Source organism: Canis lupus, chromosome 10 (assembly GCF_011100685.1).
Source record: "Canis lupus familiaris isolate Mischka breed German Shepherd chromosome 10, alternate assembly UU_Cfam_GSD_1.0, whole genome shotgun sequence".
Taxonomy (NCBI): domain Eukaryota; kingdom Metazoa; phylum Chordata; class Mammalia; order Carnivora; family Canidae; genus Canis; species Canis lupus.
Window position 1 is genome coordinate 17,950,549 of NC_049231.1, and position 556,987 is coordinate 18,507,535.

General features: G+C 56.9%; 13 protein-coding genes and 3 long non-coding RNA genes across 58 annotated transcripts in view; 9 read left to right on the top strand and 7 right to left on the bottom strand.

The window, feature by feature from the left end:
• Positions 1-6,013, bottom strand: part of TRABD (TraB domain containing) — a 7,576-nt gene extending 1,563 nt beyond the window's left edge. The window contains exons 1-8 of the mRNA XM_038550147.1: positions 5,920-6,013; positions 1,916-1,983; positions 1,600-1,678; positions 1,170-1,336; positions 887-1,027; positions 518-628; positions 287-426; positions 1-47 (exon numbers count right to left, since the gene is read on the bottom strand). The exon at positions 1-47 is cut by the window's left edge and continues 126 nt beyond it. Coding sequence (XP_038406075.1) covers positions 1-47; positions 287-426; positions 518-628; positions 887-1,027; positions 1,170-1,336; positions 1,600-1,678; positions 1,916-1,948 — 718 coding nt within the window. The 5' untranslated portion in view covers positions 1,949-1,983; positions 5,920-6,013. The remainder of the gene's footprint in view (positions 48-286; positions 427-517; positions 629-886; positions 1,028-1,169; positions 1,337-1,599; positions 1,679-1,915; positions 1,984-5,919) is intronic.
• A 2,383-nt stretch (positions 6,014-8,396) lies between these two features.
• PANX2 (pannexin 2) lies at positions 8,397-15,700 on the bottom strand. 4 transcript variants are annotated; one of them, XM_038550149.1, is made up of 3 exons: positions 15,468-15,700; positions 9,803-11,248; positions 8,397-9,605 (listed from the first exon to the last, which is right to left on the bottom strand). In XM_038550149.1, the coding sequence occupies exons 1-3, from the start codon at positions 15,691-15,693 to the stop codon at positions 9,262-9,264; spliced, it is 2,016 nt and encodes a 671-aa protein (XP_038406077.1). In that variant the 5' UTR covers positions 15,694-15,700; the 3' UTR covers positions 8,397-9,261. The 4 variants fall into 4 exon arrangements, with proteins under 4 accessions (XP_038406077.1, XP_038406079.1, XP_038406078.1 ...); XM_038550151.1 differs by having other exon boundaries at positions 9,803-13,002; positions 15,468-15,604; XM_038550150.1 differs by having other exon boundaries at positions 9,803-13,374; positions 15,468-15,590.
• Positions 15,701-22,685: 6,985 nt separating this feature from the next.
• On the bottom strand, positions 22,686-95,281 carry MOV10L1 (Mov10 like RISC complex RNA helicase 1). Of its 8 annotated transcripts, none has more exons than XM_038550157.1 (27): positions 94,996-95,281; positions 93,142-93,326; positions 82,431-82,593; positions 76,444-76,556; positions 75,643-75,830; positions 71,970-72,113; positions 71,086-71,309; positions 70,545-70,674; positions 69,291-69,485; positions 66,817-66,931; positions 60,346-60,523; positions 59,968-60,038; positions 57,311-57,402; positions 49,808-49,866; positions 49,275-49,372; positions 39,723-39,831; positions 39,088-39,266; positions 38,130-38,276; positions 36,970-37,091; positions 35,767-35,866; positions 34,780-34,944; positions 30,879-31,052; positions 25,179-25,328; positions 24,353-24,460; positions 23,345-23,482; positions 23,164-23,258; positions 22,686-23,004 (listed from the first exon to the last, which is right to left on the bottom strand). In XM_038550157.1, the coding sequence occupies exons 2-27, from the start codon at positions 93,265-93,267 to the stop codon at positions 22,995-22,997; spliced, it is 3,393 nt and encodes a 1,130-aa protein (XP_038406085.1). In that variant the 5' UTR covers positions 93,268-93,326; positions 94,996-95,281; the 3' UTR covers positions 22,686-22,994. The 8 variants fall into 8 exon arrangements, with proteins under 8 accessions (XP_038406085.1, XP_038406082.1, XP_038406081.1 ...); XM_038550154.1 differs by lacking the exon at positions 94,996-95,281 and adding an exon at positions 94,354-94,487 and having other exon boundaries at positions 23,164-23,255; XM_038550153.1 differs by lacking the exon at positions 94,996-95,281 and adding an exon at positions 94,354-94,487.
• Positions 94,875-119,855, top strand: MLC1 (modulator of VRAC current 1). 7 transcript variants are annotated; one of them, XM_038550165.1, is made up of 13 exons: positions 94,875-95,270; positions 97,713-97,858; positions 98,080-98,349; positions 99,767-99,856; positions 100,973-101,026; positions 101,804-101,905; positions 107,884-107,982; positions 108,456-108,527; positions 109,383-109,499; positions 112,119-112,175; positions 112,785-112,907; positions 116,797-116,949; positions 118,067-119,855. In XM_038550165.1, the coding sequence occupies exons 3-13, from the start codon at positions 98,170-98,172 to the stop codon at positions 118,139-118,141; spliced, it is 1,122 nt and encodes a 373-aa protein (XP_038406093.1). In that variant the 5' UTR covers positions 94,875-95,270; positions 97,713-97,858; positions 98,080-98,169; the 3' UTR covers positions 118,142-119,855. The 7 variants fall into 7 exon arrangements, 6 of the variants coding, with proteins under 6 accessions (XP_038406093.1, XP_038406091.1, XP_038406092.1 ...); XM_038550163.1 differs by having other exon boundaries at positions 97,768-97,858; XM_038550164.1 differs by lacking the exon at positions 94,875-95,270 and adding an exon at positions 96,860-97,035 and having other exon boundaries at positions 97,768-97,858.
• Positions 119,856-120,791: 936 nt separating this feature from the next.
• TTLL8 (tubulin tyrosine ligase like 8) lies at positions 120,792-169,114 on the top strand. Of its 7 annotated transcripts, XM_038550167.1 has the most exons (14): positions 120,792-120,813; positions 121,168-121,254; positions 129,039-129,130; positions 132,560-132,698; positions 133,434-133,507; positions 135,359-135,487; positions 136,550-136,664; positions 138,025-138,147; positions 143,069-143,255; positions 145,453-145,601; positions 147,599-147,842; positions 149,867-150,302; positions 150,712-151,207; positions 168,939-169,114. In XM_038550167.1, exons 2-14 carry the CDS (start codon positions 121,203-121,205, stop codon positions 169,097-169,099), a joined length of 2,397 nt encoding a protein of 798 aa, XP_038406095.1. In that variant the 5' UTR covers positions 120,792-120,813; positions 121,168-121,202; the 3' UTR covers positions 169,100-169,114. The 7 variants fall into 7 exon arrangements, with proteins under 7 accessions (XP_038406095.1, XP_038406096.1, XP_038406098.1 ...); XM_038550168.1 differs by lacking the exon at positions 120,792-120,813 and having other exon boundaries at positions 121,107-121,254; positions 138,043-138,147; XM_038550170.1 differs by lacking the exons at positions 120,792-120,813; positions 168,939-169,114 and adding an exon at positions 168,346-168,691 and having other exon boundaries at positions 121,108-121,254.
• A 152-nt stretch (positions 169,115-169,266) lies between these two features.
• IL17REL (interleukin 17 receptor E like) lies at positions 169,267-197,888 on the top strand. 6 transcript variants are annotated; one of them, XM_038550175.1, is made up of 16 exons: positions 169,267-171,519; positions 175,372-175,399; positions 192,704-192,853; positions 193,035-193,144; positions 193,360-193,474; positions 193,679-193,723; positions 193,956-194,095; positions 194,426-194,497; positions 194,576-194,630; positions 194,983-195,254; positions 195,507-195,564; positions 195,713-195,876; positions 196,037-196,117; positions 196,302-196,359; positions 197,387-197,436; positions 197,532-197,888. In XM_038550175.1, the coding sequence occupies exons 1-15, from the start codon at positions 171,259-171,261 to the stop codon at positions 197,410-197,412; spliced, it is 1,635 nt and encodes a 544-aa protein (XP_038406103.1). In that variant the 5' UTR covers positions 169,267-171,258; the 3' UTR covers positions 197,413-197,436; positions 197,532-197,888. The 6 variants fall into 6 exon arrangements, with proteins under 6 accessions (XP_038406103.1, XP_038406104.1, XP_038406102.1 ...); XM_038550176.1 differs by having other exon boundaries at positions 194,983-195,146; positions 195,210-195,254; positions 197,387-197,888; XM_038550174.1 differs by having other exon boundaries at positions 197,387-197,888.
• Positions 197,889-205,559: 7,671 nt separating this feature from the next.
• Positions 205,560-208,178, top strand: LOC119873755. The gene is made up of 3 exons (XR_005365151.1): positions 205,560-206,077; positions 206,349-206,555; positions 206,653-208,178. It is a non-coding gene; the product is annotated as an uncharacterized LOC119873755 (long non-coding RNA).
• An 8,466-nt stretch (positions 208,179-216,644) lies between these two features.
• PIM3 (Pim-3 proto-oncogene, serine/threonine kinase) lies at positions 216,645-219,485 on the bottom strand. Its single transcript, XM_038550180.1, has 6 exons — positions 219,337-219,485; positions 219,085-219,194; positions 218,940-218,990; positions 218,498-218,867; positions 217,765-217,941; positions 216,645-217,673 (listed from the first exon to the last, which is right to left on the bottom strand). The coding sequence occupies exons 1-6, from the start codon at positions 219,419-219,421 to the stop codon at positions 217,486-217,488; spliced, it is 981 nt and encodes a 326-aa protein (XP_038406108.1). The 5' UTR covers positions 219,422-219,485; the 3' UTR covers positions 216,645-217,485.
• Positions 219,486-222,900: 3,415 nt separating this feature from the next.
• On the top strand, positions 222,901-242,723 carry LOC119873600 (collagen alpha-1(I) chain-like). 4 transcript variants are annotated; one of them, XR_005365467.1, is made up of 3 exons: positions 237,473-239,040; positions 239,586-239,702; positions 242,545-242,723. XR_005365467.1 is itself a non-coding variant. In XM_038550185.1 (2 exons), exon 2 carries the CDS (start codon positions 241,025-241,027, stop codon positions 242,153-242,155), a length of 1,131 nt encoding a protein of 376 aa, XP_038406113.1. In that variant the 5' UTR covers positions 222,901-225,011; positions 239,586-241,024; the 3' UTR covers positions 242,156-242,723. The 4 variants fall into 4 exon arrangements, 2 of the variants coding, with proteins under 2 accessions (XP_038406113.1, XP_038406112.1); XM_038550185.1 differs by lacking the exon at positions 237,473-239,040 and adding an exon at positions 222,901-225,011 and having other exon boundaries at positions 239,586-242,723; XR_005365466.1 differs by having other exon boundaries at positions 237,473-239,702.
• CRELD2 (cysteine rich with EGF like domains 2) lies at positions 242,646-250,468 on the bottom strand. The gene is made up of 10 exons (XM_038550183.1): positions 250,109-250,468; positions 249,375-249,457; positions 248,874-248,984; positions 248,446-248,537; positions 247,607-247,783; positions 246,337-246,432; positions 245,613-245,696; positions 244,789-244,884; positions 244,237-244,383; positions 242,646-242,923 (listed from the first exon to the last, which is right to left on the bottom strand). The coding sequence occupies exons 1-10, from the start codon at positions 250,451-250,453 to the stop codon at positions 242,874-242,876; spliced, it is 1,281 nt and encodes a 426-aa protein (XP_038406111.1). The 5' UTR covers positions 250,454-250,468; the 3' UTR covers positions 242,646-242,873.
• Positions 250,469-250,597: 129 nt separating this feature from the next.
• ALG12 (ALG12 alpha-1,6-mannosyltransferase) lies at positions 250,598-257,666 on the top strand. The gene is made up of 10 exons (XM_038550182.1): positions 250,598-250,737; positions 252,631-252,852; positions 252,925-253,057; positions 254,046-254,219; positions 254,624-254,818; positions 255,203-255,306; positions 255,586-255,809; positions 256,743-256,912; positions 257,002-257,077; positions 257,193-257,666. The coding sequence occupies exons 2-10, from the start codon at positions 252,685-252,687 to the stop codon at positions 257,422-257,424; spliced, it is 1,476 nt and encodes a 491-aa protein (XP_038406110.1). The 5' UTR covers positions 250,598-250,737; positions 252,631-252,684; the 3' UTR covers positions 257,425-257,666.
• Positions 257,667-268,180: 10,514 nt separating this feature from the next.
• LOC119873717 lies at positions 268,181-270,437 on the bottom strand. Its single transcript, XM_038550189.1, has 3 exons — positions 270,059-270,437; positions 268,770-268,981; positions 268,181-268,665 (listed from the first exon to the last, which is right to left on the bottom strand). Exons 1-3 carry the CDS (start codon positions 270,420-270,422, stop codon positions 268,480-268,482), a joined length of 762 nt encoding a protein of 253 aa, XP_038406117.1. The 5' UTR covers positions 270,423-270,437; the 3' UTR covers positions 268,181-268,479.
• A 20-nt stretch (positions 270,438-270,457) lies between these two features.
• ZBED4 (zinc finger BED-type containing 4) lies at positions 270,458-300,177 on the bottom strand. 3 transcript variants are annotated; one of them, XM_038550186.1, is made up of 3 exons: positions 300,046-300,150; positions 284,585-284,848; positions 270,458-275,562 (listed from the first exon to the last, which is right to left on the bottom strand). In XM_038550186.1, exon 3 carries the CDS (start codon positions 275,216-275,218, stop codon positions 271,721-271,723), a length of 3,498 nt encoding a protein of 1,165 aa, XP_038406114.1. In that variant the 5' UTR covers positions 275,219-275,562; positions 284,585-284,848; positions 300,046-300,150; the 3' UTR covers positions 270,458-271,720. The 3 variants fall into 3 exon arrangements, with proteins under 3 accessions (XP_038406114.1, XP_038406115.1, XP_038406116.1); XM_038550187.1 differs by lacking the exon at positions 284,585-284,848 and having other exon boundaries at positions 300,046-300,177; XM_038550188.1 differs by lacking the exons at positions 284,585-284,848; positions 300,046-300,150 and adding an exon at positions 277,467-277,484.
• A 468-nt stretch (positions 300,178-300,645) lies between these two features.
• Positions 300,646-304,493, top strand: LOC102156935. Of its 5 annotated transcripts, none has more exons than XR_005365155.1 (4): positions 300,646-300,773; positions 301,362-301,582; positions 302,239-302,418; positions 302,813-304,493. It is a non-coding gene; the product is annotated as an uncharacterized LOC102156935 (long non-coding RNA). The 5 variants fall into 5 exon arrangements; XR_005365153.1 differs by lacking the exon at positions 300,646-300,773 and adding an exon at positions 300,815-300,990; XR_005365156.1 differs by lacking the exon at positions 300,646-300,773 and having other exon boundaries at positions 300,997-301,582; positions 302,813-303,734; positions 303,842-304,493.
• A 13,373-nt stretch (positions 304,494-317,866) lies between these two features.
• Positions 317,867-354,168, top strand: BRD1 (bromodomain containing 1). 7 transcript variants are annotated; one of them, XR_005365468.1, is made up of 14 exons: positions 317,871-317,982; positions 322,408-323,788; positions 331,991-332,147; positions 336,745-336,876; positions 337,206-337,334; positions 337,794-338,106; positions 339,822-340,082; positions 344,396-344,706; positions 344,789-344,893; positions 350,393-350,528; positions 350,864-350,991; positions 351,331-351,440; positions 351,694-351,848; positions 352,736-352,960. XR_005365468.1 is itself a non-coding variant. In XM_038550190.1 (13 exons), exons 1-13 carry the CDS (start codon positions 317,946-317,948, stop codon positions 352,917-352,919), a joined length of 3,621 nt encoding a protein of 1,206 aa, XP_038406118.1. In that variant the 5' UTR covers positions 317,875-317,945; the 3' UTR covers positions 352,920-354,168. The 7 variants fall into 7 exon arrangements, 6 of the variants coding, with proteins under 6 accessions (XP_038406123.1, XP_038406118.1, XP_038406121.1 ...); XM_038550190.1 differs by having other exon boundaries at positions 317,875-317,982; positions 344,396-344,893; positions 352,736-354,168; XM_038550193.1 differs by lacking the exon at positions 344,396-344,706 and having other exon boundaries at positions 317,875-317,982; positions 352,736-354,168.
• An 87,490-nt stretch (positions 354,169-441,658) lies between these two features.
• LOC111097829 lies at positions 441,659-444,173 on the top strand. The gene is made up of 4 exons (XR_005365469.1): positions 441,659-441,977; positions 443,050-443,208; positions 443,423-443,634; positions 443,733-444,173. It is a non-coding gene; the product is annotated as an uncharacterized LOC111097829 (long non-coding RNA).
• Positions 444,174-556,987: the final 112,814 nt, after the last annotated feature.

Sequence of the window (556,987 nt, forward strand, 5' to 3'; positions counted from 1 at the left end):
TCTGCTCCAGCAGGTCCTTCTGCTTGCACCGCTCCACGTCATCCTTGCTGGGGGCAGAGGGCACGCTGCCAGCCTCGTGGGCACAGGGCAGCCAGCAGGAGGCTTGTGCTGTTGACCCAGGGCAGGGACCTCCGCACCCTTTGTGTCCAGGCCCCCGGCGGAAGGAAGGGGCGGGAAGGCCTTGTTTGAGGAGGCTTAGCCCCAGAACAAGGGGGGATGAACCCCGCGGCGGGCCCTGGGCCACCCTTCCTGGGTGGGGCTGCGTATAGGAGGTGAGGGGCCCTACCTGATGGGGTCTGACAGGAAGCAGAGGCCCCAGGCCAGCTTGACCTTCTGCCAGAAGGACAGCGCCGCGATGGCCCTCTTGAAGGTGACGGGGATGGGCCGGTCACCCAGGTGGAACTTGCAGAAAGGCACCTTGCTGGCCTGGGGCGAGGGCTGGGCGTTGGTCGGGGCAGCTGGGCCCCGGGCAGCCCCCAGGCACCGGCCCCCCACTTCCCAGTGGCCCCAGGCCCACCTCCTTGAAGGCCTCCCTGAACTCGCCGCCGGGAGCCATGCCCAGCTGCTCGGTAATGTGCGCCGACACTTTGAGCAGGAGCATCTGCATGAGTCCGGACATGACCCCGTTCTGCGGGGAGGGAGCCCGCGTCAGCAGCCGCATCCCCAGCGGGTGCCCCTCAGGCCCAGGCCCCAATCCCCTGCCACGACCCCCGGCGGCACATGTAGGTGTGAGCGAGGGGTACGGGAGGGGTCCTGGGGTGGCCCGACAGCACTGAGCTGAGCCCCTGCCCATGCGGGGCCCCGGGGTGCCCACTCCAGCTCTCCCCTTGGGCCGAGGCCCAGCCCGGGTGCCCCAGGGTGGGCAGCACACCACCTGGCGCCGCACCTGCCTCACGGCCTGCTGCAGCTTCTCCAGGCTGAGCTCCTTGGCCTCCTGCAGCAGCGTGCTCTCGTCCATCTTCAGCATGGACACGCGGTACTGGCACAGCTCCACCACCACCACATCGGGCTGCACCTCCCGGATGGTCTGCAAGGGCCGCGCCGCTCAGCCCGCTGCCCCACCCCGCCCCCGGTGCCCCTGCTGCTCCGAGGCAACACAACAGCTCTGCCCGCGGCTGGACGGGGAAGGCATGAGGCCCCAGTAAGCCCTCCCGGGGGCCGGTCCCCACCTTCACCACGTCCCTCTTGCTGTCATCGCTGAAGTGTGCCGTGCCCACCACGTACACCCTGCTCCCGTCCTCCGCCACCAGCTCGGTCACGGTGCGTGGCAGGCTGGGCCGCTCCCGCCGCCTCCTCAGCTTCATCTCCAGGAGGAGGGTCAGCGCGTCCGCGTCGGCTGCAAGGACAGCGGGGGTGGGTGCGGCGCACTCGGGCCACTCGGGCTCCTGGCTCTTGGGTGAGTGACACCCGGGGCCCAGGTGCACACGAGCTCCCCACGCACCGTCCATGTGCCCCGCCCCCGCCTTGGCACCCCTGCACCGGCCGCCAGGGGGTGCACCCCGCCGCCCAGGGCTCCAAGCCCAGGGGACCCGCTGCTGCTCTAGAGCCCCTCCACCCCCCCCCAGCCGCCCGGCCCTGCGTGATCTCAGGAGCGCGCACACAGGTTCTGGGCTTCTCCAGCGAGCACCCTGGGCACCACCTCTGACACCCCCACTGTCACAATAGGTTCCACGTCGGCCTGCAGAGAGAAGGGAACGTCTGAGTCGGGGTGCCCACCTCCCTGGCACCAGCCTGGGCTCGGGGCAGCCCTGCGTCCCCACCGTGAGCTCCGCACGGCCCCCAGTACTGAAGCCTGTGATCGTGGCCTGTACACAGCCCACCCCCAGGCGGCCACGCTGAGGGGCCCCCACTCTGCTGAGAGGCTGGCTGGACCCTGAGCCCGAGACCCTGACCCTGGCATCGCTGGGTCCCTGACCTCCTGGGGTGGCTGCTCCTCCTCCCCCTCCATGGCTGGGCGGCGGCTCCTGCACCGACGAGCGAAGCCTGAGGAGACAGAGGCAGGCAGTCACCCGGAGCCTCAGCTGTGCATGGGGCTCCCTCTGCTTCGGGGACCCGTGGGCGGGCCACAGGCTCGGTCCTTCCAGGCAGATGACACCTGCCGGTCACCAGCCATGGGGTTCCGGGTCCAGCAGACGGGGGACCCTGCCCTCAGGGATCTGGAAACCCTGCGCCGTGGGCTAAGAGCAGGGCTGGGGACACCTGGCTTTGCCCTAGCAGGTGAGCTGGGGGGTGTCCTCTGTGTCCCCTGGGCTGGACGAGCGCCCATGCAGACACAGACCATCCAGACCCACAGGACCCAGGATGGGGAGGGGCTGCCACCTGTGTCAGGATGGGATTCCCGGCTTCCCCAGGACGCCGTGGGAGAACCCAGCCCAGCCTGATGGAGCCTCTGGGGCGGTGCCTGGGTGCAGGGTGGCAGCACCTGAGGACGGGGACACCCAGCGCCATGGGGACCAGCCCCCGGAGCAGACCCACGCCGACTGCTTTCAAGCTGTGGCATGAACCACCTTTGATTCTAGAGAATCTGCACCTGTCGGGGACAGGCCAATGCAGTGCCTGGGGCTCGGGCTGTGCTTCTGGAGCAGGGCTGGGGGGGGGGCCCTGGGGGAGCGAGGCCTGGGGGTCCTGGGGGAGCGAGGCCGGGGGGGGGAATCTGGGGGAGCGAGGCGGGGGGGGGAACCTGGGGGAGCGAGGCCTGGGGGGACCTGGGGGAGTGAGGCCTGGGGTGGTAACCTGGGGAAGTGAGGCCTCGGGGAGCCTGGGGGGACCTGGGGAAATGAGACCTGGGGGGGAGGGGACCTGGGGGAGCGAGGCCAGGGCGGGGGGAACCTGGGGGAACGAGGCCTGGGGAGGCCTGGAGGAACAAGGCCTGGGTGGTAACCTGGGGGAGCGAGGCCTTGGGGGGCCTGGGGGGGTCTGTGCAATGCTGCTGGGCTGCACTTGTTTCTCTGTTGCTGACACTTTCCAACATTTTACAATAAAAAGGAAGGGCCCGTGACAAGTAAGCAAGGCCATGTGTCAGGCTCCCGGCCCCTTGGACGCCGGGCCCCCCCACCGTTGCACTGGGCCGCCCGGGCTGTGTCCCGCCGTGGCCGTGGCGGTGGCGCGGGGGCTTCCTGCCCCAGCTCCTGCTTCTTCCTCAGCAGCGGGAGGGATGGCCACCCAGCCCGGTGTCCAGGCTCACAGATGGGCGGGGCTCCCTCCCGCTCTGACCAAATGCCATCGGGGTCCAGGGATGTGCCTGGAGCTGTGGGGGCGGGGGAGGGGCTGGCACCGGGTTTCTGAAAGACACAGCCCTAGTCACAGGGTCAGAAAGAGGAACTGGGTTAGGGCCCAAGGAAGCAGCTGGGCCCCGGGGGTGCGGGAGACAGTGCTTCTGGGGAGGGGCAGGAGGGCCTGGGCTCTCCTCCCCCAGAACCTCCTGCCTGACACCCCCCCCAGCCTGTTCTTCCCACTTTACAGAAAAAAGCACCCATCAATGCCAGGCGCCACCCAAATACCCGCAGGACGGGCCCTGAAGCCGCGGGGGGGTCGCAGGGGGGCCGCGCAGCAAGGAGCCCCGCCCCGCCCCTCCAGGCTCCTGAGCGCCCAGGAGGAACGGGAGGTGACGCGCCTTGGTCCAGCTTTACTCGAAAAGCAAACAGTTCTTACTTGGAAGCAGCTTGAGGCTGCCAAGGTACCAGAAAAACTTCTTAAGAAAACATCCTGTGCTGGGGCAGAGAGGCTCCTGTCACCACGTGGCCGCTGCCCTCCCTCCCGAGGGTGTGGTGGCCACCAGTCCTCCCCGCCCCTCCCCGCCCTCCGAAGCCCTGGGGAGACCTGTGCGTGCAGGGACAGGCGGGCCCCACTGTGCACAGGCCACAGGCACCTGCCCGTGGGCCCTCCTGGAGGCTGGGGGCGCAGGGGTGCCACACAGGCCATCAGGTGTGATGCCGTCGCCCACTGCCGTGCCAGGCCCTGGGGCCCCCTCGAGCTCTCTGTGCCCCTCCCTGCGGAGGTGGGTGCCCCGCCTCGCCAGGAGGATCAGAGGTGGGGTGCCCCGGCCATAGCCTTGCAGGACTCATTGCTTGTAAGCCCCGCCCCCTACCCCTGGGCCTGAGCCTCTCCCAGCCACCATGAGGGAAGCAAGGCCCCCCACCTCGGAGTCCAGCCCCCATCTCCCTGCCCCCCCAGTGGCTGCCACCCGGCGTCCACACCCGGGTTCCTCGCCTCACTCTCTGGATCTACAGGTCCCAGCAGCTCTTAGACCGCTGCATGCTGCAGCGACACACAGGCCCCTGCCGACACCCTCGAGGGAACATAAATGTGCTGCCTCCCACGTCACAGTCCAGTGCGGGCCTGCTACTGGCCACGCCACGGTTGGTGGCCTACGGAGCCCCTTGCCACATCCAGCCGCCACTCCCTCCCTCCAACCAGCTGTCACTGCCAAGCAGGACTGTCCACGAGGATGACCTGGGGCCAGATGCCAGCAACCATGTGGCAGGTCGCGGTCAGGGCTTGGCCAGGTCTCAGACCCGCCACCTGGGGCTGCAGGGCCCCCGAGGGCCTCCCACCTGTCAGGACTCTTGGCTCCTGCCTCCAGGACGGAGCTGCTGGGACCTGCTGCCCAGCTGTCTGGCTGCGGGATGGGTGCCACGCTCAGACTTCAGCTCGTGACCTCGAGGACTCTGGGGGAGGCAGGAGTGAACCCCGTGGGGCACAAGCACAACCAACAGTCTGGTTTTAGGAGACAGTGGAAGATGAGTCTTCCAAGGCTGTGTCCCCATCCATAGAGACACACCAGGACCTGGCTCTGTGAGTCACAATCCTGCACACAGGTGACAGCAGCAGAGTCACCCACCAGCTTCCAGAAGACACGTCCTAAGCGGAGGGAATTCTCCACGGCCCCGAGGGCCCCGAGAGGACCGCCTTGTCCCGTCCTCCAGTAGAGGTACCTGCTCAACAGCAGGAAAAGCCCCTTTGGCATCTGGGACCCGCCGGGGGTGCAACCCTGGGACAGCTTGACCCGCGTGATGAAATGATTAGCGTCTGAGCATGTTGTGCTGGCGTCCATTTCCGGACGCACCGAGGCCACGGGCAGCTGAGCGTGAGCGGCAGCCCCGTCCCTGCCCGCGTACCCGGGCTCGGGACCGAGGCCCCATCCGCGGGGCCGGCGCTTGGCGGTGGAGCCCTTGGGGGCTGACCAGGACCCCGGGAAGTCACGGCGGGGGCCCCACGACGGTCCTAAGGCCTCGGCAGGGCAGACCCCGGGGCACCGTCGGGGCGAGACGGCCAGCTGCAAGCAGAGACACCGCCCTCCCGGCGACCCCCCGTCGGCCGGGCCGGGGCCCTGGGCTGCAGCCCAGGGGGTGGGTGTGCGCGGAGCCCCCGCCCCGCCCCGCCCCCATCCCAGGCTGGCCCGGGTCGGCGGGAGCCCCGCCCCGCCCGCACCTCCGCCACCCGGTGGGCTCGCGTCCCCTCGCCGCCCCGCCCCGCCGTCCTCCCGTCCAGGCCCCGCCCCGGGACCCCCGCCCCGGAGCCCGCCGTGCCCAGAGCCGCGCTCCCGACGCCGCGCCGCGGCCGCCCCGCCCCCGACTTCCCGACTCGCTCACCGCGCTGCTCTGCGGCACGAAGTTACAGCCCCGGCCGCTGCCCCGCGCGCACGAAGCGCAGGCCTCGGCCCCGCCGGCCCCGCCGACCCGGCCCCGGCCCCGGCCTCCAGGGCAGCGCCGCCGCACTCGGGGGCCCGGGTCCCGCCGGGGGAGCCCCCCCGCCGCCCCCCCGGCCCCGCGCGCCCCCCGCGGCCCCGCGCTGACCCTTGCAGCCCCGGGGCCCACGCTGGGGGGGGCGGGGCCCGGCCCGGGGCGAGGCGGCCCCCGACCCCGAGCGCGACCCGGCCCGACCCCCGCCCATCAGCAGGGCCCGCGGCGCGCAGCGTACCGAGGCTGGGCGGTGCTCCTCAGCCGGCCTCCATGCGGCTACTCGCCCCACCGGACGGGGCGGACCGGGGCCAGGACCGGGGGCGGGGCGGCCGGACGGGCCGGGGCCGGGGCCGGGGGCGGGCGGCGCGCGGCATGCCGGGAAGCGCAGTTCCCCGCGCCGCCCGTCCGCTCCGTCGGCGCGCCGGGTCCGCGCCCCTGGACTACACTTCCCAGGGGTCTGCGCGCGAGCGCCCGCGGACTACACTTCCCAGGGGTCCGCGCGCGAGCGCCCGCGGACCACACTTCCCAGGGGGCTGTGCGCGAGCGCCCGCGAACTACACTTCCCAGGGGCCCGCGCGCGAGAAGCCCCGGCCCGCCCCGGCCCGCCCCCGGCGCCTCACGGTCCAAGAGAAAGGAGTGGACTGTGGAGCCCTGAGTTCGAGTCCCCAGGGCTGTGCGGGAGCAGGCGGCCTTGCGAAGACTCTTAGGGTCTCTGGCCGCAGCGCCCAGCCCCCGGATGTTCTCACGACGTCCACGGAGAAGCTTCGCGCCCATCGCCCGGGAGGGGCAACGCGCAGGGGGGTGGAGGGGGGGCGCCCGCGTGGCTTGGCCTGGGGGGTGCGGGGGGCGCGGCCGCCCCTCGGCGCGGTGGGTGCAGGCCCAGCAGTCCCGCCGCCCGCCTCCCTCCGCGGCCTCCGGTCCCCGAGGCCTGTGCCCCCCCCCCGCCCCCCGCCCCAGGGCGCCGACCACGCGGCCCCCTCCGCGGTCCCGACGGGCGCCGTCCGGGTCTGGAGGGGTCGGGGGACGTGTCCACGCTGGGACGGCCCCGCGGAAAGAGCCGGATCCCGCCGTGGCTGCGTGGGACGGGGGTTCTCCGGGGGCCCAGCCGCCAGGGCCGGGTACCGGGAGCGGGGCACCTGCCTGCGCCCACGGGGGCGCGCACCCGGGGCACCTGCGGGGCGGGCGGCGCTGCGCGGGGTGACGGCTCGGCCTCTTCTGTCCCCGCGAGCCGGGCCCCCGTCTCGCCGCGGACACGGACACGCAGGTGGCTCCGCGGCCGGGGGGGGCGGTCGGCGACACACCCCCTGCGGCGTCCGGGCTCTGCGACCGTCCGCAACTCGAGAGGAGCCACGGGGCGGCGTGCGCGGAGGGGAGGGCGGCCGTGGGCCGGGACGGCGGGGCGCGGGGAGAGCCGGCGCCCGGGGGGCGGGGGGTCCCGGCCTGCAGAGCTGGCGGCGCTGCTCAGGCCTGCGGGCTCTCCCGCCGCAGCAGGCGCTGGGCCTTGCTTACCTGGAAGGAGGCCCCCCCAGGGCTACGGCCCGGAGACCGCAGCGCCCCCGCCCGCACCCTCCGTGGGGCTCCCGCCCTCGGGGTCCTCACCCACTCCCACCACCCAGGGCAGGTGCCCGGCGACCGGGGAGCCCCGGAGCCCGCAGACGGTGTTCCCATGAGCCAGCCCTGAGCCCGTCCACCTGCCTTGTCTGTTCTTCCTGCAGAAACCACGGGACAGGGGATCCCTGGGTGGCGCAGCGGTTTGGCGCCTGCCTTTGGCCCAGGGCGCGATCCTGGAGACCCGGGATCGAATCCCACGTCGGGCTCCCGGTGCGTGGAGCCTGCTTCTCCCTCTGCCTGTGTCTCTGCGCCTCTCTCTCTCTCTGTGACTATCATAAATTTAAAAAAAAAAAAAGAAACCACGGGACAGGCTCCTGCCCCGACCCCCTCCCGCGCTGCCTCTGGGGCGACCCCCAGGGCCTCTGGCCTGGGCACAGCCTGCCCCCTATCGGGAGCTGAGTGACGAGCTCTCCCGACCGTGTGGTCTCCTGCACAGGCCTTGCCAGACCCTAGTGACAATAAAACCTATGTTTAAAACCTAGGGCCCCTTGTCTGTCACTGTCTGGTCATGGGGCTCCGGGGGAGGTCGGCCTGCAGGGGGGTGCAGGGGGGTGCAGGGGGATGCAGCACTGGGCCAGGCAGGGCTCAGCAGCCCATGGGGGCCCTCTCTGCTCTCATGCCCCCCTCCCCTGGCTCTAGCACCCACAGTTTCTGGCCTGGCTGCGCGGCCACCTGGCTCTGGGGAGCCTGTGTTCAGACCCTGGGAGCCACCGGGGGGACTGAGGGCGTGTGGCCCCATGGCGTGGCCGTGAGACCAGCCTTGTCCCACCCAGGTCCTGGGTCCCTGCAGCGGGAGCAGCCTCACACCATGCGTGTACCAGACGGGCCCCTGTCCCCGAGCCCCTGATGGGGCTTCCTGGGGGCTCGTGCCTTCGTCTCTGCTGAGCCTGTGAGCCCAGGGCTCCCCTGCATGACCCCCAGGCCCACAGCGCAAGCACATCAGAGGTCATGGGATGTCAACCCCAAGTTACACCTATGCACCCCTGCCTTCCTGTGGGTGCAGTAGGGCCCCCAAGGTGACCTGGAGGGCAGGGGGCACCTCCCCCAGATGTAAGAGGCCCTGCTAGAGCCCCGGCCTCCTGCAGGACGCACCACGCGGACTCACACAGTATCAGAATAATATTTATTGATATGCTCGGTGCTACCTTGTTAATACTGTCACGTTGTCACCGTGGCTGAGGTAATAGGGACAGACCCTCCGAGCGCCAGCCCTGGGTGCCCACAGGAAGCTGGGCCCTCAGGTGGGGGCTGGTGGCCTGGGTGGGGGGACGTGGTTATTGCGTTGGACTCCTTCCCTTGCACGCTGGTGTCCGCACCGTCTCAGCCCCGTGCCCAATCACACGCCGTGCGTTCCCGCTGCGCCCACATCGCGCTGCTCGCTGCTCACGCCCACTCACGCACACATCCGCTGGCACACTGGTGCCCTCCTCCTGTCGCTCACGCCCATGCACACACCATCCTGTCTCCTGGTAATACGTACACTCAGTAGTTACAGTAATCGTAGTAAAATAAAGTACAGGTATGTCGGGACTCAAGGAGAAAGTGCACGTTGATCGGATGGAGGGTGGACCCCTGCGCCCCCGCTGACCTGAGCGTGGCCCTCTGGGCCCGGCAGGCCCGGTGCTGGGACCGCCCCAGCTCCCTCCGGGCTTGGAGCAGAGCTGTCCTGCCACGGCCCGGCCGTCAGGGCCAGCATCCCGGGCCCAACACGAAATCGCCTAAAAAAATAAACTCTTCAGCTTGCAGCCACTGCCTGACGCAGGGTTGGCTCCAGGCCTTCCAGGGGGCTCTGCTGGGGTCAAGGCCGGCCCGGGCCCAGCCAGCACCCCCACGATGCTGTCCCGGGGGCCGGGAGGGCACGGTGCTCAGCCCTGTGGCATGCGGACGGGAGGCCGGGAGGCGCGGGCAGTGCCGGGTGAAGCAGAGGCCACGTCCACGTGGGGCTGGGGCGGCGGCGGCTGCCCCTTCCTCAGAACTCCACGGTGCTCACGACCGTCCTCGGCTCGTCGAAGGTGGCGATGAGGATCTGCTGGGGCGGCGGGATGGCGATAAGGCTGCCCACGTCCGGGGGTGCTCGGGGGCCCCCGTCCTCCTCCTCCCGGGCTTCATACAGCGTGCTGATGTGCAGCAAGGGGTGCGTGGCGTTGCGGCTCAGGATTGCAAGGGGGTCGGCCTTGCCCAGACTGGCCGGTGACAGAGGGGCTGTGGCGGGGGCTGCTGGGGGCGAGCAGACGTGAAAGGGGCCCCCGGGGGGAAGCGCGGCCCGGGCCGGCTCTGCTGGGTACAGGATCTCCTTCTCAGGGTGCGGGGCGTCTGCAAACACGGGGAGCACAGGCGTCACCTCCCCGCCCCTCTGCCTCCTTCGCCCTGTGCGCTCCAGCCGCGGGGCCTCCCTGCCCCGAGCAGCCATGGTCGCAGCCCCTGGGGGGGGGGGCAGCCCGCCCTCCTCCCCTCGCACCGCACAGATGCCCGGTGTGCCCCCCTCCCCGGCAGGCGTCCCCAGGGCCTACCTTTGGTGGGAGCTGCGGCCAAGCCCAGTGCGCACTCCTCTGCCTGGGAAAGGAAACCGCCTTCCTGGCTCCGGGAGGTGGGCAGGGTGGTGGCGGGCCCGGCCTCGGGCTTGGCCTTCTTGGTGCCGAGGATGTAGGGGTGCACGTCCAGGGAGAAGTGGCGCGCGTGCTTCTTGTCCGGCACGGGCCCCGGGTCACCCCCGCCGCCCTTGTAGTGGTGGGCGGCGCGGGCGCCGGCGTCCAGCAGCGGCGCGATCAGCGTGTCCGTGGCCGTCTTGCGGCGCACGGGCTTGGGCTTCTCGGCCTTGCTGTTCTCCACGCGCATGATGGCCAGCGGCTCCTTGAAGGGCTGGGGCAGCGGGTTGCTGGTGGGGATCCACTTCATCTTCTTGCGCGGCCGCTTGACCACGGGTGGCTCGGCGGTACCCTCGGGCTCGGCGGGGTTGGCGCTGGGGTCCACCGTCTGCACGCCGGCATCGCGCACGGTGGGCGTGGCGTCGTGGTTGGACTGGGCCAGCGCGGCCAGCAGCTGCCGCACCACGTTGTCGTACATGAGGTCGCTCTCGTTGGTGATGAAGTCCAGCCGGTTGAGCGACTTGATGTGATCGCGGTTCTCGTTGCAGAACATGGCCAGGATGTTGATGTCGCAGAACTGGGAGCGGCGCCACTGACGGCGCGTCTTGATGCCCACCTTGTGCAGCTTGTCGAAGATGAAGTTGCTCTTGCGGAAGATGAAGAGGTGGATGAGGTTGACGAGGATGATGAGGTTCATGGCGCAAAGCAGCACGATGTCCACGCCCGCCACGATGCGCTGCAGCTGCACAGACGGGAGCTTGCAGCTCACGCGCACGGCCGTGCCCCCCGCGGCCGGCCCATCTGGGGATGCGCCCAGCGCGCACGTGAACTCATTCTGCTTCTGGGTGGCATAGTAGGTGCACAGGTAGGAGATGGGCGCCACACTGAGCAACAGGATGAGCAGGTGCCGTGCCAGGTACAGCTTGGCCAGGAAGTTACTGCGGCCGCGGCGCTCCAGGTACTTCTCGAACAGGTTCTGCTCGGGGCTCTTCTCCTTCTCGGCGTTCTCGATGATCTCGCGCCTCTCGCGTTCCGTGATGCCGGGCCCCTTGGACTGGATCTGCTTTTCGATCTTGGGGGCGCGGCCCTCCGCCGCACGGTGGTAGCAGTTGTCGATCTCCTGCAGCAGGAAGTTGAGCTCCGAGGTGAGGCGGGTGGAGGCCAAGAACTCCCAGCCCAGCGCGGGCACGTACATGATGGCCGCGAAGGCCAGCAGCGAGTAGGGCAGCAGCTTGTGCTCAAACAGCGACGGCCACAGGCTAGCGTCCACGCCGGGCAGCGCGTCCCGCAGCTCCGTCCAGCAGTAGCCGCGAGCATACAGCGCCTGGTCGCGAGTGAAGTTGTGCGGCGTGTAGCAGTAAATGGGCTCCTCTGAGGGCAGAGAGGAGACTCGGGCTGGGGTGCTGGGTGGGGGCGGGGGCACGCCAGACATGCCAGGGACTGCGGTCCCCAAACAAATGCCCGGGTCCAGGAGGTCTCAGCCTGGAGACCCCCGCAGCTGGGGTGGCACGGAGTGGGGACAGCCCCGGGGTGAGAGGCACCTCAGCTCCCGCCGTCGGAGGTGGGGGAGGCCCTGTCCGAGGGCAGCAGGGCGGGCCAGGCCATTCGCCAGGGTCCCTCCACACGCAGTGCACCTACCCCAGCCCGAGGGCTGGGCTGCGGGGCCCCGGCTCCTGGAGGGAGCGCGGCCAGCCCAACGGGGCCAGGGGCAGCTCCAGGAGGACGGCTGTGCCCGGCCTGCCACCGAGGGTGTGGTGGCTCCCCAGGCCCGCTGTCCTGGGGCCCCGGGCGGGCCCGGCCTCTGATGGGACGCGGGGGCCAGGACCGTGGCGTCCGCAGCCACCACAGCGGGGGCCTCCCAGGTGGCAGCTCGAAGGCTGTCACTGGACTTTACTTTCCCTCCCAGGTGACGATGGGCACAAACCAACAGCAAAGAACATGTCTGGAGCTCCGCTGGGATCCACCCGCTGGGGGTTCACGTATGGACACTTCCCCACAGGGCAACACCCGGCAGGCTGGGGGCTGACCTGGGGGCGTCCCTGGACCCCGTGTCCGTGGCCCCGAGGGGTCAGCGGCCAGCCCGCGGTCTGCTCCCCTGGTTGCTGGCGTCCTGCCCCCAGGCCTGCCCCTGCCCGCACAGCCGTCCACTTGGGGCTGCCCGCACCTGGGCTACTTTACGCAGGCTCTGGGGGGACGGTCCTGGATTATGCGGGTGGGCCCGGGGTGGTCACAGGGGGCAGAGTCAGGCATGTGAGCATGAAAGCAGAGGCTGGAGAGAGAGGCCACTGCGCCAGCTTTGAAGCTGGAGGACCGGCACCAAGCCAAGGAAAGTGGGGTCTCCGGAGCCTGGGAGAGCAGACAAGAGCCTCCTGGAGCCTCCAGGAGAACTGAGGTCCCGCGTGCCCTGCAGCCTGCGCCCTGTGAAGCACTTCTGACTCCGAGCTGGGCGACTCTGGGATCACAACGTGTTATCTTAAGCGGCTAAGTTTGTGGTCACTTGTTAGAGCAGCAGCGGGAAGCTAAGGCAGGTGGTGGCTGGCTGCCTCCTCGGCTGAGACCCTTTCCTGCTCCGTGTCTCCCCCAGGGGTGTGAGTGAGGGTGCTCCCACCGTGCCGGGGCAGGGGGACCCCCACACAGGAGGGAGGCGCGGGGAGACATCCCCTCCCTAGAGAGCAGTGACCCGCGCAGGTTCCCCTGGCCCCCAGGACCCGGCACCGGCCCTGCAGCTCATGCTCCACGTCCTCGAGGTGCAGGGCACTTGCCTTCTTCCCTTTTTGAGAAGGGCACACACTCTGGGGACCCCTGCACACCTCCAGTCCAGAGACATCCAGGTTATGTGCAGCCCCAATTATTTGCCACTTATGGAAAGAGCAGCTGTGAGTTGCCCTGTGCGGGGGTGTGTAACACCTGAGGAACCCGCTTCCCGCTGAGGCCGCCCCTATGTCTGCTGCTGAGTGGTCGGCGCACCAGGGGTCTACTCACAGCAAGCCCGGCCAGGAGCCATGGGGTCTTCCCGTGGCCCGCTGCCCTCCACACTGCGGATGCACATGGCCCTGGCCTTCCGGGAGGTTCTAGGCTAGGAGGCCAGTGCCACGTGTTGCCGGCACCTGTTTACCATCGTGTCCCTGTCAAGCAAAGCAGGGTGCGGAGAGTCGGGTGTCCTGTGCTCCAGGGAGTCCCTGTGCAGCGAGGCTCCGGGCACTGGGTGTGCCCCCCACACGGGGTCGGTGGGGCCAGCTCCTCATGGGTGGGGCATGCATCCTCTCGGCGGTGACAGCACACACGCTGGCCCTCCGCCCCGGGCTGAGACCCTCACAGATGGGTGCCGATACACTGTGGGGGGGCAGGGCCCCCCGGTGGGCTCTTGTCCAGGGGATTGGGTGGAGGGGCCTCAGTGTCCTTGGAGGGCCGGAGCTGCTGACCTCACCTCCTTCGTGCACCCCTGCGCCATCCGAGCTGTCCCCGTGTGTCAGCAGGGCCTCTCCTGGAAGGTCACCCTGTGGACGTGTGGTGCCCACCTGCAAGGCGCCGCTTCCCTGCACCCCTACTGTCCCGGGCCTGGGGAGGGGACCCGGGATGCTTCCCAGTTCTGTGTGAAGCACCAGGAGACCTGTCACTTGAACCTTACTCCAGGTGAGCACGAGAAGCAGCCAGAGCTCCCCCGAACCGTGAGGGGCAAAGCCAGGGCAGCTGCAGGGACTCCTGTCAGCAAGCCTGATAAGCTGTTGCCAGCCCCCCTGCGTTCTGTGACCTGGGACAGGAGTCCCTCGGGCACACCAGGGGCTGAAGGCCAACCATGTTCCATGAGCCGTGTTCCAGGGCCCCCGATGCCGGGCAGCAGTGGCCAGCACCTGCCACTGCTCAGAAGGCCTGCCTTGTCCACGCTGGGGGCCAAGCGGGCACAGCATGTCCGTGTGCAAATGCAGGTCAGTGTGGGGGGGGGGCAGCGTCAGGACCAGGAACGGAGAGTGAGCTGGGGACACCCTGGCAGCCCAGGCCTGGCTGGACAAGGAGCGGCGCCGAGCACCACGGTGGGTGAGCTGGTCTCACGAGAGAACATGAGCATGGAGGCCCTGTCCCTGACGGAGGTCCCCTGGGGTGACTATCTTGAGCCTGCCCCGCTGTGTGTACCTGTAGTGGGTAGCATTGTGTCTCCCCCAAAAGATGTTCAGGTCCCAACCTCTGGTCCCTGAGATTGTGACCTTGTTTGGAAACATGTTCACGATAACGTCACGCTGAGGGCACCTGGGTGGCTCAGTGGGTTAAGAGCCTGGGCTCCACACTCAGCAGGGGTGCTGCTTGGGGGCTCTCCCCCTCCCTCTCTCCCCCCCTGCACGCGCCCACGTGCTCTCTCCCAAATAAATACCTCTTAAAAAAAAAGATAAGGTCACACTGAAGTAGCCCCAACCCAATGACTGGCGTCCTTGTAGGAGCCCAGGGAGAGGCGCCCTGTGTGACGGGCTGGAGAGGCAGGAGGGAGCCCACCTGGACCTGCGGGACTGAGGCCCAGCCCACACCTTCACTTTGGACTTTTGGTCTCCAGACTATGACAGTTGTTCAGTCGTTTTGAGTCACCAAGCTTGTGCTTGTTACAGTTTGGGGGTTCTAGTCCTGGAGCCCCGACACATCTGGGTGCCCCGAGTGACACTGGTAGTCACACCTGCACGTGAGTGTGAGCCACCCCTGTCCCTGGGAACGCGTCCTATCTCTGAGCACTGGTGTCCACAGAGACAAACTGCAGAGGCCCCTGGTCTCAGAGTGGCATCAGGTGGCCTGGACGCGTCCACCCTCAGGTCTGGAGTTCCCAGGTCACGGAGACCCCTAAAATTGAGCATGGATCAATGCAGAATGCAAGAATGTCTGCCAATGTCACTCAGGGGACAGTCACAGGTCCCTTCTCCCTCTCAGGGGGTGACAGGAGCCCCCACCCCTTTGGCTCCCGGGGCACCTCTGGCCCTCAAGCCCGGCGAGCACTGCGGGGCCCTCCCTGGACCCCTCACCGGCAGATGGGGCTGGGGGAGCCATTTCCTTCCCCCAGCTGCCCGCCTCTACCTGCCTGACCCGGCTCCTGCAGCCCCCTGCCCCCAGCGCCTCCCAGGGTCACTTGTTAGGACGTCTTCCTGGTGCCCGTCGGTCACCTGAAGGCCCCGGTACCCCGCGGCACCCCCGAGCACCCGCGGCGCTGGCTTCCCTCACTGCCCGGTCGGGACCCCCTTCCACCTGCCCGGCCCCGCGGACCCCCAGCTTGGCCTCCCGGTCTCTGCTGCAGACCTTCGGGGCTCCCGGTGCCCAGGGCGAGGCCCCCCGCGCCGCCCCGCTCCGTACCCCTTGGCTGCCGCTCCGACGGCCGTCTCCGGCCCCCACCTGGCCACTCCTCCTCCGCAGAGCCGGCCCACCGCCCCTCCCGGGCTCCCGCGCCAGCCCCGAGCCCCGCTTCTGCCCGGGAGCACCGGGCCGGGCGGTGAGCACACAGCGCAGCGCGGGGCCCGGAGCCGCCCCGGGAACAGGCGACGCGGGCAGCGGCGGGGGGGCGGGGGGCGGGGGGCGGGGGGCGGGGGTCGGGGCCCCGCGGACGCGCCCGCAGCCTCACCTGCGAAGTTCTTGGTGAAGACCAGGGTGACCAGCAGGATGGGGACGAGCACGGTGCCGATGGTGACCACGCGGTCGAAGGGCAGCTCGAGCTTGAGCTGCAGCAGCAGCGCAGCCAGCGCGCCCGCCTTGTCGTCCTGCGCGCCGGGCAGGATGAGCTCGCGCAGCTTCTCCCCGGCCAGCAGCGCCGTCGCCATGTCCGCGGACTGCTCCAGGAGGTGGTGCATGGGGGGCGGGGGGCGGCCCGGGGCGGGCGGGGCGAGGGCGCGGGGGGCCGGGCGGGGCGCGGGGCGCGGGGCTGGGGACGCTCCGCCGCCGCCCGGCGGGCTGGGGTCCGACCGCCCGCGCCGCCGCCCCCGCCTCTGCAGCCGGGCCGGGCCTGGGGCGTCCCTCGGGCGGGGCGGGGCGGGGCGGGGCGGGGGGGCGCCTGTCCCTGGCTGGGGCCGAGGCCCCGCGCCGGCCGGGGAGGGGGCTGTTTACCTGCGGCGACTCGCGGCGAGGCTCCGCCCCCCCCGCCCCCCCCCCCAGCCACGCAGATGCGGCGCCGGCGATGACTTTGCAAAAAAATCTTTAAATTAAATAAAATGAATGAACAATGACTGGCCCCGCCTCCTCCTCCTCGGGGTGGGGACGGGGCGGGGGGAGGCCGCGGGGGTCCCCGCGCGCCGCCCGCCGCCTCCACCCGGCCCTGCGCGGAGCCCGCCGCGGCGCTGGGCGCCCCTCCCCGCTCGGGGGCACGGCCCGCGGCCCCCGCTTCCCCCGCTCCGCCTGCTCCGCCCGCCGCCGCCTTAGCTCCTTCACTCCTCCCTTGGGCCCCGGGGACTCACGCCCGGCTCCCCGCCGCCCCCGCCCCCCCTTCCCGCCTCCGCCTCCTCCCCCCGAGCAGTCGCGCGGACACCGTCCGGGGTTGGTCTCGGCGTGGGGCGCGGCCGCCACCTTCAAGCCCCGCTGCCTGCACGATTCTCTGTGGTTCATCATTTTTAAAAATTCTTTCTTGGCTGGTCCCCTTCCCACTGTTATGGGATGTAAATCATGGGATATCTCTTTGTGAAATATTTAGTGTGGCTATAGTTTGAACTTCGGTGATTCCTGCCCTGGCACCAGTATCTCCAGGTCCTGGGTGGTGGGGGTGACCCAGTGGGCCCTGGGGCTCAGGGGGGTGCTGGCGCTCCACACCTTGCGTTTCTTCACCTTTCTTAGGGTCTCTATGCTTTTAAAGATTCACCTGTGCTGCTGAGTGATGCTCACCCTTGGCTCCTAGCGGGTAATTATTTGTCTACTACCTACTGAGGCCTTCAATCTCCAACCCCTCAGATAACCCAGACACCCCCTGCACAACCCAGCTGCCCCCAGAAAAACTAGACATGCGCCCACATTACCCAGACACCCACATAAAATTGAACTCCCTCCAAAACCCAGACATCCTCCAGAGAATCCAGTCACTCCAGCTGTCCCACATGGCCCCCTCATAATGGCATGGATATCCCCTAAGGCCCTTTGGGAACCCCGAGGGGTGCTCCTGGGGGCACCTTCCGTGTTGCTTTCCAGAAAGGCTGGACCGTAGTCCCACCATGAAAAAGAGGTTCTGTCCCCATAATATTCCCAGCTCCTGGCATGATCTGGTGTCTGCGATCTGCCATCCTAAAGTCTTCAATGCGGTTTCAGTTTGCCTTTCTGATCACCAATGGGTTTACTGTCTGTTCAAGCCTCCCGCACACCAAGAGCTCCCGTCTGTACTTTCATTAATAGGAGGTCTTGGACTTACGTCAGCCTCTGTGAAGGCCTCCTTTAAGTCCTTTTGTCCGTTGGGTTTATCCATGGGGTCTGGATAGAAATCCTTAATTTTGATGTAGTCAAGCCATCTTTTAATTGTTTTATGGTTTGTGGTGTTTTTTTCCAATGTCATGAAGGCAGCCGGGTGTCTCTCCAGGAGCAGGACACCTTATCCTTCACGCTTATCCTTATCCTCCACAGAAGAATGCTTCTGTGGCTTGCAAGCAGAAGCACTGAAATGTGCTTTGTTTCCGTGTGGGGGGAGTGGGTGAAGGAAGCCACCTGTGATGAGATTTCAGGAGATGACTGTACCCGATCACAACCCAAGCAAATTCCATATGTAATATTACTCATTTAGTAGATACATTTCTAGCTGGAAGACCATGCATGAAGGTAGAAACGTAGCTTAGTTTCTCTCCATAAACGAGTGTCTTTTCCCAACACTGTTGACTGCGCACCATACCCTTTCTTGGACCACCAAGTGTCATCACCACACCCACAATGGGTTTGTCCTTGTAATGGCTTAGTGGTATACCAAATACGTGGATCGGCAGCGACCCTCCTTACTCTTTTTCAATAATGACTTAGGTATTCATGACTTCACTTTCCTAGGAACATTTTAGAAAGACTTGGTCAAGTTTCCAAAAAGGAAATGTAGCTGGAATATTGAGATTGCCCTAATAATGTATACTAACCTGGGACACCTGAAATCTGCACAATTGTAGGTTACCTTTCCTTATCCATAAACATAGTACATTTCTTCATTTATTTACATCTTTATATCTTGTAATAAATTTACAATTTCTCTGTAAATGTTGCATTGGTTTGTCTTAGACAGGTCCTAGTTTTTGTTCTCTGTACATGGCATCCCATTTTGTGATGTACTTCAGCTGCTTAGTCTGGTGCAGAGGGCACACCGCTGATCTCCATGTGATCAGAGTTGGCCTGTGGGCATTAGCAGGTTGTGGACTTGCCTCTGGAGTACAGTGGTGCTCAGGACACTGGTGGCACCTGCTCTGTGAGGAAGGCTGGGCTGCTGTCTTCCCATCCAACAGAGGGGCACCCGGGGAGAGCTGAGGCTGGATTGCACCCCCATCATCCCCACTGCAGCTGTGGCCTTGAATGCTGTCCTTCCTTCTCTCTGGGAAGAGAGGGGCCTGGATGTGGCTAGGGTGGGGCCCAGAGCAGAATAGTGAGCGGTGGTTTTGATGGCACCCCAGACAGGGCTCAAACCCTGCAGGGACCTGGAGCCCAGGGCCCTGTCCTTTGTTTCCCGCCCCCCAGGAGCAGGGGTCACCAAAGACCTCACAGCTGGCTGGCGTGGGCAGGCTGTACTGGAGGGTTACTCTCCCCACATCCTGTCTTCAGGGAGGACCACACTGGAGAGCAGCTTGTCCTTTCTTGTGCTGAGATGTTAGCAGATGGCTTCTGACACATGGAGAGGTTTGCAGAGGCTGACAGTGCTGCAGCAAAACTTTTTTTTTTTTTTTTTTTAAATGCATGACTCTGAGGGTCAAGACCTGAGCTGAGATCAAAAGCTGGACACTTAACTGAGCCACTGAGGCTCTTCCCTTTTTCTAAAGTAATGTCTACATCCAACATGGAGTTCAAACCCAAACCCCAAGATTAAGAGTCGCATGCTCCTCCAGCTGAGCCAGCCAGGCGCCCCTGTAGCAAAACTCTGAATGCACTGTCGGTGCAAACCAGAAATGAATGGAATGAGGGACCCTCATTCGAGCGGTGTTGTGCTGTCCCATGAAGATGGCAGCTTGTTAGCCAATGCCCTTCCAGTTCTACCTCACTTCCATGTTTACTTAGAAAGATCCACAACATACGCGTGTCACTGATTAAATCCTTACAGTAACTACAAGAACAATTCAGGTGAACTTGCTATCAAGTTCAGTCTTACGTTTTCACAAATCAAAGCGAAAGGCTGCTTCAGGGCACCTGGCTGGCTCAGCTGGAGGAGCATGCAGCTATTGATCTTGCGGTTGTGCGTTTGAGCCCCAGGTTGGGTGCAGAGATAACTAGAAAACCAAACAAACCCCTTAAAACAGCTGCCTCAACGTATACAAGTTTGTCTGGAGAAGCAGCAGAGTGTAAGCAAGAGGCTCATTCAGTTGCAGGAATCAACCACCCTGCTGTTCATTATCTGTCATTGGGTTGGCTGGGAACTGTGCCCATCTGTCCCCTCACTCTGGGAACTAGCAGCCACCATCCGGGTGGTACAGTTCACACCTCTAGGTCACTTCCGCTCACTCTTCAGGGGTCAGAGCTCATGCCTGGTGGCACAGCGGTGGGGTGGGGTGGGAAGGCTGGTGCAGGCCCCATCGTGTGCCCCAGAGATCAGGCTGTTTGCAACGCCCTCGACTTTCAACCCCACACACTTGGCATCACGTATGCTGCTGTGGGCGAAGCTCTGGGGGAAGGAGCAAGGGACAATGTGCAGCCATGAAGGGGCAGCTGGCTGGGTCCTTTCTAAGTGACCAGAAGGTGTGTCAAGCTGCAAATGCCTTTTGATTCCAGTGGACACACTGAAAAGGCTGCTTTGTCGAGCTTCAAAATGGCAATAATTACGACCTGCCGGAATGAGCAATTTTGAATGAGGAGACCAACGGTAGGTAAGCTGAACCAAGTGGCAGCACACAGCTCTCAAGTCTCCAAGCACAGAAGTTAAACCCAGTGGGGGCCACACCTGCCAGCAGGAACCTCTGAGCTTGGCCCACCAGGAGTCCATGCTGCCTGGGCAGCCCCCACGCCTTCTTGTCCTGGGCTTGCCAGAGTCTTCTGCTCTGTCACTGAGCACTCTCAGTGAGTGCTCCGGGCCCAGCAGGGCCGCACTGGGTACCCCTGCCTGTGGTGCCCCGTCCTCTACAGAATGACCCACCTGCTCTCCCCTCACCCCTGACACACCTCCAGACCAGTACTGAGTACTCCCTCAGCCTGGGACACCCAGCCCTGCTTTCCTGTCTGCTCTCACCCTGGACCCCTGCACCTGCTGCCTCCTGCAAGCCAGGCCACCCCATCACTCAGGGCTGTGCCAGCTGGGCTGGGTGCAGTGCTGTGCAGGTGTGCACATCGTTCTGGGGTGGCAGCTGGGCCCTGTAACACAGTGTGGGCAGGAGCAAGGGGACAGTGCTGGGCTGGTCTCAGGGTGGGGACGGGAGGCCATTCGCAGCGCTGGGGGGGGGGAAGGAGGGTGGGATCTAGCACATGTGATCTGCCAACCCTGGCTCCCTCCAGGCCTTTCTGGGGCCCTCCTGGTCACTGCTCGGGGGCAGAGAAGACCTGCCCTCCAACACTCCCTCTAGAGACGGGGACACACAGCACGGTGAGGTGGGGGCTGCTCAGGGAGCCTGGCCCTGGGGCAGCCAGTGCACGAGGCCAAGAGCAGGTGTTTCCTGAGGTAGCAAATCAGAATTTTCTCACGTTCGGACAGTTTTGGTCTTGGGTGACCCATCACAGCCAGGAGTGAGCTGTGTGGTCAGGAGAGCCCTCTCCTCAAGCATGGAGGCAAGGAAGGGTTGTGGGCCGGCCCACCAGGACATCAGTGTCCCCACCCGCCAACAGGGAAGATGGGATCTCGTGTTTGCTGGGGGTGGGTTGAGGGACAAAGCCCTGATTGGTGCCTTGGGAAGCAGGAGTGGTGGCAGCCTGTCACAGGGTGCGCTAGGGGCCTGGGGTGGCCCTGGGGCCCCTGGCATGAGCACTCTCTACCTTGTCCCTCCCCACCTGCCCTCATCCTGTATAGGACCAAGTTCTCATCTACCCATCTGCAGCCCCTAGGGGTTGCACTCAGCTGTCTCTGGCAAGGCTGTTGTAGGTTTGTGGCAGGACACAGCTCGGTATCCACCTGGCCTCCCGTTCCTTTCCTTCCCATGATAGCAGCGGGCATGGCTCCCTCCTCCTGCCATCTGCCCCTCCTCCCTTCCTCCACTGGCTGTGGCAGAGGTGGGGAGGGCCAGGCTGCACAAACTGGGGGCTGAGGGCCACCTCCGTAGAGAGGCCCTGGCTTGGCCTGATGCTGCTGTCGCCATCTGAAGTTCCCAATGGTTTTACTCTTGACAGCATTTGGTACCTAAGGTCTGCTGCCCCACGAGGCCGGCAAGCACAGAGTCCCCACAGACCACAAAGGGTCCCCAGCCATTCATTGCGTTAGGCTCTGGCTGCTGCAGCGCCAGTCCCCATGGGCCCTGGGAGTGAACAGAAGTCTTCTGGGCCCTGCAGACAAATGAAGTGCCCCAGTGGCACCCCCTCTGTGTGTGCGCACACGTTTGGGGACCTGCCCAGAGCCAGAGGAGGTTTAGGCCTGATGCCACAATGATGCCAGCTCGCACACGGTGAAGAGGGGTGAGTTTGGAAATAATGCCCCCAGCCTGCTAGTGCGGAGGGGAACACCCACCAGAACCCCATATTCTGGCAAGAAGGCCCGGCCTAGAACCTGTGCTGCTGGCCTCTGGTTCCAATGATCCTAGGATGCGCTGGCCTGGGCAGGACAGCTGAGCAGGGTCCACACCACCCCTGGCTACTGGCTCCCGGTCCTGATGACTCGGGTTTCCTCCTGAGGGCAGCTGGCTCGAGGTCTGGGGGGGCAGGAGGGCTCTGCCTAGGCCTCCATGCTCGGCATGCAGCCCGCCATCCGAGCTGCCTTCCTGGAGGAAGCCGTCCTGTGTTCTACCCACAAGAGGACTCAGAGGGCAGCCCCAGTGGCACAGCGGTTTGGCGCTGCCTGCAGCCCGGGGTGTGACCCTGGAGACCTAGGATCGAGTCCCACATCAGGCTCCTTGCATGGAGCCTGCTTCTCCCTCTGCCTGTGTCTCTGCTTCTCTCTGTGTGTGCGTGTGTCTCTCATGAATAAATATATAAAATCTTAAAAAAAAAAAAAAAAGAGGACTCAGAGCCTCAGTAAGGAGCAGCACAGGGCCCTGTGTCTAGGGAGCACTATCCTCCTGTAGGGAATCCCCTTGCGGGGGCGCTGCAGGGCAAGAGCCTTAGTGCCCCAGGGTGAAGGGGCTTGCCCCGCCTCCCGAAATGGCTGCTGCGGCTCCTCCCCGCCCCACCCCCACCGGGAAGACATGGTGCCTTCACTGGGTGCCTGGGTATGAACGTACCCAAGCCTGATGCTGTTCACAGAGAATAGCCTCCATTGTGTAAACGCAGCCAGCCCTTCCCAGAAACGGGTTCCTGAGGATTTGTGCTGACAAGCCTGCCTCTTGGCCAGAGGGCACAGGCCCCACTTAGCTGCACCAGGGCTCCAGGTGAGCAGGATGCTGACCCCCACTTCTTTATAGCCGCTCAACCTTTACAGTGATCCTGGGCTTTCCAGGGCTGGCTCAAGGACCTGGAGAACATGTGGGAGCCCGCAGGGATCAGAGGTCAGAGGCCATAAAGAAGCACAGTCGCTTCCCAGTATCCAGCGCATTTTGAGGTGGGAAGGCACGCTGGGTGTTCCATGTGAGCATTTATTTTGGCAATGCGATGCAGTAACTCCCCAGTGGAGGAATGGGGTGGTGTGGAAAAGAGACGGACAGCAGGCTGTCTGGCCCCATGGCCCCCACGTTCACGGCCAATGACAGGACACAGGGAGGCTACAGGGGCCCCACCACAGGGACCCTGCCACAGAGGCAAGGACAGGAGCTCCCTGGGCTACGGTGCCAGGCCTCCTGGCCGTGCCTTACCAATGGGGCCGGTGGACCTGGTCCTGTGGGTCCCTTGAATCCTGGCTCTGTGGGGTGGAGAGGGACCAGCCGCACATCTACTCACAGCTGCAGGTGGGGAAAGGGGGAGGGTGGCAAATGAGCTGGGCTTCCCAGAGTGGCTCAGACCATCGCTGCCTCTTTCAGTGACCCCACAGGAAGGAGGTGAGTGCAGGGGGCCCGCAGGGAGGGGCAGGGCTAGTGCAGGAGGAAACAAGCAGAGCTCACTTTTGCAGGGACTGCAGTTCCGGAGGTAGATTGCACCCTGTGTAGACACCGTTGGTAATGCTGTATTCCAGTAAAGCACCAAAACAGGGATCCTGCTGAAACACCAAGGAGCCAGGCCTCAAACCCCATGCCGTCTGAGTGGCACCCTGTTATAAGGCCCTTTCCTCTTTGGGTGACTCACTTTGACCAGAACGTGAGGATTTCCCAGCACAATCAGCAAGGCTTTGGGTCTGGTGATTGCAACATTAAATCTTTTTGAGTTGGATAAGAAACCCAAAAAATATCTATCATCTTCAAATCTATCTTCATTTGACCGTACCTAAAAAAACACACAGATGAGAAAAACGGTCTCATACGTTTTTCTGACATGGAAAGAAACTTGGTATTTTAAAAGCATTTAAAAAAATATTAAACAACAGTATAACTCCATTTTTGGTTAAAGAAGGAAAAACCCGGCGGTGTAAGGGGAGCCTCACATGAGACCCACTAATGTATCTCTAGGGTAGAGTTGTAGGCAATTCCAATTTCCTTTATCCTACCTGAATTTTCTAATTTACCTGCAGTTTACATGTACTGTTCAGTAAAGAGGATTTAAAAATGGAACGTGGGGTTTTCAGGATTTACCTGGCATTCCTCGGGTAAGAGCCGAGCTGCCGTGGCCGGCGTGTTATGGCAGGCCCTCATTTCCTGCCTGGCCCTCCCATTCACTTCACTTTCAACATCCGTCCCTCTATCTCTAGCGTATTTCCCACTTCTTCCTAGGATTCTTTTATTTTTGTGTTGGTAGATCTTTGAACGAGCTATCTATCTATGCCTTTTTTATTTTATGATAGTCAGAGAGAGAGAGAGAGAGAGAGAGAGAGGCAGAGACATAGGCAGAGAGAGAAGCAGGCTCCATGCACCGGGAGCCTGACGTGGGATTCGATCCCGGGTCTCCAGGATTGCGCCCTGGGCCAAAGGCAGGCCCTAAACCGCTGCGCCACCCAGGGATCCCCCTATCTATGCCTTTTAAAGAAGCTCCTCCATAGTTAACAGCTTAAGATGATGCTAGAGCATCTCTATCCTGCAACTGGTTTTCTGCACTACTGATCCGCCTCTGCCACTTTCTACTGGAATGTACTAGGAACCTGGTGACCATCAGGTGGCATCAGACACACTGCCACCCCCACTGAAAAATGGGAATACTTACAGTGGAGATGATGATGGCCAAATATTCTTGCCCTTGAAACTCCTCTACTGATCCAACCTTTATGTCCATCAGATCAATGTTTCGCAAAAGAATTTTTATTTTTTCCACCTTTGAAGCAGATAAAGATTAAACTTTATACATTTGACCATTTCTTTATATATATGTAAGCATAAGCCAAATAAATATTAACCAATACAAAATACTGCTTTTCAATTCCAAATCCTATTTCATCTGACCTAATTTGATTAGAACACAAATTCTGATTCCAGATACAGTACACTGGGGGAAGGGGACACCTATGTCAGAAGCAAAGTTTCCCTCACCCCATGAGGGCACAGCAGGGAGGGCTGAGGCATGTGCCTGCTGCTGCGTGGACATGGCCATCTCCATGGGGACAGCACAGGGCCCCACACCTCAGGGGCCTGGAAGCTTCTGTACAACTGGTGCAGTGGGAGCAGCCGAGTCATGGAAACGGGACCCTGCACTGTGTGTCTAGAAATAAGGCTCTCCAATGGGTGTTGGTAAAAGAAACATCAATTGAAATTTTGCAGAAAAGTCTACAGAATATGAGTTAGCTCAGCGGTTGTGGGGAAAACTTCTGTTCCCTAGGAGGGCATTGAGGGGGCCCCTTGCCCACTGCCAGGTGAATAGACTCCAGCCCCCTCCCTGGCATCTGAGCACGAGTCTGTGTGTGGGGCAGGCCCGTGGGAGCCCCCTGCTGGGGTGCGCAGAGGCAGTGGCTATGGAAGGACTCGTTCCACTTGTCTCCACTCTCCTTCCAGACTCTGAACAAGGAAGCTCAGAGGAGCGGTCAGCAGGGCCACACCTGCTTCCGGTAGGGTGTGATCACACCAATGTCAGCGGTGGACACCTGGCTGGAGACGCCCCTGGCCAGGAGACAGCAGTAGCGCATGACCTGGACAGCTTCCGCCGCATTGAACCATGACGGGCTCCTCCCTTCACGAGCTTCGCTGCCCTGAGTTAATCAGGAGACAAGAGGATAGGACATCCATCACAAAACTTCATTTCCTCAACAGATGCTTATGCAGGGAACAATGAACAATGAAAGGAGCAGAAGCAGGTGCTGGGAATACAGCATGAATGAGAGTGAAACACCCTGCTGTCTGGCACACCACACGCTCCAGCAGTCTGACCAGCTTCAGGAATGGTGGGACCCACCACAACCACAAGAGCCCACAGGAGAAGGGCTGCGTGGAGCCGTGCTATGATCTGTGGAACAGGAGTGGACGGTCAGCGAGGCCTGTGCCAACAGATGCATGTGCAGGAGGGTATGCTAGAAACAGGAACAGGTGTTGCTGCAGCCAAAACCCAGGGGTCCAGGGTGAGCGCAGACTGCATGGCCTGCAGAGGCAGGTGGCCAGCTGGGGTCAGCTCAGCAGGGGGCGAGTGCAGCCCTGCCACGGGCCAGGTGGGTGACCACGCACTCAGAGTCCCAATCCCTCCCCACATGTAGGTACGGGCCCTCTCAGCCAACCAACAAAGATGACATGCAGCTGACCAGCATCACTAACAATCAGGGAAACAGATCCAAACTCCAAGATCCCACCTCACACATGGCTACTATCAAAAAACAAAACGTATTGGTGAGGATGTGGAGAAACTGGATGCCTGTATGCTGCTGATGGGAACGTAAATTGGTCCTGTCACTGTGGGAAGCAGCATGGAGGCTCCTCAGAAAATTAATCACAGACGATATGATTCATCAATCCCACTTCTGGGTCTAGACCCAAAAGAACCGAAAGCGGGGACTCTGACTAGCACCTGCATAGCGTCTGCCGCAGTGTTACCCCAGCAGACCAGTGGCGGAAGCAACGGACCGATGAACTGCAGCTGAACAACAGGATGGACCATCCTTGGCTTTCAAAAGGAAGGAGGTGCGGACACCCAGGTGAGCCCTGAAGACGCTGTGCTCAGTGACCTACGCCAGACACAGAAGGATGAATCCTGTACAGTTCCACTGCTATGAAGCACATGCAGTGGTCAGACTCCTGGGGACACAGGGCAGCTGGTGGTGCAGGGGGCCAGGGACGGGGCTGGGGGCGGGGTATGTGTGATGGGGACATAGCTTCAGTGTGCGGGGTGGGAACGTTCTAATAACTGGCTGTAAAACAATGTGAATATATTTAACACTACTGGATCGTATACTTAAAAATGGCTAATGAAATAAACGTATGTCATATGTATTTTACCACACACACAGAAAAAAACACCAGATAGAGCAATTAGAATGCATTAATTCTGAGGATGTTTTCTGCTGCTAAGCCATATGTAATTTATCTGTTATTATTTTAAATTTTTTTATAGTTTATTTATTCACTTTTTAAAGTAATTTCTATACCCAATGTGGGGCTTGACTCACAATTCTGAAATCAACAGTCACATGCTCTATCAACTGAGCCAGCCAGGTACCCCATAATTTATCTTTTAGATTTACAATAGAGAAGAAACCTAAAAAAAAATTCAGTTTGATGAACCTTAGGAAACTTCTAAACTGAAGAGATAAAACATTAAACAGATAGTAACCAATCACATACAAAAAATAAGGAAAAAGAAGAAATAATTGATTAAAAACGTAAAGGGCAGCCCCGGTAGCCCAGCGGTTTTAGCGCCACCTTCAGCCCAGGGCGTGATCCTGGAGACGGGGGATTGAGTCCCACATCTAGCTCCCTGCATGGAGCCTGCTTCTCCCTCTGCCTGTGTCTCTGCCTCTCTGTCTCTCATGAATAAATAAAATCTTAAAAAAAATAATAAACATAAAGATGAAGGAATAAAGGTCAATAACCAATCATAAGTTGGACTGATTATCTCATTAAAAGCAGAGACCCTCAAATTGGATTAAACATTAAAACTAGCTGCTGCTAAGACAGATACCTAAAATAAGATGATAAAGAAAGAATGAAAAGAAAGAACAGAGATACCAGATTAAAAAGAAACAAGAAGGGGCCCTGGAGAAGTCCGCTGGTTAAGACTCTGACTCTTGATTTTGGCTCAGGTCAGGATCTTGGAATCCTGGGATGGAGCCCTGCGGTGGGCTCTGCACTCACTGGGTAGTCTGCTTGGGATTCTCGCCCTCTGCCCCTCCCCAGCACACACTCTCTCTCTAAAATAAACAAATCTTAAAAAAAACAAAAACAAAAACAAACAGCAAGGAGTGGTAACATTAATATTACCAGGTGGAATTTAAGGCTAAAAACATAAAAAAGTATAGAAGAACATTATATGATAAGGAAGATAATCATAAACCTGTATGCAGGAAACACCACAGAAGTTCAACACTTAAGGCAGAAAGTACTGGAAATTCAAAAAGAATCTGATAAAACAGCACCACTATAACAGGAGACATCATCACTCTTCCCCTTTAGTGGGAATACCTAGCGAACAAAATCTAGGTCAGAACACAGGAGAACTAAGTAACAGACTCCATAAGTTTATTTAAAAAATGTTGGGATCCCTGGGTGGCTCAGCAGTTGAGCGCCTGCCTTCAGCCCAGGGCGTGATCCTGGAGACCCCGGATCAAGTCCCACATCGGGCTCCCTGCATGGAGCCTGCTTCTCCCGCTGCCTGTGTCTCTGCCTCTCTCTCTGTTGTCTCTCATGAATAAATAAATAAAATCTTAAAAAAAAATGTATACAGGGGGAGGCGGGGCTCTTGGGAGTGGCTTAATCCGTTAAGTGTCTGCCTTCAGCTCAGGTCAGATCATGATCCTGGGGTCCTGGGATCAAGCCCTGTGTCGAGCTCTCTGCTCACTGGGGAGTCTGCTTCTCTCTCTTCCCCTCCCCCTTGCTTGTGTTCTCTCTCTTAAATAAATAAATATAATCTTTAAAAAAATGTATAGAATGTACATTTTGTGTGTGGTGTGTGGGCGGGGAGTGGTATGTCCTTAGAACATCTACCAAACCTGATACCTATTTGACCACAAATTTTTAAAAGCAAATAGTTTTTGATCAGAACCTAATAAAATTAGAAATAAAAAAAAGGTGGCCAAAGTATTCTTAGCCAGTTGGAAATTAAGAAAAATACTTCTCTATAATCCTTAGATCAACAAAGAAAATAAAGAGAAAGTTATAAATGTCCAGAAAGTCATGAAAGGAGGATCCCTCAGCAGACGTATGTGGAAAGAGAAAGCTACAGGATGGCATCCCCAGGGCCTTCCTAATTAAGAGGATGAGGAACATGGGAACGAACTGTCCATCTTAGGGGAGTTTTAACAAAGAAAATAAATAAGAAGGTAAGGAGGGGATGCTTAAAGACAAAGCTGAAATTAATGAATAAAACAAAGAGGAGAAAACACAAGCAAGTGCAAAGCTGCTTTTTTGATTGACCAGGGGTTGCCACATCTCTCCTGCAGAAGGCCAGTCGCGTATCTCAGGCCTTGACAGGACTATGTTGTCTTATTCAACTCTATTGTAGCAGAAAGAAGTCCGAGATCAGCGACTTGTCTGCCGGGCACAGGCTTCCAAATCTCTTCTTTATGAGGACAAGATCACAGTGACCTTGGTGGTCCCACCTTGGGCCACCCTCGGGCTCAGCCCTGCCCTACAATGTTCACGCAGCATGTTCTACTACACTTCCTCTGTTGAGATGGCGTGGGGATGGAGCAGTGAGTCAGAGTTCCTCCTAGAGCCTCCCCAGGAGCAGGTGTCAGTCAAGGTCACACTCCCATGAGGTGGCCCTTGCCAGGCAGGGTGTCTGACATTGCACCCCAGGATGTGGAGGGGCCTGCAGGAGCCGAGGGTGAGTGTGCAGAGGGAGAGGAGCAAGGGCCAAGCCTCACTAGAGATCCTGAGGCCATTGAATTGGTGATAAAACCCTTTCTGGGGGATCCCTGGGTGGCGCAGTGGTTTAACGCCTGCCTTTGGCCCAGGGCGCGATCCTGGAGACCCGGGATCGAATCCCACGTCGGGCTCCTGGTGCATGGAGCCTGCTTCTCCCTCTGCCTGTGTCTCTGCCTCTCTCTCTCTCTCTCTCTCTCACTGTGTGCCTATCATAAATAAATTTAAAAAAATAAAAAAAAAAAAACCCTTTCTGCTGCCATGAAGGGAGTAGACCAAAATCTCTGCAACTCAGCCCCATTTTATACTCAAGGCACAGAGTAGAGTCTAGGACACAATTTGAGGCCCTTAAAAAATCCTTACTAAATAAATAAATATTTCTGGACTTTGTTCCACTGACCAATTTCTTTTCTATGAGTCAAAAGTATGCTTTTATTTGTTATCGTTTGTAGCATGTTATCTAGGCGACTTTGTATCTCATTCTTCTACAAATACTGTTTGCACACTTACAACACATTTGCACACTCATAATCGCTTTCTCATGAAAAAACCCATTGTGACTTCTATGTAGACTGTGATAAAAATATGAATGAATACGGGCAGAACAATACTGGTCTCTCTCTTCATGGGCACCACATGCCCGTCTCACTTCACGCATGTGGGATCCTAAGCTCTCTGGCTCTACAGCAACTCTGCTTACTTCTCCTTAGGCTGACTTCTAGATAATGGTAGAGAGACCTCTGATCCCCTCTGCATTTTCTCACTGGTTTTTCTGATGTACAGGGGAGCCGCACAGAGCAGGGGCGGTGTCCCTGGGAGCCAGAGCAGCATACAAGGCTGGGAGAAGGCACAGGCCACTGAGGGCTCGTGCTGAGTGCTCCAAGGGAGGTCTTAGACTCACTGCAGAACCTCCTTTCCTTGAATTCTCTTTTGTCCAAAGGGCAGGCACTTCACAGTCACACGTGAATGTGAGACTGCCTCTCCGTCCACTCCCAAGAGAGCAGACACATACAGAGACACGAGGCAGTGTGCCCTTACCTGGACCCAGGAACCTTGAAGGCAGGCTGCATGGAGGAGGGGGCACCCATCTCCCCAGGGGCACCCCAGCACTAGCTCCTCCTGAGCTAGGGTCTGGGTGCAGCCCCAATTTTGGATGAGAACTTGGGGGTGGTTAATGCAAACGATGACTTCTGGTTCTAACAACCAAGTTCGAATACACATGTCATTTTCTGGACTACTGAGCATCTAACTCTTTCTGCCTGGTGAGGCCATGGTGAGGAGGAGGCCCTCCCCACCCCATTACCAGTCCACTCACTTGACCAGACTGGCAAGGTGCGTGGTCACTCTGGGTGGGTAGGGGAGCTCCCTGAGCTCTACTTGTCACCCCGCCTTCCATGCAGCTACAGGCCATCTTCAGTGCCCTCCACTTCAAATCCTACTAGGGTGACACTCTCTACACCTATGTGGGCCAGCACCTCCTCAGATCTGTTCTGTGTACAGTCACCTGAGTGGTGGCCAAGCCGGCCTTGCAGGGGCAAAAGCCCTCCTTACTCTTACTCTTCAGCACCAGCACGGCATCAGCACCGCCCCCCTTGGTAAATGCTTCATTAACAACAGATCTGAACACACACACACAATGAAGGTGCTTAAAGCCCGGAACAGCACTGCGCACTGCGCGGTCACTCAGCTGCTAGAGGTGAGCTGCTCCCCTTCCCCACAAACGCACAACTCACCCGCACACCGTGGAATATGAGTGGGAAGCCTTTCTTTGGTAACTTCTCCCAGCCCAGCAGGGAGGTCACCACCTTGGGGTCTGCGCACACTTCAAGCTCTTTGTGGTAGAACAGCCTGGACGGCAGCGCCAGCAGAGCTGGGTGGGACCTGTAGTTCTTCACGAGCTTCGTGACCTGCAAGGAGACAGCTGGCAGCAGGTCCCCAGCTAAACAGGCCCGTGCATGGAGCATTTCTGCCAAAGACAAAAATGCTGAGACACCCCCTCGGGTCACAGCTCCAGGGCCGGTCCTCCCTCTCCTGGCCTGTTACCTGCCACCTCATTAGGATATGCTCTTGCACCTCTAATGACTTTTTGAACAAAGGATTTGTTTTCTTAGCCGAAATATAATTAGCATACAGGGTCATACGAGTTTCTGGTGCAATAAAACAAATCAACAATTCTGTACATGAGCCAGCGCTCATCACAAGAAGTGTACTCTTCATCCCCGTCACCTATTTCACCTGCCACCACCTACCTCCCCTCTGGTGACCATCAGTTTGCTTTCTGTATTTAAGAGTCTGTCTCCTTGTTTCTTATATTCCACACGAGTGAAATCATATGGTATTCATCTTCCTAAATTAACTTATTTCACTAAGCATAATGCCTTCCAGATCCATCCATGTTGTTGTAAATGTGAAGAATATCATTCCTTCTGATGGCTGAGTAATATTCCATCGTGTATAGATGTTTACGTGTATATATATATATATCTTCTGTGTCTATTCATCTGTCGGACACGGGTCAAGGTGGCCCTTTCTTGAGAGGACTCAGGACTAAAGTGTTCCCTTTAAGACCTTCTAAGAAAATGTAAATTTCACTAAGAGGGTCAAGAGGTGAGCCTGACTTAAAAGGATCCCGTAGGAAAAGAAAACAGAGCCAGGGAGTGTGCAGTTCTTAAAGGCAGGCCCTGATTTGCAGGTGCCCTATGACCTGGAGCTGATGGCAGGGCTTGCTCATCCGTGAACCTATCCCAGTCCACAGAGGAGTTAAGACCACCACTGGGGGGATGGCCATGGAGGGCCTTGGGCTCACAGAGATCTCCTGCCTTCTTCTGATCATGGGACTCTGGCTGGGGGACTGAGACAGCCAGTAAGGGGGTGAGCTGGCGGTGGCTGCATGGACGGCAGGCCTTTGTGTGCCTCCCCGGGATCTCCCCTCAGCTTCTGTGGGGCCACTTCCACTCCAGGCCCTGCTCTCCCCTGGAGTCCTGAAGGCATCCTCAAAAGCAACCGCCTCACCTTCCTCATCCATGTCCCCAGGCCCTGAAAGGGGTTTCTGGCTGTGCCATGCCCTGGTCAGGGACAAAGGGTAGCAGTGGAGGAAGGTGGGTCTGTAGTCATGGACTGGGCAAGGGCAGGCCAGTGCGTCTGGAGGTGACAGCTGCCTGCGTACTGGGACTTACAAGCCCAGCTCTCGGGCAGGCTGAGCCAAGGACAGAGACAGCTCCGTGTCCAGACTGCCTGGACTTCCCCAGCTGTTCCCACTGGTCCCCAGTAGCAATCAGTCCAGGCACAGAAGGCCCCACGCGGGGGGCGGGGGGGGGAGGCTGTCAGTTTACAAACCCTCCTGATCACCCGCTCTGAACCCAGCCTTGGCTGACCCAGGGCCACCTGTATGGGCCACAAGAGTCGGCAGGGGTGGAGTGTGACAGGCTGAAACTGGGGTCCTGGGGCCTAGGGAGTCCATTAAGTCCCCCAGGGAGCCGCAGGAGCCCTTCCCCTGACAGATTCCTTCTGATTTGCAGGTTGGAAAATGCTGAGGCTCCAGAGTCTGAATGGCTTTCTGGGTTCCATTCCCTGCCCCTTTGTCTTGTTTGGCTCAAGACTTCTTGACCCGCCTCCCCTTTTCCGTGGCTTCCTCATCTCTGGGTGCCACCATGGCCTCCAGACAGTCAACACCTGCTCTCCCCATGCTGGGCACTCAGGCCATCCTGCCCTTCTTGCCGGCCCAGCACAGATGGAGGGAGGCTCCTGGGCAACTCAGGTGGTGGGGCAGCTGATGGGGGAGGCCGACACACACTTGGCGGCCTGCTGGCATCCACGTGGCTTTGATGATGGCCAGCGGTCCCCACGCTATGCATGCTGCAGCTGGGGCCCCGACAGTGAGGCTGAAGCATGCTCAGTGCACCTGCAAGGCCTGCCAATGGTTGCACAGAGCGCCCAGGCCTGGCTCCCCGCCAGCTACCAAGGTGCCCTAACCCTCACCGGGCTCCTCACTGATGCCGGGTATGAAAAGCGTTGCCTCCATCCCAGGGATTTGTGTTCACCACTGGCCTGGCACTGTCCCCGGCAGAAGAACTCTTCATCTGGAAGATGCATTCAGACCGCAGAGTTTCTGAGAACCACAGGTTTGCTTAGAAGTAAGTGCCCATGAGCTGCCGCCTCCCAACTCCAGGGCAGGCTCAGAAGGTTCGTGTTTGAGAAAGTGAACATTAGCCAAAGAGAAGAGGAAGCTGCTTGGATGGTGTCCTGGGTCTAGAAGCTGAGCAGTCCTTCCTTGGGGACAGAGCGCTGCATGCTTCACTCTGCGTTCATCCTGCAGCCTTGACATGAACCACGAAGCCTTGTCTCAGCTCGGCTGCAGGTGGCCCCTGGTTCTTGGACCGTGAGGCCATGGTGGCTAAGGGCACATCCCACCGACCCACTGGCAGCTCAAAGCCTGGCTGGGACCAGGACAGGGAGCATAAATGGCAAACACTGTGCCTTCTGCCGGCCCCGGGGTGTCCTTCCCTTGTTTGTGTTGTGAGGACTCATGGACCCAAAGATTGTTCCGCCAACTGATGGTTACAGTTGTAACGTGTCCAGTCTCCAAGAGGCTAATCAAAACTCCACACTCAGTTTGGCATCTCAACCTCTGGCTCCCCCAAGCCAGGCCCTGTGTTAGCCTGTAGGGTACCCAGGGAGAGAGGCCCTCTGCGCCAAGAAACTCGGTGTAGCTTCAGGCCCTCAGAGCAGGAAGCAGCTACCAGCTGAGGCTCCTGCCTGAAGGAGTCCAGCACTGAGCACTGCCATCCCTACCTGGGCCAGGGGCCTCCCTTCCCCCTTTGCCTGTCCACCCTGGGGACGTGGATGTGGGGCGGCACACAGGTGTCTCCACAGGCATGGGCTCCCTGCTGCCATCTGGGTCAGTACAAGTGCACTGCTGGTGTGGGCTTGCCTGGGAACCATCTCACATGGCCCCCAGCGCCGCCCCCCAACCCCTCACATGCTCTCTTGCCCTCTACTCTCCAGGTGGGGAAAGGGCCTGGGGGCTGAGAGCCTAGCACAGGTCCTAAGCCATTTCCAGGAAAATCTGCCCAGGATCACTGCACCTCGTTTCTGTTTACTGTTCGAGTTTAGAAGGAACTCTTGTTTTCTACTGTAGGAATTCAGAGAATATGCTCCTTGGCTCATCTTAATGAGTGACATCAGAGACCCAAGGTTCCTGAGCTCGTGTGCTGGGAGAGGGGGACGTAAAATGCAGTTTGGTCAGTTTGGCTGGGAAGGGAATGTGCAGCTTAACCAGCAAACCAGCACCACAGAGGACACAGGGCCTCTTCTTTCCGATTAGAGTAGAAGGCTCTTGCCCGTTTCCCACGTTAAGCCAGATTTAGCTCTTACCGTGCGTGGCCACACAGAACCTCAGCCATCAGCCAAAGGCTGGACCACCTGGAAGTGCCTACCCCTCTGGGGCCAAGCAGCATATCTGAGCGGCTGGGACAGAGGAGCCAGCCAAAGGTCCCGCTGAGATGGGAGGCGGAGTGTGAGCTATTTGCACCCCTACCCCGGGGGGCAGCTCCGTGCACACAGGGAGCCGGGCCAGCAGCCAAAGGGGCTGCAGCGGAACCAACAAGGGACCATGTACCCCACCAGTCTGCTTACCAACAAGGGGTTGTAGGCGCCGCAAGCACCAAAAGCGTCTTCATCTCTCAGATATGCCGGCCGGGACATCAGTCTTTCCAACATGGACACGTTCAGCCCGTAGGCCATGGCAAGTCTGGATTTAATGACCGGCCCGAGCTGCATGGGGTCTCCGGCGAGGACAATCTGTGACACACAAACAGGCACCCACAGCCAGGGGGCGCTCAGGAAACAGGTGTGGTGCACCATGCACACAAAAGGCTGGCCCCTGCCTTCCGATGGCCTGGCGGGGCTTCCGGAGCACAGGCTGGGAGGCACCTGGGCTGCAGAAGCCAGGGGAGGCGGCACAGCTGCACGAGCCAGGTGACAGAGGCTTACACGCCAGGGGTGGGGATGCGCACAAACTGGCCGGGCAGCTCTGCCCCGGTCTTCTGGAAGCACATGCTGGGCCCTTTCTCCTTGATGCTGCCCTCTCCCCCACCTCCTGCGGGCCGCTGCAGCAGCTGAACCAGGTCTGCTCCCAGCTCTGTCTCTGTGCAGCCCTGTGTTGACCATGGCGATGGGAGGAGGCAGGCGTGGGGGACGCAGGCAATCTGGGGAGGTCCCTCCCTGAGTATATACATGTGCCGAGAGGAGGCCTATGGGGAGCATAAGAGGACCCCAGGTCCCTGTCAGGGTGAAAGTGAGAGGAGCTTGGGGCAGGGGAGGGAGCAGAGTGGTCAGCTCCTGGTAGCGAGCCACAGCCATGCCTGGTGTCCTTGCCTGGGGGCACAGCTCTTGGTGTCTGTTTCAGACTGTGAATCAAAGGCAGAGCCGCCCTTTCTTCCCTGTCCACAAGGAATGAAGTATGTGACTAAGCACAAAGCCCCAGCTTCACGAGCCTCAGGGTCCTTCGCACCTCACTTGAGCCTGTCACCCTGCAGTTGTCCTGTGCAGACTGAGGTCGGGTGTGCAGAGCACCCACCAGTGTAGAAGTGGGATGAGAACCACAGAGCAAACGGGCCTTACCTGGCTGTTGGCATCGGAAACCAGCCCCAGCGGAATAAGGCATTCTGGTTCGCTCGCCTGTCCTGCTTCGTCCACAAATACGTGTGTAAAATGTCCGACTCTGGAGCCAAAGATGTTCTCAATGGTCATTTCTGTCAAAGTGCGTTAGCAAGCGACCGCCAACACACACCGCATGGGCACCACAGGCTGGCCCAGAAGGTGGGTGTCACCTGGTCTGGATTAACAGGCCACGGGAGACTTGAATCAAGTCCCACCAGCACCTGGGACTCTATGCGATGCATGTGCTTGTTCATGGGATGAGGGGTGGGAAAGAGCAAACTAGAGAGACCGCGGGCAAGGCCGCAGCACTGTTCACATCAGAGCAGGGGCTCCTCACACCTGTTTGAGGCTCAGGAGCCGGGATGCCTAACACAGCTCCACTGCCCACAAACCATGTGACCCTGGGTAGGTCACACTGTCTCTCTGTGCCTCTTCTCTGACATGACGTGAGAACAGGTCAGCTGGTCTAGCTGAGCGGTGCCCCCACAGGGTGGCTGCTGGCCTCCCCAATGCGCCCTCACAAGCATGTTCTGAGTTACGATGATACCCCGACCCAGACCAACGGGGGCCCCAGGCAGCCTCTGCCCCACTGGACGCCTGGAGAAAAGATCTGCAGCAGGGACACCATGGCGAAAGCCACAGAGCTGCTGTTGACAGGACAAACTTCGGGTAGAGCCCAACAGCGACGCCACCAGAGTCCACTGGCTACAGTGAAGCAGCTCTGGCCCTACCTCTCTCCATCCACAGGGAGTCGGCTTACAAGCCCACAATGACACATAGGTCCCTCCCTATGAAAGATGAGCAAGTTGCATGCTCCTGTTTTTCTACCTACTCTCCTAATTCCTGCTGAAGAAACTCAACGTTGATGTATCTTTCTTAGATTATAAGCACTTACGGTTTCAATCTTTTTATAAATCAGTTATTTAAAGTGATGCTGATCAGTCCCCACTATTACCTGATTATACCTCCTCAGCTTGTACAGCCCAGCAGCTTCCCACCTGCTGCTGCTGGCTCCTTCCTCATCCCTGCCACCTCGGGGAGCCCCGGGTCCCTCTCACCTTTGGGGTCTCCCTGCCCCCCAGCCCATGTTCTCGTACCCTGCCCACACACTAGCCCCGTGCAAGCTCCACAAGGACAGGGACCTGAACCATGCCCAGGACCTACCTCACTCCTATTTGGTAAAAGAGCCCCGCGCTGCTGCACGTGGTAATGATTATCCTGAAGCGTGAGGCCTTCCAGATATCTTCTCCATCTTTGCAGTATGGTTTGATGGCATCAGTGACTGTCTGCAGGAAGGAGGTGGGGCCAGCTTACTTTTTAAAGTATGAAGTATTTCTTTAAATTGGACACAGTCACAAAGCTGAACAAATCCTTAAAGATAATATCCTGTTCCCACTTCTTAATTATGACTAAGTAATGACTTGAGATTCTTTTATTTTTTTTTAAAGATTTACTTATTCATGAGAGATACAGAGAGAGGCAGAGACACAGACAGAGGGAAAAGCAGGATCCCCACAGGGAGCCCAATGTGGGACTCGATCCTGGATCCTAGAATTTATGACCTGAGCTGAAGGCAGGTACCCAACTGCTGAGCCACCCAGGTGTCCCTTCTTCTTTTTAAAATATTTTATTTATTTATTCATGAGAAATACACAGAGAGGCAGAGACCTAGGCAGAGGGAGAGGCAGGGAGCCCGGTGCGGGACTTGATCCCAGGACCTTGGGGTCACAACCTGAGCTGAAGGCAGATGCTCGACCACTGAGCCACCCAGTCGTCCCAACTTGAGATTCTTCAACCGAAATATTTTATACCTTCCTGTCACCTCAGCCCACATTCTACAGACTCTACAGCCATGAACATAACACAAAATCCTGCAGATCTTTTCCCAAAACAACTGCATACATTTCCTAGATTGTTTCTTTTGTTAAGCCAACCAAGAACTTCTAATTTTCCTAAAGGGGTATTTATAGAGAAATCAATAAAACAAGACCCAAAAGAAACAATACATTTGAGTATCAAATAGAAGCGGAGCAGCAGCGTTTACTAAAGCTGAGACCGCCAGGGGTGCCAGGTGGCTCAGTCAGTTAACTGTCCGACTCTTGCTTTCTTCAACTCAGGTGGTGATCTTGTGGTCGTGAGATCAAACCCCGTCAGGCTCCATGCTGGGCATGGAGTCTGCTTGAGGTTCTCCCTCCCCCTCTGCCCTGTTCCCCCTCTAAAGAAAAAGCTGAGAATGCCCATCTCACAGAGAAGGAAGAGAATGTACTTCAAGTTAGGCATGTGTGGGCAGGACTTCCCTCTGCCAGCTGGCTGGGACAACTCACCTCCTCAAACCTGCAGGTGGCGTTCACACGGACCATGGTGCCAGGCCGCAGCACCTGGCTTTCATGCAGCCGCAGACACACGAGGTCGGCCGCGCTGTTGGAGGGTGCACACACCAATATCCGGCTGTCCAGCAAAGCATAGTATACCTTCAACCAGGGCACATGAGAAACAGAGGTGATAAATGTCAACCTGTCCAGGGCAGACACATGTGGTGAGTCTGACACCAACATGCTTTGCTCACTATGCGGGGGTGGCCATGTGGGCTCCCATCGGTTCCTTACATGCCTGAGACATGGCCACTGACACATGTGCACGTGCCAACAAGACAGGAGAGTCGGTGAGAGAGTTCTCTGTTCTCCAAGATCTTAACCTGTCCTCCCAAGACAGAGATGGTGTCGGCACTCTGATTCCTGAGTGTGGCTCGTGGTATGGTACCCGCTGGGTGCTCAGCACACGTTTGCTAATTTGAATCCTGAATCTTACTCACACACACATTCTGTACCAACTCCATGTTAAATGTGGAGGCACCAGAAACTTCTACAGAATGGTGGCTTAACTACTGTAAAGGGAACTTCTTTTCTACAACAAAGTTCATGACTGAATGGTAGAACATTTTTTAAAATTCTTTTTAAGGTTTTATTTTTAATTAATCTCTATACCCAACGTGGGGCTTGAACCTACAACCCTGAGATCAAGAGTTGTGTGCTCCACCGACTGCATCAGCCAGGCACTCCAGAATTGTCAACCATCCTAAGAATAGAGGGTCCTTTCTAAAATTATGAAATAAGCTTTGAAAATCCTACCTAGTCCCAAAAACGTAGTACAAACTTGGCTAACGTGAAATAACTGAGATGAAGCTCACTCCTACTTTGATTCTGCACGAGCTGCTACTTCCTGAGAACATAAAAGTGGCATGTGGCCTAGGCCACCAGTAGCTGTGCCGCCACCTATGCTTACCTGTAAGACAGCCTCTATTATCGTCACTGTCTTCCCGGTTCCAGGAGGTCCAAAAAGAATATACGGGAGAGGGCGGCAGTCTCCACTCAGGATTCTTCTAACTGCTAACTTCTGGTTTTCATTGAGCACAGGATTGAAAAATCCCTTCTCTCTCGCCTTAGGGGTTTGAACGTCATTTACTGTATTCAAAGTGGGAACCCGTGTTAGGCAGAGGTCAAACAACTTGGCACAGCAGGAGCACAGGGCAGCAGAGCCTCCGAGAGGCGACATGGCCTATCGGGAGCCTGCTGCCGAGGTGTGCTGTCCAATAATCTGAACTTCACTGGGCAGAGTCCAGAAAGTTAACTTTCTGAGAACCTAATTGCCAGCCATACAGTTCATTCTTCCACTTTCCGTGCGCACATCACCTAACCAAGACGTCAGGAACGTGGTCTGGAAAAGGCCAGCTGCAGTAGCCTAGCCTCGCATTTAGAGTACCTAACCTCACATTCCACCCCCCCCCCCCCCCCGCCCGCCCCATGCCCTCTGGGGCTGCAGTCAGCCCTCAGGCCACACACACTTCCGGGCCTGTCTCACTTGGGCAGAGGGAGCTGCTCTGGGGGCCTATCTTCCAGGCAGCCCCTCACCATACGCACCCAGATTCCTGGACTTTTCAGCAAGGGCCACCAACCCCGGGGTGTCCTGGGCCCCAGCCTGCCTCTCCTTTGCTGCATGCTTAATCTGGTCCTTCATGGCTTTCCTATTCTAGAAAGAATCATGCAGAAAAATGGCCTTAAAAAAAAAAAAAAGCTCTGTATTTACACAGGTGTAAAGACGGAACATAAACAGCTGTCAACGTTCTATGTGTTTTAACAGTTCTTCACATGGATCAGAGATTGTATGTTTCAAAACACAGTAATAAAAAAAATACAGAATATATGACAAAAAAGTTGCAAAAAGGTTTCTTTTTTGAATTCCCTTACAAATAAAAGCAAGAACAAACTAAACTCTGTATGGTGACGCCAGACAAAGGGTGATATTTATTTGACGAAGGGGTCTTCTCTATCTGCATCCTTCCCCGCCATGCTCATCTGCGAGGGAAAACTCAATAATACTGGAGTTAAATCCTGGCCCCTGGTTCCCCTGGGGCCCCTCAGGCGAAACCCTTTCCTCTGCAGCCTGAGTAAGGCCGGCAGGGATGGCTCAGGGCAGAGCTTGTTCCGAGGGGACTGAACATGGCTCCCAAGTGCCCAGGTGCTGCTAAGGCCTGGCAGGGCTTCTCTGTCCACTGTGTTCCACATTCTGTGTAAGAACTGATTCAGTGTGTTTAAACAAACTGAATCTGTCCTGGACCAAGGGGATTGGCTTTCAAATCTCCCGTTACAAACGACACTGTAATAAGCACCTCTGCACATTTACCTTTGTGCAGTCACATGATTATTTTCTTTCTTTTTAAGATCTAGTGGGCTTTACTCAATTCGTGAGTCAGGCAGCATCGCACCTAACGTGATTATTCTCACAGGGCAAATTCTAGAAGTAAAATTGTTACTAAAAGTTTCACATTAAAAATGATATGCAGGGGATCCCTGGGTGGCGCAGCGGTTTGGCGCCTGCCTTTGGCCCAGGGCGCGATCCTGGGGACCCGGGATCGAGTCCTACATCGGGCTCCTGGTGCATGGAGCCTGCTTCTCCCTCTGCCTGTGTCTCTGCCTCTTTCTCTCTCTGTGACTATCATAAATAAATAAAAATTAAAAAAAATTTTAAAAACGATATGCATATTGCCAAATTTTAGTCTAGAAGGTGACAGCAATGTACCTTCCCATTACTTTGAATTTTCAGAGTGTCACTGACACACAGTAAAATGTGCACATTTAACATGCCCAACTGGACAAGTTGTGACACACATACATGGGACAGCATCAACTAGAGAGCTAAACACATCTACAGAGTCCACAAGATGCCCTCTGTCAACAGCGGTTACTTTTTCTAGAATGTTCTGTACAGGGAAGCCTAGATAATGTACTTCTTGTCTGACATCTTTCTACAGGGTAGTTAAGTGTTATGAGATCCACCTACGTCATCCCAGGCATCAACAGTTCACACCTGTCACTGCCAGGGACTATTGCACAAGAATATACTGCAGTTCCTTTATCGGTTCACATGTGGATGGATACTGGGCCATGACTCAGGGTGTTGGAGTGAACATCTGTGCAGGGGCCCTCGTATGGACATGTGTTTTCAGGTCTCTGGGGCCACCACTAGGAGTGAAGCAGCTGGACTGTACTGCCAGTGTGGATCTAGCTTCTTAAAGAACTCATTTAAAAAAAAAAAGATTTTATTTATTCATGGGAGACAGAGAGGCAGAGACATAGACAGGGAGAAGCAGGCTCCATGCAGGGAGCCTGACGTGGGACTCAATCCCAGGTCTCCAGGATCACGACCTGGGCTGAAGGCGGCACTAAACCACTGAGCCACCAGGGCTGCCCTTAAGGAACTCATTTCAAAAGCAGCTGTGCCATTCTGTGTCCCCAGTAGCTCGTATGACGCTCCTGTTGTCACACATGTTCGCCATGGTAAGTCTGTAATTCTGTGGCCCTGTTAATTTAATTTGGGTTACTCTGTGTGTAGTGGCAGCTCACTATGGTTTTGTTTCCCTAATGACTAATGCTGAACACATTTTCATGGATTAACTCACTGCACAGTTCCTGATGATGGTCTGTCTTATGATGCTATGAAAGCGGTACACACTTTGCAGAAACTATTCAGAATTTTGAATTTGGATCTTTTCCCTGGGGCAGCGATATGTACTACGATCCTCTGGTGATGCTGGGCAGCGGCCACAGTTCCCAGTCAGCCCGCGATCCATCACGAGGTCGACAGCCGATGCCGACAGCCACTCTTGTTTCTCACTTTGAATACAGCATGCAGTAATTACGTGAGGTATTCAGCACTCGATTATAAATAGGCTTTTCATAAGCTGATTTTGCCCCACTGTTTTGCACATTGTTGAGGTTAGCTGGGCTAAGCTGTGATGTCTCATAGGTGTATTAAATCCATTTTCAACTAAGTATTTTCACCTTATGCTAGATTTCACAAGATGTGACCCCACCCTAAGCCAAGGGAGATCTCCATAATCTTTGGTAAAGTGTTCATGTCTTTCATTCAGTTTTAAGACTCTCCTGCTCTAGTGATGAGCTAGATTTTCATGGTCCTAACCATGTCTTTTGAACAGTAAAACATTTGAGTCCAAACTCGTCAATTTTTTATGAATCACATTCTTGGCATCCTATCTAAAAACTCTTTGCCTAACCTGAAGATATTAATATTTTCTCTTGGGATGCCTGGGTGGCTCAGCTGGTTAAGTGTCCAGCTTTTGGTTTCAGCTCAGGTCATAATCTCAGGGTCGTGAGATTGAGCCCCGCATGGGCTCTGCACTGGGTGTGGAGCTTGCTCAAGGTTCTCTCTACTCCTGCCCCCTGCCTGCCCTCTCTCTCAAAAATAAAAAGATTTAAAAAAAAATTTTTTTTTAAATTTATTTATGATAGTCAGAGAGAGAGAGAGAGAGAGAGGCAGAGACATAGGCAGAGGGAGAAGCAGGCTCCATGTACCGGGAGCCCGATGTGGGATTCGATCCCGGGTCTCCAGGATCGCGCCCTAGGCCAAAGGCAGGCGCCAAACCGCTGTGCCACCCAGGGATCCCCTAAAAAGATTTTTTTTTTTTTAAAGATTTTATTTATTTATTCATGATAGTCACAAAGAGAGAGGCAGAGACACAGGCAGAGGGAGAAGCAGGCTCCATGCTGGGAGCCCGATGTGGGATTCGATCCCGGGTCTCCAGGATCGCGCCCCAGGCCAAAGGCAGGCGCCAAACCACTGCGCCACCCAGGGATCCCCCTAAAAAGATTTTTTTTATGTTGTTTTCTAGAAATTTTAGTTTCAGGTTTTTTTTTTTTTTTTTTTTTAAATGATAGTCACAGAGAGAGAGAGGCAGAGACATAAGCAGCTCCATGCACTGGAAGCCCGACGTGGGATTCGATCCCGGGTCTCCAGGATCGTGCCCTGGGCCAAAGGCAGGCGCTAAACCACTGCGCCACCCAGGGATCCCCAGTTTCAGGCTTTATATTTAGGGTTATGATCCATTTTGAAGGGATCCAGGTGCACACCCTTGCATACAGACACCCCATTGTCCTAATGCCTCTCGCTAAGACCATCCTTTCCCCACCCTGATTAACTGATTAACCTTTGTAGAAAGTCAGCTGTCCAAATTCCTATGGGCCTACTCTAGGCTTCTGTTCTGTTCCACTGACTCATGTTTATCTCTATGACAGTACCACACACAGGACCACACCGTCTTATTATAACTTTGTGAAATGTTTCAAGATCAAGGAGTGTGAGTTCTTGAGTTTGTTCTTTTTCAAAGTTGTTTTGAGAATTATAGGCTTTTTGCATTTTCATATAAATTTAGGAATTGGCTTGTCAATTTCTGGAAAAAAAAAAAAAAAAAAAAAGTCTGCTAAGATTTTGACCTGACCAGCACTGGGTTTGTAGGTTGATTTGGGTCCTCTGACATGGAACAGTTTCTCTTATCAGAGCCATGAGGTCTCTAGTGTATTTTTGTACACCTTTTGTCAGATTTGTCCCTAACGTTCAGAACTTTTTATTTATTAATGAAACACAGAGGCAGAGACACATGCAGAGGGAGAAGCAAGCTCCCCACGGGGAGTCTGATGTGGGACTCGATCCCAGGACCCTGGGTTCATGACCTGAGCCAAAAGCAGATGGCTCAACCACTGAGCCACCCACATGCCCCTGTTCAGAACATTTGGTTGCTATCTACATTTGGTGGCACTGTAAATTAAATTCTGGGTGTTTATGCTAGTATACAATTTATTTCTGTATACTCACCTTATATCCTGTAAATTTGCTAATCTTAGTTTCAATGGCTTCTTTTTTGAGTTGGATTTTATACACAAATGGATGCCTTTTATTTTTCTTGCAGAGTTGCTGGTCCACAGCCTCCTGCAGCATTGAACATAAGTAGCAGGACTGGATGTGCCCTGATCTTCATGAGAAAAGTGCATTTTGTCACTCACTGTGTAGGTTTTTTGTAGGTGAAGGACGTTCTCTTCCATTTCTAGTTTGCTAAGCTTTTCGGTGAAGAATGGATGTTGGATTTTGTTAGGTGCTTAGTTTCTATTTAACATGTTCTTATTTTTCTAGTTTTCTTTTTTTTTATTTTTTTCTAGTTTTCTAAGGAAGAAGCTGAGGTCACTGAATTGAAACCTTTATTCTTCTTTTCTTTAGGCATTCAGGGCTATGAAAAGGGTGTTTCTAGCAGCAGCTTACTGTTCCTGGTATGCTGCAGTGTCACTTTCACTTTGCAAGAAACATTCTAATTTTTCTATTGATTTCTTCTGTGATCTGTAGGTTACATATAAGAGTGTTTTCCACTTCTCAATATTTGGGGATTTCCTAGAGATCTTCCTGCAATTGATTTCTAACTTGATTCCATGTGGCTAGAGAACGTATTTTGTATGACTTTAATCCTTTTAAATTTGAGACCTGTTTTCTGGCCCCAAATAAGGTTACAGTGGTGAAAATTGTGTCCACTTCTACACAAAGTGCATGTATCCAGCTCTTCTTGAGTGGTGTGTTCTACAGACACCCCTGACTGCTCAGGTCATCTGCACCTGTGCCCATCATCCTTCCTGCAATTAACTGGGGGAGGAGTGCTGACATTGCTGACAGGCAAAGGGAATTTGTCTGGTCTCATTGCTGATAGGCACAGGGAATTTGGTCTCTCTGCAGTTTTATCAGTTTGTTTCACGTGTTCTGAGGCTGTTATTAGGTGATTGTGTGTGTCTAGGATGGTTATACATTCCTAATGATTATTTTCTGTTACTATGACATCACCTTTATCCTGATTACCAGTACTCTGAAACCTCTGACACTGATACAGCCACTCCATCTTTCTTTTTTTTTTCCATCTTTATTTTGATATCTTTTTCTATCTTTCACTTTCAACTTGTCTTTATATTTAAAACATATTTCCTATAGGCAGCATATAGTTAGGTCTTTCCTTTTTATGCAGTCTGACAATCTCTACCTCCTCTTAACTGCTTTGTTGAGCCCACATACATGTGATGTGGTTACTGATAGATTTAATTTCCTCATCTTGCTACTTGTTTTGTGTCTCAAGTGTTCTAGGTGCACAATTACAGCCAGAGATGTCAACAACCCACCCCATGTAAATCACTATACAAGTGGGTAATAAATAAGTCAGGTTATGTTATGGTTGTCTATGTGTCCTTTTCTGCTTACTTTTGAACTAATTATTTTTGTGATTTCTTTTTATCTCCTTTTTGGTCTCTTTATATTGTTATTTTAGTAGCTGCTGTAGGGCTTAGAGTATATATTAATTGATCACAGTTTCCTTCAAGTGAATTATACCAGTATAAGAAATAATATTCTTCTCCCATTCCCTGTACTATTATATTTTATATGTTACAAACTATAATACATTGTTACCATTTTAGCTTGAAAGTCAATTATCTTTTAAAAAATTATTATGAAGTTTTATCACAGTAATAACATTTCACTTCAGATATCTTAGCATTCTACTCTTTTGATTCCAGGAGTCTATTTTAGAGATCTCATATGAAAGGAATCACGCAGTATGAGTCCTTCTGTGACTAGTTTATTTCTCTGAGTATAATGTCCTCCAGGTCCACCCATGTCACATTTTACAGGATTTCCTTCTTTTTAAAAAGTCAATTAATTATCTTTTAAGAATTTTTTAAAAAGATCTATTTATTTATTTATGATAGAAAGAGAGAGAGAGGCAGAGACACAGACAGAGGGAGAAGCAGGCTCCATGCTGGGAGCCCGACATGGGACTCGATCCCGGGACTCCAAGATTGCGCCCCGGGCCAAAGGCAGGTGCCAAACCGCTGAGCCACCCACGGATCCCCTAAGAATTTTTTTTAAGAAAAAAGTGATTTAAATATATGTAGCTACTTATAATTTCTGGTCTTTTTCACTCCACTGTGTAGACCCTCATGTCCACCTGGCATCATTTCTGTGTGCTGCAAGGGTCCTCGGTCCAGCAGTGCAGGTCAGTGGGTAACAGACTCCCCCATCTCTCAGCCTGAGCAAGTCTGAGTACGTTTCTATTTCCTCTTAATTTCTAGTGTTTACTGGGCACAGAGTTCTGGGCTGATGGTTTCTCCTGCCAGCGCCTTGCTGTCTTCTGGTGCACACTGCTGTCAGAGTCTGCTGCTGTCCTCCTTCTTTTTTAAAATTAAAAAAATATATATTTGAGAGCGAGAGAGAAGCAGACTTGTTTTCTGTGTCTCCACTGAACAGAGTGCCCTATATGGGGCTCCATCCCAGGATCCTGGGATCATGACTGGAGCAGAAAGGAGACACGTCACCGGCTGAGCCACTGAGGCACCCTGCCATCCTTGTTTCTGCTCCTTGGCATGTAATGAGTCACTCTTTGCTTCTAAGGTTTGCTTTTTGTAAGCAACTTTCAGGAATTTGACTGTCAAGTACCTCAGTGCAGTCTCCTTCACATTTCTTGTATTTCAGGTCTGTTAGTAAGTCTCCTGAATATTTAGGGTTTATGTTTTTTATCAATTTAGGAAGGCTTCCACAATTTTTTCTTAGTATTTCTTACACTTCTCTCTGGGACTCCAATTGCATGGATGTGAGGCTGCTGCTAGAAGGTGTCCTACAGATCACTGATGCTTTTCTACTTTTAATACACTTTATATTTTAGAGCTATTTTAAAAACTTATTTTGCTTCATTCTGTAAAGTTTCTGTAACTGTTCAAGTTCACTAATTTTTTTTGACTGTATTGTCTAGTCTTTTAATTCTTTTTTTTTTTCTTAATGTTTGTTTATTCATGGGAGACACAGAGAGGCAGAGATAACAGGCAGAGGGAGAAGCAGGCTCCCTGTGGGGAGCCCGATGTGGGACTTGATCCTGGGACCTGGGATCACACCCTAAGCTGAAAGCAGACACTCAGCTGCTGAGTCACTCAGACCTTCCTATTTATATTTTTCATGGTAGACACTGAATTTTTTTTTAAAGATTTTATTTATTTATGAGAGAGAGAGAGAGAGAGAGAGAGAGACAGGCAGAGGGAGGAGCAGGCCCCATGCAGGGAGCCTGACATGGGGTGGGACTTGACCCCAGGATCACACCTTGGGGTGAAGGCAGGAGCTAAACCGCTGAGCCATCAGGGCTGCCCAATTTTTTTGTTTCTTTAAAAGAAATTTGTCTTTTGTTTGTACCTCTACTGAACATGCTTGTGCTCATGAGCATATGGAGTGTAGTTATAAAAACTATTTTAATGTCCTTTTCCGTTAATTGCCATTACTGTCTCTCTCTCTCTCTCTCACACACACACACACACACACACACATATATATATTATTTCAACTGATTGAAATTTCTTATAGGCTGTGTTTTCAGTTTGTTTCTGGATTAGATACTAGACATTGTGAATTTTACACCTTGAAAGGCATGTACTTTTGTATTTCTGCAATTATTCTAGAACCTTGTTGTGGCTGTGGCTGCACTACTTAGCCACTCTCTCAGCCTTTCAGATGGACAGGGTGGCAGGCAGCGCAGGGCCAAACTCTCCCCATTCCTCAGGTGACACCCTCTGAGGACTCTACTTGTTACCCTGTCAATTCTGTGGCTGTGGGAACAAACCATGCCCAGCACTGCGGGGACTCAGGATTCCTTCTATTCTCCAGGGCTTCTTCCCCAGACTTGAGTTGTTTCACCGCTGGCAATGCATTCAGGAGTCCTGGCCTGAAAATTCAAAGGGGCCTGTGCTGACTCCAAGAGCTCTCTCTTTCCAATGGTCTCCTCCAGTCCTCTGTCCCATGAACAACATCTGTCTTGTACTTTGTACTGCCAGGAGTCTCATCCTCAATTCTGCAGAACATTGGCTTCCCCCTTCTGCTCCCTGGCCTGGGAACTTTGAAGATGGTGAGCTGGGGCAATCACAGGAGTCACCTCATGTGCTTTCTCTCTCTCAGGCATCACTGTTCTATGATAGCTGATGTGCAAATGTCTGAAAGTGTTGTGTCGTGTTTTGTCTGATCTTTAATTATTTAAGGCAGGAAGGTAAATTCAGTCTCTCTGTAATTCCATCTTGGTTGATATGTGGAATGCCCCTGAGTTTATTTGCTACCTAGCTAATCCATAATAAGAAGGTAATGTTCTGCATTTAAAAGTATTAAGATTCAGCTAATCAGGAATGTGATCCACACAAACAGCCACACTTCCTCCACCTCACATCTCCCATCAGGATCACAAGACCCTCCCCCTGAGAATCAAGCCATGAAGTGGACCAGTGAGGTGATGGAGAGAATCTGCAGGTAACAGTGTCTGTTCCAATGAAGATCTCTTTCGACCTTCAGATTAGGTAAGAAATCAAGATTATTTTAATGGAAACTATTTGCTGTTTCCTTCACAGAATTGTTTGTGACTGTGTAGGCATTCCAAAGCTATCATTTTTGCATTGTTTTGGAGAGGAGCTATAAAATGGTAAGAGTTTCTAAATATTAGATAGAACTAAAAATTTATATTTATTATACATTTAAAACATGCTGAAAAAAAGGAAATTCCAACAGCACAGAACTACAGATTAAAACCTCCACCACAGACATGGAGAATTCTGCTCATTACTGGAAATACAATGATAAATAAAACCACTTCTGTTTTACTCATAAAAATATATGGAACAGCCTAGGACAACAGCTGGCATGTAACAGGCACTATGTTACTCTGTATAGAACTGGATTGTATAAATAACAAATAAATATCTTTGTAATGCTCATAATGATTACAATTGTTAACAACTTGGTAGATGTATACTTTTCCAGACATTTTCTATGCAGCATATAACCATATAAATGTGGATATACACAAAACACATATAATTTTAAAATAAAATGATAAGCTCAAACAAATGGATCCTTGTCTTGGTTTTCCCCACTAACGATATGATAGCCATCTTAGTCCTATGTAAAGTTATATGTAAACTTTACACTACACATCTGTAGTATGGTATCTTAGTTTTATTTGAGCTGTTATCTCGGGTTACTTGTGAACTACACTCCTCTAACACACTAGGCAATTGAGAGCTAATATATTATCTACTTAAATATTTAAATAATCAAAGCAATACCTTGATGGTGGAGTGTCCATTGTTTTTGGTGTCTTGTGCAAGGTTCCAATTCCCCGTCACTTGGGGAGACTGTAAAATGATTTCTTCTGGAAATAACACTTTTAAAACAAGGGAAGAAGGTAGGTATTACTGAAAAGCTTAAAAAAGATGAATAGAGGCAGCCTAAGTAATTCACATTTATGCCTTCCTTTCTCTTCTGGCTTCTGTACATGGTTTCTCAGTTACTGCAGAATACCAGTACTGTGTATCGTTCGCAAAGAAGCCATCTGCCTATCTGGAGCTACATAAGTGAATTATATTAAGAGGGGAAAAGCACAGTGCAATGACTTCATTTTAAATAATTTAAGCATGCTATTTTTATGTAGTTGGAATAGTAAGAAAACACTGAAACTTGCCAATGGGAAGAAAACTTTGGACTGCATAGTTTTACTTGTAATATAGGACTGAAGAGTCTGTTTTTGCACAAAATTGTACATGAAACTTATAAAAACATTCTGGGAAGAAGTAACACTATCATTCCACAAAAATAATACCTTTAACACCTAAGTGGATGACGTGTTCAAGTGCAAAGTGACACCGTCTGCTTGTAGTCCTGCCAGAGAGAGAACAACATGGAATAATTCACCTCCAGTTTAGAAATATTAAGTTTAGCACTGGTCACTTGGTGACCTAATTACATAACTTGAGCCAACCTGCTAATGTAACCTTTATAAAATACGTACAAAGGAGCCATATTAAGAGTCAGCGATCCCCACATTCTCACAGGCCTCGCCGCGGAGTCTGGAGCACAGAGGGGTCACTTTACAGTGTGTGTCTATTCACAACATTAGGAATTTTACAGAAAAACTTTAAACAGAAACAACTCATGTATCAGGACGGCAGAGACTCTTTCCTTTCTGGGACTATTTCTCTTTTAAACATATAAAGAGTGCAAGTAGAAAAAAAAGGGGGGGGAGGAATATAGCCTTATAGCCTTAGAGGCATTAGGGAAATATTAATACTATTATGTCAACAGCAAAGCAATTTAGATTGTAAGATTTAAACTTTTGAAATTCACAACCATTAAAAGATACCGAGGCCTATTAATAATTTTAAGAGTTTAAGCAAAAATTGATTCAAACCAAGCAGCACCCCAGCCAGCAGATGCAAAGAGGCCATGAGGAGCTGTATGGAATAAAGGACTTTACAGCCAGAAGGGAGTGGGTACAAGGAAATTACCCTGGGGCAAAACAGGGGGCTGGTTATCGCAAGCTCCTTTTCATAAGGGGTGGGGAGGGGTCCGCCAGGCTGAGCCCCTCACCAGTCCTGACCAGGCAGTTCCTGAATGACTGGCTCAAGATTCCGTTTCGGGGGGAGTCAAAACTGTATTTCCCTCCTGGTGTGGTGACTTGGGGCTCAGCATAAGAAACTCTGCTGTAGGGAAGCCCCGGTGGTGCAGCGGTTTAGCGCCGCCTGCAGCCCAGGGCATGATCCTGGAGACCGGGGATCAAGTTCTACGTCAGGCTCTCTGTATGGTGCCTGCTTCTCCCTCTGCCTGTGTCTCTGCCTCTCTCTCTTTGTCTCTATGAATAAATAAAATAAAATCTTTAAAAAAAAAAAGAAACTGTTGTACACCTGCTGTTTTGTTTCTTCACACAATGAAAATAAAAAACATAAAACCTCATCTTCAATGAAGATGACCAAAGCTCCAAATAAGTGAAGATGGATATCTATTCAATAAAGAGTATCTGGCCTCAAATAAGCACAAGTACAAGAGCTGCTCCTTACCAACTCCAAATTTGGGCCACATACAGGTTTCTGGAAAATTCAGACTTGGGAGCCCAAAGACCAAATGATTGTTTCTCACCTGAATTACGAGGTGCAGAGCAGATGCTGCGAGGTCACCATGAGGACCCATTTGCACAGCCTGGAATTATGGGTGAGGGGGTGTATGAAGCTGGAAAAACTGAGTGCTGCACCCAACCCTCAGACACCTTCCCTAGGCTCCCAGGCACGAAGGGTACTGGCACCCCCACTGTTCCTTCAGCATCATCTTCAGCAATTAGCTGCCTGGGTTATAATCAACTCCATCCAAGAGGAGTCACAACCAGAACAGCACTTAAAGCAGACACTCAGAGAAGAAGAGACCGGGGAAGGACTAAATGCCTCATCCCTTTCCAGTGGGTGGCTTTCCAATCTCAGTGCTATCTCACCTCTTCCAGAGGGGAAGGAGAAAAGGTTTCAAAATATTTTAAAAGGTACAGGGGCACCTGGGTGGCTCAGATGGTTAAGCCTCTGACTCTTGATTTCTGCTCAGATCATTATCTCAGGTTGTGAGATCCAGCTCTGTGTCAGGCTCCACAGTGGGGGTTGAGCTTGAGAGTCTCTCTCCTTCTCCCTCTGGCCCGCCCCTTGTGTGTGTACGCCCTCTCTTTAAAATGAATAAATCTAGGGATCCCTGGGTGGCGCAGCGGTTTGGTGCCTGCCTTTGGCCCGGGGCCGATCCTGGAGACCCGGGATCGAATCCCACGTCGGGCTCCCGGTGCATGGAGCCTGCTTCTCCCTCTGCCTGTGTCTCTGCCTCTCTCTCTCTCTCTCTGTGTGACTATCATAAATAAAGAAAAAAAAATTAAAAAAAAAATAAAATGAATAAATCTTAAAAAAATATTTTAAAAGGCACAAGAAAGACTGAACATGTAACAAAGACTGTGCCAAGCTAACAAGATCACTGTCACTGCACACAAAGGTGATACTTAAATGCTTACTGGTTTTTATTAAATCAAATTTGCAGTCAGAAAGCTTTCCATCAAGAAAGCTCCTGACCTGGAAGACTTTACTGGCAAATTCTACTGCTCAAGGATCCTGTCCTCATGCTTGCTTGCTTGCTTGCTTGCTTGCTTGCTTGCTTATTTATTTATTTATTTATTTATTTATTTATTTATTTATTTATTTATTTATTTATTTATTTTAGTCACAGAGAGTTATTTATTATAGTCACAGAGAGAGAGAGAGAGGCAGAGACACAGGCAGAGGGAGAAGCAGGCTCCATGCACTGGGAGCCCGACGTGGGATTCGATCCCGGGTCTCCAGGATCGCGCCCTGGGCCAAAGGCAGGCGCCAAACCGCTGCGCCACCCAGGGATCCCTGTCCTCATGCTTTAATGAAAACTGAAGGCGTCTCAAGAATTCTTTCTTGGTCTTCGGCTCTGAACCCCACCACTTTAAATCACATTGATTTTATATTAGAAAACCAATCAGTTTAACTATCTTAATAGACTAAAGAAGGAAAACCACACAATCACCTTGATACAGAAGCAGCATCTGACCAATCCCACACCCACTCATGACAGTGCTGGCTGGCAGCACACCTGGAGTCCATCTCCTCAACCTGAAGGGGGCCAAGTACAAAGGACCTACCTCCAGCTCACACGGTGCTTAATGGTTCCAGACTGAATGAACGCTAACCCTCAGGTGGGGAATAAGGCCATCTAGGAAATGCTATTCTAGACAATGCAGTCAGGCAAGGAAAAACAAAATGCATCCAGATAAGAAAGCAGTAAAGCTCTTTACTTGAACATAAAGATCATATGTGTAGAAAACCCTATGTAGCCTATAAAGAGCTACTAGAACTGCAAAATGCATTTAACAAACTCTCAGGATACTAGAATATACAAAAATAAATGGCATTCATAAACATTAACTGGAAGCAAGTAGAAATTTAAGGTTACTGTTTACAACAGCAATACATTTTAAGACTCCTACCAACCTGACAGAAGAGAGGAAAAACAGTAGTGAACTGTACAGATGCTCCTGAAAGCAATGAAAACCAGACCTAATGAGATGGAGAGAGGTACCATTTCCAAGGCTTGAGAGACTCAGTATTAAGGTATCACTTCTTCCTGAGATGGACCTAAAAATTCAATGTAATCCCAATCAAAACCATAACAAGTTTTTTGTAGAAACAGATAAATTGAATTCTAATATCCATACAGGTCTACCAAAGACTGAGGAAAGCCACACCAACGTGGTAGACAATGGACAAAGTGGAAGCCTTACGCTACCTGATTTAAAGACTCATCAACGAAGACTATGAATGGGAAATAAGCACATAAGAAGGCAGTCAGCGGGATCCCTGGGTGGCGCAGCGGTTTAGCGCCTGCCTTTGGCCCAGGGCGCGATCCTCGAGACCCAGGATCGAATCCCACGTCGGGCCCCCGGTGCATGGAGCCTGCTTCTCCCTCTGCCTGTGTCTCTGCCTCTCTCTCTCTCTGTGTGACTATCATAAATAAATAAAAAAAAAAAAAAAAAAAAAAAAAAGAAGGCAGTCAGCATGATGACTCATTCGGGAAATGCAGACCCAACCATAGTGAGACATCAGCTCACAACTATTAGAACAATCACAATGAAACACACTGACCAGACAAGGGTTGTGAGCCTGGGGAGCAATAGGACCCCCACACGAGCTGGTGGGAATGCAAATGGCACAGCTGCTTTGGGTCAGAGCTTTCTTTCAGTTTCTTTTTTTTTTTTTATTTTTATTTATTTATGATAGTCACACACAGAGAGAGAGAGAGAGAGAGGCAGAGACACAGGCAGAGGGAGAAGCAGGCTCCATGCACCTGGAGCCCGATGTGGGATTCGATCCCAGGTCTCCAGGATCGCGCCCTGGGCCAAAGGCAGGCGCCAAACCGCTGCGCCACCCAGGGATCCCTTTCTTTCAGTTTCTTACAATTATGCACACCCTCACCACACTGTTCCATGTTCACCCAAGAGAAATGCACACACGAACATGCAAAGATTTGTACGCAGACATTCATAGCAATTCCTTTTTGTAATGGCTAAAAGATGAAGAAAACCCAGTGTCTACCCACAGGTGACTGGATAGATGAACTGTGGTAGATTCTTTTTCTTTTTCTTTTTTTTAAAGATTCTATTTATTTATTCTTGAGAGAGAGAGAGAGAGAGAGAGAGAGGCAGAAACACAGGCAAAGGGAGAAGCAGGCTCCACGCAGGGAGCCCAACGTGGGACTCGATCCGAGGACTCCAGGATCACACCCTGGGCTGAAGGCAGGCACTAAACCACTGAGCCACCCAGGAGTCCCCTGTGGTAGATTCTTACAACGAAATACTACTGTCATAAAAAGGAAAAAAATGGGAATCACTGTTAGACAACTGATGTTAATGTAACATCGTGTGTCAACTATAATTCCATAAAAATATCAATGAAATCATTTTAACAGTGAGGTTGAATCTTAGAATAATTATGCTAAGTGAAAAAGAGATGTCAGGTAAAAAACAGTAAGTCTTGTATATTTCCATTTATGTAAGATTTTACAAAGTGCAAACTAACCCTACTGCAACAGAAAGTGCTGCTTTGGGCCTGGGGGGGGGGGGGGGGGGGTGGGAGCGGAAGGAAGCGTTTGCTGTGGCAGATACTCTCTTTCTCTTGACCGTGGAGGTGGTTTCACAGGATACAGATGTGTATGAAGTCCTCAAACTACATACTTTAATAAGGCATAATTACAGTGACTATATTCTATCTCACTAGACCTGTTTTATTTTTTAAAGGGAAAATCCCTACAGAAAGTCCAGCCTCTCTGCCCTCTCTACAGAGCCCTGTCCAGCTCTGCTCCACCTGCTGCACTGCAGGCCTGCCCCATTTCCAAATGTTCAAAACAAGTGAGGAATAAATATTTTATTTTTTTATTTTTATTTTATTTATTTTTTTTAAGATTTATTTATTTATTCATGATAGATATAGTGAGAGAGAGAGGCAGAGACACAGGAGGAGGGAGAAGCAGGCTCCATGCCGGGAGCCCAACGTGGAACCCGATCCTGGGACTCCAGGATCACGCCCTGGGCCAAAGGCAGGTGCTTAACTGCCGAGCCACCCAGGGATCCCCAGGAATAGATATTTTTAAAAAATGAGAAATCTTGGGGCACCTGGTGGCTCAGTGGTTGAGCGTCTGCCTTTGGCTCAGGGTGTGACCCTGGGGTCCCGGGATCAAGTCCCACATCAGGCTCCCGGTGCATGGAGCCTGCTTCTCCTTCTGCCTATGTCTCTGCCTCTCTCTCTCTCTCTGACTATCATAAATAAATAAAAATTAAAAAAAAAAAAAAAGACTTAAAAAAAAAAAAAGTCTTTTTTTTTTTAAAGGGAAATCTCTTGATTTTGTATAACTTAATACAAACAACCTAAACAGTTATGTGGGGCAAGCAAAGCCTCGGTGCGTCAAATGTGGCAGCTTGCCACTCCCACACTCTGGCCTCTCATCTCTTCCACTCTACACCAGGCTGCCCACATGCTTGCTGAAGACCTGGGCCTGGTGTCTGAGATCACCAAACCAACGTCTTCTCTCCACCTCAACATCCTGTCTCGCCAACAGCCCGTCACTGCTGGTACCCTCAGGCTTCTCCTGGGCACGTTCTTTCTGGCTCAACCCCATGGCTTGTCAAGCCTACTGCCCAAGTCCTGCATCCTCTGGCAGGTCGGCTCCCACACCACGCTTGTCCCATCCTTCTTCTCTCCTTCCCTCCTCCAAACCTCTCCTCCTCTGGGACTGGGCTTGCTGCACATGCCAGAAGAACACATGATCAGAAATGGCCAAGTACACATCAGCTCTCGCCTCTTCCAACCAACTATCTTGAGGGAGAATGTTACCCTCCACCAATGGCTCCTGCTCCACCTGGCCAGACTCATCTCCTCCCGCATGCACTGCCTTGCCCCAGCCACCCCTGCCACTGCAGGAGGCTCCACGGAGCTAGTTTCTCTCATTCCAAACAGCAAGAACAGCCTTTCCTGGACTTCACGTTGCTCTTCATCCCACCTGCTCAGCCTCCATGGCCAAACAACCTGCTCTCCCAATTGATCCACAACCCATTCACACCCAACACACTTTGATTTGGCGGCAGCCTCAACAACCAAACATTTTCCTAAACAAGACTAATTTTAAAAATCCCTGATCAATTTTAAAATTAGCACCTTCTGATACCTAAAAGATACACTACAGAAAGTGAAACAAGCAACAGATATAGAGAAATTACAGAAGTTAACTGTAGCATTATGTAGCATAATCAAGAACAGTCCACAAAGAACACAGAAAAGACTCCTACAGGTAACAAAAACCAAATTATTCAGGAGAAGACATGAACCAGCATTTCATGGATGAGGAAATTTTATGGCCAACAAACATGGAAACTCCCAACCTCATAAGCAGTTAGAGAAACGCATGTCCAGATCATAAGGAGACGGATTACCAAGATCTACGAACTTGGCAAGAATTTAAGAGAGTTTAACAAAACCAGGTTCTGGGATGGTGTAGATCAGGTTGTTACAGATGCTGATGGTGGGGTCTCTGATGCCATCATGGATAAAGCGGAAACAAACACACCCAAGCCAAGGTCCCACTCTTTTAAGGTACGGCCAAGAAAACACCGGCACGTGTGCACACAGAGGGAGCAGGTCCTCACAGCAGTGCCTTCAGGGCAGAGACAGGATAAGCGTCCATCCACAGAACAGGGAAAGTGAGTAGGGGACTTACCCTGTGATGGAAGCAGCAGTGAAGACACTGAATAGTGATACACAACATGGAGAATGATAGGAACAGGTCAGTGAAAACCTCCTGGACATCAGACACTGACTGCTCCAAACAAAACCAAAAAACAGATTTTTCTGTGTATGTGTGTGTATCCACGTACAAAGACACACAAACTTTTTTTTTTTTAAACAGGGGAGAGATAAATACAAAATCCTAGTTAATGGTGGAGGGTGTAGTAGATGAACGGGAGGGAAAGACAGGTTGTCCGGGCCATCGGCCCATGCTCATGTGATAAACAAGTCATCTGTGTACTTAAGCTCCATTAAAGAATGAACAGCAAATGTCTGTGACTTCATCTCAAAACATGTCTGGTAGTGAAGCTGGAATCCTGACCCATGAACAGGGACACTGCCGTCCTGCATCTCCTACACTGGTGCTGAGGTGTGCAGGGATGGAAGGGAAGCCTGCTACCCGCCAGGAATGAAGATACATTTGTATGACAAGTCACTTAAAGCATTACCTGTTATATGTGAATTCCACATCCATAGGTTCAAAGTTATATGCTTGCTCAAATTCTGGGTTAAGTTTAAGGGTTACATCTTCTTCGTGAATCTAAAAAGGAAACAGAATTTAATTCCCATACTTCACATTTGATTGTTGGGACAATCTTCATCTTCATCTAGCAACATGTCATGAAACACTTTACAGACTGGAGCTAAAATATGGCATTTTTAAATCCTTGTGAAACTGATCAGAGGATTAAATCCCGCTGTTGTTACATCCTCCACACCAGGACCTAGCCCCTGGAGGCGCCTGCATTAGCACACTTCCTGAGCTCCTCCCAGGCCACGCTCCAGAGCCAGGCTCTGTGCAAACAAAGTGTACAGCATAAGCCACAGCCTCCACAAAGAGGTCCTTCCAAGGACTCCCTTTGCAGAATAGGGAATTAGGCATTCTGGGGCCCTTCAGCCATGGCTAGGGCCTGTGTAAAGTGATTCCTGGACAGGTGGGACAAAAAGGGAATTTCTAAGGAAGCACAGGAGGAAAAAAGCAGGAAGGACAGCTGTGAGGTGAAAAGGAGCACAGGCTGAGTAAGGGTGCCAGGCAGTGTGGGCTTCTCAAGGGCTAGGCAACCAGAGCTGGCTGGTGGGAGAGTGGGCACTTGGGCCACCCTGTTGGCAAGACCCCCTCTTGCAGCAGAAGCTGTCAGTCCCCTTAAAAGATGAGAAAGCCCAGCACAGGTCCGCAGGTTTCCCAGGGATCAAGATGAACGAGAATGATCCTGTTAAGAGATCACCAAGCACACAAGGAAGCAAATCTCCAAGAGTGAGGGTCAGCACAGCCATCAAGGGAGTTGGACCCCTAGGACATCACATGCTAACATCATTTCCAGAAACTTGAAAACCTGCATGATTTTTTTTTTAAAAAACCCAGAAAGAAAAGGATAAACAAGCCAATATAAAAAATAAGAGGGCAGCTTTAATGAATCAAACAGAGCACGTGGAGATGAAAGCCATGCTAAGACAAACTGAGCGGGAAGGGAGGAAGTGATGATGTCTATTCCCAAGCACATGCTCCTGGCGATAAGAAGGCCCCTCTGCAGATGTGGCTATGCTGGCTGAGGTCAGTGCCGGGCCCAGCCTAGGGAGTCTCCTGTCCCATGGCCCCCGGACCACCAGGAGTGTGCAATCTGCCGGCAGCAGGAGCCCCATTCTGGAATGTCCCCAACACCTGGTGCCAGGTGAGAACACTGGGCTGCCTGTCACAGAAACACCAATTTGACATCAATGGAGTAACTGCTGATCCTGGATGTGTGTCTTCTGCCCAGCACGCCATCTGCAGGGCTCTCCTGAGGGCCTTCTGTACCATCATGGTCTCCCATTCCACGGCACTGGCCAAAATTAAACTACAGAGAATCAAGTAAAGCAATGGGCTGAGACCTATAGGATTTACTAACTGGACCATGAATTCCACCACTCAGAAGCGGCTGCCTTTATGGAATATCCCCCTAAAGGATCAGTAAGCGTGCTCAACACCCTCAAGGCATAGCTTCAGTCTGTATTTGTCAGCCTATGGTGCTCACTTCCGCAGCACATAGACTAAAATTGGATTTGTCGGGATATGATTCTGGCCACCCCCCAAGCAGTGTTCAGGAACCAAGGAGACCTCAACCTGTGATCCTGGTCCTGCTGCTTCTGAAGCTTTATTTCCCACAGCATCTTCCTGGAGGGGCACAAGTGGATCCATTCTTTGGAAGCTAAAAAGTCACTTGGCCATTATGGGATTCTCATACTCTTATTTAACAGCTAAAGTGCAATAAAGCTGGGAAAGCTGACAGCCCCTTGAGCTTGGGCTAAGTGGCTACCACTCTGCAGCAAGGGAGGGAGGGCAGCCTGCTGTGCTGCCCACTGGGGAGAGTCAGTGGAACAGCTGGCAGGGCACCAGGGGTCAGTTCCCTCTCCAATCATCCTAGCACTGGTTTCACAATCAGTGCATTGGCAAGGGCTGGTGCCCTGTGTTTTGGTGCAGAATGCAACAAACGTGGCCACAGGGCCAGAATCGCCCCCTCTTTGAATCCTTACCAGACTCTTCTAGTTCCTACAACCTAACCCCAGACAGGGCTTCAGCATTTCCTTGTTTACTTTTAGGCATCAGGCTGGAGTGGGCTTCATCCTTCTCTTCACACAGACTTGGCATGTGTAGCAGTGCTATGCGCAGGATGGGAGCAGCAGAGACCAGCCAGAGAATCGCAGAACCATGTGGTAACGCCGGAAGGGAGTCCGAGAAGTCAGCAAAACTTCTCCACGAAAGCATTTAGAACTGTAAACTTTTAAGTCTATTTTTCCTTTTGAGGGTCTCTATTCGGGAGTACGTTCGGCCCAAATCTGACTAATTCAAACATCACCACTTACATGTGCTAAAAGTAAAAGGTAAGTATGACTTACATGATTGAAAATTATCGTTTTTTTTTAAAGACATTAAGCTCTCTTTATTTATTTATTATTTTTTTGTTATTAAGCTCTCTTTATGCATCACTTTAAATATTCACTTAATCCTAAATTTTCTGAAATACTGTCAAAGGCTGAAGGAGCACCCCTGCCACAGTGGCGGGAGGAAGTTGACCTCTGACGGGCTGGAAGAGTTGGCCCAGCAATAAAGATCAGGAGCGCCGCTCACCTCAATCACATAGCCGATGTACTCGATGACATGTCCATTGTACTCTTGAGTTTTTAAAATCAGCTTATCACCTAGTTAAGAAATATAGTGCCACATGTAAAACTACAAAATCCCCAAATTTTGCTACTGTTCTCTAAAATTAAACACTTTGAAAAAGTAAAACAAACATCACTGGGATGAGCTGCTTAAAACCAGCATCAGAATGACCAAAGAGAGGTGCTGGATGCATGGAAAGTGCTGACCAAGTTTTACAGAAGATTCCAACCCAAAGCAAAGCCAACGAGATGTAACTGGAGTGTTGCCAGTTGTGACATCCTTTCCCTGACAGGGGATCCACGTCTGGTCCACCGAGTAAAATGGGACCTGTAACAAACCCACCTGCGTACAGAGAAGGCCTACTTTCAGCCAATCCTGGGACCTCCAGGACCAGTAGGTCACCATTTCTTTTCAAGGTGACCCCACTCATGTTGTATTCTTTCAGTTCTATTTCTGCATGAATCTCCTCAAGCCAGAGCAAAGTCGAAAATTTTTCTTTGTAGTTCGACATGTTCAAAAGCTGAAAAAAAACCCAGCAAGTTAGTGAGAGCAGAGTCATACATCCAATACACCCATGGTCCAGGAAAGCAGCAGCTCTGGAGGTGCTAAGTCAAAGCTGCTGAAACTCAGCAAATGGGAGATAATGGCTTTAAAACACTGACCCCCAGGCTGTGCAGGACAGTGCTCCTGAGGTTGGGAGACTACCTCTGGGAACCGCACAACTGCCCTGGCTACTGCCTAGACAGAGTTTCAAGGCCCTGATGCAGAGAGCCCAGGGGAGCTGTGTGGTCTCTGCTTTGAGGAGACGGAGCTGGGGTCCAAGGAGGCCAAGGGGGCAGAGTGCCAGGAAGAGCGAGCAGCACAGAGAAAGGTTTGAGGAGCTGCAGAGGGTCCCCTCCGAGCTGTCAGCTGAATGCTGGTCAGTGCGTGAGTGCAAGAGCCAATGTCAGGTTGGGACATCTATCTGATGAGATAAGAGCAGGGTTCCCCAACCCAGGCATGACCAATACCTGGACTGCACTCTCTGGGGTGGGGGCCATCCTGTGCACTGTAGGGTACTTAGTGGCACTCCTGGCCCCTACCCACTTGCTGATACTAGCACACCCAGTCATGACAACCAAAAACGTCTCCCAGGAGGGGAACTGTCCCCTGTTGAGAACCACTGTATGAGAAGGAATAATTCCCAGAGCTCACACGGGGCCGAGAACAGTGTGAGTCCCAGCAGCCCAAGTGGAAAGGCTTGTAATACATGAGACATTGGAGGGAGTATTCGGAAGGGTATTAGCCCTAAATCAAATGCTATTCTGGTCCCACCTAACAAAGCCTTAAAGCCAGGCTTCAAAGTATCCCAACTGTTTCAAAGTAACTTAACTGCACCCCAGAATAAACCTCAGAATATTCTCAGGAACAGAAAAATAAGCCAAGAGCCAGCAAGGTAAAATCCAGAATGTTTGGCATCCACACAAAGATTAACAGGCTTAGAAAGAACAGAAACCACAAATCATAATGGGGAGAAAAACCTCTCAGCAGAACCAGAACTGACCCATGTGACAGAACCTGCAGACTAGGACACTGAAATGGCTGTTATTCAAAGAGCTAAGACTGAGCATGTGCAGCAGGGACACAGAAGATTTACAAAAGACCCATGCTGAACTGCTGAAGATGGTAACTACCATGAGCAACATTAAAATACACCGGATGGGCCTACACATTGCAAAGGAGAGAACTAGTGAACCTGAGCACTGGCAACAGGCATCTTCCAAATGCAATGTAGGGAAGACTGAGGAAATGTGAGCAGAGTGTCAGCGAGTTGTGGGCGGCTCCAAGTGACCAATACACAAGCAAAGGGAATCTGCAAAAAGGGCCGGGCAGAAAGAGAGTCTGAAGACAGAATGGTCAAAAATTACCCAAATTTGAAGAAAACTAAAAGCCCACATATCCAGGAAGCTCAAAGAACCCCAAGCTAAGAAATGAGAAGAAAACTATATTAAGGCAGATTATAAATTGAAATTTTTTAGAAAAAGAAAAACTTAAAAGCTGCTAAAAAAGTACACATTATATGCAAAACAAACAGTAAGAAAGAAAGCAGATATTTCACTAAAAACACAGTGAGCTGGAGACAGCAGAGCAGCATCTTTAAAGTTCCAGCCCAGAATTCAAGACCCAGCGAAAATCTTTCAAAAATGGAGGTAAAATACTTTTCCAGATATATAAGACTGTAAGAACTGGTCACTCTGGGGCCCCTGGGTGGCTAGAGGTTGAGCGTCTGCCTTCAGCTCAGGGTGTGATTCTGGGGTCCTGGGATCGAGTCCCACATTGGGCTCCCCACAGGGAGCCTACTTCTCCCTCTGCCTGTGCCTCTGCCTGTCTCTCATGAATAAATAAAATCTTAAAAAACAAACAAACAAACAAACAAACAAAAAATAACCATCACTCACAGACAAGCACCACAGATGTTTACCTTGCTCTGTAAGACCCCAGGTGTCTGGGTCCACATGAAGGAGTGAGAGCACCAAGGATGGGAACTATGTGGTAAGCCTCAAAAAATGCTTACACCTTTTCCTTTTTAAAATATTTTATTTATTATTCATGAGAGACACAGAGAAAGGGGATGGGCAGAGACACAGGCAAAGGGAGAAGCAGGCTCCATGCAGGGAACCCAATGTGGAACTCGATTCCAGGACCCTGGGATCATGTCCTGAGTCAAAGACAGATGCTCCACTGCTGAGCCACCCGGGTGCCCCAAAACACCATTAAAAAAATTTTTTTTTTATTTATCAGAGACAGAGACAGCGAGCGAGTGAGCAGGGGCAGAGAAAGAGGGAGAAGCAAACTCCCCACTGAGCAGGGAGCCCGACATGGGGCTCCATCCCAGGACCCTGGGGTCATGACTTGAGCCAAAACCAAGAGTCAGAGTCCAGAGTGAGATGCTTCATCAATTGAGCCACCCAGGTGCCCCAAGAAATGCCATGTTAAACACTCATCAAAAGCAAGCTGCAGAGGGGTGGGTGTTGGGGCTCCTCGCTCAGCAGGGAGTCTGCTTAAGATCCTCTCCCTTCCTCGGCCTCCCACCACCCCACACCCCCCGCCAAAAAAACAAGCTGTAGAAGCAGCATCGGTATCACACAGAGTAGATGCCAGAACCGAGACTACTAGGGACAAAGCAAGACCTTTCATGTTAGTAAAGGGGCTCATCAATCAATCTGACATAGTAGCCATCAATGTCTATGCCGCTAATTATAGGACTTCTGTATAGGGAGTAAAGGGCAACAGAAAAAAAAAAAGGATCAGAACAGATATTAACAACAAAAACAAAAACAAAAAAACCCCCAGAAAAATAGACAAAAATAAAAAAAAAATCAAAAGCTGGTTCTTTGAGAAGATTCGTAAACATTTATAAACATCTAGCCAAATTGATGAGGACAAAAGAAAACACATATTAATATTATAAACAACTTCATGTAAATAAATTAGACAACTTACACAGCAAAACTACTTTAGAAATAAAAGCCACCAAAGCTCACTCAAGAAACTCCACTTCTTTATCACTTTTGAAGGAATCAAATTCCTTTTTTTTTTTTAAGATTTATTTATTCATAAAGATACACAGAGAGAGGCCGAGACACAGGCAGAGGGAGAAGCAGACTCCTCGCAGGGAGCCTGATGTGGGACTCGATCCCAGGACCTCGGGGTCACACCCTGAGCCAAAGGCAGACACTCAACCACTGAGCCACCTGCGCGGCCCAAAATCGAATTCCTAATCAAAAATCTTCCCACAAAGAAAACTGACCCAGAATGCCTTCCTGGTAAATTCTGTCAAAAACTTAAGGAGTAGGGATCCCTGGGTGGCACAGCGGTTTGGCGCCTGCCTTTGGCCCAGGGCGCGATCCTGGAGACCCGGGATCGAATCCCACATCGGGCTCCCTGCATGGAGCCTGCTTCTCCCTCTGCCTGTGTCTCTGCCTCTCTCTCTCTCTCTGTGTGACTATCATAAATAAATAAAATCTTTAAAAAAAAAAAAAACAAAAAAAAAACTTAAGGAGTAAATGATACCATTTCTACAAAAACACTTTACTAATTTTTTTTTTTTTTTAACACTTTACTAATTAAAATGAGGGAACACCCCAACCATTCCGGGAGGCCCATAATATGCTCCCATCAACACCAAAGAGGTCACAGAAAAACCACAGCACCACGTCTGCCGTGTAGACACAGACACCCCAACAAAACCTAAGCACACCAAATGCAACTCCGTGTGCACACATGCACGAGTACGGACCATGGCTGGGTGGAGCTGACCACAGGAGCAGGAGGCTGAGTTAACTTCTCACCACATTAACACATCACCCTCAAGAGAGCCAGAAAAAGCAGCTGAAACTCACCTCAAGTGGACACCCGGGTGCCCTGAGCACACTTCACAGTGTAGTGCGACGCCCATAAGAACACCAAGCCAGACAGTGCGCCTGCCCTGTCCCCTGGCCTCTGCGGCCTGGCACGTTCTGGACACCTCACCTAAACACAATCACGAAGCGTGTGACCCGAGGGGAATGCACTGGGACACGCTCGCTGAGTGGTGATGACAGGGCCCCTCCAAGCAGCTCCCAGCGTGGGGGTTTCCTGCTGTTGCTGTGACGGACGAGTGGGCTGCACACGTGTGGTCTCACCTCACCCAGGGGAAGCCCAGCTCTGGCTGGGGCTGCTTCCTCTGGGAGGCTCCCAGGGAGAACCCCGTCTTCTTGCCTTTCCCACTCCTAGAGGCGCTGAATCCCCCTCCCTCACCAGGTGGCCAGTCTGGGCTACCTCTCTCCCTGACAAGGCCCACTGGGCCACCCAGAAAATCCAGGGTCATACCCCCGACCTGCCGAATCTCAAACTGAAATAACAACCTGAGTCAAAGACCCAAACCACCAAACGAGAAATACTTTGATTCTATTCACACAGATTTCTGAAAAGGAAACCACCCTCTGGAGACAGCAGACGGTGCTAGGCTTAGGGACAGGGCTAGGGGAGGAGAGGGGTCACTCAGGGACGCCAGGGGCAGATGTGCTCACCATCCTGACCGTGGTGAGGCAGTGGGCAGGGGTTGGAGCGCTCTTCCATGAATGCACCTTCCACGGACGCAGGCTGCTGGATGTCACCCATGCCTCAGGAATGCTGATGAAGGGACGTACCTGCGTGCCTCAGGGAGCACCTCAAAGGCAGGTGCAGGACTAAACACATCACACAGGTGGAGAACCTGGGAGCCTGCAGCCACACGGTACTTTCACCACCGTCCCCGTTCTTAGTACTGCCCAGCAGGATTGCGCTACGTTCTTGTGCCCGCACAAGGAAGGTCCCTTCCCAGTGCCCAGGCTCCCGTGGCTGCATCTGTACCAGCAACAGACACTTGGTCTCCAGGCAACTCCCTATTTCGAAGGCTGGTTTGCTGCCTCGGAACCTAGCTCAGGCCTGGAACTCGCTCAAATACCGCAACGCCTTCCTGACATGACAAGCCTCCCTGCGTCCACCCTCTGCACCCTGATCCTCCCATGTGGCCAGGCCAGCGCCCAGGCAACGCAGAGCCGCCCCTCCTGCCTCTGTGTCTCAGCGTGCCACTTGCTGTCTGCGGTATCTCCCTCCCTCTTCCAGAGCGCCAGTGAGTCCTTGGGAAGGGGCACCTCCTGCCCACGCCCACCTGCGGTGCAGCATCGCGGGAGCTTCTCCTGCCCACCCTGCTAGGGGTCCAGAGCCCGGCTGACAAGAAGACCACCCCTCCCTTGGTCCCCAGCCTCCTCCCAAACCTTGTTTCTTCTGTGTACGCCCCTTCTCCATCTGCTCCCTCCTGCTTCATGCCCTCAGCCCATGACAGACTCAAGACTGGCTCATCCTCGACAGAACACCGGGAACCAAGTCTTCCTCCAGCTGCCATCCGGTCTCTGGTCTCATCACCCGGATGCTGCACAGGCCCACATCCTCACCACTGCTGAGCTGCTCCTCAGCCAGTAGACCCCCAGGCCCCATGGGAAGTGCCCTCCTGCACAACGGGCAGCACTCTCCCCTCTAACAGCAGACGTGATGCTTTCCTCGCTCCTGGACTTGGCTGTCCACTACACACAGGCACGTGCTCTGTTGACCCCCGGCTCCTCCTCGTGCCACCTCTCCCCTGGGGGCCCCGCCCCTTGTCTGGCTTTGCCACCACCTGTTAACAGTGCACAGGCTGGACAAGGCTTCCTCCCATGAGCTCAACAATAAGCCTGAACACAGGGATCCCTGGGTGGCGCAGCGGTTTGGCGCCTGCCTTTGGCCCAGGGCGTGATCCTGGAGACCCGGGATCAAATCCCGCGTCGGGCTCCCAGTGCATGGAGCCTGCTTCTCCCTCTGCCTGTGTCTCTGCCTCTCTCTCTCTCTCTCTCTCTGTGACTATCATGAATAAATAAAAATTAAAAAAAAAAAAAGCCTGAACACAAAGCAGGAGCACTGCCACACAGGGTGGGTGATGTGAAGGCGGTCGTGTGTGAGGCCTCCTCCCAACCACCGGACCCTATAGCTTGAGGGCTTTCCCACACACGTCCTGCCTTCCCAGGTGTTCAGAGTTTTATTCTGGATGGGAAGCCATTTGGAGGCAGGCCGCTGGCCTAGCAGAGACAGGCTGGGCGGGTGGCAGAGGGCAATCACACACGTGGGGTCAACAGCAAGGAGTCCCTCTCTCTCAATGACCTGCTATTTCCAGATGTCCATGATAGAAATGAACCAGTCTGAGCAGGGTTCATCCTCAGTTTATCAGAAAAAGCTCAAGTGTGGCAAAGAGTATTTCGTATCAAATACGTTTCCTACCTCTGCAAGTAACGGCTGAAAAGTCAGAATGTCGATTTTCTGTTCTACACATTTCTTAAGTCTATCTGGTATTGGATACTGTGGGAGGAAACTTGGAAGTTGTCGTCTTGAATTCCTTTAAAAAAAAACAAAACAAAAGCACAAGTCAAAGATAATTCTTAATGACCCTGCATGTCATAGGAGCCGTTCTCACTCAAACATCCTTTCCCACTTCAGAAAAGCTAAAGGTCCTTCCATAACCTGGTATAAATGTGAACTGCTGCCATCAGTCTGGAGTTTGCAAACTTACTTCAGCTGCTTTGGGATCCTTCCACCACATCAGCTCTCGAGGGCCCTCTCGTGTCCTCCAGCAGAGAACAGCAGGGCTGCCTGGCCCAAGACTCCCTCAGAACCAGGGAGCGAAAACCACTGTTCCTGAGCCCCCACTCCGGTAACTCCCACTGCAGCCCTGCGCCTCGGAGAAGCAGCTCCGCTCCTGCAGGCTGTGGAACAGCGCAGGCTGCTCTGTCTGGGTCCTGCCGCCCTGTTTTTCAGCCCGGGGAAATTCGGTTTTACCCTCTGGCTTCAGTCTTTCCCCAGGAAGGGCTGTGGAGAGGAGTCACTGAAGTCGGCCACTGCCAGGATGAAGAACACGCTACTGCTATGGGTCGGTCTGACAGAGCACAAGAAGTGACCGGACAGGAAACAGCCAGGGGAGGCCCAGCAGATCTCTGATCTTAGGCTGTCCCCCTGCATGCAGTGAAGAAAAGCACTCCTGCTCCATCCTAACTCCTGCTTCCAGCTCTCACCTGGCGGGGGGCATGCAGCCCCAGCCCCTTCCTCCAGGCACCTCACTTGGATATCCCAGTGGCTCAGCTCTGGACAGGAAGGCTGCTCAGAGGTACTGTGGCAGAAACACCCCCGAAGCCCCAGAGCCACTACTACTACTAGCAGCACCTCGCACCTGAGACACGGGTTTGCAGTGAGGGTTTCCACCAAAGGACATGTGTGAAGTACATGTGGAGAGGCATTCCGTGAGTGACAGCAAAGTGTTAATTACCAGTATGAACACGACAAACGGGATGGGACCATCACTACATACATATTTAGGTAAAAGGCCTCAATAGTCTTACCACATGGTCTGTCTGTAGCCCAGGGTAGCTGGAGACTCTGCGGAAAAGGTCCAGCACAGAGAGAGCCTCCAGAGACTGGTTAGCAAACACACAGCGCTGTTCTGGGCAGGGAGCAGGGGCAGGTGGCAGCAGTTCCAGGTCCCTAACGTGACAACAGGAGACCCTACCTCCTGCTTTAGAGACTCTTCCACACAGTGACCCGTGACAGCTGAGCAGGGGGCTGTTGGTCTAGTTCCCTCTCTAGTTCAGTCAAATGCCAACTAGCAAGCTGCTTGCTATACCACCACCTGACAACCTGGGCTCCGTAAAGCTCCTATAGTTAAAATGCAATCATTTAGGACATTCCGCTGCCTGCAGGCCCCAGTAACGCTCGTTGCCCCGGCCTAGGCTCCATCCCCAAGGGCATATCCTTTCCATGATGGATGGTTCTCACAACTTACTGGTAACTACTGATCACTCTGTAGAAAAAACTGGACGTTTTACATATGTTACCTCATCTAATGCTTGTAACCATGTGAGGGACACTATCATTTTACAAACAAGACCAGGATTCCATGAGGCTACGAAACTGGCCCAAGGTCACACAGCGCCTGGTAGTAGTGCTGGATTCAAACAATGGCCTGACTCCAAAGCCAACCACTTCATACTTTGCTAACAGAATTTTTCTTTAGCCTGCAAATTAGTAGAAATCCGTAATGCCTTAAGTTATTACTGGGCAGAAATGTGATTTGAAATTCAAGATTTTCCAATATTAGAAGAGAAGTATCTATCTTCCAGTGGATTCTGGGCAGTACTCACATTAAACCTGTCAGTTCCTACAACTGTGAGTGAGCTTTCACATCACAAAATCAGGAAATATCCTTATAGCTCAGATTCTTCCCTATAGCTCAGATTTTTCCAGCACCGAACTGCAAAAATTCTGATTTCAGAGATTTTTCAGTTTAGCAGCTACAGAGCATGTGGACCTGTAGCACTTGCTTGAGGCTACCACCCCAGTCCCCGACCAGTCACATTTTGTGGACCTCTTGCTGACTGGTTCCTCTGGGTGCCCGTGTGGGATGCAGGATGTCTGGGTAGATGGGCTGGGCTGCTGGGAAACACGAGATGAGGCAGGAGCAGCTGGGGCACACTGGTGGCCCAGGGGGCCGTGGCTACTGCTCTGTCCTCACACAGTGGGGCCCTCCTCAGGGACAGAAAGAGTTTCATGAAAACTCCTCCCTGCAAGTTCGATGACGGAGGTGCCTGACGCAGCTGCCCCCCAGCTTTATCCCAGGCTGCCTGCCTCTCTTCAACAACCACGTGGCCTACTCATCTCTCACACCACGAGCACACATTTGGATTCATGTTTTCTGCTTAAAGTACCTCTTCTGTGTGGTCACAACAACTGTAGTTTTTGTGGATGTTACTGTGGGGGAACTTTTAGACTTTTTCCAAGAAAATGGTTCTCGGACGGCTATTAGCAACTCCTCCCCACTTATGACATTGACTTCAAGGAACCGCCCAATTATGAAACTGGAGAAGCAGATCAGGAGAAGCTCCTTGCAGCGGCCAGAATTCCTGGAAAAAACAAAAAGCAGTTTGATTTTAGTCATAAATAAGACAAGCAGATCCGATGGAATTCCCCTCTGTACACGTATGGAAAGTCAGTTACAAAACCACAGTCACCCTTAGTTTTCAATAATTTTCTTCAGAGGAGAAAATTTCAGCTTTCTAAAATAAGAATGTTTTCCCATGATAAAAATAAATCAGCCACTTAAACTATTCTGTGATTCTCCAACTTAAGAACAATAGGAAAGACACCGTCAGTTCTTAAGTTTAAATGAGAATTGTGTAATGTTACCAAAAATATCCTGCTTTTACTTTGCTTTCTGCCCAGTTTCCTGCTGCTGCTCTACGCAGGCTCTCTTGGATGCGCTACACTGTGTTCTGTACCGTCACGTTTAAAGTGCTGGCACCACATGCTCTGACTGAAGGAAAGGTCACTGTGCTGTGAGGACCGAGGGCCTGAAGCAAGGTGGTGGTTTAATCAGACACATTTAAAAATAAATGGAATTAGCAACTGTAGAGGGCTGCTGAGAAAGGAAGAGTCCTGCAGCCCAGATGCCCCAGAGGCAGGCCCAGCAGGCAGGGCTGGGGAGCTTAGGATTCAAGGCAGGAGGCAGGGGAGGAGGAGGACTGTGAGGGCTCCTGGCCAGCTCCACACAGTCTGCCCAGGAAGGGAGGCCCCAGCCTCCTGCCCCCTGGAGCCTGTACCCGGGCCTGCTGCCCAGATGGAGACGGAAGGGCAGGAAGGCCTCAGCTGAGGGAGCAGGAGGGAAGGCGAGGAGCAGTTGCTGAGGGGCTGATGGCAGACTGAGCTGAGCCCAGCAGGCTTGAGGCTCAGAAGCCGGGGTGATCGGGTGGGGCAGCTTGTCAGGCTTGGGGAGGCAATGCCTTGGATGGTAAACTCACTCAAGCCATTTTCTCCATCAGTGCTTTTCCTTGTGCTTTGTCTCATCTGAATAGTTATGAATACTTTTATAACCTCCAGCCTAGAAGTATCGCCCATGAAACCTTAAAATCCAAACATATGAATGTCTCCAAAAGAAACTCACTCCAAGCCCTCCAGGCACGTACTTTGCATCACACACAACCACAATCGGGGCTCTTCCACCTGGAGGGATGAGCCCTCCGGGCTCCAGCTCTGTCACCTGCTTCCAGGGCTTCCTCTCTTCTCCGTCCCCACCTTCTTCACAGGCACGGTCATCTGGGAGGAGGAATTCAAATCCAGTATCAGATCAGAAGCTGAGCGGTCTCCAACAGCGGTGGCAAGCCAGTGACAGTGCATGTGCACACAAAGTACAGGACAGTAGGTGACAAAAACATCAGTGGACAGTGGGCGGCCCTTCCCGAGTTCAGAACCGCTCACAGGAAGAAGCACATCTGAAGCACTTTTGGGTATCTGTCAAGCTGTTTTTATCCCTCTCCTCATTCCCAAAACATCAGACAAAAGCCCAGAACCAAAACAGCTGGGAGCACACACTGCTGTACCAGCTGGAGCACGCCAGCCACTCGGCCCCCAGGCCCAAGCCCCGGGGACAGCAGCAGCCTCCCTGTCACGCAGACCCTGCAGGGCTCTCGCCGGTGGACCCAAGACAGTAACAGGAGGAATGTCTACCTGGACAGACTTCCTTCTCTGATGCCTGACAGGCTGGGTTTTCTTGGTAGCTCTCTAGTGAGTTAGCAGTTTCATATGAAAAATTCTTGTTCTCCTTCTCAGGAACAGGAGACCCTACTGGCCACATCTGAGTTTTATCCAGCATTTGGAATCTGAATTGTTTAGCTTTATCCCAGCCAGCCAGTTTACAGCTGACTAACTTTTGAGGAGTATCTCCTTTATTCCTGGAAAAAGAAAATCAGCCATGAATACAGACAAGATCCCTGAAGCTGAAATAATTGGCTACTGTAAAATACAGAATTCAATCTTTTGAATGAAAAACAATTACAAACACCTTTAAGAATATAAGTAAAGAGGCTATTTCAGGGTGAAAAACTAAAAGATCTTCATAAAGGAAAAAATTAAAGTTGGTTCTACAAAAATCTTTTTCTTTTTTTTGTTTTTTCAACTTCTTAAATTGTAATTTAAAACCCATTGACAAGGACACCTGGGTGGCTCAGTGGTTGAGTGTCTATCTTCAGCTCAGGCCGTGACCCTAGGGTCCTGGGATCGAGTCCCACATGAGGCTTCCTGCATGGAGCCTGCTTCTCCCTCTGCCTGTGTCTCTGCCTCTCTCTCTGTGTGTCTCTCACGAATAAATAAAATCTTAGGGATCCCTGGGTGGCGCAGCGGTTTGGCGCCTGCCTTTGGCCCAGGGCGCGATCCTGGAGACCTGGGATCGAATCCCACATCGGGCTCCCGGTGCATGGAGCCTGCTTCTCCCTCTGCCTGTGTCTCTGCCTCTCTCTCTCTCTCTCTCTGTGACTATCATAAATAAGTAAATTTAAAAAAATCTTAAAAAAATAAAACCTACTGACATAATTTTATATAAGCAACAAACTTACTCTATCCAGATCACCATATTTTTACTTCCTCCTTCCTTTAACGTTCCAAAATTTGTCATCCTCGTGACTTCAATATCACCTTTGTTTTTCAGTAAAAGGGCTCCATAGGACTCATCGGTAGTCTCTTCAAAGGCAGCAGGGTCCCTGGGGAGAGCACCCACAGAGACAGCACCATCACTGTGGCAGGCACCCCACAGCGCCACCACCCGCACGCATCGACCTACCCAGGGTCCACCGTTAGAGGACAAACCTGCTGTCCGTCCCCCAGGGACAGGCCACAGACCCACACAGAGCTCCCACAGCACTGAGAATCTCTGAGAAGGACAGCAAAATATCTTGAGGAAGAAAATGACAAATTCTACAAGATCTAGAAAAAAGGAAGCGATGTCACCACGGTGACATCTTGAAGGAGTCCCTGACTGTGGGAACGGAGTATTCAGTCCTCTCCTCTGCAGGCTGCCAGCAGGGGTGAGGGAAGGCACCACTGCTTCTTTACTCTCCCTCCACAGACCCTGTGGCTCCCCTCAGTCCGCGGACACCGCTGGGAAGCCAAACCATGTCCTCCTCCCTGCGCGCCCACAGTGCTCCTCTAGACTGGAAACCTGGAGGCACTCCCCTCCCAGACTGCAGCTCCCTTCAAAAGATGGGGCCCTGTCCACAAACTCAGTGACATCCTGTAGCATGCCGGGACCCTCCTCAGCCAGCTCCTGCCCCTCACACCCTTCCTGACCACGCGCCTTCCACTCTGTGTCACCCCTGATCCTTCCTCTCTCCTCTCATCCAGTCCACGTGGGCTGACAACAGTTGCCGACCCCTCTTCCCGTAGCTCCCACAGCTCTTACAGTCTCGCCTCTGCCCTCACCCCTACCCCAGACCAGAGAGGCCATGGAGGTTTCTGGCTCAAGCCACCCAGGGAATGGGGATGGGGAAGACTTGGGGCAGGAGGAGCTGCATCTGGAGGAGAGTGGACGTCCCGCCTCACACTCATGAACTGGTGCTCTTCCGGACATTCAACTAGGCAGCGGGTCTGCGGGGAGCGTATGCACGGGACTAATGCTGCAGAGTCCCAACCAGCTCCTGGAGACACTCACACAGAGCCCCGCTGCCCCCAGGCCTCCACCAGCAGCCTCCCCTCGGGGTCAGGAAGCCATAGCGAGTGACAGCCCTTAAACTCTTCAGGGCAGATACATGGCTCTTCTTTGTCCAAGGCAGCACTTCTGGGGCTGCTACAGTGCTTGGCACACCGGGCTTCTGCTGAAGGGTAGGACGTTCATTCCATTATAAATTCAGGAAATGGGAGCTGACTGCTTCACTGCCTGGGAGTTCCGGGGACCCACACATTGCCCTCATCCACTACTCACCCTCTAAGGCCCCACTCTGACTAGGAGATTACAAATTCACAGGATTTGGGGCTGGCTCACCCCCAGTACCTCCCTGGCCTGCAGAGATGACTACTAGAGGCATTCAGAGAAGCCTCAGGCAATGTGCAGGGATCAGAGTATCTCCTCCCCAAGGAGAACGAGCACTCCCCCAGACTTACAGCTGCGCAGGGGCCACCTGAGGCTCCCCAGCACCTGACCACCCCGCCCCTGGTAGGAGGCCGCACAGAGCGTCTCCGGCACTGCCATGCTTTAGCTTCTGCCCGGGACACGTGTACGAGTGATGGGCGCCCTGGCCTTGCCTCCAGCGTGCAGAGACCGGCCTCCCGCTGGTTATTTCCTTAACGTGTACGGAGGGGAGCTCGGCTGCAGAACAGAAACAATAAAATGACAGCACTGTCTTACATGCGGGGGGGGGGGGGGGGGGGGGGGGGGCGGTCATGCCCCACCCATTCCATTCAACAGATACTAGTCCACACCTACCCTGAGCTACCACTCCTCTCGAAAACATAAATACAAAAACCATAGAGCATGTTAAAAAGTGCTTAAGGGACTCCTGGGTGGCTCAGTGCTTGAGCATCTGTCTTTGGCCCAGGGCATGATCCTGGGATCCCGGGATTGAGTCCTGCAGCGGGCTCCCTGCAGGGAGCCTGCTTCTCCCTCTGCCTGTATCTCTGCTTGTCTCTCTCATGAATAAACAAAATCTTTGAAAAAAAGAAAGTGCTTAAAAAACCCACATCAGACTGAACAATAAGGATCTAAAACTGGATACAAATGCTAAGTCATTCCAAGGAATACATTTGGACCCTGAGATGGCAACTATTTTCCCTGTGACAGTCGGCGAGGGGCAGGACTGGCCACCATCCTCCTGGGCCCATGGCAGTCAGGAGCCCAGGTAACTGCAGTGTCATTTTCAAGCATTTCTGGGCTTAAATGAAGAGTCAGGGAAGCACATGTTTTCATGGCACAGGTGTTTCCTTACACTGTACATGTAGCTCCAGGGGACCGTGATGTCTAATGTGGGGAGCAGGCCTCCCAGCTTCTGCCCCAGGGCTTTTGGCTGCTTACTACCAGGAAGATGACAGAACTAGTGGGGAGTCCAAGAGCGTGATGCAGACACAGGGAGGAGCCGCTCTACTCCTGTGGTACACACACTGGGCAGTGAGTTCCTGCCACATCTCATATGCTCACACTACTCAGTCCATCAGATGGAGCGAAAATCCAACCTCCTGTGCCTGCCAGGCTGTTGTGGGTGGTGAGAGGAGGTAAGGGCTGTGTATCTGGTTTCATTGCCCCACAGATGGGCCAGAGTCATTCCGGGCAAAGCAGGGTCCTGTGGGGCAGGGGCACTGGGCGCTAAGTGGCCAAGGATGACAGCATCTATTGGATGGTGGGATAGGGGCAAGTCTCCCCATCCCACACAGCTCCACAGCCTTGAGCCAAGTGGTCTGTCCTACTGAGTCTGTCTGTAAATCAGTGGCACTCCCCACTGTGCTGCTCCTGGAAGACCCACATTTGTGCCGAGGACAGCGGCGCAGGTGCTCAGTGTGTTGCAGGAAACAGGACACAAACACCTTCTTGCACAGAACTTGCATTCTGATGATAAACAGAATAACTAAGGAAAACATCCAGTAAATTCACTGGAGGTTAAGTGCTAAGGAGGAAAACCAGGCAAAGGAAGGGCACAAGGGGCAGGGCAGGGCTGCCATTTGCACTGAAAGCTCAAGAAGGCCCCATGCTGCTTTATAAACATGTGTGGACAAGCTGGAAGGTTGCTGGGGCTCAGAGTGAAGAGCCCAGATATGACACTCAGTAATTCTAAGGGGCTCCTGGTGGCTCCATTGGTTAAGTGTCCAACTACTGATTGCTGCTTGGGTCATAGTCTCAGGGTCATGGGGTCAAGTCCTGTGTTGGGCTCCTCACTTTGTGTGGAGTCTGCTGAAGATTCTCTCATTCCCTTTGCCCCTCCTCCACTAAAATAAATAAATCTTAAAAAAAATTAAGAACCTACTGTGTCCAACAACTTCTATAAAGTAGCCACATGTGAAAGAATAAAAGCTATAAAAACCCACCAAATGTGAAAATTTCCAATATAAGATTAAGAATTAAGAAGGAACCATTAAAATTTCAATCAACTACAGAGACAACCAAAAACCTTCCAGAAGATACTTTCCCTTTAACTGCCCCAGCTAAGGATTTTGACAGGCTATTATTTGAGCTTGTTAAAGCAACTCTTAAAATACACTTAAATTGGGCCTCTCTCTTCCCAGAGAAGGTGGCTGTTTCCTCATTACCGTTTTTTCACCGGGGTGATGCACAGGGCTCTCCAGATGTAGCATGACTGGCTGCTCTCCACCACCACAGCATTGACTATGTCATGTCTTCGAGGCACGTATCCTTCAGCAAGTTTCACAGAGTCCAAGGTGAAAAAGATGCTGTCATCTATCACCCCATTTCTCCCGCAGAGGCTAGAAATGCAGACCTGCAAGCACAGTAATTGACAACTGTGTCCACATGTGCTACTCCGGAGGCCCGCCTCTCCTAATCAGCCCAACTCGGGTTGGTCCGGAACCAGAAACACACACCTCACACAGGCTCCACTGCAGACAAAGTCCAACCTCTGGGGGATTGGGCACCCTGAAGATTTTGTGACCATTGGAAGGAAAGGACCCCAGAGCCAAGGCTGAAGTAGGGGAGTGAGAGTGTCAGGTGGCCAGTGCTCACTTCCTGAGTCTCCATCCCAGCACGCATTTCCACCTCCACCCTGTGCAAACTCAATGCCCCCTCGTTCCAGTCTCCAACACAAAGCATGCCTGCCTTTATGGGCAAGCTCTCATCTTACACCCATTCCACTCGTTCCCAGCAAGTAAAATGTCTTCTCATTCTGTGTCAACTACAGAACCTAGAGTTCCATTGTATGAGCATGCCAGGCGATCTCCATTTATCTCCTTAAGGAAACCAGCATTCTCAGCAAGGAAACAAGGTCTTTTGGCCAAGACTGAGCCTTATTTAGCTTGACTTCCCAATGCACCCCCAGGAGAAGCCTCAGCTGTGAAAACACAGGAAAACCAGGACAAGCGAGGGCCAGCACCTACCCTGTCCACGTGCTTGTACCTCAGCGGCTTCACTGAGATGGCCTCGCTGCTCCATGTGCCTGGCCGGATCCAGTATTCTGCCTCCACCCAGTCTCCCTTGCAGGGCTTGAAACCTCCAAGCAAGGAAACCATGGTGCTTACTTGGTAATGTTGGTTATACCAAAGTGTACAATTCATTCTGAAGTTATGATAGCTGACGTCATTTCTGTCCTACCTAAGAAACCAGTTTTCCAATCTCAGCTCTCTTCTAGGTTGCCTCAGTTGAACGAGCAGAGGATGTTAAAGACCAACCTTTCAATGACCTCATCCTCTCCCACCTACAAGGGCAGGGAACCTAGGAAGGATGGTGGCCATCATGGTCACACACTGGGTTTCTACAGTTTTGGGATCCCATCTGGTTTCAAATACTCTCCATGTTTCTCATAACTATTATTAACAATTGCAACACAATAAGCTGAACAGCCAATCTCTGACACCAGCCTCTAGGGAGTGTGGCACATTCGTGGTGGGCAGTCTCTCTAAATCATGGCTGCCAACTCCTTCCTGTCAACTGTTTCCAGAAACAGTGTGAGTGCCTCTCCCTACAGGTACACAACGGGGGACTTGCGGACACAAGGCAGCGTACTCAAGACTTCAGAGTTGGGAGGTCTATCCCAGCTCAGACCCCCTGCCAGACCCTGGGTGTGCCACATAGCTGTGCTGTGGCCCGCAGGATGCAAGGTGCTGCTGGGCTGCCACTGGCGGGATGGGTGGGAATGTTGGGCCACTGGAGGTTCCATGACATAAGTGGCTTAACAGTCCTGAGGTAAAACACAGAGAGTAGTCTGCACAGGTGTGCTATGATGCAAGGTGTAAAGCTACAACTTGTTAACAACCTTTGTGTTAGTTTGCAGCCATTAGTCCAAAACACAAAAGTACAGGGATGCCTGGGTGGCTCAGCTGATGATCTCAGGGTCCTGGGATCCAGCCCCGTGTGGGGTTCTGTGCTGGGCATGAAACCTGCTTGGAATTCTCTCTCTCCCTCTATCCCTCCCCACCTCACACACGTGTTCTCTAAAAAATAAAAAAAATACATAAATAGGGATCCCTGGGTGGTGCAGCGTTTAGCACCTGCCTTTGGCCCAGGGCGCGATCCTGGAGACCCGGGATCGAATCCCAGGTCGGACTCCCAGTGCAAGGAGCCATGCTTCTCCCTCTGCCTGTGTCTCTGCCTCTCTCTCTCTCTCTCTCTCTGTGACTATCATAAATAAAAATTAAAAAAATACATAAATAAAAACCCAAAGTGCACAATTTAAAACTGAGTTTGTTGCTCAAGAAAGCTGGTGATAAATATCTATGAGTGCAAACACCTGCTGATCAGCACAAGGGCCACAGTGGTACCACTGATGGTATGAAACCAGAAGAGACAAACCTGTTGGAGCATCAACTTCCAGGTCAAGTGGTATTTTAAGACAACGCTCAGAAGCACAATTTTACAGGTTGCAGGACACGTTTGTATGTTGTTTTATAAACCATGACTTCAGTTATCAAATAACTGTTTAACATAATTCTGTTAATTTTTTATTCCATATCTCTTCAGATACATGTGGCAAATGAAATAAAGTATTAGTTGTATAAAGTTACTTCAAAGAGAAAACAGTGAAGCAAATTCAAATAACAGTTTTATTTTTTTTGCCCATCAAAATCATGGGATCAGGGGCTCAGTGGGTTGAGCGTCTGCCTTGGGCTCAGGTCATGATCCCAGGGTCCTGAAATCAAGCCCCATGGGGCTCCCTGCTCAATGGGGAGACTGCTTCTCCCTCTGCCCCCCCTCCCCAGCTTGGGCTTTCTCTCAGGCACATGCTCTCTCAAATAAATAAATAAAATCTTAAAAAATAATTAAATCACAGTTATTGAAAATACAGCTTGTAAATAGAAGACAGTGACACTGATTTCCACCAAAGCAACAGAGGAAATGAAGCCATGAGGCCCCAGGAGCCTGCATGATGCACAAAGCATAAAGCTGAAGCCCTACTATTGGACTCCACACTAACCCAATTTGCATCAAGTCTTCCAACAAAGCCCTTTACTTTTAATTAGGTAAATGGATATTTTGTAATGGAATGATTGAAATTGATATGACCTATAAATTTATAGCATCCTAGTTTATTTATTTATTTTTTAAAGATTTTATTTATTTATTCATGATAGACACATACAGAGAGAGAGGCAAAGACACAGGCAGAGGGAGAAGCAGGTTCCATGGAGGGAGTCTGACGTGGGACTCGATCCTGGGACTCCAGGATCACACCCTGGACTGAAGGCAGGTGGTGCTTAAACTGCTGAGCCACCCAGGCTGCCCGGCATCTGAGTTTAATGTAACATTCAAAAAAAAATCAGAGACACAACTATTTGACAAGTTTTAGTTTATAACATTTGATCACCTTTGTCTCAGAGGCAAAGACAGTACCTATAAAAACATTTGGCCTGACATATCTCAATAGAAAAAAACCTGGACTTAAGAATTTAGCAGAATTTGTTCTGAGCTTACTAACAGTCCCTCAATTAAAAATGTTACAGCCTACAGGGAGAGCCAAAGGTTTCAGTTTCAAGTTTATCAACCATGAAATGCAGCTTTGAAGATTCTAAGCCACTATATAAAAAAACAAAATTAAGATACTAAAATAGGTGTTTTAAGCGTTATTAAACATTAGTAAACAGTAACTTATTTACTATTGTTTTTCAAATATTAGGATTCTATTTATTGGTTTAAAAGCACACACAAGAGAGCTTGCACACAGATGGGATGTGGGGGCAGAGGGCAAGGGAGGGAGAGACTCTCAACCAGACTTCTTTGCTGAGCTGAGCAAGGTGCCTGATATAAGGCTTGATCTCACAACTCTGAGATCATAATCTGAGCCAAAATCAAGAGTCAGATGCTTAACCGAGCCACCCATGCACCCCAATGTTTTTTAGAATACCAGTGACATGGTGTTAGAAATTCTGAAAAAATTCAAAGTATGTGTCAAGAATATAATAATGGAATAATAAATATTAAGTTGTTTTATTAAGCCCAAGTCCTATTTCTTTTTTTAAAATATTTTATTTATTTATTCACGAGAGAGACACACACACACACACATAGGCAGAGACACAGGCAGAGGGAGAAGCAGGCTCCACACAGGGAGCCGGATGGGGGACTCGATTCTGGGAGTCCAGGATCAGGCCCTGGGCTGAAGGTGGCGCTAAACCGCTGAGCCACCCCGGCTGCCCATAAGTCCTATTTCTTTAAAAAAAAAAGGTTTTTTTTTGCAAAGTTTCTGAAAAATGCTACTTTAAAGATCCATCAATATAGTAAAATCAATCTGCTAACTGACGTGTAACTATTTCAAGAATATTTAATTTTAATTAATTTTAACACCTCCTCCCACTTCTCCATGTGCACCAGCCCTGACACTAACTTATGTGGTCACCCTGGCCATGGCTCTGCCATGGAGAGGAGTGCAGCCACTGTCAGGACATGAGGTGGGGTGTGATCCTAACCTCCGTCCCCTCTCTTCTGACAACTGGCGGGTGCTGTCCCACAGGCTAATCCCAACCAGCAGCTAGAGAGCAAGGCTGGGGGTGCAATATTGGGCAGGTTTGGGGGAGAGTAGGGCAGATGTAGAAAGACATCGGACTGTCCAGTTCCAAAAAGCTGAAGAACTTGATGAAGGGAGAGGGTGTTGGAGGGCTGTGCTTCAACCCAGGAAGGAGGGGGCCAGCTGCCGGGTAGAGGTTTTCAGAGAGAAAGCATGAGGACCTCCGGGATACTGGCACACTAGTCAATGAGGAGCACCCTGACACAGGGCACAGCACCCTGTGCTACGTGTGGCACCAGCTTCTTGGGCCTAGGGAAGGTCTCAGAAAGGATCCAGGGCACCTGCTCTGTACCTCACAAGTGGGTCCATGAACCAATTTAATTTGAAAATAAAAAAAGCCTGAGTTGTGACCCAGGCTGGAACTCAGGCCGCGATGGTGACATGGATATGCAGATGCTAGAGGGCCACCCACTGCTTACCCTGGAAATGAAGAGGGAAGAAGCAGGTCCGTTACATACGCGGATTTTAGACCCCAACCCTTAGGCCACTGATTCATACCCAGGGCCATTTATCACCCAAGCCACATCTGCAGATGTTCTAGCTGTAATAATCGGCATTTAGTGGGCAGAGGTCAAAGATGCTGCTGAATACATCCCACAACTTTCAGGGCAGTCACCACAACTGAATGACCAGCCTCAAATGTCACAGGGCAGAGCATAAGCGAGCCTGCTTTAGGCTAAACGCCCATTTTAGCAGCCTTGGCCAAACGGGTTTAGGACTCACTGGATATTCATGTGTAAAACGGCTTGGGCCCTGCTACTGACAATAAGACTTCCTATGAGTAGGAAGTAGGGCACCTGGCTGGCTCAGTGGGTACAGCATGTGACTCCTGATCTTGAAGTTGTAAGTTTGAACCCCACGTTGGGGGTAGAGTTTACTTTAAAAAAAAAGAGAATTCCCATGAGTGTTATTTGGGGGCCTAGATCTGAAGTGTCATCCACAAAACTGGGCTGATGGCCACCACTGCCTCTACAGTTGGAGACTGAGGGGACTCAGTGATCCTGAGGACTTTCCTCCCACCTGCACACTGTTCACATTTCTCCCCAGTGACACCCCTCCTTCAAACAGTCACATCTTGCTCACCTCCCATGCTGAAAGTACACTGTACACAACTGAACCAGACACCCAGATTACCTCACAAGGGTTAGGACACAGCCCATGCTTCACCTGGACCCTCCTCAGAGTCCTTAGCTCTGCACTCAGGGAGGCTGTGCCTTACTGCGTCCTAGAGGAATCCCAAGCTGGTTCACCTCACACTCTAACACACCACTTGTGTGGTTACTACAGAGCAGAAAACTGTCCTGTCTACTCTGCCTCCTATCACAGCACATTCTACAAAACAGTGCCAGGCCTGGAGTAACGCCTTCTAATATTTGCTTAATGAATGCCAGGAAAGAAACCGCCCATTCTGACTCTTCCTAAAGTAAATAAACATCTAGTCCAATTCCTCCTCTTCTCACCTTCATTCAGATCAGAGATTCACAATGGCATCCTGCCACCTATTTTTGTAAGTATAGTCTGACAGGAACACAGCCCCATCTTTCTGCTCCGGTGGTGCCTATGGCTGCTGCTTTCATGCTACCTACCAGCCCAGAGGTTAAGGAGCTGTGAGACAGCACATGGTCCACAAGCTTTACTACCTGGCCTTTTTGGACTCTTATCTATTTCCACATTGTGTTTTCTCTTTCAAGAACGTTGTTGAGGGATCCCTGGGTGGCGCAGCGGTTTGGCGCCTGCCTTTGGCCCAGGGCGCGATCCTGGAGACCCGGGATCGAATCCCACATTGGCTCCCGGTGCATGGAGCCTGCTTCTCCCTCTGCCTGTGTCTCTGTCTCTCTCTCTCTCTCTCTCTCTCTGTGACTATCATAAATAAATTAAAAAAAAATTAAAAAAAAAAAGAACGTTGTTGAGTTTAACTCCACAATTGCATTAACAAATTATTTAGGCATAAAAACAAAATTTTGTAACAGCTAAAAACAAATGCAATTAAAAACATATATGTTTGTGTGAAGGCACAAAGTTACCCCCAAGTCCTATTTTAAAACATCTGAAGTTCTGTAAACAACAGTCCCCTTGTATGTCTATTAACAATGCTGACTTAGATTAGTAACAGTACTTAAGTGAAAGTAACAATTACCCAAAAATTAATGACTCCATTCAACAAATGACACAAAACAAACTACAGCAGTCTACACCACCTAATCTGCTTGGAGCCAACACCTGGTAAAGGCATTCTAGTCTGAAATCCTCTTAACAAACAAAGCAAATTTGACCCTTTCAATGTGTGTAACCATCTCAAATCTAATTCATAAAATTAAAAAAAAATTAAACACAACCTAATCCTAAATATAAAGTCATCTAGTGTACCTTCACAGACACTCTGCAGAGAGAAGTATGTGGTCTGACTGATGTAGCCAGCACCTTCCAATAGTGATGTCACGCAGCCAATCAGAACCCGGGGGCTGGAGTCAGACAGCCCTCCACCATGGGTTTTACTGTCATCTTCCCATTTATCTGAGACAGCTTCCACCTGCAAGACAGACCACTGTTCAAACCATAATAAAAGGACAAGAGAAGCAAACTACAGACCAGTATCTCCTATGAATATATGTATTAAAAATTCTCAAAACATAAGCAAACCGAGTAATGGCAGTGCATTAAAAGGGTTATACACCACAGTCAAGGCTGGTTTATCCAGAATGCAACACAGGTCCAACATATGAAAATCAATCAATATAACACACCACACATTGGTAGAACAAAGGAAAAAAAACACACAAAAATCTCAGCTGATGTAGAGAAGGCATTTGAGAAGACTCCCCCTTCACGAGAGAATACTCCAACCAGGAATTGAAGGAGAGACTTCTTCAATGTGATAAAACCCACAAATGAAAAACCCACAGCTAACATCACACTCAATGATGGAAAAATTGAAGGCTTTTCCCTTAGGATAAGGAACTAGGGCAGGATTTTGCTACTTCTCTTTAACAAAAGCACTGAGATCCTAGCTAGAGCAACTGGGCAAGAAAAAGAAATAAAAGTCATCCAACCTGGGAAGGAAAAGTAAAAATTTTTGTTTGTAATAGCATGATCTTATATGTAGAAACGCCTAATATTCCATTAAAAAAAATGTTACAGTTGGGGATCCCTGGGTGGCTCAGCGGTTTCACGCCTGCCTTTGGCCCGGGGCGTGGTCCTGGAGTCCCGGGATCGGGTCCCGTGTCGGGCTCCCAGCATGGAGCCTGCTTCTCCTCTGCCTGTGTCTCTGCCTCTCTCTCTCTCTCTATCATTAGTAAATAAAAAATAAATCTTAAAAAAAAATGTTACAGCTAATAAACAAATCCAGCAAACTTGGAGCATACAAAATCAATATACAGAAATCAGTTCCATCTATATGCACCTGCAATAAATTAAAAAATGTAAATTCAGAAAACAGTTTCACTTACAATACCATCAAAAAAGAAAAAAACAGGAATAAAGTTAATCAAAGAGATAAAAGACATACACTAAAAACTACAAAATGTAGATGAAAAAAGTTAAAAAAGACACAAATAAATGGAAATACAAAGCATTCATGGACCAGAAGATCTAATGTTAGTGTATTGATATTACTCGATGTGATTTACAGATTCAATGTAATCCCTATCATAATCAATAGGGATTTAATCAATCCCTATCAAAATCTCAATGACATTTTCAATAGAAATAGAAAAAACCTCATCCTAAAATTCACCCAAAGACACTTGAAAGGACCCTGAACCACAAGTATCATCTTGAAAAGGAAGAACAGGGGATCCCTGGGTGGCGCAGCGGTTCCTGCCTTTGGCCCAGGGCGTGATCCTAGAGACCCGGGATCAAATCCCATGTCGGGCTCCCGGTGCATGGAGCCTGCTTCTCCCTCTGCCTGTGTCTCTGCCTCTCTCTCTCTCTCTCTCTCTCTCTGTGACTATCATAAATAAATAAAAATTTAAAAAAATATTAAAAAAAAAGAAAAGGAAGAACAAAGAGCATTTCAAAACGTGCTGTAAAGCTACAGTAATTAAGAGTGTGGTACTGGGATCCCTGGGTGGCGCAGTGGTTTGGCGCCTGCCTTTGGCCCAGGGCGCGATCCTGGAGACCCGGGATCGAATCCCACATCGGGCTCCTGGTGCATGGAGCCTGCTTCTCCCTCTGCCTGTGTCTCTGCCTCTCTCTCTCTCTCTCTGTGACTATCATTAAAAAAAAAAAAAAAAAAAAGAGTGTGGTAGTGCCATAAAGACAAACAAGGCTGATGGAATAGAATATGGTCAAGTGATTTTTTTTTAAGATTTTATTTGACAGAGCAAGGGGGAAGCAGGAGAGGGAAAAGAAGGCTCCTCACTGAGCAGGGAGCCTGACATGGGGCTCAATTCCAGTACCCTGTGATGGCAGACACTTAATATACTGAGCCACCCAGGCACCCCTGGTCAAGTGATTTTTCAACAAGAGGCTAAGACCACTCAAAAGTGAAAAGGTAAAACTGGCTATCAACACGCAAATGAATGAAGGAAACCCTTACTCAACACCATACTAAAAAAATTAATGCAAAATGGATCAAAGGCTTAAACTTAAGAGCTGAAACTATAAAACTTGTAGAAGTAAGCAGATGTGAAAATCTTCATGATTTGGATTAATCAATGATTTTTTTTTAATCAATGATTTTTATATTGATATCAAAAGCACAGGCAATTAAAAAAAATAAATTGTACTTCAAAATTTAGAACCTTTTGGGAAGCCTGGGTGGCTCAGTGGTTAAGTTTCTGTCTTTGGCTTAGGGCGTGATCCTGGAGTCCCAGGATTGAGCCCCACATCGGGTTCCCTGCATGGAGCCTGCTTCTCCCTCTCCCTGTTGTCTCTGCCTCTCTCTGTGTCTCTCTCATGAATAAATACGATTAAAAAAAAATACATGGTTTACAAACATTCCTCTCATTCTGTGGGTTATCTTTTCAGTTTTTCTTGATAGTATCCTTTGATCCACAGAGGTTCTAAATTTTAAAAATATTTTATTTATTCATGAGAGACACAAAGAGAGGGGCAGAGACACAAGCAGAGGGAAAAGCAGGCTCCATGCAGGGAGCCCAATGGCTTCGGTCCTGGGACTCCAGAATCACACCCTGGGACGAAGGCAGGTGCTCAACCACTGAGCCACCCAGGCATCCTGTAAACCATGGATCTGATGAAGACATTAATATCCATTATATATAAAGAATTTCTGAAGAAGAAAATAAGATAATTAAAATATGGGCAAAGAACTCAAATGGACATTTCTCCAAAGAAGATCTATAAATGACCAATGAAAACATGAAAAGATGTTCAATATCACTGATTATTAGGGAAAGGGAAATCAAAGCCACAGTAACAGAGCACCTCATAGCCACTAGGATGGCTAACGTCAAACAAATGGAAAGTAACTAATGTTGGTGAAGATGTAGAAAAACTGGAACCCTGTGTATTGCTGGAGGGAACATAAAACGGTGCAGCTACTAAGGAAAAGTTTGCTGGTTCCTCAAAGAGCTAAATATAGGGCAGCCCGGGTGGCTCAGCGGTTTAGCGCCGCCTGCAGCCCAGGGCATGATCCTGGAGACCCGGGATCGAGTCCCACATCGGGCTCTCTGCATGGTGCCTGCTTCTCCCTCCGCCTGTGTCTCTGCCTCTCTCTCTCTCTGAATAAATAAAAAAGAAAATTAAAAAAGGAGCTAAATATAGAATGACTATATGACCTCTGTAATCTCACTCCAAGGTATGTACCCAAAAGAAAATATAGACTCAAAGACACCTGTTCAAAGCAGCATTATTCACAATAACCAAAAGATAGAAACATTCCAAGTGTCCATTAGCAGAAAAGTATACAAACTGTAGTCTATACACACAATGCAGTATTATTCAGCCAGTGGATAAACCTTGAAAATATTGTTAAATCCAACAATACAAACACAAAAGGACAAATGTCACATGATCCCACGCATATGAGATACCTAGAACAGCCAAATTCATAGCGACAAAGTAGAATAGTGAACTATTATTTCAGGGATGATGATGAAGTTGTGAAAATAGTGGTAATGGGTGCACAATCATGTTATAATATGCTTAATGTCACTGGATTGTACGCCTAAAAATGGTTAAAATGGTAAATTTCATGTTATATGTATTTTACCACAGTTAAGTCCCATAAAAAGTAAGCAAAAAAATTACCTATCTTTCATGAAATCAGTAAATACTACCTCTAATGTTGGTAAATCAAGCAAGCGTGTAAGCATATTATTCAAGTAATTCAGGATCTACTGAAGAGCTAAGAATAGAAACCAAGAAAAGCACTGGGCTTGAGGAAATAAAGCAAAGCTGGAGTGTATGCAGGGTTTTTTTGGTAGCACTATGGGCCAGAGCAACCTACTAGAACTTTCTGTAATGACAGAAAGGTTTTATGTTTGTGCTGTCCAATCTGGTAGCCAGCACTGCATTTAGCACTTGAAATGTGGTCAGTGAAGTGGAGGAATTTTACATTTTATTTACTTTTAATAAATTTAAACTTAAATAGCCACACATTGCTATCATATTGAATGATGAAATTTATAAAATCTGATATTTAAACGTTATTTTTAAGACTTGAAAAATTAACATTAAGATACCATTTACTAACTACAACAGTAATTAATACAGTATATTTCAACCACATTAAAAATTTTTTAAATATTTTATTTATTTGTTCGTGAGAGACAGAGAGGGAAAGAGGCAGACACACAGGCAGAGGGAGAAGCAGCCTTCCCCTGAGGAGCCTGATGAGGGACTTGATCCCAGGATCTGGGGGGGTCACACCCTGAGCCTAAGACAGATGCTCAACTGCTGAGCCACCCAGGCATCCCAAGATTGTATTTATTTGGGAGAGAGAGAGAGAGTGAGCAGGAGGGAGAGGGAGAAGGAATCTCAAGCAGACTTTGTGGTGAGCATGGAGCTCAACACGGGGCTTGACTCCATGACTCTAAAATCATGACCTGGGCTGAAACCAAGAGTTGGACACTTAACTGACTGAGCCACCAGGTGCCCCAAACCTTTTTTTTTTTTTTTTTTTTTTTTGAGAGAGCACACATGTGTGTGTGCAGGGTGGGGCTGGAACAAGACAGGGAAAAGGAGAATCTCAAGTAGGCTTCACACCCGATAAGAAGCCTTATGTGGGGCTGATCCTACAACCCTGAGATCATGACCTGAGCCAAAATCAAGAGTTAGACGCTTAAGCGACTGTGCCACCCAGGTGCTCCTCATCTCAGCCATTTTTAAAAAGGAGTTGGGCTCAGTTAAGTTTGCCAGCTTCCAAATTACATAACAGAACCCAGTAGCTTTCCTACATAGGAAAAAAATTAAAAATATAGAGGCACCTGGGTGGCACAGTCGGTTGAGCATCCAACTCTTGGTTTCAGCTCAGGGCTGATCTCTGGGTCGTAGGATTGAGCCCTGCATCAGGCTCTACACTGGGCATGGAGTCTGCTTGAGATTCTTTCTCTCCCTCTGCCCCTCCTGCCTGTGCTCTCATTCTCTCTAAAATAAATAAATAAATAAGTAAATAAATAAATAAATCTCAAAAAATATAAATTCAAAGCAAAATTATATGGATAAATAGAATATAAACATTAAAATTCTTGGAAATAAACAAGAAATTAGCAGAACCTAAATAAAGCTATTGGGATATAAAAAGAACATAAAAGCAGGCTTAAGTAATTGCATGAATCATAGCTGAAGAAGTCTGTATATGATCTACATTTCACTTAGCTAAACTGGATCCACAAACTCAGTGCTGTCCAAAGTGATTCTGAGCCGAGGAGGAGAAACAACAGAATGACTCTAATGTTCATCCAGAATAATCAGAGAGGGAGAATTCCATCCACATCGAGGAGGAAAACCTGCCTATCATCCATGGATGAGTCAGGGCCACAGGGACCCACACATACACATCAGGACCAAGGGGGCCCTATCCACATGGGGTTCTGGTGTATGATAAAAGGGACAATCCTAATGAGAAGGAAAACAAGTGGGATGACTGGTTAGCTACTGAGAAAGAAATGTCTGGTTCCCTTTTTCAGTCTGTATAGCAAATAAATTCCAGGCAAATTAAATATTTAAATGCCAATAAATTTTCAGAAGAAAGCTTGACTGCATACATGTAAATGGAATAAGCCTATGGATTCTTAGAGGCCAAGAAGCCATGTGAAAAACATAGACACATTTAACTATTTAAAATGAAACTTTATTTTTTAAAAGATTTTATTTGAGTGAGAGAGGATGCACATGCGCCTGTGTGCGCACACAAATGCAAGCAGAAGCAAGCAGGTGGGGCGGAAAGCAAAGGGAGAAGCAGACTCCCAGGAGCCTGGAATTGGGACCCAAGCCAAGAGCAGACACTTAATCAACTGAGCCCCCCAGGTGCCTCAAACAAAACTTTATAAAACCAAGTCAAAACACACCTTGGGGAAAACATCTACAGCACTTTCATATAGTGATCTTCCTTAAAAATCTCTAATTTCCCAACAAGATAAGGATGTTCACTCTTCCCACTGTTATTTGACATAGTACTGGAAGTCCTAGCCATAGCAATCCGACAACATACAGAAATAAAAAGCATCCAAATTGCTAAGGAAGAAGTAAAACTCACCATATGCATATAACAAGATACTCTATATGGAAAACCGTCAAGGCCCCACCAAAAAACTACTAGAACTGATAAATGAATGTAGTACAATCACAGAATATCTACAGAAATATGTTGCATTCCTATGCACTAATAATGAAGCTGCAAAAAGTGAAATTAAGAAAATCCCACTTACAATTGCACCTTGTAAAACAGTAAAATACCAAGGAATAAATTTCATGAAAGAGGTGAAAGACCTGCACTCTGAAAACCACAGAACACTGATGAAATAAACTCAAGATGATGCAAAGATGTTCATCAGTTGGAAGAACATATTGCTAATACATCTATACTACCCAAAGCAATCTACACATTTAATGCAATCCCTATCAAAATACCAACAGCATTTTTTACAGAGCTAGAACAATCCTAAAATTTGTATGGAACCACAAAAAACCTTGAATAGCCAAAGCAATCCTGAAGGGACGCCTGGGTGGCTCAGCAATTGAGTGTCTGCCTTTGGCTCAAGGCGTGATCCCAGTTCCAGGGATCGGGTCCCACATCAGGCTCCCTGCCGGGGGGTGGGGTGGGGGCAGAGGCTACTTCTCTCTCTGCCTGTGTCTCTGACTCCTCTCTCATGAATAAATAATTTTTTTAAATAAACAAATCTTTAAAAAAAAAAACAAAGCAATCCTGAAAATGAAAAATCAAACTGTAGGCATCACAATTCCAGACTTCAAGTTATATTACAAAGTGGTAGTAATTAGAACAGTATGGTCCTGGCACATAATTAGACACACAGAGCAAGGGAATAAGATAAAAAACCTAGAAATAGACCCACAATTATATGGTCAGTTAGTCTTTGACAAAAAAATAAAAAAAAAAGAATATCCAATGGGAAACAGTCTCCTTGTCAACAAGTGGTCTTGGGAATACTGGATTGCCACATGTAAAAGAATGAAACTATACCTCTTTCTCACACCATACACAGAAGTAAATTCACGGTGGATCAAAGACTCAAATGTGAGGCCTGAAACCGTAGAATCTTTGAACAGGACACAGGCAGTAAGTTCTTTGACACTGGCCATAGCCACATTTTTCTAGATAGGTCTCAAGGCAAGGGAAACGGAAGCAAAAATAAACTACTGAAACAACATTAAAATAAAAAGCTTCTGCACAGTGAAGGAAAACAACCAATAAAACTAAAAGGTAACCTACAAAATGGGAGAAGATATTTGAAAATAACATCTAGTAAAGAGTTAGTATCCAAAATATATAAAAAAACTCCTACAACACCCAAAAAACAATCCAACTTAAAAATGGACAGAAGATGGAATGCCTAGGTGGCTCAGCGGTTGGGTGTGCCTGCCTTTGGCTCAGGGCGCGATCCCTGTGTCCCAGGATCGACTCCCACATCGGGCCCCTGTATAGAGCCTGCTTCTCCCTCTGCCTCTGGTTCTGCCCTTCTCTCTCTGTCTCTCTCATGAATAAATAAATTAAAAAAAAAAAAAAGGGACAGAAGGGCAACCCTGGTGGCTTAGTGGTTTAGTGCCGCTTGCAGCCTGGGGTGTGATCCTGGAGACCCTGGATTGAGTCCCACGTCGGGCTCCCTGCATGGAGCCTGCTTCTCCCTCTGCCTGTGTCTCTGCCCCTCTCTCTCTCTCTCTGTGTGTGTGTATCTCTATGAAAAAATAAATAAAATCTTAAAAAAAAAGGGACAGAAGACATGAACATTATCCCAAAGACCTACCAATGGCCAGGTGACACATGAAAAGATACTCAACATCACTCATCATAAGGGAAATACAGATCAAAACCACAATGAGATACCATCTCACACCTGTCAGAATGGCTAAAATTAACAAGTCAGGAAACAACAGATGTTGGTGAGGATGCAGAGAAAGGGGAACCCTCATACACTGTTGGTGGGAATGCAAGCTGGTGCGGCCACTCTGGAAGACAGTGTGGAGGGTCCTCAAAAAGTTAGAAATAGAACTACCCCTGAGATCCAGTAATCACACTACTGGGTATTTACCCAAAGAACACAAAAACACTAATTCAAAGGATACGTGTATTTCCTATCTTTATAGCAACAACGTCCACAACAGCCAAACTATGTAAGGACCTCACATGTCCTCTGACAAATGAACAGATAATGAAGACATGGTCCAAGAGGACCCCTGGGTGACTCAGTGGTTGAGCGCCTGCCTTCGACCCAGGGCATGATCCTGGAGTCCTGGGATCCCGTCCACATGCATCTGTGGACCACACTGGGCTCCCCCACATGGAGCCTGCTTCTCCCTCTGCCTGTGTTCTGCCTCTCTCTGTGTCTCTGATGAATAAATAAATAAAATCTTAAAAAAAAGATAGGGTCTGTATATACAATGGAATATCACTCAGCCGTCAGAAAAAAAAGGAAATCTTGCCATTTGCAACAACATAGATGGAACCAGAGAATATTATGCTAAGTGAAATAAGTCTGAGAAAGACAAATACCACATGATTTCCCCTGTACATGGATTTTAAGAAATGAATGAGGAAAAAAAAAGAGAAACAGACAAACCAAGAAACAGATTTGTAACTATCAGCAGAAGAGAGATGGGTGAAATAGGTGATGGTGATTAAAATTAAAAAAAAAAAACTTTAAATGAAAACGACATTCAACAAATTTTGAACCCCAGTAGTGTCTCTCCTAAAAGACCAGCAAGTCAAGAATGAGAAGAGGGAGATAAAGCCTGGACAGACTGACATAGCGAGATCATGCCTGAAAAAGAAGCCATCCAGGGGAGAATTCTGCCCAGAGAAAAACTTATTATATTTCTCAATGCTAATGGAAGATTGTGATGATTGTAGAACTCTGTGACCATGATATACTCAACTGTACACTTTAAGTGGGTAAACTGTATATACTACATGAATTATATCTCAATAAATCTCTTTTTAAAGATTTTACTTATGGGGAGGAATGTGCACAGGGAGAGAGGGAGGGAGAGAATCTTAAGCAGACTCCTTGCTGAGTACAGCGCCCAACATGGGCCTCGATCCCAGGACCCTGGGATCATGACCTGAGCTGAAGGTAGACGCTTAAGCAACTGAGTCACACTAAGGTGCCCCATCTCAATATAACTCTTAACAAAAAGGAAAAAAAAAGCTCTAATTTCCCTAATAGAGAACCTTTAAATAAAAAAGACTTTTTAAACCAAAAACAGTATAAAGAACATAAAAATAACTCAAAAAATTAACCTATTTTAAGTGAAAATTAAAATTATGAAGTCCCTTAGGTTGGCAAAGATTTCAGAGATTGGTATCTCCACATCTTTGCCAACTTTGGGTAACAGTCTCTCATCCTGCTCCTGGGAGTAACTTAATTTGAACGTTATTAGAGGATAATCTGATAACCACTGAAATGTTAAATGTGCGTATGCTTTGACCAACAATTCCACTTCTAAAAACTATAGCACAAAAACACTATTTTTAAATGAAAAATTGTTGAATAGAATCCACCAATTCTCTTTGCTAAGTGGATTGCAAAGGTCCACTCGTTCCACCATCTGGGAGCCTGTGGAGACCTGCTGGGAACAGGACTCCTGGAAGGACAAGTATGTCTGCAAGGCTGTGCTCCAAGGCCATTCTTGCTGGCTCTAACTGGGGTCTCTGGAACCAGGGGGAGCACACAACTCTTCTTAAAACTTAAGGTGTCTTTGCTCCAGATAAAACTGAATTCTATCTAACCTTCTGTGTAGAAAGCAGAGAACACCACAGTGACTCCTGGTGGCAAACTGAATAAAACCAGAGTCATCTGGGGAAAAGTAACTCCTGCTCCTGGAAACAGTGACATGGTTTGTGCCAAAATCTGAAGGAAACTTCCTGCTAAAGCCACTGGCCACGGAATCTGTGTGACACTGTGCCCCTCAAGGATTTAAGCTTACTGAAAAATAAAGGTACACCCTTTGCTTTCTTCTTTAAAAAAATGTAATGATCAGTTTTAAAGTTTTTACTTTTAAGATTTTATTTATTTATTCATTCAGAGACAGAGAGAGAGAGAGAGAGAGAGGGAGAGCAGGCAAAGGGAGAAGCAGGCTCCACGCAGGGAGCCCAACATGGGACTGGATCCTGGGTCTCCAGGATCACATCCTGGGCTGAAGGCGGCGATAAACCGCTGAGCCACCCGGGCTGCCCTTTTAAGCTTTTTTGAAATACTAAAATAAACAAACATTAAGCATTCCTTGTCATGACATAAAGTTACAAACAAGCTTTATATTCTGAATTATACATTTTTACATTTGAACACACAATAACTGCCATCATGAAAACAAAAGCACTGCAAGCAGGTCGGTCTCAGTCTCCGCCCTGCCCGTGTTGTCCCTGAGAGCTTAGCTCCCAGAAGGATGGTGACCTGAGGCTGCACATCGGAGACCCTGGAAACAAACAATTAGGCCTTACCCTGATTGCCTTCAGCCCGCTGGACACCTTATCTTCTTGCACAACCGCGATGACCTCCTGCCCCACGTTGAGAAGCACCTTGCTAGTCACAACTTCGTTGGAAAAGTAGATCAAATCATCAATCATGCCATAATCGCTGCAGTACCTCGTTACCACACCCTGGATGGTCTTCAACTTGGTGTCCCCTGAGACGCATAAAAAAAGAGGTTACCTAAAGCGTAAAGGTTAAGGCAGCGGACACTGCCGAGAAAGGGAAGCGTCCCTGGATGGAGCCCCCAGCCCACTGGAGCCCTCGGAGCAGGTCCCTCTAAGGCACAGGCGGTGGGCGCGGTGGGCGGGCGCGGAGTCCACGGCCAGAAGCCTGGCTCTGACGCCCCGCTCGTCTACGGCCGCGTGGGGGTCTCTGTGCGCGTTCTCGACAGCGATACAGGGCCAGCCGCAGCCTCCACCCAACAGAGCTGCCTGGGCACAGGCCGGGCGTGGCCGCACAAGCGAGCCTCTGGGGTACCCCCCGCGTGCGCAGGCGCTGCCGTCACGGTCCTCCCGCACCAGGAACCCAGCCGCGGCGTCAGCGGGTTGTCACCTCGCCCAGCAAGGGGCCCGGGCACATTCTGGGCGCGGCGCGGAAGCCTGTCCACGCGGTGAGCGCTCCCCCGCCCCGGGAGCGCCTCTCCGGCAGGACGAGGCCGAGGTGCCCAGGGCGCGGGCACGGCCGTCGCGTGCAGTTCAAGCAGCTGCGGGAAGCGCGCGTTCCACGGACGAGCCCGACGCCGGGCTCCAGGTCCTGAGTCCGCATACAGACGGCGCTTAGCACGCTGCCCGCCCCAGGTCTGCCCCCGGTCCGCGGCTTCCAGCCTCTGGCGGCAACCTCACGTCTTCATAAATTAGAGGCAGCAACCGGAGGGCCACCGCTCCGATTCTCACCCCGGAGGACCCGCGGGCGGGCCAGGGCCGCGTCCACACGGCACGTGGAGACCTGGACGCCCGAGGTTGGAGGGGGGAGGGGCGGGGCAGCCCCGCGCTCCGGGTCACCGTGAGGGCTCTCGGGTGTTCCCAGAGCGGCGCCACGCCCAGCGCAGACCCGCCTCAGGACCCGCCGCGAGCGCCCCTCCCCCCAGTGGCGTCAGTCCCGGCGGGGGACACGGCGACCCAGGGAGGCGCTCAGGGCCGGCATTCGGAGCCGCGCCGCCCCCCGCCCTGCCCCGCAGGCACCTTCCGCGAGCTCGGGCGCCTGCGGCCCGGCCTCCTCCTCAGTGCCGTCTGCCCTCCTCCAGAAGAACGCCAGCAGCTTGGCCGCGAGGCGCAGCATGGCTCCGCGACTACTCCCGCCGCCCGCCACCCGCCGTCGGCACACGGCCACGCGCCTCCCGCCGCCCTCGACCAATGGTGTCGGTGCGAGCGCGCCTGAGCCCACGCTTTGCACCCTCGGCCAATGGGCTCCAAGTCCACGCGCCTGCGCCCGCCCTTCGCACCCTCGGCCAATGAGCTCGAAGTCCCCGCGCCTGCGCCCGCCCTTCACGTCCTCGGCCAATGAGCTTGAAGTCCCCGCGCCTGCGCCCGCCCTTCACACCCTCGGCCAATGGGCTCCCTGCACGCGCGCGACCGTTAGCAGCGGGTGGCTGGTGGTTGGCGACTGTTAGCACGCGGCCCAGAGAGACGAGGTGTGGGCGGGCTAGACGCCCGGCTGGGCACGTGGTGTCGCGCTGTGGGCGGGGCGCCGGGAGGAGCGCGTTGAGGGGCTCCGCTTGGGCTGCCCCGGGAGCTCGTGACCCGCCCCGCCCCGCCGCCCGGCTCCGGCTGCGCGGTTACAGCCCTCGCAGTCGTTGGTTTTCTCCAGGGCCGCGCGTCTCTTACCTGTCGTTGCTGCTGATCCAGGCTTTGTACCTTCTTAGGGTGGAAAGGAGACGCGCGTTCGCGGAGCCCCAGTCGAGCTGGGCCTGCAGATGGCGGCGTGGATTCCGCGCACTTGTCCTTCGCGGAGACTCCCGGGCGGCCTCGGGGCCTCCTCCTCCCACCGCGCGGATAAACTTCTCCGGAACCGGGGGTTTCTCGCGATTTTGTGCTAATTCCTCCTTAGCGTTTGTCTGGCTCAAAGCAGCAGCCTGCGCGAGACACCCCTGGGGGGGGAGGTACGAGTGAGGGCCCGTCCCGTCAACGGGTGGGGGGGGGGGGAGGGTCCGTCCCGTCAGCGGGTGTGGGGGGGGGGGGTCCGTCCCGTCAGCGGGTGTGGGGGGGGAGGGTCCGTCCCGTCAGCGGGTGTGGGGGGGAGGGTCCGTCCCGTCAGCGGGTGTGGGGGGGCAGGGTCCGTCCCGTCAGCGGGTGTGGGGGGGGGAGGGTCCGTCCCGTCAGCGGGGGTGGGGGGGGAGGGGCCGTCCCGTCAGCGGGTGTGGGGGGGGAGGGTCCGTCCCGTCAGCGGGTGTGGGGGGGCAGGGTCCGTCCCGTCAGCGGGTGTGGGGGGGGAGGGTCCGTCCCGTCAGCGGGTGTGGGGGGGGGAGGGTCCGTCCCGTCAGCGGGTGTGTGTGGGGGGAAGGGTCCGTCCCGTCAGCGGGTGTGTGGGGGAAGGGTCCGTCCCGTCAGCGGGTGTGGGGGGGAGGGTCCGTCCCGTCAGCGGTGTGGGGGGGAGGGTCCGTCCCGTCAGCGGGTGTGGGGGGGAGGGTCCATCCCGTCAGCGGGTGTGGGGGGGGGAAGGGTCCGTCCCGTTAGCGGCCGTGGCAGGGCCGCACGTCCGAAGCCAGCGGACTCCGCCTCAGCGTGGTCACCTGCGGCCGCGGCGAAGCTCCGTGGCGCCCCGCGTGGGGGCGGAGGCCGAGGAAGGGGCTGCGGGGCAGGCGCTGGCGGCGGCCCAGGCTCCCGCGGAGGCCGGGGAGGAGTGCACTGCGCGGCCCCCTGTGTGGCAGGCCTGCCTCCTGGACTGGAGCCCGCCGCCACCGCCGCTCCCCCGGCGGCGCAGCAGGGCGTCAAGGTCCGTCAGGGGCAGGCGGCGGCCTCGAGGCGTGGCTGCCCCGACGGGTCCTGCGGGCTCCTGGGCGCCTGACGTTCTCGTCGCCGTGGCGCCTCAGAACCCGAGCGCCTGTGGCTCGGCGCCGACCCGCCGCATCTGCTCTCACCGTCGTGCGGCTTGCTCTGTGCGCAGCACCGGATGCGCCCGGGCCTGGAGCCTCCCAGCAGGTCCGCCTCAGAGCCGCAGCCGGGGCTGCGTCCACGCCACAGGGCCTCAGGCCGGTGCCCACCTCGTCCTTGCTCTGCCGCCAGCTGTGCGCCTCGGGCCCTTTGCGGCTGCCGCCCCCTGGCAGCGCTGCTGGAGGCTCCTTCCTCGTCCTCGGTCTTTGCTCAGGCGCCTCCCGCTCAGCGAGGCCCGTCCCGGCGCCGAGGGGCCTCGGGTCATGGAGGAGGGCTTTGTGTTGCGGGCCGTGCCCGCTGTTACCGCCGCGGGAGGACTGCTGGACCGTGTGCGGGTGAGAGCGCTCCTGGCGGGCCGAGCGGCCTTTTCGGGAGCCTCCGTGTGTGAACGTGCGATGGCAGCGGCACTCTGGTGACTGGGAGCACTTCCAAGCGTCGATGGCCTGGGGCCCTGAGGTTCGGGAGGCGCTGCTGCTCTCCGCAGAGACTCAGTTGGGGGCGCGGCGCCGGAGAGGCCTGCTGACCGCGTTCTTCAAACAACCCCGAAGGGTCTGTCTGGCCACGTGGGCTCCTGCTCGCTCGGGCATCTGGGAGACCATCGAGGGGCGTCCTGGACTCGGCCAGGCCAACCTCGGGCGGGACGGAGCCCCCATGGAGCCCCACATCGGCCGTGCTCAGCTCAGGGTCTGCTGGAGGCTCTGTGTCCCCTTACAGCCCCTCCCGGCTCTCCCGGAAAACCAGAAGAGACAACCAGCAAAGGTTGGGAGATTTCAGGTAGGTTCCAGCCCGCTCTGGACTTCCCAGCAGGCGAGGAGCCTTCTCTTCCCCGGTGGAAGAATTCTGTGACAGAGCTGCCGTTAGGTGGACCCGTGCTTCGCTTGAGCTTTGCGTGGATCTGCAGCTTGAGGAGGGGGCTGTCCAGAGCGCCTCCGATCAGCGCTTCACAGCTCCCGGGTCCACAGAGAGCCCGTCTCTGTCACTGTCAGGGCACCAGTGTCCCTGGGCCAAGTCTATTCAGTCCTTTTTCTTTGCTCAGTGAGCAGAAATAAAAGGCCCAGCGGGACCGTGGGGGCTGCCCAGGGGAGCCGGCGGCCACCATGCCAAGCAGGTCAGGGGCCCCGCCGGCCGCGCTGAGTGTGCAAATGCATGTGCGCCCCTGGGACGGAGGTCTTCCTCCGAGGTCACCAGACAGGGGATGGGCTGCCCGATAAGACGGATCACAAGGGCTTTGAATAAAAAGTTACTTGTTTGGAACCCTGGCACGGCCCACCGCCCCGATTCTGCGGGGACCCGCGGCTGGCAGGTGCCCCCGTGTCGCCCGCCTCCTCCCCCACCATCCCCAAGGGGCTGAGCGGAGCGGGGCTGGGCGGGCAGGGCAGTGCTCCGTGCCAGCGGTTAGACAACCATGGACGGGCCAGCCCACTGTCTCCAGCTCATTGACATTCGGGCAGCGGCACCCCTTCCCTGGCTTCGGTGCTGCTGCGACTTTTGTTCCCTTGTGAATAGCAATTGCTGGAAGCCCGAGGCCGGATGGCTCGGTAGCAGCCGCTTCTCGCCTGGAGACAGGAGACCAGGGCTCAGAAGCAAGCTGCTTAAGGTGATTTGACCGGCGCGGGGCTCCTGCAGTGCAGGGTGGGGTGTGTGGGGGGCCTGCGTCACCCGGGCGTTACAGCCGCTTGGGGCTCTCTGGGAAGGTGATCGCAGCCCCTCGGGGGGGGGGGGGTTAAGTGCTGCTTTTTCCCTTTAGTTTTATGGCATCTCGGTACGGCTGATGTTCCCTTTCCTGAAAACAAATCCCTTTAACTACTCTTGCTCCAGAGTGGCCCGGATAACAGCGGCAGAGGTGACCCCGGCTGCGAGTGCCGCTGTCCTGGGGCTGCCAATGCGACGGTCTGTGCCCTGGGCACCATGTCGCGGGACGAGCAGGGCAGGGAGGAGCTCGGTTACGATCGCATGCCCACCCTGGAGCGCGGAAGGCCTGACGCAGGGAGCTACGCCCTGGACACCAAGCCCAATGACCTCCAGCTGGCGACGAGGCTGCCCCCATGCTTCAGTCACAAGACGTGGGTCCTCTCCGTGTTGATGGGGGTGAGTAGCTCCCCAACAGGACTGGGGAGGCCTCCCCCGCCACGAGCTGTCCCCTGGCCTGGGTGCCGTCCCCGGGGCCTGGGAGAGTGCGCTTCCCGGACTACTTCTCTTCTGGAGCCCCTCAGGCCTGATGTGCTTACTTTGTGTTCTCTGGGTTCAGTTCACGAATGTCCAGCCCCAGCTACTGCTGGTCTCTGGGCTGTGGCTCCTCTATGTCCCACCAGGGTCGGGACAGCCCATGACCAGGCCTCTCCTCTGTGGGGTCATGCGTTGCACTAGGGTAACTTCCACCACCCTCTCCCCGGGGGGGTCTGGAGTTGCCCTGCAAAGACAGGAGGAGGGGCCGTGCTCTGAGTAGACCTCTGGTCAGGGTCCCCGAGGAGGGAAGCCAGGTCCCTGGCACAGGAGAACCCCGTAGTCGGAGGGACAGGGCCAGCAGGAGGCAGGCCTGGGGTCGGGACATTTCCTATCAGACATGCTTGCTGGGCACCGCCCCACTAAAGGGGTCATTTCGGCCCCAGACCAGGCTCACCCAGGCTGGGCCGCTGGATGCACCTCCCTTCAGGCTGGACCCCAGGGCTCTGTGTGGCCTGGGCAGGGAGCTAGGATCCAGGCAGTGCCCTCCCTCCACACTGGGCTTTCCCAGGCCACCCCCCAGCACTCCCGGGGGTCCTGCCCACCCTTCCCTGTCCTACTGAGATGGTTCGCCCGTCCTCCCCGGGTGTGGAGGAAGCCTCTCCTCCCTGCTCCCAGGGCCCTGGACTCTGTGCTGCCTCCCGCTGCCTGTGGCCAGGACACACAATCCTGCTCATTTCCTCGTGAGGGCTGTGTCGTGGTTTTTCTGTTGCCTGGGCCCCAGGCCCTTTGCTCCCATCACAGTGGGGCACACACACCCGGCCTAGACCCTGGGACTGAGCCTTTGACACTGAACCCCGCCCCAGAGCCTCACCCTCAGTGGTACGTTTCAGTCTCCCAGGCCTGACGTGAGGCCTGGCTGCCCCCCAAGCCAGGAAGCCCTTGGACCTGCAGCCCCTTCCTCGAGCAGTCATTTCCCAGCTGTCCACTTGGATTAGCTTTGGGGAGAGCACCAGATGGATGTTTGCCAGCCTCCACGACGCCCGGGGGTCGGGATGCTAAGGCACCTGAAATCGCACATGGTGGGGTGTGTTCAGGAGTGAAGCACCTTTTCTTGCTTTAAATTTCAGCAGAGGTCTCTTTCTGTCTTCCCAGAATGTCGAGGCCCCTAGTCTGACACTGTGGGGGGGGAGTGCGGGCTGAGGCTGTTTTTCAGAGGAGTCTGGTCTGGCGGGATCCGGGCGTCCAAGGTGGCATTGTATAGACTATTAAGTTGTAATCAGAGGACTTGAACCTCAAGTGCACACGCCTGTGTTGTCACTCGAATCGTGCTGTTTTGCAGAGCTGTCTACTTGTGACGTCGGGGTTTTCGCTCTACCTGGGAAATGTGTTTCCCTCTGAAATGGATTACTTACGTTGTGCTGCGGGATCGGTAAGCATCGCTCCTCTGTCGAGTCTTTCAGTACCGAGGTTTGAGGTGCGTTTGAGTTTCTTTGCTCTGAAATCTGCATGTTGCTTTCCGTTGCTCCTCGTTCAGTATCTCCCATTCTGACTTCAGTTTCAAGTAAGATTTTTACTTTTTTTTTTTTTTTTTTTTGAGATTTTTACTTTTGAAGTGATTGCTGCAAGTGTCAGTCTCACTCCGCAGATTCCTTGATGGGAAACGGCCCTTGGGTTTCTAGCGGCTGTGAGCTGGCAGGGAGCCCGGCCTCTGCTCTCCTAGAACAAAGCCCCTTGAAAGAATGTGACCCATCCCCTACTGTTCTCTCTGGAGCCTTCTAGGTGGCCCTTCTTGGGGGTTACAGTGACTTCTGACCCAGATGCTCCAGGGCAGCGCTGACCTCGACTGGATATCTCAGCAAAACCTCAGAAGTGACAGGCTGAGGAGACAAGCATGTTCTCCCCCCAGATCCCCCTGTGCCCTCATAGGCCCAGCCCTGGGGCCCTCGTCCACCCACTGCTCTGCGTCCTGCAGGCTCTGTCCCTGTAGCTCATGGGGTCTGTGGGGTCCTGTTGTCCTCAGGGGTGACATCTGGCATGGCCCACAATGCCCAGGCTCGTGCCCTTCCTTCCACCTTCCCACTGGCCTGACATCCCCACGCTTGCCCTCCTCATGCTTCACTTCTGTGGGGGTCAACTCTGGGGGTGTGGGTCTGACGAGAATCTCCTAGGGGCCCTAGGTCTCCTGAACATTTCTTCTCCCTTCACATAGACACGCTTTTCCCTTTTGGGGTAATACGTGAGCTAAGGTGAACTCTGCTGTTCTGCAGTCAGTAGAGGGGACAGTCTGGCTTCTAAGTGTGTTCAGTGAGAATAGCTTCCATTATCTGTCTGCTTTTTCTCTTCAGAAAAATTAAACTTTTCCCAGAATAAATCATTTTGAAAGGCACGAGACCTTCTACCATTGGCAACACCCCTGTGCCTGCAGACTGGTGGCACTTGTTTGGCTGGCATGTCTTGGGTCATTCTGGAAGCTTAAGCACTGCAGCCCAAGTAGGGACACCCAGGGGATCCACTGCTGGCTCACAGAGCTCTGGTTTCTTTTCAGTGCCTTCCCTCAGCAATCGTGAGCTTTGCCGTTTCACGGAGAAACATCAGTGCGGTGAGTCCAGCTTTCCGTGCGGTCTCGGCAGGTGTGGGGGCAGTGCATGGCTCCCAGCTGTGCAAGAGCCCCGGATGGCATAACGTACCAGGCCGCGGGCTGGGGAAACTGGCCGAGGCCGCCTCTGGGGCTGACGGGCACCCACCCGTGTGTGTGTGTGTGTGTGTGTGTGTGTGTGATTGCATGCACACATGTATGTGGAAGGGTGCATCTCCACTGCCTGCAAACCCTGAGCTCCCCCAGCAGGGCTTCCTTACCCTCACTCCACCCCCGAGGGGCTGCAGGGCACCCTCCCTGGCTATTTTTTTCTTTTTTTTTTTTTTTTTTAAGACATTTATTTTAGGGAGAGAGAGAGAACAAGCATGGGGTGGGAGGGATAGAGGGAGAAGGAGAATCTCAAGTAGGCTCCCCGCTGAGTGTGGAACTGGATCTCATGACCCTGCAATCATGACCTGAGCTGAAGTTGAGTCAGACGCTCAACCACTGAGCCACCCAGGTGCCCCTTTCTTGGGAGTTTTTTTTTTTTTTTTAAAGATTTTATTTATTCATGAGAGAGGCAGAGACACAGGCAGAGGGAGAAGCAGGCTCCATGCAGGGAGCCCGACGCGGAACTGATCCCAGGTCTCCAGGATCACACTCCGGGCCACAGGCGGCACTAAACCGGGGCTGCCCCCCTTCTTGGGAGTTTTAATTAACAACCTGGAATTTGGTTCAGTGATGCTTTTTTTTTTTTTTTAAGTTATGCAAGAAAGAGTGAACCCTTGTCTTGTTTTCCAGATCCCCAACTTTCAGATCCTGTTTGTGTCCACATTCGCAATCACCACTACATGTTTAATCTGGTTTGGATGCAAACTGGTCGTGAACCCCTCGGCAATAGACGTGAGTCCCTGAGTAGGGCTGTGGGTCCCACCCATTTTCCTGTTTTTTTCCTGGACATGTCTTCCTGCTGATATGGGTGCCAGAGCCCTGGTCCCACCAGGTCTGGTCCAGAGAGGTGCTGTCATTGGGTTGGAAATGTGCAGTAGGCACGCGGTGCATGTGTGTCAAAGTTCTTGAGTCCATGAAGTTTTGAGAATTTTATTTATGCTTTTGAGAATGGTCTTTTTTATTTTCAAAGATTTTATTTGAGAGAGAGCGAGCACAAGTAAGAGAGAGAGAGGAGAGAGAGGGAGAAGCAGATTGCCTACTGAGCAGGGAGCCCAATGCAGGACTCAATCCCAGAACCCTGGGATCATGATGATGCTTAACTGGCCGAGCCACCCAGGTGCCCCATTGAGAATGGTCTTTATTTGTTGCGTTGATTCCAGTGGATGGGTTTGTTGGTAATATCTCTAATGTCTCTTTTACTATGTATTTCATCAAATTTCTGATGCTGTTGACTGGAAGGTGCACTGTTACTGTGTGAACCACTAAGAAAAATGGGAAAACCTTCCCATTTAAACTACGATGGCAGGGACGCCTGGGTGGCTCAGCAGTTGAGCATTTGCCTTTGGCTCAGGGTGTGATCTGGGGATCCGAGATCGAGTCCCACATCGGGCTCCCTACATGCGGCCCACTTCTTCCTCTGCTTGGGTCTCTGCCTCTCCATATCTCTGTCTCTCTTTCTCTCTTTTTCTGTGTCTCTCATGAATGAATGAATGAATAAACAAACAAGCAAACTACGATGGCAGAAAAGTCTCGTATGAAAGAGGGCTTATCAGAGATACCTCAAAACAACAAACAAAAAAACCCTTCTGTTTTATGGGAAATGTTGAACTACTTTTTTTTCAAGATCAGGAAGAGGATGAGGTGACTCTGAGGAAGTGTCAGCCAGGCCCCTGAGGCAGAGGCATGAACATTGTCCTGTGGATCTGGAAGGGACACTCATGTTGCCATAATCTGCAGGCAAAGGGATTCCTGCTTACTTGACCTCAGAATTCACATGTAGCAGGGTTGCTGGGTACGACAATTGTGCTAGCAACAGAACATTCTGGAAAAGTAACTTAAATACAGAAATCATTTTATAGCGATAAACGTGGAGTTCCTGGGAATAAGTTGGAAGGTTTGTGAGGCTGATTTGTAGAAAATCAAAGTCTTCCTGAGAACCAGGATGTCTTCATTAAAGTGGTGCCACAGGCAGGTATGGGGCCAGGAAGACAGGGGTCCCTCACCCCCAACCAGGCCAGCCTGGAGCAGCCCCACATGGGGAGACCATGGCTCTGGGCTTGGAAGAGGGTAGTGCTGTGACCCAGCTGTTGGAGCCCACACCATAAGGGGGACCCCTTCCAGCTCCTGCTGCAGATCCATAAGAGAAGGTCCAGGGCAGGAGGCTGGTTTAGGCACTCACTGAGGAGTGAGGCGCAGTGTCACCCGGCAGCGGGAGGCACTCTCAGCCTCGCTGTAATCAGAGGAGGCAAATGGAAGCCACAAGGAGATGGCATTTCCAGCATCACATGGGCAGAAGCCCCAGGTGCCTGCCTTCCACCTGAAGCGACTCTCACACCCTTTGGAGACAGTCTGGTGTCTGAAGCAACATATACCCTGGGACTCCGTACAGCATCCCCCACACTGTGCAGACCCCGGGAAGCAGTGGTGCACTCGGCCACAAAGTGTGGCTCCAGCAGCCCTGAGTATGGTGCCCAAGACCCCAAAGCAAAACAGATACTCAAATGTCTATTGCCTAGGACAGTGCCCCCAACGACACAGAATGATGAAAGGTTGAGAACCGCACACCAGCCAGCCTTCTCAAGCATGGCCAGGGCTGCAGTGCTGCCCTTCCTGGAGCTGGAACTCCAAATTCCACCCCACCTGGGCCACCACACGGGAATCCACAGGTAGCCAGGCCCTCGGGTGGCTCCTGGCATCTGAAGGTCGAGCAACAGCCCACTGGAAGTGCTTTTGTGGCACCAAGGGCACATGGTTCTAAGGCCTGAACCACCAGTGTCTGGGGATGTGTGTGTGTGCGCGTGCACACACACATACACACACGGGAAATAGCCATGAGTGAGACATGACCTTTCAGGGCTGTGACTCCCACACCCGGCTCCTTGCTTGTGTGGGGCCCCAAATGCTCAGCCCCCGCCTGCGGGCAACCACATCTTGATGTCCCCACGTGGTATATGCAGGAGAGCTCCTCTGTTCCCTGTCCTTCCCCCATCTAGCTCCCCATGAGTCTGCCCAGCGTCAGCAGTAGGGCCTGTCTCCCCAGCATTCTTCAGGGGTGGATCCAGATGGCTCACGTCCAAAGCCCCGCAGCCACAAGCGGGGCCCACATGGACACATTTCTGCAGGCGTCTCCTATGCCAAGGAGCATGCTCTGCCTGCACTGCCTGCACTAGAGCAGGGCCCGGCTCTCACCCTACCGGCCTGCTCAGGCCCCTCAGATCCTACAACCTTCCCTGCATTTGGCATCACCAGTGTTCCCCTGTGTCCCAGTCAGACGGCCCCAGTGGCAGCAACTCATTATGTCCCTTCCCCTTGTCTCATCCCTGATGCTTCTAAGCACGTGGTGCTCCTCTGCCACCTCCTGAGCTTCCCGCCTTGACAGCTGCCTGTTTTTGCCCTTGGCCTATCTGAAAATCGAGGTTGTCTTTCTCCTCATGTCCAGGACTTGATTTTACACAGTACGTGTGTCCCCCCTGCTGCTCCCCACCCTGTCTGGGGGCCACACCACATGGCCTTGGGCCAGAGTCACACCTGCCTCCTCCCTCAAAGCTGACCTCTGACTTTATACTTTGGAAGGGATTTACGGAGTTCCTTAGCAACTGCACCTGGGGTTGCATTATGGTTAAGTTCATAGAATAATTTTGTCCCAAGTAACATCTTTGTTACATTAATCATCCCATGGAAGAGCCTCCTGGTCTCTCCACTTATTCAGATCATCTTCTGTGTCCTTAGGGCATCAGTTTTGTGTCTTCTTGGTCAAGTAATCGCTACGTCATTTACAGATTTTGTTAGTGTTATAAACAGCGTCTTATTTTTTAAATTATATTTTCAGATGGGTTTTTGGAGTGCAGAGAGAAGGTATTGATTTGAAATTTTTCTTTATTTTGAAATATGTTAAGACTCAAAATAACTTGCACAAAGAGTAGGAGAGTTCCTGTGTGCACCTCACCCGGCTTCCCCGAGAGACAGCGTCCCACATGATCAACCAGGAGATTGACCCTTGCTGCTGAATATTCACTTAGGTGAATTTGCAAACTGTACCAGTTTTTAAATAAAAAGGGTATTTATTTCATCAGTTGATTTTGCGTTTGGAAACTTTGCTGAACTCTCTTATCCTTCCTAGTTGTTGTGGATTGTATTGGTTCCACCAGTGTTGTTGTGGATATTCTGATGCAGTGACTGGCAGGTATGGTGGTTAGGATTTCTGCATCACCTTGAAATGGGCCTGTTTCCCTCTTTCAGTTTTAGAGTCAAGGTTACGCTGGCCCATAAAGTAAACTAGGCAGCAATGACCTCTTTCGTGTTTAGGGAATTGATAAAATGAACTGCTTCTTAAAGGTTGTGTAGAACTTGCCTGTAAAGTCATCGTCACCTGAAGCTGTGGCTGAGGATGTTGTTATTAGCATCAGCGTGTTCTGTGTCTTCTTGTGTCAAGGTCTGACTTTTTTTATTTTTTATCAAAAATTTCCCCATATGGTGCAGTTTTTCAAAATTATCAGCATGTAGTAGCTTGTAATGCTGCTCACTATTTTATGTGTGCCATCTGTGATTTCTCCTTTTCATTCCAGAATTTTATTTGTGTCTTTACTGTATAGACCTCATTCATCCAAAGAATCAGCTCTTTAAACATTTTTTTTTTTAATTTTTATTTATTTATGATAGTCACACAGAGAGAGAGAGGGAGGCAGAGACACAGGCAGAGGGAGAAGCAGGCTCCATGCACCGGGAGCCTGATGTGGGATTCGATCCCGGGTCTCCAGGATCGCGCCCTGGGCCAAAGGCAGGCGCCAAACCGCTGCGCCACCCAGGGATCCCAAGAATCAGCTCTTGTTTTGTGAACCTCCTTTGGTTTGTTTCTGGTTGCCATTTTCTCTACTGGTCAGTCTGTCCTTCCCTCACTTCCTATGTCTCTGGGTCTCCGGGCTGCTTCTCTGTCTGTTGGTGGGTCAGTCGGGATGCTACCTCTGTTGAGAGCTGGCAGCCTGGCTCACTCGCGGGGTGTGTCCCGTCCCGTCTTAGCTGCATTCCAGATTCTCATGTAACGTTTTCATCTTTGTTTGGTTCTCAGTGTTGGCGAGGTTCCCCTTTCGCCTCTCCAGACCCACTTCCCACGCCCTGCCTCCCCCTCCCTGCCTGTGCAGAGCAGGCTGCATGGGTGGGCCAGAAGGCTCAGAGAGATACAGATGGGGCACTAAGGAGTGGTTGGTGTGCCCCGTCTCCTGCCTCTGAGGCCTTGGGGGGGGCGGGATGGGGCTGCGTCCTCTCACACAGTCACTCCTGCCTCCCCTGGTCCTCAGTGGTTACTCCTGCCCCCCTGCTAGGTTTCCCTTCTTCCCGGCTCAGACCTGTGAGCTCTCCTCTGGTTAAACTTCCTCCAGTCGCTCCTCGTGGCTGTCCCTGGGTTTTTGCTAGGACCCTCCTGAAACAGATATATGAGATTATTTTTTGAAGTCTTCCATTTGTCGTGTTTTGATATTATCATTACTGTCAGAATGCACAACTTGTAGTGTAGATTTGTTGGAATTTACCAAGGCTTATTTTGTGGCTCAATAGATGGTCAGTTTTTGTTAGTGTTTCACCAAATACTATATTTAAAAAAAAGTTCTCTGTTTTATTTTGCATGTAGGGTTCTGTAGATCAAACATCAATTTCATTTGATTTTAAATGTAGGTTTTATTACCACTAAGGTCTGGCAAGGCCTGCGATCAGGAGACAGTACCATTGGGAAAGCTTGTCACTCACAGCTCGCAAGATAAGGGGGCAGGCCGTGCCCAGGCCGGGGGCACTGGGGGTCGCCCCAGGGGCCAGGGCAGGAGCCTGTCCTGTGGTTTCTGCAGGAGGAACAGACAAGGCAGGTGGACGGGCTCAGGGCTGGCTCATGGGAACACCGTCTGCGGGCTCCAGGGCTCCCTAGTCGCCGGGCACCTGCCCTGGGTGGTGGGAGCAGGTGAGGGAGGCCCCGAGGGCTGGAGCCCCACGGAGGGTGCTGGGCGGGGGCTCTGGGTTGGCTGCTGTGCATAACCTATAGTTAAATTGACTTTAAAGTTTTTTTAAAAATTTATTTATTCATGAAAGACACACAGAGAGAGGCAAAGACACAGGCAGAGGGAGAAGCAGGCTCCTTGCAGGGAGTCCGATGTGGGACTCGATCCTGGGACTCTGGGATCACACCCTGTGCTGAAGGCAGACACTCAACTGCTGAGCCACCCAGGGATCCCTTAAATTGACTTTTTAAAGGATTTTGTTCTATGATGATTAACACAGGCACAGATTCCTGTAATTGCCAACACGATCAAGATATGGAACAGTTCTATTACCCGGGTCTCTTCAGTTGTTGGCAATTATGCATAGAGCTGTGTAAAGCGTGCAGGTTTTGATGTGAACGTAAGCTTTTGTATCTTTAAACACCCAGGAGGGGTGAACCACTAAGGAGGGTTTAGCTCAGGGGTCAGCAGACTGCAGCTCAATGGCCAAATCCAGCCTTTGAGCTAAGGATGGTTTTAAAAGAGAGGAAAGAAAAGACCTACGTGAGTCAGAGGTGATATGTGGCCCTGTGCCTAGCATCAGGCCTTGGACAGGAGAAGCTGCCCAGAGCTTTGAACGGGCTTCTAAACCTATCCATGGGCTTCTAAACCTATCCATAGGATCATCTACATTTACAGAATAAAGGTGAAGAGAGCCAGTTTCATAGACATGGGTCTTCTCTTTGGCAGATAAATTTTAATCTGATTCTGCTCCTTCTGTTGGAGCTTTTCATGGCGGCCACAGTGATCATCTCAGCACGATCAAGTGAGGCGCACTGTAAGCAGAAGGTAGGTCCAGCCCTGTGCTGTATGGGGCACACAGCAGGTGACCCAGAGCGCTCGCTCCCCTGAGGGTGGTGGGCTGCCCCAGGGCACCCTATTGGGCCCCACTCTCCAGGGATTCATGAGGCTCGTGGCCTCGGAGGCAAAGTGGAAGGTGCAACACGACCTCCCCATAGACTGATTCTGGCCCAGCACCACTGCCCCGCGCTTCCCAGGGCGAGACCGAATCTGCTGAAAGGGTCACCTCGTACATATACTGGGATCGCAGGGATTAGTCCTATTTTCCTGACCAGGGAGAGCATTGGACCCGGAGCATGGCTGAGCGGTGGCTGAGACACAGCCAGCTGGTGCTGAGAGCCTGGGCTGTGGCTTTCCTGGGCGCACCCCTGCCCCCAGCCCCTGCAGCAGCTCTCCTGAGGTGCATCCCCCTACCATAGCACATGCAGAGTCACCAGGCCAAATGTGTTGTTTCTTTTCAGGGTCCCATGTTGGAGAGCGCCAACATTTTGTATGAAGTGGCATTTCCTGCCCGGGTCCTAAAATCCTATTCAGTAAGATAAATGTGCCTTTCTCCTTGTTACTTGATTTACTAGGGGAGGTCCGTGGTGATATCCTGTCCCCAGGGTTCAGGAGTTCCTAGTTCACCGCTTCACTCTGGAGGGTCCTGGTTGGCAGGGGGGTGATGGGGCCGCCCTCCATCCTTACCTGCGTGCTTTCCCCCTCATTCTAATAAACCTCCCGCTCTGAGCATGGCACTCAGGATCTCTGCTGGTTGGTTCTGTACTTTCTGCCATGGTTTCTGGAGCTTGTGTCCCTAGGTCCATATGGGCTTCCTCCTCTCATTCCTCAGCAACTTTGCTGATGGCTGCCCCTGTGATGCCTGTGTCGCCGGGTCCCGGTGCCAGGCTCCCTTGTGGTCGGCCTCAGACGCTCAGCTCTGCTTGTCCTTGGGTTGGGGATGCTTCTTTCAGCAGCCTGGGACTGTTGTCCTCTCTGTGGCCTGGTGGATGGAGTCCCTCACGTGCGGGCCCGCATCACCGCGCTGCATGTTTCTACCCAGTTTTACCATTTTTGTCTCTTCCAGCTTCTTTGCCTTCTCCTGTCTCTCCTGTTTTGTTTTTTGTTTTTGTTTTTGTTTTTGTTTTGGTTTCTCTCCTGTTTTTAATTAGTGGGGAGGAGCATCTTCCTTCCTGCTCCTTGCCTTTCTCCTTTTCTCACTAATTTTGAGCTGGAAACTATGCATTTCTCCATGTTCTTTTAGAGGTGGTTCCCAACATTTCAACATAGGTCGTGTGGCTCTTTGGCCCTGAGCTCTTAGAACAGTCCCTTCATGCCCCCTGCCCCCCTGCCCCCTGCCACCTGTCAGACACTCCCTGGGTGATGCTACCTGTGTGTCTGCCCCCCAGGTCATCGAGGTGATTGCTGGTGTCTCTGCTGTCCTGGGTGGGGTTATCGCTCTGAACGTGGATGACGCTGTCTCGGGGCCACACCTCTCAGTGACGTTCTTTTGGATCTTAGTGGCCGTGAGTACACCTTGGTGGCCCTTGTCTGTTTGGCTGTGCAGGCCGGCAGGCTGCTGGCCGAGCCCTGGTCCCCTCTCACCAGGACAGTCACTGTGGGCCTTGGAGCTCAGCTTTGGCGGATTTCGGGTGGGAGAGCAGCTGGAAGAGGAGAGGGTGGAAGGTGGGTGCCGGTGGGCCAAGCAGGACGCTTCGCCTTGGCCGCCCTGCCTGGGTCCTCCCTGGGCCCACAATCGGAGGGATTTGAGAATCCAGGCTCAAATGGGTCAGCAAGTTAACTGTTTTTATACGAACCAATAGCATGGTTTCTTGTCTTGGTGGTTTTCTTGGCGAACACTTACTGGTTTTATTTTGTGCAAGGGTACGATGTATGATATGTTTATCTTGCTTTGTAATGTGATTTGTTTTGTAAAATGTAGCATATTTATGTTATCATCTTATGTTAAATATTACTGTGGTAAAATACCTAACACAACACTGGTGTTCGGTAAGTGCTTGATATACATGGTCGCTATGTTCTGTATGGTTCTTTTGTTGTTTTATGAGCAGTTCTAACATTGGTCATGTAAGTTAATGTTGTTTAGTGTTGAACTGAAATGCCACCTATGGGGCTTCTAGCCCAGTGCCTCCCATTCTCAGTCTTATGCAGCCGTGGCCAGTGTGGACCCCTCACAGCCACATGGGACAGTTAAGATCAACCCTGGCACATCCAAAGTCCCATAGTCCTGGACACCGCAGACACCTGTGCCCCGTGCTTCTGGGAGCTGTCACCCCATGGTGGCTGCTTTGCAGCATCACTGTGTCACATGGTGACACCTGCAGGAGGGGCTGGTTTGTCCCACCTTCTGTCCAGGGTCATCCTGTATGAATGAATAGGATGCAGTGAGCATCCCTGGCCTCATCCAGGAGCTCTTCCTGAAGCTGCCTTGGAGGCCTGGCCTCTGCCCTGACCACTGGCACACTCAGCTGAGGTGCTGCGCTCCTGCTGCGTCCCAGGGCTCAGAGCAATGGCGCAGATGCCTGTGCCCAACCTTACTGATCCCTGGGAATAATGATGGAGATGCTCCCCAATGACTTGGGGGGAGAGGGAGGATGTGGGATGGAGCCACACACCTGGCTGCCGGCTGCCAGTGCACAGGTCGGGCTTGCAAAGCAGAGAACTGGCCTCCTGCCTGCCCCAGCACACAAGTGCACCTGTGAAAATGGAGGAGGCACGTCTACATATTTAACCTCTCAGGTGACCCAGAAGCACCTGGAATTATGTCCTTGAGTTATTGCAACAGAGACCAAATACCTGAGGCTGATGGTGAAGAGACTCGCCTGAGCAGCCCTGTTAACATGCTCGGTGACCCCCCAAGCAGTCATCCCCAGACCAGCCTCCCTGGGCCTTCTCTCTGCAGATGCTCCCAGTCCCCAGCTGTGGAAGAACTGGCCAGGGGTGAGGGGAGTTTCCCTGGTGGGGAGGGCTGAGTCTGGGGACAGTGGGAGAGGCCACAGTCATGGAGCAGGTGGAGAGGGTCAGGGCTCAGGGCCTGGCTGTCCCTGCAGCCTCCCTGGGCCGGGTACGTGTGTGTATGAACAGGAGTCTCTTGGCCTGAGTCACTTCCCCACTGGCTGCTCCATGTCCACGTGCCCTCCTCATAGACACCTTCGCCCTCCACACTCCTTAGAGGGAGGAGACTCCCTGGCCCCAGGCCCACAGCCTGGCCACACCAGCATCTTCAGAGTGCCAGTGTCCCCACCTTCCTTGGCCTGCTCTCCCGTCATCCTCCCTTGGCTGTCCAGGCTCTCAGCCCTGAGCCTGCTCACCCTCAACCCAGAACCCTGAACCAGTGCAGATACGCCCCCAGTATCCGGGGGTCTCAGCTGTTCCCACCCAGGGTGTGGTCATTTCCTTTTCCTCTGTGGGTGTGTGGCTGGGCCATGAGCTCCCTGGGCTCCTTGCGGAGGATGGGCTTTCCTGCTGTGCTTTTCTCTGCCAGGAATGGCGTGAAACTAAATCCATCTCCTTCACATAAGTGGAAAAGGACATCTACCTGTTATGAAAGGGCAGAGGTGCCCATCCAGTGAGGAGCCTGAAGAGCCCAGCTAACCCCATGGTCAAACCCCGTGGTCAAAGTCAGTGTGGCGGGTGGTCCTGGGGAGGCCTGTGTCTCCTGAGGCTCCCTAAGTCTGACGCCGAGGAAGAGCACAGTGGCCCCGGCTGAGGCCAGTTTGTGGCCAGCTGGTGCATCTGATGACGGGGGGATGAGGCTCTCTGGTCAGGGAGACTCCTCTAAGTGCAAGCAGGGTCACCCAACTGTGTCCTGTGCCTGGAATGAAGAACATGTGTGATGTTTGGTGGGGCGCTCGCTGAGAGTGGTACAGGAGCGTGCCCTCTGTCTCCGCGGTGCATGCACACCTGTTCGGGACAGCGTCCTGTGTCTCAGAGAGCCGACGAGGCTGGAGGTCACAGCAGCGATTCCGGGGCACACAGGCACTCCGGCTGTGGCTCCTTGAGCCTTGGAGAGGCCATCCCGTGTCGCCCCACTGGCTCCAAGGATGCACAGGGGAAAGCAGGAGAGGGCGTGACTGCAACCTCAACCATCACCCCTCAAGTTGACGTGTTTTCTTTCCTTTCAGTGTTTTCCAAGTGCCATTGCCAGTCACGTCACAGCCGAGTGTCCCAGCAAGTGTCTGGTAAGTGAAGCCCTTCCCAGGAGCCTGAGGCCTGCTCTGCGGTGCCAGGGCCCAGCTTGCCCCACCTGGGCTGCCGCGTGGTGGGGCAGTTCTGGGAACCAGGCTGCGGGCCAGAGCAGGGGTTGGCCTGGGGAGGCCCCTGTGTGGCTCTGAGGGCAGGACTGTCTGTGGAAACAGGTAGAAAGCCAGGAGAAAGTCTGTGACTCAGCAAAGAGCCTCAGCCTGCGTCCTGTCGGGTTGTCTGTTGTTGACAGGGATAGTTGCTAAATTTGGGCCAGAACAGCCTGCATTTGTACTTGGCAGCACCTGTGTGCAGCGCTGGCCCAGACCACCCAGGCATCGTTCTCTGATGGGGCAGAGGTTAAAGGAACTGGTTTCAGGGCAGCGGGAGGAGGCCACCCGTGCGTGTGTGTTACTTATACAAGAGTGGACACTTGTATCTGAGTTGGGGGACTCGTGACAAGAGCCATGCTCGGAGCTTCTGGTAGCCCAAGCGCAGAGAGCCTAGCGGGAGCCGCGTGCCGAACCCAGAGACTGCCCGCCTGTGCAGGCAGCGGCTCCCGGGCCCCACGGGCCGGCTGGAACCGAGTTCTCGTCTGCTTCCCTCAGGTGGAGGTGCTGATCGCCATCTGCAGCCTCACGTCCCCGCTGCTGTTCACGGCCTCTGGGTACCTGTCATTCAGCATCATGAGAATCATGGAGATCTTCAAAGATTACCCACCGGCCATCAAGGTACGTGTTCTTTTCTCTCAGAACTCTGTACAGATGTGGCCTTGCTGCCCTGTGGGCCACGTGGGAGCGGGCTCTCCCAGGATGGGTGGTCCAGCCCAGCGTCTGACCCGCGTGGGGCCCAAGCTGCATCTCCTTCACTTCTGTGTGGACAGCCAGGTGTCTGTCCTCCTCTCTGGTGGGCGTGTGTCCCCAGCTCCGCACAGGCTGCCTCTTTTCCTAACTTTGGGCATGGTGCCTGGTCTCGAGTGGCCCCCTGCCCGCCTGGACACCCTCTCAGCCCCTCTTGCTTCCATCCTCACTGTAGAATCCGTTATTCATCCAGTCATGTCACAACCTTGCTGGAATTTTTGTTGGAATCACATCAGGTTATAGATAAATCTGAGGGGAGTTGAGGGGTTTTCCACAGATGAACATGCCCATAACGAGGACTCTAGAGTCTCTCGATAACCCCCCATGACTGTCTCCACGGGCTCAGACACACATCACTAGGCTGTCGCTTAGATACCTTGTGGTGTTACCAGCAGGTATTGTATTTACTCCCAAATGTTTATCATGAGAAATTTCAGATATGCAGAAGAATGGAAAGGATTCCCCAGCAGCTTACATGTTGTTTATACACGTGTGTTTACACTGACGGCTGGGAGCACAGACGCATGTGCGTCATTTCTCGGAAGCATCTGAAAGGGAGCAGCAGGAGTCTGACGACAGGACCCTCCACCTTAAAAACCTCGGCATTTCCAAAAGGACAGCCTCCTCCACAGACAGCCCACATGGTACCTGACAGGCCTGAAATCATCACGCAGTGTCACCCTCAGGCCATGTGCATGGATCGTCCCCAAACTGCACCCCATGGGCTGGAGCTTTTGGAGCAGGGCCCGGCCGAGGGCCACAACTTGCCCTTGAGTCTCTCAATTCAGGACAGTCCCCACCTCTTCCCCCAAGACACTGACTTTTTGGAGTCCAGGCCACATGTCTGGGAGAAGGTCCCACTTGTGCATCTCTTTCCTGTGATGCCTGTAGGGGTGAGGTCAGGAGGAAGTGCTGTCCCCTCCCACCTGGTTTGGCAGCAGCTGCCAGAGTGCTCCCAGGTGAGTGGCTCTCGCAGGAAGGAAGTGACCACAACCGTGGTATGAGCCAGGCACCGGTGGATGCCGCGTCCTGGCACCTTGCACGGGGTTAGCCCTGGTGCCTGACCCTTGTCTGAGCTGTTGTTTTACACGGAGGAGTAGAGAAAGATGACCTGCCTGGCTCTCTTGTCCCACATCCCCGACGAGCTGGCACGCAGTGTGACAGGTGCTCCTCTTTGGAATGCCGCTGAGGACTCCTGAGCTGGCCCAGCTGTGGCCAGAGGAGGCACCTGCCAGCCCTGTGCTCCCTGAAGTTACCTGGAAGCCTCTGCTTGCAGACCTGCCCCTGCCCCTGAGCTGCCCGGGCCCCTTCAGAGAGAACCGTACACAGAAGTCAAGCTCTGGGGGCTCTGTGTGCTCATTCTTGCTGGAACATCATTGCTTCTAAGCCTCTTCAAGAGACAGAGCTGAGAACTATAGATTTTACTTATTTTTTTAAAGATTTTATTTATTTATTTATTTTTATTTATTTTGTTTTTAATTTTTATTTATTTATGATAGTCACAGAGAGAGAGAGAGAGAGACAGAGACACAGGCAGAGGGAGAAGCAGGCTCCATGCACCGGGAGCCCGATGTGGGACTCGATCCCGGGTCTCCAGGATCACGCCCTGGGCCAAAGGCAGGCGCCAAACCGCTGCGCCACCCAGGGATCCCAAAGATTTTATTTATTTATTCATGAAAGAGACAGAGAGGCAGGCTCCCTGTGGGGACCCCAATGTGGGACTCGATCCCAGGACCCCAGAATCATTCCCTGAGCCGAAGGCAGGCGCCAAACCACTTGGCCACCCAGAGAGCCCCGAGAAATATAGATTTTTAAAGGCCTTGTATTTATATTGTATTTCCAATTCAGAATTTATGTACTTGGGCTTTTTTGTTATATTTGCATCACTTTTCTCTTCAAAAATCTTGTTTTCTGAGAACATTGAATATAGTCACTATTTTATCTTATAATACATGTAAGAATGTTCCCAAGTCCACCAGCAGCACATCTGCTGAGTGAGGTCACAGCTTCCTCTTTTTTTAAAAATTTTTATTTATTTATGATAGTCACACACACACAGAGAGAGAGAGAGAGGCAGAGACACGGCAGAGGGAGAAGCAGGCTCCATGCACCGGGAGCCCAACGTGGGATTCGATCCCGGGTCTCCAGGATCGTGCCCTGGGCCAAAGGCAGGCGCCAAACCGCTGCGCCACCCAGGGATCCCACAGCTTCCTCTTAACCCATGTAGGAGGTGACGTCACTTATTCAAGGAAATAACCCCCTTTCTGCCCATGGTCATGCTGTTGGTCTAATGTGCGCTCAAATTTAGTATTTTCTGTTTGTATTCCTCAGTACCCAGGATGGGGGCTCTTATGTGTTCTTTAATTATGGGTCGCGTGATGATGTCACGCATCCCCGGCCTGTTCCTGGGGCAGAGGTAGCTGCTCTCTTACCTGCTGTTACCAAGGGCTCCTTGGTGCACACGCGTGGTCTTGAGTCTGTGCGGTGCGTCATTAGGACAGTTAGCTTGGAGAGGGTCTCTGGGTCAGCGGGGACACGTGTGTAGTTTTGTTAGATGGTGACGAGTCCCCCTCACAGGAGGTCCCAAGTCCCCTGGGAGCTCCTGCTTCTCCACAGCCCGCACACAGGGTTGTCAGGCGGGCGAGCCAGAGTGCATGGTGTGGCAGCCGTGCGTACGTGCGTCTCTCTGGACACAAGTGCTGTGGGGCCTTGGGCTGTGCCTGGCGGTGCTGGCGTGTCTTTCTGGGTGAGCTCCTGCCCACTTTCTGGGGGGCTTTGAGCCCCGCCAGTGTTTGGGGGACCAGCGCCCTGTAACGGCAGAGCCAGGAGGAGGCCTCTGTGCGGTGGCTGGCCTGCCTTCTGCTGGCTGTGATTCTGTCATGAGGAAGTTTGTTTTATGTAGTTTGTCAGTGTCTTTCTTGCTTCTGGATTTTAAGTTGCGATGAGAAAGGCTCTTGCTCGTGTCTGGCGGGAGTTTATTCTGGAGTGCGGGGGAGCCAGCCTTTCCTCTCGAGGGCTTCAGACGCCATCCGCTGGGACGCCTATCTTTCCGCCCTCATTGGAGAGGCGGCCCTGATCACACGCTGAGCGTCTGTCTGTGTGGGGACCCGTTTCTGCACCTGACGTTCTCACACGTGTGTTGTCCGGTGCTGCCCTGTTCCTATTGTGAAAGTTTTATTACCGGCTTCACCAGCTGGTGGGCTAGTCTCCTCGTTGCTGATCACTCTGGGTTACCTCACTTTTGTGTATTTGTTTTTTTGTGTTGGACATTTTAGAATCAACTTTGCCTGGCTCCAGAAACTACTCTTTTCTTTTTTTTTTAAATTGGGCGTGGGTTTAAATTTATCCTCGAACTTGAGGACAGGGTTTGTGTCTCCTTGCTGCCTTCCTACAATGACACTGTACAGGGCTGGGGGTTTTATGTTAACATTCGGGGTGTGGGAGACTTGGCTGTGGGCCCCTGGGGCTGCTCACAGGGCTCAGCAGCCTGCGGGCTACCTGTAGATCATCTGTTAAAGCGAGGACAGCAGAACTTCCAGCAGAATCGATTTCCTCCACTCCCATTCATGAGACAGAAATCCCAGTGCAGAAGGGCAGGTACCTGCGGTCGCTCCACACCAGCTCCGGGGAAGCTCCCGGGAGCCCCAGGGCCAGGGCCAGGGCCTGCCTGCATTGCCTCCCTTGGTTGGGGGGAGTGGCCTCAAGGAACCCCGGGGCGCGGCCATGCTGCTCAGCGCTGCACCACCTCATGTCTCGCCAGCAATCCTATGACGTGCTCCTGCTGCTTCTCATGCTGGAGCTGCTGCTGCAGGCCGGCCTCAACACGGGCACCGTCATCCAGTGTGTGAGCTTCAAGCTGGGAGCATCCTGGGATGCCGCACAGACCAGCCAGCAGGAGCGCCCCCCAGGGGAGGTGAGTGGCCTCGGACTCGCTGGCTGCCCTGTCCTGGTGGGGTGGCCCTACACACAGCGTCGCCCGGGAAGCTGCCATGGCCGAACGCCTTCAGCTTTACTCACGGACGTGGACAGGAAGTTGGTCAGCCTCCACACTGGTCACAGAAGTTCCCTCCCCAGCCCCTCATGGGGGCACCGACCCAGCTCCCTACGTGTGGCATCAGTGACCTCTGGCCCACAGGCTCTGGAAGTGACGTCATGCCAGCCCCCGTGCCGGGCTCACGGCAACCCGGACAGTACTCTGCCCAGGTCCTGCCCCGTGTTCCCCATGAGCTGCCCGCCCACAGGTATTTACACTGTGGACTGAGGAGGCTGCTGGAGGGTCCTCCAGGGCTGCCCTGCGTGGACCAGGCCCTCCTCCCACCTGGTGCTACCAGCCCCAGGACCTTTGTGCGGGTGCGCCTGTGCTCCTGCTCTTGGACCCTGCTCAGCAACCCTGGTCCTCTCCAACTGTCCTGGGCTTTCCTTCACGGAGATCCGAGGATGGTGCCCTTTCCTTGTTTTTAACCAGTGAGGGCTGGTCTCCGTGGGGATGGCTCTACCCCCAGGCCTGGGCGGGGACCCCAGGGAGCTGAGTGGTGAAGGAGAGCACCCACCAGGTGCCAGAGGCCTGGGCAACTCTAATTTTAGCAACTGTCTGGTGACCTGTGCTCAAGCACTCTCCTTCCCTGGGTGCCAGGCCCCTCGTCTGTGGGGCCGCTGGGCCCCTGCCCCCGGGAGGAGCTTGGAGGGCCTGGCCCCGCCCCGTTTATTCCTGCACCATGGAGTATATCCTTGCCCTGTCTCTGAGTATTTACTGGACACCTACTATATGCAGGTGCTCCTGCCATGGCGGCCTCCCACCCCGATCCAGAGCCCACCCTGCCCTGGCCGTGTTCCCGCGGGGGATGCGGGCCGAGGTGCCGGTCAGTGGGGGCGTGGAAGAGCAGGGACATCTGCTTCCCCTCCTGGGAGTCCAGCACTGTTTCTGGTCCTGTCACAGGCTGAGAAAAGCCCGCGAGTTAGCAGAGATGTCCTGCCCGCCTGCTGTTGCTCCGGGGCCCAGGAGGAATAACACTCTGCCTGTTTGGCCACAGGTGTCCAGGAGCCCACTGAAGGAGTTCGACAAGGAGAAGGCGTGGAGGGCCGTGGTGGTACAGATGGCCCAGTGAGCACGGGCGGGGAGACCGAGGCAGGAGCAGGGCCCCACCTGGCTAGTTGTCATCTGGCTACCACTGACTTGCCTTCCACCTCCGTCCAGGCCAGGCTGCAAGGTGGAATCTTCATTGCTTAGAGTAGTTTAGTTCTCAGTGTTGACTATTTTGTGTTTATCAGTGTGTTGGGTCCTGGCCGCCCAGGCGCCCCCGGGGCGGTGGCACGGGGCCTTCAGGTGAGGAGGGCAAGCAGGAGCCAGGCCCTCCAGGGCCGAGGGGCATCTGTGTGCTCGGAGGTGTGGCAAGCCACCTGGCTGCTCCCCTGCACCTGGCCAGCCTCCCTGGCCCGTTGTGGAGGAGGCAGCTCGCCGGCCGTGCACAGCCCCACAGGGGTCTCACCAGCTCCCGTGTTTGTCGTCTGAGCGCAGCCGGCCATGCATGGTTTCTGACAAGAGAGCAGAGCTGCACATTCCTGTCATGTCTCATGAGCCAGGGGCGCCCCCACGCTCACAGCTGTCTCTCTGCGAGGCCCAAGTGCCCAAGTTTCCACCTCGTTGCAGAGGGACCTGCCCTCTCCATGGCCCTGGCGTCCGTGTCGCCCCTGGTACGCAGGGACCCGGGTCAGCATTGGCTGCACTGGCACCAGGGGGTTCCCAGCTCCTGACCCCTTTGCCAGCACCCATGCTGGGAGTGACCCTCACCACTGTGACAGCTCAATGTTCTTTGGGGTGGGGCCCCATCCAAGGCTTTGAAACCTTGGGCCACATTTCCTGGTCTCGTCGGCCTTGGTGATGTGGGTGGGGTTGGTCCCGTTCCTCCTGTTGTGGGTTCTGCTTTGACTCCCATTACCATGCCCGAAATCGCAGACAGATGCCCCCGGGACCCTCAGGGGGCATCAGCGTCTCCGTGCACTCTCTGACCTGACTCAGCTGAGCTCGGGCCTGGGCCAGGGGTCTCCCTCATCTGTCACTGCCCCCCCGCCCCGGACACACAGCAGAGGCAGTCTGTGAGAATAACATCCCTTTCACTGAAAAGCACCGCCCAAAATTAGATTGTGTGCCTCTCCTTGTCCCCTGAGTACACCTGGAACTTCTGGGAGGACAGTTACCTTTCCCAGTGGACCTGGTCACTGATGACTCCTCCGCACCCTTCCTTCCGAAGTGGAAAGTTCACTGTCCCCATGTGTCCTTCACAAGCCTACACATGCCCGCGCTGGTCTCTTTCCTTCCCCTGGAAAGAGTGAAGCAGCCTTGTGCTTGGCTGGGAGGTGCTAATGCTTGCTCTTTACTGAGCTCATGGGTGAGGACATGGGGCTGCTGGGTGTAGACTCCAGGATGTGCCCTTCCTCATTTCCCAGCACAAGTGACTGGCTGCCCGTCTTCACCACCAGCTGGGTCATTTTCAAACAGGAGGAATGCAGGTGAGACATGGAGAGGTACTTGGAAGCACTGATGGCTTCTCCTGCACACGTGCACCGCCGCCCCCAGCACACCCCCCCCCCCCGCCCCACCTGAAGCAGCACAGGCCATGCTGATGTGTTCCTGGGTGTCCAGAAAGTCTGAGTCTTAGAGCCAGAATTAGACGTATGGGGGCTCGATACAGGCTTGTAGTTTATTTCAGAGAGAGCTTGAGAAATCCAGGCAAATGGGGGTTTAAAAATTTATTACTGTCCATTTACATTTTTGTCTGATACAGTTTAGCTTCTCCTGAACAATAAATGCTAACATGTAAACGCAGCCTATTTTATTTCGGGGCTCTTGGGTTCTGAAAACAATGAGAGGGAGGGTGTAGGAGGGCAGGTGGAGGGGAGGACTGGGAGTGCCTCCCCAAGCCTGGGTGGGGGCCCCTGGGGACTGCCTGCCGCAGAGAGGTCCGCTAATGCGAAGTGGGGGCAGCTCCACACTTTGGGGTTGACTCGGGAGTTAGGTGCAGGATAAAGGTAACATGTAGGTTTCTGAAATATAGCAGCGGGAGAAGGTCTTTCCTAGTCCCCCCTCCCTCCAGGAGGCGGGGAGGAAGAGTTGGACGCTGGGGACTTCGGTGGGTGGGGTCACGGGGTGGAGCTGGAACTCACAGGCAGCGGCACTGGCCCCATGAATGACCTGGGGACACCAAGGCCCCCCGGGGTCCCTCACCGGACCCGAAGTCCTCCGACGGCCCTGGTTGCCCAGTGTGCAGTCCCCTGCTCCGCGCTGGGGACCCGGGAGTGGCGGTCGGAGGGAGGCCTGGGGCGGGGCGGGGCTGGTTGTGACTCCCGGGTCTTTATGACTTGGGGGCCTCTGACTGCCAGGGGGGCCTGTGTGACCCCAACAGCCCTGCGCCTGGTGTCCGCTTGACCCCGGGCGGGATGTGGCGCGGCCTCCCCTTCCCGCAGACACCATGGCCCGGCCCCCCTCGCGCCCGGCCCCCGGCCTCGCACCTCAGCCCCGGGCCCAGCGCCCTCGCCCCCGGCCCGCGGGGCCGCCCCCGCCGCAGCCGCTCCGGCCGCCGCCCGCCCGCGCGCCCGCGCAGCCCCACGCCCCGCGCCCGCCGCCGCGCCGCGCCCTCCCGGCCCCGCGCGCCCCCCACCCCGCGCGCCCGGCTTGCACAATGCGCCGCGCAGCCCCGGCCCGTTGCCCCGGGCAACCGCGGGACGCCGGGCAGCGCGGCGGGGGGCGGGGGCACGGCGCGCGCCACGGGGTCGGTCCCGGGTGAGCACTCGGCCCCTCCGCTCGGGACCCGGACCCGCGCCGCTGCGGGTGCCGCACGGGACCCCGCGCCCCGGCCCGCGCGAGTCCTCGCGGCCCCGGCGCGCCCTCCCCGGCCCAGGACTCTGGACCCCCCGCCCCGCCCCGCCCCGGGCCTCTAGGCGCCCCCCGCGGAACCCGGGACACTCTTCCTTGGAACGCGGGCTCGCACCCCGCCCCGCCCGCCCCCTTCCTCCCGCGCTGCCCTCGGGAGCCCCGACGGCCCCTGCAGCCCTGCGCCGCCGCAGCCCTGCGCGCCCCTCACCCTGGCTGCCCCGCCGCGGCCAGGAGCCCTCGCCCATGCCCCTCTCCCTGCAGGAGCCGCCGCGAGCGAGGGCGAGCCGGAGGCCGCGATGGAGCCGCTCTCGTCCGCCGCAGGGGAAGGAGACCCGAGAGAGGAAAGCAGTCAGTGTCCCCGCCCGTCTTCCAACTTCGGGCGCCCGCGGGCGGAGGCGGCGGGGTGGGGTTAGTGGCTCCGCGGCCCTGCCCGGAGCTTGTGCTCGGGGCCCTTACCCCCCCAGCCCTGCCCCGGAGCCCCCTCACCTCCGGCCCCCTGCCCTGCACCTGTGTCCTCCAGGCTGGGCAGCTTGGGAACGTGGTGCAGGGTCCTCTGCTCGGGTACGGCGCTGCCCCAGAAGTGACGGCGAGCCCCGCCCTTGGCCCGAGTGCCCCCCGGCTTGCCTTTGCGCGGCGAGAGGCTGCCGGTGGTGAACACCTGGGCGGGGCCTCGCTGGGCCCAGGGTAGGCTCCGTTACTTTCCGCGGACCCCTGGGCTGCTCCGGGTCCAGGCTAACGCGGGCACCGCCCTGTTCGTTTAGGGCGATGGGTGAGTGTGCAGGGCGCCTCCGCGAGCTGCCCATGTACCCGCCTTTCCTGTGCTGCTCCCCTTGGGGCTCTGCCGGGAGCGCCTGTCCCCGACTTCCGGCCATTATTAAGTCGGGTTGTGGGTTTTCTCCTATGCAGTTGCAGGGTTGCTTTGTCTCTTCTGGACGGACTCTACTTCTTTGTCAGATAGATGTGTTATTAATACCTTCTGGTCGGTGGCTGCTGTTTTCAGCCACTTAAGGATTCCTTTAGAAAAATCAACCTCTTAGTGGTAAACAAGTTGAATTGTCAATCTTTTCTTCTATAGTTAGTGCTTTTAGAGTCTTATTAGGACACCGGTACCCACCCCATCGTCCAGGAAACAGTATCCTGTGCTTTCCTTTAGAAACTTCATAATGTTACATTTCACAGTTACCTCTGCAGTTTCACAGGGATTGACTATTTTGTATGGAGTGAGGTGCTGGGGGCTGGGCACATGCTCACTCTAACCCCGCGGGGATTCTAGTTGACCCAGCCTGAGCCCAAGAGCACCCTTGTGGAAAATCAGGCCTAGGCCTATTTTTTTTTCTTCATTATGTTTTATTGATTTCTCTGCCTGTCCGGAGTCCATACTGTTTTAATTACAGTAGCTTTATACTAAGTCTTTTTAAAAATATTTAATTTATTTATTCATGAGAGAGAGAGGCAGAGACACAAGCAGGCTCCATGCAGGGAGCCGGACGTAGGACTCCATCCTGGGTCTCCAGGATCACACCCTGGGCTGAAGGTGGCCCTAAACCACTGAGCCCCCCAGGCTGCCCAATACTAAGTCTTAACAGCTTATAGTGTAAGTCTTCTGACTCTGTCCTTCAAGATTTGTTCAGGTGTTCTTAGACTTTAGCATTACCTTATAAATTGTAGAATCAAATTATTAATTTAACCCCTCCTAACCCACCCCACCCCCAATCCTGCTGGGATTTTAATTTTGGTTACACTGAATCTATAGATTGATTTGGGTGAAACTCAGCATTTTGTTAATACTGAGTCTTTCAACCCAGGAACCTTTAGTTCTTTGATTCTTGTCAACAGTATGCAGTTTTCAGGGTACAGGTATGGAAGATCTCTTTTGTTAGATTTACTCATAGATTATTTGATGTTTTTTAGAGATGAAATTATTGAGTTTCACTCTCTAATTATTCCCAACGTACAGAAATACAGTTAATTTTATTGTACTGACTTGGCATTTGGTGACTTTGCTAACTAATTCTAATAGCTAGTAGATTCATTTAGATATCTTTTAGATACACAATCATCTGCAAATCTTTTCAGTCTTTATACTTTTTATTCCTTTTCTTGCATTATTGCATTGGCTAGTACTTTCAGTATAATGTTGAATAGAATTGATATAGTGGATATCCTTTTTTGTTCCGAAACTGAGAGGAAAAGTACCCAGTATTTCAGCATGAAGTATGATGTTGCTATGGGCTTTAAAGGAAGTTCCCTTTTGTTCCTGGTTTACTGAGAATTTTTTTTTTTTTTTTTTTACTGAGAATTTTTTAATGAATAGTTATTACATGTGATAAAATGAATAGTTATTACATTTTATCACATGCTTTCTTCTGCATTATTGAGGTGATAATATATACTTTTTTTCTTTTAGTCTATTGTGGTGGATTATGTTGATGGATTTTCAAATATTAAACCAACTTTGTATTCCTGGAATAAACTTCACATGGTCATGTTATATTGTTTTATATTTTTATGTATTGTTTTATAAATGTTTAGGATTTGTATGCCTATTTCTATGAATGAGATTGGCTGTACCATTCTTTTCTTATAAGGTCCTTATTAGGTTTTGGTATTAAATTTATGAACACCTAAAAAGAATTAAAAGGGTTTTCTATTTCCCTATTCAATGAAAGGGCTTATAGAAGGTATTTTTCACCATTAAATGTTTGGAAAGATTGATCTGTGATGCCATCAAGAACTGGAGTTTTTAGGAAACTTTTTAATTATGAAATTAATTTACAAAAATTACAAAATAAGCCAAAACTTTCTATTTTATGTCAGTTTTGATAAAGCTGTATTTTTCAAGGAAAATGTTAATTTCCTATGAGCTGTCAAATTGTTGGCATGTGGATGTTCATAATATCTTATTATCATTTTAATATCTGTACAATCAGTAAAGATGTCCCCTTTTTCCTTCTTGATATTGGTGATTTGTGCTTTCTCATTTTTCTTGATCAATTTAAATTTAAAATTTTAATTTAAATTTTTCTTGATCAATTTTAAAAATTTAAAAAAATTTCAATGGTCCAACCTTTGGTTTGTTAATTTTCTCTATGGCACATCTTTATTATTTTCTGTCTTTCATTTCTTTTTGTTTAATTTTTCTCTTATAAGACTCTTGGGATGGTAGCTTAGATTTCAAATATATGAAATTAAATTTATAAATTTCCCTCTAAATCACTATTTTAGCTGCATCGTAATGCTTTGCTATGTAATATTTTTATTATCATTCAACTCAAACTTTTTTGAGTTTCTCCTTTGGTCCATGTTTTATTTTAAAGTGTGCTGTTTAATTTTTGAACATTTAAGAAAATTCCCAGCTACCTTTTGGTTATTAACGTCTAATAACAGTTGTCAGAGAACTTAATCTATATCATTGCAATCCTTTGAAATTTATTGAGATGCTCTCTGGTCTAGGATGTAATCTGTGTTGAAAGACGAGAAAGTGAGGAACATGGTGTCTACGTACATCATTTAAGTGCAGCCGGATAATGACAATGTTCAAATCTGCTATATTCTGCCGATTCTTTGTTTACTCTTTTTTTTTTTTTTACTTTAAATTCTTTTAAATTTATTTATTTGAGAAAGAGAGAGAGCACACAAGTGGGGTGGGGGGGAGGGGCAGAGTGAGAGGGAGAAGCCGATTCCCCTTGGAGCAGGGAGCCAGATGCAGGACTTGATCCAGGGACCCTGAGATCATGACCTGAGCTGAAGGCAGATGCTTAACCTACTGAGCCACCCAGGTGCCCCTTTTGTTTAATCTTTCATTTACTGAGAGAAGTAGGTTAAATAATCTCAATATGATTGTAGATTTTCTATGTCTTTTTTTTCTTAGCTTTGTCAACTTATTTTTTTTAAGATTTTATTTATTCATAAAGATGCAGAGAGAGAGAGAGAGAGAGAGAGAGGGGCAGAGACACAGGCAGAGGGAGAAGCAGGCTCCATGCAGAGAGCCTGACGTGGGACTCAATCCCGGGTCTCCAGGATCACGCCCTGGGCTGCAGGCGGCACTAAACCGCGCGCCACCGGGGCTGCCCAGCTTTGTCAACTTATATTTTATATACAATTAAGTTCATACACATTTAGAATTTTTATATCTTCCTGACCAATTGATTCTTTTATTTATTTTATTTTTTTCTTAAGATTTTATTTATTTATTCATGAGAGACACAGAGAGAGAGGCAGAGGGAGAAGCAGGCTCCATGCAGGGAGCCTGATGCGGGACTCGATCCCAGGACTCCAATATCACCCCCTGGGCCAAAGGCAGGCGCTAAACCACTGAGCCACCCAGGGATCCCCAATTGATTCTTTTAATACTATGGGCTATCTGTCTTTTGTCTTTAATAATGAGTTTTCTGCAAATATTTTATTTGCTCATGAAAGACACACACAGAGAGAGAGGCAGAGACACAGGCAGAGGTAGAAGCAGGCTCCCTGTAGGGAGCCCGACGTGCGACTCAATCCCAGGACCCTGGGGTCATGCCCTGAGCTGAAGGCAGATACTTGACCACTGAACCACCCAGTTGTCCCTTTAACAATGATTTTAAGTAAATATTAGTATGTATCTAAATATTTACTAAGTATCTCTAAAAATGACATTTTATATATAACTAAACTCTTTTTTCACATTTGATAAGATGGGCAGTCATTCCTTAATAAAACCCAATAACCAGAATACGTTCGTATTTCCCAGAGTTGGTTTGTTCAGATTGGATTCTGGGCGAGGACCACACACGGCATTAGGTTGTCCTGTCTCTTTGCTGTCTTTTATCCTCTTGTGTGAGACCTACACTTACTGATGAGGACAGCCTCTGTTGTGCAGCAGGTCCTACCTGGGGACTTGTCTATCTGTTGCCTGGTGAACAGATAGACACAATGTATGAACATTGTGACATGGAGATGAGTTCTGGAGGCTTGATGAGATTCGGGCTGAGTGTTTTGCGAAGACTCCTTTGAAGGTGGTGCTGCACTCCTAACCTGCCCGTGGAATCTGGGCGGCCCGTTATCAGTGCACCTGAGGAGGGGTGCATGGCACCCGGTGGCTGCCCAAGGCCCCTGAGCAGGGGTGGGGGTTCCCTGGAGAATCCCTCTGAGATGGGACTGGGTGCAGGAGGTTGACAGGCCCACAATGTCGTGAGGAATACAGGCCTGGCAGGGGTGGGGGGTGTTGTGGCGACCCTGGCCCCTACTCGGGCAGCACCACCACGGCACCCGCTCCTCTCCCCTCACCCTCCCTAGGGGTCCAACCCTTGTTTGAGTGGCCAGTTCTCCACACTGAACAGACAGGGAGCTATGCTCTGTGAGGAGTGCTTCCTGCCCAGGCAAGACTCCTCAGCCTCCCTGGTCTCCCCGGCCTCCCCTGCCTCCCCAGCCTCCCCAGCCTCCCCTGCTTCCCCAGCCTCCTCAGTTCCGCCCCCAGTCATAGGTTTCCAGGGAAGTGTTGGCATGCCGGGCGTGACTGACGGCTTCAGGTGAGGATTGTTTGTGCCTCAGCCTCACTCCGGAGTCTCCTGGATGTCTGGGCCGTGTCTGGCCAGCAGCCGTCATATTCCGTGATGCTCCAGGGCCAGTGCTCAGCCCTCCCGCCTCTGTGTCCACGTCGTTTTGCTGCTCCCCTACCGCAGCCTGTAGCTGCCTCCAGATGCCCTGAGATCACCCGGTTCCTGGGTCCCGGGCTGGAATCCCTGCTCTCAGGGACCACAGGACCCTCCACTGGGCACGGGGGTGTGGTGCTTGGAAACCAGAGGCCGGGTGCCTCAGGGGGTTGTTGCCAGGCTGTTTATGGGCGTCTCTGTTCATCCAGACTTTTCAGCCTGAGTGGATATTTGGGTTAATTAAGATATTTCTGCATCTGTTAAGATGGGATTTGTGACTTGAGTCCTTTAAATGGTGAATCTAGTTTGCTTTTCTAGTCCAGCCGGGGATAACCGAGCCCTCTGCCTGCATCGCTGCTGTGGGTGGCATCTCCTGTGCAGGATTCTGTCCTCTGTGCGGGGGTCACGCCGGCCCGTGATCTTGCGGTTCCGTCTGTGGCTGGCCTCGGAAAACGAGCGAGGCGTGGCCTTGAGTTTTCTACACTCGGAATGAATCAACCAAGACTGAACGTTGAGTGTTTACCCGTGAAACCGTCGGGCCTGGAGTTTTACTGATGGGAAGGTTTTGTCCCTTTTCTTTACTAGCTGGTCTCACCAATTGTTCATTAATTTTAAGCCTTTGGCTTGATTAATTCTCTGCTGGATTTTTTTTGAAAAGATTTTATTTATCCTTGAGAGACACAGAGACACAGGCAGAGGGAGAAGCAGGTTGCCCGTGGGGAGCCCGATGTGGAACTCGATCCCGGGACCCTGGGGTCACGCCCTGGGCCAAAGGCAGCGCTAAACCACTGAGCCACCCGGGCTGCCCTCTGCTGGATTTTTAAAAATACTTCATCAGTGTCTCCTTTCTTTTTAGTTTCTTGTTTCTCTTTGGGTTTAAATTTACTGTTCTTAACATCTTGAGACGGATGCTTAACTCACTGTTTTTAGCTTTTGCTATTTTTGAATATATGCATCTACAGCTAAAAATCTCTTTATAAATATAACTTAAGCACCACCCAAAGATTTGCTGTTTGGTGTTTTAATGATCGTTTAGTTAAGAAACACGCAGCACTTTCCAGGTCGACTCCCAAGGCGCGTGGGTTGTTCGGCGCGGGTGTGGAAGGCGCCAGTGGCGGTAGCTCCCTAAAGCGCTGGCTCCTGCATCCACCCTGGCCCTTCTCTCTGGTCCCTGTGTACAGGGCACGTGCGGGGGCCGCGGAGTGAGGGGCTGCAAGCGTGGGCACGAGGCGGCGCAGTGAGGTCGGGGCGGGTCCTGGCAGCGGCCGCTGACCTGCGAGCCCTGGCGGGGCTGCTTTGGGGCCGCACCGCTGCACCAGGACCGGCCGCCCGCTTCCCGGCAGCCTCTTGGCGGCCGCTCCTCCCGCCCTCCGCTGGCCTCTGGCCCCGCCACTTAATTCTGCTCCAAAGCCCCACACAGAGGGACCGACAGAACCGCTCACCGCGCACCCTTTTCTGTCGGCTTCACTTGACGTAATGTCGTGAATGGTTTTTCCCAGCCTGTGCTTTACCTTTTCTTTTTACCAGTTTTAACTCCTACGGCCGATGCTTTCCGCGCACCGCCCGGGAAGGTTTGCCTGATCCAGGGCTCTGCTTTCGCACGGAGGTGTGGGATCCAGTTCAGATGAACTGCAGCGCGCCGAAGGGTGGGGTTAGATTTGTTTCCTGCGTGTGGACGTGCAGTTGTCAGAACCCCGTCCCCACCTAATGGCTCTGGTGCTTTTGTCTGATTGACCGTGCGGGCGTGGGTCTCTGGTGTCTGCTGCCAGCCCTGCCCACCTGTCGTGCTTGGGGGTCCTGGAGGTGCCTGGAGCTCAGGTGGTCAGGGGGAAGGTGTGCGTTCCAGGGCCCTGGGTGAGGTGGAATTTGAAGCCACCAGACAAGGTGACACGGCCCAGGGAGTGGTGTGGACGGGAAGCACGGAGTTGAGGTCCAGGCCGGGGTACTTCCAAGGTCAGGGCATGGCGGGGGCACAGTTCGCAGGGAAGGGGTCCCGGGGGTGCAGGGCTGGCCGGCCGAGTGTCCTGTGCTCGCAGGAGCCAGGGCCCATGGTATCAGCTCATGTGTGACTTGAGCATGAGCCATGTCCACGGTGCAGCCCAGGAAATGGGGATGTGGAGGGTGGTTGAGGCAGGAGCGTGGAGGGGTGTGTGCCACCGAGAGGATGGTTTTCACTTTAATTTTTAAGGCAGTTGCGCTACAACCTGGTGTGTGCTGATGGGAGTCTGGTGCCAGTGGGGGAATAGGCAGGAGGGCCCTGTCAGAGGGAAGGCTGGCCACACAGGCTGGGGTGGTCATCGTGGGTGTGGACACTGAGCAGGGGCAGCGGCCTGCGGAGGGTGGAGGGCGCAGAGGGCGCCTAGGGTAGCAGGAGGGGCCGTGGGGACAGAGGGTGCAGGGAGGAGGTGACAGTGGGGGAGGAGGTGACGGGCGGGGGCAGGCTTCCTGTCCAAGAACCTGGGGCCTCCTACCTGTGCCTTGATGCCTGTTTCTCTTCCGCAGAATTAAAACGAGGAATTTTGCAAGACGTGACTTCTTCCCCCAAATTAGACAGATACAAAATAGCAAGACAATTAACAGAAAAGGCCATCAAGGTAAATGCCTTTGGGGCTGGGGGGCAATCTTTAAAAGTTTTTATTTATTTCAGTAATCTCGTCACCCAACCCGAACTCACGACCCCAAGATCAAGAGTCATGTGCTATTCAGGCTGAAACGTCCAGGTAGGGGTGGGATCACAGGTTTTAAGTGTGGAAACTTGTTTTGGAATTTGGGGAGCGAGGAGTTGCCTGTGATGCGCCGAGCTCCCCAGCCTCCACTGGCCTGGCCCCCAGCGCTGACCCCAGTGGGGCCGCGGGGCAGGTCTGTGGGAGCTGGGGGCCCAGGGATCCGGAGCCCACGGTGCGGGGGATGGGCTGGGGGTTGCAAGTGCCGCCTGGTCCTGGCTGCTGGGGCACCGTGCTCTCTAGGATTTCGTGCCAACGCAGCCCCACCAGCTTGTTCATTCTCGGGTTTTCTATTGAAACCTCGGACCTGGTGAACGGGAGGCTGCAAACATCCCTGCAGACGTTGTGTTAGCTGATTGCACAAGCTTCTAGCTCATAGTACTTTTGTTGGGATGTAGTTCTAAGTGTTTTATGATTCACATTATTACTTTTCACTGATTGTGGGTCACTTAAGTGTAGTTAATGCTTATACTTTTGGTTTTTTTTTTTCTATTTTTTTCTTGTATACAAGATTTTCTCGTTTTGTTACTTTTTTTACTTTTTATTTAAATTCAATTTAATTAATATATAATGTATTATGGTTTCAGAGGTAGAATCAGTGACACGTCAGTTCCCCATAACTCCCCGTGCTCATTGCGCCACGGGCCCTCCTTCATGCCCGTCCCCCAGGGATCCTGTCTGCTCCAGGGACCCTTAATTTATTTCCTGTGATTCAGTCTCTCACGGTTTGCCTCCCTCTCTGATTTCGTCTTGTTTTATTTTTGCCTCCCTTCCCCTGTTTTGTTTCTTAAATTCCACATACGAGTGAGATCACAGGGCAATCGTCTTTCTCTGGCTGTCTTGTGTCACTCAGCGTCACACCCTCCAGGTCCATCCACGTCGTCACAAATGGGGAGATTTCTTTGTCTGATGGTTGAGGAATATTCCGTTGTATATGTAGGCCACACCTCGTGGATCTGTGTTCTGTCCGCGGACACCGTGGCTCCTTCCACAGTCTGGCTCTTGTGGACGTGGCCACTGTGAACACTGAAGTCTAGTTGCCCCTTTGGATCACTGTGTTTGTATCCTTTAGATAAGTACCATTTTTTTCTATTTTGTCACTGATTTCTAGCTTGATTGCATGTGCTTAAGAATGTAATCTGCATAATGTCGTCCCATTAAAATGTGTTCAGACTTGCATTATGGCCAGCAATCTGGGCGTTCGTGTGAAAGTCGACATGGGTTACTCTATTCCTAGTCATCAGGGCAGAGCTGGTTGTTTGCGTTTGTTCAACTCGTTGAGGCTGCTTGAAATCTCTGGGCTGTGTGCTCGGTCACGTACCGAGAGAAGCGTGTTAACACCCTGCTACCAGTGTGGACTCCTTCACTTTGTGGTTGCCAAGGTTTGCTCTGTATGATGGACGGCCCTCTTACCAGGTGCCTCCAGGAGTATCCTCCCGGAGAATGGAATTTTTTAATATATTATGGCATGATTTTCTTTATGTCAGTGATTTATTTTGTCCCAAAGGCTATTTTCTTCCTTTTATGTCCCACCTACCTGTAGGCTTGCGCTTTAGGTTTTCTCAGGTAAACAACATAGATTGAGATTTTTAAAAATCCAGCGTGGCGCTCTACACCCTTCTCCTGGAGCGGTTGGTGTGTTCATCTGTAACGGCTCCCCCGGTGCCCCGGACGCCCCTGGGTGTCCCCGTGTCCTCGCTCCTTCCTCCTGTCCGCTCTGCTCGGTCTCCCCCTCATTTCATGCCTCCTCGTGGACTGATTAACATCTTCTCCCCTCTCGAATGCGTTACGACTCTTGCACTCTGTTTGAAGACAACCTTTTGTAGTTCCCTAAGGAGTTTGGCTCTGTGGGTTTCAATAGCCAGCTTTTCTAAAGTTGTTCCCTTTGACTGTAAGCAGACTGGGAGGTCTTGCGGGTCACTGGTGCTGACACTCCTGCTGGTGGTCCCGTTCCCAGCCTGCCTCTGCGTCGGAGCCGCCCGTCCATGGCCAAGTTCACCGCATCCCTGTGTCCCGGCGCACAGCCCCGTGGGGGACAAGGGCAGACTCTGGATGGATTTTCTGCACAGAAGGAGGCTCACGGAGGCCCCCTGACCTGCTGGATCTTTTATGTGGGTGCTGGAGCTGGAACTCACAGTTCCTGGCCGCAGGCACAAGCTTTCCTGAGTGTGTTCCTGGGCGTGGGGTGCAGGTCCTCCTGGACCGATGCTGTGTAACATCACCATGAGCTTAGCTACATAAACCCATTGATTATCTCATAGCATCTGTGGGGTCCTCCACTAAGGGTCTCTCGAGGCTGAAATGAGGCATCAGCTGGGCTGGGGTCTCATCCAGAGGCTCAGCGGAGAAAGGCTCCCTCGGCTGGCCGGTAGGATCCTGCCCCTCGTGGCCGTAGAAGTAGCTTCCTCAAAGCCAGCGAAGGGGAGAAGGTCTCTACTGCTTTGAATCTGCAACGCCAGGGAAGCCGCGGACCCTCATTTTAAGAGATGCATCTGATTAGGTCAGGCCCACCCCACATGGTCTGTCTTTCGGTGAACTCAGAGTCATCTAATTAGGGACGCCACGAGCTGAGCCGTTCCCCTCCTGCCCTCCCTGCTCCCACACACACTCGTGCGGCACTAGAGCTGACTGCTGACCATGCACCTGTGTCCTGGCTGTCACCCTCTGTGACCCTGGCCAGTGAAGGTGTCCAGGCTGTACCTCAGCAGTGGGGGCCCCAGGGGTTCCAGCATGAGCATGACGCTCCCATCCCCCACCCCTCAGCTGGGAAGGCCTCGGCACCCCCTGCCACCTCCCTGCCAGGTCCCCAGGCCCCTGTCATGTCCACCTGTCACTTCCCTGGGGCTGGCCTTGTGCTATGGGCACTCCATGCGTCTGGCCCTTCCCGGGTGGTTGCATGGCTCTTCCCTCTTGTTTGTCCTCGGACCTCAGCGCCCATCCCCTCACCCCCAAACACAAGACACTGTCCCTTCGTAGAGGAAGGAAACGTCCGAGCGCACACCTCCGGCCCTGCCGCCTCAGTCCCACCTTGCTGATGAGGACTCGCCCTGAGCTGGGGACACGCTCATGGTCCCAGTTGTGCGGGGCCTCCTGGCTTTCGTGTGAGTGAGGCGCACAAGTGCACGCAGCCCAGAGGAGGGCCCCGTTGCCTGCCTGTGTTTGTGCGTTCTCAGGTGTTTCCGTGTGCGTCCTCCCACCCCAGGCACTCTCCGTCACTGCTTTGAAGGCCCCCACACACACAGAAAATTAACCGCCTTGTCTCTCAGTTCTTTAATTTAAAATATGCTCTTGCAATTTGAGGAAAAGAAGATTTTCTCCATCTATGGGCACTACCCAGTGATACGGGCCACCCTTAGAAGAAAGGGCTGGGTGGAGAAGAAGTTTCACTTTCTGCCCAGGGTCATCCCGAATGTGGACGATGACGGAGCAGGGGTGACTGGTACAGTATCGAAGGTGTCTCGTCTCTCGGTGTAAGGCATGCGTGTGGGTCTGTCAGCGGACCAGAGTGAGCCACACCTGCCCGGGGAGGGCTGCTCCGGCCCGCAGGGCCTGGGATTTGGGCCTCCCCTGCGTGTGGGGGTCCCCTGGGGGGGCGGAGGCCGTTGCCTTCCCCAGGCATTCTCACACCAGACCTGTGCTTCCACGTCCCCAGCTGGTGGCTTCTCAGTGTCCCCCGTCCACGACCACAACAGGTCTCCTCCCCTGTGTCTGGGCAGTGGCCACCATCCTTTGCTGTCCCCGCCCTGTCTGTCCCCATTGGTCACTCCTGGGCTTACTCTGCCCCAGGCCTCGCCTCCCGCTCTGCAGGGATCATCTGCACGTCCTTGGCCCTGGGGTCTGCACAAGGCCAGCTCCCGCACGGTGGACGGGACCCGCATCAACCCTGTCACCATCTCACTCCTTGTGCCCCCTGCAGCACACCCACCCCAAAGCTGCCTGCCCCGCCCCACACCTGGGATTCCCTGACCCCAGCACCACACCTGGCGGAGGGACCATGCGGCAGACACCGGGACGGGTCGAAGTAGCCCGAGCCTGATGTCGCCCTGTTGCATCTCAGGACCTGCCAAGGGCCCCTAGAGATGAGGCTGCTGAGGCACCAGCAGGTGCGCTGTGGCTGTGTGGCATGGGGGGCCCTACTCAGGCACTGCAGGCTCTCGGGGTATTGTGTTTGCAGAACATAAACAGGCTGAAGGCAAAGAAAATGAAGAAGTGGCTTTGGAGAAGACAGATGACATCCACGACGTGATGGTAGGTCCCCACACCTGAGCTCCTGTGGGCTAGGTGGGCCTCAATCTCCCTGCGCCTCCTCACACTGTCACCTTCCCTGGGCCATGTCCTGGGCACAGGTGGCAAAGCCAGTCACTCCAGGGTGCTGGATGCATGTGTGAGCTTGTGTGTGTCCATGTGCACCCGTGTACGTGTGTGTCCATGTACACCAGTGTACGTGTGTGTCCATGTGTGCCTGCACGTGTGAGCTCATGTGCATCTGTGTGAGTACATGTGCTTGCATGTGTCTGTGTGCGCCTGTGTGTGAGCTCATGTGCGTGTACCCTTGTGCATGCATGCATTCATGTGTCTGTGTGTACCCTATGTGTGCGTTCATGTGTGTGCTCATGTGTACACCCATGTGCATTTGCACTCATGTGTGCATGTGCATATGTGTGCCTGTGTGCATGCACTTGTCTGTGTCCATGTGCACCTCCATACATGTGTGTGCGCTTGTGTCCTGCCGTTTATACTTTGATGGTTCATGCCACACTTGAACACATGAGACTTATGCCAGAGAGTGACAACAAAAGCTGCCGACGTCACTGAAGAGTAGGCTGTGAGTCCAGCATTTGGGATAAGTCTTAGGAAGTGATGCCTCTGGCTCTGAAAGAGTGGGGAGCAGGGAGGAGACTAGTTCCCCTGGTCACAGCACACCCACCCCGTGCCCACACCCACAGGGGCACCCACAGGCCAGGCAGCTCAGGACATCACTCAGCCACACACACGGTGGCCCCTCAAGGGACACCCGTTGCCAGACTTCCAGAAGAGAGTCACAGAGTACACACCTCAGGTATCATTTAAAATCTGATTTCTACGTGTGGAGGGTTCTCAAAAAGTTAAAATTAAAGCTGCCCTACAAACCCAGCAGTTGCACTACTGGGTATTTACCCCAAAGGACACAGACGTAATGATCTGAACGGGCACCTGCGCCCCGAGGCCCACAAGAGCCAAACTGCAGAGAGGGCCCAGGTGTCCATCCACAGATGAATGCCTAACGGAGGCGTGGTCTATAGACACAACGGGGTATCCCTCAGCCATCAGGCAGGATGAGATCTCGCCATTTGCAGCAACGTGGATGGAACTGGAGGGTTTTATGCTGAGTGAAATAAGTCGGAGCAAACCTGTTATCCTGTGATCTCACTCATATGTGGAATTTAAGAAACAAAACAGAGGATCACAGGGAAAGAGAAAAGAGAGAAGGAGGCAAACCATGAGAGGGGCTGGGGGGTGACGGGCATGAAGGGGGGCTTGGGGCGTGATGAGCATCGGGTGTCGTCGGTAAGTGATGAATCACTAAATTCTACCTCTGAAGCCAACTTTACCACATATGCTGATTAACGAGCATTTAGAGAAAAACTTGAGGGCAGCCGGGGTGGCTCAGTGGTTGAGCATTTGCCTTCAGCCCAGGCTGTGACCCCAGGGTCCCAGGACTGAGTCCCGCATCAGGGTCCCCGCAGGGAGCCTGCTTCTCCCTCTGCCTGTGTCTCTCTCTTTCTCTGTCTCATGAATAAATAAATAAAATCTTAAACTTGAAAAAAAAAACAAAAAACAAAACAACCCTGATTCCCTTTGCTCTCACATCCCCACAACCTTGGATGCAGGGTATTCTCTTTTTTTTTTTTTTAACTTTTATTTATTTATGATAGTCACAGAGAGAGAGAGGCAGAGACATAGGCAGAGGGAGAAGCAGGCTCCATGCACCGGGAGCCTGATGTGGGATTCGATCCCGGGTCTCCACGATCGCGCCCTGGGCCAAAGGCAGGCGCCAAACCGCTGCGCCACCCAGGGATCCCAGGATGCAGGGTATTGACAAGGGTTTTTTCTTGCCAGTCCAGATTGGTAAAAAACGAAGTGCCCTACTTGCTGTGGACTATCAAAAGGGACGTCATTGACTATCACAGCCTGAACTGTGACCAGATGCTGAATCACTACGGGAAGACGGCTTCCTTCACCACCAAGGTGAGGGGGGCCCGGGCGCGGGTCGGCGGGAGCAGGTGCAGCACAGCACTTTCCTCCTGAATCTCCAGTGGCTGAGCTGGACCCCTCGGGGCTCCTCCCCAGGACCGCGGCTGCTGGGCCCATGATCCGTGTCCAGAGTCCCTCGGTACCTGCTCCCCTCGCGCCCGAGCCCCGTGTGCCCTTTGCCCTGTGTCCCTCCTCTGGACACTCAGGCCGGACCTTGGGCGGGGCAGGTGGGCACTGCCACCACAGCCCTGCATAGGCTCTGCGCCCTGGAGAGGCCCTGGCCGCCTCCTCCGCACAAGGGCCTCTGGCTGCGGGGCCCTGGGCACCTCCTGTCCTCCTGTCCTTTTGGTCCCGTGGCCCCATCCCGTTACCCTGAGGGCTGAGGTTCAGGGGTGGGGGTCAGCCCGGAGGGGACAGGCCTGCACGTACCCACGCGGGAGAGGTTGGGTAGAGGGGCTTCCAGGGACGGTGCGGAGGGTCAGGGAGGGGGCTCATGCTGCCCCCAGGGCTCCCCGTGGGGGTCTGGCCCCCGGGCATCCTCATCCGGCCTCAGCGGCTGGCCCGCTTCCGGGCGGGGGTGATACCTGCAGGTGGCCCCGTTGGGCTGGGGTCCCTATGAACACCCCCACGTAGTGTGGCCACCAGTGCGCCCAGCAGCCAGCAGGCATGTGGCACTTCTTCCCAGTGGGGCAGTGAGCTGGGCCCTGAGGTGCAGGGCTTCCTGCCAGGCCCGGTGGGGAGTGCACCCCTAGGCTTGCTCTGTCCTTCCTGGCAGGGGCCCAGCACCCGTCAGCGACCTGGGAGACAGATGGGCCCAGCACCCTCAGGCCCTAAGGTGGCCCTGGCTGGCACGTGGCTCACCCTGTTGTGAGAACCAGCGGGCCAGGGGCAGGAGGGGCTGGGGGGCTGGGGGACTGGGGAGGTTCCGCTCCAGCAGGTGCCCCTCCCAAGGGCCCTTTGGAGCTGGCGCGGCCAGCTGGGCCTGCGGGCGTTCGGGCTGGTTGGAGGGGACCAGCGTGTGGCCTGTGGGGCCCTGACAAGCCGCTGTCTCTGGAGATCGGGCTGTGCGTGAACATGCGGAGCCTGCCCTGGTACGTCCAAGCCAACCCCGACTCCTTCTTCCCCCGCTGTTACGGTCTCTGCACGGAGAGCGAGAAGCAGGAGTTCCTGGGTAAGTCGGGGGCGAGCGCCACGGTGTGGGTGTCGGGCCAGGAGCCCTGCTGAGGGGAGTGCGGGGCCCGGGCAGTGGGCGGCGGGGGGGAGGACTGAGGGCAGGGCCTGGTCCCCGCCCAAGGCCCAGGGGTGAGCTCGGCTCCGGTGGGGAGGGCTTGTCCACAGTGGTCCATGGGCAGCATCTCCCGAGCAGCAGCGGGCGGCGGCTATGCGCAGCTTGGTCCGGTTGGGCTACTGGGGAGGCCGGTGCGGGACGGTCCTGGGACCCCGTGTGCATAGGCCGCAGGCCCCAGGGACGCTGGGAGGAGTCCGGGTGGCACCTGCCCAGAGAGCAAGGGAAAGCGAAGGGCAGGGCAGTGGGCAGCGCTCATCTGGGGGTGACCCGTGTTCCCTGAGCTCCTGACTGGGGGCCGTGGGGACGCAGCACCTGCAGGTGCCGTGCAGTTCGTCCTGACCCCTGCCCCCCGCCCCGGGGCTCCCAGGGACAAACAGGCGCAGGCAGGACCGGGCAGGGTCTTGGGGGCTGGGCGGCAAGCCGGCTGTCAGGGGGGTCACGGGGCAGAGGCCCGGGAGGCAAGGAGAGCAGAGGGGACCAGGCTGGAGACGGCGCTTGTTGTGGGGAGGCCCAGGCGCGGGGCTCGGGCCCTGGAGGAGCTGCGAGGGGAGCGGGGTCCAGGTGTTTCCCAGTGGCAGCAGCTGCTGGACGGCAGGCGGGGCCTCCTTTGCTGGATGAGCAAGGAGAGTTTTGGTTTTGGTTTGGTGAGCAGGTGCTGGAATTTCTTGCCGACCCCCCGAGGGCAGGGGTTGGAGTGGGATTGGGTAAGACAGGCCTCAGGGCGTGGGCTCATCCAGGGGGATGCTGGCTGCCCCTCTGGCCCAAGAGGGCCCTGGGAGCCAGGCCAGCCCCCCACCTGGGCGGGTGGGACCCCTCCCGCCATCTACAGGGAGCACTGTGGCAGCCCACAAGTCCAGGGAGGGGCAGAGGGGCTCCTGGGGGGGAGGGTCCTGGTGTGTGTCCGCGGGGCGCTTGTGCCCTCTGGTGCAGGGCTGAGGACTCAGGGAGTAGGGACGGCACAGTGACCTCCATGGATTCGCCCCGGGTGGGGGTGGGGAGAGCAGCAGAGAGGCGGGAGAGGGCCCTGCATGGTGGGGTGGGAGCCCCCGTCTGCAGAGGAGAGGAGGGAGGGCCAGGCTGGGGGTGTGGCTGAGGCTGAGCGAACCGCCCCCTCCAAGGCGGTGAGGGCGGGAAGCGAGGCCCCTGCAGGCTGGGGGGCACCCAGGCTGAGGACAGCTGGTGCTGGCCGAGGTCCCTGGTCCCCCGCGTCGGCAGAGGGGGCGAGGCCTTGGTGTCCTTTCAGACGACTTCCGGCGTACAGCGGCCTCCAGCATCCTCAAGTGGGTGGTCAGCCAGCAGCACTGCAGCGGAAGCCAACCCCACGGCAGGGGGGAGACCGGCGGCCCGGGCCCCAGCCACAGGAAAGGTGTGTGGGGGCCGGGGAGGCCCGAGCGGGAGGTGGGTGCCAGGAGGGGCAGGGGGGCCATGTGTCCAGGCCGGGTGACAGGGAACGGCTCTCCTTGTGGAGCAGGGCCACCGTGGCGGGAGGCACAGAAACCCAGATAAGTTTTTTTGTTGTTCACTGTCTTAGAGCAGCCTGGGCCGCTGTCAGGTTAGGCAGCAGGTGAGGGAGTTCCCATCCACCTCCTCGCCCCAGCCCCCTCTACCGTCCCCACCCCCACCGATGCTCACCTGTTACGACCCACGGACCCGCAGGGACACGTCCCCGTCACGCACACCACCGTCTGTGCCAGGGCTTGCTCCTGTGGTCTGGACGGAGGTGTGATGGGTGGAGCCAGGGTGATGGCCTCACTTGGAGCAGCCTCCGGCCGGGGCCTCATCACACCCCCCTGTTCCTCCCTCTCGCCCCAGGCCCTGGCCCGCTGGTCCCTTCCCTGGCTCCGTGGTCCTGCCCTTTCCAGAAAGGCGTCTGGCTGGGATCGGCCGTCCGTAGCTTTTGCCCTCGGCTTCTCTCGCTCGGGGACGTGCGGGCAGGGTCCCCCCACCTTCCCGTGGCTGGGTAGCTCATTTTAGCGCTAATATTCCATCGTCTGGCTTATCTATTCCTTCACCGACTGAAGGACATTCTGGTTGCTTCCAAGTTTGGGCAATTATGAGTCAAACTGCTCTAAACCTCAGTTTACAGGTTTTTGTATCGATGTAAGTTTTCTTTTTTTAAGATTTTATTTATTTATTCATGAGAGACACAGAGAGAGAGAGAGGCAAAGACGCAGGCAGAAGGAGAAGCAGGCTCCGTGCAGGGAGCCTGACGTGGGACTTGATCCCGGGTCTCCAGGATCAGGCCCTGGGCCGAAGGCGGCGCCAAACCGCTGAGCCACCCGGGCTGCCCCAGTGTAAGTTTTCAACTTGTTTGAGTCAATACCCAAGAGCATGATTGCTGGATACCGTGGTAAGAGCATGTGTGGCTTGCAGGAGAAGGCCAGGGTGCCTTCCCACCATTGGTGAGTGCACCCCCGCCGCCACACGTCCTCCCAGCGCTCAGTGGAGTTGCTGCTCTGGATTTCGGCTATTCTGATAGCTGTGCCGTGGAAACTTGTGTTTTGCATTTGCAGTTCGCTGGTGACGTATGATGTTGAGCATCTCTTAATATACTTCTTTGCCATCTGTAAATATATTCTTTGGTGAGAAATCTGTTCAGTTTCTCTGCTGTTTTAAAATTTATTTATTGTTGAGACTTTAAGAGGGTTTTCTTTCTTTTTTTTTTTTTTTTGTATATTTTAGGTAACAGATATGTCTTTTGCAAATATTTTCTCCAACTCTGCAGCTTGTTTCTCATCATCTTGACAGCGTCCTTTGTGGGGCAGAAGCTTTTAACTTTAATGAAGTCCAGCTTACCAAGCAGTTCTTTCATGGGACTCTGCCTTTGGGGTTGTATCCAAAAAGTTATTACCACACCCAGGTTCATCTTGGTCTCCTGTGCTATCTTCTAGGAGTTTTATAGTTTTGTGTTTCACACTTAGGTGTACAATCCATTTTGAGTTAATTTCTATGAAGAACATAAGATGTGTGTCTAGATTTTTTCTTTTTCTATATATATTTTTTTGCACCCGTTCCAGCACCATTAGTTGAAAAGACCACTTTTTCCCTTTATATTATCTTTGCTTCTTTGTCAAGGATCAGTTGATCATATTTTTTCCGTCTATTTCTGGGTTCTTTATTCTGTTCCAGTGATCGAGTTGTCTATTATTTCATGAATACCACACAGTCTTGATTACTATAGATTTGTTGGTAAGACTTCAAGTTGAATTGTGTCAATTTTATTTGTTGTTCTTCTTCAATATTGGCATGGCTGTTCTGGATCTTTTGACTCTCCATATAAACTTTATTTATTTGTTTTTTTTTAAGATTTTATTTATTTATTCATGAGAAACACAAAGAGAGAGAGAGAGAGAGAGAGGCAGAGACACAGGCATCGGGAGAAGCAGGCTCCACGCAGGGAGCCCGACATGGGACTTGATCCCCGGTCTCCAGGATCAGGCCCTGGGCTGAAGGTGGCGCTAAACCGCTGAGCCACCTGGGCTGCCCTCCATATAAACTTTAGAATCAGTTAATCAATTTCCATAAAATGTCTTGCTGGGATTTTGATTGGAATTACATTGAATATATAGATTGAATAGGGAAGAACTGACATCTTGACAATGAAACTTTCCTATTCACGAACATGGAATTTTTCACTATTAATTTAGTTCTCCTTTGATCTCATTTGTCAGATTTTTGTAGTTTTCATCATATAGATTTTGTCAGATTTATTTATTTTCATATTTATTTAATTTTGGGGGTGCTAATGTAAATGGTATTGTGTTTTTAATTTCAAATTCCAATAATTCACTTGTGGTGTGTAGGAAAGTGATCCACTACAATCACTTATTAGTTCCAGGAGGCTTTTTTTTGTTAATTCTTCCAGGTTTTCTACATAGATAATCATGTCATCTGTGAATAAGACAGTTTTATTTCTTCCTTTCCAATCTGTATACTTTTTATTTTCTTGTCTTATTGCATTGGCTAGGATTTTCAGTACAATCTTGAAAAAACAGTGATGAGAGGGAGGAGGTCCTGCCTTGCTCTTGATTTTAGAGTATAAGTTTCTAGTTTCTTATCATTAAGTGGAATGTTAGCTGTAGGGGTTGTTTTTTTGTTTTTTGTTTTTTTGTATATATTCTCCTTTTTTAAAAAATATTTTATTTTTTTTTTATTTTAGAAAGAAAGTACAAGTAGGGGCAGGAGCAGAGGGAGAGAGAAAGGGAAATAATCTCCAGCAGAACCCATGCTGTGCATGGAGCCTGACACGAGGCTTGATTCCACAACCCTGAGATCATGACCTGAGCTGAAACCGAGAGTTGGACGCTCAACTAACTGAGCCACCTGGGTGCCCTGTATATAGTCTTTATCAAGTTGAAGAAGTTCCTGTCTATTCCTGGCTTGCTGAGAGCTTTTATCAAGAATGAGAGTTGAATTTTGTCAAATGCTTTTTCTGCATCTATTGATATGATCATGTCATTTTTCTTCTTTAGCCTATTGATGTGTAATAGATTACATCAATTGATTTTTAAATGTTGAGCCAGTTTTGCATACCTGACATAAATCCTATTTGATTATGGCATATTATTTTTTTTATACATTCTTGGATTTGACTTGCTAATATTTTGGTGAAGATTTTTGCTGCTGTGTTCATGAATGATTTTGGTCTAGAGTTTTCTTTTCTCGTGTCTTTCTGTGGTTTTGGTATTAGGGAAGTGCTGGCCTCATAGAATGAGGTAGAAAGTATTCCCTCTGTTTCTATCTACTGAGATTGTAGAGAATTGGTATGATTTCTTCCTTAAATGTTTGGCAGAACTCACTAGTGAACCCATTTGAATCTGGTGCTTTCTGTTTTAGAAGGTTATTAATTATTGATTCAATTTCTTTAATAGATATAGGCCTATTCAGATTGCCCGTTTCTTTTTTTTAATTAAGATTTTATTTATTTATTCATGAGAGAGAGAGAGGCAGAGACACAGGCAGAGGGAGAAGGCTCTATATGAGGAGCCTGACGTGGGACTTGATCCTGGGTCTCCAGGATTAGACTCTGGGCTGAAGGCGGCGCTAAACCGCTGAGCCACCCGGGCTGCTCTGTCCATTTCTTTATGTACGAGTTTTGGCAGGTTGTATCTTTTAATAAATTGGTCTGTTTTACGTCGATTATCAAATCTGTGGATGGTTACAGAGGGTGGAGTTGGTCTCTCCCCGCCCTCCCCAGCAGGTCGGGCTCTGGGCAACTGTGGCTCCTGAGGGCGGGTCTTGTGAAGAACAGAATGGTCTGGCAACCTGCAGGATGGTTACTTTCCTTTTTTGTCAGAAGCAGGACCGGATTTTTCTCCCATATTCACTGTGAGAACCAGGTCAGGTTCCTGGAGGAAAGATTGACAAGAGCTCGGGGCCCTCCCGAAACTGACCCTCCTGGGGCAACGCCGCTTTGTCCACGCAGAGCCTCCAGCAGCTCAGCAGTTGCTACTCAGGTGTTTCTCTGCTGGGGTTGGTGTCTTGGGGTTTCTGCTGAGGGACTTTGAGCTCTGAACCCGCCTGACTTTCTCTGCCGTTTGGGGGTGGTGGTTTTTCTTGTGACCTCGGGTCTCTGATGGAGTAAAGAAGAGTTGCTGAGTTTTCAGTCTCACTTTGTACTTGTTAGAATGTGTTGCAACTTCCAGGCTCCTTCCGAGCCTGAACAGAAAACACAAGTGCAGTTTTACCCTTCAAAATGGCTATTTTTACGTTCTATGAATTTCACCTCAATACAGTTTAAAAATGCATGTTGTAATCTCTACAGCAACCACGTGAGCTGCGGCTTTTCCCTGGGGTCCGCATTGCTGGGGTCCCGGGCGGGCGATGCCTCGGCCCCCAGCCCCACACGCGCCTGCAGAGCCCCCTCACAGCTGGTTTAGCTCTCTTCAGGCTCCTACCCCAGAGCCACGGGGACAGCTGGGGCTGTCCGCTCCTCCTTCCGGCTCCCTGCATGGTCCAGCTTGGGTCCGGGGCCTGGAGCACACGATGCTGCAGGAGGGGTGGGTGCAGGTGGCCTCCCGGTGCCCGCCGGCTTGTGGGTGTCAGGCAGGACTGCCGCCCGGTACTCACCCAGTACCCAGCGCGCGCTCAGGACAGTACAGATGTTGTGGCAAGTTCAGAGGTGGGGTTGCATCGCAGCCCACAGGCTGGGAGTCTGGTTGGAGGGTGTGTGTGGCCGGGGGAGGTGTGCGTGCGCGGAGTCCAGGTGGGCTGCCCGCAGAAGGCGTGGAGGGCTGGGATCCGTGTCCCAGGTGGGCCCCACTGCACGTCCTGTGCTTGGGTTTCAGTTCCTGAGAATGCCGAGTCCAAGCTCATGGGCCTCTCGGGACAGCTCGTGGACACCGCGTGCAAGGTGTGCCAGGCCTACCTGGGGCGGCTGGAGCACGAGGACATCGACGTCTCCGAGGACGCCAGCGAGGACCTCACGGAGGATGAGTGGAAGGACCTCACAGAGCAGTACTACTCTCTCATTCAGTAAGACGCGCCCTGGGCGGAGCTCGGACCCCGGGGCTCACCTGAATGGGGGACATGGAGGGGAAGCATCAGGTGCTGTCTAGGGAGGTCCCGCCTCGCCGATCTTGGTGTTGGGGTGCTTGCCTGGGTGTTGGGGTACCCACACTCACTGCTGCCTATCCCAAGCCCCTGTTGGCTCATAAAAGGATGGCACCCCCTGGGGGCACCTTTGGGTGGCATCGCCTTGAGCAGCACCTTCCACCCCGTTCTAGTGTTTTACCTCTTTGAACCCCAGAGGTGAGCTCTGTGTAGTCAAGGGCCAGCAGGAGGCTTGCGTGGCCCAGCCCTCCTGACTCTCCGGTGCCCCTGCTGCCTGGGAGTCCACGGCGGAGCCTGGCTTACCTCTGTTCTGAGCGCCGGGTCCTTCCCAGGCTGGAGACCCAGCACCCCTTTTACAGCGGCCAACGGGGCAGCTGGGGTAGGAGCGACCCGGGCACCCCTGCAGCAGGAGCAGCCGATGGCCAAGGGAACAACATTTTGGAGAGTCTGCTCGCAGCCCCACACACCATCCCAGGGACGTTTTTGTTCTTTGATTCCTTCTCTCCTTTTGGATCAGTCACTATCTTGTCTTCTTGTCATTGAGCTATGAACACAGTGCAGAGGGTGCCGTGCACTAACTGGATTTGTCCGAGTGGGTGAAATTCTGTGCTTGGCTGCGAAGGCCGCCTCCCAGGTCAGCGCCCGTCGGGCCCCCACAGAGCTCACGCCGGTGTGCCTCTTTTCACCTCAGCTGGTTTTGTGGTGGATGTTCAGGGGCATGGAATCACGCCGGCCGCACTCTCTCGGTTGTGACTCTTGCTTGACAAAGTCTGTGGGATTCATCCACACTGCTGCAGGAACCGAAGCCCATTCCTTCCTGCTGCTGGGCAGGGGCTCATAGATCGTAGACCACGGTTTTCACTCCTCCTGTGGATGAGCAACTGGATGACCTCTGGTTGTTAAGAAACTTCCAGAGATTCCTACAGATTCAGATGCCAGCAGTGCTGAGTGGGCCACACTGCCTGCAGGTGGAGGACAGCCTTGGCTCTGTCCTTCCTTTAGTTTTGCCTTCCTGTTCCATTATGGTCTTCATTTACATTTCTCTGAAGACTGATGATGTGGAACATTGTTTCAGATGCTTATCAGTCATTTGAATATTTTCTTTTGTGAGGTGCTTGTTCACATCTTTCGTGTATTTAAAAATCAGGTTGTTTGTCTCTTTAATTTTTATTTTATTTTATTTTTTAAGATTTTATTTATTTATTAACGAGAGACAGAGAGAGAGAGAGAAAGAGAGAGAGAGGCAGAGACCCAGGCAGAGGGAGAAGCAGGCTCCATGCGGGAAGCCCGACATGGGACTCGATCCCAGGTCTCCAGTCAGGCCCTGGGCTGAAGGCGGCGCTAAACCACTGAGCCACCCGGGAAAGCCCATCTTTAATTTTTATTAATTTAAAATATTTTTAAATTTATTTTTTACTTTTTTGTTCTTATTAATTTTTAAAAAGATTTTATTTATTTATTCATGAGAGACACAGATTGAGAGGAAGAGACACAGGCAGAGGGAGAAGCAGGCTCCATGCAGGGGGCCCGATGTGGGACTAGATCCCGGGTCTCCAGGATCACGCCCTGGGCTGAAGGCGGCACTAAACTGCTGAGCCACCTGGGCTGCCCTGGGAGTCCTGTTTTAAGAAACCTTTACGTATCCAGGGTCTTGAAAATATTGTCCTACGAATTCTTCTAGATGCAGATCTTCATGTGCATGGTCACTTAGGACCAAGGTGCAAATCAACAAGGAAGGGTTAGTCCTTGCACTAGATGGCGTGTAAGCAACAAACATCCTTATGAACAAAGAAGTTGTATCTTGAATCCTGTCTCCTACATACACAAAGATTACTTTGAGATGTTTCACGAGATACGTGAAAGTTATGCGAAAAAGGAAAACACTAGCATCTGCATTCGTGACCACAAGGGAGGCACAGATTCATTAGTTTAATAAGAGCACTAATCATAATAGATCAAGTGGATAAATTGTACTTTATTGAAATGAAAAACTCTGTTTATGAAGAAACAGTCCCTGGAGAATGGGAAGGCGTGCCAAAGTGGGGGGACATACTTAGTACGCGCGTGCCCGACAGAGGTCCCACGGCATCTCACAGGCTCTCTGGACCTTGCCTTGTAGCGGTGACGCGTTCATCTCCAACTCGAGAAATCACTTGTCACAGTGCCAGGCTCTGCTGAATAAAATCACGTCCATGAACCCCCAGACGGAGATCGACGGGCTTCGGAACATCTGGATCATAAAGCCGGCAGCCAAGTCCCGCGGCCGAGGTCAGTCGGAGGCCACCTACCGGTCCCCAGAGCGCCGTGCTCAGCCTGGGCACAGGGGTGCAGCTCCTGACGCGGGTCTTCACCAGGTCTGGATGTTCCCAAGTCAAACCGGGCTGTGCTTTTTATATTACCTCGCCCGATCTTGGCGACAGGCTTATCTGGCTACTAAGGCCGATGCAGGACTTCCTTCCCGCTCCTTACTCACCTGCAAGCACCCGCGCTCTTGGAGGCACATCCTTATCGCCTGTACCTTTTGTCTGACGGGTTCAGGTTTTGTGCCTCGTCTTGTGCAGTAGCTACGACTGTGTCCTCTTTATTCCTAATGGGCAATAACTGTGTGTTCTTTTTAAAACACAAGATCTCAGGGGTTTTAAATCTTACTTGTGTTTCTGAAGAACCAACCTTAGGTTGCATTTTTCCAACTTCCTGTGAGAGATTTTTCCCTCCCCTTTGACTCTAACTTCAGTGCTCAGCCTATTTATCTCCAGTCTTTTGTGGGCAACAATAAAGGCCTTAAGGCTGTGAAATCTCCTCCCAAGACGGCCCTGGCTGCAGCATCCTTCTTGTTTGTGTTGTGTGATGTGTTTCCTGAGCATCTAAATAGACTTTACTTTTTGTTTGGATATTTTATTTTCCCCTTTAGTTATTTGAAGAGTTTTATTGTTGTTTTAAATTCATAAAGCAGCTAGTTTTTATATGATTAGAAAAATCTTTTTTGTTTTGTGACGTTGCTGCATTCGTCTAAGCATTGTCTGTCTGGAGACATTCTCTTTCCTGGGCTTCCACCTGCTGTCCTTGAGTGCCTGCCCCCCTGGGTCCGGCTGGTGCTTCTCCACGGGCTCCATCCTGAGTCTGTGCCTCTGGACAGTAGCATCGGCCCCTGGCGGCTCCCCCGTCCACCAGGCCCGACCTTCCTCCCACTGTAGACACCTGCATCCTCAAGGATGCCCTACAGACACCTCAGACCCGCCTGTTCAAATCCAAAGGCAGTGCTTTCTGGCTGGGCACTGGCTGCGCCCCTTCCTGCTCCGAGCCCAGGATAACTTCAGAGCTTTGCTGCTTTGCCCTAGTCTTTCATTTCAGGATGGCAAGGGCTCGCTTACAGTCGAAGAGACAAGACTTGTGTTTTCGTGGGGAAAGCTCACCTCATGTGTTGCTATGCCTTGTGTCTCTGGGCCTCTGCACATGGTGCTCCCCTCCAGCGCTGTTTCAGTCAGGATAGGCCAGATTGTGCTGGTAACAAGCAGTCCCCAAACCTCAGTGGCTGTCAGTGAGACCAGTTCATCTCTAGCCATCCTCGGCCATTATGGGTTGGCACGAGCAGATAGTGGGGGCGGGAGGTCTGCTCACCAAAGTCCCCCACCATCTTGTGACATCATTCCCTCCAGGCTTCAGGGTTGTCACAGCAGAGAAAGAGGGGGCTGGAGGGTCTGGTGGTGACCCAACAGACGAGAGGGATGCATGTCACTTCTCAGGTGTCACTGGTCACCACTAGTCATATGGCCTAACTTTGGGGGGATTGAGGATGAGAAATTGCAAATTGCAGCCCCCCCCCGCAACGTGGAGGAGTAGCAGAATGGGTGTACTAATGTGCCGTCCTACCATTGGTCCCTCACCAGACCCCAGGCCCCTGGACACCTGCCCCTTGTAGCGGGCGGGCACCCCACCCCTGCCTGCTGGTTCCTTGAGGCCTGTTCACTCCACACCCCGGGCTGGTGCTCAGCCACTGCTCACTGGATGCCTTTTAAAAGTGCCTCTGTCCCCATCCCTGTCCCTCTCTATTCTTGTGTCCTCTCTTAAATCCTGGGGGCTGGCCCCCTGGTGGGAGTGCTGAGGGTGTGGCACCTGGTTGTGGCCTCCACCCTGAGGGCAGAGCCTTCCCTGCTGGGCAGCCCCACTGCACTGCTTCATGGTCCTGGATCAAAGCCACATTGGGCCTCAGGGCTGGACCTAAACCAGGCCTGAGTGCCATGGGGCTGAGTGGTGACCTCTTGCAGATATAGTGTGCATGAACCGAGTGGAGGAGATCCTGGAGCTGGTGGCTGCAGACCATCTCCCTGCCAAGGACAACAAGTGGGTGGTGCAGAAGTACATCGAGACCCCACTGCTCATCTATGACACCAAGTTCGACATCAGGCAGTGGTTCCTGGTCACCGACTGGAACCCCCTGACCATCTGGTTCTACAAGGAGAGCTACCTGCGGTTTTCAACACAGCGCTTCTCCCTGGAAAATCTGGACAGGTCAGTTGGAGCGTCAGCTTGGTGCCACGGGGTGCAGGGGTGCATAGCGTGCCCTGCCAGTACCTGCGGGAAGTGGCTGGGCTGCCAGGCCGTGTTTGCCGCTATCACCCATCACCACCTTGAGGCACAAATGAAACAGGCCTGGGTAGGTCAAAACGACCTCCATCCCCAAGGGGCAGGCCCAGGCCAGCTGTTCTTCAAAGCCAGTGCTCTGTACCCCCATAATGTGTGTCTTTTCCAGAAAATCCTAAAGGCACCATTTGCCATGTGCCCACAAGGTGCCCGGCCCCACCCGGGGATGACACGTCTCAATGACAGGCCTAGAACCTCCTTCCGGGGTGGAGGTGGCCTCCTCTGCTGGAAAGGCTGAATGCCAGCTGTGCTCACGCTGCCCCACAGCTGGCCCAGCCTGGGTGTGCATGCTCTCCCTGCTTCACCATCCTGCTCTCTGGGTCCAGCCGCATACGGGCAGGGCACCTGGGAGGTCCCTGGGGGACAGGTGCCTATGCCAGCCCCTCAGACCCCCTCAGGAGTCCCTCTTTGTGAGCCCAAGATGTCTGGTCTTGGCTCCACTTCTTGGGGTCTGCAGAGCAGGGAGGCTGCTGGACTGGCTGGGGAGGTAGGGGTGTAGGCCTCCAGCCTGTGGGACATGAGAATGGCCTGAGGGGTCCTCTGAGGACCCCAAGAAGTGGGGAGCATGTGAGTCAGAAAAGGCCAGGATGGTGTGGACCGCACCCCAGATCCCAAGGCCCCTGGGGGGAGGGCGCAGGGGCAGGTAGCACATGGACGGGGCACAGGCTCAGACGTCCAGGAACAGGAACGGGGTGCCAGGGGTAGGGGGACCCACACCTCCCCAGGGTCTCCAGGTGGACGGGATGTGCGTGTGGCAGGGATGGCAAGGCCCTCTGCAGAGTGTTGGGAACAGGCCACCGTCAAGGCAGAGAATTTTCTTTGCCTCTGTCCAAACCAGGGGCTCCCTGTTCTGCCTTGTACCCACTGGGCATGCGGGGGTGGGTGCCTAGGCATCTTGACCAGGGCTTTAGAGGGGAGTCGTGGCTCCGGGAGAAGGGGTCCTGGAGAGAGGAGTCCTGGAGGAGGGGTTCCGGGGGGAGGGGCTCCGGGAGGAGGAGTCCAGGAGGAGGGGCTCTAGGGGGAGGGGTCCCGGAGGTGGGGCCCCAGAGGAGGGGTCCTGGGACTCCCCCGTGCACGAGGAGCCCCTCTCGCCCTCCCACCCAGGCCCCGGGGCCCAGCCAAGCCATGTGCCTGGTGGATCTCTTGCCCTCTCAGCCCCAGGATATCTGTCTGGGACCGTAACCCTCCCCCAGGCAGACAGAGATTCCCCGAAATCGGTCCCTCCTGGCCTACCTGTGCGGGGACTGCAGGGTTGGCACTGGGGGGGGGGTCCACTTCCCCGCGCCCACGGCTCCCGGGTCCCAAGGCCCTTCTGTCTGCTGCCTCTTTTCCGTTTGTCCTCTGGAAGGACGACCTGTCCAGGAACCCAGGGAGGGGCCCCCTTCCCTCGTGGTTCATCTCGTCCAAGTTACCTGTTTCTAAACCTGTTTGGAACAAGGCAAGAGAGTCAATTAATGGAACCTTCACGGAGACTCACCTTGTGTCCCTAGACCAGCTCTTCAAGGGCCACAGCTCTACTGCCAGATGCAGATGGGGAAACTGAGGCTCTGGGAGGCATTACTCCTGGAGGTCCTGGAGCTACCAGAGCCCCTCTTTAGGCTGCCCTGTGCCAGGGCACAGGGCCGTGAGAGCAGAGTCTCCGTGGGCGGGGCCAGGGGTGGCTGAGGGTCCCCATGGGCAGGGCGGGGTAGGTTGGGGCATGGAGTTCGGAGACTGGGGTCCGGGGGCGCAGTCTGGAAGTAGGGTTGTGGGTCCCAGCATGGAGACGGGGTCCCGGGTTGCAGGGACGGCAGAGGTCCAGGGTCTGGGATCCGGTGGTGGCATGGGGGTGCAGGGTGGGTCCGGGTCTGGTCCTGTCCGGGTACTGACTGCGCGGCCTCACCCTGGCGCAGTGCCATCCACCTGTGCAACAACTCCATCCAGAAGCACCTGAAGAATGACAAGGACCGAAGCCCCTTGCTGCCCTACCACAACATGTGGACCAGCACCAGGTTCCGGGAGTACCTGCAGAAGAGGGGCCGCGGGACTGTGTGGGCCAGCGTCATCTATCCGTCCATGAAGCGGGCCATCACCAACACCATGAGGGTGGCCCAGGACCATGTGGAGCCGCGCAAGAACAGCTTCGAGCTGTACGGGGCTGACTTCATCCTGGGGCGCGACTTTCAGCCCTGGCTCATCGAGATCAACTCGAGCCCCACCATGCACGCATCCACGCCGGTCACGGCCCAGCTGTGCGCCCAGGTGCAGGAGGACACCATCAAGGTGGTGGTGGACCGCAAGGTGGACCGCAACTGCGACATCGGCAACTTTGAGCTGCTGTGGAGACAGGTGAGGGGCGAGGGCCAGGCGGGTGGAGGTCGGCCGGCCGGCGGCACCTGCTCCTGCCTGCCCCTGACTGTAGCCACTTCCAGCAAACTGAGCAGGCAGTGAGGCCCACGCCCCGGGTTCACCCCGCGCCCCAGGCCTGGCCCCAGCCGGCCCTCACCACTCTGCCGCGCTCCCTCTCCTCCCCACCATCCCCAGCTCCGTGCCCACCAGGCTGCGTGGTCCCTTTGCCAGGGACTCCAGCTCCACGGGGGGACCCTGTGCCCGGGGGGCCCTGGAGGAGGGGGCCTGGTGGGCAGCCCTGCTTCTCTTGAGGCCTCACGCCCAGCTGGCTGGCGGACACAGGAAGGGGGAGCAGAGGTCCCGGGCCAGGGCCTGCCAGCCACCCCTGACCCCACCCTCCCCTGCGTAGCCTGCTGTGGAGCTGCCGCCCTTCCACGGCTCCGACCTCTGCGTGGAAGGCGTCAGCGTGAAGAGAACCAAGAAGTACATGCCTCCCATTTCCAACGTGACCTTTTCATCTTCCCTCTTGAACATTCAGCCACTAAAAGTGAGGTGCCCCTCGGCCATGCCAAGGCCAGCTCTGGGACCTCCACAAATGGCTCTGCAGCAAGACTTGAAAGTGAAGGATGCGAAGGTCCTCGCATACACCTTGCCTGTGCCCCTAAAGAGGGCAGCCGAGAGGAACTGTAAGGTCCAGTCCGCCAACGCCGAGTCTGGTGGGAGGATAGAGCTCCCCACTTGTCGTTTTCAACACATAGACAGTAAGACCCCAAAAACTGGTCTTACCAAAGCCGAGTCCCACAAGCACTCAGAGGCAAACTCACTAAGTGTGCACCCACTGCTGTCCGTGCTCCCACGCGTGAAGACAGTGGAGGGCGCTCTGTTTCAGCCACCCAAACCACCAGGTAACAGCGCGGCCACTTGCACCTGTCCCAGTCCTGGGGCTGCTTGGGGCTGCCCGCTGCGCGTCCCACAGGGCAAGGCAGGGGCCTGTGGCCCAGGCAGCAGGTGCATCCTGATGCGGGCACCGGCCTGAGCTCAGAGCGGGCTCGGGCCCCCCTGGTCCCATCCTGGGACTGGCCAGGTGGTTGGGGTAGCGGGCTCCTGCAGCAGCCGTGCCAGGGACCCCTCACAGGACCGGTGGGTGACACCTGATGTGCTGTAGTGCCCGTGGGGGATTGAGTTCACCGTGTGAACAGTGCCAGGGGCCGTGGACAGGCGCCCACGATCACTGGGATCTTGTTTTGGGTTTCCTGAAGTTCCTGATGGTGCTGAGCCTGTGCAGCCTGGGAGCCTGTCCCAGACCGGGCTCAGAGCTCAGGCAGACAGGTGGGGGGCAGCCCCGGGTCTCTGGGGGCACCTGGCACCCTGCAGTAGCCCGGAGAGTATGTGTGATGAAAAGGCTCGAGTGGCCACTCCCACACCCCCGCCTGGTTCTGCTCCAGGGACATTTGCCTTCTCAAACACACCTAGTATCTGTACCGACTGTTCCCTCCCCCGGCCTGGGTCTCCGTGTCTCTCTCCCTCCCCCTCCTTCCCTCTCTCCCCCCTCCCTCCCTGGCACCGAAGCCTCTTTGCCCCTCGTCTGTCTGCTGGCTGCTTGCCCCCCAGAGTGCAGGTCCCTAAGGGCCGCGCACTTTCTGCTGTTTTCACCGCTCACCAAGACACCTGGGATGGTGTGTGGCACACAGCCAGTGCCCAGTAGGTGTTTACCAGATGAAGATGCTTCCAGAGCTGGCGGTGCCCTCGGAGGACATCCCCGGGCCCACCCACTGCCCTCGCCGCATGTCCAGTCTGACACTGCGGCTGGGCAGCCCTGCCACTCGGCAACTTGCTTCTGTATGGATGATTTCCAGATTTTTCCCTGTTACGAAAACAGTGTGCTCCCCATAACACACTGTGCGGCTTCCTATGGGTCTGCTTCTGGGAGTGTAGTGTCGATGGAGTGCACACAGCTTCAGCCTCACTGTGGGGCGTGGGGAACTGTGTCCTTCCGACATCCTGGAGCCCGGAGTTGGAATCAAGGTGCTGGCAGGGCCGTGCTCTCAAAGGCTGTTGGGAAGAATCCTTCCTTGTTTTTTGCAGCTTCTGGTGGCCGCTGGCAATCCTCGCTGTGCTTGGCTCGTAGATGTGCCCCTCCGGGCTCACATGGTGTTCTTTCCCTGTGTCTGTGTCCAAAATCCACTCTTAGAAGGACAGCATTGTTGTACTAGGGCCCACCGTCCTCCCTCCAGAGTGACCTCTGCAGTGACTATTTCTAAATAATGTCACATTCACAGATTCCAGGTGGACATGACCTTGTGGGGTGGGCTCCAACCTGGTGCTCTGAGCCTCATAAGCATGGCCAAAGGGGCCGCACTCTGCGTTCACACCCATGGCTGTTGCTCCCATTGCTACCAGCACTGGGCGCCGAGGGACATCTGATGTTTGCCTCTGGACGGAGTGCCACACTGCTCATTTCCATTTTTCTGCTTACCAATAAAATGGCCTATTTTCAGACATGCATTGGCCATTTACGTTTCCTCTCCTCTTTTTTTTTTAAGATTTTATTTATTCATGAGAGACACAAAGAGAGAGGCAGAGACACAGGCAGAGGGAGAGGCAGACTCCCTGCAGAGACCCTGATGTGGGACTCGATTCCAGGACCGGGATCATAGCCTGAGCCAGAGGCAGATGCTCAACCACTGAGCCACCTAGGCATCCCTATGTTTCCTCTCCTAAAAAGAACCCACTCAACCCTTTGCCCCATTGTCCTTAGACTCCTGGGTCTGTTTCTTTTGGATTTGTAGGGGTGACGTCTATTCTGGATTCTCCTTTTTCAGTTGACTGTGTTACAAATACTGTCCCCCACGCTGTGATTTGTCTTTTTGCTCCTTTATGGTATCTTTTGATGTAAAGTCACCTTAATTTTAATAAACTTAAACTGGTCAACCTTTTCCTCGATGGTGGGAGATTTCTGTGGCTTATAGCCTTACCCTGAGGTCATGAAAATAACTTCCAGGGGCTTCTTCTATAAGTGCTGCCATTGCTCATACATTTCACTCTTTAATGCTCCTGGAATTGATGAGACCTGGGGTCCTACACAGTTTCATAGGGGACCCAACTGTGGGAAGCCCCTCATCCATAGGTCACCACTGTCACATACGGTATCTTTGGACTTTCTGGTCAGTTCCATCGGTGTGTTCATCTGCCCTGGACCGAAGCCCCAGTGTCTTCATCACTGTAGCTTTGCAGGACATCTTTATGCTAGTCAGCCTTGTTTTTCTTCCTTGGAGATGACTTGACTCTTGAGCCCTCACACTTCCATGCAAGCTGTAGAACCAGATTGTCAAGACCCACCAAAAAAAATTAAAATTAAAAAATGTTGACTGAGGTTAAATTTATGTATCAGTTTGAGGAGAACTGACTTCTTTACATTTTTGCCTTATGATCTATGAACATGGTATATCTCTCCATGTACTTGTCCTTTAATGTTTTTCAGTAAACTCCTAGACTTTTCTTTGTAATGGCTTATGCTTTTTTTTTTTTTAAAGATTTTATTTATTTATCCATGAAAGACAGAGGCAGAAACACAGGCAGAGGGAGAAGCAGGCTCCATGTGGGGAGCCTGATGCGGGACTCAATCCCGGGGCTCCAGGATCACACCCTGGGCCGAAGGCAGGCGCTAAACTGCTGAGCCACCCAGGGATCTCTGCTTTTTTTTTTTTTAAGTTCGATTTAGTTTTATATGTGTTTTGTTTTTTTTATTCTATGATAAGTAGTATCAACATTTTTATGTTTTCTTTATTTTTCTTTTCAACGAATTGTGGCTGGTTGATAGAAATGGAATTGATTTTTGTGAATCAGTCTCTTTTCAATCCAGCCGTCTTGGCTAATGTTTCTATCAATTCTATTAATATATTTAAAGATTATTTTGAATTATTCACATGCACAATTATATCATCTGAAGAGTTTTCCATTTCTTGCTATTATAGATTTTGTATCTTTTTCTTATTTTATTGCACTGCCTAGAACCTTATTTAATTGATCCATTTTTCTCATTTCACTGGATGGCAGGTACATATACTCTGGTTAGTCATAATCCTTGGTTCATGGCAAAGTTTCATTGTTTGTCCTTACATGGCTCACTTTTATTTAGATAGTTTTAAAGACAGAATTAGGGGCACCTGGGTGGCTCAGTTGGTAAAACATCTGCCTTTAGCTCAGGTCATGATCTCAGGGTCCTGGGATTGATCCCCACGTCAGGCTCCCTGCTCAGTGGGGCGCCTGCTTCTCCCTCTTCCTCTGCTCCCCCTGCCCATGCTCTCTTTCTCTCTCTCAAATGAATAAATAAAATGTTAAAAAAAAAAAAAAACTAAAACTGTAATGAGAACCATAGAGTGATTTCACATCGACCCATCTCTGGCATCCCTACTCCCTGCATCTCCCCCTGAAGTGACCATTATCCTTAAAATCACATTTGTCAAATCCTTGTTTTCCTTTTTAGTTTTGTGGCATCCATATGCATTCTTTAAAAGATTTTTAGGGGATCCCTGGGTGGCTCAGCAGTTTAGCGCCTGCCTTCAGCCCGGGATGTGATCCTGGAGACCCGGGATCGAGTCCTGCATCGGGCTCCCTGCGTAGAGCCTGCTTCTCCCTCTGCCTGTGTCTCTGCCTCTCTCTCTGTCTATCATGAATAAATAAATAAAATCTTTTTTTTAATTTTTTTATTATTTATTTATGATAGTCATACAGAGAGAGAGAGAGAGAGGCAGAGACACAGGCAGAGGGAGAAGCAGGCTCCATGCACCGGGAGCCTGACGTGGGACTCGATCCCGGGTCTCCAGGATCGCGCCCTGGGCCAAAGGCAGGCGCCAAACCGCTGCGCCACCCAGGGATCCCAAATAAAATCTTTTTTAAAAAAAGATTTTTAATTTCAAGCTGTTTTTACTTTTTAAGAAGGGCACGATGCTTACATTTTCACCAAGTATCAAATTTGCTAAAATTCATCTACTCTGCTGTATGTCACTGCAGCTCATTTCTTTTTTTTTAAAGTTCTTTCTTTCTTTCTTTCTTTCTTTCTTTCTTTCTTTCTTTCTTTCCTTCTTTCTGAGAGAGAGGGACAGAGCAAGCACAAGAAGAGGAAGGCCAGAAGAAGAGGGAGAACCAGACTCCCCACCAAGCAGGGAGCCCCGACCCCGGGGGCTTGATCCCAGGACCTTGGGATCATGGCCTGAGCCAAAGGCAGATGCTTAACTGACTGAGCCACCCAGACGTCCCACAGCTCATTTCTTTGTGAGACTATTTTATAAACATTCTTTCACTGCCCTGTGATTGTGTATTTAGATTGTTTCCAGGGTTTGCTGTTGTGAATAGTGTCTCTGTGAACATTCTTGTCCATATCTCTTGTTTTACACGAGTGAGTGTTTCTTGTGAGATGCTTCAGAATGGAATTGCTACCTTGTGGGATATCTGGATGCTCGATTTTAGATGTCCACGAACTGTTTTCCAAGTGCTTTGAGGCCCCTATCTCTCAATCTTGTGAATCTGTGGAATTACCAACATTTTGAGTCATCAGATTTTCTGATTTTCATCAATCAAATGGACTTAAGAAAAGTCTTGCTGTAATCTTGATTTGCATTTCACTGGTTAACTGCGTTAAATATCTCAGTATGTGTTTATTAATTATGTGAATTCCTCTTCTGGGAAATATCTGTTCATATCTTTTGCCTGTTTTTCTGTGAGATTGTGTATGTTCATAGTTATCTATTGTGAACAGCTTCTCCCAGTTTATAACTGTATTTTTGGTTTTTAAAAAGTACCTTTCGGGACGCCTGGGTGGCTCGGGTATTGAGCATCTGCCTTTGGCTCTGGGCGTGATCCCCAGATCCCGGGATCGAGTCCTGCATCGGGCTCCCTGCATGGAGCCTGCTTCTCCTTCTGCCTGTGTCTCTGCCCCTCTGTATGTCTCTCATGAATAAATGGATAGAATCTTTAAAAAAAAAAAGTATCTTTTGATGAGAACTGAATTTCAGGATATGTGCTGCCAAAGTGAACACTGAAAACTGAATTTCATTGTGGTCAAAGTTATCGGTATTTTTTCTAGTCAGTGCTATTTTTGTTCTAAGAAATTTTTCCTTACCTTGAGGTTTAAAATATTATTTACCTACATTTATTACTAGGAGTTTCAAATTTTGTCTTTGATGTAGAAGTCATAACCCATCTGGAATTGATTTTTTAATATTTAATATGGTATGGTAAGAATCAAATTTTATCTTTGTCCATAGAGATAACTTTTTACATTTATTAGTAGAAAAATCTCTTTCTTTCCCACTTTGTGAACTGACACCTCACTCTACCTGAGTCAGTCTATCTCTGGAGTCTCTATTTTATTCCACAGGTGAATTTGCACCCCTGCACCAGTGCCACACTATCTTCACATCGGGGGGACAAGTCACCTCTCTTTGCCAATTTTCCTTCTTGGATTCACTCCCTTCTACATAAATGTCATAATTGCTTTTATCAAGTTCTACAGCAAATCCTATTGAGATTTTAGTTGGGTTTGCATTGACTCCCTAGATTAATTTGGGGGAAATTAGCAGATTAATGAAACAATATCTTCCTACCCATGAACATGATATACTTCTCCATTTACTTTATATGTTCCTTAAATTTTATATTTTCCTAATAGAGATTATATATATCTTTTATTATATTTATTCTTAGTTTCTTGATATACTATAGGACTGCACATGATGCCATCTCTCTATATCATTGCTTGCTGCTGGTTTATAAAATGCAACTGATGTTTATATTTTAATTTTCTATACTGCCACATTTCTAAACTCTCATTATTTCTAAAAATTTCTATGTACATTCTTCTGAATTTTCTCTGTAAGTAATTCTATATCATGTGCGGATAGCTTTGTATCTTCTATTCCAATTTTGTCTGTAATTTCTTTGTCTTGTCGTATTGTAGTGGCTAGAACCTCCTATACAGTATTGAATTCTTGATTTTAAAAGGAATGTTTTTAGGGGATCCCTGGGTGGCGCAGCGGTTTAGCGCCTACCTTTGGCCCAGGGCGCGATCCTGGAGACCCGGGATCGAATCCCACATCAGGCTCCCGGTGTGTGGAGCCTGCTTCTCCCTCTGCCTGTGTCTCTGCCTCTCTCTCTCTCTCTCTCATGAATAAATAAAATCTTTAAAAAAAATAAAAGGAATGTTTTTAACATTTCCTCATTTATAATGACATTTTTCTAGGTCTTTATGAACTTATAGATATGATATAAATATATATAGACACTCTAGCATGTTAAAGAAGTTTCTTTCTAATTATTACCAAGAATTTGTATTGTGAGTAGGTAGTGAATTTTCTCAAAAAACTTTTTTTGTGGGGATCCCTGGGTGGCGCAGAGGTTTAGCGCCTGCCTTTGACCCAGGGCGCGATCCTAGAGACCCGGGATCGAATCCCACATCGGGCTCCCGGTGCATGGAGCCTGCTTCTCCCTCTGCCTGTGTCTCTGCCTCTCTCTCTCTCTCTCTGTGACTATCATAAATAAATTTTTAAAAAGTTAAAAAAAAACTTTTTTTGCATCTATGAGGTTATCATAAGCTTTTTCTCCTTTGTACTATTAAAATGGCGAATAACGTCAATTGTTTTTTTTTAACTTGGCTTGATGTTAAGCTCGATATATGGCTAGATTTTGTTTCTTACATGTAGTTGAAATTCATTCTCAACCATAATTTATTTATTCATACTATTATTTATAGACATTTACATTGTTTCTAGTTCAGACTATTACAAATAGTGCTGCCATGAATGTTCTTGAGTTTGGTGAAATACATACCCTGGGGGCGCCTGGGTGGCTCAGTCGGTTAAGCATCTGGCTCTTGATTTTGGCTCAGGTTGTGATTTCAGGGTAGTGCAATCGAGCCCCACTCTGGGCTCCCCACTCTGTGGGGAGTCTGCTTGTCTCCCATCTCCCCCTGCTTCTCCCCTCAGCTTGTGCTCCCTCTCTAAAGTAAATCTTCTAAAAAAAAACAAACCATACTTACACTGTTCTGTGCTGAGTCACGCACTCAGCTTTGGCAGGCATCACGCCTAAGGATTTTCCACAGTGAACATGCCAGGTTACATCCCACCACAACGTAAGGGTGTCCCGGTTGCTCTATACTCTTGCCAGCGCTAGCTATTCTCTTTATGTTTATTTTGGCCATTCTGGTGGAAGAGTAGTGGCTTCACATTGTAGCTTCAATTTGCATTTCCCTGATGACGAATGAAGCTCAGCTTTCTCATTTATGTTCCCTTTGAACATACTCTTGTAAAGTTCCAATTTCTGCGTTTGGACAAATTTTTTTGTTGGCCTAATCGTATTGGCTTATATGAGTTCTCTAGATATTGTAGATGCAAGCCCCTTGGTAGGCAGATCTATTAAAAATATCTTTTCTTGGGGCACCTGGCTGGCTCAGTCTGTAGAGCGCATGACTCTTGACTTCAGAGTTTCAGTTCAAGCCCCATGTCAGGGATAGAGATTACTTAAAGAAAATAAAATCTTGAGACACCTGGGTGGCTCAGTGGATAAGTGTCTGCCTTCAGCTCAGGGCATGATCCCAGGGTCCTGGAATCAAGTCCCACATCAGGCTCCCCGCATGGAGCCTGCTTTTCCCTCTGTGTGTCTGCTTCTCTCTGGGTCGCTCATGAATTATTATTAAATCTTAAAAAAAAAAAGAAAATAAAATCTTAAAAAATATATATCTTCTCTCATCCTATGATTTGCCTTTCCTTCTCTTCATAACGTCTTCAATGCACCTAAGTTATTAATTTCAGTATCTTCCAGTATCAATGTTTCTTTTATGATTAGCACCTTTTGTTTTCTGTTTGATAAATTTTTGCCTACCCCAAAGTCACAAAAAGTCACTTCTCTTTTCTTCTGAAAGTTGTGTTGTTGATACCTTTCACATTTAGATCTGTATTCCATCTAGAATAGTTTTAGGGGGATCCCTGGGTGGCGCAGCGGTTTGGCGCCTGCCTTTGGCCCAGGGCGTGATCCTGGAGACCCGGGATCGAATCCCACGTCGGACTCCCGGTGCATGCAGCCTGCTTCTCCCTCTGCCTGTGTCTCAGCTTCTCTCTCTCTCTCTGTGTGACTATCATAAAATAAAAAAAATTTTTTTAAATTAAAAAAAAAGAATAGTTTTAGTATGTGGTGTGATGTGTAGGGTTTAATACTCATTATTTTTTCGGTATGGGTATTTAGCCAATGCTACGGTACGGTATGTTAGAAACACTGTTCCTACCTGTACCGTACCGTATACACAGGTGGCTGCAGTCTCTTCCTGTGTTTGGACTCTACTCTGTTCCAATTGTCTGCCTATCTTTTTTAGTCAGGTTTTGGCAGGAAGAAAGCTACATAACAAAGGCACCTTCCCCTACCCCCCTCCCGCGCCACCACCACCCAGTGGTGTGGTTGGCACACCCAACAAAATGTGCAGGGTGCTCAAGAGACCCGTGGAGGACAGGCTCTCCCCATAATCCACTAGTCAGTCCTGCTCAGCCTCTGGTGAGTTTTGACATGAGTGTCCACTCTACTGGCCATTCGGATTAATGTGACTGGCAGAGATTGACACCAAATCTCTTCAGTTTGATACATGTCTTAGGCTACCTTCTAAAGGCTTCAAGTAGCAGGAAGGGGCCAACCTGCGGCCCTGACCTCAGCCCAGACTCGGCGTGCTCTAAGTCCCAGACAGCCAGTCTGGTGCTCATGAAGACCCACACGACTGAGTTTAGACTGACCTCTCATCTTTGATGTCATTGCCAATATAGGCACAGTGACGGGCTGACAAGCCACCCCCACCCCCCACCCCGCACCCCTGCTGGAGAAGGTTTGTGAGGTCCACCCAACCTGCAACCCCCTCCCCCATACAAATTTGCTTCGTTGCTGACATGCTGCACCCCGGTGGCCTTGCGTGGCACAAGCCAGCTGGTTTCACAGCCCACGGACGGATGGGTCAGACCCTGTCGCAGCTGCTGTTTGACTGCCCCTCTGGGCCGCATGCCAGGTCCGCAGGACAGAGAGCACCAAACTTCCCCTGTCCTGGACCTCCAGGCTCTAAGAGCTCCCCACAGATGTGCCTTCTGGTCCTCCATCCATAGCCACAAACTCAGTTCTCCTCTCCTTCCACTATCCTTTCCTTCCATCTGGAACATTCCACTGGAGATGGACCATAGCCCTGTGTTGGTGCTCAAGGACCATGCCATCTCCATGGAGAATCCAGGTGGCAGAGCTGGGACCAAGTTTGAATCTTGTGGGCCCCCGTTAGGCTGGCTTCAGCAGAGGGGGCACGGCTGGGGTGCGAGGCTGCTAGGGAAAGAAAGCAGCTCCACACCTGGCCACATTCCCCTGGAGCAGGTGAGGGGGTAACAGGCTGTCCCAGTCCTGGGTCGTGCCACACGGGTGGCAGGAAGCCCGGGGTACCACCTAACACCCCAACTACGGGCCCGTTGCTGGTTACCAAGGTGACAAGAGGCGCACCGCCGCGGACTGGCCCAGGGGTCAGCAAACCGCAGCCTGCAGCCTGTTTCTCTGTGGCCTGTGAGCTGAGAACAGTCCTTACCTTTATATTTATTTTATTTTATTTTATTTTTAAAAATTTTTTGAAGATTTTATTTATTTATTCATGAGAGGCACACACACAGAGAGAGAGGCAGAGACACAGGCAGAGGGAGAAGCAGGCTCCACGCAGGGAGCCTGACGCGGGACTCGATCCCAGGACCCCAGGATCACGCCCTGGGCTGAAGGCGGTGCTAAACCGCTGGGCCACCTGAGCTGCCCGGTCCTTACCTTTTTAAAAGGTCATAAAAAAAAATAATAATAACCAGCAAAGACTATGAGAGACTTCCCTCTGTCCCTGTCAGAGAAAGTTTGCCGCCCCCTCCACAGATGGTGACCGACGACCAGCCTTCTGTCCCACAGCCTTCCTGCCAGCACCACGAGCTGATTCGGTGGATTTCCTGCGTCCTGAGTCACCACGGTTTAGCCTCAGGCTTTGTCACCACCTCATGCGGGTCTCCTGGCCAGGGTGTGACATTTCCCTCCCACCCACTGGGCTGTTCCAAAGCCAGTGCCACCTGCTTTGGGTTTGTCGCAGCCGCGGCACCACTCTCTCTGGATGCGTCCCAGTCATCCCACATGGCAAAGGACTCCAGCGCTCGGTGCTTGAACAAACATTCCCGCTCCCGAGGCTGCAGGGCCGGGCTGCGCTGGCTCCCAGCCTGCCGGCTGGGTTCGGGCCAGTTCCCCGTGAGCCCTCCTCCCTGAGCCCGTGGCTGCCCAGCACGCGTTCCAAGACGCCAGCGGGGCGTGCCAGGGCCTGGAGCCTTCCTGCAGCGTCCGCGGGTGACAGCAGGCCACCGGGGGTGGGAGGGACGTTCTTGGCCTCGGTCCTTCCACGTACATTTCAGGGTCAACCGGGGACTTCGAAGGAAGGAAGGGTGGGGGGCAGGCTGGGGTTCTAAGTGGGATCACCTTGGTGGGGCCCATCATGCTGGGGACAGCTGACCCCTTTTTTATTTTGCGTCTTTCAGAGCATGACTGTGATCGCCTCCATCTGATTAAGGCTCCTTCTGTTGGTGTGTTTTGTGGTTTTTCAGCGTAGGGGTTGACACCTCTCGCGTTAGGTTTCCTCCCTTTAGGCACTTGGTGGTTTTTCATGCCATAGGAAATAGTATCTCTCCTTTTTTAAAAATGATTTTATTTACTTGAGAGAGAACACAAGCAGAGGGAGCAACAGAGGCAGAGGGAGAAGCAGGCTCCCCGCGGAGCAGGGAGCCCCACACGGGACTCGATCCCGGGACCCCAAGATCACGACCTGAGCTGAAGGCAGACGCTCAACCGCTGAGCCCCCAGGCGCCTGGGTCACACCTCTTTTCACACTGTGTTCTTAAGGCACAGCTGACGCTCAGTGCGTGCGGACCGCGGGGGGACAGTTTGACATGTTACACCTGCACATGCAGCACCCAGATCGAGGCCGGTGACGGTTTTCACGTCCCTGGGCCCCTTTCCACTCTGCACTTCGGGGACAACGGCTGTCCCACCGAAGTCTCCGCAGATTGTTTTTGGCCGTGTGTGCCCCCCCCCCCCCCCGTGTGTGGCCCCTCGCACACTGCGCCCGGCTGAGCGGCCACCTGTCCGCAGAGTCCCTGGCGCCCGCGGGCCGGGCTCACCTGCTGCTCCAGTGATGCCCGGGGCCTGTGTCCCGGGCAGAGGGGCGGCCGCCGCGCAATGGCCCCTGGTCTCCAGCGGGGATGTGTGCCCCGCCCTGGCGCCCTAGGCCACAGGGTGCTTCTCTGCTGTAGAAGAAACTGCCGGCTTTCCCTAGCAGGTGCGATGCTCTGCGCTCTGTGCGGCACCCCCGTGTCGCCCACGCTCCGCAGCCACAACTGTAGCGTCCTGGCCCTGCTGGCAGGTGGGTACGCAGTGACCTCTCACCGCGGCCTTAACCTGTGTTTCCCTGATGGCCAATGGCGCTGAGCACTTCGCCTTGCGCTTCCCGGTTATTCCTTATGATGTCCCTATCTCATTCTTTTGCCCATTTTTCAATGAAATCATTCATGTTTTTGTTGTTTACTTGTTGTGGCTTGTATGTATGTGATGCATTTATTTGTCAGATGCACATATGGAGAATATTTTCCAGTCGGCGGCTTGCCTTTTCACTTTCTTAGTGACGCCTTTTGAAAAGTAGAACTATTTCATGAAGCCTAACTTACCACTTTTCCCTTTCGGGGCTACTGCTTTTGGCATCTTGTCTGAAAGAGCTTGGCCCACACCTAAGTCAGAAAGATATCCTCCAAGGCCTCCTTCTAGAAGCTCTGTGGTTTTGACCCTCACATTTTGGTCTGGGATCCATCCTGAATTCAACTTTTTGCACGTGGCATGAAGGGGCCGAGGCCCATGTGGTTTTCTTAGCGACGTCCTGTTACCATTACCAGAAAGGCTCATGCCCCCCGCCTCATCAGAAACAGACTCTCCAGAATGAAATCTGGGTTCTCTACTCTGGCCCATTTTTCTGTTTACCTGTTCTTAGGCTAATATCTCACGAAAGCACTGCCTTAAGTATCTCACTTTGGAAAAAAGTCAGGGAATGGGATTGTGTAAGTTCTCCGGCAGCTTCCTGCTCAGTGTTGCCTTGGCTGTTCTCCGTCTTTTGAATTTTCATATAAATGTTGCCATCAGCTCATACGTTTCTACAAGAGCTGGTGGGGTTCTGACTGGGCCCACGTCCCATCTACACATCCTTTTAGGGGGAATTGACATCCTGTGATGTGCAGACTTCCAATGTCTGGGTGTGATGTACTCAACAGTCATTTGGATGTTCTTGAGTTTTCCTCTGCAATATTTTAGCATAGACTGCTTAAATCAAACTTATCTGTATCTGACGTATTTTTGATGCGTTTATAAATGTATTTTTATAAATAAATTTTGATACTTTTATAAATGGTGCCTTTTTTTATATAAGAATGTATAAAATCTATCATCTTGGCAGATCTCAGCTATTCCAGACAGCATCACCACGTTTGCCGTCACATCCTCAGACCTTACTCATCTTCGAGCTCCCCGTGTGGACCCTTGACCGGCCTCTCCCTGCCGCCCCTGCACCTGGCCCCTGGCAGCCACTTTCTATTACTCTGTTGCTATGAGTTTGACTTTTTTTCTTTTCAGATTCCACTTGTGAGTGTTGTAAATGGTGTTTGAAATTTTATTTTCCATTTACTTGTGCTAATGTATAGAATATTCCCTTGTTCTTTGTACATTGACCCTGTAGTGCAAAGTGCTTATAAATTGACTTCTTGGTTCTCATAGTTTGTGATGTCTTTGGATTTTCCATGTAATCACATCAAGCCATAGAGAGTTCTTTTACTTCTTTCTGGTCTTTATGCCTTTGTTTCTCATTCTTGACTGGTTGCACTAGCTGGAACCTCCGGGGAGGAAGAGGGGGCAGGTGTCCATCTGTGATATTAGCAGGAGGTTTTCCTCGAGGGCACCTTGTCACTTTAGAGGCAGTTCCCTCTCTTTTGTTTCCTGAAAGTGCTTTTCCTTCCTTCCTTCCTTCCTTCCTTCCTTCCTTCCTTCCTTCCTTCCTTCCTTCCTTCCTTCCTTCCTTCCTTCCTTCTTCTTCCATCCCCTCCTTCCTCCCTACTTCCTTCTTTCCCTCCCTTCTTTCCTGTTGAGATGAACATATTTTGCTAGTGTGGTGAACGGCACTGATGGATTCATGAATGTGAATCCTGCAGTATGCAGAATGCCACCTTCGTTTTTGTTCCCATTATTGGTTATCTGCCCCTGTCTTCACTAGTCTCATCAGAGTTTTGTCAGCTTTCATTTGGCTCTTTCAGAGAACCAATGTTTTGTTCAATTTTGTATTCCCTATTTTGCTTGCTTTTGCTCTTCTATTATTTGCATTTGTTCTTTTTCTAACTTCTTGAGCTGGATCGTTGGCCCTTTCCTTTTCAGAATTTCTTTTTAATACATGTATTCAAGGGGCATCTGGGTGGCTTATTTGGTAGAGCATCTGACTCGGTTTCAGCTCAGGTCCTGATCTTGGTCTCATGGGATCGAGTCCCGAGTTGGGCTCTGCCCTCCTCTCACAGTCTGCTTTGGATTCTCTCTCTCTCTCCCTCTGCCCTTCCCACTCATGCTCGCTCTCTCTAAAATAAATAAATCTTTAAAAACCCCGTTACATGTAAGACTGTTAATTTCTCTTTATTTTCTATTTTAACTGCATCCAAAAATTTTTGAATATAGCATTTTTTTGGATTACTTGGTTCAATAGTTTCTGATCGTCATTACAATTATTTCTTTATTTCTTGATTATTTACAAATTGATTTCCTATCAATGCATTGGCATCTGGTTTTACAGTTAGCTTTTACTTTCTTGTTAGCATAGTTATATTTTGACTAAGACCATTGTCTCTCTCACTACAATCCTTGGACGTTTGCAGAAAGTTGCTTTATGTGGTCAATTCTTGTCAGCTCCCCTCAGTGCCTGAAAATAACGTGTATGCTACGATTGTTGGGTATCGTAAGTGGGATCAGGTTGGTCTGTTGTGTTGTTCAAATCTTTTTATTCTTACCGTTTTTTAAAAATATTTTATTTATTTATTCATGAGAGATACAGAGAGAGAGGCAGAGACACAGGCAGAGGGAGAAGCAGGATCCCTGCAGGGAGCCCGATGCGGAACTCGATCCCAGGACCCCGGGGTCATGCTCTGAGCTGAAGGCAGATGCTCCACCATTGAGCCATCCTGGCGTCCAGTTCTTACCGATTTTCTTTATTTGGTCTGCTTGTTTTATCAATTACTAAGTAAAGTATGATAAGAATTTTGTGGGATGCATCAGTCTATTATAATTCTGTCCACTTTTGCTTTATATTTTTCAGACTCTGTTATTGATTTTATTTTGGATTGATTTTGCCTGGTGTATCTTTCCCTTTCAGCCATTCTCTCACCTTATGTTTTAAATATTTCTCTGCATAAAATTTGATGTTTTTAATCCAGATTCACAATACTCCTTTTAACTGCATTTAACATCGACATTTTCTGTGATATATATATATATATATATATATATATATATATATATTATGGATGCATGGATTCTGTAGTAACCTACTACTGTGTAACAAAGTACTCCAAACATTAACAGCAAACACTTTCTATCCCATGAGTTTCTGCAGGTCAGGAATCCAGGGGTGACTTAACCGCGTGGTGCTGGCCCGCGGTCTCCTGTGGACAGACGCCGGCTGGGGCCACAGGGTCTGCAGGCCAGACGGAAGCCGGGGCCACCTCTGTGACCACTCGCACGGCTGTGGCCCCGTCTTGCGTCTAGCGTTGCCTTCCAAAGGCCAGCCTTCCGTCCCATCTGCCCGCTTGGACGTGCTGGGTCTCCCGTGTGTGTGTTTTTTTTTAATTCTCCAAACTGATTTTGAAGAAAATCGGGCTTCCTAACCTGCAAACCAGTGTCACTAATCAGTGACGAGAAAGCTCCGGCGGTTGCCTGCAGTGCATCCTCCCTCTGCCCCTGGCGGCTCCGTCTCCTCCCTGATCTTCATGTCTGGAGCCCTATGGACACCACCCGCTGAAATCCTAATTGTAGTTATTATAGCTTCATTTTTTAGACGTTCTACTTTTTGATAAGCTGCTCGATCCTGCTCTGTGGTTTCCCAACCCTGCCGGTGATTCTGAACCGCATTTGAAGCTACAGACCCTGGAGTCTGTGCGGTGATGTCTGAGAATTCTAACACTTGAAGCTCCCATCCTGCTTGTCCACCTTTCCCATTGGCTCTTTCACACTTTATTATAAATGCCTCATTTTCTTAAAAAAGAAAATCAATTGTGAGGATCCTTCACATTCCTTCCAGAAGTCAGGGCGTCCACTCGGTGACCTGCCCCGACGAAGGCTGCTCGCTTAAAATCCACAGCCAGACGCCCTGGAGCCCTGCCTGCCCTGCTCCCAGCCCAGGGACAAGGACTGGCCCTGGAAGTCTGTTCGGGGCTCAGCTAGGGGCTCATGGCTCAGCACCGTGTAACACTCCGGGGTCATGGGGCAGGGCAGGTGGGGACGCCGTGGTGCAGCCCACCCTCTTCTGTCTCCACACCTCCCGGTGACCTTGGCTGGCAAAGCCTCAGAGGGAAGGCTCACCTTCCTGCAGCCTTGCTCTGATCATTTCTTGATATTTTGCCAGCTTTTTGTTGCTTTTAAGAAGATGCTTTTCATATTTTTACGCCCCAGGTTTGGTGGCTTCTCCCAGAAGGATTGGTCTGGATCAGGGACCACCAGTTCCTGGGTGCACCCCTGACGCCATCCGCCCTTTCATCTGCAAGATGCGTGCTGCCTGGCTCTCCAGCAGCTCAGCCCGTGCCCCCGGCCAGGCCCGGGGCTCAGGGCAGGGGCCTCTCCTCCCGCCTCCCCTGGACTCCACCCCTCCTGCTACCAGGGCCTGGTCCCATCCTCCTGGGCTTGACAGGTCCCATCCTCTGTCCACCTAGCCCCATGGAGGGCTCTGTTGAGCCCTGGCTGCACTGATGCACTAAGAACCGCCCCGCAGGCTGCTGCCCTGGGCTGCCGGGCCTGCCTGTCCCCAGCCTGTGCCCCGTGGGTGCCTGCAGGTGCCATGCAGGCCCTGGCGTGTCCTCAAGGAGGCCTTGTTCCTGAGCTCTGGCTCAGCATCTGCTTCAGGCTCCAGGAAGCTCTGGGCTGCTTTGCATAGGTGCTGCGTGGCCCTGCTCCCATCCACCGCACCCAGACCCCAGAGGAGTGACTCAGCCCAGGCGATCGGCAGTGAGTGACTCTGAGAGGTGTGGTATCCCAGCCCCAGTGCTCCTGGGCTGGGTGGGTGCCGTCTGGGGAGTGCCCAGGCCCCGAGGCCGGGAAAGCCTGGGGAGCCTGGCACAGGCTGCAGCCTGCAGGTGGGCTGGATTCGGGCACCAGGGGCAGCACAGGAGGGAGGGAGCCCGGCACAGGCCCAGGCTACTCCCTCAAGAGGGCTGGACAGACACCTGGGGGGGAGGGTGGTTCTTGGAGCAAAAGCAAAGGCTGGAGGCCCAGAGGACTCGGGTGGAGGGACCCTGGCCAGGCTGCAGGGTTCTTGGAGACCCTGACTGCCCGTCCGTGAAAGGGGCACACACCCTCACCCGCCTGCTGGCCTCACTCAGCCGGTGTCAGAGGAGCTGTGTGGAGATCCTCCCAAAGCAGCGGCGTTAGCACAGTGGTGGAGGGGTGGCCTCCCCAGATGGCCTGCGCCCCCCCGCCCCCCACCACAGCCATGGCTGGGTCACCCATGTGCAGCCCTGCTGGCCACAGCACCCGTACCCAACAAGGCCACCGCAGCCTGGGCCAGTGCACTGGTGCCCTGGGGAGCAGCAGAGACTAGCCTGCCTGCCTGTGAGGCCCTGTGCCTTCCCCGCCCCAGACAGCCAGTGGGCAAAGCAGCCTTGCCCGGAAACCAGGGCTCACCCACCAGCCCTTGGCAAGGCCCTGGCCCTGACATTCCCGTCTTCCATTGCAGCCCCTCCAGCCGCTGGCCTGCCTGGGCTCTGAGTCCTGATCCAGTGCATTCGGGGTGGGCACGGGCAGCTGCCACCCAGCCCCCGGCTCTGGGCATCCAGCCCTGTGCCCCTGAGCTCTAGGGGTGTGTGCTCAGACCCGCCGGGGCAGGGGGAGCTAGGTCCTCTGGGCACAGCCTGTGCGGAGGAGGCTGGGTGGATTCAGAAGAGCTGGAGTCACCAATGGGAGGAGGCAGGAGGGGGCCAGAGGCCTGGGGATCCTGCAATCCCCTCCACGCCCAGGTGGCTCTGGAGCAGGGGCCAAGGGACGGTCCGGGTGCGGGGGGCTCCCCTGGTCCACCTGCCTAGGACCACCCACGACCTTGGGGAAGCGGAGGGTGCTGAGGGTGCAGGAGCCCAGCCACGGTGGCCTCCCCATCCCCTCAGCCTTCACCCCGAGACATGATGAGCCCAGACACCCCTTGGCCCAGACACCCCTTGGCCCTGTGGGTCCGGGGGGAGAGCCGGGGGGAGGAGGGATCTGTGTGGGACGGGTGGGCTGGCCAGCGGGTGTGCCCCGGGGGCACGCTCTCAGGGCCCCTCTCTCTCTCCCAAGGGCTGCCCAGGGGCCCCCCCGCGCCCTGCCTCGTGTGCCGGGGCTCACTGCCGCCCAGCCGGGCCTGCAAGCGCTGCCGCTCCTTCTGCGCCACGGTGCTGCAGGGCGCCCGCTTCGTGGCCCTGGGAGGCGGCCAGGGCGGCGGCACGTGGAACCCGTGACGCCGAGGACCGAGGACTGGGAGGACCACATGGACCCGGCCCCGCGGCCCCTGGCACGAGGCTAGTGTCTTTGGGAACCTACATGTGGATGAGAGACCTTGCATACACAGCTATTTTAGCGAAATTGTGTCACCCCCGCATGGTATTTGTTGTGGAGCCCCCACCAGCCCGAGCTTGCGCCCCACACCCATCCACCCCTGCACCCCTCAGAAGAGGGGCCCCTCGCAGGCAGAGGAGCATGGGGAGCCTCTGGGCACCTCCTCCTCCCGAGCCCCCTCTGCTGGAAGGCGCCCCTCGCCGGCCCCTGGCCCCTGCCCCCAGCCTCAGGGCTCGGGGAAGGCACCCACTTATTCCCTCATTTATTCAACAACAGTCTCGTGCAGGTCCAGGTTGTACACCAAGTGTCTCCTTCCAACCTGGTGCTGGGTGAGGGGCATGCAGGGCCCCTTGGGCCAGACCCCCCAGATTCAACCACAGTGGGTCTTCTGGGCCCTTGGCCGCCCGGCTACAGACACCCGGGGGGAGGGTGAGCCCCTGCAGCCTCTTTGGGTTCAGCCTGGGGTGGCCCAGCCCCCCGCCCCCTGAGCCTCCCGAGGAGTCCCCAGGGCCAGTTCCGTGTGGACACTGGCAGGGCCAGAGCCCTCCTCCCCCAGAAAAGTGGGGAGGGACCTCTCCCCACCACGGCGGCCATCTGCTTCTGGTCACCTGCAGCCCCTTGGCGCAAGGGTGGACACTCAGGGTGCCAGACGTGTCATCTGGCAGGTGGGCCCGTCCTGGGCCTGCGCGGCCACAAGGCCTCCTTGCTCCGAGGGGGCCCTGTGCCCGTGAAGTCCCTGGCACAGCAGTTCCCACGTGTCCTGCAGCTCTGAGAAGCGGCTGTGGCACCAGGTCCAGGCCTCGAGGACCCTGCAGCAAGGCCTGCACCCTCCCTGCCTGGTGTGGACACTGAGTCTACACAGCCTGAGCCCCGGGGGCAGCACGTTCTCCTCTGACTCACCCCAGCTACTGCCGCCGTGCTCCTCAGCACAGAGCCTGGCCTCAGGCGTGCTGTTCTGGGCGGCGGGCCCCCGGAGCACCAGGCGGCGGGCAGCAGCTCCGTGTCGGCAGCAGTGTGGGATGTGGTGCCCAGAGCCCAGCAGTGACCCCAGAAGCCCCAACGCACTCATGCTGTGGAGCAGGTGGCGGCGGGGTTGAGGCCCGGGCCCAGGATGGAGGGAGTCAGTGTGAGCTCCGGCCCCAGGGCCAGGGCGACAGGAGGGGGGGGCCGTGGTTTGGGGTGTTTGTTGACAGGCCCTATCCTGTGGAGCAGAGGCTCCTTCTCGGCCTGAGTCCACCCCCAAGGAGCACTCTGGCCGGTGTGGCTGTGCCTGCAGGCAGGGACCCCAGGACCCACCTTGTGGGGTGCTCAGGCTGGGGGCGGTGCCACTCAGGGTCACTCCCAACTTGAGGGGCGCTGTTGGGGTTCCAGGCAGATCCCCAGCCACGCATCCCTTTCCGTGTCCCCTGCTGCTGGGCCGGTGCCCTCCCAGGACCAGTGGTGCTCACACCTGCCCAGCAGATGCAGGAAGGAGGACACGGGGCGCTGGGCCCGCCGGGGAGGGCAGAGGCGGGGGGTCAGAGCCCGCGTTCCCCTCCTGCTCCCCGGGCCAGGCTGAGGCCAGAGCAGATGGTGCCCCAAGCTTCTGCCTGCAAACATGCGAGTGTAGAGTCAAATGAGAAGACGAGCATGGGGTGATCCTGAGCCGAGGCCGGGCCATGGGGCGTTGACCTCTGGGGTGATGGGTGCCCTCGGGAAGTGGCGTGGAGTCCCCGGTCCCCCTCCAAGAGTGAGTTCTGTGTGGGGGCTCGGGCCTGCGGTCCCGGGATGCAGGCACCTGCGAAGTCTGCAGTTCTCTGCTCGCCCCGCTGGATGAACCACCAGGGCCAGCGGCCACCATCCGTCCCCAGCATCAGGACGAGGGCCCCAGTCCTCACCAGGTATGTGAGACTGGCCCGCGGGGAACCCGCTCACCTGGAACCCCAGAGACCCAGGGCATCTCAGAGGTGGCGTGGGCATCCAGCCAGCGTCTGGAGGCCCCACAGCCCGAGCCAGGCCAGAACCCGGCAGGAAGTTGTGGGTTGTGGTTGCGGCCAGCCCACTTGGGCTCTCTTCCACCAGGATGGGGAGTGTCAGCCCCGGGGAACAAACTCACTTGAGACTCTCCCGCTTGTGTTTAGGCTGGAGCCGAGGGCTGCCAGGCAAGCAGCCCTCCCGGGCGCCCCGTGAGCCCGCCCCACACCCCCACCCCGCCGTCCCTGGCCCGCAGCCGGGAGCTGGGATGCTGGCCGGGCGAGCCGTGCTCTTCCTCTCCCTGACCTGGACCACCTGCCGTGGCCTGGCGATGCCCCGGGTCACAGAATGCGGCGTCTCCTGCTCTCCGGTGAGCTCCTGGCCCGCCTTGCCCGGCCCGCGGCTGGGGGGCCTCTCCTGTCCCCCCTCCGGGCTCTCCTCCTGAGGGTCCCGTTCCCCTCAGATGGCACAGGCGGGAGGCCCTGGGCGCTGCGGGGTGGGGAGGCCGAGGGGCCCCGGGGTGCGGGCGGGCCCCTCCGAGCCCTGCACCGCTGCCGCCAACCGTGTCTCAGCCGAGGCGTGTGGATGCCCTGCTGAGGGCGGGCTGCGGGAGCACCCCGTCCTGTCCCTCATCCTGTCCCTCGTCCTGTCCTGGACGGCAGGGACCGTTCACTGCAGGCCAGGCCCCCTTGACCTCACCTGCAGGTGGCGGCCCTGCAGCCCGGGCTGGAAAAAGTGTGCCTGTGTCCCAGGAGGTGCCCCCTGGTGCCCAAGACTGGCCGGAGCAGAGTGGGGACACAGCCCAGCAGGCGTCACGGGGACCGTGGGGGACGCGGCAGGGACACGGGCACAGAACGTGAAGGACCCGGGGTGGAGGAAATTTTGAGCCCCTGCTGTGTGTACAGTGACTCGGGGATGTGTCCTCAGTGGTAGCACACAACGACACAAGGTCTATGTGGTGGCCACCGTCGGGGAGGAAACAGGATGGCCTGCCTTCCAGGGGCGGTGCCCAAGCCACCCTGGGGGACACGGGGGACACCCCAGTCTCCTCTGGGAGGAGGGACAGCTCAGCAAACCCTGGGAGTGGGTCCAACAGAGGGTCCAGGGAGCTCAGTGGGGGACGGGAGGGCTTGGGGGGCCGGGGGCCGGGCTGGTATCAGAGGTGCAGGGACCCCTGGGGGGCCGAGAGGCTCCCTCTGGCCGCTGGTGGGAACCGCTGGGTCAGGGTCAGGGTCAGGGGCATGGTGGCGGGCTGGGGGCTGGGGGTGGTGGTCGGGACCCCAGCCACGGTGAAGGTGCAGAACGGGAGGAGCTGCTCCGTGTGCACTCTGCAGGTGGGGCTGGGCCGCTGGAGTCCTGGTGCACAAGGACAAGTCACAGTGGACCCTGGCACATGACTTTAGCTCCGACTGCTGGACGTGGGAGGTGGGAGGCCTGGGGGGGCAGGTTTTGGGGGAGGCAACTTGGTTTTGAGATGTGGGGTTTGGGAAGCCCATCAGGCGTGAGCTGGTGGTAGAGGGGCAGCCGGGTGGGTGTGAGTGGAGGTCAGGGCGAGGCCAGCACGGGCCCCATGTTGGGATGGGGGGTAGGACCGAGCCCCCCCACCAGGGGTGTGAGGAGGAGAGAATCCTAAGGAAAAGGGAGGAGAAGGGGGCTGGAGGGGGACAGGGCAAGAGGAGGGGCATTTCCTGCCCTGACGCTGCTGACCCCACAGGAGGGACTGCTGACCCCACAGGAGGGACTTTACTTAGCCCGGGAGCTGCAGCCACCCTGCTGCCCTGCAGGGGTGGGGCGGGGTGGGGGTGGCAGGCAGCCCCAGGGGGACAGGAGGGCAAGGCAGGGGGTGGGGGGTGGGGGTGCCACAGGGGGTGGGGCTGAGGGTGCAGGTGGCCCCTGGGGGGTGGGGGGCGGGGGGCGCAGCAAGGGGTGGGGGGTAGGGGTGCCACAGGGAGTGGGAGGGCAGGCGGCCCCCGGGGGGTGGGGGGCGGGGGGCGTGGCAGGTGTTGGGGGGGTGAGGGTACTGCCAGGGGTGGCGGGGTGGAGGCGCCGCAGGGGGTGGGCTGGGGGGGCAGGTGGCCCCTGGGGTGTGGGTGGCGGGGGGCACGGCAGGGGGTGGGGGGTAGAGGTGCCGCAGGGGATGGGGGGGCAGGCGGCCCCCGGGGGTGGGGGGGCCGAGGGCGTTGCGGGCAGGCTCAGGCTCGGAGAGGAGGGGGGCAGGGAGCCGAGGGGGGCTGGACTCCAGCTAGAGAAGCCAGGGGACAGGAAGCCTGTGGCCTCCCCCACACGGGCACAGAGACCCCCCCAGCCACCGGCACCCCAGGAGGACAGCTCTGGGCCTCGCCATATCTTGGATGAAAAGTTGTCCGGGGGGGCTGGGGGGGCAGGAGCACAGGCCGGTGATGCCTGAGGGGGGCCGGGCCCTCGGGGGCTGACTGGGGCACCAGGGGGTGCTCCCCGGCGGCTTGGGGGCCCAGGGTCCTGGGCCCTGGGGAGGGGATCGGCCCCACAGGAGGGGAGGTGGGAGGAATCTGACACAGGCAAGCCCTTGGCTCTGGGGGTCGGCTGGGGGGGTTGGGGGGGGGGACACAGGTCCCGCCCAGAGACCTGTGCCTGGGGAGTCTCTCCCCAGACAGTCCCCACCCCTGCGGACTGCATGGGAAGCCCCGAGAAACCCAACAGAAAACCCCCGGGAGGTGGGGGTGGCCACAGCTCTGTCCCGCCCTGCTCCCCCTTCCCAGCCAGCTCCCCCGCCCTGCCCCCCCACCCGCTCCCTCCAGCCCGGGGCCAGGACCCTGGGCCTCCGGGTGCCCTCGACCTGAGCTCGTCCCTGCTGGCTCCTCGTCCTGTGTCCGGGAGGACGGGTCGGGCCCTGAAGGGCAGCCAGCCGCCACAGCGCCCACCTACAGGGGACAGCGACTGGGGCCGGGGCCAATCCCCCGGGCAGGCGGTGCCCAGCCTGTGAGGAGAGCAGCTGGGCCCCCTCTGTCTTTGAGCTGGGGGGCGGGGGGCAGGGGGGTTCAGGTTGCCCAGGATAGCGGAGGCCGCGGGTGGAGAGGAGGCGGCGAGGGAGGCCCAGGACCAGGCCACCGGGCCTCCCGCGAGCGCTGGGGCTGTGTATGGGCCTGCACCCCAGCCCTGGCCCCATACTCCCCGGGTGGCGAGGCTCGCTCTGGGGGTGTCCCGGGGATTCAGCCCGCCCCCCTTAGTGACGCCAAATGGCAAACCAAGTGGAGCGGAAGCCCCAGCCCCGTGGCCGCCCTTCCCACCCCACGGGCAGAGGGTGCCTTAGGGGGGAACCGACTGTGCCTCTTTGCAAACACTGTCCCCGAGAGAGAAGCGCGTCGCGGCAGGGCAGGCGCTAGAATCCCGGGGCAGGTGTGGCTGGCTCCGTCCTCCGGTTCCCTCCCGGTGGCCACCAGGAGGGCAGGGGCTCGGAGTTTCTGTCAGGGTCCCGGGGGCTCAGTTCTCGAGGGGACAGAGGGTGCCGCCGCTGCTGCTGCCTGCCACCACCTGGTGTCGCCGGGAGCCGGGGCTCAGCCTCCCAGGGCAGCACCCCGAGCCCCCCCCACTGGCTGGGGGGCCCACCGCCCACCGCGGAACGAGGCCTGCCAGCTGGCCGCCCACTCAAAGCCCAGCCCCAGTCCACCCACCCCCTGCGGCCCCGGGTCAGGCCGGAGCGGGGACAGCTGCGCCAGATCAGCTGCACAGGGTCCCTCCCGGCCGCCCAGGGCTCATCTCCTTGGCAGGGCCTCCCTGAACCCGCCGCGCTGCCCCCTCGGCTGCCCCCCCCCTCGGCCCTTCTCAACGTCTAACATAAAATAGACCCTGCTGACGACTACATTCTGGGTTGTGTCCCTGCCTGGAATGTGAGCTCCTCAAAGGCAGGCTCTCCCCGCTCTTTCTTTGACTGGGGACCCCGGCACCTAATCAGTGCCCTGGAGAATGAACGGGGCCCCAGGAGCTTCCAGTACCAGCAGAAGTGGGGGTGTAGTTGGGGGAGGGAGCCCGCTGGTCCAGGGGCCAGGTCACACCATTTACTGAATGAGCACTGCATGCAGAGCCAGCACCCCCGACACCGAGGACGACCGGGAGATGTAGCACCCCGAGCCCCGCTGACGGCGAGGGGCCGGGTGACTGTCCTGGCCCCCTGGGGCTGGCTTCTGGGGAAGGACCAGAAGCGGCCAGGCTGACCTCTCACCCTCTGTCGTTGTTCTGTCCCCAGGGCTTCGCCTGCAGGAGCCGAGTGAACCGTGAGTACATCTCAGGCAGAAGGGGCAGGTGCCTTTGTGGCCCTCGTACACCCTGGTCACCAGGGTCACCCTGTCGTCCTTGCCACTCCACTGGCCTGCCCCTGCCTGCCGCACAGGACAGAGTGTCCCTCGGGGGTCCCTGCCCACCAACTGGTTCACGTGGACAAGGCCCCCAGCTGCGCACCTGCCGGAGAGAGGCCTGTGTTCCTATTTAATCGGAGGACGCCACCTTTCTTTACGGAAGTGGCCACACCAGTTTGCACCCCAACCAGCGACATACGGAAACCCCCACTTCCCCTTAGCAACTTTGGTATTTTGTCCAACACGAAATGACACCCGTGTAACTATAGCATTCTTGTCTTTCGTGGCTGCTGCGTCTGTGGCCCCAGGACGTGGGGGAGGCAGGTGCTCCGGCCCTGGGTCACTTCTGAGGGCCCCTCTCTTTTTCCCTTTGGCCTCCAAAGGCCATTCACACCCTTTCCACTTCGATGTGATCGTAGCCCCCCTAAGTCCCTGTGTTTCCTGCCCTGACGCCTTGATGTACTTCTGAATGTTTTGTTTTCATTTAGCTCTTTATTTCGCTAAGGGTGGTTTCCACTGTGGGGTGAGGTAGGGATGCAACTGTGATGCTGCCTGGAGCTCCACCTGCAGGGGGGTCTGGTGTTCCAGCCCCGAGGAGGGAGGGGCTGGGGGCTGGGGGAGGGAGTCCCTGACCCAGCGCCCCCTGTGATCTCAGGTCCTCACAGCCGCTGGCCTGGCCGCGGGATCCCCTCCTCTTTGCTTCTTTTCCTAAACTGCCCTGCGGCTTGTGTTCCCGCGTCCCTGAGCCCGCAGGTGCAGCCTGGAGAGGTGCGGCTCCCTCCCGCGCCCCCAGGTGAGCGGCCTTACCTGTGGCTGTGCTGGGGGGCTGGGGCCTGGCCGTCAGCGCCCGCGGGAGAGCACACCTGCCCCCCCCCCCAGACCCACGGCAGCTCCGGGACCCCGGGTGAGGCGGCGCAGCTGGGGGTGCTGCCAAGACAACAGAGGCTGGAGACGAGGTACAGGGGACGTGGACGTGGGGACAGAGCTAAGATCCTGGCGGGCCATCCACCCTGCTACACACTGTGCAAGCTCGCCAGGAGAGGGAGCTGTGTGGCCAGAAAGCAGCCCAACCTAGCCTCCCTCTCAGAGCTCGGAAAACTGCATTCAGAACCACGGAAGCAACAATGGGATCAAAGACAAATTCCAGACCATCCATGATAACATAAAGGACACTAGGAATGACATCCCAAAGGCGATGGAAGTGCACCAGAAGGTCTCGCTAAAGATTCCCCAAACTGTAACATTCCATTCAAAATGGTATGAATACCCAGGAAAATGATGCATATGAACAAAATCTGGAAATTCTCGAAGCTGAGGTGACAACAGAGAGAATTAGAAATAAAGGAAAAGTAGTTTCAGAGATGAAGACTATACTAGATGAACCCAAGAATGAACAGACCCGAATATTAAACACCCAAGAGAAATACAAGGCGAAAGGAGGCTATTTTTAAAAATAAAGAAAAGGGATCCCTGGGTGGCGCAGCGGTTTGGCGCCTGCCTTTGGCCCAGGGCGCGATCCTGGAGACCCGGGATCGAATCCCACATCGGGCTCCCGGTGCATGGAGCCTGCTTCTCCCTCTTCTCCCACACAGAGCCTGTGTCTCTGCGCCTCTCTCTCTCTCTGTGTGACTATCATAAATAAATAAAAAAAAAAAAATAAAAAAAATAAAAATAAAAATAAAAATAAAAATAAAAATAAAGAAGAAAGAGATTAAAATGATGTGTGAATAAACGGCAAGTGTCGCAGACAGGCCAACAAAGCCCCAACTACAGATGGTGAAGAGGAAACCCAAGGTGACAGAAGAAATAAATACTGAGAACTACAGTTCTCAGAAGATCAAAAATTTTTTTCTTGAAACTAGCTATGGTGAAGGCAAACCATATGCCCAAGAGTCCTGAATATCAGGGTCCCGAATATCAAACACCAAGACATAGTCCAGTAAAGTGAATGGACCTTAAAGAGAGAGAGAAAAATCTTTTGGGCATGTAGGCAACAAGAGCAAGCAATTATGACGGAAAGACTTTCCAACATTTTCCAGAGGAAGGAAACAGACAAATGGAATGCGCAGCGCCGTGAATATGGCAGGAAAATTGTATTTCAGTTGTCAAAGTCGCTCATTATTGCAGCCACAGAAAAGAAATGATAATTATGTGGCACAATACGGGTGCGGTGGACATATCGCGGACACATCGGGAACCGAGCCACAATGTATAAATGTGTCAGGCCAGGGGGTGCGCCTTAAATTTACAGTGTTGCGTGTCAAGTATATTTCTTTTTTTTAAGATTTTATTTATTTATTCATGAAAGACACAGAGAGAGAGAGAGGCAGAGACCCAGGCAGAGGGAGAAGCAGGCTCCCTGAGGGATGCCCGATGCAGGACTCGATCCCGGGACCCTGGGGTCACACCCTGGGCCAAAGCCAGATGCTCACCTGCTGAGCCCCCCGGGCATCCCTCAAGTATATTCCAGTAATAGAATAGCGACCTCCCGGCACTGTACGAGCAGAGACGCCGGGGATACCGACCCCAGAGCCCTGTGAGGCGTCTGCTAGGAGACAAGCTTCAGGCAGCCAAGCTGACCCGTGGGGCAAACGTCAGAAAGGGTGTGGGCCCTGCATGAGGCTAGCTGCGCACGGGCCGTATGTTAAGAGGGAGAGAGTATGGGATGTCATGGCTTTACACTCATTATATAGGTGGCGACAGACATAAGAAATGGGGAAAGAATAAGACGATTTTATGCCAAGACCTGTTTTTACCACTTCTCACCCTGATGGTTAGTGCCGTGGCCAGGACTGGAGTATGTGACATGGGGTGTAGCGGATGGCAGGCTGGGCTTGCCCTCTATTTCCCATGTTCCTGGGGGTCAGCCTTCTCTGCACGGAAGGGCCAAGAAACAGATGTCACGTAGCAAAGGTCATGTGAAACCTTTACTCTGAACTGGTAGTGGACACGTGACCCCAGGAGTCACCCTTGCGTTTATGTACATATATCGCCGCCCGTTCCACAGGAGGATCCCAGAACCAACGACCAGCGCGGAGCCAGGAGCCTCCCCCGTGTCCAGGCTGCGTCCGCAAAACGCCATTTCCCACCTAAAGAAACCAGGCAGGGCTTCCCGGAGAAGTGGCTGCCTCCCAGTCTGGGGCAGAGAATGTACTAGAAGAACCGAGGACGTCCTGTCATACCGGAGAGCAAGGACGCTCTCCAAGACTTTGGTGCATGTCAGCAGAACTTTGGGGAGCACTCAGCCGGCTCAGTCACAGGAGCAAACGACTCTTGATCCAGGGGTTGTGGGTTCGAGCCTCATGTTGGGTGTAGAAAGTACTTAAAAATAAAATCTTAAAAAAAAAAAAAGTGCTTGGAGCCAACCTGAAGAAACTCCCATTAGCCAAGAGGATATCATTTGAGCTTAAAAAAAATTTCAATAAATTGCAACCTGTGTGAACACACATATTCATAATGATATTGTTTTTTTAAAAAAGGAAACTCTTCATCTTCTGCAGATGACAGGGAACCAAGTGCTCACCTCGAAAGCTGGAAGTCCAGCCTTGACCCTGCCTCTCTTCTGGGAATGCCACCCCGGAGGAAGTTCCAGCTAATAGATGGAAACAAAACGGTAGAATGGTGTCACCATTTTGCGCCTCCCAACGACCTGAGTGCGGGTGACGCTAGTGTCAAACCTGGCGGAGGCCACACAGCCAGGCCTCCTCCTGAAGGCGTCTGGCAGCAGCGCTAGTCCTGCCAGGGACTGGACCCTGAGCACAGGCCTCCCGCGGCCCATTTGCCAGAAATGCAGGGGCCTGAGGGTGGGTGCGGCCGTGCCCGAGGACGCCTGGTGGGACAAAGAGCCTGATTCTGCAAAAGGAGGAGGAGACAAAGCCACAGAGCAGACAAGCCAAGTTTGAAAAATAGGCCAGCCTCAAGTCTGTGTGTGGGGCTCATCCGGGTGGTGAAACCAGTGAAGAAATGCCAAGAAGCCAACGGGCCAGTTCTGGGCGAGCAAAGCACGTGGCCTAGCTGGGGACCCGCTACCTGGTGGTGATCGGCGCTCTGCTCTGTCAGAATTCACGAAGCTATGTTTTGTGGGGGGTTTTTTGGTGAGCTTTAGAGTATCTAAATTTCATTTTTACAATAAATAGCTTTTTTATTTTTTTTATTTATTTATGATAGTCTCACAGAGAGAGAGAGAGAGAGAGAGGCAGAGACACAGGCAGAGGGAGAAGCAGGCTCCATGCACCGGGAGCCCGACGTGGGATTCGATCCCGGGTCTCCAGGATCGCGCCCTGGGCCAAAGGCAGGCGCCAAACCACCGCGCCACCCAGGGATCCCTAAATAGCTTTTTTAAATAAGGGTCTTAGCGTTGTGTACGCCTTCACTTCTTCAATAGGAGTTTTTGATTGTTTGTCAAGTTTCCTGAGAGTTTCAGTAGATGTTTTCCAATGTGTGTATTTTTTAAAGATGTATATATTTATTTTGGAGACAGAGCATGCGTGAGCATGGCGGGGGGTGCGGTGGCAGAGGCAGAGGCAGAGGGAGGTGGAGAATCCCAAGCAGACTCCCCACTGAGGGCAGAGCCCGACATGGGGCTGGATCTCACAACCCTGAGATCTTGACCTGAGCCAAAATCAAGAGTCAGGCGCTCAACCAACTGAGCCACTCAGGTACCTCCTGTGTTTTTTAAAAAAGATTTATTTACTTATTTTGGAGAGAACCAATGTGTATTTTATAATATCATCAAGCAACTTGGTTCCAAGTTATCTAGACCACCAGTTTAGCCTTAGAGCCCACAGACTGCCCCCAACTTCAAACACCAGCACGTCTGGGGTGTCACCTAGGCCTCTGACCAACTGGCTACAGGCCAGAGGCTCCCACAACCCCTCCTTGGGTCCAGTTACTTTACTTGATTGGCTCACAGAACTCAGAGAATGTTTTACTTGCCAGATAACCAATGTATTATAAAAGGATATAATCCGAGAAAAAACATATAGAAGGGGTGCAGGAAGGGGAGCATGGAGACCCGCATGCCTCCTGGGGTTGCCACTCTCCCAGCTCTGCATGCTCACCAATCCAGAAGTGCTCCAAACCCTGTCCTTTAGGGTTTTATGGACGCCTTTAGGGAGGGTTTTGCAAAGGCAAGATTGATGAATTCATTGGTAACTGACTCGACCTCCAGCTCCTGTCCCCTCTCCAGAGGTCATCAGGTGGTTGATTTCCCTGGCAACAAGCCCCCATCCTCAGGGACTTTCCAGAACTTAACCTCATTAACATAAACTCAGGTGTGGTTGAAAGTGGTTCCTGATGAACAACAAAAGACACCCTATTAGCGCTTATCTCTTGGGAAATTCCAAGGGTTTCAGGGTTCCTACACCAGATAATGGGTACAGATCAATACATATTTCTTTTTTTTTTTTTAAGATTTTATTTATTTATTCATGAGAGACGGAGAGAGGCAGAGACACAGACAGAGGGAGATGCAGGCTCCCTGAGAGGAGCCTGATATGGGACTCGATTCCAGGACCCCGGGATCACGCCCTGAGCTCAAGACAGATGCTCAACCACTGAGCCACCCAAGCGTCCCCATATTTCTTATTATAAGTTATCATATCACACATTTTGATCAGAATTGCTTTGGATGTATTGATTACTTTGAGACAGAAATGACATCTTATCAGAGTTGAGTCTTCCAACCATGAACATGGTATGAACAGGCCTCCTCCTGAAGGTGTCTGCCTTTCCAACTATTCAGGTTTTCCTCAAAGCTTTTATTTATGCTCTTCAGAGGTTGAAGGATACTGTGAATGTTTTCTTTACTTTATTATAGTTCCTGGCTGGTGTTGCTGAGGTAAAGCAATGCTATTTTTAAAAAAGATTTTTATTTATTCATTTGAGAGAGAGCACAAGTGGGGGGCAGGGGTGGAGGAGCTGAGGGAGAAGCAGACTCCCCGTTGAGCAGGGAGCCTGATGTGGGCTCCATCCCAGGACCTCAGGTCATGGCCTGAGCCAAAGGCAGACTCTTAACTGCCTGAACCACCCAGGTGCCCAAAAGTAATGCCATTTTTCTATATTAATCTTGTAACCAACACATTTGTTAAAAACTCATTGTTATTTCTAATAGATTTTCCCTTGAGTCTTGGATGCCTGGGTGGCTCCCCGCATGGAGCCTGCTTCTCCCTCTGCCTGTGTCTCTGCCTCTCTCTGTGTGTCTCTCATGAATAAAGAAATAAAATCTAAAAAAAAAAAAAAAAAAAAAAGATTTCCCATTGAATCTCTTAAGTTTTTGTATATAAATAATCACATATTCTGCAAGTGATGACAGTTTACAAACCTATGTTTGTTTCTGGTCTTACGGGTCTGGCTCCAATCACTAGGGGACCACTCATCTTAGACCTGATATTTATGACAGTGACTCCCAAGACTTACCAGTCATAACCAGGCGTATGGGGCCTCTGAAGGAAATGGCTTCCACCTAGGCAAGGAGGTGCCTTTCTTTTCCTAGTTTTTTAAACTTTCTTTTGTCATGAATAGAAAGTGAATTTTATGAAAACTTTGTGCATCTGTGAAAATAATCATACAGTTACTCCCCCTTTATAATTCTTTTAATGAGGCGAATTGTACTAATAGATTTAGCAGGTGACCCCTGCTAAAGACCACACTTGGAGTCCTGAAACAAATCCTATCCAGTCGTGTTTAATATATTATTAAGTCAAATTGCTAAAATTTTATTTAGGATTTTGCAACTATATTCATACAGGAGACTGGCCTATACTTTTACCTTGTTGTGTGAGACTTTGAAAAGCTAGCCGGCTTTAAAAAAAAAAGAAAAGAAAAGAAAAGCTAGCCGGCAGCCCTGTCCACCCTCTTTCCTTTCCCTGGGGACACCTTGGCCATTTTACTTCTTTCACCACATTGCTTTATGTCTCTGCCATATTTTCCATCTCTTTGTCTCTGCGGCCTTCTGGGTCATTTGCTGCGATCTTTCGCTTCAGTACTTCTCTCTTCGGTGAGGTCCAGTCTACTCTAAAGTCACTTGTTGCATTTTTAAATTTCTATTTCCTTGGGTTTCGTTTCTAGAAACTCTGTTTACGTCGACTGTGCTTGCTCCGACTGTAGTTTTGTTTTGTTTTTTTTTTCTCCCACTGCACGTACTTTCAAGCTTGTCTTGGGGTGGCTGGTCTGTAGTTCACATCTGGTGCGTCTGTCGCTGGAAGACTCTGCAGGGCTGTCTGTGGCCTGTCATTTCTGCTGGGTTTCCCTGCTGGTGTTTTGTTTTCTAACATATTTATCTTTAAATGTGTCTGCTCAGTGCTTTCTGCAAATGATTCCTGGTATTCCCCGAGGCCTAGGATGAAGGCAGTTCCCCCTGGGCCAGATTTCCCCTTAGTTTCTGAGTGGTACCCAGGGGTAATGTGAGACAGTCAGGACCATTTTGAGTTTAAAAACAGATTGAGGTGTCTTGGGCCTTCCTAGGGATGCAGACCAGGCCTGGGACCGGCACCCAGACCCACCAGAGGTTATGGGAGGCTCTCTGTTCTTCCCTGTGTGCTCAGAGTAGCCACTCAACAGTGCCCAGGACAGGGGTTCCTCCCAAATCCCCCCGATACAGGGTGATAGTGGGCAGCTCTGCAGTGCCCCGGCAGATGTGGCTTCCTGAGCTCTGCATCCCTCTGCCCTTTCTCACGCTTTGTCCTCACAAGCCTGATGCTTTCATCAGCTTTGACAAGTTTTTGTGAGCCTTTTCATATGCATAGTTGTTCCTCCAGCCTTGTTAGTTGTTTTCAGCAGCAGAGTTGGCTCAGATCGCAGGGTCCAGCATATTACTGGAAACGAAACTCCCGAATTGTTTTTAAACACACAGGAGTCTTTCTCTCTCCTTCTCTTCTTTGTTGATAGGAATTTAAATTCACCACCACATTTCACCAATTCCTGTGTTCGCTGTTCCCTTTTGTAACCCACTTCTTCCTTTTGAGTTCCTATTTCTCCTTTTAAAAATACATCTGTTAGGCCTTCTTATAATAAGGCTCTGCGGCATTTTTTAGATCTTTGAAAAGACCAAATATATTTACTTCTCCCATGGGGAGACTCCTACGAGTCTTCATGATAAATGTGGGGTTCACAATAGTCTCCACAGAGTGACTGACTGCTTGTCCCCGTTTTGCACCACAAATAATTTAGCACACTTGTGTCTCTTCTCCTCGACGCTGTCAGCTGGTCTGGGGCAAGAGCCCGGTCTTACACATTTTATTCTACAATAGGCAGCTTTCCCTCTATACGGCTCATTACCTCCCATGTTCCCCACAAGCCCTTCTCTGCTATGGCTCCACCTTTTTTATTTAATTTTTTTTAAAGATTTTATTTATTTATTTGTGAGGGACACAGAGAGAGAGGCAGAGACCCAGGAGGAGGGAGAAGCAGGCTCCATGCAGGGAGCCCGACACGGAACTAGATCCCGGGACTCCAAGATCATGCCCTGGGCCAAAGGCAGGCTCTAAACAGCTGAGCCACCCAGGCTGCCCTTTTTTTTTTTTTTTTTTAATTCTGATTTGTTCCTTTTCTCAGTTGGCTGGAATAGGTCTGCTTTTTTTCCCAGGAAAGGTCAAGAGATGTGGATTTCTCGTTCCTTGCAGAGAAGACGTTTTCACACCCGTGAGGAGCATGTGGGTGGAAAGAGGACTCTGAAACACGTGGCTTCCCCCAGGAATGCTGCGTACAAGGCTCTAGAGGTGGCCTCCACGCCAAGGGAACCTTAGGCCTCCCTGCCCGTTCCCACATCACCTGGCTGCCCACTGGCTTCACCATGGAGTCTGTGGACAGCTGGCGGTTTGGCCACCTCCTTGGCGGGCCTCTGGGACTCTAGCCACTGCTCTTGGGGGGGGGTCCCTCTGGAAGGCTCAGAAGAGTCCATCAGATCCCACCCGTTACTTACTTTAGCTCCAAGACAAAGGTGGGCTGAGGACACACCGGGCCGGGCCCATGCCAGATGCAGGTGATTGTTTAGAACTGTGAGCGGCGTGGGAGGATTTTATCACTGACATCCTTCCTAGCAGCCCAGCTATTCACTGGTTTTATTTTTTGTTTAATATCCAGCAGTTTGGGAGCGCCTGGGTGGCTCAGTTGGCTGGTGTCTGCCTTTGGCTCAGGTCATGATCCTGGAGCTGCAGGATCAAGCCTTAGGTTGGGCTCCCTGCTCAGAAGGGAGCCTGCTTCTCCCCCTGCCCCTCCTCCACTCATGTTCTCTTGCTCACTCGCTCCTTCTCTCAGATAAATAAAATCTCTAAAAAAATTTACTCATCAGTTTGGGAGGAGCAGGTGGCAGGAGCCTGTGACCTCCTCACCCATCCCTGGTCTACCCCCTTTTCATGATGAAGACAAACCCACAGGATATGAAGACAGTTGTACTCTGCGTACTTAAGGCCTAAAAAAAAAAAAAAACATATTGTTTTATTTTTCCCACTTCTGATCTTTCATAAACTTAAACTGAGTTGGGAGAAACCTCCAATTGTGGGGTCAAGCTCAGTAAGACATCTCACCAGTCCTGGGGAGGAGTTTGGGTACTTGCTGCCCTCTTAGACACGGTGTAGATGGGAGGACGAAGGAAATTTCCTTTATAGCATTAGGTTTTTTTTTTTTAAATATTTATTTTATCTATTTGAGAGAGAAGGAGAGGGACGCCTGGGTGGTTCAGTGGTTGAGTGTCTGCCTTCGGCCCAGGGTGTGATCCCAGGGCCTCAGGATCGAGTCCCGCGTCAGGCTCCTTGCAGGGAGCCTGCTTCTCCCTCCACCTGTGTCTCTGCTTCTCTCTGTGTCTCTCATGAATAAATAAATAAAATCTTTAAAAAAAAAAAAGCCCATTCCACTTCATGGCTGTGCACAGTCTGCCCACCATCCACCTGTTGACGGACATCTGGGTTGGGGGTACTAACAATTAAATCACAATCAACATTGTGTTTTTGTCATCACTCGTGGGTCAGTGTGGAGGCTCGGAATGGCTGCATCACACGGCAGTGGAGCTCTCACTTCCAAGGACGCGGTGGGCCCTCGGACCCTCCCAGTAGCAGCGTCTGCGGGTGCGCGTTCGTAGGCACCTGCACCTGCACCTGCACCTGCACAGGGAGCGGCGGCCCCGGCCCGTCTGCCGCCCTCACATATACCACGGCCCTTGCGGGCTAAATGCGCGTCTCCTAGTGTCTGCTGCCGGTGAGCGCCTCCCCACGTGCTCAGGGGCCGCTCTGTCCTCGGGGTGAAGAACCTGTTTGCATCTTCCTTGCTGGGCTGTTGGTGTCCGTATTATTCAATTTGGGAAGGTCTTTCCATGTGCTGAAGACCAGTTCCTTCCCAGATACGTGATCTGCAAGCATTTCCCTCAGCCTGTGACTTGTCTCTTCATGCTCTTACTGGTGTCTCTCAGAGATACATTTTTATGAAGTCCAGTTTATCGATTTTTTCATCTACCGCCTTGATTCTGTGTTGTAGTTAAGAAATCTTTGCCTAACTCAAGGTCACAAAGATATTTTTTTTACTATGTTTTCTTTTAAAAGTGTCGTAGTTTTAGATGTTATAGTTAAATCAACAGTCTGTCTGGTGTGACCTCGTGTGTGGTACAAGGTTTGGATTAAAGTTCTTGCTTGTTTGTTTGCTTACGGACATCCAGTCGACCGAGCACATTCGTTGTAAAGACCGTCCCTCTCCCACTGGGCTGCCCAGGATGTTTGCCACGAGTCCCCCGTCCACACATGGGTGTGTCTATGTGGGGACTCTCTTCTGTTCCATCCACTTAATGCCAATACCCCACTGTCCTAATCCCTAATTGATTACTTATAAGTCCTGAAATTAGGCAGTGTTGGTCTTCAGATTTGTTTTTTTAACAAAGATGATTTGGCTATTCTAGAATTATTGCATTCCCAAGTAAATTTTAGAATTAGCTTGCCAGTTTCTGGGGGCGGAAAGAGGTCTTCTACAAAAAGGATTTTGATCAAAAGTTCATTGAATCTATGGATCGATTTGGGGAGAATTGACATCTTAGCAATTTTGAGTCTTCTGCCCCATGAACACAGTGTACTTCTCCATTTATTTGATTTTCTTTAATTTCCCTCAGCCATGTTGTGTAGTTTTCAGGACATAGATTTTGTACATCTCTTGTCAGATTTGTCTGTAAGTATTTCATAGTTTTATGTATTACATTTAGCAAATGTAAATGGTATTTTTAAAAATTTCAATTGGCTATTGTTCTTTGCTAGCACACAGAAATACGGTGTGTTTTTGTATATTGACCTTGATTCTTGCAATTTGCCAAACTCACTCATTACTTCTAGTATCTTTTCTGTAGATTAGATTTTTACAGAGACAGCTATGTCATCCATGAATGAAGACCGCTTTACTTCTTTCCAAACTGAAAAGGAAGTTTCTTTTCTTGCCTTATTGCATTAAGTAGGATCTCTAATACAACGTTGAGTAGAAGTGCTCAGAGCAGGGATCCAGGTCTTGTTCCTGATCTTTGGGGAAAACAATCCTTCTTTCAACGGGAAAACATAATATTAACTGTAAGTTTCCCACAGATGGTCATCATTAGATTGAGAACATTTCCTTACGTTCCTTGTTTGCTGAGTTTTTATTAGGAATAGATACTGGATTTTCCAAAATAATTCTGCTATGACTATTGAGATGATCACATGTGCTTTCCAAAATTTGTTAACACAATTAATTATACTGATTGATCTTCTAACATTAAGCCAATCTTGTATTCCTAGGACCATCATACTTGGTAGTTATGTGCTACCCTTTATATGTTGTTGGATTCCATTTACTAAAATTTTGTTTAGAGTTCTGCTCTACGGCCATGAGATATCTATAGTTTTCTTGTAATGTTTTGGTTAGGTTTTGATATCAGAGAATGAGTTCCGAACTATTCCCTCCTCATCAGTTTTCTGGAAGAATCCATGTACAACTGACAGTATTTCTTTCTTAAACATATGTTTTCATTGACTTTTCTCTATTTTTCTGTTTCCTATTTCACTGGTTTCCACTCTGATCTTTATTTTTTTTTCCTTCTGATTACTTTGGGTTTTGTTACCCTTCTTCAGTTTGAGATTTAATTGACATATAACTTAGCATTAATATAAGCGTCTGCATTTACTCTTCTATCTCTAGTTACTTGAGGTGGAAGCCGAGGTCACTAATTTGAGATTTTTCCCCCCTAAATGTAGTTTAGTGATACAAATTCCCCACCCCTCCAAATAGTGCTTTGGCAGCATCCAAATGCTTTTCTATGTTATCTTTTCTAAATTCCCTTTTCATATCTTCTCTGCCCCAAGGGTTATTTAGAAGTATATTGTTTAATTTCCAAATATTGGGAGGTTTTCCAGAAATATATATATATATATTTTTTTTAAGATTTTATTTATTTATTCATAGAGATGCAGAGAGAGAGAGAGGCAGAGATACAGGCAGAGGGAGAAGCAGGCTCCATCCAGAGAGCCTGACATGGGACTCGATCCAGGGTCTCCAGGATCACGCCCTGGGCTGCAGGTGGCGCTAAACCGCTGCGCCACCGGGGCTGCCCCAGAAATATTTTTTAAATTAATTTATTTATTTTAGATGAAGAGAGAGAGAGAGAATGAGTGGGTGGGAGGGAGGGAGAGACTCTCAAGTCAACTCCGCGCTGAGTGCACAGCCCGACGCGGGGCTCCATCCCAGGACTTGGACATCATGACCTGAACCGAAACCAAGAGTCAGATGCTTAACTGACTGAGCCACCAGGTGCCCCTTGAAACATTTATTTGATCTCTAATTTAATTCCATTTTGATCAGAGAAGATCATTTGCTTGATCGGAATCCTTTTAAATTTATCGAGACTGTTTTATGAGCCACATAGTTTCTCTTGATAAATGTTCCATGTACACTTGAAAAACACGCAGATTCTACTGTTGTTGGAGGGGGTGTTCCATAGACGCCGATCCAGTCGAGCCGGCAGGTTGTGTCACACAACGCCACCCGGTTCCTTCTGGTTTTCTGCCTACTTGATCCGTCAAGTAGAGAGGGAAGATGGTTGCAATCAACTATAATTGTGGGTTTGCCTATCCCCCCTTTGTAGGGATGTTTTGTTTCATCTCCTATGAAACTCTGAATTTAAGAGCATAATATCAACTTACGCTTGTTACGTCCTCCTGGTGGATCGCTCCCTCTGTTACTCTGAAATGAATATTCTTGTCTCTGCTAATATTCTCTGCCGTGAAATCCATGCTGTCTGGTCCCAACTATTCCGTCTTCCTTTTGTCTTTTTTTTTTAATTATTTATTTATTTATGATAGTCACACACAGAGAGAGAGAGAGAGAGGCAAAGACACAGGCAGAGGGAGAAGCAGGCTCCATGCACCGGGAGCCCGATGTGGGATTCGATCCCAGGTCTCCAGGATCGCGCCCTGGGCCAAAGGCAGGCGCTAAACCGCTGCGCCACTCAAGGATCCCTCCAACTTCCTTTTGATTAGTGCTAGTGTGCCGGGCCTTTTTGCATTTGTGTCTTTGTCTTCCCACTTAAAGTGTGTTTCTTATAAGCAGCTTATAGTTGTGTCTTGCTTTTTTATACAATCTGAAAACCTTTGCCTTTGCCTAACTATGGTATTTAACATTTACATTTCCTATGATCATTGAGATGGTTAGGTTTTGATTAATCATCTTCCTACTTATTTGTTCCATCTCTTCTTCGTTAACTTTTTCTTCTGCCTTCATGTGGGTTCTTATTTCTGTGTGTGTGATCTCATTCTGCCTCCTTCATTGACTTAAGAGTTCAAACTCTTTGTTACTGTGATTGCTTTGGTGGGTGGTTGGGGTTTTTTTGTTTTTGTTTTTTGTTTTGGTGTTTATAATGTGTATCTTTAACTCATTATATTCTCCCTCCAAGTGAAGATGCACCGCTTCAGGGAGAGCCTAAGCATCTTTCCCAGAGGGCAGCTCCATCTCTACCATCCATTTGTGTTTTAAAATTTTTATTTTGGGGGAATCCCTGGGTGGCTCGGCAGTTTGGTGCCTGCCTTCGGCCCAGGGCGCAATCCTGGGGTCCCAGGATCGAGTCCCACGTCGGGCTCCTGGCATGGAGCCTGCTTCTCCCTCCTCCTGTGTCTCTGCCTCTCTCTCTCTCTGTGTCTATCATGAATGGATAAATTAAAAAAAAAAAATCTTTTTAAAAAATAAATAAATAAAATAAAAATTTTATTTTTTTAAAGATTTATTTAATATCTTGAGAGAGAGAGAGACAGAGAGAGAGAAAGCAAGTAGGGGCAGAGAGCAAGACTCTCAAACAGACTCCCCACAGTGCATGGATCCCAAGGACGCGGGGCTCCATCCCACGATCCCACGACCCCGAGATCAGACCTGAGTAGAAACCAAGAGTCAGAGGCCCAACGGGCTGAGCCAGCCCCGCTCTCGCCACCCAGCCTAGGCGTTTGTGTTGTAGTCACACCCTTCCCTTCTATGCGTGTTCTAGACTCCATAGCGCATTACTATTATTGTTTGTGTAAACAGTCAATCCTCCTTTAAATGGATTTTTTTTTTAAGATTTAATTTATGTATTCATGAGAGACACAGAGAGAGAGGAGAGGCAGAGACACAGGCAGAAGGAGAAGTAGGCTTCATGCAGGGAGCCCAACGCAGGACTCGATCCCGGATCTCCAGGATCAGGCCCTGGGCTGAAGGCAGGCGCTAAACCGCTGAGCCCCCCAGAGGTCCCTAAATGGATATAAATAATGAGAAAATACCTTGTGTATCTGCCACGTGGTTGTCCTTTCTGGTGTTCTTTATTCCATTTGGTACCATTTCCCTTCCTACCCAAGGGACTAATATTTCTTATTTTCTTGGTAGTTTGGGTCTTCTGAAGAGGAATCTTTCAGCTTCTCTACGCTAAGGAAATCCACGGAGCCCGTGTTTCCCAAGCTCTCCGGGGGTCCACAGGCAGGGCGGGCTTGGCTCACGCAAGGAGCTTGCTGCTGTGCTTACCCTCGTCGATCTTTGTACACACGTGTGTCTTCTTCCTCGGGGGGCGGGGGGCTCCCACCCTGCTCTCTGTGCCACTGGCTCCCAGAGAATTCATGGGGGTGTGCCTCATACTTTTTTCGTCTCTCTTATACTAGCGCTCACCGACTTCTTGGATCAGTGAGTTTATGTTTTCATCAAGTCGGGGAGATACCTGTTTCTTCGTGTTTTCTTTCTCACTCCCCCCATTCCTCCGGGGACCCTCCAGACGCTCGCTGCGTCACTGCAGTTGTGCGGCTTCTGCTTCTGTTATCACATCATCGCCACCACTAGCTCCTTCCGTTTACTGTTGGAGACTGTCCGCAGCTATGTCAAGCTCCCCAAACTTTTTCTAAACACCTAATCTGCTGTTAATCCTATCTGATGTATTTTTTCATCTCAGATGTTACATTTTTTTCTAGAACTTGGGTTTGAGCTCTGTCTCCCTGTCTAATCTGCCATCTTTATAATGAACTGTTCGAACATTTGGAAAACAGCTGTAATAATGACTTTCATGTTCTTGACTTGCCAATTCTAAAACCTGCACCCATTTCAATTAATCGATTCTTCTCCTCATTGTATTTTCCCGATTTCTTTGCACGGCTTGTAATTTTCTTTGGCCGGCAGACATTGTGAATTGTCCCCTGTTGTGTGCTGGATATGTGGTTTTATTCCTATGAGGAATATTTATTCTTTGAGGCTCTCCTGGAAGACAGTTAAGTTACTTGGGCAGAGCTTAAACTTTTTGGGGTCTTGCTTTTAAGGCGTGCTGGGCGGGATGAGAGCAGAACTCAGGCTGATGCTAATCTGCTGCTGTAGCTGTCAAGGCAGAGGCCAGACTCCTGCAGAAGAGTTGCCTGCGGGTGGCGGGGGGAGGCCTGGCTGGGAGGGAGCAGGGACGCCGCCCCGCGTGAGTGCAGGCCGCTGTCCTCGGGTCCCCTGGGCTGCTTCCCTCATGTGTGTGCGTGTGCGCACGCGTACACACAGCGTGGACGTGCAGGGAGTGTAGTCCAGGACTCCCCTGTCTCACGCTCTGTCCTGCACACCCCAGCACTCTGGTCCCCCCAGGCTCTCGACTTTTCCTAGGCTCAGGCTGGAAGTGGGCTCCCCTTGCCCCCCCTCCGCCCCCTGCAGACAGCAACACGTTAGTTTGTGGGGTTCAGCCCTGGTCTCCTTGAGGGCGTCACCATCCTCCCCTTCCTGAAACCTCCTCCACAGCCCACCTGCCCACATGTGGCTGGAGGAGCTCCCAGAGCAGAAGCCACCTGCGGCCCCAGGCCGGGTGGGATGAGGGGCCCTGCTGTGCACCTCCAGGTCCTGCGTCAGCTCCCCAGGGCGGGGGCCTCCCAGCCGGCTGGATTCCGATTCCACCGCCGTAGTCTCACTGCACAGGCGCCTTCAGTGCCAGCTCCCTCTGCTCCCCCTTCACTTGAGGGTTAGCGGTGGGTCCCTCTCCTGTGGTGCCAGCACTTACCCGAGGTCCAGCCCCAGCGAGATCTTCCTGACATATCTCCGAGGGTCTGCCTTGAGGGCCCCTGGGAGTTCTGGTCCCCGAAGCACTCACTGAGCACACACACCTTCCTCTTCCTGGACACACGGTCCCACGTGGGGGTTACTTCCTCCACCGCCCCCAACACCAGGCCTGACTGCTGTCCCTCACACCTGCAGAGGAGCCACCACCTGTGCAGGAGGGTACCTGGGCCGCCGGCTGTGGCCTCCCCAGGGCTCCACGGCTCAGGGGGAATTAACCCCACAGTCCCCAGTAAAGCGAAGGCCACAACTCTGCTCAGCCCTAGTGCCTGGACTTGAGACCCCGGCTGCACCAAGGCCTCGGGGCCAGTGTACCTGCTGACCTGTGAACGGGGGGTCATGACCCCATGCCCCCAGCAGGCCTGTTCCGTTGCCCAGCTTTAACACAGGCAAGGGGGTGGCCAGCTTAGCAGAAGGTGGGCTCCACTGCACCTGTGCCGGCCAGATGGGGCAGCAGCTCCTACGTTGAGGTGTAGCCTCCTGCCCACCCTGGCCTCTCCTGGCGCCCAGTAGACAGCCGGCTCAGGGGTAGGTCCACTGTTCACTAGGGGCCAGTTCTCTGGCTGCACTGGGGCAAGACAGTGGGCCCCCTCCCCGGACAGGCTGTCCCTGAGCCTTGCCACTGGCTGAGCCACCCACAAAGCCTCCCCGGGCCCTGGGGAGCCCCGGGCACTCACCCCCTCCTCTTCTCCCCAGGGAACATCTTTAACAGCTTCTGCCGGCAAGCCCCCAGGTCCCTGTCCCCGTCGGTCCTGGAGGCCCTGACGCTGTCCACTGCCATGAAGTGCGCCCCCCACGATGACTGCTCCCTGGTCCTGCACGTCCAGGCCTCCCTGACGCTGCATGGTGAGAGGCAGCCCCGTGTGACGGTGGGATCACCCAGGGAGGGGCCGGGGGGCTCAGGCTGCTTTGACTCCACAACAATCCGAGGGGCAGGGCGGCTCAGAGATCCCCACTACCTGCCCTTCACGGAGAGGATTCGAGGCCCTGGTCTGACCAGGCCTGCACGGCCCCTCCCTTCCGCCAGAGGGCCTTCGGGGCCTGGAGGCCTGCTCCATGAATGTCGACACCCAGGAGACACGGTGTCAAAGTGTGCGGGTCTCCAGAGCCTCCCGCCGACTGCAGGTGGGGCGGCAGGTGAGGCCAGGGCCTGACCCAGACCTGCTGGCCCAGCCCAAGGCCTTTGCCAGGCAGGAGCAGCTGTCCCCTGGCTGCTCCTGGACACCCGACCCACCCAAGCCCCGGGACTGGCGACCCCTTGTCCTGGGTTCCAGCCTTGAGGGGGAGCTGACTGGCCAGGGAGGGGTAGCTAGAGCCCCAGGTCCACCTGGCTCTCACCTGTACATGCCCAGCTCCAGGTGCATTTTGACTGCTTCGAAGTGGGTGTGGCTCAGAGCCTCTACGTCACCCTGAGGACAGTCCCCCACTTCTGTGGGATCCAGCTGGACCGGCAGTACCACGTGGAAGGTGGGCGCCCGGGCGGCCCGGGCCCAGCTGCCGTGGGCTTCTAGGGACACGCTGGGCAGGGGGAGGGAACGTGCTGAGCAGCTTCACTGAGGTCACAGGCCCCGGAAGAGGACAGACTTTGCAAACCCCCGAGGCTGAGGCCCAACTAGGGGGCCAGCCGCTGGGCACCGAGGGCCAGGCCCACCACCCCTGTGCCATTTGCAGACTGTGGAGACCAGGACGTGGGGAGGAACCTGCCCGGCTGCTCCGGTGAGACCCTCCTCGGGTGGGACGCGGCCCCGCAGCCCCGGGGACACCCTCAGGTTGCTGGGGGCCGGGCATCTGGGGCCCCCCACCGGGGAAATCGGGAGGGGCCTCAGGTGGGCGACTCCCAGCTGCCGGGGCCTGGCAGGGGTCCGCACTTCGAGGCTCTCAGGACAGGTGTCGACCTCTGTCCAGTGACCCCTAGTCCCGGCGTGGCCCCCACTTGCCGCCCTTCTAGCCAAGAAGTTCTCTTACCGGGTGGACCGCGACCGCAAGGTGGTTCTGGTCCAGGCGCCCGAGGCCCCCGCGGGCTCCGACTACTACGTCCGCCTCTGCCTCAAGTGGTTCACCTGTGAGGACGTGGGAGCCCCGGCGCGAGTGAGCCCAGGCCCAAGCCCCGGACCCCACCTGGCCCAGAACCCCTACTCCCGACCACGCCCCCAGGCCCCCGCCCCGCCCTCCCCTGCCCCATGACCACGCCCCTGGGCCCAGCCCAGCCGCGTGATCTCGCCCCCGGCCCAGCCCTTCCCTGTGACCACGCCCTGGGGCTAGCCCCGCCCATGACCACGCCCCGGGGGCAAGCCCCGCCCACGACCACGCCCCGTGCCCCGCCCACGACCACGCCCTTGGGCCGCCCCGCCAGCGACCACGCCCCCGTGCCCCGCCCCGCCCCGTAGCCCCAGCCCCTAAGCCCCCCCTGCCCCGCAGGTGACAGCCAACCGGCTCTCCCGCACCGTCTCTCTGCCCTACAGCCGAGAGCTGCCCTGCTTGTGCCTTGAGGTCAGTGACTGTGGCCTTGGCTCCGGGGAGGACTCGGAGGGAGGGGCACGGCCTGCGCTGACCCCGGCCCCTCCGCAGGGCTGGTCTGCGACCCCTGACGCCGTGCGGATGCAGGCCTGTCCCTTCGAGGATGGCAAGTGTCCTGTGGTGTGGACCAGGGGGAGGGACGGGGGCCGGCGGCAGCCCGGGGACACAGGGGTGAACCCTTCGGGCAGCCCCCGAGCCTGCCCCGGTGAGCGCGCAGCCGGAGGCGTGTCCCGGCCGGTCCTTCCAGGGGCAGAGTCTGCAGAGCCGCGTGTGTGCACAAGCGTGTGCCCAGTTCCCGGGAGGCACTGGCTGCGGCCTGGCTCCCCCGGAGGAGCCCGGTCATCTTGAGAGTGGCTCGTGGGGTCCCGGCCCTGAGAGCCGCAGGGGAACTGCATCCGAGGCAGGTGACCTGAGCTGACCTGAGCCCTGGGGGGGGGCCCGGGGGGGGGTCCCCGCAGACACAGAGGCACTGTGGGACGCCGTCCACTACCACCCGGGGGCCCAGGCCCTGAGCTGGGAGCCTGCCTGTCCCGTGAGTGGCCACGTGAGCCTGTGCTGGCGCCCCGGGCCGGGGGCACTCTGCCACCACCTGGAGCACTCAGGCCGAGCAGCCGAAGGCAGGGTGAGTACCCAGCAGGTGGGGTGGGGTGGGCGTGGCCACGGGCCTGACCTGAGCGCCCCGCAGGTGCAGTACCCGCGGGTGGACACGCAGCCCCAGCTCTGCCTCAAGGTGAGTGGGCCAGGCCACAGCCCACCCGGGGCATGACCAGCTCGTAAGGAGGGGCAGGCAGGGGGCTCTGGGGCACCGGGGGCCTGCAGCCACACAGTCCCACACCCTGCCCCGCCCTGCAGCCCAGCCCTCCAGTGACCCCTCTGCCCCCATCCTGGTCCGAGGGTGGAGCCCAGGATCGATCCCAGCCCCCAGCTTCCCCCCACCCCCGCACCCACTGCAACAGCCTCATGCCTCCCGACCTCTCCGCAGTTCTCCACCAGCCGGGGCTTCTGGGTGAGGTGCCCTTTCAAAGGGCAACGCTTCCAAGGTGAGCTCTGCGTGGGAGGCACGGAGGCCGCCCCGCCGTGTGGACGCAGCAAATAATGCCCTTTCCTCTGCTCCCCTGAGGCCTCTCGGGTCCCTGGGACGGAGGGTGGGAAGGGGGTGGTCCCAGGCCTCAAACCTCTACCCCACAGCCTGGAAGATGACCGTCCAGCCAGCAGCCTCTCAGGGCCACCTCCGGGTCACCTTCTTCTCGCCCGAGGCCGCCCACTTCCAGGTGTACCTGTGTCAGCAGAGGAAGATGTGGCCCCCTGCCTGCCGCCCTGCACTCTGGGCAACCGCCCTCCCTCCAGCCTCAGTGAGCCGGCCTGGGTGGGGGCTGACCCCTGGGGTCTCCTGCAGGCCTCGACCTCCCACAAAGCCCTGAGTCAGGCCCTGGAGGCCCCCTGGGGTGCAGGGGTGCAGAGTGCAGGGCCAGTCCTCCCCCCACTGCTGTTGACCTGCCCCCTCCTCACCAGGGTGACTTCATGGCAGGCCCTGCGGTCGCCTTCGTAGACGTTCCCAGGGACGAGGCTTGTGTTCCCAACACCTGCATCCAGGTGGGTGGTACTGCCTTGCCCAGCCCTGCCCACCCACTGCAGCCCCAGACCTGTTTCCCATCATGAAGCCCCTGGGATATCCTCCCCCAGAGCTCCTGGGGGTGCCCTGTCTCTCAGGGGATGCTGCGGGCGAGGGTGGGGGGAGCAACACCCAGTGGTGTTGACTGAGCCGGCCCGCCTACAGGGCCGGAGGACCGACATGCTCTTCTCTGCCCCCCAGCAGCTGTGTGACCTTCGGTGCCGTGAGTGACCCCACTGGGTCCTGGGCCCCAGGGGTGCAGGGGGAGTGAACACCCACGGGCTGAGCCTGGAGCCTGTCTCCCATTCTGAGGACGGGGTGTGGGCACCACACGGGAGACTGGGCATTGCTGGGGGACGGAGGGCCATTTACCCTGAAGTCAGGCCTGGCTTCGGAGCCAGGGTGAAGGCAGCCACATAGAAACAGGGGCCTGGCCCCACCCCTGCCTTGGGACATCAAGGACCCCGGAGGCCCATCCCCAGCACCCACAGCCCGTGTTGCTGCACCAGGGGAGCCACTTCCTCCTCCCTGAGTGCCCACCACCCCTGACTGGGGCTCTGGTGCCAAGTGTCCAGGAACCCGGGATGTCCCTCAGCCCACCTTCACCCACCCAAGCCACCGACACCCAGACTGCTGGAGCTCGGGCTTAGGAGACCAGGCTGACCCTGTGGGTCCTGGGTGTGGCTCGGGTGGCCTTGCCTGGAGGTCCTCTCAAGGGCCGTGGGATGTAGGTGGGGAGCAGACATTGCCCGCGCGGCTGCTGCAGGGACAGGGGACTGCGGGAGCCCTGGAGGTGAGAGGGGACGGGAAGGGGGGCTTGCCCCCAGGGCAGCCCCAGGCCTGCCCCTGCCCCACTGGAAATGCCCTAGAGCCCGGGGCGTCTCTCAGACCCGTGTCCTCCACCTCCTCCCCACCCCAAGTCTGGGTCCCGTTCCCTAGCAAGGTCGCCTCCAGCTGATCACGGGCCGAAGGGGCGACAGTCACCTCTGGGAGCCTGTGTCTGGACAGGACTCCACTGCCTGTGGGCCGGGTGACCTGGGAGTGGACCCCCAGCACTGCCGGAGCCTCCAGGCCACACGGGGGTGGGGGGGCAGGGTCAGAGGGAGTGGTCGGGGTCCAGGCCTGCATGGGCTCCGCAGGGCTGGGCAGCCTGGAAGGGCCCAGGCCTCTCCTTCCTCCTGCGCATGGTGGGGGAGCGGGGCCCCACAAGCCTGGGGTGGATGACCGAGGCCCCGTTCCTCTCTTTCCAGCTGCCAGCCAGGGGACAGCAGACTGAGGCCAGGAGCTGCGTGTGGCACGAGTGAGTGCCCAGCTGAGCGCTGGGGGGCGGGGGGGCAGCGCCTGGGCCCCAGAGCCTCTGGCCTCGGAGCCCAAAGGTGCCTCACCCGCACCCAGGCCGTGGGGCCCGAGCCACGGGACTTTGAGCCAGACGGAGGCCTTTCAGGCCCGACGGACTTCCACGCCCCAGGCCAGGGGCCACCCACCGGCCACTGGGCTGTCGGATGTGCCCCGTGGAAGTCTCACGCTGGCTTCTGAGGGCCTCCGGCTGCCCCTCCCAAGCTCCATCATCGGACTCTGGCATCCCCCGCCCAACCCACAGACGGCAGGGACAGGCCCTGGGCTGCCCCCGATGGTCGGCGGTGCTGCAAATGCCCTCCTAGCCTGTGGCCTGGCTGCGCTGTCCTCCCGCCCCCGTAATGGGGCTGCTGCCCCCACAAAGCCAGTACGCACCCCACACTCAGTAAACACGTGTCCGCCAAGCTCGCCTCTTGCCTTGAAGACAGAGATGGGGTCCGCAGGGCAAGCAGCCCCTTGGGCACGTGGGTGGGCAGGGAGGATCCTGGGGCCGGGTGGGATTGCCTCCGGAGGCGAGGGTGGGACCACAGACGGCAGGTGGACCCTGCCAGCACCCCCACCACGCACGAGCCCCCAGGCCGCCCCCGAGGTCACCCCATAGGCTGGAAACGCTGTAGCCCATGGCCTGCCCAGGCCACGTGTGGGAAGCTCCCCTCCAGGGTCCCCATAAGGTGGCTGCCTGAGGCCAAGCCAAGCCAAGCCAGGAGCTGAAAGAGGGATGGGACCCTGCGGGGGGTGGTGGTCAGGGAGGCCCAGCCTCGGGTCGCCGCCCCCCACTCCCACCGGGTCAGGGTTTAGGGGCTGGCAGGCTGTGGCCTGGGGGCCAGGGGTCCTCTGGTGGTGCTCCCTCCCCATCAAGGCCCAGGAGGGGTGGGGGACCCACGAGCCGGCTGTGGCTGGGCTGCCCCTGTCCTGAGTTCCTGCTCTCCTCACCTGGACCATCCGGGAGCCCCTTGGCCATGCAGACAGACCCCGGCTCTGACCCAGGGCTACCCCTGGAAATCCCTGCCTGCCTGGAGGTGGAGCAGGGAGCGGATGCGGGAGCTGACCAGGTGTGGGCGCCTCAAGACTTGCTGCAGCCCTGGCCTCCCCCACATGGGGGAACTGAGGCCCAAGCAGAGGCCATGACTGGGTTCCTCTCAAGGAGGCTCAGGGCTGCAGGGAATGGGTGAGGAGGGGCACGCGTGGGTGCCAGCCTCCCAGCTGTCTACGTGTGTGCTGCCACCAAGTGGCGGTGGTGCTCAGCGACCCGACCTCCGCGCCAAGGTCTTAGAGCACACGCATTGCCCGCGCCCGGCAGGCCCGCCCTGGTAACACTGACCCCCGGCCTAGCGGGAAATCCCATGTCCACTCAGGCCACGCCTGATAAACCCAGGCCCCAGGATGGGGAGGCCCAAAGGTAGTGGTCAGGTCGCCCCACAGGGCTCATAGCTGAACTGCAGGGAGCCGTTGGGACATCTGTGTGCCCACACATTCCTCAAGCAGGCGCTAAGGCCCCACTGGGTGCCCCAGAGCCCCAGACCCTGGAGCTGAGGTCACCGACCCTGCAGCTGAGGACCAAGGGGTCTGCCCTGGACTGAGGGGCTGACGGGGTCCAGAGTCTCAGCCCTAAAGCCCAGCAAATGGGGACCACTGGTCACCCTACCCGGAGCTGATGTCTGCGTGGGGGAGACCGACCACAAGCAGGCCAACCACATGCTTTGTATGGGGTGCCCAGTGTCGGCGTGAGGCTGGGGCTGAAGGCTGGGAGGGCAAGCGGGAAGGACGGGCGTGTGTGTGAGCAGACCGCAGAGGTGAAGGGTCATCAAGCGGCCTGGTTCCAACGGGGTCTGATGGGTGAGAGGCAGGGCGTGGCAGGCCAGTGGCCCTGGGATGTCCTGGGTCCATGGGTATGAGGGAGACGGAACAATATTGGGCCTCCATGACCAGCGGGCCGAGCTCCCCGGGCTGCAGTTGGGGTTTGGACGTGGTCGGGTCTAAGCCGCCTGTTGATGTTCATCCATTGGCCAGGGTTGCCTGCTCATGACTGTGGGTGCCCGCTGGCTCAGGGGTCAGCACAGACACGGATTCCGGCCCGGGGCGGAGGGTCAAGATGGGAATACAGAATAATGAGTAGGGGCGCCTGGTGGCTCAGCAGGTGAGCACCGCCTGCAGTTTAGGGCGTGACCCCGGGGTCCCGGGATCGGGTCCCATGTCCGGCAACCTGTGTGAAGCCTGCTTCTCCCTCTGCCTGTGTCTCTGCCTCTCTCTCTGTGTCTCAGGAATAAATAAATAACATCTTTTTAAAAAGAGAGAGATGGAGACAGGAATTGTAAAAAGGAACCAAATAGAAAATCTGGAGCTGAAAAGTACAACGTCTGAAATGAAGAATCCACTGGCAGGATCCTACAGCAGATCTGGGCATGCAGGAGAAAGCGTCAGCAAACTGGAAGATGAAGCCATTGAAATCGCCCAGTTTGAGGAGCAGAAATAAGAAGAATGAGGAAACGTGGAAGAGCTAGAGCTGCCCTTGGGGTGCCTCCAGGGATGCTGACACACACATCATGGGAACCCTAGGAGAAGGGAGGGAAGCGGCCGTAGATATTTGAATGAATAATAGCCCCAAACTCCCCACAATTGATGCATGACACGAATCTGTATATCCAAGAGTCTCAAAAAACTCCAAGCAGGATAGAGATCCACAGTAGGACACGTTACACCCACGTTGCCCAAGGCCAAGGTCAGAGAGAATCTTGTTGCACACCGGAGATCCGCAATAAGATTTTAAGCAGATCTCTCATTAGAAGGACCGAAGGCAATGCGATGACGTCCTGAAAGCACTGAACGATTTAAAAAGAAACCTTGTCAACCCAGATTTCTCTATCCAGTAAAAGTATCTTCCAAAAAACAAATGGGAAAGTAAGACATTCCCCAATATATAAGATCTGCGGGAGCTGGTCGCTCATAGACCTGTCGCAGGAGAAATGCTAGAGCATGTCCCCCCCGGCAGAGAGGAAGGGGCCCAGCCGGTAACTCAAAGCCACGTGAAGGAACACACAGGACGCTGTAAAAGTCACGACGTGGAAAAATGTAACATGCCGGCATCACTGCCGTTTGGGGTTGTGACTCCTCTTTTTTTTTTCCTATATGATTTAAAAAGGCAAATGCACGAAACAATAATTATAAATGTGTCAACAGGCACACAATACATAAGGACGTATCTGTGACAGCGGTGCCGGAGGGATGAAGACACACGGGAGCTGCTGCCTGTTGAGACTTAACTGGTATTCTTCAAACGGGGGTGTTATAATGTTAAGATTTTAATTGTAATTTTCAAGAAAACTGCTGAGAAAATACCGGAAAAAAATACGCACACAAGGAAGGAAGAAGGGAATCCAATGGTTGCCTTACAGAGATCCGTACCAGAAAAGTCAGGTCGTGGAGGAGCTGGAGGATGAGCCACCGGAGACACACAGGCCGATCCTTCCTTTAAGGTAATCTCCTTAATGTCAAGGGACTAAACTCTCCAATTAAAAGGCAGGGGTTGGCAGAGAGCATAAAAAAACATGATCCATCCACTCCCTGCTGCGTACAAGAGACTCGCTTTATTTATTTTTTTAAAGATTTTATTTATTTATTTATTTTTAAATTTTTATTTATTTATGATAGTCACAGAGAGAGAGAGAGAGGCACAGAGACACAGGCAGAGGGAGAAGCAGGCTCCATGCACCGGGAGCCCGACGTGGGATTCGATCCCGGGTCTCCAGGATCGCGCCCTGGGCCAAAGGCAGGCGCCAAACCGCTGCGCCACCCAGGGATCCCAGATTTTATTTATTTATTCATGAGAGACACAGAGGCGGAGACACAGGCAGAGGGAGAAGCAGGATCCATGCGGGGAGCCCGACGCGGGACTCGATCCCGGGACCCCGGGATCACACCCTGGGCCGAAGGCAGGCGTTAAACTGCTGAGCCACCCAGGGACCCCCCTAAAAAGAATTTTAAAAGAAATAGAAATGATTACAAGAGCTTAGTATAAGCAATCATATGGCAACAAATAGGGAAACCTCGGTGCAGTGGATGAAATCTCAGAAACACACAAACTACCAACACTGGGTCAAGAAGAAATAGAAAATCTGAATCGACAAAAAGACGAGAGATTGAATCAGTAATGGAAAACGTCCCCGAAAGAAAAGCCCAGCAGTAGAGGATTGGTGAAGTCTGTCCAACATTTTTAGAAGAATGAATTTCCCAAGCTCTGTCCAGGAATAGAAGGGGAAACACTCCTAACTCGTTAGGGATTCTAAAGCCAGAAAGACACTATAGGAAAACCACAGTTCAATACCTTTGTAAGTATAGATGCTGGAAGCCTCAAAGCACTGGCAAGTGGACTGGAGAGGATTGCGCGTCCACCACGTGGGTGCGAGCATGGCTCCACCTGCAGAAAGCAGGGTTCCTCTGCCGCATTTATGGGGTAAAGGCAAAAACCCCACAGGCCATCTCAGGCGAGGCAGGAAAAGCATTTGACAAGATCCAACCCTCTTTTCATGATAAAAACACTCAGTAACCTGGGAACAGACTGGAACTCCCTGGACACGATGGAGGTCATAGGACAAGCTCACATCTCACTCCTCAGTCAGGGATTGAAGTCTTTACCCCGAAGCCCGGGAACAGCACGAGGATGCCCACTTTCAACATGCGACGCGGTACTGCAAGCGCTAGCCCGGGGGGAATAAACAAAAAATAGGTACAAAAGTCATTGAAATTGGGGAAGAATTAAATCACCTCTATTTGCATGGCGCCTGGTGGCTCAGCTGTTGAGCACCTGCCTTCAGCTCAGGGCGTGACCCCGAGTCCCGAGTCCCGTATTGGGCTCCCCACAGGGAACCTGCTTCTCTCTCTGCCTGTGTCTCTACCTCTCTGTCTTATGAGTAAATAAAATCTTTTTAAAAAATTGTTAATGTGGAAAGCTTTCTTGTGTATATTTTACCACAATAAAACTTTTCCCCCCAAAGACTTTGTTTTTTTAAGTAATTTCTACCCCCAGTGAGGGCCTCCAATTTACAACCCCCAATCCAGACTCGCGCCCTCTACCCACAAACAGCAATTAAACACGTTCTATTTTTTATTTTTAGTATTTATTTATTTATTCACGAGAGACAGAGAGAGAAAGGCAGAGACTCAGGCAGAGGCAGAAGCAGGCCCCATGCAGGGAGCCCAGTGTGGGACTGGATCCCAGGACCCCGGGGTCCCGCCCTGAGCCCAAGGCAGAGGCTCAACCGCTGAGCTACCAGGGGTCCCTTAAGCACATTTAAAAGGACTCAGCAGGGATCCCTGGGTGGCGCAGCGGTTTGGCGCCTGCCTTTGGCCCAGGGCGCGATCCTGGAGACCCGGGATTGAATCCCACGTCGGGCTCCCAGTGTATGGAGCCTGCTTCTCCCTCTGCCTATGTCTCTGCCTCTCTCTCTCTGTGTGTGACTATCATAAATAAATAAAAAATTTAAAAAAAAAGACTTTCACTTTCTAAAAAAAATAAAATAAAATAAAATGACTCAGCAGCGCCTGTGGGATTCAGTTCACTGTGAACCTGCCTGCTGATGGGTGCTCTAGGGTGTGGACTTCCTCCTATTCGAAGGAAAATTTAAGAGATTTGTTTCTGCAACAGCTAGTTATCACCTGGAGCCGGGCATTTTTTTGTTTTAGATTTATTTATTTATTTATTTATTTATTTATTTATTTATTTATTCATGATAGATATATATAGAAAGAGAGGCAGAGACACAGGCAGAGGGAGAAGCAGGCTCCACCCTGGAGCCTGACGTGGGACTCAATCCTGGTCTTCAGGATCACGCCGCCGTGGGCCAAAGGCAGGCACCAAACTGCTGAGCCACCCGGGGATCCCTTGGAGCTGGGCATTTAAGGGAAAACCCCACGACAGGGCAGAGGGTCCATCCTCCCTGCTGTTTACATTTCAGAGCTAGCTCTGAGACTGTTGAGAAGAACATTGCTGGCTTGTAAAGCTGGCCAGAGGCCGGTTTAGCTTTTCACAAAGTTGACACCCACCTCAAAAGGGACGGAAAAAATTTACTGGTTTCCTTAAGGAAATGCTCTAGCAGAAGGGAGAGTGGGGAGTCTTTTTCCATTTTGACATCAAGGAAAATTCAAGCTTAGAATTGTATTTATGCTTACAACACGTGGAGGAAGAGCGGCGGGGGTGGGGGGGGCGGGGGCAGAGAGAGTCGGTGCAAAGGCCCCATGGTGGGCACCCGAGTCACAGGAACTGAGGTGGAGGGAGCAGGGCGGAGGAGGGGCAGAGCAGGCTCGCACTGGGAAGCGGTGGGCTCCCATCCCCCGGCAAGCGCTGAGCAGGGGTGCGGTGGACCGGTGAGCAGGGAAGGAAGCGCAGAGCTGCAGCAATAGCCCAGGGGTGCAGATGGGGCGGGGGCGGGGCGTGTGCTCAGGGCTGTGGCGGGGCAGGGGGCGGGGCGAGCGCTCAGGGCTGGGGCGGGGCAGGGGCGGGGCGAGCGCTCAGGGCTAGGGCTGGGGCGGGGCAGGGGGCGGGGCGAGTCGGGGCGGGGCGAGTGCTCAGGGCTGGGGCGGGGCAGGGGGCGGGGCGAGTGCTTAGAGCCGGGGCGGGGCAGGGGGCGGGCGAGTGCTCAGGTCTGGGGCGGGGCAGGGGCGGGGCGAGCGCTCAGGGCAAGGGCTGGGGCGGGGCAGGGGGCGGGGCGAGTCGGGGCGGGGCGTGTGCTCAGGGCTGTGGCGGGGCAGGGGGCGGGGCGAGCGCTCAGGGCTGGGGCGGGGCAGGGGCGGGGCGAGCGCTCAGGGCTAGGGCTGGGGCGGGGCAGGGGGCGGGGCGAGTCGGGGCGGGGCGAGTGCTCAGGGCTGGGGCGGGGCAGGGGGCGGGGCGAGTGCTTAGAGCCGGGGCGGGGCAGGGGGCGGGCGAGTGCTCAGGTCTGGGGCGGGGCAGGGGCGGGGCGAGCGCTCAGGGCTAGGGCTGGGGCGGGGCAGGGGGCGGGGCGAGTCGGGGCGGGGCAGGGGCGGGGCGAGTGCTCAGGGCTGGGGCGGGGCAGGGGGCGGGGCGAGTGCTTAGAGCCGGGGCGGGGCAGGGGGCGGGCGAGTGCTCAGGTCTGGGGCGGGGCAGGGGGCGGGGCGAGCGCTCAGGGCTGGGGCGGGGCAGGGGGCGGGGCGAGCGCTCAGGGCTGGGGCGGGGCAGGGGACGGGGCGAGCGCTCAGAGCCGGGGCGGGGCAGGGGGCGGGCGAGTGCTCAGGGCTGGGGCAGGGCAGGGGGCGGGGCGAGCGCTCAGGGCTGGGGCGGGGCAGGGGGCGGGGCGAGTGCTCAGAGCCGGGGCGGGGCAGGGGGCGAGGCGAGTGCTCAGGGCTGGGGCGGGGCAGGGGGCGGGGCGAGCGCTCAGGGCTGGGGCGGGGCAGGGGGCGGGGCGAGTGCTCAGGGCCGGGGCGGGGCAGGGGGCGGGGCGAGTGCTTAGAGCCGGGGCGGGGCAGGGGGCGGGCGAGTGCTCAGAGCCGGGGCGGAGCAGGGGGCGGGGCGAGTGCTCAGAGCCGGGGCGGGGCAGGGGGCGGGGCGAGCGCTCAGGGCTGGGGCGGGGCAGGGGGCGGGGCGAATGCTCAGGGCTGGGGCGGGGCAGGGGGCGGGGCGAGTGCTCAGAGCCGGGGCGGGGCAGGGGGCGAGGCGAATGCTCAGGGCTGGGGCAGGGCAGGGGGCGGGGCGAGCGCTCAGGGCTGGAGCGGGGGCAGGGGGCGGGGCGAGCGCTCAGGGCTGGGGCGGGGCAGGGGGCGGGGCGTGTGCCCAGGGCCGTAGGCGGGGCCGCGCGACCTCGTGGTCCCGGCCCCCACCCCAAGCCTTGGTCTGGCTTCGGCCTGGTGCGACCCCGGGAGGCAGCGCGCTGGATGGAAGTCGGGGCGGAGGGAGAAGCCGAGGGGCGGAGGGTGCCCCCGGGGGGAGGAGGCTGAGGCTCGGCTGACAGCCCCGCAGGCCCGGGGGAGGGGCCGCATCTGTCGAGGGGAGGGGCTGCCCTGGGAGACCTCGAGCCCCGCTGGGGCGGATGTAGGGGTGGGGGCGGGGGTCCAGGGCTCTCCTCACCCCGGCTCGGCCCTTTGCCCCTGTTTGCCGCAGTCTGCGCATCCGCACCCGCTCGCCCCGGGAAGAGCCTCTGGATGGTTCCCACCTGTTACAGAGCTTGGAGCACCTTCCCGTCTGGGTGAACGCGCGTCTCCGTCTCCCTGGGGCGGCTGCAGCCCGCGCTCCGGTGCGGCGACCTCCCCCGAGGGGAGACGAGGGACCGCTTCCCCGGGCGGGGCGGGCTCTGGACCACCCGGCGGTTCTGCTCGTTGATGCGTCCTCGACCACCAACAAGCACCAGTTACTGTGGCTGCAATTAAGGCATTTCCCAGCAATCCTGTTCTTCTCTGTCAAATTGTTTTAGTTAATCTGCTTCCATTGCCCTTACGTACAAATTTTCGAATTTGCTTGTCTATGTCTATAAAAAAAAAAAATCTTGCTGGAATTTTTCCTAATGATGTGTTAAATCCGTAGATCGTGTGGGGGAGAACTGACATCTTTAGTACGTTGAACCTTCAAATTCATGAAGATGGTAAGTATTTATTTAGATCTTATCTGATTTCTTTCAACAGCATTTTGTAGCTTTCAGCGCTGAGAACATTTACATATTTTGCTACATTTACACCTAGACATTTTGGGGAGCTATTATAAATGGCAACGTTCTCAACATGTGGTCTCCAGTTATTCATTGCTTGTATATGAGAAGGCAATTCATTTTTATGTGTTGAGCTTATTATATCCTGCAATCTTGCTAAACTCATTTCCTGGTTCTATGAGTTTGGTTCTTTTTTTTTTTTTAATAGATTTCCTGGGATTTTCCACATGGATAACCGTGTTGTTTCCAGATAAGGACAGTTTTATTCTTCTTCTCCAATCAATATGCCTTTTATTTCCTTTTCTTGCCCTATTGCACTGGCTGGAATTCTAATACTGGTGAATAAGAGTGGTGAGAGAGGGCAACCCAGCCTTGGTCCCAATCTCAGGGGGAAGCATTCAGTCTGTTACATGAGGTATGATGTCAGCTGTGGGATTTTTGTCAGTGCCCTTTACTGGGTTAAGGAAGTTTGCCGAATAGAGAAATCTGAACTCACGGTTCTTTTCTTTCAGCACTGAAAAAGATGTCGTATGACCAATGAGAAATCCAGTTGTTCCGTAGGTAACACATCTTATTCCTCTGGCTGCTTTACGACTTTTTCCTTGTTCTTGGTTTTCAGCAACTTGATTATGAAATGTCTTAGTGTGGATTTCTTTCCCAGTTTTCCCAGGACAGGATGTGCTCTGCTTTTCGGAATTATAAGTTTATGTCTTTCACCAAACGTGAGATGTTTTCAGACATAATGTCCTTAAATATTTTTCAGCCCCACGGCCTTTCTCCTCTCTTTCTGGAACCCCAATGTCATAGGCATTGCCCTGTTCTTGTTGTCCTGTGGGTCTCTGACACTCTGCTCATTTTTTAAGGTCTTTTCTCTCTCTGTTGTGCAGATGAATTTCTGTTGCTGAATTTTCGAGTTCGTTGATTTCCTCTTGTCATCTCCATGCTGGTATTGAATCCATCTTGTGAAGGTTTTTTTCCCCCCTTTCAGTGATTCTATTTTTCAGTTCCAACATCTCCATTTGCTTTTTCTTTCAGTCTTTCTCTCTGCTCAGTCATTCTATTTTAATATTTGTGTTAAGACTATTTGCAATTTCTGGCATCTGTATAGTAATCATTGCTTTAAAGTCCCCGTCGGATCATTCAGACATTGGGGTTATCACATCACTGGTGTCTATTACCATTTCCCACATGAGTTGAGATTTTCATGTTTTTCGTTTGCAAGTGATTTTAGTTTCTATCCTGGACATTTTGAGTGTTATGTCATGAGACTCTGGATCTTCCCCCTGCCCCATGGAGAATGTCATTGCCTTGCTCTGGTCCTCTGTGGGCTGTGGTTCCAAAGTAAGTTTAGTATTCAAAGTCGTTGCTGTTCTTTTTATTTTTTTTCCAGGATTTTATTTATTTGACAGAGAGAGCACAAGCAGGGGGACAGGGGGAGCAGCAGAAGGAAAGGGAGAAGTAGGCTCCCTGCTGAGCAGGGAGCCCGATGATGCGGGACTCGATCCCAGGACCCCAGGATCATGACCTGAGCCATGAAGGCAGACGCCTCACCGACTAAGCCCCCCAGGCACCCCAAGTCTTTGCTGTTCTAGTCAGGGCCATCCTGTGGTCACTCTGAGACTTGAGTGGTCTACCTACTAGATCAATTCTCCAAATATTTGATATGCTAATGGGGATGACATCCACACGCACTAGATCAGAGGTGAGCCCAGGAGTCTGAAACTTAATCTCCTGGGCTCCTTGCCCTAAGCTTCTTTCTCTCCACTATTTTCCTGGTACTTTCCAGTTACCTGAGGTTCCCCTTCCTCCACCAGAAACTGTCCACTTCTGCATTTGTGACGCATTTGGGGCCAAATGGCAGGAGGACGTAGAGGGAAAAAGGCTGCTGATGAGCAAGTTCATTAAAGTTCCGGGATCTGAGATCAGTATACAAAAACCAACTGTGTTTCTTTATGTGAGCAATGCTCATTCCAACAATAAAATTGAGAAAACAGTTCCATTCATAACAGCACTGAAAAGAATAAAACAATTCAGAGGATGTTGAGCAAAGGAGTGTAAGACTTCTACACTCAAAACTACACAGCATTTCTAAATGATCGTAAAGAAGATCTAAAGTGGAGAGACATCCAATGTTTATGGACTGGAAAACTCATTAATGTTAAGATGGCCACACTCCCCAACTGATTGATAGTTTGAATGCAATCCCTAGCAAAGTCAGAGTGTTTGAGGGACTTTTTGGGCAGAAATTAGCAATCTGATCATATATATATTTGTATGGACATACAGAGGACAGAAAATAGCCAAGCAATCCTGAAAAGGAACAGACCTGGAGAATTTACAGTTTCTTATTTGAAAACCTAACTATAGAGCGACGGCAATAAAGACAGTGTGTTCTCGTGCTAGGATCGACATAGAGATCAATGGGACAGGGCCGAGTCTGGAAATAGACTCAGATCTATTGTCAATTGATTTTTGACGAAGGTGCCAAGGCTCTCGATGGGAAAAAAGGACACTCTTTTCAGCAAACAGGGCTGTGACGACTGGAAACCCATGTAAAAACCAGCATCTGGACCCCTACCTCACACCATACACAAAAATTTAACTCAAAATCAACCATAAACCTCAATATAAGAGCTAAAGCTATAACACTTTTGAAAGGAAACATAAGAAAATCTATGTGACCTTGAGATGGGCAGTGTCTCACGTACAGCTCCACGGGCAGGGATCTGTGAAAGAAAAAATAGATTTAGAGTTTGATCAATAGTATAGGTTTTGCACTTCAAGGGACAACAGTAAGAATATGAAAAGTTTGCAGACCGTATGTGACTAGGGGTTTGTACTTAGAACACCTGTGACTCAAATATAAGACAAACATACACATAAGGGGCGCTGGGTGGCTCAGTAGTTGAGCATCTGACTCTTGATTTCTGCTCAGGGCGTGACCCTGGGGTCCCGGGATCGAGTCCCACGTCGAGCTCCCTGCATGGAGCCTGCTTCTCCCTCTGCCTGTGTCTCTGCCTCTCTCTCTCTGTGTCTGTCATGAATAAATAAATAAAACCTTTAAAAAATAATAAAATCTTTTTTAAAAAGACAAAGATACACTTGAAATTGTCATGTGTATTTTACCACAATTAAAAACAAATATAAATTTTTTAAGATTTATTTGAGACAGAGGGAGAGAGTGTGCATAAGTGAGTGTGGGGGGAGTGGCAGAGGGAGACAGAGGGTGGATCCCAGGCTGACTCCCCACTGAGTGAGGAGCCTGATGTGGGGCTGGATCTCACCTGAACTGAAATTAAGAGTCTGACACTTATGCGGCTGAGCCACCCCGGCGCCCCCAAAACACATCACTTGTAAAATAGCAAGAGTGGGGATCCCTGGGTGGCTCAGCGGTTTAGCGCCTGCCTTTGGCCCAGGGCGCGATCCTGGAGTCCCAGGATCGAGTCCCACGTCGGTCTCCCAGCATGGAGCCTGCTTCTCCTTCTGCCTTTCTCTCTCTCTCTCTCTCTCTCTCTCTCTCTCTCTATGTCTATCATGAATAAATAAATTTTAAAAATCTTAAAAAAAAATAAAATAGCAAGAGTAAGACAACCAAGTAAAAAATAGGCCCAAAATGTTATGAGACATTCAGCAAAGGAAGGAGGAGGGCAGCTGGGTGCCTTCTAAAGATCTAAAGACCTGGACAGCCCCGGTGGAGCAGCGGTTTAGTGCCGCCTGCAGCCTGGGGCGTGATCCTGGAGACCCCGGATCGGGTCCCACATCGGGCTCCCTGCGTGGAGCCTGCTTCTCCCTCTGCCTTTGTCTCTGCCTCTCTCTCTGTGTGTGTGTGTCTCTATGAATAAATAAATTAAAAAAAAAATCTTTAAAGATCTAAAGACCTTCTAAAAGGCCTGATACGATTCGAAAAGATGCTCAGCATCCTTAGTTGTTGGGAAAATCCAAATTGGAAGGACAGGCAGCAGCCTTTCACCGCCAGCAGGACGGCTGGAGTCAGAGGGACAGGCGACAGCAGGTGTTGACAAGCTGTGGAGGCCCCAGGACCCCCACCGGTCTGTGGGGCAGTAGGTCGCAAAGCCACTGCCTCAAGGTCAAGCACAGGTCGCCGCAGCCTCGGGATCGCCGCTCCTGGGCCCCTGGGTTCCTGGGCTCCTGGCCGAGAGCAGTGCCAGCTCGGGCGCCCGCGGGAGCTTGTGCAGGGAGGTTCTGCGCCCCAGGACCCGTGACCCGCACACCTGAGAAGAGCCAGGCCCCCGCCAGTCGGGGACAGACGACGGGATCCGCCTGCAAGCCCGATTACCTGGGGCGGCCTCTGCTCAGGGCGCCCCAGCCAGGACCGTAGGGCCTGACCCCGCGGGGAGGTGGGCACAGCAGGTGCACCGCGGGCAGGGTGCCTGCCCGGGAGTCTGCGGAGTCGTGGGCCCGGGGCGGATCCCGCAACTGCTGAAGGTAGGTGGATTCTATGGGATGTAAATGACTCGTCGGTAAAGCCGTTTTAAAAATACTTCTCGGGGTGTTTTTTTTTAGATTTCCATTTAATTCTCTGAGAAATGTTTAAAGTGGCTCAGAGCATTAGTATGTATGAGAAGAATTTTGTTTTTCATCAAAAATAGAGCCAGCTGAGAGCCAGAGGCTGGCCTGGCCCCCCTGCGACCCCCACACCCTCGGGGTGTGCCCACCCTCCCTCCCATGTCATGGAGCCACCGCACCACACACACCCCCACCCCCATACACACACCCACTGACCTCACGCGCCTCACTCACGCCCCCGTGCACAGGCACACGGCGCAGTGTCTACCCTCCTGTGCACAGAGGCCCTTCCGGGGGCTCCTCGGGGACGTCCCAGACCTTGGCCAGCGCCCGAGGCCCACAGGGCGAGGGGTGGGAATGGGGTCAGGGGCTTGCCCTCCTGGTAGGACACTCTGGGCCCAGGAGGTGTGTTTCTTCAGGTGCATGAAACTGCCCTGCCCCCACCCCACCCCCAGACTGTGGCCTGACCCTGTCCCCCGCCTGCCGCTCCGGGGCCACAGCTACTCCCATCAGCTCCTGAGGCCGCGGGGAGCAGGGGGGACAGGGGAGGGCGGGGACCACGTGAGATGACAGCAGGGACACAGTGTCCCAGAGACTGGGCGGGGGGCGGGGGGCAGTGGACCGAAGTGATGAGTCCTCAGCTGCCCCCAGCCCCGGCTCCCCGCTCAGCCCAGCACAAGGCAGGGGGCCAGGGCCGCTGTCGCCCTAATCTGCGGGGGTCACTGTACTTCCCCTGGGGGCTTCCTGGGGGGTCCTCCCAAGCCTTCGTCCTTCCCTGGGTCCTACCGACCTCCCACCTCCCGAAGCACCTGGACCCACCCAGTGTTGGTCTGGGCGGAACCCCCGGCCTGGGTGCTGAGCACGCCCAGTGGACTTGCTGCAGGGTGCCCGCAGCTGACGCCCGCCCCCAGCTTCAGCTCAGCGCCCTTCGGGTCCCCTCGGCCCTGGGCCACACCTCCTCCCGCCTCCATCCCCCTCTCGGGGAACCCCCGTTTCCCCGGGCCACATCCCCCCGCGGCTCCCTGACTGTAGGCTCTGCTAGGCCCGGGCTGCCTGGGGGGCCCAGGGACATCCTGATCACCCTGTGGGACCCACCCGGGCTCACAAGCCTGTGGGCCCGGCCCCGCTTCACAGGTGACGGCCCTGCAGCTGTGTGCAGAACAGTCAGGGGGCAGGAGGGCGGGGGGGTGTACAGGATGGGGGGACGGGAGGGCTGGGGAGCAGGAGGGTGGGGGGGCAGGAGGGCAGGGGAGACAGGAGGGCAGGGGACAGGAGGGCAGGGGACAGGAGGGCCGGAGGCAAGAAGGCGGGGGGGGGGGCAGGAGAGGGGCAGGAGGGTGGGGGGGGCAGGAGGGTGGGGGACAGAAGGGCCGGGGGCAGGACCTTGGGCTGCAGCCTGGCCCCCCAACACTCCCCGTCCCCTTGCCCACACCGGGGGCTGCTGGGCCGCAGAGGGGAGGGCGAAGCAGCAGTGGCGGCCACAGCATGAGGCATGGACCAGGCTCCGCAGCCCGAGGTCCCGCCCACGTGCACTCACACTCGCCCACGAGACGTGCTGTCCCGACACGCACACAGATCAACACACCCGCGGCTGCCCACATGCCTACAAGCACACGCATGGAATCGCTCACCGTTGGTGTGGCCCAAGGGGCCCTCCTGATCCCTGCTAGACTCAGGGACCCCACAGCAGCGGGGCCTGCTCCTGAGGCCCGCCAGGTCCTAGGTCAGCCAGCCCCTCTGGTCCCTGGCTGCGGGACCCCGCCCCAGCTCTGCCCCAAGCCCTGGGCCTCAGCCCACCCCACGTGGAGCAGGTTGAGGGGGGACTCCGGCCACAGAGCTGGGCTGGGGAAGAGGCCGGGACTCCGTCTCGGAGGGGACTCTGCGCTGGCCCTTCTGTTCCTCTGTAGGGAGACGGCCCAGGCTCCTGGCTCGGCCTCAGGGCCTTTGCACCCGCTATTCCTTCTGTCGAAAAGCTGACGGTGACCCCTAAGATCCCCATCACCCCATCTCTCTGTCACATCCTAAAAGCATCAGGCCGGTTTGTCCGGGTCACTGTCTCTGGCAGTGGTGAGCCCCGAGAACCTGGAATGCCTGGTTCCCTCTGGAGTGAAAAGGGCCCTTTGAGCTCACGTGGGCCGGGCTGGGTGAACAGACCCCAGATGATGGGGGGATTCCTAGGATGTGGGGTCTGCGGGGTGGCCACGCCGGGGCCCAAACCCTGACACGGGCATCGCTGGGCTCCTAGTGCCCTGTGTGCCCCCGGCCCCCAAGCTGGTGACGTGGACAAGCATCCCCGTGCTCCCAGGACCCCACCACCCGGGGCAGCTCCTGGTGTCTGGGGTCCCGGACTCCTGTCTGGCCCGGCCCAGCCCTTCCTGGTCTTGTGGCCCCAGGAGCAAGTGCACCTGCAACCCAGGGAGGCCCCACCACCTACCACCCCTTCTCCCCCGCGGGGCCAGCACCTGGCTCCAACCCTCCCACCCACCCAGGGGGCCGGTGGGGTGGGCGTCCCACGTTCTCAGGTGAGCCCGACGGCCCCCCCGGCAGGCAGGCGGCTCCCTGCCTCTCCCCGTGCAGCCTCCTGGCCGGACAGGTGAGGGCGGCCGGTGGCCAGATCACAGAGAGCTCACCTGGCTGGGTCCCCAGGGCACCCTCCTCCTCCCCCTCCCCAGGTGGGGGGGTCCCTGACCCAGCTTCCTCCTCCTGTGTGGGGCCCGGCCAGGGAAGGGGGGCTGTGCGGGGCTGGGGCAGGCCTGAGTGCCAGGAACTCGGGGGGCGGTTGTGTAATCAAAGCTCGGGCTCTGGCCAAGGCCGCCCGGGAAGCTGCTGGCCTGGAAGTCATGTGCTGGAGGCTGGGGCCCCCTCGGCCCCCCTGATCTGAGGCCTCGGAGAGGACACGGGCCCCTTGAGATGCCCCGGGCTAGCGACTGCATGGGGCCCTGCACCCCTCAGCCACAGCCAGTCCTCAGGAGGTGAGTGGGGGCCCTGGGAGCTCCCCCCACCCCTCAGCCCCGAGGGTTGGCGCTCGGCCCAGCTGCCACCCTCCTGGCACCCCCCCCCCGCCCTGCCCTGGGAACTCCTGGTGCCCCGGGGAGGGCCACGGGCCTGTCCTGCTCCCCGGCCCCCCCCACCAAGAGCTGGCCCAGTGCACTTCCTTCCGCGCTCCCACTGGTGTGGGCCCTGCCAGCCAAGGTCACCCCGGGCCAGGCAGGGGTCCTGGGGTCCTGCCAGGGATCACTTCCCTTTTCCGTGAAGCTCCGGCATCAAAGCCACCCTAAGGTTTCGTTTCGATGGGCTGCCGCTGGGAATAGAGACTCAAGGCCCCGACAGCTGCAGCCGTTGCCCTAGGCTGTACCCCCCTCCAGTGACTCTGAGGCCTGGCCCCCGACGGCAGCCCGGGGCGCCCACCGCCCTCCCAGGGCCCGGCCGTGGGCACCCATCAAAGCCGGGGCTGCTCCGGAAGCGCAGGGGGGCCGAACCTGGATGTGGCTCCGGATTCTGGTTCTTTCCACAATGATCTCTGGATTCCACGCAGCCCCCCATGAGTCCTGAAGGGTGGACGCTGTGCAGAACTGGACCAAGCGGCTCTAGGGGAGCCCTGAGTGTAAACAGACCCAAGATGAGTGGCCTCGGCGCCCCCCACCCAGCAGAGGCCCGCGGGAGCCAGGGGACCGGGCGGAGCCAGCAGCCGGTCTCAGAGGACAGGCCAGCATTTCAGGGACTGTCCCCTCTGCTCCAGCCAGGCCGTCCGCAGGGCCACCTGCGCAGCTAGGAGTGGGACAGGGGGACAGCGGGACAATGGGACAGTGGCAGCCAGGGGCGGGGAGTCAGAGGCCGGCCCACGGTGGGTCCCCCAGGTCCCAGGTCCCAGGTCGCACCTGCCCTGGTGCTTGCACAGCCCTCTGACCCTGGGCACTGAGGGGCCTGCAGGGGCCCTGCAGGTGGCCGTCCAGGGTGGGGGTGCCCGGGCCACGAGCAGGGAGCCCGGGGCTCAGGCGGCAGGTTAGGACGGGGCAGCCCTCGCAGCCAGAGCCCTGGTACTCTGAAATCTCACCCTGGGGGGACCCCCACGGGGGCCGAATCCTTGGCACTTCCAGTGGCCTGTGCCCTGCAGCCAGCCTAGGCCCCCGCCCCAGGCCCCCCAGGGGTCCCCAGCCAGGCTCACGGCTGCGTTTCCATGTGCGGGCTCGATGGGGGGGCCCCTCTCAGGCCTGTTTCCCAAGCACAGACCTGCCCTGCATGGGGGAAGGGGGCCGTGGGGGTGGCCCGATTGTGCGGTCACCTGGGAAGTGGGGTGGCCAAGCTGCCTCCCTCTGCCCCTTCCTGTGGGGGGCTCCACGCGGCCCCCACCTGGGCCTGACCTCGGCCTCCTCTGGCCTCAGCTGCCCTGCTGCCCCCACACCCCTGGGTGCCCCCAGCCGCATCCTGTCCTGCTCCCCATCATCCCCAGCAGATCTGGGGCCTCCAACACCCCGGGGCTGCCCCCCAGGCTGCCCACCCACCGGCACCCTGCGCAGTGACTCTGGGACCAGCCCTTCCCGAGCTCTGAACGTGACACACTGTCCTCCAGGGCCCTGCTCGAGGCTACGACGTGCGGGCCCGGGCTGGGGGGACGGGGTAGCCGCGGCTCCGCGTTTGCGGTGGGGGATGAGGCACAGAGGACAGTGTCCCCGGGGGGAGTAGCACCGGGTCAGCGCCGCTCCACAGGGCAAGCCTCTCCTGCGCACGCACACTGACTGGTGCCCACCCCCTGCGCCCCCTGGGGCGTCCTCCCTGCACGAGGCCTCCTGGGCACCAGCGGCCCCTGCCTGCGACCAGCCCTGCCCAGGGCCTCCCCCTGAGGGGTCAGTGCCTAGCGCCTGAGTAGAGGCACGTGGCACTCCCCCCGCTTGGCTTGGGGTCCCCCACACGCTCGAGCTCCATGGGTGACGGCTGGGGGCTGGGTGCACACACCAGGACGGGCATGTGGGCAGAGGGGATGGTGCCCACGCCCAGCCCAGCATCCTCAGCTGGAGAGTGACATGTGAGTCACCGTCACCAGAGTGCAGACCCGGAGGCTGCAGATCCTCAACTGTCCTCGAGTGTCCCCCAAGGCTGCCAGGTGCGGGTCCTAGCAGGGGGCATGGGAGGGGCCATAGCAGGGGGGCCGGGGCAGGGCAGTAGGAGGCGGGCTGTGTTCCTAAACGCCCCATCCACCCCCCCATCTGCCCGAGTGGAGGGGGCTGCGCTGGGGGTCCCTGGGCCCTAAGGATTCCTCAGGAAAGGCTTGCCAAGCCCCCCGCAGGCGGGGGACATCCCCGACTCCCCGCAGACTGAGCCCAGCCCCCCTCAGCCCCCCCCCCCCCCCCGGTCACCCCCCTCAGCCCCCGGGGCCCCTCCCCGCCCCCTCCCGCCTCTGCTGGTTCCAGGTCTCAGGTTCCGAGCTCCCAGGGCAGTCAGCGCCACGGCGGTGGGCGAGGGTGAGCCCGCGGGGACAGGACACCCGGGGGCACGGGGAACCCCGGCTGCAGGCAGCTGACCATCCTCCAGGCCTGTGTGTCTGCTGCGACCACGCCTGGACCTGACCGTGGCTCCCACCCACCACCTTGCCCTCCAGCTCTCAGGCCAAGGCCCAAGCAACCGGCACTGCCCCCCACCTGACTCCACCTGCCCCTGCTCTCTGCCAGGAAGGCCTTCTCACTCCCTCCACCTAGCAAACTTCTACTCACCCTTCAGAACCCCTCCCAGCCACCTGCGGGGCAGCATGGACCACCCCCCACCTCTTCCTGAGTGGCCTGAGCGAAGACCCCTTCCTCCTCTGCTTCTGACTGAGCATCCCTGGAACAGAAGCCAGAGGTCCTCTTGGGGCCACCTCCAGATGCGGCCCCCACACTAGGGGTGGCAAGGCGGGCAAGCACACAGGCCGGCGCTCTGTCGGGGGAGGGCCCCTCCCCCAAACCTTTTACCCCACCACCTTACCCAATAAACACAGCGACTGTTATATACAAAACAATTTAATTGAAATACCTGTATAAAAAATATGATCTCGAGACATCACTTTTGAACTGAAGGAAACCCCATCCCCGATGCCTACGCACACCAGGATCACAGAAACACGGCTGCTACAATAAATTAAAGGCTTGAGACTCTGCCCCCCACCCCCCGCCTCCAGAGCCAACAAGCAGACTGTACAAGGTCAATAATTTAAAACCCGCCCCCACCCCGCCCCTGAGGCGCAGAGCCCTGGTGGCGGTCACCCTCACCCCTTAAATTAGCCACTGTACAAGTCCATCTTCCGACAGACACAGGTAGGATCAGGACCTGGGGTACACACAGCCGCGCCCCCCACTCCAGGCGGAAGAAGGTGGGGGCGCCAGGAGGGAACCTCCACGAATAAATTAAACAATAAATAGCCCTCCTCGGGGTCAGACCATAAATAGAGGGGCACGGGTGCACACCCCGCCAGCCCCGACGTTGCATTGCTTGTGCACGGACTTGCCCGGACCAACACCGGGGACACGCAGGAGGGGGGCACGCCGGCGGTGTCCCAGAGAGATGAGGCCACAGGACGTGCTCCTGGGCCCTCGATGGGCCGTCCCAGAGGGCCTGCACCCGCCCAGCTGGGCCTCCCTCGGACCGGAGCGTCTTTGGACAGACAGAGCTTGAGAACACCAAGTCCCGCGACAGCAGCGTTCGGAAAGGCACTCAAAGCAGAGGAAGCAGCCCGGTGCCTGAGGCAGAGGTCACCGGGAGCCAGAGGTCACTGCTTCCGCAAGAAGCGGCCGCAGCTGAGGCGGGTCGGTCCCTCCGGCTCCCGCGAGCCAGGCCCGGGCGCCTCCTCACAAGCTCTCGCTGCTGGAGGTGGTGCTGGCCCCGTCGTCCACATCCAGGGCACAGAGGCGCAGGTCACAGCTCTCGGCGGGGGCCCCCTCGGCGCCCAGCATCCAGGGGTGTGCTGAGATTTGGTCAAGCGAGGGCCGCTCTGAGGGCCGCAGCGACAGACACCACTGGATGAGCTGCTGGCACTCTGGGGAGCGCAGGCCGCAGGGTCAGGACGCCGCCCGGCCAGGCCCTCCAGCCCCCCGTGCCCCCACAGCAGCCCTGCACCCAGCGCGCACCTGGGGAGACTCTCCTCCGGAAGAAGAGGCGGCCCCGGAGAATCTCCTCGTCCTGCTCGAAAGGAATGTCCCCACACACCATGTCGTAGAGCAGCACGCCCAGGGACCACACGGTGGCCGAGCGCCCGTGGTAGCGGTGGTAGCGGATCCACTCCGGGGGGCTGTACACCCGGGTCCCTGGGGGACACACGGGCGTCAGGGCGTCCGCCCGGGGCCGGCGCCCCCACCGCACCGGCGCCCTAACCAGTGACTAAGGCGGCAGGGGCCAGGGCCGGGCCGGCCTCCAAATCCTGCTCGTCATCACCCTGGAAAAACCGGGCGGGCGCGGCCTCCCCAGCTGGCCCAGCGCGGCCCGGGAAAGGGGGAGGAGGGAGGAGGAAGGAGAGAGGAGGCAGGAGGCAGGAGGGAGGGCGGGTCACATGAGCGCGGGCTCGGGTTTCACAACAAACAGATGTAAGCGGAGGCCGGAGGCGCCGGGAGGCGGCGGGGGGAGCGGCGGGGGCGGGGGGCGGGGAGCCCCGGCTTCCCCGCGCTCCGCAATGCGGGGATTTCTGCGGCGCCGCCCCCGCTCGGCACGCACGCAGCGCCCGCCCCGCGCAGGGGAGGCCCGGGCACTCCCCGCGCACCCCCGCGCCGCCGGCGGGGGCAGCCTCGAGCCGGGCCCGCGCCCCCCGCGCCCCCCCCCCGCGCGCGGCCGCCAACAGTCACCGCGGGGCCGCCGGCCGGCGCTCACCGTCGAAGTCCGTGTACACCGTGTCCTTGAGCAGCGCGCCCGAGCCGAAGTCGATGAGCTTCAGCTCCCCGGAGCGCAGGTCCACCAGCAGGTTCTCGTCCTTGATGTCGCGGTGCACCACCCCGCAGCCGTGGCAGTGGCGCACGGCCGCCAGCACCTGCGCGAAGAAGCGGCGCGCCAGCGGCTCGTCCAGGGCGCCGCGCTCCGTGATGAAGTCGAACAGGTCCTGGGCCGGCTCGGGCCGCTCGAGCACCAGCAGGAAGCCGTCGGGCCGCTCGAACCAGTCCAGCAGGCGGATGACGCCGCGCGCGCCGCCCGCCGCGCCCACCTTGCGCAGCAGCACCACCTCGAGGGGCACGGCCGCGCCGCCCTGGGGGGGACACGGCGGTCAGCGCGCCCCCCGCCCCGCCCGCCCGCCCGCCCCCGCGGCGCCCGCACTCACGATGCTGCCCCACTCGGTCACCCGCTCCTTCACCACGTGCTTCACCGCCACCTGCGGAGGGGAGGGGCGCGGGCGGTCAGCGCGGCCCACACGCCACGGCGCGCGGCGGCCGACCAGCCCCGGTCCGCCCGGCGGCCCGACTCACCGGGAGCCCGTCGGCGATGCGAGTGCCCGCGTACACGGTGCCGAAGCCGCCGCTGCCCAGCACGGCGCCCACCTGGTACAGCTTCTCGAAGCTCTCCTTGTCCGCCTTGCCTGCGGGAACGGCGCGGGCGGGGTTGCTGCGGCCCGGCCCCCGCGCCCCCGGGTCCCCCGCGCCCCCGAGTCCCCGGCCCCGCAGCCCCCGGCCCCCCGCGCCCCCGCGCCCCCGGGTCCCCCGCACCCCGCCCCCGCCTACCCGGCTGCAGGATCTTCACCGGCAGGTGGTCCACGCCGCCCGGCCCGCACAGGTGCGCCAGGGAGCCGAACTTGGAGAGCAGCATCGCGGGCGGCGGCGGGGCGCGGGCCCGCGGCCCCCGGGCTGTCCGCCGCCTCTCACCCGGCCCGGCTCCCCGCGCGGCCCACACGCGGGACGGCGGCCTCCCGAGCCGCGGACCGGGGCGGCCGCAGGGCCAGGCGGGAGCGCCGAGAGCCGCTCGGGAGAGGCCGTCCGCGCGGCACAGGGCCCCGGGCCGACCGCGCGTGGACCGCGTGCGCGCGCAGCACCCCGCCGCTCACACGCCCCGCCGCCTCGCCCCGGGCTTTTGGGCCGCGGCGGCCGGATCCCTCCGCGGGGGCGGGGCGAGCGGGACCCCGCCCCCTTCCGCCCGGGCCGCGCCGCGGGGCCGCCCCCGGGGACGCGCGCGGGGCTCCGAGGCGGCGGGGCGGCGGGGCCGGGCGCGGCCACCCCGGGTCGGCGGGGGTCGGGGCCCGGGGCGCGGGGCGGGCCGCCCGGGACTAGCTCGCCGTGAGCGAGCCGCGGAGGTGCACGGCGTGGCGTGGCGGCTCACGTCACTCCTCCCCCGCGCGCGCGCACGAACTCACCGCGCACGCGCGGCCCCTGCGCGGGCGGCGGCCGAGGCGCGTGGGGCGGGGCCGCGGGAGCCAATGGAAGCCGGGGCTTCCAAAGGGCCCCGAAGCCCCAGCCAATGGCGGTGCGGGGGCGGGGCGAAGCCTCTGCAGGCCCCGCCCCAGGCCGTGCCGGGAAGGTCACTCGCGGCACGCGCGCCCACCGCCTCTGCCGTGGCCCGGGTGCCGAGCAGGGGCGCCCCCGCGAGTTCCGGGCCAGCGAGCGCTCCCCGGCCGTCCGCGCACCCCGGCGCGCAGCTGGCCCAGCGGGGGGGGGGGGGCGCTGCCCACGCCCCCGCGGGGATCCCGTCCGACCCTGCGCCCCGGCGGGAGCTCGCACCCCTGAGCCGCCGTCTGACCCGGCCTTGACCTCGAGGTCCCTCCCCTATCGCGCCCCCCCTCCGGGGTCCCTCTGCTCTGCGTTGGGCACCTGGACCGCCTGGACCGCCTGGACCACCGCCTGCCGCTCCCCGGGCCCCCAGCCGACCACCGTCACGGGGGCTGCACCTGAGCGCGGCGGCCCGGCCCCGAGCAGCCCAGGTCCACACGGAACAGGCGGCCGACCTCGGCCCAAGGTCACCGCCCGAGAGTGAGCCGCTGCTGCCAGCGACGGTAGATACTGGAGCTGTCCACACCCGCGGCCCCTTCCCCGACCCACAGAGATCCGGGTAGCCCAGAGGCCCAGGCCAGCATCGCATCGTCTGGGCTTCGTGTGGCCTGTGGGCCGGGCTGGGGTCACCCGGGTCACCTCCAGGTGTGTCCCCCGCAGGCACACCCACCTGCCTGACGGACCTGGGGCCTGCTGGCTCCCCGCAAACCCTGGCTGTCCTTCTGGCTGCTACGACTGTCCCCGGGGCAGAACCTGGACCCTCCCGAGGCCCAGCCCCCAGCTTCCCAGCTTCCAGGAGCTCTACCTGCCGCCCTCCTGAGCAAGGGCGTGGGGGCGGGCTGGGGGGGAGTCAGACCCAAGGTAGGAGACAGGAGCCCCCCTTCCGCCGAATCCACCCAGCACCTGCCAGGGAGGAGGGGCCGTTGTGCACTCGCAGGGCTTCCCAAGGGCCAGCAGAGGGTTCCAGAGCCTGCCCCTCGGGTCGGGCTGTGATGGGAACGATGGAGGGTGCTCCGGGTCTAGGTGAGGACCACGGCGACTTGTGGTTGAGGCAGGCCTGACTCAGTGGCCACCCCTGGGCCTCCAGCACATCGTGCGCACCTCCCGGCCGGTCCTCCTCATGTGCCCTGGCCTGTGCACCCAGTGGGATGCGCCTTGGAAGCCAGCACCCTGTTCCCGAGTCTCCCCAGACTCAGAGCAGCAGCCACTCACACTTCAGAAAGAGGCGGCCTGCGTCCTGTCGACAGCCTCTCAGGCTGTGACACCCACAGGCAGGAGTGGCCCAGGTCAGCCTCTCCAGGAGCAGCAGAGCTGGGGACGCTCCTGCCCCCGGCCACCAGCCGTGGGTTCAGCTGGGGTTAAGCCAGGGTCCTAGGCGGACCTGCTGGGTCCTTGTCCTGCTGCCCGCTGACCCCGTCCCCTGGCCTCCCATCACCCTTCCAGGGGTCTGGGGCTCGGGCCGCTGTGCTGTGGACACCCGCGTGGCCCCGGGCTGCCATGCTGAGGGAGGCAGCCTGGCACCGGAGCCAGGTGCCTGTGAGTGGCTGTCCTCCCCAGGCAGCTGTTTCCTGAGGTGGACAGCAGAGCAGACACTGGGAGAGGCTCCCTGCCCGCCCCCGGCTCTGGAAACAGCTGGCCCCATAGGTCACCCTGTCCTGCTCGCAGGAGGGGCTGCACTGTTGCCAAGGCGACGGGAGCCGGGCTGGTCTCCGGGAGAACGAAGGAAGAGGGGGGTGGACAGAGATGGCCCAGGTCGTCATACGCACACATCTGTGTCTCATCCACACACGCACGCCTCACAGACACGCTCGTGCCTGCACACCACACGTGCACACGCTCCCTCGCGGAGCTGGCGGCAGTGCTGTCCCCGCGCCTCCTGGCTTCCTGGGGCTCAGCCTGCCCTGCCCAGGCCCCCTCCGTCCTGCCCTGGCCAGGCCGGTCCCTTGTCCCCCCACCGCCACCAAGGCCTGTGGTCCTGTCCCGCCTGCCCAGCCCCCCCACCGCCAGCACCCCCCCTGCTCGCGAGGTCCCCCAGGCCAGTCTTCCCCGCCGCTGCCACCCCATCCCCGGGGCTGCCCGGCCGCCAGGTGAGCCCCGGGACGCGGCCCAGTCACAGTGGCACCCCTCAGCCCCCCGCGGGAACCCCTAGCCTCCCTGGGTCTGGCCCCGCAGCCTGGCACCTGGCCCGCGGTCCCCCAGAGGCCCTGTGGGGCGCTCGCCCCTCCCGCAGCCCACGCACTGCAACCTGGCAGCAGCCTCTCCACGCCTCACCTCGGTGTGGCCTCTCACCTGCTGGGGAGCGGAGCCAGCGGGACCGCACCAGGGTCTTGCAACATTTCCCAAAGGCGGCCTAGGGCAGGGTCGGGGTGGGGCATGGCGAAGTTGGGGAACCCGCGGCAGCGTGAATCCTGGCCTCCCCTCCAGGAGACCCCCGGCAGCCTGCACCCGAGCGCTGCCTTTCCGCCGACACCCCCCACCCGCCGGCCCCCCGGGGCCTGGCAACGGCCAGCCGCGCCCCTGGCCCAGGAGACCCTGAAGGCCAAAGCAGCCCCAGAGCCTCCACCTGACCCGGGGCCGCAGGTGCCCAGGAGGGCTGGCCGCGCGCAGCTGGGCCCGACACCCCAAAGCCGGCTGCGGCGGTGCTGGTGGCCGTCCCCACGTTGGCATCGGCCTGGGTTCCTGGAGTCCTCTCCTCACGGAGCCCGCCGGGCCCGGGCTGGGGGTCAGGCGGCCCCCGGGATGGGCACTGCGCGCTGCTCGGCAGGGCCTCACACCCGCGGCCTTCCTGCCCCGCCCCGTGCTGTGCCCCGGGTGCCCTGCCCTGCCCTCCCTCAGGACCACCCTCTGACCCAGCCCCCACCCACCACTCAGGCCAAGTGCCCGCTGGGCCATAGCCATGCTGGAACCGTGGGCCCCTTGCGGCCCCTCCTGCCCGGAGCTCCCCGTCCATGGGGACTCTGATCACCGCGCGTGGGCCCAGGAGGATCCGCTGACACGCGTGCAGATGTTTGGCACGTAGTAGGCCTCTGACACCCGTGGCTGCGGGCAGCTGGCTGTTGACCTGGGTGCAAGCCCTGGACTTCCTCGAGGGAGGCCAGGGTTTCCCCAGGACCAGGAGGCCTGGGGCAGCGCCCGGTGCACCCTCAAGGCCAAGGAGCCCGGCACTGGGCCTCCAGGGCTGATTGAGAGCGGAGGGAGAGTGTGGGGGCTCTCGGCACGGCTGCCGGGGTGCAGGCCGGGGGGCGGGAGCTCGCTCTGCAGGGATGGGCCGAGTCCTGAGTCCGGGCGGGGTATCAGGGACCTTGGAAGCCCAAGAAGCCCAGGCTACGGCGGTGATGCCAGGGGCTTGGGACGGCGCCGGGGCTGTGGTGCAGGCCGCAGAGCGCCCTTGGCGAGGGGGGCACGGCCCCTACAAACGGATCCCCGGTTGTCAGAGCCAGGACCTGAGGGCCCAGGCCCGGCAGACACAGCCCAGCCCTAGAGATGCACGTGCCGCACGATCACGCACCCCCACCTCAGCGCCTGGACGGGCATGGCTCGCACACCACCTCCTGGAGGCAGCAGGCTGCCTGCTGCTGGAGGCAGCAGGCTGGGGTGGCCCAGGGGTCCTCGGGGGGAGGATGTGCCCACGGGGCAACTGGCCCAGCCCTGCAGACTCCAGCATCTGTGTCAAGGCATGAACTCGCCCCAAGAACAGGTCGGGCTTGGGGACGGGCGGGCAGCAAGGGGATGATTTCAGGTCCAGCTCGATCTGGGCCTCCCTGCGGCCCCAGGCAGCACCCGCGCGGCTGGAGCTGCTGAGGCTGGTGCCCCAGGCCTGTGCGTCTGGCTCAGAGAGAGCCGACGGGGCGATCCTCCAGGCCAGGGCACTGGTTCTGGGAGTCCCAGTCCAGCATGGCCTGAAGTTCTGCTCACGGATGAAGCATGAGGCGTGCTCAGGCCCAGGCCTGCGTGGTGCTCAGCACCTGGGGACACGGGTCGGCACACGAGGCTCCCAAACCCACGGTCCCGGCGGCGCCCTCCTGGGGGGCAGGGGCAGATCGTGGTGGCCCCAGGCGGGGAGGGGAGCGGGGCAGGGCAGGGTGAGCCCTGGACGCCCCGCAGCCCGGGCTGCCCTCCAGACTCTCCTCACGGGGCTCTTGCCAGAAGGACCCGGGTCTGGCTCCCGGGAGCGTTCCCCAGGCCTGGTTGGGTGCTGAGGGCTCCTGGGCACCTGGATCCCAAGACGTGGCAGGGCCAGGGTGAGGAGGCCCCCGGCCCCCGGGCCAGGAAGGGTGCCTGTTGGGGATGTGGGTGTTCAGGAGCTGCTGGCCCGGCCTGGGGGGTCAGTCTGGTGACCCTGAGCACCACCCAGGGCTTGAGGACTTTCCTGTGTTGTCATTGTTCTGGGGGTCAGGGGAACAGAGGAAGCTGAAGGAAGGGTGGCTGGGGCTGCTAGGGCTCTGGGCTGCCCCCTAAGGCCGGGGGCCACTGAGGCTTGCGGAGGGGCCCTGCCCTGAGGTGACAGCGGGCCTGGACAGAGCATCAGGACGAAAGTGGGGGCTGGGCCGGCCTCTCCCTGGGGCTCCCTCCCCGTTCCCAGAGGCCCCAGCGGGAGGGCGGGCCCTGAAGGTGCCGAAGCTGAGTGGGCCCCGGCCTGGAGGTGACCCCAGCCCTGGCCCCTGCTCAGTCCTGCCACCCCCGAGGAGGACCGTGTGACCCCGAGGGCTTCCCAGGGCTGGTGCAGCACCGTGCGTACCCCGGGGCCCAGGCCGGGGGGCCCAGGCTGGCCGGGAGGAGGCCCCAGAGCCCCCCAGCAGCCTGTGTCGGAGCTCAGGCTACAGCAGCGAGCCCTGGGGACAGCTGAGCGCTGGGGTTTGTGAGCTCCCAGCCCACTGGCCCACGTGCGCTGGGCAGGTCGTGTCCACACGTACGAGGTGGGTACTCCATGGGTCCTGTACCGCGGCCCCGGCGCCCCCGTCCCTCTCCGTCTCCCCCGGAGGCAGCCCACTCTGTACCTGAGTGCGGCCGGCCGAGCGCTTGGAACGGGGCTCTGCATCCCGCTGGGGAGCCCGAGGCCCAGGAGGGGCCACCCCACCCACACCCCACAGCGGGGCACCTGCATCTCAGTGGGGGGCAGAGCTCGCGGACCCCTGTGTGGACCCGCCGCCGTGGCAGGTGCTACATCCCACGCCAGAGCCAGAGCCAGGTCCTGTCGGGGGGTGGGGGCCACGTGCCCTATGGTGACCCCGGGGGGAGGGTGGGGAGGGTGGGGAGGGAGGGAGGCCAGGCGGGCGTGGAGACACACGGCCAGCAGAGGGGGCAGGGTCCTGGGGGGGCGGTGACGGGGGTCCTACTGGGGGTGACCAGGCATCCTGTGGGGGGTGATCAGGGGTCCTGCGGGGGCGACCAGGGGTCCCGCGAGGGGGCGGCTGGGGGTCCTACTGGGGGTGACTGGGGGTCCTACAGGAGGGTGACTGGGGATACTGCGGGGGGTGACCAGGGGTCCTACCGGGGGTGACGGGGGGTCCTGTGGGGGGTGACGGGGGCCCTACAGGGGGTGACCGGGGTCCTGAGGGGGGAGCAGGGGACCGCGTGGGCCGAGCGGGGCGGGGCACCTGACAGGGAAGGAAGTGGGGGCTGGGGCCCAGCTGGAAGGGCGCTGCTGAGCCCGCCCTCCGGGCTCCCAGTCGGGCCTTCCTGGGCTGACGCAGGCTGGGGGGGCGGGGGCACAGCTACTGAGTCACCGCAGAGCAATGGAAAGATTTCTGTGCTGTTACCCTCTGGCAAAGCTCCCCTCCGCCCCAAATTCCCCAGGCCGCCAGCCCCCCTTCCTGCTTCCTGGAGCGGGAGGAGAGCTGGCACTGGGCGCTGGGGGACAGCGGGGACAACAGGTCATACAGGTCACCCGCTGTCATCTCAGCCCTGGGTCCTGGCCCCACAGCGGTCCCCGTGCCGGCCCCTCCGCCTTGTCCTGGGGGCCCCAGGGGCTTCCCGGTCAAATGGGTCTTCCCATCTGAGAAATGGGTCCTTCAGCACTGCTGGTGGGGACCCCGGGGGCGGGAAGCTGCCGGAGCCCAACCCCGCACCGGCTGCTCCTCAACGGCTCCCTCCAGCTTCCAGGCCCCAGGCATGCCCCGCGCTGCCCCCTGCCCGGCACCCCGCATCCCTGCCCCGCCCGGCTGTGCGTGCCCAGGGTGGCTTCCCCGCAGCAGGGGAGCCACTGACTTGTGGTTTCTGGGACGCCGGGATGGGGTTTCGACCCGGCCCTACAGTCCCTCCCAGGCCGGTGAGTCAGCTACTCAGGGACCCGTGGCTGAGGCCGCCCCTGGGCCACGGGAGAACCGGGCTCACTGGGGTCTCCACGTGGCCCCCCCGGGCCCCCAGCTCCAGGCTCTGCCACTGCCCTCTGCTGCCCTCTGGGCCCCCCCCCCCACACACACAAAGCCTCCGGAGCCTCTAAACCCACCGTTCTCCTGCTCACACTCCCTTAGGGGCTCCCTCCCACCTGTGGAGAAGCAGAGCCCCTGGGCCTCTGTCCTCTGAGCTGCAAAATGGGTCTTCAGGGAGCCCTGCTGCCTCCATGGGGCTGCCAGGGCAAGGTGCGGCGGGGTGGGCAGCTGGGGGCACCCTGCAGCCCCCTGACCTTTTGTCTGCGCCACCCCTCTGGGCACCCCAGCCCCTCTCCAACCGCTCCTGACCCCGAGGCTCTGAGACATGCCACACCCCACGCTGCCTCTCAGGTTCACCCCGGCCTTAGTCTCTTCCGAAGGCCCAGGGCCTCTCACCGGGTCAGGGCTAGGCAGGCGACGGGGCGCGTGCCAGGCTGAGGCGGGCTTGGAGACCATGCAGGAACTAGCCCAGGCCCAAGGCATTGCTCCGGGCCCTGGATCCCGGCTCCTGGCATCCCTCCTCGTGCCCAGTCCTGGATGTTGGCGAGCAGGGCTAGCACAGGGAGGGGGGCAGGCAGCCAGGCCGACCCCCGCTCAGGACTGGCCCACCACCCCGCCTCCACATGGGGGTCTGGGGGCAGACGCCAGGCCTGCAGGCCCCCTCTCAGTCCTCACCTGCATGTTGGGGAGCTGAGGTTTGGGAATGCAAGTGGCCAACCAGGCCCCATTGCCAGCTTGAGGGCAGTGGTGCCAGCTTGCAGGCCAGACAGCCCAGGTGGAGGTCCCGGGGCGGGGGGGCAGCCAAGAGCCCATGCCAGCCGCTGTCAGGATGGAGGACGGGGTGTCTCCCGCGGGTCAAGGAGGCAGGAGAGGAGGTCGGGGCCAAGGCACCGGCTGGGCCTAGAGGAGCTGTCCTGGGGTAGGCGAGGCCTGCTGGGAGCTGTGGGGGGCTGGGCCGAGCCTGGACGAGGAGGCCGCTGGAGCGTCCACCCTCCTGTGTCTCACCTGCCAGGACCCCAGGACTGTGCTCCTGAGTGGGGAGCCTCTCAGCGGGGGGTGGGGCTGAGGGCCAGCGTCTAGACGGCCCAGCCTCCACAGCCCTAGGAGGGCTGGACCCAGACCTCCCATCCAAACCGCGCGCGGGGACCTGTGTTCTCTGGAGGGCATGGGCGGGTGGGGGGCGCTGGGGGACAGAGCAGGGGCAGGGCCACCGGGCATTGGCACCACCCAGTGGCCAGGCCCCAGGCCAGGTCGCACCTCCCCTGCACCCAGCCCTGCGCCCCACCCCCGCCCCGCTCCTGTGGCCCGGCCTTCGAAGCTGTGCCATCTGCCGCTGAGCGGGCGCCCCAGGGTGCTGCCCATGACGCAGGCTGTGGCCTCTGTTCCGCCGGCCTCCTGGCCGGATCTCAGCCCGCATGCACACGTGAGCACGATTACGCATGCACACACGCACACACGCGCACACACACGGTCAGACCGGTTCTCCGTGGGTGGCCCCTGGCCTGTGGAGCACCAGCCTGCCCGGAGGCTGTCCTCTGCCTTCCCTGCCTCCGGCCTTGGCTCCCCCGGGGCTCCCTTGCTGGAAGAGGACAGACCCTGGCGGTGGGAACCCTGGGGACCCCCACGTGTGGCTGAGTGGCTGGTGAGGTCATGCAGGTGCAGCCAGCACCCAGCCTCCCCCGATGGGCGCCTCCAGCTGGGCCCTCGAGCTCCACGTCACCTGCACTCAGCCCCCGCCCTCGGGCCTGGGGGGGGGTACCGATGGACCTGAGAGCCCCGTGGGGCAGGCCGGTGGGTGGACCCCCCGGTGCTGGCAGCTCCCAGGTCCCCTCCTGTTGCTCAGTAGCTGGTGGGGTGCCTCGTGCGTGCGTCCAGGACACACCGGCCTCACCAGCTGGATGATGGGGACACCTGCCCCCACCTGTCACCACAACCATTAGGCCATCCTGGCTGTGGCGCCCCCTCAACCTCTGCTGGGCCCTGCCCCCAGGTTTGGGGGTGTCTGAGGGGAGTCTGGGCGAGTGCCCCTGAGCCAGCCTGTGGGACTGGAGGGGTGCGGGCATCGGCGTGGGCAGCGGGCAGGTGTAGCTGGGCCACCACGACCAGGCAGCAGCATGGCTCCCCGTCCTAGGGCCGCAACCCTGAGCACTGAGGCCCGGCACCTGCCCCTTCACCGCCTGCCCCAGCACCTTCAGCCCCACCCGAGCGAGGCCCACCCCGCGGGCTCCCCCACTGGGAAGAGCTGGCTTTCCCCACCCTCCTGCCCTGTGTGAGGTGGCTGCTTGGGAGGGTCTTCGCCCTGGGGATGGCATTCTGGGTGGGGCAGGGGGTGTGGAGGCAGGTGGGTCCGTTAAGCGTGACTGGGTGTCCTGGGTGGTGTCTTGACTGGGAGCAGCACCAGAGATCTGATCCGGGAAGCCCGGGTGGCCAGGACATGGGCTCTGTGGGCAGTGGGATGGGGCGCAGGCCGGGGGCGCAAGGGAGAGGAGCAGAGGGCAGGGACAGTGGGCAGCGGGGGAGGGGGGGGCAGGAGGCAAGGCGGGTGGGCAGGGGAGGCACAGGCCTGGCGGCGGGGAAGGAGCCGTGGGCGTGGGACCCGGTGAAGCCCTGTGGCCCGCGGCTGGGGGGGCGCCCAGGGACACAAGGGGCGCTTGTGGGCCTGCCGGGGCTCCCAAGTGCTGGGCAGGGCCCTGGGGTGTGGGCGCCCTGAGCAAACACATGCCCTGTTCCGGCTGCACACGGTGTCTTGGGACGGGCAGCTGTGGCGCTGGGCCAGGGCACACACCAGTGCCACCCCTGCCACCCGCGTGCGTCCCGTGGGCTCCCCGAGCCCCAGCCTCAACCGCTGGCCCCCCACGAGCTGAGGGGCCTGTCACTCGCCCATCCCCTCCCCCCAGGGCCTGCCACCCTGAGCCACGTGGCGAGGGGACCCGGGGGCTGCCTGACCCGGCACTGGCTCCCCTGGACGCCTGCTGTGTGCCCTGGGTGGGCAGGGGGCAGGGGCGGGGGGGCACGGAGGTCAGCACCCTTCCCTCTTCCCTCATGGTCTGGGGGAGCCAGGCGTCTCTCAGCCGCACCCACCGCGGGGGAGGGGACCTGTCTGAAGCCCACCCTGGTGGATGCCGGCTTCCCCACCCCACCGCCTCAGGGGGGGCATCTGCATGACAGATGACAAGTGAGTTCTCTGCCCTGCCCCCTGCCCGGAGGCCCAGCCCCTACCACCCCCCCCCCCCCCACCAGGGCAGCACTGGAAGTCCCGCTGCCCCTCCATTTACCACCTGTGCTGACCTGTCAACAGGTCTTGCAGGATCCCTTCCCAAAACCACCTCCGGGCCGGTCCCCTGCTCTCCCCACTGCCCCCTGCTCCCCCTGTGCTGTCCCTGAGCTCCCCGAGCTCCCCCTGCACGACCCCTACACCACCCCCCTGGTGCTGTCCCTGAGCTCCCCCTACACACACCCCTGCGCAAACCCCTGTGTTGTCCCTGAGTTCCCCGAGCTCCCTCTGCTTGAGCCCTGCACACCCGTGTGTGCTCTCCCTGAGCTCCCCCTGCACACCTTCCTGTGCTCCCCTTGTACATCCCTTGATCTGTCCCTGCACACCCCTCTTTGCTCTCCCTGTGCTCTCCCTGTGCTCTCCCTGAGCTCCCCCTTCTCACCCCCACCCTGTGCTCTCCCTGAGCTCCCCCTCCGCATCCCCCATGCTGTCCCTGAGCTCCCCTGCACACCCCCCTGTGCTCTCCCTGAGCTCCCCCTCCACACCCCCACCCTGTGCTGTCCCTGAGCTCCCCACGCTCCCCCTGCATGACCCCTGTGCTCTCCCACCACCACCTGCCCAGGGCCCCCTGCTCAGAAAACAGGAAGAAGTGACATTGAAAGAACTGAGCTTTTCCCTTTCACGTGGTCACGAAGATTTTGTCATGTAACGTTGTTCTCCCCAAAGAGCCGTTGAACCGTCAGGTCATTTCCTCGATGTCCCGATTTTTGCGTCATGCGGCACACGCTCTAAGCGCAGACGTCAGCCCGAGCCCGCTGCACGGGGCCCCAGGGTGCGTGCACGTCCGCGGCAAGACAGGAGGACAAACCCCACAGCTCGCAGCCGGGCCATGTGTCCACCCGGTTGACCAGCCTGGGTGAGGGGAGCAGCTGGGGACTCTCAGGGCACCCACCCCACTGAGCGCCTGTCTCCCCGCCCCCAGGCCTCTGCACCCAGCTCAAAGCCCGGCTGCACAGGTGCCCTCCCCTGCCCTCCCCCTCTCAGGGAGCCCCTCAGAGCCTCTGTGTCCCCATCATCAGGTCCCACAGACAATGGGGCATCACTTCTCAGCCTTACAGGGCCCAGGGGCCGCCGCCCGCCCACCATGGGACTTTCCCATCAGCCTCCTGGGGGGGCCGTTGCCACCCCCTCCTCTCCTGGCCACCGGAGCTCAGCTCAGCACAGGCTCCCCTCGGCCTTGTGGGGTGAGCTCCGATGCCCAGCACCTCTCCCAGGCCTACGGGCTTCGGGCACCACGAGTCTGTCGCCGTGCAGCCTCCTGTGCAGGTGCTGGATTCAGGTCCTCACCAGCTCTGTACCGCATGGGCCTCCCCACGGGACTGCCTCCGGCAGAGCCTTACAAGTCGGCTCAAGGCCCACACTGCACTGGACAAACGCGACCCCAGGAGGCGGGATCCAGAGTCCTCCCTGTGGCCCCCCCAGACCTCGTCTCCGTCCTGCCCACCTGGGGGACCCCCTGCCCCTCCTCCCTGATCTCCCCACTGCCCCCGCCCCCGGCAGGGTGGCCAGAGGGCCTGGGGTCACTGCCTCTCTGTCCTCGGTCCTCCAGGGCCTTCGTGGCGTCATTGGTGCTGCGTCTGGCTGAGGCCCCTGGCGGCCCGAGACTGGCTGGGCACACGGGCAGGGGAGGGCGGCCCTGTGCGCTTCCTGGGCTACTTGTGGGGCGCCAGGGCTTCGCCCTGTGGGCATGACCCGCAGACCCCAAGCAGCACCATGACCCCATAGCGTGGCGCGTGGGGCCAGATGACGGGGGCCTGTGAAGGGGAGCCGGTCGGGGGCTAGGGCAGCTCTGTGGAGGGCACATGTGCCCCTTCCTCTCTGGTCCCCCGGAAAGTGCAGTGGATGTGGCTCCCCCAGGGAACACACGGCGTGTGCTTTATGGTCCTGCCACGGGGGGACCGGGACCCCCAGCACGTCACGCGGTCCTCACGGCGGGAGGGCCCCTGCCAGCCCGCCACACACGGACCAGGCCCCGGAGCAGCAGTGGGCACTGCCGTGACCGTGTGAGCACCGCCTGGGCACTGCCTGCGCCCGGCCCCAGAGCCCTGGGCTTGGCTGCCCCAGGGCACAGGGTGCACTGTAGCGGGGGGGCGGGCTGCTGCTGCTGGGCCCCAGCAGGGCCAGACCTTGCATCCGGGGAGGGGGTGCCGCGTGGGACCCTGGGGGCAGGCGTCCCGGGGATGGAGAAGCCCCCTCTTCCTGACAAGCTGCGGGTCCTTCCTGGAGACAGGGCCCAGGGCCTGAGAGGCGCAGGCAGGAACATCCTGGGGAGCCGTGCACCCCTCCAGCCTCCCGCGGGGAGTGCTGCCTGGGGCTCTGCTCTGGAGGCTGACTGGGGGCACAGCATCTGGACGTCCTGAGGCCTGGCAGGCCGTGGTCTCCTCGCCCTGGGGGGCCCCTCGGCCTGGGCGTGCCTCCCCCCATGAAGGGGCTCACCCCCACGGCCCCCCACGGGCATGGGGTGGCGGGAACAGCTGAGGCTTCGTGTCCTCGGGGGTGGGAGGCGGCTTCACGAAGCTTTGGCACAGCAGTTTGGGCTGTTCCTGCTGTTTGCTGGGGGTGCAGGCTAGGAGCCCTGCGCAGACGAGGGGCGGGGGCGGGGCGGCACCCCGGCTCCTGCCTTCACCTGTGCGCTCCGAGCCTCGGGCCCTCATTCATTCGTTCCTTCACTGGTCCACTCATTCATTCACTCACTCATTCATTCACTCACTCATCCATTGCGTTGTTCACTCATTTATTCACTCGCTCGTGAATTCACTCATTTATTTGCTCCCTCATTTACTCACCCCTTTCTTCCTTCAGTAAGTAGTTCTTTCCCGAGAGCCAACTCTGAGCCAGGCCAGTGTCAGGCCCCCGAGGGGGTGCAGTGGCAGGACTGAGAGGCGGGCTTGCTCACCGATTTGCCGTTAAACACTCAGGGGAGGCTCTGGGTCTGCAGCACGGCAGACGGCTGGACGGCTGCACGGAGAGACACACGATTCCCTGGCTGTGGGTTCAGGGGTGGGGGCAACCCTGAAATAGTCCCCCGAAGCCAGGCCCCTAGCACCCCCCTCTTCCTCCAACATGGCCCCTGTCCCGTGGGCCGCGGCGGCACGTGGGGGCACGTGGGGGCACGTGGGGGCCTCGGCAGCTGCTGGCTGTCAGCCCGCCCACAGAGGAGGGGCCATGTGGACGTGCACCAAGGCCTGGGTGCAGGAAGGAGGCACTGCGGACCCGTGCGCCGCCCTGGGCCTGGTTCCGGCCCGGCCTTGGAGAGCCCTTGTGGCCGCCACGCCTGGAGAGCAGGACAGGCCTCCGTGTGCCCCACGGCCTCGCTCCGGCCAGGGATCCCTGCGGGCCCCAGCACCGCGCAGCAGAGGGATACCAGCCCTGTCAGTTCACAGCCCCTCCGCGTGGAACCCACCTGGCTCCGGATCCTTCCTGGATCTGCCCCACACACCGGCTCCACGACACTCTGCTCCCGCTGTCCCCAGCCCCACCAGGGCCCCCTACCCATGTGGCTCCTCCCTCACCTCCAGCGGGCCTCCCCACAGGCCCAGGTGGGCAGTAGGGGGAGGGCAGGTGGGGGCAAGGGGCCCGGGGGTCCAGGGGTCCTCTGTCGAGCCCCGCAGGCTCCAGGGCCAGAGCTGAGCTGGGCTGTGCGGTCGGGGGGCCCGTACCTCCGCACCCACCCCACCAGCCCTGGGGCAGCCCCTCTGGTGGTGCAGGCCCCGGCGTCCGGCTGCCCGCCAGCCTAGCGGGGGTCTCTCGGCCCAGGGCCTGGCATGAGGCGGTCACCGCACCACTTCCGTCAGTGGAGCACAAGAAAGAGCGCTAGAGAGCCTCAGAGCGGCTGGAGCAGGGGTCCAAACACGGCCCCCCAGCCCGAGGAGGCTGAGCGTCCAGCTGGGAGGGGAATGGGGGCACCACCCAGGGCTGGAGAGAACCTGGGTCGGGGTTCCCCAGCTATCCGCGCGCAGACAGCCGGGTACCACCGGGCACCGTGCAGAGGGATGACCAGGCCGACTGATGGGGGCGGCTGGACCGCCAGCCGGGGGGCATCACAGGGCCGGCACAGCCTCCCGGGCACCGCCTCCTCTGTTGCTGGCTGCTCCTGGGCACTCCCGCTGCAGCGCGAGGTCCGCACCCACCCAGGGGCCCCCCAAGGTCACTGCGGAACCACGGTGCTGACTCTGGGCCCTGAGAGCCCAACCTCAGGGTGGGCAGGGGTGGGGAAGTGGCACCTGCCACAGGGCTGGCCCCACTCGCTCCCGGTGCCAGGCACCTCGTGGCACTCACAGCTGCCAGGCAGGGCAACCCGCACAGGGCAACTTGGGGGGGCTGAAATGGGGGTGCGGGTGGCAGGGAGCCGGCCGAGTCTCCTGCACCTCCTTGGACTCGATGTGGCTTGGGTGCGGGGGGTGTGGGGGGCACAGTTGCTCACGGCCGCCCACGAGGACAGGGTGGCTGAACTGATGATCAGGGCTTGTGGGCTGTGTGTGACCACACGTGTGTGCGTGTGAATATGTATGCACCTGGGTGAGAATGTAGGGCGTGCGCATGTGAGCCCCTCACGTGCACCCGTGCACACGTGCCCATGCCTGGTCGGGCTGCCGGGGAGCAGCATGTGACCTGGGCTGGACATTGTCCGGGGTAACCATGACGTGGCCACTGGACCCCAGACGCTGGCTGCCCTGGGCAGGAGGGGGCAGGAGGGAGCAGGAGGAGGCAGCAGCGGGCCTCCCCGCTGCTTCCCCAGCCTCACAAGGCCTGGCTCTGCCCTGCGTGGGGCTGCCATCCCAGACCGCCGTCGGGGTGCCCCAGATGTGACTGGCCTGAGACCCCAGTCACTCCGGTTTCGGGCCGGCAGGACGGCAGGACACAGCGCGGGGTCGGCCTCAGCGGGTTTTGGGGGCTCCAGGGTGCCCAGGCCTGCCCTGCCCCAGCCCTGCCTGGAGCTGGGCGCCGAGGGGGCACTTCTCAGGGGACTGAGCTCTGAGGGTGGCTTGACCCCCGCCGCTGGAAGCCTGGACCCCATGGTCAGAGGGACGTAGAGACCAGGGACGGACAGACGGGCAGCGGGCGGGCGGCAGAAGTGCCGAGAATGGGCGGAAGCTGGGGCGGGTGGCCGGCGGGCGGCCCGATGGGTCCTGGAAGTCCTCTCTTCCTGTTTTCCCAACAAAGGGCCTCTGTCCCCCCAGGAAGGCCGCTGGCCAGTGGCGGCGGACGCGCCTTTTCCGTAAACAGGGTTGTTTTCCTTTTCTCCTCTTGTCACAATAACAGCAGGCTCCGGGCCCCCCACCCCGGCCCTGGGTAGCACCAGCCACAGGGGCCCGCAGGGCCATTTCCTGGGGTCCGAGGGCACAGCTGCCCTAGGCCAGGCCCCCGGAGCAAGCAGGGGGCAGTTGTTTGGTGGGCCCACCCCATGGGACAGACGGGCAGCGGCCACGGCCTTGGGGTCCACCAGAGCCAGGTCGGGGTGGGTGGGGGCCCGGCTGAGCTCGTGACCCCTTTGGGCTTGGCAGGGCCCTGACCCGACAGCCCCGGGACCAGAGGGCTGGGGCTGAGTCCACGCAGGGGCTGGTTTCCTGGGAGGGAGCGGTGGGGTCCAGGGCCTCCCTCCAGGTGGCCCTCTCTCCTGGTGGCCCTCCCCCCAGGTGGCCCTCCCTGCAGGTCACCCTCCCCCCAGGTGGCCCTCCCTCCTGGTGGCCCTCTCTCCTGGTGGCTGACCCTCCCTCCAGGTGGCCCTCCCTCCCGGTGGCTGGCCCTCCCCCCTGGTGGCCCTCCCCCCAGGTGGCCCTCTCTCCTGGTGGCCCTCCCTCTTGGTGGCCCTCCCTCCAGGTGGCCGTCCCTGCAGGTGGCCAGGGCCCAGTGCTGGCTGGGGTGCTGCCCCTGGGTGCTCAGCTGGGTGGGTGCTACAGTGCCCGCTCCACGAAGGAAAGGCTCAAGGGTCTGAGGGCCTCCGAGTGGAACCGTCCAGGGGGGCCCACTGGCCGAGGAGGGAGGGCCACAATGCCCAGTCTTGGCCCCTCGGCGCCGGGCCTCAGGGAGTGGACGTCAGGGGGGGGAGGCCCACGAGAGCGTAGGGACGGTGGCAGCTGATGGCGCCCAGCCGTGGAGCAGAGCAGGAGTGGGCTGTGTGCCCGGGCGTGCATGCACTGAGGGGGCCAGTGTGCTTGCGTGTGTGGGTGATTGTGCAGCCGCGGCAGGCTCTGAAGGGGCCTGTGAGAGGGGCAGGGGCTATTTATAGCTGCTTGGCCTGGGGAGGAGCTATTAATAGCAGGGGGAGGGTGAATGGACAATATAGGGTGGGTGGGGGGGTGGGTGCCCTTCCCCACCAGAGACACCCGGGGCTGGCACCCCAGCCTCCGCCCAGCGCCGCACAAGGACCCTGTTATCTGGCCAACGGCTGAGCCAGGGCGGGCGGGTCACCTGGGCCCAGGTTGGTGCCCCCAGGGGCCGTGCCCCCCAGCCTTCCCCTGAGGAGGGACGTGCTGACCACGGGGTCACAGTGACGCCTCAAGCCCTTGCCTGGACCCTGTGCTCTTGGACGAGCCGCCCGTTTGTAGCCCGAGACCAGAGCCAGTCGGAGGCAGGGCATGGCTGGACATGCAGGCGATGCCCTCTCCTGCCGACGGCTAGGGGCCGGCTAGGGGCCGGTCGGGCTCGGGTGGGCGGCGGGCGAGGGCCGCGGCAAGGGCCCAGGGCCGAGGGAGGAGCGCTGCTCCGTCTGACCGAGGTCCCCGGCTCCCCGAGGTGGGGGGGGGGGCAGCATGACGACCCGACGTCGGCCTCCCGGTCCCCCGAGGCTGAGCCGGCAGACGTTCAAGAGGGTGGCCTGTGCTCAGGGACCGGGGAGGGGGGGCCGCGATGCAGGTCAGCCCAGCTCCCCGATCCCCGGCGTCCGGGACGGAGCCCAGGTGCTGGGGGCGGCGATGGTCCCCGCTGAGCCTCAGGGCCTTGGCGGCGGGAGCGGGGCGCCCCCAGCGGCCCACCGGGTCGGGGTCCCGGGGCGCACCCCCGGGTGCAGGCGGGGTCTCGGGGCCCGGCCGCCCACGCCCCCCACCCTCCGGCTGGCGTCGTGCTCCCGCGGGTCCCCGGGCCCCCGCAGTGACGTCACGAGCGCCCCGCCCGCGGCCACCTGTCGCCAGGCGCTTCCCAGAAGGTCGCGGCCGACCGCGCACGCGCCGCGCCTACGTCCGCGAAGCCTCGGGCTTTCCCGTCAGCGTCAGCACCGCGGCCCCGGCTCCGGGCGTGGGGTGGGCCCGAGGACCCCGCCCCGCCCCGCCCCGAGGCCCCGCCCCTTCCGGCCCCGCCCCTTCCGGCCCGAGGACCCCGCCCCGGCCCGGCCCCGCCCCTTTCGGCCCCGCCCATTTCGGCCCGAGGCCCCGCCCCTTCCCGGCGGCGCCGCGCCCCGTTCCCGCCCGCCCGCCCCGGAGCGGCCCCGGAGCAGCCCCGTGGGGCCGACCCTCCCCGGCTGCAGGGGGCGGGGGCGCTGACAGGGCTGCGGGGGGCTGGGGGGCGGGGAGGGGGCGTGAGGGCGGCCAGGAGGGGCGGAGGGGCCCGTGGGGCGGGGGACGGCCGGGTCTGCGCCCCCGGAGGGTCCGGGCACCGGGACGCAGTCTGCGGCGCCGTCCGCACCAGCACGCGGGGCTGCAGGCCACGTGCCCCGGTCCCGGCCAGGACGCTCCGGGGGCCGCTCTGGGCCCGGCCCGAGGGGCGCTGCCTGGACCCCCTCCCGGGAGCGCCCGGGCCTCCAGGTCGAGCCGCACACTCGGCTTCCCGCGCGTCTCCGTCATTTCCCCGCAGCCCCGGGACGCCCTCCTCCTCCCCTCTGCAGGTGGGGGGAGCGGGAGGCCCTGGCCCTGGCCCTGGCTGTCTGGGGGCTGCCCCTGCCCAGCGGAGGTCACTGGGGTCTGGGCGAGGGGCCTCTGGGCCCTCGGGGGTGGGGAGCCACCCGGCGTCTGGGATGATCCAGGCACAATGAAGGCTTTGAGGGGCCCCCGGCCTGGGAGGGGGCTCACGGCCTGCATGGCGGCTTGGCCCCACAGAGGGAGCCGCCTGCCCAGGCCCACGGAGGGCTTCGGCCAAGGTCGCACCCTCTGTAGGGCTGCAGCCCTCTGTGCCCGCCCCCTGCCCCAGGCTCCAATGCCCCTGCTTTCCCGGAGTCCCCCTGCCCACCCAGGCAGGTCTGGTCCTGGACACCCCAGAGAGTGACTCCACGGCCGGGCCCCCACCCCCGTCATGGGGCGAGCATCTGGTACCCAGTAGTGGGTTGGAGCCCCCGTGCCCAGGCTTGCCTGACACCCTGGGCGGAGTGGCCCCCGCGGGGCAGAGGGCAGAGGGCTGAGCCAGTGGGGCCTGGAGGACAGGTGTATGGGGGGCATGTGTGAGTAGGGTCCCCAGGAGTCTGTCCTAGCCCACAGGGACATGGCTGCAGGGGGGGGGGGCCTGGCTCAGGGACTAGTGGGGTGCAGGGAAGGATGGTCTTCAGTTGAGGGCTGCAGGTGGGGGGTGCCAGGAGCCCCCACAGAACGGGCAGGGAGGAGGCGGGCGGGGGCCTGCGGGTTGCAGGTGGGCGCAGTCGGGGTGGGGGTGAGGGTGCCAGCCCCGGCTGGGGGTGGTCAGCACGCAGTGTGCGGACCTTGTCCTCGGGTGTCCCTCCAAACGGTGGCTCCACTGGGATCAGGGGCCGGCCCCTCACCACCACATGGACGCTCCAGGGGCTGCTTGAGGACCGACTGGCCTTCTAGAAGGAGTGTGGGCAGACAGAGCCAGGGTGGTCCGGGCAGTCACTGCAGAGACCGGAGACCCGGCCCAGCCCGCACGGCGCAGCGTGTGTTCCAGGGTCACCATGGTGAATTGGGCGGGGGCTGCCCTGGCTGGGTCGTTCTGTGGTGGAGAGTATGGGACAGTGGTGTCCCCTGTACCTGGGAAGGGGCCACAGGCTGCAGGGAGGCTAGGAGGACTCCATGGTCAGAGGAGCCGGCTCCCAGGGGTGGGGGACCCCAGGCGGCAGGACCTGTGTGCCGACCAGGTGCTGGCTGGGGGACAGCCCGCAGGGGTGACCGCCAGGCCCCCAGTCCTCCGGCCCACACAGTGGCCACGCCTTCACGGCAGGCCTTCCTTCAAGAAACCAGGAGCCTTACCTCTCAGGACCCGTTCGCCTCCTTCCTGGAACACGTAGGGTCATGGCCTGTTGGGGACGAGGTGGCCTGGTGCAGGGCAGAGGGACCTCAGGTCGCAGCACCTCGTCCCAGGCTGGAGGGAGATCCTGCGCCGTGGAGCTTTCCCGGGGCCTGCGGCTCCCACCACAAGCGGGTGCGGGCACAGGGCGGGGAGCACATGGCCATGGCAGACCCTGCGGACGGGCGGGAAGCTGGGTGGGCTGCACAGGTGGCCTTGAGGACACAGCGGAGAGGCACAGCATCGTGGGGAGCCAGTGGAGGCTCCCGGCGGGCTCAGCTGTCACAGGGTGATGCCAGGGGCAGGTGGACGCAGCAGGGTGGGGTCGTCCAGGGCCTGCGGTGCGGGCGGCGTGCTGAGCAGGACGCAGTGGTCCCGGACACTGCCGGGCACCCGGGGGAGACCGGGGACTTGTGACCCGGAGCTCCCACTCGCAGGTTGCGGTCCTTTGCCGTCTCCTCCCAGGACCCAGGGAGTGGAAGGGGGCCGGGGCCTTGGGGGGCAGCCGGCCTTCCCCACGGGCGGCCCCCAACTACACACGGGAGGGGACGCCCCACATGTTTGAGGAGTGCTGGACACATGGTCTGGGTGACGCGGTGACCTGCCGGCGCGGGGCTCCCTCAGACGCCGTCCGAGCCAGGCCCAATCCGTGATGCCCGCCATGTGCTCGTTTCCCGAAGGCCAGAGTGGACGTACTGCACGGGTGACACCATGTCCTTGGCCACCCTCGTGGATGGCCCGGGGGAAGCATCCCTAACTGCCCTCAGCCAACAGCGAAGAGCAGCATGACCTCCCGGGTGAGTGACGACACCTAATGACCATCACAGCTCTGTTTACCCCACGGTCAGACTGCGACGAAAGGCAGGGGATGGGTCCAGGAGGACAGCGACCTTAGGGACGCCACCCCGGCTGCGTTCTCATCCCGGTCGGAGAACACGCAAGCCCGCCACGCGTCCCCAGAGCAGCACCCCGTCCCCCACCCCGGTGAGCCCGTGTTAATCAGACCAGGTGAGGGGGACGTGGCCGGTACCCCGGGCCTTCGTCGAGAGGAACCCAGGGGCCCAAGCTCGCCGGAAGCCCTCACACGGGGGATGGGGCGGCCGAGCGTCACCAGGAGGGGGCCCGGCAGCTGGGCCACGGGAGGCCCGGTGCCCCACGGCCCCACTGGGACGGTTTGAGTAGGGTCTGCAGCAGGCGCCCAGCGGGGCCGTGGGGCAGCAGGTGGCCCGGGCCGGCCTGGCCATCGTCCCATGGGGCCCGCTGCCCAGAGTGGCTGCCTCGGACCTGCCCTGTGGCTTTGAGAGGAGGCACGAGCAACGGCGCCACACTGCACACGCGGGGCTCAGACCTGCGACACCCCTGCCCCGGTGCCCCCCATGGCCCACACCTGCAGCCTCCAGGGGCCCCTGTACCGGCTGAGGTAGGGCAGGACTCAGTCGTGGGCCCAGGATGGTCAGCATGCGTGTGGGCATATGGGTGGAGGCCGTGGGCGGGGGGGGGGGGCGCGGACATGAAAGTTTCCAGGCCAAGGACACCAAGGAGCGGCACCGGGGGGCATTTGGAATCCCACGCCGACCCCCCAGAACACGGCGGCCTGTGGGCAGCGGAGACGGGCTGAGCCCAGGACAGCCCAGCTGGCGACCCGCATCCCTGAAGCCTTGGGGGGTGCGGGTGGCCTGGGTGCAGGGGGTGTTGAGCAGCGGGCCGGCCTGCCCCCTGGAGCCTGTGGTACCCCAGCCCCGGGTGTGACCAGCGTCCCCCGGGCCACCTGTGCACACCCGCGCTCACAGCCTGTTTGAGGGTGTGCACGGCGCCCGTGGGCCGCGTCAGCTTCGATCCGGTGGGTAGTGAAACGAAGCAGAGATGCCAGGCGAGGGTGGGCCAAGGCGGCTCGGGAGGGACGCGGCCCGCAGGCAGGGACAGCGGGAGTGGCGGGTGACACAAGCAGGCTTTACGGGGAAGGGTAGGGCACTGCGGGACAGGGTGACCGCGCTGGCGTCTGTGCGGGGTATGGGAGGGCAGGGTGTGGCCTCGGCTTCCTGCCTGGATTCTGTTGCCCCCTGAGGACGTGGCCTTGGGTGGTCTGTTGGTGGCAGGAAAGTCCCGAGGCGGGTGACAGATGGACGGTCGCTGCCACTTTGCTGGCGCCTCCGAGACCCTCTTGATGCTGCCGCCCCAACAGGCTGACTGCAGGCCCAGGGACCCAGCGTGCAGCACAGCCCGGCGGGCGGGGTGGGTGAGCTGGGCTCTGGCGCCGCTGCCAGAAGCTTCTAGCCGGAGGGTGCCGTCGCAGGAGGCCGGGTGGACGGAGGGCCCTCGGCGGGGGAGGCCGGGGAACCTGCCAGGAGGACACCCCGGAGGGGGCAGCGTCCCGGCCCCCGAGCGCGAGTCCGGTCCCCCAGGGACGCGGCAGGGGCCAGCGGGAGAGGCGGGTGTCCCGGGGGCCTTGGCGGGCAGCACGCGGGGCGGAGGAGGGAGCGGAAGGCGCGTCACGGGCCTCTGCGGGGGCGCGGCCACTGCGTCCTGTCCCGCTCTGCCCGGAGCTCAGGGGCCCAGCCTGGCCACCACGGAGCCTGCCCTGGGACCCCGCCCTCCTGGGGACGTCCCCGCCCCTCGCGGGTCCCCACACGGCGTCCCTGGGCCGGTCCCGCAGCGCCACCTGCTGGCCGCGCCGCCTCCGGGCCCAGGCTGCCCCCGACGCTGCCCAGGCCGGAGCGGAGGCTGCAGGGCCTGGGCGGGGGTTCCACTGAGTCACCCCAACCCCAGCAGAGCCAAGGCCCCTGGAGGGGCTCCCACGGTATGGCAGTCAGCGCCCGGGCCCCCCACCTGTGCACGTGGGCCGCCCACCCCGTGGTCTCGCGGGCCCCGCCCATGCCCGGAGCCCCACACCTGGGTGGCAAGTTGCTGCTGGGGTCAGGTCCGCCCTCCTGCCCACGTGGCCCCCCGGTCCAGCCGCTACTCACACAGCAGGCCGTGCCTGGGCCGGGGACACGCACCTGTTTGCAGGGGAGGCGGCTCCAGACCGAGGGGCAGGGGCAGGGGCAGGGAGCTGACAACCAGGGGGCCAGGGAGGATGGAGCGGGAGGAGGGCAGGAGCCAGCCCCCCCACACACCCCTCCCCCCCGCAGGATGGTGCAGAGGCCCTGAGGACAGACCACCTTGGTGGGTTCTGGGGGCCGGGTCAGCCTGCTGCTCTGCCGCCCTGGGGGGCCCTGAGTGGGGGTTCCAGAGCAGGACGTGGTGGGGGTAACGGGGCACCCTAGGCCCAGAGCCACCTGCTGGCCCAGGGTGGGGCCTTGGCACAGCCCCCAGGGCACCACAGAGGAGCCAGCGCGGTTCCAGGCTTCCAGCATGGGCCTCCCCCACCCCCGCTGCATGCCGCCTGTGGAGGGGGGTCGCGTGTCCACAGAGCCCTGGTGACCCCACCACGCGGGGACTCAGGACCCTCTGGGTTCCCACGGGAACCAGTTCCCTGCCCCAGCCACGTGGCCTGGACCCTCCAGCCCCGTCTCCACAAGCAAACCACGTATCCGCGCGAGGACCGTGCTCTTCGCCCCACCCCCAGTGGACCCCCCAACAGGTGCCCCTGGTCAAGAGCAGACCCCGCCCGTGCAGGCTGCCCACTCGTGTCCCCTTTAGGAATTCAGGGACGCCTGGCCTGGTCCCCCCAGACACAGAGGCAGGGCAAAGGGGTCAGCGGAAGCGCGCGAGGACGCAGAGAAACCAGAAGCAGATGCGTGTTCTGTGGCTGTCTACCCTCAACGGTCAATTTTATTATAAACAACAGTATCAAAATATACAAATCTGTTTAAGAACAACCGAGAATTGCAGCTTTTCTAAGGGCCAACCGGGCACGAGAGACTCCCAAGGCGGCAGCTGCCCGTCCGCAGCTCCGGGGCGGGGGTGAGGAGCGCTCCGGGCTCAGTGAATAATTTAAGGGGGGGCCTGGCTCGGGCTCTGGACACGCGTCACAAGTCCTCCCGCGGGGGCAGCGGCTGCGTGGGGCCTGCTGTGAGCTCTGTGGGGAGACAACAGCGGGAGGTGAAATCCCGGCTCAGACCTGGGGCGGGAGGCTTTGGGGGGACCAGGCGGCGCCCCCATCCCGATGGGGTTGCTGCCCGCGGACCAGCAGCCCGGGGCGTCAGGCAGGAGGCACGGCGGGGTCACCCCGCTTCGCCCCGCAGACCCGAGCCGTAGACACAAGCTGGCGATGCTCCCTGGCGGCCGGGAGCAGGGCTGGGGACAGCAGGGACCTGCAGGGGTGGGCAGGGTGGGCAGGGCGGGCCCCAGGGCTATGGGGGCACAGGTGGCTGTGGCCCTACTCCCCGCTCCTTCCTCCCTGTTCTTGGCGCCAGGGCTTCCTCAGAGGAACCTCGCTCTGCACCTGCCCTGCCCTCCCTGCCCTCTCCGCCACTGCCCTGCTGCCTGCCCCAGCCCTCCCCACCCCAGCCCTGTCCTCCCCGCCCCTGCCCTGCTCTCCCTCCCACCCCTGCCCTGCCCTGCCCGCCCGCCCCAGCCCTGGCCTTGCTGCCCCTGCCCACCCTGCCCACCCAGCCCTCGCTGCCCCTGTCCTGCCCACCCTGCCCTGTCCTGCCTGCCTGGCCCAGCTCTGGCCTCCCTGCCCTGCTCATCTGGCCCTGCCCTGCCCTTCCCTCCCTGCCAGCCCCTGCCCTGCCCACCTGCCCCAGCCCTGCCCGTCTGGCCCAGCCCTGCCTTCCCTGCCAGCCCCTGCCCACCCTGCCAGCCCCTGCCCTGCCCTCCCTGCCCCATCCTTGCTGGGGTCAGGAAGCTCCTGAAGTCAGTGTCGGGGCAGTTGTTCAGTAAGATTCTTCATCGGTGCTTTGTTGACACTACCCCGCCACTCCACGTTCTCACACTTCTGTCCCGGGAAGACCTGTGCCCCCCCCCACATGCTGACATCCTGACCCCCAGTAGCTGTGAAGTGGATCCCATGTGAAAACAGGCTCTTTACAGATGGACAAGATAAGAGGAGGTCATCGGGGTGAGTCCTCATCCAACAGCTGGCGTCAACGTAGGAAGAGGGAAATTAGGACATGGACACAGAGGCCCCGGGAGGTGTGTGGACAGAGGCAGAGACCAGAGGGGTGTAGCCGTGGGCCCAGGGAAAGCTGACACCGACAGCGGCCGACAGCGGCCAGCAGAGACCGAGGCTCCTGCCCTCGGGGCCCCGGGAGCCTGCTAACCCCGCGGTCACTGAGTCTCCGTGCGGCCCCCTCCCGTCGGGTGGGCATGTCACCCCCGAGGGCTGTCTTTGGGGTGATTCCTGAGCTGGGAGCGCCCACGCACACCCATTAGAGCCGCGCCACTCACCGATGCCCGGGGTCTGCGTGGGCACACATGCGTCCTCCGTCTCTTCGAAGCCATCGGGACACACGCACACGTAGCTCCCAGGAGTGTTGTAGCAGTTCTCGTTGTGGCGCATGCACACACTCTCCACGCCCGCGCACTCGTCCACGTCTGCAAGAAGGGCTGCGCTGGGTGGCTGCCTGGCCCATCATGGGCACATGCTCGCCTGGTTCGCTCCCACACAGGGAGCACGGAAACTGGGGAGGGCTCGGGGCAGGATCCAGGGCGGCTCTGGGTCGGGCGGTGGGCGGGCAGGGGCAGCAGGGGCGGCAGGGGCGGGTGTGCAGCTGGGCCTGGGGCCGCTCACGCAGGGGGTGTCTGCCCACCGCCCCTTTCCACGGGGTTTCAGTGGCCACGGGGGCCTGGGTGGGGGGCTGGAGCAGAGCCCCAGGCCACAGGGTCACCAGGACCGTGTACCCCTGGGGGCCGCAGGACAGAGCCTGCACCCCCTGCCCCGCAGGGAGCACTGGAGTCTGTGCCCCCCCCGGCCCCGACCCCTTAGTGCAGTGCACTGACCTGTGCACTGGCCACCTTCCCTGCTGTAGCCGGGGATGCACTCTTTACAGCTCCCGGGACCCTTCCCTGTGCAGCCCACACACGTAGCATCACATTCTAGAAACAAAGGGAGAGACAGAACATCGGACCGCCTCCCGTGAGCAGAACAGGTCGGAAGCCCGCCGTGTGAGGACCTGTGCGTCCCCGACATCTGCACGTGGTCCAGTGACGTGTGCCGTGTGCCCCTGGAGCTGTGACCGCAGGCTGCCAGGCCCCCGCAGACTGTCTTGCCGAAGCCAGCGTCCGCATGGCAGCTTTTCCCCAGTCACCTCACGGTGGGGACACTGCGAGCAGCTCAGGAGGGACATATGGGACAACGCGGGACGCTCACAGGCGAGTCCTCGCGGTCAGAGTGGCCGGTCGCCACCTCCGGGGACGCCGCAGCCCTACCGTCCACACTCCCGAGCAGTTTGGAGACTCTGCCAAGGAAACAAGGAAGGACCCGGAGTCGCGGCTGTGGGAAACCGGCCTGAGCCAAACCTCCAGCAACACAGCCAGCTGGAGGGCGCGGCACGCTGCGGGCACCCCAGAGCTGTGATGCGACATGGGGACAGGGCCCACTGGGGAGGGCAGCGGGGACGGCGAGCGCCGTGAAATGACGGATGGAGGAAACTGGAGCTTTAAAAGTTACTTGCTTTTCAACATATCTGAATTTTCTGATTTTGCAAAGCAAACGTCTATCACTCGGTGCCCCTCACAGGTCTTAACATCTTAACGTGGGGAGAGCGCCTTGGAGCCCCGCGGTGAGGCCCGGCCACGCCCACCGCCCACCCGCCGCCACGCACCTTTGCACACAAATGAGCCGTTGGTGTTCTCGCAGTACTGCTGGTCGCTGCAGGGCGGCGTGTCTGCCACACACTCGTCCACATCTGGAACACAGCAGCACGGCCGTGAGGACAGACCCCCGGCCACCTCGTGGAGGACGCGGGCAGTGACTGGACACGACCCTCGGCCACGGCTCTCCCTTGTGCAGGGGTGACGGGGGCCAGGGGCGCGGCCCCCACAAGGGACCCCCAGCAGGCACAGGACAGTCTCGTGCTTCCGCGTGGACTCGCGTGGCTCCAGGTCAGCGTCAGGGCCACGACCACCCTCGGGACCAGACCCCAGGAAGGAGCCTGCCCCCGACGGGCCTAAGGGCAGCCCGGCTCCACCGGCCATTCCTCCCACTGCCCCCAGGCCTCCCCGGGGCCACTGGGTGCCAAGGAGAGGGCACGGTGGCCAATAGGCTGGGCGGGTGGGGCCCAGGGCCTGAACCCCGCGGCTGGGTGTGCGCCAGGAAGGCCCGCCTCCCCATTCAACGGCTGGACCGGGCAGGCACTGTGGCCGTTGAGCCCACCGAACGGCTCTCCAGGCCAAAGGGGGGCCCATGCCTCGGTTTCCCTGCCTGCACACCAGCAGGCCTGCCTATTCATGGAGATGGGAGGGGGAGGGAGGACGGGAGAGGCAGAGGGGGGGGGGGCGGGGGTGGCGGAGGAGAGGAGAGGCCACCCAGAGCCCGCCCGGCCTCACCCACGCAGGCGGCGTCCTCCTGCACCCAGCCCGCGGCACACTGGCTGCAGTCCCTGTTGGTTGGGCCCGTGCACTCCTTACACGACTCGTCACAGGCTAGAAGGCGGGGGAGGGACACCCGTGAGCACGCGTGAACCCTGTTCTCAGTAACCCACGCGACACAGAAATCACTTCAGAAATCAGGTATTTACCTTCTGCACGATGAAAACAAAAACCCAATATGAGTAAGAAAAAAACCCCAAGAAAGCAAACTTCATTCAACAACAGAAAAACTGAGCCTTGTGATTCACAAGATTCCTGAGCTTAACGAGAAAACAACCAAGCGGGCTTCCTGCGCCCCTTCTGGTCGCTCCATGGACATAGCCCCGCCCAGCATGCCCCACATGCCCCCATATCCCAGGCCAGGCAGGGACGGGCACTCGAGGCAGAGGCCGTGGCCTGCCCAGCGCCCCGTGCACGTCCTGCACGGAAGCTCTGAGGGCCACAGGCCAGGGCCCGGCCCTGATGTGGGGGTAAACACAGTTGGGGACGCCAAGGAGTCTCCCGACATCGGGAGAACCGACGAGAGAATGCCAGAAGGGTGCTGCGCATGCCGTCCTCCAGGCATCACAACCTCCATGTGCCCACGTGGTCGCCCCTGGGCCTTGGCCCCGATAGGAGGCATGGCAGCGCCCGCCCCACGTCCAGCATGCTCGCTCACAGTGGACAGGGCTCTGCATGCAGGACCCCACGGGGCCACGTGCAGCCCCGACCGAGGGGAGCCCAGGGCCGGCCAGGCTGCCTCAGAGCACGGGGCCGGGGGGCCCGCCTGGCCCGGTGCCCAGTAGCCGAGGCCGCATGTCTTCCTAAGGGGATGGGGGCAGGAGGTCACAGCCCGGGGCTGCAGGTGCGCTCCTTCCTGACTGCTCCAGCACCTCGTGTGGGGCCGGGGGCCGGGGCCGCCTCTGCTCGCTCCCCACACCCTGCAGCTGGGCCATCCTGCCCACGCAGCTGCAGCCCAGCACACACACCTCCGCCCGGACATGCAGGACCGGGTCACCCCGAAGCAGTGGGCACGTGACTCGGAGGCTGTGTCCTCCCTGTCCACCCGCCCCGTCCTTCTCTGGAGGATGCCAGGGGAAGGGGACCCACTGTTTCCTCCCGGGGTCATTCAGACAGGAGGCAAGAGCACCCCCGGGCCTGCTTGTGCTTCTGGTGTGTGGGGGCGCCGGCAGCTGCAGGAAGGGGGCCCTGTGCCCACCCGGCTGCTCAGCGGGCGCCGCCAATGTACCTGTGCAGACGCTATGTGTCTCGTTCCTCAGCGAGCTGAAGTAGCCATCCATGCAGTCGGTGCACGTGGGCCCCTGGTAGCCAGGGTGGCACTGGCAGGACCCGTTCCCCTGCCGGCTGCCGTCCCCGCTGCACCGCCCGTTCCCACTGCACGGCCTCTCGGAGCCGCCCTGGCATGCTGTAGGCGACACACACCTGCCACTCAGACGCCTGCAGGCAGGGACACGTTGCCTCACAGGGAGTGGCACCTCGCTCGGCCCCCTGCTCACCCAGGGCAGCTCATGGGTCTCGCTCTCAAGTCCACACACACCCCGCTTCCTGCCCGAGTCACTACGATCCTCCGGGGAGCGCAGGCGGGCGCGGGGCTGTGCGTGGGGTGACCCGCTGGGGTCCGCAGCTGGGGCCGTGAGGACAGCCAGGGCCGCGGCGGGAGAACGAGACGTCACCAGCCGGCCTCCGTGGGTGGACGTGGTGCCCGCGGCAAACCGTGGCTTTGGTTCTGTGCGCACTTTCTCACAGGAGAGCCTGGCTTCAGCAGGTGACGCCTCCCACCCAACAGACGCCCCTGCCCCTGGCCTCACACACGCGGGGCTCGTCTCCTCCATGCGCAGGGCCGGGCCGGGGCCGCGGAAGCCCCTGCGAGGGCAGCAGGGCTGGCTCGGACACACAGGGCTGCCCGGCCCAGGGAAGAGGCCCCGCGGGGACGGTGGCAGGGCCGCGGCAGCCCCGGGGCTTGGTGCGGGTGGCACCCCCGGTGCCAGCCGTGCTTCTGCCCACCTGGGACTCAGCACCCAGACACCGGGAACAACGGAGGACGCTCGAGATGCCCTGACAACGTACCAAGGCAGTGTGGCCCATATGTTCCTGGGGAACAGCAAACTTTCAGCGTTTTCACGCAAAACCACTCAAATAAATCGGGATACTCCTTCTTCCTGAGGAATTAAAAATGTGGTCATTGAAGCTTACGTGACAGATTTCTTCAAAACAAAAACGCGGTGTGTGACAGCACGTGCCCCAGCATGTCCCGGCCTCAGGGGGCGCCCGTCCAGGAGCGAGCAGGTGCTCCAGGTGCCACCCGCCTGCAGCTGCTGCAGAACATAACAAGGACTGAGGGAGCATGTGCAAACTCTCCTAATTCTGAAAGTATTGCAAATTTATAAACTAAAAACTAAGTCACAAATGCTAGTTTCAACGAACACCCAGGGGAGAGCAGTGGGGCTGGAGCTATGGGAGGCAGGCTGTGGCGCAGGGGGCATGGGGGCACTCACAGCCGCAGCCACCAGGCCTCCAGGTGGTCCTCGTGCTCCTCCAGCAGGCTGTGGCACTCGAAGTCACTGCTGACGCACAGGCCCTCTGTGATCTCCAGCAGGCGGACCTCACTGAAACGCAAGCCCGTCAGCCCCACACGGAGGCGAGCCCAGGGCGTCGGCGTCACCCCACAGGGACGTCCCGAGGCCCTGCGTGGTGCCATGCCAGAAGGATGGTGGCACTTTGGTGAAAAAAGACGCTCGACACACACACTAGGGACGAGCAGAGTCGGGACTTGGGGTGGGGGTCAGAGTGAGGGGGTGGGACTCAGTCGCCTTGGCCGTGCGGGGAGGGGGCAGGGGGACAAGTGTGGAAGCAAAGGGCCGTGTAGGGGCCAGCGCACAGGTGACCTCACCGAAGGGACCCTTCTGTGTGTCTGTTGTCCACGTAGGTGACAACATTCACGGGAACGTGTCCAGCGCCGAAGCTGGGCTGCCCAAAGCTGGGGTGATGGCACCCACCTGAACTCGTACTTGGACAGTGTCTTTTCCTCCCAAGCTGTATTCCCGCCACCGAAGTTCTTCTTTGCGGTGTCTGCCATTCCCTGCGAGGAGAGAGGGTGGGCACGGGGCTCCGCTGCTGCCCCCACACATCCGTTGTCCACCACAGGGGTCACTCTGAGTCCACTGTGGGGACAATGCCATTTACTGTTGGGTGACCCCGGGTCCATCACCAGGATGACCTGGAGTCCATCACAAGGTGACCCTTGTCCATCGCAGGGCGACCCTGGGTCCATGACCCCTGTCCATCCCGGGCTTACCCTGAGTCCTTGACCCAGGTCCATGGTGGAGTGCCCTGCCCATCACACGGTGACCCAGGGTCCGTGACCCAGGTCCATCATAGGATGACCTTATGCATCGTGGGCTTACCCTGGGTCCATGACCCGGGTCCATGGTAGCGTGACCCTGTCCATCCTGGGCTCACCCTGGGTCTGTGAACCCTGTCCACCGCAGGGTGAACCTGTCCATCCTGGGGTCACCCTGGGTCCGCGTCCCGGGTCCATGGCGGGGTGACCCTGTCTATACCAGGGTCACCCTGGGTCCGTGTCCCGGGTCCTTGGCGGGGTGACCCTGTCCACCCCGGGCTCACCCTGCGTCCGAGACCCGGTCCACCCTGACGCCCCCGCCCCGCCGCCCAGGCCAGCCCCCGCGCCCCGCCCCGCGCCCCGCCCCGCGCCCGGGTCCGAGCGGCCCACCTGGTTGAACTTGTCCACCAGCTCCCGGCAGCGCTTGCAGGGCGTCGCCTTCTTGGCGGCCGCACCGGGCGGCGGCGGCGGCAGCAGCAGCAGCAGCAGCAGCAGCCCCAGCGCGGCCGGGGCCGGGGCCGGGGCCGGGGCCGGGGCCGGGGGGCGCATGGCGGGCCGAGGCGGGCAGCGCTGCGCAGGACGCGGCCGCGGGAGGGCCCAGGTCCAGCGGGAACCGGCCGCCCAGCGCTCCGCGGAGCCGGCCGTTCCCGGGGCTACTTGACGGCGCCGGGCGGGGTCCCGCCCACCGGCCGCCCTCGCGCCGCTATTGGCCGGGCGCCCCCACTCCGTCCCCATGTGGCCCAATCCGGGCTCGCCACGAGAAGCGACCAATAGGAGGGCCCCGGGTCAGCGTCCAGCCGGGAGGGGGTGGGGCCGGGGCGAGGCGAAGGGAGCCCGCCCCTCGCGCGCGCCGCCCGGACGCCATCTTTACTCCGGGCAGGGGGCGCCGCGCCGGGAGCGAGGCCCTGGCGGCCATATTAGGTGTGGGCAACGGCCTCTAGTCCCCGCCCGGCTTCCGCCGCGCTGCTTCCGGCCGTCCTGGGGGCTGCGCTTCGAGGGACGACGTGGTGGCCGGAGAGGTGGGGCTCTCAGGGCGCGCGGCGGGGACCCCGAGGCCGCAGGAGCCACGGCTTGGGTGAGGGGAGCCGGCCGCTCGGGTCCCGCCAGGCGTCTGTCCGCGTTGAGCGGGAGCGGAGCCGGCGCGGCGGGGACAGGCGGGGCCTCGCGGTTGGCGTCCTCCGCAGCGAGCGGCCCCGTGTGCAGCTGCCGGCCCAGGTCAGCCGCGTCCGTGTGCGGCGCCGCGCGGCCCGCTCCTGCCCCGCTCCTGCCCCGCCCCTGCCCCGCCCCTGCCCCGCTCCTGCCCCGCTCCTGCCCCCTCCTGCCCGCTCCTGCCCCGCACCTGCCCCGCAGCTGCCTCTGCCCGTCGGCGGCCCCGCACCTGCTCCCCGCACCTGTCCCCTGCCCTCCTGCACCTACTCCCTCCCCACCTGCATCCCTGCACCTTCCCCTTGCCCTCCCACTTGCTCCCTCCTCCCTCTGCAGCCCTGTACCTGCTCCCCTCACCTGCTCCCCTGCACCTGACCCCCCACTTACTCCCTCCTCCCTCTGGAGCCCCGCAGCTGCCCCCGCCCCTCGGCAGCCCTGCACCTGCCCCCTGCACGTGCCCCGCACCTGCTCCCTGCACCTGCTCCGCTCCTGCCCCGCAGCTGCCCACCCCCTCACCCCCCGCCCGTTGGCAGCCCCGCACCTGCTCCCCGTACCTGCCCCCTGCCCTCCCACACCTACTCCCTCCCCATCTGCATCCCTGCACCTGCCCTCTGCCCCCCCACTTACTTCCTCCTTCTGCACCCATGTACCTGCTCCCCTCACCTGCCCCCCCGCACCTGCCCCCCCACTTACTCCCTTCTGCACTTGCTCCCTCCTCTGTCTGCAGCCCTGCACCTGCTCCCCTCAGCTGCCTCCCACACTTGCTCCACACACCTGCCCCCTGCACCTGCTCCCCACCTGCCTGCTCCCTGCGCCTGCCCTCCCTCCCTGCATATGGGCTCCAGCGGAGAGCACCCAGTCCTGCGGGGCGACAGGCACCGGCCAGCCACACCTTGCAGCTCGCCACCAGCTGTTTGCATCTTCCTGCAGGGGAGCGTCCTGCGGGAGGCCGCACAGGGTGGGTGCTGGGGGACGGGCCTGGTCTTGGTGGACCTGGGGCAGCCGTTCCAACAACTTGCTGCGTGTGTGCTTCCTGTTTCTTTCTACGCTCCCCCCCCTCACAGCAGCATGGGGAGCAGAGAACAGTACGTGAACGTCTGTGGCTTCCTTGGCTTTACTGGGAGTTAAAGCATTAACGTGTTTTTAAGGACCGCGTAGCTGGTGCGGTGAGGTCCAGGCGCACGTCGCCTGGGTTTCTTCCCTCTGTAGCTTGTGATGCACGTGCTGCGCAGGGAACGGCCAGGCAGCAGGCGGGCCTGCCCCCAGCCCGGCGCCCGGCAGGACGGTGGGCCACGTCTCTCCTTCACACTGGCTCCGTGCTGACCGAGGCCTCCTCCGGGGCGGGGGGACCGGGGGTCTCAGCCTCACAGACCTCACGCTTTAGAAAGAGGGACACAAAGCATTGACACCCCCTTCCGTCCCTGGGTCTTGGTCTGGGAAAAGAGTGTGTGCTCTTTGGTAACTGGTCTTGAAGCCCCTGTCCTGCTACTCCCCCCCCCCCCCACCCTGCCGGCCACAGGGAGGGCTGACTCAGTTGTGCAAATACGGCCTTCTTCCTGGAAAGATCGGTGCCCAGCTCAGGGCGTGGGGTAGCCTCCTGAGATGCGGGAGGTGCCCAAGCCTGATTTCTCTCAACTTTCTCCATGCGTTCAAATTATAGACGTTAGAGCAGTGGTTTAGAGAGTTCCCATGCGCCCCTCACCCGGATGCCCGGTGTTGACTCGGGGAGCTTGTGACCCGGGCATCTGTGTTTTCACTTTCTCCAGGGCCCACGGGCGCTGCTGCCGATGAGCGTGGCAGGCGGGTGAGGCGGGAGAGCCATGGCTGGGAAGAGGCCGTTGGGCGCGGGCCGGCAGCGCCGGCTGCTGGGGCTGCTGGTGGCTGTCGCCGCCATCCACCTCATCACCTGCCCCTACGCCAAAGTGGAGGAGAGCTTCAACCTGCAGGCCATGCACGACCTGCTTTACTACCGGCTGGACACGGACAAGGTGAGCGCCTGCGTGCAAGAGCTCGCATGCAAGATCCCCACGGGCATGCGCTGACCTCCCCTTCCCCTGCAGTACGACCATCTTGAGTTTCCCGGAGTGGTCCCCAGGACCTTCCTCGGCCCCCTGGCCGTGGCGGCGCTCTCCAGCCCTGTGGTCTACGTGCTGTCCCTGCTGGAAGCGCCCAAGTTTTACTCTCAACTAGTAGGTAAGGGGGTCTTGCGATGAGGATGAGGGAGGCACCGAGTGGGATCAGGGGACTTCCGTGAGCCAGGTGGACGCTCCCCCCCTCGGGAGTGTCCTTCTGTCGGATGCCTGGCCGTCCTTGGCCACTCAGCCTGGTCGTCCGGAGCAGGTGTCTTGGTCTGACCCCCGCCTTTTCTGGGGCATAACATGGGACAACGAGCTGAGCGCGTCTTGCTTCTGCTCTCGAGAGGGTGAAGTGGGGGCTCCGGGGCCCCTCCCCAGGTGGGAGAGCGGGAGAGGCAGCAGGTGTGGCGTCACCTGTGGGGCTGCGCACCCCGCAGAGAGCTGCCTGTTTCCCTGGAAGCCACTGTCCCCGTGGAACCAGTGGTCTGCGTCGGAGGCCTCCCTTCCCCCACCCAGAGGTCACCAATGGTTGCACTTTGTGCGAATCCTGCTGGATCTTTCTATGTGCACGTGTGGATACCTCTTAAAACCAAATTTAGGACGTCCCGTATATATCACCGTGCAACCTCCTTGTTGAGCCAGCAACCACCGTGTTTCCATGTCTGCACCCACGAGACCTAGATTTCCTGGCTACTCCAACTGTCCACCCGTGTGTGGAGATCCCCCACTGCCCAGGTGGCTACATAGGGCAGGAGCTCCGGGGCCGTGTGGGGCGTCAGGCCTCCGTCCGCGTGGCCCTGGGGTGTCACGTGCACGTGGCGCAGGCTGCGGTGAGATGCTGAGCCGGTCACACAGACCTGTGGACACTGCCTGCCCTGCCCGTGGCCCCCCGGGGCCCGCAGTCAGTGAGGCTTTAGGGTCGGGGTGCTGAGGCCCAGGCTGTCCGTTCCCTGCGCCCAGTCCATGTTCTGTAGCAGAGAGCACTCCCCTCATCCGAGGCTGTTTCGCTGCCACCTGGGCACTGACTCCCCGTCGCCAGTGGCCTTTCAGGACCCCCTGTGCCCAGCTCTTCACCGCCAGCCATGCACATCGCCACGTTTGTTTAGTCAGGGCTGTCCTTGGTCTCGGCGTGATCTTCGGACTCTGGACTTTACAAAAAGAAGTGAGGCGGCAGTTTGGGGCCACAGTGGCCACCATGTTCTGCTGGGTGACGGCCACGCAGTTCCACCTCATGTTCTACTGCACGCGGACGCTCCCCAACGTGCTGGCCCTGCCCGTGGGTAGGTAGCTGCCGAGCCACGCTGGTGAAGGGGCGACCGTCGGGGGGGCATCTGCCTGACGAGAGCTGCTTCCCACCGGGCGGGGAAGGCCGAGGATGGGCTGGCCTGTGGCGAGGACCAGGGCGTCCCTCTGTTGCCGCGCTGAGGTGCCTTCCCAGCTCTCGGCCGGGGCCTGGGTCGCCTGGGAGGGTTTTCTGGCCGGCGGGTGGTCCCGGGCGCCCCGAGGAGTATGGGAGGCGGTGGATGGTGTGGGCGTGGGGTCACCGTGCCTGGGGGCCGACCGGGGTCGGGGGGCGTGGGGTGGGGGGGCTGGGGGAGGCGGAGAGGGAGGCCAGGGCACGGGGTGGGCTGGGGCATGTGGGGCACAGCCGCCCATGGCGGGAGTCAGCAGCTGTGTCTTGCAGTCCTGCCGGCCCTGGCGGCCTGGCTGCAGCTGAGGTGGGCCCGCTTCATCCGGCTGTCGGCCTTCGCCATCCTCGTGTTCAGAGCCGAGCTGAGCGTCTTCCTGGGCCTCGCGCTGCTGCTCCTGCTTGGCACCCGGAGGCTGACGGTGGCCAAGGCCCTGCGCTGCGCCCTCCCGGCCGGGGCGCTCTGCCTAGGTGAGTGGGGCTGCAGGGGCGCGTCTGCCCGAAGCTGCGCTTTGTGTGCTGCCAGGAGGAGGGAGAGATGCGGGGAGGGTTGTTTTATTAAATGAAACCGCCTTGATGCTCAGCGGAGTTACAGCTTGAACCGGCTCCTCCTCGGGGCCTCATCCCCAGGCGGGGGTGGGGTGGCAGGTCCCTGCACCAGCTCTGTGGGGGCCCCGCCCTCCTGGGGAGCCCAGGCCCCAGGCGCCAGCTCCTCCTGGTGAAGCAGGTGCCTTGGGGCCACGTTGCGGCCCGTTGACAGGTCCGGGGCCCCCAGGGCTGCTGTTCACCCGGGCAGCGGTGGGGTCTGAGCGGCTGGGGGCTGAGTTCTTTCTGAGGGTCTCCGGTGCCTCCCAGGACTGACGGTGGCCGTGGACTCCTGTTTCTGGCGATACCTCGTGTGGCCAGAGGGAAGGGTGCTTTGGTACAACACGGTCCTGAACAAAAGCTCCAACTGGGGCGTATCCTTCCCGTGTGTAGGCGTCCCCGGCGGCCCCCCGCTCCCCCGCGGCTGGCACCTGCTCCTGGACGCTCCATTCCGCCTCAGCCACCAGATGGTCTTCAGTGACGCCGCAGCGGCTTGTGGATGCCCTGGGACCAGCTGTCCTCTGGGGGAGGGGGAGGGCTGGGCTGGCCACCTGGCGAGGCTGGGAGTCCCAGGTGCTGTACCCCCCGCCCCCGCGTGACCGCGCTGACGGGTGACTCGCTGGCGTGTGGCCTCCTTAACCGTCCCACCCAAGACTTCTCCGCTGCTGTGGTATTTCTATTCGGCCCTGCCCCGCGGCCTGGGCTGCAGCCTGTTCTTCGTGCCCCTGGGTGCCGTGGACAGGCGGGCGCTGGCGCTGCTGCTCCTGTCTCTGGGCTTTGTGGCCCTGTACTCGCTGCTCCCGCACAAGGAGCTGCGCTTCGTCATCTACACCTTCCCCGTGCTCAACATCGTGGCCGCCCGGGGCTGCGCCTGCCTGTGAGTCCTCCGCTGTTCCTCGGCGGCCACGGCCCACGCCACGGGCCCTCAGGGAAGGCGTTCGGGTGAACAGATGGGTCCAAATGGGTGCCCGGGTAAAGGAGGGCCGCGGGGTCAGGAGGGGCCGCCCTGGGCCCGCCGATGGGTCAGTGTGTGGTTCTTGGGCCCGTGTACACGCAGCTGCCGTGGGACGACACTCACGGGGTCACCTGACCCTCGGGCCAGAGCAGGGAGCTCAGCGGGACGGGCCGTGTGACAGGTGGAGGGTCAGGGAAGTTCAAGGAGGGTCAGGGGTGGTTGGGAGGGTTGGGGGGGCGTCGGGGAATGTCGGGGGTGTGGCGGGGGGTCGGGGAAGGTCAGAGAGGGTTGGAGTGGTTGGGAGGGACAGGGGTGGTTGGGAAGGACAGGGAAGTGCTCCGGGCCCACCACCACAAGGGGTGTGGGTGTTACCAAGGGCAGGAGATGGCCCAGCCTGGAATGAGGGCCTGACAACAGGGTGCCCGGGAGCCGCGGTGGTGCTGCGGGGCCGTGTCCGGAGTGGGCCGTGGGCTGAGGCGGTGGCTCGCTGTCTGTGCTGGGTGGGAGCTGCCAGGCTTCTGCGGAGGATGGGCAGGAAGCAGCCTGGTCTGGTGGCCTTGAGGTCTCTCCAGGCTCCCAGGGCAGCGGTGGCCCTGCGCCCTCCGCTTCCCGTACAAACCCGGCCGCGCCTGGGCTGGGTCTGCCCTCCAACCTGGACATGAGCGATAACCCGAGATGATTGGAAATGTAATATGAACTTTAAATCAGCATTTGGGTGGAGTTGGACAGAGGAACTTCCCCCACCCTCCCCGATGATCACGTCCCCGTGGCGATCGGGGCCCACGGTGACCGTGAGGGCGGACGGCGGCGTCCGTGTGCCGCAGCCTCCTGTGAGACACACGGCGCTCTCTCCAGGCTAAACAACTACAGGAAGTCCTGGCTGTATAAAGCAGGCTCCGTGCTGGTGATCGGACACCTCGCGGTGAATGCCGCCTACTCGGCCACAGCCCTGTACGTGTCCCACTTCAACTACCCCGGCGGCGTGGCGATGCACAAGCTGCACCAGCTGGTGGCCCCCGGGACAGGTGGGTGCTGGGCGGCTGGGGCCGGGGCGGCTCAGGCGTGGCTCGGGCGCGGCTCGCGGTTCTCAGCAGGTGCACATGGTCGTCCGCAGATGTCGCGCTGCACATCGACGTGGCCGCTGCGCAGACGGGCGTGTCTCGGTTTCTAGAAGTGAATGGTGCCTGGAGGTATGTTGCTGCCCCCTGGGCACTCCTCCCACAGCCATGCGTGGCTCCCCGGGGGCAGCTGGGCTCTGGGAGCCGCGTGGGGCTCACGGTCGACGGCCACGCTCCAACCTTGCAGGTACGACAAGAGGGAAGACGTGCGGCCTGGGTCGGGGCACATGCTGGCCTACACGCACCTCCTCATGGAGGCGGCCCCCGCGCACCTGGCGCTCTACAGGGACACGCACCGTGTCCTGGCCAGCGTCCCAGGCACCACGGGTGTGAGTCTGAACCTCAGCAGGCTGCCCCCCCTCGACGTCAACCTGCAGACAAGGCTGGTGCTCCTGGAGAGACGCCGTGGGCCGTCCTGAGGCCTCAGGGCTCCTCGGTGTCCTGGCAGATGGGACCGCATGCGGGACGGTGGGACCCAGGGCACAGGCCCCGCTCCTCTGCAGCCCCGACCTCGTGGCTGCCCCCCGCCCAAGGAGCGCACCCCACAGGAGGTCCGTGAGTCCACAGGAGGACTCTGCGGGCGCAGGTGCACCTGGTCCGTCGCACATGGGGCTCCGGGGATCCAGAGGGGCTGCGAATAAATCTGTGTTTCCTTAGTGGAGATCGTGCGACGGGTGATACTGCACAGACTCCCTTCTTGCAGGTCGTGTTTCAAGTGATGACCTTGGCACCTTTACGCTTTGTTGAAGGAGCACACGTTGGTTATTATGTACCGAGCACGTCAAATACCAGCGGGCCCGGGGACAGCACACGGGGAGGGTGTGGCTGCGCATGTGTATCACCCGCACGTACTCAGCTCCCACATGCACGGGCATCACGTGCACTGACACGTGGACACATCACATGTACTACCATCACGCACGTGCTGACACGTACACACACGCGTGCACACCTGGCACTCCCCTAAGGAAAGGCCATGTCTGGGCTGGTGAGAGCTCTGCCTGTGGCCTGGCTGTGGTCCACTGCAGCCGACGAGCAGTGTGTGCGTGGACATGGCCCCGGGGGGACCTCCTGCGGCCTCTCCGGGGTGCGTGGATGTTTCCTGCGGAGCCCGGGTGGCCCCTCCTGCCCGCCAGCTGGTGCCTGCGAGCCAGCCCTGCCTCTCCCGTCTGTCTGTCTGCCGTGTTTATTATTTATGCATCATTGGCATTTAGCACCCGTTTGTGATTCCTCAGCGTGCAAACTCGTCGTCGGTCCGGGTGGCGGCTGGCTCACACTTGATTCCCCGGGCACCCTCATGGCTGCTTCCCTGCCTGCCGCCGAGGCTCTCAGGCCTCCCTGTCTGCCCGAAGGTCAGCGGCTGAGGGGCCCTGCTTGCAGGGAGCGGCTGCGGACACCGAGGCCGGGGACATCTGCTCCCAGACCCCTCTGGATGCGCAAGGGGCAGGCATGCCTGCACTCTTGTCTGTCCCACACTCTGGGACACCTGCAGCTCTGGGTCCCCATCTCTGTGGGGTGCGCTGCCCCCCATCCCCTGTCCCCTGAGCGACCAGCCGCCGCGGAGTCCATGTCTGCCTTGGCTCCGTGGCGTCTCCTCCTCCCTGCGTGGCCCAGGATCTGCCTTCCGCCCGCGTGTGGAGGGTGAGCTGCTTCCAGAAGTGGCAGTTGCTCCCAGAGCATGCTCGGGGCGTCGCTTCCACCACAACCCCTCCAAGTGTTGTGACTCGAGTAACTGCTGCCTGGCTTTTCCCTCCTTCCTGTGAAGATGAGCAGACCTGCGTGGACTGGGTTCCGTCCTCCCTGGGAGCCCGGTGAGCCTCTCGTTGGACCTGAGGCTTCCCCTTCCTGGAGCCACGCGGCTGTTGGCCACCGTGTGCACAGCCTCACGCGTGTTTTCTCATGCTGTGCCCCTGGGAGCGGGGCTGCACGTGGGTGCCATGTGACTCAGTGGTACCCCTCCGGGGCTGCAGGGCCAGCCCTGACCCGGCTGCTCTTATGCCCGAGCGGCGGTGTCTCCGGATGCTTCTTCGTGTCTTCAGGGGAAGGTGAATGTCTAACAGGATCAAGCACCGTCCGGTGTGGTCAGTGGTCTGTCCGCCTTTGGTCTGTTTTCCGTGCACTTGGGGCACTTCCCCTCCACGTTATGAAAACTCTTCAGTTGCTGGGAGTGCTCACCCTTTCTGTCCCAGGCCACAGGTCACTTCCTCCCTTGTCGTCTGTGTTCTGATCACAAAGCACTTTCCCAGGCACTTTTCTGCAGGTTCACGTTCGTGTGTGCGGCTGGGTTCATGGCCTGCGTCCCACCCTTGGGCTCCGTGGCTGGCACCTTCTGGGCTCTTGTTCGCGTTGCTTCTGCACGAAGACTTGGGATCCGCTGGCGTTTGCCTCTGTTCGTGGGAGGGGTGACCCGAGTTTATCCTGCTGCCAGGGCTGGCCGCACACCCAAGCCACCGACGCCGCAGGGATTTGAAGTCACAGACCGAACGTGTGCGGTTCAGGCACTGGCAGATGTGACCAAAGTCGCTGTAAACGTCCGTGCGCAGCCTCTGGGGCCATGAGACTCCAGCTCCTTCGTGTGGGTACCGAGCATGGCCGCCGGGCCGACGTAGAGTATGGGTGGCTTTGTAGGAAGCGGCCAGGCGCCTCCCTGTGGCCCCCCTGCGCCCCTCCACGACCCCCCTACAGTCCCTCTGCGCTCCAGTGACCATGGGCACAGCCCCTGGCATTGTCCATGTCCTACGTTCTGGCCCTTCCAACAGGTGTGCAGCGGCGTCTCTTGTGTTCACGTGCACCTGCTGGGTGTGCACGATGTGATGCTGACTTGCCATCTGTACGTCACTGCTGTTTGGTGACACCTTTAAAACTGATTTTCAATGGAATTGTTTCCTTATTGTTGAGTTTTAAGGGTTCTTTGTGTATTTTGGACAACGGACCTTTATCAGATGTGTCTTTTACATGTTTCCTCCCCGTCTGTGGTATATCTTGTTCTCTTGACGTTGTCCTTCTAGACCTGAGAATTTTTATTTTAAAGATTTTATTTATTTACTCATGAGAGACACAAAGGGAGGCAGAGGGAGAAGCAGGCTCCCTGCGGGGAGCCCAATGTGGGACTTGATCCCAGGACCCTGGGATCACGCCCTAGGCTGAGGGCAGATGCTCAACTGCTGGGCCCCCCAGGCGTCCCTAGAGCAGAGAATTTTAATTTTAACAAAATCTAGCCATCAGTTCTCTCTTTGGTGTTGTATCTGAAAAGTCATCTCCACACTACTTTCTAGGAATTTTATAGTTTTGGGATTATTTAGGTTTGTGACTTAATTCATGTGAATATTTATGAAGGGGGTAGGTCTGTGCCTAGGTTCTTTTCTCCCCCTGAGTGGATGTCCACTTGTTCCAGCGCCATTAGGAGAAGGAACTATCTCTGCTTTATTGTGTTGTCTTTGCTCCTTTATCAAAGGTCAGTTAACTGGATTTATGGACGTGTCTATCTAGGCAGTCTCTCTCTATTTTGTCCCATGTATATTCTTTTGCCGAAACCACATTGTCCTGACTAACTGTAGCTTTATAGTGAGTCTTGAAGTCAGGTAATGACGGTCTTCCACCTTTGTTCTTCAGCATTCTGTCGTGGGAGTCTTTTGCTTCTCTATACAAGCTTCAAAATTGATTTGTGTCCACAAAATGACTTGAGATTTGAAGGAAGGAGTGGAGAGAGAGGAAATGCCCTCTAGGCTTAGTTTACTGAGCACTTTGATCATGAATGGGTGTTGGATTTTGTCAGATGGTTTTTCTGCATCCATTATGATCATGTGCTTTTTTCTCTGATGGATTACATTAATGGTTTTCGAATGTTGAAGTAGTTTTGCATACCTGAGATAAATCCCATTGAGTCATGGTGTAGAATTCTTTTCATACATTGCTGGATTTGATTTGCTTTTTTTTTTTTTTTTTTTTTAATATTTCTGCATCTCTGTTCATGAGTGATATTGGTCTGTAGTTTTCTTGTAGTACTTTTGGTTTTGGTATCAGGAAAATGCTGGCTTCGTACATGAAGTATTCCATCTGTTTCTATCTACTGGGAGAGATTGCAGAGAATTGTGTAATTTTCCCTTAAACGTTTGGTAGAATCCACCAGTAAAGTAATCTGGACCTGGTGCTTTCTGTTTGGGAAGATTATTCATTATCGATTCAGTTTCTTTAATAGATACAAGCCTATTCACGTTGTCTGTTTGTTCTTGTGTGACTTTTGGCAGAATGTGTCTTTCAAGAGGTTGGTCCATTCTTCTCTAGGTCATCAAGTTTATTTGCCTGGTTGTTAATAGTATTCTCTAATCCTTTAATGACCATGGGTCTGTAGTAATGTCTCCTCCTCCATGTCCGTTATTAGTGATTAGTGTCCTTTCTCTTTGTTATCTTAGTTAGCTTTGCTACAGGCTTATCAATTTCATTAATCTTTTCAAAGAACCAGCTTTTGGTTTCATTGATTTTCTCCATTCGTTTCCTGTTTTCGATTTCATGAATTTCTGCTCTGATTCTTATTATTTCTTCTGCTTACTTTGGACATAATTTTCTCTTTTTCTTCTATGTTCCTAGAAGAAAGGGACCTACATTATTTAATTTAGATCTTTCTTCTTTTCTAATATATGCATTCAACACTGTAAATTTCCCTCTAAGCAGTGCTTTCACAGCATCCCACAAATTTTGGTAAGTTGCGTTTTTATTTTCACTTAGTTCTACTTATTTTAAAATTTCTCTTGAGATTTCATTTCTTTGTCCCATGCATTGTTTAGAAGGGTGTTGTTTAGGGGCGCCTGGGTGGCTTAGTCTTTTAAGCATCTGACTCTTGATTTCAACCCAGGAAATGATCTCAGAGTTGTGAGATAGAGCCTATGTTGGGCTCTGCCCTGGGTGTGGAGTCTGCTTTGTATTCTCTCTCTCCCTCTGCCTCTACAGCCTGCCACTCTGCTCACTCATGCTCACTCTTTCTCTCTCAAGGAGAAAAACAAAGTGTGTTGTTTAATCTCCATGTATGTCTGGATATTCCAGCTGTCTGTGTGTTACTGGTTTGTAGTTTAGTTCTACCACGGCCTGATAGCAGATGTAGGACTTCTACTATCTTGTATTTGTTGAGGTGTTTTAACGCCCAGAATGTGGTCCATCTTGGCAAATGTTCACATGAGGTTGAGGAGAATTTGTGTTCTGCTGTTGTCGGATGAAGTGGTCTGCAGACCTTATTTATATCCAGTTGATGGATGGTGTCGTTGAGTTCAGCCATGTCCTTACTGGTTCCTGCCTGCTGGATCCATCCATGTCTCGGGGTTGTTGACTCTCCAGTTATGACAGTGATTCAGCTATTTCTTTGTCATTCTATTATTTTTTGCCCCATATATTTTGATGCTCTGTTGGTAGGTACACACACATTGAGGGTTATTGCATCTTCCTGGAGAATGGATTCCTTCATCATTATATAATCCCCTTCCTCATTCTCTGATAACTTTCCTTCCTTTGAAGTCTGCTGTGTGAAATTAATACAGCTACTTCCTGATTTCTTTTGATTACCGTTAGCATACTTGCCTCTATTTATTTATTTATTTATTTATTTATTTATTTATTTATTTATTTTTATTTATTTATGATAGAGAGGCAGAGACATAGGCAGAGGGAGAAGCAGGCTCCATGCACCGGGAGCCCGATGTGGGATTCGATCCCGGGTCTCCAGGATCGCGCCCTGGGCCAAAGGCAGGCGCCAAACCGCTGCGCCACCCAGGGATCCCCCGCCTCCATTTATTTTTAATCCATATGTGTCTTTATATATTTTTTTAAAGATTTTATTTTATCATGAGAGACACAGAGAGAGAGAGAGAAAGGCAGAGGCACAGGCAGAGGGAGAAGCAGGCTCCATGCAGGGAGCTGGATGCGGGACTTGATCCCCGGTCTCCAGGATCACGCCCTGGGCCAAGGGCAGCGCCAAACCACTGAGCCTCTGGGGTTGCCCTGTGTCTTTATATTTAAAGTGGGTTTCTTGGGGCACCTGGCTGGCTCAGTCAGTAGAGCAGGTGACTCTTGACGTCACGGTTGTGAGTTCGAGGCCCACAGTGGGTGAAGAGATTACTTAAATAAATAAAACTTTAAAGAAAACCTAAAGTGAGTTTCTTGTAGGCAACATATGGTTGGGCCTTGTTTTTATATTGACTCTGTTAGACTGTTAATCAGGCATTTTCTATGATTCCATTTTCTCTCCTCTTTAGCAAATTGGTTATACTTCATTTTTGCTTTTTTTTTCATGGTTGCCCTAGAGTTTAGAATATATGTTTATAGCTAATCCCACTCTATTTTCAAATAACACTGTGCTGCTTCATGGGTAATGTGAGTACCTTATAATAAAATACTTCTAATTCTTCCCTCCTGTCCCTTGTGTCATTGCTGGCATTCATTTCTCATACGTAAGCTACATAAGCGTAAAGGTACGTATCTCATGTGTAAGCATATGTGATTCTACGTTATCATTATTTTGAACAAACTTACTTTAGATTAAGAATGAAATGCTAACTTCCTCCTTTTTCAGTGGTCTTCTTTATTTTACGTAGGTCTGAGTCTCTGACCTACATTACTTTCCTTCTCTCCAATGAACTCCCTTTAACGTTCTTCCAAGCCTGTCTCCTGGCCACAAATTCCCTCAGTGTCTGTCTGAGAACGTCTATTTCTCCTTCATCTTTAAGAACAATTACACCAGGGATGCCCGGGTGGTTCAGTGGTTGAGTGCCTGCCTTCAGATCAGGTCGTGATCCCGGGGTCCTGGGATTGAGTCCCGTGAGGGGCTTGGCAGGGAGTCTGCTTCTCCCTCTCCCTCTGCTGCTCCCCTTGCTCCTGTTCTCTCTCTCAAATAAATAAATAAAAATCTTTTTAAAAATCCCAAAAGAATAATTTCACCGTGTATAGAGCTGTAGGTTGGTGGGATTTTTCTCTCCACACCTTAAGTATTTTGGTCCACGTTCCTTGGCTTGCGTGACTTCTGAAAAGTCAGATGTGGTTCTTACCTTCATTTCCTTACAGGGAAGTTCCCCCCTCCCACCTGGCTTCTTCAGGACTTAACATTTATTTATAGAATTCATTAATTGAACATGATATTTAAAGGTATTGGTTGTTTTGTTTTGCTCTGTTTGCTTCCTGGCTCTGTGCTCCGCGTCTGATGCTGAGTTGGGGACATTCTCAGCCATCATTTCGAATACTTCTTCTGTTCCTTTTCTTTCTTTTCCTTCTGATGTTCTCATCCACGTCGGCTACACTCTGTGGCTGTCCCATCATCTTTGGATGTTCTCTTCTGTGTTGTTTGGTTTTTCTCTTTATTTTTCAGTTTTCAAGGATTCTTTCCACATGTCCTCTCGCTCAGACATTCTTTGCTAAGCCATGTCCAGTCTAGTAAGCCCGCAGAGGGCATTCTTCATTTCTGCAGCAGTGTCCTCTCTCTAGCGCTTTGTTGTTGTTCTTTCTCAGGATTTGCATTGCTCCGCTTCCGTTGCCCGTCTGTGCTTGGGCGCCGTCTACTGCGCCTGTGTGAGCGCCGAGCGTACTGACCCTATGTTCTGTGTTCCCGCTCTGATGATTCCAACATCCCTGCCAAGCTTGTTCTGAAACTCGCCCTGTCTCTTCATACTGGGTTAGTTTAGTCGTGTGATTGGCCTTGTGATTTTTTTCTTGATAGTCAGACGTGATGTATGGGCGAGAGGAGCCGCTATCACAGGCCTCGGAACGGTGGCGGCAAGAAGCGCGGAGAGGAAGTCTTTACAGTCCTGTGATCAGACTCCGGCTCCGGGGAGCCTGTGGCTCTGCACTGAGCTTCACGGAGTCTGTCCCCTCTTTCCCCGTCTGCTCAGCGGGGACAGGTCCCCGGAGGGGGCCGGAGTCGGTCAGTGAGGCTCGGCTAACACGTTTCCCTCGAGGGCAGGCTTTGCTGAGCATCGGGTGCTCTGGCATGTTCAGGATGGCTCTGTGCGAGGCGCAGAGGGTTTTCCTGTTCCTGTGGGGATGGCCCAGGTTTGGAGCTAGAGCTCACCGGCTTGTGGGGCCTCACGACCCGACAGCCCAAAGGTTTTAACTCGGAGCCGTCCGCTCTGAGCCTCCAGCGGCCCTGGCGCTCCCCGGAGCCGCGGCCGCTGCTCTTCACACCAGGTCCTCCTGCTCCCTGGAGACCCAGGAGGAGTGGCCAACTCCTCAGTCTGTCCCCCGTGTGCGGAACCCCAGACCGAAGTCTGTGGTTAGTTTGCTTCGTCAAGGACCAGTCTCTTAAATCATACAGAACACGAAGCGCGGGGTCACAAGCCCGTTATGACGATGCCATGTGCCCCCCAACTGCCCGCGTGTTCACCTTTGTGAGCTGTGTGTTCGCGTGGCCTCCAGGTCCTGCCCGCGTCCCTCACGCCCCTGGCAGGACGCCCAGAGTGGTCTGTGGGTCACGAGCATCCCTGCGAACGTCTTCCTTTCTCCCTCGGTCTGGAAGGATGGTCTTGCCAGATGTAGGATTCTCGAAGGGCGGTTTTGTTCTTTTCGCCCTTCGGGGATAGTGACCCGGTGGGTCTGGCCGCGGGGACCCTGGGGGGAGGCCACGGCGGCCCCTCAGGAGGACCCTCGCCGCTTCGGGATGCCCACCTCCCGGCCGTTCCCTACAGACGTGGCTCTGCGTGGATCTCCAGTGCGTCTCATTGGGCTGCTTGGATGGTCCCGCTCACGTCCGTCGTCATGGTTGGCAAGTCTTCAGCCATTTTATTTCCCCCTCTCCTGCCTGGCCCCATGCTGTCCTCCTTCTGGGACTCCCATGATGAGCGTGGGGCTTCCTGGCCGCATCCCATGGGCCCTCGGCTCTGGCCCGTCAGCCTCTCCTCCTCCTGTTGCTCAGATTCGGTGATTCCCGCTGTCTTTGGGTTCGCAGATTCTTTCTGCTGCTCCTGGACTCTGCCTCCGAGTCCCTCGCGTGGACTGTCCACTTCAGTTGTGGTGCTTTCCAGTCCCGTTTACCTTTGCTTTCTTAGGTTTTGTATGTTTTTAGTCCGCTTGTTCCAACCTCCTTTTCCTGCCTTTCGCCACATCCGCCTCTACTTCCTTGAGCGTCTTCGACCCTCATGTTAAAGTCCTCGGCTGGCAGGTCCACCGTCGGGCCTCAGGGATGGCTGCCGTGGGCCGCCTGCCCCCGGCTCCACGCTCGTCAGGGACACTAACCCGCGAGCACAGCAGCTCTGGAACCAGGGTCTGCCCCTTCCCAGGGGCTTGCCGGGTTTTGCTGTTCTTTTATATTTTGATTGCTGCAGGCTGCATCTGTCCACGGACCTCCTTCTGTGGGTCGTCCACCTGGCCCGGGGTCACATCTAGGTCTCCCGCGCGTGCGGGTGTCTGTAACGTCGGCGTCTGTTCCTCCAACTGCCCCACAAATGGCTTCAGAAGCCCGGCGGCCGCCTGCCTGCGTGTGCACCTGCCGGGTCAGGAGGAGCCATCGCGTTAGAGCGCAGGCCTCCGGTCCTTGGAGGACGTGGCTCCCACAACTATGCGAGCTGCTCTGGGGGCTGTGGGGGGCTGAGGGGGGTGGGACTGGAGGGCTGGGGGGAGCCAAGGGGGTTGGGGGGAGCTGAGAGGCTGGGGGCTGGAGGGAGCTGGGGCCCTAGGGGGCTGGGGGAGGCGGCTGGGGGGGGCTGGGAGGCAGCGGCTGCAGTGCTCCAAGCTGAAACTGGCCACAGGGCCACCCTGACTTGCTCGCCTGCGCTGGAAACCACGGGCCTCCCTCCTCCCTCTTCCCTCCTCCTGGTCCTGGCAGTCGCCTGTGCCCGCGCCGTGAGTCCTTGGGGCCCCTCGCGTCGCCAGCTCTGGAGACGGACGTCCAGCTGCATCCTGGGCAGTGACCTGCCCCTGCCCCCTGCGCTGTGTGTGGCCGGAGCACCCCCACCCCATAAGCTGCTCTCTGCTGCTTCCCCGTGCAAGGACACCTCGGGGCCACGCCCTGTACCCACATCCCTTCCTGAAAGACCCCGAAGCCACTTGTGGGGGCGCCCAGCATGAGCCTCTGCCCCAACGGGAGATGATGTGGAGCCAGGGCGAAGATGGGAACTGCACGGCAGGGGCCCAGCTCTGGGTCTGGAGGACACGCAGAGGCGGCGGGGTTCCCATGAGCAGGGGGAGGGGCACGTCAGGTCCCCACAGACGCCGCCCCCATGGGTCTAAGGCTGAGGGGACCATGGTGTGGGAGGGGCTGGAGGTGGGCGGGGTACAGGTTTCACCGCAGCAGACCCACTGCCTGAGGCCTGGAGGAGCCAGCGCTGTGGAACCAGCACCCCGGTGCCTGGACCTGGGCTCCCCGCCGCGGTTCCAGTTCCTCCAGGAATGCCCAGCCCAGCGCAGGGGTGAGGAAGGTGGGCAAGGAGCTCCAAGGGCATTGCCCCCGAGAAGGTGGGTGACGGGGCACAGGTCATAAACGAAGAGTTCAAAATGTGGTTTAAAAAGCAAATACAGGGGCACCTGGGGGGCTCAGTGGTGGAGCGTCAGCCTTGGGCTCAGGGCGTGACCCCGGGGTCCTGGGATCGAGTCCTACATCGGGCTCCCTGCATGGAGCCTGCTTCTCCTTCTGCCTGTGTCTCTGCCTCTCTCTGTGTTTCTCATGAAGAAATAAAATCTTTAAAATAAAAAAATAGATTAAAATTCTATGGAGAATGTGTCATCTACACTGTCTTAGGGCTTCACACAACGTTCTTGTTAATTATGAAGGGGAAACAACATGCAGCGAGGGGCCTGGGCAGGTGGGGGCCAGGTGGGCGGTAGGTGAACCGCACTCCGGTGATCTGTACCACCTCACAACACTCCAGAGAATGACCACCTGCCGGCATGTGTGGGGGTTGGGGACATAGAATGTTCCAGACTGGGGGGGGGGGGGCAGGTGAGCTCAGTGCAACACAAGCTGGGGGGCTGCGTGGCAGGACTGGCCCCATGGAGTAAGTGGCAGAAGTGGTTGGGCCGTCCCCTGCATGCTGCTCTGGCCCCGGCCCCCCAGCTCCCCACCCCTCCCCCCCGGCAGGCTGGCCCCGGTGCCCGAGAGTGGCCTGCGAGCAGAGGCCCAGGTGAGCCTCGGGGCGGCCTGTGCTGGGCCTGCAACAATCCCGCAGGACTGACACGTGTTCAGATAAAATAACTTCCAAAAACTCGTTTGGATGCTGCCGATTTTATGAAAACCAGCTTATACCCAGGGGTATCCACTAACAGTAGCTGCGGAACTAAAGTAGCTCGAGCGAGGGGTCTACACAAATCCGGGCAACTGGAGGGGAGGTGGGCCTGGGGCCACGCACACTTCCTGCTCAGGGTCCCTGCTGCAGGCTCGGGGCTGGTAACTCGGTGACCGGCCAGGACCCCCTCTCCCTCTCCCCCCACCCCTGCACGGGACCCGTGACACCACGTGTGTGGACGATGCAGAGGCTTCCGTCCCGTGTGCACACGTGGCTGCCGCCTCAGCCTGTGCCCGGGCATCGGCTGTGTCCAGACGACCCTGCAACAGGCAGGTGACCTCTTGGCTCCCCAGGTTTCCTGTTGATCCCCGCGTGGGGCTTGCTGGCGGGTGTGGAGGAGGGCGCGGGGCCGGTCCCGGCTGTCGCCGGTTGAGCTCGTGGCTGCGGGGACCGGTCTCTGCTGTCCTGCTGAGTCACGTGAAGGCACAGCAGCTCCGGACCCGTTCACTGAAGGAAACCTGCGCATCCCCCCATGCGCCAGGGCCCCCCGCACCCCGGCCCCCAGGACCCACCTGCACCAGACCCTGCTCCTCAGACGGCGCCTCCCTCCCGTCGTCACAAAGCTCTTTGCACACAGTCTGTCCGGCCTTGGCGGTGGTGGGGACGTCCGGGCTGCGGCCACCGGGTCGCGGGGGCAAGGGGAGCTTTAACTTTGAATAAAGTCCTGGGTTCGGCTGACACGCACGCGCGCTGCAGGGCCACCAGGCTCCTACAGGGCTCCTCCCTACAAGCGACCAAGGAGCCAGGCCCAGCTCGCCACCCGCTCGGCTCCGCGCACAACAGACCTGCCGGCCTCAGCAGGAGCTGCATCCCTCCCACCCGGAGGCTGCTCTGTCCCCGGGGCCGCCCTGCCGCATGTCACTGGACAGTGTGGCCCAGGACCAACGTGTCCTGCAAACGTGTGTGTCGTGGGCCTGGGCGCTGCCATCACGGCCCTGGAGCAGCCGCACAGACGGCCGGGTGGCCACGTCTCAGGAAAGCTGCAGGGACACGGCCGAGACACGGGCTCCGGTGACCAGGGCAGCGTCCGCTTTAACTACCGCTGTGCTAGCAGCGGGCTGCGACTGGCGGAGGGCCGCTCGGCACCAGGTGGGGGCAGGCTGCGTCCTGGGTGACTGTGCGCTTGCTCATGCAGGGGCAGCCGTGCCCAGTGGGTCACCACTCCTGCCCTCGTGCAGCCAGGCCTGGGCCATGCAGTGCACCCCCATCCCCAGCCCCACGGCTGCCAGGGGTGGAGCCCTGCTCTGGCCAAACTGGTGATGCTGGGCTGGGAGGCATCGCGGGGTCAGGGGGTTGGGGTGTATCACAGGGATGGCAGAGGCCGCAGGACCCCGGGGAGGCACCACAGAGCCCTGGGCACAAAGGGGCTGGGGAGGGGCCAGGGCTGGGGGGTACAGGGCTGGGGAGGGACAGGGCTGGGGGGGCACAGGGCTGGGGAGGCACAGGGCTGAGGGGGGACAGGGCTGAAGGGGGACAGGCCTCGGTAGGGAACAGAGCTGGGGGGGTAGACAGGGCTGGGCGAGATAGGGTTGAGGAGTGGACAGGGCAGGGGGCACAGGGCTGGGGAGGGGACAGGGCTGGGCAGGATAAGGTTGAGGAGTGGACAGGGCTGGGGGTGCAGGGCTGGGGGTGACAGGCCAGGCATGGGGACGGGCAGCAGGCTCACCTTGCTATCCTTGCACGGACCCACCCCCAGGGGAGACAGAAGGTCGGGAGGGGGCCAAGCCTCGCCCCAGGTTCCCAGCCGCCCCCCACCCTGGTGACCCTAGCCCCACGGAGGCCCCCGGGGCCCAGAACTCACAGGCCGGCGCGTGCAGCTCCCCTCGTGCAAAGCAGAGGCACACGAGCTCCTTCGGGCACAGCCGTGACACCTGCCGTGGACTCACATCGGCAGCTCGGATCCTGGCTGGGGAGGACGAGGAGGACGGACGCACACATCGCTTCGCAGATGCTCCTAGAAATTCCCGTGGAGAGCAGGTGGGCAGGACTCGCGAGCACGCCCCGGCCCTGTGGGGAGGCACCTGCGCCGCCCACTGCTCTGCCCGCCGGCACCGGCTGAGGCCGCCCGCTGCCAGAACCGCGTCCTCCCCGCGCCAGCCCTCCCCGCGGGCGCCAGGATGCGAACTCCAGCAGGGAAGGCCGTGCCAGCGGGACCCTCCTATCATCCTCAGAATAAAAAGCCAGTGTCCTCCAGCAGTAGAAAATTGCAAATAAAAAGTTTAATTTCAGAAACTGAGTTCACCATTTATAAATACACTAAAACATAGTCAATGCAAATCCAGATTAATAACAGGTACAGTTTTTTTTTTTAACAAAACAACTTTTCTAAAAGGTCATAGGCAAATGAGTAACTTGTTTCATCCAGAGTATTTAATTGGTTTGAAATAAGAAAACGAACCCTTCTCTAGATGTGGAAGCAAAACTTCTGAAGAGAGATCATTGTTAAAAGACTCTGACGACGGACGCCGCGTTGTGTCCTCGGGCTTCACACCCGGCGGCGATGGCTGGTCCTCCCTATCATATATATAAAAAAGCTAAACGCCTAAGGCTAGTCTTACACTGCGGTACAGCGGTCTCCTCCCTGTTGATGAGCCATCTCTTGTAAAAAGAATTTTATACATAATTTGATCAAATTGGGGTCAGTGGGGTCAGTGCACAAATTTCAAAGGATAGCTTCCTGGTGTGGAGACAGCAGGTCCGAGGCGGGGCATCCTCGCGGGCCTGCTGTGAACGGCCCCTCGCGCGGGCTCGTGACCCAGGTCGGGGCCTCCGCGTGAGCCGACCACGTAAAACCTGAATGGGGAGCACAGACCAGGAACGTGCTCTTTAACCAGATCGCTACATAACCGACGTTCCAGGGCACGTCTTAGTTTCCTCTTCCGATGCCACACCTCTGTTGCGGTCAACAGTTATGTTCCAGAATATTCTCTGTACTCCTTGACATAGAGCCTGCAGTTAGAAACTGCTCAGCCAGGATGGCTTGAACTCCACCTCCTATTTACAGAATTCACTTAACAGCCATAAAGGCTGTTCTGTTGAATTAAAGCAATCTTTAACTAAAATACAGTACCTGATTCGTGGTTTTTACATAATTGAATAAAAAGCCTAGAGAATAAAATTGTTTACATCTCCTCTGCCCTTCTAGTAAGACAAATTACTAACCCCCAACTTTTAAAAAAACTTTACAGTTATGAATGAAACCCTAATCATCGTATTTCATCATCGGCAAGACAGGCTGTTCCTAGCGGGCCCGTGGGGAGCCCGCGGTGACACCCGGCCTGCAGGACGGGGAGTAAGGCACTCGTAGACATTACAGTGACGCTGGACGGGGAGGCTCGTGCCCGCCTCGGGGTGCCGGCTGCGACACCCCGCACGGCCCCGCCCGGAGCGCGCCGCCACCCCGGGACGGACGGCTGGTGCCAGGTGAGCGACAAGCTGTGGCCTGGTGGTTCCGCTGTGAGTGTCAATACTGAAAGTATATCAAGGGAAGATTCACTTTCAAGAAGATCAGTTTTTCAAAATGTTCCATCGTGAGCCTGGACTGGCCGAAGCCACCGTTCTCCGTGGGTGTGCTGAACAGCCTTTCAGAGGGTACGATACTGGGGGGGCAGCCCAGGAACCTGACGGCCAGGGTGGACAGGCCCGGCCAGGCCGACTTCTTCAGGTTCCAGTAGGTGAGGGGGTCACAGCTGTGTTCGAGCACCTCCTCCTCCAGATACGCAAGCACCATGTCCTCGGGCACCTTCGTCTTTTCCCTGGGGCCCTTCTTCGTCATCTTGGCCATGAGTGACCACAGGTTCTCCTCCCCCACCGCGTCTTTCGAGGGGGAGCCTGGGTCACACCCGTTGGAAACAGGTGTGTCCTCTGAGGTAGAATTGAGCACTTCCAGTTCCCTGATTAGATCCTGCTTGTACTGCTCCGCCTCCTCTTCCGAGAAGAGGGAGGCCTTGTAGCGAGGGTCCAGCAACGTGGCAAAGATGTACCTCGGGTCGTGGAGGGTGGCAGCCAGCCGGCTCACCATGGCTTCCTTCAAGGACTTCAGCATGGTGTCGATGCCCATCGTCTCCTCAAAGAGCATCTCGATTTTCCTGTTGAGGATGTGGATCATGGGGATAACCTGGCTGAGCGTGGACACGTGGGTGCTCATCTCCCGACTCGCGGCATCAAAGGGCTTCAGCGCGTGGCACACGGACTGCATGACCTCCCACTGGTCACAGCTGATCAGCTCTCTGAAGTTGCACTCGATGGACATCTCGTTAATCGCCCGTTTCTGTTCTATGAGTCGCTCAAGCATGTGAAATGACGTGTTCCACTTGGATGGGACGTCTTGAATGAGGTGGTGCTGGGGCAGCTCGTACTCCTTCTGCAGCTCGGCCAGCTTCTCTTTCGCTTTCGGTGACCGGTGGACCCGCTCGCATATTTTCCGTGCGATGCTGAGGAGGTTCTGGACCATCCGTTGGCTCTTGATGGCCTCGCTGACGACCAGGTTGACAGTGTGGCTGAAGCACTGCACGCTGGCGCGCTCCCCCTCGCTCAGCGTCTTCCCGATGCTCGGGTTGTCGGTGACTGTGATCCCAATCTGAAGGCCAGTGGACGTCACCCAGGCCTCCCACCAGCACTCCAGCTGCTTCCGGATGCTGTTGCCACTGTAGTCACAGTCCACCTGAGACACGTCCAGCAGGGCTGAGCAGTGGTGGTCCTCACAGTACGGCCGGGCCGACGACGCGAAGGTGACCCAGTGGGCGGTGAGCGTCAGGTACTCGCGGGTCTGGTTACTCATCCATATTCCGGACGTGAAATGGATCACACCGCTCTCCGCTTCCTTAAGGTGTGACAGGACGATCTGTTTCACATTATCGTACATGCCTGGGATGGCTGTCCTGGAGAAGTAAGAAGGTGAGGGCAAAGAGTACTGAGGTTTCAAGTATTCGAGCAGCCGGTTAAAGCCAACATTGTCTACAAAAGAATATGGCTGGAGGTCAAGTGCAATCATTTCAGCTATGAGACTTGTGATTTTTTTGGCAACTGGATGAGAATCATAGAACTTCTCGTTGGTGTCGTCAAAGGAGGAAGCTCCTGACAGCTGTGTGCTCAGGGGCCCGCGGAGGCTGGGCGAGGAGGCCCGCGCCGCCCTGGGCACGTCAGGCTTGAGCACACTGCCGTGGAAGCGCTGCAGATGGCGCAGCAGGCAGCTGGTGCCCAGGTTGGTGGGCTTCTTCCCCCGGCTGATGGTGCGGCCGCAGTGCAAGCACACCACCTTGGTGGGGTCCGCGGAGCAGATGGAGAAGTGATTCCACAGCTTGGAGGTCTTCTTGCTGTTAACGGGAAATAGAACCTGATTGTTTTTCGTAACCATAGATGGCAAGTCAGTCAACTTGGAGGAGGAACTTTCTGCAGAAGCCAAGGTGGCGTACGGAGAATTTGCCAACCCAGCACCCAGAGAGCCCTTCTGGTTGCTCACGACGTCTGGGTGGCGTCGGTAGAGGTGCCGCATCAAACAGCTGGTACCCACGTCGCCCCTCTTGCCCCGGCTGATGATGCAAGCGCAGTGTCTGCACACCGCCTTGAGGCTGTCCATGGGCGCCAGTGAAAAATGCTGCCAAACCTCCGACTTCAGCCTCTTCATGACCTTCTTATTCTGCTGGAACACGGCACCGCATTCCAGCAGGCTGGGGCTCATCCCGCCAGCCTGCGGCTTCTCGGGGGAGGACGCCAGCGAGGCCTCGCCCACGTCGTCAGAGGACAGCGCCGACGCGTCTTCCATCAGCGTGTCCCCGGCGTGCAGGTGCACCTGCAGGTCCTCCGTCAGCCGGTCAGGGGAGGAGGACGCAGAAGGGGACTCCTGGACCAGCTTTCCAGGAGAGGACGACACGGAGCTCGGGTCCCCGTCGGGCGGCGGCAGGGCGGGCAGCAGGGTGGGGGGCGCTGCGTAAGGCGGCGGGAGTCCCGAGCCCCCGTTCTCCTGCAGCACGATGGAGCGGTGTGCCCGCCACATGTGCCTAATCAGGCAGCTGGTGCCCAGGTCCTTGCCGTTCTTGCCCCTGCTGAACTCGTTCATGCAGTGGATGCACACGGCCTTGGAGTTGTCCAGGGGCGACAGGTAGAAGTGCTTCCACACAGCCGACCGCCTCCTGGAGCCCGAAGTGCTCTTGGGAGGCGGGGGATTCCTCTCCGCCCCGTTCTCCGCGCTGTCCTCGCAGGGGAGGGGGGGCATGGGGGGCGGGCCCCCCGGGGCCTCCTCCCTACCGTACTTGTCAGAGGCGGGCGCGTCAGAGGGGGTTTCTTCCAAGGAGACCGCAGACGTGGACTCCTCCATCATGTCATCGGGGGACGGGGCCTTTAATGCCAGTTTCGGGGCGAGGCTGACGGGCGAGAGCACGGCGCCCAGGTCCCCGGGGTCGGTGGGCTGCGGCGGCAGCCGCAGAGGAGGGGGTGACAGGGAGGGCAGGCCCGGCACACTGCCGTTCTCCTGGACGAGCACCGTGGGATGAGCCCTCCGCACGTGTCTCATGAGGCAGCTGGTGCTCAGGTCCTTCTCGTTCTTCCCTCGGCTGAACTCCTTCATGCAGTAGGTGCAGATGGCCTTGGTGCTGTCCCGTGGGGAGATGAAGAAATGCTTCCAGGCCGGAGACTTCTTCCTGGAGCTCACAGCCCGGCCCGAGAGGAGGCTCTGCGTCACGGCCTCCATGGCTACGTCGTACAGCGTGCTGCTGTACTGGGAGAACAGGGAGCCGTACTCCTCCTCCTGGTCGGCAGCGGGGCACTTCCCGGGCGGCCCCCTGGCCTCCGCCCGGCCCCCGCCACCCTCGGCCCGGTTCCCGTCCGGCTCCGCTTTAAACTCCACTCCTTCCAAACTGGGATTAGGGATTTGAACATCATCTTCCTCTTCTATTTTAAAATTTATTTTATCAGAAACAAATTCACCATCCCTTCTGGGACGCGTCTCCTGGTTGTTCTCCATGACTGACCATAACTACTCTGGCTGCTTCCTCCTGTTCTCTTAGGTGGGTGAAAACCTGATCCAAAGCCTCATCTGTGCCCCCAAATGTACGTTATCTTCAGCTCTTAAAAAATAATTCCATCTTTCGAGATGCGTGTGAATGTGGCTGATGATAAATCTGACTGAAGAGGGCATTTGGCTGGAGGGCAGGCCACTTCACCTCAGGGCGCAGAGCGCCACCTGCCCGCAGCCTCGCCACGACCTGCTTCTTGGCGCAGACACCAACTGACGCGGCGGAGACCCGCGTCTTGTCCTGGGAACTGGGCCGCTGTCGCCTGGACAGCACAATGACCCTTCGGCATCATCTGTAAAAGAAGACGGGATCAAGGTTAGCGCTGACCTAAGTCGCACATTTCCAACCGACCCGTCACGGTGACACCGGCCTCAGTACGCCCAGGAAAGTTCCATCACCCAAAGGTAAAATCCAGAGCACTGGCTCCTTGACATCTCACAATCTGCTTATACGAGGAAAATGCCCTAGGACTACAAAATAAGCGAAAAATAAAGACAGGAGTTGAAGTGTCAAGGACCTACTGGTCAAGGACCGGGGAACAAGAACACCTTGACCACGGCCGGTGGCTGAGGGGTCCCGCGGGGCCCAGAGCCCCCGAGAGCCGCTTTCCTGTCACTTTGCTCTCAGAGTTAATGTACCAAGTGGGGACCAAACCCCACCGGCCTGGGACACAACCAACTCACAGACTACACGCTGAACACCTAAGAGGGAGCCCGTGTCTGGCCGGGTCCCACCTGTCCACTCCACAGGCACCGCCGCGTGACACGGGCACTGGGACGGGACAGTGGCCCCGGGAACCGCTGCACCACAGTGAACGCTCGCAGCCAGTGTGCAACGGTGCCGGGGCAGGCATGTGAGCAGGACAGGCTGGGACGGGGCGGGCTGGCACACGGGCCGGGGACAGGGTGCACACGGAGGGATGTGCGGGCAGCGGCGCATGGACAGGCCTGAGACGACAGCAACCGGGGCCTCCCCGCGCCCGGCAGCAGAGATGGCAGAAGGAACATGCTGACATATGAAAATAGATTCTAGAAACCTACTATAGATGTATGTTGTTTCTTCCTACAGGACCAGGGGTTTAGTGTAAACACAGCCGGGAGAGAAACAATTAACACGACCCATAAATCAGCAGCAGAATGCCGGTGGGGCCCGAAGGCGCCCCCCCCTTCCCGAGCCGCCGGCTCAGCCAGCACCCCATAAACACCAGCAAGGAGGAGGACTCAAACGGAGAAGCAAAGGGTGGGCAGGGAGGGGCGCGTGTCACACAGCGGCCCCAGGGCTGTGTCGGGGCACCAGGTGCCACCAGCATGCGGCCCTCCAGGCAGCCCAGCGCTCTCACCCGTGGGGTCTTTCGGCGGCTGCCCCGCCGCCTGGGGCCGGGCACAAGCAGGCCCTGCGGGGTCAAGCCGCCAAGGGGACGATGCGCTCACTGCCTGGCCCGCGCCTGCCCCCGCCCGCCTCCGCCCCCGCTGGCCTGGATGAGGCTGAAGCACACCGGGCACCCGCCTCAAGCACCCGAGGCCGGGCCGGCACGGGCAACTGCGCCTCGGCCGTAGTGCGGGGAGGACACTGCATCCAGCGGCACAGCGGCTGCAGGGCAGCCCAAGCCCCGGGGGTCTCCGCGCCTCGCCCGCCGGGGCCAGCTGGCTGCCCTCCGTGTCCCTGAGCCCCCGCACGGCCGCCGGGGCCGTGAGGATGGCCTGCACCTGGGGCACTGGGTGGCACGATGGAGCGGTGAGGGCTGCCGTCCACACCCTGCCCAGCGGGCCCCATGGCCCTCGGCCCCTGCCCAGGACCGCCTCGGCCCTGGACTCGCCCGCTCGGCCGCACGGTTCTCTCACCATGTTCACATGGACATGCCCGCCAGGAGGCCAAGCACCGCCAACCAGGGCTGGCCCCAGGCAGCACCCAGGTGGCCACCCCAGCCAGGCGAGCCGTGGCCGAGGGCCAGGAGGCAAGGCTGCGGGGCCGGCCCAGGGCCATTGCAAACCAGCACACAACCAACGCGAATGCTGAAATGCCAGGCTCACCTGGCGCCCGCTGCACAAAGCAGAAAGTGCAGCCACCCTAAAACAGTGTGCGCACCTCACAAGCAGCTAGCTCCTGCCAGAAGCAAATTCACGTTTTTCAGAAAACATCCCAAATAATGAATTGCACAAAGTTCAGGCAAATACTCAGAATGAAAAATTAGCTTACAAATATGATCTCAGTAAGCACAAAGGAAGCAGGCCACCAGGAGCGAGAGCCAGCAGCAGCACCAGGTTTACAACAACGAAGACTTCCTGGTGTCACCACAGAGCACAGAGTGATTATATGGACCTGTGTTTGTAAAACAATATGTGTAATTACATAATTCCTAAGAACAATTACATGTATATATAAATTTTATACATACATATATATATATATATATATATTTTTTTTTTTTTTTAGTACAGAAGCCAAACAAAAATGAGCAAAACATAAGACACTATAAAAACAAGAAGTCAGGGATCCCTGGATGGCGCAGCGATTTAGCGCCTGCCTTTGGCCCAGGGCGCGATCCTGGAGACCCGGGATCAAGTCCCACGTCGGGCTCCCGGTGCATGGAGCCTGCTTCTCCCTCTGCCTGTGTCTCTGCCCCCCCCCGCCCCGTGTGACTATTATAAATAAATTAAAATTAAAAAAAAAAAAGAAACAAGAAGTCAGTTTTGGAAAAGACTTTTTAAAAATTACAATTTTAAGTTTACATAAATCAAAACCACAATGAGACACTCACAGGATGGCGACACTCAAAAAGACAGATACTAACAAGTGCTGACAAGGATCTGGAAATACGGTACCCTCACCCACTGCCACTGGGATGAAGATGGGGTGCCCCCCTGGAAAACCACTCTGGCAGCTACTCAAATGTATAAAAAGTCACCACAGCAATCCAGCTGCTGTGTAAATACCGAGGACAGATGAAAATGTCGTCACTCAAGAACCTGTGCATGAGTGGCATCAGACAGACAAAGAGTGGAAACAGCCCAAATGTAATCCACAAGCAGAAAAAGTGTGTGGCAGCGCTACCTCCGCAAGACCGTGCTGGCCGCGACAGAGGAACCACGACGAGCTTGCTGGACCGAGCTCAAAGAAAGAAGCCGGACACTAAAGGTCGCACACTGACTGAGCGACAGAATTCACATGCAATGTTCGCAGAGAGGGGTGTCCAGAGGCAGGGAGGTGAGCAGAGGCCAGGGGCTGGGCTGGTAATGGGCGGGGAGCTTCCTTTGGAAGGAATTAAAGATTCTTGAATCAAGCTACCCGGGTGGCTCAGCGGTTTAGCTCAGGTCGTGATCCCAGGGTCCTGGGATCAAGTCCTACAGGAGGTCCCGCATCGGGCTCCCCGCAGGGAGCCTGCTTCTCCCTCTGCTGTGTCTCTGCCTCTCTCTGTCTCTCCCAGGAATACAAAAATAAAATCTTAAAAAAAAATCTGAGGACAGTTGGAGAAATGTGAACACTTTAGTGCATATTTGAATCCCACTAAGAAAGTATTTATTTGGAGCATGAAATGGTACGGTGTTTGGACTTTCCTACAAAATAATCTGGTTTGGTGCTGGGGCAGACAGAAGGCATACATGAACCATGCACGTGCGGATGCTCACGAACAGGCACAGGGCAGCCGTTGCTGGATGCGCGCCACGGTTCTACTTGTGGGTATGCTCAAAATCTCCACAATGAAAAAGATTTTAAAATTACAGCCAATACACTCATGAAAATAAAAGAAAGTTCCTTTTAAAACATTGACAAATCAGATTCAGTAGTACCAACGGGGCTACTCCAAGGCTGCAAAGTTCATTTAACATTTGAAAATAGGTTAATATAATTCACCACAGTCAGAGAATGAAAAACCGCACCATCATTTCAACAATGCCGGAAAAACATGATACAATTCAACACATTCATGATAAAAATTCTCAGCAAATGATAAACAAAAGAAAACTTCATTAACCCTATAAAGGACATGTGAGCCTGGAGTCCCTGTTTGCTTCTGCTCAGTGACAGAGACTGAACACCGTCCTGAGGTCGGACGAGGGTGTCCGTCCCCGTCGCTCCAGTCAGGGCCACGCTGGCAGCAGGAGCGGAGCAGGGGGCTCCAACAGAAAACAGATAGGAGACGGACTATCTAATGGAATATTTATCAGGGCTCAGAGGGCCGGGAATGGCCTGCATTCCCAAGAAGAAACAGCAAGGAGAATCCTCAGAAGGGCACAGACTCAGCAGGAGGCTGAGAATAAAGATCTCTCAGGAGCCACCCCAGCGCAGCCTCAGCACAAGCCCCAAGAGGGGCAAACTGCAACTAATTTAATCATGTCCTAAAACAAGTCTCAACAGAACTTACAGGAATGTAACAACACCCTGCACACAATAAAGTAAAATTCAAAATGGCTAGCATCAAATAAAAATCACCAGACACACAAAAAAGCAGGAAAACATGACCCCCTAACTAGGAGAAAATCACTGATGGGCACAGACCCAGCTAGGACGCAGATGGTCAAATCCGGAGACAGGAATATTAACACAGGCATTACGAACACAAAGATATGGTACAATGTGCGGAGGTAAATGATAACATGCAGATATAATACATGGAAATAAAACAAGAGGAAACACAGAAAGGAAAAAAAAACTGGAAAATTTAAACCATGAGAATCAAACGACACTACTGGGTGAAAAGACAAGGTGTAGAATGAGAGAAAATATTTGCAAATCATATATCTGATAGAGGGTTAATATCCAGGAAAGACAACTGCTACAACCAAGCCAACTACCCAACTCACAAATGGCCAAAAAGCACAAGGAAAGAGGCTTGATGTCATTAATCGTTACAAGAAGTGCAAACCAAAGTACTAAGATCACTTCATGCCCACCAGGATGGCTGGTATTAAACAGCAATAGTAAGAAAGGAAAAAAGTGTTAAGATGTACAAAAACTGGAGGTGTGTTCCTTAAAGCCTGACACCACTGAGCATCTTCCACGCATATCTACCATTCGCAGCTCTTCGTGAAATATTTGTCTGTGCTCTCGCTAGGCTGGGCAGTTCTTTTTTTTTTTTTTTTTAATTTTTATTTATTTATGATAGTCACAGAGAGAGAGAGAGAGAGGCGCAGAGACACAGGCAGAGGGAGAAGCAGGCTCCATGCACCGGGAGCCCGACGTGGGACTCGATCCCGGGTCTCCGGGATCGCGCCCTGGGCCAAAGGCAGGCGCCAAACCGCTGCGCCACCCAGGGATCCCTATCCCTGGGCATTTCTTGATACGAGTTCTGAGAGCTCCCCACGAATCTGCAAACAAGCCCTTTATCACGTATGTGATTTGCAAATATTTCCCCCCAGTCTCAGGCTTGTCTTCTCTTCACAGTGTGTTTTGAAAAGCAAAAGCCTTTAATTTTAATAAAATCCAATTTACCAATTTGTTTTTTAATGGATTGTGCTTTTGGGATTATACTAAGAAATCTTTGCATAACCCTAGTCACAGAGATTTCCTCCTGTGTTTTCTCTTCTAGAAGTTTTACCACTTTGTGTTTTATATTTAGATCTTTGAAATATTTAAATTTATTGGCTTGTATATGAATATCTAATTGTTCTAACACCATTTGTTAAAAAGACTTCCTTTTCAACAAAGGATAAATGCCTTTGTAATTTTGTTGAAAATCAGTTGTATGTAGACATACATATATGGCTTATGTGCACACCAAGGTTTGAAGTGTTGATAGCAGCTGTTTACCTACATAAATAAGATTAAATGTGTATGTATATTTATTCATCAGACTGTATACTTTAAATGTGTGATTTACTGAATATAAATAAATCCCAATCTGGATAATGTGAGAAACACGCGTGTGTGTCTTTGCCCTCGGGTCCCGGCACGGAGCTCCTGAGACCCCGGGGACCTCCTGGGAGCCTGGAGTGTCTGCTGCTGATGAGGCGACTTGGGTGGGCTCCCGGGTGGGGAATGGTCACCAGACATGCCGAGCTGCGATCCCAGGCTGGGGGTTCAGGGAACACCTGATCACGCCTATGTGATCAAACCGCCATGAAAATCCCACACGTATGGGAAATGGGGTTCAGGGGACCCGTAGGTTGGGGAGCATGTCCGCGTGCTGGGAGGGTGACGCACCCCAACTCCACGAGGACAGAGACGCCTGTGCTGGGGCCCGCCCTGCATGTCTCCACCCGCTGCTCACCTGTATCCTTCACCACAGCCGTCACTGAGGATCAATGAGGAGGGGAGTGGGCGCTCCCCCGAGGTCTCTGAGCCGCTCCGGGGAGCAGTGGGACTCCAGAAAGGCTCGTGGGGGTCCCATGGAGCCGTGCTGGACAGAGGCTGTGGGTAACCCGGGGACCTGCCCCCCGTGGGACTCAGCCCTTCCCTGCGGGACGTGACACAAGCTCTGGGCAGATGGTGTGAGAGGTGAGTGCAGCTGGAGGACCGCCCCCCCGCGGGGTTGGAGACCTGGTCTCGGTGGGGAAAAGCACCCACACATTCGTGACCAGAAGTGTCTGTGACTGGAGAGTGAGTTAAGGAGAAATGGGAGTTTCCCTAGACACACAGAAAAACTTTTTTTAAAAAGGCAGGGATTGTCAGATTGGATAAAAAATCAAGACTAACTCTATCACTCACAGGAAACAAACTTTATTTTTTTAAAGATCTGATTTATTTCAGAGAGAGACAGAGAGCAGGAGAGAGCAAAAGCAGGGGGAGCGGCAGGGGCAGGGGGAGAAGCAGACTCCGGCTGAGCCCAGAGCCCAACACAGGGCTCGATCCAGGACCGAGATCACGACCTGAGCTGAAGGCAGAGGCTTAACCATCACCTAACTGAGCCACCCAGGCTCCCCAAGAAATAAATTTTAAACATAAAGACACAAACAGGTTAGAAGCCAAAGGACAGAAAAGGTGCACATGCTGATACCAATCACAAGAAAGCTGCAGTGGCCGCATTAACCTCAGATGGAGATTGAGGATGACGTACCAGGGACAACAGGGACTCTGTGAGAAGGGACAATGGCCAAGTCACCAGACGCGCACACGACGAGGGGGACGAGGGAGTCACAATTAGAGATGTCAACACATCTAATTCAACAGTCAACTGAACAGGCAGAGAGAGCGTCACCAAAGGCAATAGAAGCTTTAAAAATGCCACTGTCGCCTGACCTAATTGACAGTTATTGAACTGTTCAGCCAACAAAAATAGAACCCATGTTATTTACAGATGCACACAAAACGTTCCTCAAGATCCACTGTTCTCAGGACAGTAAAGCAAACTTCAACGAATGTGAAAGAACTGAAATCAAAGGTCTCTGACAAGAAATCAACAATAGAATATCTGGGAAAATCTGGAATGTTTTCAAATAAATAACCCTTCCACATTAAGCCAAGGGTCAAAGGCAAAAGTCAGGAAGAACAGGAAAGGAAATTTCATGCCAAAGTAAACCGAGAGAAGACAACAGTGAGAAAAGATGTGAAGTCACTGAAATGAAACACTGCTTCTTTGGAAAGGTCAGGAAGATGGAAGACAAATCACCAACACCAGGACCCAAGACGGCTGCCAGGCTGGACCTCACAGGAAAGAAGGGTAAAATACGGAAATACACAAATAACTTTATGACAATAAATTCAGCAACTTAGATGAAATGGACAAATTCCTGGAAAGACACATGTTATAGAAACTCAATAAAGAGGTAAGCCAAGTATGTATTTAAAAAATTGAACCTGGAAAAAAAAAATTGAACCTGGGCAGCCCGGGTGGCGCAGCGGTTTAACGCCGCCTTCGGCCCAGGGCGTGATCCTAGAGACCCAGGATCGAGTCCTGCATTGGGCTCCCTGCATGGGGCCTGCCTTCTCCCTCTGCCTGGGTCTCTGCCTCTCTCTCTCTCTCTCTGTCTCTCATGAATAAATAAAATCTTTAAAAAAGATCTTCCCTTAAAAAAAAAAATTGAACCTGTAGTTTAAAAACCTTCTCAAAAGGTTCTTGTGGGAACAAGACGGCCCGACAACACAATTCCCAGCACGAATGAAAGCCTGCGGACCACAGGCTTGAGAATCCATACAAAACCCAAGATTTTTGTTTAAGATGTGCTGAAAACAAGAGATAAAACAAATAAAAATTACAAGGGACAGAGGAACGTGTTTAAACAACACCAGAATGATGAGATCAGCAAAATCTAGATTATGGGAAATTCTTCAAGACAAACAACCCAGTTTCCTTAACAAACAATTTATACTTGAATCCTGACCTTAACTAACAAAGTATATATGAACATTTTTTAAACAATGTGGGAAATCTGGATACTGAATACTGCATATGAAAGATTATTGTTGTTTTTTTTTTTCTTAAAGATTTTACTTATCTATTTGACACACAGAGAGAGGGGGAGAGGGAAAAACAGGCTCCCCGCTGCCCAGGGAGCCCAGTATAGGGTCAACCCAGGACTGCAGGATCATGATCGGAAGCAAAGGCAGACACTTCACCGACTGAGCCGCCCTGGTGTCCCCATAAGAAAAAAAAAAAAAAGATTAGACAGACTGCTGACTTTTTATGAGAAGCGATGTGAACCAAGAGAAAAAGAATGATACGTCAAAGTTCTGGAGAAAGGGCCAAACTAGAATTTAATACTCAGTGAAAATAATCCTACAGAAAAAAAAAGTTTTTTTCAAAGAGCTTATTTATTCACGAGAGACTGAGAGAGGCAGAGACCCAGGCAGAGGGAGAAGCAGGCTCCCTGTGGGGACCCCGACTAGGGACTCGATCCCAGGACCCCGAGGTCACGCCCTGGGCCGAAGACAGACGCGCCACCGCGGAGCTGCCCTGCGTCCCTCCCACAGAAATTGATATAAATTAAGCAGACCATCAGACAGATCGAAGACAGCATGTGTCAGCCAGCGGCCTGCCCTGGAGGGGATGCGCCAGGGGGTCCATCAGGCAGGGGAGCACAAGCCACGGGGCTCATGAGCAGGCAGGAGGCAAGTACAACGGAGAGTGAAGGTGGGGTGTGGAGTGGCACCTGATGCGCCCTTCGCGCGTGCCCCGGGCTCGCCCAGCGGAATTCGTTAAAACCATCAATACGCACGCACAGCTACACGCACATGCGCCGTGACAGAAAAGCACGCTCACCCCGGCACCTCCCGTCTCAACCCCATGTCCCAGGGTCATGGCCGCTCCCTTTGTCCATATCTGGAACTTGTCTCTGCAACAGTGAGAACTCGGGTTCCCCCTAGCCTTGAAAGAGGTACTTATTCGCTAAGTCCTACGATACCCAGAAGGTAGTTTCTGAGTGCTAAGCATCCGTTACCTGGAGGAGCGAGCTTCCGCTGTGGAGATGTGGAGACAGCGGTTTGCATGGGCTTGTCTCGGGCCGCAGGCAGGCAGCCCTGCAGGCGTCCTGAGCAGGTGTCCTGGAGCCAGTCCTGGGGCAGGCGTCCCGGAGCCAGTCCTGGGGCAGGCGTCCCAGGGCCAGTCCTGGGCAGGTGTCCTGGGCAGCCTCCTTGGAGGGTGGCTCTTGCTTGCATTTCAAACACAACTGGGTCCACTTGTTCCCGGTGGGAAGGGCACAGAACTAGAAGAGCAAGGGCCCCCTCAGGAGGGTAGCAAGGCCAAGGCGAGACCAGCGAGGGGTTTCCTTCAGTCCCAAATAAAAGCACAGAGAACAAGCCAAGCATGCGTCAGGGCCCGTGTGGGGTCAGGTGGGTGTGGGGGTGGCCGCCGTGGGCGTGTGATACCCCGAGCAACCGGGATTGGTTGGAAACCGAGAGGGCCAGTGGCAGGGGGGCGAAGCAGCGGAGGGAAGGGCCGGGAGGGCCCGGGGCAAGGGGCAAGGGGCCAGTCACAACTGCGCGAGGGGCATTGGCTCAGGAAAGGCCGTGCCTCCGGGCCTGCCACCTTCCTGGCCACACGAAGTCCCTGCCACTGCACTGCCGCCTCCTGACCTTCGTCCCAGGCCCAGAAAAGCCGCATTCACAGGCCACAGCCATGACGAGACGGGCCCGAGAGCCTGCGGGGAGGAGAGCCCGCTCCCCGGGAGCTCCAGGAACAAGCAGTTCCGCCTTCTGCGGCACAGCGCCGGCAGCTACGACCCGGCAGGCCAGGAAGAGCCCGGGAGGGGTCGGAGGGACACCCGGGAACCAAGACGCCCACGGGGGCTCTGAGCTGCTCTGGCAAACTCCCAGGGAGCCAGGAGGACGCGCCCATGCGGAAGGGCGCACAGCCCAGGGAGCACCTGCACCCCCCCGCCCCACCCCGCCCCCACTGCCCCTGCACTGCTGCGAGCACAGGCCGGAGGACAGGGCTAGGGGCTCAAGGTCGGAGGCACACCCGCACACGCAGCCCCTGGCCAGACGGCACACCCAGCAGTTTGGGCTTCCTGCATGGAGCCTGCTTCTCCCTCCTCCTGTGTCTCTGTCTCTCTGTATCTCTCTCTCTCTCTACGTCTATCATAAATAAATCTTTAAAAAAAAAGAAAGAAAGAAAGCCACAGGAGAAACAGACTACAACAAAACAAGATTCCAGCAATAACACCAAACACAAAGGGGAGGATGATCTGATGTCCAGTTTTCAACAAAACCAAGTATGACAAAAGCAGGAAAGCATGGCCCATACACAGGGGAAAAAAAACAGTCCACAGGAGCTGTCCCTGAGCGGGCCCAGATGTTGGACTTACTAGACAAAGACTTTAAATCAGGCATTAGAAATGTGTTGGCTTGGGATCCCTGGGTGGCGCAGCGGTTTGGCGCCTGCCTTTGGCCCAGGGCGCGATCCTGGAGACCAGAGATCGAATCCCACATCGGGCTCCTGGTGCATGGAGCCTGCTTCTCCCTCTGCCTGTGTCTCTGCCTCTCCCTCTCTCTCTGTGACTATCATAAATAAATAAAAATTAAAATAAAAAAAAAGAAATGTGTTGGCTAAATTAAAGGAAATGGTGTATAAAGACAACATATAAAACAAAGAATATCGTGTCTCACCAAATAAATAGCAATACAGACAGAAAAATTGCAGAAGAGAACCAAGCAGAAATCATGATGCTGAAATGCAGAAGTTACAAGGGGGACACTCAGGAGAGGGCTTCAGAAGCAGGCAGAAGGACCAGCAAACCTGAAGGCAGCTCAGCCACAACAGGCGGATGGGAGGCCAGCAGGGTTGCAGAAGACGGGCCAGTGCCGTCCACCGCCCTGCACCAACAACCACCCCACCCATGCCTCCCTCACCTGCACACAAAACACCACACGCTAGGCCAGGAAACAAGCATTACTACATTTTAAAAGGGCTGAAACTATACAAGTATGTCCTTTCTCCATAGGGCAGTTAGATTATAAAACAGTAACAGAAGGAAATTTGAGAGATCAATAAATATTTGGAAATAAAAGCACATTTCTTTTTTTCTTTTTTTTTAAGATTTGTTTATTTATTCAGAGAGAGAGAGAGAGAGAGAGAAGCAGAGGACATAGGCAGAGGGAGAAGCAGGCTCCACGCAGGGAGCCCAACGTGGGACTTGATCCAGGGTCTCCAGGATCATACCCCAGGCTGCAGGAGGTGCTAAACCGCTGTGCCACTGGGGCTGCCCTAAAAGCATATTTCTAAATGATCCATGTGTCAGAAATAAGAGAAATTAGAAAGTAATTTCATTTCATCCAAATGAAAGTAACATAACACATCAAAATTTATAAGATGATGAAGTGCTCAGGAAAAAATGTATAGTTTTGAAATGCCTATATTAGAAAAGAAAAGCCTCAAATCAATAATGTAAAGCATTTCTTCAAAGCATTCCATCCAAAACCATAGAATACACATTCTTTTCAAGTGCACGTGGATGGCCACAAAAAAACCCTAAAATCATACTGAAGTGTTGATTCACTATGTTGTACACCTGAAACTAATAGTGCACTGTGTATATTAACTTACTGGAATTTATCTTTTTAAAATGTTTTTATTATTTTATTTATTTATTTGAGAGAAGAGTGCACACAAGTAGGGGTAGCAGCAGAGGGAGAGGAAGAAGCAGACTCCCCCGAACAGGGAGCCTGATGTGGGACTCAATGCCAGGACCCCTGGGATTATGACCTGAGCCAAGACATTCAAACACTGAGACAGCCAGGTGCCCCGACTAACTGGAATTTATTTATATTTGTTTTTTAAAAGATCTTATTTATTTATTCATGAGAAACACAGAGAGAGAGGCAGAGCCACAGGCAGAGGGAGAAGCAGGCTCCCTGGAGGGAGCCCGGTAGGTATCAATCCTGGGACCTCAGGGTCAAGCCCTGGGCCGAAGGCAGACGCTCTACCACTGAGCCACCCAGGTGTCCCACTAATTGGAATTTAAATAAAAACTTTTTAAAATCTGAAATCATATTTTATATGTTAAAAAAACAAACAAACATTAACCGTAAAAACAAAAACAAAAAACAGAACAAAACAAAAACCCTGGAGAAAAAAAGGCAGGAAAAGAGGCAATAATAAAGATTAGAATGGATATTAGTGACATGAGAAACAGAAAGGTGATACAGAACATCAACAAAACCAAAAACTGGTTCTTTTATAACATTGTGAAAACTGACAAATCTTTAGCTAGATTAACCAAGAATACAAGACAAAGTTTGAGAAAATGTGGGAATGTTAGCACTGATTCCTCACAAATTGAGTGAAATATAAAAAATACTATGAACAACTACATACCAACAAGCTCAACAACTCATGGACAATGGGAAAGTGACTTGAGAAGAAAGAAAACCAGAATGGACCCTATAAATAAGTACAAAGATCCAATTAGTGATTTCAAATCTTTCCACAGGAAAATCGTAGGCCCCAATGGCTTCACTGGTGAACTGTTTCAAACATTTACAGGAGAAATACTATGGCTTCTCCACACACTCTTTGAAAACAGAAAAGGCTATGACGCTGTCCAGCTCAGCTCAAGAGGCCACATCACCTGGACCCAAAGCCCGACAGCAGCAGCAAGGACGAGCTACTGGTCACCACATACACAAAGGAGGCCCCACAGTTTTCACAGGACAAGGAAGCATCATGAAGCTAGAAGTTGCTAGGTTGTATCTCCTTACATGTCAAAAAACCCACTAACATCAAATAAATATAAAAGCGACAGAATAACGGCCCGTCAGAAGGCCACGTCCTAACTCTGACATCTGGGAGTATGCTGGGTTACACGGCCAGGAGGAATTATTAATCAGGCTGCATGTGGAATTAGGGAAGATTACCCCGGCTTATTTGGGGGGCCCCAATGTGATCACAGGGTCTTTACAGTGCAGGAGGCAGAAGAGAGACAGGGGGTGATGCCATCAGGAGAAGGGCCATGTTGGGGCGCCTGGTGGCTCAGTCGGTTAAGCGTCTGCCTTTGGCTCAGGGTCCTGGGATCCAGTCCCAGGTTGGGTCGGGCTCCCTGCTCAGCGGGGAGTCTGCTCCTCCCTCTCCCTCTGCCCCTCCCCACTCATGCACATGCATGTGCTCTCTCTCATATAAATAAAACCTTAAAAAAAAGAACCCACACAATGTGGTGCTGCTGACTTTGAAGACTGAGGAAGGAGCCCACTGGCAGAGGACATCTTTCTGATGTCCTCCAGAAAGAAAGAGAGCCTGGAAACACCCCAGCGTGACCCATCTCAGATTTGACCTCCAAAGGTATGTTGTCTTCAGCCACTCAGTTTATTAAAACAGCACCAGAAAATGAATACAATAAGCAGCAGAAATAATTAAGGTCAAATCTCACAAAAAGATAAGAGAAAAAATAATGAAGAGCAGAAAGCATCTCCACAGATTATGAAACATCAGAAATCATAACCTCAAATTAAACCATATGAAAACTGCAACTTCTTTCAAAAGAGGCTAAAAATATTTAAAAATAATACAAAAGGACAACCTAAGTGAGGCTAGAAGAACACTGAAATGATGTTATGGGTCCTAGGAAAACATGAGAAATAAAAGTAAAATAGTTTTTCGAGAATAAACATGAAGCTAGAAGCACCATGGGAACAAATAAACTCCACAACTGATTACTGAAGAGAAACAGAAGAGGAAAATAATTTTTTTTTTTTTAATAAAAAAGACCCCAGAGAGGTGAATGGAAAAGACGTAAAGAAGATCCAACACACACATAATCAGAACACCTCCCTGACTCACAAAAGTGGAGGGGACAAAGCCAGGGAATAGAAAGTAAAAACTTAAAAACCTTCTGTGGAGCCCCATAATGATAGAACATGCCGTGTGGAGGACAAATCTATGCTGAACGATGGCAAAAATGCTGTTCAGGCAAAAAAAAAAAAGAAAGAAAAGTCATTTTTACAGTAAAGAAAGCAAATTTACAGGGTACCTGGGGAGCTCCATCAGTTGGGCATCTGCCTTCAGCTCAAATCATGATCTCAGGGTCCTGGGATAAAGTCCCGCATTGGGCTCCCTGCTCCTTGAGGAGTCTGTTTCTCCCTCTCCCTCTGTTGTTCCCCTGCTCGTGCTCTCTATCAAGTAAATAAGTAAAATCTTAAAAAAAAAAAAAAAAAAAAGAAAAGAAAAGAAAATTACCATGTGTTTGATTGACAGCAATGCTTTATGCTGGAAGACAAGAAAATAGTATTTAAGGTTTTTGAAGGAAAAAAATGTGAACTGAAGACTTTACAACCAAACTGACTTTCAAGTACAAAGGACACATAAAAGCTATTATCGACATAAGAATTCAGGTAGTATTTTCCGTGCGACCTTCCGAGAACCCCAGGAGAGAAGATATCTGAACCAGAAGTCAGGCATGAGCCTTTAGCGTGGGTTTCCTGGCAGAGCTAAGGCTCACAAGGGTTTCTGGGAGAGATGCGCTAGGCTCTGAAATGACTGGAGGACGGAGGGACGGCAGGTCTGATGCAAACAGTAACTGCTGAGTCATGATATGGGGTAGTGTCACTGCTGGTGCCAGCCCGAGAGAGTGACACCCGCAGCGACAAGACCGTAAACGAGCAATTAGTGATGGCCTGGTGCTCTCCTGTCCTCCGCCCTAGAGAACCTGGGCTCCTGTGGACAAGGGAGGTGGGGACATAACGTACAAAAGGTCCAATGAACAACGTTACTGCCTGTGGTCAGAGTACACACCCTGGCTTTGTCCACCGCAAAGATCCAGAAACCACCACCGATCCAACAGCACTGAGTGTCCCTCATGGACAGATCGTGCTTCTGTACACCATTTCCCCTTAAAACAGACAGGGCCCCCTGCAGAATGGCTCCCCCAGGTCTGGGGCGGGAAGAGCACATGCCACGCTGGGGCATCGTCGCACACCAGAGAGCAAGGGACCTTTGGGAACGAGCTGAGATTGTGTCCAAAGTGTGCAGCGCCAGCTTACAGAGACCCCTGCTGCCCAAACATGACACAATCTCAACACAAACGGAGACCGTGAATAAGATTTTAAAATTCACCCAATATGTTTAAAATCTGAGTTCATAACCTCAGTGGGTCACCTTTGGAGGATGACAGAAAAGTGATTCATTATTTTGAAAACTGGTAAAGAGAAGAATCAAGCATTTTTACCTGGGGTGTCCTGCAAGCACTACAGACCCAGGTACCAATGACGAAAGCTCCCCCTTACGGGAGTCCAGCTCAGGAACACGGAAGCAGCCGCTCGGCCAGAACATCACAACGTCACCGTCTATAACGTGTTATGAATAAACGCTTGTATGTCTGGGCATTGTTGGCTCCCGGCATCACACAGGAGAGACACCAGGGGCACCTGGGCGCCTCAGCGAGGTGAGTGTTCTACTCTCCATCTCAGCTCAGGTCTTCATCTCAGGGTTGTGAGTTCAAGCCCCACTCTGGGCTCTATGCCGGGCATGGGGCCTATTTTAAAAAAGAGACACCACACACAGGCGCGTCCTCAACACGACACCCTGTGAGGGAGTCTCACCAGAGGCCAAACCCAAATCTTATCAAACCTCTATATCCAAGGATGGATTTCAAGGAAACCAAAGACAGATCAAAGTACACTGGAGGACTGCCATCAGCAAAGTCTCGACGGGGAGAAACACAAGTCTGACTGCGAAAAACTTCACGGGGGCTAGCGGGGAGCTACAGATAATACTACAACAGCTTCTGAATAAACATGGGAACGCTAACTCCTATTTGGAGGGACGCGATGGGGTCATCAAACTATGAAGGAAGGAACTGTGCTAAGGGTGAGGTCACCAGTTACGTCAGGAGGGACACAGGACAGGGACGGGATACAGGGGAGGATTCTGGGGCCAGCAAAAGTTTATTTCTTCACCCAAGTGATGATCACAAAGACATCCACCTTATATAATAACCCCTCAAGCTATACATTTACTTCACACAGTCTCTGTGTCTGTGCTATACCTTAAAATTAAAAAGGCTTGGGGATCCCTGGGTGGCTCAGTGGTTGAGCGTCTGCCTTCGGCTCAGGTTGTGATCCTGGGACCTGCAATCGAGTTCCACATGGGGCCCCCGCAGGGAGTCTGCTTCTCCCTCTGCCTGTGTCTCTGCCTCTCTCTGTGTGTCTCTCATGAATAAATAAAAATAATTTAAAAATAAAAATAAACATTTTTTTAAAAATTAAAAAAATAAAGAGAAAACAATAAAAATTACAATGAAAAAATACTCTTATAATCTTGATTTAGAGCAAAATAGAATTATCAAGGGAAGATGGACAAATCAGACTACACTAATATTAAGCAGCTAAAAAAATCATGGAAATATGAATTAAAGCCACAATCACGTATGCCTTGTCAGATGGCTACATGCACGCGCACGTGCACACACACGCACATACTCCGGCCCGACAACACCGGTGAAGGCCTGCACCACCACACTGGGGTGCGCTCGCTAGCACCTGGTAAGACTGAACTCCACATACAGTATCATCCCATGACCAATCGGGGTCACACAACCAAGATGCTGCTGATGTGCAAAGAAGGACAAACCCAGGAAGGTTCATGGAAGCGTTCACAACGGTCAAGGGCTGGCTGCCGACTACACACACTTGCTGCGATAGGTCCACGCAGCGGGATATCCTACAGCAATGAAGGTAGAGAAACTGCCATCATACCCAGCAATCCAGCTAGAAAGAACACACACTGCGGGATCCCGGGATATGAACAACAGTGGTACAAGCTGCCAAAATTATTAACTTTAGGGTTGGGGGGATGGGGGCACAGGGGCAATTTTCCATCTCTTGACCTGGTGACGATTCACTGAGATGAGCACTTCTCTGCATGTATGCGATGCTTCACAGTAAGAGATAAGGGGCGCCTGGGTGGGATTTCAGCTCCACTCAAAACCTCAGGCTCGTGGGATCAAGCCCCGCATCTGCTTGTCCCTTTCCCTCTACCCCCCACCCTGCTCACGTGTGCACGCTCACTCTCTTTTTGAAATAAATAAGATCTTAAAAAAATAAATAAAAATAAAAGAGTTAAAAGCTGGAAATCATCTAGGCATCCCTCGGCAGAGCCACCTGAGCGGCCCCCAATGCACCTGTCCCACCTGAGTAGGAGGGAGCGCCCCCATGGCGGCCCGCATGGCAGAGGAGAGGTGGCCCAGATGCCCTGGGTGTAAGCGTGTATCCAGACATATATGTCCTGAAGGGTGTATGAAACTTAACTGCAATAATCATGAAAGACTTCCACTTTCGACTTTCTACATTTCTCTATTACTTTGCTAATTTTGTTCATATTATTTCATAATCATAAATAGCAATGATGTTGCTAATTTAGGAAAAATACTGTCATTTGATCTAGCAGTTAACTACTACAGAAAATATTTGCCTACTATTTCAGCACAAATTAAAGAAAAAAAAGAAGCAAGTTATCTTTGGTTTTCAAACCACAAAAGGATTATGTTACTATGGCAGTTTTGATAATTTTAACATATGTGTAAAGAATAATTTGGTTTTTGCCACCTACCCCAAAACTCTGAAGAGGATTTCCCTGGAAGGCATCTGGAACTAGTTACGGCCCTGGTTCTGACTCGACTCTCCAGCAAACAGAAATAGTGTAATCAAGGACACTGCGGAAAACACAGGAGCCTTCCGGAACCAACGTCGTTGCTGCCCTCGCAGCCTGGCTCCCCCAGGACAGGTGGCCGCCCCAGCTCTCTGCACCCCGAGGGCTCCCTGGATGCTGGGCACCACAGCGATGAAGAAATCCTATTGTGCTCAGACGGTAAGCGCAGAGATCCCAAATTAGGACGAGAGCCCGGGACACGGAAAGAAGGCACCCCAAACCAAAGTCCCTGGACTCCATCGTACTTTTAGTTTCAAACAGAAAAATACCAAAAAGTAAAAGGGAGCTAATCAGAGGATCCTTTCCATAGGCTAGAAATGGTAAAACGCATGGCAATGTTCTCACTTGGAAAATCGACTTATTTTTTATTGAAAGAATGAAAGAAACCATCTTTCGACGACTCCGACGCGGAGGCAGGAGTGGCGGCGCAGGGGGCAGGCCAGCCCTCGCTGACTTCCAGAACATAGCGTCTATGTCACGATCACAAACGCTCTGGCTACCAAACACATCTGATTTAAAATATATTTTTCCATTTTTTACATCGAAATCAAAGCCTATTAAAGGAACACTACTCTAAAACATCAGGTCTCCCTGGGTCAGGCTGGCAAAGACCCAGAACTGGGAACACCCTCCACCCCGAGGCTCTGAGTAGCAGGGCACTAACATCACATCCCCGCACCCAGGGGACCCCGAGTATGAAACAACACGTGCCCCCGGAGCCACTGTGGTGGGGCAGTCAAAGCTGGAAAACCACCCTCCAGGAAGGCCGGGAACACAGAAGCCAGAGGCAGGCACAGAGGAAACCGTACTTGCTACCTTTTATGACAGATGAGAGAGGAAACCAGAATTTCTGCAGGAAAAACAGAAATAAAAACAGTTGCCTATAAAAAGTGGAGGAAACAGGGATGTAAGATTTCTGCTATCTTTCATATGACTTTGACTTTTGAGCCATGTAACTATTTTGAACATAAAATTTAAAAATTCCAAATCTGAAACGAAAAAAAACTAACTGTATATAAAATAGGCAACATAACCACAGACAAAAGAATATTCATCAAGAGGCTTGTTGTCAAACACAGTACTTTATCCATAGTCAACTTAGGATGCACCAAGAACACAAGCACCCTGGGGGCGCCTTGCTGGCTCCATCGTGGGGCCTGGGGCTCGGAGCTTGCCCTGCAACTCTAGATCTCGAGGTCTGAGTTTGAGCCCCGCACAGGTGTAGAGATACTTAAATAAAATCTTAAAAACAAACACCAAAGTGCCTTAAACTTTGCTAAGGAGCCCCATTAGTAGTAGTGACACAGTACTGTAATTTTACACCCTATCTTACGTATACTTGTTTTCTTTTCTTTTTTTAATATTTTATTTATTTATTCAGGAGACACACATAGAGAGGCAGAGACACAGGCAGAGGGAGATGCGGGCTCCCTTTGGGGAACCCAATGTAGCACTCGATCCCTGGACCCTGGGATCACGCCCTGAGCTGAAGGCGAATGCTCAACCACTGAGCCACCTAGGTATCTCCTCTTACATATACTTGAACATAGAACAAATAATTATGCCAATGACAGTAAGAATTAAGATTTTCAGGATAAGGAAAAGATAAATTTTTTAAATCAAAGAAATTAAGTAAATCCATATAATTTCAAACTTGCATTAAAAATATCGGTATGGAGATCCCTGGGTGGCTCAGCGGTTTAGCGCCTGCCTTTGGCCCAGGGCGTGATCCTGGAGCCCCGGGATCGAGTCCCGCGTCGGGCTCCCTGCATGGAGCCTGCTTCTCCCTCCTCCTGTGTCTCTGCCTCTCTCCCTCTCTGTGTCTATCATAAATAAATGAATAAATAAATCTTTAAAAAATATATATATATATATATCAGTATGAACTGACAATGCTTTAAAAAAAAGTTCCCTACTTCTGTCCATCAGCTGGGTCCTTACAGCAGCAATAATACGCAAACACAGTGAACACACCACCACTGAGCCCTTAGTTTCCAAATACTTTTCTGCACAGAAAGGGACCATAGCGCTCTGGAGCAATTGCTGCTGGCAGGTGGGAAAGGAGCCAGGGAAGTGCTCTCAGAATGATGGAGGGAGGACAGGAGCCCGCTCAGCGGGGCGCCCAGCTGCTCAGCTACAACCTGCTCAGCTACACCGTGTGAACATCAAAACACACACAGAAGACTTTAATAGACCCAAATGTAATGAATACATAAAAATCCATGACCCTGCACCGATATTCAAGAAAGAAAAAGGGAAAACAAAGCTTTTGCCACAGTGAAGCTAAATGCCCTGAGCGCTGCTCCCTGATGAGTGGGGATGAAGGGGGCGGGTCCAGCATCGGTCCTGCCTACTCAGGACATCCAATGTGGGCACACAGAGAAGAACACAGGGAAGCTGGCATCCGAAGCAGGACAGCCTCCGAGAGTGGTGTGGCAGGAAGCACACAGCATCACCTCTGTGAACATGTGTCGCCTGCTGCCCATCAAACCTCTTGCCATCAGATCCCAGCATAGGGGCGAGCAGTTGGGGGGTGGGGAGCGCGGAGCAGAGGAACAGGTCAGATGACACTGGCAAACCAGATCCAGAACACAGGGCACTCGCAGGCCTAGTCTCTTCAGAAAGTCAATGTCATGGAAACAACTGGGTGGGCGGACATTACTCCCGAAGAAAAGAGACTTAAAGAGACAAAATAATGACCTAAACCAGATTCTGGTTTGGAGAAATGGGCTACCAAAGACGACTGGGGCCAAGTAGGGAGATGGGAGCGGGGACTGGCCCGGGTGATGCCAAGACATCCCTGTCCCCATCCTAGACGTCGTCGGGCACCATGTGCTGGTCCTATAGAACAGTCCCCACCTGCCTCTTCTTTGGAGAAAAGGACATTTAGGGGTGAGTATCTGCGATTTCCTTTGAAAAAGTTCAGCAAGCAGCATCTGGGCAGAAGATAGCGGTCAGGGTGACTCCGACCAGCGCTCTCTGTAAGTTAGAAACTTCATAATTCATACGTTTAAAACCCTGAAGCACACTTGTGTCCAACTCAAGGTTCACATGCTCTCAATGAGTCAGTGAGCCACAGCGACACTGCCGCCTGGTTCCCGCTTGGAGACAACAGTCTTCCCAGCAGGGTCATAAATTAAGATCTGGCCTCCGTCTGAGAGTACCTTTCACACATCCTGAGTGTGCGTAGGCATAACTAACACAGCCTTGGGGTGTGGCCAGAGCATCAAGCACCTCGAAGCCAGAAGAAGTTCCACAAGAGCCACTGTGCTCACACAAAGGAAAACTAGAACCCAGGGCCGGCTGCGCCCTGAAGGGACACAGAACCAAGAGCCAGGGACCGCTGCGATGGGTTAAACTTCAGAAACCCAGAACCAGAGCCGTTTCCATGAGATGTGGTCAGAAATCACGATAAGGCTACCTTGGAAACAAAGCACATTCCAAAGCAAGCAAACAGCCCATGCTAAGGTCAGCTGGTCTCCGTTCTGTCCCTGAAATGTTCTGGGTCACAGACCGGGGCTATTTGCTGGTTCTGCTCACTCGTTTTGTGGGTCCCCTCTACCCAACAGCAGCACCCTGCCTGCCTACCTTTTCCCATGGGGATGGGGCAGTCCCACGAGGAATAGGTCAGAAATTGCTGCTGTGGTTGGAAGCTACCAAGACTTTTAGAGTGTCCTTTTACTTACAGGATGTGGATCACAGCCTCTGTGACAGAGTAACCGGAGCTCTCCCGGAAGAGCTCAGCGCTCCCGCTGCTGCTCCCTCGCCTGGCAAGTGAGCAGACCATCAGGGGCAGATGAGCCAGTGGTGGCCTTGGATGGAAACACGGCCCCTCACGTCCGTGAGGGCAGTGAAGCAGGACAGAGCAGGTGCAGGGGGCCAGGGGCACTCGGTCCAGATCAAGGAACGGTCACACGGAGAACCCCAAGGTGGGCCGGCAGGGGACAGCCCGCCCACCCCAGGCCCAGGCCGCTGTCAGCGGTGGGTGAGTGCCGGGAAGGGCTGCACTGCAGGTGCCCCTCAGGAGCACAGGCTGCTGCGGACCTGGAGGCACCCACAGGGCTCGGGCTCAAGCAGTGGGGCTAGCCTCTCTGCCGCTTCTTCCCTAGGGCCTCCATCTGTGGCCCAGGCCCCTCAGGCTGGACTCCCCGAGAAAGGGTCTTCCTGGAACACACTTCTCGAACAGACTCTGCTCACCACCTCTGCTCGCACCTGCCTGAATTTTCCTTGGAAGAACTGGCTGGCCCTTTATCTCTGGCTTAAGTCTATTCCCAGCATCAGGCTTAGGTTCCCTGTGGTCAAGGCCACCTTTTACAAACCACCGCTGCGCCCAGCAGGTAGGCTGGGCTGCCCTCAGCAGGTAGGCCTGTGCTGGGTACAGAGCAAGAGGCCAGGATCCTGAGTCCAGCACCTGTCTCCTCCAGGACCTCTTGCCTCAAAAACAGGCAGCATGAGAAGGAAAGGCGCTAGCTTTCTCGCAGCAATGCTTTCCAGAACATCAACCACCCGGAGCACATCACCAAGTAATTAATGAGGAAGTGATCTGAGCCATCTCCGAATGGAGAGACACCGGGGGAAGGGAAGTGGGGTGAGGGAGGAGAGCAGGAAAGGGGGGTGTAAAGAGGGCCAGCCCCTGGAAGGGGCGTGGACGGCACATCCGTGAGTCCAAACACTGCAGACACTACAGTCATCAGGACCAGGGGCGCACTGTGACACTATGCAGCTAGATTTGCTAAGAACAGAGCGTAAATAACAGATTCCTACAGCTCACGCTCTCAGGCCCTGGGATTTAAATAGTGCCTGAAAAACCAAATCGTCGTTAGAAGAACGACAGCCGAAGACCCGCAGCTCTGTGCTTTGTGCAGAGCAGCTCAGGAGGAAGCAGAACGCTGGAGACCAGAGCCACTGGAGGCTCGGATGCCAGCATCACCCAGCTGCTCCCCCCTTGGAGGTAATCATCACCACCGCGTGGGCAGGGGGGGGGGGAGGGGGGGGATCAGACCGGAGTTCACCAACTGAAGGAGCTGGGGCTGGGCGCAGACCACACGGCACTGACCACGATCGCGGCTCCTCCTGCTGCGACAGCTGCACCTCCCCGTTCTGCTCACTGTCCCGACCCTACTCTGTGCTGGACAGGACACCCGGTTCCTCCGCTCTCTGAATACCCTGCATCGGCTCCATGGCACAGACGTGGAATTCAAGCCACTGCCCTCACAATTCACTTTAAATCTTTCTCCCCTGTTACAACATTCTTTCCACAGCATGAGTTACTCACAAACCTCCTGATTTGCACGTTGTAATGTTAAAGAACAGAGCTTTCAGGTCCAAAATATCAGGAATAACCAGACCAGTGTGTGCGGGAGGGGGCGGCTGTCAGGTAATCACCTGTCAGGGAGAATAAGAGTCCAAGCTGTCCTCCAATACACGGGGATTAACCGTGTCCTTTGAAACGTTGAGAAGATTCACAGAAGACATCTTACCTTGTGCTACGTCTTCTGGAGAAAATGTAAAGGACGACAGGGAGATAGGACCTGCATAACGCTTTTAGGAGGCATGTGTCCTTGCACCAACGTCCCGCAGAAGACTTCAAGGCAGAGCCCAACTCCTGCTCGCACTTTCCTCTTAAAAGGCAGCTTTGCTTACTGACCAAAATCAATCCATAATTGAAATTTAGGGGACGCCCGGGGTGACTCAGTGGTTGAGCATCTGCCTTCAGCTCAGGGGGTAGCCCTGGGGTCCCGGGATCGAGTCCTGTGTTGGCCTGCTTCTCCCTCTGCCTCTCTCTCTGGGTCTCTCATGAATAAACAAAATCTTTCTACAAAAACCCCGAAATGTGGCTTATTCGTAGTATTTACCTAGAAACTTCAACTAAATCCTTTCAAGTCTCCTAATTTTTTTAATCACCACCAAAACAACAAACATTCATATTCCTATATAAAAAGTCGCAAAGGGTGCCCCTGCTCTGGCAAACCAGCCTCACTGAAGTCTAAAGTGGATTTTTTAAAGGCTGTGCACTTGATGCAGATGGAGCTAACTTCAAAACAAACGACTTCCCTTTTTTTTTATACAAAGAGGAGGATGAGAGCAGCGGTGTCCTGGCTGGAGAGCGGCTCGCAGGGCTGCAGGGAGGTGCGGGGGTCCCCGGGGCGCCGGGAGGAGGGCGGGGGCGGGGGGAGCAGCTGCGATCCCGACCAGGTGCGATTGCGCGGGGCGGGTGATTCGCATCGTGTTCACGAGATGCAGCGGCGGCGCCGAGACGGGCCAGCGAGCCTCCGCGGCATGTGCTTCCTGAGACATTTAACCGAGGCCGTCGGCGGGCTCTTCCTGGAAGCAGCGCGGAGCAGCGAACCCACCTGCAGCGCGGCCCGGCGGCGGCGGCCGGGGCTTGGGGAGGCCTCGGGGTCGCGCCCCCGCCCCCCGCCCCAACTTCCAGCACTCGGGGTGTTTTGTCCACACGCCGCCGCCGCCCGGAGAGCGCGCCCCGGGCCCGACCAGCCCGGCCCGCCCGGCCCGCCGCGCGCCAGCTGTCAGCCGGGGGCCCGGGGCGGGGGCGGGGGCGGGCGGGGTCCGGGCCCCCGGAGGCCGCGCCCGCCCGCCCCGCCCCCCGGCGCCCCGGCCCGCGCCCCCGGCCGCCCCCGCCCCCGCCGCGACCCCCGACCCCGACCCCGACCCCGACCCCGCCGCGCGCCAGGACGGCCGGGCCCGGGGCGCCAGCCCGCGGCGAGCCGCAAGCCCCGGCCGCCCGCCCGCCCGCCGCACACTCACCGCGGCCGCGGGGCTCCGGGCGGCGCGGCTCCCGCCCTCCTGCGGACGACGGCCGGCGCGGGCGGGCGCTCCCATTCATTAGCCGCGGCTTTGTCTGCCCCCGCCGGCCCCTCCCGCCGCCGCCGCCGCCCGCCGCCCGCGACGCCGCCGGACGCTGCGCCCCTCCCAGGGCCCCGCGCGGCGCGGGGCGGGGCCGGGGGCGGGGCCGGGCGGCCCCAGGGACCCAGGCGCGGCGGACGGGGCGAGCCCGGGCCCAACGCGCACGCGCCGTCTCCCGCCCTCCGCCGGGCCGGGCCGACCGCGCAGGCGCGGCCACGCCCCCGGGCCGGGCCGGCCGCGCAGGCGCGGTCCCCAGCCCCGGGCTGGTGCGGACCGGCCTTAGAGGCGCAGATTCCGCACGCCCGCCTGGTCCCCGCGCCCGGCCTCGGCCTCCCTCCCGCGCAGGCGCAGACTCCGCGCTCCGGCCTGGGCTCGGGCCTCGGCGCAGGCGCAGTCCGGGCGCGCTGGCGGGTGGGCGGCTGGAGGGTCCGCCCGCTGTGGCCCGGGGTGCGGCGGTCCCGGCGGCGGGGCGGGCGGGGCGGGGAGCCCAGGGCCGCAGGACGCGCCCAGACCCGCTTACCCCGGCGCGGCGCGGCGCGGCGCGAGCGTCCTCCGTGGCGCCCGGGGGCTCCGAGGGCTGCTGCGCCTTCGCGCCGGTGCATCTAAGCCCTTAAGTCTAAGGCGATAAGGTGCTTCCACGCGCGGCCTGCCCCCTGCACCCCAGGGATTAGAACGGGAGCCCCGTGGGGGCCGCGCCGCAGGCCTGGGGCTCTTGGCAGCCGCGGAATGGGGACGGGTGGGGATGGGTGCGGGCGCCCGGGGCTCGGGTCATGCAGCAGTGGGACGGTGTGCAGAGCAGCTGAGCGGCGCAGACCCGGCCTGGACCCGAGCCCTGCTGTCACCCAGGTGCGGAGGACAGCTGGCTGTAGGGCCCCGGGGCAGGTGCGCACTGCCACGTGTCCGCGCTCGGGCGAGGGGCCAGGCCGCGCTGGCGGGACCCCGTGACTGCGGACCGCGGGCCCTCTCCGATGCACTCGCTTGTTGCTTGTCCCGGCGGCCGCAGGCGGTGGCTCTTTACATATTTTGTTATCACGGATGGATCGCGCCTCCCAGAGTGCTGCCTGCCACGGGGTATCGGTGATTTTTGGGTACAGGCGGGGGCGCGGGGCAGCATGCACCAGGGCCACAGTCCAATCCAACCGGCCACCTGTGTGTGGGCTTTGGTTCGTCTGGGTTTTCTTATTGCCCCGATCTAAGCATATTTTCTCACTCTTTAGTGGCTGGGGAAAGTCAAAATAAGAATAGGGTTTCATGACCTGTGAAAATGCTATGAAATTCGAATGTCAGCGTCCTGATGGAGTTCACTGGGACCCGGCCCAGCCCGATCGCGCAGCGCTGCCTGCAGCTGCTTTCGCAACACGCAGGCCGAGTGGAGGAGTACTTGCAACATGTGACCACAGCAGCTAGGAGTATGTGCCACCAAACCGCTTGCAAAAAGGTGTGGACTCCGGCCCTAGATGAAGGAACAGCCCCTGCCGTGCTGCCTGCCCAGACACCTTTGGGGGCTCCCCTGCCACTCGAGGCCAGAGTGCTCGCAGCTGTGGTGACCAGGCCCACACCACCCTCCCTCCAGGGAGGACTTGGCTGCAGCTACACTCGACCCACCTCAGGCCCTTCGCCCTGGCTGTTCCTCCAACTGCAGTGCTCTTCCTCAATTGACTGCCTGCCCACCCCCACCCCCACCCGCTCAGATCTTTGCCCAAATGCCACTGTGCTGGGGCGGCCCCTGGACCCTCTCCTCTAAGGTAGCGCCCCTCCCCTCCCGGCTCCTGCAACTTCATTGCTCTCTGACGGGTGCCCAGCCTCCCCGACCTCAGCAGAAGCTCTGGGCGAGCAGCCGCTTCTCTGACACGTGCACTGATGAGGCCATGCCCGGCACGAACAGAGCAAGCACGTCCTGAGCCTTGGCTTGGCAGGATAGGTGGTTGTGTCCCCAGGGCTCCACGCCCAGGCGTGGACAGGAAAGGTTCCCCTAGCACAAGGGCAGCAACCGTTCCCAGGTCCACCCTCCCTCCCGCACCGTCCACATCCTGAGGGCCAGCCAGGTGTGGCTGGCTCTGACCCCTCCTGGGCGGGATTTTGCTGTTTGCACAGGGTGGCCGTATAGCTTAATGGCAGAGGAGCCCTGAAGTGCAGTGCTGGGAGCCGTGGAGCCAGCAGCAGCACACACGGACCGCCTCTCGAGTCAGGATGCGCGGTGGCCCGATTGAAGAGCTGTGTCCACATCTTTGAGGAGCACTCTACTCCCTCCTGGGAGACTGGCGGGATCATGAGGTGAAGGTGGCGGCAGGTGGACACCAAGCTGCCAGGATACACTGGGCACTGGCAGCAGTGAACCCAAAGGCTCCGTACTCCAGAATACCCCCAGCCCCCACCCTGTGATTCCCCCACCGGGTATCCCCCATCCCAGTGTCCCCATCACTACTGCCCTAGGACTGCTCTAGCCTCCTGGGGTGATCACTGCCCACAGTGGAGGCTCCAGCTGCCCCAGGACGCGCAGGAAGAGGGACCCTGTGCTGTCCCAGCCTTGCGGCATCTGTGCCCTTACAGGCCAGAGAGCCCCAGTCCCCTAATGGAGCCATGTGGAGGTGTCTGGGGGACTCGGGCCCCGTGACCTTCCCCTCTTGGGCTGGATGAGCTCTAAGAGCCTGCACTTCTCTGCTTCCAGAAAGCTTGCTGCGCAGCCCTGGAACCCCAGAGCTGCACCAGCAGGGTGCCGTCTTGGTGTAGAGGGGACGATGACGGTAGGATGCTGCCAGCCTGGCATGTGATGCAGCCAGAAACAGGCAGGGGCAGCCCGGCGCAGAGTAGGTGCACAGTCACCCCTGGTGCCAGCCGCCAGCCCCAGGCCTGCTGCTGAGACCTCGGGCTTCCCTTCCCAACCTGGGGGAAGCAGGAGTGTGGCGTGAAGCAGGTGGGGAGGACTTACATCCACCGGAGCACCCAGACCTGCGCCTCTGCTCGGAGGGGGACGGATCCTGTCCATCGGAGGCCCCGGCGGTGGAGATACCTGCTGGTGAGAAGGCCAGGACAAGGAAGAGGCTGGGGACCCCCTGGGTGTGTCGCTGGGGTTTGGCCCTCCCTGGGGTATAGACGGGGGAGGGGGGGTGCGGGTGAAGGAGAGCTGGGGATGACTGCCAAGACCACTCAGGGTGTGGGGAGAGCTGTGGCATCGGCGGCAGACACCGTGGGGCCCCAGGACAGGTGCAGGAATTGGTGAGGGATGGAGGCAGACGGTAGCCACAGGTGGGCCGCTGCAAGCAGCGAGGACCTCCGTGGACACAGAACGGAGGGGACACAGCGGGGACAAGTTCTAGCGGAGCCTGCCAGGAGGAGCCTCAGCACATCAGGGGCATGGGGTGGGGGGGGGGCTGTGACTGGGTTGCGCCCGGAAAACATCAGGCGCCAAGGCCCTGGGGCAGGAACCAGCATGGGGGCGGGGCAGGGGGATGCCCTGCAGGCTGGGAGGGGACCCTCAGGAAGGGGCGTGAGGGTCTGCTCGGGAGGAAGACAGATGGAGGCAGAGGATCCCGGGGGAGCAGCCCTGTCTGCTGCTGGGTGGAGCCGACGGAGCCCAGGACACCTCCTTGGTGAGAAGGGGGTGCCTGGGGTTCAGGTGGGTGCGCGCTAGCCCTGGCCTTCCTGTCCCGGTGACCCTGCCTGCGGCAGCAGCAACAGATTCCACTTTATTTTCCAGGCGGAAACGGCTTTGGAGTTCCTGGTCATAACCAGGATTGCCAGATCTAGCAAGTAAAAGTAACAATATGGCCCAAATGTGGCACCGGACAGCTTCATACTAAAAAATTACCTACCTGGGTTTAAAATTTAACTGGGCACGCCGTATTTGATCCAGCAAGCCGGTCCTAACAGGAATACTATTCCCACCCCCCCCCACCCCCGCCCAACCACCCGGCCAACAGCAAAATAAAGAACCAGGGAGAACCGTCAGCCACCCCCCCACCCCCCAGGGGGGACAACTTGGAAAACAAGCTCATTGTGTGTCTCAGCCCCGGTTTCACACCCAGGCTGGCGGCTCAGAACACAGACAGGGCCTCACTGTAGGTATTGCCCTTCGATGCGCCGTGTGCACCCCACGGACGGCCTCACGCGGGTGACCCCGGGGCCCCGCAGCACTGGTGCAGCTCTCAGGCTGCAGGGCGCTGCGCACCCAGGGGCACAGGGCACGGGGACGGTCCCCGCGGTGGCTACCTCGCTCCCGGGGCAGCCGCCTGCCCTGAGGCCCTGCCGGGCCCCTCACGTTATTTCTTCAGGAAACGCAGTGAGATTTTTTTTTCTTTTTGAGATTCATTTTATTTTACTTTATTTTTAAAAGTTGTTTATTAATGATCCTGCAGACCCAGGCAGAGGGAGAAGCAGGCTCCATGCAGGGAGCCCGACGTGGGACTCGATCCTGGGACCCCAGGATCACGCCTAAGACGCTGAGCCACCCGGACTGCCCTGAGATTTTTTTTTTTTCTTGAGATTTTTTTTAATTGAAAACGTTGCAGAGCTCATGACAGACGCCTGGGACTGCAAGGATCCCCTCACGTGTTTGCTGCTTTTACCCAACAGCAACTGATGGGCTTTTAATTCCTTTTTAAAAAAATAACAGTGGGGAGGCTGCCGGCGTGGCCAGGCTGTTGAGCCACCGACTCTTGCTTTCAGCTCAGGTCATGACCTCTGGGTTGTGGGATCGAATCCTGTGTCAGCCTCAGTGCCAGCACGGAGTCTGCTTGACACTCTCTCCCTCCCGTCCCCACCTGTCAAAAAAATAAAATATCTAAAAATAAGTGAACAAAGGGAGAGTCGGAGGGTCGCAGCCAGGGCGCGGATGCCCACGCAGTTGGCTGCTGCTGCTCCGACTTCGCGCGGGCAGGGCGGCCCTCCTTCCGCAGGTTCTTGGCCGCGGGAGCCTCCCGGTGCTGGCAGGGCCGCTCCTGCCCCGTCCCATCCCCGGGTCGCCCCGCGCTCTGTTCCCACTGACTCCTCCGCTCGCGGCCCACGCGGGCCCACGTCCTCCCCACCCCGCGGCCCCGGGCACGTGGCCGCTGCGCCCTGGTCCTCAGAGCAGCCGCCAAGCTGTGTGGGCAGGTGGCCCCGCCTGCACCACGCCCCGCCCGACCCTGTGCGTCCTCCCCACGCGCTCGAGCTCGGTTGAAGGGCTCCTCCCACCCGCCCGCGGGGTTTGCGTGGACCTGGACGGCCTGTTTGGGCTCCTGACCCCGGGGCTGCGCGTTCTGTGTCCCTGCCGCGCTTGGCCAGTTCCTGTGGCCGCGGATGTGCCCTCCCCGCCCCCTGCTCCCCCCAGGCTCCTCGCAGGGCTTCCCGGCATGGCCCTCCCGCTCCTTCCCTCTCCACCCCCCCCCGCCCCCCCTTTCCTCTCCCCCTCCTCTCCTTTCCTCTCCCCCTCCTCTCCTTTCCTCTCCTCCTCCTCTCCCCCTCCCCTCTCCCTCCTCACCTTCCCTTCCCCCTCCTTTCCCTCCCCCTTCCCCCTCCTCCCTCCTCTATTCCCCTCCACCTTTCTCTCCCCTTCCCCCTCCTCCCCTCCTCTCTTCCCCTCCACCTTCTCTCTCCTCTTCTCCCTCCTTTCCCTCCCCTCCCCCTTCCCCTCTTCTTCCACATTCCCCTTCCCCTCTTACCTGTCCCTGTCAACTCCCTCTTCTCCCCCTCTCCCTCCCTTCCACTCCTTCCCCTCCTCCTCTCCCCCTCCTCCCCCCCCAGTCCCTTCCTCCTACTTCCCCTCTTTCTTGCCCTTTGAGCATTCAGTTGCTCCAGTACGGTCTTGAAAAGTCTATCTTCCTCTGTTGAAATGCTTTTCATTTGTCAAAAATCAGTACAACTGGGCAGCCTGGGTGGCTCAAAGGTTTGGCGCCACCTTCCACCCAGGACGTGACCCTGGGTCATGGGCTCGAGTTCTGCATCGGGCTCCCTGCATGGGGCCTGCTTCTCCCTCTGCCTGTGTCTCTGCCTCTCTCTGTGTCTCTCATGAATAAATAAATAAAATCTTTTTAAAAAAATCAGTGGGGCCTGTGTGTGTGGGTCTATTTCCAAGGTCTCTATTTCCCTATGATCTGTCTCTCCCTCTGCCAATACCACACAGACCTGATTCCCATAGCTATACCGTGTTGAAATCCAGCAGGCCAGTTCCTACCACTTCACTCTCCTTTTCAAAGTTATTATAGCTAGAATTGTTCCTTCACCATTCTTTTTTTTTTTTTTTTAAAGATTTATTTATTTATTTATTTAGAGCGAAAGAGAGGCAGAGACACAGGCAGAGAGAGAAGCAGGCTGCACGCAGGGAGCCTGACATGGGACTCGATCCCGGGTCTCCAGGATCACACCCCGGGCCGCAGGCGGCGCTAAGCCGCTGCGCCACCGGGGCTGCCCTCCTTCACCATTCTATATACAGTCTAGAACAATCTTGTCCATATCTAAGAAAAATCTCGTTGGAATTTTGACAGGAATTGTGGTGAACTTGTGTATCAATTCAGAGAGAACTGGCATTTTTACTGTTTTGTTTTCTAACCATGCAAATGGTATGTCTCTACGTTTATTTAGATCTTTGAATTCTTTCATCAGCATTTTGTCACTTTCAGCATACGAGTTCTACACATGCTTTTTAGAGATTACACTTAGTATTTTGTCTGATTTAGAGCCATTGTAAATGGTTGCATTTCTAACTTCAGTTTCCTTGTGTTGATTGCTAATAGTTGCGGTAGAAGCAAGAAGAGCTGATATGAAGTCAAAGGCAGTCTGCCGGAGAATTCCCTCTTGCTTGGGGGAGGCCAGCCTATGTGCTTTTCAGGCCTCCAACTGATTGGACAAGGCCCACCCACATAATAGAGGGCAATCTGCTTTACCCAAAGTCCACTGATTTTTTTTTTTTTATTGCATGACTTCTTTACTTGTTACAAGTTCAGTATCTAGATTTTTTTTTTTACTGACTTTGTAAGTGTTCTCAACATCTCCATTCCTATGTGCATATTCAATTCCTCACACTAAATTATAGGGTCCCTTACTTTTCTCTCTCACTACGATTTTTTAAATTAAATTCAGTCAATTAACATAAAATGCATTACTAGTTTCAGAGGTAAAGCTTAGTGATTCATCAGTCTTCTGTAACACCCACGTGTCCTCCTTAATGCCCATCTCCCTGTTTCCCCGTCCCCCCCCACCACGTCCCCTCCAACAACACTCAGTTTGTTTCCTATGATTAAGAAAGAGTCTCTTATGGTTTGTCTCCCTCACTGATTTTGTCTCCTTTTTTTAAAGATTATATTTCTTCATTAGAGAGAGTGAGAGCAAGAGAGAGAGGGAGAGAGAGAGCAGGAACAGGGGCAGAGAAAGGGGAGAAGTAGACTCCCCGCTGAGTAGGGAGCCCAATGTGGGGCTCGACCCCAGGACTCTGGGATCATGATCTGAGCCAAGGGCAGATGCTTAACCAACTGAGCCGCCCAGGTGCCCCTCTGGTTTCATCTTGTTTTATTATTCCCTCCCTTCTCCTATGATCCTCTGTTTTGTTTCTTAAATTCCACATGAGTGAGATCATATGGCAGGTATCTTTCTCGGACTAGCTTGTTTCACTCAGAATAACACCCTCTAGTTCCATCCCTGTTGTTGCAAATGGCAAGATTTCTTGTTTTGATGGCTGAGTAATAGTCCGTTGTACATACAGACCACATCTTCTTTGTCCATTTACCTGTTGATGGACATCTGGGCTCTTTCCATAGTTTGACTCTTGTGGACATTGCTGCTATAAACACTGGGGTGTAGGTGTCCCTCTGGATCACAACATCTGTATCCTTAGGGTAAACACCCAGCTGTGCAATTGCTGGGTCGCAGGGTAAATCTATTTCAATCTTTTGAAGACCCTCCACACTGTTCTCCAAAGTGGCCACACCGGCTTGCATTCCCACCAGCAGTGTATGGGGCTCCCCTTTCTCCGCATCCTCACCAACATCTGTCATTTCCTGACAAAGTCCACTGATTTAAATGTAACCGTCATCCAAAAATACCCTCCCAGAAAAAACCAGAATAGTGTTTGACTAAGTCTCTGAGCACCGTGGCCCAGCCACATTGACACATAAAATTAACCATCACAGGCCTCTTAATACCCTTCTGATGTCTGTGGCTCTGGAGTGATGCCTCCTGGTTCATTCTTGATTTTAGTAATTGCTGTTTCTCTTTTTACTTCTTTGTCAGTCAGTCTTGTCTGAGGTTTGTCAACTTTATTGACCTTTTCAAAGAACCAGCTTTTTCTTTCTTTGATTTTCTGTTTCCAGTTTCATTGATTTCTACTCATGTAATTTTCTTCCTTCTTCTTGCTTTGGGCTTATTTCACTTTCTTTTTTCTGTAGCTACTTAAAGGGGGAGCTTAGATTATTGATTTGAGGGGCACCTGGGTGGCTCAGTCGGTGAAGTGATTGCCTTTGGCTCAGGTCATGATCCCAAGGTCCTGGGATGGAGCAGGGAGCCTGCTTCTCCCTCTGCCCTTCCCCCTGCTTGTGCTCTCTCTTTCTCTCTCTCTCTGTCAAATAAATAAATAAAATCTTTAAAAACTAGATTATTGATTTGAAAATTTTGCTCTTTTCTCAGCTATGGATTTAGTGTTATAGATATCCCTCTTAGCATTGCTTTAGTTAGGTCCCAGAAAGTTTGATATATTGTATTTTCACCTTTCTCAGTTCAATATTTTTGTTAAAGATTTTATTTATTTATTTGAGAGAGACAGAGAGACAGAGAGATGGCAGAGGGAGGGGGAGAGAAAGAATCCCAAGCAGATTCCCTGCTGAGCATGAAGCCTGATGCAGGGCTCGATCCCATGACCCCAAGATCACACCTTGAGCCAAAATCAAGAGTCAGACGCTCAATCGACTGAGCCACCAGGTGCCTCTCAGTTCAATATTTTTGAATGCCCTTAAACCTTCCTCTTTGACCCGTGGATTATTTAGAAGTTTGTTGTTTAGGGGTGGGGGGCGTTTGTTATTTAGTCACTGGGGGGTTCTGTGGTTGCGTGTCTGCCTTCAACTCAGGGCATGATCCTGGTCCTGGGATCAAGTCCCACATCGGGCTCCCCGCAGGGAGCCTGCTTCTCCCTCTGCCTGTGTGTCTGCCTCTCTCTCTCTCTCTCTGTGTCTCTCATGAATAAATAAATACAATCTTAAAAAAAAAGTTTGTTGTTTAGTTTCCAAGTATTTGGAAATTTTCCTGGTCTTTCTGCGGTTGATTTCGAGTTTGATTCTGTTATAATTAGAAAACATAGTCTGTATGATTTATATTCTTTTAAATTTGTTGAGGTTTGTATTGTGACCCAGGATATGGTCTATCTTGGTTAATATTTCATGAGGGCTTGAAAAGGAGGTGTATTCTATTGTTCTTTGGCAGAGAGTGCTATAAATATTGTTTAGATTCCATTGGTGAGGAGGCCTAGAGTTCTTCTATATCTTCATTGACCTTCTGTCTCTTAGTTCTACCAGTTGCTGGGAGTGGGGTATGGATGTCCCTCATTATAATTTTATTTTTTGTTATTTTATTAAGATTTTCTCTTTTTTTTTAAAGATTTTGTTTATTCATGAGAGACACACAGAAAGAGGCAGAGACACAGGCAGAGGCAGAAGCAGGCTCCCTGCGGGGAGCCTGATGCAGGACTCATTCCCAGGATCCCAGGATCATGCTCTGAGCCAAAGGCAGACACTCAACCACTGAGTCACCCAGGCATCCCACGATTTTCTTTATTTATTTGAGAAAGAGAGCATGAGCAGAGGGGAGAGGCAGGAGAGGGAGAAGCAGACTCCTCGCTGAGCAGGGAGCCCGACGTGGGGCTGGATCCTGAGATTCTGGGACTGTGGCCACACCCACGTTTGTACTAAACTTGCATCATATATATCTTTTTTCATTCTTTTATTTTTAACCTACCTACATCATTATGTTTAAAGTGAGTTTCCTGTAGACAGCACATAATTGGGTTGTATATTTTTTAAGTGTGTTCCACGACCAACATGGGGCTTGGACTCATGACCCTGAGATTGAAAGTTGCATGCTCTACTGACTGAGCCAGCCAGGCATCCTAGCTGGGCTGTATTTTTTTTTTTAAATCCACTCTAACAATCTGTGTGTTTTAATCAGTGTATTTAGACCATTTACATTATTTTTTGTTGATATATAAAGGTTTAAGTCTGCCATTTTATTATTTGTTTTCTGTTTGTTCCCTCTTTTATTCATCTCTTCTTCTTTTCTTATCTTCCTGTAGGATAACTAAACATTGTTTAGAATTCTGTTTCATTTTTTTATGTGTTTTGAGTCAATGTTTTGTATAGCTTTTCCAGGGGCGCTCTTAGTATGATAGTACACACAAATTGTCACAGGCCACTGACTCCATTTTAGCACTTGGAATGAAGCATGGAAACCCTACTTCCACTTAGCTCCCTTTACTATCCCCACTTACAAAAATATAATTATCTAAATTATTTCCTCTATATATTTAGTGCCATATCAGATAGTCACAAGTTTTGCTTCAGCCATGCAATACAAGAAAGCATGATAAGGATGATCCACTACACTCACCTCTATTTTGCCCACTCCTTTGTTTTCTTTCCTTCCTGAAGTTCTTTTCTTTTTTTAATATTTTATTTATTCATGAGAGACACACACAGAGAGAGAGAGAGAGGCAGAGACACAAGCAGAGGGAGAAGCAGGCTCCATGCAGGAAGCCTGATGCAGGACTCGATCCCAGGACTCCAGGATCACACCCTGAGCCAAAGGTGGACGCTCAACCATGGAGCCACCCAGGTGCCCCCCCCCTTCCTGAAGTTCTAAGCCTTCTGTTATCATTTCTTTCCTCTTTGGAGTCTTTCCTTTAGATGTTCTTTAAGGGTAGTTCTGCAAGGATCAAATTCTTTTGGTTTCCTTTGTCTGACAATGTTTTTATTTCCCTTTCATTCCCAAAGCATGTTTTCACCTGATGTAGAATCGTGATGGACAAATATTTCCTCCCAGCACTCCAGAAAAGTGCCTCCCTCCGGCGTCTGTGATTTACGACAAAAAAACCCACTATTACTCCCATTGTTCTACTCTTATAGGCAAAGTGCTGTTTCTCTCTGCTTTCAGGATCTTTTTCATTGTCATTAGTTTTCAGAAATTTAATTATTGTGTGTGGCACCGATTTCTTTATCTTATTTGGGATTTGCCCAGCTTCTGGAATGTGTAAGTCCTTTGCCAAATTTGGAAAGTTTCTGCCATTACCTCTTCAAATATTTTTTCGGCTTCATACCCTTTCTTCTCTTTCTGGGGTTCGATTATACAAATGTTAGATCTATTTATTTATTTTTCAATTTATTTTCTCTCTATTGGGTAATTTCTATTGTTCTATCTTCTGGTTCATGGATACTTTCTTCTGTCATATTCATTATGCTGTTGAGCCTCGGTACAGCGAGTTTTATTTGATGTATTTTTCAGTTCTGTAATTTCCATTTGTTTGTTTCTAAGACTTTCTATTTTTTCATTAGTTTTAAGGTAATTTATAATTAGTTGTTGAAGCGTTTTTACAGACCCCATCAGGTAATTCCAACATCTGATTCACCACAATGTGAAATCTGGATTTTTTTTTTATTTCAAGTATGAATTTCCCAGTTCTTGGTATGACAAATGATTTTTATTTTTTATTTTGTTTAAAGATTTTATTTATATATTCATGAGAGACACAGAGAGAGAGGCAGAGACATAGGCAGAGGGAGAAGCAGGCTCCATGCAGGGAGCTTGATGTGGGACTCGATCCTGGGACTCCAGGATCATGCTCTGGGCCAAAGGCAGGCACCAAACCGCTGAGCCACCCAGGCGCCTCGACAAGTGATTTTTAAAAATTGTAAACAACTTGGATATTATCTTAGGAGACTCTGAATCCTATTTAAACTTTCTGTTTTAGCAGGCAGTCATCCTGTTTAGGTGCAGCACATCCTAACCTATTTTCATGGGTTGTGGTTCCAATGATAATTTAGTTTTTAAAGCCCCTTCCTTTCTTACTCTGGTCTGTTTAGTTCATCTGGGGCCACAGAGGCTCCCATTTAATTCTGTTGGTGCTCTCTGTGGAGACAGAGGTGATTCCCTAGGCTTCCCAGAGCTAGTAGGTAGCTGTGTGAAAGGATGGATCTGTGGGATGGAGAGTACCTCCTCAATCTCTGCCTCTTCCCCCATGGGAGGATAGTTGGGCTCCCCTCACTGCTGGGGGAAGGCAGGGAGACAGTGGGCCTGGGCTACCTTCTGCCACTGGTGGGTCTGGAGATACTGGACCTGGACAGCCTTCTGCTGGGTAGGGGATGGGAGACTCCAGGCTTCTGTGTAACTCCTCCTCAATCCTAGGTCTCCAGCCAGACTCTCTTCCTTTTCCTATAATTGTGTGCTGTATTATTTCCTGGTTTTAAAATATTTACTTGGATGAGCACGGAGAGAGGAGTCCACATCATCTACTCTTAAACCAGAAGTCTCTGGTGTTATTTTTTATTTTTACTTATTTATTTCTTCAATATATTTTTACAACAATTATGTCTTAAGACATAATTCACATACCATGCTATTCACTCATTTAAAATATACAATTTAGTGGTTTTTAGTATAGGCACAAGGTTGTGAAACCCTCACCACACTTGATTTTAGAATATCACCACCCCCAAAGAAACTCCATACTCATTAGTAGTCGGTCTCCATTTCTCCCTCCCCTGAGGCCCTGGCAACCACTAGTATGATTTCTGTGTCTATAGCTTTGCCTATTACAGACATATCATATAAATGGGATCATTCGGTATGTGGCCTGTTGGCATCTTTTCTTTGCATAGCGTTTTCAAGATTCCTCCACATAGTACATTTCAGCACTTTACCTCTTTTTGTTCCATTTGTAGGTGTATCACATCTTGATATTCATAAGTCGATGGACATTGGCTTATTTTCACTTACTATCACAAATAATACTGCTACAAACCTTTGTGGATGAGTTTCTGTGTGGACACGTGTTTTAATTTCCTTTGGGTATGTAACCAGGAGTGGAATTTCTGGGTCATGTGGTAACTCTATGTTCATCATTTTGGGAAACTGTCCAGCTGTCTTCCAAAACAGCTGTACCTTTTTACATTCCCTTCAGTAACATATGAGGATTCCAGCTTCTCCACATCCTCACCAACACTTGTTATTATCTGACTTTTTGATTCCAGCCACCCTCGTGGGTGTGAAGTGGCAGCTTTTGTGATTTTGATTTGCATGCTCCCAAATGATGAACGATGTTGAACACCTTCTCATTTGCTTATTGGTCATCTGTATGTCTTTTTTGGAGAAATGTCTGCTTGAGTCCTTAACCCTTTTTTAAGCTAGTTGTTTGTTTTTTGGTTGTGAGTTCGAGGACGTTGACTTTTATTCTGAGAGAGATGGGGAGCCACTGCAAGGTGGCAGTATCACTTGGGCTGCTGTGTAGAGAAAGAGTATACGGGTTCACAGGTGAAACAGAGAGACTAGTCAGGATACTGAAATAATCCAGGTGTGACTGGGCCCGGTAGCAGAGCAGATGGTGACCCGAGGCTGGTTCTGCACACCTTTTGAAGGGAGAACTAATAAGATTTCCTGATGGATCAGATGGGCACAGGAAGGCAATGCCTCTCACCCAGGAAACATGAAGTTACTATTTACTAAGAAGGTGGATTAGTGTCCTATGGCTGCCATAACCAAGTAGCCACAAACTGGATGACTTAAAATAACAGAAATGTATTGTCTCATAGTTTAGAGGCCAGCACTCCCTCTGAAACCTGTAGGGCAGGATCCTCCTCCGTCTCTGCCAGCTGCTGGTGGCTGTCAGTCTCGGCTTTCCCTGGGCCAACGGCTACATCCCTCCAGTCTCTGCCTCTGTCCACACGGCCTTCTCACGGCCTGTGTGTCCATGTCCAAATTTCCCTCTTCCTATGTGGACACCAGTTGTTGGACGAGGACCTACCCCGATGACCTCCTCTTACCTTCACCATCTGTAAAGAGCCTGTTTCTGGATGAGATCCACTTCACAGCTACTGGGGGTCAGGATGTCAGCATATCGTTTGGGGAACACAATCCAACACATAACAGACGGGGAAGACAACAGAGGACAAGCTTGGGAATGAAGACTGGGGGCTGAGTATCAGGCACGTTAATTTTAAGATGCCTATTAGATATTGTAGAGGGATGTTGAGAGGCAGCTAGATGTAGGGACCATCAAGGCATAATTTTCAAAAAATTAAAAATACGACTCTACAACTCTAAAGTGAGGATGTGTCCAAGATTTATTTAAATCATTAATGGGGAAACGAGCATGATGGTAAGTTTGGTAAAAGACTGAAGACAGGAGGAAGTACCGGTAGTGGCTAAAGACAAGCTTGCTTGAGTAAGCTCGCTAATTTAGATCAAAGACTGGCTAATGTTCTGTAGGGCCATGAAACGGCAACCTCTTCTAATTGTAATCTTTTTTACCGGACAGAAATAATTCCTACTCCTTACTCCTGGACAAAATTTATTTGTGCTGCTATCAGGTGGGGATCATTTTATCTAGCTGTCTGTTTTCTCCAAGTTAAACTCTACCCTTAATGGGTTGTAAAAAAAAACCATAATCAATAAATAGTGAGTGAAACAGGTACACACTCTTGAGGATAAAAAAAAAAATCCCCTTGGCAGGTTTAGCAGGCAATTGCTAGACGACATTCAGCCTCCTGCCACCACCATCCTTTTACCCATTCTTAAGTCTTGAAAGATTTTTATTAGCCCCTCCTTATGATGATAAATTATCTACAAAGCTTATTCTTGACCACAGAAAGCTGGCCTTCTTGTGTTTGGACCTGATTCATCTATGCAGGTGCTGTAAGAAGTGGTAATTAACCCGTATGAGCCTTCTCGTTGGGCTGGCACACCTAAGTCATATGGTGCTACCCATAGATGAAGGCCAGAAAATCAACTCCTGTTTGGAGATGTCATCATAAGGAATGTGGGGTTGAGCCTGTATTATGCCTGAGATTTTCTCTCATTTGCTCTTCTGTTCCTAGGTTGGGAAACCGAACGAACTGATCTTCCCGATTTGCTTGTAGTGCCTGTGGATGTGGGTAAGTTCCTATCTTCCCAAGGACCATGGTGCCTGGCACAGTTCTTGGTTTCCTTACTACTCGTAGGACCAAGACCTGGTACACCACAGGACAGGTACTTGAGTAGGGTAGGTCTGAGGGCTCTGTGGGCATTGATTCAACACAGATGCTACAGCCCTCATTCCTAAGGTGGGTGGGTCACACTGAATGTAGTCTCAAATGTGACACCCACATAAGGTCTTGGTTGCACAATTTCTCTAATTACATCCTGGTAAATAAAAAGAGAGAGAACTGATTCCTATCAATATTGATAATATTAATAATATTATGCAAATAGTTAAATTTCTATTAAAAGAGTCAGTTGAAAACGATTCTTTCCTGAATTCGGAAGTGAGAATACCATTTAAAGAATGTTGTGCTTGTTTATGGAAGCACAATCTACTATATCAAAGACGAGAGGTAGATCAAATGCAAGGAAAAAGGGTTTTGTCTGACTTCTGCCAGGAAATAGAATATTAAAAAAGGATGCCGATGCCGTCTTTGCCTTTGTCAGGTCAAGCTCTCAGCCGTCTATCTTCTGGAAGTACATCCTAGTGCAGGCGGGGCAGGGGGTGGTGGTTGAGGTCTTGGGTCAACTGTCTGGCTGGCACAGCTTCAACAGAGACCGAGCGAACTACTAGCCAAACGCATCGAGTCTTTTCATCGTTGAAAAAGAGTTCTACATAAAGGGAGGATAGAATGAAATCTGTTGGATTGTAACTGGAGCTGTCAGTGTGAACTTTAGCTTCATCAATAGATCTCAAAAAAGATACGGGGTGTGTGTACATACTTGCATGTATGTGTCCTGGCTCACTCCATTGAGCATCAGCAGAATCACACTTTGTGTTAGAGTCTTAAGTTCCTCCCGTTCAGGGTTGCGCGTGTCTGAGATTTGGCCACGTGGCCCCAAGTGGAACAATCCCTTCATTGTCAAGATGTTGTGTGCTATTGCAGTGTCTGGATACACCTCACTTTGTTCATTTTATTGTCCAGAGACATTAAGGTAAATTTTTCCTTCCAGTATTTTTGCCATTAAATCACGACATTAAATGCTGTCGTGAACATTGGTGTGTGATGAACAAGCGTGGCTTTGGCCTACGTTCAGGCATGGAATGGACCGATAGGTACGTAGCAGCCGCACATGAGGCAGCTTGCATTTTCCCCAAGTGGCCACGGCTTCTTCCATAGCACGTTCCTTCCTCTTAAAATGTGGCTTTGACACTCCACCGAGGGCAGAGGGCACTGTCTCATCTCTGGAATCTGGACAGGCTCGGGCCCAAGGGACACTAGGTGACTTCTGGCTACTATGGGAGAAGTGATACAGGTCCCTCCTGGTTCTCTCGGGACTCGGGACACGGTCCCACTCCGTCCCCAGCTGGAACCGGCCTACCGGCCACCCGAGTGCACCACCTTGGAGTGCGCCCTCCAGCCCGCATAGGGACATCCCAGGGGCTGCAGCGGGGACTAGACAGGCCGCACCTGCTGAACCCTGCCTATGGTTTCCTTCTGCACACGGCAGCTCCGTGTGCAGAAGGAACAATTATCATTTTGAGCGACAGTCTTGCAGCTGGTTTGTTAGGCGGGAACACGTAACCGGTACCACATGCAGCTTTGTTGGGTCGTGTCTTGTTATTTACCGACACAGTTGTGCCATGTACACAGCGTGCGCGTATCTCAGTTGATCCACCTTCCCGTCATCACTGGGTTGGACTTTCACATTTGTGCTCATTTGGTGTGATTTGTTTGCATCCCCAAAATTACAAATGCGGTTACTGGCCCTTTCATGTTCTTCCCCTCAAGGAGACTGGTTATGGATTTTGTGTGTCATTCTATTGGCTTTTTTTTTTTCTGATGGATTTGAAAGGATTCTGGACACTAATCATTTGCAAGGTATACCTGTTCGACTATTTTCCGGTTTTTAATTTTTTGTCCATTCTCTTTACAGTCTACCGAAGAATGAAAGTTGTATGGTACACACTTTGTCCATCCTTTTATTTTCAATCTCTCTGTGACATTTTTAGACTATTTTTTTTTTGTAAATAGTACCTAATGATATATGTCTGAGAGTCTCTATCTTTTAATGGATTAATTTAGTCATGTTTGTGATTCCTGGAATACTTGAATTTCTTCCTGTCATTTTATATCATATTCCTTACTTACCAAGCATTTATCTTTTTCTGCTTTTTGTTGCTACCGCCAATCTTTCTTCATTTCAGTTTCCCAACTTCTTTCTACCAACTCTGAAGTCCTCCAACAATACGAGAACTTGCGCTGTCATCGCCCCTCACCGTATGCTGTGTGGGGCTCAGCTGGGATTTTCTCTCAAGTTGTTATTTGATTTTCTCTGCTGGCATCCATGTCTTACTCTTGGACATACTCTTCATTTTGCTGGAGTCTATCTTCCAGCATTTTTTTTTTTTAGAGACTTTGTGCGTAACTTGGTAAACTTGGATGTTTACTGACTGTGGAGACACCCTTATTTTGCTGTCTCACCAACGAGTTTCGTCATACAGGGAATTCTCGGTTCAATTCTTAGAATTTTGACAACCGCTTCCTTGCCGAGTGGCAATCAGGCTCAGTGTGACCAAACAATATCCTTCTCCTTGGAAGCTTTTGGAGGTGGTCTCTTTATCCCTGGAATTTGGGAACGTCACTCTGACATGAATTTGTTCTTCTCTCCCGGGCATGCCTTGCCACCTGGGAAGCCATTCTCCGTCTCCAGGTGTGTGAAGAGGCTTCCTGGTTCTCATCTCCTCCTACTCGGGCTCTGGGTTGTAACCTGCTGGGGCGGGTGGGTGTGCCCCTGGCTGGCCCAAGGTCGAGGACACAGGGCTGCGCCTGGCTCCGTCGTCCTCCACCCCTGGGCGTCCTGGCAAGTCTGGCGTCAGATCAGCAGGCCTCTGTAAAGCAGGGGGGCACCTGCAGCTCCTGGCGCTGGTCCCCACATGCTTGGTGCCCCAGCACCTGGCCAGCCCTGCCCTGGCCCAACGATGTATCTGCAGGGGCAGCAGCTTCGAGGGGAGCCTTGGCTGCCACCCTCGCCCACCCTCCAAGCCTTCACTTCTCATCCATCGGCTGGGTGCCGTGAGGCACAAGCGCCGTGGGCAGAGGGCTGGGGGGGCTCCCACCCGGGACACTCCAAGGGAGGCCTCCGCAGCACGGTCCCAGGCGGTGGACTCGGCTCTGCGTGCCCTGGTGAGGAGATGTCTCCCTGGGAGAACCCGGGGCGGAGGCGAGGGGCGGCTCCTGCAGCCGGGGGCCCCAGCCGTCCTCATGGACACCGAGCCCGCGAAGCCTCCGGAAACCAGGGGACCAGCTCGGCTCCGCCCTAGACGCCCCGGAGTCACCTGCCCCGCGGCGCCTCCAGTCTGTGGCCTTGGTCCCCTGCCCTGTGTCCTGTCCCCTGCGGTTAGACCCCCTCCCGCTGGCGCCCCTCGGTCCTTGCCCTCTCTGGCCCCGCCCAGGGACCCCGGCCTCAGTCCGGTCACCCCTCCCTCCTCCCTGGTGCCCCCTACGGTCACGTCCTCCCCTCCAGGCTCCTGGCTCCACTCCGCCCCCAGGGTCCAGGCCCCTCCTCAGGGTCCCGTCCTCCCCCTCATCCAGGCCAGCCGCCCCCTCCCTGCCTGGCCCAGGGTCCCGTTCCTCCCTCAGGCCCCTACCTCCCCCCTCCGTGTCCTCTCCCTTGGCCCCCCTCAGCCCAGGGGTCCAGTCCTGCCCCCTCCGTCCCTTCGTCCCTCCGCCCCCTCCCCCTCTGTCCCCTGGCCCTCCCGTCCCCCTCCGTCCCCCTCCTCCCCTTTCCCCTCCCCCCCTTCCCCCTCCATCCCCCCCTTCCCCGCCACTCCGCCCCCCGCGTCCCGGTCTTGTTTCCCTCCCTCCGTCCCCCCACTGCGACCCCTGGTCCCTCCCCGTCCGTCACCCCCCTCCTCCGGCCCCCCTCCCCCTCCCCTCCGTCCCCCCTCCAGCCACGTTTCCCTCCATCCTCCCCGTCCCCTCTGTCCGCTCTGCCCAGGTCCTGTCCCTCTCCCGCCTCCGTCCCCTGGCCCCTCCCCTCCCCCCCCCCCCCCCCCCCCCCCCCCCCCCCCTCCTCTGCCGTCCTTCCGTCTCCCTCCGTCCCCGGCCCCTCCCTCCCCCCCCCCCCCCGCCCTTCCGTCGCGGGCTCCTCCCCTCCTCCCCTCCCCTCCGGTTCTCCCGCTCCCCCTCCCCCTCCCCCCCCGCCCCTCCGTCCCCGGCTCCGCCCCCCGCCCCGCCCCTCCCCGGCGGCGTGCGTCACGGCGGCGGCGGGCGGGGCGCGTCCGTCACGCAGGGCGCCGGGCGGAGCGCTCGCCGCATTGTTTGCTTCGCTGGGGAGCGAGCGCCGCGCCGGCCCGGGCGTCCGACCCCCGCGCCCCCGCCCGCCCGCGCCCGCCGCCCGCGCCCCCCGCCCCGCCCGCCCCGGCGGCCGCCCCCGCACCCCGCGCCCGGAGAGCGGCCCGGGCCTGCGCGGCCGTTGGCGGGGGAGCCGCGGGCGCCATTAGCGCCGCCTGGGCCGCGCCGGCCTCCGCGCCCCCCGGGCTCCCGCGCCGCGGCCCCGACGGTGAGTGGGCGGGGGGGCGGCGGGCCGGGCCGGGCCGGGCGGGGGCCGGGGGGGCCGGCGCCATGTTGGCGGCCGCGGCGGGAGGCGCATTGTCCGCGGGCGGCGGGGCGGGCGGGCGGGCGGGCGGCCCGGGGCGGCGGGGGGGGCCGGGGCCGGGGCCGGGCGGGGACCGGGGATCGGGGCGGGGGCGGGGGCGGGGCCCGGGGGGCCCGGGGAGGCCGCGGAGCGGGCGGCCGCGGAGCCGAGCGGGTCGTTATGTAACAGGCCGCGCGTCTGCTTGGCCGCCCGGGAAGCTGCCCGCGCCCGGCGTCCCCGCGGCGGCAGGTGGGCGGCCCGCGGTGCTCGGCCCCCGCCCCCTCCGGCCCCCCCGCCTCCCCCTCCGCGCCGCCTCGGGGCTGCAGGGCGCCGCGGCCCGACCGAGTCCGCAGGCCCAGGAAGGCGCCACGCCCATCGGCTCCGCTTCCCTCGCCCGCAGACTTCACCCCTGCCTGGCGCCCGCACGCTGGGGGCGGCATTCAGTGCCCCGCGGGAGCGGACCGCCCTGGTCCCGCCGTCCGTCCTCGCGGGGAGACCTGCCGTGCCCCGTGCCGTGCCCCGTCCCACGCCCCGCAGCGCACGAGCCGGTGTGGAAGCGCGAGCAGGGCTTCCCGCCGACCACCGCCCGGTGTGGACGCGGCCCAGGGCTCGCAGCGTCCGCGGGTGTAGACAGGCCGAGGCGCGGGGCAGTGGCCGGTCCCCGCCGCGGTTCTGTTCTCAGGTTCTAGAGCTGCCGGACCGTTAAGCGTTTGATGAATTTCTTGTAGAAAGTGGTTCAGGAGCCCCTGGGAGCCCCAGGGAGGCGGTGGGTCCCAAAGGCTGCTCTTAGTTAGAGCGCTGGGTGCTGGGGCTGGAGGACACAATTACAGGTTTGCTCTGCACCTGGTGAGTAACCGGCGGCGGCTTCGGCCCGTCTCAGTAATGACATGTCGGGTGGTCCCTGGGTGCTTCAGGGTCCTCCCCTCGTAGGCTGCGGTGCGGACGCCCTCGGGGCTGTCACCCGGCCAGGGGGACACCCAGCTTCTTTACAAGGGACTGTGCCCCAGGGCTGGCCAAGTCATGGCTTTGCTGCCTGTTGCCAGGCTGTCCAGGGCTGAGCGGGCGCCTGGACACCCCGACAGGCCAGTGAGTTGGGTCTCAACAGGCCACGGTGTTTGCTGTGCTTGTGTTTACAGAGAATTCCTGTAAAATTTCAATATGAGACATGGATTTCTATTTGAGAAAAGGAAAAGGAAAACCTGAAGGCTCTGTGTTACATGCACCTATGGTGTGCTGGGGTTGCCTCCCAGGACTCCCCAGGCACCCTCTCAGGGCTTTTCCCTGAGACCAGCCGGGTGGCTGTGAGGCTGCACCCCCGTGCCAGGTTCCCGAGTCCTGGCCGGCCACGAAGCAGTGGGCCTGGGGCTCCAACTGGAACGTGCATCTTGCTTCCTCTCAGTACAGCATAGTGGTTTGGAGGGAGGAATCAGGTCCTCACTGCAGGCTCCCAACATGGCACGTTGCTCAGTCCAAAGTCAGGAGTTGTCACAGGAGGGACACTGAAAATAGGCTGTGTCCCTGAGCGAGCTGCTGGAGGTCTGAGGAGCAAATTCTCAGAGACGTCTGTAGCCAGGACATCGGGCACCTGAGCCCCTGCCGGCAGCCCCGGGGCAGGGCCTTTGTTGGCAGCATGTGGTCCTCGGGTGGCCCTTCGTGTGGAGGGGGAGCAGAGATGCATCCATGGCACACTGCACATTTTGTCTGGGTGCACTTGACAAGGAGGAGGGCACGGCCCAGCACCACACTCCCAATGGCAGCTGAGAAGCGCCGCTGGGGGGAAGGGGCAGGTGGCCTGGGCTGTGGGGTTCCTGTGGCGGCCACTGCTGAGGCCCTCTGGAAGCTGCCTTGGGCTTCCTGGGGATGTAGACGGCCACCCGGGCCGACATGGGGCTCCTCTCTGTGGTCCTGGCATGGCCTAGAGGCCCTGTGGTTCGACACGGTGCGGAGGCCGTGCTCCAGGGGATGGACTGCTGTGGCCAGACTGCCAGGGCTCCCGACACCCTGGGGGGTTATGAGGCCGGGGCTGCAGGGGTGCTCCTGGGCCCAGCCGGGCGGGGGAGGGCTGATGAGGGGGAGTGCGGGTCAGGAGCGGGCAGCCAGCAAACATGCTCGCCTTGCTCTCGCGACCTCTGGGCCTGCTGGGGTCCAGCTCTGTGTGTGGACTTTGACTGGGCTCGGGTGGGGACCGCCACTCAGGAGGGTTGTTGCGGTCACCCGGGCGACCTGTTAGCTTGGTCCAAGGTGACCGGTGAGCCGGGGGAACCACAGAGCGGCCCAGAGAGGCTTGTGCCTATAAAGGCTACTCCTGGCTACTTGTGTCCTTTGGTCCAGGCGGTCCCTGGAACACGAGAATGAGTCCTGCCATGGGTGGTTTTGGAAGCCTCAGAGCCCCGAGCTGGGAGTTTCGTTTTGATTTAGTTCAAGTCGGTTTGCGTCTTTGGTGGGTTTCCCGTGTCGGTCCTCTGCAGGGAGTTAACCTTCCGTGTGCCTCTGTTTCAGGGAGTCAGTACCAAATGAGGAGGAAAGGACGATGTCATCGCGGCGCTGCAGCGAGGCACCCTTCCTCCCCGTGCAGTACTAAGCACTCCCCCACGCGAGAGACCCTGACCTACGCGCAAGCCCAGAGGATGGTGGAGATCGAGATTGAGGGGCGCCTGCATAGGATCAGCATTTTTGATCCCCTGGAGATCATATTAGAGGATGACCTCACCGCTCAAGAACTGAGCGAGTGCAACAGCAATAAGGAGAACAGCGAGAGGCCGCCGGTGTGCTTACGAACTAAGCGCCACAAAAACAACAGAGTCAAAAAGAAACATGAAGCCCTCCCCAGTGCCCACGGCCCACTGGCGTCAGCCAGCGCGCTTCCTGAGCCCAAGGTGCGGATCGTGGAGTACAGCCCGCCCTCTGCCCCCAGGCGGCCCCCCGTGTACTACAAGTTCATCGAGAAGTCGGCCGAGGAGTTGGACAACGAGGTGGAGTACGACATGGACGAGGAGGACTACGCCTGGCTGGAGATCGTCAACGAGAAGCGGAAGGGCGACTGTGTCTCGGCCGTGTCCCAGAGCGTGTTTGAGTTCTTGATGGACCGCTTCGAGAAGGAGTCCTACTGCGAGAACCAGAAGCAGGGAGAGCAGCAGTCCCTGATCGACGAGGACGCCGTGTGCTGCATCTGCATGGACGGCGAGTGCCAGAACAGCAACGTGATCCTCTTCTGCGATATGTGCAACCTGGCCGTGCACCAGGAGTGCTACGGGGTGCCCTATATCCCCGAGGGCCAGTGGTTGTGCCGACACTGCCTGCAGTCCCGGGCGCGGCCTGCCGACTGTGTGCTCTGCCCCAACAAGGGAGGTGCCTTCAAAAAGACGGACGACGACCGCTGGGGCCACGTGGTGTGCGCCCTGTGGATCCCGGAGGTGGGCTTTGCCAACACGGTGTTCATCGAGCCCATCGACGGCGTGAGGAACATCCCCCCGGCCCGGTGGAAACTGACATGCTACCTCTGTAAGCAGAAGGGCGTGGGGGCCTGCATCCAGTGCCACAAGGCCAACTGCTATACCGCCTTCCACGTGACCTGCGCCCAGAAGGCCGGCCTCTACATGAAGATGGAGCCCGTGAAGGAGCTCACTGGAGGTGCCACCACCTTCTCCGTCAGGAAGACCGCTTACTGTGATGTCCACACGCCCCCAGGTTGTACACGGAGGCCCCTGAACATATACGGGGAGGTCGAAATGAAAAATGGCGTCTGTCGAAAGGACAGCTCCGTCAAAGCGGTCAGGTCCACGTCCAAGGTCAGGAAGAAAGCAAAAAAGGCCAAGAAGACCCTGAGTGAGCCCTGCGCGGCCCTTCCGCCTGTGTGCGCGCCCTACATCCCCCCTCAGAGGTACGTGCGTGCCAGCGAGGGATGGGTGAGCCCGGAGCCTTGGTTCCTTGGCTGACGGTCCCTCTCCCCTGAGCTGCCGGTCCCTCTCCCCTGAGCTGCCCGACTGCAGGGTTCGGGTCCCAGGCCCTAGCGCCGCAGGTGTGGACAGGAGTAGCTGCCGTTCCTCTTCGCTCTGCTCTCCCACCGGCTTTGGGAACCTTGTGGTATTTTAAAAATGATTTCTTGTGAAGAGGAAGGTGAGAGATGGTGGAGATCAGTGGGGCTGACGGGAGCTTCTGGAGGGAGGCCCGGTCTCCTTCCTGTCGGTGACGGCCTCTCTGGGTTTCCCGACCCTTTCCTTTGTGGCACGAACGTCATGTAGGGCTGTCCGTGTAGGGTCCTCCAGCTTGGAGCCGTGTGCGGGGTGCGGCGGGCGTCCCCCGTGGTTGGGGACGGGGGAGACCACAGCAGTCCGGGTGGCCTCCACGGGGTCGGGGGTTCTGCAGCAGGGCTAGTGGGTGTCCTGTGATGGGGGGGCGGCCCGCGGGGCTGGGGTGGGGTCCGGCCATGCCCGGCCCTGACCCCTGCGCCCCAGCTGTGTCTGCTCTTGTTCCTGACCTTGTGTCGTCTCTGCCTCCCCCTCTCGTGACTGACTTGCTCTTTGTATTTTGTTGGGAACGTGAGGCGAGTGACCTGGTGATGTCAGAGCCTGCGTGTGGGAGAGCACACCACTCGCTCCTTCAGACACTTGCTGAGCCTTGGGGACGGCGTGCACTTGGCGTGGGGCGTGGGGCTGTCAGACGGCTGCAGGAGGCGGCGGGTGGGGGTGGGCACGGGCGCGTGCTCCTGAGGGCGGCTTGCCACCATCTGCTGCCGGATGCACGACCTGTTTGTCTCACAAACCGCTGTGTGACAGGCTGCGGGGTACGCTGGTCGCTGGGCAGTGGACATCCTCGTAGCGTATCGGGCGGTGGCTCCCGGTTCTGGCTCCCCATGGGTCTGAGCGAGGGATTCCTGCCTCAGCACGCTGCGACTCAACAGCCAGGTTTGGTGTCTGCGGGTCCTGGGTCGTGTTGAGCTCCCCAGTCCGGTTGTAAGACATTCTGAGCTGTCCTCCAGAGCCGGTACTACCGTCTCTTAAGAATTAGAAGTGGGGGGCCCAGGGCTGCGCAGGTGACCCATCTGCCTTCGGCTCAGGGCGTGATCTCAGGGTCCTGGGATCGAGCCCCGGCTCGGGGGCTCTGCCCAGCGCGGAGTCCGCTGCTCTCCCTCTTCCCCTCCCACCTCGTGCACAGTTTTTCTGTAAAGTAAATACATCTTTAAAAAATAAAAGAAATAGAAGTATGACTTTTCCCAAAATGACATTTTCTAGAGCGTGTGCAGTCACTCTAGAGTCAGTAAGTTCAGAAGCGAGTAAGAGTGCTCACCCCTCGTACCCAGAAGGAAGCGCTGCCAATGCCAAGGGGTCTCTTTGCCGTCAGTCAGCTAGACTTTTTCAATGTTAGTTTCTCTTGCATTTCTACCTGTGGGGCAGAAAGTACGAGATTTGCATCAAGAGCTTCTGTTGAAGACCCCTAAAAATTTGAGCTTTCCTGTAATTGAGAGAAATGAAAGGAAAAAAAAAAAACGTGGCCTAACAAATTGAGAAGCCCGAAGGAGCGTACTTGCCTCTGTGTGAGCAGCGCCATGTGGTTAGGAGCCCCTGGCAGGGTGCTGGTGGGAGGCTGCATGGGGGCTGGGCGGGGGCTGGCAGGGGTTGGCGGGGGCTGCGGCCCTTCGCAGGACAGGGCGTCTCCAGCCAGGACCGTGGGCCCTCAGGTCTCCACTGAGCAGGCCTGATGGAAGAGAAGACCCCGGCTTTGGGCCCAAGTGTTTCTAAGCAAGGAGATGCGGCCAAACCGCATACCGAAAGTCGAGAGGCCCATGTTTGGTTTTCCTTTCCTTAAATTAGGAGGATGCTGTTACTTCACTTTAGAGTAGAGGGCAGTGGTGTGCAGGGTCAGTGTGTGGACACCTTGATGTCCGGGCCACAGCCCCACCCTTGGAGGGGCCTCAAGCCACCCTCAGCTGGCAGGCGACCCACTGTCGACCACCCTGTAGGCTGCAGGGCAGGTGCCGGGGGGCCTGGGCATGCCAGCTGCTACTCTTAGGGTCCTGACGCTGAGGCCTGGGTGTGGCTGGTCCGGCCACCCTGCTCCTGGGGAGGGTGGCGGGCTGGGGCGGGGCGCTCCTGCCCGGGAGGGTCCTGCCCGTGGGGTGACGGTGGTGTACCCGTTCTTGTCTGTCCCGTCTCCATCACTTGGATTTCCTTCCTGCCACCCTGGCCTGCGCCTGGCCTCTGAGCGTTCCCAAAGCGAGATGTGCGGGTTGTGCTCGTGCCGGTTTTGCTCGTTACAAAGACTCAGGACACTTGGGAGGTGGGACCTAAACCCCCAGTCTCAGCATGACGCTGGACACCATGAGCATGTCCGTTCAGTGATTATGCACGTGTGTACAGAAAATAACTTTTTAGTTGCATATTTTTGTTTTCCATGGTATTTATATAAAAAGTTTCAGAATGGAAAACTAGAGGCAAACCTAGGTGCTTACCAAATAGTAGGATTTTTTAAAGAAAAGCAGCGTTACAGGAACACTCCCAGGGCCCCATTGGCCCACCCTCAGCAGCCACCTGGTGAGTTGGGGTGGGGCCCTCCGGTCCACACCCTGGTGTTAACGCACCGGGTGACTGGTCTCTGCTGGTCTGTGCTGGTTTACACGTTGACCTTGAAGACAGTGCTGTCATGTGTGGCCTCTCCTGATGTTGCCGTGGGTCTGGAGGTGGGTGGCTCGCATCGCAGGGGTGCCTCCCGGGTGCAGCCTGGGGCAGGGGCGCCGCTGGAGGTGGTCCTGTGCTCATCGCAGATGCGTGTCCTCCCCTCCACGTCTAGGCTCGTGTGTATGACTGTGACAGTCTTGAGGTTTGGGCCCTTGGGCCGCCCCCCAGCGGTCCCTGCAGCTGGTCGCCTGTGCCCCTTCCTTCCCTTGTTCTCCTTTTGTGCGGCAGCGCGTTCCTGTGGGGAGCCCGTAGGAATCCCCTGGTGTTCTGGTGTCGCCGTCCTGTCCTGGGTGGCATGTGCTCCCTGGGGCCTGTCCGCGGCCATCCTGCCGCTGCCCCGTGTTTCCTGTAGCAGCCCGCACCCTCCGGCCTGGTGACCCCGGCCTTCCGGTGCTCCCCCCATCCCCCCCCCCCGTCCCCCCATGAGCCACTTCTCGCGGTGGCCGTGTCCCCATGGGCAGCCTGCTCTGCTGCATGGTGTCGTGTAGACATGCCTCGTGCCCTGCTGGCGTGGCTCACGTCCTGCCACAGCTCGTGGCGTCCTCCTAAGACACGGAGCATGTACGTAGTTAGCTTTTCTTCATCTGTAGAGGCCCAGGGTTTTTCTTAGACCGCTGCCGTGCGTTGTCATCATCGGTCACCTCCGCGGGTGGAGTGGCCGGAGGGGATGGTATGGCGGCTGACTGTCACCGGCGCTGGGGCGCTGCAGGCCAGGCCTCCGGCACCGGCTCCCCGCGGGGTGGCCTTGTTTGTGGTTGGTGCCTGTCCTAGTCCCTTGGGCCTTCACATCCTGAAGGCCCCAGGATGTTCTAGAAGGTGGCCCTCCCAGTCTGTGGCCGGCCATCTCCCCAGCCTCAGTGCTGTCCTGTCTCTGGGTTTGCGGGCCGTGTGGGCCTGCGTGCAGAGGGTCCGTCCCTGGGGCCGACCACCCTTCCCCGAAGTGTCGCAGTGCGCATGCCGGCCTTGGTCACTTGGTGACCCTGTCCCTCGGCCCGTGGCTTCAGTCCCTTGGGGACGAGTTTCTCACGAGGGATGAGCACAATGTGGGTTTCAGCGTGGCTGTGTTTTCTCTCGTCCCCTACAGGCAGTCTGCTCTCCCTGGGGTCCGCGAGCACCGCGCAGCCCCTGCCCGTCCCCGAGGGGCGGCCCTGCTCCCCTCCACGTGGAGCCCCGCCTCCCCCACACTCACTGATGTGGAGTCCCTTGTCAGGTTTTCTGACAGCCCTCCTTGGGAATTTGGAAATCCCTTGGTGCCTGCAGACAGGTTTGGAGGCCACCTGTATACTCACTACAGGTCCTCTGCGAACCCCGCGTAGCCGAGAGCGTGTCCCCTTACTGACGTCTTCGTGTGGCTCAGTGACGTCCTGCACTCTCCTCCCCCAGGAACGCTGTGCACGTCCTGTCCTGAGCTTTGCCCATCACCCCGTTGGCCCTTCTCCGTGGAGCAGGGACAGGATGGGGCCTCTCTGGCCCCGCTTGGGGTGAGTTGAGGTTGTGGTTAACCGGTGGCTTTTTTCCACGTCTCTGGAGAGACAACCACATCCCGCTCTCTTTCCCGTTGTCCGTGGGCTCTGTCTGGACCTTGTCACCCCGGCCCCCCCTTTGCCTCCCTGGGACAGACCCCCTTGCTCATCAGGGCAAGTGCAGTCGCTCTACACCCAGAAGGACTCGGTTTGTCAGGTATGTTTGCAAGTGAGTTTGGTGTTTCCCTTGTGTGGCTGCCGCCCCTGCCTCCTCGGATGGGACACCTGCTGTCCCTGCTGGTGGCAGGACGTGGCCTGGTCTTCCAGGCCAACCTCTTCCAAAAAACTGTCTTTTTCCTTTCCTTTTGGGGGTGGGAGGAAAATTTTAAAAGACTATGGATTCTCTTCCTAAAACCCTTGCTGTGAACGTATTGAGGTTTCATTTGTGCTTCACAAGTGAGTTTTGGGAACTTGTGTTTTTCTCTGGGTTGGCTTCCTGTCTCTGCTTTTGTGATTCTCATTTTTAACGGATTCTGGTTCATTTGTCCCTCCGCCCTGGTGTGTCTATCCCCTGCTTTCTCAGGCAGGGCCCTCCAGAGCTGGCTCACGGGCTCTTGCAGAGCCGGGGGTGGGGGGAAGGGCTCCTCTGTCAACACTTGATCGTGTCTTCCCATTTCTACTTCCTTAGCTTTTGCTTGCGTCTCTGCCCAGCTTCCTCGAGGTGTCCTTGACCGCGTTGTCAGGAGGGGGACAGCGAGCTGATGTGAAACTTGTGTGATTGTGGGTGTTGGGCCCGCCGGCCTGCCTGCCATGGCGCAGCACAGAGGTGGCGGTCCGTGGCCGGTGTCCCGTGGCCGGCGTCCCGACCTCCCTCAGGGGTCTTCGCGTGTTACCCCTCAGCCTTTCTCCTTTCTATGGTATTTTTGACAAAACCTGCCAAAATAATTTTGAAAAGCAGTGTGGCGCCTCCTGCGTTAAAGTTTTGAGTTCAAGTCCAGCATTCTTCACCTGAGATCAAATAGCTGAAAGGTGTCATTTCTGGAATATTCGGAGGAGGCTCATCATTCCTGAAAGTGAATTCAGTGGAGTCGGGCAGTGTGCCTCTGCGTCTTCCCCCGCGTCCTGGGGCCGGCCGCCGTCCCGCCAGTCGCTGGGCCTCCCCTGTCATGTCTCCATGATCTGGTGGGGCCACTGAGGCCACCATGCTCTGGTGGCACGAAGCCGCTTCCCTGCAAGGGGTGTGTGCTGGGCGCGTCCCTCCAGGAAACGGGCCTTCGTGAATGTGGCGGCGTCGGAAATGGATGTACTGCTTTCCTGGCGCTGCCCCAGCATCTGTGGACGCCACTCTGCATCCTCATCCCATACGTAAATAGGTTGTGTAAAAGCAGTTTTATTGGAGCAAGGTACTCAGTTTAAAGAACTTTGTTCAGGTTATATGCCAGAATCGCAAGTTGATGTTTTATTGACTGATCTTCTGTTGGGTCCTCCCTCAGTTTCTTCAGAAGCCAGGTTATATTCCATCTGAAGGCACCTTGTGTGTGAGACATATTCAGAAAGACCTGAGAAAACCAAACTTTTTTAACCTTTTTGTATACCCATGCCAAATCCTGTATTTTTTAAAAAAATATTTAAAAGGGCATTTGGGTGGCACAGTTGAGCATCTAACTCTTGATTTCGGCTCAGGTCATGATTTCAGGGTCGTGGGATTGAGGCCCCCGGGGGCCTCTCCCTGCTCAGTGGAGCGTCTCTCGCTCTGTCCCTCCCCATCTGCACGTGTGTGTTCTCTCTCCCTCTCCTCCTCTGTCCCCCGCCCCCCCCCCAATGAATCTTTAAAAAATTCTTAAAATGCAAAAGTAGAAAGACTCTTAAATGCATGGCAGTGGGGTGAACACCCCTGTTAGGCTCTGTACTCGAGAGACGGGACCTGGCCAGCCCTTCTGCCCCTGGGCCTGCCTCTGTCCTGACCTGCGCGGGACTCACCTTATTACCCACTTTCTGAACACCGCGGGGTGCCGTGCCTTTACAGTCACACGAGTCCTGTGTCCCCTCTTACAATGGTCCCTTTTGGACTCTCTCCCTTTGGAGTTGAATGTTGAGGGACCCGGATCCGCATCCTGCTGCGAGTCCCCTGGGCCCCCGTCCCTTGGCTGGCCCGTGTGCTAGCATTCCTCTGCCCTCACCTGCTGTTGGTTGTCGGGCTGGGGTCTGGGTGGGTGCAGGGTTAATGTGGGTGCACTCAGTGCCAGCCCTGCTGCTTCCCAGGAGGTGCTGTGCATCCTAGGAGGCGCGTGGTGGGTGCCTGGGTGCTCTGTGCCCACCCATCAGCTCAGAATGCAGGCTTTCAGTGAATACCCCAGGACACCTTGAAATGCACTTTCATCAACGCCTTGCTGCTCAGGTCTGCAAGCTGTTCATGGTTCAGAGATCCTGTCTCAGAGGAGATGGTGGCTTGTTTCATGAGGTTCAAAATCTTTATTTATAAGCCCATTGTCAGCGTTTCCTTAAACCTTCACATCGTTAAGAAATACTTTTATTTATGTTGCCTCGTTTCACTGTCGGAGTGGGTGAGCGTGTACTTGTGTAAGAGCACGTGTGTGCAGAGGTGGGGATCTGCACACCGCGCGCATTCAGGTTCATGCACCGTATGGCACCTGAGTCACGCCTCAGTCGGGAATCGCACCATAAGCACCTGGGCCAGCAGCGTGCAGGACCAGCACAGCCCCCGCTGTGGCCGAGGACCCCTGCGTGCGGGCCTGAGAGTGGGTCCAGCTGTTCCCCAGCACCTCCTGCTGGCGCCCTCAGCAGTGTTGGAGGTGCTCCTGGGTGCTGTGACAGGTGTCCTCCCCCCACCTCCCAACGAGGCTGTGACCCAGGGTCCTGGGGTGTGTAGATGCACGGCCCCGTGCTCACGGGCAGGCGGTGGATGCACTTGAGCGTGGGTTCTGCACCTGCCTGCAGAAGCTTGTGGCGTCGTCTCTAGGGTCTGCTGGGGCTGCTCTGGCAGAGTCCCCCCGCCTGGTCCGCGTGGAGCTGCCCCGTGTTGGTTCCTCAGTATCGGGTCCCTTTGCAGGGCAGACGCCTGAGCTGGGCCTGGCCGCGAGAGGCCGTGCTGGCTCTGCGCACTTGGGTCTGGGTGAGCCCAGGGGCCGGGCAGCGTGTGGGAGGTGCCCGTCAGAAGTCAGCACGGAGGCCCACAGCAGCAGGATTTGGAAGCATCTTGAAACGACTGGAGCTTTAAGAGAAGGACCGTTGCGGGGAGGGCATGCGGGGGAGGGGGCGTTCTGGCCGTCTGGTTCATTGATGGTTTAGTAAAACTTAGGATTTACCTTCTTCAAAATTTGGTCTTAGGTTCCTTGGTTTCGTCCCGACGTTTTGGCGTTAGGTGTGTAGTGAGGAGCATCTTGGCTCATCTGTGTTTTCATTCAGTTCTTAGTTGATGACCGAGCGAATGGTCTCTCTGTCCTTGTGAAGCACGTTGATAAATCACGGCTCTGTCTCAGCGGGGGATGTGGAGGCCCTCCCGCGAAGCCTTTTGGGGGTTTTTAAATGATAATTCCCCTCCATGCGCGTGTTTTCACAAACCGCATGCATTTTAGCGTCCCGAAGCGGTCGCCCACAGCCGCTCCCCACTGTCACTCTGGTGTCTGCAGCCCTCCCCTCCGGTCCTTGAGGGGGCCCAGGGGCAGCAGGCCGTCCCGAGTCAGGAGGTGAGAGCTGTGCTCCGCGGACTTCCCTTGACGCGTCCATCTCGGGTGTGGGGCCAGCGGGGGGACCCTGTGGTCAGGCCCGGGGCCGCAGGAGGCAGCAGTTCGTGTGCGTGGCTGAGAGCGGACGCTAAGTGTGGGCGGTGGTTTGTGGAGAGTGATCCTGTCGTTCCGAGTTTCCATGGTGAAAACATGTTCTGTGCTCCTTCAAAGCTAAACTCTGAGTCTTTCCGTGTTTTAGATTAAATAGGATTGCGAACCAGGTGGCCATCCAGCGGAAGAAGCAGTTTGTGGAGAGAGCGCACAGCTACTGGCTGCTCAAACGGCTGTCGAGGAACGGCGCCCCCCTGCTGCGCAGACTCCAGTCCAGCCTGCAGTCCCAGCGGAGCACGCAGCAGGTACGTGGCCTCTCCCTCCCGCTCTCCCTCCTTCTCTCCCCACACGATGCGCCAGGCCATGCTGGCCTCTGGATGCCCCAGGGCCGTTGAAGGTTGAAGCCCTGGGCCGTCTGGGCGCCTCTCCTCTGTCCCTGCCACCTGGCATTTCTTCACACGTGGGTGACGCCCAGGGTGAGCCTGCGGGGGTGGCAGCAGGAGGGGCCCCCGCTAGGCTGTGGTCCCTGTGCTGGGCTGGGAGTTCCGGTTTTGGAAAGGTGGGAGGTGTGGTTTGTTTCTAGGGCCGAGGTGGGGAGGGAGGGAGGGTGGGAGGCGGGAGCCTGCATGAGTGAGCGGAAACGGGATTTGCTTTTTTAAAAGAACAAAACCAAACAAGCTCTTGTTGTTTTGGTAAATTTGGGTTTGTAGAACCATCTGAGCGTGGAAAGCAGTTCTGGAAGAATGGATTTAGAAAGTAAGAAATTGGCTCTGTGCGATGCCACAAAAATAAATTGAGGACAAAAATGGTTCTTCGGCACTTTGCCCAAAATTCTTGATTAGCTCACTTTATGCTGTGGGGAGTGGGCAGCTTTGTAGGGAGAGCTTGTCCATGAGGCCTCAGGCTGGGAGGCCGGGGGGGCGGGTGGGGGGACCTGGCGCAGAGTAGAGCCGCTGGCTGCCCTCTCCCTGCCCCGCGGGGCGCACGGCGGAAGCTGTCCTTCCGATGAGTTCATGCCGGATGGCCACGCGGCCGCCCTGCTGCTGATCCTGAGCCGCCAGGTGGCTGAGTGTGTCGGAGGGGACACGGGCAGACAGGGCTGGGTGCCATGCTCCTGGGTCCACCAGGTTCCTGGTCCATGGGGCTCTGCAGGCGGGGCCGCGGTGGCCTGGAGGCAGCTCCACTGGGCCAGGCGGGCAGAGCGGCCCAGCTGAGTGTGTGGTCGTGGAGCGAATGGACACCCAGTCACCCCAGATGCCAGGAGGGCAGCTCCCGTCTCTGGCGGCCCTCCCTGGTCCCACCTGCAGGCCCGGGCCTGGTGTGGCCCTGCCCCCATTGCCCCGGCCTGGATGCTGCTGCCATTCCCAAGGACCCCTTCTTGGATTTTTTTTATTCCGTGGTGACAAAAAAAAAATCCCATAAAATAACACATTTAAGTGCTTAAAGACATTTTTTGGTGGATTTTAATGTCTTTCTTATCCTTTTTGAGACCCATAGCGAAACTGTAGATTCTGGGCCTCTGTGGGGTGCCCTTGGCCTTTTCCATCTCTGGGGAAGGAAGGAAGGAGCTGCTTGGAGCCCGTCCGGCCTGGTGCCTTCAGTGCCGTCTGAGTCCCGTGCCACGGGCGTCCAAGGTTGCTGGGCCAGGGGCTGCTGCGTGCGGTACTCGGGTCTACTGAAGGGGCCCCACTCGGTCGAGCTCGTGGCTGGATGCACACACACTTGAGGCCGGGCTGTGCGAATGTCCCGAGTGTGTTGGGGCCGTGGACTGGGGTGGCTCTATGCCTGTGTCTTGGGCATGCCGCCCATCCTGGGGGCCGTGCGCATCCTGCACACACGGGCCTGGGGCCTCAGAATCCGCGCTAGACCACGTCACCTGGGGATCTCTGTTAGCAATGTCTGCCTCGGTGATCTGCAGCCCGTTTGTCCCTCCTCCCTGTTGGGACAGGTGGGCCGGTGGGAGCGACCAGCCGGGCTGCTGCCTACGAAATAAATGCATAGGGACAGGAAAGTGAGGTGTGGGGGTGTTGTCCTGGGCGAGGGAGTGGCGTAGATTTGAGCTGGTGCAACTTAGATGCCGGTGTCCTGGAGAGCACTTGCGCTGACCCGCAGGGTGCGTTCCTGCGGGGACGTGGTGACGTGGTGCTCGGGAGCTCCCCACGAGGCCCGCATGGGCGCCCTGCGTCCGCCACCCTCCCAGCGTGAGCGTCCACACTGCCTTTCCCACTTCACCCCGTGAAGTCCACCCCATGGTCCAGTACACCAACGTTCCACGTGGAACATTCAAGGCTCGGTGTGAGGCTCACGTGTGTCTGAAAATCGGACATACTTGATGTGAGGTTTACTTGGACTCATCTGTCTGCGTTTCTGGGGGCCCACTCTGGGGTGGGCTGTGGGAGAGGTCGGGGGCAGCCATTCCTTCCTTCCATGGCCGACCCTCTGATGGGGAGACAGACAGGACCAGCTGGCCCGGGGGTGAGGTCCCTTGCGTCCGGGCAGACGAGGTGCCTCAGGTTGGCGGTCCTGGATGCTGCTGTGCACAGTGGTCTTCGAGGAGTTGGAAGACCTAAGCTGAGCTCTTCTGGTCCGGCCCGAGTGCAGGGTCCCTGTGGGCACCTTGCTGGGGCCTTCACAGCCCTTCTGCGGAGCTCGTCCTCTGCCGTCCGCGGACCCTGGTTGGGGTGGGGGGTGGTTGACGGCAAAGCTCCTGTCTTGTTCGGCAAGGGGCAGAGCCAGCACGTCCGCCCGTTCACTGTGGTGCTTCCCTCTGGTGGCTTTAGGACCAAGCGGTCACCCTGCTGTGCTGGGGGTGGAGCCTCTGGCCATCGTCCTGGCCATCGCCCTGGCCATCGCCCTGGCGGCTGAGGTTCACAGGAGCTGGGTCCCTCTAAGCGTCCTGCTCTAGGGGCAGGGACCACTGCCTCTTGGGGTCTTAAGTGCTTGGTGGTGCCCAGGGACTCGGGGGGATGTGCTGCGGTCCTCACCTCTTGGGGCTGGCCTGCCCTGTCCCCTCCATCTGTCAGGGGGGAGATGATAAACTTGGTCTTTACAATTCTCTTTCCTGATAGCTTCTCGGCACCAGAAATCACTTTGCTTTCCTTCTGTTTCGTGGAGTCTTCTCAGGTAGATTTTTAGGTGGGAGATAAAGCTGACCTGACAGTGGAGTCTGGACGCTCAGGCCCTTCTGCGTAGGTGGAGTGCTGAGCCCGTGCCCGGGGTCGGGTCCCATACTGCAGGCGTCGTGTGTGGGGAGAGCGACCCCGCGGCCGTGCGCGGCCTCCAGCCAGGGCAGCAAATGCAGGGCAAGCACAGCTTCTGCCTCGTGGGTTTGCCTGGCTCAACGTCCTTTTGCTTGATGTTTTCAGAGAGTTTATTCAGAGTAATGGACAAGGTGATTTTCAGATGCTTTTGGGGAAATCGGTTTTTTTAAACTACTTTTTAATGTATTTCCTGGTCGCATCTATGCAGCTGATATCGCTGTCAACTCCTACTTGATGCCCAAGACTTTTAAATAACGTTAAAAGGAGCTGTGTGATTGGCGTCTCGCGGAGCCGGAGCGCTGGCCCAGCCTTCCCATCCGCTTGATAGCGAGGAGGGTCTTGTAGCCTCATCACTGACTCTGCCCGCAGACCCTGGAGCGAGAGCCCCTGGACCGAGAGCCGTGTTGTCCCCTGCTAGGTGCTCAGCATTGAGACGGAGTGGGGGTGCCCGGGGAGGGGCCCTGCCTGGTGTGTGGGCCGTTCAAGCTCTGTGTGATGGGGTGGGCTGGAAGCCTGCGGGGCGGTGGTCCAGAGAGAAGGGGTCTGATGAGTGTGGAATGGAATCTGACAGTGAGCGACCTGCCCAAGGCCACAGGGGTGTCGAGGTAAAGCCCCTGCGGTGGGGACGCCACCTGGGTCCAGGTCACGTGTGCATGCGGTTGCAGAAGGCGTCCTGGGCCGCTGTGGTCAGGAGGCCCCAGGCACCTGTGGGAAGCCTGCCCGGGGACAGGTGGGTGTGTCTCAGCGGAGCTGGGGTTCCAGGGCAGGTGGAGGAGCACCCCGACTGCTGCTTCCTCCGCCGTCTGCCCTGGGTCTGCCCCAGGAGCTGTGGTTGGGTGGAGGGGTGCCTTTGGCTCCCGGCACGCGGCCTTTGAGGTGCTGCCTAGATGGCCTGGGCCTGGGGCGGGGCGGGACGCGTGGACGGGAGCGCACAGAGCCTTGGGGTGGGATTTCCTGGGGTTCAGGTGCCACTCTGAGCTGGGAAGGTCTCTCTGGCCGTCGTGTGGGGCTGTCCTGGGCTGCTGTGTCCTGCCGCTCCCTGGCTTCCCCATCGTGGCCACGGCGGTTGTCCCCTGCCCGCGGTCAGGGGTGCCCTCCAGTTCTTTGCTCTCTGGGGATGGTGTACTTATTTCTGAAAATCCTGGAGTGGAAATGGGTGGGTCGCGGGCTGTGTTGGGTTCGGGGGCATGTGTATTTTGCCAGGGAAGGAGGAGGTGCTCAAGTGGTGACCCCGAGCCAGGGGGCTTCACGGCTGCTGGGGCCGGACAGCACCGGCTCCCCTGCAGTGGGCTCCCGCTGCTGTTTGCTCCCCGGGCCGCTCTGTCTCTCCCCGTGTCTAGCGGGTGGGAGGCCGTGGCCTGCGACAGCCGCCCCGCTCACCTTGGCTCCACTGGCTCTGTGCTCGTGTGTGGCGTCGGTCCTCCCAGCTTCTGGGTCTGGAGCGTGCCGGGCGTGTGGCCACCCCCGGGGTGCTCTGTGGGGCGAGTCCGGGCCCGCGACGTCGGCCTTGGGCCCCCTAGGGCCTGCTGCTTGGTGTCCTGGCTGGCTCGTGCGGGCACAGGGCTTCTGCGGCGGCCCCGAGTTCCCGGGCCCTGGGGTCCCCTCTGAGGGGTTCTGGCTGACTTGTGATTGATTTTCCCAGAGAGAAAACGATGAGGAGATTCAAGCTGCCAAAGAGAAGCTGAAGTATTGGCAGCGGCTGCGGCATGACCTGGAGCGCGCGCGTCTGCTCATCGAGCTCCTGCGCAAGCGAGAGAAGCTCAAGCGGGAGCAGGTGAGGCTGGGCGCCCCTCGAGCCTCCCCTGCGCGGTCTGCAGCCCTGCGTGGGCTCCCAGGGTGCCTAGGGCCGGCTGCACCTGCAGGCCTTCGCCCTGCCTCCTCCCAGAGCCTCCTGCCCTCGTCCTCGGGCAGCAGCAGGACGAGGGGGGACGTTGACCTCTGTCTGGAGGAGGCTTGGTGTGGCTGCGGGGGCAGCGTGGCCGGCCCTTGGGGGGCGGGGCGGGGCAGCTGAGTCGGCGTGGGCCAGGGCAGTGGGCGCTTGGGGGGGGTCGCCATCCCCAGAGGGCCGTGGTGAGCGTTCCAACCGAGTGCCGCATTTGGCAGGTGAAGGTGGAGCAGATGGCCTTGGAGCTGCGGCTGACCCCGCTCACGGTGCTGCTGCGCTCCGTCCTGGACCAGCTGCAGGAGAAGGACCCGGCTCGGATCTTTGCGCAGCCGGTGAGCCTGAAGGAGGTGAGTGTTCACCCGCTCGGCACGGGGCTCCCCGGCGGCCTAGGGAGTAACCGTTCACTACTAGGTGCAGGGTGTGCGCTTAGGAGTCTCCTAGCGTTTCATTTTAGCACGTTCCCTTTTAAGTGATAAAAGCAATAGGTTTCCCTGTAAAGTGGCGGGAACAAGAGGTGGGAGTCCCCCCTCAGAGAGATCCTGTCCGTGCACGGCGGCTCTCTGCCCAGATAAGGCGCACCGGTTGCTGTGTGTTCAGTTTGAGGAGTTTGAGTTGGAGGGGCCCCTGGCTGAACATTGGGTTTCCGTGGGGCGCGTCTGCGCGCCGCACTGACGCTGTGAAAGAGGCACCGGTGCTGTGCGTGTGCGTGTCTCCCGTGTAGAGTAGTGGGTGTGTTAGTGGGTTATAGAGCTTGGATAAGACTCCTTCTTTGTTTGTAAATGCTTATTTTTCCTCCCCGAAATTAGGTACCAGATTATTTGGATCACATTAAACATCCCATGGACTTTGCCACAATGAGGAAACGGTTAGAAGCTCAAGGGTATAGACACCTCACTGAGTTTGAGGAGGATTTTAATCTCATTGTAGATAACTGCATGAAGTACAACGCCAAGGACACGGTGTTTTATAGAGCCGCCGTGAGGCTGCGCGATCAGGGCGGTGTCGTTCTGAGGCAGGCCAGGCGCCAGGCGGACAGCATCGGCTTCGAGGAGGCCTCGGGGATGCACCTGCCTGAGCGGCCTGCGGCGGCCCCCCGGCGGCCTTTCTCCTGGGACGACGGTAAGCACCAGCCCCGAGCACGGGCACAGGCGGGGGCACGCGCTTGCCCGCACACCGCGTCCGCACGGCCCAGTGGGACTAGAGCACGAGCCGCATATGTGACCGTATGTTTCCCAGTAGTTCATGATGAAAGGGAAGGAATTGACTTCAAAGGCGGATCTTTGACTCAGTGCTCCTAACGTATTGTGCTTATAGCACATGGTCTCCACGAGAATTACTGAGTGTGGTTGGCTTTTAACTTTTCTTTGCCACACCATGTGTGTTTGACACCCCTCGTACGTTTCTGTGGACACAGGTGTGTTTCCCCTGAAACATTAGGGACACAGTGGCCAGCGGCCCCGTCTGTAGGGGACAGCCTGCATGGGGGCGGGTACAGACCCCATCAACGTTGAGTTGGGGGCTGCGCCCTGGGTGGACCTGGATCCACTCCGAGGAAGCCTTGTGGACGTGTGCCTCTGAGACGGGGTGCGGCGGTCTGTTCACTTGTCCCAGCCCTGGAGATGGGTTGCCTTCCCTGTGCCTTGCCCTGGCCGCCGTGCCTGGTGGGCTCTGGAGTGTCGGGTCTTGGAGGAGAGGGCATGTAGGTCTCCGTGGGGTTTCCCAGTAAAGTCCTGCACCCATGTTCTCACCAGGGATAAACTCAAGGATGGGAAGTCTTCATTTATTTCTCCCACATTTGTGCGGGGAGGTGGTGGAGCTGGTGGGGTGCGTGTCGCGGCGCTGGGTGCTGCTCCCTCCCTCTCCCTTGGGTCTGCGTGGGTGCGTGGAGACCCAGGGGCTGCCTCGAGGTGGGGGGCGCACACAGGGCTGTCCCTCGTCTGCTTAAATGTATAGACACGAAATGGTGTGAGGCCATTTTCTTTGAGGCCTCAAATAGCATATCCGTTATATGAACGTTTTTGAGGCTGTTACTGTAGAATTTTGTCAGAGACCGTATGGATACAAGCCAAGCTGTTAGATTTGGATGCTCTTATTTATTTCTCGATGCTAATGTCTCGTTACTTTTTAAGAAGCACACGTGCTTTCAGTAAACGCTTTTCTGGAGGAAGGTGCCCCTTGCTGCTGGCAGTTGTGTTGTGGTCTCTGTCTCTTCCCACCTTCCTTCCACTTTCACTCCCAGCTTTATTTTAGCTCTAAAGACTGGTTTTTTTCTTAGTCACCTTTCACTAACTTCAGGTAATTTGTGTTTTATTATCTTGTTTTGCTGAAATTAAAGTTGCTAGGGATTTTTGTAATAAATACGCCTGAAGTTGAGAGTGACCTGTGTGTTGTGTGGCCTGTCGCTGTAGAGCCAGGTGGCGGTCTGGGTCTAGAGGCCAGCGCGGACGTGGGTTGGCCCCGGCCCCTGTCTGCACAGGTCGGGGAAGTGGGTGGGGTCGTCCTCTTGGGCCTTCTTCTGACCCGGCTTCTGGTCTTCACTGGAGGGCTTGGTTTGGGCGTGCACCAGGAGAGGCGCTAGCCCTCCCTCAGTGTGCTGTGTCCCCGTGCGCCTGGCCGGCCAGCCGTGGACCTAGAAGCTTTCCTCTAGGAGCGTCTGGATGCCCAGGGGTGAAAGCTCGTGTCCCTGTGGCTGCAGCCGGTCGTGGGTGTGGCGTGAGCGTTGGAGGGGCATTTGGGGCTCCCGCGGGCGGGGCCCGTGCCGGTCAGGTGGTTTCGGGGGCACCACGGGGGGCACCGCCATGGTTGATGACTGACGAAGTATCCTTTGGCTTCAGTGGACAGGTTGCTGAACCCGGCCAACAGGGCCCACATGGTCCTGGAGGAGCAGCTGAGAGAGCTGCTGGACAAACTGGACCTCACGTGTGCCATGAAGTCCAGCGGGTCTCGGAGCAAGCGGGCCAAGCTCCTGAAAAAGGAGATTGCTGTCCTTCGAAACAAACTGAGCCAGCAGCACAGCCAGCCCCCGCCCGCGGAATCAGGTATTGGAAGCTTTGAAGAGGAAGGTGCTCAGCTGGGGCAGGAGACGGGGGAGGAAGGTAAGCACATGCTCAATGTCTGTCCTCACTGACCCCCGGGAGCCCCCACCGGGCTTCTGTTTCCTGGTACGGTTGGCGCCGCTTAAACAGGCACAAGGTTTAAGATGCAGAATAAGGCTTTTTTTCCTTAAACTAGTTAATGAAACACTATTTAAAAAGGGTAGCACAGACCTTGTACATTGTCTAGAGTGAAGAGTAGAGGTGGCTTCTGTGACAAGAGGGATGGTTCTGTTGGTCACACCTGCTGTTGAAAGGGCCGTGATGCCACTGTTGCTGGAACACTCCTCTGATAGGGTGGAAGGTGACGCACATGCTATCACCAGGGAGCAGGGGTCAGACCTGGAGCTGCTTCGTGGGCCTCCCGACACGTCACAGCACAGGATGGGAGCTGCCGATCTTCCCTGGGACATGTGTCTGGGAGGAGAGCTGGTCATCAGCCGTGTCTCTGTGTGTAGGACGTAAACGAGGAGAAACCCACCCGCCCAGTGGGAACCCCAGGGAAGTGCCGTGCTGGTGCTGGCCTCAGGTGGCTGCAGGTGGCGGGCTTTGTGCTCAGGACAGGGACTGTCAGGGGAGAACGGCAGCCCCATTGTTGGAGCATGTGGAACCTCGTAGAAGATGCTGCCCCCTCTTCCGATCTCTTACTTTTAGCAGAGAGTCTACACATTTTAGTTTTACAGGAGAGAAGAAGGTATAGTCGGGCTCCCCAGGGCCACGCCGCGGGCACTTTGGCTTGCAGTCTGGACTGTACTGGGGGCACCTGCAGCAGCGGGCGGCCCTGCGGTGTCCTGGTGTGGACACTCCACGGGCCCTGTACACCCGAGCGGTCCTCCTGATTCACTGTTCCTGCCGACCCTGTTGCATGAGGCGGCTGGTGGGGATGAGCTGCAGCCCTCGAGCCTCTGTTTCTCCTGGGAGGTGACCTCTTGTGCAGGCAGCTTGCCCTCATTCTCTGCCTGCCTGGTTTCAGTTCACTGTGCCTTTGTCTAGGCCCCCTGGTGTGGGATGCAGACTCCAGAAGCTCCCTCTTGGGGGATAGGAGCTACAGTGTGTCCATGGAGCAGAGGGGAGGCTGCCTTCTGCAGCCAGGAGCCAGGAGACAACTTCAGGCAGGTTTCACGCCCATCGTGGAGCCCGGCCTGGTGCTCCATCTCAGGACCCTGCAGTCATGACCTGAGCCCAACGAGAGTCGGACGCTTGTCTGACTGAGCCACATGGGCGCCCCGGGGCAGTTCTGTCCCGAAGAGCAGCTCTCCTGTAGGCCTGGATGCTGGTGGCCCCGGCCGTTATCCCTGGAGTGGGGTGCCCACCTTCGTCCCATCCAGGTCGCTCCTGCGGCCTGAGCTGTTGCTCTGGCTGAGCTAATCTGTCTTCGTAGGAAAACACTGTTACTTGCCCTGAAAAGAGAGTGGTCAAAGCTTGTGAACCGGTCATTCCGGGTCATGAGGGGCGTGATGGGGCGTGTCTGGAGGCCGCATCTTCCCCATCGACCCAGCCGTCTTGCTGCACAGCTCAGATCCCCCCAGCAGGCGGGCACCCCCCGCCCCCCAGCCCACATGTGCTGCCCTGTGGCGCTGGGGTCTTCTTGAAGGAAGAGTGCAGGGACATGTGACAAAGACGGGCTGGAGTCCTCGTGGAGAGAACAGCGCCCTGGCGGCCAGTGGGCAGTGCAGGCGGGGAGAAGGCAGGCTTCGGGGAGGCCGCAGACAGCAGCGGGACCTCCACGTGGGGTGGGGTGTTCTCCTGCAAGGCTGGAGGGGACAGCCAGGAGCAGACGCTCTGGGAGCTGGCGTAGAAAGGGGATCTCATGATCCTGGTCACGGGACGAGCACTGAGAGTACTCTGAAAGATGAGGGCGTGGGGCTGCGAGGTGATCCTGTCACCTGGGCACCCGTCTGCGTTGTCACCTTGGGGGTTCTGATGGGGTTGGGCCTGCTGAGGTGCCCTCCTCTGGGGGGTCCTGCGCTCCTCCTCAGCTCTGTGTCAGCGCTGCAGGTGTTCTAGCGCGGGCGCTTCGGTCTCCGCCTCTTCCCAGAGCGTGGTCCCGGGTGCCTGATGGGCGCAGGGTAGCGAAGACAGGTGGCTTTGGGAGGACTGCGAGCCCAGGGCTTTCATGTCCTCTCTGGGACTCCAGCTGTGCTTTGGGCCCTGTCCTCGTGTTTCAAGATTGTGCCTTTCTCTTCCCGAAGGCTCCCTCAGGCTCTCTCAGGCTCCCTCAGGCCTATTGTGATTTGTATCCGAGTCCGCACAGGAGCGGGTTTGCGGCTTGCGGGGTCCTGCTTCCCCCGCATGGCACGTGGGAGCGTGCGAGGACCGGTCATGTTTATAAGAGGGCTCTTGGGGAGCACGTGCGTCTGTCGCTCTCTCTCTTGAGGATGAGGTGAGGAAGCCTGAGGCCGGGTGGTGGTGAGACAGCCTGTGGTCAGGGTCACGGGAGGCCAGGGCCCCACGCCGGAGCCTCCGAGCTCCCGCGCTCTGGGGTGTATGGGTCTCGTCGGATAGCTGGCGAGCGGCCTCTCTGCAGCCACAAGTGCATCTTTAGAATTTCCAGAGCAGCTAGTGTGAAACAGGCTCCTGGTGGGAACTGCTTTGCTCTTATGAAGGAAGAAGTGGAATTTGGGACGTTGGTATTTACGTGAACAGGGCTTATTCCAGAAGGGAGTCGAGCATGGCTCGCGTGCGGCTCGATGCCGTCATTGTTAGTGGCAGCGAGTGTTTGTGTTTGTGCGTTAGCTTGTGGTGTGGGGTCGGCCCAGGGTGCGGCCGGGCGCAGAGGTGCAGCCGTGGGGCTCGCCAGGCCCAGGGTTGGCAGCCCACGTGGTGCCCGGCTGGCGGCGGTGCTTCGTGCCCCGCGCACCTCCCCAGTACTCCCGTGAGCTGTCTGGGCCGAACGCAGAGGTGCAGGGTAGGCGCAGGGAGAGGAGGCCCCTGCAGGCACATCTTTGCCTTTGTGTCTGGTGAGGCGCAGGCGGGTGCGTGGGGACGGAGGGCTCCCTTGCGCCCTGCTGGCCCTCGTGGCCACCCCCGTGTTGGTGACGCCCACCTGGCCAGGGCAGAGGTGGGGGCAGGACCGCTGGTGCGGGGTCAGGGTGGGAGCCTGGCGTGAGGCCCAGGAGAGAGGCCAGAGGTGAGCCGGGGCGCTCGCTGGGGGAGGGCCCGCGGTGATTCCTCCGTGCTGGCCGCAGGTGCTGCCTGGGAGGACACGGGGCCCGAGCATGCAGAGCCCTGCCTGGCGTTGGCCACTGTGTCCGCAGCTCGGATGCCCGGGGACCCGCTGGGGGGGTGCACAGAGGGGCTCGGGTCCTGCTGTGACCTGCTGAGTCCGAGCAGGGCCCCTCGGGCAGGTTCCTCAGGACGTGGTTCTGAGACGGGAGGGGGCACAGCAGCTGTAGCTTTCCGCTTTCAGAACAACCGGAGTTACGGTACTGCCTGCTTTTGGGGCAATTTGCAGCTTTAATGAGAAGTGTGCGTAGAGAGGACGGGTACCCTCTCGGATCACGTAAACCGCTCGTCCTGGCTTGATCTCCCGCGTGTCGCAGCCCAAGCAGAGGCCTGTCCGGGGGCTGCGCCGCTGCCCGCTTGGTGCCTGGGGGCCGGCCTCCTCCCCGGCCCTGGGGTAAAGCCCTGCTCGTGGCTCTTCAGACTTCTTGTTTTGATATGAATGGTTTTAAGAAGCTTTTTAAATTACGAGGCAAAGGTAGTTTTCCAAAGACTGTTTTTATTTTTAAAGTCAGATTTAGGAAAAAGAACGTACTTTATGGGCGTTCAGAGCGTGGCGTGGAGGGTAGCCGGTCTGGGGCCTGGAAGGGAGGTTTTCCTGGTCCCGTGAGGGTCGCGCCTCAGGCGGGCACAGCCTGGTCAGAGGAGTGATTTACGTGCTCGTGTCCCCTGCTTGCTGACCACGTGGCCCAGGTCAGGAGCGCGTGGGGTGCCCGTTAACCTCCTGGTTATGTGAGACGTGTCTCTTACTCAAGGTAAGTGAAGTGTCGACTGTAGAGATGCTCCTAAAGTCGAATGATGTGCTAGTTTTGGCGTATGTGGAGGGAATCCTCAACAGCCGTTGGCAGGGTAACGTGATACACGTGCACACCTGGAGCCCGGGCACCAGGCCACCCCGTCTTCGGTGTTAGGGCAGCGCACACAGTGTAGCCTGACGGCCCGCTGCGGCCTCTCACTGCTTGCAGACAGTATGTGTGATGCTTTGTTTCCTTAATTGAATTAGTGTTTTGGTGGACTTCACATTTATAGTAAGTTTTATAATAGATTTTATAATTATCAGTTTTCAAAAATCACTTTATTTATAATTTTTTCAGGAGATAAATCTCCCCCTAAACTTGAACCATCAGATGCATTACCTCTTCCTTCAAACTCGGAGACTAATTCAGAACCACCAACCCTCAAACCAGTAGAACTCAACCCAGAGCAGAGTAAACTATTCAAAAGAGTCACATTTGATAATGAATCACATAGCACTTGCACTCAGAGCGCACTGGTAATCGGACACCCTCCAGAGCCCACCCTCGCCAGTAGTGGCGATGCGCCGGCGGCGGCGGCCTCCGCGGTGGCGGAGCCAGCAAGCGATGTAAACAGACGCACTTCTGTTCTCTTCTGCAAATCGAAAAGTGTAAGCCCCCCAAAGTCTGCCAAGAACACTGAAACCCAGCCAACTTCTCCTCAGCTAGGGACCAAAACCTTTTTGTCTGTAGTCCTTCCGAGGTTGGAGACTCTTCTGCAGCCAAGAAAAAGGTCGCGGAGCACCTGCGGCGACTCTGAGGTGGAGGAGGGGTCCCCGGGAAAGCGCCTGGACACAGGTAAATGCCACGGAACGCCGCGTTCTCTCTTCCAGGGGTGTTGGTGGAGCCGCCGGGCAGTGCCCCCCGCCGCTGCAGTGCACGGTGGACCGTCCAGGGGCCGCGGTGGCCTGCCTGTGGAGGTGGCGCCATCGCGGGGGGACGGGGGCCCGGTGGGGTTGTGTCGCGCCCGCCGTGTGTCCCAGGACATACACAGGGGTCTGTCTGGGGCCGCGGCACCACTTTGGGCTGTAATCAGAGGGCGTTGTGACGTCCCCTCGCCGTCCTGTGGGGCTGTGGCCGTGTGTAGTGGGGTGACTTCCTGAGTGGCTGAGCGCACCGCCGGGCTTTTGTCCTTGTGCCCGGTTCATTTGCTGGAGGCTCCCGTTCACGTGTCGTGGCGCTCGCCCCCCGCGGCTTGCGGGAGGCGGCCTGTTGGCCTCCGGGTGACAGCCGAGGAGGCAAGTGCCCGCTAGGTGGCACCATGGTTCGGCCCCCTGGTTGTGCCTGTGGTGGTGCCCCCAACGCCGCCCCTGGGCAGTGTGACCGAAGGGGTGTGTCCCTTGTGCTGGCAGCCGGCGGAGGCCCGGGGCGGTGTCTGTGCTGGCGTCTGTGCCGAGGGCCGTGCGAGTTGGCGCACGGGGCACCTGTGCTCCAGCCGGGGAACCCATCTGCTGCCCCACCCTGTGTGCCCTGCGCCGCGGCCCACCTTCGTCCCTCTGGCTGCCTGGATGACTTCTGACGAGTCGTATTTTCATGTGGGAAGCTCTCAATACGTCGTGTTGATCTCGTAGCAGCTCTGTTTGCGGATGTGTGGGTGGGTTAGAGCCTTTTCTCGTCTCTGAGTTGCGGGAAGCTGCACGCGCGTTTCGTAGGCCGTCGATGGAGCTCGTGGCAGTGCTTGCGGGTCTCCCGAGGCTACCCTCACGGCTGTCTCTGCGGGCTCAGGACAGTCTGTGCGCGTGTCGTGGGCGTGCGCCGAGTCCGGTCCCCGCGTGGGGAGGTGAGCCGGAGCGCGTCGTGCCGTTGGCCCCGGGCCGTGGGCGCTTGGATGCCCTCAGGGCTCTGCAGGCCCTGGCCGCATCAGAGGGTGCTCCGCGGGCCCTGGTGGCCGTCTGTCTAGGCGGGGCTCCCACCGCCAGGGAGGCTGCCCCCAGCCCGGTGATGGTGCTTTCAGGGGCCTGTTGCGCACCATGGCCCTCGTGGGGAGGAGCGTGCCCCGCGTCCCGCGTGTGCAGGCAGGCCGTGCAGGTGTCCGGCGCTGGCGCGAGGGCTGCAGGAGCTTCTGAGAGCAGCCGGGGCGGCACTGACGGGGTGTTTGCTTTCTTGTTCCAGAGTGGCAGTAGATACGGTGGATGCGTGACGAGCCCCGACGCCGCCCGGGGCGGCCCGGGAGTCCTGGTAGCGCCGGGACCTGCTCAGCACCCGGGCAGGGGGCCCGGCGCCCCCTCTGGCTCCACCTCAGCCTGGCTCCCGGCGCTCTCCGCACGCCCTGGATCGCTCGCCTGAGGGCGGGCTCGCCTCTGAGGACTCGAACTATTCTCAGCCTTCGCTTTTCCCAAAGATTCATCCGCGTGCTCCGCCTTGTAGGGGTTTTCCTGGGTCACACTGCCCGCTGCAAGGCTCCCACGTACCCATTCACGTGGAGACGCTCGGTCCCGGGCCTCCCTGCTCTGAGCTGCGGGTCGCGGCAGGCCGGGGTCAGGGCCCCGAGCCGCTCTGTCCTCTCGCTTCGTCCTCCGCGACGCTCGCTGTTCCCGGCACGAGCAGCTCCTGGCCTCTGCTCTTGCGACGCCTGCTGACACAGAGACACAGAGATAGAGAAAGACAGAGATAGAAACGCAGAGAGAGACAGAGAGATACAGAGAGAGACAGATGTAGACTGAAAGATAAACAGAGACTGTGAGAGACAGACAAGGTAACAAAGAGAGACCCAAGAGATAGGCAGAGACACAGAGTGAGAGACAGAGATAGACACAGAGACTGAGAGATGGAGAGAGAGAGAAACAGACACAAAGAGACCCAGAGACAGAGTGAGAGACCGAGAAAGACGGACTGAGAGGGGGCCGTGTCCATCCTTAGGCTCAGGTTGGAGGCCAGTCTGGCCCCCCAGTCAGACTAAATGGCTTTTTCGCTGTTTTCCAGGTTCTCAGTGTAACTACTAACATGCTGGGTGGTTCGGTCTTTGGATCCTAACTCTTTTCTCTTGCTCGACTTGGACTGGAGCTCTGCTAAACGCTGGCTTTGGAACGCAGAAAGATCACTGCATCCCTGGGGTTCACGTAATTCTTGTGGAGGACGCTGCAAACGTCGTTCAGTCATCTTCCAAACACACCCCCCCCAGCCCGTGGAGGATCGGCGCAGGTGCTGGACGGCTGCCCGCTGCCCCTCCCCGAGCTGGCTGCCGCTGGCAGGGACGCCTCCTCCGCCCGCCCTGACCCCGTGGGTAGGTGTGAACGATGCCGAGGGCGGCCTTAGAGCCTGCGGTGCCTCCAGCGACGTGGACGGAGATTCCGATCCTGCCTTCAGCAGGCACAGAACTGGCCTGAAGGGACCAGCGGTTGTGGGTCGGGCGCGGGCGCAGCTGGAAGATGCGCGAATGCCTCTGCCTCCCCTCGCTTGTTGCCTCTTTCTTTCCTGGGTTTCTGGCTGGTGTCCTTTCTCCCCTTCTCCTTCCCTTACTTCCTGCCGTGCCCAGAGGGCAGCTCTGTCTCTGGTCACCATGTGGAATGTTGGCACGAGCAGGAATCAAACCCGGGGGCCTGGAGGCGGCTCCTCCGTGGCAGCCTTTCCCGTCACCGCCGCTTCGAGGAGCCGGCCTAGGCAACAGCAGCAGGGTCCTGGGATCCTGCTTACTGTGTTTTTATGGAAAGGTTGAAAAATCACCCCCAAAATGCAATTTTATTGCCAACAGGACAAATAAAAACATGTAAACAAAAAGAACGGGTGGCCCTAGCACTTGAGGCTGAGTGCAGTCACTGTGCCCAGCAGCCTCTGAAGCTGGTCCCACGTCACGCGGCCGATGGTCAGCCTGGGGAGCTGGCTGGCAGCCTGGGCGGGGGCAGGCAGAGCACTGGCGTCCACCCGTGTGTCCTGTGGGGGGTGGGGAGCAGGCCCACCATGCTTGCTCAGCTGCTTGCAGGTGCCAGGCCGAAGCTGCACCCCGGGGGAGCGCCGGGCATCCCGCTGGCTGGTGGGTGTGAGCTGTTCACAGCGGAGCTAGCGGCTCAGGAAGCTTCTGGGGGGCTTTGCCTCGGCCACTGTTGAACGGCCCTCCCGGGAGGCCCCTTGAACACCCTCCCCACCAGGCCCAGGTTTGCCCAGGGTGTCACGCCTGTGGAGGCAGAGATGGGGGCCAGAGTCCTGGGTGCCTCCCGCTGGAGGGTGCCTGCCTTTTCCACATGGCCATCTTGTGTTTTGTGTGTTGTGGCAAGCAGACCTAACTTCCAGCGTTGACAAAACGTCTTCTCCCTGAAGTAGTTGCCGAGGGCTCTTGCGTGCATGGTTTTTGCTAGGAGTTCAGGTGCCTGATGGACGCGTGCCGTTCGCGAGGGGCTCGCAGGGCCTCTCTCTGTGCAGACCCCAAACCTGGTGTCCCAGCAGGTCCTTGCAGGTGTCCCGGGCTGGGCGGGTGGGCTCCGTGGGCCGCAGCAGCCGGCGGGCGTGCCGGGGAGGGCGCGGAGGGGCCGTGGGTGTGCAGGCTGGAGCCCTGGGCCCGGCGGTTTCCTGCTGGTGGGCTGGTCTGTCGTGCGTGTGAGTCCACGGGCGTTGGGTGACATTTCCTGGGTAATAGATGGGCGCGGGTCTTCTAAGTCCCCAGGGAGGTCGACGGAGACGAGCTCGCTCCTTTCTCAGCACCCCACATTTTCGTCCTTCCTCCTAGCATCACTTGGAGAGCAGGGCTTCGGTGGGCGGCCTGGCTGTGTGTTTTGGGGCCGCGGGGGCTGCGTTTACTTCCTCCCTGGATGTGTGTGCATAGGCGGCGGGGCTGTGTGCCCTCTTCCCGGGACAGTCCGGGACGGGCGCCATATGCTCTGTGCTTGCTTCTCCGAGCATCATAGCCTGGCTGCCGGGCAAGGCGCAGCGCCTGGAGGTCGAGGTGGGCAGGTGCCCACGTGAGGCCATCCAGGGGCACAGCCCGGCTCCACGCAGGCCCCGCACCGAGCGGCTTTGTGGCGGCACGACCTTGTGGCTTGGACTGTTGCCACAGGGCCAGTTGGATGATGTCCTAGGGCTTCCCCTGAGGGCGCAGGCGGTGGCCTGGTGGCCTCACTGCTGGGTCCTGGACGCGCGCCTGCGGGACTGTGGCCCCCTTCTCAGACCTGGGTCCTCTGTCCTTCTGTCCTTTGGGCTGGGTGGGGCCAGCTGTCTCTGAGTTGGGGTCTCTGCTGCCTTCGGTGCCTCCTGGGACCTGGTGGCTTTGGGGTCCCTGGGTGCTGCTGCCGTCCTGACTTGCTGGCCGGTGGTCTCAACCCCTCGGCTGCGGGACGCGATGGAGCCACAGACGTCCGGATGCCGTCACCACAGCTGTGGCTGTGACGCGGGGGTTCCGTCCACAGTGAAAACACCCAGTTTCTCTTTAGAGCCAGTGGTGCCGAGTCCCTCAGAAACAGAGCCCGACGTCTCATGAACAGAGTTGAGAACGTGTGGTCTCACTCTGTGGGCTGGGCGGCACAGCCACCCGCCCTGTGTGCATTCATGTCGTAGCCACCAGCGTCCTCCCCGTGCTCGCGTAATGTGGCTCTGCCGCTGAGAAAACACGTGTTAAAGCAGGTGAGGGAGCCCTGTAGTCTGGGCCGCTCCTCCAGACACACTTGTAAAGAACCCGGTTGAGTATTTTTTTAAGCGCAGGATTGAGATTTTTTCTGGGAAGAAAAATGGGCCTGACCCTGCGGGCGTCGCACCAAGAGGGGGCAGCGTGGCCCGTCCTGTCGTGGCGTCAGGGATGTCGGGCTTCGGGAGACGAGTCTGGCTCTGAGAGTTGCCGTGATTGTAGATGAATTGTGTTTTGTTCTTGAAAATCTGAGAGCTGCCACCCCCGGTGGCTTCTGGCTGCCCCGGCCGTGTGCGCCGTGCCCGTGGTTCGGGGCCGGGGCCTGGGCTGCAGAGCCTGTGTTCTGGTTTCAAGCATCTCGAGTGTTTCTGAGGTGCGTGCGTTTCCTGCGACCTCAGCCCCATGGAGGCTCCCACGTGCGGCCCCGTTCCTGGCGAGGGGTCTCCTGATGGCTTGGCCCCAGGGCGGGGGCTTCGGGTGCGCAGACCCTTTGATCTGGGAGGGAGGAGCTGGGTGCCCCCGGCTTTGCCTTGGGGAGCTGGTGCAGTTGCTATTCCAAGGGAGGCACCTTGCTGAGCCCCGTGCTGGGGAGGAGCTGCTGGTGCTGGTGCCCTCGTGTCCCTCGGGAAGCGCTGCCGTATGTCCTGCGTCGTGGGTGCTGCGGGGGTGAGGGCGCGGGCATGGCCTCGGATGGGGACGGCTCTGCTGCAGCATGGGACTGAGGGGTCCGTGTGCCTGTGTCGCAGGTCTCACCAATGGCTTTGGGGGCGCACGGAGTGAGCAGGAGCTGGGTGGCACCCCTGGAAGGAGAGCTGCACCCCGACGACGCTGCGCCTCGGAGTCTAGCATCTCGTCCAGCAGCAGCCCGCTCTGCGACTCGAGGTGGGCACGCCCCGCGAGCTGGCCTGTCCCCGCCGCCCCCACCGGGGATGATCTGTCCTGCTCTTCAGGGGCCCTGTCCTGTGCTCTGTGACGTTTACCTGAAAATGGGAAGTAGAATCATTCGTAAAACATGAACAGGTTTTGGATATGTGGTTACAGTTACTGTTTTTTCCCGCCAAAGTTCTGTCCTGATTTGGGGGTGACCGGTGCAGCCCCGCCATCTGCCCTGTGGAGACCCCTTTGTAACAGGCCCCTGCACATCCTGGTTTTTGGTCACCGGGCGGAGCCGAGGGCCCGGAGTGCTTTCTGACCGAGTTATGCTTTCCGTCCTGCAGCTTCAGTGCACCCAAGTGTGGCCGGGGCAAGCCCGCCCTGGTGCGCAGGCACACGCTGGAGGACCGCAGCGAGCTGATCTCCTGCATTGAGAACGGGAACTATGCCAAAGCGGCCAGGATCGCAGCGGGTGAGTTGGGGCCCCATCCTCCTCCGCAGGGCAGTGCGCCGGGACCCCGGTGCGGCCGGCCTCCATCCCTAAGGTGTCGGGTGGCTCCCCACACACAGGGACACATCGTCCTGCATGTGTCGTCTGTTGTGTGGATGGTCCCTTCCCAAGGTTCCCTGGCCATCGGACTCCGCGGAGGCTGCCCCTCGTGGCTTCCTCTGTGATTTGCAGCCTCGCGTGGGCTCCCCGGGTTCCGGCCTCTAGAGGACCGTGAGGGACCCTCTGGGACTCCTGCAGGGGTGGCCTCAGGCCGCACGGTGCCCCACTCTCCTAACTTTTCGTGCTTCCTTCCCTGTGCAGAGGTCGGTCAGAACAGCATGTGGATTTCCACCGATGCCGCGGCCTCCGTGCTCGAGCCTCTGAAAGTCGTGTGGGCCAAGTGCAGTGGCTATCCCTCCTACCCGGCCCTGGTGAGCCTCAGGGCGGCGGGTGTGGGGCCCTGGGGGTTCCCCGTGGGGATCAGGGCACAGAGCCGTGTGACCCTGGGGCCTGGGGCCAGGTGTCCCGTGAGCACCTGCTGAGGGACATGCACGCAGGTGTCAGGATGTTGGGAAAGCTCCTTCGAAAGCCCCCTCAGGTGGGGGCCGGAGGACAGTGCTCCAGGGTGTAGCGGGGGGTGGGGGGGGCTCTCACACGTGACCCGCACGTGTTCTCCCTTGACAGATCATTGACCCCAAGATGCCGCGTGTGCCTGGCCACCACAACGGGGTCACCATCCCGGCCCCGCCGCTGGACGTGCTGAAGATAGGCGAGCACATGCAGACCAAGGCTGATGAGAAGCTGTTCCTGGTTCTGTTCTTCGACAACAAGAGAAGCTGGTGAGTGCGGGTTCCTGGGCTGCACAGGGACAGGGATGCCCTGAAGGCATGTGGGGCTCCGCGTGCACAGAGATGCATGTGAGCGGCCTGGCCGTCGGGGCTGCGTTCCTGTGTCCTGCTGGACTTTTGCGGGTGGCCCAGGCCCGAGGGCACCGGGCTGACCGCCCAGTGCCCAGCACCTGGCCCGATCTCGCTCTGCCAGCTCTCCAGGCCTTGCTGCTTCCTTCCTTACCTGTTGTGGGTCCAGGTGGGGCACTCGGGCATCAGCTCCCAGACCCCTGAGCTCTGCCCGGAGGCTCTCCCTGCCTCAGAGCCCACGATGTGGGCTGTCCCCGAGCCCTCCGGAGGTGCGTGTTGGTGTTTGCACGCGCGAGGAGCTGTGCCCTTGGCCCTTCTCTGCCTGGAGAGCTCCTGTACCGACCAGGGGCTCCGTGGTGCGGAGGCGCTGTGCAGGGCCGGGCTAGGAGGTGCGGGCACCGCCAGCGTTGGCAGGTGCTGCTGGACTGGTTGTGCGGCCGTGAGCGCCTCCTCACCCCGTGGAGGCTCAGGCCCCCGTGTGCCGTCCGAGGGCTGGTTGGCCTGCTCACCGCGTGACAGTGCATGCTGTGTCCCATGTGCACGTGCACATGCATGGGCGTGTAAGCCCGTGTCTGTGCTCACTGGGCTGTCCGAGCGCTGCTGCTGCTGGAAAGCGGCGGCCCCAGGTCAGGGTCGTGGAGGGGAGGTGGCGGTGGCTTGTATGTCCCCCCGTCCCTGAGGCCCCACGTCGGGCCTCCCTGGAGCACCTCGTGTCCGCCGCCTGTCCACCCCTGGGAGCTGCCGGGCTGCCGCGTGAAGCGCCTCCAGGGAGCATTGCTCACGGTTCCTGTCTTTTCACTTTTCCAAAGGCAATGGCTCCCCAAGTCCAAAATGGTGCCTCTCGGCATGGACGAGACCATAGACAAACTGAAGATGATGGAGGGGCGGAACTCCAGCATCAGGAAAGCTGTGAGAGTCGCCTTCGACCGCGCCATGAGCCACCTGAGCCGCGTGCACGGGGAGCCCAGCAGCGACCTCAGTGATATCGACTGACCTGCCCGCCCCCCCGTGGCCTTGTCCGTAGTGGGGATAAGCTGTACATGCGTGTATATCGTTCCAGACTTAACTTATTCTGATTTCCGGGCCTGGTTCTTTCCTTCTTCCTCCCCCGGGAGGGCAGGTTTTATTTCCACGTTCTCTGTGAAACCATCCCCGTCTGGGCGCTCTGTGAATGGTGCGGGCGTGTCCCCGGCTCTATCTGTGTCCGTCACAGGCCGTGCCGGAAGGTCTGCCCGCGTCACTTTCTTTGATCTGTAGCTTTTTTTTAAAGACTTTTGAATGTTTAATAATTTTGTAAATCATACTCTTTACACGGAGTACCACTATTTAATAAGACGGGATGTAAATTTACAATGACAAATGTGTATTTTAAGAAAGAAAATGACATTATTTTGATGGTACTTTGTGGAAAGAGGTGGAGAATAAATTTATGCTGTGTACATCACTTGCAAATCACCAAAAAACACTCCGCCGCCCCCCGTGAGGGCCGGGGCAGGCGCCTCCTCCGGGTGTCGCCGTCCTCCCCGTCTGCCTCCAGCCTCCGCCCGCCTGCCCTAGCCTTCCACGGGTGTGCCTCCCAGCGGATTATTTATTGTAGAAAGTGTATTCATTTGCTTTATAATGAAAAATAAATTTGCAGAAGTATATTGATATGCATTTTTATACGGGCACATAAAGATCCAACTTGCTTTGGGAGCAGGATGTGTTGCTTGTTGTGTAAATGACTCTGGCAGTGTGTTCTTTGATTTTGTAACTTGTAATCTTTTGTTTACAATGGGGGCTTTCTGTAACTTGTTTTAATTTAGAACACTTTGGTAGCAATAGAAACTTTGGATACATTTTTGTATGGTACATGTGATGTATATAGAATTAGTACTTTATTTTTATTTTTAAGAGGTAAAGCATTATGTTAGGGGAAAAGGTAGGGTGGGTTTCCAAAAATGCGGTTTTTATATTAAAAAATAAAGTCAAGATTTGGACGGTGTGGCCACTTCATTCCTCCCTCACTCGGGTGCTGGGCGGGCTCACGGCAGCCTGTCCCGCCGGCTCATCCAGGCACGGGACATGCCTTCATCTTAAAGTTGTCATGGGATGGCATTATTTATTATTTTACCTAATCATATTTTTATTTTAAGCTGGTAGTTTTAAAATTTTTAAATGTTTTTTTTTCCCCCTTCAGTCTCCATTGTTTGTAACATCTCCATAGAAACTTGAAAATAAAACGTCTTCCTTTGATAGCTTGTCCTGTGTCTGACGGACGCTTTGTATGTGCCGTGGCCCCCCAGGCCCACCAGCCCTCGGGCCGGGACGTCGCGGGCGAGGATGCGGTGGCGAGGATGCGGTGGCGGAGGAGCCAGGAGCCACGACAGGCGGGTCCCCTGGGGGGTGCGGGGCCACGGGGAGGCTGCTCATGCTCACGCTGCGGGGACAGGGCAGGGCGGCTGGTTCCTGCCCAAGCAGCCGTGCCCCTGCCCCTGGGCCTGACGGGCGATGAGGAGGCGCTGGCCCCTGGTGGGTTGCCTCCCGGAAGGGCCCGTGCTTGCCTGGGCTGTGGGCGTGGGCACTGACTGTCCGCACCCCGGGAGCACGCTGGGCCCTGCGCCTGGGAGGTGGATCAGCCTCGCCTGCCCCCTCCCCAACGGCCCAGGACACCCCGCATCTCCAGGGCCCTGCACCCCCCAAGGGTCCCGGTCGCCTGTGGCTTGGCCTTTATCCTTTCTTGAGATGTTCCACGACGTATGAAGCCGTGTCCAGGAGTCGCCCCTCCGTCCTCCTGGAGTCCAAGGCTTGCCTGTTCCTACCTCAGGCCTCACTCCGAGAGGTGAGGGGGGCCGCGGGGTGGGGGCTTCCCCAGGGCTGGAGGGCACTTGCATCCACAAGGAAGGGGCTTTGCCAGTTCAATGGATTTCCTGGGCCCAAGTGCAGACTGCTTAAGGCAGGGTGCCTGCGTGGGCCCGTGGGCTCTGGGTCACTGTGGAGTGTCCAGGCGGCAGCCCCGGGCCTCCCTGCTCCGCCCGCCCCACGCCCGTGCCCCTTGTCCCGGAGGCAGTCCCCATGCGGGCAGGGCTGCTGACAGGCCCGCAAGCCTCCGGGAGCTTTGGTGCACAGGGGGTCGCAGGGAGGGGACAGCTGGGGGCATCGAGGGCCCAGCACAGGCTGGCTGGAGGCTGGCAGCCTGGGGCAGGTGCGGGTCCCCCCGCCTTGCGTGCCCGCCGCCCGCTCTCTTCCCCCTGCAGTAAATCCGGTGTCGGGTTCTGTGGTCTTCGGGTTGCCCAGTGGACACTGGAGGGCACTGGGGGCACCGGGGGACACGGGGCACCGGGGGACACGGGGGACACCGGGGGGCACCGGGGGACACTGGGGGGCACCGGGGGGCACACGGGGCACTGGGGGACATGGACACTGGGGGACACGGCACCAGGAGACATGGGGGACACCGAGGAGCAGTGGGGGGCACCGGGGGACATGGGGGACACTGGGAGACACCGGGGGGCACCAGGGGACATGGACACTGGGGGGCACTGGGGGACACGGGGTCACCAGGGGACACAGGGGGATGCTGGGGGACACGGGGACGGGGGGACACCGGGGGACACTGGGGGCACCAGGGGAGACTGGGGGATACTGGGCACCCAGGGGTCAGGCAGCATGTCCTCGCCAGGCGGCGAGGCTCTGCTCCAAGTGTGAGGGAGCCAACCACAGCCTGGCTCCTCTGCGGGGTGTCCAAGGTGGCGTAGACAGAGCCCCCCGGCCTCCGCCCTCCTGGACCCTGGCCAGGCCCCCCCAGCTCAGTGGGCGGAGCTCAGGGTCTCCCCACGGCTGACCGGATCCCTGTGCCCCCTCCAGGTCGTGCCTCCTCCAGGGCCTCCCACCCCTGATTCATGTGCTCTGGGGTCTCCACTTGGGGGGGGCAGGGAAGCGCTTGTGGCCAAGACGCCCACAGAGCCGCCCCTAGCCCCAGGCCCCCTCGCAGGTCCCCCGTGGCCGCCCGGAGGCCAGGAGCCCCGACCGACCATGCGACCAATGTGAAGTGTCAACTGGGGGAAGCGGCCTCCAAAGGAGGAGGAGAGGTCTTTCCTGCTGTGTTTCCTGCTGCGCTGACTGGAATGTGGACGTGGTGGATGGAGCTGCAACAGCTGTTCGGGGTCAGGATAGGGGAGCCTGGTCCCCGGTGGGCACACAGCTTTCCCGGGGATTTGTCCTCTGTTCGTGACAGAAACATACATTTATGCCCCTTTAAGGCCACACTTATTTCTCTTTACAGCAGGTAAATTTCACATGGGTCCAAGTGAAATAATTAAAATTCCAGAACAACATCACTGGATGACTGTAACCACGGAGTGGGAGTGATCCCCTAAGTATGACTGTACTTCCGGAAAGTGTGAAAGAAAATAGTAACGTATTTAACAACGTGACGTTAAGAAGCCTGCGCACGTGTGGTCCCCTGGACCTGCTAGTGCCCACGGCAGTCGGAGTGTTTGCCACTCGAACTGCGGCAAAGGGGCTTTTCCTTAACAGATAGGGGTCTACAGTCCCTCCGGCGGCGTCGTGGCTACGGTTTATTCATGACTCCCGGGGAGGTGCGGGCCTAGGGAGAGCCCAGGATCCGCCTCGAGGGGCTGCTCCAACCGGAGGCCGCCACCTGAGCCCGCAAAGAGTCTCGCTCAGCGACCGCAGCGCCAGGCGCCCCTGCACGTCATCCTCAGGGAGACAACGGGACAGGAAGCGCCGGCGACTGGGGCTCACTGCTCAGGATGGGGAGCAGAACAGCTGTGAGGACCCCCCCACCCCGCCCCGGGGCCTCGGGGCTCCGAGGTCGAGGCTGCTGCAGCTCAGCCCCACCGCACCCCCAGCACCATCCCACCCCAGAGCCCAGGACCCACCTTCCACAGTGTCCGCGGCCTGCGTGGGGCCACCCCTCCTGCCATTGGCCTTGGCCTTCTGCAGCTGTGGTTGTGGGAGGCTGAGCGGCCAGGGCCGAGGGGCCTATCTGGTGCCCTGATGGGGGCCGCCCCCGCTGTCCCCTGCCGCTCGGGCCTCCGCTGTTGTGCACCAGCCCACAGCTGCGGATGCGCTGGCTGCAGCCGCGGGCCCACGGCCCCGGGGAACCTGCGCGTTTGTTTTCGTTCATAGGTGCTCGACTCCTCTGATGCCCCGAGTGAACCGGCCTCCCACCAGGCCCTCCTCGGGCCTCCCATGGCGTGAATACCAAAGGGCCCAGAGCCCCGGGCTGTGGCTGCTGGATCTGGCCCCCCCCGCCCCCCCGGCCCAGGTGGGGATCCACGGCTGCCTCCCCACACTCTGCTCCTGGCGCAGGAGCCCCGCATGGCTGGGTGCGGGCTGGGCCCTTCTGTGCCTCGAGGCTGGCTTGGGCACAAGGCTGCTCACCGGATGGGGGCCCGGCGTCTGGGGGTCCTGGGGGTCGGGGGTGGCCCAGCGCGGGTGGCAGGTGCCCAGTGACGGCGACTTAGCCCCTCACTGCCTGAGCCCGGCCCCGGGGCTGCCCGCCTCCAACCCAAGTTCTGAGGGGCTGGGGCCGGGCTGGGGGCTGGTGGAAGGGGGAGAAAACACTTTGCTGATCTTATTTTGTTTCATTATGAAAGATCTTATTTATTTATTCAGGAGAGACCCAGAGAGAGGCAGAGATGCAGGCAGAGGGAGAAGCAGGCTCCCTGCGGGGATGCAGAACTTGATGCAGAACTCGATGCAGAACTCGATCCCGGACCCCGGGGTCACAGCCTGAGCCAGAGGCAGGCGCTCAACCGCTGAGCCCCCAGGTGCCCCTTTTGCTGATTTTTTAAATTTATTTTTTATTTTTTGCTGATTTTATAAAAAATCCGAGCCGCAGAAAGCTCCGCCGGCAGGGTTCGCGGGGATGGCCCCCCAGCCCAGGGATGGTGGTGCCCCGGCAGGTGGAAGACCAGGCTGGTGGGCCCCCGCCTCGGCTGCGGGCCCCGTGGGAGGTTGGGCGGTCGCTCCGGTCCCCCCGCCAGGTTGCCACATTAACCGAAAAGGTGTGACATCCTCTTTTGATGAGAGGAGGCGAATTTATCTGGAACCCACCGGCAGTGGGGCCGGAGCTAGTTCGGAGACGCGGGAGGAGGATACGGCCGAAGGCGTCCGAAGGCCACGGCTGTCCTCCCCGGACAACGTGCATCGTACTTCATTCGTGTCACCACCTTTGAGCTGTGTTGGCGCCATTGGCCACCAGAGTCTGTCACCCCCACACGACCCACTTCTCGATTTCACTGTCATTATCTTTTAATTAAATCATGTTGTCGATGGCGTTTGCCACCAGGCTTACACTGCCCCTCTGAGGACGCGGCCCTGGGAACTGCCCGCTGGGGCTGGGGAGCTGAGCACCGCAGCCTGCAGGGCCCCCCGTCACCCCTGCACACCTGCCTGTCGTTCCACTGTCAGGGATGGCGGACCCACCCCCCTCCCACTTCCTTCCCGCAAGGTCTCAGACGCCAGCCCGGCTGCTCCTGGGGCTCCATGCATCGAGCCGCTGGTGGCTTTGGCTGGGTCACCCTCGACGCCACTGAAATTTCTCAAGGCCACGGCCTCTGAACCCTGGGCTTAGGCACCAGCCGCCCGAGCAGTTGTGCGGGGGTCCTTTGCTGTCAGACTAACTGCTCAGGCGACGCACACTTATTACCTCCAGGTTCCCGTGGGCAGGGTCCACGAGAGCTGGGTCCCTGGCACAGGTCTTGCGTGGCCACGGTCTGGTCAGGAGCTTGGCTGGGGAGGCCGGGCTCCATGCTCGCTCAAGTCCTGGCAGAGTTCAGGTCCTTTCTGCTGCAGGACCATGGCTTTGGCTTCTCACACGCTGTTGGCCAGAGACTGCCCCTTGGTCCCAGCACATGGCCGCTTCCTTCCGCCAAGGAGAGGGCAGCCCAGGAAGGTGGGATCACAGCCAGCGCAACTTGAGCACAGGCGCAGAGCCACGTACACTGTCCCGGCTACCGTAGTTTCTTGGTTGGAAGCAAGTTGCAGGCCTCACCCACGCTCCAGGGGAGGAGGCCACACAAAGGTGTTGTACCTGCCTGCTGAGACCCTTCAGGCGAGTCTTACCACCCGGGGGTCTGAGTCCCCGGGCACAGCTCCATGTGCCTCCTGGAGATGCAGAGGCTGAGACACCCTGTGCCGGGTTTGCCAAACTGGCCTGAACCACACTTCCCCTCTGGCCTGCCCCTTCTGCCCTGCCTGCCACACTTTCGGATCTTTGCTCTTCATGTTGCCTCTCCCTACCATGCCGTCCCCTCATTGGCTGCCTGACCTGCTAGCAAACGTAGACATGTATGTGCCTAACAACCGGGGGTCAGAATATAGAAGGCAAAACCTGACCAAGCTGCAAGGAGTGATGGGCCTGTCCTCTGTCGTAGTTGGGGGCAGCCATGCCCTCTGCCAGAAGTGGACGGAACCCGCAGGCAGGAAGTTGCAAATACAGAACTGAACTCAACAACACCATCAACCCACTGGATGTAAGTGACATCCGTAGACCACTTCATCCAACAGTAGCAGAACGCACGTTCTTCTCAAGCTCACATGCACGTTTGCCAAGATGGACCACACTCAGGGCTGTGACAATACCTGAACAAAAGCCTACAGATCACACAAAGCTTGCTCTAGACCACAAGAATTAAACTTAGAAATCAACACCAAAAAAAAAAAAAAAAAAAAAAAAAAAAAGAAATCAATCCAACATATTGCGCTTAATGCGCTTAAGAACCTCCTGATGCGGGATCCCTGGGTGGCGCAGCGGTTTGGCGCCTGCCTTTGGCCCGGGGCGCGATCCTGGAGACCCGGGATCGAATCCCACGTCGGGCTCCCGGTGCATGGAGCCTGCTTCTCCCTCTGCCTGTGTCTCTGCCTCTCTCTCTCTCTCACTGTGTGCCTATCATAAATAAATAAAAATTAAAAAAAAAAAAAAAAAGAACCTCCTGATGCTAGGAATTCAACTAGAAATCAGTAGGAGAGGGCAGCCCTGGTGGCTCAGTGGTTTAGTGCCGCCTTCAGCCCAGGGTGTGATCCTGGAGACCCTGGATCGAGTCCCACATCCAGCTCCCTGCATGGAGCCTGCTTCTCCCTCTGCCTGTGTCTCTGCTTCTCTCTCTCCTCTCTGTGTATTCTCATGAATAAATAAATAAAATCTTTTAAAAAAATCAGTAGGAGAAAGATAGCTGGAAAGTCCTCAAATATTTGGGGAGTAAATAACACATGGGTCAAAGAAAAGTCTCAAGAGAAATTTAAAGATATTTTGAACTAAATGAGAAAGGAAATACAAATGATCAGGATTGGTGGGTTATAGCAAAAAGTAGCAGTTAGAGGGAAATTTGTAGAAGACTGCACATTTTAGAAAAGAAAGGTCTAAAATCGATAATTAGGCTTTCATCTTAGGAAACTAGAAAAAGAAGAGCAAATTAAACCCAAAGTAAGCAGAAGAAAACAATGAAAAACAGAGCAGAGGGGTTCCTGGGTGGCTCAGTTGGTGGACTGTGTAACCCGTGACCTCGGGGCCATGAGTTTGAGTGCCACACTGGGCATAGAGATTACTTAAAAATAAAACCTTTAAAGAAAAAACAAAACAAAACAAAACCAGAGCAGTTAATGAAATTGGAAATGGAAAACCAGTAGAGAAGACCCATGAAACTAAAAGTTGGTTCTTGGAAAAGATGAATAGAATTGACAAACCTTTAGTCAGGCCAACGAAAAAAAAGAGAGAGAGAGAATACAGAAATTACTAATATTGGACAGGTGGTTCATCACTACAGATCCTCTAGACATTAACAGGGTGATAAAGGCATGTTATGAAGAACTCCATGCCACAAATTTGACAACTTTGATGACATAGATCAATTCCTTGAAAGACAAGCTACCACAGGGCACACAGGAGACATAGACAATCTGACTAGGCCTACACATATTAAAGAAATCAAATCAATAATCTATAACCTTCCGAAACAGAGAGCACCAGACCCAGATGACTTCACTGATAGATCTAGCAGACATTTAAGGAAGAAATTGTACCAATTTTCTACAATTTGTTCCAGAAAAATAAGAGCAGAGTGAACACCTTGTAGCTTATTCTATGAGGCAGGACGCCTGGGTGACTCAGAGTGTGACCCTGGGGTCCTGGGATCGAGTGCCACATCGGGCTCCCTGCATGGAGCCTGCTTCTCCCTCTGCCTGTGCCTCTGCCTCTCTCTCTGTGTCTCTCATGAATAAATAAACAAAATCTTAAAAAAAAAACCCACTTACTCTATGAGGCCATGTTACCCTTCTACCCGGACAAAGGTGTTACAAGAAAAGAAAACTCTTACCTTATCCACATAGATGCAAAAATCCTCAACAAAATATTATCAAATCAAACCCAAATCTGTACACAAAAATTGTACAGGGACCACGAACAAGTGGGATTTATGGCAGGCATGCAAGGCTGGGTCAAGATTTAATAACGAACACATCAACAGGCTACAGACGAGATCACATGCTCATACCTAGAGATGCAGAAAAAGTAGCCGACAGAGTCCAGCACCCACTCGTGATAACAGCTTTCCACAAAATAGGAAGAGGGGGGATGCTCCTCCACTTGGACACCCACAGAAAACCCACAGGCCTTGTAGTACTCGATGGCGGGAAAGTAGATGCTTTCCTAGTCGTGTCTGAAGACTCCGTGCAGAAGCGCCTCCTCCAGGAAGGCTGCTGGGCCTCCCCTCTCTCCCGCTGGTGAGTGAGGGGCCTCCCCCCCTGGCGTCCACGGCTCCTGGTGTGATTGTGACTTGTCGTCTGTGTGTCTGCTGCTGTTCTGGGCTGTAAGCTCTTTAGGGGGCGGGCTCCCCATCTCTGAGTTTGGCAGGGGGCTGTGTACAGCAAATATGTGCTGAGGGAGGGAGCGAAACAACACAAGGGGAACGGGGTGGGTTCCGCAAGGGTGGAGGCCATTGCTCAGGGGGTCCCTGGATGGAGGGGCCAAGCCTGGGTGAGGGGCAAAGTCTAGATGTTCACTGACTGGTGTCAGGCGGGCCTTGGGAGGGGTGCTGCCGAGGTGTGTGTGGGGGCCACACCGCAGGGAGCTGGTAATCGACCCAGGAATGGGTTCTCAGAGGCGTGTGAGCAGTTACTGGGAGTGTTGAGGGCTCACCTGCCGGAGGAGAGGAGGCTGCGTGCTCGGCAGAGTCATGACGAACTTGGGCGGCCCCTCGTAATGGTGAGTGTGCCGTGCCTCCCTCCGTCCCCTCACACGTCCATCCACCCTTCCTCCCGCCATTCATTGCTCCACCACCCACCCACCAGCCATCCATCATCCACCACCCATCAGCCAGCCAGCCAGTCAGCCATCATCCACCCCCATCCCCCGTGTATTCGTACGCCCCTTCACCCCTACTTCCCTCCTCCTTTCATCCCTCCATACACACGTCCATTGATTTGACATCCTAGGATGACTTCTGGGGGCCCGTGCATCTCAGAGTGCTTGGAATCCAGATGGGAGATCATTCTCTCACACACAATACCGGCACAAGAACGCATTTATTTAGCCCTCCCTCCCCCCTTCCTCCCTCCCCCGCCACTCTCCTTCCCTCCATCCATCTTTCCTTTTTTCCTTCCTTTGTTTCTCAAACATCCCTCAAATGCCTGTGAGGGATTGAGATCTGGGATGCACAGGACACACAGGTTTAGCTTTCAAGGGGTTCATGTCCGAGGAATTTATGTAATTAAAAAAATTTAAAAAAAATAATGTATTCATGAGAGACAGAAAGAGAGAGAGACAGAGACAGAGACAGAGACACACGCAGAGGGAGAAGCAGGCTCCATGCAGGAAGCTCGACACAGGACTCGATCCCAGGACCCCAGGATCACGCCCTGGGCTGCAGGTGGCACTAAACCGCTGAGCCACCCGGGCTGCCCACATTCAAGGAATTTACATCATATTCAGAGAGCATGAGCCATGGATGGGAAGCTGCGCCAGGTAAGTATCACGGGAGGACAGAGCTTCTGGTGTGTTGGTCATGGCAGGGGCTTTATGGTGAAAAGGAAACGACGAAAGAAACAGCAAGGGAAAAATGTAGCTCTCTGAGTAAGTGGGAAGAGTGGGCTCTCCCCTTGGTGAACTGTGGCTTCCTGAGTCTGCGTCTCCCGGGATCCGGAGCACAGATCAGGGTGAGAAGATCAGTGACCAACCAACGGGGTTTGAGTGGCTGCACGCCTGCCCTGAAGACAGGTGTATGGAGGCACGCGACACAGCAACATCCACCGGGACGTTTAAGTGCACCCCTCAACAGATGGACAGACGTCTTCACCTTTTTTCCAGTTTATCCCTCGCCCAGCCTCAGCTCCAGGCCACCCTGAGCTCAGGCCCATTCTGCACTTTTGCTTTTTCTGGATCATCCCATAAAAGGACTCCTACAACATGTTGCCTTCTGATTCCGGTTTCTTTCGTTGGACGTGATGCATTCAGAACTCATCCATCCCGCTCAACACACCGGAAATTCATCCTCTTATCGCCAAGTAGGATTCTATTCTATGGATATGCGGAAACGATCTGATCCACTCATTCGCTTCGGCTTGTTTCCAGTACTTGCGTTTGCACGTTCTGATCATTTCTCTTGGGCCAACACCCAGGAGTGGAGTTGGTGGATGACACGGTGAGGGTATGTTTAACCTCATGAGAAACTTCCAGTCTGTCTTCCAAAGTGGCGGCTTCGTTTTATGTTTCCCCGGCGATGGGATAGACTCCCAGCAGCTTCACGTCCTTGCTAACACCTGATATCTTCTATATATATTTTTTAAAGAAATAATGGCAAAACATTTCCCAGATTTGATGAAAACTGTAAAACCACACGTCTAAACATTTCAGTAAATTCAAAGCACACGAAGAAAATGGAATCGGGCGCATGGCCTGAAAGGATCGCTAAAGAGAACATCTCGCAGGCGGACCGAGGAGCCCAGAGAAAGACGACAGCGGACTTGTCTCCAGAAGCGATGGAAGCCCGGGCACGGTGGAGCAACATTGCTAAAATACTGCAGGACATACTGACGACCTAGAGCTCTGGCCAGTCAGACACTTCTCAGAATTGCAGGCAAAGCACCATGGACATCCAAGACCTGAAGAGGTCATCGCCAGGACACACACAGTGACCATGAGGTTGTCCGCTCATTTTCCTGCTGCCGTGGCTCCAACTCCGGGCTTGGTGTCCCGCTCTGGGGGCCGCTGGCCCATGGCTGCCTCCTGAGGCATGGGGGCCGACACAGAGCCTGGCTAATCAGAAATAGATCCTCGAGGGGGAGTCAGGGCAGTCAGGGCAGGCCCTGAGTGTCCACCCCCCAACGGCACCCAACACTGAACGGTCCTGCAGTGCCGAGCGTGTTGGTCTTACAGGTGGGGCCGCCAGACTTGTTGGCTGTGGCCTCTCGGTTCTGTCCAGTTCTGATGCTGTCCCCACCTGCTTGTCCTGCTGAGTACGCTCCTGTCTGAACCTGGAACCCAGACAGCCGGCTGGTTGTAACCCGGTTCCAGATTCCGAGCAGCCCCGGGGTGTGCCGCACACTCAGCTCCGCGCCTGCGCCTCCGGCTCCGGGGACAGTGTGCAGGGCAAGCTGGCTGCCAAGGCTGGGGACGCGCTGAGCACCCCCACCCCGGCAGCCGCCCTTTGAAGCTCAGAGGCTGTGGCTTCATCTGTGGGTTTGGGCTTGATTCCTCTTGTTCTCAGAGGGAAACCCACCCACCCCGGTGAGTTTGGGAGGAAGCTGAGGGGTGTCAGAGTCCTGTCGGCTCCTCCAGGGGCTTCCTACCAATTCAGCCACAGGGGCTTCAGCCTGTGGCAGCACGCGTGGGGTGTGGACGGCCTGTCCCAGCACGGCTCGTCGTGCAGCAGCTTTTTGGACGATTTCCGTCTGGAGTCCTGGTCACCCACGTGATCTCGACGGCAGCCTTCAGGAGCAAATGCTACCTGTCAGGCTAAACGCCAGAATGAGCAACACTCATGTTTTAGAAAGTCTGGCAAGACCTCGGCCCTGGGCTCTTTCCAGATATTCGCTGAATTTGCATATCTCGGTCTCCAAGGAGGTGGTGAAATTTGCTGCTCTTCGCTTCTCACCTGTCAGCCCTGACCCCTCAGCAGGTGCGGACTTAGCAGGTGGCCCCGGGGCTACAGGGGACGCCCGGCCCGCAGCTGGCCCGCTGCTCATCTCCCAGAAGACTCTGAAGAGACTGTAAAACAATGGGTGTGCTTCCGTGATAAATCAAAACCTAATTAGCGGTCGGCTCCCAACTTTGTAGACGGATAGTTGTTTCAGTTTCTCAATGTGCAGTGGTCAAGGTAAATACGATGCTCGGGTCCCTGTGCGCGAGGACATAAATCACCACCTTCAAACATGCAACTACTTTCTAGCTCACCCTGTCCCAGCGCTGGGTGTGTAGGGAAGCAGGGACTGAGCATCTGCTGGGGGGTGGGGGCTCCTTGGGTCCCATCGGGCACTGTGAGGTCGTGGGGTCCACCCCCAAGTCCTATGGCTGAGGCCATGGGGGGCGTGCTGTCCCCCGAAATGGAGGGGGGTCTGCACCCCAGCTGGGGAGTGTCGGGGCTCCTTCCTGAGTGGTCTGTTTGGGGTTCAGCAGCTGCCCCCGCCCCTGAGGTCACTATCCACCCGACCCGTCCTTGCTGGTCAGGCCCTCAGGCCCCAGCTGCTCCCAGGACTGTGCGGGCACAGGCCCCCTGAGGTCACCCCTGCCCTGTGCCATCGGCACCCTGCAGAGCGTGGGGGTCACCTGCCGAGTGCTGGGTGCCCTGGCCCCGTGTGAATGGGACAGGTGTCCCCTGACGCTGCCCGACACCGCCTTCCGGGCACCATGGGGCTCTTTGTCTGCAGACGCGGGTTTCATGGAAGCCTTGCTCATGGTCTCCATAAAGAGGATTCTCTGGAAAATATTTTTATTTATTTAGAGAGCGAGCGAGCAGGGGGACAGGCAGAGGGAGACTCCGGGGACTTCCCTCCACGCGGGGCTCACCCCACAACCCGGACATGAGCCCAAGGCCTCCCCATCCGGGTGCCTCACCTACAGGACTGTCTCAATTGCAACGAATAGGCAGTGATTTTTATTGATAAAAATAAATTTTATTTAAACGTGGGAGAGACACCCGAGGATACTCGAAACCTTGAGTTCAGGTGAGGTAGCTGGTCTGACCTCAGGGGACAGAGGAAGGCAGGGTGGGCCCTGCAGGACGGGCTGGGATTCCCCGTGGGCACCGCCCCCCAGCTTAGTCCTACCGGCACCCTCCCCACCCGCCCCCACCCCCCACCCCTCATCAGGGCCACGTGGTGGTTTGTTTTCTGCCCTCAAGAAAGGGCCTGGTCCCCCGCCCCCCGACTGCAGTCTGGGCCTGCCTGACCTGCGCTGGGGCCTCGCGGGGACCCAGGGGCACTTGGTTGGGGTGGGGGGAGTAGGGGGGGGTGGGGCGGGGCGCAGGGGCCCGAGACCCTGTCCTTCCAGCTTTTTTGCTAGGACCCACGCCGCTCCCCGGGCCCTCCCCCTGCACACCCCGGGTCCCAGCCCTGGTGGGGATGGGTCTGCGTCCACCAGGCTCAGGTCAGGGGCAGAGGCGGGGCGGGGAGGGGTGGGGTGTGGGGTGTGGGGGGGCCCCCCCGAGTGCGGCAGCCAGTGGGCGCCAGGGAGGAGGCGGGGAGTGGATTCTCTACTCCTACCCCGCCCCGGACCCCGCCCCGCCTAGGCCCCGCCCGGACCCCGCCCCCGCCCCTCCCCGAGGCCCCGCCCCGCCCCGCCCCGGGTCCCCGCTCGCCCGCACCCCTTGCGGGGCCGGCTCTCCCGCGTGGCCACCAGGTGGCAGGAGCGCTCTTCGCCGGCTCGGCGCGGCCGGTGCCCACTGATTTCCCGGAATCCGAAGTTTGAGAGAAAAGCATAAAATATTTCACAGGAAAAGGCGAAATAATAACTTGGGGCGGAACTGAAATGTGCCTTTGGACTCTGATGTGATGCCGACTGTTAGCAGGGCGGCTGCACCGGGGGGCCTGGGGTCTGGGCTGGGGGTGCAGTGGGTGGATGCAGGGCTGGGGGTGCGAGCCGGGAGCTGCCGCAGGGCCTTGGGCACCCGCTGTGCAGGGGAGAGGCTGCTGGTGGGGTCCTCCTCCTCCCCGGCTCCCCAGGAAGCCCCCCGCCCCTCCAGAGCAACCGGGGCCCCGTCGGGGGAGGGGTCACTCTTTGGGTGGCTGATTCGGTCCGTCGCCCCCCAGGCTGTGACCCCTGGGCAGGCCGCGTGGGGAGACCCCTCCGTGTCCCCAGCATGAGGCGTGGAGCACAGAACGGGAGCAGTGAACACAGGGAGGAGCAGAGGGTGGTCCCCTGTGCCACCAGGGAGGGGCTCCCACCAGGGCCGGTGACGCTTAGCTGGATCTTCTGGGCAGAGGACCCAGGGTGGCCAGGCACCGGGGTGCCGGGGGGTCACGTTGAGGCAGGCGGGGTGCATGGCCTGGGGGTGCAGTGCACAGACCTCGTAGCAGCGGGTGGGTGCCGTCCGCCCAAGGCCCTAAGTAGAAGCTCTGGTTGGGGACTGCAGGTTTGGGGGAGCTCCAGGGTCAGGAATGGTCCAGGATTTCCCTGGGGCTGTGGGGACCCTTGGGGCTGCAGACAGCCAACCTTGGTCCCCCCGTCCAGCCCCCTGTCCATCTATCTGGTCCCCCTGTCCACCCCTTCTGGTCCCTCCATCCATTCATCTGGTCCCCCGTCCACCCCCTCTGGTCCCCTGTCCATCCCTCCTGGTCCCCTGTCCATCCCCCGGTCCCCTGTCCATCCTTCCTGGTCCCCTGTCCACCCCCCCAGTCCCCTGTCCATCCTCTCTGGTCCCTCCATCTGTCTGTCTGGTCCCCCGTCCATCCTCCTGGTCCCCCATCCATCCCTCTGGTCCTCCATCCATCCCTTCTGGTCCCCTGTCCACCCCCCACCCAGTCCCCTGTCCATCCTCTCTGGTCCCTCCATCTGTCTGTTTGGTCCCCCATCCATCCCCCTGGTCCCCTGTCCATCCCCCGGTCCCCTGTCCATCCCTCCTGGTCCCCTGTCCACCCCCCCGGTCCCCTGTCCATCCTCTCTGGTCCCTCCATCTGTCTGTCTGGTCTCCCATCCATCCCCCTGGTCCCCTGTCCATCCTCTCTGGTCCCTCAATCTGTCCATCTGGTCCCCCATCAACCCCCCTGTGGTCCCCTGTCCTCCCCCCGGTCTCCTGTCCACCCTCCTGGTCCCCTGTCCATCCCCCCAGTCTCCCGTCCATCCTCCTGGTCCCCTGTCCATCCCCCTGGTCCCCCGTCCACCCCCTCTGGTCCCCTGTCCATCCTCTCTGGTCCCTCCATCTGTCTGTCTGGTCCCCCGTCAACCCCCCTGTGGTCCCCTGTCCATCCCCCCTGTCTCCTGTCCACCCTCCTGGTCCCCCGTCCATCCCCCCAGTCTCCCGTCCATCCTCCTGGTCCCCCCTCCATCCCCCTGATCCCCCATCTATCCTCCTGGTCCCCTGTCCATCCCCCTGGTTCCTCGTCCATCCCCCTGGTCCCCCTGCCCCCAGGCCCTGTCCCTTCCTGTGCCCCCCACATGGGTCCTGGGGGCTGGAAGGTTCTGGCTTCCTTGGGTTACCCTGGAGGATAACTCGGTGCCTGTGTGGTGTCTGCTAGGTGGCTCCTATGCTGTCCCCCTCCTGGGGACCCCCAGGCTGACCCCAGGCCCCTCTAGTGACCGTCTGCCAGCCTTGGCTTTGGGATTCCGTGAGGCCGGGTCCGGGACCTGCTTGCTTCTGGCAAATGAATGAAGGGACCGGGGGGGGGGGGGGGGGGGCGCGGCAGGGCGCCAAGTGGGCCTCGCCAGGAGCTCAGTGTGATTGTGGGGGCCCCGCCCTGAGCGGCTAGCTGCTCTGGGGACACGTCATTGCCCACACCTGAAGGCCGGGAGGAAACTGGTGGAACAATCTGGAAGATTCAACAGGAGGTGGGCGGGGGCTGGGCTCAGGGCGCGTCCTGGTCCTTGGGGGGCCCCTCCCTCTGCCCTCAGCTTCGGGGGCCGTGGTGCCTGTGTCGAGGCCACCTGGCTGACCCTGTGTGGGGTGGGGGGTCTCCTCCTCCCTCATTTGGCTGAATCCCGGCTCTTCACAGCTCCCCCGTCCCCGGGACCCTGACTGTGCAGGCCCCGTGCGGCCCCTGACCTGCACGCGCCACCTGTGTCCCCGGCTGCTGTTCCTCACGTGGGCTCTCTGGTCTCCGGCCCCTGGGATGGTGGCCGGCTCCTCTTCGTGGGGCCCCCAGGTCTCACCCGTGGGCTCTGGGCCCAGGATGGCGCAGGGAGCCGGCACGGCTGGTCTCTGACCAGGGGCCCATCTCCAGAGAAGCCTCCTCCTGCAGAGCCGGGCCACGCAGCTGCTGAGCATCCCGGACGGCGGCGAATCGTGGGGAGCCCCGGGGACAGGCACAGCGGGCACACTCTGCCTACCACCCCGGCACCTGCGCGAGGACCAGGTGCCGGGCGTTTCCAGGCCGGTATGAACCCGCCACGAATCCTCCTACGTTTTTGTAAATGAAACGTTCGCTTGCACAGAAGAGCATGAAAGAGACTCAGGCCCTGTGGCCGCTCGCCCCGGGCATCAATGTGCCCCGTGTCGCGTGGGGTGGCTCACCGCTGCACGCTTCGTGAGCGCCGATGCCCTGCGTCCCTCCCTGCTGTGGCCCCACAGGAGCTCCTCAGAGCCGATCTGTCCTGCTGCTGGTGGCCGCAAACGGCGGTGCAGACGGGATCCCACGGGTCGAGCCCCTTCTCACTGTCCCGGGCCCCCCGGCGTGTCCCAGGTACGTCCAGGTCTGGAACCGTGCCTCGTTTTCCTGGCTGTGGGAGGGGTGAGTGGTGGCCTGAGGTTCACCTGCTGGGGGCAGGGGACGTCCCACTAACGGGAGGCTCATGTGCTGGCTCGGCTGTGGGGCTCGGCGCTCACTCCGCGTCTCCGGGACTAGAAACTGGGGGTGGATGTAGGGTTTCCGGTTACCTGTCACCATCACCGTCCGCCGGCTCGGAGCTCCCCTCTGACCGCCATGAGGTCTCCTAGCTTGAAGGACATCACGAGGCTCCAGCAGCTCCGGGCAGGTGCGGGCGACTATCTGGGCGGGGGGGCAGGGATGTGGCGCGGAAGCTTCGGCTGGGGGTGCGGGTAGGCTCCTGAGGGCAGAGGTCAAGCAGGGGCACGGGCGTGTGCACCCCTGCCTGGGTGGAGCTGAGCTGGGAGCATGGCCTCCGTGAATGCACACGGATCGCTTTGTGGGCACAGGTGACCCATGGCTCAGGAGAGCAGGGGGGAGGGTGGGACGTGGGGGTGCAGGGAGGGGTCCGGAGGGGCCCAGTGGGGCAGAGGACAGAGGAGGGTCCACCCGGTGTGGGCAGGAGCCTCAGGGAAGGGAGCGCGGCAGGGGCATCCTGGGGGCACGATGAGCTCACAGAAGCACATGGGGGCAGGGGGCGACATGCAGGGAGGCGGCTGCGGGCGCAGGGAGGCAGGGGTCTGGGCTACGGTCGGGAACTGAAGTACATGGACAGTTGTGCGAACCCCGCTTCCACGAGGGCAGCTCGAGGGCCTCCGACCGCTCCCGGCAAACATGCATGGCTTGCCAAAGAGATGGAAAATGGGAAAGCCCCCTGGATGTCTCTGGACGGGGCCCTGGGCAGATGTCCAAGGAAGACATGTTCATTCAAGCAAACGCCTGTACCTTTCTGGGAGCTCGTGGCTGCGGAGCCCAGGTCGTCTGCGGCTCCTGCTGCCCGCCCGCCCGATGGACCCGAGCGCTGCTCGCTGCCCTTCAGCCGCAGCCCGAGGTCAGGAGGCTCAGGGCCGCCCACCCGCATCGTCCCGGCTGCGGCGGGGGGCGGGTGGGGGCAGCAGCACCCCGGGGTCCCAGGCTGAAGGCCAGAGCCTATGCCCTGCTCGGTGCCCGAGGAGGGGCTCCGAGACGTCGGTCAGGGCAGAGGCCGCCGGTGAGAAAAGAGGGTGCCCGAGTCTCCCCGCGACCTGACCTCAGGTTGATCCCTGCAACCCATGAAGCCACTGGGCCCATGGGTCCTCTGGAGGGAACCGGAGGAGACGGCCGAGAGCCGCCCTGGGCCAGGACACACTCAAAACCCACCCCTGCCCACGTGTCGTTAGGTTAAGCTGCGAGCAGTCCCTGCCCAGGACGGTGAAGACAGTGGGGCCTCCTCGGGCAGCTGCCGGGGAGGCAGGCGAGTGAGGCGGCCGGGGAGACGGGGAAAGCCCTCCCTGCAGACTGCACACGCCCACTGCTGGCCCTATGACGCCGACACCAAAGTGGACTCGGCTGCAGCTCCCTGGACGAGGCACCAGACACACAGACAACGAGGACACGGGCCCCGGGGGCCACGGGCAGTTTAACATCTGAGCATCCACCGCTGGGACCCGCCCACAGCTTCAGTAGGATAAAGGTCAACACCCACACTATTATCCCCGGAGATGCACAAAAACATCGGACAAAATTCATGATAAACGCCCTAAACGAACGAGGAACAAAAGATCAAAAGAAAAACAAACAAGGGAACAAATAGGTCGCAGCTGATAAAGGGCATCTGTGAAAAATGTACGGCCCACGTAATCCCTGACGGAGGACGATGGGATGCATCCCCTTAAGATCAGGAGTAGGACAAGAACGTCCACTCGTTCTTGGCTCTCGTCGATGGCACACTGGACGGTCACCCCGGGTGCTGGGCGAAGAGGAAAACGTAGGACTGTCTCCATTTGCCGGTGCCATGGTCCTGCGTGTGTAAGACCCAAGGAATCCAGTTAAAACTATTAGAGCCAATAAATCAGTTCAGCAAGGTTGCGAGTTACAAGAAAAACGAATTTTTGTTGTTGTTCAGCAGCAATGAGCAAACTGACAATGAAATTAGGAAAACAATCCCATCTACCATAGCATCAAAAAGAATAAGGAATTAGGAACAAGATTAACAAAAGGAGCGCAAACTTATGCTCTGGAAACTATAAGACATCATGGAAAATGACTAAATCTAAAGACGCCTGAAGATGGACCCAGATAACAATCAGAATTATCCAAATTAATATCCACACACTTTGAAGTAGATCTTAGACGAGTGCAAAGATGTTCCATGTTTAGGGGTCGGAAGATCTAATACTGTTAGGATGGCAGCACTTCCCACATGGATCCCGATGTCTAGTGAGGCCCAAATCTAGGTTGACCCTTTTGAGCAAATAGGAAAATCCATCCCCAACATCCATGTGGTAACTCATGGGACCCGAAGTAGCCAGCACAGTCTTGAAGGGGGAGAGCGCGGTTGGACGACTCGCACTTCGAGGCTGTGGAGGTGAAGTCGGTGTGGTGCTGGTGTTGGGGGGACAGCTGGTCAGTGGGGCAGCGCAGAGAGGCCCCGACATGGAGTCGGCTGGGTTCTGACAAGGGCGTCAAGACTTTCAACAGGAAGGCTTCGGAGAACTGAATGTTCACAGGCGAGGGACTGGATCTGGATCCCTGCCTCACACCAAATACAAAAATGGAATCACAATGACTCAAAGACCCAAGCATAAGAGCTAAAACTACAACACTTTAAAAAAAAAAGATTTATTTATTCATGAGAGACCCAGAGAGAGAAAGGCAGAGACACAGGCAGAGGGAGAAGCAGGCTCCATGCAGGGAGCCCGACGTGGGACTCGATCCTGGGTCTCCAGGATCACGCCCTGGGCTGAAGGCAGCGCTAAACCGCTGAGCCACCTGGGCTGCCCAAACTACAGCACTTTTAGAAGGAAACATATGTAACAGTATTTGTGACTTTGGATTGGGTGAACGGTTTCTTTCTTTTTTAAAATTAATTAATTTATTTTAGAGAGAGAGAGAGTGAGCGGGGAGAGGGGAGGAGGGAGAGGGAGAAGCAGACTCCCCGCTGAGCAGGGACCCGGGCATGGGGCTCCGTCAGCACCCTGCGATCACGGCCCAGGCTGAAATCAAGAGCCGGCCACCCAATTGACTGAGCCACCCAGAGGCCCCAGGTGAACGCGGTCTCTTACCTGTGACGCCAAATGCCGAAACCACAGAGGGAAAAGTAGGTAAGTTCGGTTTCCTGAAGATTAAGAACTTTTGTGGCCTCGACGGGACTATCCCGAAATGAAGGAAGACAGCCCACGGAATGAGAGGAAATATTTGCGAACCCTACGTCTGATAACGATTTGTATCTAGGACGTAAAAAATTACATCGGGTACGACTACCACTCAATAATAAAAAGATAAACAGATTAAAAAATGAGCAAGGGACCTGGACGGACGTGTCTCTAAAGAAGATACACAAATGGCCAGGAAGCATAGGAAAGGATGGTGGGCACCGTTGGCCGCGGGGCCGTGCAAGAGATGCCCCTCGACAGCCACGAGGAGGGCCGGCGTCTGGGGGCCGAGGCATACAGCATTGGTGGGGCAGCCCCGCGGCCTGGACGCTGGCAGTTGCACCCACTTCGGAGGACGTCCAGCCGTTCCGCTCCTTAAGTGGGGTGTGATGGGGTGATGCAGCGACCCCGCCACTAGGTACTTACCACAGAGAAGTGACGACACATCCTCACATGAAACCTTGTCCGTTAGAGTCATGGCAGCGTCATCTGCAGCGGCCAAACGAGTGGAAGCAACCAAACGTCCGCCGAGGGATGAATACATGAAAACAACAACAACAGCAAAAACGGGACGCGTCCCTACGCTGCGACAGCCCCGAGCTGCGTAGAGGGACAGAGCCCGGGTGCGTGCTGGAGCGTGCACGAACCCCGAGGATGGCAGAGAAGGGCGCCAGTCACAAAGGGCCTGTTTCATTTTATATGAAATTTCCAGAATAGGCAAATCTGTGGACACGGAAAGTGAACCCGTGGTTGCCAGGGGCTGGGGGCAGGAGGAGGCTCGGGGTGGCGGCGGAGGCGGCAGGATTTCTTTCTCTTTCTGGGGCGGCAAAAACAGCCACCATCTCTAGGTGGTTGGGGTGTGACGCGCAGCTCAGCGAGCCCACGGGGAGGCGTCGAATGGTGCACTCTGAGCGCTTGACCAGTGCGGTCCGTGGACTAGATCTCAGCGTGGCTGTTAAATAGCGTCCTAGACTAAAAGCTGGAGCCATAACAAAGGCCGCCTTATCCACCCCACAGAGAGGCTGGGGCAGGAGGGCGCCAATCTGAAGACTCAGCTTTTGGGCGCCAAAGATGAAAGGTGGGGCCCGTGTGCATGGATGCCCTGAACACGCGGTCTTTCTGGAGCCCAAGCCAAGTCATCATTTTTATGGGGCTGCTTTTCCACTTACGGCCATATTTGTAATTAGTTTGGAAACCATTAAATGTCTTATTACTCTTGTTTTTTTCTTTTTTTTTTAAGTCAAAATTCCCTGCTAATTACTAACCATAATTTTAAAGACAGGAGGGCAGTTGAGAGTCGGAGCACGTCTCTCTGCCTCCTGCACGTATATATTGACTTTTCATTAGCCCGGTGATGAGGTTATGCATATGCATGAACTGTATGTTCTCTTTTTTCTTGGCAGGGATACTGACCTCCTGCCCCAGGGCCCAAGACAAAGCCAGACGCGGACCAGGCCACGCAGGGCTGCTGTGGAGAAGGCTCAGGGTGTCTGGAATCCCAGTGCTGCGGAGGCCTCTGGGCCTCACAGGTGAGCCTGTGACCCTTTGCCTCTCAGCCAGGGGCCATCTCCTTGGAGGGCTCCATGACTGGATGGATGGGTCCAGTTCAGCCCAAGAACCAGGGAAATTGAGGCCAGATGGGGCCAAAGGATGCCATGAGGAATTGGCCGAGCTAGGAGGAGGTCCAAAGTTTCCTGAATCCCTGCCAACTCCCTCTACCACCTGTTCTTCCCTGGCCATGGCACAGGCCAGCCTGTGTCCAGTTCTGAACACATGGTAGGACCAAACTCCTATGGCATCGTCCCCTAAAATGAAGAGGGTGGCTGATTGCTCATGTGTGAAATGTTTTTTGTTTGGTTCACCCATCTATCCATCCAACCACCTACTCATCCATCCATCCATCCATCCATCCATCCATCCATCCATCCTTCATCCACCCACCCCCCATCATCCCCTCATCTATCCATCCATGCCACATTACTAAGGACCACTATGTCCCAGAGAAGTTGATTTCCACGTGTCCACCTCTGTTCACACAACAACGTACATGCTGCTCTCATGACCATTTTACAGGCATAGAGACAAAGGCCCAGGGAGGTTAAATGACTTGTCCAGAGTCACACATTGAGGACCTGGGGCAGGAGGGGGATCGGGACCCCTGCCTGGGTGGCTTTCTCCTGTATGACACTCCCATGGTATGTTTTACACAGTGACTTCTCCTGGACTGAATGAGGAGACACAGGAGCCACACCTGCCTGACGCAGTGTCACCTGTGGGGCTGGAGCTGGACAGGGTGGTGCCATTTGGAGATGTACCGGTGGGTAAGTGAGAGGATACGGTGGGAAAGGGGGCTCTGGCCCTGTCCTCCTGCCTTGATGTCCAGACCTGTCCCCTGGCCCTATGCCCTACCACTGACCCTGGCCTCCCTGCTGACCCTGGCCTGGCCCCTGACTCTGGCCTGGCCCCTGACCCTGACCCAGCCCCTGACCCTGACCCAGCCCCTGACCCTGACCCGGCCCCTGACTGCCCTCATGGCTCTGGGTGAATCCTTATGCCCGCCTGAGCCTCAGAGTACCTTCGTCTAGCGGGGAGGATGGTCCGCCCATGCGTCCACAGGCCCAGCAGACCGAGTCATGACCCCCATTACTCTCGTGAGCCTGAATTCAGAGCATAAGCATCCTCTTTGTCCTTCCAGGTCCACTCTGAGACCTCCACCTCCAGGAAGCCTTCCTAGGTTGGTGTCCTTCCTGGGGCTCTGCTGGCTCATGTCCTGGGTTGGGGGCTGTGGCCGACACCCAGAGGGAGAGGCAGACATGTATGCAATCAAGCCCTGGGATGGGAAGTATGCCTGGCAGGGGCTGGCGGGTGAAGGGGGTTGGCCGGATGGCCAAGGAAGGCTTCCCGGCCGCGGTGAGCGAGGGGGCCTCTGCAGAGGGAGGAGGCAGAGGATGGGGGCCTTCCTGATGCAGGTGACGGAGTAGCAGGAGCAGCCCCTGGGCCACCGTGGGGCACCGGGGCCTCCAGGCTCTGCGGCCGGGCCGTGGGCGGTTGGGGGCCGTGGTGCAAGGGGCCCTCTCCTCCCAGGAAGAACCCGGGCGCTGAGAGCTTTAAAACCCCTTCAGAATTTGAGGCGAAGAAATTTGTCAACACACAGCTTCTTTTTACAAAACAAGAGATTTGCTCTAAGTGGTATTTGCTGCTGAAAGTGAACCGGGGTTTTCAGATCCGTAATCCAGGCTCATTCGGAAACCAGCTCCCATTTGGCTTCATCCTGTGTTTTATGAAATAAAGTAAAAATTGCTAACACATTTCCTTACATTTCCGTTTGGGAAGGGGATATAAATAAGCGTGCTCGGCAGGAGCTGCTGGCCAATATAGACACGCAGCTGCGAACCACTCTGCCGACGGCAGCAGGAACGCAGCCCTCGCGTCAGGACCGGCTCCGGGGGTTAGGGCCAGTGACCCCGGGGTGAGGACACGGCGGCCGCACGGGGCCCGAGGTCACCCAGCAGGGCGCAGTGAGGTCTGCTGGCCTCCACGGGCGGAAGCCCATGCTTCTCCGTGGTCCAGGTTGTGTGGCCAGGAGCGCCTGCCAGCCCAGGGGTCAGCGTGCCGACGGGGAGCTCACCCCTGCACATGAATACCTGGTCTAGTTCTGAGTTAGTCTGTGTTCTGGAAAACGCTTTCTTCACTGAACTGAAGCCAAGCAAGGCTGCCCGGCACAGTTTGCTCCTTCCTTCCCCGGCCAGCCCTGGGGCCGCCATCCCATGCCTGCTCGCTCGAGGACACTCTGCTGGCTCGTGGCCTTTCGCTGGCACGGCTGGAATTCCCACTTGTCCACCACCACTGCCCCCCCCCCCCCGGTCGGGCTCTGTCTGCCTTCTGCTGCCCCTGCCTGGAGCTCTGGTCAGGCTGGCTCAAGCCTCATGGGCGGGAAAGAGCCAGGAACCTGGGGTTTCCTGGTACCAAGCAGCAGTGGGCAGAGGCAGCCCAGAGTCCCTTCTGTCCCTGGACGATCCCTATGCCCCTCCTGGCCCCTCTCGCCCCTGAGCCCCGGGGTCTGTGCAGGAGCCCCGTCCTGTCCATCTCTGTCCCCATGCTTCCTTGGGCAGCATCGTCTTCCTCCCGAGTCCCCGGCTAACTGGTCCCAGTGCTGGACAGGACCTCAGCCAGCGTCCTTCCCTCTTTGGGCACCAGAGGCTGGGGTGGGGGGCTGCTTACCTGTCCTCAGGTGTGGCCTGTCGGCCCTGCTCTCCCGCAAGGCTCTCAGGGCTGCACGTCTCCTTCTCCAGGTCCCCGGAGGCTGGCCCTCTCCAACGACACTCGGCCTCAATGCAGGAGGGAGTTCCTGCTGGCTTGGAGGCCGGTCATCCCTCCCGGGGACGACGGGCACAGCCCCAGCCTCGAGGCAGCGGGAGGTTGCTGCGGGTGTGAGGGAAGAGCCCCGTTTCCGAGCCGTGTTCAGGTGGAGGGAGGGGGAGGCGTGTGCAGGGGGGTGGGGTGGAGAGGCCCACTGGGGGCAGAGCTGTTGTGGGGGTCCTTCTCCAGCTCCCGCCCTGGGCCCTTGGGTGCTCAGGGCTCAGCCCGGGGGGTTAGGTGGGGTTGGCTGACCCTCGTCTGTGTTGTCCTGGTGCCTGCGTGGACGGGTGTCCTGGAACCGCCTGTCTGCCTCCCGTGGGGGCACAGAGACAGGACACGTGCAAGAGGAATCCACATACGTGTTTGTTATCTCTGAATACGAGCGTGAATAGATGGAACACATTTACTTTAAAATGTACCGGGATGGGACGCCTGGGTGGCTCATCCTTCGGCTCAGAGTGTGATCCTGGGGTCCCGGATAGAGTACCGCGTCGGGATCCCTGCGCGGAGCCTGCTTCTCCCTCTGCCTGTATCTCTGCCTCTCTCTCTCTCTCTCTGTGTCTCTCATGAATAAATAAATAAATTCTTAAAACAAGAAAAAAAAAGAAAACCCTGAAGATGTCGCAAAAAAGTCCTGGTTGGAATTCATAAATCTGGCAGAGTTGCAGGACATCAAACCAACACACAAGAATCAGCTGCATTTCTGCACACGGATAATGAACAATCCAGGAGGAAGTTGGCAATTCTATGTATGACAGCATGAGAAGGAATAAAATACTTAGGAATTAACTTAGCCAAGGAGGTGAAAGCCACGAACCGCCGAAAGGAGTTCGAGACCTACATTGATGGCATCCGTGTTCACGGACGGGAAGGCCTGATAGCGTTATGGTGTCAGCACTACCTACAGATCGACAGATCCCATGAAATCCCTAGGAAAATCCCAGTGACGGGCTTTTAAAAAAATAAATAATTAATTAATTATTTTCTAGAAATGGGAAAATCCATCCTAAAGAAACAGTCTTGAAAAAAAAAAGAACAAAATTGGAGTACTCACATTTCCTGATTTAGAAAGCCTACCGCAGGGGCGCCTGGGTGGCTCTGCCGGTCGAGCGTCCGACTCTCGATCTCAGCTCAGATCGTGATCCCAGGGTCGCAGGCTCTGCGCTGGGTGTGGAACCTACTTAGAAAATCCCCCACAGGGCAGACCTGGGGGCGCAGCGGTTTAGTGCCGCCTGCAGCCCAGGGCATGACCCCAGGGTCCTGGGATTGAGTCCCACGTCGGGGCTCCCTGCAGGGAGCCTGCTTCTCCCTCTGCCTGTGTCTCTGCCTCTCTCTCTCTGTGTGTCTCTCATGAATAAATAAATAAAATCTTAAAAAAAAAAGAAAATCCCCCACGACTTACTACGGGAAGTTATAGTGGTCAGACCGCGTCGTGCTGGGATGCGCAGAGAGTGATGGACCAGAATCAAAATCCCAGAAACAAACCCTCACATATATGGTCAAGTAATTTTTGCCAGTACCATTCTGTGGGGAAAGGGCAGTGTTTCCAACAGACGGTGCTGGGGAAACCGAGTCTGCATACACAGAGGAGTGACCGTGGGCCCTCACCTGACACTACACGCGAGGATCAACTCTCAGTGGACCGAAACCTAAATAAATGTCAGCGCTAAGACTGTGAAACTGAGAAGAACATGTGGGGGGAAGCTTCATGACGCTGGGTTGGCAATGATTTCTTGGATGCGACACAGAAAGCACAGGCAGCAGTGTGGCAAAGGGACACCTGGGCTTCGCTGAAAATTGAATAAACCATGTTCTTATGCACACTGAAGGACGTGATCAACAGAGTGACCAGCCGACTCACCGAAGGGGAGGAAATATTGGCAAATCACCCATCTGATGAGGGTTTGACATCCCGAATATGTAAAGAACTCCTACAAGTCAACAACAACCAAACAACTTGATTTAAAATGGGCGAAGTATTTGCATGGATGTTTCTCCAAAAGAAGACGTCCGAGAGATGCTCGGCATCGCCAGTTGCTGGGGGGAGAGCCGATCAAAGCCACGTGAAGCCGTGTCACACCCACTCTGCGGTGGCTGCGGACCGTAGGCTGTGACGGGCGCTGTGACGGTGTGAGAGTCAGGAGCCTGTGGGCCCCCGCAGGGTGGCCCAGCAGCGCAGCCCCAGCCGCTCGGCCAGACGCCGCACACAGACCCGCCCTGTGCCCAGGACAACTGCAGGTGGGGCCCGCGCCACCTGAGCCACGGCCGTGCAGGGCAGCGCTGCTCGCAGAAGCCAGAGGGTGCGAACTGCCCGGATGGTCGTCGGCCGGGGGTTGGGTAGGTGACGTGTGCTAAGCACACACGTAGAGATGGCTCAGCCTTAAAAAGTAGGAACGTCCGGCACCTTCTGCAACACGGAGAGCCCCGAGGATGCTGTCCAGGGAGTCGAATGGCGGCAGAGGGACGAGCGCCAGGTGGTTCGCTCCGCGGGTCCCTGCAGAGACGGCGGGGAGGGCCGGCGGGCGCCAGGTGCAGGGGCTTTGTGTGCAACAGGGACAACGCGTCAGCTCGGGGACAGGCAGGGTGACAGCTGCGCGGCACCGTGAAACCGTGCGGAGCGCCTGGGAGGAGCGGGCACGGCGGGGCCCGGGTACCTGACGGCGCGTGTCCGAGAAGGACTCGGGCGGTGAGCAGAGGCTCTGCCCGGGGCTGCGGGGTCGGATCGCAGAATCCAAACCTACTCCGACTTGGAGCATGTCCCGGGCTTCGCTCCCTGCCTCGGTTTGGCGGGACTTGAGGGAGCTGCGGGGAGGGCCTGGCCTGGCCCGGCCACCTCTCTGCATCCACTTCAAACCACCTTCCAGTTTCAAGGGCGACGTCCACTTCTGCACAGAAGGTCACGTTTATCACGTGAAGCTGCTTTTCTCAAAATCAGTCCGACGCATTCACATGTTCCCTTTTCTCCTGGGACACGAGCTCGCAGGCATATCCGCCCCGTGAGCAAAGAGGCACCTTTGCCTGCTGAGATTCTGAACGTTTGTTCTCCATGTTTCGTTTACTCCCTTACGTTTTTACGATGGGCACAAGCTGACCTAGTTTTGAAAATCTGTGTCTGGCTGATACCCGGATCAGAAAATAAATTGCACAAACAGGGAAATAAAAAAAAAAAAAAAAGAAAAGAGAGCGAGGTCGAATTTCATTGGAAGCATAGAGGCAACATCCTAAAAAAAATGCCAGTAAATCAAATCCAGCGGGATATTAGGACATGTAACACGTGTGAGTCGCTTGATAGTATTGAGGTGACATATTAAGTGACAACACGGAAACAGGCGCGTGGATCATTGAGCACGACTCTAACTCACTGCCCTGATGAGAATCCATTCGCGGGATGCGCGCAGAGGGAGAGGAAAGTGTGGCCTTGCTCAGCTTCTGTGGTCGGAGGACGCAGGGCCGTGGGAGCTGCCTCTGCAGGTGACCGTGGGCGCTCCTCTTGGGCCTGGTGACCGGCCTTGATGACGGGGGCTTTCCCAAGGGTCGGTCACCTGGAGGAGCGGAACCACGGCTGTGCTACTCTGAGCCCCGCGGTCCATCCTCCGCCCGATGGGCGTTTCACCCAGTTCTGGGGCGTCGCGCGTTGGGTGTTTGGAGGACACCGCGCAGCCGAGTCCTGTGGGCCTTCTGGACGTCGACACGCCTCACTAAGCAGCGAGGAACAGCCACGTTTGCTTGTGTCCATCTATCTACTTTATCAGAAAGGTCTTAAACTACCAGGCAGCTGTCAAGCTCACCACTTTCCAAAATTCTAACTTTTGCTCGAAGGCTCGAATTTTATCACCGGCAACAAATCTGTCTGCCGTTTACCTCGACGAGACAGGCTTACTTTATCCGTTTTGGGAAAACGTCTGCCAAGTACCCGGGTCTGAATAATCAGAGTCCATCTCTGTCACTCGGGAGTTGGGGGCCTCGGGGTTCCAAGGGGGAGGTGGCCGGGCGCTCAGTGACGTCCCCTCCAGACGGCCGGGTGCCTCCCGTGACGCGGGATCCTGGGAGGTCACACGCTCAGGCACAGAGGCGTCCTTTCTCTTCCTCGTCCAGCGCTCACGTGGACATGGCATTCCCGCAGCCTCGAGGGCACCCTGCTGGGGGGAAGCCCCCAAATCTGGCAGGGCCTCATGTACCCTGTCCTCGCCGCTGCTTTTACCTCCTCCCTGCAGGTGTCGCACACGGCAGAAAAGGGAAATGACACCTTGCCGTTATTACGGACACGGTTGTGACCCCCGACGGCTCCCCAGGGAGTGTGGGCCTCGCCCAGGCCCCCGGGTGGTGCAGGGAGAAGGGCCGGGTGAGGGCGAGCGCTGTCCCCCCGTGGCGGTGCTGGAGCTGGGACGCCGCTCCTCTGGGCCCCAGAGCCAGACAGGTCCACACCAGTGGCCTGCGGGGTCTCCGGCTCGCCGAGCTCCGTGGTCACGGGACCCAGCTCCGGGCAATGGATCTGGCTGTCCCTCGGCTCTGGGCGTCCCCTGCGGCTGTTTCTCCAGAGAACCTGGGTTCACACACCTGACACCTGCAGAGAGGCTGCAACTCCCTCCAGGGTTTGTTCGTACCTTGCCCCCCACGATCTTCCATACATGATGCATCTTTCATGCATTTTCCACGGTTCTCTGGCCCATCCAAACGGGACGTAGGTCCACAGCTTCTGGACACCACCTGTGTCCGCCCCCGCGTGGATGCAGGCAGCGTGAAGGACGGAGTCGGAGAGAAAGCCTCAGCAGGACGAGGGGTGTGCCCCGTGGCAGCTCGTGTGTGCAGCTTCTCCGGGCGAAGGAAGCCTCCCGGGTGAGCACGCGTCCCTGCAGCCCCTTCGGTCACCTTGGCCTTGGATCTCTGGCTCCGGCCGGGTCTTGGACTCACCGAGACATTGGGAACCGCTTTTCTCAAGGTCTCTAAGAGACCCTTCCGGCCGGGGTCTCTGTGAGCGTCTCCCTGATGTTGCAAGACGGGAGAGCCTGTTGCAGGCGCCCGGTGGGCGGCGGCGCTGTCGTGTGGTTGGCTCAGGAGGCCGTCAGACAGTGGCCCCCAGGAGGGGCGCCTGGACGCCATCTGTCCACTGAAAGGGGAGGAGCCTGGAGACCCTCCTGCTGCAGGCCGGACGCCCCACGTCCTGGAAACCAAGCAGAAAACCGCCAACCTCCCAAAGCCCGCCTTCAGGGGACGCGCCCCCACCAGACGCTCTCATGACTTTGTCCTTTTACTATAAAATCCACTCTGCTGTCAGCGTCCCTGGGGGGTCGTGGTGAAGGACGGTCAAGGTCGGGCATGGGACGGGTGGCAGTGATGGGCTGGGGAGGGGAGGAGGGGTCTGTGGGCGGTGGGGTGGGGCCTTCAGGCGCCCCGTGTTCCTGTCCTGCTGAGGGAAGGTAGGGGGCCAGGTCAGGACAGGTGTATTTGGATCAGGGGGGTGGGCTGGTCGGGGGGGCAGGACGGCATGTCGCTGGGGGCTGAGGTTGATGGAAGCTCCACGTGCACCTGCTGGGAGGTGGGCGGCCGGGCGGGCGCCACACTGCAGACCTGGGAGCCGGCTCCCGCGAGGGGTCAGCAGGTCCCACAGCCGAGGACCTGACCCCAGGAGTCTGCCTCTGTACGGCCTGGGGCCGGGCCGGGGCGGGCACAGGGACTGGGCCACTGGAGAGCAGGCGCCCGGCCAGGCCTGGGTCCTGGGGAGCAGCTGCCCGCAGCAAGCCACAGGCTGCTGGCCGGGCCTCGGGAGCTGGTGGGTCCTCAGGGGGCCTGGAGGCCGGCGGGGGGTGCGAGCGGGGCACCCGCAGGGGCAGCCGGGCAGGTGTCCGAGCCCTGCCCGCACACGGCGCGCCCTCTGGCTGCCTGGCCTCTCTGCCGCCCCGAACCTTCCCTTTCTGCGCCGGGTACCTCAGCCGCCGAGGCTCTTGCTCCGCTCTTGGCCTGAAAACGTGTGTGTCCGCGGGATTCCCGGCCTGCCTGTGCCAGCGTCGTGGGACCCTGCTCGCCCCCGGCTGCTGGCCACCGCTTGGCCCGTGGCTGCCCAGAGGACGCCTCTGGACTTTGTGTTCCCACCATGGTCCGAGGGTCACGTTTGCACGAAGCAGATGCCGTCACACCAGTGGGGTGTAGGTCGGGATTTGCGCAGGTTCCCGGAGCCCGAGGCATGCACTTTCCTGGACCCAGGACCGACGGCTGCCCAGCCGGGCCTGATCAGCCGGGGCACACGTGCTTTCCAGCGTGAAGTGTGAGAGTCACGGTAACAAAATCTGGAAGCAAGACACACGAACCCGAAGATAGGACATTGTAAGAGCGGTTTCCGTGTAGATTGAGGAATATCTGTAACCCGGTCCTTTCCACCCAAATTAGATACGTGAGCTCACACAAGTTCTACTGGCCCGGGGACGGAAATGACCCCCGGACTGCACAGGGGAGAAGCTCCTGGTGCACAACCTCGGTTGTAAGTGAAAACGTAAATGCATGAGTGTGTGGAAACCAGACACCGGAGGGGGCCCAGTGGGATGAGCCTCCTGGTGGGAAGCCTCCGGCACCGAGGGATTTGGTTTCTGGGCCTGGAGCGCAGACGTGCCTGACCGGGCATGGGATCCTCCGCCACAGGGTTCCTGCCAGTGGCGCCCACGAGACTCGGAGCTGCGGTACCGGCTCATCGGGGAGGCACCGTGGGAGCCTGGGACCTGCCCCCGTGGACGCATGCCAGGGCGGGCACTGAGCCCAAGCGCGCTACTCACGAGCCCAGTCTCGCCCACCCCAGGCCTTCTCGGCCTTACGTGGGCTTTACAGGCTCCCCGTGCACCCCGAGGCCATGGCCGGGCGTGCCTTCCGCGGGGAGGGGACTCACTGGATGAATGTGTCCAAGGCGCGAGGCCTTGCTTTGGGAAGCAGTGTCCACAAGGACGCGGTGTGTTTGCAGCAGGCGCTTCCCGTTCACAAGTTTTGCGCCTTGGAACAGCCTTCATCCCCGAGAGAGTGGGCTGAGCTCCCCCAGCCGCAGCCCTGCAGATGGAGGGTGGGGCGGCCCGGGCGGTGGGGGCCTGGGGGAGGAAGAGGCAGGTGGGCGGGGAGGGGACGGTGAGGGGTCTGTTGGTGTCACAGGCCGCGGGGCGCTGACCCTGCCGACGTCCCCAGGGGCCTCCTGGAGCCCATATTCTCTGGCCATCACTGTGCTGCCGAAAGACAGGGAGTCCATCCCCTGGCTCTTTGGTCTGCGCCCCAGATCGTTGCGGGTGACAGGGTGCCCGGGCGAGGCCTGGCCTCAGGGGGCCTCCTACGTGTGGGTCAGGGACTGCCACCCCCGCCTCCCCCGGGCAGTGAAGTCAGCCAGGGCGCTGCAGGATGGCAGCCCAGAGGCGCCCGACATGGCCCTCCTAGACCAGCCAGCTGCCCGGGAACCCCCACACATGGAGGTGCCCGGCTGGCGTCAGCAGAACTGCACGCCCCAGCTCACACCCGGCTTCACACACGTGGGACCAGCATACCCAGCGGGCCTATGGACTTGTGAGTAAGTAGGCACGTTGGCCCTTTAGGGCCCCTGAGTCAGGGACGCTTGTTAAGCAGCAAGAGCTTTGGGACACAGCCTCCTGTTGCCGCTGGCCACACAGACGGGAGTGCGGTGCCCGCTGACGACAAAACACTCATATGTTTTATTTTTTAACAATTTTATGTTTAAATAGTCTGTACACCCAACACAGGGCTCGAACTCACGACCCCGAGGTCAAGAGTTGCGTGTGCTCCCAGCTGAGCCAATAACAGAATTTTTTAAAAAAGATTTTATTTATTTATTCATGAGAAAGAGAGAGAGAGAGAGAGAGAGAGAGGGGCAAGAGACCCAGGCAGAGGGAGAAGCAGGCTCCATGCAGGGAGCCCGACACGGGACTCGATCCTGGGACCCCGGGGTCACGCCCTGAGCTGAGGGTAGGCGCTAACCCGCCGAGCCACCCAGGCTGTCCCAATAACAGAATGTTTTAAAAATCCACCAGGAAGAGGAAAGGACGAGAAGGAGGCCTGTTGGCCGGGGCGGCGGCTGGGCTCCGGTTTCTGCGCACGCGCACTGCTCTCTCCGCTGGTGTGGCCCCCAAGGGGCTGCTCTGGCTACGTGTGTGTAGACTCAGAAGTGAGCAGAAACTTCTCTGTATTAGTATTAGTGAATTCCTTTCACGCGCTGACGGCAGAAGGGGAGAGAGGAAGCCACGATTTGGAAATTTAATTATATCTCTGGAAGGAACATATGCTTCTTAGAATGATTTTATTTAAAAACCCTCAAAAAATAGACCTCATTTTGCCCCCCCATCTTGTGATTAATTCAAACCAAATAAAAGGAACCAGTGAACTCTTATTGACGCCCTCTGGGGAGTTTTCATTTGCAATATCTGTAAACCTTGAAATCTCAATTTGTGTCAAATAAGCTCCTACAGGTATAGTTCTGGGTTCCGGCAATAGCGTGTCGCATTTTGTTCCATTTAAATAAATTACATACTCGATCACTGCAGCGTTATTCCATCTTCTAATCAAATTGCCAATCTGGCAGGTCCCAGGCCGGGGCAGCGGGGAGGGCCCGGGGGGCTCGGCCTGCGGACCGCATGGGGCAGCACATTGGGCTGTGACCAGGGCGTCCCCTGGTTTCTTCCTGTCACCCCAGGGTGGCAGGGGCGCCTCCGAGGAACGAGCAGGGCCGGGTGTGACGGGTCCGTGGTCAGCAGCTGGGCTGCTGGGGCCTTGGAGGACCCCCAGCTGCTGACCGACGTGTGCGCACCTGTGCATCTCGAGCCACGTGTGCGTGTGCAAGCATGCATAGGTGCACTGCACGCAGGGGTGTAGGGTCTGCGCGGCCTGCTGCACGCGTGCATCCCGTGTCCACACACCGCATGTCTCTGGGCGAAGTTGTGCGCAGGTACTTGCTGCAGCCCAGCCCCCAGGTCCCTGCCCCAACCCTGCTGTGGCCCTCTCCCCTGCTGCCACCGCCGTCCCGGCTCAGGGCCCCGTCTGTCCCCACGCTTGGCGAGGCCACTGCCACCCTGGGTGCGGAGGCCCCCGGGGACCTGCCGGGGCCGGGGTCACCTGCTTGAGCGCCGCCATGGTGCTGGAGCTCGGGGCGGGGGGGCAGGGGGGGCAGGAGGCGGACCGCGGAGGGCAGGCCCTGCCGGGGTGGTGGTGGGGGCAGCAGTGCCCTCCTGTCCTCTCCTGTCCCTGGGCGCGGAGGCGGGGGTGGGGGCGCCTCGGGGGCACGGGGAGGCCGCATCCCACCGGGTCACCGGAAGGTGCTGCTGTGTCTTCCTGAACCCTGGGCCTGAATCCTCCGCTTTGCAGACAACCATTTTATAAAACCAGAGTTTTGAGACGGGGTCCTGGTGACCCGCCTGGGAAACCAAGTGCGGTGGGTCCTCTGCGGCCTGGCTCACCCGTCCCTGCCGGTGGTGGGGGGGATGGGGGGGTACAGGGTGGGGGGCGTGGTCCGTGAGGCCAGCCTGGTGGTGGGAGTGCACCTGCCCTGCTGCCCCGCCCCCGCCCCCTCGGCCCCTTGCCCCCCCACGCCCCTTTGGCTCCACCTCCACCTCCGCCCCTGCGCCCCCTCCACCCCGCACCCTTCCTCCCCCAGCAGGGACCCAGAGGCGCCCTCTCCTGACCCTAAAAGCAGCTGCGGGGACGCTGCCTGACTTTCCAGTTCCTGAGGCCCTTTTCCCATCCTGAGCCTCTTCATCAATTTCTCAAGGTTCTTTGAGATAAAGGATTATGTTTTTCGTGTCACATCTGAAAATCTTGGCCAAATTAAAAGCCAGCCTTTGGTTTTATTGATTTTCTCTATTCTTCTTTTCTTTCACTGATTTCCTCTCTGATGTTTCTTTTTTCCTAACTGCTGATACTTAATCCAGGATGCTCAGAGGGCTCCCGCCCTTTCTAGAGAAGCAGGCCGGGGCGTCCCGGGGGCTTCCGCCCTGTAGCCCTGACCCCTCCCAGAGCCAGGGCGCGGCCCTGACCGGCCAGGTGGGCTCTGGGCACCTGCGGGGTTCCGGAGGACCCGCTCCTCTGGGCTCTGCGCTCGTGTCCTTGTGTGGGCAACAGCCTGGAGGGTGTGCGTCCCGGTGGGCAAGGGCTCTCAGGCGCAGTGCCGACCCTCCGCCTGCTGGACATGGTGTGGGTCCTGCTCCAGGACCTTCCCGAGGTGACAGGTGGATCGCGTTGCTCCCTGTTCCGTGTCTGCACTGAGGTTTGGTCACTCATCCCCCCAACTACTGTGAGGGTGGTGTCGCAATCAACCATAATTGTGAACTTATCTCTTTATGTTTCAAATCCTGTTTTCGTCTTTTTTTTTAAAATTTTTTAAAGATTTATTTATTTATGATAGAGAGAGAGAGAGAGAGAGAGAGAGAGAGAGAGAGAGAGAGAGGCAGAGACACAGGAGGAGGGAGAAGCAGGCTCCATGCTGGGAGCCCGACGTGGGACTCCATCCTGGGACTCCAGGATCACACCCTGGGCTGAAGGCAGGCGCTAAACTGCTGAGCCATACAGGGATCCCGTTTTTGTCTTTTAAAAATATATATTTATTTATGAGACAGTGAGCATGAGAGCGAGAAAACAAGTGGAGGGGGGCAGAGGCAGAGGGAGGAGCAGGGACCCCCACGTGGGACTCGATCCGAGGACCGGGGTCACGACCTGAGCTGAAGGCAGACAGACACCCAACCACAGAGCCGCCCAGGCGCCCCGACTGTAGCAGTTTTTGCTTCAGGAGCTTTCAAGTCGTGTTAAGTGTGTAGGACGGATGCCGTGACCTCTGTCACCGAGAAGTGACCCTACTTGTGGCGACTCTGCAGGAGCAAAAGCTGAATCTGGGATGAGGCTCCTCTAAGGTTGAGCAGGGACCCGACACAGAGTCGGTTCCCGAGAGGCGCTCTCACCCATAGCCCCTCACGCCAGAGCCTCGCGCTCCCGTGGGAACGCACCCGAGGACCCCGAAGCCGCCGTGTGCTGGGTGGGGGCGGAGGCCCCGATAGGCGCCTAGGAGCGCACGTGGGCCCGTGCCAGGGGTGGCAGTGGTCGGCGTGGCTCTCAGCACACGGCCAGCAGAGCCCACGGTGACGGTGCCTGTGCCGGAGGATTTGGACCCAGACGCCCCTGATTCCCAGTCCTGCTCTTCACATCTGGGACGAGTGGCCCCGTGGGCCGAGGGCAGGGGGTGTGGGCAGGGGCTGCTGGACGCAGGCAGCCGTGGACACGGTCGAGGCATCCGAGGTTCTCACCCTCGTGGCCCCCAGGGGCCATTTCCACACCTCCCCTCCCCCGGTGCCCCAGCCTGACCCTCAGAGCGGGCCGCCATCGGCCACAGGGGCTGGTGGGATCTGAGCCTTGTGGGATCTGAGCTGGACACCAGTCCTCCCCCACGGGCAGACGCTGCTCAGAGGCCAGAGGACACCGATGTGGCCCCGGTCTATGGAGAAGCCGTTCAGCAGTGGGGACTGGGGAGACTGAGGCAGAGCCGGGCAGCGGCTCTGGGGCCCAGGTGACAAGGCATGTCCTCTGGTCCTGGAGGGCCAGCACACCCTCGGGGCAGTGGGACGGGGCATCTGTACCTCCTGCTCCTGAGACCCTGACGAGTGCGCGCTGGCCTCTGCTGGGAGCTGGTGGGGGTGGGGGTGTGCAGGGGCGGCTCAGAGGTCGAAGACCCAGGCCAGGGCGGCTGAGCTTCCCGCCCGCTCCAGCCTCCAAGTTGGGGGTCTGCTGGGCCTCAGAACCCCTCCTGTCCTAGGATGGGACAGTCCCCTCCCCAAGAGCCACGTGGCACAGCTAGGAAATGGATGCTGACCAGGAAGGGCTGCTGGGCCAGCGCTCAGCCAGCGAGCCCCCCTGTGCACCCCACCGAGTCTCGCTGGTTGTGAGGGTGGCCACGCCTCTGCCTCCCTCACCCCGGAGCCGCGGGGAGGTCCTGTGGAGACACTGACCTGGGCAGTGGGTGTCGGGGAGCCCTCTGGGGACAGTAGGGTGTTGGGGGGCAGGTCTGGGCAGGCAATGTTTCCGGGACCTCTGGCCCGACACATAAGCACCCCTTCCAGGCAGCGCCACTGACCCCTTAGGGCTCCTCCCTGACCCCAGCACATAGCGGCTGGGCTGTGGGTGGGATTTGGGATTGTCTTCCTCCTTCCCTGGGGGACGGGGGCGGCGGTCTCTGCACTAGAATGAATCTGGTGATTCAAGGGAGGGTCCAACAGCCCAGGTCAGAGCACTGACCCCCCGAATGGCACACACGCTGCACGTCCAGCGCAGACCCCGGTGTGTGGTCCTCATTCTGTGTCCCTCTGTGACGCGCAAGGATGCTCCTCTGGTCGCTGAGGTTAGGACTTGAGACCCAGGCTCCTGTGCCGGGGAGTGTGCTTTGGGAGCGAGTCACTTCCTGGCCGGAGAGGGCACGGGGGCGACGGTGTTCCATCCCCCTCCCGCGGCACCAAGTAACTTAATAACACGGCTCTCCGCCTGCCCATCTGCGGCCGCAGGTGCAAAGCCAGGCAGTGTCTCTGGAGCCGGGAGGGTCGAGGCAGGGGGGCTGGCTGGCTCTGAAGTGGGGTGTCGGGATCCCGGGCTCTGCAACCTGATAAGTGGGATTTATCCTCGGGAGCGTAATGAGAGTTGACACCTATTTCTGACAAGCCCGCGTCTAGACCGGCCCGGCCCGGGGCAGGACAGTGTCGCCATCCTGAGCAGCCGAGGTCTATTTCCTGAAGGTGAACATGTCATTTAAACTGCTGATACCTTTCAGATTGTCTTGGTGAGGTGCCACCAGTGGCGCCAGCTCAGCCGCGGGTTCTGCACAGGCACCGGGGCGCGTGACGGTCCCGTGGACGCTCCGCCTCCCTTCCCCGTAGCTTACACGCTGTACGAGGGAATTTGATTTCGTGTGATAAAGGCGCATAATCAAATACTGCTGCAAGGCCCTGGCCCTTCCTTTAGATGTGCTTCGCTTGCTCTGCCTCCTCCGAGCCCCCGGGGACCTTAGTTCAGGTTCCAAGACCCCACCCCCGGCGTGCTGGCTCCCGGAGGCGAAGGGGAGCGCCAGCGGAGAGCCGGGTGTCCCCCAGTAGAACGGGTGTCTCCGTGAGGACGGGGAGCAGGCCCCACGGCTTATGGTCCCTCAGTCCGGCCAGGCCGTGGGCTCGCTCTCTCCTGCGGTGGAGCCGGGGGCTCTGTTGAGCCTGGATGTGGCTCGTGGCAGGTTTGGGGACCAAGGGGCACAGAGCAGTGCCCGCGGCCCACCCCTGCTTTGAGGCAGACCCCAGATCGTTCCCCGCAGAGTGTGCTCCCGTCTGCGTGCCTAGAGGCGAGAGCCCCTTTAGAAACCACCACGGCGCTGTTCCCACACCTTGAACCTGGCTGGGGCTCCTCTGTCTGCGAGCTTGGGGGGGGGCTCCCCGGCCAGGACCCCCCCGTCAGTCCTCCAGCTGTCCCTCTTCTGCCAGAATTCACTAGAAGAGCAGGATGAGCTGCTTGCCCAGCAGACGTCCCCACGCCGTGGGCTTTGCTGGCGGCGGCCTGGTGTCCCTGCTGACTCCGTGCCGGGTCGGGATGTGCACCGTGGGGCTCGGGGTGCAGCTCCCTTCTGGGCTGACCGGGGTCCTTCCTCTTTCCCTCATCCACCTGGCTACGTCAAGATGGAATTTGTGCGGGAGGGTCCAGTAAATGGGAGTCTTCCCCTCACTTGCCAGCTCTCGGATGTGGCTTGGGGCCGTGACACGGCAGCCACGGCGGTGACTGGCGCTCACCATCTAGCGTATTGATGAGGGTCTGCGCTGTGTTCTCTCTCCTGTCCATGCGCACGCCGTCCCTGCTTTGGCCAGCGTGAGGCAGTTTGTTGTGACCGCTACTGCCCTGCGGCGTCTTCTCTCTGCCGTAAAGACGCTGAAGGCACGCAGTGTCCGTGTCCTACCCCGGGGCCTCCGCTCGGGGTCTTGCGGCGCCCGGCAGATGGAAGGGGCTGCCTTTCCCGCCCGCCCTGCGAAGGCCGGAGGCACGGGGCTGTGGGAGATCGTGTTTCCACGACGCGAGCCTGGGATCGTCCGAGGGAGGTGGAGCGCCCTGAGATGCAGTCAGCCTGTTCGCCGGCTCACGCTTCCTGGCAGCCACGCTGAAAAGTGAGAAGAGGCAGCGCTCATTTCCACAGTGCATTTTGTTGAGTCCAGTGTGTGCAGAAACCACCCAGCAAGGAACTGGTCTGAATGACCCGCCTGCTGCTCCACGTCCTTCTTCCTACCAAGGCTCTGGCATCTGGTGTGTGTCTCCGATTGCAGGCTGGATTTTCACGGGTGCACATGACCTGGTGCTGGGTTCGTAAGACTTACAGCTAAAAAGATAAATTCACAAGCTCGAGTCGTTCTGAGCAGAGAAGTTTTCTGGAAACTGAATTGAGCGCACAAAATGCCTTTCCCTTAATATTCACTTCCATATCGATAAGAACGGGCACCTTTTCCAGAAGAATCGATTTCACTTTGAAACAAAAGCACATCCTCTTCAAAACCGTATCTGAGAAGTCCAGCACCTGCTGATTTGCTCGCAATTTCAGCCCTTCAGTGGCCCTGGCCGAGTTTTCAAGGGCTAGGAGGCTGTAGAGGGGCTAGCGGCTGTGTCCAGGACGGGGTTCGCTGCCTGACAGCAGCACTGTGACTTGTGGGGTCTGGCTCAGGTGGGCTTGGGGAGGGGGGTGTCCCCTGAGGCTCAGAGAATGCGCCTGCCCAGCTGCCGTCTCCCTCTGGCCATTTCCGCCCCAGCAGCCACCTCCACCCGGTTCCACCTCTTTTTCCAGGTCTGTGTCTGGGCCCCTGATGCCAGCACCTGTGGTCAGGGAGGGACAGAGGGGCGTTTGCTTTCCCAGCAAACTTCCCCTGTCAACCCCCTTCAGCTCAGCAGCAATGAGGCAAATCACATGGACTGACTCATTCCCACACATGAAACCCACTTGGCCTTCTGGACTGAGCCGGGCCGTTCTCCTTCAACAGGCTGCTGGGCTGGCTTGCTCATTCCTTGTCTTGATGCTGCCATTGAAGTAAGAATGGCCCATCACTTCAACTTTTATTTTTATTTATTTATTTTTTAAAACGATTTTTTTTAAAGATGTTTATTTATTTACTCACGAGAGACCCAGAGAGAGAGGCAGAGACACAGGCAGAGGGAGAAGCAGGCTCCATGCAGGGAACCCAACGTGGGATTCAAATCTGAGACTCCAGGATTACGTGCTGACCGAAGGCAGATGCTCAACCCTGAGCCACCCAGGAGCCCCTCATTTGAACTTTTAAAATAATACCTGGATCAGGGATCCCTGGGTGGCACAGATGTTTAGCGCCTGCCTTTGGCCCAGGGAGCAATCCTGGAGACCCGGGATCGAATCCCACGTTGGGCTCCCGGTGCATGGAGCCTGCTTCTCCCTCTGCCTATGTCTTTGCCTCTCTCTCTCTCTCTCTCTCTCTCTCTCTCTGTGTGACTATCATAAAAAAATAAAATAAAAATTTAAAATAAAGTAATATCTGGATCATATTTAAGCGTCAAAGCTATGACGCCTCCATAAGTGAGTTGGGAAATTTCACCCTTTATTCTTTGGAGGAGTTTGTGTAAGATCGACATTATTTCTCCCCTAAATAGTTGGCATTATTCACTGGTGAAGCCCCCTGGAAAACATTTGTTTTTGAGGAAAAGTTTTAAATTGTGGATTCAGTACGTTTTATGTATATGGCCGTTTATGTTTTCTTTTTCTTTGTATGTCAGCTTTGGTGGGTTACCTGGGAAGTTTTCTATCGCACATGAACTCTCAGATTCACTGGCTTGGCATTTTGAAACAGTAGGTTTGCACCCAGAGAAATGGCCCTGGTCTTGGTCCGAGGTGTGATCAGTGTTGCTCCTTGACATCTGTTGTCCTTAGTTCCTTACCAGCTGTGTCTGTTTGCCTGTCTATGATCCCGACTCCTGGTGGGCTCCTGCTGCCCGGCCTCTGCCCAGCCCCTGCTTGGAGGAACGGCGGTCTCACCGCTCTGAGCAAGGGCAGCCGGTGACCCTGTGGGCCTGTCCATCCAAGTCGGACAGAAACCTGCACGGACGTGGGGTCTGGCCAGCCCCCTCCTGGCTGCCCTCGGGAGGTCAAGGGCAAGGAAAGGCAGTCCCTATGCCTGCTGAGCTGGGCCGTCCTCAGGGGTACATGGGGCTCCTCGGGGGGCAAGCACCCCTTTCCACCAAGCACAGTTCAGCACCTCTAGTTCCCGGGGCGGGTGGTGGGGGTAAGTCCTCTCCAAAGCCCCCCAAGGAGGAAACAGAATGCGTGTGGTGTGGACTGGAGTCCGAGTCCTGGGGGAAGCAAGAGAAAGCTCAGAGAAAGCTCGGGCTCGGGTCTCGGCCCCAGAAGCAGGCTGGGCTGCAGATGGTGGGGCTGCCCCTGTGGAAGGCTTGCCCGGAGGTGCTCAGAGGGGCGGGAGGTCTGACACCAACTCCAGGAGGCTGTTGCTAGCCCCAGGCCCTCCTGGACAACAGCTGTGATGGGTTAGTCCACTGGCTGTGGATCCAGGCACCCTCTGGGCCGAGCTGGAATGCAGGCTCTGGGAACCCAGTGGGGGACGCACAGTTGGGGTCCCTGCCCTCCTTGTGGGGAGTTGTCAGTGAGCAGTAAGCAGACCCATGTGACTTCCACATGCAGTGGCCATGCGGGCTTGGAGATCTGCCCGTTTTGATGGGATTTATTCATGTAACAGAGTCTGGCTGTCACAGGCCCTCCGGAGAACATCCATCTCCTCACTGGTGTTAATGGGAGGCCCATGGGGTTATGCTGCCTGGGGGTCGGGCTGTGCAGGGCTCATGCCCTCTGAGCCAGTGGCACCAGTGTCCTGGGCTCACGGACGGGAGTGGGAGGTGATCCCTCCGTCGGACCTTTCAGAGGCACCCAAATAATGAAATCGTATTAATTTGGTCTCAAATTAATTGGTCGTATTAATTTAAGATGTATTAATTAAGATGTATTTAATTGGTCTCAATTAAAAAATACTTATGACACATCATTACATTACGTAAGTGATGTGTGTTTATTTAAAGGAATTTGAAAAATACTTAAAAGTAAGATTTTTAAAGTCATCTGTAGATCCACCAACCAAGGGTAACTCTCCTGTTATACTTCGGTTGCTTTCATTCCAGTATTTTCCTCTAGGAACATTTTTTTTAGCACGTAGACTTAATTGTATCCCAAAGGCACTTTGTAATTTTTAAAAAAAAAATTTTACTTTATTTTATTTTTAAAAAGATTTTATTTATTTATTCCTGAGAGACACAGAGAGGCAGAGACACAGGCAAAGGGAGAAGCAGGCTCCATGCAGGGAGCCCGACGTGGGACCCGATTCCCAGACGGGGATCACGCCCTGAGCCAAAGGCAGATGCTTAACCACTGAGCCACCCAGGGATCCCACATTTTGTAATTTTTTAAAAAAGATTTTATTTATTTATTCATGACAGACACACAGAGAGGGAAAGAGAGGCAGAGACACAGGCAGAGGGAGAAGCAGGCTCCATGCAGGGAGCCCAACGCGGGACTCGATCCTGGGTAACCAGGATCCGGCCCTGGGCTGAAGGCGGCACTAAACCGCTGAGCCACCCGGGCTGCCCCATTTTGTAATTTTTAATCTAACATTTTGTCATCAGCACGTCCACGGTATTTTGCCTACCAGAGGATGTTGTGTGTATTGCAGAGTGGACGGATACACGGCAATTTACCTATTTCCTTGTTGCTGGATGCCGAAGCTGTTCTGAACTTTCATTTCATAAATAACAGTGTGATGGATGCCTTTGAGTCCAAGAGTTGTCCCCCCCCGCCCCCCTGGTAATTTGGATGATCTATTTTAAAAAGAGGATTATTGGGCATATGGATGTGTTTGATTTGTTTTGTCAAATCACGTTCTCAGGAATGGAGGAGAGCTCGATCCTGCTCCGGGCGGACGTGTGGGCGGGCACCCCACTGGACGCTGTCCTGAGCAGTGACTCTGGGACCTGCTGTCATGTGGCGCATCCTCCGTGTGGCATGAGGCCGATGGCTCCGCGGTACCCTCACGGGATGGGTGTGTCCTTTCTCTACCTCGCTCCGGGTCTCCCTGCTGCTGAGCTGAGCGCAAGCTTTCCTCCACGAGCTCCATGTCCTTCTGTGTCTTCCAGTCCCCTTGGCCATGGTCCTTGGGAGCCCTGAGGCCCCCGCCATCCGTGGCCTGGGCCCTTCTCTGGGACGGCCGTCGCCGCCTCACTGGGGCCTCTTTCTGGAACGTTTCAAGCCCTCCCAGATTGTCCTCATCGTCAGACTAGCAAGTGGGATCTGCTTGTTGCTTGAAATTGAGGCAGAGGCTTTTAGACAGACTGACCTGAAACGTCTGGAAGTGCAGCGAAGCAAGCTCTGGAGGAGAGGCGCGAGGGGAGACACACTCCCGGGGGGCTCTCCTGCTGTCACAGGTGCAGCCGGTGCTGACAACCCGGGTGCCGCCTCGGTGCGCCCCACCGCTTCGTGGCGTATCCGTAACCCACAGCCGTATGCGGGGACTGTGCAGTCCTGGATCTCGGGGCGGCCGCTCCCGTCCAGCACTGTTGATCGACTTATTGATGGGAAAACACATGCCTCATTGGCCAAAGGGGGCCCTTTGGGGAGCGAGGTCCCATTCGTTATTTTGGGGACACAGGGACAAACCGGGACGGAGTTGCCCGTTTATGGAGCATCTACTCTGTTCCAACCCGGCAGCGCACCAGGCCTCGGGGGAGGATTCGACTCTCGCCCGCGGCTCAGTGGGGGCCCGACCGGGGGTGGCCAGACGGCACCCTCCCTGAGCTTGGTAGCGGGGAGCAGGTGGGGCTCCCTCACCTGCCCTGCAGGGACGTCCTGGTTTTGGGATGGCCGCACCAGGGGCTTCTGGGCAGCAGCAGCACAAGGATGCTGGGCAAACCGAGGAGGTCGTGGGGCTGGAGGGTGAGGCCCAGGCACGGTGTCCAGGTGCCGCCCACGAGGCCTCCTGCCACTGCCAGCAGAAGACTGGGGTGGTCCTGGGCTCGGGGGACCTGGTAGGGGGCTCATCTCCCGGGCTCGCCCCTTTTGTGGCCCCATCCACCTTGCACGCCCCGCCGGGATGCACACCCACGGCCCCTGCTGCACAGCGGCCCCCCAGGATGGCAGTGCCTGTCGCTTAGCGGGATGTCACTGGTTAGGATGCATGAATATGTGGGGACGTCCCTCGAGTCTTCTGCCACTGCTCCCAGCCTCGTCTCCTGAGCGGCCCTGAAGAACCCAGAGTTTTCCATAAGTCACTGGTACGAGTGTTCACCTGCCTCGTGTGCTCCAAACAGCAACCACGATTCTCCACAGAACACACTTTTGTGCACAAACACGTGAACTGCGACAGGGTGGGCGAAGGCAGGCATGAGAGGCCCTGGTGTGGGGCGGCCGGGAGCGCGCGGGCCCCCATTGCGGCTGCGGTGACCTTGCTGCGGGCAGAGGTAGTGGGGGCTCGTTGACGAGTGTAGACACGGAGACTGGAAAGGGGCTGCCTTTCTAGGGTCCTGGTGCTGTGTGTGTGGCGACCGGTAACCTATGGGGACTGTTTCCAGCAGCAGCCAGGCGGGCACGTGGCGGGGGCCGCGCTCCTAGGGCCCCTGATTCCCAGGCCACGCTTCCTGCGCCCACATCCTGAGTCGACCTGGGCAGTGCCAGGCGGCTGACCTGCCCCCGAACCCCTGGGTCACTCCCGCCGGCCCCCAAATGCTGTTCAGGGTCCCCTAGCACCTCAGGACCACGAGCCCCACATCCTGGGCCTTGACCTCCTGCTGCAGCCCCGGGGGAGGGCCAGGAGCCTGCCTTTCCTCCGCCTCTGGGAAGCCCCCTGGCCTCTCCACCCAGCCTGGGTGTTGCTTTTGCTCCCGGGGAACCGTGTGCCAGCAGTGGGGCGGGGAGCTTTGGGTTTCATTAGGAAACAAGCCCCCCAGCCCGTGCTCGTGTCCGGACCACCCACCCTGGATGTTGTTGGACGGACGGATGTGGTACCCGCTTCCCGGGCCACTGGCCCTGGCTGGATGCTGCCGGCCAGGCCCCTGAAGGGGGACGAGGGGAGGGGGTGGGGGTGTCATGACCCCCGTGTCAGGGGAATTGGGCTCCGGGAGGGGAGGGGCTGCGTGGTGCTGGGGGGGATGGATCGTTGTCTCTGCTCGCAGCCGCCGGAGCTGATGGGGGAACCGGGGAGAAAGTCCCCCGGCTGCACCGAGGGGTGCCGAGTGCTTCCTCCTCCAGGAAGCCCCTCCGCCTCAACGTTAACACTTGGCTGGAGGCAAAAAGTGGCCCAAGCATCAGGACAGCGGGGCCCTTGGGTCTGCACCATGGGGGCTCCGCACCGTGGGGGCCCCGCAGGGCTTCTTCCCCCCGCGTCCCCCATGCCTGTTACCAGTGGGCAGCTGGTCCCGCCCCCGCTTTGCTAAGACCGCCCAGGCTGTCCCCGCACTGCAGGCCGGAGGCTGTTGCTCATGGACGGAACAGTCCTTTCGGTGAAACTGGAAAATGCGGCACGTCCTGCCCACGGGGCCGGGGAGGGGCCTGGCGGCGTCGGGGCCGCGGCTCCAGGACATCCCGCGGGCAGCCGAGCGGGGATCATCGCTCCTGGAGTCTTGGAAGGTAAGTGAGATGGGGCCGACGACCAAGAAAGAATTCTCGAGGCGTCTTGGGTGCAAAACGGAGGTTTCACGGAAGCCCGGGCCGGGCCGGGGCAGGAAGGACGTCTGAGGGGCTGGCAGGGGTCAGGGTCCACGCCCGGGGCCGGAGGTGAGGAAAGGGACATTGGGAGGGTTTTCCTCCGCTCGGGAGGCCTTGCCGTTGTCCAGGTAAAGGTGGTTTTCCCTCCAGCAAGGCATCAACATTAGAACAGCTGGAAGCTCCTGGAGGAGTGTCCCTCGTGCCCCACCCCGGGGGTTGTTTGTGGGAACCAGCTGGCCCTGCTCCCCACCAGCCTGGAGGCCACGGGCCCTGTGGACCGTGCACAGGACGTCCTCGGTCCCCAGAGCCCCACGGGCATCCGTCCCAGGTCAGTGTGGGGGGGCACGGAGGGGCAGCGGCTCCCGGGCCCTCCCTGGAGGCTTCCACGGCCTTCCCTGAGGCTGCCCACTGGCCACTCAGGCACCTGCTCCGCGGGGCTGTGGTCGGGACCCCTGGTTTCCAGGCAGCTGCACCCCGAGAGGCTTCACGCCGCCTGACTGTAGGCTGTGGTCCGGCTGGGAGAGTGTGGACTCTGGACTGCGGGGTCCTGGCCAGCTGTGGTGTCCCCGAGGTGTCCCTGAAGCGTCCCCGAGGCTCCCGGGTGGGCTGAGCGCGGAGGGCATGGAGGCCCGGGTCCAGGAGCCTGAGCGGGGCCCTGCAGGTCTGGGCTGGCCCAGTGTCCCCTCCCAGCCACCAAGGCCCTGCGGCCACTGCGGCAGTAACCCCTCCAGGCCCTCCCCTGGCTTCCCTGAAGCGCCTCCTTCCCACCCGTGGGCTACCGTCTTGGAATCAGCCTCTGCACAGGAATCAAGGTCTTCTTTAACTGTGGCTCCCAACGAGACGCCGTCTGAAGGCCGCGTCGGCCGGGCCCAGAGGACGGTGCTGGGGCCAGCGGGGCACAGGGGCCTGGAGTCCCCAGCGCCCGGCGGTGCAGGGATGGGGTCCCTGGGGGGCTCGGGGCACCGGGTGGGTGCAGAGGGGAATGGAGGTGGTGACTGGGTCCCCATAAGACTGTCTGGGGCGGGGGCAGGGCTCCCCTGCTGCACCTGCAGCCTTGGCCCTGCCTGAACGACCCCAGGCTGCTGGAGTTGCCTGCCCCCCACCACCTCCCGGCCTGTCACTTGGCCCAGCCCCGTGTCCTCTGTGGTGCTAGCCCTGGGCCCCGGGTTTGGCTCAGCTGTTTGCCTACTGCAGACCAACCTCCCTGGGGAACCACCCCCCCGCCCCCCCGTCACTGTAGGGCCACCCAGGTCTGATGCTGTGGAGACCCACCCAGGCCAAGACCCAAGTCTGCCTCTGGGAGGTGGAGCCCAGACTCCGAAGACTGGGCAGCCCGGGGCCTTCCTTGTGGGAGCCCTAGGACCTTGGTGGTCCTTCCGGCCGTGGGGCGTGGCGAGCCCACAGGGCACTGGGCCCTGTGCTCCCCCTGCACCATGCGGGGAGCACACGGCCTGGCTCTGGGGCCCAGGGGCCACATGTGAGCTGTGGGCTTCCCTTTGGGGAGAGGGGCTCAGACCCCAGTGTCCACAGGGAGGCCTGGGCAGCTTGCCAGCCCCATGGTCAGGGGGGGCTTTGCCTCCCCCCATGTCCTGGTCCCTGTGAACGAGGACGTGGGGCACCTGCGGACACCAGGGAGCAGCTTCCTCTGGCAGTGGTGCCACCGCCAGGCCTCCCAGCCTGTGACCTCCGGGCCCCACACAGAGCAGCCCCGGTGCCCATTGCCTTCCTGGGACCCTGTTGGGGGGGCAGGACCGCCGCCAGGCTCTGGATGGCTCTGGGAGCCACCATTTTGGGCAGGAATATGGAAAATTTCATTATTTCCATGATGAAAGGAGATTGATTTTTTCACAGCTTCCGGAGATGCTTATAATTGAGTTTGCTGGCCCCGTGCTTCTGACAGATGCTCGTTTAGAAACCTTTCCCAGTTTTTAGCTGTATTCCCCCCCCCCTTTTTTTTTGGTGGGAGAGGAGTTGGAGGCTTGTTTTAATCAAATGTTGCGGAGGAGCAGCAGGAACCGTGCCCAGCTGGTGGGAAGCTGCTCTTCTTTTCTGCAGCTGCCGGCACTGGAGGTGCCTCCTGACACCCAACCCTGGGCCACCAGAGCCACTTGCCCCGCCATCCAAGGCAGGTGACCCAGCACCGCTGACCCCAGGGCCTGCTAAGCAGCAGAAGTCACCCCGGTGCCCTGACGCTCCTACCCCAGGCGGGGAGCTTGTGGCAGGTGCTGGGCTCTGGCTTTGGTTGCAAGGTGAGGAGTCAAGGGGAGCGGCCTTGAGGCTGAGGACAATCGTCTCTGTGTTCTGATGACGCCGCATGTGCAGTGCACAGGCGAGGAGTCTCAGGGCCGGCCCAGTCCCGCTGGTTCACAGGTGGGGAGGCCGATGCGGGTTCCGGCTCTGTTCCTGGGCTTCTGGCACCAGGTCTTCTCCAAGTGGAGGAAGAAGAGATGGGCAGACGTGGGGTGGTGGGCAGAGGGGCACAGGTGGCCTGACGGGGACTTTGGGGTCAGGTCGGCCCTCCCTGGAGGGGAGGACTCAGAGGTGCCCCTGGGGATGATGCCTGCAGCGCTGACCACCATGAACCCACCTTGCCACCCCCTTCCTGGGGCGGGGACAGCCCAGGTGCAGATGCCCCCCTACCCCAGGGGATGGGGCTCAGGGTCCTGGGAGAGGTCCAGGCACAGCCCGGGGGCAGGCCGACACCCTCCCCACCGAGGCCTGGCCCTCATTTGCTGGCTTAAAGGGAAAGACCCATTTTGGCTCTGGGATCCCAGCCTGAGGGGGGGTCCCCGAGCTGCGAGAGGGCAAGGGGGTGGGCCAGAGGGGGTGCTGATCTCACGTAACACCAGCGATTCAGCAGCTCACATGCAGCCAGGAAACAAGCCCCACCCCCGACCCCTGCACAGAGATGCTGATGGTTCAAGAAACGTACAGAGGAGAGAAAAGGGATGAGAATCTCTGATCTGGACGTGAAGAAGGGGCTCCGAGCTGGGGAGAAGGAGCCGTTGAAGACCAGGAGTAAGACCCACATGGGCCCCACACAGGGGCCAGGGACAGGCTTGCCTGGAGTCTCAGGGCCTCCCTCTTTGTGCAAAAGGGACTGAAAGCCCCCCGGCAAGCTAGGCAGCCTTGGGGTGGGCTCAGGGGTCAGCGACCACATGCCTGGGACACAGTCAGTGCTCAGTCAGGGGTTTGTTGATAGAGTGAACTCAGAAACCCTTGCCTGAATCACGCATGTGTGTGCGGTGGGGTTGGTACCCCCGTCCTGTGGGAAGACCATTTAAAGAAGTAAAAATACAAATATTTCCTAGATTTCGTAAAAATCCCATGTCCTGGAAGGGGGAATGTTTCTGCAAATTAGGGCACAAGAGGCTGCCATGGAGAAAAATCCACCAGGGATGAGTTACTCCGAGGGCAGGCGGCAGCATGTGCCCCCACAGTGAGTGATGATAGAACATTCCAAGAGAGCCTTTGAAATGAGTATGTTGAATTTATTTATTTATTTATTTATTTATTTATTTATTTATTTATTTATATTTTTTAATTTTTAATTTTTAAAAATTTATTTATGATAGTCACAGAGAGAGAGAGAAAGAGAGAGAGAGAGAGGCAGAGACATAGGCAGAGGGAGAAGCAGGCTCCATGCACCGGGAGCCCGACGTGGGATTCGATCTCGGGTCTCCAGGACTGGGCCCTGGGCCAAAGGCAGGAGCTAAACCAATGCGCCACCCAGGGATCCCTGTTGAACATATTTAAAGAGAAAAAACAATTCAGGAACCAGCAGACAAATCCAGGACACTATGCACAGAGGTGGGAGGTTGTGCGTGGATGCTGGAGAGTCAGGCGGCGGTTGTAGAAATCCAGTCTCTGAATGTGAGAGCAGACAGGTCAGTGTAGCCGGACTCAGATGAGGAGAAAATGAGTGAGTTTAGAGCTGGATCTGGGAAGTCACTTCCTTCCAATGTAGAGATGTAGAAAGGGAGACACAATAAGCAAGGCTAGCCGCATTGAAGATCCCAGAAGGGGGACAGGAGCCTGGTGCACAGGTGCTGGGACAGGTAATAGGTGGGGGCTTCCAAGACCAAAGAAAGCATTTTCTACTAAAGCAAAATAAGTAAAAGCCAGTACACATCTTGGTCAAGTTGAAATGATGGAACACGAGACGGTGCATCCCATATATATATATGGACAGGACGGGCTCCCAGGGACAAACTGTGGATTCCACCTGTATAAGGTACCTCCACTGGTCACACTCTTTTTTTCTTTTTCTTTCTTTTTTCTTTTTTTATTTTTCAAGATTTTATTTATTTATTCATGAGAAACACAGAGAGAGGCAGAAACACAGTTAGAGGGAGAAGCAGGCTCCCTGCGGGGAGCCTGATGCGGGACTTGATCCCAGGACCCCAGGATCACACCCTGAACCAAAGGCAGACTCTTAACTACTGAGCCACCCAGGAGGCTCCACTGGTCACACTCTTAGACAGAGGGTAGGACTGAGATTATGGGGTTGGGAGGGAGGGAATGGGGAGCTACTGCTTCAGGGCTGGAGCTTCTGTTTGGGGTGATGAAAAAGTTTAGGAATTAGTGGTAAATGTTGCACAACACTGTGAATGTGATGAGGTCACTGAATTGTACATTTGAAATGGTTAAATTTTATGTGATGTATGCTCCGCCACACAAAAAAAACCCAAACCCAAACCAAACCAAACTCCACAAGGATTCTAATTTGAAGACAGGGTGATACAATCTCAGGCCATATGTGAGGATGAGTGAGCAATTCAAAGTGGCAGCTGGCATAGGAGAGAGGTGGGGTTCACGGGGAATGAACGATGCCCAGTGAAAGAGCAATCTCATTTTTAGGGGTTCAGACCATTGGGATAAGCCTCACAGGTTCTAATTCCCACACATTTAAATACAGCTCTCACCTGACCCCCTCCACCTCCTTCCCACCCACAAGCGTGGACATGCGTGGACTAGGATATGACGATTAAAAAACGCACATATAAAAATACAGAAATACACAGAAATACTACACTGTACCAGAGGGTAGGAACATTACTTTCAAAATAAAGATAGCTAGATTGAAAGTGACTTCTCATCAACATCAGTGATTGCTGGGGGCAGCGGGATGTCCTCAGCCTGCTCACAGCAAGTCAGCGTCAATCAGGACTTCTATACCCAGCCAAGATACTCAAGGGTGAGGGAAAAGCAACAAGAGTTTTAGACCAAGACCAGGGCTTTGCTGTCACTGAAAGAGCTCGGTAGGTCGTGTTTTAGAATGAAATGCCAGAAATGACCACGATCGAGTGAGTCGGTAAAGGTGATGCTACGTCTTGGTGACTGTGGGCTGTACAGATGGCTGGGTCAGGGGTTTGTGCAGGATTTCTGTGTCTGGCAGATGAAGTACCCAGTATGGTCTACCCGAAAACCATTACAAATGCTGGATACAATATATTTACAAGATCTTGTCACCAGGTCATTGAACCACCAGGGAAGTAAGGAGTCCTCAGAGGCCAGAGCTGCAGGGAAGGTGGATGTCCCAGGAGGGGAATGGAGCTGAGTCCACCACCTGGACTGTGGTGGCTGGAGCGCAGGCCCTGATGAGGAAGAGAGAATCCAGGAGGAGATCTGGGATGCAAGTGTTTATGTGGAAATGTGTGTGCGATTTTTATTAGAGCTGGAATTGCAGATCAATGGGGAAAGAAGAGGCTGTTCAATAAGAGAAGCTGGAGAAATTGGTTAAAATCTGAAAGAAGAAAGAAAAAGAATCCTTACCTCACTCCATACATAAAAATCAATCCCAGGTGGATTAAGGGCTTAATAGTAATAAAAGAACACACTATGACCACGGACTAAGGAGTAATTTCCTAAACAAAACCCCAGAAGTACAAACGTAGAGGGAAAACTTGATGAATTCTGTTGCATTAAAATTCATGGAGACGGCATAAATAAATGGAACACAGAGGCCACCAGCAGAGAGGAATCATTTGTGATGCATTCAGCGGACAAAAGATTAGTGTTCAGAATGTGTAACTGGCTCCTACAAATCAGTAAGAAACAAATCAGATAAAAATGGGAAAAAAAAATTACGGAAAAAATTCAAGATAAAAATGAGTGAGGAATTTGAACCTGCCAGAGGAACAGGACTGGCCAGGGGAGAAGCTCCCAGTATTCAGCTGAGTGCAAATTAAAACTAGAAACATTAGAGATATTTCACCAACCTGTCCACAGTCTGACAAGGACCAGTATTGGGGAGGATGTTGGGAAGCTGGTCTGGTCACGTTGCAGAGCTCCGAAGTGGGATGAGATTTGTTGGCAACGTTTGTCCCTGAAAGTGGTCCTAGCAACTTCCCATTGCTGCCAACATGGGAAAGGACAGAATGTGTGCATGTTGGGTGGCGGGGGTCCCCCTTGTCTGTCCCTGGGGATCATCACCTGGACACTGGTGCACCTGCAGGAAGCCCCAGAGAAGCTCCCACACTGGGGTTGGGGGTGTGTGCGTGTGGGAGGGGGTACGTACACAACAATGGTAATTTTTGAAATTCTGCAGCCCAAGTCCTAGCCTGGAGGACTGGGTAAACCAGTTGTGATACATTTGGACAGTGGGATAGCATACGGCCTCGAGTGAGTGAACCCCAGACACGTACATCAGCAGGAGTGCACCCAGGACATCAGCGAGGTCCGTCTACACTGAGCTGGTGGCCAATCCAAGCAGCACGTCACTCAGTGGTCCTTGCAGGTGTGACTTAAAGAACCAGGGGATGGGATGGGGCACCTGGGCAGCTCAGTCAGTTAAGCATCGGATTCGGCTCAGGTCGTGATCTCGGGGTCATGAGATCGAACCCCATGTTGGCCTTTGTGCACAGACAGAAGTTCGGGATTCTCTCTCTCTCTCTCTCTCTCTCTGCCCCTCCCTCTGTGACCACACTTTTTTTCTCTCTCTCAAATTAATATAAATAAATAAAAATAAATAAATAAACACGATAATACAAAAATCGGGGGATGGGAAACACAAAATTCAAGATGGCGCTTCACCCAGGGGTAGAAGAGGATGGGGGAGGGCCTCACAGGGGGCTTCAGAAATTCTGTTTTATTTTTAAGCCTGGGCGGTAGATATTCAGGTGTTCATTTGTATTTACTATTTGTATCTTACTTGTAATCTAAACAGTCTTTTTATCTGCTGAGTAATAACAGAATGATATGAACCTCAATCTCATACCTTGGTCAGCTAGCTGTTGCTGCATAACAAATCAGCCTCAAATTAGGGGCTCAAACAGCCATTTACCCAGCTCGGGGTGCACTGCACCGGCTGTGGTGGCTGGACTCAGTGGACTGGTTCTTCTGACCTCAGCCCCACATGCTCGTGTGACGCTGGTCAGAGGTCAGTGGCCTGGGGGGTGGGCTCGCCTGGGGGCGCAGGCTGGGGACCCACAGTGGTGCTTCCACCTCGTCTGTCGGCCACGCAGTCACGAGCTGGCCCTGATTCATGGGTTGGGGAGCAGGGCCCACCTCCTGAGGATAGCTGCAGAGAACCTGAGCATTTGTCCCCTCCCACGTGCCCAGAGCCAGCGGCCCGCAGGACGCACCTGGGTCTCTCCATGTGTACCTTTCTGGAAAGGGACCCCCGGACTCCCCTGCCCCCTGCAGGGTCCACATGGGTCATCAGGCCCAGGGGCACACTGGCGGCCAGCTCGGGGGACCCTCTGGGTCTGCGGGAGGCCCCCACTGGGCCCTCCTGTGAGCTCTCCGGGGCCGGTGTGGACGCTGTGGCCATTGGCTCGCCGTTACCCACGTGCCTTTACGACCTTCCCGATGTGGCCCCACCCCTCGACGTTTGGCTGCTCCGACTCAGCTTCCGGCTGCACAGCCTGGAGACTCTTCCCCCTTCGCCGTGTCCCCATCCCACTCCCGTGGGCTCGGTAGTGAGGACCCGGTGAGCCTCAGGTTTGTCCTCCGCCAGCCCTGGTGCAGCTCTGTCTCCCCACGTCTCTGTCTCTGTGTCTCTCTGCACACTCTCTTGCCTGAAGCCCCCAGGGTCGCAGACACCTGACTGTCGCTTGCTCCCTGAGGGGCGATCAGTGGCCTGAGCCGTAGACACCCCAGAACCGTTTAAGGCAGAGGAGGAAGCTTTCTGTGGATCCCTGAGAACCAACTGATGTCCTTTTTGAGGGAAGAAATATTGATCGCTGATATCTGCAATAACGAACCCAGAAAATTACACAAATTACCCCTCAGATGGCGGCTTGACAAATGTCATCTCTAGTGGAGTCCACGGAAATGTCATTTGCCAAACTCACATCATTCTCCCGAGACAGATTTGAAATAATGTTGGGGGTAAAAGTCCAAATTATACAGACATAAAAGTGACAACATACGCTGGTTGGAATTACATATTTGTGAACTAATTCTTGTATAAAATCAGGATGGGAGACTCGGCCGCAAAGCCATACGTTTTCATTGTTACCAATTATCCTGTAACCAGTTGGAATCTATGCTCAGAAAGCTCATTTACATTTTTCTTACAACGTGCTGTGTAGGGAACTTGGCCTTTAAGAAAACAACTCGGGGAAGGTTTTTCATTTTTTTTTTAAAGATTTTATTTATTTATTCGTGAGAAACACACACACACACACACACAGAGAAAGAGAGAGAGAGGCACAGGCTCCATGCAGGGAGCCTGATGGGGGTCTCGATCCCAGGACTCCAGGATCACGCCTGGGGCTGAAGGTGGCCCTAAACCACTGAGCCAGCCACCTGGGCTGCCTGGTTTTTCATTTTTTAAACTCTGAAGCTGCTGGAACAGGTTGAGATTCCCGAAGTCGTGCAGGCGGCCGGGGGGGAACCGGACAGCCCTGGCCTGGGACGCGGACAGGAGGCTGCGTGGCGGGGACGACACCGGCGCCCACCGGCTCCCCTGCCCTGCGCTCACCCTCAGGTCTGACGCCGCCGCTCAGAGAAGGTATCCTGTCGTGACCTCGGGACACCGACCCTGGGGACGCCGACTCTTGGGACTCCGACAGAGACAGAAATTTAAGAAATCACACAGCAGGGGAGGGCTGAGTGGCTCAGCGGTGGGGATGCCGACCCCAGGACTCTGACCTTGCGCCGGCCACAGGCCTCCTGGGTTTCATGAAGCGAAGCAGGGGGACCGGGTGGCTGTGCACTGACTTTCCTGGGTCTCCACCCCCACGGTGCCACTACTGCGGGTCAGCGTGGAGGATGGCTGGGCGCTTGGCCACTGAGTCCCGACCCAGGGGAGCCCGCGCTGGCCCGTGGGGCGCCAGCCTCGGTGGGGCGTCCCGAGTGGGTTCCGGTCCTGCTGCTGTGCCCAGGGCCCTGGAGCCGGCCCTCCGCGGCCCCCGCCGCTGGCGGCACTGCCTGACCTTGACCCGTTGGTGCGCGGATCAAGGAGGGGCTGTGCTCTCCCGGCTCCTGCGGCAACATGTCTGTGGAAATGTCACCGTCACCCCCCTTCAAATAGATGTTCGTCGGGCAGCCCGGGGAGCTCAGCGGTTTAGCGCTGCCTTCAGCTCAGGGCGTGACCCCGGGGTCCCGGGATCGAGTCCCACGTCGGGCTCCCTGCATGGGGCCTGCTTCTCCCTCTGCCTGTGTCTCTGCCTCTCTCTCTCTCTCTCTGTGTCTCTCATGAATAAATAAATAAAATTAAAAGAAAAAAAGCGTTCATCTTTCCTGGTGACCGGAGGGTTTAGAGACGGCGTTCAGTGCGTTGTCGCAGAGCTGAGGACGCTCCCCAAGCTGTGTGTACACGGGGCTCCGACGCAGCCTCGGCTCTGACACGAGGGACCGGCCACCCCTGCTGTGCCCCAGGGGCCTCTGGGTCCCTGGCTTCCCCAGCCTCGCGGGACCCGGGGGACAGTCCCCGGGCCATTGGTGCTGCTGCCTCAGTTCCCTCGGGAAAGCAGTCGCTTCGCCGGGGATTAAACAGCTTCTTGGGTTTGCTCGCGAGGCTCCTGGACACGGCGCGCCCTCGAGGCAGAGTCTGGGGCTACGCGGCCATCCCTCGAGCCTCGTGCTCGCTCTCCGAAGATGCCACCTCATTAATTATCGTTTTTAAGTTCCATATGCTGCTTCGATTCCCTCAGGGAAGCACTTCGCTCGCATGTTGGAGAGAATCCAGTTGGGATATTCTGGGCCCAACATCTGCCCAGGACGGTGATGTTCTCCCAACACGGGGGCCGCTCCAGCCCCGGTTCCTGGGAGCCCGCCCCGTATGTGGGGATTTATTTTGAGTCGATTCAGGTTTACGGCGGGGCTGGGAAGGTACGGCGGGGCGTTCCTGCCTGGGCCTGGGATCTGCCGTTCCTCAGCTGCTGACTCCTGCACGCCAGGCATGGCCGCTGGGCCCGGGGCCGCCAGGGGTCATGGTCAGGTGTGCTCCTGCTGGCCCCGCCCCATGGGTTCCAGGGTCCACAGCATCCGCTCCACACGCCCCGGCTGGACCGAGCTCGGCACCCGTCCTCCTGCTTCGGGGAGGGCACATCCGGTCTCAGCGCCCTTGACTTCAGCTGCCACAGTTTGCATTCCGTCCCGGGGACCCCCACCCTCACCAGCTCCTTCTCATCAAGCTTTTTGATCTGCCCCCATCTTGGTCCGCTTGGGCCACAAGGACGTGAACGTCCCAGGTTCTGGAGGCCAGAGGGTGGGCAGGGCTGGTTTCTGGGGAGCTCTGGTCTTCCCCGGGCTGCACACGGCCGCCCGCCCTGTGCCACGGGGTGGAGACGGAGCTCCAGGCTCCCCCTCCTCCTTGTGGGGACCCCGGGGCCGTAGGATCACAGCCACCTTGGGACCTCATTTAACCTGAATTACTTCCCCCAAAGCCTCATCTCCCGAATATAGTCACTCTGGGGATCAGGGTCTCAACACATGAAGTTTGAGGGGACACAGTTCAGTCTGTACCAAATACAGCAAAGCTCTCGGGGTCCTCTCGTGCCACCCACCCTCTGGCCAGAGAGTCATCCTCTGTTCCCCTGAAGCCAGTCCCACCCCCATCCCAAACCACCGGCGTATTTTCTGTTCCTACAGTTTTGCCTTCTTCAGACGCCGTGTACATGGGGCTGCACGACCCGGAGCCTCGGAAAACCGCCCGTGAGGTCTGCCTGCTGCCGTGCGACTGTGGCTCATCCCTGTATGGGGCAGCGGTGCCCGCTGGGGGGAGGGACCGCACCCAGGTTGTCCAGGCTCCTGCCTCCGGGTCTGGGCGATCAGGCCGGGGCTGCTGTGAGCTCCAGGTGCAGGTTTTGTGCAGAAGCGTTTTCAGTTCTCCTGAGCAAATACGAGGAGCAAGATGTCTGGGTGGATGGTGAGCGCCCAGAAGGGGTCTTCTCGTTTCCCAGCCGGTGAGCTGGCGGTACCACCAGAGATGGGCCCTGTTTCATGTGCCGAAAATCAGGCTGCAGACCAGGCTTGTCTCCTCTTCAGCTTATTTCTTCACTGCAGGTGCTGCTGTCTTTGCTCACCCTGGACCCCCAGCCTGCTTTCCCAACCAGAATGGCTGGGAGTTCTCGTGCCCCACGTGGGGGATGACAGGTCACAGGTGGGGACCGGGCTCTCAGGAAGGCTCTGGGGTGCGGAGGACGTGGTGGTGGGGTGGGGAGCGCCCAGCTGTCCCATGTCCTCCATGGTTCTCCAGGGAGGACCCCAATGCTGCTGTTAAAGTGAAGGTCGTGGTGCTGGGGTAGCAGGTGATGGGCCACTGCTGGGACTGATCCCATTGGGGGTGGACGGTGGGGTGTCTGGATGCTGGTGAGCTCCTGGGGCCTCCACCCGGGCACTGGGGTGTAGGGGCTCCCCAGGGGTTGCAGGGAGTCTAGTCTCAGGCTCATAAATCCTTTCTGCCAAGAGCTCCCTGGAGAATCAGTCTTGGAGTCAGAGATGATGTCACCCTTTCCTCCCGCATCCACTGGGATGTGTCCTGGGGCCACTCTGCCTCTGGAAAGGCTGGCAATTCCAATCCAGGAGGCGGTCACCTCCCCTTTCCTGAGTCTGGGTCCCCAGGTGAAGGGACACCCCTCCAGGGTGGAGAGAGGGCTGGGGGGTTGTAGGAACCCCTCCCTTGGGAATGCCGGCCATCCTGTCCTGCGGCTTCCAGCGATGCTGTCGCGTTCTGCTTTGGTGTGGGCACCTGCCGTGTCGGGGGAAGGCTTGGGGGCTCGGAGACATTGGGCTGGTCTGCCCGCCACCTCCTGGAGGTCACAGAATCAGCCACGGTTTGGCTGAATCCGAGCGCCTTCTTCCTTCCATAGCACGAGTGGACTGAGGGAGGTGTCCCCTCCACTAAGGTCTCTGATGGCTCCAGCGAGGGTCTTAGCCTCTCCTGCCCCCAGGCCGCCCCCTTCCTCTGCACATGCAGTCTGCCACCAGGCTCAGCTGATTGGAAACTGACCAAGTCACCCTGTCTGTCCACTCACCCACCTGGGTCCACAGCTGTCACCTCTGGCCTCGGTGGGGGAGCTGCTCCTGGACCGGGAAGACCCCTGCTTCCCACCTGCACCTGCTGGGCCAGGGTCCTCCGAAATAAGTGTTGAAATGGTGAGCAAAGGCCTCTCCCTTCAGAAAACCTCTACTCTGTTATCCAACACGCTCTGAACATTCTGACAGTGTGATAGGGCAAGAGAAAGAAATAAAAGACAGACATGTTGGAAATAAAAGCATAAAGCTGTCATTATTTTCAGATGACATGATGTCTCCATAGAGAATCCCAAGAAATCTACAAAAACAAAAAACAAAACAAAACCCAAACTAGGACAAATCAGTTCAGCGAGGTGGGAAGATACAAGATGAACATATATTCTAGAAACAAACATGGAGAGACTGAGATTAAACACACAGCACCACTTATGAGTGATCCAGAGAGAATGAAATACTTAGGCATAAATCAATGAGGCATGATCCACACGGTAAACATCACAAATGCCGGTGAGAGAGACAAGAAATGACTGAAATGAAGGCAGAGACATACCATGTCCATGGATGGGAAGGCTCACAGGGAGATGTCAGTCGTTCTCCAGACGGTCTACAGGTTTAATGCCGTGCCTCTCAATATCTCAGCAAGGTTTTCTTTGTCGACATAGACGAGCTATTTTTAAAGTTTATGTGGGAAGACTCGGTACCTAGAATTGATAAAACAACCTTGAAAAAGTGGGAAAACCCACTCTACTGCATCTTATGGCCACAGTAATCAGGACAGTGATTATCTGTTGAGGAACGAGATATAGATCTGAGCTCAGAAACAGACCCACATCAATACGCCCGGTGGATTCTGACAACCACACAGAAGCAGTTCAATGGAGGAAGCATAGCCACTCGGTAGGTGGGCGCCACCGCATAACTGGGTGCCCAAGCACGACCTGCCCTCACACCCTGTACAAAATAAACTCAAAGTGGATCAGAGGTTTAAATATAAAACGTAAACGTTGACCTGATAAACGGGTCTCATCAAGGTGAGAAAGCTCTGTTCTGTGAGTGAACCTGTGAAGAGGATGGGAAGTCAGTGACAGCCCGGGGAGGAAGGGTCTGCAAACCACCTGTCTGACAGAGGGCAGAGAGATAGAAAATACGGAGATGCCCCAAACTCAACATTACAGACCATCTAAACAGAAAGTGGGTGGGAGACTTGGACATTCCCTGAAATGGAGGTTCAAGGGCGAATAAGCACATGAAAAGGTGCTCAGCATCCTTGGCCATTTGGAAAATGCAAATGGAAGCCACACTGAAATCTCAACACAGGCCGATCAGAACGGCTAAAATAACAAAGACGAAACCTGCACTCGTGTTTCATAACAGTTTTATTTACAGTAGCCGAGAAGTGGAGACTACCCAAATGTCCTTCGGGATGGAAGGGCGGCAAATGGCTAAACTGGGCATCATGGAACAAGCAGGAACGACCTCTTGACACAGGCAACAATTTAGGTGGATCTCAAGGGAACTGTGTTGATGAGAAAAGGCGATCTTAGAGGACATATTGACATGTCGTGTGATCCCACTGCGAAAGCATTCTGGACCGTGACGAAATCGGATGGAGAACACACCAGTCACTGCTGGGGCGACGGAGGGAGCTGCATGTATCTGTGTGTTGACGGTGGTGGTGCATACACAAACCTACACGTGCAATAAACTTACCCCGCTCCCCCCGCCCCTGAGCGAGTCCATGTGAAACCTGGGAACACAGAATGAGCTTAGTGGGCTGTATCAATGTGGACTCCTGGCTGGGATGCTTTCCTGCAGTTATGGCTCACGTCGGCGCTGGGGAAACCTGCCCCGGGGTACACGGGATGTCTATCAGTTCTCACATGTGAATGTGAATCTACGATTATCCCAAAAAGTTAAAGAGGAAACCAAACCTAGATGGTTTGGCTAGTGAGATCCACCACACGCTCAGGCAACAGTCAGGGCCAACTGTGCACAGCTCGTTCAGAACATGGGAAAGCAGCCGCAGGGCGCCCATTCTACACGGCTAGTGTGATCTGGGGCAAATGACAAACAGATTAGGCTAAGGAAGGAATAAAAATCTACAGGTGCATGTCACCGATGAGCATACACACAGAAATCCAAGATAACAGAAAATAATCCACCCCGATGGAGCTGGGCCCCAGGATGCTCAGTGCCGCACGGCAGGCGAGGCCAGGGCCATTTGCAGGTACCACACCTAAGGCAGACGGCCAGTGATTCACGACACAAATTCATAGACGGTGTGGATTTAATTGTTTCCCACACAAACGCATTGCAGGGGGCGGAAGGACAGCATACTTCACCTTCCTGTGGGGAAGGGTCTGGCCTTATGAACTTTCTAGAACTCTTGGCTGCGGGACCCCACTCTCTGCTCCGAAGAGAGCTGTCGAGCTGGTCTTGTGTGTGGACAGGACCCAAGGTGACCTCATGTGTAAACTCGCCCCTGAACACCTGCTGGATACCCCGTAGGTGGTGGCTGAGCTCCTGGGGCAGTCTCAGGCCACTCCGTGGTGCCCTGGTGCCGGCTGAGGTTTGGGGGAGGCAAAGGGGCTGATCCAGGCCAGCGAGGGGCCGTGGCTCAGGACGGCCTTCAGGTTCATCCACTTGGACCTGCGGCCCTGCCTGGTCCTCTCCCTTTGCAGCTGCTCGGTCCTGGTTCGGTCGGTGCAGATGGCGTGCATCTGGGCGGCGAACATCACGGAGGCGAAGAGGAAGCCCTTGAGGGACACCAGGAGGAGGAAGATGAGCGAGGGGCGCGGCGTCAGGGTGCTCTGGGAGTCCCACTCGCCCCGCAAGTAGCCGTGCAGGGCGGGGACGCCAAGCAGCAGCAGCAGGTGCAGCGAGCCAGCGCGGTGTAGAGCGTGAACAGCAGGAAGTTCTTCTGGTTGTCCTCGCCCACGCAGTTGTTCACCCAGGGGCAGTGGTGGTGCATCCTGTGCACGCAGCGCTGGCACACCAGGCAGTGGTGCGTGCGCGGGGGCGGTGGGCAGCCGCAGAGGGCGCAGCGGGAAGCTCGGGGCCCGGTGCCTGGGCCGGGGGGGGGTGGCAGCGGCGCAGAGCCGGGGTCGGTGAGCATGGCCCGCGCGTGGGCCGCCAGCGCCAGGAAGGCCAGCAGGTGGAAGAGCGCGCCGTGCGCCAGGCCGTAGGCGGCCCGGGCCGGGAGCAGCAGTGCCCAGCACCAGCGCCCACGTGCCCGCCGCGCACGCCACGCCCAGGACGTCGCACACGAACCACACGCAGCACGTCCGCCCTGGGGCCCTGAGCACAGGCAGATGCACCGGCATCGCCCCTGGGCCGGGGGGGGGGGGGGAGCGGGGGGGACGGTCCCTGCACCTGCGCGCACACCTCTGGCTCCTGCTGCTCTGGGCGCGTGGCCGCTGGCCCCCGGGTTCTAGAATGTGCTGCACCCCGCAGTTAGTGAGCGCAGAAAGGGGAGCCCCGCCAGCCCTTCCCGCAGGCGCCGCTTCCCTCTGGGGACGCGCTGGGCCTCCAGGAGGAGCTGGGCTGGCGGAGGATCTGGAGGAACAGGCGGGCACAGCAGAGCGTCCGTGTGTGAGTGTGCAGGGCCCGTGGGCAGCTCTCACCGCTCCGACAGCACAGGCGTTCAGCGCCCCTCGTCACATGGAGACACCGAGGCGCAGGGAAGTTAGATACGCGCGGGTGAGTGACTGGGCAGGATGCTACCTGCGGGGGCGGGACCAGCTGCTGGGGCGGGACCAGGAGGGGTCTCAGTGCTGCAGGGGATGGGTGTGGGGCAGGGGTCAGGGCAGGTGTGGGGCAGGTGTGGGGTGGGTGCGGGTGGGGGTGTGGGGGCGGGTGTGGGGCGGGTGTCTGCTCTCAGCCCTGCTCTGCTGCATACATGGAGGCCTGAGGGCAGCGGGCAGCACTCAGCAGCCTGGAGCAATGATGGGAGACTTGGAATGAGAGGCGTCGAGGCAGCGACGCCGCAGCTCTGGAGCTGGTCTAGGGAGCGGGTCCTGGATAAAGTCCATGCACGCAGAGCCCAGCTCTTAGGGTCCCAAACACTGACTGCACAAGAGCGTGCGGGGTGGGGAGGTGGCACAGCCTCAGAGCACAGCACGAGGACAGGGGTGAGGTTGAGCCGCTGCTGCTGACTGTGAGCTGCGATGACCATGTCCCCGGCCGTGGGGAGAGTGCACTGCTGGCTGCATTAATGGGAGCATAGCCTGTGGAGTGGTGGAGGGGATGGCACCCCATGTGTGTACCACCAGGAGGAGCACCCCCGGTGTGAGGGGCCTGCAGGGAACGTCTGGGGAGCTGGGGAGGGGGTGGGAAGGGCAGCCCCGTGGCCGTCATCTCTGCTGGAGGCACAAGTGGGCTTGTTTGCTGCAGCTGCAGGGGTGGAGTCGGACCAAGGGGAGGGATGCAGGAGGGACCTGAGCTCGGGACGATGGTCTCTGGGGCAGAAGCTGCGAGGCGGGAGGTGGGGTGGGGGCTGTTTGGACAACACCTGGGGGCCCGGGGCGCAGGGTGTGCTGGGGGGCCTGCCTACCTGCCCGGGGGGTGGTTATGCGTCTCTTCGTTTGTTTTTACTTATTTTATTTTTAAAATTTAGATTCAGTTAGCCAACATAGGTGTGCACTTAGGCTCAGATGCAGTGATGCATCGGCCGCACATAAGCCCCGGTGCTCATCCCACCACGTGCCCTCCTCAGGGCCCCTGTGACCCCGTCCCCCCGCAGCGACCCTCAGCTTGTTTCCCAGGAGTCTCCCATGGTTGTGTCCCTCTCTGATTTTCCCCACCCGGTCTCCCTCTTCCCTTGGGGTCCCTTCCACTATTCCTTATAGTCCCCGTGTGAGTGACACCATCTGAGGATCGTCCTTGTCCCATGGTCGTATGTCACTCAGATCACAGCCTCCGGTTCCCTCCTCGTCGGTGTAAGTGGTAGGAGCTCGTCCCTCCCGACAGTGAGGACTATCCCGTTGTGTATGAATCCCGTGGTTCGTCTGGTTTTAAATCGATAGATTCACCGTCTTAGAGCAGCCTTGGCCATGGTCAGGTTAGGCAGCAGGTGAGGGAGTTCCCGTCCTCCCCCTGCCCCCAGCCCCCTTGACCGTCCCCACCCCTACCTATGCTCACCTGTTACGACCCACGGACCCGCAGGGACACGTCCCTGTCACGCACACCGCCATCTGTGCCAGGGCTTGCTCCTGTGGTCTGGACGGAGGTGTGATGGGTGGAGCTGGGGTGATGGCCTCACTTGGAGCAGCCTCCGGCCGGGGCCTCATCACACCCCCCTGTTCCTCCCTCCCGCCCCCAGGCCCTGGCCCACGGGTCCCTTCCCTGGCTCTGTGGTCCTGCCCTTTCCAGAAAGGCATCTGGCTGGGATTGGCCATCTGTAGCCTTTGCCCACGGCTTCTCTAGCTCGGGGACGTGTGGGCAGGGTCCCCCCACCTTCTCATGGCTCCATGTTGGTTCCGTTTTGTGACTAAGAGCCTGACCCTGAAAACCTGAAGCTCCGTCCCGAGCAGTCCTGTGTGGCTGAGGCGAGAGCGTGGGTGGACCTGAGTGGGGTGGGAGTGGGGGGCTGCTGCAAGGAGGGGGCCAGAGGGCCCCGAGCAGACATGGAGAATGTCCCGGGAAGGTCGTGGGTCTGGTGGTGCTCGTGAGATCCGGGGAGTCTGTGCGCTGACCACGTGTCCTGTGACCGAGCCAAGCTCCTGTGCGCCAGGTGCCGGGGAGGACGGGAGGCTGGGCCCCGAGTTCTCCGAGTGGGCCCCGCCCTGTGGCTCTGGGTGTGCACCGTCACTTGGTCACTTGGTGCAGGGGGCGTGTCTGCAGAAGGGGGAGTTAAGGACGATCCCGGGGCTCTGAGTGGGGGGGTCCCAGGCAACCTGGGGCCCAGGTGCAGGGGCCGCATGGGGGGAGGGCATGTGCTGTGGATGCTGCCGATGGGGGAGGACGGGCCCCCACGTGGTCTTCAGTCTGCATCCCGGGTGGGAGATGAGGGCGGGGGGATGAAGGTCTGAGCTCTGGCTGAAGGCTCCAGCATCCCGCGGGGGCGCCGGAGAGGCTGTGGGTCCGGCCGCCCCGCACGCATGGCTCCTTCGCTGTCATGAGCTCAGCTGGGTGGAGATGCAGCTTTGGATCCTCGCGCTTTGTGCTGGGTTCTGGGGACGGTGCCCGTTTCCCTGTCCCGAGCCGCCGCACTTCTTTTCCTGAACTCAAATAAGGGGCACAGGGAATTGTCGGGAAAATCGCCGTGAGTGCAAACCAGATGAAAGGCACGTGGACGTCACCCTCCGGGGACGCCCACCGTGGACACGCAGGTGCTCTACGCGCTCTCAGCAATGCCCGTTTCTAGATGGGTCCCACCTATGGGTTACAGGGGTGAGGACACCAACACGCCGTTCCAGGGGACGCCTCTGTGAGCACATGGCTCCCCGTGACCCCAGGGGTGGGCAGGGGGATCGTCTGTGCAGACACGGTAATGGGGCCTATGGACATCAGGCGGCTTCTCGTGGCCGGGAGCTGGGGAGGAGCACCTGGCGGGTCGGGCACCACGGGGGGAGCTGGGGTCCCCCGTGAGCGGAGGCGGCTCGTCCACCAGCGCCCCGTCCGTGCTCCTGTCCCAACACCGCAGGGGTCGTGCCCGGGGCCCCACCTCATGGTGGGAGGGCACTGCTGTCCTGCAGGTGTGCACAGAGCACGCTTGTCACACGTTATTTTCATAAAACCGGACGCTTTCTGCAGGTTCCGAGTTCATACTGGGGTGGCTGCCTCGTCCTGGGTTTCACGGGGCAGCGTCATAGTCAGGATGCAGGCTGTTTCGAATGCCTGCTGGCGCTGATCCTGGTGACCTCCCGGCTGGGTGGTCTACGGCTTCCTCCCACAGAGGGTCCCCTAGAGAGTGTGCCCGTTTGTCCCCGTCCGGTGGCACAGCAGCAGTCGCGCCCTCTCAGCTCCGCACCAACGCCCGCGCTCCTGGTGCGTTTCCTCTTCCGTCTGGGCCGACTGGCCGGTGGGCGAGGGTGGCCCGGGATCCCGGTGCGCTTACTTATTTTCAACAGAGGTACGGAAATGGCCCAGTCGGGGCCGTCGTGTTGGGCATCTTACTGCATTTTTACTTTTCTAGGTCTCTTTGACTCAAACAGTGAGTGCTCGAGCTCCTTCACGACCTCAGGAACCAGCGGAGGGCACCTCATCCCACCTTCCTTCCCCAAAGCTTAGGGGCAACTGGCCTAAAGATAATAAAACGGAGCCCCCGCCCCCGGCGTCATGCGCGGAGGCACGGCCACCCGGCCACCCGGAGGCACCTGCAACACCCGCGGCCTCTCCCTCCACCCCCAGCCTGCGCTGTCCTTGGCCGCCCGCCCTCCGCACTCTCCCGGGACCCTGGTCTTGGATGCGCGTGGGTGCAGGAGTGGCAGCGGTGGGAGGGCCCTCAGGGCTCTGCTGAGCTGGCGGCTGGGTGCAAGTCGCCCCCGCAGGCCTCACATTCCTCCCGGTCCAGGCCAGAGTGTCCACTACGTCCCGCATCCCGTGTGGCCATCCAGCTGTCCTGTTCCCGCCCGTGTGATGTGAGAGGGGTGGGGTCTGTGTGTGCGTGCGACCCTGGCGCCGGGCTACCAGGGCTGTGCAGGATGGGGGTCTTGGGGCCTGCTGGGGCAGATGGCCATCTTTGCTGGGGGTCCTTCCCCTCAAGCCACCAGCCCCCCAGAAGCTGGGCCAGAACAACTGGGGCCCTGGGCTGAATGCAAGGTGAGACCCGGGTCATCTGTGGGGCTGGTTGGGCCTGTCACCACCTGCTGGCCACAGAGGATGGAGCAGTGGCCCAGGATGGTCTTCGGGGCTGGGGTTCCCGAGCCCCAGAGCAACCTCCTGTCCCCAAGACCCGCGTGAGCCTTGGAGACTCACACAAACCCGCCTCCAACCCAGAGAACGTCCTGGATCCCCTTACAGAACATCCTGGGTGGGGAGAGGGCTGTTTAAAATGTGGTGGATGCCTCACAGGAACCCCTTATGGCTTTTTAAAAAAAGTAGATTCCATGTCCAACGTGGGGCTTGAACTCATGACACTGAGATCATGAGTCACATACTCCACTGACTGAGCCGGGTGCTTCCCTCATGGCTTTTTGAAACATTTTCTTTAAATTGTAAAATATAGGGGCACTTGCGTGGCTCAGTTAGTTAAATGTCTGACTCTTGATTTTGGCTCAGGTTTTGATCTCATGGTCCTAGGATTGAGCCTCGAGTTGGGCTCTGTGCTCAGTAGCAAGTCTCCTTGAGATCCTCTCTCTCCCCCTCTCTCTTTGCCCCTCCTAAAACACTCACTCTCTTTCTAAAATAAATAAATGAATCTTTTAACAATAAATTGTGAAATGTAACATAACTCTAAAAAAGTACATACTTAGAAAATTTCTCTTATTTTAGTGTCAGCTTTTTTTATTTTTTCTGCCTTGACTTATAATTGACAAATAAAATTATTAGATATTTAAAGTATATCGATGATTTAATATATGTGTTAAATATATTATGAACCTTATGAACAAATCTCCCCAACTAGTTAATAGCACATCCATCACTATTTCTACCCATTCATCCATCTATCCATCCTTTCATCAACTACTCATCCAGTTGCCCATCCATCCATCCATACATACATCCACCCACCTACCCATCCATCTACCCATCCGTCTGTCCATCCACCTATCCATCTACCCATCCATCTGTCTGTCCATCCACCTATCCATCGATCAATCCATCCACCCACTTCTCCATCCATCCATCCATCCATTCATCCACTCCATCCATCCATCCATCCATCCATCCATCCATCCATCCATCCATTCATCCACTCCATCCATCCATCCATCCATCCATCCATCCATCCATCCATCCATCGATTCATCCATCCATCCATCCATTCGTCTGTCCATCCATCCACCCACCCACCTATCCATCCATCCATCCATCCATCCATCCATCCATCCATCCATCCATCCACCGATCGATCGATCCATCCATCCATCCATCCATCCATCCATCCATCCACCTATCGATCCATCCATCCATCCATCCATCCATCCATCCATCCATCCATTTATCTTTTTTCTTAGTGTTTTTGGTGAGAGCAGTCAGGTTCTGCTCTAGATCATTTTAGTGGTATAATACAGTGTCATCATCTATAGTTCTCACTTTTAAGCTTTTCATTTATCCAAGTTTTCCTTGATGGGTTTTTCTTTGGGCTTTCTTTGTGAAGGACTCCATTTCTATCTCGGGGTCACAAAGGTATTTACTATCTTGTCTTTTAAGAACTGTAACCTTTTGTCTTTCATTTGTAGGTCTGTGGTTCATGAGGGTTGAGTTTTGGGCATGGCAGGGCTTAGCAAACTGTAGCGCACCACCTGTTTTCTTCAATAAAGTGTTATTGGGACCCAGCCATGCTCGGACGTTTCTGCGTAGCCACTCACATATTGGCAGAGCTGAGCGGTGAGACAGAGGCCAACCACGTGGCTTCGCAAAGGCTGAAGTATTTACTTTCGGGTGGTTTTTGGGAATGCTCTGCTGGCCCCTGGGGTGTGGCGGAGGTTGGGTTGGTGTAACTGTTTCTCCACATGGGTATCTGGCCCCTGTGTTGCTCACTGAGCTGTGCTCCCCAGCGGCTCAGCCTCTGCCCCTCTCCTATGTTGGTGCCCAGAGAAGCTTGTTCCGATTCTGGTCACTTCACTCTCCGCTGACCTCTGTCTAAGCTGGGGTCATGGTCGCTCTGTCCGAACTGCTGTGGTTTCCGGCGAGTCCTGATGCCTGCCCAGCAGCCCTCTATTAGGATTCTTCAAGAACGCTTTAGCCATTGCTGACGCTGGCCCTTGCATGTAAGCTGGAGACGCATCTCATCAATTTCCACAAAAATCATCCTTGCTGGTTGGCCGGGGTCGCCGATGTTCTGACAGTAGTGGCTCTTCCGGTTCGTGAGTACGGCTCTTGCTGTAAGTACACGGTGCTTCCGTGATGGTTCCTAACATTCTCTGTGGATGTCCGGGGCATACATCCTCCAGTGGATGGACTTCCAGATCTCCACCACGTTACTATATTCTTGTAAGTGATACCACTTTACCACTTTCTTTAACAATTTTTCACTTTCTAGCTGTTTATAAGTGTGGAAATAGCTGATTCTCTCCTCCATGGTCTTGCCAAATCACGTCTCTCTCTCGTTCCTACGGTTCCTCTGGAGGCGATTGCCCCGTCATCCCTGAGTCCATTCCATCCCATGTCTTCCTTTCTGAGCCTGTTTTTTCTCCCCTTTTTTCTTTTTCTTCTCCAGCCCGTGCGTGAGTGGCCATGACGGAAACAACGATCCGGCTTTCTCTTCGTCTCAGGGACGTTTCATCGCCTCACAACCGACCGTGATGTGTGTGTGATTGGAGCAAGGTGTCTTGTGCTCTTTATTAACTAAAGTCTTAAAAATCTTGTTTTGGTTGAATGCCGGGTTTTGAAATTTCTTTTTCTGTGTCTATTGATCTGGGAAACGATTGCTCTCTTTTCATCCGACATCAAGTGAATCACGTTGATTCTGGGTGCTCTGTTCTCAGTGGGAAACCTCAGATTTCTGGAACAAATACCACGTGACTGTGAAGCCCTCTTCTGTGATTTACTGGTAAATTTGGTTTGCTCGTGTCTTGCTTATGATTTTTACGTCTATGTTTATGGATTGAGTTGGCCTGAATTTTTCCTTTTAAGAACTTGTCTTCCGTAGGTTTTTGGCATGAACTTGCTGACCTCGTGGGAGCCCCTGGAGTGCGTCTCCTCTTTCTGAGCCGTGGAAAGTTTGCGCAGGGCCCGCGTCACCCCGTGGCGCTCCGGGTGGGACTTGCCGTGGAGCCCCGGGCCTGGCGTGCCTGTGTAGGCCGGTCCTGTTTCAGTCTGTAGGGCGGACTCGGCCGACCGCGGGGCTCTTGGGTTCTGCTCTGACTCGGATACGGTTTTTTTCCTGAGGTTTTGTCAATTTCATCTGAATTTTCCCGTTTTGTGGAGTTTTGTGGCAGTCATGTTGCTCCCGGGGATCTGTCCGGCGCCTGCAAAGCGCCACGGGGCTCTGAGCGCTGGCTCCCTGTGGAGTCTGTTCCCCGTCTCGATTTCCGGAAGTTTCTCCACGGTTGCTCTCTGGGTGATCAATTTCGGATGTTGTCTCTCTTTTTCCCTCTAAATGTTTCACTTTATTCTCCTGTTCTGACCCCTTGAAGCACCTGCTCCGAGTGCCCCTGCTCTGGCACTGCCCACGCGGGTGCAGCGTGTTTCCCAGCTTTGGTCCTTGTCTCCGGCTCTGCTGGGTCACCTAGAAGTCATTTCTTCTTTCGCAGAGCCCTGGAGGCTCTTACCAGAGCTCCTGTGGCTGCGTTCCCGCTTCCCTGCCCTGAGCGGAGAGCACGCACACAAACCTCCTGTGCCATCCGTGCCTCTCATGTGCAGGAACCTGTGCTGTGGCCCCGTGTAGATGCGCTGTCGTAAATGTGTCAGGGGTGTTGCAAACAGTAGGTAAAATGTGTGATAGTCGGTGCTCTCTGTGCACTCCTTGGTTTATGTTTTTGATTGCGACGCTGTCTCCTGAATCTCCTGTCTGCGGGCCAATGGCCCTGGCAGCCGACCCTCCCCACTCAGGACCCACGACCCTGCGAGGGCCGGGCAGTCCGGGGCGGTGGCCTTCACCCCATGGCCATGAAGGAGGAGTGACGGACCGCTCTGAGTTGATGGGAGAACACTGAGCAGCGTTGTCGATCGTCCACTGCAGCCTGGGCACCAGGCAGGGAGGCCGGGAGGCGTGAGGCCTCGGCGGGGGGCACCGACACCCACCCCGTCCCCCTCCCGCTCACCCCCTGAGGCCTGGCTGGCTGTGTTTCGGGTTAGTTGGCCTCAGTCCTGGACGGCTGCCCTGACCCTCAAGGCCCAGGGGTCCCTGCACTCCAGTCCCAGCCTGTCGACCCCTGGGGACCCCGCTGGCCCTGTGGTCTGGCCCCGGTGCCTGCTCTGGGGTGCTGCAGGTCAGCCAGCAGGGAGGGGCTCCACTGCGGGGTGGTTCCTGGGCCCCCAGGTGGCCCCTCCAGGCCCCTTAGGCAGGCTGTGCCTGCCTGCTGAGCCCCTGAACCCGGTGCAGGAAGCCAGAGTCACGTGCTCGGGCACGTCCATTGTCTTGGTCAGAGAAGCAGCCCTTCCCATCAGAAGAATAACTCAGGAATCTCAGAGACAGAACAAAATAGGATCGGAAGGCTGATGCCGTATTTTTGGACTTTCCCTTCTGGATTGCTAATTTTAACAGAATATTCACACCCGGGGGGGGGGGGGGGTTGTGGCAGCTGCTGCAACTGCAGAGAGGGGCGGTGGGGAAAGAGCAGCCCGCCTGCTGCCCGCCGTCCTTTCTGGATCACTGGCTCCTCATCACCCGCGCTAACAGGCCGGCGCTCGCCAAGTCTCGCTCAGCACATCACGGTTTAATCAGACGTGGCAGCTGTCGGGTGCCGGGCCTGGGGACGCCGTGCAGCCCCCGTGGTCTGATCCGTCCAGAGCATCTCCATGGGTCTGCGGGGCTAGGGCTGAGCCTGCGGGAGGTCTTGATGGAGGGACGTTGGGGGCGTCAGGACGGCTGCAGGGCTGGGGTGCTGAGGGCCTCCCGGGGCCCAGGCCTAGGGGACGGGGTGTGAGGGGGGTGGACGCCCTGGGTGGGCGGGATCTGGTGGGAGGCTGACGAGGTGCAGACCCCATGCAGCTGAGGGACCAGACGGGAGGTGGGGTGGAGACCTGGGTGACAGCTGAGCTCCTGCCCAGCTTGGTGGGCTCCAGGCATGAAACCTGCCCGACGGAGCTTGGGGAGCTGGGGGTGGAAGGTCGGATCCGTCATGGAGCCCCCCTGAGCTGCAGGGCACCCGCGTCCCTGCAGGAGGGAGGCAAAGGTGGGGGGAATGTTGCTGGGATGCCCGCTCCCATTCAACGCTCTGCTCTCTGTTGTGGCTTGTGCCCACCTGGCGAGGGGGTGACGGGGAGGGGCTCCTGCCTCGTCTGCAGCCTCCCGACCCACACCTGCTCAGCCCCTGCGGGGACAGGTGCTCCCTGACTTAGGTCCCCCGTGCTCACCCCAGCCCCTCCAGCTCACAGTCTGCCTGTGTGTCCTGGGGCCACCCTGGGGTCGTCCTGAGGAGGATGGCCCCTCCCCCTGCCTCCCCTCTCTCTCACCATGAGGCCGGTGGGGGGCGGGGACCACAGCTGGCCTCTGAGCATCCTCACCCAGCAGACTCTGCAAGCCGAGAACAGGCAACGGTCAGGGTGACTGCAAGGGATGGTTTTCTGAGGTCAGGTGATGCATGGACGGCGACCAGCTGCCCCTCCCTGGGGATGGCGACCTGATGCCCTTTCCCTGGGGACGATGACCTGCTGCCCCTGCCCTGGGGACGGTGACCTGCTGCCCTCTCCCTGGGGATGGAGACCTGCTGGCCTGCCCTGGGGACGGCAACCTGCTGCCCCCTGCCCTGAGATGGTGACCTGCCCACCGCCTCCCTGGGGACCTAAATGACTGCAAAACAAAGTAAAAGGAAACGAAAGCATGGGAGCAGCTCCCCAGCACAGGGAAGGGATGAGTCACGGCTTCCGTGTGACTTAAGCCCGCTCCACGGCCTGTCCTCCGACATGTCGGGTCTCCCTGAATGTTTGCTTCCAGGGGTACATTTACGGGGATCCCGAGCCCGGGCTCCAGGACGGGAGCATTGTTCAGATCCCCACAGGCTCTGCCTGCGTTTGTGTCCTTCTCCTCATCATCCTGGAGCACCCATGGTTTCAGCCGCGGGCCACGGCCACACGCACACGCGAGCTTTAATTTTAACTGAGGAACAAAAACGAGAATTAATAACTGAAATGTTGGCAGTCTCCAGAGCATGGTCCTGTGTCGCGGCCACAGACTGGGAGACGATCCCCACGTAAGGGGGCCCCGGGCTGGGTTTGTGCTCTCGTCCTCCTGTCCCCCCATCACCCTGTCTCCATCCCCCACCCCATCCCCCTTTGTCCCCTGTCCCCCATCCCCCTGTTACCGCTATCCCCCATCCCTCTGTGCCCCATCCCTTCATCCCCAATTCCCCTGTCCCCCATCCCCCTGTCCCCCATTACATCCCCCGGTACCCCCATCCCCATCCCTCTGACCTCCCCGTCCCCTCATCCTCCTCCCCCATCTCCCATTCCCCTGTCCCCTCACCGCCTCCCCCGGCAGCAGCACCTGCCAGACGAGCACCCGCCCATCACTGTGTTCCATGCGCCACCAGGAAGGGGAGACAGGAGGACAGAGCCCCGTGTCTCGCTGCTCTTCCCAGCGGCTCCTGGAACAGTGCTGGACACACAGTAGGTGCTTAATCTGTGTTGGGAGCATGGGCAGATGGAGTGTAGGGTCACCTCCCAGTCTGGTCTGTTGGGGTCGTGAGATGTTGCACATGTGTAAGCAGTGCCAGAACTTTCCGGAATGTCTGGGCCAAGCTCTCTGAGGACCCGCGGCCGAGTGAGGGTCTACGGGGGAGGGGGCACAGTATGGGTGGGGGCGGCAGGGCTGCAGGGCTGCCCCAGGCCAGAGGGGAACATCAGCCGCAGGTCGTCCTGAGCAGTCCACTCCCAGCCTGCAATGGGGCCAGGGAGGGAGGGGCCGGCGCTTGGTTCTGTGGGCGCAGGGGTAGGGGGCGTGGGCTCATTCCCTGTGCAGCCCCGTGTTCTGCAGACATGGCTCAGTCGGGCGTCTGGAGCACTGGGTGTGTCCCCCGTGTGGCCGAGGCCTCTGGGGCCTGGGGGCTGGACCGGGGTCCCTGCGGGTGGGAACCCACAGAGGGAGCCAGGGGGCCCCTGGGAGCACCCCCTCCCACTCACCCCGGAGGACCCCGCACCCTCTGACTCTTGAGGTTGGGCAGCGGCCACCAGGAAGGGCCCCCCAGGCCCCATGGAGGCGTCCCCACCCTGACAGGGGCCCGCGGACGCCCTAATCCCGTTCCCTGCATTTGTTTGGAGGATTGTTCTTGGACACGCAGGCAGCAGACAGGCTGGAAACAGTCGTGTCCTGGGGGTGGCGGCTCCTGCGGGCTTCGGGGGAGCGGCCAGGGCTGTGGGGGGGGGCTGAGCCCCTGCCCGAAGGGCACTGGGCGAGGAGGGACCCCAGCCGGCCTCCCTGGGCCATCTGGGACAGTGGGCGCCGAGCTGCCCCGAGCTGTCCCGGGGGCCTGGGTGGCCCAGAAGGGCTAGTGGGTGGGCCTGTTCGTGGCCACACCCCCACCAGAGTGAGCGAGAACCTTCCTGAGGGAAGGTCTGGTTTGGGAAAGGAGAGCCCGCCCCGGGCGAGGCCACGGCCACATGGGACCCTGAGACCCGGGGGGGAGGGGGACACAGAGGGGGGACACGGGGTGGCGCCTGCCTGGGGCTCCGTTCACTCCCTGCGATGCCTCATAGGACGAGGTGCCCCCCCCCCCCCCCCCCCCCCCCCGTGTCTGGGCTTCCCTCTGCCAAGGTCCCGAAGTCCCCGAAGTCACGGCAGCCACGTCGGCCGTGATGCCCGCAGGTGTCCGTCCATTTAACACGTGGAGGGAAGCTGCAGCGGGCGCTGTGCCTGGAGGAAGCCGGGCGGCCCGCCTGGAGGAAGCGTCTTCCCCTCACAGCTCTGGGCCGAGCTGACTGGGTTCAGAACCGTTTCTCGGCTCATTGCGGGGCTGAGGCGATCTGAACCCACACTGGGGATTTCGGGTCAGGCCTCGGGCCCCCTCTGCCGGGAGCCGGGCGGGTCGATCCTGGGGGAGGCCCCTGCCGGGGTCGCCCTCAGCTGGGCCCGGGGCCCCTCCTGGCTCCTGACGCACCTGCCAGCTGCAGGCTCCCGCCCCGCCCAGTCCCGCTGTGGCCTCGCACGATGGAGTGGGTGTGACGGCTGCTGGGCGCCCGGTGCCACCTGTCTGTGGGCTGCCCGGTGACCCTGGGCACCTTCCCGACACATGTCCACTCAGGACGGGGTGGCCCCCCATGGGGTGGGGCAGCTGCGCATCCCTCGAACGGGGGGCCGGGGCTGCTTCTGTCTGCTCCTGCTCGACGGCCACATCGCGGTACAGCCGGTCGCAGCAGCGTCCCCCGGGACCAGCGGCACCAGGGTGTGAGCACGGCTGATGTGGGGGCAGCCCCTGCACACTTCCCAGCTCAGCCCCTCGCGGGTTGTGGGTCGCGGTGGGGGCGCAGCCTTACCGGGGGCCCAGCAGCACCCGGGGCCCCACCTGACAGGCTCCCCGCCCGCCTCCGAGCAGCTGTGACGTGTGCTCTCCTGTGCCACTGGGGTGAACCCGCGCTGTGGGTCTGGGTGGGCAACGACCCCCGGGACCCCTGGGACCTGGCACGTGGCCTCGTCGGGAAGTAGGGCCTTTGCACATGCAGGGAGCTCGGGGTTCTGGGGACGAGATGTCCTGGGTCGGGGGTCCTCGGTCCAAGACCCTGCGTCCTTGGGGGGCGGGGGGCAGCCGTGTGACCCGGGGCAGGGTTAGGAGCGGGCTCTCCCGTGAGGATGCAGCTCGGCCGAGCTGGTGGGAAGAGGCTGTAGCCAGGACCGCAGACCACGGGGCCCGGACTTCCCCATCCCCCGCGGCAGCCAACTGCTCCGTGTTGTAGGGGGTGCGGTTTCCGGGTGGGGGCTTGCAGGGGGTGGCACCCTGCGAGTGCAGGGGTCCCGTGGGCCATCGCAGAGTGCCTGGCACACTTTCGGGAGACAGGCTGCGGTCCTCAGGAAAGCTGCTGCAGGGGCCCGCGGGGCCAGGGCGCTGTTCGAGGGAGGTGGACGGAAGCCCCAGGCCTGGTGTCGCTGCAGGGGTATGGCGGGAGGGACAGGAGCTCCCAGCAGAACATTCTGGAAGGCCGGTCCACTGCCCTCGCCCGCCATCCTCAGGGTCGAGGCCTCAGCCTGCCACGGGGCACGGCTGAGGCGCATGGCTCTGTGACAGCCTAGGAGCACCTCTGTGCCCCTGGCGGCTCCACTGCACCGTCTCCGCGCGGCCTTCAGGGGGCTGTGCTCCAGGGGCGGCCGCAGCTGGTGGGGCAGCTCCCTTGGGTTTTCTGGATGTTTCTCTAGCTGCCAAACACGACCCACGAGGAACTGGCCTGTCTTCGCTTTTAAGATGAAGTCTTATGAGGCTTTAACGGAAACAAGTGCTCGTTCAAAACCCAGGAGGAGCAGGAAAGAGAAAGAGCAGAGTCCCAGGGCCGTTCACCGCCACCGGCCACAGGCCACCCGCCACCTCCTGGCTCAGCCCCTCGCGACCCTGTGGTCCCTGGAGCAGCAGTGAGCTCACTGCGTGCACAAGCACCCCCGCTGCCATTTTCACGTGTGTTTTTCACACACACATTTGCCGACTTGGGGACACTGCTCCTGATCCTCTCTCCACACCGTTGGGCCCAAATGTACTCAGAGCTGCCGTGTTATTGGACGTTTACGTCTTTATTTTTTCCGCCGATAAACCTACTTTTCCAGAAGGTGGTCTCCATGTTTAAAGGGACGTGCCTGGAGGGCGTGCTCGACAGGACGGAGTGTCTGACCGATCCTGGATGTTGCTTTCCCCAAAGACATTTTCACCCCTGGGAGTCCATGTATGGGGTGCGGGTCTGCCGAGCACACGGTTATGGTTCAAAAAACAGGGACCCTGTGTCCTTTTTTTTAAAGAAACTTGCATCACCACACACGTCTCCTGCTCCCCCAGGGTCCAGCGCCATCGCTCCCATCTGCATTCACGCTGTCATCATTGTGCAGACGCTATTTTAATATTTATAAAACGTGCTGTGCACGGCCTGCACCTGAGTGTCCTCCCGAGCTGCTTTTATTTGATCCTTGAGCTGTAGTTCACCCACAATCCGGATACGCCAACATTGCTTTCTTTTCCTCTGAACATTTGACGAGGTCTTACCCTTGTCGGCTACAAACAAGGCAGCCTCTCTGGGGGCGAGGTGCTCCTCAGCGTCGGTGATGCACGCACGCACGTGTGCACATGGGCCACATGGGTGTTAAAATGCAGATTTTTTGATTTTTTTGATTTTACATATTTATTCTTGAGAGACAGAGAGAGAGAGAGGCAGAGACAGAGGCAGAGGGAGAAGCAGGCTCCACGCAGGGAGCCTGATGTGGGACTCGATCCCAGGACCCTGGGATCACACCCTGAACGGAAGGCAGACGCCCCACTGTGGAGCCCCCCAGGTGCCTCCTTTCTGCATTTTTGATCACCCAATTTCTCCTGTTCTATCCTCAAGTTCTTTGTCCACCTCCAAACTGAAACCAAGGTTATCTAGTAAATCCATGTTTCACCTACTGCAGTTACATTTCTACATTTTCCATTTTTTAATTGTTTCCATATGTCTCTGATGATTTCCTATCTGTTCAGCCATTGGTCTAATACTTTCCTGTACTGCTTCATATACATTTTATTTTTTTGAAGATATGTTTATTTTTGGGACGTATTTATAACAGTGGCGTTAACGTCTTTTTCTGTTAAATCCAGTGTCTTGTTCCACTTGCAGGTAATTTCTACTGATTGCATTTTCCCTGATGACACATCTATGAGGGGGAAAGCAGTCACCTTGCAGGTGATGCAGTTTGTGTCCTGCAGGATATTTTCCCGCTTGTCCCCATGGGCAGGTCACTCCTGCGCTCCCCCTGCACCCTGCTCTGTGTCCTCGGCTTCCCACACGGCCTCCTTGGGCCTGGCTCCCCGGGGGTGCGCTCGGCGCCTTCATCAGCTGGCAGCCAGCCTGTGGTCGGGCCAGACGTGGGACTTCCCTCGGGGGCTCCTCATTTCCCGAGCTCCCCCGTGCGCCGCGGGCTCTGTGGCTGCTCCGGTACTGCCTGCGCCTGGCAGCCGGCTCTCCGCTGCCCCGACCTCACGGCTGGGAAGCAGGCCCGGGTGGGGGCACGCCAGCGGCTCCCGGAGTCTGTCCTCCGGCGTGCAGCATAGCCCTGGCTGCACATGGGGTGGTTTCCACACACACTTTGGGTCTCATGTCTCCCGGTGCCCAGATCCCAGCTCCGTGTCTGGTCCAGGTCGCTGCCCCCTGGACCTTCACCCAGGGGCCATGTCTGTGTGCGGTGGGCACCCTGGGTCCCGAGAGCCTCGTGTCCTGATTCTTGCTCCTTCCAGCTGCAGCTTCTCCAGGCTGGTGGTCTCGTGACCTCCGTGTGTTGGGGTGACTCCAGCATCTTCATAAGCCTTTGCTGTGTGTCCAGCACCCACGCCTGCTGCCGCTGAGAGCAGTCACACACCCTTGCTGCCCCTCTGCTCTGCTTTTGTTTTATTAGTTTTAAAAACATGTGTTTATCTTAGAGAGAGACAGAGAGAGCATGAGCGGGGACGGGGAGGGACCCCCGTTGAGCATGGAGTCGGGCGTGGGGCTCGAACCTACTGCCACGGTGGTTTTGATTCCAAAGTTGTTTCAGTTTTCGTGGGGGTGAGTCGCCTCCCGTTAAACTTTTCCGTGTATCCTTAAGTATTTTCATATTATTTTCAGATTGAAATTCGTCGTCAGGTGGAACTCCCTCAGTGTGAAGACGTTGACGTGCACCTCGTGCTCCCAGCAGGCTCTGTGTGCGGCCAAAGGTAACGGATTTCTCCCTCTGAATCCCGGGGCACCTCTGGGTCAGCGGGGCCCTGGCTTCCCCAGCGAGACGGCTGGGGTCCAGCGCAGCTCGGTGGGGAAGCGACGATTGACACTGGGTTTGTTTAATCCATCCTCGAGCCACGAGTCCTGAGTCCACCTCCTGTCACGTTAGCTAAGGTGCCTCCAAAGATCCTGTTCTGAGATCAGTTCTCTCCTGGGGGGGGGGTGGGCATCCACTTAATACCAAGAGGCCGCGTGATTTTGGAGGAATAAAGGTCAAGCCGTCCACCGTCTGGGCGGCAGCTCGTTGCTCACGCTGGGCCGAGGGCTGCACACGGAAAGGTTAATGATGCCAAGGCCTGGGTGTATCTCCACGAGCGTGTCAGGATGCCCGGGAGCAGACCTTTCCATTTTTACTCAGTTTAGCTCATGGATGCCTGTGATTTTCCACCCTGACTACTCCGTTTAGGGTGTTCCCCTGGGCAACCCTGCGTTGCAAGGCTCAGGCTGCAAGAATCCCCTCTGGGTGGTGTGCAGGGAGCAGGTTGGGGCCCGGATGGAGGCCGGAGGCGACGGGCTCGTGGATCGCAGTCCCCTGCCGAGCCCCCTGCCAAGGCCCTAGCGCCTGGCGTGTGGGAGGAGAAGGGGAGACACTAACGCTCTCAGGCGGCCCCTTGGGATGGGTGGTCCCTGCTGCGCCTGTCGTGGGACCCAGTCTACACCCGCTGATGAGCCACAAGTACCGAGGGAGGAGCCAGTGGTGGAGGGCAGAGGGCAGCGCGGCGGAGGCCGGCAGAGGCCGGTGGAGACGTCTCGGGAGTGGAAGGGTCGCGGCCGGGTGCTCGGGCTTTGGGCCGCCCCACGGCTGGGAGGGCTCTGGGGAAGGCATCAGACGTCCCGCGTCTCGGCCCACGTGCAAGGCACACCCGCTGCAGCGGTGCCTGTGCCCTCGTGCCCGTGCAGGGGCCGGGAGCACGTTAGAGAGGCCTGTTGTCCTGGCACCTGGGGGTTGTGGGTGCTGGAACCCCTTGCCCCACCCCAGGCACCTCGGGGACCAAACGCGGGGGACGCAGGCCCCTTCGGGTAACGCTGGAGAGGGACGTCCTGCTGCCTTGCCGGGGGGGCCATGCGGAGCCTGGGGAGGGGCTGGGGGGCCCCTGCTGCCCTAGCTTCGGGGCTGCACGGTGCACGGGCACAGCGGTCCGTGAGGGCGGGCTGCAGGCAGGCCTCCGGGGGCACGGCCAGGCCAGTGCTCGCACGATGCCCCCAAACCGACTGGGGGGTCCCCAGGGCTGAGCATGTGATGACTGAGGCCGGGGGCGGGGGTGGGCTCTGCTGAGGACGGTACCACCGTTGGCGTGTCCTCCCCGTCCCCTTGCTGCGGGCGGTCAGAGTTAAATCCTTTCCATTTCTTGGGGCTTCTTCCCTTTCCTTTCCTTTTTTTCTTTTTTTTTTTTTTTAAAAGAAAACCCAGATTAATTACTAGTTTTATTGGATATTGAATAAATATCAAGCAGATGTTAGCAGCATGTGGAAGACAAACAGCTCTTGTATAGAACATAATTTATTTCTCATTATCACGATGTTTACTTATGCTTTATAAACCTCCTGACGAGAACCTAGCGCCGTGCGGCCCTTGGGCGTCCCTGGAGGTGGGGCGCTGCCGGCCCCGAGGTGCAGCCTGAGGCAGGCTTCCGGGCCTGCAGCGTGTCCCCCGCCCGCGCACGGCCACCGCGCGGCCACCCCATCCGGGCCCCGGGTTCCCCGCGGTGCAGCCGGGCTCACAGCTGTGTCCCTGGGGGGCTTCGGGCCCGTCCCCCTGGGGTTTGCATTTATTCCCCAGAGCCCATCCCCAGGTGACTCTCCTCTTCTGACCTGTTGCCCTGCGGCCGCTTTGTCCCGACCCCTTGCGCTGGGGCTGCCCGTGGCCGACTCGCTTCCGCTGGCCGCTCAGTCTGTGACTTCCGGGCGGTGGCCGGGGGGGTTGGCACGGGCCCCGCAGGTGCACGTCAGGCCTCCTCGCACCTCCCTGCCCAGCTTTCACGCCTGGTGTTCTCTTGTGCGTGGCCGAGGCTCGTTGCCGGGCGCACCTGCCGTGTCCCTGGGGCTCCCCGAGCCCCTGCGTGTCTGCCTCAGGGCCCAGCCCTACCCTCCGGCTTCCGCGGGAGGCCGGGCAGCCCGGGGCCTGCGGGTCCCGTCACGGGGGGACGCACTGGATGCCACGCTCTCGCTCGCCCCTCCTTTCCCCGAAATCTCCATCGCACCCTCCACTGCCCTGTGCCTGAGCGTCCCCCGGTCTGTCTGCAGGGTTTCTGTCCTCACCCGACACCGGGGCCAGGACGCGCGCCTCGACGTCCCCGCTCACCCACCATCCCCGATTCCTCATGTAGCTTTGCGTCCCCTTCCGCCTGAATTGGACTGTGAGGTTATCGATTAGATTTTAAACGAAAATAAGTTTTGGATTATGATTATTGGATTATGTTTTAAGATTCCTTTTCCAGATTAAATATTCTAAATCTACTGAATGTCTTGGATCTGTCTTCTGTGTGTGTGGGGAGGTCCATCCTAATGTGTGATCTCCATATTCCAGTTTTCCTTTAGGAAACTTTTTTGATTTTTTTTCCCTTAAAAATTTTTTTTTTTTTGCCAGTCCAGCTTTCTCTTCTGCTCTTCTGGCCTCGCAGGGGCAGCAGGGGGCGGGTGGGCGGGGACACTGGGCCTCGGCTGGCTGTCCTGGAGCCGCTTCCTGGCCACGCTCCAGTCCTCCGTCCTCCGTCCTCCGGGGAGACTGGCGCTAGGCTCTACGCTTCCCCTTGCACATTGGTGCAGGTTAAGGAAAGAGGAAATGCAAATAAATTTGACTACTTAGGGGGAGCTTGGGGGGCTCCGTCCATTGAGTGTCTGACTCTTGATTCCTGCTGGGGTCATGATCTCGGGGCCGTGGAATCGAGTCCCGCGTCAGGCGCCCTGCTCAGTGCACAGTCTGCTCAATGTTGTCCGTCCCTCCGCTCACATGTATGAGCCCTCTTGTCTCTAAAATAAATAAATACATAAATAAAACCTTAAAAAATGTGTATATTAAAATACTGACTAATTAATGAAACTATTCCACTTAAGTCAAATTTAAATTTTCTCTGGGAGGGGATGGTGATGATAGAAGCAGGAGCTGTCCCTCTGGGGCGGCCCGGCGTCGGCCTCGACCTGTCCCGTGTCCTTGGAGGGTTGGCGGCTCCCAGGGTGGGCCTGGCATAGAGACCCTTCCAAACGCTGCTTCGTGCCCCCATCACTGGGGCCCCAGCGTCGTTTCCTGAGCCGAGAAGCAAACCTCAGCTTGAGTGTCACCCTCAGGTCATTGACTGAAGGTGGGGGACACGTGTTCCAGCCAGGCTACCCTGCTGCCCGTGTGCCCCCGGGGCCAGCCGCCCTGGACTCCAGTCTGAGGCTCCCTGGCCGTGCTCTGGCTGCTGGCGAGCCCCCAACATGCGTCCTTCCCATGGGGTCATGGCTCTCACTCGGCTTCCGTGCTGTCCCCTGAATGGACTCACTTGTAAACGTCCTGCCCCTTTGACTTTGACCTCAGACCAGCATGATGCGGGTGGGATATGTTATTTTCTAAACAGTGTATTTAGAGAAATTTGCATCGTGATGTGTACCTCGTTATTTTCTTTTTTCTTTTTTTAAAGATTATTTATTTATTTATTCATGAGAGACACGGGGGAGGTGGGGGCAGAGACACAGGCAGAGGAGAAGCAGGCTCCGTGCAGGGAGCCCGACGTGAGACTTGATCCCGGGACCCCAGGGTCACACCATGGGCTGGAGGCAGGCGCTAAACCACTGAGCCACCCAGGCGTCACTTGCTATTTTCTGAGACAGTAGGACAGGCCCTCCCCAGAAGCCAGTAACTCCAGAGGCACCTGCCAGGGCACCTGTGGGGGCGTGTTTCCATTGCCCTCGAGGCTGTCCATGGAGCGCTGTCCACTTCGGCCTGCTCCTGCCTCTCTCCCCGGCAGCTGCTGCTCCCCCACCGCTTTCGGGGACGGATGGCCCTCCCACACAGCCATCCCCTCCTCACAGTTTTGTCTGTCCTGGCGCCTCCAGAGGGGAGGGGATCGTGTCTCACACACGGACACCTTTGATACTCTGGACAGAGACCCGCCCAGTGGTGGGCAGGACCACTGGTTTCTCAACCCGCCTCTTGGATGCAGTGTAGACGGGTCCAGGTGCAGGGGTCTGGGGTCGGTGCAGGTTGAGGCTGTCTTTCAAGCCGGCCCCCAAGCACATCAGGGACAGTTTGGTGGAGGGGTCATCACTCTTCACTTACAAGGCAGCTCCGTGAGCCTGGCGTCGGGATACGGCGGCCGTCAGAGAGCAGACGGCTCTGGGGAAGGGGCGCAGCGCCGGGTGGGTGTGGGCCCTGGGCCTGGGGGGCATGGTTCCCACGGGGTCTGGCCCGGGCTGGGGGGATCCCTGCCCAGCGGTAGCCCATCTGCTCCTCCCAGGTCTCGGAGGCCATCAGCACCCTGGGGTGGGCACGGGCGCCTGAGGGGCTTCCCCAGAGGAGCCTGGCCCCCGCCCCCTGGACGGGCCTGCTCGCAGCCCCTGATCTCTGGTGCAGGAAACGGGGAGTCTCTTTGAGGCTGCTGGGTGGATCCTTCTGCTGGTCTCCGGAGGGCCACCCACACCCCAGCACCGTCCTCGCTCCATCCCGCCCTCCTGGAGCAGGGCCTTCCCTGGGTCCCTGAGCCCATCAACTGCCCTTTGCTGCTCGTGTCACAGAATCTCAGGCCGTGGAGCTTGTCTGGGCGACACGTTTGACCTGAAGTACCTGGGACGGGCGGTTTAGCACTGAATCCACAGGGTGCCGGGGGCGAGGGGGTGTCAGCCGCCCTGAGATGCCGGGTCAGCGGATCCACAGGTAAGAAATGAAGGAGCTACGGCTCCAAGCGTTGTGTGGAGCTGCCCGCGGCAAGAGTCTGCAGAGGTCGGAGAAGAGGAGCCGCCGTTTCCTGAGGCTGGATTGAGAAGGGCTTCCTGAGTGACACTCGTGGCTGGGACCCTCACGGGAGGGATGGGCAGACGGGAGCGGGTGGCGGGCGCAGCACGGGGAGGTCTCAGGGGACCTGGGGATGATGGGGATTGGGGGTGATGGGTCTGCAGGAAACACAGCAAAGGCCTCTGTCCCTGTCCCCTGTGCTTTTGCAGGACCCTCCTCTGTGCATGCCCCCGCCGCTACCTGCCCCTGCCCCCCTGCCCCCCTGCCCCTGCCCCCCACACATCTGCAGGATCCTCCTCTGTGTACACCCCCCTGTCCCTGCCTCCCCTGGGCCTACCCCCTGTCCCCGCCCCCTGCCCTGTGCCTCTGTGGACCCCCCATCCCTGCACTTGCTCCCTGGCCTCTGGACTCCCAGCTCTGCCTCACTTTCTGCCTTGGATTTGGACATTGTGAAGCTCCTCCTCACTTGCTCCGGATCCAGGGTGTCAGCTGGGACCCACACTGGCTGAGTCCTGGGACCCCGGGAAGACCCGGAGGCCCTCAGGTACGTGCCGCCCCAGGAGGGGGAGGAGGGGAAGGAGCAGGGGGCTGTGCCTGCAGCCTGTCCTGACCCCCGGGCCTCGGGAGGCTGGTAGGCAGCACCGCGCAGGGGAGGGGGTAGCCGCTGCACCTGGCCAGGGGGAGCACGGGGCCCTCAAGCCAGCCCTCAAGGCCCCTGCCCCGTCCCGCTCTCCCGACCCCCAGACCGTGAACGTGGGTATCGCCACGACGTGCTCCTGCCCCAACTCAGCCGTGCCGCCTGGTTTCCGTGTCGTCCTGCCGAGGCCCCTGAGGGGTTGCGTTGAACGAGGTGGAATGTGGTATGTGCTGGCCTCGTCTCCAGCACCCCTTCCCCCCCCAAAGCCTTGAAGCCTGCTGGAGGGGCGGTTCTCTGTAAATGACTCTGCGGCTCTCCGCGGCCCCAGGCCGGGTCTGGGCGGGCGGGGGGGAGCCCCCCACTCTGGCTGGGACTCGGTCTTTTTTTTTTTTTTAAATTTTTATTTATTTATGATAGTCACAGAGAGAGAAAGAGAGGCAGAGACACAGGCAGAGGGAGAAGCAGGCTCCATGCACCAGGAGCCCGATGTGGGATTCGATCCCGGGTCTCCAGGATCACGCCCTGAGCCAAAGGCAGGCGCCAAACCGCTGCGCCACCCAGGGATCCCTGGGACTCGGTCTTCATGGAAACTCACGCTCCTACTCCCGCAGACACTCTTCTCTCTGGGAGGACTTGTGGATGCTGCAGTTGTGGCGCGCCGCCACCAGGTGACGTCAGAGCCGCGCGGTCAGCCTGCCTCCGAAGCCAGACAAGTCCGTCCCCCCATTCTCCTGCCAGCTGCAGGATACACTTGGAAATCGCTAGCCCTGCTCAGGAGAAGCCCACTGCCTTGGTCTTGTAACCGCTGACCGGCTCTCTGTGCCCCCGAAACACCCGCGCCTGACAGCGCTGCAGGTGAGGGCTAAGCCACTCCGGGGGGGCTCCTTCACCCGTGAGCTTTCCCCCTCGGTTCAGACTAATGCCTCTCGTGGAAATGCCTTAAGGAGGATTTGCCTTTATAATTCACATTCCTTGTTCTAGCTGGGACTCAAACCCCTTCGCAGGCTTGTGTGTGACTCCATACTGACCACAGACCCCGTCCCATTCGGCCATCGGCTGACCTCACAAGCCTGCTCCCCGTGCTCCATCAGGAGTCCCTCCGCGATTCCCAAGCCAGATGGCTACTCTGCCGCTTGTCTGTACGTGTCCATGAGACAGAGGCAGTCCCCCTTCCCTCTGCCCTGCCATTTCTTTATTCAGAGGTGGTATCAGCTGTTCTGTGCTTCTCCTTCCTTCCTTCCTTCCTTCCTTCCTTCCTTCCTTCCTTCCTTCCTTCCTTCCTTCCTTCCTTCCTTCCCTCCCTCCTTCCTTCCTTCCTTCCTTCCTTCCTTCCTTCCTTCCTTCCTTCCTTCCTTCTTTCCATCCATCCATCCATCCACTCATTCATTCATCCATCTACTCATCCATTCACCTACTTATTCACCTATCCATCTACTCATCCATCCATCCATCCATCCATCCATCCATCCATCCACCTATTCACCTATTCATCATCTACTCACTCATCCATCCATCCATCCATCCATCCATCCATCCATCCATCCATCTACCTACTCATCCATCCATCCACCTATTCACCTATCCATCCATCCACTCATCCATCCATCCATCCATCCATCCATCCATCCATCCATCCATCCATCCACCTACTTATCCATCCATCCATCCATCCATCCATCCATCCATCCATCCATCCACACATCCAACCACCCATCTCTGTATCCACTTATTCACCCATCTAGTGCTCTATCCATCACGTATATCAATCCATCCCTCCATCCTCCCACCCCTCAGCAATTGCTTAGGGAGCTCCCCTGTTGTAGGCAGTGGAGTGCAGTGAGTAGCAGGACAGGGCATAGCCCTCCCTCGTGTAGCTTATAGTCTATTGAGGCCGAGCCATAATGAGCTAATCAGGTAAAGAAATACAACCATTGAGGGTTGTTAGCACCCTTTTCATAGATGAGGAAACTAAGTTGGAGGGACCTGGTGGCTCCCCCATGTCACGCACCAGAGCAGGTAGAGCTGGAGCTCTCTGCTTGGTGGCCAGTCTCTAAAGGAGCCTCCTCGGGCCCTGGATCTCAGCAATGCCTGCTGCTTCTTAGGACCTTGCTCTGTGTGGGCAGTTTGTGGATGAGCCCTCCGTGACCTTTAGGGTCCCAGCTTTGTTCCTACGCTCTACACGGACCCACCAGCTGACCCATGGCGACCCTGACATGGCGATGCTTGACATCCCTGCTTTACAGGTGAACAGACAGGTGCAGTGACCTTCCAAGAGCCCCGCAGCAGGGTGGGCAGATGTAGGCTCCGGTGCTGATCGCACTTGCTGCCTGCCCGCTTGCTCACCTCACGCTGAGCACAGTGCGATCAGCTGAGCTGGTGGGACTGGCAAACCGGATTTAAGACCTGGAGCCGCCTGAGCCCCTGGCAGCTGTGGCTGCCACCAGCCATCGCTCCTTATCTGTGTCCATCCACCAGCACTGGCCATGAGACAGCCGTGCGTGCCGGCTCAGGCTAGGACCTGCACCTGCTGGGTCCCCCAGGGAGGACAGGGGTGCAGAAGGCTCCGAGGGGACGGGAGGCCAGAGGCCCCTCTGTGCTGAGTGGGCCATGTGCGTGCTCAGCCGTGTGCATGCCCGTCCCCTCCTGCCATGGCCTGCTCCAGGTGGGACAGCGTGGTGCTTCATGGTGGAAGGGCCACCCTTCCTTCTGGAGGCAAACACGTTGAATGACCGGGAGCTGGTGCTGAGCCCCTTGGAAAACCCAGGCCTCATGGCAAAGGGGAGTAATGGGAAGCAGGTGTGAGGAGGGGCTGCAACATTCCCGGATGCAAACCGGAACTCATGGGGAATCTTCTTTGGAGACAACTGCGTATTCGTGGGGGCCAGGGAGCTGGTTCCTGACTGAATCAAATGCCTCATCCAGGGAGGAGTCTATCTCTGTGGGCGAGCGGGACAGTCCCCGGGAAAGGAAACCGCCTTCCTTCCGGCAGAAGGGGCGGCAGGAAGGGACAGTGAGTGTGGGGTCGTCCCGCCCGCGGGCAGGTGCAGGTCCGCTGGGTCCTGAGAGGACGTGTGGGTTATGCTGTCCGGCTGTCGTGACGACGCCCCCCCCCCCCCCCCCCCCCCCCCCCCCCCCCCCCCCCCCCCCCCCCCGCTCCAGGCAGCGGGACAACAGACTTGCGTCCTCACAGCCGGATGCTGGAGGCAATAGGTCCAGGTGTGGGCGGGGCTGGTTCCTCTTGAGGCCTCTCTGTTTGCGGTGTAGACAACCGGCCTCTCCTCCCCTGCCACCCCTGCCGCCCTGTGTCCTTATGGGGTCATCTCTCTGAGCATGTCCATGTCCTCATCTCTAATAAGGATAGCAGTCCTGCTGGGTTACGGCCACCACATGACCTCATTTTACCTTAATCACCTCTGTAAGGGCCCCGCCTCCAAACGCAGTCCCCCTCAGAGGTCCTGGGGGTGAGGACTCCCACGTGAATTTGGGGACACAGCTCAGCCCGACAGCCCCGTTGGGCATCACTGCTTCTCTGTTATCTGGTTTGGAGCGGACACAAGCCCCGTGCGTGCTCACCCGACCTCTACGTTGTAAACCGTCCTTTAGGTCGGTCACCTCGGGGCAGACTCGCCGACCCCGCCGCCTGCGCATCGGGCCCTCGCCGGACCCCAGAGCCCTGGCTGGCGACCTGGGACTGCCCTTTGTGTCCATCTGTGGGTTGGGCGTGCTGGTGTCTGTGGGGCCCCCTCACCTGGATGGAGGAGCCCCCGCTGCTCTCCCGGCCTGGTCCCCTCTCTCCTCTGCTCAGGTGGCGGGGGGCGGGTAGGCAGCCCTGGATGGGGTCAGACTTGGCTTTTTCTGCACAGACGCGGAGTTATTTGCAGGAGCTGGATGGTCCATACGTCACCATCCCAGACCCTATGTCTGTGAACCAGGCCTTCGAATCATTGTCCGTCTCCCGAGGTTTTCCTGCAGTGTCTCAATGTGTGGGGAGGGGCCTGGATTCTGGGCACTGGCCACTTACCCTTCCCGCGTCCTGCAGACGCTCCCTCCCTCCATGCCTTCTGACCGCGCTTGTGAGTCTTCTCCAGAGAGAGGGTCTGAATCTTCACGTCCACTGTGTCAACATCGTGTGTCCACTCGACAGGGCCACGGGGTGTCCGGGGGTGAGGCTCTCCCTGCCGATCGGCGCCGGGGCTCGGTTGGAAGCACGTGGGGGGAGACACGACTTCCCCAGAACCGCCTGCCGGGGTCCCGCTCTCACGTGCCCCGTAAAGCCTCAGCCACCCCCACCCCAGTCCTGCGGCCATGGCGGCCGCTCGGGAGGCTGGTCTGTGCGTGTCCATCTCGTGCTCAGCGGCCTTGCCGCGCCCTCATTAAGGGGGATGGTTTGTGGTCGGCCCACTTTCACACAGAAACCTTGCAGCTGGACCAGCACCTGGAGACCCCTGGGGGATCTGGGGAGGCTGGGGTCCCAGAGGAGGACCCGAAGGGCAGAGGCGGCCAAAGGGTCGAGCATCTTGCTGCCCGCGTGCAGGTGTCTGTGCGGCTTTGCCCGCCGGTCTCCCACTTCCCAGAGCCCCATGTCCATGGACGCCGGCGCCAGCCCCGCAGCCCTGGGGGCCGGTGGTGTCACCTGCAGCCCCCGAGCTTCTGACCCACTTGGTCTGGGGCAGCCCAGAACTGGCCTTGCTGACCAGCCCAGGACCTGCTGGCCTGCGTCTGACTCTGCCCCACACCCAGTCGCTGTCCCACGTGGCCACCCCTTGTCTGGCTCCAGCACCAGGTCTTCCGGCTCAGGGGAGCCACAGTGCAGCCATCGGCAGAGGGCACTCACCCCTGGAGGGCCAGGTGCCCCTGGGGCTGGGGGACCCTGGGGACCTGCTGGGTTGGGGGCGGGGTGGACAGTGGTGGAGCCAGCCGGGGAGGCGGGCCCAGCTTCTGCACCCTCTGCGAGCCGCACTCAGGGTCCTGCTGGCCGCAAGGAGGGGCGGTGGGAGAGCCCCAGCAGCAGCAGCAGGGCTGGAAATAGACCCAGATCCTGCAAATGAAATGATCTCAAGCGTCACGGGCAAAAACCCAATTATGGAGCAAATTAACTAAGAGTTACAGATGCAATCGAATAAACCAGACAAGCCTTGGCGTGGAGACAGGCCCCGCTGGCAGCGGCGGACATGGTGACAGGGCGGGAAGGACAGGCAGTGCGGGGTGTCCATGGCTGGGGCGAGGGACCGGCAGGCCTGACCGTGCTCGTGACTGCACAGCAGCCCAGGCCGACGTCCGGCCCCCGACCGGAGCCTCTCCACCCCAGCCTGTGCCGGGGACCCGCCTGAAGGGCAGTGGGGCTGACCCCTGGCTGAGATCATTCCCGAACCCGTCGTGCCCCCTGCTGCACGCTGCAGCTGTGCTGAGCGTAACTTGGAGCCGGGTCAGCGCCGTCAGCAGGTGTGAGCGCGCCAACGCCAGCCCCGCCAGGAAGGGCCCGAGAGGACAGTGGGGCGGGGAGGAATCGGCGCCGGGCGCCTGCTGGCCCGGGAGGGACTGGTTAGTGGGAGCATGCGTGCAGACGAGCCCCAGGGACCCCGCGCTGGCCACTCCTGCCTCGCGCTGACCCCATGGCCGTGACCTCGAGGCACAGCGGGGTGACGGGGGAGAAGCAGCCCCCTGGGTCAGCCCCTTTCCTGGGCCTCTCAGGGCGGGAGCAAGCCATGCCCCCTTTTGTGACATGCCCAGGTCATGACCAGTGAGCAACAGCCTGTCCCATGTGTGACACGGATGGGGTCGCGGCAGGTGGACAGGGGTGGGTGGCGCACACAGCCAAACCCCTGCCGACCCTGCTGGGCGGCTCCCACCCACCTCCTTCCCTGGGTGCGGGGCACCTGACACGGGGCTGCACCTGCTCGCCTTGGGGTGGGGGCTCCCCTCAGGCTGGACCCCAGAAGGCAGGCGGGGGTGCGACCCGACACGTTGGAGGGCGCACCCCACATTGCGCAGGAGCCCGTGGCTGCACCCCTGCTCTCCCCGCGGCTGTGGGGGAAGGAAGCGCCCTGGGGCGCCACCTCCTGGTGGCTTCTCGCCCCGCACCTGCTCACCTGAGCAACCTCGCCAGGTGAGCCCTGCGCCCGTGGACGACCTGGCTGCGGTTACTCCGGGCCTGGGCCTGGCATCACCGCCTGCCCCCCGGACCTGGTCCCAGACGCTGCGGCTGGGAAGCAGGTGGGAGGTCCGGCACGGCAAGCGGGGTCACAGCTGGGAACCCACAGTCTGGATGTGCTGGGGCTCAGGGGCGCAGATTCTAATGGGACTGGAGCGCCTCCGGGAGTCAGACAGTGTGCGCTTGAGGTTGTTCTCCAGGGAGACCACACAGGGAGCCGCGGGGCGGGACACAGGGCGGAGGTCCTGGGGGGGACAGAGCAACCGGGGCGGGGCCCAGAGCGGTGCCTCGTTTCACCGAGGGGGCTCCGCGCAGTAGCTTAACCTACGTGGATCAGCTCCTCTGTCTTAAGTCCTATCGAAGCCTATTCTGAAATCCACAGGAAGAGCTGGTTTGGGTCGTTACCGAGCCCCAGTCCCGCAGGCTGGGGGGGCCCCAACTCCGGGGTGCAGGGCTGTGGCTGCCGTTGTGACCTTCCCGGCCCGAGGTGCCCAGCGGTCCCAAGCCATGGGCGGGCTTCCCGGCGGGCAGGGCAGGGGTCCCACGCTGGGGGTGCGACCTCGGGGAGAGCCGGCTGGGGGTCGTTTGTGGCTCCGTTAAATTACCTGCACTTTAAAAAAAAATTATTTATTCATGATAGACACAGAGAGAGAGAGAGAGAGAGAGAGAGAGGCAGAGATACAGGCAGAGGGAGAAGCAGACTCCACGCAGGGAGCCCGATGCGGGACTCGATCCCGGGACTCCAGGATCATGCCCTGGGCCGAAGGCAGTGCTAAACCGCTGAGCCCCCCAGGGATCCCCCTACCTGCACATTTTTGAAATGGAATGCATTATTTCAGAATCACATATTCTTGTTTTAATTAACTTTTAATTTTTCTGAACTTTCAATTATCCCCGGAGCTGGGAGCAAAGCCCGTTGGGCAGCGCTGGCTCTGCAATTGCGGAGCAGGTGCGGGCAGTGAGGGGGGAGGACGGCCCAGGCCGCCGAGCTCGGGTCCATCCTCACAGGTCTTTGTCTCCCACCCAGGGTCCCTGCTAGGCCCGAACCCACCGTGTGTAGGACCCAGAAGCCCTGAGACGTTACGGTTTCGACGCAGAAGGTTAATGACTGAGCGACGAAATCCCGCCTTGGAGAACCGGGGATGGTATCCAAGGGTCTACACCTGTAGGCACAGAGATCTGTCCCGTGAGCTCCTCGTTTCGGGGGAACGTGTACTGGTCACGCAGGGCACAGGGGCGCGGGGTGTGGTGCTGATGCGCGGCCTGTGGGAGGTGAGCTGAAGCTCGGGACTGCAGGCTGGCCCCGGCTCCAGTCCGGGGGTGCCCACCCGAGGGCACGCAGCAGGCGACGTCTGGGAGCCTCAAAGCAATCTTACGAGAGAGTCTGTCCCCACTTACAGAAGAAGAAACTGAGACCTAGGGGGCTAAGGACCGCCCCGGGGTGACCTTCTCCAGCCCCGGGCCAGCAGCACAGCAGGGACGCACTCCCTGTGGCAGGGGGGTGGGTCCCAGAGCTGAGCGCTGCCCCCACTGCCCCCGGGACACCTGGACCCCGTGCCGCAGCTGAGGGACCTGGCCGGGGTCTCCGGTGATGAGCCCAAGGTCACTCAAGGTCATGTGGGTGTAGACCTGGGGGGAGGTGGAGACCCTGAGCCCATGCCCCAGAAGGCTGAGCTTACAGACCTGGGAAAACGCTCGGTTTAATTTCAGATGCCGGCACCTCCGTGCGGGAAGGAGAGCGAAGCTGAGCCCAGGCTGGGCGGCCGGTTTGGGCCGTGGGGGACTGTCCTCCGTCCCCTGGGCTCCCAAAGGCCGGGAAGGGGGAGCCCGGGGTCGCGGCCTGCCGACCCTTTCTGGAGCAGGTGCCCAGGCTCCTGGCGCTTGGCGGGGACCCCGACACGCAGGGAGCGGGACACACGTTTTCCTTTTAAATCACGGAGGTTTTTTATTTTACATGGAAGTATTTCATGTTTTGTAACAAATTTTAGCGATTTCTAGTGTTTAGAGGCGACCAAAGCTGTCAAGTGTGGGTGTGACCCGTTTCCTGGTGGGGACCTTGTCGCCACCCCGAGGAACTTCTCAGAGCCTGTAAGTTGTAACAATGCGTTGGGCTGAATCAGGGAAACCAGGTCGGTGTTTGAACCACGTTTCTCAGAGGCGGAGCGTGGGTGGTGGGAGTGGGGGGGAGGGGGGAGCCCACCGCGTGGGGGGGGCTCGGGCTGCACCTGCTCTGTGTGCCCTTGGGGAGTGTGGGCCACCCCTGTGCTTTGTGGGGACCTGGTGGGGGCAGCGGTGCAGGGGAGGCTCCTGGGGACCCCCTCCCTGGGGGGCCCGCCTGGACTTGGGCTGAGGGAGGCCCCTGGAGACGCTGTCCACCTGCTGGAGGGACACGGGCTGGGTGGCTGCGGTAGGGCGTGTCTGCACACGGCCAGGGCCCTACCTCACCCTGGGGCAGGTACGTGCGCTTCCCTGGCTCCCCCTCCTCTAGGACCCTCCCATGGGGGGCCGGCCCCCTGCCCCTGGGCTGCAGAAACCCCACAGTGCATGGTGTGCTGGTGCGGGGTGTGGGTGTGTGGGTGCACGGATGTGGGGTGCGGCATGCGCAGGTGTGTGGGGGTTGTGTGGGTATGGGGTGCGGGTGTGCGGGGTGCGCGGGTGCGCGGTGCAGGTTGTGGGGTGCGTGGTGCGCGGGTGTGGGGTACGCGGTTTGGGGTGTGGGTGTGGGGTGCAGGGTGCACGGTGCGGGGTCTGGGTGCGGGTGTGGGCTGTGGGGATGTGGGATGTAGGGTGCACGGTGCGGGGTCCGGGTGCGGGATGCGGGGTCCGGGTGCGCGGACCACCCTGCACAGCACAGCGCCTGTGTAATTTCACGGACATTAGGCTCAGTGGGCGCGAAGCGGGCGGCATGGACCTCACGCGGTCCCGCGGGCGCCAGGCGGGACGTCAATACGGGGATTGAGGTGCCATTCACACGTCAGGTTTATTGAGATGAAAATGTCTAATCAGAAAAACACGCGGGGCTTAGACCGCGTGGCCGGACGATGCCAAAACAATTTATCTTAGAAATTAATTTGGAGGAACAGGTTGCCTGAGGGGCGGGTGCCGAAAGTTTTGTTTCCAATTTATCAAAGCCCCAGAGGCTGGTCAACCGCCAGTGTGGGCTCAGGGGTGGGGGTCTGCGCACTCCTCCAGCCCTTCCCGCCTGCCCTCCCGGCCCCTGGTCCCCGCGGTCCCTTCCTTCTAGAGCTGGTCACCTGCCCCTGGGCCGCCTGGTCTCCTCCTGGGTGCACCCCACCCCAGGGGCGGCCCGTCTCCCTGCTTGGAGCTCTTGCCCCCCTCCCCCCTCCCCCACTCCCTCCCCCTTCCCCCACGGAGCCTGGCAGGAGCGTGTGGGGTCCCCGCGCCCCGATGCGCCCCTGCCCCGCGGCGGGTCCTGGTCTCCACGTCTTCCGTGAGCGCCGCAGGGATTGGCTCAGACACACTTGAATCCACCTTCTTTACGCAACCGGAAAATCCCGAATAAGCGAGATTTTTTTTTTTTTTTAAACTCACGACTTTATTCTCAGAGTAATTCAATATTTATCTCGAAAGGCTGATAGTGATGTTGAGCATCTTTTCGGGCACTTTCGGTGTCTGTGTGTCTTCCTGGGAGAAGCGTGTGTCTTCGTCGGCCTCCCGGGTAGGGGCGGGGCGGGGTGAGGGTCTGAGCTGGGAGCTGGCCCGCCGGCCCTGCCACAGCCGTCCTCTGGCTGGCAGAGACCATGTGCTGCCACCGCCCCCCGCCCAGCAGGACAGCCCCACCCCTGTGACCTCCCCCGGCTCCAGTCACCCCCCAAGGCCCCACCTCCAAACACCACCCCCCCAGGGTTAGGGCCCTGACATGTGAATTTTGGGGGAACACAGACATGCAGTCCCTAAGGGACCCTTTGCCCGTTTTGAATTGGGTTGATTTTGTTGTTGTTCGGTTGTGGGAGCTCTTTACATATTCAGGGTACCAGACCCTTGCCAGGTAGAAGATACTCCTCAGTAGGTTGTCTTTTCACTCTTGACAGTTTCCTTTCAAGCACAAAAGTTCTTAATTTTGGGGAAACCCAGGTCATCTGTTTTTTCTTTTGTTGCCTATGCTTTGGTGTCACATCCGAGAAATCAGCATGAATCCATTGTCGGGGGGCCTTCTTGCCTTTGTGTTTCCTTCTCAGACTCTTGATAGTTTTTAACCCTTATGTTTAGGCCTTTGGTTCATCTGAGCTGATTTTTAATAGCGTGTCAGGTAAGGGACACTGAGGAAAACAGAGGGAGAAAATGGCAATCTTAGGTCGCGGCATGGGCGCAGGGTCTGGCGGGGACGGAGGCGCCAGTGGCGTGTGTCTGGGATCCCGGGGGCCTGCCAGGCAGGGCGCATACCTGCTCACAGCCAGCGGTGTCCCCGAGGTGCCGAGAGCTGACCGGGGGCTCAGGGGACGGTGGGTGGGATGGGGCCGCATGTCATCTCCGTGTGGGACCCGGGCCTGGAAGCCCCTTGTCCCTGCAGAGCCTTATGCAGGGGAGCAGCTTGGATGGGTCAGGCCCGCCCGGATGTGGCCCTTCCCCGGGGACCCTGCTTCCGGCTGCTGCCCGACAAGGCCTGGGGCGGCTGTTCAGCCAAGCTCGGGTCGTCCTGGGGCGTGGGGGCCCTTGGCGACTCGTTCCCCCCCTGCCCCCACTCTGAGAGCTGGCCAGCCGACTGCAGACCCCAGCCTGCCCTGGACCCCCCTCCAGCCCCAGGGACGGGGATGGAGAAGTCACAAGAGGGGACTTGTCAAGCGCGTCCTGGCCGCACGGGGGTGGACAGGCCGGGCCGGGACCCCTGCAAGCCCGGGCACTGCACCCTCCTCCTTGGTGGGCGGTTTCCCGAGGGGCGGGTGGAGGCCGGGCGGGGGCCCTGGGGAGCTCCTGTCCCCGCCCCAAGCCCTGGCCTCGCTGCCATCCGGACCCCATAGCGGTGTGTCCAGGAGCCGCGGGGCCCCGCGCAGCAGCCCTCCATGGTCCTTGAAGCCGAAGCGCCCACTGGAGTGACCCTCCCCTTCCACAGGATCCCGATGCCTTCCAGACACTTCACCTAAGAATTACCTGAATTACGCCGCCTGCGTTTCCCTTGTTTCTGCAGGCGGCTCTGGGCCCCCGGAGGTCGCCAGTGGTGGGCGTGAGGGGGGCCGTGTCCCTGTCCCCCCACAGATGGCGCTGTGCCCCTGCAGTTGCGCAAGCCGCCCTCCCCGGGACTTCACTTTCCTCTGACGCCACAATCTACAGACTCCACTGTTGGTTTAGGGATTTGGGGAGACTTACTTAAAATTAAGTAAATACGTGAACAGGGGAGTCACCGTCTTCCGAATGGGACTGTCATCTGTGACCAGTTCGCTGGTTAATGCCTGGATTTTTGCTTTGTTTCTCGTGTCAAAGAGTCCCTCCGCTTCTGCTTGGGGCAGGGTCCCCCCGGCCGCAGCTGAGACCCCCCCGGGCGGGTCCAGGAGCCACCTGGCTGGATGTGGCTGCAGGAGCCTGAGGAATGGGGGCGGGTGAGGCCCCCACCTGCCCTGCGGAGCTTGCCTTTTGCACGTACTGCGAGGGGAGGAGGAGATGGAACATTCCAGAAACCCTGCAGCTGGGCGTTTGGTGAAGGTGCTGCACTGGTGGGGTCCACGAGGCGCCCTGGGCCTGGAGGATGCTCGCTGCGACCCGGGACCCGCCTGCCTCCGTCCTAACCCCCACCCTGTCTGGGCTGGACACCGGGACACGGATCTCATAATCTGGGGGGGCAAAGCATCCCTCAGACGCCACTGGAAAGGTGCACACACCTGTTCGTGTTCGGGACTGGGAAGCGTGCCTGGACTGACAAGTTCCACACATTTACTTATGTCCCAGAGCTGCTAATTACGAGGGCGCTTGGGCCCCGGCAGGGAAGGGACTGCCTCTGCTTCCCCGTCGCCCGCTCCGAGCCGCCGTCCTGCTGGGAGCGAGGTCTGAGGCGCCCGGGCCTGGGCCTTGGTCGGTGGGGCCACGAGCCACTCCCAAGTGTCCCGACTGAGCCGAGCAGCCACCTGGCCTCTGTCCCTGGGGAAAAACATCCCGTTGTTTCCCCAGTGGGATGAGCCCCAAGCTGAGTCATCCCCGTCCTGTTCCCGTCACTGGGGAGGGTGGTGGGCTCCCCCACGCACCAGCCTGGCTCCCGCCAACCCCGGGGGGCACCCTTTCCAGGACCGTGTGCCCCCGTGGACGGGGTGGCGTGAGGGGGCTGCGCCCTCCCTGGCCTCCTGCCCCCAGGGGTCGAGGGGTCTGGGGGGACGCGGGGGTAGGTCGAGGTCTCTCCTGGGAAGGGGACTGGACGTGGCCCCTGAAACGACACAGTGAGTGGCTCCCTGGGGTTGTGTCCCCACCCTTTCACTTGCCCCCCAACCTTGAATTTGATGCTTTGCGAGGACTCCCCCTCCAGGAAGACAGCAGAGTCGCAGACCCCTCACCCGGGACCTTGCCTCCCCGGGTTGTCCCCACACGGGCGCCCTCTGGGACCTCTGCAGGGCCATGGTGCGGGGTGGCTCCTCGCTCGCTCTCTGCCCTCTGTCGGGCTCTCCGTGGAGGCTGGGGTGCAGCATCCCCTCCTGGATGGGGTCTTCCCCACCTGGACGCTCCTTCCCGTTGTCCTCAGGCAGGGAGCGGGTCCCGGGCTGGCCTGAGGACGCCCCGCAAGCTGGGGCTGGCAGTGGTGAGGATCCCTGGTTCCCACCTGGCCCACCTTAGCTCCGGGGCTGGGGGTCTTGTGGGAGGAGCGAAGCCCCACACCCAGCACCCAGGGCCCCAGGGGCCAGGAGGGGATGGTGGCGTCTGGGGGGACCTGGGAGGAGAGGCTGTGGGTCAGGACAGCAGCAGGGACCCGGGAGCGGGACTGCTTCTGCGTCTCAGCAGCTGGTTTGCACATGTGGGGTCGGGCCCTGGAGACGGCTGGGGGGCTGGCCTTACTGTGTCCCTCACCCGGATGGGGACCCCGCCGCAGGCCCACCAGCCCCCCTTCATCTCTTCCTCCTCATGGAGCAGCAGCCCCTGGGCCCCACACACCGCGACCCGAGTCCTGCTCAGACCGGTTTAGGGCCGCTCTCTGCTTCCGGAAAAGGGCACCGGGCCTGTGATTCCCGGGTAGGTTCTCTCCGAGTTCCAGGGGCCCTGGGTGCGAGAGCTTCCCCATCCCCTCCCCTCCGCCCCTTCCCTCCCCACCCCCCCAAGCCACTGGACACCTACCTCCACTTCCACAACCGGTACCCGGAGAGGAGTGTCTGTTAAAGCTCGGGCATCGATCGAGGGTCACCTTCCTGCCACCGTGCGAATAGCGGCCGGAATCTCCGTGTTTCCGCGTGGCCCATGTCTGCTCCGCGTGTGGCTCTGCACAGCCCCCCGTGTGCCGATGCCCCGCACCAACCACGACCTGGCGACTGAGGCCCGAAAGCCATGCGCACCCGGTGCTCAAGGGTGTCACAGTCAGTTCAGCTGCTTCTCCAGAGACCTCATCCGCAGGTGCTCCTTCAGAGTCGCTGGGAGACAACATGGGTGGTGCCTGGGTTTTGGGGGGCAAGTCCCTGACCCCCTTCCGCTCAGAGGAGCCTCTGCCCTCCCCGCCCCGCATCGCTCGCCCCCCTCAGCGTCCCACAGGTCGGCCGCGGTGCCCCGGCATGGCCTCCATCCAGCCCAGGGGTCCGGAGCAGCACCCGCTGTGGCAGGGTTGGGGCTCGGTTTCGGGGACGCGGCCTCCACACGGTGCACATGCCCGGGTGTCCCGCGGGGCTCTGGCCCACGGTGACTCATCTGCACACCTTCACAGAGCTGGTGCCCCAGGCCCTGCTGCCGACCCCGCCCCCCACCCCTGCCTGGAGCCTCAGGGGAGGGGTCGGGGCTCCTGTGCTCCGGCGGGTGGGGTCACCGGAGCCTCCTGCTGTGGAGGGTCTTCACACAGCCCCTGCCTCCCGGCCCAGGGTTGGGGTCCCCATGGCAGCGGTCCCGGCCAGCCTCTCCCCGCGTGTCCTTTCTCCAGCCGTCCCTCTCGACAGCCCGGGCTGGCTTCCGTTCCCTGGACGGCTTGAGGGCTGCACCCGTGCCCCTGCTGGCTGGCGGGCTCTGGAAACTAGAGCGGGTGCGGGGCTGCGGGTGGGAGCAGGCGCAGTGTGACGGGGAGGCCGGGGAAGCCGACTGGGAGGTGACAGGGGCACGGCTGGGCCGGGCGGGGCTGCTCCGCACTTCGGACCTCAGGCCCACGGGGATGAGGGCCAGGCTTCCGTGTGCCTGCGGTGTGGACGGCAGGGCTGAGGGAGGGGGAGCACGGGGCCCGGGTGGGGGGTCGGGGGTCTGATGCCCGCCGGGCGCACATTAAGGGTCGCGGTGTCTTCTTGGAGAGTTGAGCCTGCTGTCATGACGTCACGCCCTTCCTCCTGTGGCACGAGGACTTTCCTTGCTCCAAACCCGCTTGGTCTGATGTTAACGGAATGACTTCAGCTTTTTTTTTAAAAAAGATTTTATTTATTCATGAGACACAGAGAGAGGCAGAGACCTAGGTAGAGGGAGACACAGGCTCCCTGCGGGGAGCCTGACGCGGGACTCGATCCCGGGACCCCGGGTCACGCCCTGGGCCGAAGGCGGGCACTCGACGGTCGGGCTAACCGGGGGGCCCCAACTTCAGCTTTTCTTCTTGATGAGAGTCAGTGAGGCGTAGCTTTCCACGTCCCCCCACCGTTTCGTGTCAGCGCCGCTGTATCTAAAGTTTGCGTTTCCCCGACAGGGAGTGACGTGGAGCATCTCGTCACGTGTCTGCTGGTCTCCTGGATGTCGGCTCTGGCAAACGTCTATTCCGGTCCCCTGCCTACTTTTAAATCAGATTGTTTTTGGGCTTTGGGGGAGTTCTTTATATATTTTGGATGTTAGTTCCTTATCAGGTCTGTTATTTGCAAATATTTCCATTACATGCGCTGCCTTTTCCCGTCTTGTCCGTGGCTTCCTTTGCAGGGCAGAAGACTTTTAGTGTGATGTGGTCCCACTTGTTCATTTTTACCCCGTTGTCTTTGTCTTTGAAGTCAGATGCAAAAAGTCGTTGCTAAGACTGATGTCAAAGAGCCTACTGCTTTTTCTTTTCTTTTTTTTTAATTAGGAGTTTTATGGTTTCAGGTCTTTTTTTTTTTTTTTTTTTTTGGTTTCAGGTCTTATCTCAAGTCTTGACTCCACTTCAAGTTTATTTTTGTGTGTGGTGTGGCCCGGTTGCATTCTTCTGCATGTGACTGTCCGGTTTTCCCAACACCATTTGTCAAAGAGACTGTCCTTTCCCTGCTGTACATTCTTGCCCCCTTTATTATGAATTAATCGATTAATCGGCCATATGTGCGTGGATTAATGGCTGGGCTCTCTCTCCTGCTGACCCACGTGTCTATTTGACGCTAATACCGTATGTTTTGATTACTATAATTTATAATATAGTTTGAAACCAGGGAACACGGCGCCTCCAACTTTGTTCTTCTTTCTCAAGATTGCTTTGGCTATTTGAGGTCTTTCATGGTTCCATATGAATTTTAGAATTATTTCTTCTTGTTTTGTGAAAAATGCCATCAAATTTTGATAAGGATTGCACTGAATCTGTAGATTGCTTTGGGTAATACGGACATTTAACATTATAGGTTCTTCCAATCCATGAGCATGGAGGATCTTTCTATTTATTTGTATATTTTCAAATTTCTTTCATCCATGTCTCATGGTTTTCAGTGCACTGGTCTTTTACCTCCTTGGTTAAATTTTTTCCTAGGCATTTAATTCTTTCTGATGTAATTATAAATGAGACTGTTTTCTTTCTTTTTTTTCTCTTAATTTCTCATTCTTACAGTTGTTAGTGTATAAAGATGCAATGGGTTGGTTTCTTTCTTTCTTTCTTTCTTTCTCTCTCTCTCTCTCTCTCTTTCTTTTTTAATTAAGTAGTCTCCATGCCCAGATGGAACCCAGAGCAGGGCTTGAATTCATGACCCTGAGATTAAGACCTGAACCAAGATCAAGAGTGAGATGCTTAATCAGCTGAGCTGTGCAGGTGCCCTGCAACAGATTTCTGTATGTTGATGTGTACCCTGGGACTCCACTGAATTCATGCATCAGTTCTAGCAGTTTTTTATTGGAGTCTTCAGGAATTTCTATATATAGTAACATGTCATCTGCAAATAGTGACAGTTTTTACTTCTTCCTTTCTAGTTTGGATGCCCCCCTCTCTCTCTTTTTTTCTTTTTCTTGTCTGATTGCTATGGCCAGAAGTTCCAGGACTATGTTGAATAAAAGTTCTGAGAACGGACCTTCTCGTCTTGTTTGTGATCTTAGAGACACTGAAAGCTTTCAGCTTTCGACCCCTGAGTGTGATGTGAGCTGTGGGCTTGTCATTGTGGCTTTTTAAAAATGTTGAGTATGTTATTTCTACATCCAGTTTGTTAAAAAAAAGTGTTTTTTAAATCATAATGGATGTTGAATTTAGTCAAATGCTTTTTCTGCTCCTTTTGAGATGATTATATGATTTTTATCCCTCATCTTGTTAATGTGTTCATGTTGACTGATTTGTGAATGCTATTATGGTTTTGAGCAAACTCTTATCTGTTAGATCAGTGAAGGATGAGAAAAAGAGATGTTTTAATTTACCCTCATTCATTTATTTTTGAACATGTTTCCTTTTCTTAACTAAGTTCTGAGACATGTAGTTCTTTCTGTTGTGTCCCTGTTTCTATGTAGGAGCCTATGTGTGGGTTCTGGGCCATCTTGTGCAGCCTTCTGGGAGGGGCGCTCAGCCAAGGACCTCATAGGGGATGCTGTGTACAGGCAGGAGGCTAGGCTGTGTGGGGAGGGGAGAGCATGGCTTTGCCCCTTGCCCACCCACCTGCTTTCTCACAGCTCAAAGATGCTGGGGTGTCAGATAGTGCTCAGTGGGCCAGCAGGAAGACCTCTCCATCTGCACTGCCCATGAGGTAGCTCCCCAGGCATGGCAGGAGAGGGGTCCCAGGGCAGGAGCTGATGTCACAGAGTCTAGACCCCTGTGTGGATAGAGCTGGGATGTGGGTGCAAAGACCCCAGGGTGGAGCCTCTTTCTGCCTGTGCTGGGGCCCTGGCCAGCTCAGAGCCTGACACGGGGTGGGGCTAGGTCAGTGTCTGCCTAGCTAGGAATGGAAAACATTGCCTGCCAGGCTGCATGCTCTGGGGCTTCAGTTCCTCCTCTGCCCTCCAGGCAGAACCAGCCAGACACCTGCCTGGGTCACCTGCCACCACACCCCGAATCACATGGAGGGCACATCCCCTCTTCTCATGGGTATACGTAGTCACAATGCCAGATTCTGAGTCTTACCATCTGTTTTCCCCAGAGGCTGCCACCATGTGTGGCTAATGACAGATGCATATCGGCCATGCTGGGGGAAAGAATCCGTGCAGGTGGCTCAAGAATGTTGTCCCAGGGCCAGGGGATGAGCATTGGGTTAGGGAGGAAGTGGGGGCTGGAAACAGATCCCAAATCAGGGAAGACCCAGGGCAGGAGCCCAGTGCCCAGGACCTGGCTGCTGGCTTCCACTCGGGGTCCCTGCGTGCCACCACCTGAGACAGATGCCACACAAATCCTGCAGCAGGTGCTGAGGGAGCAGAGCCGCTTGTGGTTGGCCCCATAACCAGGCTAAGTGTGGCCAGAGGCAGCTGTGGACAATGGAGAGATGAAAATGGGCCTGTGCCTGGACGGCTTCAGAGGTGGTGAGGTTTACGCTCACCTGGTCAAGGTGGTTTCTCACTCCCAGCAGGCTCCAGCCCCCTCACTTCTCTGTGACTCCTCTCTAGAAAGGCCAGCTTGTGTCTCGGCCTGTGGCCAGCTAAGGCTTCATCCACAGGCAGAGGTGCTGACCCAGCCCAGCCACCTCCCAGACCCGGAACTCTGAGGGTTTGAGGGCCGTGGGGGCCCTGGTGCTTGTTGACACTTCTGCTTTCATTCCACAAATGTGTGCTGAGCATGTCCTCTGTATTTGGGGAGGAGGGCTGGGTGGACATGGGCCAACAGGGGAAACTCCACAGCACAGGACAGGGTCTTCTCTTCTAAAGGTCAGTGATCAGAACAGGGTCCTGGGGGAGAGGCTAGGCAGAGGGCCAGGTGAGCAAAGGGCCAGGTGAGCAGAGGGCCAGGTGAGCAGAGGCTGGGTGAGCAGAGGGCCAGATGAGCAGAGGGCCAGGTGAGCAGAGGTCAGGTGAGCAGAGGTCAGGGGAGCAGAGGAATGGAAAAGAATGGAAAGCTGGAGGAGGTGAGGGGCTTGCACGTCTGGGGGGTACCTGGCTCCCCTCTGAGAGAATGGGATTTTGGGAGGAGGACCCATGGGCGCTCTGGGTGCATTGATGTCAGGCAGGAGGAGGTTATTCTCAGCCTAGGACCTGCCATGGGAAGCTTGGACTCACAGGTCCCTCTGGAAGGGGCCCCCAGGTGGAGGTACCAGCAGGTGTGGGAGCCCAGGTGATGGCCCGGTGCTGGGCACAGAGGGCACCAGTGGGTCCCTGTCCAGTGTCTGAGGCTCTGTGTTGACAGTGTTACCCAGGATGGGAATAGCAGGTGCAGGCGGGGCTGTCAGGACACCGGGAGGCCAAGCCGAGCCAGGAGCTCCACCTTAGGGACCCTGGTGACCAGAGGCAAGTGCCATGAGGGGAGGGGGCAGCCTGCCTCTGGCCACCTGGTTTGAGCCGCTTGACTCGGTTGCTAGCCATGAACTATGTGGAGCATAGGTCAGATATGGAGGTGCCCGCAGGGGGCCCAGGAATCCTTCTGGAGGACGAGCACCGGGACTGGGCAGAGGAGGGGACACAGCAGAGTGCCCTGGGGCTCCAGCCCTCGAGAATGGCCCAGAGTCGGGTCCTCACACCCCGTGCTGACAGTCACAGCCCGTGGGCCGCTGGGCTAGGGAACATCAGCTCGCAGGAAGCCCCACCCCCGCATCCCTCAGGTCTGTACAGGCGGAGGCAACTCTGCTGTCCCCCTGGGACACGGCTTTGCTTTTGGATCTGTCTGTGTCTGTGTGTCTTTCTCTCACCTGGTGAGGGGAGGAGTTCTGGAACATTCCATCTGGTCTTCCCCGCAGGCAGGAACCAGGGTGGGCCTCACCCTCCACTCGGCAGATGCCCTGCCCGCTCACCTAGTCCTCGGGGCTTCCTGAAGCTTCTGGAAGCAGGGCATGGGAGCTGTCCACACACTGCCACGGGCCACCTCAAATGCCCCATTTGGGCAGGAGCACAGTCATAGTGTGCACCCTGGTGTCCGTGCAGAATGTACTGGAACACGGCCGCCTTCCAGGACCCGTTTGCTCTGTTGGGATGCAGGGTGCTTATCCCCAGGTCAACATCTGAGGTCACCTGGGGGAGGAGGGTGTCGCTGTCCTGATGGCAGCGGTGGCATCCAGGCACCATCCTTCCTCTGTCCCTCTGTGGTTCTGGGGCTGGAGCCTGGACCCAGGTGCAGACACTGAGCACGGGTGGTCACTGTTCTTGGGAGGTGCCCTCGGTCTCCCCGTCTCACCCTTGGCCTGTTTTATGGGAGGAGTGAGCGACAGCCCTGCTGGCTGTCCACCCCTCCTGCCTCGGGGCTGCAGGTGTCTGTAGGGCTGAGGCGGGTGCACCTCCCACCTGCTGCTCTGCCTGCGATGGCCTCCGTCCTCCTGCCCATGGTCCATCGGGACCCCAGCAGCTGTTGGGGAGCCTGCCCCCAGCTGTGGCCTTGAGGCGGCCAGCGTCCCATCGCGGCGGTCACTGCATGTCCTCTAGGCCTCGCTGGGAGCATGGTCAGCTGGTGGTGAGCGCGCAGCCCGGCCAGTCCTCCGAGCCCGTCTGTGCTGCACAGAGGGGGGTGCTCTGTGTCATCTTCACAGGCTTGTGATTTGGGTCCCCAGGGGTCTGGGGTTTGTGATTTGTCGTGTGTGTGCCTGTCCCCGTCCTTGCACTGTGGCCCGGCATCGGCCTGCAGAGTCTGAGGGCTGTGCTGGGCTCGCCCCGCCGGCCACCACTTGGCCGAGTGCGTCTTCTCTCTTCAGAGAAGTGCTCTTCCTTCTCCCCCCAGACTCATGCTTGTGGTCTGGCCTTGAGCTGGGGTGCCGGGTGTTCCCAGGACCGAATGGTGCCTGTTGGGAAGCTCTGACCGGTGCGACAGCTAGCACAGACCACAGCTTCCCCCAAGTCCCTCCAGGTCACCTGAAGCCAGCGATGATGTCACTCTCGCCCCCCGATTTTTCTCTGAACATGGAGCGGTTCCTGTTTTATGACCTTCCCATCTATCAGTGTGAGCTGAGTTGCATTACTTATTTATGAATGAGATTAAAGGAGGAGTATTAATAACTTATGTGAACTCATTTTTCTAAGAATCTGATGGAAGAATTAGTTGATATTAAAAATGCTGTGATTTTCTTAATTGTGATTACTTGTTCTTTTAAAGCAGAATGGATTTTAAACAGCTTGGCAAACGAATTAACCACTTTGTTTATGTAAAGAACAGGCCCTTAAATTGGGAGGGGCTCTCCTCCAGAGTTAATGGGAACAGCAGAAGTTTCTGAGGAGATGTCTACTGAGGAGGTCACTTCTGCTTAGCAACAATCCAGGTCATATGGGTGGATCAGGTTTGGTGCGAGGGTCCACACCTGGCGACCGTGGGGTTGGGTCAGATTGGGGTGAGCATCCACACCCAATGGCCATGGGGTTGGGTCAGGTTGGGGTGAGGGTCCACACCCGACGGCTGCCCGGCAGGCTGCCCCCCTGGTGCCGTCACTGGTGTGCAGGGGGATCCCGTGTGGGCTGGGCCCTGGGTCAGCTCTGCGAGGGGCCGGCCCCCACCCGAGGGGGATGGTGGGTCGGGTGGGCGGCGCTGCCTCCAGGATGTTCCCTGCCCCTGTTGGGGGGACGCTGGCACTGGCCGCAGGGACACCGTCCCGCCTGCGGCCCCTGGATCCGGGGTGGCCCTGTGCCATCCTCCGGTGAGCATGTGGCCGCTTGCCCGTCACCTGCCCCCTGCCCGGGCTCTGCCAGAGAACAGCTCACCCACAAGGCCTGTCCACCTCGCGCCCCGGGTGCCCGCAGGTGTGGGGTCCGTGCCTCAAAGTCCTAACCACAGGGTCAGCACCAGAGGGAGGAGGTGGGTTCCATGTGCTGAACCTTCCTCCAGGTTCCTGCACGGATCCTGGCTGTCTCCACCTGGTACAGGTTGAACTGTGGCCGTACTCAAGGGCCACAGAGGTAAGGACCTCACAGCCTGACCGTATTTGGAGATGGGTCTCTAAAGCGCGGAGGAAGGGGACATGAGGTCACAAGGGCGTCCCTGTAGGAGATCAGGACACGGGGGGATGCGCATGAGGACGCGGAGGGAGGGTGTCCACGTGGCCCGGGGCGCTCCCCCAGGGCTGCGGGCGGGGACAGCCGGCTGACACGAGGCACGGAGACCGGGCATCGAGCCTCGGAGCTGGGCTTCCCTCTGCTGCGCGTCTTCATCCTTGTGGGCTTGGCCTCTTCTGCTCGGAAGGATCCGGAACAGAGAGAGCCTCGCACGGAGGACGGGTGGTCAGACTGGACGGCTGCATCGGCTTCACAGTCCCCGATTCCCCAGGTGCCTGAGACCCAGAAAGTTCGGGAGGGTGTTTGCATGAGGCTGTGGGCACTGAAGAAAGCCGGTGAGTCCTCCCACGGGGAGGGGACCTATGATCGGAGCCAGATGCTGAGCGTCAGGGGCTGCCCCGTCCCCTGGGCCGTGAGGGCACCAAAAGAACAAGCCAGGGAGACAGTGCAAGTGGATGGTGGGCAGAGGCAGGAGGTGGGGAGATCGAGGGCGAGGGCCTGGGTGGTGGTCAGCGGCTCCTCCCTGGTGCCCAGGGAAGGCCTGGGGTGGACGGTGACCCGCAGGGGGGATGGTGGCCTGAGTCCCGGACACGCCGCCTGTTGTGCGGCAAGTGCACCTGCCGCCCGGGGGGCTGCCTACAGGCCCCGCGCCCTCGTCTGAGGCCGAGTGCAGCCTGAGCTGCACAGTGAGGCTCGGTTCTGGAGCATTCTGCGAGGGCTCCGCTCCTGTGTGCACGGAGGCCCCTGGGGCGCATGAGCTGTGGCCGACCCACCCCTGGCCTGTGCCCGGGGGCCTTGAGGGAGGCGCTTGTGGCGTCCACACCGGGCCACGGTCCCGTCTGAGTGGGGCTCGCGCCCTCCGCGGAGCCAGGCCAACGTGTCCTCCACTCCTTGCAGGTGCTCGTCCAGTGGGAGCACCCAGGACCCCAGGCTGGGACCCTCATGGCCACGCATGCGGGCAGCTCAGCCGTCGCAAAGAGGCATGGGGTGTTTTTAATTAATAGACCCCAGCTTTGACTTGTCCCTGATTTCAAAGCACACGTTATTATAAAAGAAAACAAAAACAAAACAAACAAAAAAAAAAAGAAGAAGAAGAAGAAAGAAAGCTCATTATAGAGGGTCTGGAAAACAGTGAGAGACGTAAAGAGGAAACTTAAAAATAAATCATCCATACCTCGGCTGCCCAGACACAGGTCCTGCTAATTTTTCTGATGTATTTCCTACCAAAGTTATATCTTTTAAGATTGTTATGTGGAGAGCACGGAGTCCTGTCCCACGCCTACCCCGTCCTTAAAATAGCTGGTTCCTAATTAAAAGCTTTTCTTTTTGTTATCATGAGTAATAAACTGTGGCCAGATTTGCATGTGTGGAGTGTGTATTCTCTGATTTTCTTCCCTTTTCATTTCACATTATTGATGCCACGAATACAAATGAGTCTCATTCCTCTATTGTCTTCCAATTAGAACAAATCACAGACACGTCCAAAGTCTGTGAGTTGGCAGGTCTGGCTTCTGAAGAGCCCGAGAGTGGGGCCGTGAGCCCCTGGGGCGCGGGGCGCGGGGCAGAGGCACCCAGGGCAGGCCGCCGTGTGCAGGCCTCTGGTTGTGCCGGAAGCTTCTAGGGGAGATGAGCGGGTTGAGCCGTGAGCGGTGGAGGGAGGACGCGGGGCCGGGGTGGCGTGGACGGAGTGGCCTAGGGTGCGCAGGGAAGGGGACAGCCGGCGGGCAGGGCCTGGTGGAGGGGCACTCTGGCCCAGGACCTGCCCGCGGCCCACTCCGTGGGAGAGTTTGATGCGCTCCCCATGACGCAGGCATCTCTTAGCCACCGCGTCTCTACCAACTTCAAACAACCACAGAAGCTCTCTTGTTAGCATCCGAAGCAAGAAATGCGTGGGAACAAAGTAAGTGTGTACCAGGCACACGCGCGGACACGGCGGCGCCCCGATGACAGAAATCCAAGACCAGCACGTCCGGGGAGGGGCAGCCCACGAGTGTCCACGGCTTACCCCACTGGCCCGCGGAGTCAGTGTAATCCCAAATAAAATCCCAGAACACCTTTTGGAGGGTTGACAGGCTGATTCTAACATTTATGCAGAAATGCAAAGGACTGAAGTAGCCAGGACGACTTTGGAAATAAGAAAACAAAGTGGGAGGGTTTCTGTTTCCCGATTTCAAGGTGCACCTTAAAACACTGGACAAGGGCAGTCTGGGTGGCTCAGCGGTTTAGCACCGCCTTCAGCCCAGGGCGTGATCCTGGAGACCCGGGATCGAGTCCCACGTCAGGCTCCCTGCATGGAGCCTGCTTCTCCCTCTGCCTGTGTCTCTGCCTCTCTCTGTGTGTATCATGAATAAATAAATAAATAAATAAAATCTTTAAAAAAAACAAAAACAAACAAAAAACCCTGGACAAGACAGTGTAATGTGGGCAGAAGGAGAGGAAGGTGGATCAAGCAGAGCAGGGAACCCAGGGATCGATGTCTTCGTGGCAAGGCTATCGGCTTCACAGTCCCCGATTCCCCGGGTGCCTGAGACCCAGAAAGTTCGGGAGGGTGTTTGCATGAGGCTGTGGGCACTGAAAAAAGCCGGTGAGTCCTCCCAAGGGGAGGGGACCTATGATCGGAGCCAGATGCTGAGCGTCAGGGGCTGTCCCGTCCCCTGGGCCGTGAGGGCACCAAAAGAACAAACCAGGGAGACAGTGCAAGTGGACGGCGGGCGGAGGCAGGATTTGGTGGAAAATAGGTCGTGGACGGACTGGACCTGTAGATTTGCAAACACAGTCTTCATGACCTTGCGGTAGGCAGGCAGTGCTCACATAGACGAAAAAAAAAAGCCATGAAAAAGGAAAAAAAATCAATACATTGCACTTTATCAAAATTAAAAACATTCCCTATTTGAAAGCCACTGTGAAGAAGCCACCGGACGCCACGAGGCAGCGGCAGGTATTTGTCATCCGTGCATCTTAGAAGAGACTTTTGTCCAGAATAGAAAGAACTGGTGCAAATCAACACAATTTTAAAGAAAGATCGAAATGTTTGAACAGACACTGACCAAGAGAGTGTCTGTGATAAAGGTTAGTGAGCGCAAGGAGGGGTGCACCGTGGTTGGGCATTGAGGGGCACAAGGCCACGCCATGGGAGGCTCCGCCACTGGACTAGGCCTTGGTAGGAATCTGGGGAGGGGCCCAGCTTTGGAAAAGAGTTGGCGCTTTCTTATGAAGTTAGCTGTGCGTGTGCCATGCGGCCCCGCAGGGCCGTCCTGAGACGTCCACTCGAGGAGAGAAGACCCACGTCCCCCAAGACCTGTGGGCAAGTCTGGCGAGCGCTGTTGCGTGGGCTGGACCTGCAGCCCCCCCGGGAGGCCCATGCTGGCGGAGGCACAGGTGTGGTGCTGTGCGTGGTGAGCTTCGATTCTGAACACGGAATGTGCGGGCCCGAGTCAGAACAGAGAGGGGTGAGCGCGGGGACGCCAGGGGTGCGGGTCACTGTGAAACGCGCTGAGTGAGGGAAGCGGGTGCAGAGGGCGTCCTGTGTGAGTCTCTTTGTATTAAATCCACTGGACAGAGGGACACCTGGGTGGCTCAGTGGTGGAGCATCTGCCTTTGGCCCAGGGTGTGACTCTGGGGTCCCGGGATCGAGTTCCGCATCGGGCTCCCTGCATGGAGCCTGCTTCTCCCTCTGCCTGTGTCTCTGCCTCTCTCTGTCTCTCATGAATAAATAAATAAAATCTTAAAATAAAAATAAATCCGCTGGACAGTGACAGAGCAGTTCGGGGTCGGCTCGGGTGGCCAGGTGACTGGCGATGGGACTCTGCCTGCTGCTACAAGGTGCACATTCGGAAAACCCGTGAAACTGTGATCTAACATAGGTGCGTTGCATTTTTATCAATTATACCTCAATTAAGTGGGATTATAATGATCTGGAAATAAGTAGAAGGAATTGACAGATGACTTGTGCCCCATAATTTAGTGAGATTCACACGCACACGGAATATACACACGAGCACATGCTATGCACGTAACCACACGCGTGCACACACCTTCATGCACACGCCTTAGGGAAGAGGTAAGTACCTATTCATATACGACATGGGTTTATGTATTTAAAGGGAAAACTGTACACTTGGATTGACCACTGATGGATTGGTATTGACTGATGTTGCCGCGGGGGCTGCTAGACGGTGAGATCGTAGTCAGCCCGCCCTCATGTCTCCTGGAGACTCGGGGTGGGTCGGTGGCATGCAGGTGAGCTGCCTGGGTGGGGGGATCCCCACTTTCTTGCCCCGACATGGGAGCGCGGGGTCACGCGGGTGTCCCTCCAGAGCCCTGCCAGGGAAGGTGGTTCCGCTCCCTTCCCCGGACTTGGGGTGGTTTGTGGTTCTTCAGATCTGTCGTTGGGAGGATGTGTAGATTGGGTCCAAGGATGTGTCTACACCCACTGAATAAACCATGCTCAAGTGGAGGGTGGCCCTCTTTCCCACACTGCTTTGGCCTTTTTGCACACTGCTCTCTCCCCCTTGCCTCCTGGCCTGAGCACATTTGTAAAAGAAACTATTCTTTTCCAGGAACAGGGCGTGCCATCTGACTGCCCAGTTTCCATCTGTCTGCCCGGTTATCTCCTGATAACCTCGCTTGGATCTCATGGCGCCAGGATCCAAACCCTTTAGTTTTCTCAGGAGATGGAAACAGGCTGATATCTTCCTGACAGATGTTGACCTTCACAGGCTATTGCAGGAACTGAGGAAAAGTGGAAATGCCTGCAGGGTGAGGGGCCTGGGTACCACTGCGTGTCACTATGGGAACCACACCCTCACCTCCCTGAATGGCTGACACCTGGACACAATGTGGGTGGGGCCTCAGGTGCAAGGTCCTCAGTTCCCTGGGTCCCAGCTCCATTGGCCACATCTCCCTGTGGCTCAGCTCCCAAGGTCTCAGCAAGTTTGGTCTCAGCTCCTTGGGTCCCCGCTCCTAGGGTCTCAGCCCCTTGGTTTCAGTCCCAGGGTCTCAGCTTCTTGGGCCTCATCTGCTTGGGTCTCAGCAAATTTGGTGTCAGCATCTTGGGTCATAGTTCCGAGGGTCTTAGCTCCTTGGGTCTCAGCTCCTTGGATCTCAGCAATTTGGGCCTCTGGTTCTAGGGTCTCAGTCCCTGGGTCTCAGCTCCCAGGGTCTCAGCTTCTTGGGTTTCAGGTCCCTGGGTCCTTGGATCTCAGCAAATTGAGTCTTGGCTCCTTGGGTCTCAGCTCCTTCGGCTTCAACACTCTGGGTGTTGATTAACTGGGTCTCAGTTACTTGGACCTCAGCTCCTTGAGTCTCAGCATTCTTGGGTCTCAGCTCCCTGGGTCTCAGCTCCTTGGGTCTCAGCTCCGTGGGTCTCAACTTCTTGGGCCTCATCTCCTTGGGTCTCAGCTCCTTGGATCTCATCAATTTGGGTCTCAGCTCCTTGATTCTCAGCTCCTAGGGTCTCAGCTCCATGGGCCTCAACTCCCTGGGTCTCAGGTTCCTGGGCCTCAGCTCCCTGGGTCTCAGCTCCTTCGGTCTCAGCTCCTTTGGCCTAAGCTCTGAGGCTCTCAGTCCCTGGTCCTCAGCTCCCTGGATCTTTGCTCCCTGGGTCTCAGCTCCTTGGACCACAGCTCCCTGGGTCTCATCTTCTTGGGCTTCAGCTCCCTGGGTCTCTTCTTTTTGGAGATCAGCTCCCTGGTCTCAGCTCCATGGGTCTCAGCTCCTTTGGCCTCAGCTCCCTGTGTCTTAGCTCTTTAGTCTTATCTCCTTGGGTCTCAGCTCCTTGGACCTTAGCTCCCTGTGTCTCAGTTCTCTGGGTGTCAGTTCCCTGGGTCTCAGCTCCCTGGGTGTCAGCTCCTTGGGGCTAAGCTCCTAGGGTCTCAGCTCCCAGGGTCTCAGCTCCCTGGACCTCAGCTCCTAGGGTCTCAGCTCCTAGGATCTCAGCTCCATGGACCTTAGTTCCCAGGGTCTCGGCAAATTTGGCCTCAGCTTCTAGGGTCTTAGTTCCTGGGTCTCAGTCCCATGGGATTCAGCTCCTTGGGTATGAGCAACTTGTCTTCAGCTTCCTCAGTCTTAGCTCCCTGTGTCTCAGCTCCTTTGGCCTAAACTTCTAGGGTCTCAATCCCTAGGCCTCAACTCCATGGGTCTCAGGTCCTTGGGTCTCAGCTCCTTGGGCCTAAGCTCCTAGAGTCTCAGTCCCTGGGCCTCAACTCCCTGGGTCTCAGCTCCTTGGATCCCAGCTTCCTGGGTCTCATCTCCTTGGGCTTCGGTTCCCTGGGTCTCTTCATTTTGGGCCTCAGCTCCCTCGATCTCAGCTCCATGGCTCTCAGTTCCTGGGGTCTCAACTCCTTGGACCTCAGCTCTCTGGGTCTCAGCTCCCTGGGTCTTAGCTCCTTGTGTCTCAGCTCTTTTGGCCTAAACTCATGGGTCTTGACACCCTGGGTCTCAGCTCCTGGGTCTCAGGTCCCTGGGTCTCTGCTCCCTGGGTCTCTGCTCCTTGGGTCAAAGCTCCGTGGCCTCAGCTCTTTGGGCCTCAGCTCCATGGGCCTCAGTTCCGCGGGTGTCAGTAACTTGGGCCTCAGCTCCCTGGGTATCAGCTCCTTGGATCTCAGCAATTTGGGTCTTATCTCCTTGGGTCTCAGCTCCCTGGGTCTCAGCTCCTTGGGGTTCAGATCCCTAGGTCTCTTCTTTTTGGGCCTCAGCTCCCTGGTCTCAGCTCCCCAGGTCTCAGTTTCATGGGTCTCAGCTCCTTGGACCTCAGAGCCATTGGTCTCATCTCCTTCGGCCTTGGCTCCCTGGGACTCAGCTCCCTGTGTCTTTCCTCCTTAGTCTCATCTCCTTGGGCCTCAGCTCCCTGAGTCTCAGATCTTTGGATCTTAGCAAATTTGATCTCAGCCTACTGGGTCTCATATCTTTGGGCCTCAGTTCCCTGGGTCTCAGCTCCCTGTGTCTTTCTTCCTTAGTCTCATCTCCTTGGGTCTCAGCTCCCTGGGTCTCAGCTCCCCAGGTTCATCTCCTTGGGTCTCAGCTCTCTGTGTCTCAGCTCCTTGGATCTCAGCAAATTGGGTCTCAGCTCCTTGGAGCTTAACTCCATGGGTCTCAATTCCTTGGACATCAGCACCACTCAGCTCCCTGGGTCTCAGCTCCATGGGTTCCAGTTCCCAGGTTCTCAGCTCCCTGGGTCTCAGCTCCTTGGGCCTAAGCTCCTAGGGTCTCAGTCTGTGCCTCAACTCCCTGTGTCTCAGCTCCCAGAGCTCAACTCCATGTGTCTCGATTCTTTGAACCTCAGCACCCTGTATCTCTTCTACTTGTGTTTCAACGCGTTGGGCCTCAGCTCCCTGGGTCTCAGCTCCTTGGACCTCTGTTCCCTGGGTATCAGCACCTTGGGTCTCACGTCCATGGTCTTCAGCTCCATGGGTCTCAGCTACTTGAGTTTCTGTTCCAGGGTCTCAACTCCCTGGGTCTCAGTTCCCTGGTCTTTGCTCTTTTGTCTCAGCTCCTTGGACCTCAGCTCCATTGGTCTCATCCTTTTCGACCTCAGCTCCCTGGGTCTCAGCTCCCTGTGTCTTTCCTCCTTAGTCTCATCTCCTTGGGTCTCAGCTCCCTGGGTCTCAGCTCCTTGAGTCTCAGATCCTTGGTCTGACCTCTCTGTGTCTCAGCTCCTTGGACCTCATCTCCTTGGGTCTCAGCTCCTTGGATATCAGCAAATTGGGTCTCAACCGCCAGGGCCTCAGCTCCCTGGGTCTCAGCTCCTTCGATCTCATCTCCTTGGGCCACAGCTCCAAGGTCCTCAACTCTTGGGCTTCAACTCCCTAGGCCTCACCTCCATGGGTCTCAGCTCCTTGGGTCACAACTCCCTGGGTCTTAGCTTCTTGGGTCTCAGTTCCTTGGGCCGCAGCTCTTTGGGCCTCAGCTCCATGGGCCTCAGATCCTTGGATCTCAGTAACTTGGGCTTCAGCTCCCAGTGTCAACTCCTTGGATATCAGCAAATTTGGTCTTAGCTTACTGGGTCTCAACTCTTTAGGCCCTCAGCTCCCTGGGTCTCAACTCCTTGGGTTCCATTTCCCATCTCCTTGGGTCTCAGCTCCCTGTGTCTCAGCTCCCTGTGTCTCAGCTCCTTGGGTTTCATCTCCTTGAGTCTCAGCTCCCAAGGTCTCTTTTCCTTGGGCCTAAGCTCCTTGGGACTCAGCTCCTTGGGTCTAAACTCCTTGGACCCAAGCCCCCTGGGTCTCAGCTCCCTTTTCTTAGCTCCTTTGGTCTCAGTTCCCTGGGTCTCAGCTCCCTGGCTCTCAACTCCTTGAGTCTCATCTCCTTAGGTCTGAAGTACCTGCGTCTTAGCTCCTTGGACCTCATCTTGAGTCTCATATCCTTGGATCTCAGCAAATTGGGTCTCATCTCCCTGGGCCCCAGATCCTTGGGTCAGCTGCCTGGGTCTCAGCTCCCTGAACCTCAGCTCCCTGGGTCTTATCTCCCTGTGTCTAATCCCCTTGAGTCTCATATCCCTGGGCCTCAGCTCTCTGGGTCTCAGCTCCTTGGGCTTCATATTCTTGGGTCTCTTCTCCTTGGTTCTCAGCTCCTTGGACCTCAGCTCCATGGGTCTCAACTCTCTGGGTCTCAGCTCCTTGTGTCCCAGCTCCTTGGAACTCAGCTTCATTGGTCTCACCTCCTTGGGTCTCAATTTATAGGTCTCCAGTCACTGGAACTCAGCTCCTTGGGTCTCAGCCTCTTGGGTCTCTTCTCTTTGGGCCTCACTCCCTGGGTCTCATCTCCTTGGGCCTCAGGTCCTTGTATCTCAGTTCTCTGGGTGTCAGCTCCTTGGGTCTCAGGTTCCTCTGTTTCAGCTCATTAGACCTCAACTCCTTGGACCTTGGCTCTTTCGGTATCAGCTCCCTGGGTCTCAACTCCTTGGGTCTCAGGTCCCTGGACCTCAGCTCCTTGGGTGTAAGCTCCCTGGTTCTCAGCTACCTGGAAATCTGCTCCTTGGACCTCAGCATACTGGGTCTCAGCTCCTTGGGTCTCATCCCCTTGGATTTCAGCTCCTTGGAACTCAGCTCTTTGCGTCTCAGATCTCTGGGTTTCAGCAGGTTGAGCCTCAGCTCCTTGGGTCTCGTTTCCTGGGTCTCAACTCCTTGGGTCTAATCCCCTTGGATTTCAGCTCCTTGGGTCTCAGCTCCCTGGGTCTTTCCTCCTTATTCTCATCTCCTTGGGTCTCAACTCCCTAGGATTCAGCTCCCTAGGTCTCAGCTCCTTGAATCTTAGTTCCTTAGTCTGAGCTCTCTGTGTTTCAGCTCCTTGGACTTCATCTCCTTGGGTCTCAGCTCCTTCGACCTCATCTCCTTGGGCCTCAGCAACATGGTCCTCAACTCTTGGGCTTCATCTCCCTGGGTCTTAGCTTCCTGGAGCTCAACTCCATGGGTCTCAATTATTTGGACCTCAGCACCCTGGGTCTCATCTACTTGGGTCTCATCGCCTTGGGCCTCAACTCCCTGGGTCTCTGCTCCTTGGGTCTCAGCTCCTTGGAACTCAGTTCCATTGGTCTCAGCTCCTTGGGTCTCAATTTCTAGGTCTCCAGTTCCTGGAACTCAGCTCCTTCTGTCTCATCCCCTTGGGTCTCATCTCCTTGGGCCTCAGCTCCCTGGGGCTTAGATCCTTCGATCTGTGCTCCATGGGTCTCAACTCCATCAGCCTGAGGTCCTTGGGTCTCAGCTCCTTGTGTCTCAGGTCTCTGGGTCTCAACTCCTTGGTTCTCAGTTCCTTGGGTCTCATCTCCTGGGTCTCAGGTTCCAGGGTCTCAGCACCTTGGGACTCAAGTCCCTGGGTCTCAGCTCCTTAGATATCAGCTCTTTGGACCTCAGCTCCTTGGGTCTCACCTCCTTGGGTTTTGCTCCTTGGGTCTCAGCTCCCTGGGTCTCACATCCATGCTTTTCAGCTCCCTGGGTCTGCTCCCTGGGTCTCAGCTCCTTGGAACTCAGATTGTTGCATCTCAGCTCCCTGGGTCTCAGCTGGTTGGACCTCAGCTCCTTGGGTCTCATCTCCTGGGTCTCAGCTCCTTGGTCCTCAGCTCCTTGGGTCTCTTCTCTTTGGGCCTCAGCTCCCTGGGGCTCAGCTCCCTGGGTCTCATCTCTTTGAGTCTCACGTCCCTGGTTGTCAGCCCCCTGGGTCTCAGCTCCTTGCGGTCCAGTTCCCTGGATCTCAGCTCCTTGGGTCTCAGCTCCCTGTGGCTCAGCTCCTTGGGTCTCAGCTCCTTGGGCTTCATCTAAGCTCCTAGGGTCTTAGTCCCTGGGCCTCAACTCCCTGCATCTCAGCTCCTTGGGTCTCATCTCCTTTGGCATCAGCTGCCTGGTCTCAGCTCCTGGGTCTCAGCTTCTTGGACCTCAGCTCCTTGGGTCTTCGCTCCCTGAGTCTCAGCTCCTTGGGTTTCTGTCCCAGGGTCTCAGCCCAATAGGCCTCAGCAACCTGGGTCTTAGCTCCCTGGTCTTGGGTCCTTTGGTCTCAGCTCCCTGGGTTTCAGCACCCTGGGTCACAGCTCCCTGTGTCTCAGCTCCTTGGGACTCAACTCCCTGGGTCTCAGCTTCTTGGACCTCAGCATCATCGGTTTCATTTCATTTGGCCTCAGCTCTCTGGGTCTCAGCTCCTTGGGTCTCATCTCCATGGGTCTCAACTCCCTGGGTCTCAGCTCCTTGGATCTCAGCAAATTGGGTCTTAGCTTGCTGGGTCTCAACTCCTTGCATTGCAGCTCCTTGTCTAATCTTTTTGGGCCTCAGTTGCCAGGTCTCAGCAACTGGGCCTCAGCTCCATGGATCTCAGTAATGTGGGCCTCAGCTCCTTGGGGTCAGCTCCCTGGGTCTCAGCTCCATGAGTTATAACCCCTTGGGTCTTAGCTCCTTGGGTCTCATTTCCTTGGGTCCCATTTCCATGGGTCTCATTTCCTTGGGCCTCAGCTTCATGGGCCTCAGCTCATTGGGTCTCAGTAACTGGGGCCTCAGCTCCCTGGAGCTAAGCAAATTTGGTCTCAGCTTAATGGGTGTCAACTCCTTGGGCCTTAGCTCCCTGGGTCCCAACTCCTTGGACCTCAGCTCTCTGGGTCTCACATCCCTGGACCTCAGATCTTAGGCTTCAGCTCTCTGGGTCTTAGCTCCTTGTGTCTCAGCTCTTTTGTCCTAAGCTCCTAGGGTCTTAATCCTGGGTCTCAGCTCCCTGGGTCTCATCTCCTTAGGCCTCAGCTCCTTGGGCCTTAACTCCGTGGTCTCAGCTCCCTGGGCCTCAGCTCCCTGATTCTCAAATTCCTGGGTCTCTGTTCCTTGGGCCTCACTCCGTGGTCTCAGCTCCCTGGTCTTAGCTCCTTTGGTCTCAGTTCCCTGGATTTCAGCTCCCTGGGTCACAACTCCTTGGACCTCAGCTCCCTGGGTCTCAGGTCCCTGGGCCTCAGCTCTTAGGCTTTAGCTCCCTTGGTCTTAGCTCCTTGTGTGTCAGCTCTTTTGGCCTAAGCTACTAGGGTCTCAAATTCTGGGTCTCAGTTCCCTGGGTCTCAGCTTGTTGGACCTCAGCTCCCTGGGTCTCAGCTCCTTCAGTCTCAGCTCCTTAGGCCTAATCTCCTAGGGTCTTAGTCCCTGGGTATGACCTCCCTGCCTCTCAGCTCCATGGGTCTCAGCTCCCTGGTCTTAGCTCCTTTGGTCTCAGTTCCCTGGGTCTCAATTCATCCAAGGAGACGTTTCATCTCCTTGGGTCTGAGATCCCTGCATCTTAACTCCTGGAACCTCATCTTCTTGGGTCTCAGCTCCCTGGGCCTCATCTCCCTGGGTCTCAACTCCTTGTACCTCAGCTCCCTGGGTTTATCTCTCTGGGTCTCATCTCTCTGGGTCTCAGCTCACTGGGTCTCAGTTCCTTGGATTTCTGTCCCAGCATTTCAGCTCCATGGCTCTCACTCCCTGGGTCTCAGCTCCTTGGGTTTCTGTCCCAGGATCTCATCTTCCTGGGTCTCAGCCCCCCGCCTCTCCGCTCCATGAGTCTCAACTCCTTGGACCTCATATCCTTTGGTCTCAGTTCCTTGAATTTCAGCAAATTGAGTCTCATCTCCTCGGGTCTCAACTCCATGGGTCTCAGCTCCATGGGTCTCTGCTCCTTGGACCTCAGGTTCTTGGATCTCATCTCCTCGGGTCTCAGCCTTTGGTCTCAGCTCCCAAGGTCAGCTACATGTGATATATTTGCCTCCATATCATGGTGGACAGTCAAGAAACCTCAGCGACATGGGGGACGTGCCTCCCTGTATGAGCCTTCCAAGGGTCTGTCCCCACTAAGTTAAGGAGAGTCAGGACGACTGTGACTTGAATTGTCAGTCTTAATACATATTTTTTTCCAAGTCGTGAGGAGGGGTCTCATCTGCAAGAAGCAGCTCGGGTGTCTCTGTGGAGTCAGATCATTTCTCAAAAGAGCACGTGTGCTGTGAACACGAGAACAAATCTAGTTTCAGATAAAAGTAGGGGAACCTTCCATTTTGTTGTTTCCCTGGAGCGTGTGGGGAGTAAACCAAGGGTGCGGGAGGAGGAGCCGTCAGCACTGCCCACTCCTGGGGCGTCAGGACCTGGAGAAGCGATGGTTGCTTCTGGCCTCACTGGGTGATGTACTTCTTTCTGTGCCTCCTTCATTTTTTCTTTTTGCGCGAACGTGGGTGCTGGTGGGACGGCGGGCGGGTGAGCACAGTGCTGGCGCCTGCGGCGTGGTTTCACGGAGCGCTGTTACGGGTCCACGCACACGCATCAGGAGCCCGCAATCCCACCAGCGGAGTCCTGCTGCTTGTTCACTGGTTTAGCACCGGATTGTGTCCCTCCTGACGAACGCCAGGCCCGCTCCCTGGCCGGGAGGGACCTCCGCGTAGACATGGAGGGAGTGACTCTGTCGCATTCATGGGCATCGGACTTGGCCACTGCCCTGGATTCCCGTGAAGCCTGGGCCACGTTTCACTTCCCACCGGCAGGTGCGGAGTCCCTGGCTCCCAGGCGTGCCCATGTCCTCACGGCCACCACCACCCCCGCTTCGCTGCTTGAGCACCGCGAGTGCTCGTGAGATCGCGTGGTATTTGGGGATGACCTGCTTAGGAAAATGGGGTGATGTTTGTGCACAAAACTGCACATAATTTCAGTTTTCAGACGCCCCAAAGCAAGGAAACCTGGGCCCCTGGCTTCTGAAATTGCTTTGCGTCTTCTGTTTTGTTTGAAGAAAGAGTGAACACCCCACGGGCTGTGGGCGTACCTGCTCCATAGGCGGGGCTGCGGGGCCCGCTCGGAAACGTGGGGAGCGCGCCTGCATTGCTGCTCCTGCTAACGAGTTCCACAGTGGGGCAGTGTCACCCGTGGAAGGAAGGCCACCTGACTTAACTGCTGGACGGTGGGAAGGTCACGCCGGGGAGACGGGAAGCCCCCGGCTCAGCCAGCAGCCTGGGACACAGGGGCCCCAAGACACAGCGCGTCGTCCTTGGCCCGGGGCCCTAAGACGCCCCTCAAGGGAAGAGATGTGCAATGTGGCGCTTGCTCCCCGCCTGGGTCCATGCGGCCCCTCTGCCAAGAAGCCATCCCTGCTGCCCCTATGGCCTCGGGGACCCCTGCCTCCTGAACCTGGCGAGTCACCTGTGGCATTGTCCCAGCACGAGGGGAGGGGGCAGTCAGCCTTGGGCAGGCGGGGCCGGAGACGCTGGGCAGCAGGAGCGGTGGACACCTGGCGGTGGGGCAACCCTTGTTCTCCCTGGGGGCCTGTGCAGGACCCCGTGAGTCCCGGGTGGGTTAGGGGCCCACGAGGCCCATGTCTGGTTTCTGGTCGTGCGCCTGTGACCCCGTGTCTCGTTCGGTGACCCGTCCCCCAAGGAGGTGGGGCAGGGGCTCCGGGTGCCTCTGGACGCCGTGCCGCTGGCTTCCCCAGCCCTGGGGGGTGCCCAGCCGGGAGTCCAGGGCCCAGAGACCCCAGAGCAGCTCCCCCGGCCCCGCCTGAGCCATGGAGGCTGCCGTGTTGCTCAGGGCTGACTGCTTGGGAACCTGGACGGCTCGGGACACCGGCCGCCAGCACCTGTTGGTGGTTCAGCGTCACTCTAGTTTCACGCGCTCCTTCTGGGGGATTCTGAGTGGGCCCGCGAGGACCCTCCGGGCTGCCGCCCAGGGACGATTGCCAGCCTGGGGTGTGCATGGGAGCTGCAGGAGGGCAGGCCGTGGGCATCACGGCTTCACCGTTTCCTTCACACCCCTCGAGGCAGCCCCTTCGTGGAGTGACGGGGGGAGGGCTGCCCCCAGGGGCCACTCGTCCTCTTGGGAGGAGGCAGCTCGGTGACGTTGCGGGCAGCCAGGCCCTGCCCCTACGGAGCCTGAGAGCAACCGCTGGGGCCTCGGGGCCTCGGGGCCTCGGGGAGGGAGGTCTCTGCCGGGGGTTCCCCACATAGGCAGAGAAGATAGCGGACAGCGCAGTCGAGCTCCCCAAAACCTTGCTGTGGGCGCAGCAGCAGGCCGGGTCTGCTCAGGGTGTAGCGCTCTGCTGCGCTCCTGCTGCGGCCGGAGCCCGGGGCCTCGGGGCAGGAACGGTCCCTGCGTCAGGGAGCCGCCGGCAGGGTGGTGAGGACCAGACTGTGGGGCCCGCCGCATGACCCTGGCCCTGCTGGGTCACACGCCATCTCCGTCCTGGGGTGGGGGCTTGGATCGGGGCCCCCGACACACATGAGGGCACAGGGTGTTGTTGGCAGGTCACAGCCCCGCTGAGGGGCCCACGTCCCTTTCGCTCTTGTGTCCGGGCCAAGACTGTTCATGTGAATGTGCTCTGGGAGGGCCACGTGCCCCATTAGCGCAGGAGAAGACCGGGAAGGAACAGTGTCCCCACGGTGCCCCGTGGTCCCCACAGTCCCCCCATGCTCCCCATGGTCCCCCCATGGTCCCTTTGGTCCCCCCATGATCCCCCTGTGGTCCCTACAGTCCCCCCACAGTCCCCCCATGGTCCCCACGGTCCCCCCATGCTCCCTATAGTCCCCCCATGATCCCCCCATGGTCCCCACAGTCCCCCCATGGTCCCCCCATGGTCCCCACAGTCCCCCCACGGTCCTCCCATGGTCCCTACAGTCCCCCCATGATCCCCCTGTGGTCCCTACAGTCCCCCCACGGTCCACCTGTGGTCCCCACAGTCCCCCCACTGTCCCCATGGTCCCCCCGTGGTCCCCACAGTCCCCCCATGGTCCCCACGGTCCCCCTGTCATCCCTACAGTCCCCCCATGATCCCCCCACAGTCCCTACAGTCCCCCCATGGTTCTTCCACTGTCCCTAGAGTCCCCCCACAGTCTCCATGGTCCCTCGCTCTCCCTACCGTCCCCCCACGGTCACCCCCGCTGTCTCTACAGTCTCCCTGCTATCCCTACAGTCCCCCCACAGTCCCCCTGCTGTCCCTACAGTCCCCCATGGTCCTCCCGCTGTCCCTACAGTCCCCCCACAGTCTCAATGGTCCCCCCACTGTTCCTACAGTCTCTCCATGGTACCCACGGTTCCCCCACGGTCCCTACAGTCCCCCCTCCGCGGTCCCCGCAGGAGCCCCACGCTGCAGTGAGGGTGACACAGGCTCCTGCTCGAGCTCTGGTCCCATGGAGGGTGTGGGGGGAAGACAGCGAGGTCTCCCTGGGAATCTCCTGGGAAGAAACCGGAAGAGGCGTGGGCATCCCGTCAACATGCTCAATCCCCCCATGAGCATCTGTGGGGGACCTGCTGTGCGCCTGCCGGGGGTGCAGGTGCCCTGGTCCAGCCCTGCCCTGGGAAGGGACAGGTCGCAGGGCATGTCCTCTCCCATACGCTCACCCCTTGGGAGCGGAGCCCCCTTGGCAGGGGAACGTGTCCCCAACAGGCAGGGCCGCCCCCTGCATGCAGCAGCTCGAGGAGCGTGTGGCACAGGCTCTGAAAGGCCGACGGGCGTGGACTTGCACTGGGACGGATGGCAGGGGAGCCACAGCTGTGTACTTGCATCTCGAGGACACGCTCAGGTTTCCCCAACGTGTTTCATACAATATGCACTTAATTATGCTGAGAACAGTTGTCGCTTGCAGACGCCGCCGTGTGACGTGTGCATTTACATCTCGTTGCTGCGCACGTGGAGGTTACTAAGAGTCTGTCCCGTGGGGACCCGGGGATATCGGGGCGCGTCTCTCATCAGGTTCCTTCATCACCACATCGTCCACAAAAGCATCGCTGAGAACAGGCCGGGTGGCGCCTGGACGGGGCGGGAGCCCTGTGCCGCCTCTGGGAGGATGAGGCCGTCTGCCCTCCGGCCTGGGTTTGTGTTTTCAGCGTGTGTCCCCCTGGACCGGGGGGTTGACGGCCCCCACCATCCTCCCGGGGCGGGGGCGACCCTCCCAAGACACAGTCCCCAGCCCTCGCTGCCCAGGGAGCTGGTTCTACCCTGATAATTATTCTGTCAAACCGGCTCCTATTGCAGATGGGGTTGCAGCTGCGGGACGGGACGCACGGATGCTGTGGTCATGGGCCCGGGGGTGTGGGCTGAGGGTGCCGCTGGGGGCACACGTCCCACCCCTGCTGCCCGGTGCCCAGGGGAGGTGTGCGCAGTGGGCTGGGCCAGTGCTTTCTTGCTTCGGGGCAGACCCGGCCCGCCTCCCGTGGCTGCAGGCTCTGGACACCCCAGGACCATCGGGCAGCCTCTCCATGGCTCTCCCACGGGCTCCCGGCCCTGCGTCCTCCCACCCAGCACGGCGTGGACGTGATGTCACGCAAGCAGCAGGCCCGCCCCCTGGCCTCCCCCGGGTTCTCCGGCATCTGCACGCACGACCCCAGCGTGAAGCTTGGCCCATCAGCTGGACTGTCTGCGTGGACGTGGACGCTGCTTGGCTCTGCGGGTGGAGGGCACGGACCTCGGCTTTTCCCCGTCTCTCCATCGCCGTCGGTGATCGTCCGCTTGTCTGCTCCTGTGTCTGGGGACCCGGGTGCACAGGGACCAGTGGGTGCTGAAGGTCCAGCAAGAAAACGGGTGTGTGTTGGGGGGATGGGACGTTCGGGAGACCCGCTTGTTTGACCGTCGTGTCTGCGTCTCGGGTCCTCCTGGGAGGCACGGGGTCCAGCTCCGGCCCCGGGCTCCACAGGTTCTGGGAGCCGTGTGAGGTTCTGGGTTGAAATGGGAGGAATTCGAAACGGCACTGCGAGCAGCTGTGACCCACGAAGGCCTGCTCTGCACGTCACTGGCTCTCCTTGTCTGGGACACAGGTGGCTGCATCAGGAGGCTCCTGCAGTGGCTAACCCCCACCTGGGCCACATCAGGTGGCCTCCCGTGGGCTCCGTCCCCGAGGTGTGCTAGCTGTGGAGGAAGGCAGCTCCCCTCGCTAGGACGTTGATGTCAAGGCCTGGCGTGGGGTCTGGTCCCCGTGGGTCCCCAAACTGCCACGACCCTCACCGTGGGGTTGATGAAGTGTCACCATCTGGTATGGGACGTGGGCCCGTGGACGTCGTCTTGTCATGACGAGTGACGCCGATCCAACCCCACAGACTCTCCTCCGCACTCGTTGCAACACGTGGCCCCGCACTGACTCCCGCGGTTGGCAGAGGATGGGCAGTGCCCAGGCAGGCCTTCCTGGCAGCCCCGCCTCCCCCCTCGCGCGTGCATCCTCTATTCGTTCAAAGCGAAGCCCCCATGGCGCGCCGGGCAGGACGGAGCCATGGTTCCTCTGGGTCGAGGAAGCGGCTGTGACCAGCGCTGACCCCGCCGCACGCTGGTCCGACCTGGAGTCCCCGGCACAGGCTTCCGGTGTTCCCTTCGGGGATCAGGAGGGAAGACATGTGATGGCCTACACGCTCCCAGTGCTTCCTGCCCGGCCCGGCCTGCAGGATCCCCAGGGCCGGCCCCATGAGCCCTTGCTCCTTTCCCCGTCTGCCAGTCAGGCCGTGCCACACGTGGGAGATGGGACGGTGCCATGGGGTGATGCACGCCACTTGGAAGGCGGTCGTGGTCGGTCACGTACTGTGCCCGAGACCAGGAAACACGTCTCTGCAAACACAGACCTCACGAGGACCAGGGACTCTGGGGGGAGAGCAGGCTCAGCAGACCCGAATCCTTCTGCCACTGCCAATGTGAGGGACCCAGGTGACCCCGCCCCTGCCAGGCCTGCCAGGCCTTGTGATGTGGGCGCACCAATGGCCCAGGCCCAGGGAGGACGGATCCCTGCACGCTGGGGTCCCCACTGGGTCTCAGACCGCAGGTGCTGTTATGACTGCGGTTACTAAGGAAGGGCTTTAGGGGAGGGAGCGAGCTTCCCGTTCCCGCTCCGGTGCCAACCATCCCAGGAGAGAAGAGACCCTCCCGTGAGCAAAGCCGTGGACAACACGAGAAATCTCGGAATCAATCCACAAGACGGGGAGGAGGCCATTAGGTGAGCCTGGGGGTGACCCATCGAGCGCACGCGCCACACGGTGTTTGTCACTTTCGGGGGAACAGACACCCGCTGGTCCCACGGCGTGTCCTCCTGAGACGCCGTCTGCTCCCTCCTCTAGCCTGCACCGCCGCCTCCCGTTCATGACCAGTGGGCCGGTTTGGTTCTTTTCTGCTGAGTCCTTGGGGCACCGGTGTGATGCTCTGCGCCTCATGGCCTCCCGTGGCCCAGGACTCCCGCAAGCGCCGCGTCCACCCGGCTGATGGCGGCACGGGACGGTCTAGGACACTTGCGGGGCTTGTGCGGGAGCGCCGGCCTCCCGACAGTGAATGGGCGTGGGCGGTGGGTGGGGGGGGCCGCCTCGTCCAAGGCCTGTGGTTGGGCCCACGGGGGGCTGGGTGGTGGCCATTGGGTGGCGGGGTGCCGGCTGCTGTCTCCACCAGATGCACCCCAGCGGCAGGTCCAGGGTGGCTGCCAGGACTGGCTGGTGGCTTTACAGCCCTGACTCCCACAGGCCCTGCAGCCGGGCAGTGACAACCCTGCCAGCCGCCTGCTGCCCACATGTCCCCGCCGGCAGCAAGGGTGGTGGGGGGACGACCTTCTAGAAGGATCTCGGGCTGCAGGAGGGGAAGGCATCCAGCGCGGACCCTCTGCCCTCTCGGGGGGCCCCTCACCGGTGGACTGTCCAGGGCCATGCGGTTGGAAACGAGCCCAGGAGATGCTGCGGGTCCTTCGCGTGCAGCCGCTGCTCTCGCTGGCGCCCCTGTCCTGTGGGCGCATCCCACGAGTACTTTCCTGTTCCGTGTGCTCAGGTCCTCCCTCTGCGGGAAACTCGGGCAGGGCCATGGCCGGGTCCCACGGTGGCAGTGTCCAGGGTCATTTTGCTCCTCCCTGGAGGGCCGGGCGGGGGCCCTGCGGTCCCCTCCCTGGTCTCACGTGCGGCACGTGGAAGCGTGTTGTGCAAGTGTTGAGGCAGGAACTGCAAACACTTGCAAATGGGCACTGCAGGGCGGAATCAGGGTCAGGGTCAAGGTCACGGGGACCCTCGTAGGCCCCGCTCCGTGTCCGCCCTGCCTCCCCTGCCCAGGGCGCACGTGCGGGGCCTCCCGGCTCCAGGCACTAGCCTGGGGGGCGCTCGGCCGCGTGTCTAGCCCACGGTGACCCCCGCTGCTGGACAGGATTTACCGTGGCCTCGGGAGGGGGCAGAGGGCTGCGTGTGAGGACCGTGGGTGAGTCCCCGCTGAGCGAACGGCGTCTGCGCAGCGTTGGCTGGGAGCTGGCTGTGTGGACGGAGGATGCCCCAAGGCCCCTGCAAGGGTGGGAGGGCCTCCCCGGGGGCTGGCTGCCCTGAGGCCGGTGGGGGTCCCTGAAGGATGACCATGGCCTCCGTCCCCCTCTGAGGGAGCTGCGACCTCCAGCCTCTGGTGACGCACCTGGCCGTGGAAGGAAGTCAAGGCTGGAGCGTGGGCGGGCCAGGGGGCAGGGGTGCTGGGCCTGGCGGGGAGGGGCCCCCAAAGGCAGCTGGCAGGTGGGGCCAGGCAGCGGGTCTGGGGGTCCCTGGGTGCTGGGGAGGCCGCTGCAGCCGTTGTGCAGACCCAGGGATCCGACTTGGTGGGGGGGTCACAACACAGGAGACTTAGGAATGTGGTGAGCAGGTGGTCAGTGTAGCTGCCCAGCCCTTGTCTGGAGAGGCCCCCCCAGGCTCTGGGGCTCCAGGGTTACCCCCAACCCCGGCCTGTGCACCTGTCCTAGCCTGGAGCCCCCGGGGCGTCCAGGTGTCCTATCAGCTGTTAGGTGCCCAACCGTGTCCCCCACATCCACATGTTGGGGTGTCAACCCTTAGGACCCGCAGAGTGGGGCTGTATGTGGAGACCGGGTGCTGCAGAGGTGGTTAGGGTACAGCGAGGTCATGGGGCAGGGGCGGGGGGGCTGGTCCAGCAGGACGGGTGTCCCTGGAGGAGAGGGGGTCAGACACAGACACCCAGGGACGGCTGCTGAGCACGCGGGGCAAGGCAGCGTCTACACAACAGACAGAGGCCTCAGGGGAAGTCTTCCCTGCTGACACCGGGACCTCATCTAGCAAATGAGTTTTAGAAGAAAGACTCACTGGCATGTGGTTCCCACATGACCGGCCTGGACTCTGAGCACAGTGGCTGCGGAGACAGAGTGGTGGCATCAGTGACGCTTCCTCACATCAACAAGTAGTGGAAACCCGCCAACCATCAGCACAGGTGTCCCATTTCAAGGAGCAGAGCTGGATTAGGGGCAGGAGGACATCCTCATGGGCCCCACCTCCTGCCTCCCGCCAGCTCCCCTCAGTGTCTCTTGGTGGCTGCAGCTGCTCCAGAGCTCACATCCTCATGAAAGCAGCCAAAGGGAGCCAGACCAGCTGGACCCTGTCCTTCCTGGTGTCTGTCAGAGGGGAGCCCAGGCCGCCCTGAGGACCTCCTCTCACTTCTCCTGGCGAGGCCCAGGCCGTCCCTGGGGAGGGACTGTAGCCCGTGGTGAGCGGGGGACACTGTGGGGTTCGCTTGGGTCTCAGGGCTGCTCTCACAGGGGGAACCTGCAGCTCAGGACGCACAAGGACATAAAACCCCTTCCCTGGGACGATTAAGCAACAAAGGCCAGAATGAACGAGTGGGGCTACATGAGGCTGGAATCCTCTGCACAGCAAAGGACACCATGTCCACAGGATGAAAAGGCAGCCTGTGGGTGGGAGAAAATATTGGCAAATCATATGTCTGATAAGCGGCTAGTATCCAAAATATGTACAGGACTCACACGACTCAAAAGCCAAAGAACAAACATCCGACTTAAAAATGGGCGGGAGACGTGAACAGGCATTTCCCCAGAGAAGACAGCCCGACGGCCAACAGACTCAGGGAAAGATGCTCTGCGTCTCAGGGCAGCAGGGAAATGCAGCCCAAACCACAGGGAGGCACTGCCTCCACCCATCAGAACAGCCACAACGGACAAGTCAGGAAACGGCAGGTGGCGGCGAGGATTTGGAGGAAGGGACCGTCGCCCACTGACGGCGGGAACGTGAGCTGGTGAGGCGCTTCTAGAGAACAGAGGATAGAATTGCGGTAAGATCGAGTGATTCCACTGCTGGTATTTTGCCCGGAGAACGTGAAGTCACTGACGGAAAATCTACGTGCACCCTGTGTTCACGGCAGCAGTGCCCACGGGCCCGCTCTGGACAGAGCCCACATGTGGGATGGAGAAGGCGTGGTCCGTAGCACATGGAGTATCACCCAGGCATCAGGGAGGACAAATACCTGCTGTTTGCATTGACGTGGCTGCACCCGGAGGGCATGAGGCTGAGTGAGGTGGTCGAGCAGGGAAGGACGCCCTGGCTTCACTTGCACGTGGCACCTAAAAGCACGACCCAAACCGCACGGCTCCTGGTTGCAGGGAATAGGCTGGTGGCACCCGGGGGGGGGTGGGGAGCAGTACGGAGGGCAGGTGCAGGGGTCAGAGGTCCAGCTCGCAGCGCCACTGGGTCTCGGGACCGCGGCTGGTACCGGGCTGCACTGTGCGGCGTACAACCGCGTGCCCTGCGTGCGTCTGAGGCCGCGGGGCAGAGGACCTCATCCCGGGAGGAGGCCCTGGAACTGCCGCCGGCCGCGGTCTCTGCAAGTACCGAGCCATCGGGGGGCGCCCAGGCGAATACGATGTGGGATGGCAGTTGTACCCAAGGGGCAGCTTAAGAAAGCCCAGTGTAACGATTAAACCTGAGACGCGTTCCCGAATCCTCTGGGTTTGGATCCTGTCGAACTTCACCCTCATTCCCTGCTTCGCCTGCCCAGGAGTGGGTCCCGTGGGGCCGCTGCTTTACGCCCCGTGACGGTGGCGAGCTCGGCCTCGGCCTCCCACGCCGTTGGGCCCAAGGGCATCCGGGCACCTGCATCCCGAGCCCGTGTGGCTGGAGGGGAGCGGGTGTGGGGGCCTCGTGGGGGGCATGTTGTCACCTCCCTCGGGAGACCTGCTTCCACAGGCGCCTGCAGGAGCCCAGCAACTAATTTATTTGAATACAGTTGTGTCATAAAGTATTTAAATGACTGGAGCATTCTTCATATTTTATTTTTTTTCCTCTTGGAGGTTATGACAAATACTAGGATTTCATGAAATATATATTTTAAATGTCTTTATGCACCAAAAGGGCAATTCCCTAGCATGTTAATTAGGCTGGAGAGATGAGATTTGGTGCACAAAAGCGTATTTATAATGTGCCTTATTAATCATCGGCTGTTTCCAAGAAAATAATTATGTTGGGCAAATGATAATATTTTGCTCTCATAACTGTGTCTCTACATTTATTCAAAACTCTCGGTGCTTACATTTGGCATTCGATTAATTATTCTTCTTAGAATATTAGAAATCTTAGAATTATTCTTCTTAAAATGACTGGTGGTTTTCACTTTCCTGTTGGACGGAGTTCTGCTAATGGGACGTTGGCATGGGACAGCCTGTGCGTGTCGGCAAGGAAGGGCCCCTTGGCATTGGGCTGTCCTCGCTCGAGTCAGGCTGGGGCTGCAGGCAGGCGGTCAGCACGCTGACCCGGGGTCAGCGACGGGTGTCAGCCTCGTGGGATCTCAGGGGCCCTCCAGTCTCCTCTGAGGAAAGAGGAAATCACGGCCTGGTCCTCAGGCTGCCGGTGCCCAAGGAGCAGATACAGGGGTGGGCGTGGGGCTGGGTGGGGGTCGCTCAGGGCCCTGGGAGGCAGACAGCGATGGTCCTTAAGACCATCCCGTGCCCTCCCGACCCGGCCCCGTGCACCCCTGTCCACACCCGGTGCTGGGGTGGCTTTCTGGGATGCTCTTCATCTGAGCGTCCTCAGCTCTTCCACTGGCCACGGACACTGTCCTCCATCCTGAGGGCCTCCTTGCCCTGCTCACCACCCCCAGGTTTTGGCACAACACAGGCTCCTCCAGGACCTTCGTCCCAGGCTGGGCCCCAGCATCTCCCACCGTCTCTCTGGACACACTGGGTGCAGGGGGCCAGCTCGTCCGCGGCAGGCCGTCCAGGTGGAGCAGGGCTCTGGGTGTTTGGTGAGGAGGATATGGAGGTGCCAGAGGCCCGGGGCCCCCAGATGGCGTTTCCTTCTCTGGCAGGTTCCTTCCTGCCGTGGGGATAAGCAGCAGGCTCCTTCTGACCCCTGACCTCGTGACCTTCTCCTGCCCCGGGTGGGCTCCTCCATCGTCCAGGGCCTGCACACAGCAGGTGCTAAATCAGTGCCTTGAACAAATGGAGTGCAGGGCACATTCTGGCTCTGGCCCTGGGCTGCACCCCCGTGCCCCGCCCCTAGGAGGGGTGAAGAGTGACCGCTGATCACACAGTGGCTGGGCCGGAGCCTGGGCCGCCCAGGGCTAGAGAGCTGTGAGGCCGGGCGTGCAGCGGGTGGCGACACCTGGGCCCCCCGAGGCCCCCGCTGGTCCAGTGGCCCCGACACAGCTCTTCTCCATGGACGGCCCATCCTCGGGTCCTGGGGCTCTGCAGGGCTGCCGCCCACTCTCTGACCTCCCACAGGATCGTTCCAAATTGGGGGCCAATCGGGAAGTGCCCGGATGCGGGGAGCCCGGCTCTGGACCCCCCGAGCTCCTCTTCCCACCCGACTGTGGTTCTCGGGGTACTGCCCCCCTTGGGTCCCCGACAAAGCCGAGTGGACCCAGCAGGACTACCCGTGCTTTCCCCGGTGACACTGTTCGCGGCAACTGTGGGAGCCCCACGGTGGCCCCACAGTGAGTGCCGTGTTTCCTGCCAGCAGCTCCCCGCTCCCTGACGATCGTGCGTGAGTCCCCCGGACAGTTGGACAGTCGCGCCATGCTGACCGTTCGCTCTGTGCCTGGGATGAAAGCCCGCCTGTCGGGGTGTGCAGGGCGCCACAGCCCTCCTCTCACCTCCTCGCCAGGTGTTCACACCGTGTGACCTGCCGTGATGCCGGCAGGAAGGCAGACCGACGGCATAGCTGGGACGCTGTCCCGTCAGATAAGGAGCCCTGGGTGCGGATTCCTCACTGCCGCACGTGTGAAGACGGAGCAGGGAAGAGCCCGGCCACCGAGCCAAGCGGGAGCGAGCGGACTCAGGAGGTAGATGCTCTGAAACTAGAAATGGTCTCAGAGGAAACCGCCAGGAGGGCAGTGGGTGTCACCAGGGTGCTACCCCAGCCGCTCCAGGACTGGAGGGACGCCCCGCGGTGAGCAGCGCACACATTCAACACTGACACCCTCTCTCCAGTGACTCCTCACGGTCAGTCCTGGCAGCAAGCAGGGCTGGGCAGTGGGGAGCAGGGCCGGGCAGCGGGGTGCAGGGCTGGGGAGTGGGGTGCAGTGTGAGGCAGCGGGGTATAGGGCTGGGCAGCGGGGAGCAGGGCTGGGCAGTGGGGTGTAGGGCCGGGCAGCAGGGTGCAGTGTGAGGCAGCGGGGTGGAATGCTGGGCGGTGGGGAGCAGGGCCTGACAGCACGGGGCAGGGCTGGACAGTGCGGTGCAGGGCTGGGCAGCGAGGTGTAGGGCCAGGCAGCAGGGTGCAGGGTGAGGCAGAGGGGTGGATGGCTGGGCAGTGGGGAGCAGGGCCTGACAACAGGGAGCAGGGCTGGACAGCAGGGTGCAGGGCCGGGCAGCAGGGAGTTGGCCTGGGCAGCGGGGAACAGGGCTGGGTAGTGGGGTGCAGGGCTGGGCAGCAGGGTATAGGGCCAGGCAGCAGGGTATAGAGCCAGGCAGCGGGGTGCAGTGTGAGGCAGAGGGGTGGATGGCTGGGCAGCGGGGAGCAGGGCCTGACAGCAGGGAGTAGGGCTGGGCAGCGGGGTGCAGGGCTGGGCAGCGGGGAGCAGGGCTGGGCAGGGAGGTGTGGGGCTGGGGAGCGGGGTGCAGGACCGGGCAGCGGGGAGCAGGGCCAGGCAGCGGGGAGCAGGGCTGGGCAGTGGGGTACAGGGCCAGGCAGCAGGGAGCAGGGCCGGTCTGTCTCCACCTCCCGCCACGGCCCAAGGCCGTGGTACCACAAACGCTGACAATTCAGTGCCGCTGTAGTCCGGGTGCCCCCGTTCCACTCACGCCCTCAGCAGGCTTGACTGTCCTATAATGTTTTTATTATTATTATTTTTATTTTTTAGAAGATATTTTATTGATTATTTGAGACACAGAGAGAGCAAGAGAGAGAGCGAGCATGAGTGACGGGAGGGGCAGAGGGAGAAGCAGACTCTGTCCCTGAGCAGGGAGCCCGATGTGGCACTCGATCTCAGGACCCCGAGGTCATGACCTGAACCAAAGGCAGACGCATCACCAATGGAGCCGCCAGGGGCCGTCTATAGCGTTTTCATGACTACATCCAGAATGCGTTACTATAACTCCTGGTCTTCATGTATGGAAACCGAGGCAGAGAGGACAGAGAACGGCCCTGTGTCACCCCCACATGGCGCAGGGTCACGTCCTCTTCTCTGTTTTCATTCGGTCTGTTTATTTTCTCTCTAAATGAGTGTTTACCCCTTTCAGGTTAATTTTGATACGAGTAATGCTGGGTCTTATGCTTCCTGCTAGCTCCTCCCATCTCGTCCACGTCTGCTGTCACGGACCTCCCGAGCCACTTGTTTCGTTGTGTTATTTTCACCTTTGAAATGGCTCCGATATTATTTGCCATCTCCAATTAGAAACCTACTCGTGTCCAAGAAGGTGCCGTGACCCGTGTGCTCCAAGAGCCTGGTCTGCTGTGGACACTGGGCAGTGCTGGAGGACCTAAGGACAGGAGGTGCTGTTGAAGGCGGGACAGCGTTTTCAGCACAACTTGCACCCTGCAGGGAAGAGGGGCCAAACCAGAGCCCGGCTGAAGCCAATCTGCTTTTCAAGGAGCCTGGACAAAGCAAAGACCTGCTCCTTGAGTGGGACGCTTGTTTCCCAGGTCTGCACCCTGGTCTGCACGACAGGTCACCTTGGGGGACCCCACTGAAAGCAGCCCAGGACCACCAGATGGGAGGCTGGAGGGGAGCAGACTGGTGGGGAGGAGATGGGGCTCCCCCAGTTCCACTCAGGATGCACCTGTGAACCCCATTCCTACATGTGTGAGGAAAGACGCTCAGAAGGAAAAGCAATAAGGCCAGCACTTGGGGTGCGTTGTCTCCAGAAACAACAAAAATAATAGGGCAGTTGGGAAAGGAGGGTAAGTATCTCTCTGTCTGTAGCTAGAGATGAAAAAGAACTGATTAGGAGTACTGAAAATAAACCTGTTGCTGCGGAAATAAAGATCCACTTCAATCGATGAGGTACATCTTACAATGTCCATGGAAGAACTTGGTCAGTAGGAAAGCATGGAGATTTCACCCCAACACAGAGCTGAGAGCTCAGAAACATAGCGAAAATCTTTATTTTACTTGGTAGAGAAAGAGAAAAGCCTGAATTGTTGATGATAATGTTATATTTACATCAAACATATATAATATCAGTAAACCACATTCATGGAAATAACACTTTTTCCCCCTCTAATTTACTAATATATATGTTTTTTAGACCCAGGAAGATTTCAGAAAGAAAGTGGTCATGTACTGAGGCCCCGCATGGGGATGGATATGGTGGAGGAAGCATGTGGATGAGGAGAAGGCAGTGCAGCCCGTGTCAATGGGGTACACGGCAGGGTCAGGAGGAAGGCGCCGAAATGGGGACTGCGGGTGTACAGTCAGGTGGTGGGGGTCCTGGATGCCAAGCTTGGGGATTTGAATCTTGTTCCTGGACAACAGGGAAGCCAGTGAGCATTCTGCAGTCCACGTGGGTGGACGTGGGTTCACTCCTGAGTGGTCGTGCCCCCAGCTTTGTTGAGATACAACTGACGTATAACATTGAGCAGGTTTAAGATGCACAACGTGATGATCTGATTCATACGTGTCGTGAAGTGAGATCCTGGTAGGTATAGCTGTCACCTCCATCCCCTCACATAATCATGGTGTTTTTGTTGTGGTGAGGACGTCTCAGACCTGCCCTCTCATCAGGATACGGTATTGTGAGCTGTACTCATCATGCCGTGCATCAGATCTCCAGACTCGGTCCTCTTAGAGCTGGAACTCATTCTCAGATATGAGTGGCCCTAGACAAATACATGAATTAAGCAAGATTTCAGAATATAAGGCCAGTTTACAAAAAATTACCCCACGTGTCTTTCTATATATTAGCAATACATAATTGGAAATAAAAATTCTAACAATATGGCTACTATTTACAATGACATAAAAAAGAGCTACAGAGAAGTCTAACAAGATGTGTGCAGAATCTGTAAAAAGAAAACCACAAAATATGGATGAAAAACAAATAAAAGGGCACAGATAAGCAAAGAGGCACGGTGTATTAATGACTTAAGACACCCAACCTTGCCGAGATGTCAGCCTCCTGGCACTCGCCTACATCCTCAACGTGATCGCAATCCAGATCCTGTTATTACAGAAATCAACAAGTTGATTCTAAAATATGGAAAGACAAGGGAACTAAATCAGGCAAAATAATTTTGAAAAAGAAGAATAATGTAGAGAGAGTTAAGTCATTTGTTTTCAAGATTTGCTGGAAAACCACAACAATAAATCCTGTGGTGTTGGTGAAACATAGACATGCAGGTCAGCTGACATGAATAGAGTTATAGACCCAAACATATATGGCCAATTGATTATTCATGAAGGGGCAATGGCAATGCAATAGAAAAAGGATAATTTTTATTTTTTTTTGGCCAGTAATGCAAATACTATTGAATACCCATAAGCCCCAAAATCAGCCATGAGCCATACCTTGCCCTACACACACACATTAATCCAATTCATACCCTAAATATAAAATGTTAAATCATAAAACTGGTTTAAAAAGACCAGAAAACTTTTGTGACCAGATTTCTTAGATATGACACTAAAAGTGTGACCCATAAAAGAAAAAAAAAAAGTGATACATTTGAACTTCATCAAGATTAAAAACTTCTGCTCTTGAGAAGCCACCTTCAAAAAGTTGAAAGGAGGAGCTTAGACGGCACAATTGTGTTGGAGCTCACGTGTCTGATGAAGAGTTCACATTCAGAACATATAAGTGATTTCCTAAGTTCAACATTAACAAAAGATTTGAGCAGAAACTTCACCCAAGAAGATACAGGATGGCAAATAAGCACCCAAAAAGATGCTCCATTAGGGGAATGCAGGCTGCTTCATGCGATATTTATGTCGCACACTACAAGGACGGTTAAAGTAGAAAATACCGACGATATCAAATGTAAGTGAAGATAGGGAGTCGGTGAAAATCTCATTCGCTGCTGGTGAGATGCAAGATGACAGAGCCATTTTGGAACAGAGTTTGGGCAAATGAATGAATGAATAAAGTAACAGTAAATGTGGGCAAATGAAAGAAAAAGGAATGGGAAGAAGAAATGAAAGCATCATTATTAGCAGACAGCATGATTTTAGACAGTCTAAGATAATCTCTAATAGAATTTAATAAGTTTGTTAGATACAGGGTCAATAGGGAAAAATTAATTAAATTTTTATGTAGCACCAATGAAAATGGGAAAATGAAATTTTGGAAGTGATATTACTCATAATCATGTCCTAAGACTTCAAGTTCATAGCGATGAATAATATGAAATATGTGCCAGATCTTTACGATAAAAACTACAAAATATCATTGGAAGGGGTTGGAAGACTAAACATTGTAAGTTTATCTGTAAATCCAGAGACAAACTGACCTTAGATTCAAAAGAATTCCACTTAAAACCTCACTACAATATTTTTGTAGAAATTAGTAATTGATTATAAAAGTAACTTGATACGCCAATGACTAAGAATATGGAGAGTTTTGAGGATAAAGAACAAAGTTGGAGGCTATGAGATATAAACTCTTATTTTAAACTTGTAGCCATTGAAGCAGTAATACAAGAGAATTGAACACAATGAAGTGCCCCAGAAATAGATGAACACATGTAGATACTTGATTTATGAAAAAAAAAAAAGATGGGGGCACCAAATAACATTGGAGAAAAAAGCAGGCAATTTAGGTAAATGGTGCCGGATGAAATGAATGCCCTGATCCATAGTTGTCCCAATGGAAAACATTTGTATCTCGACCCTACTTTATAGCATATATAGAAATCACTTTGTGAATGGTAAATCAATATAGATTTTAGGATATAAAATAGGAAAATAGCTTCATAAATCTGGGGCAAGCAAAGATTTCTTAAGCACAAAAAACTCTAAACATAAAGCAAAAGATTGATGAATTGGTCTTCAGGATTAGGGAATTCTGTTCAACAAAAGACATTTTTGAGGGGTGATGAACAAAGTCACAAAGTTGGAGATGACGTGTGTGATGTGTAAAACTTAACAGAGGACTGTGTTTTAGAATATGCCAAGAACTTTCTCAGATTAATAAGAAAAAAACCCCAATCTGCCTAATAGTAAACAAGTACAAAGGCATGAATGAGCATCTCAGATAAGTTGGTATCTGTAATCCAAATGGCAAACCACGTATGAGAAGCTGCTCAATCCCAGGGTCATCTGGGATAAGCAGTTGATATCATGTGGGATACATGCACCTGCCAGAAGGGTCAACATTTAAAAAAAATGACAATATGAAATGTTGGTGAGCATTTGGAGCACCTAGAAGGCTTACACACTGCTGCTGCTGGTGTGGGGTGGTTAACAGGTACAACACTCTGGAAAACAGGTGTGGGCATACCTGCGTATGACCTTGTGGTTCTAGCCCATGTGTACACTCAAGAGGAAAGCACCAAACACACACACAAAAATATTGCCAGCAACACTATTTGTCATAGGCCTGAACAGGACACCTGAACAGTCCAATGTCCATCAATTCGCAGAACAGATAAGTCAGCTTTTATATATTCATGTGACAAATTAGTATTGGAAAGTGAAAATAAATGCAATGGAACAATAGACAACAAATCTTAAAACCTCAATTGATTTGGGGCTTAGGAATGTAGACACAAAAATCGACGTCCTGCATGATCCTATTTATATGAAATGTAGAGAAGGGCGCACTGCTTGAGTAATAAAATCCTCACGGTGGTGAGCTCTGGGGAGACAGGGTCCTGTGGTTTGAAGGAAGGATGGCGGCGATCTCTGTGACCTGATGGACTCCTGGGTGTTCCACTTCAGCGCGTGTGTGTAACCCTTCAGTTAAAACGAAACCCTCCTCGAAGCCATTTCTCGAAGAATGTACTAGGAAGGAGAGAATCGGCCCTGGGAGAAGAGTCTGAAATGCAAGAAGGCATCAACGAGGCAAATTGTAAACAAACGTTCACTTCATAACACAGTAAAACAAGGTCTGATCCGCAGAATTTGAAAATGAGAGACCTAAAATATTAAATGAAAATAAAATTACATCAGGGAGGTGTCATCCCCTCCGAGATCCTGGTTTGTGCAGGAAAATGATAAAGACGCCAATTATAATTCTACACTGATGAGCATGCTAGTGTTCACAGAATCACTTTTGACAAAGTAGAAGGAACGTGTGTGAGTTTCAACTCAAAGCATGGACGAGAATGTCCATAAATATTCAATCAATCAAAATAAGGCAACAAAACGAGAACACAACACTGAACACGAAAGAGCCAGAAACACGAAACCAAGCCCAGGCCAGAAGAGCGTGTCTCTCATTTCACTGCGATGGCAGAGGAAGCAGACTGCCTGCTCCATGAGTCCTCCTTGATGCACTTGCTTGTCCGCAAGGGGGGGGGAAGTCCAACTGGATCCCTACCTCACACTGTACACCAAATAGACTCCAGGGGGATTCAGAAGTTAACTGAAATCCAAAACTCTAAAAAAAAAACAAAACAAAAAAAACTATTGAAGCTATAAGACTATGTTTATGTCTTTGAGATGGTGATGGATTTCTCAAGTAAAACACAAACAACCCAGGCAACCGATAAGGGAACATGTTGATAAAGTCAACCCCGTTAGGCCTGAGAAATGTGCTTCCTCAAAAAGCGGCATTGGGAACCGACCATCTTGGTCAGAAACGAGGGAAGCTTGTGCCACAAGCATAACTCACAAAAGCGTGAGTTTGGGTTACACATTGCTGCATAACAAACCACGGGGTCTCTGTGGCCTAAAACAGCAATCGCTACGACCTGCACGGCTCTGTGAGCTGCTGGGTTCAACCCGCTGGTTCTTGTTTGGGTTCCTGATGCTGGGCCGGGACGGTGGGAGGGCGGCTGGGCTGGCGTCCTGCTGGGCTCTTGGGCTGCAAGAGCAGGGAGCGAAGGCTGCGGACCCCAGGTCGCTCACGGGGTCGCCTGACGCTCACGGGGTCGCCTGATGCTCACGGGGCAAGGAAGTTATGTTGGCTTTTTTTTTTTTAAGATTTATTTACTTATGATAGACACAGATAGAGAGAGGCAGAGACACAGGCAGAGGGAGAAGAAGGCTCCATGCCGGGAGCCCGATGCAGGACTCAATCCCGGGACCCTAGGATTGCACCCTGGGCCAAAGGAGGCACTGAACCGCTGAGCCACCCAGGGATCCCCTATGTTGGCTATTTTTGGAGAGAAACTACCACCTTCTCCAAAATATTTGAAGATCTTCTAAAAACCCGTAAGAAAAAAGACAAGGAGCCTGGTAGCTCGACAATCTGGCAAAATAAAATAAAAATAAAAATGAAATAAAATAAAATAAGATAAAATAAAATAAAGTAAAGTAAAATAAAATAAAATAAAATAAAATAAAATAAAATAAAATAAAATAAAATAATAAAACATCAGCAAATAAAACAAATAAATACCCAGAGGAAGTTGCAGGTCTGCCTCATGGACGAGGATGCTCAGGGCTGCAGGACATGGGCTGGGGGCACGGTCTCGGGATGCGGTGGTGCAGATTGGCATCGTGGGCACAAGTGGCCTCGGGGCAGAGGGGAGCACATGCCCCGTAAGTCTACTTTGATGCGATTCACAGACCTTCGTGCCTCAAAGCAGATAGTTCAGGGCTGAGACACGCGGGGACCCGCTGGCCTGCAGGTCCGGGTGGGGTGGGAGTGAGCGTGTGTGCCGGGCATCACTCTGCAGGCAGGACGCGGGGACCCGGGGCCTCCTTGTGATTCTTGGAACTCCGCGTGGGGTGCTCCCCTGCAGTAGGCGCCTGGCCTTCAAGAAGGGGCATAAATACTGTTTTTTTGGGGGGGTCCCGTGCCACTCCACGCTGGATTCTGCTGGTGGCATCTGAAGAGGGCTCCTGATCAGGCGGGGAGGCCTTGCCCACGTGGGCAAACCCGAGCTGGCTGGCTCCTCTGGACAGAGGAGAGAGGCCCAGGCAGGGCCCGATGCCGCGGGGGCACAGCTGACTTGTACTCCGTGACCTCCTTCTGAGTCACGTTTCCCTGCTAGAAAAATATAGTTTGTGTTTTACCAAAAAATTGGACTCTGGTGTGCTCATGAGGACAGTGCGGCCGCCAGGGGCAGGTGGAGGGGACGTGTGGGGGCGGTGGGGACCACAGGTGTGCGGCCCGTCCCGGGGGTGTCCCAGGAGTGGGAGCCCCACGTGGCCCGGCCAGGAGAGGAGATGAGGCAGGGATGGGTCGGGACCAGACTGGGTGGCAGGAGCCCTCGGGTGCCCGTGGGGACCCCGCATCGCCCCCCCTCAGCAGGTGTCATGACATCTGAGGTGCCCAGCAGCTCCCTGGAGGGAAAGCAGGGGAATGGCCCACGTGCCACCGCCCCTTGAAGGTGGCTTTACCTGGGGGACGACCTTGGTGACCTTGGGAGTGCGTAGGTTGGTGTAGCTGCGACGGCTTCGTCTTTCCTCCCTTATGATGCGCCAGTCGGGGGCGAGAGCGCACGGGGCTCAGCCACCAGGGGCTGAGTAAGCGTGTGTCTTGGGGCGAGGGAGGCGGGCGCCAGGCCCCCCCCCCACCCATCCAGCTCCGTTCCCGCTGCCGCCTGGGGGGGGACGCTTGTGCTCGGTGCCCGTGGGGACGCCCCCTTTGTCTGGCGTGGGCTAGCACTGCTAGTGCGCTTTTTGCAGCTGTGGGTTCTGGAACCATTGTGGGGGATTATCGAGGTGCCACCAGGGCTTCATTATCACAAGTGGCCTCTGCGTCCCCGTGTCCCTGGCCGTGGTCACGGTCAGCGGGTGTCCTCGGGCTCTGGGGCCGAGGGGAGTGGGGGCGATGTTCAGTTCCTGCTGTTCCCTGTGGGGCACAGATGGGGGGTGGGGCAGGAGGGCCGCCAGGACCCCTCTCGGCAGCCTGGGAGCTGGGCCCGGAGGGACACCTGGCCCAAGCGTCCCCTGGTCCCACCCGTCCATCACCTTGCCCGATTCTGCTGCTCCTGCGAAAACAGCTTCTAAATACGGACGTCCTGGCACTAATTATAGCACAGATTGCGCGGGGAGCTCGCGGCCTGCGCCGTGGCAATCCAGATTAAACAATTAACCTTGATGTCACTGCAATTATTAAGATACTTTAGCAAAATGAACTAATTTCCCCACAGGATGTTGAACTGAAACCAACTTTCACTCTCTTTAAGATGCCAAAATAGGAAATGTTAATGGGAAATTACCTTCGGATGTTTAATAAATCTCCGGGGCCCATGGCTCCCTGTCAATCTGGGCCGCGGTGCCCACTGGCTGGACCCGATGTACGAGCAGAGCGTCCTGGGCCGGTGCCCTGTGCGCGGGACGTGGGCAGCTCGGGTGGCCACCTCGCATCCCCGTCAAGGTCACCCTGTCCGGTTGCCCGGACCAGGAGCCGCAGGACAGAGGCCCCGCCAGGCATCGCGTCTCCTGGGGTCCAGGTGGGCGCTTCTGGGGTGCCCGCCGGCCCCTAAGCCCCAAACAGGCTGTGGCCGGGGTGCGTCCCTGCCCCGGGCCTACCCAGCCTCCCTCGCACAGGTGCCCGGGGGGCTTGGAGGCTGGTCCGGAGCCTGCGGCGGGTGTGGACCTGCAGGTGCGGCTCCTCTGCCAACAGCAGCCGAGAACGATGCGCTTTGCGTCTGTGCAAATCACGCTCATCTGACCTTTCCTCTCCTGGCGTTTGCTCGAACCGGTTAGCAACTTCAACTAGTGTATTTTAAAGTTGCCATTATCTTTGAAATTATGAGATGAGTGGCAAAAGTGTCATGGGTAATTTTAACTCAGTGAAAGTGAGCTCATGAGGAAAGGGGGCTGCACACGCTCAGCCCTGAAGTCCTGAGGCTCACTTCCCCTTCGGGCAGGTGGGGAGCGCAGGTGGCAGGTGAGGAGGGGCAGGCAGGTGGGATGGAGGAAGGACAGCAGGTGAGAGGGGGTAGCATGCTCTGCATCCTCCCCTGAACTCCTACCTGGAAACAGGCCGACTCACCTGAGGTTGAAGATACCGAGCAGGTGGACAGACAACCAGCTGTGCTGCAGCGTCCTCTCCTGCGTCCCCCGCCCGCTCAGTAGGCTCCACTCCAGCCGCTGCAGGGACACAGGCTCTTTCTGTCGCCGGCTCACTGCTGTCCTGTCCTGACTTGGGCGCCGGGTCGCTGCCTTCAGGGCACCTGTGGGGTCGGGCTGACACGGGGAGGGCAGCCGGTGTGGACGGGCTGCACGAGGACGGGGGTGCTCAGGCTTCCCAGCACTCAGGGCCGCCCGCATTCTTCGGCCACCTCTGCTCCCGCCGCCGCATCTCCTTGAAGCTGAGCCTCATGCTCCCCCATGGGGGCCCCTGGGGTGACGCTGAGCCACCCAGATAACCCACGACCACCCCGCATCTCAGATCTGTGAGCTAATCCTACCTGGCTTGCCACGTCAGGGAGCTCCCCTGCGTGACCTGAGGTCGGGGGGTGCCTCCTGGGCTGGGGTGCGAGTGTCCTGGTGCTGACCCAGTCCCGTGTCGCAGTGGGTCTAGGAGAAAGGCTCTGGCACCGACGGGCTGGCCTGGACCAGGAGCTCAAGCTGGGGCATCCTGGGAGGCGGACCCCACCCTGTGCCCAGGACGGGGCACCTCGGGGTGACCTGCACTGGCTGAGGACGGGGCTCCCTCAGCGCGCTCCTGCTTCTGGACGCGTTGGTCACCCACTCCTGGACGCTGTGCCTCATCATAGTCCACCCCCGATAGCCGTCTCGGCTGACGGCCCCTCACGGTGATGTAGGGGGGACATCGAGCGCCTGCTGGGGGCACAGGGTCGGTGCCCACTGCCAGACCCTCTTGATGGGGTCTTGAGGTTCCAGGTGGGGCTCCGGGTGGCCGCTCGGCCAGCTGCCCCCTTCCCTGGGATGAGTAGCGGGGAGGCCTAGGGGTCGGGGTGCCGGTTCCTGCAGTCGCGTCACAGACCAGAGGACACTGGTGGCCTCCACGCCGTACCCCGGCCTCACAGTCTCCGTGTGGGCCACGTGGGAGGCTGGGCTGAGCTGGGTTCCTCAGGCACCTCACCAGGCAGGCGACTGTCGCTGGCGGCTGGCCCCTCGTGAGGAGGCCTGGGGGCAGGACTGCAGCCCTGAGTGACTGCAGGAACTGTGTACAAGGCCAACACGTGGACCACAGCCTGGGACTGAGCCCGGGACCCAGGGACACCGGGAGGCTGTGCGGTGGCCATTGGGAGCCTGTGTGGGAACTTGTCACAGAAAACGGGTCTCTGCCCCTGCCTCTGGGTGACACGGTGGCCAGGACGTGCCAGGACGCGGTGGGCATGTGCAGAGGCTCCCACACCCGGGAGCTCCTGGGACGGGGCAGCCACGGTGAGCATGGGGGGGTGTGCACAGGGTCCCGCTGCCCCACGTCTGGTCCGGGGCTGCGCCTGTGCACATCCACTCGGGAGCCCCCTCCCCAGCTCCCGGGGTCTGGGTGGGCCAGTCCCAAAGCGGGCCCTGCTCCACCATTTCCACGCTCCCTGGGCATTGCACACGCAGAATAGCTCGCAGGCGGTGGCTCCTCCTTCTGCACACAAAGGGCACCGCCTGCCATCAGCTACGGGTGTGAGCAGCAGCGCACACATGGTCTCTAACAACACCGAGGATGCGGGGGGCTCCGGGGCCCGGCCGTGGCTGAGACGGATGCCGTGCCATTGGGTCCTTGCTGCAGAGGCACCCGAGGACCGGCCCCCCAGTCCTGCACCCCTGGAAAAGCTGGTACTGCCGCCGTGTCCAGGCTGCTCCCGCGCGGGGACAGACGACAGCTGGTGCCGTGGCCCCGGGACGTGGACGGGGAGGTGGGGCGAGGGTGGCAGCGGGTGGAGGGCTGATGGATGGGGAAGCTGCTCCCAGGACACTCACGCCGGCTGTGGACACAGCCGCTGCGGCGCGTGCTCTCCATTCCCGGCCAGGGACCAGCTGCGGTGTCTCCGTCCCACCCCTTCTGTGCATGGAACACGCGACGGAGCAACCTCTGTGTCTCTTCAGGAGAAAACAGGGCTCCTGTGTGTTTCTGGCGGGTTCGGCATCCGTCGGTGACCCAACGGCCTGGACCTGTAATCGTGATCCTGACAATTAACTAGATGGGTGTGTGTGTGTACTTGTGCCAGTGTGTGTGTGTGTGTGAACGCATGTATGTGTGTCTGTACATACATGTGTGCGTGGCTGCGTGTGCCCAAGTCTGTGTGTCCCCGTGTGTGCATAAGTGTTATGTGCTTGTGCATACATGTGTGCATGCATGCATGTGTACCTGTGGGTGCACGTGGGTTTATGTGTGGACCATTGTGTATCATGCATGTGTGCCCTTGCGTGTGTGTGCCCGTGTGTGCATGCGTGCGTGTGCACATAGACCTTCATGATTTACCAAATGTGCTTCAATCTGTCGCCTGACGGGGTTTCACATGAGCCTGAGATGCTCATTCCCACTTCGTGTGGGAGGAGCCTGGCTCAGAGAAGCCGAGTGACCCCGGGTCTCCTGCAGGTCACAGGTGACCCGAGTGGCAGGCAGGTGGCGGCTGCACACACAGGCTGATGCGCATCTGGGGTGACGTGGTGAAGTGGAGCCCGTGGGGGTGCCGGCACCTCGCTGGGGACGGCAGCGCATGCTGTGCAAGGCGCCGCTATCGCTGCTCCTCAGGGGAGCCGGCTCTGTGCAGGTGGGCCACCCCCGGGCTGCTGCATGTCGTGCGTGGGAGCCTTGTGGGGACTCGGGCGGGGCTGACACGGGGCCTGTGCCAGGGCAGGGACTCGAGGCCCTGAGCCCAGTGCCCCGGTGGTTTGGCCTTTAGCCGAGAGACGCCACAGCTTTTGTGCCCCAACGGCAGGTGCACTGAGGCCCGTCAGATGTACTGGCCTTCGCGGCGTGGAGGAGCTTTAATCACAGTTGCTGTGGAGAAAGGGGGGGTCCCGGGGAGCTTTCCTTTGGGAGGAGCAGTTGAGCCGGACCCGCAGGGTGGGAAGGAAGGCGCGGCCATCTCCAGGAACTGGTGCCCGAGGCCACAGGTCCCCCAGACTCCGGGAAAGCGGGTGTGGCATCTGGCTTGTGGCCGTGACCTCCCCCTGGGGCTGTGCCAGGGCCGCCCTGTCTGCAGAGGGTGACGTGAGGCCCCTGCAGCTGTGTGTGAGGAGGGTGTCACGTGGTGGGCTCCGGGGGGGCCAGGGCGCCTGCTGGCCACTTCCTGGGGGAGGGCGCGTGCTCCTCCACGAGGCGGGCAAGGCCGAGGCCCGCGGGGCATCACGCCACACGCCAGCGGGGAACGTGGCGAAGGGCTTGTGCCGGGGGCCGGGAGGGTGATGTGATGCGGGCCAGAGGTCTGGGGGCGGAGGGCTGGACGCACTGGTCCCCCTCCGCACGGCCAAGGACGGGTGATGGGGAGACGGGTCCGTACACACCACCCCGCCGGAGCGCCTCCGGGGCGATGTGGACCAGGCTGCGGCTTCACGCGGGGCCAGTGGACACAGCAGGACCGCAGGCCGCCCAGCCCGCGAGCCTCGGGTCCCTTTGGAAACGGGGCCTCCGTGCCGTGTCCTCGGCCCTTCACAGCCATGGGCTGCGTCCACGGTCGGGGGCCAGGCACAGGTGTGGGCAGGGAGGTCATGGGCGCCTCCAGTTACCCAGACACTGCTGGGGACCGAGGATGGAAGTGGGAGTTTGTCCTGCATGCCGGAGACTCCCCGGATGGTGCGGGAGACAGGCAACGGGGCTGTGGGACCCACGCAGGCTTCAGCAGATGCTCCACTGAAGTGCGTGGCCCCCCGCGGCTCGGCGGCAGTGGCACCCCTTCAGCGGCGCAGACGTTGTTAAAGACCCCGACATGGGAGGATCCCTGGGTGGCTCAGCAGTTTAGCATTTGCCTTTGGCCCAGGGCGCAATCCTGGAGTCCCGGGATGGAGTCCCACATCGGGCTCCCGGCATGGAGCCTGCTTCTCCCTCTGCCTGTGTCTCTGCCTCTCTCTCTCTCTCTGTCTATCATGAATAAGTAAATAAAAAAAATATATACAAAAAGACCCCAACGTGAAGTGGGACTCCCTGCTCCCCCGGGGCCTGAGTAGTTTCGAGGCGTGGGGCTGGAGCAGAGCCGAGACAGGGCCCGCCCAGGTGTGGGGGGGAGGCGCGCACCAGCCCGGGGGTCGCAGAGGCCATCACGGAGCGAGGAGCAGGGAAGGTGGGGTGTGGCCGTGCTGCTCAGACAGGTGCCCACACGCATCCCTGAGGGATCAGGAGAGAAGGGCCTGACGGGGAGCGTCCTCGCCACCTCGGTGTCAGCGACAGGCAGCCCAGGGCGATGTCACACGGCGACGGGGAGCCGGGGCTGCACATGCAGAACCCCGGGGCCACTGAGACGCCTTGTGAGGTTTGTTTTCATGTGATAAGTTACAGGAGATGTTTAAGCAGCGACAGGACGGTGACCTTGGGAGCTGTGTCACCGTCCCCCGCCTCCCACTGGTGCCCACAGCAGCCCTAGGCCTTGCCAGATGTGGCTAAAGGGACATCCCGCCCCGGGTCCCAGGTCCCCGGCCCTGGCCTGCCACCCAGCAGGCCCCGCCCAAGCCCCAAGGGGCTGCTGCCAGCGCTAAACGGAGGAGACGCTGTCCCTGTGGAGCCTGGTGGTCCTGGAGTCCCCCTGTCCCCTCCGTCCCCCTGTCCCCCCATCCCCTCTGTCCCCCGGTCCTTCCCATCTCCCTGTCCCCTCTGTCCCCCTGTCCCATCTGTTCCCTGTCCCCTCTGTCCCCTCGTCCCCCCGTTCCCCCATCCCCCTGTCTCCTCCATCCCCCCTGTACCCCTGTACCCCTGTCCCATCCGTACCCCCTGTCCCTCTGTCCCCTTGTCCCCTTGTTCCGCCGTCTCCTCTGTCTCCCCGTCTCCTCCATCCCCCTGTCCCCTCCACCCCCCTGTCCCATCTGTCCCCCCATCTCACCCGTCCCCCCGTCCCCTCCAAGCCCAGCAGCCTGCTGGCCCCAGCCCTCCTCTGTGCAGGGAGCCAAGAACGGCTCCACGTTCCACTTTATTAGCTCTACGCGCCTCATTTCTGGCCTCGGAAGCCTTTTGTTTTATTGAAACTTTAAATAATTTCTTAGTGCTTAAATCAAAGGGAATGTAGTTCATAAAATTTAAGGAACAGACACATTTATCACCTCGCCCTGGCCATGTCCACCTTGAGGCTCCTTGGGAGGCTCCTGGAGCCTGGAGACCACGGGAGAGGGCGCTCACTCTCGGAGCCGAGTGATGATGGCCTGTGCGGCCGCCTCCCTCGGACTCTGCTCTGGGCAAGGCCGGACCCTGGCTCAGCCTGTACCCACCTGTCCACGTCCATGTCCATGGCCACATCCAGCAGAAGCTCTGTCCTGATTCCAGGATCTGGAGCTCTGGGTCCTTGGGGCCTGTGGGGACCTGGTACACAGTGGGTGCCTAATAAGTGTCTGCTGGAGTGGATTCAGGGAAGTGAAGGGGAATGGGGCCTCTGCCTGCCTGACCTCCCTGCCCCTCACACTCACACTCTCCGTCCCAGGGACTCGCCCCGCGGGAGGCGTGGATGCACTCCGGGAGGGGACCGGCTGCCTGCTGCCCAAGCCTTGACCCGGGGACTATCAGGCAGGCCCCTGGACCTCGGGCGTGGCCTTGGCTGACCTGGGGAGCCTCTGGTGATGGTGGGCCTCGGACATGCTGCTGGCCACAGGCACCCAGGGTGAACGGAGCAGAGGCCACTCCCCTCCCGCACCCCCCAGGCGGTGCTCCTGTGTCTCTGCTTCCTGTGCCGCTGTCACCGATCTTTCCAATGGCTGCATCCTAGTGAGGGCCGATGGGCATGAGGGGGGCAGGAGACAGGGCTCCCCCGAGCCCCATCTGCTCTCGGCTGGGCAGCGTCCTGCGGGTGACAAGGCCCTTCTTGGAACTCGTATCCAATCACGCTGGGCTCTGGGCTGTGTCCCATGGCAGCGTGCGCACTTCCGGCGTGTCCTGTCCCACGGTCCTCTTTTCATGGCTGTTCAGGTGAGACCTGGGGTCTCCTGTAAACAGGAAAGGGTCTGGGGAGCTGGCCTGGAAGTACAGCCTGGACAGGGACCCTGCCGTGCCCACCCACGTGTCTCACCTGTAACTGGCCCCTGGTCCTATGAGGATGCTGGGAGACAGGGCCCGGGTGCATGGGTGCCCAGCTGGCCTCCCGTGTGGGAGGTGCCCATGTCCCCGTGTTGACACGGAACCTGGCCTGACAACACTGAGCCTTGGAGCTTTGGAAGGAATGGAGCTTGGAGCGTGGCCGGGGCTGGGAGGGCAGGTGCAGAAGTGAGGCTGCGGTCTCCACGTCAAGGTAGGGTCTAGATAGGAGCTTGTGCAGAAGCAGGGCGCAGGACCCCTGCCATCTGGCAATATGTCACGGCCTGCCTGTGGCTTCTCTCATGCTGTTCTCATGAGGTCTTTAAATTTTCATGCAGGGATGTCTTATTTCACCAACCAAATTACAAAATCCCACAGGCCAGGACTGTACTTGCATTTCCCCTCTATCTCTGCCAGAACCCGGCACGCACACCGCTCTCAGGGGCCATGCGTCTGGGGTGGAATGGAGGCCGGGCCAGGTGAAGTCCTTGCAAGGCCGTGGGCACCGCTGGGGAGCTCCCCGTAGGTGGTGCCCAGGAGCCAGGGCGGGGGTGCACGTAGACGGGGGTTCATTGGTCTCGTATATAGGGCTGAACTCTTCCAGAGACTGGCCAGGTCCCAGAGTCCCCACAGGCCCCCTTTTTTGGCCCCACGCAATGAGTCGGGGAGCTGTACTTTAAGATGCCTGCACTTAGAACCATTTTGCTTTGGGAGCTCTGGGCTGGCGTGGGCCAAGGCCAGAGGAGGAGAGTGGATGGATAGTCCTGGCCCCAGCCGTCGCTCAGCCAGTGTTTGGTGGAGTTGGGGGCAGTCAGGGGAGGAGCGTGTGCTTCAAATGAGGGAAAAACTTATAAAAGAAAAACCAGGTTTCCTTCATAATTTTAGCTTCTAAGGACCGCCAGGCTGGAGAGACGTATCCTGACAAAAGCCTCATACCTCAGCCTGCTGTATGTCAGTCCTTCATTCTCACCATCACTATGTCTGTGGGTAGGTTGAAAGGTATCGGGTGCCAAAGCGTCTGGCAAATTGAGCCATTGTGGCTATGATCACTGCAAGATAGTGATGAATATGGTGGTGGTGAGGGCACTGGTGATTGTGGTGGTGATGGTGGTGGTGGTGGTGGTGGTGGTGGTGGTGGTGGTGATGGTGGTGGTGATGGTGGTGATGATATAATGCTGGCAATGATGTCAAGAGTGCGTACGTTGGTTTAGCACAACACAGAGAGATCTCCTTGAGCAAACAGTGGACCTATAGGGGCCACAGAAGAGAGACAAACATTCCCAAAACCATTAACAATTTTAGGCTTCTAATTCAACACCGAGACCCAAGAAATGACAAATTCCACTTGTGATCAAGTCAAAGGCATTTTCAGCCCCTACAGGACGGTGAGAAGGCATTTAGTTCCCTGTGCCGGGTCCAGGCACATGTTTCAACAACTCGCTTTCCCATCATGGCCGTATCATCCCCCAAATGTTTGGCTCCCCTGAGCACAGATGGTGCCACCGGGCCTAATAGTGGGCAGGGTAGGAGTGCCTTGTCCTGACCCGGCAGTGACCTGGCCCCATGGCCTGTATCCTGATTTTTACGGAATATCCTCTGTAGCTAAAAGCATGAGCATTTGCATGGGAACCGGCTTTATGAGCGACATAAACATTTATTTAAAGAGAAATAAAAATAGCAACATAGAAAATAAGAACATAACTGCCCCCTGACTGTGTTGTGCCTCCCCCAGCCTCTGAGAGCATAATTACGTGCATGGAAATTTTGTAGCTCCTGTCAAGTACATCTATGAGAAACACTAATTTTAAAGACTTTATAATGCAGCAATAAAATTTCTGCTCCAGGCTAAAATATCATGGATCAAGGTGTCACCCAGGAGCTAATAATGTTATAGCCCTTCAATTCATGTCTCGATACTTAAGTTGTAAATGGAGAATTAATATCAAGGTAGGCATTTTCAGCAACTGCAATTTTTTTCTGTCCCTGAATTTGGTGTTATTTAAATTAAGAAATTTCAAAGTATGTCAAATGTCACTTTCATCCCGACACAAGTGTTTCCTGTGCCGACCTGGGTGCCGCTCACGTGTCCTGGGTCCCCTGCTGATGTCCCTGAGTGCCGTCCTCACCCCTGCTGGCTCTGCTCCAGCCACACTGACTTTCTTACAAGAAAGAACTAGAAGATTTATATTAAAAATTTTTTATTTAGTTTTCAGCATAGTTAGCATAGAGCGTAATATTAGTTTCAGGTGTAGACTCTAGTGATTCATTACTTGCGTATGACACCCAATGCTCATTGTGACAAGTGCCCTCCGTCACCCCGACCCCCATTTCCCCCATCCGTCCTGCCCCCGTCCCCTCTGGTGACCATCAGTGTGTTCTCTGCGTTAGGGGTTAGGGGTCCCGTGGTGGTGGTTTTAGCCATCCTGACATGTGTGAGGTGACATCTCAGCGTGGTTTTGATTTGTATTTCCCTGATGATCGGTGATGTTGAGCATATTTTCACGTGTCTGTTGGTCGTCTGTGTGTCTTCTTTGGGGAAATGTCTGTTCATGTCTTCTGCCCATTTTAAATTAGATTATTATATTTGTTTTTTGGGGGTGTTAAGTTTAATAAGTTCTTTACATATTTTGGATACTAGCCCTTCATCAGAGATGTCATTTAAAATATCTTCTTCTATCCCATAGGCTGCCTTTTAGTTTCGTGGATACTTTCACTGCTGTCCAGAAGCTTTTTATTCTGATGAAGTCCCAATAATTTATTTTTGCTTTTGTTTCCCTTGCCTCAGGAGTCATATCTAGAAAGCTGTTGTTATGGCCGGTGTCAAAGAAATTACTGCCCGTCCTCTCTTCTAGAATTTTTAGGGTTTCCTGTCTCACATTTAGGCCTTTAATTAATTTTGAATTTATTTTTGTGTTGGTCTAAGGAAACGGTCCAGTCTCCTTCTCCTGCTTTGTAATAGAGCTCGAAGTCCAGAGGCGTGATGTCTTCAGCTCTGGTGTTCTTTTTCAAGAATGCTTTGGTGATTTGGAGTCTTTCTGGTTCTATACCAATTTTAGGATTATTCTAGCTCTGTGAAAGATGCTGGTGGTGTTTTAAGAGGGATTGCATCGAACGTGTAGGTTGCTTTGAGTAGTATAGACATTTTAACAATATTTCTTATTCCAGTCCACGAGCTTGGAACGTTTTTCCATTTCTTTGTGTCCTCTTCAATTTGTTCCCTAGGTGTTTTATAGTTCTCAGAGTCTAAGTCTTTCTCACCTCTTTGGTTAGGTTTGTTTCTAGATATTATTTTGGTGCAATTGTAAATGAGATCAATTCCTCGATTTCTCTTTCTGCTGCTTCATTATTAATGCATAGAAATGCAACAGATTTTTGTACCTTGATTTGTATCCTGCAACTTTACTGAATTTTTGTATCAGTTCCAGCTGTTTTGGGGTGGGGTCTTTTGGATTTTCATTCCCTTTAAAAGTTTTTTTTAAAAAAATTAAATTAAAATATTTAGTTATCCCTACCCTCAACATGAGGCTAGAACTCGTGGCCCTGCTCTACCACCTGAACCTCCCTGGTATCATGTCATCTGCAAAGAGGGAGAGTTTGAATTCTTCCTTGCTGATTTGGATGCCTTCTATTTCCTTTTATTGTCTGATTGCTGAGGCTAGGACTTCTAGTACCGTGTGAGCATCCCTGTCGAGTTCCCGACCTTAGGGGAAAAGATTTTTCCCCCATCAAGGATGATAGAAGCTGTGGGTCTTTCCTAAATGGCCTTTAGGATGTTGAGGGATGTTCCCTCCGACTCTACCTCCTTGAGGGTTTTTATCATGAATGGTTGTTGTACTTTGTCAGATGCTTTTTTCTGCATCTATTGAAATGATCAAATGGTTTTTATCCTTTCTTCTATTAATGTGCCGCGTCCCATCAATTGATTTGCAAATATTGAACCACTCCTGCAACCCAGGAATAAATCTCACTTAATTGTGGTGAATGATTCTTTTAATGTGCTGTTGGATTCGATTTGCTGGTATTTTGTTGAGGATTTCTGCATCCGTGTTCATCAGGGATATTGGCTTGTAATTCTCTTCTTTAGTGGAGTCTTTGTCTGGTTTTGGAATCAGGGTAATTCTGGCTTCGTAGAACGAATTTGGAAGTTTTCCTTCTTTTTCTGTCTTTTGGAATAGTTTCAGAAGAATTAAGTCCTTAAATGTTTTATAGAATTCACATGTGAAGCCATCTGGCTCTGGACTTTTGTTTTTTGGGAGATTTTGGATGACTGATTCAATTTCTTTGTTGGTTATTGGTCTGTCCAGTTTTTCTATTTCTTCCTGGTTCAGTTTTGGTAGTTTATATGTTTCTAGGAATTTATCCATTTCTTTCAGGTTGTCCAATTTGTTGGCATATAGCTTCTCATAACATTTTCTTATAATTGTTTGTATTTCTGTGCTGTTAGTTGTTGTCTCTCATTTGCGACTTTATTTATTTGGGTTCCTTCTCTTCTTGATAAGTCTGAGGTTTATACATTTTATTAAAATTTTCTAAGAACCAACTGTTGGTTTCATTGATCTCTTCTAAAAAAATAGAAAATTTAAATAGTCCTATATCAATGAAAGAAATTGAAACTTTTAAAAACAAAGAAATAAAAACTTGTACCCACAAAGAAAAACCCAGTCCCAGATGGCTTTGCTGGAGGATTCTATCAAATGTTCAAGAACAAATAATGTCAAATGTGTACCCTCCTTCCAGAAAATGAAGGGAAGGCTTCCAACTCATTGGACACCAAAACATGAGAGGCACTTGGCAAGAAAACAAATTAGAGGCCAGTATCTGATGAGCACAAGTGCAGAAATGTTTCCTAAAATAGATCCAACTCCGGTGACCTGAAACATTAGACTGTGACCCATGGGGTGCATCCAGAAGGGTGAGCTTGCTTGAATGTTCAGAATCAACCAGTGTCATTCCCCACATCACAAAATAAAGCCAAAAAAAGCCAAAGACTTCAATAGATGTAAAAAAAGGAACCTGAGACAGTTTGACACTCGTTCATGATAAAAAACTCTCAAAAAAAGTTTGGAATAAGAGAGAATTTTCTAACTCCAGTAAGGGGCATCCGTGAGAATCCTCCAGCCAGTTGTGGTAGGCAACGTGAAATCCTGAACACATCCCCTCGAAGACTGGAGGCGACGCTGGCGTTTCTGCCTTTACGGCTTCCAGTCAAGGTCCTGGTGCAAGTTCTGGCCAGCGCACAGGGGAGAAAAGGACTTAAAATGTGGGAAGTCGGCTGGCCAAGGTTTTGGATCAGATGCAGACAAGGAGGCAGGTGCCGCGGTGCGGGGTTGGGGCTGAGCCTCTGCTGGAGGAGGGGCTGGTCTGGGAGCTGTCCAGGGTGACGGCCACATGTGGGGCTGGGTGTCCTGACAGGTCTGGCTGGTCGGCTCACCAGAGACCCCATGAACAACACATTTGCAATCAGGTCAGGGTGTGGACCTTGGAGAATGCTGTGTGGCCTGAGGTGGGCAGTGCCCAGGGGTCCAGCCAGGCCCGTCTGCTCTGAGGAAGGAGCTGGTGACCTTGGCAACTTTGTTTTCTTCGAGAGCATGTGCTGGGGACCGGGTGGGGGTTGACGCGGTGGGCAGCTCCTACCTGGTCAGCATCAGATGCCCATCGTGGTGGCCACGGTTGTGCTTGTGTCTGTGTCCCCATTTCCTGAAGCTGCCACTGCAAAGCACCGCAGATGGGGCGGCTGAAACAACAGAAATTTATTCTCTCACGACCTGGAGGCTGGAATCTGGGATCGTGGTGTTGGTGGGGTTGGTGTGTTCTGGGGCCTGGAGGGAGATACTGCTCTGGGCCTCGCTCCTTGGAGTGTTGGGCCAATGCCAATGTTGGCTTCATCTGCACGTCCATGTTCTCCATTTCTATGGCACCAGTTGTATTGGGTTGGGGGCAACCCCGCCCCAAGATGACCTCATCTGTGGAATCCCCCAGCAGTGACTCTGTGTCTAAATCCAATCACATTCTGTGGTCCTGGGGTCAGGGCTCCATCAGCCCATATCAGGGCCGGGGGAGCCACCCCTTCTGTGTCCAGGGGCCGACACGGAGACACTGTCCCCCCACTCCTTTGGCCCACCGTGCACTGGCCCTCCGTGGGCCTGAACGGACCCTGGTTGTCTGCTGGGGAGAGCCGTGCGGGGTGTGGTGATGCTGCCCAGGTGTCTGCACAGAGCTGCACACTCGGGAGGAAGAGCTGAACTCTAGGCGGGACGCACCTGGTCACCAGCCCCTGGCCTTTGGCCTCCACTCTGGTCCACGAACTGCAAGGACCCGAAGTATCAATGCTTTGAGATTTTTTTTTTAACCTTGAAATGGTTAAAATTCAAAAGAAACTTATAATATGCACCTAAAATGAAAGTCACCTTTGGAAGCTAATAATTTCTTAATTTAGAGAAATAAACTGTGGTTTGTGAAAGGCAGAGAATGGCCAGTTTTGTTTTCATTTTAGGAAAGCTACCATCTGTCGGGTTTTCTTTTTCATTATGTGTCCTTGGATTTTCTTCTCCTCACGTGCCTCGGGCGATGATCCAGGAGATGCCTCCCCGCGGGGGCCGGGAGCCCGCGTCCACCGTGTCCTGGGACAATCCCCGATGCCCACCTGGATTCCTCCTGGAGACACGCACCACGTGAGGCCTGCCCAGCAGCGGCCGCGTTGCAGGGGGAGCTCCCACCTTCCAGAAGTTGATGTTGGCCGCCGGCAGTGGCTGAGCTCTGAGCCAGGCCCCGGGCCAGGGAGGGTCAAGGCCAGCTTGGGAGACACCTCAAGTCACTGGCTTGAACCCATGTCTGAAGAGCAGCCTCTGCGGATCCTGTAAGCATGTTCCAGCTGACCCCGGGAGCACGTCCTCCAGCTGGTGCTGGGCCAGGTCCTCGAGGTCACTGGGCATCTCGGGGACACCGGGCCTGGGCCAGCTTCTCCCAAATGCTCAGCTGCTCTGACTTGTGCAGGGTGGGGGTGGGTCCAAGGTTGATGAGATTTCCACCTTCGGCACACTTGTGACCCTGGGCTCTGGAGTCCGCGGGGTCCTGTGCATGTCCGTGTGGGAGCGGCCTGGGCAGCCACCCACCTTGCCCCCGCAGAGAGGACCTAGGGGCCCTAATGAGAGCAGAGCCCCACGCGGGCGAGGCTGAGTTGTGAGCGGCACCTGGGAGCAGCCGCCGCCCCCGGGGTCAGATGTGACGTGGGCGGGGAGCCAGCCCTCCGTGGCCTCAGATCTCAAGTCACCCGTGGCTGAACCCTGGCTTCACGCGGAAGGGGGTTTCCCCACAGCGAGCTGGTGTGGTGACCAAGGTCACAGCAGGAAAGGGGGCGGTGCCGGGCTAGGGTCCCTCCTGCAGGGGCCATGCCGGCCCATCCCCCGTGGACGTGCTCTTCCTGGGCAGCGCTGGCGGCCTGGCTCCCGTGGGCGGGCAGGTGTGGAGCTGCCCAGCTCCCCCCGACCCTTTGTGCCCCCACGGCCGTGCAGGGGCCATCCCCAGGCCGTCGCTGGCCGCCCTGGAGGGGCTCGCTTCCGCTGGGTTTTGCAAAACGTCTCTGCGATTTCCTGCGGTTTGTCCCCACACCGGGCAGTGCGGCGCGTCCCAGGGGTGCTGGTTCCACGCTTGCTGGTCCTTCAGCAGGAAAATCAAGGAACGCAGGTGGACACGTGCATGGCCCCCTCGCAGAGTCCCAGGTCGGGCGCTGTCCTGGCCACGCAGGAGGAGGGGACAGGGCCGCTCGCTCAGACCCGGGAGGGAGCACATCTGTCTTCCCGTCACTTTCTTTTGATCCATAATGTCACGAGGAAATCATCCACAGCCTAGTCACTTGGTGTGACTCTCACAGGGGTGCCACCTGCCTCCCTCGGGCCGGCGCGGGTGGGGGCCGCAGGGGCCTCGGCATCCCGGGTGCAGGCGGCGGAAGCAGACGCTTGTCCCCTCACGTGGGAAAGCAGGAGGCTTTACATTTTATTTTATTTATTTATTTTTAAGAGATTTTGTTTATTTATTCATGAGAGACAGAGAGAGAAAGACAGAGACACAGGCAGAGGGAGAAGCAGGCTCCATGCGGGGACCCAATGCGGGACTCAATCCTGCGACCCCGGTGTCACACCCTGAGTGGAAGGCAGACGCCCAACCGCTGAGCCACCAGGCGTCTCTGGCTTTACATTTTAAACCCAAGTGAAATGACGTGAATTGGAACGAGTGGCGGCACCTCACGCGTGTCTCCTGTGGCCCAGAGGAGGGTTGGTGGGTGCGCCGGCGGCCAGGCCTGCAGCAGGGATGGGCCAGGGCTGCTCCCCCCGGACCCCGCGTGGAGGGGCAGCCTTGGTGATCCTTAGCCCCGACGACACTGGTGACCGCGGCTGTGCACAGGAGCCCGTGACAGTCGGCGACTGTCCCTCGGGGGTCCCACCTGCCCCAAGCGTGGCCTCCGTGGGGCCACAGCCCCCCTCCGCCCTCAGGGTCCCCAGGGTCCCCATCCCCAGCCTCCCATCCTCCCTTCAACTGACATGAGCCCCCGGCCCAGCCCGAGGCCCCGGGGAGGCCTGGGGGCTGCGCGCTTGGGGAGGACGGCGCTTTCTCCTGCCGGGTCGACCCTTGGAGCTGGGGGTGGTGTGGGGGTGAATCCCGCTGCCTCGGCCTCTGGGGGCCCGGCCCTCACCGCCTACGGGTCCCTCGGCGGGAATCACAACCGTTAGCCTTTTCCCTGAGCCGGGCGAGGAAGGAGACAAGGTTGCTGCCCTTCGGGGCACGTGCTGCGCGGGAGACACAGAAAGGAGCCAGGAGCCCCGTGGTTTGTGCCGCCCCCTGCCCCAAGCCCACCCTCCAGGGCCCCTGCTCCTCCAGCACCGAGCTCGGAGGTGCGCCAGCCGGGTCCTGCTTGCCCTTCTCCTGAGGGCGCGGGAACCCCGTGGTCCCGGTGAGGGTGCAGGGGGGACCCCGGGGGAGCGCAGCCCGCAGGGAGGGTGGCACGGGCAGGGTGGTGCCTTCAGGGGCGCAAGCCCAGCTCCCGGTGGGGCGCCCTCCTGGCCTGACCTCTGAGAACCCGGGGGCAGCAGGCTGGCACCATCCTGGTGTCCGGAGCACCACGAGCTTTCTGGGGAGCAAGGGGCCCGGGCCGCGTGGCCGCATGTTCCCCAGTGACCAGGAGCAGGTGCGTCCCACTCGCGTGGGTCTCTCCAGAGACGCGGTCACACGCTGTGCTGTCACCCGTATAAAGTGCACGGGTCAGGGGCTTCTGCACATGCCCAGCTATGTGCCAGCATCACCACCGGCCACTTCAGGATGTCTTCGTTGCCCAGGAGAGAAGCCCTGCTACTCCAGGTGCGAGGCCTGGGTCCCGGCTCCCCTCCAGGAGGACACGGATCTACCCACACTTCCATCTTCTGGACATTTCGTGGGAGAAGACTCTGCACGATGTGGCCCTTGGTGTCTGGGTTCCCGCACACAGCGCCGTGTTTCTTTTTTTTTTTTCAGCGCCGTGTTTCTGAGGCTCATCCGTGCTTTGTGCCTTCCCAAGGTCGCACCACGTGGGTACCCGCCAGTCTGCAGGTGGACGTGTGTGTGTCTTCCGCCCCTGCTCTCGTGGACAGGGCCACAGGACCACTTGTGTGCAGGTGTCTCTAGGGACACACGTCTCGTTCTCTCGGGCCTCGTGTCTGTGGATCTGTGTCCGTTTTGCTGCTTGTCTGTGCAGCTTGCTGCAGCACATCCCCAAAGTTTACTGACCCCACAATCTCAACGTGAATTTCGTGGGCTGCATCATTTAAATCCGCTGTCTTGCTCCCACGAGGTCACCTTCTGCGGTGACCGACCCTGAGTTCGGGACTCAGAGCTGCAAGCCTCCCACCTGCGCAGACCGCGGCCAGGAAGCACACTGGCCTCCAAGCCGCAAATAACTTCCACCCCATCGTACAAATGTGATTTGGGAGACAATTAGCTCCGTGTCAATCACGGATAATACTGGGAGGCAGGCTGGTGCCTGGGGGCCTCCTTAGAGCTGGAGATGCGAGGGGCTGTCAGATTAAATTAAAGTTTACAACTCTTGAAGCTAAATGGGGGTTTTCGGAGGAAAACTAGAACTTCTCTCTCTTGGTTGTGCGGCATTAATTTGGGAGGCACAACGTCCGTCAGGCTCTAACTGTCCCCGTGGACCTTGCCTTCTGCCTGTGACGGCTCGCCGGGGCCCGAGGCCTGATTCCGACCACGAGTGACTGAACAGAAGCCTCCACCAGAGGCTCGTGGAGGGGACCATGGCTCCCCCCAACCGAGGGCTCATCAGATCCTCCTTCCCAAGCGAGTCGGTGTTGCCTGGGGAAGCCAACCTCTCCCCCGGCCATGGTGAGCCTCGACCTGGACGACCTTGGGCAGCTCAGGACGGGCGTGCGCATGACCCCCACTGCCCGGGGAGGAAAGGAGACCCAGCTGGGCCCTACTGTCCACCCGCAGTCTCCTCCGACGGCCCTGCGCCTTCCTCAGTCTGCCGCACCTGCTCCTGAGCTCCCGGACGTCTCAGGTGGAAGAGGGGGGGAGCACTTGCTTCCCTCTCACGAGGCCCCATTGCACTGGACTTACTGCAAAGCCCTGGGCCTTCCTCTTGTCTGGTCTGGGCCTTCCTGGGGTGTTTGCTCCCGCGATGGTGCGGTGGCCAACAGAAGGAGTTGAACTGGCCAGCGGAGTGACATGGAAGCAGAGCTTCCGACAACCCCCCCAACACCACGGTGGATGGCGCGAGGGTCAGGGGACAAGGGCTGTTGGGGCCCGACAGGCGCGGAAGCACTCGCAGCAGCTGCCGGGATCCGAGAATTGGCCGCACCCCCGGGCGCTCTGTTTGTGTTTGTTTGACAGCAGCCGGGAGTGGGAGCTGCTCCAAATGACGCCCTTCATCCCGTAGTGCACGGCAGGAGCTGCCAGCGGGGGCTGTGACGAGGCCTCCAGCCGGCTGGCGTCTACATGTTCCGGGCCAGCTCCTGCCTGCTTGCAGGCCTCGTCCCCGGTGGGCTGGCCTTCCTGGGGCATGTGCACCAGGCCAGGCTGGCGGCCCTGAGGGGGCTCCCGTCCAAGGAGCTGCTCCCTCCCAGGGCCGCGGGTTCCAGCTCGAAGCCTCAGCAGGCTCACGTCTGGAGATGGCCTTCCCGGAGGTCGCTGCGGACATGGGAGGTCAGACCGGGGCCCTGACCCCATGGGACTGCTGTCCTTGTGGGGGGACACCAGGGCTTGCCAGCATGGAGAGAGACCAGGACGCGGGGAGGACGTGGAGAGCCCACCCTGCCCGCACGTGGGTCTTGGACGCCCGGTCCCCGGGACGTGACAGGAGCCCCCCGTGGTCGGAGCTGCCTGGTTGGGTCCTGCGTCCTTGGAAGGCTGAACAGACAAACGCAGAAGGTACTGGCGGGGAGGGAGACCAGCCCCGTGCACCCCCGTTGCTCCCAGTCATCCTGACTTGCATGGGGCAGTTCGAGCAGGGCTGGGGGGCAGGGACTGGCTGTAGAGCCACACGAGGGGGCAACCTGGGGCCGGGGAGTCTCCAAGAGCGTGGTTCAGCCTCCCTTCCGGGTGCCTGGTGTGCTGTGAGGCACCGCGTGTCGGAGTGAACAGACGTGTTGTTCCTTGGCCTGGATGTGACCAGGCTGGACCCTGTCCCTGGTGGCCACCACTCACGATGGATCAGTGCTGTGGTGTGGGCCCAGGTGTGATGTGGATGGGGGGGGCCTGTGACATAGGCCAGGTGTGAGCATGGACGGGGGGCCTGTGATGTGGGCGCAGGTGTGAGCGTGGACGGGGGGGTCCTATGACATGGGCATAGGTGTGAGCATGGATGGGGGGTTGCCTGTGACATGGGCACAGGTGTAAGCGTGGACGGGGGGGCCTGTGATGTGGGCACAGGTTTGAGCATGGACGGGGGGTCCTATGACATGGGCACAGGTGTGAGCATGGACCAGGGGGTGCCTGTGATATGGGCGCAGGTGTGAGTGTGGACGGGGGGGGCTGTGATGTGGGCGCAGGTGTGAGTGTGGACGGGGGGGGGCCTTGTGATGTGGACACAGGTGTGAGCGTGGATGGGGGGTCCCTGTGATGTGGGTGCAGGTGAGAGCGCAGCCGGGGGGGCAGCCGTGTGGCATCAGACACGTGTGTGAGTGTAACTCCCGCTAACCCGGCTGGGACCTGCCCGTACCCACGTTCCTGGACTTGGACAGAGGCAGGCTCCGCGGGGCAGGGCGGGTTGGCTCCTCCGGGGAGCAGGGAGCAGGGACAGGTTGCAGGAGCGCAGTGGCTCCGGACTCCCACCTGCTGAGCCTCCTCTGGTGGCTCCAAGAGGACCGCAGGACGGAGGCTGGACAGCGGGATCCCGGACCCGGGTGGGCAGGGAGGCACGGTGGCTCCGGCTGCTGTCCTCTTGGATGGTGCGTCCCCGTGGGCACGTGTCTACCCACCTGGCCCGGGGTACAGCGGCACAGCCGTGTGGGGTCAGGGTGGAGCCAGATGACCTCACATGTTCGCTGGATCCTCTGCAAATAGAGGCTGAATCAGGCCGCACCCACAGCTGGGGGGGGGGGGATGGTTTAGGCCTTCACCATCTGCTGGGGACGTGATTCCCCCCAAACCCCAACAAAGAGGCTCCCCTGGGCAGCCCCAGTGGCTCAGTGGTTCAGCGGCACCTCAGCCCAGGGCGTGATCCTGGAGACCCCGGATCGCCTCCTGCATCGGGCTCCTGTATGGAGCCTGCTTCTCCCTCTGCCTCTCTTTCTGCCCTTCTCTCTCTGTCTCTCTCATGAATAAATAAATCTTAAAAAAAAAAAGAAGGGACAGAAGGGCAACCCCGGTGGCTTAGTGGTTTAGTGCTGCCTTCAGTCCAGGGTATGATCCTGGAGACCCAGGATCGAGTCCGCGTCGGGCTCCCTGAATGGAGCCTGCTTCTCCCTCTGCCTGTGCCTCTCTCTCTCTCTCTCTGTCTCTCTCTCTCTGTGTCTCTATGAATAAATAAATAAAATCTTTTTTTAAAAAAAGAGGTTCCCCTGGTCGTCGCTGGCTGAGCACGTTCGGGCATCTGGGGGGACGTGGGGCTTAAGCAGGGGTCAGATGCAGTCGGTGGGCCTGGTGTGGCCTCGTCGGGAGGCCACGCAGACGGCAGGTCCGAGGCCCAGGGCCCGAGGTGGGGTGGGGGCCAGCGGGCTGCCTGGGAATCCGGGAGGGCTCCCTGTTGGCTGCGTTTGGACCAGCACCTTCCCTTCGATGTCTGAGTCAGAACATTAACACAAAATGCCCTTTTTTTATAGCAAAGGAGCATCGTTTCCCTCGGGGAGGCAGGAACAGAGGCCCCAGGAGAGGGGTGTCTCCTCCCAGCCCACCTCTGCCCCCCTCCGGAGCTGCCTTCATGGGGTCTCATGGCTGTGAATCATTTATGGGGTGGGCGGGGGCTCCTTTATCCTCCATCCTTGCTCCCCGCTGACTCACGCACATCTGACTTGTGCAGGGGAATTTTAAAAAAGAAAACCATAATTGGGGGCATCACAATGCCAGATTTCAGGTTGTACTACAAAGCTGTGGTCATCAAGACAGTGTGGTACTGGCACAAAAACAGACACATAGATCAATGGAACAGAATAGAGAACCCAGAAGTGGACCCTCAACTTTATGGTCAACTAGTATTTGACAAAGCAGGAAAGACTATCCATTGGAAGAAAGACAGTCTTTTCAGTAAATGGTGCTGGGAAAATTGGACATCCACATGCAGAAGAATGAACCTAGACCACTCTCTTTCACCATACACAAAGATAAACTCAAAATGGATGAAAGATCTAAATGTGAGACAAGATTCCATCAAAATCCTAGAGGAGAACACAGGCAACACCCTTTTTGAACTCGGCCACAGTAACTTTTGCAAGATACATCCATGAAGGCAAAAGAAACAAAAGCAAAAATGAACTATTGGGACTTCATCAAGATAAGAAGCTTTTGCACAGCAAAGGATACAGTCAACAAAACTCAAAGACAACCTACAGAATGGGAGAAGATATTTGCAAATGACGTATCAGATAAAGGGCTAGTTTCCAAGATCTATAAAGAACTTCTTAAACTCAACAGCAAAGAAACAAACAATCCAATCATGAAATGGGCAAAAGACATGAACAGAAATCTCACAGAGGAAGACATAGACATGGCCAACACGCACATGAGAAAATGCTCTGCATCACTTGCCATCAGGGAAATACAAATCAAAACCACAATGAGATCCCACCTCACAGCAGTGAGAATGGGGAAAATTAACAAGGCAGGAAACAACAAATGTTGGCGGGGATGCGGAGAAAAGGGAACCCTCTTGCACTGTTGGTGGGAATGTGAACTGGTGCAGCCACTCTGGAAAACTGTGTGGAGGTTCCTCAAAGAGTTAAAAATAGACCTGCCCTACGACCCGGCAATTGCACTGTTCTCAACAAGCCCCTACTGGGTCCTCGGGAGAACTTACTGGAAAACCGTGTTCTCTCCTGTGAGACACTTGTCTAGGATGCCGGGGGTGGGGCATTGGCTCTCCCCCCGACTCTGGGTGCGGGGACCATGTGGGACCTGGGACACAGGTGCCCTGGCCGGATGGGGCGCAGGGCCGTGTGCCCGAGGAACCAGACGGTTCCTCTGACGGCAGTGAGGATGTCGGGAGTGGCCTCCCGACCTGGGAAACGCTGACTCGCTCGGGTGCCTCAGGCCTCTCCCACCTCCCTCGTTCGTACGGACCCAGGAAGCGGGGAGCGGAAGCCCCTGCGTCCAGGCACGAACCTGTCCCCACGGCGCCGAGCGCTGACCCGCCCCCTGAGGTCGGCCCCACCGGGCTCCCCCAGGACCTTCGGGGCGTCTGCAGAGCGCGTGCACTTATTTCACTGAGAGGTCTGGGAGTGCAAAACCGGGTGAAAACACCCTCCCGTGCTGCTGGCTCTTCCCCCGAGTCTCCCGGGCTGTGCGGCTTGGACGCAGGCCAGCCTGTGCCCCGCAGAGATGTGCGTCGGGGACCATGTGCGCACAGGTGCGTATGTCGGTGCCCGAGGCCATGACGCTGCACACGCAGACCCCAGAGCAGCTCACCCCAACCCCGGCCAACACGTGTGTGGGTAAACTCCATCCCCAGGTGCCCGGAGGGGTCTTAGCACCGGCCTGCGGGCTTGGCCTTGGCCCGACCCTAGAAGCCCGGAGAGGTTTGGTCCACAAGCCCGTCGCTGTTATCATGTTTATACCAAGTGGCTCAGGAGAGAAAGGCACAGACGCCCATCTCAAGAGATGTGGACCCGATGGCCAATCCGTCTTCTAAGGTCTGAGGCTGAGGAACACCAACGGGCCTACTTTGGGGCTTTTTTCTTTTTTTTTTTTAAAAGATTTAGTTTTATTTGTTTATGATAGACATAGAGAGAGAGAGAGGCAGAGACACAGGCAGAGGGAGAAGCAGGCTCCCTGCCAGGAGCCGGATGTGGGACTCGATCCCGGGACTCCAGGATCACGCCCTGGGCCAAAGGCAGGTGCTAAACCGTTGAGCCACCCAGGGATCCCCCTACTTTGGGGCTTTTATACATTGTTGGGTTCATTAGGACGGAGAGTGTCTGACGTTTTGTGGGCTGTGCGGTGCCTCTTCAGCTGCTCGGGGGCTTAGGCTTGTGAGCAGGGGCAGCGGCTCCCCCGGGACTGGAAACGACAAGGAAAACGCGCAGATCGTGGACGTCCCCCGGGCCCGGAGGTCCCACCTCCAATGCTGCAAACCAGGGCCCGCAGGCTCTCGTGAAGCCTCCGCAGGCGGGAGCAGCGCATCCCACACACCGTGTGTGGACACGCGTGAGCACACGCACTCACCCCCGTGCCCCACATGCCCCCACCAAACCCAAACAACCCCCCACCCGCCCAGGCCTCGTTCGGAAGCGCTTCCTCCCTGTCCCCTGCCCTCTCCAGATTCTTAGCATGAGGTCACGTCTGGTTCAACCTTGGTAGGAGCCGTTTCTAAAAATAATCCCTGTGCCAGGATTCTCCGGCCTGGCCCTGGTCCCGCGGTAGCGATACTGTCGGGGAGCACAGTGCTTCCCTGTGGTCGGCCCCCCTCGCTCCCCGCGCCCCGATGTCCAGCAGTGCTCGGCGGTCCCCGCTCCGGGCAGGGGTCACTGACATGGGGACAGGGAAGGTGTTCAGGGAACAGTGAAACAATTGGTCCAGTTCGTGTGTTCAGGGGTACAGGTCCAGTTTGGGGGCATCTTTTCTGCAGGAGGAGGTCCTGGGAGCCCCGGGGCTGGCCGAGTGGAGCGCCTGGGTGACATGCGTGCTCTCCGTGTCAAGGCCGGGGGATGACACTAATGTCCTGTGTGTCTTCTGTGGCCCATGTGGCTCTGGCTTCTGCTCAGCTCATGTTTGACGGACTGTCCCCTGGACACGAGGGTGGACAGGGGGCCATGAGGAGCCCCGTCCCTGTCCCTGCAGGTGGGCCCTGGGCCTGGGCTCCTTTCTTGCTCAGCCCGGCTGTGGGTGATGTGGGGATGTGGCCTCCGCTTCCCTGCTGCCCGCACGCAGCCCAGAGGTCCGTGAGGTGCCAGCGCGGGGTCCCCCCAGGTCCTTCTGAGCTCAGGTCCTGCCCTGGGGATGGCAAACCCCCAGGAGGCACGGGTGGGTCTGAGTGGCCTGATGCCCCAAGGATCACTCTCCGGCTCCCACCCCGGGGTCCTCCTTTCAGGCCTCAACCTGGCCGTGCATCATCGTCCCCGGAGGCGCGGGCTGCTTTCCCGCCGTGCGGGTATTTGAGGACAAGGAAGTGAGTCCAAGGAAGGCAAAGCAACACAGTTGTTCGTGAGCGAGGTCGGCTCTGCTCCAGACCCGGGTCCCGCGGGGGGTGCGGCTGCGGCCATGTCATTGGGACCCACACAGGAGGTTCACTTCCACGAGCAGCGCAGCGCCCGCTCCTGGGAGCCCGGGTGCTGACGAGCACCAGTGCCGGCCCACCGTCGGGGGCTCGCAGCCCATCACTCCGCACCCGAGAGCCCCTCACTTCCCTCAGTGGCTCCATTCGCCTTTCCCCATGGAAATGGAGATTTCCATCCTACCCTGTGTGACTTGTCATGTACGACCATCACGGCGGCCCTATTATGTGGGGCCAGCAGCAAAGCAGGGGAGTAGAGCCTCCGGAGTCGCCCGTCCCTGGATGGGGGCCGGGGGCTAAGCCTCCCTCAGCACCTGCGCCCGGGTCAGGGCCCAGCTCCAGGCCCGGCTGCCCGTGCCTCAAGGAGATGCTCTAAGTCCTACTGCCTGGGGCCAGACCTCCTGCCCAGACTTTACTCCAGATTTGAAGGAAGTGTGAAGAAGTGTGCATTTCTGTGCCCACCTGGCCCGGCCACGGAGCCCAGGGTTTGGTCCAACACCAGTCTAGATGTTGCTGTGAAGCAGTTTTGTGAGCATCTGTTATCAGCCAACTTGATTATCAGTACACCTGTTGGCCTCCATACCATGGTGGGCCTTGTCCAATCAGTGGAAGGCTTATGAGCAAGGAGAAAGAAGGGACTGTCCTCACCACTGCGACGCGGAACCCAGCCTGGATTTCTGGGCTGCCCGCCTGCCCCATGGATCCTGCGTGCAAGTACGTGTCCGAGGACCTTCAATATGACCTTGCCAGCCCCGCAATCACGTCAGCTAATCGCTTGGAGTCCATTCCTCCTCCCCCGCACCCTCAGTTGGTGTATAACCAACACACTAACTAACCCACTTACTGCCCACGCACATCCCGGATGCCCACGGGGACGTGCAGCACTGGGCATTACTGGGGGTGGGGAGGCGCTCACCCTTGGACCTTTGGTGTCCGACCGAAGATCCCCCTGTAGGGAGGGACCTTGACCCCCTCAACTCAGACACAAGGAGAGGCGGGTAGAGGTCAAAGGGCAGGACTTCCCAACGGGGGGTAAGGATCTGGGGGGGGGGGCGGGGAACAAGACAAAAAACAAAAAACAAAGGCCGACATCAACTCTCAGAACACTGGAAAGCAGCCGAAGGCTTGCAACCATTTGGAAAATATTTATTCAGGAAACACAGAAGAGTATCGGTAAGGATGTTACCATGTGGACGTCAGCACCGCCTTGACAGGTCAGCCTCAGGGGTTGGGACGCCTCCTACTCTGCCTTGCACCTTCCGCCCCCTGGAAACTCGCCTCCCACTGGAACCCAGGCCACCGGATTGTCTCGGGCGGGAGACGTGGGTCACCCTGGGCATGGCAGGCTCTCCCTCCCGAGCTCTGCACCTCACATTCCTTCGGAAAGCCTGAGATCTCCCCACGGGCACCCCCGGGCATGAGCGAGCGCTCTGTCCCTGTGGAGTCTGCCCCGGCCCCCGGGGCCCCAGTGTCCTCGTCCTCATCCTCCTCATCCCGGCCACGGAGCATGGAAGGTCACACCCAACGGGCCACGAGCCCGGGGGTGCGCCGGGAATCCTGGAGCCTTGCAGGCCAGGCGTGGAACTCCCCCTGCCGTGGGCGCCCCCCCAGGGGACCCCTAAATCCCCCTCCCGCTCCAGCGCGTGTCCTTGGCCCACGGGCTCCATGGGGGAGGCGGCAAAGTCACCTGCCATCCTGGGAGTGTTGGCTTCTGGAACGTCCACGTTTAAATAAAACCTTTATATATCTCAATAATGGTATCAATAGATTTTAATCCAGGTAATTAAAATTCAACAAGACGTGCCGGGGATGGAACAAAAGCCCACAAACCATTTTAATGACCGCAAGCTGCTCCGTTGCAGGGAAGCGGCGGGCGGACACCACGCGGGCTCCTGGAGACTTGGGCCCAGCGGTGTGTTGCCAGCCTGCCGTTTATTAAACTCCTTGGGATCCTTTTGTGAGAGGACACTCAGCACGTGGTGGAGCGGACGGCCCGGGGTCAGGGGCCCCCTAGACTCTCGTGCCCACCATGCGGCCTTGGGTGACCGAGGGCCCCGCGAGCTCTTGGGCCCAGGGCTCAGCAATGTTTATTTGCTCCAATCAGGGTCCTGCGTGCTGGTCTGCGAAGGTCGCCTGGGAAGGGAGTGGAGGGCTGGATGCGGGGCCTTGCGCCCCATTTGGCGGCTTGGCACCCTCCAGCCTGAGTGACCCGAGCTCCACACTGGCTGGAGGAGGCCTTGCTGACCTTAACCCTCACGCAGTCACCGCTACTTCTCCCGATGCCGTCAGCTGGGGCAGTAGGGGCGCTGGGGCGTGACGACCCACGCAGGGCCACGTGCCGTGTGGGGGCTGCGGCCAGAGAGCGTGCTCTCCGGGCTGAGGTGGCCTCGGCTCGCGGCCAGCCCCACCTGCTGCCGGCCACAGCCCGGGAACGCGTTCCTCTTTTCCCCCAGCTCCAAATCGGAGCTAATAGTGGGGTTTTTTTGTGGAGGGAAGGAGGGGATGCCGATGGAGAAGGGGTCAGGCCAGCATGTGCAACTGAGCGGCGCTGGCCACGGCTCGGGGGATTGGTGTGGTTGTGCGGTCTCTAGTGTGTGAGAGCTCGAGCACGGCTTTCAGAAGGTCCAAGAGCTGCAGCTCCTGCCCAAGTCCAGCATCCGGGGCCTGCGGACCTGGCCTCCGGGCTGGTTGCTCATCTCCGTTCCTTACTCCATGGGACTGCGTGTGGAGGTTGCTCAGGGTCACCCTGTGACAGCTTGGGGCAGACGCGGGTGGGCAAGGGCCAGGGGTGTGTGCTCATGGCCAGGGCGAAGCTGGCTTTGGGGCGGGCACGGCGTTCTCACATCTGCGGGGTCAGGTGTGGGCTGGGAGGGCAGCCCCGATGCGAAGCCGTCCTAACACATGGGCCCCAGGGCACGGGGTGGGTGGGGTGCGTGGGGATCCCACCTACACCAGGACCTGGGCCCCAGGAATCAGAGACAGGGTTCAGGACCCTGGCCGGGGGCGGACTCACGGCCTGCGGCGCTGTGGGCCCCCTGGGCTGGGGGTCCAGGAGGACGGAGTTGGCCCTGTACCCGGCCCTGGACCCAAACCAGTATGTGTGTCTCGGGTGCTGGGCTCGTGGCGGCTTGACTCTGAAGCCATATTCGCCAAGCCCATGTCGCGGGCGGGTCACACGAGGCATGCACAGATCTTCCCGTGGGAGCCGCCGCAGCAACGGGGTCTCAGGCCTCCCCTGTTACCTCCCTGGACCCCCGGGCTGAGGCCGTCGCTCCACAAAGACCTCGACACAATGATAGCTTTGCTTTATTTACACTAAAATCAACAGATGTTAGCAAGTTAATGTCATTTATTATATAAGATGTGATGACAACACAATTAGTATTTTTTAAACTGTAATTGTAAAATTGACCTTATTAAAATTCCACTTTCTCCATAATTAAAAAAAAAAACTAATTACTTCTAGTAATTGGACCAGAAATGACATTTCCAGCTCATTAATATTCAGCAAATTGTTTTTTGAAGATGTTCTTGCGCTCCATACTGTCAATCTCTAGCATTTCTGTTTATTTCTTATCGAAAAGTAGTCTGGAAATAATAGTTTGCATTTTAACAAGATGTGCATCCACCGGCTGCTTGTATACATAAAGTTTTTAATTGCTAATTAATTTGTGGGGACTGTGTGTCTGTGACACTTTGCGGGCCTGGCTGTGGGGGGCTAGGCCTGCTGGAGCACCCAGGCCCCCAGGCCGTCTGCCGCCCTCCCCTGCCAGCCGCGGGGTGAACAGGCCCCGGGTCACGCTCTGCCGAGCCTGATGCCAGCGTCTAATTACTGGGGGGTGGGGGGGTGGGGAGGGATGCACCCGAGGATTGTAATTAACGGAGCTGAGGGGGGATGAGTTTGAAAGAATGGAAATGCAGCGGGGGCTGCTCTGCTGCAGGTGAGCGGGGCCTCTAGGGGCTCTGATCCCGCTCCCCGTCAGTCAGTCTGTCCTCCGCAGGGACACTAAAGGTGGGTCCTTGCTTCTTGTTTGCCGACATGGGCTCCCCGCCGCCCCAGCTCCTTGGAGCATCGCCACATCCGGGTGCAGGGAGGCCCATGCCCTGCGTGGGCTGGGCGGGGAGGCCCCGCTCCGTCTGTTGGGGAGAGTGGGGTGCAGGCCGCCCGGGGAGGTCCCGGCCCCCACACGGCCCTGCCGAGGCTCCGACTCCACCCCGAGGGCACCTGTGCCCCGGCTTCGTTCCGCGAGCCCGGATTGCTCTATGTTGGCGAGCTCCTCATGGGCAGGAGACAGCTCCCTCTGGAAAGGGCACAGCGGGGAGGCTGGCGAGGCCCCTGTCCTCGCGGAGGGTGCTTGGGGGGCTGTTTTTGCTGGGCGGCTGCAGGCTGGGCTTCAGCTCCTGCACACGCTCTGGGGTGGCGCAGGCCCCTCGCTGGTGCTCACGGCCCTCCAGGCAGGTCCACGGTCTTGTCTCGGCACCTGGGCTTCTTCTCTGTCCACGTCTGTCCTTCCGTGTTTCTGTCCTTCTCTGTCCCCCGCTGTGACCACGGGTGGGGGTTTTCCCTCTGAGGTTGAGTCAAACCACGTAATCAGACCCTGAAGTGACCTTCTGCTCCCTGATGGCCCACCCGGCAGTAAAGCCAGGGCTCGGGCCTCCCCCCATCCCGCTGCCTCCGCTGCCCCTGCCCCCGCCCCTTCTGGGCCCTTCCTGGGCGGCATCCCCTGCTCGGGATGGGATCAGCTCGTGCAAACGGGGTGTTTTCCAACCAGGGGAGGTGTGTGGTCCTCCAGCGGCCATCTGTTCTCCTGGGGGGGCCCCCCTGACCCTGGAGCTGCAGAACTGGGTGCCCCCCACCGCCCCCGGCTGAGGCCTTCCTGGACACCACATTCTTGAAACAGACTTTCTCTTAAAAATACAGATGCTTTTACTTAAAAGAGAAAAGCTTGACACTGATGGTGTCCCCTTTCCCTCAAGGAGGAGGTGGCCCCCAAGACGAGCATGAGGGTGACAGGGTGGTCCCCGAGACCCCGGGCAGGAGGCTGCCCTGAAGAGGGATCCCGTCCGCTTCTTGGGGCGGCTGTGACCCGGCCACGTAAACTACAGGAGCTCGTCCCGTGTGGGCTCTGGAGCTGGATGTCCTAACTCAGGGTGGGCAGGGCTGCGCCCCGTTGGTCCAGGGAGGGTCTGCCCTGCCTTGTCCAGCCCCTGGGGCTCTGCGGCCCCTGGGCTTGTGGCCGCGTCCCCACTGTCTGCCTCTCCCTCACGTGGCCCCTCCCCAGGTGTCCAAATTTCCTCTTCTTGAAAGGGCTCCGGTCACCGGGTCCAGGGCCCCCGGACGTCAGCTGCACTTGGTTACTTCACACCGCGGGTCCCGGGGCCCTAGCTCCAGCGTCTCACTGACGGACACTCTTCCTTCCACCCATAATGGGGACATGAGCAGAGTCACGTGACTGAATTGGAAACCTCGAAGCACCTTGAAGGTTCTCATCAGTCTTGCCGGGGTGGAGGGGCCGCGACCCTCGGGGTCTGGACCCGCGCCTATGAGTCGGAGCGTGAGCCCGCAGGCAGGGTCTGGAGCAGCTGACCTCAGCCGAGCACGCACCCGGGCGGGCCTGTGTCCTCTCAGCTCCGCAGGCTCCCTCCTGGGAGGAAGGGCACTTGGGGCCGCGCCGGGTCCCTGGGACGGCGTCTGCGATGCCTGTGGGGGCCCTGGGGCTCCGTGGGCTGGCGGGGGGCTGACCGGCCGTGTCCCCTCACCCTCGCACACGTGGGCGTCTCAGCACCCAGAAGGTCAGCACCCGCCTTCTCCGTGCAAATCAGATTCATGGTGCTATTTTGGTCCAAGGCCCTGTGCAGGGAACACCGAGTAACCGGACACCTTTTCTTATTTATTTATTTATTTACTTATTTATTTATTTATAGATTCATTTATTTATTCATGAGATACACACACACACACACACACACACACACACACACAGAGGCAGAGACACAGGCAGAGAGAGAGACAGGCTCCATGCTGGGAGCCCGACACGGGACTTGATCCTGGGACTCTAGGATCGTGCCCTGGGCCAAAGGCAGGTGCTTAACCGCTGAGCCACCCACGGGTCCCCTTTTCTTCTTCTTTTTTAAAGTGTGATAAGCTTACAGTTAAGGACAGATCCATGGCCGGTTGGCTCCCTCTCCACGGGAGCCAATCACAGGGCAGCAGCTCCTCTGAGTGTTGGGGGAACGCCTTCTGGGCTTTCTGGGGACCCCAGGTGCCCCGACCCTCCCGCCCTGTCTCCCTGTCTGCCCCGCCGCCCGCCCTGCAGCTGGACGCCCCCCCACCCGCCGCAGCCCAGCGCCCGCGATCCCATTCATAGCCCAGGACACAGCCCAGCGCTCCCCAGAAGGGTCGCCGTGCTGACACGGGAGCTCACGGTGGGACTCGCGTCCCCAGGGGGCAAGAACATTTTTAATTTCACAGATTCTTCTTCGTGCTCGGCCCAAGGATGGGGAGAGTTGCCACTGGAGTCCATGTGGGCTTCAGGGAAGTGTATCGGTCAATCATCTGACCAGCTCGTGGGGGGAGGGGGTCATTGCTGAGCAAAGGGGAGCACAGTCCCTAGAACTCACTCGATTGGGTTTCAGGTACTTCCAAACTATGTCAAGTGTCGAGAACAATAAGGTCATGTCACCTGACCTCAGCTCAAAAACCAGCATACTGGGGCGCCCAGAAGGCTCAGGGGTTGAACATCTGCATCCAACTCAGGCTGTGACCCCAAAGTCCTGGGATCGAGTCCCATGTCAGGCTCCCTGCAGGGAGCCTGCTTCTCCCTCTGCCCGTCTCTGCCTTTCTCTGTGTCTCTCATGAATAAATAAATGAAATCTTAAAAAAAAAAATAAAATAAAAAAGCAGCATCACCTGTCAAGGCCCATACGGACCCTCCCCCTGGCTTCCCTCCCCATTAGCAGCGGCAAATGTCCCCAATGCTGTGTTCATGAACCCGCTACTCTTCACAATCATTGTTTTGTGTTTGCACCTCAAGTCATGACAACATATTACATATTTTTGCATGAGTTCTATGAAAATAGCCTAATATTACATTAAGTGGACTCCTGCCCAAGACCCACTTATGTCCTCACTGTTATTAGGCTCCTGAACATCCGCTGACGTCATTTCCCGTCACTGAAACGCCTTCACATTCATTGATATTCTTTTGCACGAATATATAAATACATTTTATTTATTTACTTTACGACTGACTGGCGTCTGGGCCCGTTCTGCTTCTCTGGGTTTGTGCCGCTATGGACAGGATGCCGTGAGCCGCCGTGTGCTTCCCGACGCACAGAGGCGAGGGACGGGTGAGGACGGAAGCCGAGCCGCAGAACCGCCTGCACATAAGTCATGCGCACATTCACTTTATGTGACAAGGACGAGTCATTTTCCAAAGCCATCCTCCCAGTGGCCTCCCCCCGACGGCGTATTAATAGTTGAGGTCGCGCCACGTCTCTGTCAACAGTGGACACCTGGATATTTACGTATTTCTCTGCCGTGCTGGCAACAGTCGCTCAGCGTCAAGAAGGCGGCCGCCCCTTTATGGGCAAGTCTTTCCTCTGGATGTTTATTCCCATCACTCTTGGGTGCACGCCTGCTGCAGAGCTCCTCCGTCAGAATCGCATACTTAAACGTTTATAAGGAATTTTTATTTGCCACTTTTTCTCTCCTTTAAAAAATTTTATTTTAAAAGATTTTATGTATTTATTCATGAGAGACACAGAGAGAGGCAGAGACACAGGCAGAGGGAGAAGCAGGCTCCCTGCAGGGAGCCCAATGCAGGACTTGATCCCAGGACCCCAGGGTCACACTCTGGGTCGAAGGTGGATGCTCTACCGCTGAGCCACCCGGGTGCCCCCTTTTTCTCTCCTTTTTTGCATCCAGGATAATTTATTCTTCTGCAACTTGTGCTGTTTCCTTCTTCTCTTCAGCTCCGTCCATCAGGTATTAAACCTGTTGACCCAGTTCAACAGTCGCATTGTTCTCCGGTCGCAGCCACGTCTGCTTCGCTCGCCTTCTGGAGCGCATGGAGGCTTCGGGTCTGGCATGCGTTCGTGCTCCGTTGCTTACTTTCCGCCTGTCTTCTGCTCTCTTGCTCATCATCTCCTTGTTCCTTGTCCATGTGGTGGTCTCCTTCACGGTGAGCTGTTCCTGCTTGAACGGCACCAGCCGGGGCACCGAGTGCCACCTCCAGGGGCACAGTCCAGGGGCCCTAGGAGCTGAGGCCTCGGTTGTGATCCGACCTGGGCCACACGATCCTCGTGTGTCTGGGTTGCGAATCCGGGTCGGGTGGCCCTCTGTCACCAATGCTGAGAAGCCCTCCCGTCTCAGCACCGACTCACACCCCACATTTTGTTGCACTGTCTCATGGCGGAGAGGGTCCTTAGCCTTTTGCGCTGGGACGCAGTGCAGTGGGGTGGCCTCTGGGCGCTCCTGACCTCAGGCACACTTGGGTCTTCGCCGTCTTTCCTGGAACAGACCCCGGGATGTTCAGTCCACCTCAAGTGGCCTCACGGGGGACCCGGTTCTAGTGCCGTCCTCCCTCGGCTCACGGGTGGCCTGTTCCTCGTTTGTCGGTGGATACGCTTTGTGTATCGTAAATGTATATTACTTGGATTTTTTTTTCTCTTTGGGGGGTGATCCAGGTGCCCCTACTGCTAGGATGGAAGCCGAGAGCAGAGTCTGTGAAACTGTGGTCATAGTTAGTAGGTCACGAAGTCCGATTAGCAGGCTGTGCCCAGTGGTTTTAGGTAGAACTGGACGAAACGGAACAGAGCAGGAAATGTCAGTCTGCTGGACGTGGTGGGGGTCCCCGTGGGTGAGCGGATTCCGTGTGGACCGTGCTTCGTATGCTCTGTCATACGATGATTATCTCTCGGTTATCACCGTGCTTGCCAACCGCCTGCGGGTCCTGCAGATTCTGACTCAGCAGGTCTGGGCCTCAGGCCTGTGCAGGGCACCCTGCCTGCCAGCTCCCTGCCATGGGGTGTCCCTGCCACGGGGGTGTCCCTGCCACGGAGGGGCCCTGCCATGGGGTGTCCCTGCCACGGGGTGGCCCTGCTATGGGGGGTCCCTGCCACGGGAGGTCCCTGCCACGGGGGGTCCCCACCACGAGGCCGGGGCAGGACGTGGTGCCAGGAACACAAGCTCTGAAGCTCTGTGCTCATCACACCCTGGACTCCGCGGGGCCTCACAGACAGCAAGCTTCGCAGGGCCCTTGGTGCCCTAGAGCCTAGGGAGCCCTGGGGCCACCGGGACCCCCGTGTCGGGCTCTGGGCACACCTGGACGGCCGCTGTATCCCGTAACCCCTACATGTGCACCGGGGCCTGGCCTTGGCAGCCTTCCGAAGCGGCGGGTGTCATTTGCCTTCATGCGCTGAGTTTTCCCTCCGGGGCCCCCTCCCTGCGGGGTGCGCTGCCACATCGCAGAAGTCAGTAGCCGGAAGCTGGCAAACATGCCCAATACACTTGAAATGCACCCTCGCCCGAGTGCAGCACACGCAAACCACAGCGCGGTCCCGGGGCCGGATGTTACCCCGGGATGTGGACGCGAGGCGCAGTGATGTCGATGGTTGGTTGGGCAGCGACAGAGACTGTAGTCAAGTGGCAGTGGAGCACCCAGGCTGCTGCGCCCGCCTGCTGCCAGGTAAACGGCTTGCATTGCCACTGCCCCGTCCATGCAAGCCTCCTTTTCCTGAATCATGCGAAGGGAAGAGCAGGGTTCAGCAGAGCCTGGGGATGGGGCGCCGGGGATCACCTTGTGAGCTGTTTCTGTTTTATCTGTCCCAGATCCCCAGGCGTCCGGGCTGCCCAGGCCAGGGCCGCAAGTTCTCTGAATGTCGGGCTCAGAAGCGCCTGTGTTCACTGGGCCCTCTCATCTGCTTGGATTCAGGGATTCGAGGGCAGGAGGCATCTCAGCCGCAGCTGGGGCTCTGGCGCCCGAGCAAGGGAGGGATCGACGGACAGTGAGGGAGGCGGGAACGCCCGAGGGGCCCGGCTTGTCTCCCTCAACCTCAGAAATAGCACAGAGCATCACGGGTGGGCGTTGGCGGAGGCGAGCGGCGCGGAGCTGCCGGGCACCTGCTGGAGGGGGACCGAGGGGCAGTGGCCAGGTGGACGCTGGGTGAGCTCTTTGCCGCTTATCTGCGGATGGGATGTCACAGCCCTGCTGCGGCTGCGTCCCCTTCCATTCCTCTGCTGAGTGTCTCCAAAAGGGGACCGTAAGGGCTCGTGAAGGCACATGGTCTGTGAGTGTCACAACAGCTCAATAGCAGGAAATCCCGAAAAACACCTCACTCCTGAGAGTGGCATTCAGTGTTTGTTTCTGTTTGTGTGCGTGGAGCCCCAGGGAGGGGGGGCTGCCTGGATGCTTGGCACCGGAGGCCCAGGGGGCCCTGTCCAGGCAGGACGGCTGCTGAGCCCAGGGCAGCACCGCAGGAGCCCTCAGGGCCGCTCCTCCAGGAACCTGCAGACAGGATTTGGTTAAGGACAGGCTTCTCCTCCGTTTTTAATTGAAAACCAAGGAGCAGGGCGGACCTGGGCCATGTCTGACCTGGCGTTGGAACTAGCCACCTTCTGGCCGCGGCGTGCAGGGCCTGGGTCAGGAGCGGAGCACACCCAGAGCCGCGGTGGCCATGCGTGTGGCGGAGCCTCGGCCTCGGAATCGGGGGCAGCTTCCTTAGCCTCCGTCCGGTGGAGGTTTGGGCGGGTGCCCCTCGGGGACGGAGCCAGCCTTGTGCCTCGTAGGGGGTTGCGTGGTGCGCTCGGCTTCTACCCACAGATCCCACTGTTGTCTCCCAGGCTCAACGACGCCTCCGGCATTGCCATGTGTCCTCCGGAGACGAGCACCAGCTTTGGGCACAGCCACTGGGGCACTTGGTCGCCTGAGCCCTGCCCTCCTCTGCGAGCACGCCACCTCCAGGACGGGGCTGGATGGCCTGGCGTGCCCGGGGAAGCCGTCGGGGAGCGCACCAATGAGCCCTTCGTGCCCTTACTTTGGGGGATTAAAAGGAAAGGCTTTGCATCTCTCCGGAGACTCCTGTCCTCCAGAGCTGCAGCTGAGCAATGGGGACGGGGACTCAGGGTGTGAAGATGGGGAGGCTGCAGCGGGCGGGGAGCCGGCTCTCCCCGTCCTGCGTCCTGCGTCCTTGCTGCTGCTGGAGGCTTTGTCAACCTTCAGAACTAACAGCCAGTTATTTTACCAGCAAAATGAGTTTATTCTGGAATAGCACGGGAGCGCCGGACATGCGACGCATGGCAGCCTGCCAGGGACAGACCCAGTGTTAGGTTTTAGGAGGAAATTGGGGAGGTGCGTGTTGGACAGAAGTTCTTGGGCCAAGACGGAGGGTTGGAGGCGTGGCCACTTCTCTCCGGCCGCACGCAGGGGCTGCTGCGTGGTTGCTGGGGCCGGAGGGACCTTCCTTTTCTCAGAAGCAGGAGATAAAGTTCCCGCGTGAAGTCTGTTCTCTTGTCAAGATAGCCCCTGCCTTCCTTCTTCCTGCTGGTTGCATGGCTGCAAAGTGTGGTTGGTGCGTGAGCGCACCTGCTTCCGGGCTCCTGACTGCACTTTCAGGGAGGTTTCCTTTCCTCGATTCACAGCTTCCTGGCAGCAAGGTGGCTGCCGCAGCACCGAGCATCACAGACACACTCGTGGAGCCACATTCGCAGCGGTGTGGGCACCCCCTGAGCTATTCCATCAGGAAAGTGGGAAAGCTATGCTCCCTAGAAGCTCCCTGCAGGACCCCTGAGGCCTGGGTGCCCGCATCAGGCCGCGTGGTCCCCGTGAGCTGCAAGGCGGGCTGGGGGTGGGCGGGACTGTGGGCTCCTCTACCAGAAGCAGTGCACACGTTTGTTGATGGCCACGCGCGCTTGCTCTCTTTCCTGCCTTAGGAGGAAGTTCTGTTACTCCTCTGCCTCCGCGCATGGGAGCTGGACTCTGGAAGCCGCTGGCACAGGGTCACATGGTGGAGACGGAGGCTGTCTCTGGGCGGCAGCCACCGGCCTGGCGTGTCTGTGACACGGAGGGCTTAGCGGTTCTCCTCCCAGATGGACGCACGTCCCCAGGGGTCCCGGCCGGGATGGGGGACACTGAGCGGGGCCCGAGGTGAAGGGGGCTCTCCAGGGCTGCCTTGGTGTTGACGAGCGGGTCCCCAACCCCGACCCCAACCCCAACCCTGGGGTGCTAACTCACAGTCACTCCTACAACATGGTGGTGGTCCCACTACGCCCCCTCCTCCAATTCTTTGGTGAACATCTGTGTCTTTAATTTTTCCTACTTTTTATTGTCCTGAAAAATTTCAACCATAAAAATGGAGAGCAGAGTGGAGCGCATCAAGGTCTACGGCCACACCCATGCTCAGACCTTGAGCGGCCTCCACTGTGCTCTCATTTCCTTCTGTTTCGGATTATTTGGAAGTAAATTTCAAATGTCATTTTCTTATTATTTTTTAAAAGATTGATTTATTTATTCCTGAAAGACATAGAGAGAGGCAGAGACACAGGCAGAGGGAGAAGCAGGCTCCCTGCGGCGAGCCCGATGTGGACTCGATCCCAGGACCCCAGGATCACACTCTGAGCCAAAGGCAGGTGCTCAACCAACTGAGCCACCCAGGCATCCCTAAATGACAATTATTTTTTACATAAATATTTCTACTGGGTCCGTCCAAGATAAGGCTGATTTTCTTGAAGCACGACGTGGGTGTTACTGCCCCGAATCTGGTAGCGGTCTGTCAGTACCGTCAGGTGTCGAGTGGCCCACAGTCCCCTCACGGTCTTCCAGCTCCTGGGTGTTTCCCTATAGTCAGGGTCTGAGCTGCTGTCCTCTGTCTGCCGGCCCTCCCGCAGCCCCCAGGTGGCCTCTGCTCGGTGGGACGAGAAAACCAGTAAGATCAAGTCTGTTTACGGGGGGTGCAGGTGAAGCCGCCGGGAGTGTACGAGGCCAGGCACCTGTTCTGGGAGCACAGGGGGTTTGCTGAGGGCCCCCCTCATGTGCTGCCCATTACTGACCCTACAGGTGATATCCCGGCATCCGCTCGTCACCGCTGTCGTGCATTCTACCTGGCGTCCTCTGCCCCGAGAACGTCCTGCTCCCTGGGTACCCAGCTGCCCTCAAGCACGAGTCTCACAGAAGTGCAGTAAACGCTCGGATTGTTCAGACTGTTTAGCCAAGTTAGCATGTTCCTCGTCATCCTCCAGAGACGGCCCATGGTGTGATCGTGAGCCAGCACCCGTGGACCGTCAGCGTGGCCCCGATTGTCTTTCCTGACAACTGTCCACACCCGAGGCCCTCAGAGTGGTGTTTTCGGGCTTTTTCCCTTGGCTTCCGGGAGAATAGGTTCTCCCCAGCCCCCCGCCATCTCCTCAAGGAATGTGACTTGCACTGGGGGGGACTGATGTGTCGATGCCACACTCTGCTACTGGGCTGGTTCCTGATTCAAAACCCCCTGAAGACGGAGCTGGTAGGTGGACATTGTGTGAAGATGAAAGTCCATCACCAACTCCTGTGACAATTGTTCTTCTAATTTAGGGCTACCTTGTCTGTAAAAATCTTATTGACCGGACATCGGTGCTACCTTCCACTCAGGCCCCAAATCCCACCCTCCAGAGACGCTGGCAGGATTTCCCCTGGCGCCTCGAGCAGCCCTGGACAATGGCCACAGGCTGCGGGACACCGCGGGCTCCCAGGGGTGGCTCTCGTCTCAGCCTCTGCCGTGGTTTTGTCACTCTGGGATGTCTCGCTTGGGCGTGTGCTGTTGAATTCCTGTATTTGCTGTAAGTCGGGATAGTTGGTGCCCATGTGTTTATCCACTGCCTGGGTACCATTGTGTTCTTATCTTCCTTTCTATCTTTCGATATAAGCAGTAATTGAAAGTATCAAGGATTTTTTCCTGTTGTACTTTTCTGTTTAGAATGACCACTGACTTGTCTCACGAAAGACTCCAGTTCTCTCCTAAACTCCCTGTCTCCGTCCATTCTTTATCTTTTCCTCTGTTTTCTTGAACGTGGTGAATGCAGTGATTTCAAAACCCTGTCTACTAACTCCGACACCGAGATCATCTGTGGGTCTGCTTCTGTTGTTTGTTTCTTCCTCCTGACTGTCCATCATGTTTCCCTCCCCGTTTCGTGTCTGGTTGCCTCTTTGCTCCGTGAGTTTTGCCATCCATCCACCATCAGCTGGACAGCCCTGATTTTCAAGTGTGTAAGGAATGTTCGGCTGGAGAGACCACACTGTGAGTTAGGAAAATAAAACTTAACAAAGTTAAAAGCATTGACATTACATGAAGTATGTTCTCTGGCATCATCAGCACCTGGTTTGGGAAGTGAGAAATGAAAGTGTGTTGAGGGGCCGCCATGCACCGTCATGATGGTTAGAGTAGGAAGGAAGGACAGAAAGACTGATAAGGACGTGAGGAGACTGGAACTCTCACATTGCTCATGGGATCTCGAGAACAGGTGCACAGTTTCTTCTCTAGCTCACCATGCACTCACCCTGTGACCTGCAACCCTCGTCTCAAGCATTTACTTGGGGGAATTGAAAAGCATGTTCACATGAGGGTCTGCACACGGATGTTCACGGGGGATCTGTTCATAATCACACAACACTGGGAGCAATCACCCAAAAGGGCAGGTGGGTGGCACGCAGACCCCACGCTCTCAGACGGGTGAATGGTTGAGCAAACTGGGCCATCCCCAGAACAGATTACCACTCAGCAATGAGAAGGGTGGGATGGGTGTTACATGCAACAACCTGTATGGATCGCGAGCCTCCAGTGGAGGGACATGGGCCGTGTGATTCCATCGGCGAGCTCCTCCTCATGAGACAAAGCCATAGTGACAGAGAGTCAGTCACTGGCTTCTGGGGTCGGGAGGGCAGCAGGGATGGCTCTAGAGACAGACGGGAAGTTCTACGGTGATAGGATTGCTCTGTGTCCTGATTGTGATGGTGGACCCTGCTCCAATCATCCACGAGCTCTTGTCTACACAAACAGAATGGTTTCCTCACCCACCTGCTTGGATTCATGGGGGTGCCTGTCAGGTCCAGTGTCCCCTCACCGGGAGGCCCAAACATTCTCATCAGAGCTGACCCATCGCACCTGAATTTGCTTTTCTCTCCCATCCACCAAACCCCTCCTCTGCTCCGTTCCCCTTGACATTTTCTGGGGTCTTGACCCTCAAACTTTTCAGCCCTTGGGAAAGGACTTTTGTCTACACCCCCAGGCCTCTCCTCCTTACCTAATTCTGTAAATCCATCCCATAGAGTCCTCACGACCAGCTGACGGCTCAACTCTATCCTCTCACCGTGTGTATCACATTCGTTGCATGTGCATTTACACTTACTTCTGTTGGATTGCTGCGTGGGTGTCCCCAAGGCAGTGAGACTTTGAGGTCTGGGCCACGCTGGGCTGGCTCAGAGCATGTGCTCAGGGAATATCAACAAGTAGCTGCACAGACACGGGAAGGAAAGGAACTCATCAGACGCACACATGATGGAGCCTGTGTCCAGAGCCGGGTCTTTCTGGCCACAAAGTGAGGTTGTTTCCTTTACTCTGAACCGTTTCTAATCATAATCAGACCAAAGAGAGCACTGTGAGATGCCATGTGTGGAGAACGGATGGTTAAGTTGCGCAGAGTGGCTGTCTGTGCTGCCCATCTGGTCCCCCTTGGCCAAGTGCCCGGGAGGCCACTGTGGACTTCATCTGTGCTGCCATTTGTGACCTGTGAAGCCACCCCAACTCATGCTCCATCTATCAATCCACTCGCTCCTGCTGGGCTGGCCTTGATGGTGACTTTGAGGAATAATATGAAGACAAGACTAGAGAGAAAGCCACTGAGGGGTGTCCTCTGTGTGGCAGCTGCTCTGGTGTGTCATGACCAGCTGTCTTGTCCAGCAACACCCGGGTACGCAGGGCAGCTGATCTTTCCAGCAAGGCGGCCATGGCTTGATGGCAATGGGGTCAACATGCCTCCTTCCCTGCTCTTTCCCTCATTATCTTTTGAAATATTACTACGTGCAGATGCTTGCTGTTTTCTCATGTGGGTTCCTCAACTAATCCTCATGGAGAGAGGCCACTGCTGCGTCCATTTTACAGGGGTGCTGAGGGGCAGACACAGGACTCCGTGAGATAGAAATTCATTTTGGGTGGACCCAAGACCATGTGATCAAAAGCAGGACCCCAGATGTGTCTCCAGCCTCCTCCAGATAATCATTTAGATCTGGGGTGGGATCAGGGGACCTTGGAGAGTGTTGATCCCACACACAGTGTCGAGGTCCTTCCTCCCTTATTCCTTCCTTCCGAATGCTCTACCTGCCAGCTCTGTGCTCCTCCTTGCTACCGACCCTGGCACATCCCCAGGGGAGCAGCCTGGTGTCCCTTCCTTGGACGACGTTGTTATCACCCCTGACCTAGTTAGTGCTCCTCATTTCCAGTCCTGGTAGCAGGCCACCTTTTCCCTTCATAGCATTTATTATGGGAAGTAAACAGCTACTGGATTACTGTTTGCCCAGATCAACACGGAGCTCCAGAGGGGAGGTTCCTCTGCCATGGTCTCTTTACCCAGTTGAGGAGGTGACACACTCCTACTCAACAGAGCACTTATGTGGTCAGTGCTTGCCTGTGGAGAAGATGTGGGGCCCTGTGCTGGGCATTAAGGACACGAGGGCACATATGCATGGCTTCCCTCAAGGGCCCAAAAGCCTAGTGGGGGAAGTAGCATGGGGGCCCCTTTTTCTGTTACAGATGATAGAAGTTCCTGTCACGCAGCACAAAGGAGCAAGGGACTCTGCTCTGTGCTGACAGGTCAGGGGAGGCTGTGCAGGGAGCTGGCATCAGTGTTTTGATAGGGATGGGAGCTCCCCGCAGGGCCTGAGAAGCCTCCGTGTACTTTGCTCACTTCCCTGTGGACAGTCTGGGAGATTGAAGTGTTTGGCTCAGGACTGTGTCCTCAGGTGCTTCCTACAGAGGCAGTATCAGCGCATTTTTATTGAACAAATCGATTGTAATTTGGAGACCGATTGATTGTCTTTCCTGGTCTGCTCATCTAGTGTGGAAAGCAGGGGCTGTGAAGCCAGACTGGTATGAGTCTTGACCACTTGAGTGCTCAGACTGTGTGACCTAAACCAGATAACACAAAATAACACAAACTTCCATACTTTATTTCCCCCATCAGTACATTAAGGACTGTCAATAATGCCTCTGGCATATTCAGTGTCGTGATGAATATTAAGTAGTTCTTGGTATCTGGAGTTAATCATCACCACCACCACCACACCATCATCACCACCATCATCAGCACCATCATCACCATGATCACCACCATCACCGTTACCACCACCACCACCACCATCATCACCACCACCACCATCACCATCAATGCCATGACCATGACCATGACCATCACCACCACCATCATCATCATCACCATCATTACCATCACCACCATCATCACCATCAATACCATGACCATGACCATCATCACCACCATCACCGCCATCACCATCATCATCACCATCATCACCACTACCATCACCATCACCACCATCACCATCACCATCATCATCCTCATCATTGTTGTCATCATCATTAGAATCATTTATACATTTTTCTGTATCATTGCCAAATACACAAACATTTCACATATTCACCTGCCATATGATATTGACCTGTGTGCACCGGATTGTATAGATAGTAACCACACATTTATTGTTTTCTAAATGGAATTGAATTTTGCCAGATATGGACCATTTATGAACTGAAAATTGCAAGGCTGTTGAATTCCTAAGGACTGTGAGTTCAGCATTTGGACATTAGCGTTGATATTCTGTTCAGTTGGGTCTCAATGTTGTTGGACCACATGGTTTCTGAGAAGTTAGTAATGTCTTCAAGACTTGAAATATCGACGTCATAAAGCAACCAGCAGTGAGCTGGTCAGGTGTAGGGTTGTCCTAGAGGAGCCAGGAAAGGAGTGAGGTATGGACAGCTCAGGGCTTCAGTGAGACTTGGCAGCTGGGTGATGTTTGGGGAGGAGTGGGTGAGGAGTGTGTTGAAGGGTGGGCCCCCATAAAAGCTGTAGTGGGCTGTCCACACTGCCTACCATTTGAGAGCAGCAGCGATGGTCAGACAAGCCAGATGGGAGCCCAGGATGTGCTGTGTGACCTTAAGATATTCCCTGAACTTCTCTAGAACTTCTCTAAGACTCAGTTGCCTCATGAGGAAAAGGGGTAGTAGGAGCCATTGATTTGTAGGTTTGTTGTGAGCACTGAAGTGGGGTGAGGTGCGCAGAGCATGTGGGACATACCCTGGGGAACCGGAAGGGTTTGTATCTGCCAGGATGGTCTGGGCTACTGAATCTCGATGAGTGAGTCCTCCAAGACCTTGTTTCTCACTCATGCAAGTTCAGCCAGAGGCGCCCTGGCTCTCTGGGCAATTGTCTCTGCGTCTTGGGTGGGTGTTCCTGGGTGCCTTGATCTCCAGCACCCTCACGGCAATGTGTGCCCCATGCCCCTTGGGTTGCAGTGCCGAGGGGGCAGGGCCCTGGAGCAGTTCTCATCAGTGGGCACATGCTGGGGCCCCGGACTGGCACCTGTAGCCTCTGCCCAGGACCCATTGGCCAGGAGTGGTCACGTGGCCCCACCTGTCTGCAGGAGGTGGCGGGGTGGGGGGCACCACCCTCCTTGAGACCCAAGAAGCAGACTGGGCGTGAGGGCCGAGCACTTCACCATACCCCTCAGAGCAGGTCAGGGAGAAGCATGTCTGTTTTTGTTGTTGCTGCAGTGAGATTTATAAAAAGCTTGGAGTCATAATAACTTGGTTTCTGTTAGGCCGCACCTGACTACTCTTGTGCTGAACCGACTCCATCAGGGCAGCCATCTCCAAATGGCCCTACTTGGTGTCCTGCTTCTGAGGCATGAGGGAGAGGGGGTGGGGGGTCGTGGTGTTGGCTGTCAGGTCGAGGCCCGGTGAGTGGCTCTTGTCTGTGGGGGCGGGTCCCCAAAGGCTCTGAGTCCTTGTCTGCATTTAGAATTTTGCTGGGGTCACACCTGATTTTAAGATTTAAAAAATCTTGATGGGAAGTTAAAGTTGTTACTTAAAATATGCACCTGTCTTTTGACCTTGAGAGACGGAGGAGCCAGACCTCTCCCAATGCAGATGATGACTGAGTTTCCGGAAAATCTGCAGGACGGCCTGACACGGTGATTCAGATCAAAGAATTATAGGATCCGTGTGGGTATGTAGAAAAATGTCTTTAATTGTGTGGATGATTGTGGTTCAGTTAGAACTAGGAAGACTTCTTGATTTTTTTTTTTTTTTTTTTTGGAGGGAAGTGTCGGTGAATAATATTTCTTGGTCAGATTGAAACATTGCCCAGGGAGGTGCCATGTGGGTCACGTGGGGTCTCTAGAATCTAGAAGGTGCTTGTGTGATGTGCAGATGTGACCAAGGGAGAGACAGTGCCCTGGAGGTGGAGGGGTCCTATGTTCTGCAGGTCCCTGAGACCGTGGCCCCGGGGGTTGGGTGGGGAGTGCCTGGAGACGGGACCTACGTGGTACCTGACGATCCTGAGGATGGGCCGAGTGGGAAGCCATAGGCTTCAGGAGCCTGGGATTTGAAGGAGGAAGAGTTTGGGGGTGTCTGCACGAAATAGGAAGGTGCACGTGCTGCCTTTTCTGTGCCTTGATTTCCCCTCTCACATGCCCTGTCCCCTCTGTCCAGCCTCTGGGATCACATCAAGGCTCCAGTGAGAACTGGGCTCTGTTTGTTCGGCACCCTGGGCCTCTTATCATTTGGAGGGAAGGAATGGGGCCCTGCGTGGGGCACGTGATGGGATGAGCACTGGGTGTTATGCTATATGTTGGCAAACTGAATTTAAATGGGAAAATATAAAATAAATAGGAGAAAAAAGAAAAAATAAATTAAGTCATTTGCTCTCAAAAAAACCCAAACAAAACAAAGTGAAGAAACAAAAAACAAAGGGAAGGAGGATCCTTTAGTCTCCCAGATGGGAAGCCAGCAGGTTTCTGGAATGCCGTGCTGTTGGGTTAGGGGTCGAGCAGGACCAATGGCCAGAGGGGCATCTCACTGGGGACAGGCTGTGCTGCACACTCTCCCCCACAGGTGCACTGTCCACCCCACCTGCCTGTGTCCAGAGCCTGGAAACACGTCACCCGCTAACCTGGCCGCCTCGTCCCAGTGACGCTGGGTTTCCAACAAGGTGATTTGTCAGGACTCCGCTGGCGGAAGAAACAGTTGGAAGAAGGGCACAAGGAAATCTATTGTGAATTAACAGCGACAAACCCAGGCAGATGGAGAAAATGAAGAGCTAATCAAAGTGCAGATCAAGGAAGTGGAAAATGAAGATCGGGATGTGGAGTTCCTGCGGGCTGCTGGTGGCTGCCGTCTGCAGCTCCCCAGTTGCCTTTTGCACAATTTTGGAGATACTTTCTCCATCCGTGGGGCCCTTCCAGGGCCTGTCCCTCTCGACTGGGATCTGCTCTCGGTGGGGAGGCAGGCTGATTAACTCGGATGCCCCAGCGTCCCCTGTACACACTGTGTCTTTGGAGAACAGAGGGCATCTGTGCTGTGCAGACAGGCGCTGGGGAAGGTGTCTGCATCTGCCCTCGACACCAGGGCTTGGCATGCGGTTAAAATGAATCTCTCCCTTCATGACAGTGTAACAGAAACAGACGAGCCGGCGTGAGCACCTACCCTGTGAGCAGGGCCGACTGGGTGACTAGACCTCGGTGTCTACAGGGGTCACTGCCGCCAGGCCCGAGGAGGAGGCTGGTGCAGCTCCCGCCCTGCTCCCGGGCTCAGAACAGGGGTCTCCTCATGCCTGCAGGTAAAACAAGGGCATGACGAGTGGGCTGGGGAGCTTCACACCATGGGAGCCCTCCTGGTTCAGAGAAGGAAAGGAGTGAGTGTGGGGAGTGTCCTGCCACATGTGTCCTGAGCGGGAGTCCACCTTGATGGGGGAGGAAGCCCGTGAGGGGTGCAAGGCCTGGGCAGGCTGTCAGCAGATGCACGGTGTGTGCTCCCAGAGAATGTACATGGGCAGGCCGCGTGCAGGGCTCCAGGAGAGGTCCCAGGTCCCAGGGGACCCCAAACCTCTGTTATGCTGTTTAGGTTTCTAGATACTCACCTGCTCACCCACTGGACCGTTGTCTGAGAGGACTGCGCGGCAACCTCCCACCAGGGCTGCCCATGTCAGAGCTCCCCTGTGGCTCTCCACATTTCTCTCCACTGTTTTTGTTTTGTTTAAAAAAATGTTCATTCATTTATTTTTTTAAAGATTTTATTTATTTATTTATTCATGAGAGACAGAGAGAAAGAGAGAGAGAGAGAGAGAGAGAGAAAGGCAGAGACACAGGCAGAGGGAGAAGCAGGCTCCATGCAGGGAGCCCGATGTAGGACTCCATCCTGGGTCTCCAGGATCACACCCTGGGCTGAAGGTGGTGTTAAACTGCTCAGCCACCCAGGCTGCCCCTATTCATTTATTTTTGAGAGAGAGAGAAAGAGCGAGTGAGCAACAGGCAGAGGTAGAGAATCCCAAGCAAACTCCATGCTGAGTGTGAAGCCGACCTGGGGCTCAATTCCATGACCCTGAGATCATGATCTGAGTTGAAACCGAGTCTGCCTCTCAACTGATAGAGCCACCCAGGGCCACCAACAAGGTTTTTGAAGTCACCTTCATATTTACTTTTACTCTCAACATTACCACACATCCTTGATTAATTGTTCCATTGTTTCTCTTTAAAAATTGGAATGATTTTTTTTGTTGCTTCCAATGCTATTTGCCCAAGATAGGCCCTGTATTTCTCTTCTCTCTCTTTCTCTAGCCATACTAAATATACATTTATACACACACATTATCCTCATTGTCCTCGTCTCAGGCTTGTAAGCACCGCATAGCTTGAATTGTTTTAACATGATTTGCTTGAGAGCCTCCACCTTTTAAAAAGTAAATTTAACTCATTTATATTTATTGGATCACTCATATAATTGCACTAATATCTATCAACTTATCTGTGCCTTGTGTATATCAATCCTTCTCTCTTTGCTTCTTTTTATCATCGCTCTCTTCTCGATGGTACTCTGATTGATTTGACTTTCTAGGGAGGCAGTCCAGTTTTGTGATTAAGGAGAGATTCTGACCCTGCTTTGGACTCTAGTTCTACTGCTTGGGTAAGGGTTCTTGGGCAAGTGGCCTCATCTCCAGGTGGCTCTGATTCTCTTTGTAAAACGGGGTAATAACAGCACTTTACCATAGTGTGTGGGCAAAGAGGAATTGAATTCATGTCTGTGAAGTGTCTGCAGAGAACCATAGGATTGTTAGCCCTTGTATTCACTTTATTTCTGTCAATTTGGTACATGTTATGTGCGTGTGCATGTATAGAAAAATAAAAACCATTTATGCTCTTGCATTTGTAGCATAGTTTTTATTTTTATTATTTTTAAAGATTTTATTTATTTATTCATGGAAGACACACACAGAGAGAGAGGCAGAGACACAGGCAGAAGGGGAAGCAGGCTCCATGCGGGGAGCCTGAGGTGGACTCGAACCTGAATCTCCAGGGTCACATCCTGGGCTGAAGGCAGGTGCTAAACCTCTGAGCCACCCAGGCTGCCCTGTAGCATAGTTTTTAGAATACAGTCTAAGATCACTCCATGTACGGATCCTCCCCCCAGAACGTGACGAGGACGTCGGCCTGCCTAAACTCCCTGCCAGACCCACCTTCACAGCACCCAAGCCATTGTCCTCAATTATTTGTCTGGTGTCGATGTCTTTGTTACTTACGACCGGTGCCCTTTTATCTTTATCGCAAGGTTCTCTGTACTTGTTGAAGGTGAGCTTCTGTGGCAGGTGGCTGTGACCCGTGGGGTGTGCAGGGCTTCTTCTCTGGGATGTACTCAAACCGCACAGATGGTCTGGGGAGATTTGTGGGAGATTCCTATCTGTTGCCTCTTAAAATATTGTCCCCCTGCATCATCTCCTGCCCATCCTGGTGGACGAGTGCTGGACGGACGGGGCACTGAGGGTCAGAGAGGTGCCCTTTCTGCCAGGAATCCCACCACCAATGAGGCAGCAGGCTGGCCCGAGGCCCGCTCGTTCACATCCTGAAGAGGGTGTTGAAGAGGGTGTTGAGTGCTGCCTCCAGGCTGGGCCTCCTGGGGGAGAAGCCAGTGGCCGTGGGAGCACCACACGTAAATCCCAAGCTCCTGAAACCTGAATCCCGAAGACAGACCGGCTTCCCCTGATGCCGCCGAGTAATAAGGATGAGAGACATCAGGGAAGGAGCGCCCTGGTGTAGCAGAACTAACGCCTGGCTCTTTACCTAAAATTACCTCTAAGTTCTCAAGCCATCTTTGCAAAGAGGGGAAAAAAAAAAAAAACTGAATCAGCCTCAGGAATGGATTTTTAACTTTAAATTTTTTTAAGGAAAATAATTTTGTATTAGGTTCATTATTTTACTTGACACTTGTTTTTCAGCCAGAAAGCCAGCTCCCAGCTAAGATAAATTTCAACTAAACACTGGAATAGAATCCAATTTAGATGTTCCACTAATTCAGTAAACCTAATTAACTCGGTTCTGCCGTTTGAGTCCGTTTGCTGGGATGTGATGTTTCTGTTTGGTAAGCAGATAAGGAGATAAATGGGTCACTGTATTTATGACTGCTCATTATTCCTTTAATATCCACACTGGAGAGTGCGCATTCTGATCACAATTAAAATGCTTTTATACCATTTTAGCAGTAATTGAGCGAACCCGGCAATTTGTACTTTGATTCTCTCAGTTAAGTAATTGGCGATCACCAGCCATCATTGGTTAATAACACATTCAATCACTCGGGTTTCGCTGTGTATTTAAAAATAGCTCAGGAGTGCACTGCTATTATGTGTGGACACGAGGGCGTGTAGCCGCTGCACAGACCTCCTCCCGGGTGAGGAGTCTGCATCCTCCACGGCAGCTGCGCGGCCGCAGGGGACGGCGTGGCCCTGGGAGTCCTGGCCACTCCAGCAGCTGCTGATACGTGTCTGTTGAACAGGTGCGGGCAAGTCCATGACGAGCCGGGATCCCAATGGCAAGGCCCAGCCCGGAGCTTGTGGGCCTGCAGCTGCTTCCTGCAAGGAGCTGCTGGCCTTCTAGCCAGGGGCACGGCCCGGGGAGAGAGCCCACCAGGGGGGCGTCCGGCTACCTGGCCCCGGCATCCTGATCTCCCACGGGAGCAGCCTCGGAAGGTCTGATGGGGTACGAGGCGGAGACGTTTGTCCTGCCCCTGTGGGTGGGAGGCCCCCTGAGCGAGTGGGATTCCCAGAGGCATGGGGAGCAGAGGGCGTCCTGGCAAGTCGTGTTCCCAGGAACCAGGTGGGGCCTAGAGGGGCAGCCAGTCCTGGGTGAGGGTACTGGGGGGTCCTGCAGTGGCCACGAGAGGCCCTCGTGCCCGGTCACCTCACCCTGCCCAACACAGGATGCGGGGCCTGCGGCCAGGGCGCGAGGCCAGATTCGGACGCAAGAATCATGGTGGAGCGTCGGGGAGCTTGGAGCCTGTCTGTCCTCGCCCGCTCTGACCACTCAGGACCCCAAGCCCCCTCACTGAACAGCTGACCACAAAGCCTGGGGCACGCTCAGCTGCGGGTCTTGTTTCGGGGTGTGATCCTCACCCTGACGTGGGGTGGAGGTGGCAGGTCGCAGGCAGAGTGTGTGCAGCTGCCAGACAGCTTAGAGCCCCGAAGGAGAAGCTCCAGTCCCGCAGGAGCGCGGTCACCCAAATGCCCCGGGGTCTGTGGTGTCCACGTCAAAAATCTTGAAGCTCCTGGTTTGCCAGGATTTGAGGGCTGTGCCAACGCCTCCCTTGGGTTGGATGAGGCTCGATAACCAGGTTCGTGCAGGATGTCTGAGAAAGGGCTCTCGGCTCGGCATCCAGAGGGAGAAGGTTTGGGGTCGAGCTTGGCGCGAGGCTTCTAACAAGTCCTGCTGCCACTGCTCAGAGCCCCGAACAGCAGGACAATGTGGCCCCTTCACCCCTGAGGGCAGTGGGGTCTGCTCGTCCACAGTGTCGAAGTTACCCTGGCTGCATAACAAGCATCCCCGCCCTTGCTGCTGTCCCTTGTGATCTGGGCTGGCCTGGCTGGGCTGGCTGGCTGAGGACGGCCCCTCTCACTGCACCTGACACCCTGCAGGCCCGGGGCTGGGCCTCGGCCCTCCCCTGAGGGGGTCCCAGCAGGTGAGCTCAGGCTCCTCTGAGTGTGGGCTGTGTGGCTTCCAGAACAGTCTGCATGAGCCCGAGGCACAAGAGCCCACAAATTGCTGAAGACAGTGCAGGGTGGGTGAGAGGTTCTGCTTTGTGTTGAGAGCTACTGCTGGGTCCCCTGGTACCTGCAGGCGTGCGGGGAGAGGGAGACCCCAGCCCTGCTCTGCGTGTCCGGGAGCCCTCTAGCCACCGCCCCCCCATCCCAATCTGCTTCCCCGAATATAAACGGATATGAACACCTCCTTGTGCCGATGAGACCAGGTGACTACGTGGGGCACTCGGGGGCACTTGCCATCTCGCCTGGAGACTCAGGATAATAAATGACGCTTGTTTTTATTGGCATCGGTCTGGAGAGCTCACATGGTCAATCATCAACAGGACTTTGGCAAACTGTGTTAGACGTTCAGCACCACTGTTTTTTGCAAAGTCGATGCACATTTTTTGTAAAAATTTAACTCAGATAGGAAACCACAAGTAAATAGGTAGAAACAGCAGCCAGACTCACGGTAAATCGAGAGTTGCTCTCTTTGGCCCAGGGTCAAGTTCAGCTGCGGCTGCTCAGACGGGTTGTGCGTCTGTACGCAGCGTCTGTGACAACAGGAGAATCTGTGAAAACAGGAGGTGGGGGCCTCCCTCCTGGGGCTACTGAGGTCGGGGTCCCTGAAGGTCAGGGTCCCTGTGGTCGGGGTCGCTGAGGTTGGGTCCCTGAGGTTGGGGTTGCTGAGGTTGGGGCTCCTGAGGTCGGGGTCCCTGTGGTCGGGGTCCCCGTGGTTAGGGCTCCTGAGGTCGGGGCCCCCGTGGTCGGGGTCAGCTGCCCACCCCCGGGGCTCTGTGTGGCCAGACAGGAAGGTGGCTTTGGAATACGAGTGTCTTCCTTGCCCACGTGCCTCCGTCTCACAGGGAAGCCCGACCGTCAGTCCCGGGGTCCTTGGAGGGTTTTCTGCGTCCTCCGCCCTGAAGGAGGAGAGAGCGCCTGCCCCGCAGGACGGGGCCCAGTCCCCCGTCCCTCCCCGGCGCCTTCCCCAGAGGCCAAGGGAGACGCACTGAGGGCTCTCCGCTTTCAGAGCCGCCAGCTGGGAGCAGAGAGCCGTCGCGACCGAGCATCCCCAGGACCATGTCCCTCGCGGGTGGGTTGGGGTGAGGCCTGACCTCCCCTCCCGCGGCGGCATCTTCAGGACCGAGCATCCTCATTGGGTCCACTTTCCGGGAAGCAGCCCTGACCCCCACTGGAGCTCCTGTCCGCCCGGGCAGGGAGGCGCTGGACAGAGGTCGTTAGAGGAACGGGAGGGGCGGAGATGATTAACGGTGAGTCATGATTTAAAGGTCCTGTAGAATTGGGACGCCTGGAGGGCTCAGCGGTTTAGCGTCCGCCTTCAGCTCAGGGCGTGACCCCGGGGTCCTGGGTTTGAGTCCCGCGTTGGGCTCCCTGCATGGGGCCTCATTCTCCCTCTGCCGGTGTCTCTGCCTCCTTCTCTGTGTGTTTCTTGTGAATAAATAAATAACATCTTTAAAAAAATGTCCTGTAGAATTGACAAATAAATAAAAATATGATTTTTAATAATATGATGCATCAGACGAACCTGTGTTTACAAAAAAAATCACATATGAAAGATTAAGAAGGGAAATGCCAGGAACTCTATTCCAATGCATATAAAATCACTGATTTCCAGGAAAATACACGAAAGCCCTTCCCGTAACGTCCCCGGGCCCCTGTGCCTTGTACAAGATGGGTTCCAACCTCCTCGCCACCCAGGTTCTCAGATTCCCGATCTTATAGACGGAAACGATGCGTGATGTGCTTCTGAGGAACGTGGCAGGTGTGCGGCCTGGGAGCAGATGCCTCGCGGCCTGTGACTCTGACCAGCACAGTTCACCGAGGTCATGCAGACGCGGGGTGAGCAGGCCCGGCGGGAGGTGGGGGGACCCGCCGCAGTGTCATTCAGGGCAGGACGGCGGCCCTGACCCCCGAGGCTGGAGGATCGCGGGGCTTTACTCTCCGTGTGTCTTTCACGCACGGCTTTTTGTGCGACTCTGTTCCCTTTATCTGGCGCGTGTTACTCCTGGAACCCGTAAGCTGTAATTTGATGTTTCAGGAGAGCCCGGGTAGAGGTCGGGATGCGGTCAGGGGTGGTGAGAGTGGAATAGGAGCAGTGTTGTTGGGGGTGTTGTGGGGTGGCGGCCAGAAGGCCTCCTGGGGGGCAGCTAGACAGCAGCCGGGAGCAGCTGGATGAAGGTGGAAGGAAGGAAATCCGGGGGCCCGGGGCTGTGGAGGTGCCCATCCTGCGGGCGGGGGCCTGAGTCTACAGTGACGGTGCCCGGGGATAGCCGGTTCCTGCTCCCGCCTCTCCGTTTCCCCGCAAGATCCCGGCGCCGCAGGTGGGTGAGGTGGGGTTATTCCAGGTGAATCCATTCAAATTGTGACCTCTGACCCTTGGAGAACCACTCTTTGGTAAAAGCCACCTAAGTTCTGGGCCCTGCAGGGTGGGGGTTGCCCCGCTTCACAGACGGCGTGCTGTTCCCGTGACTCAGCGAGGCCCCAGAGTGGGGCCCTCATCGCACCTCTCTTCCTGAAACCACGGCAAGGCCGCCCCCTGGATGGTGCTCGTTTCCACCCGGGTCTCCGGGGGCCGCCCCAGACCGGCCATGGCGGCAGGTGTGTTGGTGGGGCCCAGAGGTTCGCGGCCCGGCGGGGGTACGTCGCTGAGAGCTGCCCAGTCCGCCCACAGAGGGGGTCAGGCCTCAGATGTGCACTTGCCGGGCGACAGGGCCACGTGTCCGTCTCACCCTCAAGGAAGTGCTGCCGGTAGAGATGCGGCTCCATCCAGGGCCCCAGCAGAGTCCTCATCGCGAACCTTCCTTGTTGTGCCTAAAATAAAGTGCCATCATTCATTTGAATACTGCTGGATAAATATAAAGTTCACTAACTTTCCGAGTCTGAGATAAAATGGGAAAGTCTCAGTCTCATATCCTTAAATGTCTCAATCTTGCCTGAATTTGGGGCTGTCATCTTTCATGAGCTGGGAACACTGTGACTTTGTTTCATTGTTTAATGAAGTTGTAAGTGTCGGGACCAATTTCGTGTCTGGAGTGAAGGTTCTCTCTGCTTTATCAGACATCCCATTAAGAATTTATAGTTCATTTAATTTTCTGTGTGTGGACTAGAAAGAAAGCATTTCTTTTGATTTTCTTTTACAAACAAAGCTATAAAATGCATTTCTTTCTGGTAAGTTCTTTGGTGTTTGGGGAGACGTTGTGTGACGCAGGTCAGGACACACAGCATCAGTCAGCTGCTGGCGTGAGGCTGCTGCATAACAAACAACCCCAGCTCCTCCATGGAGCACAGTGAGCATCAGCGTCAGCTTGTGACCACTGGCCTCTGGGGACAGTCTGTGCCCCAAGCTGAGGCTGGTGACCAGTCTAGGGTGGGTGGGGGCTGCAGACATGTGCTGGCCTTGGCGGGGGCACTGGTGCGCTGAGTCCAGCCCAGGTGTGTCTGCAAGGTGCCGAGTGGGCAGGGATGCTGGCATCCGGGACTCGTGTATGTGTCCATGGGTGAGGAAGATGCAGCGCCCACCATGAAATGCAGGAGCGTGAAGGGACTCCCAGCGATGGAAGAAAAAAAGACAGATGATAAGTAGGAACTTGACAAAACATCAAAAACGAGGAGGAAAACTGTAGACTTGAAAGTGAATAAAATAAGTAAGAAGGGGGAAATGAAATTAAGAATATTAATGACATCTTAATGTGAATAGAATAAATTCTCCTTCAAGTGACAGAGAATGACAGGCTGATTTAGAAAACAAAATCCAGCTCTGTGATTTATAAGAAACACTTAAGAATAAGTGGCATAGAGGTTGAATATAAATGAGTGACAATTTTAACTTCATACAGAGAGGAATTTCAACTTAAAGGCATTCGAGGGGAAAGTAGGTCATTATATAATGATAAATTGCCTAATTTATGAGATATTGAATTGAATCAGCATAAATCGCTAAGCAATAAACAGTATAACAACTAACTATATAAAGGAAAGTCTAGAAAAGCCGGAATAACACGAAAAAAAAAAAAAGCGTAACGGGATATTTGAACGCATCCTTTTGGAATTACACTGTTCTAGTAGAAAATAAAAAAGAATATAGGGATGTGAATAATAAACAGTATAACATAACTTATGCTCTTCAAATAGAGACATCAGTTTTGTATTATTGATTGAATATATAAAAATATAGATTGCTCTTAATCACCCAGAAAACCTTAGAACATTTACAAAGAAGGGATATTGCAGGTTGTTCAATTCAACAACAAACACGGTCAGGAAATCTGCGATCATAATACAACATGCCAACAAATTCCAAAAGGAAAAAAAAAGACATTTAAGAAAATTTATAAATTATTGTTAATAAAAACCATGGTGAATGGGACTCTAGAGGGCCCAGGTATATAGGGTCTGTGCAATTCCTTCCCCGTGCACGCGGGGAGAGCTTGTGAACACAATGGCATATCATTCCCGTGATCACGCTATGTTGTTGGGCAAATGGGAGACTCTCCTGGTGAGCCTGACCTAATCAGGTGAGCCCTTTAAAGCATTTATTCTATTCACATTAAGACGTAATTAATAGTCTTAATTTTATTTCTTCCTTTTTACTTGTTTTATTCACTTTCAAGTCTACAGTTTTCTTCCTTGTTATTGATGTTTTGTCAAGTTTCTATTATCATGTCTTTTTTCTTGCCACATTCCTGCATTTCATGGTGGTCGCTGTACCTTCCTCACCCGCGTACGCATACACGAGTCCTGGATGCCAGCATCCCGGAGCACTCGGCACCTTGCAGACACACCTGGGCAGGCCTCAGCTGGGATGAGTCTGGCGGCGTCCTCTGCAAGGATGTCCACCAGTCCTACAGGAATAGGGCCTGTCCGTACGACCCTGTGTAACCTTAATTACCTCTGTAAAGGTCTTACCTGCAAATATGCTCACTTTGGGTTTAAAACTTTAGCTTTTGAGTCTAGTCGGAGGGAAGAGCACCATTCTGCCCATAACACGAGCTGAGCCTAGGCCAGCCATTTCCTGACCCATAAATCTTTAAGGTAACAGGATCCGTGTTGTTTATGGTAACTTGTCAAGCTGCGATAGAAAACTATTTCAAAATCCCAGGCAAAAATATGTGTAGAATGAAATATGAGTTACGACAAAATTAAAATAAGGGCCCCTGTTGCTCTTGGGATGCCCTGGAGGCTCCAGCTAATGTAACGAGACAGATATTCAGTAATCAGCATAAATATTGATGAAGCAAAGAAAAGATCTTTTTACCCAATGATCAAATTGAACAGCTAAGAAACCAAGAAGATTATCTTACAAAAGAAAAATTAAAAAATAAAACATCTGACGAGAGTTAATTTAAAATTTTTGTCAAGGTTGCTGGATATAAGATAAATTTCAACGTCAGTATTCTTTACATTAGCGATAATCAGTAGGAAGTAAAACTGGGGCCAAGTCTAGTTACAATCAGCGTGGGTTTGGTATTAAAAACATCTTTGGGAACAAACGAGAAATTGTGTCAGTTTGGGCTGCTGTAAGAAAACAACAAAAAAGGCCTGGGAACCTCCCACAATAGAAATTCATTTTCTCCTGGTTCTGGAGGCTGGGAGTCCCACGCAGGGGCCCGCGGGTCAGGTTTTGGTGGGCCCCTCCAGTCCTCCTCATGTGGCCTTCCCCGAAGCGTGCCACAAGAGGGGGGTCCCATGACACCTGCCCTCTTTGCAAGGACCCTAACCCCACCTTGAGGACCCCAGCCTTGGTCCTCACGTGCTCCGATCACCTGCAAACGCTCCAGCTCCAGACACATCCGCTGGGCATCAGGACCTGAGCGTATGAACCTGTGGGGACACCCTTGGCCCACAGCAGAAGGGACCCCTTGTTCTTGGTCAGAAAGTCTTAACCAAAACCACAAAGTTAATTCCCCCAAAACTAACATTTAAATTCAATGCGGGACCAGAGCCCCCAGTTGATTTATTGTGAAGATTAGATAGAATGACCTTGAAGCCCACGTGGTGAGACGAATGCCTCAGAACAGCCGAGAAAATTATAGAGAGAATCAGTGGAGGATGTTAACTAGTCAGCACCCGGCTATGCCGATGCCGCGGTAGGGACCAGTCGGTAGGCGTCTGGGATTGGATCCTGGGGCACGGGAGGTGACACGTCAGGAGGGGCCGTGACTCGGGTCGACGTGCGGAGTACAGCGATGTCTGGTGAACCCATGACCCCGGATCTGAGCCGGCTGAGAGCTTGGGGAACAGGTGCCTACAAGTCCCCTTGGCAACAAACAACTCCGAGATCCACCCGAGCCAGAAGTGCGGTTAGCGGTGTGGCACATCTAGCTTCATTTCACCCCCATGGATTCTTCTAGAAAAAGCCCAAAGTGCGGCATCTCAGACAATGGGCAGGAGACCTGAGCTCCTTCTCGGTCGCTGAGGGGGCGGCTCGGTTAAGCCGTATACAGTGGTGCTCTTGTAACTTCCCAGCTCAACAGAAGGGGAGACATTTAAAGAACCTTCCGTTAGCTTCACACGTTTAAAGAACTATTAGCTGCAAATGGATTTGCGTTTAAAGCTTGCTCCTCATCGTCTCCGCAGGTGTGCGGGGCGGGCTGCAGGGCGGGCAGCGGGAGCGTGGGCTCCGTGGCTGGAGGCAGCCCCTGTGCGCTCCGCAGGGCGTCCCGGGAGGGGCTCCGTCTCCAGGTGTGTCCCCTGCAGGCTTCTGCGCTGGCTCCCGTGAGGCGCTGGCGCCTGGTGAGCCCCGTGGGCGTCTCGGTGCGTTGATACCGTCCATCTGGTCGGAGTGTGGCCCTGGGCCCCCGCCGGCCGCCGAGCTCCCTGGTGTGTCTGTGTGCTGCACCTGCCAGCGTGCGGAGGGGGCGACCTGCAGGGCTTCGGCCTGTCCCCACGTCCCTCCCCTGCCCTCCTCGGGGTCCTGGTTTCTCAGCCCGGCTCAGGAAATGTCATCTGTCCCTCTGTATCCGTATCTGTCCTTCCCCAGGACACTGAGGGCTCCCAGACCGCCTGCAAACATCTCTCCCCGACCCCCTGGCCGACCTGCCCTGGGCCTGGAGCTCTCTGCAGACATCTGGGCCGGGGAGGTCCTTCGAGGCCCACCCACCGCCCTCCTCTCTAGAGAATCTCCTTCCTCCCGCCACATCCGTCCCCCAGCCTCCAGCTGCAGACCCCAGGCCGTGTCCCCAGCAATGCTCAGAGCATTGGCGTGTGGCCGGGGCAGCTCCCACCGCACCTCTGGGACCACTCGGGCTGCTCCTCGCTGGGCAGAGAGGTGTCTAGGGGCTTGGGAGGCTCGAGCGTAGCCAGAGGATGCAGAGGGCCCGAATCAGAGAAGAAAGTGGGTCCTCGCTGCTCCCTGTTGAGGGTTTGGATCTTGCCTTCTCAGTCCTGAGCCCCGAGCTCCTGTCGGAACCTGATTCCCACACGCACAGGCCTTCCAGTTCCTGCTCTCCCCGGCGGCTGCCCTCCCATGGGCCACGTGGCTGGCCAGCTTGCCACATCCTCTTGTCCACGTTCCCCGCGCAGGAACCGCGTCTTCTCTGAGTTGTGGTCCAGGGACAGGAGATGCAAGCATGGGCGTGGCCCAGAGCAGGGGTGAGGGATGCGAGGGAGCAGGAGGGGGCACCCTGGCTCCCCGGGCACTGACCCGGGACAGGCATTCCACACGCCCCTAGATGTGGCAACGCACGGGCTTCACCCCAAGCGGTGCTGGTATGTCCGCCTTTACCGACTCATGGATGAGGGAGCAGAGCTTGCAGACTTCAGGCCACTTTTTAAGCTGATGTGGGATTAGCAGGACCCACAACGGGCCCCTGGGTCCTCGAGCGCCCCTCCCTCTGGACGCCGGCTGGTCCCCCTTCCAGTCTCGGGGCCTGTGCAGGTCAAGGCGGGTGCCTGAGACGGCCCGGTGTGCCCCGAAGATGGGAGGAACCGGGTCACGGTTCTTCTGAGACCTGACACCTGCCCTGTCCTCGAGGGAGGAGCCCAGGAACCCCACTGGGTGCCCTGCTGACCTCTCGAGCTGTCCTCGGGGGTGGGGTGCCAGCGGCTGGGGGAGGCCGGGGTGGGGCCGCGCCGCTCACGAGGACGCACACCCTGGCCCGTGACTGCCCGAAGTGTGCAGTGGCGAGAGGTTGGGCTGCCCCGGGCGCGGGCTTCACCCAGCAGTGGACGAATCAGCAGAGTGCCGGTGCCCTAACACGCTAAGGACCTGCAAGCAAACGGCAGCTCCGGCCCTAACAGAACGCACGACATAGCAGGGCGGGAACCTGTGCCAGCGGCCCTCAGGCCCCAGGGTGTTCGGAGCCACGGCTCACGGCCCGTCTGGAGCCGTTGGGGGCTGCGGGCTCACGAGCGCTTCGGAGGCTCTGGTGCTGGGGGCCCGGGCCGCGGGCAGCACTCAGACCCCGCGAGCCGTGTGACCCAGTGTTGGCAGGGCGCCAAGGGTCCTGCAGGGAGAGCAGGGAAGCCGGGAGCAGGGCTCTCTCCCTGGGTATGAGCTGTCCCGGCGCTCACTCACCTCTGGGGCCCCGGAGCCAGGACCTACGCGACGTGGACGGGGACGGCATCGCCCCTCACGGCCCCTGCAGCCGCTGGCTGGTTCACGTCGGGAAGGACATGGCATGGACAGGTGCCGCCGCGCCCAGGCCGGGAGTTCCCGCAGCTCGGCCTCCCTCCCCACCTCCCCACCAGGCACGGAGACCCACGGAAGGGGATGGCGTCCGAGCAGGGTCCCCTGTGGTCCCTGCCTCGGGTCCAGCTCCCTCTCCACCTGCCTGGGTGCCCTCCAGATGTGGCATCTTTGCATCTACTGTATAAGGTACGTGTTAGCTCTGCTCAGGGCCTGGGCTCTGGGGCGGGGGTCGCCCTCCTCTTCTCAGGCAGGTCCCCCTCCTTTTCTCGGGCAGGACGTCGCAAGGCTTCGGTGGGTCCAGCATTTCCAGAGCAAGACCAGGCTAGGCTGATTAATAAGATTTGGTTCTGGTTTTCCTTCTGATCATCTATTTTTTTTTTTCTGCACAAATTCTCTGAATGACATGTAGATAAATTCTTGAAATTATCAGTGTTCCCCTTGAGACGAGATTTCATCGTCTTACCTATTTAACTAATTTATTAGTTACAATTACAACTCAAAATGGCACCAACTCTGGCATCATCAAAAACTATGTTTCAATTATTCATTGAGACTTTAATTAAGAAGCCCCACTAAATTAATAAAAGCCTCGGAATGAAAGTGAGGAAAAAGACATGGAGAGTCCCCACCAGCCTCCCTCCCGTGGCGGAGTCTTGGTTCCCGTCCACAAACCCCGTGCGGCTCCTGCTCGAGGACAGGGGGGCGGCCGGCCCGGCAGGTGCACACGCTCTCTGGGGGTGCCATGACCCGGGGCATCTCCCGCCTGCACGAGGTCCGACTGCGACCGCAGGAGCTGGGGGGACGCAGTGTCCCCGCCCCCCCCGAACAGCAGGTCCAGCAGGGGGCTCTGCGCACATGCCCTGGACTAGCCCATCGCCCTGTTTCCCGTCCTGTGGAGAAGTGGCTTCTGGAAAGCTCTGTGCCCAGAAGCCTCGGCAGCACCTAGGTGTCCGGGGAGGGGGGCAGGGCGGTGCTGATGTTGTGCTGACGTGGTCCCACCTTTCAGGACCTGGGCCTGGCCTCCTCCCGCTCCAGGAGGCCTCCCCTACCTGGATGCCACCTGGCTTAGCCTGTCTTCAGAGGCTCCCCTTCAAAGCTGCTGAGGAAATGCAGGTCTGAGGAGGAAGGGGAGGCCAGAGCAGGGAGGGGAGGCCTGGAGCAGGGAGGGGAGGCCTGGGGCAGGGAGGAGAAGCCTGGGGCAGGGAGTAGAGGCCTGGGGCAGGGAGGGGAGGCCTGCAGCAGGGAGGAGAGGTTGAAGCAGGGAGGGGAGGCTGGAGCAGGGAGGGGAGGCTAGAGCAAGGAGGAGAGGCCTGGAGCAGAGAGGGGAGGCCTGGGCAGGGAGGGGATGCTGGAGCAGGGAGGCTAGAGCAGGGAGGGGAGGCTGGACAGCCTGTGGGGTTGTGCAGATGAGTGGAAGCTCTGCCCCGAGTACCCCTTGCGGTGCTCCCTGGGGTGCACAGGACGTTGTGGGAGCAGATGTGGGCCGAGGACTCGCCTGCGTGGCGGGGGATCCTCTCCAGGGTGCCCCCAAGAGGGAGTAGGGGTGCACAGGTCCCTCACGAGGCTGCGGGTGTTGGAGGATTCGGCTCCTTCCTCGGGGGTGCTACCTGGGCTGGAAGGGAGCGGTGAAGGCCGTGGGAGGCTGAGCACGGTCGGGACCGCGGGACACAGGACACCCTGGGAGTGGGTGGGGTCCTCGGCCGGCAGGGCCGCGGTACCTTCCCACGCGGGGTGGAGGGCAGCTGTGCCGGGTGGTGGGTCAGCGAACCTCCCGGCAGGAGGCAGCCGTGCACACGCTCCTGCTGTCGGGGGAGCCCTGGCCGGTGGGCACTGGGCAGCATGGCTGGGCCCCCTCGGGGCTGGCGGGGTTGGAGGTCTAGGTGCGGCCGTTGCATCGGGGCCGTGTGTGCCGTGGGGGCCGGGAGCAAATCGAGGGGCCCTGGAGGGCAGGGCAGGGGGCTCTCAGCGAGTGTCCCCTGGAACCCACTGGACAACCACTGTGGCCACTTCGGGTTCCCCGGGAGTCAGCGGCGGGGAGACAGGGCTCCCTCGGGGCTATGAGGCAGATTCGGGGGCTCGCGTGAATATGGCTGACACTTTCCACATGATTTACGGGATGTTTCGGGCACAGGACAGGTGTAGTGATGAACGGGCCGCGTGTGCATATTCACCCCTAATGGACACATCGCGTGTCCCGCAGGAGAGGACATGAGCCCATCAACCACCTGCCCGCCCGCCCGCCACCCCTGTGCCCGTCACCCAAGGTCAGGCCCAGGCAGGCGCGGAGTCAGTGCGGAGTGACCTCTCCGGTCACCTCACAGCATCCAGGGAAGGCAGGTGGGCATCTGTTATTTCCAGAAGTTCCTGATGCCGCACGAGGGGTCGCGGGACCCCGAGGATGCTGGCAGGCAGGCCTCCCGCACAAGAAGCTCCCGCGTGTCATTTCCAGGCTTTATCGAGAGATCTTGAAAAATTTAAGAACAAAGAATTGATGCGAGATTAATTCATTGCACTTCTGTGCTTGTCAGAATGTCACGCGCGCCGGCTGCCAGTTAATAATGCATCTTTATGTAACGTCATTCAGTTCATTGTCCTTAACTCAGGGATCCTGGCACCGGAGCCAGTGTTCTGCATTTAATTATTTATTAATGAAACACAGACAGGACGTGAGACAATAGCGGTGGCATCCACCCTCCAAAATAGAGGAAGGCGTAGCACCCCCACCTCCTCATAACTGTGCAAATGAAATATGTGCAGGTCTTCTGGGGGGGGGGCAGCTGTTAGAGACGAGTGCGATGGGTTTTATCTGTAACCATTGGGTTTTCCCGAGCAGCTACGCACACTTTGCACATCTCCTGGGGTCCTGCTTACTGGGGGGGTGGAGGGGCGGTGCCAGCGGACCCGGGCTGAGGCAGGTGCATGTGCAAGTTCCCTCTCCCTCCCCACCTGACTCTGTCTCAAACACACACACGTGCATGTGTACACCTATAATCACACACATACACATGAGTGCACAATCCACATGTGCACACACACAAGCGCACACATGTGCACATGTATGCAACAGGAGCACACATGCACATGTGCATATACCCATGTGAGCGTGCACACACGAATGCACATGTGTATGCACACGAGCACACACATGCATGTGCACAACTGCAAGCACACATGCATATGCCCACACACCCATGTGTGTACACATGCACACACGCATGCCCATGAGTGTGCACACACCCCCCCCCGATGATCCCCTGTTATCCAGAGACAATCTCAGAACAATCCTGTCCTTGAATTGCCTGTAAGAGAGTCGAGGACATTTTCCGCCCCTGCTGGGCTTCCCAGTGAGACAGCCTCTCGTTGCAGGAGCGGCCCGCGCACGTTATCATTTCGCGGGTAACACCACCAGAAACACCCCCTGACAACACAGATTTAAACACACAAATGTCATCCGGACACTGAGCTGCAATCTTTGTGCCACTTTCCGATGCTCAGAGATGTGAGGTCAGAGCCCGGAGGACCCTCCCCCTGCCAAGGAAACTATTTCTTCTCCTTGAACATTCTTCAAATATTTGAAGGACTCTTTCAAGTGTCCTCTTAAACTTTTTTCTTCCCGGAGCAGGGCAAGCCTGGCCACGTCAATACCTTCCTCAAGAGCCGCGGATCCCGGTGCTCCTACTTCCTCAGACCTCAGCAAACATCACCGAGTCGCTGCCGGGGGCCAAGGAGGCTCCAGGAGCCTACAGCGAGAGCCGTGCGCTGCGTGTGCCTCGCCCTCCAGGGAGCGTGCCCTGCCCGGTGCTCCCCGCGCATGCCCTCGGACGGCTGTGCACAGTCCTATAGAACATATCGCCTCTGCATCCTGACTTGTAAATGCTGTTAACAGTTCACACTCACATGAGTCTCTATTCCCTGGGCATCGTATCATTATCGTTAAGGCAAACCTCTCAGATTTGGTACTTTCAAAGGTTCCTTGTTGACATGAATGAATTAATGCAGAAGAATACGTTCTTCAAGCTCTTGCGTGTTCTTCTCCAGCCTGGGATCAGAGAAGCAAGACTAGATAGAGCTAAGGGAGGGTAGACACCGCCTGGCCCTACACACTCATTTCACAAGGAGCATATGGGCCTGTGACACATGAAAGCATTTCATTCATTCATTTCAATAATTTTATTTTTTCTGAAGACATCTACTCTCCTGTTTTTTTTTTTTTTATCAAATAGCATACTTTCAATGAAGAATCATATTCTTTGACTCCCAATTCTTTATCTCTACTCAGCCTCCTGGTACATCCATTGATTCATTATTTTATTCAACAAAATATTATAAATTTTTATTATGAAAGATTTCAAAGACTAGAAAGAATAATACTATAAATGCCAATGTGTATACCACCCTTATTAAAAAGTTGTGCCAGTATTTCTTCACCTATTTCTTCAAAGATTTTTCTCAGATATTTTAGGCATATTCTAGACATCATGTTATTTCAACCATAAACACTTCATAATGCTTCTTTACTTCAAAGGATACACACACATATAAATGGTCTCTATCATCTATCTATTATCCATCTTTCCTTCCATCCACCTACCTATCCATCCCTCCATCCATCCATCCATCTGACCATCCATCCATCCATCCATCCATCCATCCATCCATCCATTCATATGACCATCCATCCGTCTGTCCATCCATCCATCTGTCCTTCTGTCCATTCATTCATCTATCCATCCATCCATCCATCCATCCATCCATCCATCCAACCATCGATCCATCCATCTGGCCATCCATATGACCATCCATCCATCCGTCTGACCATCCATTCGTCTGTCCATCCATCCATCCTTCTATCCGTTTATTACAAAGAGCAATACTATTATCACACCTAACAAGGTCATAGTGATCCTTTCATGTTCTATAATTTCCAATCCATATTCAAATTTCCCTATTGTCTCCAAGGGATCTTTTCAGTGTTGGTTTATTCTTTGAGTTTAGTGGTTACACGTTTTCAGGTATTTACTCTCCAGAATGGTTATCTTTCTTATATACATTGATTTGTTGGAGAAACTGGTGTCTTTTGATTTGTCCCTCTCTCTGTGTTTGATGTAAACCGCCAGATGGAGGCTTGATCTGATTCTGGTTCGATATTTCAGCACGACTACTCCATAAGCATGCCACTTGTTGCTATAGCACCGTGCCAGAATGTACTTATGTCTCTCAATCTGAAGACTGGGGGGTCAGCCTGATGCCTCCCCAATCACTTGAGGAATGTGAAAGCAGCCATTCATGCTTGTTGAATAATCCATCATGCCATTAAGAGTTGCAAACTGGTGATTATCTAATTTAACCCTACTTTTGAGTAGTGGCTGGGATTTTTCTATTAAGAATTTTCTCTTATCAGGTTTAAACTAAACGTGGGGGAGATAAACATTTAAATCCTTCTATTTCCAAGGTGAACAGTTGGTTCTGGCAGCTGCTCAGTTTAACCAACGAGGATACCCTTTGTGAGCATCATTGTGATCATATGAATTTTAGATGTTTGATGAGTTTCAATCATTGCCGTTGTCATTCTGTCTGATATTCTCATTGTCCCAAATCAGGCCAGTGAGGACTTCTTCCCAATGGATATTTTTAGGTGGAAGTGTAAAGTTTTCATCAAATTTAGAAAAAGCCCTATTTCTTCAAATATTCTTTTGTATCTCTTTTTTTCTGGGACTCCAGCTATGAGTATGTGAGACACAGGTAATGGAGGTCACTTCATTTTTTTCCACATTTCTGTTTTCTTGACATTTTCCTCAGGATAATTGCTATATTTCCAAGTTCCACTTTATTTGCTTCTACTGTTTGATCTGCTCATAATTCCATCTGGTGTATCAGTCACTGTGATATTGTGTCGTTGTGTTTGTTTTCTTCTTCACAATTTCTGTTTCTTTGTTCATGATGACCATGTGCTTTATTAAATCCTTAAATACACTTATGATTGCCATTTCAACATCCTTGTCAGCAAGTTACAACAGCTCTGTGTACTTTTCTGTCGACGGAGTTGTAGGTGAAATCTTTCTTCATTTGTACTAACTTCCGATTGGATGCCTGGTATAGTGATGTTTTTGTCGATGACTGAGTTTTCCCACATTAATTACAGGACATTTACTTTGTGTGAGATACTGCTTTGGTAACCGGGGACATAGCAGTGAATAAGCTGGTAACATCTCAGGTGTTGACAATGCTTTTTAGATCGCAGGTAGGAAGACAGACCAGAGTAGACAGACGCAGCGATAATGCAAGGTACGCACAACTTGTCCTGTACAAAGCAAAAATGTGCTGTGCCTGCCAGGCTCCATGAACCATTGGGGAAAAATAAATGTCAAAAAGACTCAAAGAAAATCTCAGTTGCACGAGGCAGACATCTGATGGACCTGCTTCTTACCACAATGAACAAGTTCACCAGGAACAGAAGAAACGGTGGGGGGCGGGGGGGCAGTGGGTGTGTGTGCACCACTCAGAAGCCCCCTGCCTCTATGCTTCATTTCCTTCTAGATCAAAAAGAAAAAAAGCTCATAATGTCAAATTATAGCCCATCTTAGAAAACTCCTAGAGGCAGAAAGATGCCCCAAACCAGCTTCTAGGCCTTCTGGTTCATGGGAACAGGAAGAGCGTGTGGGAGGTGGGGCAGGGAGTGTGCCCAGCACTGACACCCACCAGAGCTGACCCCGCAGGCCGCTGTCCCAGGGCGCAGACTGGAGCCACCCGCCTCCCCCCCCCGCCATGAAGCCAGCATCCCAAGCTGCTCTGTGTCCACTCTGGGAACTGTGTCCTGCATCTGTGCTGGGGGTAGGGACGCCTTCCGAAGCCAGGCTAGGACGCACCATCTGTTCACAGGTGCTAGTGTCACAGAGGTTTGGGGGTCACATGATGGAAACAGGTGGTTCCTGTGCTCATGCATCATGTGCAAACCTTCACCCTGAGGCAAATCCGGAGATCTCAACACTTCAGTGTTTACAGATGGAAAACATAATTAGGTGAATTGACGGTTCACTCAAGACGACAGAAATTCATTAATACAGTAAAATAAAGAAAGTAGTGCGCCCAGGTGAATCAAGTGAGAGCGGAAAACCGTAGGTTAGAAGAGATGTATTAAGTAGCTTTTGTAAGTAAATTAAATAGCAATTTCTTTTAAAACACTAATAAAATAGATAAACAAGCAGCAAATCTAATCAGGAAAAGTAAGAGTGAGACTACAGGCATTTTATGGATGTTAAAAAAGAGGTTTCAACGGCATAAAGTGTGCATTCAGTGAAGGTTTGTAGGATTAATGGAAACATATGTCAATGTAGAACCCTCTGCGTAACCGCTCGGCAGCAATCCCCAAATCTGGATTAAATGGTTGATCACCTAGGAAAACACCCATCACCAATATTGACTCGAAAAGAAATGTCTACACCACTTTGGTAAGATAGCCTAGCAGAAGATAAGCTCGCGGACACCACTAGGTTTTCTTATACTAGAAATAAAATACCGAGGAATGGAAATGAGGCGAAATATTTCCTTCACACCATTGGCAAAAGCAGGAAGGCGTATGTGGGTTATCTTGAAAATAAAATGCAAGGTCAATGGAGGGAAAAGCATGCAAGGCAGGGTCTCAGGCAACCCAGGGCAGCCCGTCTTTCTGGGAGACGCTGAACGCAGCAACCGTGGATGTTAACGGGAACTTTCATGTGGTTCCAGTTCGATCTCTAGTAATCTTATTTAATGATTGTCAAGTTCACCCAAAAGAACACCCCCCCCCAGGATGGTCAACAAGAGAAGCACATGATGGGAACATTGCCTGATGTGGGGCAGGTGCTCCCTGTCTCCAGGGGACGCTAGGCGGTGCGGGTCGGGGCAAGGGGAGCCTACCCCGGGGCACAGGGCTCAGGAC

Excerpts from the sequence above, each read along its gene's own strand:
- ZBED4 (XM_038550187.1), bottom strand. The coding sequence starts at position 275,218 with ATGGAGAACAACCAGGAGACGCGTCCCAGAAGGGATGGTGAATTTGTT.
- PANX2 (XM_038550149.1), bottom strand. The coding sequence starts at position 15,693 with ATGCACCACCTCCTGGAGCAGTCCGCGGACATGGCGACGGCGCTGCTG. Across the intron at positions 11,249-15,467 it reads CTTCACCAAGAACTTCGCAG|AGGAGCCCATTTACTGCTAC; the intron begins GTGAGGCTGCGG and ends CTCTGCCCTCAG. Across the intron at positions 9,606-9,802 it reads GGCCGCAGCTCCCACCAAAG|ACGCCCCGCACCCTGAGAAG; the intron begins GTAGGCCCTGGG and ends CCGTGTTTGCAG.
- MLC1 (XM_038550161.1), top strand. The coding sequence starts at position 97,667 with ATGGACGGGCCAGCCCACTGTCTCCAGCTCATTGACATTCGGGCAGCG. Across the intron at positions 108,528-109,382 it reads GGGTCCTAAAATCCTATTCA|GTCATCGAGGTGATTGCTGG; the intron begins GTAAGATAAATG and ends TCTGCCCCCCAG. Across the intron at positions 112,176-112,784 it reads AGTGTCCCAGCAAGTGTCTG|GTGGAGGTGCTGATCGCCAT; the intron begins GTAAGTGAAGCC and ends TGCTTCCCTCAG.
- BRD1 (XM_038550190.1), top strand. The coding sequence starts at position 317,946 with ATGCCTTGCCACCTGGGAAGCCATTCTCCGTCTCCAG. Across the intron at positions 340,083-344,395 it reads GCAGGAGACGGGGGAGGAAG|GAGATAAATCTCCCCCTAAA; the intron begins GTAAGCACATGC and ends TAATTTTTTCAG. Across the intron at positions 350,529-350,863 it reads AGCCCGCTCTGCGACTCGAG|CTTCAGTGCACCCAAGTGTG; the intron begins GTGGGCACGCCC and ends TCCGTCCTGCAG.
- LOC119873600 (XM_038550185.1), top strand. The coding sequence starts at position 241,025 with ATGGACGGTCGCTGCCACTTTGCTGGCGCCTCCGAGACCCTCTTGATG.
- IL17REL (XM_038550174.1), top strand. The coding sequence starts at position 171,259 with ATGGGGAGTGTCAGCCCCGGGGAACAAACTCACTTGAGACTCTCCCGC. Across the intron at positions 175,400-192,703 it reads CTGCAGGAGCCGAGTGAACC|GGAACATCTTTAACAGCTTC; the intron begins GTGAGTACATCT and ends TCTTCTCCCCAG. Across the intron at positions 193,475-193,678 it reads CCGGCAGTACCACGTGGAAG|ACTGTGGAGACCAGGACGTG; the intron begins GTGGGCGCCCGG and ends TGCCATTTGCAG.
- LOC119873717 (XM_038550189.1), bottom strand. The coding sequence starts at position 270,422 with ATGATAGGAGGGTCCCGCTGGCACGGCCTTCCCTGCTGGAGTTCGCAT. Across the intron at positions 268,982-270,058 it reads GGAGCTGCACGCGCCGGCCT|GGAGGAGCCCTGTAGGAGCC; the intron begins GTGAGTTCTGGG and ends GGTCGCTTGTAG. Across the intron at positions 268,666-268,769 it reads AGGAGCAGGGTCTGGTGCAG|CAGGACAGCAGAGACCGGTC; the intron begins GTGGGTCCTGGG and ends CACGTGACTCAG.
- ALG12 (XM_038550182.1), top strand. The coding sequence starts at position 252,685 with ATGGCTGGGAAGAGGCCGTTGGGCGCGGGCCGGCAGCGCCGGCTGCTG. Across the intron at positions 252,853-252,924 it reads ACCGGCTGGACACGGACAAG|TACGACCATCTTGAGTTTCC; the intron begins GTGAGCGCCTGC and ends CTTCCCCTGCAG. Across the intron at positions 255,307-255,585 it reads ACAAAAGCTCCAACTGGGGC|ACTTCTCCGCTGCTGTGGTA; the intron begins GTATCCTTCCCG and ends GTCCCACCCAAG.
- CRELD2 (XM_038550183.1), bottom strand. The coding sequence starts at position 250,453 with ATGGGGACGGAGTGGGGGCGCCCGGCCAATAGCGGCGCGAGGGCGGCC. Across the intron at positions 247,784-248,445 it reads ATATGGGCCACACTGCCTTG|CATGCCAGGGCGGCTCCGAG; the intron begins GTACGTTGTCAG and ends TGTCGCCTACAG. Across the intron at positions 244,885-245,612 it reads CGGCTCATTTGTGTGCAAAG|AATGTGATGCTACGTGTGTG; the intron begins GTGCGTGGCGGC and ends CTTTGTTTCTAG.
- TTLL8 (XM_038550167.1), top strand. The coding sequence starts at position 121,203 with ATGGAGCCGCTCTCGTCCGCCGCAGGGGAAGGAGACCCGAGAGAGGAA. Across the intron at positions 136,665-138,024 it reads CGAGAAGCAGGAGTTCCTGG|ACGACTTCCGGCGTACAGCG; the intron begins GTAAGTCGGGGG and ends GTGTCCTTTCAG. Across the intron at positions 151,208-168,938 it reads TCAGCCACCCAAACCACCAG|GGCTGCCCAGGGGCCCCCCC; the intron begins GTAACAGCGCGG and ends CTCTCTCCCAAG.
- PIM3 (XM_038550180.1), bottom strand. The coding sequence starts at position 219,421 with ATGCTGCTCTCCAAGTTCGGCTCCCTGGCGCACCTGTGCGGGCCGGGC. Across the intron at positions 218,991-219,084 it reads GCATCGCCGACGGGCTCCCG|GTGGCGGTGAAGCACGTGGT; the intron begins GTGAGTCGGGCC and ends TCCCCTCCGCAG. Across the intron at positions 218,868-218,939 it reads TGACCGAGTGGGGCAGCATC|GGCGGCGCGGCCGTGCCCCT; the intron begins GTGAGTGCGGGC and ends TGTCCCCCCCAG.
- MOV10L1 (XM_038550153.1), bottom strand. The coding sequence starts at position 94,450 with ATGCTGCGCCTCGCGGCCAAGCTGCTGGCGTTCTTCTGGAGGAGGGCA. Across the intron at positions 60,524-66,816 it reads TTCAGCCGTTACTTGCAGAG|CTTTTGAACATGTCGAACTA; the intron begins GTAGGAAACGTA and ends GTTTTTTTTCAG. Across the intron at positions 34,945-35,766 it reads TTTCCGATGCCAACAGCCAG|ATTGTCCTCGCCGGAGACCC; the intron begins GTAAGGCCCGTT and ends TGTGTGTCACAG.